This window comes from Nycticebus coucang, chromosome 5 (assembly GCF_027406575.1).
Source record: "Nycticebus coucang isolate mNycCou1 chromosome 5, mNycCou1.pri, whole genome shotgun sequence".
Classification (NCBI taxonomy): domain Eukaryota; kingdom Metazoa; phylum Chordata; class Mammalia; order Primates; family Lorisidae; genus Nycticebus; species Nycticebus coucang.
Window position 1 is genome coordinate 85153315 of NC_069784.1, and position 576716 is coordinate 85730030.

The following is a 576716-nucleotide window of genomic DNA, read 5'->3' on the forward strand; positions in this document are numbered from 1 at the left end:
GTCTGTAGAGATCTGCCCACACTCTACATTCCTATGTAGAGGGGAGAGGTTGAAGACTGAGTGACAGGAATGGGGAAAGAGAGGGATTTTCCCCTTATCGCTCCATAGGAAGACCATTTTCGTGTCTCCATCTCCGTTCTTCAACATCCCTCTCTGGCTGTCCTCCCTTCTTCCTCGGTCTGCCTGTCCATCTCTCCATCTGTCCCTGCGTGTGTCCATACCAAGCAGCATTCCCAGCAGCTGCAGTTTTGCAAGAGCCGGGAAGAAACTTAAGAATGCTTAAATTTCCACTGTGGAACGAATTCTGAGCGCCCAGGGAGCATCGCAGCGAGCCACTGACACCCACCTGTCCGGCCTGGGAGCCTCGCAGGCTGGAGGGCAGCTGGAGAGCGGCAGCGCCCGGCGGCGAGGCGGGCGCTGCCGGCCGGGACTCGGGCAGCGCCCACCAACCGCTCCGTCCCGGGACAGCCAGCATGAGCAAGCCGGCAGGATCAACAAGTGGGTACCTCTCTGGCGGCCGCGGGGCCTAGGTGCGCAGCCTGGGGCAGGCGAGCGGGGAGGCCGGGAGGTCCTGCCCGGGAGAGGGACTTCAGCGGGCGTGTGAGCTTTGGCCCAGCTCCTTGAAGACCGTGAGTTGGAGCGTTTCGTGGTGAGGGGAGAGCAATTTCGTTGCCTCTGTGTTGCTCGATACCCGCTCTCTCTCTGGTGTGGTGGGAAGGTTGAGGCCAGCGCAGCCCACCAGTCGGGCGAGTTGCCTCCATTTAGCCGCCAGGTGCTGTGCGGGTGGGGCCACGGGGGCGGGAACTGGGCCTCAGCTCCAGGCGGCAGCACAATAAACACACTAGCTCAGAACTCCGAGCTCCAGCGCGCAAAAGCAACTCTGCAAAGCGGATTTTGAATGGAATGCTCTGCACCCCGTTTCTAGCTATTTCAAATAATCCTGCAAACTGGGAAGCAGAAACAATTTAAAAGTCACATTTTCCTTAATCCTAAATCCGCGTAGGTCATAACTGGGGAATTTAAAGTATGGCGAACTACTCTAGCAAAGAGAGGACCAAATCCCTAATCCCAAGGACTTTTCGAGCCGGGGCTCAGCAGAGGCAGGAGTGAGCGGCCTGCTCCCTCAGTGCGCCTCTCTACTTCCTCGAACTTCCTGAGCTGATGCCTTTCCTACCCCTCGCCAAGCCGCGGCTGACCTCTAACACTACCGCCCCCCCCACCCCCGACGCAGAGGTGCGGGGCTGCGAGTGTGTGCGATGGCATTTGCGTGCACGGTGCCTGCGGAACCCGAGAATGTGCAGGCCTGAGCTGGCGTGGAGCAGACGCGGCCGCCATTCTAGGATTTTCCCCCGAATATTTCAGCTCCCGCCTTCCCGTGGCCAAAGACTGCGATTCCGGGGTCCAGGGTGGAGGGCAGCCGCTGCCGCAGTCCCCACGCCCCAGAGTTCTCCCGCCACCGGCCTTGTTTTCGCCTATAGCATTTTTGGCGCTATGTGCGTTCCTTCCCTCCTCCTCCCTCTCACTGATCCTCATTGTCCTGAGTCTTAGAAAGTTGGGAGAATCAGAGATACTTCTGAGGACTGATAATGAAGTCTCACTCAAGTGGGATGCAATTCCCGCCCCTTGCCCGCCTTCCCCCACTGCTAAGAAGTAGGTTGTGTTTTCACTTTGTCCATTTGTTTTGGTTTGGTGTTGCCGTGTAAAAAATTAAAGCAAAATGAACGAGAGCAAAGACAGAAAAAGAGAAATGTTTAGAGTTGGGGCAAAGGGAGGAAAGAAGGAGCCTTAACCGTGGCCAGAATGTAGAGCAGACCCTTCCTTTCCTGGGACTGGTGGTTCCCTTTAGCCTGGGCCTACACTGGTCCTCGAAGTTTGACTCTGGGAAGCTGGCTTTCTGTTGCCGGGTGTGAATGTCCTTCCTAGGAGGGCACAGAAGGAGTCCTTTCCTGTTGCTTTCCGGAGCCTCCACTGCAAAAACCGAATTGGGTGGGCCTACTCAGGCCTCCTGGCTCGTTTACCCTGGGACAGGCCCTCGCCTCTACCCCTGGAAGTAAGGAGCCTCTGGCTCCTTCGCCCACTTCGGGCTGCAGAGACCCCAGGGCTGGAAAGTGAAGGGATGGTGGGAAGCACTGCATGCCTGTGGCTGCACTGAGCTCTGTGGGCTAGGACACAGACGACCCGGAACTAGGGGAGAGAAAGATTAGTGGGCACACTGAGGAAACTTTGGAGCTTTTCAACTTCCCCAAATCCTGGGCTCAGCAAGGAAGTCCCGAGCCCCCGCTCAGGTCTGCCGGCCACTGCGGAGGTCTCTGTCAGCCCGCAGGACAGCGGCCCCCGCCCGCGCTGCCGCTGCATCCAGGCCCCCTGGAGATCGGTGGGTGCGGCAGACCCGAAACCTGCCGCTCTCCGGCCCTGGGCGGCAAGGAGGTCGGCGCGCAGCGGGCTGGCTCAGGACTGGGCCAGGAGCAAGGTCTGCAGCCCCGGCCTTGCCTGGCTTCGCCTGGCTGGAGAGCAGAACGATGTCACCCGTCTGGGTGGTAACAAGACCCTGGGCAGTCACCCCTGCCGCTCAGACTAACTTCTTTCAACAGCCCCTGATGGTAATTACAGTAATCGAAGCTGCCATATATCTTTAGGCAATTATGACACACAAAAAGCCCCGAGGGGACCCCCTGGCGAGGGAAGTTAAGAACGGTTTTCCAGCTTCAGGAAACTCCAGCTCGCCTCACGTCGGAGCTCGCTCGGCTTGCTAAATGAGAGGAGCTTTGCAACCGGGTCAACCAGCTTGTCTCGTGACCCCAAGTCACCTCAACGTGGATGGGTGGTGGAGTCTGAGGCACAGACCCGCTATGCCCTGGAATTTTCGCGTCCCTCCCTCCTGTGCCCCGCCCCAGCCTGGTTGCCGGGCTTTAATCTGCTGCAGGAGCCCCGACTCCGAGGTCTGCCCGAGGCTGAGCCCACCCGCGGTCAGTGGCGGCCTAAGGGCGCGACAGTCCCGGAGGCCTGGCCCCGGGAGTCTGAGGAAAGTCATTCAGCCTGTTCTGGGTCTTCCCTCCGTTCTCATGGGGTTCTCCAGAGATGCATGTCATGGGTCTCGTGTCCTGATGGAAAGTGGAGGCGAGAGGTCCCGCCACTGCTCCTCCCACAAGCTTATAATGGTATCAGCCATACTGCCACGGGGAAGAGGACAGCTGGGGCTGCAGTATTGCTTGGGCTGCAATCCTGGACCCAATGCGGCCAGAGAGCTGTGTTACGCAGAGGAAGATGGTTGCAAAATACCAAAACCAAGTTTACTGCTTCCGGAGTGAATGTCGTTCGGAGAGCTCGAGACCCTGCCTCCTGAGTGACCATAAGTTCTGCTGGGCTCAGTGACAGGCTGGAGGGGTGGAGGACAAGACCCAACGTGGCCTCTCCTGGCTCTTTCCAGCCCCTCCCTCCCAAAACATAGTGCCCCCGCCCTCCCTGCGGGAGAGGGGGCGCCTAGCTGGTGGCCTCCTCGCCGCGCGCCTCCCCTGCCCGCCTTTGTCGTCGTCCGAATTCCCATGCTACTCTTTTTGACGGGTCACTGGTAGCTCTATAGGCAGGTGCTGCGGCGGGGTTGTAATTACCCGAGCCAAGCCTAGTTGTTACTGAACACTCCCACCCAGCACGGCCGCCCGCCTAGTCCCCCCCTCCACCTGAGGCCGAGACCGGCCCGGGGTGCTAGCCAGCCAGCCCTTACGCCTCGGAGTCCTGCAACAGGGTTCCACCTCTGCAGCCTCCCGGGCCCTTCCCGCGCCTCCTCTCACCTCCCCCACGCCCCTGGACAACAGTAATTGTCACCCCTGCCTCTCCACACCCTAACCTAATCTCACTCCGCATCTCAAATGCTCCTGGGAGCAGCTGTCGAGTTTCAAAGAGGCCTGAGGCCGCCGGGGCCGGGCTGGAGGCCTTCGGTTGGAAAGCTACGGGAAAATCAAGTGTTAATAAGTTAATTGCTATTAACTATTATTATTTAAAAAAAATAAAGGTTAATAAAGTTAACACTTTACTACCCCCTTTGCTTTGGGGAAGGTAGCATTTCTAAGTCCCTATAAACCCCTTCAGGTACTTGTTGGACTCTTGAACCTTAGAGAAAAATAATTCCTCCTTTTTTGCATATTTGCATATTATCTTCTCCCTAACACTCCTCCGAGGTGCGAGGCCACTGAGACTTAGAGGGGATTCCTGGGAAAGTTCTCTTGAGTTGGGGTCCAGAGGGTGGGGGGAAACAGCTTAGAGAAATCAGTCAGATCCCTTTAAAAAAAAAAATCAGCCTCCCAGGGCGGCAGGGAAAGCAGGGGGAAAAGACCCGCAGAGGACCAAGTGTGAAGAGGCCGGGTCTCGGGAGAAGAGGCCTCCCACTTCCCACACTAACCCGCTCAGAATGGACGACGCACGCCCCTCTCTCCTCACTGGCCTAGCCCAGTGCTACTTTGGGGAGAAAATGATTTTTTCCTGAAAGAAAGAATGTCTCAAAAGCGATTCACCAGGCGTTTTTTAATAGGTAAAGGGAAAGTTGGGCAATTACCACTACCCTTATTATCATTAATAATCCGAGTATTAGCATTACAATAATAATCCTAATAATAACAACCGCCCAGCGCAGAGCTCAGAGAAAACTCGATTGCCTTCCAGCTGCCATCCCTAGTTCCAGCCGTGTTTGTTTTTCTTCTTTTCTCTTTTACATTTCAAGTTTGTCTCCTCGCGAGCTCACTAACAACTTTCTCTGTTAAATGCAAGAGCGAAGGAGGGAGGCGGCCAAACTTTCCGCGGAGCAGAAAGGCAGCGAAGGGCCGCGCTACCGCCCCGGCCTGCTGTAATCTTTTATTCCAAAATGGGTCTCGGCGATTAGAGGAGACCCAAATACATGTAGCGGTGCATGAATAATGCTCATTGTAGGAAACTGACACTTGCTCAAGGAAAAAAAGTTTGGCTATAAAATCACTTCATTATTTGCTTTTACCGCAGCTTCGGTGCTAATCCCTTCAGAGGTCAGATTGCTTAGCGTCTCCCTCTCCCTTCCCTTCCCTCTGCTCCCTTCCCCCTTCCCTGTATTTCTTGCGATTTCAGGCCGCATTTTAGATATCCCCTGCAAAGTGTGTGGCGACCGCAGCTCGGGGAAACACTACGGAGTCTACGCCTGCGACGGCTGCTCGGGATTTTTCAAACGGAGTATCCGAAGGAATAGGACGTATGTCTGCAAATCTGGAAACCAGGTACCTTAGCTTGGACTACAGTGCCCAGCTCCTCTCTGCTGCCTCTTCTCTGCTTTATTTGTGCCAAGGTATCCTCTGAGTTTCCCCACCACCCTGCTGTTGAGCAGAGACTAGGCCCTGACCTCTCCCCTCCATCCTGTCTCAACTCCGGCTGGGAGAAGACTGGGAGAGGTAAGGGAAGGCAGGCGAGTTTGCAGGGGAAGTCTGAATGCCAGAGCCGCCCTGCTCTTTTTTGTTTTTTTTTTTAACTCCTCTGACAGATTTGACCCTGGGTAAGGCCCACACCCAGTGGCTATAAAGCTGGCCCAGGGGACTTAAGGAACTTTAGAATCTAAATTGCAAGTACCAAGCAGGAGAAAGTGCTATGTTATTTTGGGTGTCTATCCCTACCCCCATTCCTAGCATCATCCAAGCTCAGTCCCCTACCTACTGCCTACCTAGGATAGAAGGCCGAAGTAAAAGGCACATAGGGCATCTGAGTCAAGGTCACTACCATCTTCAGCTGAAATCCAAACTGAGTGTTGGCCTCTCTGGAAGCAAGAGACCATTCTCTGTGAGGGACTGTTCCTTTCAACTTCAGAGAAGCAGGGCTGCTCTGGAAGTATACATGGTGCACCCATGTGACTTTAGCTAGGCTTTTGTCACAAAAGGGTTGGGTGAAGAAGAAGGGAAGGCTGGAAAGGAAGGTACAACTGGGATCCTCTCCAAGCTTTCTATGTATTTTTCCTCCTTCTATGCTTAGAAGATGTGTCCAGTTTGTTATGCTTTGGTCTTCAGTAGACAGACCTGTGTCAAAGAGACAGAGGAGTCAGGGCCTGGGCTATGTGAGCCAGACCTTCCAGAGTGAGCAGAATCCTTCCAGCTCAGTTTGGAGCTCAGTAGTAGGCTTATGTTCACCTAGGAGATTAACTTTTTAGTTCCATGCTTTTCCCATTCCTTAGCCAGGTGTGCAAACCCTCGGCACAGAGGCCTCCACCATCACTCCCAGGAAAACCCCAGGGAGTGCGTTAGTCAAGTATTATTCTTTGCTAACCAAATAGTAAAACACTTTCATTAAATAAATATATAATACATACACATATGCATACACTGTCTACTTATCTGGTGCTAATGAATTATTCTGACATCTTTTTCTGAGGTCATGTCTGCTCAAATCAATTTTTGATAGATTTGAATAAATAGCAAAAGCAAGAAGACATTTGGATTTGAGTAAGTTATTCCAAACTCTCTAGCACCGTTACCTGTTTGAATACTCAGACCTGTATGAGTTTCTAGTTTCACTATATAGACACATTATACATACACAGGACTGTCTCCCCATAGTTCCATGGGATTATGGGATTAACTGTGAGTTGTCAGATTTGAGCAGGCTTCTACTTAGATTGTCTTTTACTTTTATGCAATGCACAGAATTGGGGAATCAAAATTTCAGATGTTATGCTTGTATTTTAAAATGGGATGGCTATCAATTCAAACACATTGATATCAGTCCAAGTGCTTTAAAGGAGCAATAATAGACTCATCAGGCTGGTGTTCCTCTCCTTGCAAACAGAATAAATGCTCAGAGCTGAGGCACTCATCCTTTTCTCAGGTACCAGATATTTATGTACATTTGGTCTGATTTGAAGACACACTAAAGAACTAATGAAGGCTTCCGTTTTGCATTTGCATGTTTATCAGAATCCTGGAAAGATCACATTTGAAGACAGGCATATGATTATATTTAATAAGTTTTGAAAACCTTTTTACATTGAATTATTACATTGTCCAGCAAAGATGCCCTGAAGAATTCACTTAGGAACAAAAAATTATTTCCTTTCTCTCTTTGATTCTAAAGTTAGCCAAATAATATTTCAACTTATCATTAACAGTAATGAGGATATTTAAAAATGGTTATGAAACTCTGTCCCACTGTAATTTTAAATACATCAACATATTTTAAATTGGAGGGGTGTGATTTCATAAAACTTTATTCTAGTGTGTAATTTTCCCCTAAAGGATATTTCGGGGGGTGGAGGGGAGGAAATAGTACTTACAGAATATATAAATTTTTGAGACTATGAAGCAAAATATAAATTCATTTATTTATTCTCTTGCCACTATAAATGTAACAGTAACAACTTATATAAATAGGGCAGAGCACCAAACTTCTTAGATATTTTCTGCGCATACAACTCATAGCATATGTGACTATGTATCTATGTATATGTCCCCTCAGTAATGACACCTAGTGCTGAATAAACTGTAAAAGAAACTTCATCCGTAGATTTCTTCTTTTAATGGCCAATATTTTTTCGGAAACTTGCATTAGATGAAATATTTATTTGCTCATGGATCTCAGATATATACTTCTAAAGAAGTGACAACATTTTTATTGTGCCAATAATCTCAGTTCATGTTATTTCGTCAGACGGTGTGTCACATTATCTTCCTGGTTATATTTACATAGTGGGCATTTTTAGCTTTTGCCCAGGCCTTGGGCTCTTCCCTACCCACCCGCACCTTTTGGAGGTCTTGCCCGCCTAACCACTCTGACTTTGGCCTCGTCTTCCAGGAATGGCTATATTTCCATGAAGCTGGGCTGCCGCTAGTCTTTAAGACTAGATGGTTATAGGGATGGCTTCAAATACAAAAGCAAACGTGAGGCAACAGGAGAGTGAAGAATAAATGGGAGAGATTTATCTGACGGGTAAATGGGCACATCCAGACAGCGACATACAGAGTAGACTCAAGTACTCAGAGAGGAAAGAGCAATCGGCGGGAAGGGGCGTGGCGTGGACGCTGACCCGAAAGTCTGCGGCCAACAGAGCTCAGAGGCCTCCGACTCTGGGGCTGGGTCGCTGTCTTCGGTCCTGAAAAGTCTGATCCCTGCTCCACCACTCCGCTACTGGTGGAAGTCCCCCTAGCGAGCTTCTCCCCGCGCTTGGGGATCCAGAAAACCTGGCGCTCTGATCCTTGGAGGACCCGCTTGGAGGACTTTTTCTTGTCTGTTTCCGCGGGGTGGGGGACTGGTCCTCTGGCAGTGGCCTGGGAAGTCTCAGCTCCTTCTCCACTTGGCCTTGCTGGTGCCCAAGGCCCTGGCGTTTCCCTGACCCAGGCTCGCCGCTCCAGGGTTTGCGGCCCCTCCCCCACGCCGCTGCCCCCGCGGGCCGCGAGCTTGGAGTCTGCAGCCTAAAGGCCCCGGGGGGCCGCTGACCTCCTGCGCTCTGTTCCAGGGAGGCTGCCCGGTGGACAAGACACACAGAAACCAGTGCAGAGCCTGTCGGCTGAAGAAGTGTTTGGAAGTCAACATGAACAAGGATGGTAATCAGTACATCCCTTTATTCCTCTAATGTTGATTGAGTAGTAAGTAAATTACATGTACAGAAAATACATAGCACTCCTATGCATGTAAATCATCTCTCCAGCGCCTCTTTCCATATACTGAGATTTGGATTCGGGCTTTCAGGTGTATCCTTCCGGCCTCTCAGCATGATCCCGCTGGGACTCCATGAGCTCCCTAGGGCAAAGCCAATGCCCACCTCGGAAGCTTGCGCCCTTAAAACCACCCCCACTCTCCTAATCCCTCTTCTCGCCTCTTTGCAGCTCTTCCTGGCCAACTCTCAGCCTGTTAGCCTCTCCTAGGATCTAGAAGCCTGCAGTCTCCCTGGGAGGAGATCTTGGGGTCTGGAAGACAAGGGCGTGTTGGAGGAGGGAGGGCATAGACTTAAAAACGATGAATTTCGAGCTATTGTTTGCAAAGTCACCAAGATGTGAAGATCAGTACGCCTACTGGGCCCATCTGGGCTTTTCCGGGGTCTGTTGTACAGAAAAGAGAGAAAAGGCCTGGAGAGGCCGGTGACGCCTTTGGGTGCCTGGGACACCCGCCCCTCGTGCAGCGGGAACTAGATCAGGAGCCAGGTCTGGCGGTTGAGCGCACGCTGCGTCCCCAGTCGCCACCTGGCGGGGGCGCTCCAGCCCAGGCGGGAGCAGGAGTCACCGGCTGGAGGGCGCCGCGGGCCCAGAACAGCTCGCGTGGTGAGCTTTGCGGTGCAGGGGCCCAGGCCAGGCGGCAGATCCAGGAGGCACCACGTCTATCAGAGAAAGCTCCTTCCTTCACAGAGCAAGAAGCAGGACAGAGCGTCCAACCTGTTGAGTTTGTGTATTGACAAGTTGTCAAGCTCAGCGGGCGGAAGGTTGCTCTGAATTAATTTGTTCATTTAAACTGTTGGTGGTAATAGTCACATCTCCCCCGCTTTCCTCTATCACACTTGGGAGACAGGCTTTCCCTCGTCCCATCCCCCAACGTCCCCAGGGCTCGGATTCTTTTCTCCTGGGTCTCTGGGGCCAAATGCCATTTCTGTGGGGGCGAGGGCTGGGGGTTGGGAGCAGTCGATGTTGGACAGAAGTGGGAAAGTCTGGGCAGAGACAGCCTGCCAAGAGGGCCTGATGCTCCCTCTCCCACTTAGAGGGGGGCGAGTATACCTAGCTTCTCCCGCTCAGAGGGGCTGGGGAGGAAACTGGAGTCTTGCTCAAGGTTCTGCCATTATCGTGGCACTTTGGATGAACACAGGCTCCTCCTCTTCTCAGCCCCAGCTCTCCAATCTGTACAGCGTGGAGGTTGGTTAGAGGATCTCAGAGCGCCTTCCGCTCTCCCATTCTCGCTCCCTCCCTTTCTTTACCTGTTGGGCGATCTTGGCTGCCCAGACGTGACATCCGGCCCAGGGTCAGTGCAGTGGCTTGGTGTTGTGGCCTCTCTGATCACGGGTGTGCATCCATCTGTCTGTCTCTGCAGCAGTGCAGCACGAGCGGGGTCCTCGGACTTCCACCATCCGCAAGCAGGTGGCCCTCTACTTCCGAGGGCACAAGGAGGAGGACGGGGCGGCCGCGCACTTCCCTTCGGCGGCGCTACCCGCGCCCGCCTTCTTCACCGCGGTGACACAACTGGAGCCACACAGCCTGGAACTGGCCGCAGTGTCTGCCACCCCAGAGCGGCAGACCCTTGTGAGCCTGGCTCAGCCCACACCCAAGGTCAGCGGCCTTGCGGGCCCCAGATAGACTCGTTCGGAGCGAAAGGGGGACAGGGGCGCGTCCAGTCTTTCGAGCTGTGACTGGGGTCGAACCAAAGACGGAGGGACCTCCTGGGTGCTCCAGCCCTCATGCTCGCTCCTGTTGAGCGATGGATACTCAAACTGTAGTTAGGGGTCAACCTCTGAGCGGCCACAGATGTGGACTTTTGTTCCCATCCCCCAGGAATTCCCTTTCAGGTGTTCTGGGGTGGAGCCCACGAGCCTGTAGGCAGCATCCACTGGTGACTGGTGGTGGGTGGAGCCCGAGCTTAAGCCCACAGGGCAGCTTCAGGAGTCCTGGGAGGCCAGAAGAACGTTTGTTTTTAAGGGAAAGAAGCTGGCTGCAGATGGAGGAAGAGCCCCAGAATTGCAAATCTCGGCATCTATAACCTTGGGCAAAGCCATGGATACAAGAGAGAAATGTGGAGCTCACACTGTTAAGATAGTTTGAAAACTTTGAGTTCATTTTCCATCTTCCCCTCTATCATCTCTAAGCCAGGTGAATTTACACCAGGATTGAACCCCTGCTAGCAGGGCCACAGCCTGCACCACCTGGAAAGGCTGCCACCTAGGGACTGCCCTCCAGGCCTCCAGCTGATACCTACCCAAAGCTCTGCTCCAGGGCCTAGGATTTTCCCCAGTGGAGGGCCAGCTGCAGCCCCACTCTGCAGGGAAGCCAAACACCTGGGCACATGCAAACACACAATATTTAATATTGCTTTCTTACCCTTGATGTGTATAATAAGCTTGGGAAAGTAGTGTTATGAATATGTTGTCAGTTATGAATGGGAATGCTCTGTGAATGATTAAGATGTCTAATTGAAATATTTCCATAATATACTAATCCTTTCTAAAAATACTCATATGCATATTTGTGTTGGGATGCCTATTAATTTATACTTTTTTCACATCTATTTTTATTTACACAAACGCAAGCAGCTCTTGTCTAAATTGGGAGCCAGGCCTGGCACTTGGCTCAGCCCAAGGAAAATTTGCTGCAGGGGATAGAAAAGCCAAAGGCCCCTCTGGAAGGGAAAGGCTCCCAAAGAGTGGAAACCGACTTCCCCCAACAAGTATTACATCCCAGACTCTGTAGATGTTTTGTTTTTTACTCACCAATGGCAACTGTGCATTTAAGCAGAACATCCAAATTCCTTTTTTATCCCTTTCCTTGTCTTAATTAGAAATTAAAAGTTTGGCTCCTCTTTCAAAGCTGTGATTTACTCAACTCCAAGTGCCTCTCTTTCTTCCCCTTTCAGTACCCCCATGAAGTGAATGGAACCCCAATGTATCTCTATGAAGTGGCCACAGAGTCGGTGTGTGAATCAGCTGCCAGGCTTCTCTTTATGAGCATCAAGTGGGCTAAAAGTGTGCCAGCTTTCTCCACACTGTCTTTGCAAGACCAGGTATGACCACCAGGACACTGAGATCTTGGGAGAAAAGGGTTTGGGAAAGAAATAACAGTGTTCAGTCTCGTTCATAGAAGGCCATGGCCTCTGGATAAATCACCAAGGCAAAGCAAGTGTCTATTCTTAAAGCAATGAGGAAACTTTTTATTAGCTTCTTTTTATGGGTTCATATCTACCTATGTAATCCTTAGTAAGAAATGTAATTACGTTTTTTCAGGGAAGCTGGAGCTGGTCTGTGAAAAGAATACATACTAGAACATCATCTTTTTATTTTTGTGGTTTAATTGAAACGTCAAATTTAATCTTAAATTTTAAAATGGTTTTTAAAACTTAATAAAACAATGTTTCTGAGAATATTGGAAATGGCAGAAATAGAAGGTGATAAGAGTCTCTCATGAGATTTTTGGAACTTGTTTATTTTATATTTTCAGCTTTATATCTCCACTGCAATACTTGGTTTTGGCCATTCATTTCTCAGTATGTAGTATCAAAGGTGCAGGATGGGCTCTCCCTTTATTCCTTATGTGCTTTTAGAGGTTTTGCAAACAAACAGGTAGTTTGCATAATTCTGTGGTTGTAAATGACATTCAGAGGAGGGAAAGTGTGTGCAGCTAAAAACTGCATTGTATCAAAACCCAGAAGTTTTGTTGTTGGGAATATCGGAAATGGCTTCTGCCATCGTTTTTTCCTAACCCTAAAGGAAGGAAAGAAAATGGAATGTTCGCAACCACTGGCCATTTACCAGTGTATTTGTGGAAATTAATGACAAATTTCCCAAAAGGTTAAAAAGTAGTTCTAAAAGCCAAAGACTTATTTCGTCAATTCATTTCATACCTAATTCAATTATAATAGAGCCCCTTAATGTAATGTATCTTTCTTACAGAAAGACCCAGCAGGGTGTTAAAAACATTTAATTTTCTAGCATGAGATGTCATTTTTCTTCATGGCCTGAACTTTCAAATATGGCCAGAATTAGAGATTGATTACCTTGCATTTTAAAATTATTTCCTGTACTTAGTGCAATAAAACTAAAAATAAAGCATTTTGAAAAATTAAACCTTTTGGTCTAATTGTGATTTTGGTTATAAGCCTTTATGATTCAGCTCTTAGCTTCCCAAAATAAAATTCTTTCACATAAATAATTCAGAATGAGCTGGTTTTTGAGAGGTTAAAATAATTTTTTTTTTTTTTTTTTTAGTAGTGAGGTTCTCTCTTTGTCCAGGTTACTGGTTGGCTTTGATCATTTGCACTGTGTATGTGTATCGTGTGTGTGTAAATTGTCTATTTTTTCCTCTAAGCAAGCATTTGTATACTCTTAAATCCAAACACCTTGGGTAAAAATCCTTTGACAAGAAGCAAACTGCAGTGAAGTGGAATCTGGTATATTAATCTGGAAAAGGAGACAGATTTTCATTTTAAATATTCAGGAGCACATTCTATTAGACTAAAAACGACAAGCACCTTGATGCTGTCCACTTATGAGTCTCAGAAAAATAGACAGTGAGATGAGTTAAACTCAGCAAACCCCGATTAACATAATTACACCAAGATTTTCCCTAAAGGCCTCTTGGGAATTAGTGTGTTGTGTGTGTGTGTATGTGTGTCTCCCTCCCTCTCTCCCCACCCCCATCACCCCCAGCCCAGCCCCCTCTGCCCTCCAGGAAGCTGGGGCCAGACCTGCCAGCTTCATCCAGAATCCTCAACCTTGATATTATCAGCACTCTATATGAAGGGAATCCACCTGCTGAGCTGCTGATGATATTTCAATTTCATAAAGCCCAGGTCTCCGGGCGGCGCCTGTGGCTCAACGTGTAGGGCGCCGGTCCCATATGCCGGAGGTGGCGGGTTCAAGCCCAGCCCTGGCCAAAAAAAAAAAAAAAGCCCAGGTCTCCAGAGAAGTTTCTAGGTGTCTCGAATGGGCAGATATTAGGGCAAGAGGGGCAAATTCTTTTCTGAGAGAAGCAAACTTTGTGGAATTGGAAGGGCTGACTCTCAAATGCATGTGCCTATCTATAGGCACCTTTTCAAAAAGGAAAATATGGGGAAAATAAAGGAAAGCTAGAATATTCAGGAAAAAAAATTACCAAGACAGGCACTTAAAACACTTTTAAAAATAATGGAAATTTACATATTGAAATTGTTTATAAATTTATAAATTACACACTATATTATATTATACATCTATTGTATGACAGCTGATGCTTTTGGAAGATGCTTGGAGAGAACTGTTTGTTCTAGGAATAGCACAATGGGCCATTCCGGTTGATGCTAACACTCTACTGGCTGTATCTGGTAAGAATTGCACAATTTAATGACTTTGTTGTAGAAATTACCATAAAAATACATTACTGAAAAAAGAACAACATGTAAAGAATAACAAATTCCTGATGAACAATAGAGTATACCTGTCATTTATAAATCTATATTTAAATGCAAATAATGTTGTTTTGTTGTATTCATGACTGCTTGCATTGTTATTTAAATGCAAATTACTGTGTTTGTTATCATCCAAGAGAAGATTTTATATTAACTTTCATACAATATAGCCAGTTTACATGGAATCAGATATCTTAGAGTGACAATGGAATAGATATTGATATGCAGGATTTTGTCAAAAATCAATATTAAATCATGAAAATGCCTTTATATTAGAGTGTTTATCCCATATTTTTATTCCAGGCATGAATGGTGACAACACAGATTCCCAGAAGCTGAACAAGATCATATCTGAAATACAGGCTTTACAAGAGGTGGTGGCTCGGTTTAGACAACTCCGGTTAGATGCTACTGAATTTGCCTGTCTGAAATGCATCGTCACTTTTAAAGCTGGTAAGCAGATACATCCCTGTCTCTTCTCCTTCCCCAGTTCTGCCACCTCACTAATTCAGCCACCTCCAAGTCCAGACTGACCTTTGCAAAAAGAGCTGATGGTTTTCGAGGGGGCTGATTCTCTTAGTCTGGCCCTATTTTCCATAGTTGTGGGGACCTGCTATTCTGTTGTGCATTCCCACAACATTTCCCGCCTATCACAGTTTCCTGTCTTCATTTCTAGTTCCTACACACAGCGGTTCTGAACTGAGAAGCTTCCGGAATGCTGCTGCCATTGCAGCCCTTCAAGACGAGGCTCAGCTAACGCTCAACAGCTACATCCATACCAGGTGACCCTTGTTCATCTTGAATGTGTACTTAAGAAAATTGCTTTGGGCGATGCCTGTGGCTCAAGGAGTAGGGCACTGGCCCCATATACTGGAGGTGGTGAGTTCAAACCTGGCCCCCAGCCAAAAACTACAAAAAAAAAAAAAAAAAGAAAATTGCCTCCATTGTGAATGTGTGAGGGTAGTAACAAGCCAGTTCAAACACTGGGCCTAACTCTCCTGTTGCCAGCCAGTTAATTTAGTTAGAATCTATGTTCTTCTCTGTCTCTCAGGGTGGGTGAGAGGAACAAATGAAGTTAAATGATCAAAGTGAGAGCACTGTCAGACACATTACAGTTGTCCCATTTGAACACATTCTGAATGGGTATAGGAAAGGTTACAAATGAAGGTTAGGGCTCGGCATCCGTAGCTTGGTGAGTAGGGCGCCAGCCACATACACCGAGGCTGGCAAGTTCGAGCCAGCCCAGGCCTGCTAAACAACAATGACAATGGCAACAACAACAACAACAAATAGCCAGGTGTTGTGGTGAGAGCCTGTAGTCCCAGCTACTTGGGAGGCTGAGGCAAGAGAATAGCTTAAGCCCAAGAGTTTGAAGACATTTGAGGACACAGTTTGAGCTGTGATGCCATGGCACTCTCCTGAGGGTGACATAGTGAGACTCTGTCTCAAAAAAAAAGGTCAGAATGTATGGCTGATATATTAGGGAGTGGTCACATTATCCTTGAGAAAAGGTAGTACATGTCTTCAGATGCTGATCCTAGCAGAAGGGACAGAGAATTTTCCAGAGAGGTCATCTTTTCATACTATGTCATCTGTCATACTATGTTGTTTGGCTTTGGTGAATTGGTATCAAGTCATAGCATGCACTGAGTTACTTCTAGCCAACCAGGGCCCACTGGCAGAGGCTGTTCTTAGCTATTTGTAGAAAATCCCAGCCATTGGGAATCCAACAAAACTCCTCCTATCCCAGCATTGGCCAAGTCCACCAAGAGGTATGGCTTTCTAATTGCATTTTCAAATGAAAAAAATAAAAGAAGAATGGGACCTCATTAGCTTCCTAAATTAGCACTATAGTATACTTGAAATTAGAATAGAGTTGCTATTCTTGTTTTTTCTCTAGATTAATCTTGAAAGGGACCCATGAAAGCCGGTCTGCATCAGCTTGACATTAGCCACAACTACTGTGCTGGGAATAACTACACCAAATGGGTAGAGGCCTTTAATGCCTACCTTGCCAAAGGGGTCAGAAAAATTCCAAGTCAACATTCTCCATTTGGGGAGATATCCCTTCTGCTAGGATCTTCTTGTTTCGATCATAAATCCTCTTTTGAATATTGAGTGAATAATCCTGTTCCCTGTTCATAGAATGTCATTGAAACTGTGTTGAGAGATAGTACACATGAATTTGTTTTTCCAAATTAAAGCGCTATGGTTTGAAATTTAAAATCCACAGTGAAATATATAAATAGTATACTTGGTGCTCGAAGTTCAGTTGTTAGGGCACCAGCCACATACACCAGAGCTGTCGGGTTCAAACCCAGCCCGGGCCTGCTAAACAACAATGACAACAACAACAAAAATAGCTAGGCATTGTGGTGGGTGCCTGTAGTCCCAGCTTCTTGGGAGGTTGAGGTAAGAGAATCACTTAAACCCAAGAGTTTGAGGTTGCTATGAGCTGTGACGAAATGGCTGTCTACTGAGGGTGACATAGTGAGATTCTGTCTCAAAAAAAGAGAGAGAGATATAGTAAGCAGACACTTAATATTTGTTCCAAATTATAAAATGGAATAGTAAATATTTGGGTACTTTTTTCACACTAAAAACTAACTTGCGTATCATACCTGGGCTCTGATGTAAGAGCCATCGTGGTATTAAGTACACCAGATCAAGAAGAACATGGTATGATTTAGCCAAGCCTTTGTTGAGTACTTGCCATGGGCAGGGCTCCACGTGGGTATTGTGGGGTACCAGAAAAATAAGACGGTCCCCTTAGCCCTGTTAGAAGTGGGCAGAGGCATCACTCAGTCAGATCAGAGAAGAGAAAAGCAACATGGGGAGTGGGAGAGGTGAAGTCTAGGTGGAGAGGGTGAAGGAAACCCTGGAAAGGCTGGCTGGAGGAGGAGAGGACATGTGAGTTGGTTCTTGAAGAACAGAAGGATTTCAGCAGGGAGAAGTGTGCGGTGAAAACTGGCAGAGGAGCTGTTAGAGATGAAAGAGGGGAAAGGCGAGCAAGTGGAGGCAGGACAGGGGCTGCTGAGAGGGTGGCCGGAGAGACTCAACCACAGGTCAATGGCAATATATTTTACAGAAACAAAAAGTACATTGTATCTCCCCTACCTCTCAAACAACAAAATTATTCATGGAAGGAGCACATCTGTTTTTTTATTTTTCAAGACAGAGTCTCACTTTTTCGCCCCCTATAGAGTCCTATGGCTTCATAGCTCACAGCAATCTCAGATTCCTGGGTTCAAGTGATTCTCTTGCCTCAGCCTCCCAAGTAGCTGGGACTACAGGCCACAATGCCCAGGTTTTTTTTTTTTTTTTTTTTAGAGACAATGTCTTGCTTTGGCTCAGGCAATCCCAGAGTGCTAGGATTACAGGTATAAGCCACCATGCTCAGCCAAACATATCTGTTTTGGCATGAAATTCTTCTTTTTCTTCTTCTTTTTTTTTTTTTGAGACAGTCTCAATATGTCACAATAGAGTGCCATCACATCACAGCTCACAGCAACCTCAAACTCTTGGGTTTAAGTGATTCTTTTGCCTCAGCCTCGGGAGTAGCTGGGACCACAGGTGCCCACCACAATGTGCAGCTATTTTTTGGCTGCAGTTGTCATTGTTATTTGGCAGGCCCAGGCTGGGTTCGAGCCTGCCAGCTCCGGTGTATGTGGTTGGCGCCCTAGCTGCTGAGCTACAGGCACTGAGCCTCTTATTTCATGATATCAGCTACACTTTACTATTTATAAATAGAGTCATACATATGACAAAAATGACTATGCCTTATTTCTTAACCCCTTCAAATCAGTGAACACTTTCTTGTAGAACCTTCCTGTCTAGAAAAAAATAAAAGCATGAAATTAAACTGAAAAGTTAACATGGGGTGGTGCCTGTAGCTCAGTGGGTAGGGTGCCAGCCCCATATACTGAGGGTGACGGGTGAACCCGTCCCCGGCTAGCTAAGACAGCAGTGGCAACTGCAACAAAATAGCCGGGCATTGTGGCAGGCGCCTGTAGTCCCAGCTACTCGGGAGACTGAGGCAAGAGAATCGCCCTAGCCCAAGAGCTGGAGGTTGCTGTGAGCTGTGATGTCACAGCACTCTACCAAGGGTGACAAAGTGAGACTCTGTCTCAAAAAAAAAAAAAGAAAAGAAAGAAAAGAAAAGTTAACATACAAACTAAGACTACGCTAAATGTATGTTACAGCTCTGTAAGCTCTCGCTCTAATTATCTAAGACATACGGAGAAAGTTAGAAATTGGCATTATACACAAAATATAAGTTGTAACTAGAGATCAAATCACAATTGTGTGATAGACCCCAAACATTTAAACCTGAAAGGAAACTTCTAGTTGTTTCTGCTAATGGATGAAGTCAGCAGCATAGACACTCTAGAAAAATAATTTTGATCCGTCAGACTCTCTCTTACACACACACTGTTATTGTTTCTGGGTAGTACAGTACTCCACAAATAATAGATAATTGATTTTTGTTGACTGACTAACCTTCCCTTTCCCAACTAGAGAATAAAAGATGTGGGTGAGTAGATGAGTGGGTAATCTATTCACAGAAAATCAAGAGTTGGTTGTGGCTGGAGTCTACAAAATCCATCCTTTTTGAAAGTGATTCTTTCCCACGGTGACTTCTCACCGTGGGAAATGGTCGGCACTTTGGGTGGATGCTGAAGACATGCAGAGATTGTTTTGGCAGCCATTGCCTCCAACTCACTGCAGAATTATTTCTGCTCGGCTTAATCCTAGGAAGGGTAACAGAGCTGTTGAAAAGAAGACCTGTCAAGGTGAAAGGGAGACATGGATCTTGGGGCTACTATCTGGGAAACGCAGGAGATACATTCAACAAGGAGAGCAAGTAGTGGCATTTAGGGTTGTTGTTTGCTTGGTTTTTAATGTAGGTAAGCTTCACCATTTCCACGCCTTGTTATTAAATGTGGTCTGGTGGCCCCCCGTCCATGTGTGGTCATAAAGCTGGGCACTGAAAGAGCCAATTGAGGTCCTCAGAGGCCCAGAATGAATTAGAAGCCTTGTATCTGGTTGAAGAGAGGGACTCTTATGTGCCTGAAGCTAAGAGACAAGCATGAAAGTAGCTCTTGTGGACTCTATTTGCAGGGCAAAGTTCTGAGGCAGTTAAACACAGCCAGCTCCTTTGAAGGAGCTTTGATATCCCTCAGTCTCTCACACCTTGTGGCTTGGGTTACACCTGGCTCAGTCACAGGCATATGTACGTGTCCCTGAAGCTTGGTCTTCTAGGTTGTTTGTTTTAATCAAGGGAGCTTCTTTGGGAAGTGTGTTGATACCTGATTCCAGCTATTGGCTGAAAGAGTATCAGGGCTGCAGTGGGGAGTGTCTTACAGGCATCTAAAGGCAGCAGAAAATTGAACTTGCACATCTGAGCACAGATGTATGTTGGACATTAAGAGAGGAAATTGTTAAGCAACTTCTCACATCTTTAATTATGTGCCAATTTCATTGACATGAAAGTTGGGTGGCACTGCCACCCAACAGAACTTAGTCTTTAATTTGCAGTGTAATAAGGACAGAATTATTCCTGAGTGTGACTAAGTATAATGCCTGAATAATAATTTGGAGAACTGCTTAGAAAAAGAAGCCATTTTATTTGAAGGAATTAGCCTAGGGAAGGAGCCTTGAGAATTAGAAAACATGGATTCTGTTGCTAGTTTTATCATGGACACTGCACTTAAAATTAGTATCGTGCTTCTTAAAAATTATTTCTTCTCCAAATAAAATCCCTTTGCTAACATAGAGAGTTTCCATGTGATTCTGGCAGCAATGTTTATGTTCTCCATGCCTTGAGTAGCCTATGTACCTGCAAAACAGGGGCAGCTGTGCCTGTCTGGGACTCTGTGGCAGGCAGAGGCCCAAATCAGGAAATCATATGGAGGGGATGAGTATTCAAGTATAAGATATGAGTATTAATTCCTAGTAGTACTCCATGCTGACCTTAATTTCATGGCTTCTCATATTCCAGATATCCCACTCAACCCTGTCGCTTTGGAAAACTCCTGTTGCTTTTGCCAGCTTTACGTTCTATTAGCCCATCAACCATAGAAGAAGTGTTTTTCAAAAAAACCATCGGCAACGTGCCAATTACGAGACTGCTTTCAGATATGTACAAATCCAGTGATATCTAAGCTCTCAAAGTACCCACTTTTCAGGATGGGACAGTATCAGATGAACTTCTACCCATGAAGAACAAGCCTCAACTAACAAACCCTTCAGGAAACACACACCTGGGAATGTGTAGCCTTCAGGAAGAAATGCCAATTGAACAAAACATTTCAGTAGCTATGACCTGCTGCCTCAACCAGGGTAGGGCGGCTGGGAAGGAAAGAGGTGCAGCAGGCCCACCTGCACAGACAACTCACTGCTGCCGTGCCCTGGGAGGGGGCGAATTGGGAGTTGCCACAGGCTGTGCCATTCTGCCTCTTACCTGGAAGATCATGCTCAACTGTCAAAAGCCGAAACACATGTAGTGCTTTCTTTTCCTTTTTTGCATATAAAGTTGGGTAACCAAATACAGCTCTGTGTATAACATCAGACTGCGGCCTTCAGAACTATGTTATGTTGAAGCATTTATTTTGAAAATAATGGCTAGGTTTTAAAGCAAAAGTATTATCAAAAGTTTCCCTCCTATTGTAATACATTATTAAGTGGCCTTCAGGACTGAGTTAATAAGTGAAAAGTAGCTTATGACATGTGATTTGCTTTCCCTCTCTCTCTTTTTCTTTTCTTTTTCCTTCTTTTGTTCTTTCTTTCTCCTTTTTCTTCTTTTTTAATACCATAGGCCAGGCAACCTTGTCAAAGGAATTGGTGGACGAAAGTGAGATTCTTACCAGGACTTCAGATTGGATAACATCTCAAAATAGAAGAGCTTTACTAAAAAACAAAACAAAACAAAAGTCAAGGGAGGATGAATAAAAACAGCAAAACCAAATAAAGTGGAGATGAGTGGAGTGAGGTAGATTGCTGTCCCATTAACATAGTGCTGAAACCAAAGGCAATGGGGGTCCAAACTCGTGGTTCAGAGAGTCACACCAGGCAGTAACTGAACATGGACACAAGGCCGGAAGGAACTTCAAGGAGAGAATGCTAAGTGGTTTCTCGGTTGATCCATTGCTAACAGCCTGAGACTCTTCAATGCCTTTCAGAAAACTCTGGTTTCTAGTAAAGCCTTGAATGCACGCGTACACACGCGCTCACACACACACACGCACACACACATCGTCCCACACTATAAGCTGCTCCTTTGGTATGACTCTATACTTATGGAAATGTAGAAACAAACGTTTTTAAATAGCTGCTGTACTTTTCACCTTTTGATTTATTAGGTACTAGCACTGAGAAAAAAATTCAGCACTTGGACTATCATAGGATGAGTAAAACTTTTCTTGTACAAAGTGAATTAACTGATTTGTGAAGGTAAAAGGTTGTACTCATTGTATTTACAAAGAATAAAAATATATTGAATCTAAATGAACTCAGCCTGCTTTCTCAGCCTCCATCCCGCCAGGAACAAGGTGGCAGCGGCAGCTGGTGTTCAAACTGAAGCCCAGAGCACTCCAGCATACAGCCCGAAGAACTGAACTACAAAGGCAATTTCCTTTTTACAGTGAATTCCATTTGTAAAATGATGAATAAAGAAATAAAACATAAGATTCTGTTCTCTACAGCTCTCAAATGTAATTGCATCTGTTAGAAAAATTGCTGTGTGAGGAAGAAAGAGGCCGATTAACAGTCTTCATTCCTTCCTCTGTTTCTAACTCTCTTGACAACATTTCAGTCCTGACCAGACACTTGAAATCATTTACTGATCAAAAAGATAAAGTGTGAAGAACTGTTGGGAGGATGTGTAATGAGCAGCAGAAAGGTCATCCAGATGTTCCCACCAAATCCTAGGGCACTGGCCGTATAACCAGAGGCCAGTGGTGGAAATCAGAGGTGCCCAAGGCCAGAGGTACTGTGGGGTCTTTCTGGGTGGCAGGTTGAGCAAGAGATGCTGGGATAAAATGACTTACAGATTGTGTGGGTGAGAGTTCAATCAGCCATGTATTTCTTTCTTGTCTACTGATTCCACAAGAAGGAGAACTTGGACTTAAAGAAAGGCAAAGAACTGAAAGATGTGTGCAAGAATGCTCCCTGTAACATTGTTCATATTTAACAATTTAAATGTCCATCAACAGAGAACCGATAGGCTGCAGTAGACACAGACAATAGGTAAAGTGAGTGGCTGGAGCCAATGTTCAACGTGAGCAAATCAGAAATACAGTGTGGGGTGGGTGGGAGGGAAAGAAGTGAATTGCAGAAGAGACATAGAGCTTGGTATCATTTACCTGCTAAAGAATACTTTGAACATTTGAAACAGACATGCTATAAACACTAATTGCACAATCCTGGCTACCTCCAAGAGTAGTTGGGATAGATGAAGGGTACTTTTCTATAATGATTTATTTCATAAGAAAGAAAAGAATGTCAAACAAATATGAGATTAATGACAAGATTTGGTAAAGCTGGGTAATGGGTCCCAGGCTGTTCATTCATGTATTAGTCAAGTTTTGCTTCAATAAAGCTCAATAATAACCCCAACAGTTTAGAGCAACCAACTTTTATTTCTTGCTTACAGGACTCTCAGACTCCTGTGGCTCTGCAGGACGTGGCCGGGCTCAGCTGGCCCTGGCTCCAGGCTATAGTCTGGGTGTAAATGCGCTCTAGGCTTTCCTCATTCTGGCCTAGCAGCTTCTTTTCATGGCATAGTACAGAAGTGCAAGAGACTGAGCCAGACCATGCAAGTTTGTTTACAGCTTACTCACATCACATCCCTCACTTTCCCCTGGCCATAGACAGACCGACAGCGACCTTCTCAACCCTAAGTGGGGCAGAGAAATGCACTCCTTCCGTGGGAGTGAGGTGAGGGGAGATTCACTGAGTTTTAATAAGATTGATTACAACCATAACCTACTTTAGTCTATTTTAAATATTCTTAGTAAAATTAAAAGGCAGTAAGGTTCTTAGGACAAGCCGCAGAATACTGATTCCCAGTGGAATTGCCTTTTGTTCTGAGCATCTCTGCCATTACAGAAAAAGAATCAAACCTGGCTGTTTTTTTTTTTTTGAGACAGAGTGTCACTCTGTTGTCCTGGGTAGAGTGTTGTGGAGTCATCATAGCTCACAGCAACCTCACACTCCTGAGCTCCAGCGACTCTCTTGCCTCAGCCTCCCGAGGAGCTGGGGCTACAGATGACTGCCACAATGCCCTGGTAATTTTTCTATTTTTAGTAGAGATGGGGTCTTGCTCTTGCTCAAGCTGTTTTCAAACTCCTGAGCTCAGGCAATGCACTCACCTTGGGCTCCCAGAGTGCTAGGATTACAGGTGTGAGCCACTGTACCCGGCCCACGGTTTTCTAAATTTGGGAGGGTCACTTTTTTTTTTTTTGAGACAGTCTCACTATATCCCCCTCTGTAGCGTGTTGTGATGTCACAGCTCACAGCAACCTCAAACTCTTGGGCTGAAGTGATTCTCTTGCCTCAGCTTCCTGAGTAGCTGGGAATACAGGCACCCATCACAACAACCAGCTCTTTTCTTGGTTGCAGTTGTCATTGTTGTTTAGGATTCCCAGGCTGGGCTTGAACCCACCAGCTTCAGTATATGTGGCCGGCACCCTACCCACTGACCTACGGGCACCTCCAAGGGAGGGTCACTTTTCAAAAGTGTTATTTAGGGCGGCACCTGTGGCTCAGTGAGTAGGGCGCCCCATATACCGAGGGTGGTGGGTTCGAACCTGGCCCTGGCCCAACTGCAACAAAAAAAATAGCCTGGTGTGGGCGGTGCCTGTGGTTCAAAGGAGTAGGGCGCCAGCCCCATATGCTGGAGGTGGCGGGTTCAAACACAGCCCCAGCCAAAACTGCAAAAAAAAATACCTAGCTGTTGTGGCAGGTGCCTGTAGTCCCAGCCACTCCGGAGGCTGAGGCAAGAGAATCGCCTAAGCCCAAGAGTTGGAGGTTGCTGTGAGCTGTGACGCCACAGCAGCCTACCGAGGGCAATAAAGTGAAACTCTGTCTCTTAAAAAAAAAAAAAGTGTTATTTATATACCTTCACAATTAGGTATGGAATCTTACATTTGTATTTGAATTATTTTTAGGTTGTGCTTGGATACAAGGAAGACAGAGAATAGGGGATGAGTTCAGGAACTGAATTAAGAGTCTCAAATTATTTTACGTATACTTGAGGTTTCTAATCCAATTTAGAAGCCTAAGAACTGAATCCCATTGGCCAAAGATCTGCTCCATTGCTGCCTTCCTTAATCATTTTTATAAAAATAGAAACACTCCACTTTTCTATAAGTTATTTTTGTGCATGTGTGTAAGGCTCTCTCTCCTGGTAAATACATGAGATTCTACCTCTTTTAATTCAATTTAATATCTGCCTAGTATTCCATATGCAGTGATCACAGTTTATTCAACTAACTTTTTCTTAAAGACAAGATCTTATTTTATTTCCCAGGCTAGAGTGCAGTGGGATCATCAAACTTCAGCCCAAGTGATCTTCCTGTCTCAGCCTCCTGAGTAGCTGGAACATAGGCCAGTGCCACCATGCCCAGCTAATTGTTTTATTTTTTATAGAGATGAGGTCTTGCTATTTTCCAGGCTCCAACTAATTTCCTTTTTTTTTTTGAGACAGAGTCTCACTATGTCACCCTTGGTAGAGTGCTGTGGCGTTACAGCTCACAGCAACCTCAAACTCTTGGGTGTAAGGGATTCTCTTGCCTCAGCCTCCCAAGTAGCTGGGACTACAGGCACCCGCCACAACGCCCAGCTATCCAACTAATTTCTTGTTGATGGACTTGGGCTGCTTGAAGTTTTTCACATAATAAATTAAACTGCCAAGAACCAATCTTCCACACTTTTGTGGACCTGCGGGAGTATTTCTCTAGGATAAATTCCTAGAAGTAGCATTATTGGGTCAAAGATTATATGCATTTTTAATTTTGATGGATGCAGCCAAATGGCTCTCCAAAAGGGTTGTTTCAATTTGCACTCCTGCCAAGAGGGTATGAGAGGGCCCATTTCATTGCTCAGAATTTAAAAGTGCTTAATCAGACACAGGCTTGATGAACACTTCAGAGGCTGTTAGAAAAATACAGAGAATATGTATGTTTCTACTGTGAATAAGCCTCTGCTATACTGCTTCCTGGACTGGCTAAGGAGGTAGGTCTCACCCTGTACTGATAGAGCTTCATTCCCCAAATTTGCCAGTACAGGCCACTTCTGTGAACTTTGGGGAGTTCCTATGCCACAGTGAAGGTTGAGAGAAAGTGGGTAAATGAAAATTCAGAATGAAGTCTTTCTACTGCTAAGACGCTGCCCCGATTGCAGGCCACACATTTTATAACTTTTTTTTAATATGATCACTCTGAAAATTGAAGAACAACTCTTTTTAACTGAATAACTCTAGTACCTTTGTCACCAATGACAAATGGTTTATTTTCTATGCAGTCTGTATTTTTAAACAATGTTTATAGATTTTGGAGACTCATTCTGGAGCATGAAGTGGCTCTTCTCTCAGACTATGCCAACCCCAGCACAGACCATTAGGGAGGACCTCAGTGCTTTCGGCTGGTAAGGCGGGCTTGTCAGCGAGGGGCGAGGGAGGCTTTCAGGTGCAGCAACAAAGACGCTGCTGCGTATCCCAGTTATCTTTGCAACGTGCTGATGTGTTGCCGTGCTGTTCTGGAATCCATTGGCAGAGTCAATGCATTAAGGAAGCCACAGTCATGGGTTTGGTCCACAGGTGAGCCAGGTGACCTTATTCTGTCCATGGCACTGATATCACTAATCAATTGCTATATCCCAGAACACTGAGCAATCAGGAGAGACCTGAGATCCTTTACCACAAAGGCTAGAAAACAGCTCACAGCTCTTGTCCCACTGATGGTCAGTCCAGAGCACCTCTTTCACCCCAGCACTGGAGGAAGGAGCCTTTGCCAAGGTCAAGAGGCTGGGCTTCTACTTATGACCAATGCGCTCTGGGCAAGTTCACCTCTCTGCACTTCTGGGTTTTCTGGGTGAGAAGGAGTACTGGGCTGAGTGATGCCCCCTCTTCTTCTAACATCACATCATTATCTTTCAGAGGGGCCAAGAGACTACCAGGAGAAGTTCTCCTCAAGGCGAGCACTGATCAGATTAAGCACATGTCCAAATGTGTTCAACCTGGGCTATTAACCTGACCTCCCCCCTCCCCCAATCCTTTCATTTAGCCAAGTTCTTGTCAATATTGGCTGCACGTGGAACAACTTGGACAGGTTTAAAAATGCTCAGTACCCACACTGTGTCCCTGAGCAATCACACGAGTGTCTCTGGGGTGGGGCCCAAGCACTAGTAATTTCAAAGTTCCCAAGTGATTCCAGCACACAGTTAAGGATGAGGCTTGCTGGCCGCTGGTCAGGAGGCCTGGGAAGGGGCTTCACCTTCAGTTCCACAATCATCTGCCCCTCATCCCTCATGCCTGGCTGCTTGCCCTCTACTCCCTGGTGACCTTTGGAAAAGTTAATTCTTTGCGCTCTTTTTCTGCTCTGGCCTGACATCGAACTCCCCCAGCTGATTGTGGCGCTTATGATTGAGAACCTCTTCTGACCGCTTCCTTTTCCCCAGAAATTAACGTGATCATTAAGGCTTATAATTTCACTCACCAGTGCTATCAATCAAAGGGCTGCAAAACGGAGTTAAGGGCCCTTTTGTAATTGGCAGCAGCCTGTGATTCAGAGCAGAGCATCCAGGGTGTGTGGGGAAGCGAAGAGAGGGGAGGGCCTGGCACGCAGGGAGGGGCTGTGGGCCCTGGAGCTGACTCCCAAAGCTTCCCCCAGGGGCCCAGTCAGCTCCACTCTTCCCTGAATATCAAAATGAGGAAGCCAGTTCTCTTTCTTTTTCTTTTTTTTTTTTCTTTTTGAGACAGAGCCTCAAGCTGTCACCTGGGTAGAGTGCGATGACATCACAGCTCACAGCAACCTCCAACTCCTGGGCTCAAGCGATTCTCCTGCCTCCACCTCCCAAGTAACTGAGATTACAGGCGCCTGCCACAACGCCCGGCTATTTTTTGGTTGCAGCCATCATTGTCGTTTGGTGGGCGGGGCTGGATTTGCAACCGCCAGCTCAGGTGTATGTGGCTGGCACCTAAGGCTTGAGCTGAAAGAACCAGACCAGCGCCATCTTAAGAGTTAATTTTCGCTCCCCCCCACCACCTGCCATTTCACTCAGTAAGTTTACTTTCCAGACAAGCCCAGGCAAGCCCAGGCAATTCCCCGAAATCATGAGACAATCGCCCACCAATCAGGGACACCCCCACGTAACCAATCCAGAAGCGCCCCCTTTGTTTCAAGCTGTGCACGCCCACCCGCTGCGCGAGACCATAAGAACCCCCTGCTCCAGAGCTCGGGGCTCCTGGCTCGGATCCGTTGCAACGGAGTCCCCAGGAGCCCAAGTTCCAACTTGCAATAAATGGCTCTTTTGCTTTTGCATCGGACTAGGCTCCCTGATGGTCTTTGTGGGGGATTTTGAGATCTGGGCACAACAGAGTCACAGGCACTGAGCCCCAGGAAGCCAGTTCTCACCAAGAGGCAGGCTACCCCTTGCCCACCCCAAGCTCTCTGCAATAGAAAGGACGGTTTTTCTGGCATCCTTGGTATAGGGAAGATCAGTGAATTTGTTTTGTTTTATTTTGTTTCAGTTGGGGTCTTTTTCTGCCACCCAGGATGAAGTGCAGTGGCCTGATCCTAGCTCACTGCAGCCACAAACTCCTGGATTCAAGTGATCCTCTTACCTCAGCCTCCCAAGTAGCTGGGACTAAAGGCATGTGTCACAACTCCTGGCTAATTTTTCTATCTTGAGTAGAGATGATATCTTGCTCTTAAAGGTGCTAAGATGAGAGGCGTGAGCAATTGTGCCTGGCCTCATGGAATAGTTTATAGATACATGGTAAGAGTGGGTCAGAGGTGAGAGGGTAGTTACCTTATTTCAAACATAACATTATAACAAAATGTAAAATGTTTGTTTTTTTGAGGCGGTCTCATTATGTTTCCCTGGCAGAGTACAGTGGCATTGTCATAGCTCACTGCAACCTTAAACTACTGGGCTCAAGTGATTTTCTCGTCTCATCCTCCTGAGTAGTTGGAACTACAGGTGCTCACTACCACGTCCAGCTAATTTTATTTTTAATTAAGTAGTTAATTTATTTAAGATAACACTATAGGAAAATATAGAGGGGAGGAACAGACATCTATAATTCCACCTCCCTAACACAGCTATTTCATTTTTTGCCTATTTGTTTAAGTTCTTGCACATGTGTATGTATATATATATATATATATATTTTTTTTTTTTTTTTTTTTTGAGATAGAGTCTTGCTATGTGGCCCTGGGTAGAGTGCCATGGTGTCACAGTGATTCTCTTGCCTCAGCCTCCCAAGTAGCTGGGACTATAGACACTTACCACAACACCTGGCTTTTTTTGGTTGCAGTTGTCATTGTTGTTTGGCAGGCCAGGGCTGGATTCGAACCCACCAGTTCTGGTGAATGTGGCTAGCACCCTAGCCACGGGCACTGAGCCATACCTACATATTTTAACATAGTTGTAATCAGAGTGAATGTGCTTTGGATTCTTTTTTTTTTTTTTTTAATTAAATCATAGCCGTGTACATTAATGCAATCATGGGGTACAATGTGAAATATTTTCTTTCTTTTTTTCCTTTTTGTAGAGACATAGTCTCACTTAATTGCCCTCGGTAGAGTGCCGTGGCATCACACAGTTCACAGCAACCTCCAGCTCTTGGGCTTAGGCAATTCTCTTCCCTCAGCCTCCCAAGTAGCTGGGACTACAGGCACCCACCACAATGCCTGGCTATCTTTTTGTTGCAGTTTGGCTGGGGCTGGGTTTGAACTGCTACCCCCGGTATATGGTGCCAGCACCCTGCACACTGAGCCACAGGTACCACCCCAATTTGAAATGTTTTCATCAAACTGGTTAACATAGCCTTCATAGCATTTTCTTAGTTTGTGTTAAGACATTTCTATTCTACACCTGGTAAATTTCGCATGTACCCTTGTAAGATGCACCATAAGTGTGGTCCCACCAATTACCCTCCCTCCACCCATCCTCTCCCATCCCCTGTCCTCCCTCTCCCCTTTCCCCTTTTTCTTGGGCTATAATTGGATTATAGCTTTCATAAGAAAGCTATAAATTGGTTTCATAGTAGGGCTGAGTACATTGGATACTTTTTCTTCTATTCTTGAGATACTTTGCTAAGAAGAATATGTTCCAGCTCCATCCATGTAAACATGTAAGAGGTAAAGTCTCCATCTTTCTTTAAGGCTGCATAATATTCCATGGTGTACATATACCACAATTCATTGATCCATTCGCTTCTCCCATGACTTAGCAATTATGAATTGGGGTGCAATAAACATTCTGGTATAAATATCTTTGTTATAATGTGATTTTTGGTCTTCTGGATATATACCTAGTAGAGGAATTGTAGGATCAAATGGCAGGTATATTTTTTGATCTTTAAGTGTTCTCCAAACATCCTTCCAAAAGGAACATATTAGTGTGCATTCCCACCAGCAGTGTAGAAGTGTTCCCTTTTCTCCACATCCACACCAACATCTCTGGTCTTGGGATTTTGTGATATGGGCTAATCTTACTGGAGTTAGATGGTATCTCAAGGTAGTTTTGATTTGCATTTCTCTGATGATTAAGGATGATGAGCATTTTTTCATATGTCTTTAGGCCGTGCACCTGTCTTCTTCAGAGAAGTTTCTCTTCAAGTCCCTTGCCCAGCCTGCCATGGGATCACTTGTTCTTTTCTTGCTTATACATTTGAGTTCTCTGTGGATTCTGGTTATTAAACCTTTGTCGGAGACATAACCTGCAAATATCTTCTCCCATTCTGAGGGCTGTTTGCTTGCTTTACTTACTGTGTTCTTGTTGTGCTGAAACTTTTTAGTTTGATCAGGTCCCAGTAGTGTATTTTTGATGCTGCTTCAATTGTCCAGGGGGTCCTCCTCTTGTATGTAGCAGGTATCTGCCCTGAGGTTTTGTATCCAGTCAGTCAACCTGTGCCTCTTTAGAGGACAATTTAAGGCATTCACATTAATTGAGAGTATTGATAAGGCTGGAAAAATTTTGGGTACAGAGTTTTTTGAAAGTCCAGGGAACATTTTTAATCCTTTTGCTACTGTGGAAGTTGGAATTTGATCAAAAGTTTCTGAGTGAGTTTACTTTTGTGGTGGAGGATTGCACTGGTCATTACGGAGGATAGGTCTGAGAATATCCTGGAGAGCTGGTTTAGGTATGGCATATTTCTTCAACATGTGAATGTCATTAAAGTATTTAATTTCTCCATCATAAATGAAACTCATAAATGATACAGGATCCTGGGTTGAAAGTTATTTTGTTTTAGGAGATTAAAAGTTGATGACCACCGTCTTCTAGCTTGAAAGGTTTCAGCAGAGAGATCTGCAGTCATTCTAATAGTCTTCCCCTTGTAGGTTATGGTTTTCTTTCTGCTTTCAGAATTTTCTCCTTCATATTAACTTTAGTGAAGTTAATTATGATGTGCCTGGGGGATGTCTTATTCGGGTTGTGTCATGCGGGGGTTCTGAAACTGCTATCTGAATTTCAGAATCTCTTGGCATGTCTGGAAAATTCTCCTTTATAATCTCATGAAGAAGAGCCTCTGTGCCTTGTGAAGCAACTTTGTCACCTTCAGTGATTCCTATAAGGTGAATATTAGTTTTCTTTGAATTATCCCAGAGCTCTCTGAGAGAATAATTCATTTTTGCTCTCCATTTCTCTTCCTCTTTGAGAGTTTGGGAGCATTCAAAAGCTTTGTCTTCAATGTCAGAAATCCTTTCTTCTGCTTGCTCCATTCTGTTACTGAGGGATTCTACTGTATTTCTCAGATCGTTGAAGGCTGCAAATTCTTGTCTCAATGTGTCAAAATCTTTGGTGATTTTGTCTGTGAATTCATTGAATTCTTGAGATAACTTTTGAAATGCTCCTTGAATTTCTAATTCCAACACTACCTCCATTCTACTGATTTTATTTGCAATCCAAATTCTGAATTAGATTTCTGACATCTCAGCCATTTGTTTTTGAATGGGATCTTCAGTTGTGTCCGCCATGTCATTCCTTGGGGGAGTTGATCTACTCTGGTTATTCATGTTACCAGAGTTTTTCTGCTGATTCGGTCCCATGATTATTTTATACCATTTGGCTAGATGAGCAGATAAGGTGAAGTTGGGTTGGGGGGGTTCTGGAGTAGTGATTAACCAGCCCTTTGCCCAAGAGCTAGGACTGGTATCTGTACCTTTTCCCCTAGAGCTTTGCAAAGGACCAGTACAGTGATACGGCTTGAGATACTGGGGACTTACTTGGTGTGGTGGGGCTAAATGGCTCTGTCTTGTTTTCAGCTGGTCTCTATCCTACCCTGGTGAATCAGTTACTCTGGTTTGAAGTCTCAGCTGTGGAGAAATACTAGCAATTAAGTCACCCCGCCCCCTACGGGCAACAACTAGAAAAGGAAAATCAATCCTTCCCACAACCACACACCCAGTGTACCACTTTGGATAGTTCTTGGATGATTGGTCCAGTCAGAGAGATCCAAATCAGTTGTCCCAGTCAGCAACCAGTCTCAGATGAGGGAGTTCAAAAGGTCTCTGGCAACCAGATAGCGGGGGTCTGCTGGCAGCTCGAGTTCTGGTGCTCTGTGGAGTCAGAAGGACCCACCCCCCCAGCAAATGAATAAGTCTGGAAAAGTTGATGCCTCCTTCCCCACCTTGCACCTCTGTCACACCAAGTCACTGGTAACCCCACAGAGCTGTGACCCAGTTCCCTCCAATGAGCAGATGCTCGTCCAGGGGTTTGCACCTGCCTGAGTCACAGGGAGATCTATGTGTCCTTCACCAGGCCTCCACACTCTGCCACTATCCGGCAGGGGGAGCTGAGGCCTGACAACTTAGGGTTGTAAATGGTAGTTGGAGCAGTTCACTCAGTTCCAGCCCCACCCCTGATTGATGTTGCTGACACTTATATTTTTGCAAATTTATGGTTCTCTCCTGACTATATTCCACTGCGGACCAGGCTCTGTTTGAGTTCACAGAAACTGTGACTCAGCCCCCATCTGTGCCGCTGCCCAGAGCTGGTGTGTCTGTCTCTGCTGCAGTCTGTGTTGGGGCGGGTGTGTTTAGAGCTCACACTCGGCTCTGAGTTTCATTCAGCCTCTGCCTGCCTGCCTTTGTCTCAGCTATGATCTCCTGAGGGCTGGGTGCTTCTTAGGCTCACTAAAGCAGTCCTGGATCAGCCCCACCCTGGGAGTATGCTGTCTTTGTGCATGTGTCTTCTATTCTCCGTCCCCACCTGCCCCGCCCAGGCAGGTACCACCTCAGGCATACTCTTTACTCACGGGGCTTGCGTTACCATCCCAGATATGTTCCACCAGTGTCTGCCACCGGAGAAGATGCCTGGTTTTCTCTGGTTGCCCAGAGAGACAGGGAGTGTCTCTCCAAAATATCCCCAGGGGTGTGAGCCCCACTGTTCCTGCTGCTGCCGCTGCTGCTGCTGCTGCTGCTCTGTGCCACAGGGCACTGCCTCTCCATTTCCTGCACAGCTCCTTTAGTCTCCTTCAGTCCACCATGCTGCAGAATCAGCACAGGCCTGCAACAGCCCACACCCTGTCCACACCTCTTGAGAAAATGCTCCAGAATCTGAACTCCATGGGGGACAGGCTTCCAGATCTTGGGGTGAGAGTGGAGGGGAGTACTGAGAGTTCAGAATTGCAGGTAGAGAATATGTACAGTCTTATATAGTTTTATGCCTGGCAGGAGAGTGCCATGGCATGCTAGTAGGGGAAGGAGGTCCAGTTTTTAGAGGGTCTCTCCTGTGGGATAAAATGGGATGATGTTTGAACTCTGCTCACTTGTTTGTATGTAGTATACTGTGAGCCATTCTCTTGGGGGAGGGGACTCTCATCTGCTTGGCAATGGATTTTGTACCTATTGTTTGTATCCTTGGGGTTGCAGCTTGCCTCAACAGGGTTGATGTGTGTTCTTCAACCTTCTCTCTTGGCTCAGATCCAAACCATCAGCTTACTTGCTAACCTTCTGTCCTTTACCTCTCCTTCTGGATGGGAGCCTCTGTGGAAAGCTGGCTCCAGTCGGCCATCTTGTCTCCGTCCCCCCCCCCTTTTTTTTTGAGACAGAGTCTCACTCCATCACCCTGCGTAGAGTGCCGTGGTGTTGATGTCATCATATCTCATAGCAACCTCAGTCTCTTGAATTCAAGTGATCCTCTTGCCTCAGCCTCCTGAGTAGTGGAGACATAGGCATGTGCTACCATGCATGGCTAGTTTTTCTATTTTTCATAGAGACAGATCTCACTCTGGCTCCAGGCTGATCTCAAACTCCTATGCTCAGGCAATCCACCCACCTCAAGCTCCCAGACTGCTAGGATTATAGGCTTGACCACTGTACCCAGCCAGATGCTTCCTTTTTTAACCTCCGAAAAATCAAGTCAGTGACCAGACAAGCTACCCTTCGTGTCTTATCCTGAGTTTTGTTTCGGGGCCACAGAGATGGGGTTATTCTTCACTTCACCTTCATTTTGAGTATATGCCGTGAGAATAGTTAAAACTGATGAATAATATAATTGTGATGAGACTTTTTTTTTTTTTTTTTAGACAGAGTCGCACTCTGTTGCCCAGGCTAGGATGCCATGGCATTACCTTAGCTCACACATGGCAACCTCAAACTCTTAGGTTCAAGAGATCCTCCTGCCTCAGCCTCCTGAACAGCTGGGACTACAGCCCCCTGCCATAACGGCTGACGAATTTTTCTATTTTTAGTAGAGATGGGGTCTCACTCTTGCTTAGACTGGTCTCAAGTGATTTTCCTGTCTTGGCCTTCCAGAGTGCTAGGATTACAGCTCTGAGTGACCATGCCTAGCCAAAAGTCAGTTTATGCCAGGTGTGCACCAGTAGTCCCAGCCACTTGGAAGGCTACAGCAGAAAGCTCACTTGAGCTTCAAAACAGGCACTAAGATTATACCTGTGAATAGCCACTGAACTTTAGCCTGGACAATGTATTTAGATCCCTCTCTTTAAAAAAATCAATTTAAACAATACAACAAAGCCAGGCTTTTATTCTGAGTATTCCAAATTCCTTTATTCTCTCCTTTTTCAAAGGCAAGACCTCAGCTGGGAATGGTAGGTAGCTCATGCCTGTAATCCTAGCACTGTGGGAAGCCAAGGCCAGACAAATCTTTGAGCTCAGGAGTTCAAAACTAGCCTGAGCAATGTGACACCCCATCTCTACCAAAAACAGAAAAATTAGCTGGGCATTAGTTCTGTGGTCCAAGCTACTCAGGAGGCTGAGACAGGAAGATTGTTGGGAGTCCAAGCATTTGAGGTTGCTGTGAGCTATGATGATGCCACTGCACTCTAGCCTGGGTGACAGAATAAAACTCAAAACAAAAAGGAAAAGCAAAGGTGGGACCTAGAGAGCCAAGTTGACAGCGTTCCATTATAGAGAGAAGACTTTGCTTTGTCTGATGGCAGCAAGGCCACGGAAGATTGCCATTTAGTTGTTGAAATAAAAGAGAAAAAATAAAAGAAAAGCTCACTCTCCTTTCTTGTCCTTGAAAGTGAAGGAAGAAGGAAAAGCAGAAAGCAGGAATGAAGCAGAGCGAGTTGGGCTGATGTACTGCCTGGATTTCCCCCTCAGGCCTTTGACCTGGTATCTGGGAGGGGTGTGGAGGATAACTTGCGGGAAGAAGGAGCTTCCTGCTCCCAGGCTGGTTTGGATTCTGGTAACCCACACTACTGAGGTGGCACTATCAACCTGGCCACCATGCGGAAAGGCAAATTCCTGAGGCTTAACTTTCTCTCAGTGCCCCGTGATATGCAAGCTGACCCAGAGCTTGGGTTTGCCATGGCGGACCCCTCAGTGGAGGATGGGGTAGAACACTGGGTCTATGACTATCAGGAGAAGATTCACGCATCTGCAGCCAACAAGAGCTGAAGTGGGGCCTGCCACCCAGGGACCAAGTTAGTTCTCGTCAAGTATGGAGAGCAGACCAATGCCTGTGGCTGGGCAGTGCCTGGGATCACAAGAACATTTCTGCAGAGACCAGGGGGTGGTGAGGGCATGTGCTTTTCCTATATCCAGGAGAACTTATTTGTCTGTTGCACCAACCTCCATTATATAAGGATGCCGTTTTTTTTTTTTTTTAGACAGTCTCACTCTGTCACCCGGGGTAGAGTGCCACAGTGTCATAGTGCACAGCAACCTCAGTCTCTGGGGCTTAAGTCATCCTCTTGTGTCAGCCTCCCGAGTGGCTACTACTTCAGGCACCTACCACAAAACCCAGCTAGTTTTTCTACTTTAAGTAGTGACAGGGCCACACCCTTGCTCAGGCTGGTCTTGAACTCTTGAGCTCAAGCAATCCACTTGCCTTGGCCTCTCAGAGTTTTAGAACTATAGAGTTGAGCCACTGCACTTGTCTTGCTCTTTCTTTCTTTCTTTCCTTCCTTCCTTCCTTCCTTTCTTTCTCTTTCTCTCTTTCTCTCTCTTTTTCTTTCTTCCTTTCTTTCTGACAGAGTCTTATTATGTTGCCCTCAGTAGAGTGCTGTGGCATCACAGCTCATAGCAACCTCAACTCTTGGGCTTAAGCAATTCTCTTGCCTCAGCTTCTCAAGTAGCTGAGACTACAGGTGCCCACCACAATGTCCGGCTATTTTTTAGAGACAGGTCTTGCTCTGGCTTAGGCTGGTCTTTTTTTTTTTTTTTTTTTTTTTTGAGACAGAGTCCTCAGTAGGGTGCTGTGGTGTCACAGCTCACAGCAACCTCAAACTCTTGGGCTTAAGCTATTCTTTTGCCTCAGCCTCCCTAGTAGCTGGGACTATAAGTGCCTGCCATAACACCCATCTTGTTTTTTTTTTTGTTGTTGTTGCAGTTGTTGTTGTTGTTTAGCTGGCCTGGGCTGTGTTCCAACCTGCCAGCTTTGGTGTATGTGACTGGTGCCGTAACCACTGTGCTATGGGCACCAAGCCCTCTGGGCTGGTCTTGAACCCATGAGCTCAGGCAATCCATCCGCCTCAGCCTTCCACAGGCCTGGGATTACAGGTGTGAGCTACTGTGCCTGACCTTCTTTTTTTTTTTCTTTGAGACAGAGTCTCACTCTGTTGCCCTGGCAAGAGTGTTATGTCAGCCTAGCTTATAGCAACCTCAAACTCCTAGGCTCAAGTGATCCTCCTGTCTCAGCCTCCTGAGGACTTGGGACTACAGGCATCAACCACAATGCCTGACCAATTTTTCTCATTTTTGTAGAGATGGGGGTCTTGCCTTGTTCAGGTTGGTCTTGAACCCCTGACCTCAAGCAATCCTCAGCCTCCAGAAGTGCTAAGATTATAGGCATGAGCCACTGCGCCTACCCTCACGGATGTCTTTTTAGGGGAAAAAAGCAAGAGGAAGAAGTAGTTTTCTGGAAGATTGTGCAATACCTAGGGATTATTTAAATCATTTCCATAAGATAGGATGAAAGATTCATTTTTATCTCTAATTAGCAAGTATGATTTTGTGAAGACCAGGTGAATTATAGATAAAGAAATTGAATGTCCCTATAATTTGAATTATAGTGAGAGTTTCAACTGGGCCCCCTTAAATTGGCTTCTAAATTGCTAGGCAATTAATTTGAACTCTGAAATGATGGGTTAGAGAGATCTCCAAATGATCACTTTTTTTTTCTTTTTTGAGATGAGGTCTGGTCTTGAACTCTGGTGCTCAAGTGATCCTTCTCCTTCAGCCTCCTGTGTAGCTAAAATACTGCATTTTCAACATAGGGAAAAAATGGTGGGATTATGGGTAAATTATCTTTTCATCTGTTTTTCCCCCAAAATCATGTGGTATGTTGTCCTGCCACCAAATGTAAACTTCTCATTATAAATAAATCCCTTTACTAAAAGCATTTGTTCTATAAAATTTGGATTCAGTCAAAAGGCCACCCTTAAGGGTACATAAGGCCACAGGTGGCCCCCAAGCCACAGGTTCCCCATCCTGTGGAGACACACAAAATCTGAAAATTTATAAGGAGGTTTCCTGCCTTCTTGGTAATCCTTATGCAAGTTCAGGGAAAATCTACCTATCCAGATGTTTCACTAATACCCACAGGAAAAACTAAAGCCTGCAAGCTGAGAAGAGTCGATGAAGGAGGGAAGTGTGATTCATTAAGCACTATTAATAATGATGGTTGACTAATTAATCATTAATATAATTAAATAATCAAGTGGCACAGTGGTTCAAGCTTGTAATCTTAGCACTCCAGGCAGGAGGATCACTTGAGCTCAGGAGTCTGAGACCCCATCTATACTAAAAATAGAAAAACTAGCCAGGCATTGTGGTGGGTGCCTGTAGTCCTAGCTACTTGGGAGGGTGAGCAAGAGGATCTCTTGAACCCAGGAGTTTGAGATTGCCGTGAACTTTGCTCTTACAGTGTTTTCACCTTTGCTCAGCACCGGGTCTCTCCCCAGCAGCAGAACCTGGGCCTGAGGACAAACAGCCCAGGAAGTTTCCCTTTGGCTTTGAAACATACTGGAGTGTTTATGGGAAGGGAAGAGGGTCTGATCACTGGTGTTGCATTTTTGCATAAGTACAGATCAAGGATGGAAAAACGGACTGTCTTTTCTCAATAAATTCTTAGAAATCATAAATACTTCCTCAAAGAAGTTTTTAAAAATTATTTGGTGTAGGCTCGGCAAGAGCCTGTAGCTCAGCAGCTAGGGCGCCAGCCATATACACCGGAGCTGGTGGGTTTGAATCCAGCCCAGGCCTACCAAACAACAATGACAACTACAACAAAACATAGCCGGGCTTTGTGGCGGGCGCCTGTAGTCCCGGCTACTTGGGAGGCTGAGGCATGAGAATTGCTTAAGCCCAAGAGTTTGAGGTTGCTGTGAGCTGTGTCGCTATGGCACTCTACAGAGAGTGACAAAGTGAGACTGTCTCAAAAAAAAAAATTATTTAGTCTTTTAAGCAAATTACTGATATATGTAACAATATGGATGAATCTTAAAACATTTTGTTGAGCAAAAGAAGTCAGTAAAAAAAAAGAAAGAAAGAAAAGGGTACCAACTGACCTGAGGACACACAGCTGGGATTTGAACCCAAGTCTGGTGACTTCAAAGCCTGTATCTTACAACCACCCTCAGCCCCTCCCTCGGCTCTGGGTCTGCTGTCAGGGGAGGTCCTTGGACAAGTCCCTTCCCATGTCTGAAAAATGAGAGGCTTGGATTGGATTGCTTCCAAGATTCCTTAGAGTTCTAACATCCTGTGACTCTACATGTCTATTTTTTTCAAATATTTTACTTGTTTTTGAATAGTAGTCACATAATATAAAGTGCAAAAGGGTGTATGTGTCACAGACCACTGGAGACTAAAGAAGTGTGGGGACCAAATGTAGTGTGATTTTCTTAGATTGGATTCTGAAACAGAAAAAGGATATTCCCAGAAAAACTAGTGAAATTCACTAATAATGAACCAATGCTAGTTTCTTCGTTTTGAAAAATATTTCATGGTTGTATATGCTTCAAGCATGACGAGGTACGTGGGAATTCTTATCTTTCCAACTTTACAGAAAATCTAAAATTACCCTAAAGTCAAAAGACTTTTTTTTTTTTTTTTTCAGATAGAGTCCCAAGCTGTCACCCTAGGTAGAGTACCGTGGTGTCATAGCTCACAGCAACCTCAAACTCAGGCTCAAGTGATCCACTTGCCTCAGTTTTTCTATTTTTAGTAGAGATGGGGTTTCACTTTTGCTCAGGCTGGTCTCGAACTCTTGAGCTCAAGCAATCCACCTGCTTTGGTCTCCCAAAGTGCTAGGATTACAGGCGTGAGCCACTACGCTCGGCCTGAAGTCAAAAGATTTTTTATCTTGCTTGTTTGGTTTTTAAAGAGTATAAAGTGAAATGTTTTCCTTTCAGTTTGGCCCTTGGACTACCCATCTCCCCAACTAGGCAACCAAAGTTACCTGTTTCTGTTAGAATCGTTCAGAGATAATACTCAATTACTACTTTATATGGCCCATATCCTGTAAATATCATTTTTCAAAATATAAAGTGAGATAAATTCCTAAACATAGATGCCTAAATATATATCCCCAAAATATAAAATATATGGAGTTTGGGTTTGATAGCTGTAGCCACATCACCTCCCATGGAAGATAACAAATTATACCGATTTATCTTCCTACTAATGTGGGTGAGGACCAGTCATTTCAAGAACTCAGACTGTTGTCTGCGAGTGAACTGGCACTCACGTAGTTCAACACATTAACTGCCATGTGAGTTGTATTAAACTTCTGCTAGTTTTCACTCCGGGGCCTTGTGAAGCATATATAACTCATATGTCTCTTGACCTGTCTTCACCTAATTAAATACTGTGGCCCCAGCTCAGTGCCTGTAGCTCAAGTGGCTAAGGTGCCACCACATACACCGAGGCTGGTAGGTTTAAATCCAGCCTGGGCCTGCCGAACAACAATGATAAGAACAACCAAAAAATGGCCAGGCATTGTGGCAGGACCTGTAGTCCCAGCTACTTGGGAGGCTGAGGCAAGAGAATCGCTTAAGCCCAGGAGTTGGAGGTTGCTGTGAGCTGTGGCACCACAGCACTCTACCCAGGGCGGCAGCTTGAGGCTCTGTCTAAAAAAAAAAAAATTTGTGGCCCCAAGAAAAAAATACATTTTTCTAGTGTAGCAGTCAATGTGTTAAGTTAGACTGTCAACCCTCAATATGTTCTCCAGTGAAATCTCTCTAGAATGCCATCCCGAAATGGTGGGTTTATTTTCACGGGGGCAGCAGAGGCAAGTGGGCAGTTGCTGCAGTGCAAAGAGCAACAGGACCGTGGAGAAGAAGCTACACAGGAATGTTTAACATTCCTGCCATCAATTACTACTGTCCTCAAGACCTTCACAGAAGGCCATTGTCTGCTTCACACAAAAGGTCAGGCCTCACCAATTTGCTCATAGTCGGGGAGAAAACCCTCACAGGTCAAAGTGTTCAGATTACAGCTCCAGGAAAATCCCTTTGCAGAAAAAAGACAGCAAATCCCCAGTGTAGTTGAAAAGATGAAACTTTCTTCACCTTAGAGACACTCCAATGAATAAACCGGTTCAACATGGTTTGGATTTAGTGAACATGAAAACAACTGGATTAAAGTATAATCTGGCTAGAAAGGAGAGGAAATGCCCCAGAAAACTGAGTAATGACAAAGCGACAGTGTTTACATCTGCCAAGCGGGGATGGCCATGGCAGGTTTATAACCAAATTCTCTCCAATGTTCAGTTTTTCTTTAGCTCAGGGCAATAAGGCTCCTGTTGGCCTCTTTGATAACACTGGCTCCAAGTTGCACAGTTGCCCCGGGGGCAGTGGGGTCCAGGAGTCTGCAAGCACCAGCTGTCAGGGCCGGTGTCCTGCCTGCACCCTGGCCAGCTGCGCAGGAGGTGCGAGTCGTACTGGCGGCAGCATCCATCACACAGGTGCAGGTATTAGAGTCAGAGTTGCACTTTTTACTGGCTATGTGACCTTGGACAAATTAAACTCTATTTCTTCTTTTGGTAAAATGAAGATAATACTCATCCAATAGGGTTGGTTTGAGAATTAAATGAGATAACGCATGTAAAGAGAGTAGACTGAAAGGTTAAGTACTCCGTACACAGAAGGTTCGTTGTTTTCCACTCTCTGTCCCTCTCCCACTTCCTTTCACACACACACCCCCCGAATGCCACGCAAACCTCTCCACATTGTGCAGACTCAGGGCTCATCCACACCGCTCTCTGTGACAGGAGGGTTCAGTTTTACATATCGGGGCTTACCCTTTTTTCTGCCAAAGATCCCTGCTCAAATAATCTGTTTATAAAAGCAAAAAATAAAATATGTAGAATTACTAAAGAAACCAATTTATTGAAATGTTTATTAAAGTATTTTTTAAAACTTAGGATAAAATATGTAGAATTACTAAAGAAACCAATTTATTGAAATGTTTATTAAAGTATTTTTTAAAACTTAGGATAAAATATGTAGAATTACTAAAGAAACCAATTTATTGAAATGTTTATTAAAGTATTTTTTAAAACTTGTGATAAAATATGTACTTCTCTGTAACATGTTAAACAAGATCTTGGGGTGACTCTGTTAACTACAAGAATTTTTCTTTTCTTTTCTTTTTTTTTGAGACAGAGCCTCAAGCTGTCACCCTGGGTAGAGTGCTGTGGCATCACAGCTCACAGCAACCTCCAACTCCTGGGCTCAAGCGATTCTCCTGCCTCTTCCTCCCAAGTAACTGGGATTACAGGCACCTGCCACTACACCCGGCTATTTTTTGGTTGCAGCCGTCATTGTTGTTTGGCGGGCCAGGGCTGGATTACAACCCGCTAGCTGAGGTGTATGTGGCTGGTGCCTTAGCTCCTTGAGCTACAGGTGCAGAGCCAAACTACAATGATTTTCAAGTAGTGATCAGTGTATTTCAAATCTGCAACAAATGTGATGTAATTAATATTTTTATGTTGATTGGTGACAACCACAAGTTCTGCTTATAGTAGTATCACTCTGGATTTTTTTTATCGTCGTTTTGTTATTGAGATAGGGTCTTGCTCTGTTGCCCAGACTAGAATGCAGTGGTATCATCTTAGTTCACTGCAACCTCAAATTCCTGGGCTCAAGTGGTTCTCTTGCCTCAGCCTCCCAAGTAGCTGTAAAGAGAGTAGACTGAAAAGTTAAAGTACTCGTTGTTTTCCACTCTCTGTCCCTCTCCCACTTCCTCTCATACACACACTAGGCACCTGCCACCATGCCCAGCTGACTTTTCTTCTATTTTTTATAGAGATGGGGTTTTGCTCTTGCTCAGGCTTGTATTACCACTCTGGTTTGCTCCTACATTCATGAATGGAAGAAATGCTACATTCCACTTAGAGAATATGAAATGTAAATGTACAATTTTTTTCTTTCGAATTAGAACCCAAGAACTCAGGTGTTATACAGTGGGTAGGGCGCCAGCCCCATAAACTGAGGGTGGCTGGTTCGCACTGGCCCTGGCCAAACTGCAACAGAAAACAAACCGCAACCTGGGCGTTATGGCGGGTACCTGTAGTTCCAGCTACTCGGGAGGACGAGGCAAGAGAATCGCCTAAGCCCAGGAGTTGGAGGTTGCTGTGAGTTGTGAGGCCACGGCACTCTACCGAGGGTGACAAAGTGAGACTCTGTCTCTAAAAAACAAAACAAAAACAACAAAAAAATTTATCACCTGTGTTCTCAAGACTTCTGCTAAAAGGCACTTGTGAAAGCTGTCGAGCCAGCAGTCCTTTACTTTTTTTCTCTTTCAAGATTTTTCTCTTGGTCTTTGGTTTTCTGTGTTTGAATATGACATGTGTGGGTGATTTAAAAAAAATTTTTTTATTATGCTTGGTGTTCTCTCAGCTTCCTGGATCTGTGGTTTTAGTGTCATTAATTTCGAAAAGGTCTCAGCAATTATTACTTGAAACATAAACACAGTTGATCTTGAGTGACACAGATTTGAACTATCAAGTCCACTCACATGTGGACTTAAAAAAAAAGTTATACTGAGTGTGCCTGCCTTTCCTGCCTCCCCTCCCACCTCCTCCATCCCTTGGGCCTCTGCCACACCTTCCTTGTCCTCCTCCTCTGCCTTCTCAATGTGAAAGAGACGACAATGATGAAGACCTATATGATGATCCATTTCCACTTAAGAGAAAATGTATTTTCTCTTATGTTTTTAATAACATCTCTTCTCTAGCATAATTATGAGAATATGGTATGTAATACATACAACATACAAAGTATGGGCCAATGAACTGTTATTGGTAAGGCTTCTAGTCAACATAAGGTTATTAAGTGTTTAGGGAGTCATAATTTATACAAGGATTTTTTTTTTTGAGACAGAGTCTCACTTTGTCACCCTCAGTAAAGTGCCATGGTGTCACAGCTCACAGCAGCCTCTAACTCTTGGGCTTAAGCCATTCGCTTGCCTCAGCTCCCCAAGTAGCTGGGACTACAGGCGCCTGCCACAATGCCTGCCTATTTTTTTATTGCAGTTGTTTAGCTGGCCTGGGCTGAGTTCGAACCCTTCACCCTCAGTGTATGTGGCTGGCGCTAATGTAATTACCATGCTATGGGCTCCGGGCCTAGACAAAGATTTTCAACAGTTTGCATACTCAATCTCAGCATTGTTCAAGGGTCAACTGTGTATACATAGTTTTCTCTGTTTTTTATTCTTCTGTAGGCATTACCTTTTCTTTCTTTCTTTTCTTTGAGACAGTCTCAGTCTGTTGCCCAGGCTAGAGTGCCAATGCTTCAGCCTAGCTCAAAGCAACCACAAACCCCTGGATTCAAACGATCCTCCTGCCTCAGCCTCCTGAGTAGCTGGGACTACAGGCACCCACCACAACACCTGGCTTATTTTTCTATTTTTAGTAGAGATGGCTCTACTCAACTTCAGGCTTGTCTCTCCTGATTCAAGCAATCCTCCTGCCTTGGCCTTCCAAAGTGCTAGGATTACAGGCCTGAACCATCATACCCTGTTTTATCCAATACCTTTTGAAATAATCCCAGTTTTTGGCATTTCAGTTTGGGAAGTTTCTGTTGACCTACCTTCAACCTGTTTCTTCCCTAAACTATGTCAAGTCTACTTATGAGTCCATTGAAGGCATTCTTCCTTTCTATTAAAAGTGGTTGATTTTTAGCATTTCCTCTTGATTCTGAGTTTTCATCTGTGTATTACCCATCTATACTTGTGTATACTTTTTCCCTTAGACCCTTTAACCTATTATTCAGTTACCTTAATTCTGCTTAACAATTCCAACATGCGTGTCATATCTGACTCTGGTTCTAATTGTTTCTCTCTTTAGCCTGCTTTTCCTTGTTTCCTGGTATGCCTTGTAATTAGAAACCAAAGTAGATAGGCCTTGCCTATGAAATTTTATGGCAATCTGGCTAGGAATCTGGACTGCGTCTAATGTTTACTGTAGTTACAGTGCCAGGGGCTTCACCGTCCTCCACTGTCTTTGTTTCTGCCAGTCTCTTTATTTAGGGTTTCCCTAATTGTTCTTCCTGAGAGAGGACCTTTCTTTTTTCTGTTTTTTTTTTTTTTGAGACAAAGTCTTACTCTGTCGCACTGGGTAGAGTGCTTGACGTCATAGTTCACAGAAACCTCAGTCTCTAGAGTTCAAGAGATCCTCTTGCCTCGGCCTCCCAAGTAGCTGGGACTACAGGCACCCACCAGCTACTAGTTTTTCTGTTTTTAGAAGAGATGAGGTCTTGCTTTTTCTCAGGCTGGTTTCAAACTCTTGAGTTCAGGCAATCCACCCGCCTTGGCCTCCCAGAGTGCTAGGATCGCAGGCATGAACCAAGCCTGGCCTAGAGAGGACCTTTCAGCTGTCATCCACTGTGATTACACTGGAGCCCCACTGGTGTAGTGGTAAAGTGCCGAGACAGGGACGTTTTACAGTAGTTTTTCACATTTTTAAAAAAAATCTCATGGCACGCTTGAACCTACAGTTAAACTTCCAGGGCACATTTAATTATGTTGATCAAGAAAAAGAGTAAAAAAAAAAAAGAACACACTTACTGTGCTTTGAACTTCAAAAATAATTTGATGAATGATCTTTAAAAAATTTCAAAGCACAGTAAGATCCTTTTACAGCACATCCGTGTACCTCAGCACACTGGTTGAAAATCACTGTTTTATAGGCTCTAGATTAAGAGTTTTCGTTGTCTGTGATCTTCACAAGTGTTTCCTTAGTGGTAGAGCTTTCCCTACTGACCTCTACTCCCTTTGCTGGCTGTGACATTTCCAATCTAGTTCCTTGGTGTCCTGATCCTGGTTTACTACCTTTTTTCCCCTTAGGTGAGATAGGAAGGCTAGAGTAGAGTTGGAGTGGGAAGAGTGCCCTTCTCCAAACTGGAATAAGGCTCTGGTAGTCTTATACCCTGGAGAATAGGCCTTTGTAATGAAGGTTCTGGGTGTTTTTCACAATGATTATTGACACTCTTCCCATGCCAGTCACAAGGGGATCTTTCTGGATAGTCACTGAGAATCTGGTGGAGTTCTTGGAGGTAAAAGCTGCTCCCAGGGGTTTCTCTTTCCCACTAGTCCAACGCTCAGCCTCCATCAATTCATCAACATTATCACTAAGTATTCCTAAGGAGCTTATGGCTCCAGCAGCTTTCGCTCCAGGGAAGCAGATTTTGGCTGTCTCTCTCTTAGAAGAGCCTTTTTCTCCAGATTTTGGGGTGTTGGTTTGCTCTGTAATATCAATTCTCTGATGGCTCCAAGAAAAGCCATTGATTCTGTCTTTTCAGATTTTTCCTGCTGTAAGGACAAGGGTGGCAACTTTCAAGCTCTTTACATGTAGGGGCTGAAACCATGAATGGCCATTCCCTTTTCTCCATCTTAACTCCTGTTTCCCTTCTTGCCCCCACATTTGCCATGTCTACCAGTCTGGCTGTACTATTAACAAATCTTTTTAATCAGTATCCTAATATGACTGAGTTTGAAAAAAAGGCTGCTGTTCGACCTTTCCTGCCCATGTTAGCACTGTGCACACAGAGTGCTTAGTGTTGCTAGTGGAGTCTACTGCATCCTTTCTGTTTACAGCACTTACCCTGTAGTAAAAAGCATCTTCAGTGAGGTGTTACACAGCGCCTCTAAACATCCACAGGTGTTTTGAATTAACTTTCCTAGCTACTAATTCAAGATCTCATTTTCTTAGCAAGGTTGGAATAAATCACATTTTACTTTCTGTAAATCAAAATTTATCAAAGTAATAGCTCAAGATATGGTAAGTCCTATTTCTCAATTTCTTCATTCTGTTTTGTAATGACTTACGTAGCCAGGTAAGATCAAATCTGACCAAATTCCAGAAAACCAAAGGCCCTCCTAATTAAACGCCCAAACCTGTTTCAGAATTACCTACTTCAAAAAAAAAAAAAAAAATCCTGGACTCAGAGAGTAATGTACAGGTATATTTAGGAAAATAAGATACTTCTGATAAGCAAGGTCTTCATGTCCAAAAGAGGTACTGGCACTCAAACTTAATATCAAAACTAAAAAATAAAACCAAACCTTCCCTTCTGTGGCTGGACATATAATTAAAATAACCTCAGCTAGGTACTGTGGCTTGGCTCATACCCGTAATCCTAGCACACTGGGAGGCCAAAGTAGGTGGACTGCTTGAGTTTAGGAGTTCGATAGTAGCCTGAGCAAATAGAAAAACAAACAAATCAGCTGGGCACTGTGCTGGAAGGCTGAGGCAGGAGGACTGCCTGAACCCCGGAGTTTCAGGTTGCTGGGAGCTAGGCTGATGCCATGGTATTCTCTTAGGGAGAAAAAAATCTTCTAAAAGAGGGCGGCGCCTGTGGCTCAGTGAGTAGGGCGCCGGCCCCATATGCCAAGGGTGGCAGGTTCAAACCCAGCCCCGGCCAAACTGCAACAAAAAAATAACCAGGCGTTGTGGCAGGCGCCTGTAGTCCCAGCTGCTCGGGAGGCTGAGGCAAGAGAATCGCGTAAGCCCAAGAATTAGAGGTTGCTGTGAGCTGTGTGAAGCCACGGCACTCTACCCAAGGGCGGTACAGTGAGACTCTGTCGCTACAAAAAAAAAAAAAAAAAAAAATCTTCTAAAAGAGAGGAGGCATTGTATAGACTTATCCTAAAAGGCTTTTTAAAGGATAACTTGAGATTATAAAGTATTTTTCAAATATACGAAGTTCTTCATAATGACTCAGTGAAACTTAATGATTTTTTTTTTTTAAGTATGTAACTTTTTTTGTCATTTAAAAAGAAAAATAGGGGTCGGGTGTGGTAGCTTATGCCTGTAAAACTAGCACTCTGGGAAGCCGAGGCAGGTGGATTGCTTGCGCTCACGAGTTTGAGACCAGCCTAAGCAAAAGCGAACCCTGTCTCTAAAAATAGCCAGGTGTTGTAGTCGGTACCTATAGTCCCAGCTATTCCGGAGACTGAGGCAGGAGGATCACTTGTGCCCAAGAGTTGGAGGTTGCTGTGAGTTATGACACCACGGCGACTACCCAGTGCGACTGTCTCAATAAATAAGTAAAAGGAAAAAGATATCCTATTCAAAGGGTTGAAGCATATTTGATATGAGCACTGTTCAGAGAGCACTGGAGTTATAGGAATGAGAAGTATATATTAGTAAATAATCCCTCTCAAGAAGTAAGTTGTCAAGTCATAGGGAGAAAAGAAAAGCCATAGGCATTACAATTAATGCATGTCAGAAATGCATTTTAATTTTTATTTGAAAACAACTTAAATTTTTAGACAAATGATTTTAGTATATAAATTTGATTTTGTTTTTATACAGAATATAAAGATCTCTCTCTTTAATCATCCATGGAAGGGTATCACAAGCCTGAAGGAAGATACCTTCTGCACCCAAGTGTGTTTATCTTATGTGTGCAGTATTGGAAACCAGGGGTGTAGTGCTCCTACACATAAATTAGGTTAAGTGACATTATTAAAAGGGAGAAAGAGAAATATTCTATTTAATCAGATTCAAGAAGCAAACATGACACAAAAACTGTGCAAATAAGACCAAGTGAGTAACTTTAGTTAGAACACTGCAGATTACATTGGAATAACAAGTTTGCGAGGGTATCATGTGCACCACATTAAAACAGCAAGAAAGAGCTATTTATATAGAAAGGCTGGAAGAAGAGGTTTTCACTAAAGCAAATTAACTTCTTGTCAACTGCCAAAACAAAACAGAGCATATGAGAGTTAGTATACTGAAGGCATGGTATACCAGTTTCTGTGCAGCATGCTAAAAGTTAGTTAAAACTTCTTCACTGGTGCAGATGCATCATTAATAGTCACGTTTTGCCCTTCTTGCCAAATTTCAGGCATGTCTTATTTTAGATGGAGTATAGCTTTTATCTATTATTTCATCCTGTAAAAACATGTGGAGACAACGTTCATTCTGTGCCAGAGGATGACCAGCGACCCTGAGAACAAAAAAAAATACAAATTTATTCCAATATTTCATAAAAAAGTGGTGGTAAGGGGATCAAAACACATATATTTGAAGGTTACAAAGCAAGCACAATTTATAATAATTAGTATTATAATGGACTGCTCATAAGGCCATACTGTCAGCTAATGGCATATTTTCTTTCCTTTGGCTCACAAGAAAATTCAGAAAACATTTAATCCCAGACTAACTTTGCACTACTTCTGGCACAGATATATAATTTGCTCCTTTACATCTTAGTTGGTGTATTCATACAAAGGTTAATGAATTTTAACGTTAAAAGTGAAGCATATCGGGCGGTGCCTGTGGCTCAAAGGAGTAGGGCGCCGGCACCACATGCCGGAGGTGGCGGGTTCAAACCCAGCCCCGGCCAAAAACTGCATAAAAAAAAAAAAAAAGACAAAAAAGTGAAGCATATCAATGGGTTCTAAAAATCCATTTTAAAGAGAAGATACAGGATTGAACTTAGAAATAACCTGAAGTTCAATAAAAGCCCCAAATTAAAAAACAGGCACAGGGGCGGCGCCTGTGGCTCAGTGAGTAGGGTGCCGGCCCCATATGCCGAGGGTGGCGGGTTCAAACCCAGCCCCGGCCAAACTGCAACAAAAAAAATAGCCGAGCGTTGTGGCGGGCGCCTGTAGTCCCAGCTGCTCGGGAGGCTGAGGCAAGAGAATCGCGTAAGCCCAAGAGTTAGAGGTTGCTGTGAGCCGTTGTGACGCCACGGCACTCTACCCGAGGGCGGTACAGTGAGACTCTGTCTCTACAAAAAAAAAAAAAAAAAAAAAAAAAAAACAGGCACAAATGTCCAGGTGGGCTTTAGTTCGGTTTTACTTGCTTTTAAAGATTTTTGCCATCATCTAAGCACAAATACCAGACTCAGCAACCAGCCTTTATTTCAGAATTTAAAAACATCGAACATAGCACTCCAACAGGAAAATACGTCATAGAAAGACAGATGAAGTTTGTGTGCTAGTGTAGATAACTAAGACTTACAGGTTTTGTATAACCCTTTCTTTCTGTTTCTGAGTTTCTGTTTCTTTCTCTTTCTGAGTTCTAACCACTCACAGATTCAAATCACTAGATAAAATTTAAAATCTAAGCTTATACAACCAGATTCTCTGGGATTCGATTTTACGTGGCCAAACTTAAGGCCAATGCACAGTTCCAGTGACAATTTTCTTGGCATAACTCTTATTACTTTGGCTTTTTAAAAACAGTTATATTTCAAATGGGAATCAAATTAAAAGTAAAAGGGAAATAATCCTAATTAAGAATACATTTTGTAGGGGCGGTGCCTGTGGCTCAAAGGAGTAGGGTGCTGCCCCATATCTTGGAGGTGGTGGGTTCAAGCCCAAGCCCCAGGCCAAAAAAAAAAAAAAAAAAAGAATACATTTTGTATGGCTTGGTGCCTGTGGCTCAAGAGGCTAAGGCACCAGCCACATACACCAGACCTGGCAGGTTTGAATCCAGCCCAGGCCCGCCAAACAACGATGACGGCTACAACCAAAAAATAGCCAGGCGTTGTGGTGGGTGCCTATAGTCCCAGCTACTTGGGAGGCAGAGGCAGGAGACTCGCTTGGGCCCAGGAGTTAGAGGTTACTGTGTGCTGAGACGCCACAGCACTCTAACCAGGGCAACAGCTTGAGGCTCTGTCTCCAAAAAAAGAAAAAGAATACATTTTGTAAAACAGGAAGAAAAGAATACATTTTGTCATAAAAATTAAAAATGTGGGGCGCCCGGGTTCGAACAACAATGACAACCGCAACAACAAAAAAATAGCCGGGCATTGTGGCAGGTGCCTGTAGTCCCAGCTACTTGGGAGGCTGAGGCAAGAGAACCACTTACGCCCAAGAGTTTGAGGTTGCTGTGAGCTGTGATGACACGGCACTCCCAGGGCGACATAGTGAGACTCTGTCTCAAAAAAAAAAAAAGAAAAAGAAAAATTAAAAATGTGTGCCTTTACATAACACAAGCTGATAATATCTCCATTTGGAATCAAACAAAATGATTGCAAGTGTATTGTAAATTTTATTGTTCATGCTAGAACATACCTTAAATTGGAATGAATATAAGTAAAACTGTATTTTTAAAATGCTATAATTTTAAACGTAATTTGCATAAATTAACCAAGAAAAAATGCAAAACTTAGGTCAACGCAAAGATACTCATTTCAATCACTCGAGTGTGTTAATATTCATCACATGATATTCAATTTGCCAAATATTTTTACTTTATTTAAAATAGGCCAAAAGGAAAAGTAGTATTATAGTTTTAACAACTGAATTATTGGTAGTCACCTAAAGTATCAAAACTGTTCACTCACATAAGGAACAGAAAGCACTTACTTGTTTATAAATTGCTCCAGCCCTTGTTTCCTTTCCTCAATAAAATTGTCATCAAATATTCCATCATCTCCTCTAAAAGGTAGCTGACGCAAAAATGCTTTCCCAGGGAGTGGGGGAACTACGACCTAAAACAACACAAGGAAAGAAAGTTTCTGATTAGATTCTGAAAATATAGAACACAACATGAAGACCAAGTATATCCTCACTATGGGAGCCAACCACTCTCAAACTAGTTTAAATATAAAAAAGTAGCTCAGCCCCTATAGTTCAGTGGGTAGGGTGCCAGCCACATACACCAGAGGTTTGGTGTGAATGCAGCCCAGGCCTGCCAGGCAACAATGACAACTACAACAACAACAAAATTAGCTGGGCATTGTGGCAGGCGCCTGTAGTCCCAGCTACTAGGGAGGCTGAGGCAAGAGAAATGCCTAAGCCCAGGAGTTGGAGGTTGCTGTGAGCTGTGACGCCATAGCACTCTACCGAGGGTGATAAAGTAAGACTCTGTCTCTTAAAAAAGAAGTGTTCATTCAAATGGGAGTTAGCAAAGGCCTCAACTGGATCATTAATAGCCGATAAAATTAAGAATTCTAAGGAAAATTACATACTCTTCCCCAATGGAATAAGATGAAATTTAACTATTTGAAAAAAGGAAATCAGGGCAGTGCCTGTGGCTCAGTGGATAGGGTGCCAGCCCCATATACCGAGGGTGGCAGGTTCGAACCCTGCCCCGGCCAAATTGCAACAAAAAATAGCTGGGTGTTGTGGTGGGCGCCTGTAGTCCCAGCTACTTGGGAGGTTGAGGCAAGAGAATCACCTAAGCCCAGGAGTTGGAGGTTGCTGTGAGCTGTGATACCACAGCACTCTACCGAGGGTGATAACATGAGAGTCTGTTTCTAAAAAGAAATCCTATTTTCTTTTACCCACTTTATTCAAAATAATTTTCCTGAGAGGTTTTGCTTTAGAATTACATTACAAATAATTCTTACCTTGCTTTCTCTTTCTAATTCACTTCTCAGCCATTCAAAGTCACTGTATCTTCTTCTCACAGTAGATTCCTTCAGCTTGAAAATAGGAAGATTTGTCTGAAATGAGAAAAGGTAATCCTAAATTGAAGTACGTTAAGAAGACTTCCAAAAAAAAAGTGTATGGGGGTGGGGGTGGGGGGGAATCTAGGTTTGTCAAATTGATCAAGTGGCAAGTCTGGTTATCTTAACCTAAAAAGTCATGAAGTTATTAAGATGGCATTTTACTTACATATAACAAAATGAAACTTTGCTACTTGTTACATTATTTGCAATAGAATAAAACATTTTTTTTTTTTCTTTTTTAGATAGAGTCTCTGTTGCCCAGGCTAGAGTGCTGGCCTCAGCCTAGCTCACAACAACCTCAAACTCCTGGGTTTGAGGAGTTAGGACTACAGGTACCTGTCACGACACCCAGCTAATTTTCCTGTTTTTAGTAAAGACAGGGTCTCGGCTCTTGCTCAAGTTGGTCTGGAACTCCTGAACTCAAACAATCCTCCTGCTTGGCCTCCCAGAGTGCTGGCATTACAGGCATGAGCCACAGTGCCAATGTAACTTTTAAACTGTACCTTAGAATACAGTATCTTTCACTGGATCCCTTTAAAATGTACCTTTGTGTATATGCTTTTAATTGTCATTCTGCCTGAGGTTATTTACATAAACAAAAATTTTCCCTATTATTTTAGTGAGCCATAAAAATGTTAAGTGGGCTGGGATGAGAACAGGCTGACTCTGACCGCTATCCAGCTTAGCTAATATCTCAGCAAGCAGTACTCAAAAGAGAAATAGACAGGTTTGTGCCTATGGCTCAAGCAGCTAAGGCACCAGCCACATACACCTGAGCTGGTGGGTTCGAATCCAGCCTGGGCCCACCGAACAACAATGACGGAACCAAAAAATGGCCAGGCGTTGTGGCGGGTGCCTGTAGTCCCAGCTACTTGGGAGGCAGAAGCAGGAGAATCGCTTGAGCCCGGGAGCTGGAGGTTGCTGTGAACTGTGATGCCATGGCACTCTACCCAGGGTGACAGCTTGAGGCTCTGTCTCAAAAAAAAAAAGAAAAGAGAGAGAAATAGACATTACTTACTTTTAAATGAAACACAACATATTTTGTTATTAGGACTAGATTAGATTTTGTGGACAAGGAAGGAAGGAATGGAGGGAGGGAGGAAGGAAGGAAGGAAGGAGGAAAAAGAAGGAATTCTTAATGGTTTTACAAAAAAAAAAAAAATCAAAAAGAACAGGGGAAGTATCACAATGTCTGCATTTTTACCACTAGTAGGAAATTAAGAGTCACACTCAGTAGATCGGGCTCATAAACCCACAGCCTGATAATCCAGTACAAACATACGCTCAGGGTTTGCAGTCACATCAGATTGTAAGAAAATTTTTGGAGACTTTGATCTTTACAAGATTGCAAAGTCTATTTGTTGCCACTTCTCTCAATTTCTAAACTTAAAAAATTACAAGAAATAGTTCTATTATCTTTCACTGGATCCCTTTTAAAGAAAAAAATGCTACCAAGTCAAATAAAAAATGGTTAATGACTGGCTGGGTGTGGTGGCTCATGCCTGTAATTCCAGCACTTTTGTGAGGCTGAGGAGGATTGCGTGAGGCCAGGAGTTTGGTATATATGGGAAACACAGAAGACCCTGTCTAAAAATAAACACACACACACACACGGCCAGGTGTGGCGGCATGTTATCTGTAGTCCCAGCTATACGGGAGTCGGATGTGTGATGGTCACTTGAGCCCCGGAGTTCAAGGTTACAGTGAAGTATGATTGGGCTCCTGCACTCTATCCTGGGCAAGAGTAAGACTCTTGTCTCCAAAATAAATAAATAAATAAATAAAGTAAAATAGGTTAATGACTAAAGACTATTAGCATTTACCATTAAGAATAAATTTTAATGGCACAGTGGCTCAGCCTGTAGCACTGTGGGAGGTTGAGGTGGGAGGAACTATTGAGCTCATGAGTTTGAAAACAGCCTAAGCAAGAGTGAGACCCTATCTCTACTAAAAATAGGAAAATTAGTGGGGCATTGTGGCAGGCACCTGTAGTCCCAGCAACTCAGGAGGCTGAGGCAGGAGGATCCCTTGAACTCAGGAGTTTGAGGTTGCTGTGAGCTAGGCTAATCTTATGGCACCCTAGCCTGGGCAACAGAATGAGACTGTCTCAAAGAAAAGAAAAAATAGAGAAATAAAAGAATAGATTTTAAAATGTGTGTAATATGTAAATTACAAAGTCTGCAGGAGACAGAAATGATCTAACACACCTGTGGCTCAAGGAGTAGGGTGCCGGTCCCATATGCCGGAGGTGGCGGGTTCAAACCCAGCCCCGGCCAAAAACCACAAAAAAAAAAAATGCTATTAATACATATATTCTCTTCAATTATATTTTGCCCTTAATTCAGTCTTTTCACTTGTAGAACTGCACACTGTTTTACAGCTAGGAGGAACAAAAGTTAAGTGCCACCTAAAGAAAAGACTGACTTCCTTTGTGTACAGGGATACCATCATCTTAAAAAATTTACTAAGAAAATTCTACTCATTTGTTTCACTTAAAGCTACTGGTAAAATAGTTGTCATTCAGTAAAAGAAAAGCTTTTCATTCAGGACCTTTAATCCATTTTGTAGTGGTCAATTTTTTCCGAAGTGTATTAACTTCTCTATGTTGTATACCTTATAGTTTCGACTCTTCTACAGATGCTATTGGGCATAACAGTGTATAGGTTTCAAGCATGAAACCAAATCTCACATGAGGTTTAAAAGCACTTGAATTTTCTTTCCCAGGTAACCACAACATTTGTTCATTGTATTAATGACTAAGAGCAAAATTGCACCTAACAAGACTCTTATTATACTAAAAGTCAAGCTTATATTTAAAGATGCTGGCTTGCTGTACAGAGGGGGTATTCTCATTCCCCACAGGGAATAAATTTAGGTCCCCTGGAGAGTAGGACGATAATTCCCAGAAAGAAAGCAATGGATTATTTCTCTCTAATTTCATCCAATGGCTTTTTAACCAAGCTCACCCTTCCGCATTAAAATATTAAAGTCTTTGTAAGTGTCTAAAGATAGAAAGGCCTTTACAGAGTTGAGTGTTTTCTGCAGGTGAGATTTTACATTTTGAATTCCCTCCTCTCAAATTACTCTACAAAAGGGATTAACTGCTCTCTTTATTCAGTATGTTAAGATCAAGCTTGTGAAAAGAGTTCCCTAAGAATTTTCATACTTCTGGGTACGGAAGTCTATAAAGTTAATCTCTGAAACAACATATCAAGATTACAGGTACAATGTTGAGGGAAGAGTGCCAATTCAGCTCATTTTACCTTCCATTTTCCCTTTTGAACTTTTGACATAATCATGATTACATGTGATTCACTCTAATAGAGAGGTGGTTGGAAAGGGGGAAAGTCCCTTCTCTTCTATAATTAGCTAAGAGTTTGATAGATTATATATTTTAGAAAGGATCATGGTTAAAGAAAATTCTTTTATTTAGTTTTCTTAGCTAGTGATTCTCTTTTTGTATGAAGACTACTTTAGAGTTTAGATAAAGTCATACTAAGACATTTTTTGTTTTTGGAGATAGAGTTTCCCTCTGTTGTCCTGGATGGATTACAGTGGTGAGATCACACGGTGGCCTCAAATTCCTGGGCTCAAGCAATCCTCCCACTTCAGTTTCTGGACTAGCTGGACTGCAGGTGTGTAGGCCTGCCTGGCTAATTTTTTTTTTTTTTTTTTAATTTTGTAAAGATGTGGATCTTGCTATGTTCCTAAGGCTTGTCTTGAACTCCTGGCCTCAAGTGATCCTCCCACCTCAGCCTCAAAAGTGCAAGGATTACAGGAGTAATCTTGGCCAAGAAATTATTAATATTATTTTCCCAGTACATTTAGTCTTAAGTTTGACTGTAAAAGTCTTCCTGATCACTACAAGGAGTTTTAATTCAATTTACTGGAGCAAAGTAAGTGAAAAATACTGAGGTTTTCTGGTTTCAGCCACTGAACTATCACTACCGATTATAAACCCTTGTGACTGTTCATTTTTACTAACTTAACTTTTATAAAATGACTGAAGAGAGAATAAAAGTATTTTTTTTCCCTACAGCGTTGGGGAGACTCAACTGTTACTGAGTGTCTACAAAGGGTATAGTGCTAGAAAATGTGATGAACCATTATTTACAATGATAAATTGGCCCTTGTGAAACTAATAATTTATTAAGGAAATGAGAAAATAAGCACATAAAAAGTTGAATTTATGAGGTTATCACAAACAATAAACAAGGTTGAAAGACAAGAGAACAAATTATGAACGAATATTTGCAACATAAAACAGAGGGATAATTTTATTAAAATGTAAAGAAATCTAGAAATGGATGAGAGATGTAGGTGAACAACCCAACAGCCTGCTGCAGTGGCTCCCACCTGCACAGCCCCACTGTTCAGGAGGCTGAGGAAGAGGATTGCTTAAGCCTAAGAATTCTAGGCTGTAATGTACTATAAAGCACCTGTAAATAACCGCTGTACCTCAGCCTGGGCAACAAAGTGAGACCCATAAAACAAACACACAACAACAAGAACCAGGAAGAATACAGAAAACAAGTGAACGATAATGTTCAACTTCACCCACACAAGAAGCTCTTGTTAGAATAGTAATATCCCATTCTCACTTATAAGATAGGCAGGTATCAAATTTTAATAGCCAGTTATTGATGAGGGTAGAGAAAGACAGGCATTTTATATGTTGAGACAGGGTCTCACTGTGTTGCTCTAGTTGATGTGCAATGGCATTATTATAGCTCACTGCAATTTCAAACTTCTGGGCTCAAGCAATCCTCCCATCTCAGCCTCCCCAGTAGCTTGGACTATAGGAAAGGGCAACCACACCCAGCTTATTTTTTTCTCTTATTTTTTTCTTACTATGCTGTCCAGGCAATCCTCTTGCCACAGCCTCCCAAAATTCTGGGATTACAAGTGTGACTCAACATGCCTGGCCAAGACAGGAATTTTAAAATAAGCCTGCTAATGGTAATGAAAAACTGATACAATCTTTAAGAAGGGCATTTGGTTAATCAATTACTCTTTTAAATGCACACACATTTTGGGCCAATAATTTCACTAGGCATTATTTCCACATATACAAAAAGATATCAATGCACAGATGTATAAGTTTCAGAACAATATACTGTATAAGCATTTTATCACTTGTGTAATAAAAAAAATGAAGACATTGACAACTGATTTGGCCAGAATCCTTTTAACACATGGAGCTAGCCACATGATGACAATTAAAAATAATGTGAGGGAGGGTCAGCACCGGCTACATACCGTGGGGCTGGCAGGTTTGAACCTGACCCAGGCCTGCCAAACAATGACAACTACAACAACAAAAAAAAAGCCAGGTGTTGTGGAGGGCGCCTGTAGTCCCAGCTAAGTGGGAGGCTGAGGCAAGAGAATTGCTTAAGCCCAAGAGTTTGTGGTTGCTGTGAGCTGTGATGCCAGAGCACCCTACTAAAGGCGACATAGTGAGACTCTGTCTCAAAAAAAAAAAAAGCGTGAGGTAAAGAGGAAGATACAAGTATAAGATACAGTTAGTAATTCATGGATATTCTAAAGCACAGGAAATGATAAGAAATAAAACTGAAAGGGTTAAACTGTGCTCTGAATGTCTGGCTAAAGTATCTACCTGTGAGTACTAGGAATTTTTTTTTTTTTTGAGACACAGCCTCACTTTGTTGCCCTTGATAGAGTGCTGTGATGTCATAGCTCACAGCAATCTCAAACTCTTGGGCTCAAGCAACTAGCCTCAGCCTCCCAAGTAGCTGGGACTACAAGTGCCACCACAATGCTTGGCTATTTTTAGAGACAGAGTCTCACTCTGGCTCAGGCTGGTCTAGAACCTGTGAACTCAGGCAATCCATCCACCTTGGCCTCCCAGAATGCTGGGATTGCAGGCATGAGTCGCCATGCCCAGCCCAAGTACCAGGAATTAATAAACATCAATGAACAGGAAAATGATTATCTTTGAACAGAAAAATAGAACAGATAAATAGCAGTAGAAGCCACAGAACTTGGCAAATTATTTGCATGAAGATTTAAGGGGCAGCATTAAGAACAGGTAGTTCTAAAGCTTATATGAACAAAGTCAGATTACCAAGGCAAATTATAGCAAAAATTCCTTAAAGATTTTACTTTGTATTTTACTTAAAATGCTTTACCCAGAGAGAAACAGGATGCTAAATTCTGAAATTAAATGTAAATCAGTCTTAAATATGATTAACTTACTTTAAAAAGACTAAAACTTTTGAAATTTGAGCAAGATTTAGTATTCTTTCACCCTGACATTCATTTCCCCTCTAATTTTAAGAAAACTTGCCTAATACCAGACTGGGTATAAAGTAGAAGCCAAAATTTTCTTGCTAGTTATTATTATTATTTTTTTGAGACAGAGTCGTATTTGTCACCCTCAGTAGAGTGCCATGGCATCACAGTTCACAGCAACCTCACACTCTTGGGCTTAAGAGATTCTCTTGCCTCAGCTCCCAAGTAGCTGGACTACAGGCGCCACTACAACGCCCGGCTATTTTTAGAGACGAGGTTTCACTCTGGCTCAGGCTGGTCTCAAACTCATGAACTCAAGCAATCCACCTGCCTCTGCCTCCCAGAGAACTAGGATTACAGGCATGAGCCACCGTGCCTGGCTATTCATTTTATTTCCTAATGTGTAGTAGAAGTGTCAAACTCAGCCATTTGTATGAAATAGTATTTGTAGGAAATATTTTATTTGTGGGAAATAATAGATAGGCCACATAGGCATAGTGATCAGAGACAGGTAAGTCCATCATTACTCAAGAACCAAAAATTAAGCCACAACCTTCACCTATTTGTATAGGTATGATATTAGTAAATGTTGAAGACTGTTAGCTTGAGCAACCTTGGTCTACTTTAGACTTTTCAATTTCATTTGGATACAAAAGTTGTGGAAATCATGTTTTATTACACTTCTGAAGCAAAGACAGAGGCGCAAATAAGCTGCGTAAATCTCAACTCTCATAGGATCTATATAAGAAACCCAATACTAACAATGACTTAAAGCGATGTCAGAGCGACAGCACTAACATTTAAAGAGCACAGAATTATAATTACCTACACCTCAAAGAAGTTAAATTGGTTGCTTGAAATCCATCAAGTCTAGAAAACTAATTCATTCCACACTTAAAATATACCTTTGTTAACTGTTTTGTGACAAACACTGGTTAATTTACTGCCACTACTTAACATTTATTTTAGAGAACTGTAAAATAAATTACCTTTATTATCAAAGGAGGAAGAAGCTGAGAATACAACAATGTTCACATCTGGCATGAAAGGAGCTTTAAAAATCACATCTAAGTATGAGATTCTTAATGTCAGAAAGTGAAAGCATGGGCAGTGCCCATAGCTCAGTTAGCAGAGCCCCAGCCACACACACATAGGGCAGTAGGTCTGAACTTGGCCTGGGCCTGGGAAGCAACAACGACAACTGCAAACAAAATATAGCTGGGTCTTGTGGTGGGCACCTGTGGTCCCAGCTACTTGGGAGGCTGAGGCAAGAGAATAGCTTAAGCCCAAGAGTTTGAGGTTGCTGTGAGCTGTGGTGCCATCGCACTCTACCGAGGGAACATAGTGAGACTCTGTCTCAAAAAAAAAAAAAAAGAAAGATTCATCTTGGAGATTACATATATGTATATACATATTAGAGTGCCATGGCATCATCAGAGCTCACTGCAACCTCAAACTCCTGGGCTCAAACAATTCTCCTGCCTCAGCCTCCTGAGTAGCTGGGACTATAGCTATATGCTATCACATCTGGCTAATATGGAGATTTTTAGTATCTTGTTTTACAAAACTTTCAGCACATAGTCATAGTAATTCTTCTACAGGAGAGGAAAATCAAAATAATCCTACTAGTTCTCTTATTTTCTCTTTCTTATCTTTAAATCTCACAGAAACTCAGTTAGTATAAAAATACATACTTACGCGTAGTAGTTAAAAGTCCACCAGTGGTTCTCAATCTTCCTAATGCCACAGCCCTTTAATATAGTTCCTGTGGGTTGTGACCCACAGGTTGAGAACCACTGGTCTAGACTCATACAGCTTCAAATTTCAGCAAAGCCACGTAACTACACGACTTGGGCAAGTGGGGATAATAGTGTGAAAATACATTGAAATAGATGGTTGAGAAGTTAAACCAGTCTAAGTGATTTATTTTCCACTACTTTGGAAGTCATACAAAAGATAATTATTTTGAAATAAATTAGATGTTTAGTACCAAAAGGCCACGTTCTTGTAATATTATGTCACATAGCTGTTACAGAGCTTAATGAAGTGATACACATAAAATATGCTTAGAATTATACCCTTCACAAAATGATTACACAGTAAGTCTAACTTTTTTCTTCTATTACTTCTTTTATGTCTTTTTATTAAGTTTTTAAATTTGGCAAAAAGTTCTAAAATATTAAATCCTCCTATATGTTTAATTGTTATTGTTACATTAGCTTTGTAAATCTTCTATAGTTATGTTTGCTGACCCATTTGAGAGTAAAATGAAGCCATCATAACCCTTTATTCCTAAGTATTTCAATATACATTTCCTAAAGAAGGACACTATTCTCTGATGTAAACAAAGAACAAAGGTCAAATGCAGGATGTTTCACATCATCTACATTCCATATTCAAATTTTACAGGATCATTTGTAACTTAAAAAAAAAAAAATCCAGGCTGGGCAAAGTGGCTCGCGCCTGTAATCCTAGCACTCTGGGAGACCAAGGTGGGTGCATTGCTTGAGCTCATGGTTTCAAGACCAGCCTGATCAAGAGTGAGACCCTGTCTCTACTAAAGATACAAAAAAAAATGAGGCAAGAGGATCGCTTGAGCCTAAGAGTTGGAGGTTTAGCTATGATGACCCCATGGCATTCAGGGTAACAGTTTGAGACTGTCACACACATGCACACAAAAAATTAACTTTAAAAAAAAAAAAAATCCGATCAAGAATCATGTGCTGCCTCTGGTTATCTCTCTTTTTTTTTTTTTTTGTAGAGACAGAGTCTCACAGTACCGCTCTCGGGTAGAGTGCCGTGGCGTCACACAGCTCACAGCAACCTCTAACTCTTGGGCTTACGTGATTCTCCTGTCTCAGCCTCCCGAACAGCTGGGACTACAGGCGTGCGCCACAATGCCCGGCTATTTTTCTGTTGCAGTTTGGCAGGGGCTGGGTCCGAACCCGCCACCCTCGGCATATGGGGCCAGCGCCCTACTCACTGAGCCACAGGCGCCGCCTCTGGTTATCTCTTTAGACAGCTTCAATCTAGAACAGTATCCCTGCCTTTTTGCCATTCAAGACATCGAAGATAAAGAGTTCAGGACAGCTATTTAAGCTATATTCTTTTTTTTTTTTTAATCCTGTCCCTTCACTCCAGCTTCTCCAGACACCTCTCCCTCCTTAGACCCTTTCCCCCCTCTGAGCTAGACTCTACACAGAGATAGTTTCCTCAAGACCAGTAATATGTTACAGATTTTTGGCAGGAATGTTGATGCCTCGGGAGGGCATCACATCAGAAAATGCATGATGTAAGTTTGTCCCAGTATTTGATTACATGGTTATGGTGAGGTCACCCAGACCTTTACCTCCTTGTAATTCCTTTTTTCTTATTTTCCTCACACCCCATTTTTAAAAGACAGGCAGGGTCTTGCTCTGTTGCCCAGGTTGGAATGCAGTGCCATGATCACAGTTCACTGCAGCCTCAAACTTCAGGGCTCAAATACCCCTCCTGTCTTAGCCTCCTGAGATTATAGGCACACACCACTATGCCTGGCTAATTTTTAGATTTTTTGTAGAGATGAAGTTTTACTATGTGGCCCAAGAAGGTCTCAAACTCCTAGTCTTAGTAATTCTCTTACCTCAGCCTCCCAAAGTGCTGGGATTATAGGTGTAAGCCCTGCATCTAGGCTTTTTTCTTATTTGTTCTTGAACCTGTCTTTCACAATAAAATTTAGAATTTGCCCAGCTAAATTAAAAAATAAAAAACTTGCCAAGCTATCAGAGCACAGAATAAATTCTGCTTCTTGAAGAATTCACATTTCTAGCCGAATTTATCTGACTTTAGCCATTATTAGAAAGATTGGTTTATTACAGGAAAGCCCCACTCCCTACCAACTGTAGCATGAATATACAGAAGTACACTAAGTTCACAACTGGCTGATTTAATAAACAGAATAAGAGGGGTACAGTCTACTTGGCTAGAATAAAGTGATGGATATTTGCATGTGCCTAGAAGAAATTCAGGGTCATATTCAAGCTTCTGTGTATCTTGCTTTTTAATTTATAAGATGAGAATGTATTCTGCATAGCTCATGAAAAAGTGATGGGCTAATTACAAGATCCCAGGACATTTATAAAACTAGAAAAGGAGGAGACTAAAAATCTAAAGAGAGTTGTTCAATATTATTTTGTTTCTGTTTATTTGTTCTCATAATATGCCAGAAACAAAACTCCAAAGGGATAAAAATGTTAAAAGAGATGTCTATATGCTTGATACTCTTAAACTGGTTTATAGAAACCAGGGATTTTCCACAAACAAGGTAAGATCACCAGGGTAAGTAACCACAGATCACGAGGAATCCAAATGGACATTATAATCTAAAGAACAAATTTTTGAAACCAGTTTAGAAGTCTAAAACAAGTAGTCCCTTCAAGTCTAAGCAGAGGAAATTGCCACATTTTTGGTTCTAAAAAGGTCTTATACATTAACAGAGACTGACCTATTAAAGTCAGCAGCTCCTAGATACCCTATATGTTACCTGATTATCACTGATAGCCAAGCAGTAAACCAAGCCTCAAAATGTGATCACCTGAATATAGCTTAACAATAGATATTAAAAAAATGTTTACTAGGTGTTTCTAGTATTTCTTCAGATAGTGTCACGTGTACATTTGAAAAGAGACTGGCAACAACATCAAAAGTATACTCAATAGGCCATACTCTATTCAACCAATCCTAAGAGATGTAAATGGATGCCCCACTACAGTTCTCATTAAATAGTTGCATTTCTCCAAATATCTACATCTAGAGATAAAAGATAAACTGAGAAGTGCTTAAGCTATTACCTTGCCCTTCAGTACTTTTGATACTTGTTTTACCCAATCTGGAACTGCATGAATAACTAGAGATATGGTTTATAACCTAGATGAACTCTTAATATGGCTGGGGATAAGTCATTTAAATGAAGAATAAGCTTTTAGTCTGGAGAACCTTTGAAATGTAGATTGTCACTAAGCCAAAGTATTTAATTTCTTTCTTTCTTTCTTTTTAAAAAAATAAGGACATGGCCTTCCAGTGATACAATTCCTTGTTATTTTATAGGAAGTCTCCTCTACAATATAATTTCCAAAGCAGTACAGAAAAAATTATCTAGACTAGCTATGCATAAAGCAAATAATTCCATGTATTGTCTAACTTTGTCCATATTCTTCATAATGAATTAGCAACACCACTCACTTCGGAGCTCTTGCAAGGTTTTCAATAAGCAACCTTTAACAGAATTGTGCAATAACGGTTCTGTTGTTTAAAAAAACTCATTCATGGGCGGCGCCTGTGGCTCAGTGAGTAGGGTCCCAGCCTCTTATGCCGAGGGTGGCGGGTTTAAACCCAGCCCAGCCAAACTGCAACAAAAACAAAAACAAACAAACAAACAAACAAAAACTCATTCATAACGCATCGCGAACATTTACATAATCCTACAGGCTGATGCTGAAAGAAAATTGCCTATTAATAGCCTAAGACCTTTTTGGGACAATTTTATAACTGCAAAACTATATTTCTTCTCACCTTGACTAATCCTAAGACTCACACCTCTCAAGTGATAGCACCTGGAGAATTTCATTCATTTCACTACTTGAATGCAAAACCTAAATTTTTTTTTTTTGAGACAGAGTCTCAAACTGTCACCCTCCGTAGAGTGCCATGGCATCAGAGCTTACAGCAACCTCCAACTCGGGTAAAGAGATCCTCTTACTTCGTTTTTTTCTACTTTTAGTAGAGATGGGGTCTCGCTTTTGCTCAGGCTGGTCTCAAACTCATGTGCTCAAGCAATCCATCTGCGTCGGCCTTCCAGGGCAGTAGGATTACAGGTGTGAGCCATCGTGCCTGACCAGTATTTTTTTTGAGACAAGAGTTTCATTTTGTCACCCTCGGTAGAGTGCTGTGGCATCACAGCTCACAGCAACCTCAAACTGTTGGGCTTAAGCATTCTCTTGTCTCAGCCTCCCAGTAGTTGGGACTACAGGTGCTGGCCACGCCTGGCTATTTTGTTGTTGTTGTTGTAGTTGTCATTGTTGTTTAGCTGGCCCAGGCCAGGTTCAAACCTGCCAGCTTGGATGTATATGGCCAGCACCGAGCCTCTTTTTTTTTGAGACAGAATTTCACTTTGTTGCTCTCGGTTGAGCACCATTGCATCATAACTCACAGCAACACAAAACTCTTGGGCTCAAGTGATGCTCTTGCCTCAGCCTTCTAAGTAGGTGGGACCACAGGTGTGTGCCACAATACCCAGCTATTTATTTTTTAGAGATGGGGGTCTTGCTCTTGCTCAGAATGGTCTTGAACATGTGAGCTCAGGCAACCCACCAGCCTCAGGCACCCAGAGTGCTAGGATTACAGGTGTGAACCACTGCGCCCAGCATTTAAACATCAGTATTTTTAAGTGATTCTAAAGTGCAACCAGGGTCAAGAACCAGTACCAAGAACCAGTACCTTAGACTCACCAAAGAAATACAACAAATACTTCAATAGACTTCTAAGAATATATATCAATGAATAACTTAATAAATCTGTAATAGTTTGCCAGTCATATAAAAGAACAAAGCTGAGCTGTTTCTTTGATGCATGAAGTATTACCTGAAAAACTATAAAAAACATGAAAACAAATGCTTAATGAGTCTTAATTCCCTAAGACATAAATGATACGTATATTAATAAATTCCTTTCTCTTTTAGTCAGAGTGATTAGCTATAATAAGAGCAACTAGACAATGATGTTAAACACTATACACATGCATGCTTTAAATGTGCAGATTGACAGCAGTGCCATTACAATACTTTATTCCTTTCATAAAGCGTCACAAAGAGTGATTATTGTTCTAACAGCTTGACAGTACTCAAATCACTAACATAAAAATCTTCTTTTTATTAATTATAGAAAATAACTCCTTGTGTAAGAATCCTAACCAGGGGGCCAGGCGTGGTGGCTCATGCCTGTAATCCTAGTACTCTGGGATGCTGAGGCGAGTGGACTGCCTGAGCTCATAGGTTCGAGACCAGCCTGGGCCAGAGAGAGACCTCATCTCTAAAATAGCCTGGTCATTGTGGCAGGAGCCTGTAAGCCCAGCTACTCAGGAGACTAAGGCAACAGAATCACTTGAGCCCAAGAGTTTGTGGTTGCTGTGAGCTATGACGCCATAGCACTCTACTAAGGGTGACACGGTGAGACTCTATCTCAAAAAAAAAAAAAAAAGAAAAGAAGTCCCCCACAATTGCATTAATGTACACAGCTATGATTTAATTTAAAAAAAAAAATACTAACCAGGACTAAGGGCACAGGTCCCAAGAGGAGGTGCAACTTGCCAGCAAACATTTCAATATACAATTAGATCAGCACAATTTAAAATATTTCTAGCCAGCATAACCCCTTTAATTGTTAGGTATAATCAGTGTTTGAGGTAGGGCTGGAGAGCAGGATGTTCTGATTCTTTTCCCCATAAGTTAATGTTTATTTCTGGGTTTGTCTAGCCTACTTTCTCCCCATACTTCCCACACCTTACCCTCTCCTCTGAGTTTTAAAGTTTCTAAGGAAAATGAAATAATTCTAGGCTGAATACAGTGGCTCATGCCTGTAATTCCAGCACTTTGGGAGGCCAAGATGGGATGATCCCTTGAGCCCACGAGTTTGAGATCAGCCTGGGTAACATAGTGAGATCCTTTCTCTACAAAAAATAAAAATAATTACAAAACAGAAAAATAACAAATTAGCCAGGCATGGTAGTGTGTGCCTATAGTTTCAACTACTCAGGAGGCTGCAGGGGATGGATTGTTTGAGACTAAACATTTGAGGTTGCAGTAAGCTATGATAAAGCCACTGCACTCCAGCTCCAGCTCATGCAACACAGTGAGACCGATCTCAAAAAAAAAAAAGGTGGGCAGTGGCTCATATCTGTAATTTTAACACTCTGGGAGTGTGAGGAGGGTGGATCACTTGAGCTCAGGAGTTTTAGACCACCCTGAGCAAGAGCGAGATCCCCTCTCTATTAAAACATAGTAAAAAACTAGCCAGGTGTGGTAGCACATGCCTGTAGTCTCAGCTACTTGGGAGGCTGAGGCAAGAGCATCACTTGAGCCCAAGAGTTTCAGGTTGCTGTAAGCTGTGATGCCACAGCATTCTGTCCAGGAAAACAGAGTAAGACTCTCTCAAAGAAAAAGGGGGTGGGGCGCGGTGGCTCGCGCCTGTTATCCTAGCACTCTGGGAGGCCAAGGCAGGTGAATTGCTCATGCTCATGAATTCAAGACCAGCCTGAGCAAAGCAAGACCCCTGTCCCTGCTAAAATAGAAAAACCAAGGCAAGAAGATCGCTTGAACCCAATTTGGAGGTTTCTGTGAGCTATGACGCCATGGCACTCTAACCAGGGCAACGCCTTGAGACTGTCTCAAAAAGAAAAAGAAAAAAAAGGGGGTGGGGGTGGGGGGTGGAAATAAATCCAGATCTTTACTTCTATCCCCAGACCTTAGGTTGAAGTATGATAAATAAAATATTTTAAGTCATGACACTTACAAATATTAACTACGGAGTCTTTTAGAATGCTAATAAGTATATAGCTTAATGACCACGAGATACCTCCCCCTCAAATAATCTACCATGAACCCTGCCCTATAAAAAAAACTAAGTATATGGACATAGTCCCTGCCTTAGCTGTTTAATAACATAGTTAAGGATATAAGAGGATATCAAAGCAGAGTTAAGTGCCACAATACAGACAAAGAAAGGTCAGGATGAGGCAAGAGAAATTAAGGATACTGGAATACGATTGGGGAGTTTCTGTAAGACAGTACATAATTTTGGGAGTATATTATAATAAAGATACAGTATTGCCCCTGGAATCCTAAGGCCCCAGAACTCAGACAACTTGGAATCTAAACAAAAAATTAGAGCAAATTTTGCTCCAAATCGTAATGCTGCTTTGGAATCCGAATGCCCAGCATATTGTTCTGTATTTTTTGTGTGTACATTTCCCCAGCACTCAGGCCATCCATATGCTTTGTCATTTAGTTCAGTTTGTTGTCAGAAGCTGTAGTGAAAGTATCTCTTGTGATTTTCACTGTTAATTTTATGCTTTTGTGCCTGATTTGTGTTTTTTTTATATAGTAATAACTAAGTATATTTGCCATGGTTTCCAAAAAATATAGTGAGGAAAATAAGAGTAAGAGGAAAGCTGTTAGAGCTACCATTGAAGTTAAGAAGGATCTTTTTGCTAAGCATGAAACTGGTACCAGTGTGGCTGATCTCGCTACTACATTTGGGATGCCTAAATCAACTGTATAGTTTTGAGAAATAAAGAAGCTATCAAAGTGGCTGATGTGGCAAAAGGAGTTACAATGCTGACCTCTAGGAGATGGAAAAGTATGGAAGAGATGGAAAAACTCCTCTTAGTTTGGATTAATGAAAAATAGCTGGCTGGTGATATTTCTGAGATGATAATTTGTGAGAAAGCCACGGTCCTCCACAATGATTTAGTGAAAGGCGTGCCTGAAACTAGTGCTCAAAAGGAGGTGTTTAAAGCCACTAGGAGGGCTCGGCACCCCTAGCACAATGGTTACAGCGTTGGCCACATACACGGAGGCTGGCAGGTTCGAACCTGGCCCGGGCAGCTAAACAATAATGGTGACTGCAACAACAACAAAAATAGCCAGGCACTGTGGCAGGTGAATGTAGTCCCAGCTACTCAGGAGGCTGAGGCAAGAGAATCACTTAAGCCCAAGCGTTTGAGGTTGCTGTGAGCTGTGACGTCACATACTCCACTGAGGGCGACATAGTGAGACTCTGTCTCAATAATAAATACGTAAATAAATAAAGCCGGTAGGGGGTGGTTCGAGAACTTTAAGGAAAGGACTGGGGTCCACAGTGTTCTGCATGGAGAAGCTGCCAGTTCTAATTCGGAAGCAGCAGCAAAGTTTGTAAAGGAGTTTGTGAACAGTGAAGGGTATGTTTTGAACCAAGTGTTCAATTGTCAAAACAGACCTCTATATTTTTTGGTTTTTGTATTTTTAATTTTAGTAATTTACATTTTTATTCTAATAGTTTGTTAATAATTTTCCTTAAAGTCCAGTGTATTTACTGTTAAAATCATTTTGAAAATTTGAGTTTGTAGGACCCAGGAATGGATTAATTCAGTTTTTATTATTTTAAAGGAAAAAACTGTCTTGGAACTCAAATGGGGTTCTGGAATGGAGTAAGTTCAGATTCCAAGGTATCATTATATATATGTACAACCTTATCCAGGGGTCCTCAAACTATAGCCTGAGGGCCACATGAGGTGGTGTGATTGCATTTGTTCCTGTTTTGTTTTTTTTTACTTCAAAATAAGATATGTGCAGTGTGCACAGGAATCTGTTCATAGTTTTTTTTTTTTTAAACTATAGTCTGGCCCGCCAACGGTCTGAGGGACAGTGAACTGGCCCCCTGTTTAAAAAGTTTGAGGACCCCGTAGACTCAGAGCCTTTAAAGTTAACAAAATTTTTCTAACTATAATTTCATGGCTGCTTACACTATTAGGTTGATATTAGGTATCAACAGTGTTCAAGTTATAATATTCATTCATTTTTGTGGAAGAGGAGTTGGAAGTCTGCTTTTTACATTCACCTAAGAAATTAAAAGTTATACTCACTAAGACTGCATCTTATGAGACAATGAAGGGTCAAACAACTGTTTTTAATCACTTTTTACAGTGGAAGCATAATAATGTGAAAATGAACATAATAAAACTTTTTCTCTTCAAAATATGGAATCTAAGGGAAAGTTATAAAGTAAAAAGTTAAGAGTGGGAGTTGCTGGAACAGTAGAGGGAGCAGCTTAGAAAAGCTAACAATTTGATGATAAAACAAAACAAACATGTCAAAAACAAATATCAGGAAGGTCTAGAAACTGGGTGAAGGCATTCACTGAAAATTGAAACTGAAAAGCATTCAAGAAAAACTGCTGAACCTCAGTTAAGAACAATGGAAGTCTGTAGTGTTTTTAGCCTACGGCTGCTACCTTATTACCATGCCCCACCAGTTCTATCGATGGTGGCTCTACCAGGATGGGGCAAGCTGTAAAAACCAGCACCATTACTTCTAGAGAGGACTTGCAGGTGAGATGGAGAACATAGGAAAGCCCAAAATACAGGGGGTATGGCTGAAAACGGTAGTGATAGGCCGCGAACAATGGGGAAGGCCAATATTAATGGCAATCCAAGATTGTAACTAAATCTACAGACTTGTCAGAAGTTTAACAGGGAGAGCCAGAGAAGTACACAGCCACAATGTGCCTTAAAAAGCTCCCACTCATCCCTCCTGGGTGGTCTGAAAAATCTTTGTGTTTACACAAAGCTGTGCGTATGCTCAGGAAAGCCTGCAGTGAACCCTAGATACCTACACTTCCACAGCTGAAAATGAGACCTTTCACGGATGGATACAGGAGAGCCAAGGACATGAGAAGACTTGCCACAAAGCAAAAACTCAAGCAAACTTTAACTGTCTAAACTCTGAATTCAGCCAGGCACGGTGCCTCACGCCTGTAATACCAGCACTCTGGAAGGCTGAGGCGGGTGGATTGCCTGAGCTCATGAGTTTGAGACCATCTCTGAGGTAAAGCGAGATCTCCGTCTCTAAAAATAGCCAGGCATTGTGGCAGATACCCATAGTCCCAGCTACTCAGAAAGCTGAGGTAAGAGAATCCCTTGAGCCCAAGAATTTGAAGTTGCTGTGAGCTTTGACACCATAGCACTCTACCGAGGGCGACAAAATGAGACTCTGTCTCAAAAAAAAAAAACCAAAAAACCTTTGAATTCATTTCCCGACCTACATACAGATTCACTGGCAAAAAGCCTCATTGGCTCAAGGTTTTTTGCAAGGTATTTATGTAAAACCTTTGACTAATCATTTCTAATCAGTAAACTAAGCTGACAAACTAACCTAGAAAGACTAGCTTTAAAAAAAAAAATAGTAGGCTGGGCATAGTGGCTTATACCTGTAACCCTAGCACTCTGGGAGGCAGAGGCCGGAGAATCTCTTGAGCTCAGGAATTCAAGACCAGCCTAATCAACAGTGAGACACTGTCTCTACTAAAAATAGAAAAAATTAATCAGGTGTTGTGGCAGGTTCCTCAGGGGCTGAGGCAGGAAGATAGCTTGAACTCAGGAGTTTGAGTTTGCTGTGAGGCTGGCAACACAGCACTGTAGCCTATGGGAACAGAGTGAGACTAAAAAAAAGAAAGTTCAAAGGTGATGAAAAGAAAAAAAAAAAAGACAAGGAAAAAGAATTAGAAAAAAACAAACAGAAACAATTGATCAGCAGTATCAGCAGCCTCATACTACTAAATGTAGGCAAGTTCCTAAACAGCAACAATAACCTCCCTTAAAGGGAGGTACAGAAGATGATCTAACTCAGAGACTGTACAGTATATTTCCTAAAAAGTCCAGTTTAACAAAAAATTATGATATGCAAATAAACAAAGTGTGAACCATAATAAGGAGGGGCGAAAAGTCCATAGACACTGTCTCTAAAAAGGCTTGGCTGTCAAGGATTTCAAAGCAGCTATCATAAATATGGTCAAAGAACTACAGGAAACCATGCTTAAACACTTAAAGCAGTGGTTCTCAACCTTCCTAATGCCGCAGCCCTTTAATACAGTTCCTGTGGGTCATGACCCACAGCTTGAGAACCACTGACTTATGGTGACGTGATTCAAAGAATAGAAAATCTCAAAAAAAAAAAAAAAGAGAGAGAAAGAGAGAGATTACAAAGAACCACCCATTTGGAATTCTGGAGTTGAAAAGTATTATAACTGAAATGAAAAACTCACTGAAGGGGCTCAACAGCAGATTCAAACTGGCAGACAAAGAATCAGGAAACTTGAAGACAGATCAAGAAATGTCCATTCTAAAGAACAGAAAGAAAGAAAAATGAAGAATGAACAGAGAGCCTCAGAGAACTGTGGGACACCATCAGGTTTATCAACACAAGTGCAATGGTATTCCCACAATGAGAAAAAGAAACGATAAATAATGACTAAAGGCTTCCTAAACTTGACTAAGACCTTTAATCTGTACTTCCAAGGAACTTGATGAACTCTAAGTAGGAAATACATAGAAATTCCCACCTAACATGCATCATGATCAAACAGTTAAAACCCAAGGACAAGCAAAATCTTGAAAGTAGCAAGAGAAATGATGCCTTATCACATACATGCAACCCACAATAACATTAATAGCTGACTTCTCACTAGAAACAATGGCATACTCAGATTGGTGAAAGAAAAAAATTAAGAATTCCATATCCGGTGTGGTGGGCAAAATTCTAAGACAGTGCCCAAAAGGCCACTCCCTGGTGTACCTGCCTCCCCTGGGTGTGGGTGAAGCCTAATAATATGATGGATGTCACATCCATATTAGGTCACAATATATAGGCAGTCTCCAGGTTACAAACAAGATTCCATAGGTTTCTTTTTTTTTTTTTTTTTAATTTTATTTTCTTGAGACAGAGTTTCACTCTGTAGTCCTGGGTAGAATGTCATTGGCCTCCTGAGTAGCTGGGACTACAGGTGTCTACCACGACGCCTGACTAATTTTTCTATTTTTAGTAGAGATGGGGTCTCGCTCTTGCTCAAGCTGGTCTCAAACTCCTGAGCCCAAGCAAGCCACACCCTTTGGCCTCCCAGACTGCTAGGATTATAGGCATGAGCCACTGCATTAGGTCCACAGGTTTGTTCTTAAGTTGAATTTGTATGGAAGTTTGAATAGGTAGATTTACCTATTACCTACAACAGCCTCCTTTTGTAAGTGCAAGTTGTAGATCATTTGGATATTTGTAACACAGAGACTGTAATAGTCTGTTAAGTGGGAGTTGTATGTATGTTATATGTATATGTATGTTGGATGTTTCAACTTGAGGACTACCAGTAGAGCAAAGATGTAGGGATTTTACAAATGTAATTAAAGTCGCTAATCAGGTTGATTTTGAATTCACCAAAAGAGAGATTACTGTGAGCAGTCTTAACAATGTGGCAAGACCCTTAACAGCAGGCATTAGTTTTCCTTGATATCAGAGATTTTTCTTTTCTTCCTTTCTTTTTTTAAGAGACAAGAGTTTCACTTTGTTGCCCTTGCTGGAGTGCCATGGCGTGACAGCTCACAGCAACCTCCAACTCCTGGGTGATTCTCTTGTCTCAGCCTACAGCACCCGCCACAACGCCTGGCTATTTTTTGCTGCAGTTTGGCCGGGGCCAGGTTTGAACCCATCACTATGGGTATATGGGGCTGGTGCCCTACCCACTGAGCCACAGGTGCCGCCCGAGATTTTTCTACTTTTTAAGAAGTAGGCTGCTATAAATTTTATAGATGTAAGAAGATTTAATTCTCCCCACAACTATATGAGCCTAGAAGAGAACATGCTGACCTCAGACAGAACTATAACCTTGGCCAACCCTTTGACTGAAGGCATTTATGACACTCTGAGCAAAGGCTCAGGTAAGCACACTCATACTTCTCACTTAGAAAAACTGGAGAGATAGGCTTGGTGCTTACAGCACAGTGGTTATGTCACCAGCCACATGAACCGAAGCTAGTGGATTCGAGCCTGGCTTGGGCCAGCTAAACAAAGACAAATACAACAAGCTCCCTGGGCTGGTGCAGGGAGCCTGTAATCACAGCTACTTGGGAGGCTGAGGCAAAAGAATCACTTAAGCCCAAGAGTTGGAGGTTGCTGTGAGCTGTTAACCCCATAGCACTCTACTGAGGGCAACACAATGAGACTGTCTCAAAAAAAAAAAAAAAAAAAAAAATTGGAGAGATAATATGTGGTGGTGTTTTAAAGTGCTACATCTGCAATATATATATATATATATATATATATTTTTTTTTTTTTTTCATTTTTTTTTCCTCTAAAGATAAGACCTTGGCCTGGCACAGTGACTCAGACCTGTAACCCTAGCACAGGCTGAGGAGGGTGTACTGCCTGAGCTCTCCGGTTTAAGGCCAGCCTGAGCCAGAGTGAGATTCCATCTCTAAAAGTAGCTGGGCGTTGTGGTGAGCGCCCACAGCCCCAGCTACTTAGGAAGCTGAGGCAAGAGAATTGCTTGAGCCCAAGAGTTTGCGGTTGCTGTGAGTTATGACACCAGAGCACTCTACCAAGGGTGACAAAGTGAGACTTTGTCTCAAAAAAAAAAAAAAAGAAAAGAAAGAAAGAAAAAAAGATAAGGGTGGTGCCCATAGCACAGTGGTTATGGTGCCGATCACATGCACCAAGTGTGGTGGGTTGGAACCCGGCCCAAGCCAGCTAAACATCAATGGCAACTGCAACAAAAAAACAGCCAGGCTTTGTGGCAGGCACCTGTAGTCCCAGCTACTTGGGAGGCTGAGGCAAGAGAATCACTTAAGCCCAAAGGAGTTTGAGGTTGCTGTGAGCTGGGATGCCACTGCACTCTAATTAGGGCAACATAGTGAGACTCTGTTGCCAAGAAAAAAAAAAAAAAAAAGAGGGTGGTGCTTGTGGCTCAAAGGAGTAGGGCACTGGCCCCATACGCTGGAGGTGGCGGGTTCAAACCCAGCCCCGGCCAAAAACTACAAAAAAAAAAAGATAAGATCTCACTTTGTCATCCAGGCTGAAGTGCAGTAGTCTAATCATAGCTCATTGTAACCTTCAACTACTAGGCTCAAAGAATCATACTGCCTTAGCGATCCAAAGTGCTGAAATTATAGGCATAAGCCATCACACCTAGCCCATTTGTGGTAAATTTTTTTTTTTTTTTTGAGACAGAGTCTCACTTTGTTGCTCTCGGTAGAGAGTCATGGCATCATAGCTTACAGCAACCTCAAACTCTTGGGCTTAAGCAATTCTCTTGCCTCAGCCTCCTGAGTATCTGAGACTATAGGCGCCCGCCACAACGCCTGGCTATTTTTTTTTTTTTAGAGACAAAGTCTTGCTCAGGCTGTTTTCAAACCTGTACACTCAGGCAATCCATCTGCCTCAGCCTCCCAGACTGCTAGGATTACAGGTGTGAGCGACCGTGGCCACTCCATTTGTCATTTTTAATACAGCAATAGAAAAGTAACATATCCAACAAAACTATCCTTCAAATGTAAGATGTTCCCAGATGAACAAAGACTGCAAAGATTCATAGTTAACAGACCTGCCTTACAAGAAATACTAAAGAGGCTCAGCGCCTGTGGCTCAAGCGGCTAAGGCGCCAGCCACATGCACCTGAGCCAGCGGGTTCGAATCCAGCCCGGGCCTGCCAAACAACAATGATGGCTGCAACCAAAAAAAAAAAAAAAAAAAAATAGCTGGGCGTTGTGGTGGGCACCTGTAGTCCCAGCTACTTGAGAGGCGGAGGCAGGAGACTCGCTTGAGCTCAGGAGTTGGAGGTTGCTGTGAGCTGTGATGCCACAGCACTCTACCCAGGGCGACAGCTTGAGACTGTCTCAAAAAAAAAAAAAAAAAAAAGAAAGCCCTTCAGGCTGAAAAAGAAATGATATCACATGGATATCTCTCACATGGTAGAGGGAATCCACATGAAGGAATTTAAAGAGTGACAGTAAAGGTAATTACGTAGGTAAAGGTATTTTTCTCTTTTCTTCCCATAGCTGATTAAAAAGACAATTATATAAAACTGTATTATTGGGCAGCACCTGTGGCTCAGTGAGTAGGGTGCTGGTCCCATATAGGATGGCAGGTTCCAACTCGGCCCTGGCCCCGGCCAAATTGCAACAAAATATAGCCAGGTGTTGTGGTGGGCACCTGTAGTCCCAGCTACTTGGGAGGTTGAGGCAAGAGAATCGCCTAAGCCCAAGAGCTGGAGGTTGCTGTGAGCTGTGACACCACAGCACTGTACTGAGGGTGACAAAGTGAGACTCTGTCTCTAAAACAAAACAAAACTGTATTATTAATTTTATAAAGAAATAATATCCACAACAGTCGTACCACAAAGGGAGAGGAAATAGAGGTATATTAGAGCAAAGTTTCTATGTTTTACTGGAATTTGATATTAATCTGAAGTATTCCATGAAAAGCTGAGGCATATTGTTATTCTCAGATCAACAACTACTAAGAATTTTTAAAAAGTAAAAAGGAGCACATTTAATTTTATGAAATGTACTGATGCCTGATAAAGAAGTACATGAAAAAATTTTTTTCAAGTACTAAAACAGTACATTAGAAAATACCTATTCAACACAAAAGGAAGAACAGGGAAATAAGTATCAAAACCCAATCACACCAGGAACTTCATTAAATGTAAATAGTTTAAAAACACTGTCACTCAAAGGTAGAGATTGTTGGGGCAGATTGTGGTGCCTCATGCCTGAAGTAAACTCAGAAAGCTAAGGCGGGAGGACTGCTTAAGGCCAGAAATAAAGGCCACAGTGAACTACGATCATGCCATTGCAGTCAGCCTAGGCAAGAGAGCAAGGCCCATGTCTCTACCAATTACTAAAACATCTGAGCCTACTAGTATGGAGTCCCAGCTACTTATGAGGCTAAGGCAGAAAGGACTGCTTAAGTCCACGCATTCAAAATCACAGTGAGATATGATCATCCCACTGCACTCCACCATGAGTGATAAGAGTGAGACTCTGTCTCTAAAAAACAAACAAAAAATGTTAAAGGTGAAAAGACAGAAAATTATATACCCTGCAAATAACCATAAAACAGCTGTAGATAGTGATGTGCAGAGTCTCATATCTGTAATCTCAGCACTTTGGGAGGCCAAGGCAGGAGGATTGCTTGAGGCCAGGAGTTTGAGACCAACCTGGGCAACAAGTGTGACCCCATCTCTACAAAAAAAAATTTTTTTTAATTAGCCTGGGCTGGGGACAGTGGCTTATGCCTATAATCCTAGCACTCTAGGAGGCTGAGCCCAAGTGGACTGCTTGGGCTTAAGAGTTTGCAACCAGCCTGAGCAAGAACAAGACTCCATGTCGCTACTAAAAAAATAGAAAACTATCTGGGCATCATGGTGCATACCTGTAGTCTCAGCTATGCAGGAGGCTGACGCAAGAGAATTGCTTGAGCCCAACAGTTTGAGGTTGCTGTAAGCTATGATGATGCTAAGGCATTCTACTTAGGGCAAACAGTAAGTCTCTGTCTTAAAACAAACAAACAGTGTTGTATGAAAGGAGAGGTTAGCCCTTGACAAGGATGGAAAAGGCCCTCAGGCCTGACAACATTCATATGGTTAAGGCACTGCCATCTACTTTGTGGTATCTAAGCATCATTTTTTGCCAAGTTGTGGAAGCGACCTAATTGCCCATCAACCCATGAGTAGATCAACAAACTGTGATATATAGATACCACAAAATACTATTCAGCCACTAAAAAAGATATTCTTCTTAGTAAAGTATCGCAAGAATGTAAAAATAAATATCCAATGTACTCCACACTAATATGAAATCAATATATAAACAATTACATGTTCGTAAGAATAAAACAATGGGCGGCACCTATGGCTCAAAGGGGTAGGGCGCCGGCCCCACATGCTGGAGGTGGGGGGTTCAAACCCAGCCCTGGCCAAAAAAATGCAAAAAAACCCCCAAAAAACATTAACATAGTCCAGTTTGAGGGGTAGAGAGAAGCGGAAGAGGGGAGGACGTATGGTAGAAGGAGGGAGAGCATGAGGCGGGATCTCACCTAATGTGCATATTGTGAGGGTGTATAACACACCCCCTGTGTGAGGGGCTTTTCTACTTATGGAACTTTGCCGTGAAAGGGAGAATAGTGTAATCTAAAAATTGTACCCTCATATTAATTTGAATTTAAAAAAAGGCCGGGCTTGGTGGCTCATGCCTATAATCCTAGCACTTGGGAGGGCAAGGAGGGTGGATTGCCTGCATGTTGAAGATCAATCTGTGCTAGAATGAGACCTCGTCTCTAAAAAATACCTGGGTGTTGTGGCTGGTGCCTGTAGGCCCAGCTACTCAGGAGGCTGAGGCAAGAGAATTGCTGGAGCCCAGGAGTCTGAGATTGCTGTGAGCTATGATGCCACAGCAATCTACTGTGGGTGACAAAGTGAGACTGTCTCCAAAAAACAAACAACGCCCCCCCAAATATATGAGTAAGGGATTCTTAAATGAGTTTTGACCTTTCCTTACATACATACCAATGATAAATTAGAGAACTTGGGGAGAAAATGAATATCTGATAACTTATGTCAGAAAACGACTTCACTAAAATCAGCACCCTACCTTTTTTTTTTTGGTAGGGCAACAAAGCTAGAGACAACTCTCAGATAATTGTAACAATAACAACAGCTAATACTGAATAAATGAGGTAGCAGTAAAAGTCCATAGCACATATGATTTAATTCTCATGTAATTTTGAGGAAGATACTAGCTAGCTAGCACTCTCAATATTAAGATGGGCATCAGGGTCAGAGGAGTTAAGAAAATCGCCTGAGGGCGCTCAGTTAATAGAGCAAAATTAAGATATATGACCATAATTTGAGTATTCCTTCAAAGCTCTCTGAACACTGGAGGAAGAAAAAAATTTTTTTCAATATGCTTAAAGACTGCATTAAATATTATATCCTAAAGAAGAAAACTTAATGCAGATTCTAATAGAATCAGAGTCCTTATGACATAAGTACCATACTTAACAATAGTTTTGCTCTTCTAAGACCACCCTCCTTCCCACTGCTCCCCCAAACTCCCAAACACAGACACCTACCTTTAGTTCTTTTCTTTTCTTTTATTTATTTATTTATTTTAGAGACAGTCTTACTTTGTTGCCCTTGGTAGACTGCCATGGCATCACAGCTCACAGCAACCTCCAACTCCTGGGCTTAGGCGATTCTCTTGCCTCAGCCTCCTGAGAAGCTGGGACTACAGGCACCCACCAGAACGCCTGGCTATTTTTTTGTTGTAGTTTGGCTAGGGCTGGTTCGAACCTGCCACCCTCAGTATATGGGGCCGGCGCCCTACCCACTGAGCCACAGGCGCCACCCTACCTTTAGTTCTCTTCTATCATCACTGGATAGGAAAAGATAGCTCCAGATGCTTTGATCAAACCCAACCAAAAAAATGAGATAGAGATCACATCTCCTGATGGTGGGAGAGGAATAGGGAGCCCTATCCCAGGATTGTTGCAGAATGAGAAAAACACAATGAAATGTCAGGGCAAGTGGGGATTATTAACACAACAAAATTTCTCTGCAGATTCTGGCATAGAATACAGAATTCCTAGGAATACTGCTATTAAAAAGCTGCCAAGATGGGCGGCGCCTGTGGCTCAGCGGGTAGGGCGCCGGCCCCAGATGCTGAGGGTGGAGGGTTCAAACCCAGCCCCGGCCAAACTGCAACAACAAAAAAAATAGCCGGGCGTTGTGGCGGGCGCCTGTAGTCCCAGCTACTTGGGAGGCTGAGTCTAGAGAATTGCCTAAGCCCAAGGATTTGGAGGTTGCTGTGAGCTGTGTGACGCCACAGCACTCTACCAAGGGCAATAAGGTGAGACTCCGTCTCTACAAAAAAAAAAAAAAAGCTGCCAAGATGTCTCTGAAACTACATGATAGTTTATAAGAAACTGTGCTCTTTCAATGAAGTCAGGTGAAATTAGTACAAACACTAATCAGAATCACAATCCATCAAAACTTGTCAAAGAAGGGTGGCGCCTGTGGCTCAGTCAGTAAGGCACCGGCCCCATAAACCGAGGGTGGCAGGTTCAAACCCGGCCCAGGCTGAACAGCAACCAAAAAATAGCTGGGCGTTGTGGCGGGCGCCTGTAGTCCCAGCTACTTGGGAGGCTAAGGCAAGAGAATCGCTTAATCCCAGGAGTTGGAGGTTGCTGTGAGCTGTGTCATGCCATGGCACTCTACCGAGGGCCATAAAAGTGAGACTCTGTCTCTACAAAAAACAAAAAAAAACAAAAAAAAAAAACTTGTCAAAGAAAATATTGTAAGAATTCAAACTTTATACTTGCTGACTTGTTAAACTACCAAGAATTTAAATTAGGAAGTTACGAAAATGAAAAGTTCTATAAGGCATTTCACTGAAGTTACAACTGAAGTTTATTTATGCTTTGCAGTTGTTCAAAACGAGCCAACCCTGACTTCTTAAGCACTTAAGGTGTTTATGAAAAGAATATATTAATATATATATATTCAAGGACAAAACTGAAAGTGCTTTAAAATCTAAATTTGGCCTGGCACAGTGGCTCACCCCTGTAATCCTAGCACTCTGGGAGGCCAAGGGAGGGATTGCTTGAGCTCAGGAGTTCAAGACCAGCCTGAGCCAGAGCAAGACAGTGTCTCTACTAAAAATAGAAAAATTAGCTGGGTGCTATGGCAGGTGCCTGTGGTCCCACCTACTTGGGAGACAGAGGCAGGAGGATTTCCTGAACCCAGGAGTTTCAGGTTGCTGTTAGCTAGGCTACTGCCTAGCCTGGGCAACAGAGTGAAGCTGTCTCCAAAAAAAAAAAAAAAGAAAGAAAGAAAGAAAGAAAAACAAAGAAAAGAAAAAGAGAAAAAAATCTAAGTTTAGTGAGTTTATCTTATGTTCGCCTACCTGAGAACTTAGGTCATAAGACGTCAATGCTTTAACCTAACAGACTTTTTCTGAGGCCTTTACAAAGAACCTTCATAAAAGTGGGGCAAGAAGGGAGTTTAGGGAGCATTTCCTCTTCCATTGGCCACAGCAAGACCTGTAAGAGGTCCAAGCCAGTTACAGAACAGGAAATTCTTCTAAGGCCTCTGAGCTAAATTAATTACCTTGGGAGGACCTGGTGCTCTAAACAGATGGGAAATCTGATGCAACTAAAATCTGTCTGGGGTCTGACACTTTCCCATTCTTAACATTTAATCTAGACCAGTGGTTCTCAACCTTCCTAATACCACGGGTCACGACCCACAGGTTGAGAACTGCTGATCTAGACAGAAGTGAAAAGAAAGGAGTAAGATATCCTCTGAAAGGTGCCATTTACTCTCATCCCAGGTCATTTTTAGTTAAGCTATAACTATAGCCTATAAATTTATGTTCAACTTCCTAATGTAATAAAATGTTCCCAATCAAGAAAGTCTCTTTCTGGTTGGATTAAGAAAAATTTTCTTTCTTTCTTTTTTTTTAGACAGTCTCACTTTGTAGCCCGCAGTAAGCAACCTCAAACTCTTGACCTTAAGCAATTCTCTTGCCCTGGCCTCCCAAGTAGCTGGGACTATAGACACCTGCTACAACACCTGGCTATTTTTAGAGATAGGGTCCTCTCTGGCTCAGGCTTCTCTTGAACCTGTGAACGCAGGCAATCCATCCGCCTCGGCTTCCCAGAGTGCTAGAATTACACATGTAAGCCACCATGCCCGGCTTAGGAAACTTTTCTTTTTCTGTGTCAGACATTTAAAAAAAAAAAAAGAAAGAAAAAGAAAAAGAAAAAAATTCAGTCTGTAATTGGAGTTTGCCACAGAGGTAAATGTGACCAGGCTGTGAGCAACCAGTAACCAGAAACATAATGAGATGGGGCAAATAGGTAAAGAAACTCAGGAGACAAGATCTTGTATATAGTACTCCCTTTGTATACGAGCCATCGTGAATATTCTACAGAGAGTCCAATAATAGTTATGATCAACTAAAGACAAGTCAAACAGGTAAACTTCAATTCCGAGAAAAACCAAGCAAACAGATGTCTGATAGTTTGAGTGTAACATTTCAATTTAAATAGCTGCATGTACCTAATGACTACTATATATAGCAATTTTCGACAAAAGCAGATCAAAAGTTGTAAGGAAAAAGAAAAGCAGAGTGTGCTAGCATGTGTCTGTATTTCAGCTACTTGGGAGCTCAAGAGTTTGAGACTACAGTGAGCTAGGATCACTGCGAATTCTAGAGAAATGCAAATGAAAGAACATGTTCCTTCTAAATAATCCACCAAAGAACTATATTTATAACTGATGGCCTATTTCAACCTCTACAGCTTTTCTTAATTTTATGAATGTCTTATCAGATTCTATATAATTATATGCAATTATAACCCTTCTACTATGCTCCCTTAGTGTTTGACTTCATTTCTTTTTTTTTTTCAACAAGATGGGGGCAGCACCCGTAGCTCAGTGGGTAGAGCGCCCGTCACATACACGAAGTTGGCAGGTTTGATCCTGGCCCAGGCTAGCTAAAACAACAATGACAACTGCAACAAAAAAAATGGCCAGGCGTTGTGGCAGGGACCTGTAGTCCCAGCTACTTGGGAGGCTGAGGAAAGAGAATTGCTTAAGCCCAAGAGTTTGAGGCTGCTGTGAGCTGTGATGCCATAGCACTTACCCAGGGTGACAACTTGAGACTCCGTGGCAGCAGCTATGATGTTGATGACTGATTTTTTTATATATATAAAAATATATATATATTTTTTCTTATTCATTTAAAATGGCTGCCACAAGTTATGGTACAGATTTCTTCTCAAAATAGAAACAAAAGAAAATCGGGCGGCACCTGTGGCTCAGTCCGTAGGGCGCCGGCCCCATATACGGAGGGTGGCGGGTTCAAACCCGGCCCCGGCCAAACTGCAACCAAAAAAAAATAGCCAGGCGTTGTGGCGGGCGACTGTAGTCCCACAGCTACTCGGGAGGCTGAGGCAAGAGAATCGCTTAAGCCCAGGAGTTGGAGGTTGCTGTGAGCTGTGTGAGGCCACGGCACTCTACCGAGGGCCATAAAGTGAGACTCTGTCTCTACAAAAAAAAAAAAAAAAAGAAACAAAAGAAAATCATCAGAAAAAAATGTGTAGTTATGTATTTACTAACTGAAATGCTTAAATATATATAAAACTGAGACTTAGAATCACAAGTTACAAAAGTCAAAATACTTTTCTCATAATGTGTGCAGTAAATGGAAGATACAATTGCCTAAGACCTTGCTTGGAATTATGGTGATTCAAAGCCGTGGCAATGAAGTATAAAATCTTTTCTAAGTTAAATTTTAATCAAAAGCCAATAACCTAAGGTATTTATCACCTAGCACTCATAATTACACGCTTGTGTAATCTCAGAAGTTAGGCCTCTATCATATATAGTACAAGGGTACCAGACCACAACAGCAAGAACTATCAGAGATTATGTGGTTTTTTTCTTTTACACTCAGTCTTTAAAATAAAAAGTACTCATCATTTAGCATTATTAATTTTGACTTGGATCGCCAAAGTGACTTAGTCTTTTAGCAATTTTTTCTTTAATTTGGAAAAACAATCCCTCTACTGCCTATTAAGATACTCAACTTTTTCCATGAGAAAAAAAACAACAACTTTTTTTTAACATCCTTAGGAAAATATCTTGGCAGACTAAGAGAGGGATGAGAGTCAAAGATTCTACATTTTGATAGGAAAAAAGATGAGGCTGTGAACTTATCACCAAAGCTCAAAGTCAGGCTCAGACCCAGACCCTACTATCATTTTCCTTAGTGAGTTTAAAGTATCTTCTGATGGAAATGTCTTTAGAACAACGACATAGCCAAGGCTATCCATTTCCTATTGCTGTTGCAACAAATTACCATGGACTTAGTAGCCTAATACAAAACTTTATTATCTTAAAGTTTTAGAGATCAGAAGTCCAAAATAGGGAGGCTGGGCTAGTTGCTCACACCTGTAAATCCTAGCACCCTGGGAGGGTGAGGCAAGTACACTGCTGGAGGTCAGGAGTTCAGACCACCCTGAGCAAGAGTGAGACACTGTCTTTAAAAGTAGCCGGGCATTGTGGAGGGTGCCTGTAGTCAGCTACTTGAGAGACTGAGACAAGAGGATTGCTTGAGCCCAGGAGTTTGAGGTTGCTGTGAGCTATGATGTCATAGCACTCTACCAAGGGAGACAAAGTGAGACTCTGTCTCAAAAAAAAAAGTCCAAAATGGGTCTAATTGGGCTGAAATAGGGTGTCAGCCGGGCTGTGCTCCTTCTGGAGGATTTAGAGGAGAATCCACTTGGTTGCTTTTTCTGGCTTCCAGAGCTGGTTGCATTCCTTGGCTCATGGTCCGTCCCCTCCTCCATCTTCAAAGTCAACAATTTCTTTTTCTTTTTTTTTTTTTGAGACAGAGTGTCATTGTGTCATCCTCAGTAGAGTGCAATGGCATCATAGCTCACAGCAACCTCAAACTCTTGGGCTTAAGCGATTCTATTGCCTCAGCCTCCCGAGTAGCTGGGACCACAGGTAACCATCACAATGCCCGGCTATTTTTTGGTTGCAGTTGTCATTGTTGTTTAGCAGGCCAGACCAGCCTCAAACCCACCAGCTTCAGTGTATGTGGCCAACACCATACTCACTGTGCTACAGGCGCCAAGCCCAAAGTCAACAATTTCATCATTCCGACCTCTGCTTCCATTGTTGTACCTCCTTCCCTGACTGACTACTTGTCTCCCTATTTAACTTATAAGGCTCCCAACGACTGCACTGGTCTCAAACAAATAATTCAGGACAATCTTTCCGTCTCAAGACCCTCTATGTGCAAAGTCACTTTTGCCATGTAAGGTTACTTAGTCGCAGGTTCAGAGAATAGGACAACAAATCTTTCAGGAGTCATCACTCTGCCCACCACAGTCATCAACATCATAACTGCTGCCACGAGCTACAGCATATAGAGATCCCTATTTAATGAGTATCTCATGGATGATAAATGTTGGCACAAATTTTTTGAAGCTCCTTCCATCAAAAAATGGAATCTAGGCTGAGCAAGGTGGCTCATGCCTATAATCTTAGTACTCTGGGAGGCCAAGGTGGGTAGATTGCCTGAGCCCAGTTTGACACCAGCTTGAGCAAAAGTGAGACCCCCCATCTCTATTAAAAATAGAAAAATTAGCCAGGTATTGTAGTGGGGACTTGTAGTCCCAGCTACTTGTGAGGCCGAAGCAAGAGGAGTTCTTGAGCTCAAGAGTGTGTGGTTGCTGTGAGTTATCACACCAGGGCTCTCTACCCAGGGCAACAGAGTAAGACTCAGTCTCAAAAGAAAAAAAAAAATTTTATATAATGGCATACAGCCACATTATGCAGGAGTTAATATGCAAGAATACAAAACATTGGGCGGCGCCTGTGGCTCAGTGGGTAAGGTGCCGGCCCCATATACCGAGGGTGGCGGGTTCAAACCCGGCCCTGGCTGAACTGCAACCAAAAAATAGCCGGGTGTTGTGGCTGGTGCCTGTAGTCCCAGCTACTTGAGAGGCTGAGGCAAGAGAATCGCTTAAGCCCAGGAGTTGGAGGTTGCTGTGAGTTGTGGGATGCCATGGCACTCTACCGAGGGCCATAAAGCGAGACTCTGTCTCCACACACACACACACAAAAAGAATACAAAACATTAAATGGTGATACAGTGTAAAAAATTTGTTTTGAGTCTTGGCCCAGGGGCTCATGCCTATAATCCTAGCACTCTGAAAGGCCGAGGCTGGTAGACTGCTTGAGCTCAAGAGTTCAAAAGCAGCCTGAGCAAGAGTGAGAACCCATCTCTACTAAAAACAGAAAAACTAGCCTGGCATCTTGGTGCACATGTGTAGTCCCAGATACTTGGGAGGATGAGGCAAGAGGACTGCTCAAACCCAAGAGTCTGAGGTTACTGTGAGCTATGATGATGCCACAGTATTCTAGCCAAAGTGACATAATGAGACTCTGTCTAAAAAAAATAAAATAATAATAATAATAATTAATGAAGAAAAAAAGAGGCTCAGTGCCTGTAGCTCAGCGCCAGCCACACACAATGGAGCTGGCAGGTTCAAATCCAGCCTGGGCCTGCCAAAACAACAATGACAACTACAACTAAAAAATAGCCGGGCACTGTGGCAGGTGCCTGTAGTCCCAGCTACTTGGGAGGCTAAGGCAAGAGAATCACTTAAGCCCAAGAGTTGGGGGCTGCTGTTAGCTGTGATGCCATGGCACTCTACCCAAGGCGACAGCTTGAGAGACTGTCTCAACAAAAAAAAAAGAAAGAAAAGAAATTTGCAGGCATGGTGGCTCACGCCTATAATCCTAGCACTGTTGGAGGCTGAGGCAGGTGGAACTTAGGAGTTTGAGACCAGCTTGACCTACAGTGAGACCCCCCAATCTCTAAAAATAGCCAGGCATTGTGGCAAGCACCTGTAGTCCCAGCTATTTGGGAGGCTGAGACAAGAGGACTGCTTGAGCCCAACAGTTTGAGGTTGCTATGAGCTATGATGCCACAGTGCTCTACTGTGGGCAACAAAGTGAGACTCTGTCTCAAAAAAAAAAAAATTAATTAATTCTGGGCTAGTAAGTATATAAATCATGATCCTGGCTAGAAATGACTGCAGTCAATTCTGCCTTCAGTTTTGTCAACTGGTTTGTTGACCCTAACACACCATGAACAAGCTGCCTATTAGTTTATAGCATCCAACTTTTCCTCCTTTAAATGGCTATTCAAAGGAATTTATAAGTGACTTCAAGTGAGTAAATAAGCTTTATAAATTGAAAATCCTTGTGGCCTTAATAACAACACAAAGTTAGAATCTGCCTATGTTAAAAAAAAAAAAAAAGGTGCCTTGCTGGGCACAGTGGCTCATGCCTATAATCCCAGCACTTGGGAGGCCGAGGCGGGTGACTGCCTGAGCTCACAGGTTCAAGGCTAGCCTGAGCCAGAGTGAGACCCTGTCTCCAAAAATTGCCAGTAGTTGTGGCGGGTGCCTGTAGTCCTACCTACTTGGGAGGCTGAGGTAAGAGAATCGCTTAAGCCCATAAGTTTGAGGTTGCTGTGAGCTATGACACCGCAGCACTACCAAGGGAGACAAAGCGAGACTCTTTGTTTAGACTTTGTCTAAAACAAAACAAAATAAAACTGTGCCTCCAGAAAGAAAAAAATGGTGTCTAATATTTCATTCAGCATCCAGCAACAGGGGCTATGCATTAAGATCCTACTCGTACTTGAGAATGTGTAAGGAAAAAATACCCAGTGTTATATCTAGTTATAACTACCACTTCCTCAATCATTTACTTCTGGCTTTCTAAGCTCAATGTTTTTTCATAGTCCCATGTTTTGATGTTAGATTCTCTAAGTACGTTTTCATTCCATTATTTCAATGCTACATAAAAAAAAGAACTCTAGGCCAGGTACAGTGACTCATACCTATAATCTCAGTGCTTTGGGAGGCTAGGACAGGAGCATCTTTTTAGCCCAGAAATTCAAGGTTGCAGTGAGCTATGATCCCATCACCATCACTGCACTACAGCCTAGGCAACAGAGTGAAACCCTGTTTCCAAAAACAAACAACTCTAAGCCAGAAACTGGGAAACTTTTTCTTAAAGGGCCAGATGATAAATATCTTATCCTGTTTCAATTACTCAATTCTGCCCATATCATGCAAAATTGGTCATAGATGATATGTAAACAAATGGATATGCCGTGTCCCAATAAGACTTTATTCATAAAAAATAGGTAAGCTCACAGTTTGCCAACTCGTGCTGTAGACCCAATAGTGTCATGAATGTCCTCAGTTATGTACTACGGTGAAATTTTGGGGTAGAATTCAAACACAGATTTAGCAATACATACATGTATGTATGCCTAGATGACAAAATTTTCCTGTACCTATTTCCACTTGAAAATAACCAATAAAATCAAGGCAAGAGAGTGGTGAGATCTGAGACTAGACACATGGAGGGAGCTTTGAGACTACTTTGTTTCTCTATATGAATTAGAATTCTCAAACTTACTGTAACAAAGAAGCTCATCCCACAAAGGCAGGACTAGAAAAAGCAGAATGCAAACAAGCTACTTGTGCCAGGTCTTGGAATAACTTTAGGAAAGCCAACCAAAATGAGATGCTATATAGTGATGAAATCAAAGTTTATAAGGCAACAAATTAGAAAAAGATCATGCCAATATTGCCAGACACGAAGCAATTTTATAAAAATTATTTTAAGTCTTTCTATGATTCTCTGTTTACAGGTACTAATCTCACATATTTTGGTGGCTCAAATTACATACTCCGTCATTCTATGCCATCAACTACATTGCTAATCCTAAGTAAAACATAGGCCCTATGTAGTTTTTAGCAACCATTAAAGGCTAAAAAAAAAGAAAAATTTATCATGTTTTTAGAACCTCTAGCCAAATCTCAATCCCAGTGTACATGCCACTATCAGATATGAACTTTAATCTGAAATTTTAGGCATCAGGAAAAAAATAACAAAAGAAAAAATTAAGAAATGATTGGGGAACAGCTACAATCATACCCTATAAGAGCCAAAGACCAGCATTTGTTCTTCCCTTCTTCACTGGGCTGCCCAAGCAACTAAATTTCCTAGCTTCTTTTGTAGCTAAGTGTGGCAATGGGGTAGAAACAGAAATGAAACAACTTTTAGGTTGTATCCTTCAAGGGCAAGGATATGCCTTCCCCTTGGCCAGCATGTAGATATGATGTTAAGAGCTGTCAAGAACCTCTGTTCATGGCGGCACCCGTAGCACAGTGGGCAGGGTTTCGGCCACATACACCAAGACGGGTGGATTCAAACCCAGCCCAGGCCTGCTAAACAACAATGACAACTGCAACAACAACAACAACAAAAATAGCCAGGTGTTGAGGCAGGCGCCTCTGATCCCAGCTACTTGGGAGGCTGAGGCAAGAGAATCGCTTAAGCCCAGGAGTTTGAGGTGGCTGTGAGCTGTGACACCATAGCACTCTACCGAGGGTGACAGCTTGAGACTTTGTCTCAAAAAAAAAAAAAAAAAGAACCTCTATTAAGTTGACCACCCAAGAGACCGTAACAAACTTGTCAACAGATGGAAGTAGTTGATAAGGAACTAGGACCCTGTTGTACTGATATGTACATGTGATGTATGTCTGTTCTATGATCAGGTTAAGGAGGTGGTCAGTGAAGGGAGATGGTCAACTACAGAGGTTGTACTCTATTTCTTTAAAGAAGTAGAACTTCAGTTGACAGCTTTTAAGTCTTTTATCTATGGAATCAAATCAGTAAACAGTCCTGGTTTCCTGTGACAGGGTCTGAAGAAGGGGTGGCAGGCACCAAGTCCAGCCTCAAAGGTGGCGAGAAATCTCTAAAAACAGCCTAAGGAGCAGACCAAAGAGCTGGGGGAGGAAGATAAGGCTTTCAAGCAGGAACAAAGAGGAGCAGAACACTTGAGAAGCTAAAACCTGAGGTCAAGCAGAAGCTGCCCTCTTCCCAACACCCAAAGAATTAAAAAATATGGCAAAAAGCTTTTCTTCTGCCTGAGGCAATGATGTCCTTTTACTTCATTCCTACTTAAATGTCTGTATTCTTCCCTGCCACAACATCCTTTGCCACCTACAGCTAGAATGGAGTACTGTCTCAGAGCCTGTTGTACACTTAAGAATAAATTTTTGTTTATTTTAAGAGAGAACAGATGGCCTGGCGTGGTGGCTCATGCCTATAATCCCAGCACTTAGGAGGCGGAGGAGGATGGATTGCCTGAGCTCACAGGTTCCAGGCCAGCCTGAGCCAGAGCAAGACCCCGCCACTAAAAAATAGCCAGGCGTTGTGGCAGGCACCTGTAATCCCAGCTACTTGGGAAGCTGAGGCAAGAGAATCACTTGAGCCCAGAAGTTTGAGGTTGCTGTGAGCTAAGAAGCCACAGCACTCTACCAAGGGCAACAAAGTGAAACTGTCTCAAAAAAAAAAAAAAAAAAAAGAGAGAGAGAGAGACAGAGAACAGCAGTTCCAAGATTTTCTTGGATACCATCTTTTTTATCTTATGTTCAAAAATTGCTGGCTCTGCTTACATGGGAAGCAGCCTAATTTGGTACAAATATCAAAATATCTGATAACAAGGCTGGGCGCGGTGGCTCACGCCTGTAATCCTAGCACTCTAGGAGGCCAAGGCGGGTAGACTGCCTGAGCTCACAGGTTTGAAACCAGCATGAGCCAGAGCAGAACCTGTCTCTAAAAATAGCCAGGCATTGTGGGGAGGTGCCTGTAGTCCCAGCTACTTGGGAGGCTGAGGCAAGAAAATTGCTTGAGAATAAGAGTTTGAGGTTGCTGTGAACTACGATGCCACCGCACTCTTCCAAGGGTGACAAAGTGAGACACTGTCTCAAAAAAAAAAAAAAAAAAAAATCTGCTAACAGTAGTATTTTTTTGAAGGGTTTGGGAAGTAAGAATGACCATGAAAGGAAAACCTCTATTACATGGAATTACCAGGATAGCTAAAAGTCAAGCATTTCCTGTTTAAAGGTACAGAGCAGCAATGTTTATAAAACAGAAAGAGTCCTGGTTGGGTACAGTGACTCTCACCTATAATCCTGGGAGGGCAAGACAAGAGGACTGCTTGAGCTCAAGAGTTTGACACCAGCCTCAGCAAGAGTGAGATCTCTGTCTCTACTAAAATTAGAAAATTTGGGGCGGCACCTGTGGCTCAAAGGAGTAGGGCGCCGGCCCCATATGCTGGAGGTGGTGTGTTCAAACCCAGCCCCAGCCAAAAACTGCAAAAAAAAAAAAAATAATAATAAAATAAAATAAAATAAAATAAATAAAAATAGAAAATTTAAGCCAGTTGTTATGGCAGGTGCGGGAGGCTGAGGCAGGAGAATCACTTGAATTTAGGAGTTTGAGGTTGCTGTAAACTAGGCTGACATTGTGGCACTCTAGCCTGAGGCAATAGAGAGACTCTATCTCAAAAATAATACATATAAAAATTCCTTTCTTAAATGGATACATATTGTCTTTTCTTGTATTCTAGCTTATTTTCATGATTATTATATATGGCGATCCAGACATTAATGATGTAAGAGAGGGGCAAAATTTAGTCAGTGCCTCCCTTTCCTCTGAAAAGCTAAACCATAGAGATTGGCATACTTTCAAACAATATTTAAATTGTCTCTCCTCCAGGAACAGTTTTCAATCTTCAACAAATGCCACCGGTTTTCTTGTCTGCTGTCAGGATCTGCTATTTATTTTATGTTTTACTATTTTAGAATCTGTTTTGCATGTGTATATGTATTTTTTACCCCCATCAAAAATGCCAAACCGCCAACCGTTATTGCTCTGTTTTTCTCCTACTTTTCTACTGCCTGTTATTTCTCAATGGGACAAAAAGCTATGCTGCATACCAGGAGAAATCCTTGCAGTGTATCAGCCAAGTGCCCTGGGGTGCTTCTTAAACTCCCACTGCCCAAACCTCACCCCGTACTAACTAAAACAGAATCTCAATGATTTCAAAAGCTCTCCAAGCGATTAGAATGTTTAGTGAGGGAAGAAGAAAAAGTATGGGCTCTGAAGGTTAGGGAATCTAAATTCAAATCTCAGCCTTGCGGTTTAATAGTTGTGACCTGGGGCTTTAGGAGTTAACTTTCCTAAGCTTCATTTATTCATAACTGTCCACTATGTGCCAAACATTGTTGGAGTGATGAGTAAGGGTGATTTTGACAGTCCCTGTCCTCTACGAAGTAACAGTGAGAGATAAAGGAACTAAAGGAAGCCAAGGGATACCAGGGTACACAGGAAGGAAATTCAAGAGATTAGCAAAATCTCTAAAAAGGGGACATTAAGGCTGAGTCCTACAGGATAGATAATGGTAGCCAGATGAGGATGCTTAAGAAAAGCTGTTTTTAGGCTCGGCGCCCATAGCTCAGTGACTAGGGGCTGGCGGGTTCCAGCCGGGTCCGGGCCAGCTGAAACAACAATGACAACTGCAACAAAAAAATAGCCTGGCATTGTGGCGGGCGCCTTTAGTCCCAGCTACTTGGGAGGCTGAGGCAAAAGAATCACTTAAGCACCACAACAGTTTGAGGTTGCTGTGAGCTGTGACGCTACCGCACTCTACCGAGGGTGACATAGTGAGACTCTGTCTCAAAAAAAGAAAGAAAAGCTGTTCTTAACAGAGGAAGAAGTGTGTAGATATAAAAGAACTCAGCTTATCTGGGAGATATGAGCAGTTTAGGACTTGAGCATAAATAAGAATGAAGAAGGGGCTGGGCACTGGTGGCTCAGGCCTGTAATCCTAGCACTATGGGAGGCCAAGGCGGGTGGATTGCCTGAGAGTACGAGTTCAAGACCACCCCGAGCCACATGGAGACCTCTAAAAAAATACCCGAGGGCACCACCTGTGGCTCAACGGAGTAGGGTGCCAGCCCCATATGCCGGAGGTGGCAGGTTCAAACCCAGCCCCGGCCAAAAACTGCAAAAAAAAAGTAAAGAATGAGGATTAACTGGGATCTCAGTTACTGCATCAGCAAAACGGAGATACTATCTGTTCTGCTTGGTGAAGTCAAAGTTTGAATTTTATATATATGCACAATGCCTTGCACATAACTGGTACTCAAATAATAAGCTCACCTTTGGTAAGCATCACTAGCCAAGTGTTAACACTTCTTCTGGTGATTTTTTTCATAGCACAGAATTTAATAGGAAGCTCTTTTCAGCAGTTTTATCTTTCCTGAGTGTACCTTACCCACTGTGGACTATTGAAGTCAACTTCTAGGTCTCAAGGATGCAAGTATTGGGATTTCCTTCAAAGGTGCCCTAACACCAGGCTAGGCGTCCTCAAACTGCGGCCCACGGGCCACATGAAGCGGTGTGAATTGTATTTGTTTCCGTTTTGTTTTTTACTTCAAAATAAGATATGTGCAATGTGCATAGGAATTTGTTCATAGTTTTTTGTTTTAAACTATAGTCCGGCCCTCCAACGGTCTGAGGGACAGTGAATTGGCCCCCTGTTTAAAAAGTTTGAGGACGCCTGCTCTAGGCTGTATAGAACAAAGGTTTTAATAATCTGCAGCTGTGGATGAATCCTAACCCAAGAGGAAAATACTTCATATATAACCCTGGCTCTGACAGTAATTAGATAACTAAGTTTGGCTGAGAGACAACCATTGTGCATTGGTTCCCTAAAATGTTATTAAAATGCACATTATAGAACAGAGTCCATAGAAACCTTACTGATAACAGGGCTCTCCTCTTAATTGCCACTACTCTCCTGAGATGGGTTAGATAAGGACAGAATCTTTACTGCTAACATCTCTCATGGAAATCCTGGAAAAGTCAGCTGCATCTAGCAGTAAAAATGGATATCAGACAACATCTCATGTGGAGACACAAAGGTTTTCTGCAAGGTGAGTGCAGTGGCTCACGTTTGTAATCCCAGCACTCTGGGAGGCCAAAGTGGGTGGATTGCCTGAGCTCACAGGTTTGAGATCAGCCTCAGCATGAGCGAGAACATGTCTCTAAAAAAAGCCAGGTGGTGTGGCGGGCGCCTGTAATCCCAGCTACATGGGAGACTGAGGCAAGAGAATTGCTTAAGCCCAAAAGTCTGCTGTGAGCTGGAATGCCAGGGCACTCTACCGAGGGTGACATAATGAAACTCTTTCTCATCAAGGTTGATGGGTGGCGCCTGTGGCTCAGTGGGTAAGGCGCCAGCCCCATACACCAAGGGTGGCAGGTTCGAACCCAGCCCTGGCCAAAACGCAACAAAAAACAGCCAGGCGTTGTGGCGGGCGCCTGTAGTCCCAGCTATTCAGGAGGCTGAGGCAAGAGAATCGCCTAAGCTCAGGAGTTAGAGGTTGCTGTGAGCTGTGACTCCACAGCACTCTACCGAGGGCCATAAAGTAAGATTCTGTCTCTAAAAAAAAAAAAAGAAGAAGAAGAATTAAGGTTGCTGTGAGCTATGATGCCACAATACTCTACCCAGGATGACAGAGTCAGACTCTGTCTGAAAAAAAAAAAAAAAAAAAAAAAAAATCCAACATTAAGAATACAAGTTTAGGCGGGCCCTGTAGTCTCAGCTCTCAGGAGGCTGAGGCAAGAGAATTGCCTAAGCCCAAGAGCTGGAGGTTGCTGTGAGCTGTGTGAGGCCACGACACTCTAACGAGGGCGATAAAGTTAGACTCTGACTCTACAAAAAAAAAAAAGAATACACGTTTGCATGCCTTTTAACAATACATGTTTATAGATCCTAAAAACAAACCTAAGAATTATTTTATTTTTCAGTTTCCAATCTGGGTATGACTCCAAATTTAAGATGAGATGACTGAACTGAGAAAAATCACTTATACAGGTTTAGAATGGCAAACTATCAAGATGCTATATTTATTTAACGTCTTCACTGCCAAAATTTTTATCAGTTAATTTTACTTTTTTAGTTTAAAAGGCTATTTGGGGCTCGGCGGCTGGGGGACCAGCCATATACACCAGAGCTGGCAGGTTTGAATCTAGCCTGGGCCTGCTTTTTCTTTTTTGAAGACAAGGTCTCCCTCTGTCACCCAGGCTGTAGTGTAGTGATGGGATGATAGCTCACTACAGCCTCAAATTCCTGGGCTCAGGTGATCCTCCCCCATCAGTCTCCCAAGTAGCTGGAAATACAAGCACATGCCACCACACACGCTCATCAAAGTTTTTTATTTACTGTAGAGACCAGAAATTGCTATGTTGCCCAGGCTGGTCTCAAACTCTAGACTTCAAGTGATCCTCCCACCTTAGCCTGCCAGAGTACTGGGATTACAGGTATGAGTCACCACTCTCAATGGCTTCTTTTTATACCACATTTGCTTAATGAAGATATACTTCCATGAAAAGTAGTTTTCTTAATAAGGAAATCTTAACAATTTTAGTAACTCAACTGTATATTGGCACAGAGAAAATGTAGTTGATCACTGACTTAGAAGATATCTATATTTAGAAAGGTTGAGGCCAGCCTGAGCCTAGCAAGACCCTATCTCTACTAAAAATACAAAAACTAGATGGGCATTGTGGCAGGAACCTGTAGTCTCAGCTACTAGGCAGGCTAAGGCAGGCGGACTGCTTGAACCCAGGAGTTTGAAGGTGCTTGCTGTGAGCTAGGGTGAACACCCCATCCCAACTCCAGCATGGGGCAAGAGTCGAGAAAGAAAACAAAGAGGTCGGGTGTGGTGGCTCAGGCCTGTAATCCCACCATTTGGAAGGCCAAGGCAGATGGGATGCCTGAGCTCACAGGTTCCAGACCAGCCTGAGCCGGAGTGAGACCACATCTCTAAAAAAATACCGGGGCGCTGTGGCAGGCACCTATAATTCTAGCTACTTGGGAGGCTGAGGCAAGAGGATCACTTGAACCCAAGAGTTTGAGTTTACTGTGAGCTGAGAAGTCACGTCACTCTACCAAGGGTGACCAAGTGAGACTGTCTCAAAAAAAAAAAAAAAAAAAAAAAAAAGCCTGGTGCCCATAGCACAGTGGTTATAGCACCAGCCACTTACACCCAGGCTGGCGGGTTCAAACTCAGCCTCAGCCAGCTAAACAACAATGACAACTGCAACAAAAAAATAGCCAGGCATTGTGGCAGGCACCTGTAATCCCACCTACTTGGGAAGCTGAGGCAAGAGAATTGCTTGAGCCCAAGAGCTAGAGGTTGCTGTGAGCTGTGATGCCACGACAATCTACCGAGGGTGACATAGTGAGACAAAAGAAAACAAAGAGCCAACTTGTGAGTGCTTATTATGTGCCAGTTGCTGTGTCAAAGGGATTTGTGTGCCTTATCTCATTTAGTTCTAAGAGGTAGGTACTATTATTAGAATAGCTTTTGCACAGAGGGAAGTAGAGTTTTGGATTTTGTACCTTACTCTGCTAGTAAATGATAAATCTGTTCTTTGAACCTAGGACTAACTCAGAGCTCAAGAAAGATCCTTAATTTCACTCCTGTTTGAAATAGTTGTCTCCAGGTATAATAAGATCTTAATTTAAAGTCTCCAGAAAATTAAAGTTACAATATAGGAAAAACTTCATAAACAGTAACTGGATTTCCCTTTAGCCTTCTTTAATATGCCAAGTAATTTTAGAACCAAAGCATTCCTAAATCTTTGATCATTTATGGTGCTCTCTGCTGTACCTGCCCATTAAAACAATTTTAAAAAACATTAACAGTATGCCAATTATTTTCAAAAGCCCAGAGATACTAATCAAGTGATCCTAATAGTCTTAAACACTATCCTCAAACCGAAAGATAAATGGAGATTAGAAAACTTGCAATCTAAAGTGTCACTATCTAGATAAAATTACCTTATGAATTAGAGTAATTTCAATCAGATCCTGTAAAATTGAACATTTTTCTCAAGACCAAAATTAGAGAGTAACTATAAGATAGTTTAAGGGCCCAAATTCCAGAACATAAAATGGTTTTCACATGGCAAATAGCAAAAATGTCACCCGGTAGGTGCTAGGGAGAGCAACAAAAGTTTCAAAAATAATTAATAAAATCACAAAATGATTAACTTATTCATCTCATGGCTGTTCTACCTTAATACAAAACTATACTCTAAAAAAATCATATGCTGGCCAGGCGTGGTGGCTCATGCCTGGAATCCTAGTACTCTGGGAGGCCAAGGTGGGTGGATTCCCTGAGCTCAGAAATTTGAGACCAGCCTGAGCCAGAGCAAGACCTCATCTCTAAAAAATAGCTGGGCCGTTGTGGTGGGACCTGTAGTCCCAGTTACTTGGGAGGCTGAGGCAAGAGAATCGCTTGAGCCCAAGAGTGAGGTTGCTGTGAGCTGCGACCCACAGTACTCAAGGGTGACAAAGTGAGACTGTCTCAAAAAAGTAAATAAATAAAATAAAAAATCATATGTTGCTTAAATATGGTGTCTTGAGTTTTAAGTTAACATGTTACATGCAAAAAGAAACCCAAGGACATTTCATAGGCATGGAAAATTAAAGTATGAGCTGAGCGTTGTGGCGGACACCTGTAGTCCCAGCTACTTGGGAGGCTGAGGCAAGACACTTGCGTAAGCCCAGGAGTTTGAGTTGCTGTGAGCTGTAACGCCATGGTACTCTACCAAGAGCCACATAGTGAGACTGTCTCAAAAAAAAAAAAAGAAAAATTAAAGTATGTTTTCTTATAGTGCACCTGCATTTATAACAATCATAACAAGAAAAAACTGGCTTATATGAAAGTACAAACCAGAGTAGGTACATAATTTGTTAATTCTCTAACTCAATTCCTCTTTAAAAGGATTTTCTTCAATATGAAAATAACAATAACAAAAATAATTTTTTGTGAGACAGTCTCACCCTGGATAGCGTGTCATGGCAGCAAGCTAGCATATAGCAACCTCAAACTACTGGGCTCAAGTGATCTTCCTGCCACAGCGCTGGGTAGCTGGGACTACAGATGCCTATCACGCTGCCAGCTGATTTTTATATTTTTAGTAGAGACGGAAACTCACTCTTCTTCAGGCAGGTCTGGAACTCATGAGCTCTAGGGATCCTCTACCTCAGCCTCCCAAAGCACCAGGATTATAGGCGTGAGCCACCTTGCTCAGCCCAAAACCAATTTAACCAATTTATTTTTAAGTGTCACATTAGATATTTAGCAGTAAATATCAGATGTATAAAAATTATACTAGAATCCATTTAATATAATGCACTCAACAAGATAAACACAAAGTTATTAAGTGAAGGAAGTGTAGGCAGGAGACTAATTCAATTGTGTGACAGGAAGTTCTTGCAGAGGAACTTTAGAAACAGGAATACCAAGTTCTGTTTCAGCACAAGAAAAAAAAAAAAGAAAAAAAAGAAAGTACTGATGGTGAATAAGGACAAAAGAAGTTCTTTTTAGTAAATCATCTGCCATGTATTAAAGACAACCCAAAATCATTCCAAAAATTTAAAAATAAAAAACTTTCTCACTAGTTTATACAAGAACGGGTTACCTCGGTGTACGGAAGCCTATATTTTCCAGTTTCTCTGTAACAAGGCATGTTAGGGCTCACATTTTACACATCCATGCGGAGATAAGAGTTGGCTTGTAGGCGGCGCCTGTGGCTCAGTGAGTAGGGCGCCGGCCCTATATGCTGAGGGTGGCGGGTTCAAACCCAGCCCCGGCCAAACTGCAACAACAACAAAAAATAGCCGGGCATTGTGGCCGGCACCTGTAGTCCCAGCTGCTCGGGAGGCTGAGGCAAGAGAATCGTGTAAGCCCAAGAGTTAGAGGTTGCTGTGAGCCGTGTGACGCCACGGCACTCTACCCGAGGGCAGTACAGTGAGACTCTGTCTCTACAAAAAAAAAAAAAAAAGAGTTGGCTTGTAAAATCAAACTGTTTTGTATTTTATTTATTTATTTATTTTTGAGACAGCGTCTCACTCTGTCCAAGGTAGAGTGGCGTGGCATCACAGCTCACAGCAACCTCAACTCTTGGACTCAAGCAATCCTCTTGCCTCAGCCTCTCCAGTAGCTGGGAGTACAGGTGTACACCACCATGCCTGTCTAGTTTTTCTATTTTTTTAATTTTTTAAAAATTATTTTTTATTAAATCATAACTTTGTACATTGATGCATTTATGGGATTCAGGGTAGTTTTTCTATTTTTAGTAGAGATGGGGTCTTGCTCTTGCTGGTCTCAAACTCCTGAGCTGAGGTGATTCATCCACCTTGGCCTTCCAGAGTGCTAGGATTACAGGCAAGAGCCATCTCACCTGGCTCAGTTTTTCTTACCGGGCTCAGTTTTGTACTGTAAAGTTTGATGACTTTTTTTTTTTTTTTTTTTGCAGTTTTTGGCCGGGGCTGGGTTTGAACCCACCACCCTCCAGCATATGGGGCTGGTGCCTTACTCCGTTGAGCCACAGGTGTGGTCCGATTAACTTTTTTTTTTTTGTAGAGACAGAGTTTCACTTTATGGCCCTGGGTAGAGTGCCATGGCATCACACAGCTCACAGCAACCTCCAACTCCTGGGCTTAAGCGATTCTCTTGCCTCAGCCTCCCAAGCAGCTGGGACTACAGGCGCCCACCACAACGCCCGGCTATTTTTTTGTTGCAGTTCGGGCGGGGCGGGGTTTGAACCCGCCACCCTCGGTATACGGGGCCGGTGCCTTACCGACTGAGCCACAGGTGCCGCCCCGATTAACTTTTTTTTAAGCAACGTTAACTACATAAGAATCATTTTAAGGTTAGCCTGTAACCCCAGTAGTTTTTGGAGGCTGAGGCAGGACCATCATTTGAAGCTACGAGTTCAAGACCAGCCTAGGCAACAAAGAGAGAACCCGCATCTCTTAAAAAAAAAAAATCAATTTCAAAAAAAAAGGCATAGTATATACACAACAATGTGAATGTACTACTAAACTGAATGCTTAAAATTTATTAGGATGCTAAATTTTATGTTGTATTTTTTACAACACACACAAAGGTAAATTACTCAAACATTAATAGTAACTGGTTATGTAAATTTTGATTAAAGCTAAAATCATTTTATGATTAATTTTCAATAAAGCAATCTGTTGTCTTTAGTGGCTCGATTAGTTTATGTAATTAATTTTTACAGATACTTCCACACATGAGCAAATTCTTTAATCCTGAACCAGAGTGAAAGAGAAGCACCATTCAATTAGCATCTTTCAAATCATCTGAATTACTTACTGACAACAAATACTAGTTAGGAAATCCTAAGTGTTACTTCAGTTGATTCCTGCATTCAGGGAAGTGTAAATCTCAAAATTAAGAACGCAAATTCTAAATGAACAGCCTTTTTTAAAAGCAGTTGTAGTTTTGGATTGTGAAGTAGGCATCACTGATCACACCTCAGTCTTTTTAGCAAGACGATGGCCCCAAATGCTAAGGTTGATCATTTCCAAAAAGCGTCCTTGCCTGGATTAGCCCTATCAAAAAACTGGAATCGGGCTTTTGTGTCGTCAAATTCAGTTCAGAATAGTGTACAACCTACGTTGGTTTGGTAGCTCGGTTAGGGCCTAGAGGAAGCAGCTGAGCTTGGCTTGGCCACCTCTGGGAAGTCTCCAGGAAAAGAAACTGGGAAAAGGCTTCAACTTTGCGCAACCCTCCTTTCTCACTCAACATCTCACTTCCATTCCGGTGAAGGGCTGTGTTCTCGAATGATCTACCCCTTTCCAACATCAAATGTCATTCCCAGACCAGCGGCTTGAGGGGCAAACGGCGCTCAACCCACGCCCTCTTCTTCCAGCACCTTCTTCAAGTGCCAGCGCCGGACTCGCTCTGCAGCCCCATACAAGCCCTGTACGAAGAGGGGAACCTGGCTGACGACCTCGGCCCACCGACAGGGCTGTCTGACTGTCTCTGTAAGGGGGATCCCGGCCGGTCCGCCGTGGCTGCCTGGAGAGATTCACCCTAGGCAGGGTGGGGGCGACCACGGCCGGCGGGAGGCGCTTGTCGGGAGAGGGGAAAGACAACCTCACCTTGACCCTGATCTCGTAGGTGGTGAAGCGGCCCCGGCCGACCCCCACCGTCTGCGGGTTGCTCACATCGATCTCGAGGAAGTTGCTGGGCGGCCCGTAGGCGTCATTCAGGTTCTGCGGCTTGGTAATCAGCCGCCGGGTGTCTGCCACAGTCTCCGCCATTTCGCTGTAGCCGCCGCCGCCGCCGCCGCGGGCTCCCTCCGCCCCCTCCGCCTTCCCCCGACACCGCCGCCGCTGCCCGCCGCGGGGACACGGAGCTCGCGCGCAGCGGTCGCGAAGCGAACGAGCACGTAGGCGGGCGTTCACCGGCGTGCGAAGCTCCTCCCCATGTCCCTCAGGCTTCCGCCCCTGTGGCCCGGGGAGAAACAGCTGACTCGCCGGAATGCCGCGCCGGGAAGGCCCAGCCAACGCCGGGAGGGGCGCACGGGCTGGGGATTGAGGAGAAGCCGTGTCACGGGACTTGCGGTCGCGAGCCGGTCCTGGCCGGACTACAGCACCCACAATGCACCGGGCGAGCGCGCCGCGGGCACTGCAGACCCTGACGCCGGGGGCTGCGCTTCCTGTCTGGACGCGCCCGCGGGCCGCCGGAAGCGGTCTTCGTTGCTTGGGACGTCTGGGGGCTGAAGGGAAAACGTCCCCGACTTGGGAGGGTTGCCCCCGGTTGAAACAAAATTACCACTGTTAAGTCTGTGACAACCTGCCTGGCGTCTCACCGTGAACCCTTGAAAATGTCTGACTAGCCTTTAAGGAATTCCTCAAGTGATGCTTTTGACACGAACCTGAGAGTTTCACTAGACCTTTCTGGATTGATAAATTAGAGTCAAAACAATCCTGGCGACAGGGCGGCGCCTGTGGCTCAAAGGAGTAGGCGCCGGCCTCATGTGCTGGAGGTGGCGGGTTCAAACCCAGCCCCGACCAGAAAACTGCAAAAAAAAAAAAAAAAGAATCCTAGCGACATCTTCATAGCACTGAGGTCAAACCGATTTTGGAGACAGACCGGCCTGCTAAAACAGAATAATGGTGAGCAGGCCGAAAGCTGCTTGTATGCCCTAGCTGCCACCCTTTTCCTTCATTTCCCACAAAGTCCCGGTAAGTTTAAAAAAAAAAAAAGCGGTGAACGTATCTTTACAGGACATGAAATGCAACTCAGGTAAGCCTTTATAAGAACTGGGGGAAAAGACAAAACAACGAATTAGATCCTAATTCGTGCAGGTTTTAGCCATTAAGGTACAAAGGTTTTCCATCTTTGCTGGCAGAGTTCTCTCCCTTTGAATTATGGTCTCACAACCATTCTTGCGGTGTTTTTTTTAAATATGCGGAGTTTCAGTATCCTCATCGTTTAATCTGATTGGTTCCTTAAAGTGAAAATTTTCCCATAAGATAATTAGCAAGCTTTAACAAAATTGTATTCATTTAAGGGATACAGTGCAATTTTGTAGCGATGAATGAAGTCTGGGCTTTTGGTGTATCCGTTGCCAAATTATATACATTGTGCCCATTAAGAAATTTCTCATTTCTCATCATTCAATCCCTCCCAGGCAACCATTTTTTTCCCTTTTGAGACAGTTACTCTGTCACCCCGAGTAGAGTGCCACGGTGTTGTCATATCTCATAGCAACCTCAAACTCTTGGGCTCAAGAGAAAAACTCTTGCCTCAGCTTCCCAACTGAGTAGCTGTGACTACCGCTAGGGTTTTTTTGTTTTGTTTTGTTTTGTTTTCTATTTTTAGTAGAGATGGGGTCTCGCTCTTGTTCAGGCTGATCTCAACTCAGCCTAAGCAATCCACCCACTTTGGCCTCCCAGAGTGATAAGATTACAGGCAAGAGTCATCATGCCCAGCCACACAACCATTTTTGATAACACTAAGAAACATTGGAATAAAAATGACATGAATTATTTTCCAGAAACTTCAACATTCATTCATTCATTCATTCAACAAATATTTAAGGTCTACTAGGTGTTTTCACTCTAGATACCATAGGAAAAAAAAAAATAAATCAGGGATATAGTCTAATATATAGTTTATCTTGGGAAACAATAAGTAATATATATGCTAATAAGATTGGTGCTATGAAGAAAGTAAAACTGGAAAATATGAGAGTGACTGAGACAAGCTCATTACATAGTGTGGTCAGATTAAGCCCTCTTTGAATACATCTCTCTTTCAGAGATAGGTCCAGACAGAACTCCCTGCTGGGCCTGTCTTCTGAAGCAAGAGACCAAATGGAAACTTGACTGGTGTAATTACATCTATGAGCTCATAAATGACTCTGAAATGGAGTATATGAGAACTAAGACACCAGGAATCACTGTATTGTGTTGTAATCCATGATACCTGAACAAAGCAAATCATGGAATATTCTCATCAAAAGTTTCTGTCTCATTCCTTGAAGGCCACTAAGGGCAGCCCGGGCGACAGCAACAAATTCCTATAGTGAAAAATTGACACAAAGAATAGCAGCATAGCATCATATAGTCGTATAGCCAAAGACTACCTTCTTGATGTAAATATCAGGGGGAAAGAAGTATCTTTAGGCATGGTACAGTGGCTCACACCTGTAATCCCAACACTCTGGGAGGCTGAGGTGAGTGGATTGCCCTGAGTTCCAGGTTCAAGACAGGCCTGAGCCAAAGAGAGATCTCGTCTCTAAAAAAATAGCTGGGCGGGGCAGTGCCTGTGGCTCAAGGAGTAGGGCACCGGCCCCATATATAGGGGGTGGTGGGTTCAAGCCTGGCCCTGGCCAAAAAAACTGCAACAAGAACAAAAAGAAAAGCTGGGTGTTGTGGCAGGCACCTGTACTCCCAGCTACTGGGAAGCTGAGGCAAGGGGATCACTTGAGCCCAAGAGTTGGAGGTTGCTGTGAGCTATGACACCATAGCACACTACCGAGGGTGCCAAAGTGAGACTGTCTCAAAAAACAAAAACAAAAATACTCTTACACACAACAGTGACTAAAAGTACAAAATACCTAGGAAGGAAGGAACAGGATCTAGAACAACAACATTCTGAAATTTTATTAAAAGACAAAATGTGGGTAGCGCCTGTGGCTCAAAGGAGTAGGGCACCAGCCCCATATGCCAGAGGTGGCGGATTCAAACCCAGCCCCGGCCAAAAACTGCAAAAAAAAAAAAGACAAAACGTAACTCCCCCCAAAAGTATGTGTTCTTGGATGGGAGGACTTACTATCAGAAAAATGTCACTTTATCCAAAATTAATAATTTAACACAATTAGGATCTCAATGTGGGGCACGTCTGTGGCTCAGTGGGTAGGGCACCAGCCCCATATACAGAGGGTGGCAGGTTTGAACCCGGCCCCAGTCAAACTCCAACAAAAAAATAGCCAGGCATTGTGGCTGGTACCTGTACTTACAGCTACTTGGGAGGCTGAGGCCAGAGAATCACTTAAGCCCAACAGTTTGAGGTTGCTGTGAGCTGTGATGCTACAGCACTCTACTGAGGGTGACATAAAGAGACTATGTCAAAAAAAAAAAAATCTCAATCTGTTTGGTTACCTCTTCTGCCTTGGACAGATGGGTGGCACTGGGTAAGCTTTTTAAAAAGTTCACATGGTGGGAAATAATCAAGAAGATAATGAAAGTGAAAAAAATTAAAGGAGGATTTGTTTTGCCAAGTGTTAAAACTTACTGTAAAGCCACTGTAAACTAGATGATGGTATAAGCTGGGCGCCCATAGCTCAATGGTTACTGCGCCAGCCACATGCTCCGGGGCTGGTGGGTTCAAACCTGGCCTGGGCCTCTAAACAAACAAACAAAAAAAAATAGCTGGGCATTGTGGCAAGCACCTGTAGTCCCAGCTATTTAGGAGGCTGAGGCAAGAGAATTGCTTAAGCCCAAGAGTTTGAGGTTGTTGTGAGCTATGATGCCATGGCACTCTTCCGCGGGTGACAAAGTGAGACTGTCAATAAAAAAAAAAAAAAAAAAGTGTAGAAACAGATTACGTTAAAGATTTTACTGTTATGGGTGGCACCTGTGGCTCAACAGAGTAGGGTACTGGCCCCATATGCTGGAGGTGGTGGGTTCAAACCCAGCCCTGGCCAAAAACTGAAAAAAAAAAAAAAAAAAAAAAGATTTTACTGTTACTAAGATATGTAAAAAACAAAAAACTAGAATGCAATAACTTTAAAATTGAGAAAAAAAGATTACGATAAAGAACATGATATATAAAAAGGGGAGCCTTTGAATTTGTTGGGGAAATGGTGCTGGCTTTCACTGGGAAATGGTGTTGGACTGCCAGGAACTAGGAGACCACAGAGTTAGTCCTCTGTTTTATACTTCATATGAAAAAATTCCAGATAGGGCAGCACATGTGGCTCAATGGGTAGGGCGCCAGCCCCATATGCCAAGGGTGGAGGGTTCAAATCCAGCCCTGGCCCAATTGCAACAAAAAATAACCAGGTATTGTGGTGGATGCCTGTAGTCCCAGCTACTCTGGAGGCTGAGGCAAGAGAATAGCCTAAACCCAGGAGTTGGAGGTTGCTGTGAGCTGTGATGCTATAGCACTCAACTGAGGGTGACAGAGTGAGACTCTGTCTCAAAAAAATAAAAAATAGGGTGGTGCCTGTGGCTCAAGGAGTAGGGTGCCGGTCCCATATGCCGGAGGTGGCCGGTTCAAACCCAGCCCCGGCCAAAAACCACAAAAAAAAAAATAATAAAATAAAAAATAAAAATGTAAAAAGTTCCAGATAGATTTAAATATAAAAACAAAGAACATTTACAGAAAATTTAGGAGAGGCTCGGTGCCTGCAGCTCAGTGGTTAGGGCGCCAGCCACATGCATCAGGGCTGGCAGGTTCCAACCTGGCCTGGGCCTGTTAAACAACAATGCCAACTATAGGCTTAGTGCCCGTAGCTCAGTGAGTAGGTTGCCGGCCACATACACCAAAGCTGGTGGGTTCGAGCCCGGCCTGGGCCTGCTAAAACAACAATGACAATTGCAATCAAAAAATAGCCAGGTATTGTAGCGGGTACCTGTAGTCCCAGCTTTTCAGGAGGCTGAGGCAAGAGAATCCTTCAGGAGGCTGAGGCAAGAGAATCCTTGGGCCCAAAAGTTTGAGATTGCTGTGAGCTGTGACACTCTGGCACTTTACCAAGGGCGACATAGTGAGACTCTGTCTCAAAAACAAAACAAACAAACATAAAAAGCAATGACAACTATAACAAAAAAATAACTGGGCATTGTGGCGGGTGCCTGTAGTCCCAGCTACTTGGGAGGCTGAGGCAAGAGAATCACTTAAGCCCAAGAGTTTGAGGTTGCTGTGAGCTGTGATGTAACATCACTCTGCTGAGGTCGACATAGTAAGACTCAGTCTCAAAAAAAAAAAATTATATGGCAAAAAGCATTTAAAAAGAGAGACGTATATATACAACACATAGGGTAATAATGCCTAATATTCCTGTTATTAAAAAACCCCTGTAAATTGATAAATGAAAGGCAACCTAATAGAAGAATAGGCAAGGAATATGGATAAGTACTGTGCTATGTGTTCTTCAGCTAATTATCCAATCCTCCTAACAACTTTGAATAGGTGCCTTTATCACAGTTTTACAAATGGGGAAACAGAGACACAAAGTCTAAACAATTTAATGGTCACTCAGAAATCACAAAACCAGCTCCAGAATTTATATTCTTACCAATATTTCTTTGGTAAGAAATTCTTATCAATCTTATTTGCCTTTTAGGAAAAACAATTCAGATGGATAATAAGCAAAAAGTATGCTCAAACTCACTGATCATGTAAATGTACATTAAAACAAAGCATAAAGGGTGGCACCTGTGGCTCAAAGGAGTAGGGCGCCAGCCCCATACACCAGAGGCGGTGGGTTCAAACCCAGCCCCGGCCAAAAACTGCAAAAGAAAACAAGGCATAAAATACTGTTATCTGCCCATTATACTGGCAAAAATCCAATGGACAGGAACATGCAGGGTTAGAAAGAATGTAGGAAAACAGACATTCATATTTTATTTATTTTTGAGATAGGGTCTTGTTCTGTTACCCTGAGTAGAGTGTCATGGCGTTAGTCTAGCTCACCTCAAACTCCTGGGCTCAAGCAATCCTCTTGCCTCAGCCTCCCAAGTAGCTGGAACTACAGGTGCCCACCACCACACCCGGTTAATTTTTCTGTTTTTGGTAGAGATGGGGCCTATTTCTTTCTCTAGCTGTTCTCCTCCTGACAGCTGATCCTCAGGTAATCTCAGGTAATCCTCTTGCGTTGGCCTCCCAGAGTGCTAGGATTATAGGTGTGAGCCACCATGCCTAGTCCCCATGCAGTTTGTTGATTTTAAGTAGATAAAGCATTTGTACTTTAAAGGGTATTCAGTGAATAATCTTCCTTCAATGCCGTTCTCTAGTCATCCAGTTCCCTTTTCTATTGACTGATAGTCACTGTTACCAGTTTTTTTGTTGTTATTGTTTTTTTTTTTTTGTTTGTTTGTTTGTTTTTTTGAGACAGTCTCAGTATGTCACCCTGGGTAGAGTGCTATGGCATCACAGCTCACAGCAACCTCAAACTCTTGGGCTTAAGTGATTCTCTTACCTCAGCCTCCCAAGTAGGTGGAACTACAGGCGCCCGACACAACAGCTGGCTATTTTGTTGTTGTTTTTGTTGTTGTAGTTGTTCATTGTTGTTTGGCAGGCCTGGGCTGGGTTCAAACCCACCAGCTCTGGTGTATGTGGCCGGTCCCCTAGCCTCTGAGCTACAGGCGCTGAACCTGTTACCAATTTTTTGGTTATTTTTGTGTACTTCCAGAAATATTTTAGCATGTACAACATAAGAGTGTGTGAACATATTCAGACTAAACAGAAATAGTACCATAGGATATAGCAGGGTGAGGGGAAACTTGCTCTTTCCCCCAAAAGTTTGCTCAACTCACAATTAAGGCAGATTAATAAAAGAAAGGATTTATTTGCCACATGCACAGGGAGAAATCACAGGGTGGTAACTCAATATTCCAGTGGAGTTTATATAGTTTATAAACACTTTTTGGAGGGGATTGAGAAGTATAGGGCAGTAAAGGCTTGCTAGGGTGGACAGTTGCTAGAGAGGACAAATGAATGGGGGAAGTGGATTGACTTGTACATTAACCTGAAAGACTGGAATAATTTGGGCCAGGTCTGCTTACATACTTGACCTTCATTCCTGCAATATATTGAGATAATAGGAAGAATGAAGGGGAGTCTTTTGACCGTTTTGATCTTCCCAGGTCAATCCAGTTTATGCTAACAGAGGAAAAATCTCTTCCAGTGTCATTCTTAGCCTTGAATGGCCTTCAATTCAAAATGTTCTTTATACCAGGGAGTCATATTTTGGGGTGAAATTTCCTGATTTCCCTCAATATACACACTTTTAGACCTTAGGTTACATAATGATATATCCACAGATCTTTTTTTTTATTGTTTTTATTAAATCATAACTTTGTACACTGATGCATTTATGGGGTTCAGGGTACTGCTTCAATATACAATGTGAAATGCTTACATTGAACTAAGTAACACATCCATCACAATTATACTCATTTCTTAATAGTTTTGAAATGTGCCATTGCATCATGCACATTAGGTGAGGTCCCCCCAAATACCCTCCCTCCTCCCATATACCCCCCTTCCCTCCCCTTTCTCTCCTCTTCCTTCTACTTTCTGGACTATAGTTATGTTTTGCTATTCGTATGAGTGTGTAGGTGGTTATATGTTGATCTCATCACAGATAGTTCTGATGCAGGGGGTGCCCAATGAAGAGAGGATGGCCCTGTGAGGCATGGCCCTTATGAGGCAATGGTAAGTTTTTTTTTTTTTGTGACAGAGTGTTACTATGTTGCCCTCAGTAGAGTGCCATGGCATCACAGCTCATAGCAACCTCAAACTCTTGGGCTTAAGCGATTCTCCTGCCTCAGACTCCCAGGTAGCTGGGACTATAAGCGCCCACCACAATACCTGGCTATTTTTTTTTTTTTTTTTTGGTTGTAGTTGTCATTGTTGTTTGACAGGCCTGGGCTGGGTTCGAACTCGCCAGCTCTGGTGTATGTGGCTGGTGCCTTAGCTGCTGAACTATAGGCGCCGAGCCGCAATGGTTATATATATATACATATTTTAAAGATGTGCTTTCTGACAGCAATCACTTTTTTTTTTCTTGCAGTTTTGGCCGAGGCCGGGTTCAAACCCTCCACCCCCGGTATATGGGGCTGGTGCCCTACTCCTTGAGCCACAGGCACCACCTACAATGGTAATATTTTTAAGTGTTCAAAAACCCCTTTAGGAAAAAGTTGTGCCTGACAAGCACTGTCTTGTGATCAGGCCATAAAAGTTAATCATAAACTGTTTTCATAAAAGGCTAAGTGCAAAAAGGTAAGTGCATACAGTTTATAAGGCATTTGACTTAGTAATTTATCCATCCTCAGGTGGTCCCAGGCTGGGAACTTGCTGGAGATGTTGTTTGTTTTCTGACCCTCTAGGAGCCAGAATGGAGACTTCCTTGTTCAGGGTGCTTAGGATTTGGTACTAGCCAAAATGGCTGTACTCAGGCTCTTTCCTCCTTCCTATTTTGTTGTATCCCTTCATTAGCTCCACATCTGTACAGCAGCAAAGTATTAAATTATATGACGTGCCATATTTATTTAACTTGTCTTATGCTGGCAAATATATATGTTGATCCAAGTCTTTTCACTGTTACGATGCCACGATGAATAATCTTGACTATGCCAATCATTATAATTTATCCTATTTATAGGATGGAGTTTATCTATTGTAGGATAAGTTGCTGTGAATGAAATAATACTGAGTCAAAGGATATATTCATTTGTAGTTTTGAGAGATAACTGCAAAAATTTCCTTCTGCATATGTGGAGAAAAGAGAGCGGTGCCTGTGGCACAGTGGGTAGGGCGCAGGCCCCATATACTGAGAGTGGCGGGTTTGAAGCTGGCCCTGGCCAAACTGCAACAAAAAAATAGCTGGGCGTTGTGACGGGCGCCTGTAGTCCCAGCTACTCGGGAGGCTGAGGTGAGAGTTGGAGGTTGCTGTGAGCTGTGACCCCACAACACTCTACCGAGGGTGATAAAGTGAGACTCTGTCTCTTAAAAAAAAAAAAAGAAGAAAGAAAGAAAGAAAGAATAGCTGAGAGTGGTCTGCTCTATGTGAGGGATGCAAAATTTATGAGATCTGGAGAGACATTATGGGACTTCAGTCATTCCCTTTTGTGTCCATGCCTGGGGACAATTGTTTAAAGGCATTTTGTTCCTGACTGGGGGCTTCACTCCTTATCTTTAAATTCCTGGAATTTCTTTCCTTCTTCTTTTTTTTTTTTTAATAGCCAAAGGAATTTCTTTCTTTCTTTTTTTTTTTTTGAGACAGAGCCTCAAGTTGTCGCCCTGGGTAGAGTGCTCTGGCATCACAGCTCACAGCAACCTCCAAATCCTGGGCTTAAGCGATTCTCTTGCCTCAGCCTCCCAAATAGCTGGGACTACAGGTACCTGCCACAATGCTTGGCTATTTTTTGGTTGTAGTTGTCATTGTTGTTTGACAGGCCCAGGCTGGATTTGAACCCTCCAGCTCTGGTGTATGTGGCTGGCACCTTAGCCGCTTGAGCTACAGGTACCGAGCCAGCCAAAGCAATTTCTTTCTTTTTTTTTATTTGAGATAGAGTCTCACTTTGTCACCCTCGGTAGAGTGCCTTGGCATCACAGCTCACAGGAACCTCCAACTCCTGGGCTTAGGAGATTCTCTTGCCTCAGCCTCCCCAAATAGCTGGGACTATAGGTGCCTGCCCCGCTGCCCAGCTATTTTTTGTTGTTGCAGTTTGGCCAGTGTTGGATTCGAACCTGCCACTCTCGGTATCTGGGGCCGGTGCCCTACTCACTGAGCCATAGGTGCCGCCTGGTGAAGATGTTTTCTATCTCTTTAAGACTCTTCCCTCACTGTATATGGAAACTGAGACATGCTTTCCTCCCTCGGGGAGTGATCAAGAGGAGCAAGGTAATATCTTGTGTTCTTTTTTTCTAAAGGAGATGGATCAAGTGGGCCTCCCAGCTAGGCAGAGGAAGGAAGATTGTCTCCAGCAGGGATGGAAAGATTAGAATTACTGACTGCAGTTAAATATCTGAAAGTTTAGGGCCCTCACTTTAAAAGCTCTGTGTTTCTGCTTATGTACAGGAAATTTGGTACTTTGGTATGAGAATCCCTCATTTTTCCTCCTTTCATGGCAAAGTAATAAACTTCTCTTTCCTTTTCTACCTCTTGCCCTTTTTTTCTGATGCAGATTCATAGATAGGTGCCAAGCTTTCAGTAACATCATGACTCTTGGAACCTTCTGGTGGTTCATGTAACAAATAAATGTTGATCACCTGCCGTGAGTCAGGTGCTGTGCTAGGTGTCAGGGTAGGGATGGGGGACATGGGGAGGAGGAAAGGGAGTAAACAAGATACAGTTTTTGCTTCTAGGATTTTCAGTCTGGTCATAGGGGCATAAAAAAAGAACAAGTCAAATCAGTAGAATATGGTAAGAACCATATAGCCCACTCTTGGGGGAAGTTGGTAGAGGAAAGATTCCAGAAGGAAGCCATGAGAAGGTAGTATCTGGCAGGGCAATTGCCTGTGATTTGGGTGTGCCTGGGAGAGGGGGGAGGCGCATTCCAGAGACAGGGATAAATGCCTGAAGAGGTGAAGAGGAAAGAGCAGGGCATAGCTAGGAAAGTAAAATAGTTCAAGACTACTGGAATGAAAAAGAAATACAACAAGGACTCACCGAGGCAGACGGGTTGCCTGAGCTGGTTTGAGACCAGCCTGAGCCAGAGTGAGACCCCATCTCTAAAAATAGCTGGGTGTCAGTGACAGGCACTTGTAGCTCCAACTACTTAGGAGGTTGAGGCAAGACAATTACTTGAGCCCAAGAGTCTGAGGTTGCTGTGAGCTGTGACACTACAGCACTCTACCGAGGGCGATAAGGTGAAACTCTGTCTCTTAAAAAAAAAAAAAAAAAATTGAAAGAGAGCCCCAGTGAAAATAGTGCCACATCACAGAGTCCCAAAGCTGCAGATGCTGGCAAGAGCATGGGGAGACAGGAACACTTATATACTCTTGGTTGGAATGCAAACTGATACAGCCTTTTTGGAAAGAAGCACAGAGAATTCTCAAAGAGCTAAAAGTAGACTTCCATTTGATCCTACAATCCCAATTACTAGGTGTCTACCTAAAGGAAAGAAAAATCATTTTACCATAAGGACATTTGCACTAGAATGTTTATCACAGCTTAATTCATAATTGCAAAGATGTAGAAACAACCCCAAGTATTTATCAATTTATGAGTGGATCAATAAAATATGGTATATGAATAACATGGAGTACTAAACTATTAAAAAAAAAGGAATTAATACCTTTTGCAACAATCTGGATGTAACTGCAGACCATTCTCCTAAGTGAAGTATGTCAAGAATGGGAAGACATTAAACTGGAACTAACCAATTAGCACTTGTGCACAGATGGAGGTAAGATGCAATGAAAATCTGACAGGTAGGAAGGGAAGGTGGGAATAGGTAAGTCATACCTAATGGGGACAATGTACACCACTCGATGGGCACACTTATACCTTTGACTGAAACAGTACAAAAGCTATCTATGTAACCAACACATTTGTACCCCCATAATATTCTGGAAAAAAGAAAAAGATGCAAGGTCAACGCACACAAATCTTTCTTGGCTAGAATTTTCTTTTTTTATTTTCTATTTCAGAATATTATGGGGTACAATTTTTTTTTTTAAGTTTTTGGCCAGGGCTGGGTTTGAACCCGCCACCTCTGACATATGGGGCCAGCGCCCTACTCCTTTGAGCCACAGGTGCCGCCCTGGGGTACAATTTTTTTTTTTTTTTGAGACAGAGTCTCATTTTGTCACCCTCAGTAGAGTGCTGTGACATCATAGCTCACAGCAACCTCCAACTCCTGGGCTTATGCGATTCTCTTGCCTCAGCCTCCCAAGTAGCTGGGATTACAGGCACCCACCACAACGCCTGGCTATTTTTTGTTGCAGTAGTCACTGCTGTTTAGCAGGCCCGGTCTGGGTTTGAACCCTCCAGCCTTCGTGTATGTGGCTGGTGCCGTAACCACTGTGCTACAGGCGCTGAGCCCAAATGTTTTTGAGTATGAATTTTTTTGTATAGTTTGCATCAAAGTTGTGTGCTTCTCAGCCAGGTAGAGTGCATTGTTGGCTAGAATTTTATATTTTATATAAATCTGTCTGGCTTGAAGATGATACTATAAGGGCTTGGTAGGGGAACATAGGCAAAATCCTTAGTAGCTGTGTAATCTTTTACAAGTTATTTCACCTGTCTGTGCCTCCATTTCTTTTCTTTTTTGAAGTACAAGTTTGCAAGAGGCGGGCTAACCTTAAGTGCAGGGTAGCCCTGAGCCCCCTCCACAATGGCTATTTATTAAGGTTATACACGACAGGTGTGGAGAGTTAAAGTGCTGACGTACACAACAGGTGTGGAGAGTTGAGGTAATTACATACAAGGGCTGCATGCATAAGGATTCCCATGTGCTCTTTCCCACGTGTTCTTTCCCCACAACCCCTATGAAGAAGTACCAAGCATCAATGTTTAACACATGCTTACTAACGAGTGACCCATCTTATCTCATTCTGGGACACTGAGTTACTTGGGGGATTACCCCTAAGTCACAAAATATCTCTAGGCTTGCCAGAAGACTGTCCTGTTCTATGTTTCCTTTTAATGTGATAAAAGTTGGTAACTGTCCTTGCAAGCATGGTGTCCTTTCCTCTACAGTCCCCACTTATACAATACCACCAATTCAATTCCAGATGACTTCTTTTTTTTTCTTTTTTCTTTTTTTATTGTTGGGGATTCATTGAGGGTACAATAAGCCAGGTTACACTGATTGCATTTTTTAGGTAAAGACCGTCTTGCAATCATGTCTTGCCTCCAGAAGGTGTGGCACACACCAAGGCCCCACCCCCTCCCTCCTTCCCTCTCTCTGCTCTTCCTTTTCCCACCTCTCCCTCCTTTCTCTCTCTGCTCTGCCTGTGCCTCCATTTCTTTATGTATAAAATGGAAACAAGAATAGTATCTAATTCTTGCGGTGGTTATGAGGATTGGAAGAGTTAATATTTGTAAAGTATTTGAATAGGCCAGACGCATTGCTAAGCCCTGAAATACATGGAATCTGTGTAGAAGTCAACAGTCCAGTGTTTATGGTGCCGGCCTGGTGTATCTAATGCTGGAGTTGATGATCCTCTTGGCTGGATACCTGAGCTTAAATCTATTACTAGAATGTTCAAATGTCTTCATTTACTTATTGTTGTTTTAGATTCAAAACATTGGTTTTCATAGGTATTTGTCTAATGCAATGTCAGTTAATTAGGTCTGAAGTATAACAGTTGTCAGGAGAGGCTTACATTACCTTACTTGCATTTGAGAAAGTCAAAATCTTCAAAATATGGTTAGTTCCAAAGTATATTTTTGATAAACTGGCTTGAATACCGCATTGTAGATAACAAGGTTAAATAAAGGTTCTAATAAGACAAACAGTGACAATTTAAATAAATCAGATGTTTTTGTCGAAGATTACTCTGTGATTTTCTCCAATTATTCATGACATTTCACCCATTCATATTGTGATCTGCTTTAATAGTGGAAGAAAAAAAAAAAAACCCTTGTCTCTCCTTGTTTATTCTTTGTTCTCAAGGAGATAAGCTGTTTATAAAGATACGTTATTTGTTATTTAAATCACTTTTACTGAAGTTGTTTATTTCCTTGTTTCAGTTTCTAAAAATATTGCACAATTGTAATGCTTCTTAGAGATGTCTATTTAATTCAGAGTGATTTGTACTGAAATTCTTTGCTAAATGGTCACAGGTGCTGATGTGTGTAACATGCTAGAGTGAGTCAAAACTAATAAGTGCTAAAGGAACAAAATAATGGAGATATGCTTATGTCAAGTTTCATAATCTATGATTAAAAGCATTTTAGACCTAAAGTCTTAGATATTTGTAAAGATCTACCTCTATACATGCCATTTCATAAGTATTTAATAATGATAATGATAATAAATTAGGTATAACACCAAAACCATAAGCAGAAAAAAACATAATTTAAATCCAGAAATCTGTTTCTTAGAATATGCCCTTTAATCACTTTGCAGACTTTCAAGATCATAATTATTATATAAAAGTAATTACATTAAATGATAATTTACCTAGTAGTAAAGTATCAAATTAAAGCTGAAAAACAGTACTTGTAAACAGAATCATATATTTTTAAAAAAATTGTTGAACTGCAAACATGTGAAATTATATTTCCTGCTTCTCTCTTTGCTAAACATAAAACTACTTCCAGGACTTTGGTTATTTGGTACTATAAATCTACATGGTAAGGCTGGGCACAGTGGCTCAACCTGTAATCCTACCACTCTGGGAGGCTGAGGTGGGTGGATTGCTTGACTTTTGGAGTTTGAAACCAGCCTGAGCAAGAGCAAGACTTACTAAAAATAGAAAAATTAGCCAGGTGTTGTGCTGGATTCCTGTAGTCCCAGCTCCTTGGGAGGCTAAGGCAAGAGGGTCACTTGAGCCCAAGAGTTTCAGGTTGCTATGAGCTGTGATGCCATGGCACTCTACTCACAGCAACAGATGAACACTCTTGTCTCAAAAAAAAAAAAAATAATAAATCTATAAACCTAAACTGGCTTATCCTACCTAATAAACAGGATTGATGTATTGGTATGTGACATAAAGCCAAGTGGATTTGATATTTTAAGGGACAGCTGATTATTTTCAAGAACTAAAGGTTCAAAATCTAGCTGAAAAAGTGAAGCTTGGTACCATAATTTATAGTACATATTCCTGCTGAGAAAGTCCTGCATACAGCAAACTTTGGTAAGTGAGATACATGCTGAGAAAATTGGCTCCTTGACAATTGGTGTGTGTAGACATTCAGGTCTCATGACACTTTCCTCATCTGGTCCTCATTTTTCTCCAGTTCTGGTTTTGGCGGAAGACACTCAGCTTTGGGAAGAACACTATTTGAAATTAGCTATGTCGCCTGTAGTCCCAGCTACTTGGGAGGCTGAGGCAAGAGAATCGCGTAAGCCCAGGAGCTGGAGGTTGCTGTGAGCCGTGTGACGCCACGGCACTCTACCCGAGGGCGGTACAGTGAGACTCTGTCTCTACAAAAAAAAAAAAAAAAAAAAGAAATTAGCTATGTCTGGCTAGGCGTGGTGGCTCACGCCTGTAATCTCAGCACTCTGGGAGGCCAAAGCAGGTTGATTGCCTGAGTTCACAGATTTGAGACCAGCCTGAGCCAAAGCAAGACCTCCACCCCTTTAAAAAGAGCCAGGTGTTGTGGTGGGCACCTGTAATCACAGCTACTTAGGGAGGCAAGAGAATCGCTTGAGCCCAAGAGTTGGAGGTTGCCATTAGCTATGACGCCAGAGCATTCTACTGAGGGTGATAAAGTGAGCCTTTGTCTTAAAAAAAGAAATTAGCTATGTCCATGACTAAAAGATATTTGGGTTTTATCATCTAGTCTTGAGAATTTCTCCACTATCAGTAAAGTTGGGTAAATATATCTTGATTTACATCTTCTCCAGGTTACTTTCCCAAGAAGTCCATTTGAAAAACAAAACAGAAACAGCTGATTTCTTTGAACTCTAGGCCAGATCACATATGGTAGTTCTATTATGGCATCTTTGAGTTTTGAGAGTTAGCTGCATTTTGGACCAACGGTAGTTTCTCTGAATAAGTAGTCTACAAAACTGAAAAACATTTTAGTCACGACATCAATGAGCAGCAAAGTCTTACATGATATAGTAACAAGTCTACTTGTTGTTTGAGGTACAGACTATTCATCTTTTTGTGGGGCAGGGGGGAAGGAAGGACAGAGTCTCACTTTGTGGCCCGAGGTAGAATGCCTTGGCATCATGGCTCACAACAACCTCAAAAGCTTGGGCTCAAGTGATGATTCTTTTGCCTCAAGCATCCCAAGTAGCTGGGACTACAAGTGCCCACCACAACACCTGTCTATTTTTAGAGACAGGGTCTTGCTCTAGCTCAAGCTGGTTTTGAACTCCTGAGCTTAGGCAATCCACTTACCTCAACCTTCCAGAGTGCTAGGACTCTACTAAGCCCACAGGCTGTTTCATTTAAGGCAGCGGTCTCAACCTGTGGTTCAGGACCCTTTTGTAACAATGAAAATACATGGCAGAATTAGGAAGGTTGAGAACCACTGATTTAAGGGCTATTTACCTTCTTAACTAGACAAACTTTCCATTCCTGTTACTATTCAGTTAACTACTAGAAGGTGTAGGATCTGTGTTACCTTGGGCAAGTTACTTATTGTATTGCTCAAGGTCACTGAGTTTTAATATATAAAATGATTAGGTTAAAAATCAGAAGACCATTAAGGTCCTTTGAGGATCTAAAAATAAATTTATTCACTAAGTCTGAATATCCTTACTATATGAATTATATAATGTGTATGTAATTATGTTTACAAAATACATATGCATTATTTATTTTTTTATTCTTTTTTTTGGTTGGGGATTCATTGAGGGTGCAATAACCCAGGTTACACTGATTGCATTTGTTAGGTAAAGTCCCTCTTGCAATCCTGTCTTGCCCCCAAAAGGTGTGTCACACACCAGGGCCCCACCCCACTCCCTCCTTCCCTCTCTCTGCTCTTTCTTTCCCCACCCTTCCCTCCTCCTTTCTCTCTCTGCTCTCCCCTTCCCCCACCCCCACCGTGACCTTAATTTTCATTAATTGTCCTCATATCAAAATTGAGTACATAGGATTCATGCTTCTCCATTCTTGTGATGCTTTACTAAGAATAATGTCTTCCACTTCCAACCAGGTTAATAGAAAGGATGTAAAGTCTCCATTTTTAAAAAATGGCTGAATAGTATTCCATGGTATACATATACCACAGCTTGTTAATCCATTCCTGGGTTGATGGGCATTTGGCTGTTTCCATATTTTGGCAATTGCAAATTGAGCTGCAGTAAACAGTCTAGTACAAATGTCCTTATGATAAAAGGATTTTTTCCTTCTGGGTAGATGCCCAGTAATGGGATTGAAGGATCAAATGGGAGGTCTAGCTTGAGTACTTTGAGGTTTCTCCATACTTCCTTCCAAAAAGGTTGTACTAGTTTGCAGTCCCACCAGCAGTGTAAAACTGTTACCTTCTCTCCACATCCACGCCAGCATCTGCAGTTTTGAGATTTTGTGATGTGGGCCATTCTCGCTGGAGTTAGATGGTATCTCAGGGTTGTTTTGATTTGCATTTCTCTAATAGATAGGGATGATCAGCATTTTTTCATGTTTGTTAGCCATTCGTCTGTCTTCTTTAGAGAAGGTTCTTATTCATGTCTCTTGCCCATTGGTATATGGAATTGTTGACTTTTTTCACATAGATTAATTTGAGTTCTCTATAGATCCTAGTTATCAAGCTTTTGTCTGATTCAAAATATGCAAATATCCTTTCCCATTGTGTAGGTTGTCTATTTGGTTGCTTAGCTGTACAGAAGCTTTTCAGTTTAATGAAGTCCCATTTGTTTATTTTTGTTGTTGCAATTGCCATGGCAGTCTTCTTCATGAAGTCTTTCCCCAGGCCAATATCTTCCAGTTATTTTCTTATGCTTTCTTTGAGGATTTTTATTGTTTCATGCCTTAAATTTAACTCCTTTATCCATCTTGAATCAATTTTTGTGAGTGGGGAAAGGTGTGGGTCCAGTTTCAGTCTTTTACATGTGGCTATCCAGTTCCTTCAACACCATTTATTGAATAGGGAGTCTTTCCCCCAAGATATGTTCTTGTTTGGTTTATCAAAGATTAGGTGGTTGTAAGATGTTAGTTTCATTTCCTGGTTTTCCATTTGATTCCAAGTGTCTAGGTCTCTATTTTTGTGCCAGTACCATGCTGTTTTGACCACTATGGCTTTGTAGTACAGACTAAAATCTGGTATGGTGATGCCCCCAGCTTTATTTTTATTACTAAGAACTGCCTTAGCTATATGGGGTTTTTTTCTGGTTCCATACAAAACGCAGAATTGTTTTTTACAAATCTTCAAAGTATGATGTTGGTATTTTAATAGGAATGGCATTGAATAGGTAGATTTCTTTGGGAAGTATAGACATTTTAATAATGTTGATTCTTCCCATCCATGAGCATGGTGTGTTCTTCCATTTGTTAATATCCTCTGCTATTTCCTTTCTGAGGATTTCATAATTTTCTTGATAGAGGTCCTTCCCCTCCTTCTTTAGGTATATTCCTAGGTATTTCATTTTCTTTGAAACTATGGTGAAGGGAGTTGTGTCTTTAATTAGCTTCTCATCTTCACTGTTATTGGCGTATACAAAGGCTACTGACTTGTGGACATTGATTTTATATCCTGAAACATTACTGTATTTTTTGATGACTTCTAGTAGTCTTGTGATTGAGTCTTTGGGATTCTCTAAGTATAAGATCATGTCGTCAGCAAAGAGGGAGAGTTTGACCTCCTCTGCTCCCATTTGGATTCCCTTTATTTCCTTGTCTTGCCTAATTGTATTGGCTAGAACTTCCAGCACTATGTGGAATAGTAAAGGTGACAGAGGACAACCTTGTCTGGTTCCAGTTCTAAGAGGAAAAGCTTTCAGTTTTACTCCATTCAGTAAGATATTAGCTGTGGGTTTGTCATAGATAGCTTCAAACAGTTTCAGAAATGTGCCACCTATGCCTACACTCTTCGGTGTTCTAATTAGATACATGTGCATTATTAAACTTGAAACATTCTTGGAGTTGCCCTGCATGTATTAAAATTCAATTAGTAGTTTCTGTCATTATTTTCAAAAATTTTTTTCTAATTAAAAAAATATCAAAAGATAAGTGGTGCCTGTGGCTCAGTGGGTAGGACGCTGGCCCCATATACTGAGAGTGGCGGGTTCGAACCCGGCCCTGGCCAAATTGCAAAACAAAAAAATAGCTGGGTGTTGTGGCAGGTGCCTATAGTCCTAGCTACTCATGAGGCTAAGGCAAGAGAATTGCCTAAGCCCAGGAATTAGAGGTTGCTATGAGCTGCGATGGCATGATACTCTACCCAGGGCGATAAAGTGAGACTCTTGTCTCTAAAAAATGAAAAGAAAGTATCAGAACATGCTTAGGAAATAAAGAGGAGTTGGGAGGTAAATGGATCAGTTTTCCAGTTTTTCTAAAATAATGTATACAGAAGTTTATGAAAAACAAGATAAGTGACATATTTTCTGAGTCTAAATCATTTGGGTGACAGGAGGTGACATATTATTTTCTGAGTCTAAATCATTTGGGTGACAGGAGAAGGTGGTAAGGTGGGCAGGAACCAGATATTTACTTTCTAAATGTCCATAATAAAGAAATTATACTTTATTTGTGTAGAAAGTAAGGGGGCATTGCAAATTTAGAAAAAGTGAAGGAATGTGGTCAGATAGGTCACATCTTTGGAAAGACACATCTGACAGCAGGATGGTGTGGAGTGGAAAGAGGCAGAGCCAGAGTTGGGAGATGATTGCATCAGCCTCTGAAAGACAGGGGGAAGACCCAATAGTGGGGCATGGACTTAAGCCATTTTAAGATGATGGAATAATCATATTTGGTGAAGAATCAACATAAGGGATGAGAAAGATCAATTAGTGGAAGATGCTCCCAGATGATAAATTTGTGTTAGAGTTGAGGAAAGGTGAAATTTGTTATAGGTTGCTGCTATTTTACAGTTTTTGGCCGGGTCTGAGTTTGAACCTGCCACCTCTAGCATATGGGGCCGGTGTCCTACTCCTTTGAGCCACAGGCACCGCCTGGTTGCTGCTATTTTAAAATGAACAGTGGACACTGGTTAAGATAGAAAAACTCACCGGCCCCATATACCAAGGGTGGCGGGTTCAAACCCGGCCCTGTCCAAACTGCAACCAAAAAATAGCCGGGCGTTGTGGCGGGCGCCTGTAGTCCCAGCTACTTGGGAGGCTGAGGCAAGAGAATCGCTTAAGCCCAGGAGTTGGAGGTTGCTGTGAGCTGTGTGAGGCCGCGGCACTCTACCGAGGGCCATAAAGTGAGACTCTGTCTCTACGAAAAAAAAAAAGATAGAAAAACTCCATCTCTACAAAAAAATAGAAAAATTGGCTTGGAGTGGTGGCTCACGCCTGTAATCCTAGCATTCTGGGAGGCTAAGCAGGTGGATTGCCTGAGGCAGAGCAAGACCTTATCTCTAAAAATAGCTGGATGTTGTTCTGGGGACCTGTAGTCCTAGCTACTTGGGAGGCTGAGGCAAGAGTATCGCTTGAGCCCAAGAGTTTGAGGTTGCTGTAAGCTGTGACGCCACAGCACTCTACTGAGGGTGACGTAGACTTTGTCTCAAGAAAAAAATAAAAATAGGGTGGCGCCTGTGGCTCAGTGGGCAGAGCGCCAGCCCCATATACCGACGGTGGCAGGATTGAACCTGGCTGTGGCCAGCTAAAACAGCAGTGACAACTGCAACCAAAAAATAGCTGGGTGTTGTGGCAGGCGCCTGTAGGCCCAGCTACTCAGGAGGCTGAGGCAGGAGACTTGCGTAAGCCCAAGAGTTGGAGGTTGCTGTGAGCTGTGACACTACAGCACTCTACCGAGGGTGACAAAGTGAGACTCTATCTCAAAAAACAAATAAATAAATAAATAAGAAAACACAAAGGGAAAGTTACAGTATCAGGCAGTTGGTTGAAATCAGCAGTGGAACAAATTTTCAAAAGGGCTGCTTTCTGTTTAATTTATGGAGGTTGGTGGGGAGGGGTGATAAAATGAGGTTTGCCAGACCTTCTGTCCAGTCTTGGCCAGGAACTCTGTTTTTAAGGTTTTCTGGGTCCCCTTGGTCAAGGAGGGATCCATTCAGTTGGTTGGGGAGTTTAGAATTTTATTTTTATTTCTCACTTCAAATGAAGCATGTTTGTTTTTGTAGGTCTGAGTGTTTCTTTGTTAAATTAGGAGAATCTGCACTTATGTAGAAGCATATGCAATGGCAAATAAATAAATAAATGGAAAACAGACTTTTGGGTTGTGTTTCAGTTACTTCTGTGACATTAAGTTTGATGGTTATTTAAAAAATTAATCTTTAAAATGGGCTGAACTGTATGACCCAGCAATCTCTCTTCTACATATATGCCCAAAGGAGATAAAATCACCGGGCCTTGCAGAAAGTGTCACACCACAAAATTATGAATAGGAAAAGAGAATTCACCATAGTATAAAGGAACATTTTGTCATATAGTACACAATAGAATTAAACATAGAAAACAAACTTTGCACAGTGTCCAATGAGGTTTATCTGATGCACGATTAAACTTTTCCCAATACCCTACCATGATGACTTGAAATATAGTTGACATTGGTGATTTTTGACAATCGCTATGAGACTGAATTAAAAAAAAAGTAAGTGTAAATTGGTTTATTTTTTTTTAAATTCTTATTTTGGCAGAAGCAATCAAAATAGTCTTCCCCACACATGATTTGATGAAGCTGGTAGAACAACCTCCAAATTATTACGCCATACTATACTTTTCCTGTTTCTTCGGAATCCTCTTTGGGGTGCCAACCCTGCCTGAGTTCCTGGAATTCTTCCTAGTGTAGTCTTTGTCTTCACACAACTGAAACTTGGTTTTCTCTTTCCTATACTCCAGACTTTCTTGCCTGCCTTAGTTCTCTTTATGCCTTGTTCTTGGAAGATCTTCATCTCTTGTTAAAAGTTAAGCTTCTAGAAAGTTTTCTTGACTACCAGCCCAAGGGCTCTGTCATGGATTCCATAGCACTTCCGTCTTATTTTTTCTCAAGTTCTTCACCCCTCTTCCTGGATTGTCAGCCTCTTATGGAGAGCAATTTGTATTCTCAATACACTTATCAAAGCGTTTCAGAACATTTTTGTTTAATTACGAAAGATAACTCAGAAGTTACCCTTCAGATACATGGTCCCATGACTAACTCCCTCCAGTAATTGTCCACCTTGCACCAATGTCTTTCCTATGCCACTTATAATAAATTCCTTGAAAGCATTTGAGTGTGTGCCATATTTAGTTATGCTATTCAAACATGGAAAGGAAAAGTGCTAGGAACACATTTCAGGTACTCTGCCAAAAATGAGTCAGATGCTAGAGGCAAAAATACTGGGATTACAATTTAGGGAGGTGTGCTGAGGTGACATCAATATTTTATTAAAACGACAGGCTACTGGGCCACCTACATTTCATTTAAGTTTCAGAATGTCGGTCAGGGGAACTAACCCAAAAGGCTTAGGGGGCGGTGCCTATTGCTCAGCCCCATATACCTAGGGTGCAGGGGTTCGAAACCGGCCCCAGCCAGCTAAAATAGGAATGAGATTTGTAACAAATCTCATCTGTAGTCCCTGCTCCTGGGGAGGCTGAGGCAAGAGAATTACTTAAGTCCAAGAGTTGGGAGGTTGCTGTGAGCTGTGATGCAACAGCACTTTACTGAGGGTGACACAGTGAGACTGTCTCAAAAAAAAAAAAAAAAGGCTCAGGAATAGTTACGTGACTACTTATCATAATCACCTCCCAATACCTTTTTTCAGCCTCCCAGTAGCCAGGGCCATAGATGCGAGCCACCGGACCCAGCTAATTTTTAAAAGAATTGTTTTGGAGGCAAGGGAATCGCTTGAGCCCAAGAGTCTGAGGTTGCTGTGAGCTATGACGCCATAGCACTCTACCAGGGGCGACAAAGTGAGATTCTTTCTCCAAAAAATAAATAAATTAAATTAAAAAGTTGTTTTGTAGACACCAGAGTCGTGCTGTGTTGCTCAGCCTGGCCTCAAGCGGCCAATTTTCCCGCCTCCGCCGGCCAAATTGCTGGGATTACGGGCGTGGCCACCACGCCCGCCCGCTTCCCAGTTCCTTGACTCCTGGAAGAGTCGGGGTTCCAGGGCAGCGGGCGCTGGGCGGAGAACTGAGGCCCTCCCGGCCCAACCGGAGCAGCCCCGCCCCGCCCCGCCGCACCGCTCTGAATGCTGGGAGTCGTAGTCCTGGCTGTGCTCTCAAGGACAGGGCCCTAGAGTCCAGTCTTACCAGCAGGCTTTTGGAGATCAAATTACCTAACTGCTCCCTTTGGTTCTCTCGGTGGAACCTTCACCGAGCGCGACTCAGTGGGTTTGACTTTGCCACCGTCTCTCTTCTGGGTTTCAATAAAGTTTTACTCTTCCTACCCCGCACGGAGCTCAAGATGGCGGCCTCCTGGCCGCTCGTGGTTATCCTGCGCTCGTTAGCTCAGGGCCAGCTGAGAGGGAGATGTGTTGGGTTTGGGGCCTGGGCCGCCGCTCTCGCTCCTCTGGCCACCGCTCCTGGGAAGCCCTTTTGGAAAGGTCAGTGACTGTGCCATGAACCCGCCGGACCAACTGTGCATCTGACTGGAGGAGGCTCTGGGGTCACCTTCCCTCTCCATTCTCCCTCTGGTGCCTTCTCGTTTCACGGCCTTTAGCAGCCAAGGCATGCTCAAAAGGAGTTTTAGTATCTCTGGCCCTTCTGTACTGCCTGTTCAGGAACACTGAGGGAAATGGCCTAAAGTGACTTTCATTTGGAAGGTCAGAGGTCCACTCGGCGTTTGTCACCTCCAGGACATTAGAGCGCTAAGACCTGGTGAGCCCAGGTGTGGGAGTGCCTGGCTTGAAGGGAGGCAAACGTGGAATTGAGGCCTGGGAACCCTTACATTCTTCGGCTTCTCCAGCTCCCGGGTCAGGGGAGGGAGTCGGAGGGAGCCGTAGGGAGCCATAGATTAAGAATTACATCCCTCTTGGCTCAGCGCCCATAGCACAGAGGTTACGGTGCCAGCCACTTACACCTAGACTGGTGGGTCCAAACCCGGCTGGGGCCAGCTAAACAACAATGACAACTGCAACAAAATATAGCCAGGCATTGTGGCGGGCACATGTAGCCCCAGCTTCTTGGGAGGCTGAGGCAAGAGGATCGCTTAAGCCCAAGTATTTGAGGTCGCTGGGAACTGTGATGCCAGGGCACTCTTCCGAGGGCGACATAGTGAGACTGTCTCAAACAAACAAAAAAACCATCCCTCATACCTTTGCAAGACTCGCTTTGGGGATTTGGGGAACGCAGGTCCACAAGTATTGTTAGATTGGGGGATCAATCCTTCGTGTTAAAGTTACTAGAGGCTTCTTCTGCAGGGTGTGTTTTGTTACCAGACTTCCATTCTTCCTGCCTTCATTCATTTAATTATTATGTGTTCATTATTGAATAAATGTATGTTTTCAGTGACCAACCCCACAAAAGCGTCAGTTTCATTGCTCTATTCGTATATTCCCACTAAATTTCAAATAATTTTGTCAGCTATTAGCACCATGATTGGTACCAGATGGGCAGACATGATTTTTGAATGAATGAATGAAGTTATTCTCTTTGTATCTCCCATACACATACTTATGTTTTCCCTTTTCTCATTTCATCTTATATATGTCAATAAATTGATATACCTTAACAAATTGATTTTCATGGGCCAATTTAGCTAAAAATGTAATAACCTTTGGCCATTATCATCAATGCAGTTGAAATTAATACTAGTACTATTAGGTCACCCTGGGTGTTTCTGCGAAGATCAGCATAATGCACTTAATGCATAATGAACTATTTAGGTAGTATAAGCTGTAGATTATAATATAAAGTGTTTTTTTACTTTATCACCCTCGGTAGAGTACTATGGCATCACAGCTCACAGCAACCTCCAACTCCTGGGCCTAGGCGATTCTCTTGCCTTAGCCTCCCCAGTAGCTCCTGCTATTTTTGGTTGCAGTTTGGCTGGGGCTGGGTTCAAACCCACCACCCTATGGGGCCGGCGCCCTACTCACTGAGCCACAGTGAGCCACTGAGCCCTATAGTATAAAGTTTTTTTGAGTCAGAGTTTCACTTTGTTGCCCTGGGTAGAGTGCTGTGGTGTCACAGTTCACAGCAACCTCAAACTCCTGGGCTCAAGGGATGCGCTTGCCTCAGCCTTCCAAATAGCTGAGACTATAGGTACTTGCCATAATGCCCATTTATTTTTTTTTTTAACTGATGGGCTCTCCCTCAACCTCAGGCTGCTTTTGAACTTGTGAGCTCAAGCAATCCACCCGCCCCCACCTCCCAGAGTGCTAGGATTACAGGTGTGAGCCCCACCACCCGGCCCTATAAAGTTTATTTTCTTTTTTCTTTTTGGAAGGGTCATGAGAGCAAACCATTAAAAACTTCACACTATAGCACCAGCTTTTGAGAAAATAAAATTTAAAAGGTACAAGATGCTGGGCATGGTGACTCAACCCTGTAATTACTGTACTTTAGGTTGAGAGTATCACTTGGGGCCAGGAGTTTGAGAACAGCCTGGGCGACACAGAAACACTGTGATCTCACAAAGTATTAAAAAATTAGCCTGGTGTAATGGTGCCTGTAGTTATCACTATTCGGGGGATGAGACAGGAGGATTGCTTGTGTCTAGGAATTTGAGGTTAGCTATAACACTGCACTCTAGCCTGGGCAACAGAGTGAGACCTTGTCTCTCTCTCTTTTTTTTTAAAACAGAGTCTCAGCATGTCACCCTTGGTAGAGTGCTGTGGCGTCACAGCTCACAGCAACCTCAAACTTTTGGGCTTGAGTGATTCTCTTGTGCCTCAGCCTCCCAAGTAGCTGGGACCACAGGCTACTGGGACAATGCCCGGCTATTTTTTGTTGCAGTCGTCATTGCTGTTTAGCTGGCCCGGCCCAGGCTTGAACCCATCAGCCTCAGTGCACGTGGCTGGAGCCATAACCACTGTGTTGGTTAGTGGTTTGTTCAGTATTTAGAGTCTGATTTACAAATTTGTTTTCTATCTCTTGATTTTTTTTGGGGGGGGGTGTAATTTACTGTTTACATTTCTATTTATCTTCATCTTTTCATCTTTTGAAGTCTACTACTTAGTACAGTGTAATGTGAGTGAAACATTTAAAGTTGAAAGAAGGAAACAAAAAGGAAAAGAATGAGGTGAAAGGAAGATTATGTTCTTAACTTTGTTTTTATGCCTCATCTTAGCTTTACTGCCTATGAGGGGTCCTCAAACTTTTTAAACAGGGGGCCAGTTCACTGTCCCTCAGATCGTTGGAGGGCCGGACTATAGTTTTAAAAAAAAACTATGAACAAATTCCCATGCACACTGCACATATCTTATTTTGAAGTAAAAAAACAAATGGGAACAAATACAATCACACCGCCTCATGTGGCCCTCGGGCCGCAGTTTGAGGACCCCTTTAAGTTATAAGACACTTTGGAAACTGGAACTATGAAAACTTTAGGAGTCTTAAAACACTATTCATCCAAATCACTTCTCTGATTACTTAACTTTAAACGTCTTTGGAAGTATACCGTTATGAATTCCACTTTGAGGCTGGGCACAGTTATTCAGCATTTTGGGAGGCCTTGGTGTGGGGGTAGGAGTGCTTGAGCCTAGAAGTTGGAGACCAGCCCTAATCTCTAAACAAAAAAAAAAAATCAGCCAGGCATGGCTGCACAGGCCTGCAGTCCTAGCTACTCAGGAGGCTGAGGCAGGGAGATCCCTTGAGCCCAGGAATTCAAGGTTACAGTGTGCTCTAATTTGTCCACAACACTCCAGCCTGGGTGACAAAAGTGAGACCTTGGGACCAGACATGGTGGCTCACACCTGTAATCCTAGCACTCTAGGAGGCTGAGGTAGGTGGATTGCCTGAGCTCACAGGTTCCAGACCAGTCTGAGCAAGAGCAAGACCGTGTCTCTAAAAATAGCCAGGTGTTGTCGGGAGCACTTGTAGTCCCAGCTACTCCCGAGGCTGAGACAAGAGAATCGCTTGAACCCAAGAGTTTGAGGTTGCTGTGAGCTGTTATTGTGATGCCAGGGCACTTTACTGAGGTCAACAAGTGAGACTCTGTCTTAAAAAAAAGTGAGACCGGGCGGCGCCTGTGGCTCAGTTGGTAAGGCGCCAACCCCACATACCGAGGGTGGCGGGTACAAACCCGGCCCTGGCTGAACTGCAACCAAAAAATAGCTGGGCGTTGTGACGGGCGCCTGTAGTCCCAGCTACTCGGGAGGCTGAGGCAAGAGAATCGCTTAAGCCCAGGAGTTGGAGGTTGCTGTGAGTTGTGTGATTCCATGGCACTCTACCGAGGGCCATAAAGTGAGACTCTGTCTCTACAAAAAAAAAAAAAAAAAAAGTGAGACCTTGTCTTTATTCTTTTTTTTTTTAAGACAAGTTCTTAAAAAAATTCCATTTTGAGATATGTTCATTACCATTAATAACGTTATTGTTTTATTTATTTATTTATTTATTTATTTTTTTTTTTTTGTAGAGACAGAGTTTCACTTCATGGCCCTCGGTGGAGTGCCGTGGCGTCACACAGCTCACAGCAACCTCCAATTCCTGGGCCTAGGCGATTCTCCTGCCTCAGCCTCCCGAGTAGCTGGGACTACAGGCGCCCGCCACAACGCCCGGCTATTTTTTTGTTGCAGGTTGGCCGGGGCCGGGTTTGAACCCGCCACCCTCGGTATGTGGGGCCGGCACCCTGCTCACTGAGCCACAGGCGCCGCCCTATTGTTTTATTTATTTCTTTCCTTTTTTGTTTGTTTGTTTTTGAGACAGAATCTCACTGTATCACCCTTGGTAGAGTGCTGTGGCATCACAGCTCACAGCAACCTTCAACTCTTGTGCTTAAGCAATTCTCTTGCCTCAGCCTCCCAAGTAGCTGGGACTACAGGTGCCCACCGCAATGCCCATCTATTTTTTTTGTTGTAGTTGTTGTTGTTTAGCAGGCCTGAGTCGGGTTTGAACCTGACAGCCCGGGTGTATGTGGCTGGCACCCTAACCACTGAGCATTGGTGCCATGCCTCTTTATTTACTTTTTGAGACAGAGTCTCTCACTCCGACATTAAGTAGAGTTGTCATCATAGCTTACAGTAACCTATAACTCTTGGGGTCAAGCATCAGCCTTTGAGTAGCTGGGATTATAGGCGCCTGCCACAATACCTGTCTAATATTTTTATTTTTAAAAGCGATAAGGTCTCTTTTTTTTGTTTTTTTTTAGAGACAGAGTGTCACTTTGTTGCTCTTGGTAGAGTGCTGTGGCGTCACAGCTCACAGCAACCTCCAGCTTTTGGGGTTAGCCGATTCTCTTGCCTCAGCCTCCCAAGGAGCTGGGACTACAGGCGCCTGCCACAATGCCTGGCTATTTTTTTTTTGTTGCAGTTTGGCCAGGGTCAGGTTTGAACCCGCCACCTTCTGTATATGGGGTCAGCGCCCTACTCACTGAGCCACAGGCTCTACCTGAGGGCTCACTCTTGCTTAGGCTGGTCTCAAACTCCTGAGCTCAAGCAATCCACCCACTTCGGCCTCCCAGAATGTTAGGATTAGATCTGGGCCATTATTAAACAATTGAAAATGAAATTTGATATCTTATGTAAATTAGGTATATATGCTTTCTTGATTTCACTGCTTGTTTTTTTTTTTGAGACAGAGTCTCACTTGGTCACCCTTGGTAGAGTGTTGTGGCGTTTTAGCTCACAGCAACCTCAAACTCTTGGGTTCAAGTGCTCACAGTAACCTCAAACTCTTGGGTTCAAGTGATCCTCTTGCCTCAGCCTCCCAAGTAGCTGGGACTACAGGCACCCGTCACAAACCCGGCTATTTTTTGGTTGTAGTTGTCATTGTTGTTTGGCGGGCCCAGGCTGGATTTGAACCTGCCAGCTCCAATGTATGTGGCTGACATCCTATCTGCTTGAGCTATGGTGCTAACCCCCTGTATTGATTTCATATTAGTATGGAGTACATTGGATATTCATCTTTACATTCTTGTGATACTTTACTAAGAATATATTTCAACTCCATCCAGGTAAATGTAAAAGGTGTAAAGTCTCCGTCTTTTTTAATGGTTGCATAATATTCCATGGTATACATATACCACAGTTTGTTGATCCATTTATGGTTTGATGGGCACTTAGGTTGCTTCCATGACTTGGCAATTATGAATTCAGCAAAATTGCTAATTCATTTTAGATCTTGTGCTATGTGTGATGGGGGAAGAGTGAGTGAAACTATGTTCTAACCCTTGGATAGCTCACAGACTTGGATGGGAGATAGAATTATATGATAGCCAACATTCTATGTTCTAGGCAGTCTGCTAGCAGTTTCTTTGCTCATTTTTTTTTTTTTTTGAGACAGAGTCTCAAGCTGTCACTCTGGGTAGAATGCCATGGCGTTGTACCTCATAGCAACCTCTAACTGGGGCTCAAGCCATACTCTTGCCTCAGTTTTTTCTATTTTTAGTAGAGATGGGGTCTTGCTTTTAGTCAGGCTGGTCTCAAACTTATGAACTTAAGCTATCCACCCACCTCGGCCTCCCAGAGTTCTAGGATTATAGGCGCGAGCCACGGCACCTGGCCAATTCTTTTTTTTTGAGACAGAGTCTTACTCTGTTGCTTGGGCTAGAGTGCAGTTTACGGCAACCTCAAACTCCTGGGCTCAAGCACTCCTCCTGCTTCAGCCTCCTGAGTAGCTGGGACTACAGGTGTGAGCCACCTTGCCTGTATAACTTTTTCTATTTTTTAGTGGAGACTGGGTCTTTCTCTTGCTCAGGCTAGTCTTGAGCTCCTGACCTGGATCTTTCTTCCTTAGCCCCCTATAGTGCTAGGATTACAGGCATGAGCCACTGTGCCTGACCTGTCTCATTAATTTAATCTTCATAAAACCCTATAAATTTGTTATTTTTATTTTATTGAGGAATAAATAGGCATGGCCACCTAACTGGGATTTGAACCTAAGCATTTTGCTTCAGGGGCACAAGCGTAACCATTATATTATACTAGCTCTTTAAAGTAATAATGCATATTGATAGCGTACTGTACTATGATCTAGGTCCATCTGAAATGTTGCATGACTACTGAGGAGGAAGCAGTTCTGCTTGGAGAAGAGAGAGTTTTGTATTTTTAGCAAAAATGTGAAGTGAGCCTACATAGCTCTTACTGGTTTATTGTTCCTGGGGGAGAGCAGCTAAAGATGAAGGTGGGAAGGGGGGCTATGATCTGGTTGAGAAGAGTCCCCTCGTACTATGAGAAGAGTGGGGCCCTGGTGGAAGTTTCTTAGGAAGAGAAATGATCAGATCTGTTTTAGCATAATTATTCTTTTGGCTGCTTGAAAAAGAGATCAGAAAGGGCTGGATGGGGGAATATGGGAAGCTGGATGATTATTTGGCAGAAAGTTGAAGTCGTGGTTTAGGGACTGAATTACTGCTGTGGTGGAGAGCAGGGCAGCCGAGGGAACAAATTCAAAGCCAGCTCTTTGATAGAACTGACTGGGTAGAAACAAGGAAAGGGAGGAGTTAAAATCAGTGTGAATTTCCTGGTTTGGGTAATTTAAGGGAAATTCAAAACAAAAAGGTAGAGCCACAGGTATTTTAGAGGGAGTTTCAATTTTGTGCTAGTTAAATTTGAGGTGTTTATGATAGTTCTAGGTAAATAAATACTAGTTGGTTGGAGGACACATGGGCATCTGAGACTATGAAAGGAAATATGAGGCTTTCAGAACCAGGAAAATGGAAGAATGAGCCTGGAAATGAACCTGCAGAGTGAAAAAGAAAAAGCTGAGTGAGGCCTTGAGGAAAACTGACATTTTATAAGTGGAAGAAGGGGACCTCGTAGGAGGGCAGTTAACTCATAGGAGGACGAGCAGAGACACCAAGGAGGGGAACGTTTCTAGGTTTTCTAAAACCTAAAAATTAGCAAATCTGAAATTCTATTTTACTTAAGCTAGCCTTATGTAAAGTTACGGAAGTTTTTCTTTTTTTTTGAGACAAAGTCTCCCTTTGTCGCCCTCAGTGGAGTGCTGTGGCGTCACAGCTCACAGCAACCTCAAACTCTTGGGCTTTAAGTGATTCTCCTGCCTCAGCCTCCCAAGTAGCTGGGACTACAGGTTCCCGCCTCAATGCCTGGCTATTTTTTTTGTTGTTGTTGTAGTTGTCATTGTTGTTTAGCAGGCCTGGGCTGGGCTCAAACCTACCTGCCCTGTGCCCTAACCACTGAGCTATGGGCGCCGAGCCACGATTTCTTTTTATTTCTTTTTTATTATTATTTTGAGACAGAGTCTCACTATGCTGCCCTTGGTAGAGTGCCTGGTATCACAGCTCACAGCAACCCCAAATTCTTGGGCTTAAGTGATTCTCTTGCCTCAGCCTCCCAAGTAGCTGGGACTACCGGCATCTGCCATAAAGCCTGGCTATATTTTTGTTGTAGTTGTCATTATTGTTTAGCAGGTCTGGGCCTGGTTTGAACTTGTCAGCCCCCGTGTTTGTGGCTGGTGCCCTAAGCACTGAACTATGGGCGCCAAGCCATGATTTCTTTTTATTACAGTGTCTTTCTGTATCACAATTATATATTTTAGGTGCCTTTATTAAACGATGACTCATTTACCTTTACTCTACAATCTCTTCTTTGGTACATGTACATAGGTTATTCCATATTAGATATTAACATGAGTATAACTAACCTCCCTCAGCTGCTATGGTTAAGAAAGCAGTCTCTGAACTTGCTTTTTATTGCCTAAGTAGATTAATACCTAAACTTAATGTTTCTTGTAGTTTCATTAATCTTTATTATATTAGAAAAGAATGTCCATGCCTCTTCCTGAGATTAACTTTATGATAATAGAGAATATTTTTTAAAAGATTAATTTTTTTTTTAAAAGCATAGCACAGATTGTTAGACAAAACTAGTCTCCTAAATGTAGTTCTGGGGGAGGGACAGGTGTAGTAGAGTGGTTGAGTTTATTGGGTCACTACCATTTATGGCTCTCACTCTATAGTAAAGAGCATCTATGATGAGGTGTTATCTAGCATCCCTAAACTTCCTTTTGTGCTTTTGAATTAATTTTCCTAGCTGCCAAGTCAAGGTCTTATTTTCTTAGCAAGGTTGGAATAAGGCAAATGTCATTTACTGTAAATCAAAATTTACAAAAGTAATTTCTCAGTTGGGCATGGTAGCTCATGCCTGTAAACACAGCACTTTGGGAGGCCTAGGTTGGAGGATTGCTTGAGGCCAGGAGTTTGAGACCAGCCTGGGCGACATAGGGAGACTCTGTACAAAAGTAAAAAATAGCCAGTGTGCTGGTGCATGCCTATAGTCCCAACTCTAGCTACTTGTGTGCCTGATGTGGTAGTATCACTCGAGCCCCCTGGATCCTTTATTGAGGTCCCATTTCTACTCTTAACCTATTAGAGATACCTGATACTTAAATACCAAGAATCTCTAGAATCTCTTTCATAATAGGCTTTCATTATCCTGCACATAATCCTCTTATTTCTGCTCTTTATTTCTCCCATCCCAGAAGTTACTGTCAACATGTTATCTATCCATCCTCTTGACTATGTAGCAGTTTTTAACAAGTTTTAAAGTCTGACATATAATTCTTTTAATAGTTCCTTCACAGCTTCATAATGCAATTTATATCTTAAATGTAACTCCTATGGTTTCCATTTAAAAATTCTCATTTAGGCTGGGCATGGTGGCTCACGCTTATAATCCTAGGACTCTAGGAGGCAGAGGTGGGGGGACTGCCTGAGCTCAGGAGTTCAAGACCAGCCTGAGCAAGAGAGAGACCCATCTCTACTAAACATAGAAAAAAGAAATTAGCAGAGTGATGGGCGGCGCCTGTGGCTCAAGGAGTAGGGTGCCGGTCCCATATGCCGGAGGTGGCGGGTTCAAACCCAGCCCCGGCCAAAAACCACAAAAAAAAAAAAAAAAAAAAAAAGAAATTAGCAGAGTGTTGTGGCAGATGCCTATAGTCCAGGCTACTCAGGAGGCTGAGGCAAGAGGATTGCTCAGAGCCAGGAATTTGAGGTTGCTGTGAGCTGCGATGCCATGGCACTCTACCCAGGGTGGATGGAATGAGAGTCTATCTCAAAAATAAATAAAAATATTCACTTATGGGCGGCGGCTGTGGCTCAGTGAGTAGGGCACGGGCCCCATATACTGAGGGTGGCAGGTTCAGACCCAGCCCCGGCCAAACTGCAACAAAAAAATAGCCGGGCGTTGTGGCGGGCGCCTGTAGTCCCAGCTGCTCGGGAGGCTGAGTCAAGAGAATCGCGTAAGCCCAAGAGTTAGAGGTTGCTGTGAGCTGTGTGACGCCACGGCACTCTACCCGAGGGCGGTACAGTGAGACTCTGTCTCTACAAAAAAAAAATATTCACTTACTTGGACTTTACCTAAAAACACAAACAATGTAACCTAATTGTATCCTTATAATAATCTGAAATAAAAAAATAAAAATTCTTATTTATATATGTGTGTGAGTGTATGAAACTTAAAATAAACTAACATAACAAATAGATCAGTTATTTTTCTTTCCCTTGAAAGAAAATAGATCTCCTAGATCTCATTATTAAATAGTGTGTGAACAGGGTGCATATTAAGGAGTTACTCAGTATGCTGGGCCATGCCTATAATTACTTCAGAATAGCTTTATTCAGAATTTTAGGCAGTATTTTACTGATTTGTTATCATGAAATTTAAAGTACTATTTTTTCCTTTTGTAAAGTTACACACATTGGCACATTTAAGATTAACTAGCTTCTAAGGGAGAAGAATGATAACCAGCAAGCATTTAGTTTTAATTTTCATAATTTTTCTTTTTAAATCAAAAGCACCCTTTTAAAGCCCCTAAATCAGCCTTTTATAAATAAAGTAAATCATCTTGTGATGCATTCCTTGATGATGGCTTATGTTGTTTTTCTAAAGAAAGAGTTTAATTAAGATTTGATTTTCTTCTATTCTGTGCTTTGTTCATTCATCACTGTATCAAACATAGGTCTTTAATATCCCTGATAAGTCTAACTTTGGGGGTCATTGATGACCCTTGCAGTTTTCAAAAAAGCAGCTGAGTATTTATCATTTGGGTGTGTTTGGAACATAATGGAGCATAAATGGGCTGCCCGTGACCTTAGCATGGACTTCTCTCATTTCAGGAGACCATTTCTGGTCAGTGGCCACTGTTTACAGTGTGTTAAAATCAACCCAAATGTACAAATAACTCATGAATAATTGTGAACACAGTATTTGAATGGATGTTTAATAAATATGCATTAAAAATCTAATTACAGTAATGAAGTTTACAGCTGAAATTTTAATCCAGCCCTTTAGAAATATTAAACGTGCTTTTCCTGATTGTGCATTTTTCTCACAGCAGTTGGGTAAACATTTTAAACTGGAAATCTAAATTCCTTATATAGTTTTGATTTCATTTAACTAACCATGTGTTCTTTTTGGCAACAATCTTCTTTCTCTTTGTGAAGAAGTGAAGCTTCTTTATTTAATAACTATTATTTTGTAGAATTTTGATCAGTTCTGTTTTAGGACTGGGGAACATAACATGTGGGATACCAGATGACTAATAAAACCTGACCTGGAAAGACTTGATTGTGATTTTGGGTTCATTCTACAGCACTGGATCAATCATTTATTTTAATAGGTATTTCCATTCCTTATCTGTAGAATTGGATTAGTTACGCTAACTCTTAACTTCCTTGAAGGTCATTTATGAGGTTCTAATAGGTTCTCTGAAAACTGTGAGGAATGTTACATAAATGTGTGGCTATGTCAGGAATGATTGAAATATTAGTGGTGAAATGCCAGAGGATGGATTCCAGTCCGTGAATAGGAATGGAATGAACTCAACTCTACATGGAATTACTGAAGTCATTTTAATTCTGGAAAGGCTTACTTATATAATATCAACAATGGCAAAGGGCCTGGTCTGATTCCAGTGCTTTGAATTCTAGAAAAGGAAGTTTTGCCTTTTGTAAGGTCATGCAAAGGGCCTCTGTAGATAACCAGGGGTGTTTTCTGTTCTCCTGAACTTCACCATCTTTTTTCTGGATACTCTGAACACCTAGAGGTTCTTGGAAATTATAAACTACTTTTTCATTGTGATGTTCAAAAGAAAGCTGTTGAAATTTGAAATTGTGAATTACTTACTATACAGCAAGATACAAAAATAGCATTTCATAGAATCATAGAATATTAGGGCTGAAGAGGACCTCTGGGTTATGTAGTCAAATAATGTTAGATAAGTATATAGTTTCTGCATTACTTGTTTCTTTTGAATATCCATAATTGTGAGAAAACTTGAAAGAGGCCAAATTTGAGCTTTTCTGTAACTTCTCTTTACTCATCTTGACTCTCCCCAGGAGCAACATAGAATTCTTCTCCTGATGCCACAGATAGCAGCTCTTTTAACTATTAAGACTGATGCTGTCTCCATTTATTCCCTCATTTACTCATTCATTTACCAAATTCTTGGGTGTCTTCTTGTCCCAATTCCATTTGACAGTGTTATAATTAAACTATATTTCTCCTTTTCATTCATTCAATCCCCGAATACTTCTCAGTGCCATCTGTATTCTGGGCATGGGATAGTCTTCCCAACGTCAGCAGTCCTGTAGGTCAAGTCTCAGCACATCGTTTCTAGATCCTTGAATTCCTTTCCTTCTTGAAAGTACAGTCTCCTTCCTGAATGGCACTCTGAAAAGGTGGGTCCTGTGTCTCAATCCATTCTGTCAGATATGTTGGCATAGAGCAGTGTTACCTTTTCTGGGAGCTGGCATTAACTTTTGGTTGTCAGGTCACATTCATGTCTCACCTTCAGCCTTCAGACTCCTAGGGTGCTCACTCTGGTGCTCCTTCTCTCTCTCCATATACATGTATGTATATGTGTGTGTGTATATGTGTGTATATCCATATATCTTCTTCTTCTTTTTTTTTTAATCAGACAGAGTCTCACTTTGCTGCCCTTGGTAGAGTGCTATGGCATCACAGCTCACAGTAACCTCAAACTCTTGGGCTTAAGTGATTCTCTTGCCTCAGCCTCTCAAATAGCTGGGACTACAGGCGCCTGCCACAACGACTGGCTATTTTTAGAGACGAGGTCTTGCTCTGGCTCATGCTGGCCTTGAACCCGTGAGCTCAGGCAATCCACCCGCCTCAGCCTCCTAGAGTGCTAGGATTATAGGCATGAGCCACCTCGTGGGGCCTTTCTTTTTTTTATTGTTGTTTTTCTTTCTTTCTTTCTTTCTTTTTTGTGGGACAGAGTCTCACTTTGTTGTCCTTGGTAATGAGCCGTGATATCATAGCTCACAGCAACCTCTTGGGCTCAAGTGATCCTCTTGCCTCAGGCTCCCCAGTAGCTGGGACTACAGGCACCTGCCAAAACGCCTAGCTATTTTTTTTCTTTTTAAGGGATGGGGGAGCATTTCTCGCTTTTGCTCAGGCTGGTCTCAAACTCATGAGCTCAGGCGATCCACCTACCTCAGATTCCCAGAGTGCTTGGATTACAGGGATGACCCACCTGGCTGGTCTTGTTTGAGTGAGACTGTCTCGCTCTGTCGCCCTGGTTAGTGTGGTGGTGTCATATAGTTTACCGGAACTTTAAACTCCTGGGTTCAAGGGATCCTTCTCCTATAGCTTCCTAATTACCTGGGACTATAGATTTTCACTACCATACCTGGCTAATTTTTCTATTTTTTGTATAGATGGGGTCTTACTCTTGCTCAGAGTGGTCTCAAACTCATGGCTTAAAGCAGTCTTTCTGCCTTAGCCTCCCAAAGTGCCAGGATTAGGCCGGTGCGGTGGCTCATGCCTGTAATCCTAGCACAATGGGAGGCCAAGGTGGGTGGATCGCTGAGCTCAGGAATTCCAGACCAGCCTAAGCAAGAAAGACCAGGCTAAGCATGGTCTCTAAAAATAGCTGGGCCTTGTGGTTGGGTGCCGTTAGTCCCAGCTACTCCGGAGGCTGAGGCAAGAGGATGGCTTGAACCTGAGAGTTTGAAGTTGTTGTGAGCTATGATGACACAGCACTCTATTGAGGGTGACAAAGTGAGACTCTGTCTCAAAAAAATTAAATTATATTTGGCTTGGGTCCTGTAGCTAAGTGGTTAGGGCACCAGCCACATACGCCAGGGTTAGCAGGTTCAAACCTAGCCTGGACCTGCTAAACAACAATGACTACAACAACCACAACAAAAATAGCCAGGCATTGTGGCAGGCACCTGTAGTCCCAGCTACTTGGGAGGCTGAGGCAAGAGCATTGCTTAAGCCCAAGAGTTGGAGGTTGCTGTGAGTTGTGATACCACAGTACTCTACCGAGGTCGATATAGTGAGACTCTGTCTCAAAAAAGAAATTATATTACATTTAAATATAGAAATACTATACTACATATGTATAGTAGAAAATACAGAAATGACAACTACTATTTATTTTAAAATTTTAAGTGTATTTGTTATTGAAATAATATTCGTTCAGAAAAGCATGCAAACAATAAGTGTAAAGCCCACTGAACTTTTGTAAAGAAAATAAATCTGTGTAAAAACAACCCAAATCAAGAAATAGAACATTTATGGTGTCAAGAGGTTTACCTTGTGCACTCTCTGAGTCACTTGCCCTTTACCCACAATGGTTATCAAATTATTGTTATTATTATTTTTTGGAGACAGAGTCTCATTCTGTCACCCTTGGTAGAGTGCCGTGGTGTCATGGCTCACAGCAACCCCAAACTCTTGGACTCAATCGGTTACCTTGCCTCAGCCTCCCAAATAGCTGGGACTACAGATGCCCACCACAACACCCGGTTATTTTTAGAGACAAGGTCTCGCTCTGGCTCAGGCTGGTCTCGAACCTGGGAGCTCAGGCAATCCATCTGCCTCAGTTTCCTAGAGTGCTAGGATTATAGGTGTGAGTCATCCCGCCCAGCCTGCAAATTCTGATTCATATTAATTTTGGTTTGTTTTGGCTGTTTTTGAATTTTATATGAAAAGAATCATGATTCTGGCTTATTTCATTCAACATTACGTTTATGAGATTCATCGATGTTTTTATGTGTAGTGATAATTCATTTTCTAAATATAGCATGACTTTCTAAACCATGATTTTTAAATCTATTATAGTAGAACCTCTGTAAGTTGACCACCCCACAAACTGTAACAAACTGGTCAACATATGGAAGTGGTCAACATAAGGAACTTCCATGGAGTACATGTGGTGCACATCAGGTGTATGAAAGTTAGGTCAACTTAAGGAGGTGGTCAGTGTAGGGAGGTGGGCTTTGTAGGAAGGTGGTTAACTTTGGAGGTTTTACTGTATACAATTTTGGATGCTGGGATTGTTTCCAATTTTTGGCTCCTACTATTTGTAGTACTGATATGAATATATTTCTTTATATATTTGGTGCACTTATTTATACTTTCTATTGGGCAGGTACCTGAGAATAGAGTTGCTGGATCAAATAATATACATATGTCCAGCTTTAGTAGGTAATGCCAGTTTTCCAAATGATTACATCAATTTATAGTTCTTTTTTTTTTTTTTTTTTTTTTTAATTTGGCCGGGGCTGGGTTTGAACCTGCCACCTCCGGCATATGGGACCGGTGCCCTACCCGCTGAGCCACAGGTGCCGCCCCAATTTATAGTTCTACTAGCGATGTGTGAGATTTCAGTTACCATGTATCCTCACCAATAGTTGGTATTCTTTTCAATTTTTGTCATTCTAGTACAATAAATGTGTGTTGATGTCTCATTGTGGTTTTTGTTGTTGTTGAGACAGACTTTCTTTGTCACCCTTGATAGAGTGCTGTGGCATCAGAGTTCACAGCAACCTCTAACTCTTGGGCTCAAGTGATTCTCTTGCCTCAGCCTCCCCAGTAGCTGGGACTATAGGCGCCTGCCCCGCCACCTGGCTATTTTTTTGTTTCAGTTATCATTGTTTTTTAGCAGGCCCGGGTCGGGTTTGAACCGACAGCCTTGGTGTATGTGGCTGGTACCCTACCCACTGAGCTACGGGCGCCACCCTCCCTCTGAAACTTTTGAGGTTGAACACACCTTTTCATGTATTTTTCTGACGTTTAGAGAGGCTCTACTGATAATACCTTTTTTCCATTTTCCTTTTGCATTGTTAGTCTATTTTTTATGAATTGTAAGTAGAAGTTTTCAAAAATTCTTTTGTGAGTCCTTTGTCAGCTATATAGATTGGAAGTATTTTCTCCCAGTCTTTGCTTTGTTGTTTCATTTTTTTTTTTTTTTGAGACAGAGTCTTACTATGTCGCCCTGGTAGAGTGCTGTGACATCACAGCTCACAGCAACCTCAAACTCTTGGGCTTAAACAATTCTCTTGCCTCAGCCTCCCAAATAGTTGGGAATACAGGCACCTGCCACAACGCCTGGCTATTTTCTTTTGTTGTAGTTGTCGTTGTTTGGCAGGCCTGGGCAGGGTTTGAACCTGCCAACCCTGGTATGTGTAGTTGGTACCCTAGCCGCTGAACTACAGGTGCCGAGCCATGTCTTTTCTTTTCTTTTTTTTTTTTGCAGTTTTTGGCTGGGGCTGGGTTTGAACTCGCCACCTCCGGCATATGGGGCCAGCACCCTACTCCTTTGAGCCACAGGCCCCGCCCCCCAATCCATGTCGTTTCATTTTTTAATGGAGTAGTTTCATGAACAAAAGTTCTAAGTATTAATGTAGTCCAGTTTATCAGTTTTTTTTGTGTTTATTTAAGAAATGGTTTCTTGAGCGGCACCTGTGGCTCAGTCGGTGGGGCGCTGGCCCCATATACCGAGGGTGGCGGGTTCAAGCCCGGCCCCGGCTGAACTGCAACCAAAAAATAGCTGGGCGTTGTGGCGGGCGCCTGTAGTCCCAGCTACTCGGGAGGCTGAGGCAAGAGAATGGCTTAAGCCCAGGAGTTGGAGGTTGCTGTGAGCTGTGTGATGCCACAGCACTCTACCGAGGGCCATAAAGTGAGATTCTGTCTCTACAAAAAAAAAAAAAAAAAAAGAAATGGTTTCTTACTTCAAGGACATGAAGGTATTCTTTTACGACCTTTTAGAAGCTTTTTATTGTTTTGCCTTTCACATTTAGATCTATTATCTGAAATTAATGATTGTGTATAGGTTGGGCTTAATAGTCTCTCTCTCTTTTTTTTAAAGACAGGGTCTAACTCTGTTGCCCAGGCTAGAGTGCACTGGCATCATCATACCTCAGTGCAATCTCACATTCCCAAACTCCTGGGCTCAAGTGATCCTCCTGCTTTAGCTTCCCAAGTAGCTAGAATTATTGGCTCATGCTTAGTATTTCTCCGCTTTTTGGGTGTGTGTGTGGCTACATGGGGTCCTTCTGTATTGCTCAGGCTGATCTCAAACTTTTGGTCTCACGTGAACCTCCTGTACTGGCTTCCAAAGAGCTAGGATTACAGGTGTGAGCCACTGCACCAGGCTTCTCTTTTTTTTCTCACATTGATTTCCAAGTGAGATGAGAACATTTTTATTTTATTTTTTTTGAGACAGAGTCTCACTTTGTCACCCTCAGTAGAGTACCATGGCGTTATAGCTCATAGCAGCCTCGAACTCTTGGGCTCAAGCGATTCTCTTGCCTCAGCCTCAAAGGAGCTGGGACTACAGTCGCCTGCCACAACACCTGGCTATTTTTAGAGACGGGGTCTCACTCTGGCTCAGGCTGGTCTTGAACCTGTGAGTTCAGGCAGTCCAACTGCCTTGGCCTCCTAGAGTGCTAGGATTACAGGTGTGAGCCACCTCTCCTAGCTGGGAACATTTTTTGAATACAGCATTTTTTTTCTAGGCTACTGCAGCGCCACTTTTGACATAAATCAGACGACTGGATGTGTGTGGGCATCTATTTTGTTACATTTGTCTATTCTTATACCAGTATCACATTGTCCTAATTCTGTAGCTTAAAAATATATCTTAATATCTGGCTGTGTAAGTCCTCCAACTTTGTTACTTTTCAAGATTGACTAGACCTGAGATGTCTGATACCCTAGTTATTAGCCACATGTGGACCCTGAGTACTTGAAATGTACAATATGACTGGAGAGCTAAATTTCTTTTTTTAATTTTTTGAGACAGAGTCTCATTTTGTCACCCTTGGTAGAGCTCTATATAGTGTCATAGCTCACAGCAACTTCAAACTCTTGGGCTCAAGTGATTCTCTTGCCTCAGCTTCCCAACTAGCTGGGACTACAGGCACCCACCACAATGCCTGGTTATTTATTTATTTATTTTTTGAAACAGAGTCTCACTATGTCACCCTTGATAGAGCACTGTGGTGTCACAGCTCACAGCAACCTCAAACTCTTTGGGCGTAAGCTCCTGCCTCAGCCTCCCAAGTAGCTGGGACTACAGGTGCCTGCCACAATGCCTGGCTATGTTTTTGTTATTGTTGTAGTTGTCGTTGTTTTAGCTGGCCTGGGCCAGGTTTGAACCTGGCACCCTTGGTGCATGTAGCTGGCACTGTAACCACTGTGCTACGGGTGGCGAGCCCCGGTTATTTTTAGAAATGAGGTCTCGAACTCATGATCTCAGGTGAGTGCTTGACCTCCCAGACTGCTGGGGTTATAGGCACGAGCCACTGTGCCTGGCCCTTAGTGCCTCGTTTTTCATCTTTAAATTAGGGATAATATTAGTACCTATCTTACATAGTAATTGTGAAGATCAAATGAGTTAATATATATAAAGTACTTAGAAAAGTGCCTGACATTTAGTAAGTACTCAGTTAAGGTTAGCAATTGTAGCTATGTGATCTTGGTCAATTTATTTAACCTGCAGCACTAACTCTTTGATCTAAATCATAGACATCTCTTAACTATTTAAATAGTGTCCTTGTTATCTCTGCTTCCACTTAAAAAATAGCTCTATTGGGTGGCGCCTGTGGCTCAAAGGAATAGGGCGCTGGCTCCATATGCCGGAGGTGGCGGGTTCAAACCAAGCCCTGGCCCAAAACTGCAAAAAAAAAAAAAACCAAACAAACACAAAATAGCTCTATTGATATATAATTCACATACTATAAAATGCACCCATTCTGTTTCCACTTTGCATTCCTATACTCTTATTTTCTATAAAAAGGAGTATAATCTTTATATTTGAGAGGCTGAAGCAGGAGGATCCCTTGAGCCTAGGAGATTGAGTCCAGCCTGGGCAACAGACCTTGTGTCTAAGTAAAAAAAAAAATCTTGTCGTACCCTGATCAAAGCCTTCTACTTCTTCTCAATTCTACTAATACAGTTTGCATTACGTACCATGTGATTTCAAGGCTCTATAGGATCTGATCCTTAATCTCTTTTCCAGCCTCATCTTGTGGCACCCTCCACCTTGTTCATTTGCATCAGGCATATATACTTTCTCTTCCTCAATAACGTGAAGCTTCTTGCCATTTCTCCTTTGCCCCTGCTATTCCCTCAGCCTGGGGTATTCTCCCCAGTCTTCACCATGGCTTCCTCGTTGGCATCCAGGTGTCAGATTAATGTCTTTTACACGGAAAGGCTTTTCCTGATAATCTGTAGGAGTCTCTGGTCATTCCCTAGCATAGTGCTTCTCAAACTTTGTCTGTATGAAACATCTAGGTATTTTGTTAAAAAGGCAAATTTTGATTCAGAGGCCTGTGGTGCCAGTAGGTGGGGCGGGGGGTGTCTCAGACCTGTATTTCTGTTCAGGTTTCTGGGAATGCCCCTGCTACTGACAGAGGCCCTCGGATAACTCTCTTATTTTCATCAGTATACTTCTCACACTTGATGCTTTCTTGTTCAATTTTCTGTCTGTCTTTCCTCTGACTGGAATAAAGGCCCCATAAGGAAATGATTTGTTTCATTGATGCTTTTTCTCCCATGTCAAGAATAGTACCTTGACGCATTATTGGTTCTTAACTAATGTGAGTGAAGGAATAAAATTGTCCATGCAGGATTACTGTGAGGACTAAGAAAAAGACTGATGTCAAGTTACTTAATATAGTCCCTAGCACACATCCCCCTCCAGGTTCTGGTACTCAGTAAGAGTGCTGAATAAATGTAAACTGCTGCCTGTTAACAGGCTTGCCTTCTAAAATTCTTTTTAGAATCTCACTCTAGTGCCCCAGGCTAGAGTGCCATAGATCAACCTAACTTGCAGCAACCTCAAACTCCCAGGTCCAATCAAACCTTCTGCTTCAGCCTTTTGAGTAGGTGGGATTACAGACCCCTGCCACAACCCCTGGCTAATATTATCTATTTTTAGTAGAGGCTAACCCTTGCTTAGGCTGGTCTCAAACTCCTGAGCTCAAGGGATCCTCCTGCCTTGGCCTCCCAGTGTGCTAGGATTATAGGCATGTGCCCTTGCACCTGGTCTGCCTTCTAAAATTCTTAAGTTTTGACAATTCTTTTTTAAAAAGTGATACTTGACTTTTTTTTTTTTTCAAAAACTTGTTTGAAAGTCTGAAGGCTATATATTTAAAGGTATTGCCTCAGGACAAATGTACAATTTTCTTTCTTTTAAAATGTCTGTTAGTTTGTAAATTGACAAATAATAATTATATATATTTAAGGGATACACGCTGATGTTTTGATGGATATATACATTCTAGAAAGACTAAAATCAAGCTAATTAACATATCCATCATCTTACCGCCTTATGTTTTTGTGGTGAGAGCATTTAAAAATCTTTTGTCAATTTTAAAATATACAATACATAATTTTCTTTTACTTTCAGGAGGCTCCCAGATACCTCTCTTCCCTTAAGTCTGTCATGGATCCTAACTTAAGACCTTTACGCTGTAACAATTCTTTTTAATGCTATTACTGACAATTTGGATTTCCTCTTCTTTTTGCATTATAGGTTAGCATGTTTCATTAAGGACATAATTATGATTTATTATTTGTTAATGTATTGAGATTATTTAAATGGAGAGTATTAGCATAGACTTTAGGACTCCAGAACTTTAGGAGAATTTTATTTGTTCCAGTCTTATGCTTTCAGATGAAAACTTAAAAATTTCAGATGAAAACTTAAAAATCAGGGGAAAATTGCTTCTTTCTTTGTAAATAGCATTCTTGCAAAACAGTTAAGAAAATGATGAACATTCCTAAAACCTGATAGGCTTTCGAGAATAAGTGTGGCAAGTGCTAACCTCACAAGACCCAGGGCAAGACCCAAGGCATTCTCTGTATGCCTGGGGAAACGGCATTATGGCAGGAAGCAGAGAGGCTGTCTGTGGGCAGAATATGCTGATTTTCCAGGAAAAAAATCTAAAAATAACAAAGATTGTGCTGAGGCTTGAATGTGTAGAGTCCAATTGCAGATCTGAGAGAATGCTGGTCATTAAGAGACACAAACATTTTGAACTGGGAGGAGATAGGAAGAAAAAGGGCCATGTGATCCAGTTCTGAGCTTCATCTTTTGTTTAATTATGAAGACAATAAAATCTTGAGCTTAGGCGGCGCCTGTGGCTCAGTGAGTAGGGCGCCGGCCCCATATGCCAAGGGTGGTGGGTTCAAACCCGGCCCCGGCCAAACTGTAACCAAAAAAAAAAAAAAAAAAAATAGGGCGGCGCCTGTGGCTCAAGGAGTAGGGCACCGGTCCCATGTGCCGGAGGTGGCGGGTTCAAACCCAGCCCCGGCCAAAAACCAAAAAAAAAAAATAGCCAGGCATTGTGGCAGGCGCCTGTAGTCCCAGCTACTCAGGAGGCTGAGGCAGGAGAATCGCCTAAGCCCAGGAGTTGGAGGTTGCTGTGAGCCGTGTGACGCCACGGCACTCTACCGAGGGCGGTACAGTGAGACTCTGTCTCTACCAAAAAAAAAAAAAAAAAAAAAATCTTGAGCTTACATTTACTGGGGGAGGGTGGTGCCTGTGGCTCAAAGGAGTAGGGCACCGGCCGTGTATGCTGGAGGTGAGCCTTTGCCAAAAACTGCAAAAAAAAAAAAAAAAGTTGGGGGAAATGAAAGCAATCACAGCTATACTCAAAACCTGTAGAAACTCATTTATTTTCCCGGGGAAGGTAAAAATAGAAGCAGTTGTTAAAATATCGAGGAAGTTCTAATAGACTTTTTGGATCTAAGACGCCAAGATATTGACTAAATCTTATAGCAAGTGGGCTATAGAGTAAAGTAGGATCTTCCTGAAAGTTAGTTTAGCAGAAAGTAAAAAAAAAAAAGGTACAAAGTTGAAGTATTAGAATAGTGTAGACTTTTTAGGCCTCTGAAATCTTCCATTTATGTTTGTACATCAGTGTGTGCAACTCCCAAATGGCATTTTCCCACTGTCCATTTGGAGTACAATAAGGCAAATTAATACAAATCAAAATAATATGGCAGCAGCATCACATAATTTGTGTACACTGATGTAGTAATAGATTTAATTTAGTGCAGCTTTTGAGAAGTCTTTTGTATTTCAATTTATACAGCTGCTATCCAGGGCTAAGCTGGCCAATCTCTCAGTCTTGAGTATCTTGCTTGACTGATTCTCATTTGTCTCTGTTGACTCGCCGAATTTATGCCTCATCTTCAGTGTACTTTGGTTTTCTTTTTGAAAAACGGGAATAAAGTATATGCTACTAAGTAATGATGTTAAGCTAATAAAAATAAAAGAAGTGAAGGGCTTTAGCTCTCTTCAAAGGTAGATGTCCAGAGAAACAGTATGCTTTGCCCTCAGTCCTGTATTTCCTATGAGTAACTTTTAAAAGTTAGATATCTTCCAATTGTAAACAGGAAGAATATGACAACAGAAGAATAGTACTGGATGTGACAAAAATAAGCCATAAGTCACCTTGGAGAAGCCATCTCATAGAAATCTGAGCACAGTGCATGAAGAAGTGAGCTGGGGGTGGAGGAGTGGCCACAAACAGTGAAGGTGACTCAGGTGGTTTGGCTGTGAAGGGAAGAGGGCCTATAAAACATATGAGTGTGGGACCAAGGAAGGTTTGTTACTGTTGTTATTTTAAAGTTGAGAAAGTGTTGGCTGGGCTTGGTGGCTCACACCTATAATCCTAGCACTCTGGGAGGCCAAGGCAGGTGGATCCCTTGAGTTCAGGAGTTTGAGACCAACCCTCGTCTCTACTAAAAATAGAAAAACTAACCAGGTGTAGTGGTGGGCACTTGTAGTCCCAGCTACTGGGGAGCCTGAGGCCCAAGGATCTCTTGAGTCCAAGAGTTTGAGGTTGCTGTGAACTGTGATGACATGGCACTCTACCCAGGGCAACCGAGTGAGTCTCTGCCTCAAAAAAAAAAAAAAGATGTTAGAGTGTTGGGATGGTAGGAAGCAAATAGTAGCGAGGGGAAGCTGATGACATAGCACAGAGGTGGTTAATAAGGACAAGGAGATCTTTGAAAAGTTAGGAAGGGAGAAGATTAAAAAAGTATTTAATAATCACCTACCACGTACCAGGCACTGTTTACTGGGAATACAGCATTGAACAGCAGACAAAAGTCTCTGCCCTCAAAGAGCATTCCTTGTAGTCTAGAAACAGAAAACAAAAAGGTAAGATAAATGACATTTAGTATAACTTAATCTAGTGGGTTTTTTAAATCCAGTATTTAAAAATATGTGTGTTTCTATGTATACTGTATATATTTCCCGAGACATATTGCCCAGGTTAGGCGTCAGTCTAGCTCACAGCAACTTCAAACTCCTAGGTTCAAGTGATCCTCCTGTCTCAGTTCCTGTTAGGAACTCTGTGCTAAGAACCAAGGACAAAGATCGAGTATATTTCTGATTATGCCACGCTGGCAAATATCTCAAATTTCTGGGAACCTTTAGAGAACTCTCAAGCTGTGTGTCCCGCTTCAACATTGAACCCAAATCTTCTCTCTGGTCCTCTGAGCCAAGTATTCCAGGAGAGCCTTAGATCTTGTTTTACAGGCCTAAGCACCCTGTAATAGTTAGGGTACAATTCAGGCTCTTGTAACAAGGGACCCCAAAATCCACTTCTTTAAAACAAGACACGAGTTTATTATTCATTTACATAAAAATCCCTGCAGGTGGTCCGGTCCTAGTTTGGCAGCTCAGTATTCTGGAGAATCAGCCGTGTGTTTCCTGCCGCCCGCTTTACTCAGCACTCCGTGTGCATCTTGTTGGCTCTTTCAGCTGCAGTCACCACACTTTCATTCCAGGTAGAGGGAGGGTAGGAAAAAGGAAGCTGGAAGGATCTGCCTCTTTTCTTTAATGGGGTGTAAGAGAACCACAGGTGTTTTCACTCACATCCTTTTGGTTAGAACCTGGTCACACTGCTGTCCCTGACCACACAAGAGGCCAGGGAATGTAGTATGTAACTGGGCAGCCCTGCCATCAGCTAAAACTTCTGTTCAGAAAGGAGAACTAGATAATAGAAGACAGCCCTGCCTTATCCCTAACATTCATGATATGTGGTATATTTGAGGACTCTTTTTCCCCCCCTCTTTTGGGAAAAATGTGGAACTAACATTGTGACTGTTAATTCTTTTTGCTAAAGTAAGAAATTTTCATGTTATTCTTACAAAGAGACATAATATTCAGTGAAACAAATGAATTGTTGGCAAAGTACCGTTGAGAAATCTTGTTCTCAAAAGTTCCAGATTGCTGCTGTTTATTGTTGCTTCTATTTTTTTTTTTTTTTTTTGAGACAGAGTCTCACTTTGTCACCCTCATAGAGTGTCATGGTGTCATAGCTCACGGCAACCTCAAACTCTTGGGCTTTAGATATCCTCTTGCCTCAGCTGGGACTGCAGGCACCTGCCACAATGCTTGGCTTGACGGGGCAGGGGTCTCACTCTTGCTCAGTCTGGTGTTGAACTCCTGAGCTCAAGCAGTCAACCTGCCTCGGCCTCCCTGAATGATAGGATTACTGATTTGAGCCACTGTGCCCGGCCTATTGTTGCTTCTAAAGAACAGGGAGTTACCTGCTCATTAAACCTGCCCCAGATAATGAATGGAATTATGATTGCACCTCACCATAAAATCAGAACAGCACCCTGCTTTCAAGCAGACACTGTTCTGTGTCTTGGCTCTGTATTCAACCCCTAAAAGGTTATAGAAAAAGGAAAAAAAAAATTTGTAAGCAGACGGCTGAAATCAGTGTAGCAGTGGCTGGATGTAGTATTGTTTGGGGGTAGAGAATAAAGGAGCAGTAGAAAACTCTTGGAACTAATCTCTAAGTCTCTGCCTTGTTGCTTAAGAATGAGAATTAGGGCTAACTCAAAGAAAGACAGCACTCTTGCTTTTGGGAAGGAGCCGATGAACCCAGGTGGACTTGTTTAGTGGATTGTAGGCAAAGCAGAGACTTTGTAATTGGTTAGGCGTTCTAGAAGAGAGATTACAATTATAGTTTATGGTTTGGGGGTTTATGTCCTTTTATTAAAATGAAACTATTATAAATATATTTATTGTACAAAATATGTTTTACATTTTTTTTTGTCAAAATGACATGTACAAAAGCTGCCCAAATAGAAACACTTATAATGGATGAGTTAAAAGTTTGAATGTAGGGGGCGGCACCTGTGGCTCAGTCGGTAAGGCGCCGGCCCCATATACCGAGGGTGGCGGGTTCAAACCCGGCTCTGGCTGAATTGCAACCAAAAAATAGCTGGGCGTTGTGGTGGGTGCCTGTAGTCCCAGCTACTTGGGAGGCTAAGGCAAGAGAATCTCTTAAGCCCAGGAGTTGGAGGTTGCTGTGAGCTGTGTGATGCCATGGCACTCTACCGAGGGCCATAAAGTGAGACTCTGTCTCTACAAAAAAAAAAAAAAGTTTGAATGTAGGCTGGGCATGGTGGCTCCTACAGGTAATCCTAGCACTCTGGGAGGCTAAGATGGGTGGATTGCTTGAGCTCAGGAGTTTGAGACCAGCCTGAGCAAGAGCAAGGCTCCATCTCTACTAAAAATAGAAAAAAGTAGCGGGACATTGTGGTGGGTACCTATAGCCTCAGCTCCATGGGAGGCTGAGGCAAGAGGATGGCTTGAGCCCAAGAGTTTGAGGTTACTGTGAGCTGTGATGCCATGGTACTCTACCCAGGGTGAGAGCAAGCCTCTGTCTCAAAATTTTAAAGAAGTTTGAATGTGACCTTTAAACATAGATAGTGCACTGTGGAATATCTTTAAGAAAATCTAAAATATTTGATATGTTTTTGTTTATAGCCTACACAGTTCAGACTGCTGCTTCAGAGACTTACTTGAAGGCTGTGGCTGTTTGCCATGGACCTCTGGACCACTATGACTTTCTGATCAAAGCTCAGGAGCTAAAAGATGATGCACATCAAAGAAGAGTCATACAGCGTTTGCAGAAATTACACGAGGACCTTAAAGGCTATAGTATAGAGGCAGAAGGACTTTTTTCAAAGGTGAGGTTTGTACTATTTTAAAGATTGAACTGTTAAAAGTATAAGTATTTTAGGAAATGGATTCGGTATAGTAGGGTACAATTGTGAAACAGCATGAAAGTTTCTCACCAGTTTCTTTAATAAATTGTGTTGGATTCCCAGTTCTGGCCTCTTGATGTTCTGTATGTAGCTTCCTTTTGCTTTTGGGATTTGAATGACTTCCTCTTTAGGTATTAAAAAATGTAGTCCAATCTAAATGAAAACTTCTATGCAGTTCAGAGCTTTCCTGTTTCTCTAGCTCAGGGATCAGCAGACGGAAAGGAGGAGAGGCCTGTTCTCCCGCTCCCCCTCCTCCTTTCTCTGCTTGCCTGGTTTCTCTGGGGTCAGAATGAGGAGAAGGAGGGGCTGGAGTGGAAGGGTGAGTCTGAAGTGACTGGTGACCCCCTGGGGCCTTTGTGTGGCAGATGCTCATGTACACATTCTGTGCTGAGGGACACAGTGGTGGCTTCTTCTAGACTCCCATGGAGACCTCCACACGGCTCCATTCTTTGACCTAAGATTCTGGGGATGTACACAGCTATGATTTAATAATAAAAAAAAAATAAAAAGGATTCTGGGGAAGCACCTCATATCCCTGCATCCTGCTGGGATCCCCTTGTTAGTTAGCTTTCAGGACAGCTCTTGCTGGGCCATCTATTATGATTTCTGCTTAGGTCAGAGGCAGCGTAACTTCTCCTTTCTCCAACCCCTGCTGCATGGGCAGCTTTAGTTGGTGTCCTGTCTTTGGATTTTTATAGCAGGAAGCAGGCACTGACTGGTCCCTGTCTTTGTCTTGTACATGACCCTTCTCCTGGGGACACATGTCAAGTTCTTCCATGAACGCCTCCACACCATGCTCTGGTAGCAGCCCACGCTTCCCATCCCCACCCAAGCAGCCAGCTGGGACAGGGATGCTTCTCTTGTCCTATTCCCAACCCTAATCTCTTTGGATGCTTCTCTTGGGAAGTCCTCACGTTTGACCTGAGGCACCCTGGGGGAAACTCAGTAGCATTCCTTACCCAGCTAACAGCTCCCTACCTTGGTCCTTCTCTTCGGGGCTGTTTTGGATTTTTTGCCTTTTTTTTTTTTTCCTAGAGACAGAGTCTCAGTTTATCACCCTTGGTAGAGTGCCGTGGCATCACAGCTCATAGCAACCTCCAACTCCTGGGCTTAGGCGATACTCTTGCCTCAGCCTCCTGAGTAGCTGGGACTCTAGGCACCCACCACAACACCTGGCTATTTTATCATTGTTGCAGTTTGGCCGGGGCTGTGTTTGAACCCACCACCCTCAGTATATGGGGCCGGCGTCCTACTCACTGAGCCACAGGCGCTGCCCTGTTTTTTTTTTTTTAAATATTTCCTGCATGGACATAACTAGTGCCTCTCTTTAGAGTATATGGGGAACTTGTCTTCCCTTGTCCTCAGCTTTGAGCTTTTGCTGAAATTTTGTGACAACAGGAAAACTCCCACTCTTTATTCATTATAGAAGTTCATGGTCTCTTCTTTAAATGATGAGGAATATTAGTAGTAATCAGAGTTAAAATATGGCTCAACCTAAGAGACTAGTTTCCCTTTAATCGAATGCCCCCGACCCTGCCGAATATGCTTTTACTATAAGGCCTTTAGAAGAAAGGTACCGCATAAACTACATGGGTAGTACCTTGTTTAAAAAGTAATGAAAGTAAATTTGCTTTTTAGGGAGCACCTGAGAATATAATTAAATAGGTTTATTTATTTATTAATTTTTTTGAGATAGAGTCTCACTATGTCACCCTCTGTAGAGTGCTATGGCATCACAGCTCACAGCAACCTCAAACTCTTGGGCTTAAGCGATTCTCTTGCCTCAGCCTCCTGAGAAGCTGGGACTACAGGTACCTGCCACAACGCCCAGCTATTTTTTGTTGCAGTTGTCATTTTTGTTTTAGCAGGCCTGGGCCGGCTAGCCTCAGTGTATGTGGTTGGCGCCCTACCGACTGAGCTATGGCGCCGCCAAATAGGTTTTATTTTTATATAAAGGAATAAGCTTCCATTGTGTTAACACTTTTGGTTGAAAGAAAAAGAGATTCATTTAGGTTACAGAGAGGAATGGAGATTTAGAGTAAGATTTCACACGAACGTGGCAATGAAAGGCATCTCTATTACATAGCCAGCCTTCTGGTGCTTTGGCTAGTCGTGTAATCTACCATCCACTCTGTCCACTTGAGCTGCTATAACAAAATACCATAAATTGGGTAGCTTATAAACAACAACAAGATCCTCCCAAGATCAAGGGCTGGTAAATTCAGTGTCTGGTGAGGGCCTGTTTACCTGGTCATGGACACCATCTTTTTACTGTGCCCTCATGGGCTCCCTCAGGCATTTCTTTTTTTGAGACAGAGCCTCAAGTTGTTGCCGTGGGTGGAGTGCCATGGCATCACAGCTCATAGCAACCTCCAAACCCTGGGCTCAACAATTCTCTTGCCTCAGCCTCCTGAGTAGCTGGGACTGTAGGCACCTGCCACAACACTTGGCTATTTTTTGGTTGTAGTTGTCATTGTTTGGCCAGCCCTGGGCCGGATTCGAACCCGTCAGCTCTCGTGTATCTGGCTGTCGCCTTAGCTGCTTGAGCTACAAGTGCTGAGCCTTTTTTTTTTTTTTTTTTTTGTAGAGACAGAGTCTCACTTTATGGCCCTCGGTAGAGTGCCGTGGCCTCACACAGCTCACAGCAACCTCCAACTCCTGGGCTTAAGCGATTCTCTTGCCTCAGCCTCCCGAGTAGCTGGGACTACAGGGGCCTGCCACAACGCCCGGCTATTTTTTGGTTGCAGTTTGGCCGGGGCAGGGTTTGAACCCACCACCCTCGGTATATGGGGCTGGCGCCTTACCGACTGAGCCACAGGCGCCGCCCTTTTTTTTTTTTTTTTTTTGAGACAGTCTCCGTGTGTTGGCCAGGCTAGGGTGCTGTGGCAACAGCCTACATCACAGCAACCTCAAACTCCTAGACTCAAGCAATCTTTCTGCCTCAGCCTCCCAAGTAGCTGGAACTACAGGTGCCTGCTACAACGCCTGGCTACTTTTTTCAATTTTTAGTAGAAAAAGGGAGAGAGTGTCTCAGTCTTGCTTAGGCTGGTCTTGAATTCCTAACCTGAAGGAATCCTCCCACCTGGGCCTCCCAGAGTGCTAGGATCACAGGCGTGAGCCACTGCACCTCACCAGCTTCAGGCCTCTTTCCTAAGAGTGCTAACTTCATTCATCCCTGCTCTCATGATCTAATAACCTCCCTAAGGTCCTCTCTCGTAATGCCATCACCTTGGGGGTTAGGATTTGAATATATTAATTCTGGGGGACACAAACATCGAGACCGTGTCATCTACTTACTCTCTTGCTCTTTTTCTCCTGTGTCTGTTTCCAATTTTGTTCATTCTACCAACTTAATTCTTTTATCTGTGGTTTAAACTCCTGAGTTAGAACCTGATAGGCCAACCAATCACTTCATCCCTGTTTAGGGAGAACTTTCATGTCAGATTTCGCAGGGGCTACTACCCAGCATAAATATCAGATCTCTGCCTAAGATACCTTCCACGGCTGCTCCCATAGGCATGCAGTTCCCCTCAGAAGAGGACTGATTCATAGCACCATGATTTATCGGTCATGATAATAACTAGAAGAAATATTGATGAATTATCTTCTTTTTTTTTTTTGAGACGAGTCTCACTATGTCGTCCTTGGTAGAGTGCCATGCTGTCACAGCTCACAGCAACCTCAAACTCTTGGGCTTAAGTGATTCTCTTGCCTCAGCCTCCCAAGTGGCTGGGAGTACAGGCACCCACTACAAAGCCCAGCTATTTTTTTGGGTTGCAGTTGTCATTGTTGTTTAGCAGGCCCAGATTGGGTTCAAACCCACCAGCTTTGGCGTATGTGGCCTCAGTGATCTTTGGACATCAAGCTGAATTATCATTTTTGATGACCAACATTTTCCCCACATTTTTCCAAAACTTTATAGGTGACTAAAGAACTGGAAAGTTTAGCTGAGCATGATAGTGCATACCTGTAGTCCCAGCTACCTGGGAGGCTGAGGTAGGAAGACCACTTGAGCCCAGGAGTTCTTGGCTGTGGGGATTCTGATTATGCCTGTGACTAGCCACTGTACTCCAGCCTAGGAAATATAGTGAAGCCTCATCTCTGGGGAAAAAAAAAAAAATTAAAAAGTTCAAAAAACACGTAGACTACATTAGTTATGCACTGCATAGCTAATGGTAGTTTGTGATGAAAGCGGGCTTCAGTAGTATAAAATAACAACTTGGTTATGTGGCATAGCCAGGAAACAACATGGGTTACTTGACTGGATATTTTATTTATCGAACAGTCAAGTTGCCTCATGAATTCTATATCTTGTTCCCTTCCTAGCTCTGTGGCATCCCTAGGGCCCATCTTATAGTGGTTGGTGAACTTTCATCCACTCACAAATATCATTTAATTATTAAGTTATCTGGTTGCTAAATAAATAATAGTGGCTTTTAAAAAAATCATTGGCTCTTCTTGGGGGTATTCTTTCACACTTTCCTTTTTGAAATGTGATGGACCAGCCTAGTGAATAACCTTGGTTGCATTTTAGTTTAAATCTAATGCAAATGGGAAACTTAAACTGTCAGGTAGAGTTTCAAATGTGTCTAATAAAAGGTCATATTTGTTAAACCCTAATGTCTGTGTAAGTAAATATTCAGTAGATAGAGCAGCAATCCTTTGTAATAGTGTTTGTCCTGTAGTTCCTTAAGCGCCTCGAATCTTTAAAACATTGAAAAAAGATCCCAACATCTAACATACTTTGAGAAAAACACATATAAAACTTTAGTTTTTGAAGATTATGAAGATGCCACAGACCTACTTCTTCTAAAAGAAGATCTGCCAGTTATTGGAGCACGAAGATAGAAGAACTTTATTTGTAGAATTCTTAATTCTGGTGCTAGGGTGGAATATTTGTCCCTTCTAAAACTCATGTTGAAATTTACTCCCTTGTGTGGCAGTATTGAACAGGTTGGACCCTTAAGAAGTGTTAGGCCATTCAGGGGTTATCATGAGAGTAGCACTGGTGGCTTTGAAAGAAAAGGAAGAGAGACTTGAGCTGGCACATCCAGTCCCCTGGTCATGTCTGCAGAGTCCACACCTGGAGGGATGGAAAGAAGGCCCCTGCTTGGTACAGCTCCCTTACTGGGACTACTCAGCCTCCATAATTGTAAGAAATAAATTGATTTTCTTTATAAATTACTAAGTTTGAGGGATTATGTTATAGGCAACAGAAAATGGACGAAGGCATTTGGTAAAAGGATTAATGATTTGATGGACTTTTGATCTTCTTTTTAATGTAGATATGTAAACTTTGTGGCGGACTTAGCTTTTTTTTTTCTCATTGTACTCCTAAGAAACTTTCTATAAGCCTAAGCTATAATGCTAAAATAAAATGCACCTTCTTGATAAAATGCCAGATTTATTAATCAACATGAAAAAAAATTGGTGGCAGACTATGAGACTGCTCTTACCTACCAATGTAATGATGTTTTCTCTAATAAACATTTGAAAAGTTAGGAGCAGATGACCACGCCACATGAGCAACAAACTATGAAGAATGAACATTTTAGTTATCAAATAAAACTTACAACCAGGTTAATCTGACACGTTTAATGTATGCATAATTGTTATTGTGCTGTGAGGTAATTAGGCATAAATGGTAAGTAGTTCATGTAAATCACTATAATTAGAATTACTTTTACACAGCCAAATCAAGCATTTCTGGAGTCAGGGAGGGAAAGAATTAAATAGAGTATAGAGCTACTCTGAAAATCTCTGTTTCCATTAATCAGGGGTTTGCAGGCAGCCAGTTTTTTTTTTTTTAATCTATTGGGAGGAGATAGCATAGCCCAAGAGACCTAGGAACTGAGAGTCACAAAATCCCTTTCCTTTTTTTCCTGCCCCCTACCAGCTAATTTTCAGTTTTTCCCTGATATGAAATTATTACTTCCAATTTCCTCTTATATCCTACTATCTCTTATTTGGACACCCCTCCCCCAAGAACGATGCATATAGCAGATGAAAAAGGACTATTCAGATCTGCCTTTGTAATCAAAGCAGCCATAGGCGATACATAAATAAATGTATTGCAATACATGTTTACAACAACAAATGTCAGTCTAGATTTCAACACCCAGGCCATAATATGCTGGCCCTACCTCTAGATGACTAGATTGGAGGGCTGGTAGGAGACCTTTAATCATATTCAAAGTGCTACTTGAACTGTACCTAATGTAGCTTCCCAGTTTAACATTCCATTGTTGTCTTGCATCTCTGCCTCTAAGAGCTATTCACTCTTCCATTATATAGACAAATAGGAAAACAGAACAAAATAGAAAGTCCAGGACATACATGGAAACTTGATATGTGATTGAGATTGCAAATCAGTGGGAAAGGATAGTCTATTCAATAAATGAGGGTGGGGCTATCAGTTATCTATATGAAGAATAAAATATAATTAGGTACCTAACTCTCCAAAAACAAGCAATAAATTCCATGGAACTAATGTCCTAAACTTAAAGTGAAACTTTAGAATTTCTTAAAGAAAATATAGGGGAATAACTTAATGAACTTAGAAAAAGGAAGAATTTCTTTTTTTTTTGAGACAGAGTCTCACTTTGTTACCCTTGGTAGAGTGCTGTGGTGTCACAGCTGACAGCAACCTCCAACTCCTGGGCTTAGGTGATTCTCTTGCCTCAGCCTCCCATGTAGCTGGGACCACAGGTGCCCGCCACAATGCCTGGCTATTTTTTGTTGTAGTTTGGCCGGGGCCGGGTTTGAACCCATCACCCTTGGTATATGGGGCTGGTGCCTTACCCACCGAGCCACAGGCGCCACCTAAGAATTTCTTATATAAGATGTGAACATCTAAAATATAAAGGCGAAGACTGATCAGTTGACTGTATTACAATTTGAAACTTCTAGTCAACAAAAGGAAGCATAGAAGAAGTGAAAACGCAGACCACAGGTTGGGAGAAAATATTTACATAAAAAATAGTTGGCTATCAGGCTTGGTGCCCTTAGCACAATGGTTACAATGCCACATACACCGAAGGTGGTGGGTTCAAACCCAGCCCGGGCCAAAACAACAATGACAACTGCAACAAAAAATAGCTGGGTATTGTGGCGGGCACCTGTAATCCCAGCTACTTGGGAAGCTGAGGCAAGAGAATTGCTTAAGCCCAAGAGTTGGAGGTTGCTGTGAGCTGTGATGCCACAGCACTCTATCCAGGGTGACAAAGTGAGACTCTGTCTCAAAAAAAAGAAGAGAAAAAAATTGGCTATGAATTGCTATATAGAATATATAAAGAGCTTCTACCAAGTAATAGGAAAAATATCAAATAACCCAGTAGAAAGATAGAAAAAGTAGAGTCTGTTTTGTGGAAAACAATTAGATGTCACAATGAATAAATACATCAGAATTTATTTATTATAAAATGGAATGTTACTTATCATGGGATGATAAACCTCAAATTTAGCATGTTAATATTGAGGAAGGAGGGCAAAACCAGGGGCTTTAAACTATAATGCTTTCTATTTTTGAAATAAGTATGTCAAAAATACAAAGATTTGATAAAGCTAAGTGATGAGTAACCAGGTGGTCCATATATTTGCCATAAATTCTCCTGTTTGCAATATTCCATTGTAAGACATTTATTTATTTCTTCATTTGAAATGGAGGTCTTGCTATCTTTCCCAGGCTCATCCCCTGGGCTCAAGTTAGCCTCCTGAGTAGCTGGGATTATAGAAGCACACCATTGTGCCTAGCTATTTTTTAAGTGTAGTTGTAGGATATTACAACTTCAGTTGATTTCTTTTTATCATTTTGAGAAAATTACAAATTTTCTTTATAATGTAATTGTAGAGTCTACTAGTTCAGCATTTCCTTCTTATAAGTAGATTGAAGAAGGGGAATTACTAACACAGTGCTCAAAAAAGAATGTGAAATGTCTTAGTAAGAGGTTTATAGCAAAGGAATTTTTTCCGATTTCTGAAATTCCATAAGCTGAATATGTATAAATCTGGTCACACTATTTTCCTGCTTAATACTTTCAGTGCCCTCAGGATGAAGCACAGACCCATTAGCATGTTCTACAAGGTCTTTGAGAGCCTGATCCCTGCCTCTTGCCAGCCTCATCTGCCATTGTTCTCTGCTGGTGATTAAAGCACCAGTGAGGATGAGCCACTTGGACAATACTTTGTCTCTGGATCTTTACCAAAGCGGCCCCCAATCCTTTTGTGATAGCCCACCTCATGTTGCCCACGTGGTGACCACAAGCTCCCCTGGTGGACACTGTCTCTCTTTCCTTGGTCTTCTGGGCCCGAAGAACCCAGGTCACTGCCCAGCACAGACTTGGTGCTTATGGAATGAATGAGCATGAGCGAATGACAAAGCCATCACTGAAGAGTCACAGATACAAAAATTCTCTGCTGACTTGGAAGGCAGTTGCAGTGGTGGCTGTGAGCCCACCCCTGTGCCTGTGTGAGGGTGTAGGTGTCTCTTTGAGTTCCTCCAGGCGCGCGCCTCTCTGTGAAAGTGTCTGCGTTCTCACTGCCTCTGTAGCAGGAGTTTTTAGCTATTCCAGAAAATGCCTGACCAGTTTAACTTACCAAATTCAGAACCTCAATGGAGTTCAGAATGAGAGATATTTTCCACATCTTTCTTTTGAGGAACTCTAGGTTGTTTTGAGAATTATGCTTGTGTCCTGGACACCCCCCTGAAATAGTACTGGACTGGAGTAGACCTGATCTGAGTTAGGCCAGAATCAGAATATTGGGGTAGCGGTGAATAAACAAGGAAAGATTTGCTGGAGAAATTGCCTCCCGTCATTTTGCCTTCCAGTGGCACATACAAGAGCTTATACATGTTTGTTGCTTGAGTGCACAAGGCATGAAAAAGTCATTTGCATTTTAAAATTCTATTATAATCAGAAATTGAGCCATTTCTTCTGCTAGTTGTTTTAGTTTTAAGCCCCCCGCCCCCAGTTATTTAGATTCTTAAATAGGCTTAATTATACTAGTAAACTGAACAAGTTGATATATGTTAGGTTACAAGGGCTCTTTTTCAAATAAGCTAAAGGCATTTAAAAAACCTTTTCATTTGAAGAGAATTTATGGGTGTTAACATATAGTTTAGCTTTTTAGTTTTTAAAGATCTTCTTTGAAACCTGAAATGATCTACTTTTATCAAAAGGGTCCATGTTGAGAATGATATAATGCCAGTTTTTAAAAGATGTAATTATGCTCAGCATTCCAGCTGGAATCATTGTTTCTGATTCTATCATTTTGGGAGATAATAATGCAATGGTTGTGGTGGGGGAGTGGAGAGAAACAGGAAAAGTAGTATTCCTGCATTTTAAACAAATTGAAAACAATACTTTTTATTTTAACAGCACCACCCTTATTATCTTAATTGTCCTAATGGAAATTATTCCAGAGTAGCAGGTGGATGGTAATCCAGAAAGGCAGAGGACATGCTATTTTAATTTATAACTTTGATGAAAATCACCTTGGATCATTTTTTCAGGCTAGAATTTTAATATCATAGAGGACAATGGATAAAGTTAAAATCATTAAATCAAAATATTTGTAATGATGAATGACAATTTTTATTTTGTTTACAGCCGTTAAAATAAAAGAAATACTTTTGATAAGTTTCAAAAGCACATTTCTAGAAGGCAATCATGCAGGTATTTTTGATTAATTTTAGATTTAGTTCAAAAGTAAAGGTGATATAATAGTCACCTTATCAAATATTTTTTGGCCAACTTTTTATTTGGAAAACAGTCAATGGTATATTTAGATCCCCTAATGATTCACATTTTGCTACATTTGTGTTCTCTCTAAATATCTCATTTTTCTAGAATCATCTACAAGTAAGTTACAACATTGTAACACCTGACCCCTAAATACATCACATGTATGTCCTAAGAAGACTTTTTCCTGCATAACTGTATTATCATCATTTCACTGAAGGAATTTAATAATAATATTATCTAAAATAGGGTTGCCAGATGTAGTAAATAAACATACAGGATGCTAAGATATTTATGAGTTTTAAATAAATAATAAATAGGTTTTTTTTCAGTATGGTACACTTGCCATGCAGTATTTGAGACATACATATACTAAAAAAGTATTTGGTGTTAGTCTGAAATTCAAATTATCTGAGCATCCTATATTTTATCTAGCAATTCTAGATATAAAGCCCACATTCAATTTTTTCCAGCTATTCCCAAAACGTCCTGTGTATATGAAATGTATGTATATGAGAACCCGGATCAATACTTTGTATTTGATTTTGTCTCATAGAATTTTGATTGATAGAATAATTATTGGATATTTATTTAAAAAATATAAACCTCATGTTCTAAAGATCTTTTGTGTGATGAACAGGCTTTTACATAAACGAGATTCGATATACACATTTTTACCAAATAGAGGGGTTTGAAGATCAGTATGTGTGGTTTATTTCCAACATCACAAATGTAAAATAGCCAGAATACCAAACACTTGGGACATCAATGCATTTCCTCACTGTACATTTGGTGGTATAGTCATATTGTTTTTTCGTTTTGAGACAGAGTCTCACTATGTCACCCTTGGTAGAGTTCTGTGGTATCACAGCTCATAGCAACCTCAAACTCTTGGGCTTAAGTGATTCTCTTGCCTCAGCCTCCCAAGTAGCTGAGACTACAGGCGCCCGCCACAATGCTCAGCTATTTTTTGTTGCAGTTGACATTGTTGTTTAGCTAGCCGGGGCCGGGTTTGAACCAGCCACCCTCAATGTATGTGGCTGGCGCCATAACCATTGTGCTACAGGTGTCAAGCCAGTCATATTGTTTTTAATTTTTTTTTCTTTTTGAGACAGAGTCTTACTCTGTTGCCCAGGCTAGAGTGGCATGGCATCAGCCTAGCTTACAGCAACCTCAAACTCCTGTGCTCAAGTGTTCCTCCTGCCACAGCCTCCTGAGTAGCTGGGACTATTTTTCTATTTTTAGTAGAGACAAGGTCTCAGGGGCTTGTTCTTGCTCAGGTTGTTCTCAAACCCCTGAGCTCAAGTGATCCTCCCACCTCAGCCTCTCAGAGTGCTAGGATTACAGGCATTGGCCACTGTACCGAGCCTTGCTTTTATAATTTTTAATGCCTTTCTTTTGATACTTGCTTTTCATATCATCCTCCCTTTTGAGTTAGATTATTATAGAAAGTCTGCTAAATCTGAGAACATTCTCTGAGTAGATTCTATCTTTTGGTTGTAATAAGATGGGAATTTAATTAATTAATTAATTATTATTATTTTTTTTAACATAGCCTTCCTGGCATTTTCTTAGTTATTATGTTAAGACATTTACATTCTACATTTACTAAGTTTCACATATACCCTTGTAAGATGCACTGCAGGTGAAGATGGGAATTTTAAAACCAATCAAAGCATTTAGCATCCTTATTAAATCAGTGCTAAACTATACCCAGATATTTTCCATATTCTTTTTCAGCCCTTTACTTTCATGGACTATAGTCATAATATATGCTAATTTATAAGTTATTTTTAATTACATATATAACTAAGCAAAGCATATATATTTTTTACTCTTTATTCTCTGTCTGCTATTATAGCCTCCTGTAAGTGCCATGAAAGCAGGAACTATTTGTTTATTGATGTACATTCACCACTGTACACAATGTCACACACACACACATACTTACTACATTAGAGATAAAGGACTATTACTTTCCCTGGTATAAAATTAATTGGTTTGGTCATTGGAATGTATTCTTGAATTGTTGGGTATAGAGTTTATGTAGATGTAAAATTACTTGAGCTTAATAATTGTATTGTTGGTATCTTTGACAGATGTGTGTCAAAGGGTGTGATGTTTCTTTTTTCATGGACCATAGGCTTGGATATAAACAGTAATCAGTCAGTAGGGGCATGAGGTTTGCAGTTTTCAGCATGAGTGGACCTCGTGATTAGGCAAGCAGAGATGGCCTGTGGATGGGAACTCCCCTGTGCTGTGCCTTGCACCCAGAAGATAAGGAAACAGCAGGTTGGAGAGATGATAGGACTTATCCCAGGATCACATAGCTAATAAATAGCAGAAACAGAGCTTTTGGACTCCACATTAATACTCTTCCGCTAATCTTTCATGCTTAGTGGAGCAAGTGATAGATTGTTATTAATACAATCTTGGCCTGGTGTGGGGGGTTCACGCCTATAATCCTAGAACTCTGGGAGACTGAGGCAGGTGAATCACCTAAGCTCAGGAATTCGAGATCAGCATGAGCAAGAGCGAGACCCCTGTCTCTACCGAAAACAGAAAAAAGTAGCTGGGCGTTGTGGTGGACGCCTGTAGTCCAGCTACTCAGGAGGCTGAGATAAGAGGATCACTTGAGCCCAAGAGTTTCAGGTTGCTATGAGCAGTGATGCTGTGACATTCAACCCCAGAATGACTGAGATTCTGTTTCAAAAAACACTCAACACTATCTTTCTTTCTTTTTTTTTTCTTGCAGTTTTTGGCCAGGGCTGGGTTTGAACCCACCACATCCAGTATTTGAGGCCAGCACCCTACTCCTTTGAGCCACAGGCTCCGCTCCCCAACACTATCTTTCTACATCATCCTGAAGCTTTCCATCTGCACAACCTAAAAGGCACTGCCATTGAATCCTCATCAGAAACCCAAAGGAAGGTGTCATGATCCTACTTTACAAACTCCCTAAGATACAAGTGACATATGACAGATCTTACAATGGTCACTAAAGAAATGTATTCATTTCAGATTTTTGATTGTAAGGCTAGTGTTAAGTGTGTGCATTTTGGGAGTGGGAGATGTATCAGAGTCCTGGCAGGAAACAATTCACAGCACATGTTTCAAATAAAGACTGACTCTAGAGACTCCTTAGGCGTGGGCAGGCTTAAGGCAGCACAGCAAACGAGGGATGGAGGAGGGCAGGAGTCTGGTGAGAGCTGGACCTGTGGCCCGTCCACCTGATGGTCCTACTGTGCTGCAGCTCTGCTGAGACACAGCTCAGGAGCAGGAGGGAGCGGACAGAGGAGAAAGCCAGGATCCCTCCTATTCCCTCTCTTTTGTTTCCTGCAAGTAGCACCTCCCCCAGGCTGAGCCAGCCAGGCCAGGTCAGTCTCCTGGGTACAAAAGGAGCGTGAGTGAGCAACCAGGAGGGGGGCACCCAGAGAATGACCAGCACTGAGGAGCAATGCCAGGGTGGAGTTCATGGTCAGCGTTCTAGCCACTGTGATTTCTGAGACACAAGAACGAATTATCAGAAATTAAAATGTCGAGAAAAGATTGCTTACTATACAGAAGATGCTGTTACTACTAAACAAAATTGCTTATAATTTTGATGTATATAATATTTGCAAAGAGGTAGAATATGATGAACAGCCCTGATAAAGAATGAGTATTTTTTGAATTGAGATGATCAATAATAAATATGTTTCCTATAAAGCAAAACAAAAACAAGTAAAGGAGAGAAATTTAATAGAACCCCCAAATTGGGTAAGTTTTGAAAAAATATAGATTAGGAGTACGCAAATGATTCTGAGTTAGTGACAGTCATTTTGAAGAAAATTGTGTGAATTTAACTATCACTGAAATTGCTGCTATTAATAAAGAATTTAAAAACTTCTTTAGGATCCATTTTATAGTCCTCCAAATAGTCTTACTGTTCTACATTTGATCATCTGATTTTTTCCTTAGGATAGAGATTTTTAAACCTTTAATTTCAATTATTATTGGAAAATAAATTTTATTAGAGGAAAATTAACTTGCCTCCCCACGTGAAAATACTTGGGAGTATATACTATTATTTAGATAGACTATGTCCGACTGGGCGAGGTAGCTCACACCTGTAATCTCAGCACTCTAGGAGGCCGAGGCAGGCGGATTGCTTGAGTTCACAAGTTCTAGACCAGCCTGAGCTAGAGTGAGACCCTATCTCTAAAAAAAAAAAAAAAAAAAAAATGGCCATGTGTTATGGTGGGTGCCTGTATTCCCAGCTACGCAGGATGCTGAGGCAGGAGAATGGCTTGAGTCCAGGAGCCTGAGGTTGCTGTGAGCTTTGACCCTATGGCACTCTACTGGGGCTGACAAAGTGAGACTCTGTCTCAAAACAAAAAAATAGATTATGTCTAATATTTATAGTTAGAAGGGTATCCATTTTTATTTTCAATTTATTTTTTTATTTTATTTTTTTATTTTTTTTGAGGCATAGCCTCAATCTGTCACCCTGGTTAGAGTGCTGGGGCATCACAGCTCACAGCAACCTCCAACTCCTGGGCTTAAGTGATTCTCTTGCCTCACCCTCCCAACTAGCTGGGACTACCGGTGCCCGCCACAATGCCTGGCTATTTTTTCGTTGTAGTTGTCATGGTTGTTTTGGCAGGCCCGGACCGGGTCCGAAGCCGCCAACTCTGGTGCATGTGGCTGGCGCCTGGCTGCTTGGGCTACAGGCACCGAGCCTTTCAATTTATTTAGATTTAAATGTCTCTCTTAAACAGTATTCATATCTCACTAGGCATTTATGATCTTGGATGTTTGGGGATCCTCTCTTTGGCACTTTATCATCTTCTAAATCAGGGGTGTCTAATCTGTGGCTCATGCTGGTTTTGCGAGGACTTTTTTTGCTTGTCTGTAGCATCGGATATCATAAAAAAGGTATCCATGGACCTTTTTTTGCTAATCAGCTTTCATTAGTGTTTGTGTATTTAATGTGTGGCCCAAGACAATGCTTTGTCTTCCAATGTGTAGCAGAGAAAAAAAAAAAAAAGGTTGGCTGCCCCTGTAAAGATTATTATAAAACATAATACAATGTAACATAAATTATATATGTAATATACAATATAATATTTGCCAAAGTGCCCTTTCTAAAATAGATTAAGTAGGAAAAATAGGTGATAGGACTGTGAGTGCTACTTTTTTAAAGCAGCAGTGAATTCTAGCTTTGCCGTCTTTTTCTGTGTATTGATTCTTTTTTTATTTGCCTGAACTTTGTTTATTCAACATATTTTGGTTGTATCATGTGGAAAGTATTAGAGTAGGCCATAAGCCATTCCTATAGAATGTGTTGCAAAGAATTATGGATTGCTGTGACATTCCTAGTTACCTAATACAGAATGTTGCTTTCAAAAGATTCCTCATATATAGAATATACTCGGAGATGACTAAGTTCTATGCTTGTTTTCCAATTTGAAGCTATTCTAAAATTGTTTAAGGACATAATGCTTTTTCGGAGAAGTTGAAAATAGAATAACCAGTGCATGATGATGGTTCATTAAAAAAAAAAAAAAAAACCAAGAAAAAGTAAGAGATTTTGGCAGGAGTGGAAATCTGTTTTCAGTTGAGATTTAAGAATAGATGGAGAGTTAACATGCTGAGAAACACAGGGAAACCATCCAGATGGTAGAATCAAAGCAGAGGAGATTCTTTTTTGCCTGGCCTGAAGGTCTAAAAGGCATGTCCTGGAATTAGAGCTGAATTTAGAGCACGAAGAAAGCCAAGAGGAACAGGAAAGCAAGAGAGGTTTCTGAGGCAGGTCAGAATGAATCCGGAGATTATAAAATAGAAACCAAAGCGTTACAGACTAGATTCTGCAATCTAGCTTTTGAGAATGATCTGTGCCAAATTATTTACCTCTCTAGTTGGTGCTAAGTGACACAATGTTTGCTGTTTTCTGCTTTTACCCTCTCTGATTTCACCTTGCCCTGGCTTGCCTTGGTTTTTGCACAAGTAACTAGAAACTGCCACAGAGTTTGAAAGTTTTTCTTCTAGTTGTAACAGAATTCCAGATGGTTGATAATAATCTTAGGTAAAGACAAGTTCCATTTTGCTTTGTCCCTAGAACCCTTCATTTTCCAGTTTTGGTCTAGATGCCCTGCATGCGTGCGTGTGTGCATGTGTCAGTGTCAGAGGACAATGTGTGTGTGTGTGTGTGTGTGTGTGTGTGTGTGAGAGAGAGAGAGAGAGAGAGAGAGAGAAAGAGAGAGAGACAGAGTCTTACCCTGTCGCCCAGGTAGCATGCAGTGGTGTCATCATACCCCAACCTCCTGAGCTCAAGCCATCCTCCTGTCTCAGCCTTCCTATTAGCTGTGACCATAGGCGGCTGCCACCCAGCCCGGCTAATTTTTTTCTATTTTTATTAGAGCCGCGGTTGCACTCTTGCTCAGGCTGGTCTCCAACTGCTGAGCTCAAGGGATCCGCCTGCGTCAGCCTCCCAGAGTGCTGGGATTACAGCGTGAGCCACTGCACTGGCCCTGACTGCTTTCTTGACCCCGAGTGCTGCTGTGGTCCAGGGGCAGCCTGTGTTCTCACCCCGGTGCACGTTCCTCCCAGGGACCCTCTGTGATTCCTGGAGCCTATGATGTTCCTCTTTGTGGGAGTTTCTGAGACCTCATATGTATGAAAAGTCAGTTTTCTGTTTTCACTCTTGATGAATGGATTAGATCGGACATCATTTTCCCTCACATTTCATTGAGTTTTCGTCTGCTGTCTGTTCCCTGTTCCCTTCCTTCCATGCTACTGCAGGAGTTAAATATTAATATTCCCAGTGTCCTGACATTCATTACTGTGACTTGGTATGGGTTGTATCTTCATTAATGTGTTGGGCACTTCTTCCCAATCTAGAAATCAAATTCTGTTCTGAGAAAAATCTTTGCATTCTTTCTTTTTTTTTTTTGCAGTTTTGGCCGGGGCTGGCTTTGAACCCACCACCTCCGGCATATGGGGCCAGCGCCCTACTCCTTTGAGCCATATTCTTAGGTCACTTTCTCCTCTTTTTTCCCCTCTGTTCTCTCTTTCTGGAGTTTCTTTTGTCAGATATTGAACTTCCTGAATTAATCTTCTATTTTTCCTTATATATTTCTAATTTTACTGTTAATTATTTGTTAATTTTCTGTAATGTTCTCTCAAACTTATCTTTGAATCTATTCTCTGAGATTTTATTTTGCTACCATATTCTAAACTTCCTAGTACTCTCTTTTATTTATTTATTTATTTATTTTTTTGAGACAGAGTCTCAAGCTGTCACCCTATGGTAGAGTGCCATAGTGTCACAGCTCACAGCAACCTCAAACTCCTGGGCCCAAGCAATTCTCTTGCCTCAGCTTTCCAAGTAGCTGGGACTACAGGTACCTGCCACAATGCCCAGTTTTTTTTGGTCTGGGCTGGATTCGAACCTGCCAGCTCCGGTGTATGTGGCTGGCCCTCTAGTTGCCTGAGCTATAGGCGCCAAGCCTCTTTTATTCTTTTTTTTGAAAGAGTCTCACTTTGTCAGCTTGGCCCCTGTAGCTCAGTGAGTAGGGCTCCAGCCACATACACCCAAGCTGGCAGGTTCCAGTCCAGCCCAGGCCTGCTCAAACAACCACGACAACTGCAACCAAAAAATAGCCGGGCCTTGTGGTAGGCGCCTGTAGTCCCAGATACTTGGGAGGCTGAGGCAAGAGAATCGCTTAAGCCCAAGAGTTTGAGGTTGCTGTGAGCTGTGATGCCACAGCATTCTATAGAGGGTGACACAGTGAGATTGTGTCTTAAAAAACAAGTCTCACTTTGTCACCCTGGGTAGAGTGCCATAGTGTCATAGCTCATAGTTACCTTAAATTCTTGGGCTCAAGCAATCTTCCTACCTCAGTCTTCCCAGTAGCTGGGACTACAGGCTCCAGGCTAATTTTTCTAATTTTAGTAGAGATGGGGCCTCATTCTTGCTCAGGCTGTTCTCCAACTCCTAGGCTCGAGATTCTTCTGGCTGACCCTCCTAAGGGTGCTAGGATTACAGGCATGAGCCACCTCTACTGGCCTATCTCTTGTCTTTTTGACAGAAGTTTTCCTAGGGGGTATGAGGTGGTATCTCCCTGTGGTTTTGATTTGCATTTCCCTGATGAATAGCGATGTTCAGCAACTATTCATGTGCCTGTTGTCTTTGTTTTTCTTTCTGGTGTTCTATTACAGCACATTTTTATGAATGTCTTTGGAGAAATGTCTGTTCATATCCCTTTCTCATTTTTTTTTTTTTTTTGTGTGTGGGACAGAGTCTCACAATGTCATCCTCTGTAGAGTGCAATAACATCACAGCTCACAGCAACTTCAAACTCTTGGACTTAAGTGGTTCTCTTGCCTCAGCCTCCCAAATACCTGGGACTACAGACACCCACCATACCGCCCGGCCATTTCTTGTTGAGTTGTCATTGTTTAGCTGGTCCGGGCTGGGTTTGAACCCACCAGTCTTGGTGCATGTGGCTGGCACCGTAATCACTATGCTACAGGTGCCAAGCCTCCTTTCTCTTTTTTTTTTTTGGTAGAGACAGAGTTTCACCTTATGGCTCTCGGTAGAGTGCCGTGGCATCACACAGCTCACAGCAACCTCCAACTCCTGGGCTTAAGCGATTCTCTTGCCTCAGCCTCCCGAGTAGCTGGGACTACAGGCGCCCGCCACAACACCCAGCTATTTTTTGGTTGCAGTTTGGCCGGGGCCGGGTTTGAACCTGCCACCCTTGGTATATGGGGCCGGCGCCTTACCGACTGAGCCACAGGCGCCGCCCCCTTTCTCATTTTTTAAATCAAGTTATTCTTTTTTTTTTTGCTTTTTGACTTGTGTTAGTTCCATATATATATGTATACATATACATATATATGTATGTGTGTGTGTATATATTTAGATATTAACCCTTTATCAGAATACAGTTCATAAATATTTTCTCCCAGCCTGTAAACTGCCTTCTCATTTTGTTGATTGTTTCTTTTGCTGTGCAGCTTTCTCATTTGAGATAGTACTAATTGTTTATTTTTACTTTTTATGTTTTTTAAATTTCATTTTAATTATTTCTTTTTAAGACAGAGTCTCACCCCAGGCTAGAGTGTAGTGGCATCAGCCTAGCTGACAGCAACCTCATACTCCTGGGTATTTAAGCAATCCTCCTGCCTCAGCCTCCTCAGTAGCTGGGACTATAGGTACTCATCACAGCTAATTTTTCTATTTTTTGTAGAGACAGTATTTCACTCTTGTTCAGGCTGTTCTCCAACTCCTGAGTACAAGTGATTGTCCTTCCTGGGCCTCTCAGAGTGCTAGGATTATAGGCATGAGCCACCAGGCCTGCCTGGCCTGGTTTCAGGTTTTATATTGAGGTTCTTAATCCATTTTGAGTTGATTTGCTTTTAATATGTGGTATAAGATCAGGGCCCAATTTTATTCTTTTGTGTGTAGATAACTAGTTTTCCCAGCACCATTTATTGAAGACACTGCTTCTTTCCCCACTGTACTTTATAGAGTTTTAACAGCTCCTCTTATTTCTCTCAGTATATTAATTGTATGGATTTCACTTTTACTTTTAAAGTTTCCTTTTGCCCTCTGTATACTTCTGTTTCCTCTAATTTTTTTACTCCTCTGTACATTTGCTTTGCTTTCTAATGTTCTTTTTTTTTTGAGACAAAGTCTCACTTGGTCACCCTTGGTAGAGTGCAGTGGTGTCACAGCTCACAGCAACCTCAAACACTTGAGCTTAAGTGATTCTCTCGTCTCAGCCTCCCAAGTAGCTGAGACTATAGGTGCCTGCCACAATGCCTGGCTACTTTTTGTTGCAGTTGTCATTGTTGTTTAGCAGGCCTGGGTTGGGTTCAAACCCGCCAGCTCCAATGTATGTGGCTGGTGCCATAACCACTGTGCTATGGGCGCCAAGCCTGCTTTCCAACTTTCACCTTGGGTTTTTTTTTCCAAATTTTTATTGATTCTTGGCTGCCAACTCATTTAGTTTTCTCAGGTATGAACAAGCTGATTGAAAGCTCTATCTTTAGAGGTTTGTTGACTGTTATGCTTCATTGGAAGGTGATTTGGCAGGGATCTAGGTTTTTCCTTGAGAGAAAACACATAAGAGCCTTTTGGGCTTTTGTTCTGGAAATCATTCAGCTTCTCCAGAAGAATTCCTTTTTTTTTTTTTTTTCTGAGACAGAGTCTCAAGCTGTTGCCCTGAGTAGAGTACCGTGGTGTCACAGCAACCTCCAACTTGGGCTTAAGCAACCCTCTTGCCTCAGTTTTTCTATTTTTAGTAGAGATGGGGTCTTGCTTTTGCTCAGACTGGTCTTGAACTTGTGAGCTCAAGCTATCCACCCACCTCTGCCTCCCAGAGTGCTAGGATTACAGGCATAGGCCACCTCGCCGGCCCTGAAAAATTCCTTTAAAGTGGTTTTTTTAGAGATAGGATCTTGCTGTGTTACCCAGGCTGGCCTGAAACTCTTGGGCTCAAGTGATACACCTGCCTTAGCCTTCTGTGTAGCTGAGATTATAGGCATATGCCACTGTACCCAGCTATCTAGAAAATTCTAATATCTTGCTAGCTAGGATTGAGTCCGACTGTCATTTTGGGAGGATCCCATCTAGGAAAGACAGGGAAGATTACATGGTTAATAAATGGTAGAGGGCAGCAGTCTACAACCTTTTTGGAACTAGGGACTGGTTTCATGGAAGACTATTTTTCCATGGATAGGGGAAGATGGTTTCGAGATGATTCAAATGCATTATATCTCCATCTCAGAACATCAGCATTAGATTCCATAAGGGGCATGCAGCCTAGATCTCTCGCATGCAGTTTGCAGTAGAGTTCACTCTGCTATGAGAATCTTATGCTGCTACTGATCTGACAGGAGGCAGAGCTCAGGCGATGATGTGAGTGATGGGGAATGGCTGTAAATACAGATGAAGCTTTGCTTGCTCGCCTGATACTCACCTTCCTGCTGTATGCTCACTTCCTAATAGGCCATGGACCAGTACTGGTCTGCAGCCTGGAAGCTGGGGACTGTAGATGGGGGGGATGTAAATTCAAGTTCAGTGACTTTGGAGACCTTGTTCTGGGCTGCTATGCTTATTGCCTCCTGTATTAAACCCTAATTGGGGCTTCATAGCCTTTTATTTTTCCCAATGGTTTTACAATGGTTAAAATACACATTCAGATTCACCATCTTCATCTTTTTTTTTTTTTTTTTTTACTGTTGGGGATTCATTGAGGGTACAATAAGCCAGGTCACACTGATTGCATTTGTTAGGTAAAGTCCCTCTGCATCTTTTTTTTTTTTTTCTCTTATTTTCTTTTTTTTTTTTTTTTCTTTTTTTTTTTATTGTTGGGGATTCATTGAGGGTACAATAAGCCAGTTACACTGATTGCAATTGTTAGGTAAAGTCCCTCTTGCAATCATGTCTTGCCCCCATAAAGTGTGACACACACTAAGGCCCCACCCCACTCCCTCCCTCTCTCTTTCTGCTTCCCCCCCCCATAACCTTAATTGTCATTAATTGTCCTCATATCAAGATTGAGTACATAGGATTCATGCTTCTCCATTCTTGTGATGCTTTACTAAGAATAATGTCTTCCACTTCCATCCAGGTTAATACGAAGGATGTAAAGTCTCCATTTTTTTTAATGGCTGAATAGTATTCCATGGTATACATATACCACAGCTTGTTAATCCATTCCTGGGTTGGTGGGCATTTAGGCTGTTTCCACATTTTGGCGATTGTAAATTGAGCTGCAATAAACAGTCTAGTACAAGTGTCCTTATGATAAAAGGATTTTTTTCCTTCTGGGTAGATGCCCAGTAATGGGATTGCAGGATCGAATGGGAGGTCTAGGTTGAGTGCTTTGAGGTTTCTCCATACGTCCTTCCAGAAAGGTTGTACTAGTTTGCAGTCCCACCAGCAGTGTAAAAGTGTTCCCTTCTCTCCACATCCACGCCAGCATCTGCAGTTTTGAGATTTTGTGATGTGGGCCATTCTCTCTGGGGTTAGATGATATCTCAGGGATGTTTTGATTTGCATTTCTCTAATATATAGAGATGATGAACATTTTTTCATGTGTTTGTTAGCCATTCGTCTGTCGTCTTTAGAGAAAGTTCTATTCATGTCTCTTGCCCATTGATATAAGGGATTGTTGGCTTTTTTCATGTGGATTAATTTGAGTTCTCTATAGATCCTGGTTATCAAGCTTTTGTCTGATTGAAAATATGCAAATATCCTTTCCCATTGTGTGGGTTGTCTCTTTGCTTTGGTTATCGTCACCTTAGCTGTACAGAAGCTTTTCAGTTTAATGAAGTCCCATTTGTTTATTTTTGTTGTTGTTGCAATTGCCATGGCAGTCTTCTTCATGAAGTCTTCCCCCAGGCCAATATCTTCCAGTGTTTTTCCTATGCTTTCTTTGAGGATTTTTATTGTTTCGTGCCTTAAATTTAAGTCCTTTATCCATCTTGAATCAATTTTTGTGAGTGGGGAAAGGTGTGGGTCCAGTTTCAGTCTTTTACACGCAGACATCCAATTCTCCCAACACCATTTATTGAATAGGGAGTCTTTCCCCCAAGGTAAGTTCTTGTTTGGTTTATCGAAGATTAGGTGGTTGTAAGATGTTAGTTTCATTTCTTGGTGTTCAATTCGATTCCAAGTGTCTATGTCTCTGTTTTTGTGCCAGTACCATGCTGTCTTGAGCACTATGGCTTTGTAGTACAGACTAAAATCTGGTATGCTGATGCCCCCAGCTTTATTTTTGTTACTAAGAACTGCCTTAGCTATACGGGGTTTTTTCCGGTTCCATACAAAACGCAGAATCATTTTTTCCAAATCTTGAAAGTACGATGTAGGTACTTTGATAGGAATGGCATTGAATAGGTAGATTGCTTTGGGAAGTATAGACATTTTAACAATGTTGATTCTTCCCATCCATGAGCATGGTATGTTCTTCCATTTGTTAATATCCTCTGCTATTTCCTTTCTGAGGAGTTCATAGTTTTCTTTATAGAGGTCCTTCACCTCCTTCGTTAGGTATATTCCTAGGTATTTCATTTTCTTTGAAACTATGGTGAAGGGAGTTGTGTCCTTAATTAGCTTCTCCTCTTGACTGTTATTGGTGTATACAAAGGCTACTGACTTGTGGACATTGATTTTATATCCTGAAACATTACTGTATTTTTTGATGACTTCTAGGAGTCTTGTGGTTGAGTCTTTGGGGTTCTCTAAGTATAAGATCATGTCGTCAGCAAAGAGGGAGAGTTTGACCTCCTCTGCTCCCATTTGGATTCCCTTTATTTCCTTGTCTTGCCTAATTGTATTGGCTAGAACTTCCAGCACTATGTTGAATAGTAAAGGTGACAGAGGACAACCTTGTCTGGTTCCAGTTCTAAGAGGAAAAGCTTTCAGTTTTACTCCATTCAGTAAAATATTGGCTGTGGGTTTGTCATAAATAGCTTCAATCAGTTTTAGAAATGTGCCACCTATGCCTATACTCTTCAGTGTTCTAATTAGAAAAGGATGCTGGATTTTATCAAATGCTTTTTCTGCATCTATTGAGAGGATCATGTGATCTTTATTTTTGCCTCTGTTAATATGGTGGATAACGTTTATGGACTTGCGTATGTTGAACCAGCCTTGCATCCCTGGGATGAAGCCTGCTTGATCATGATGAATGACTTTTTTGATGATAAGCTGTAATCTATTGGCTAGGATTTTGTTGAGAATTTTTCCATCTATATTCATGAGTGAGATTGGTCTGAAATTCTCCTTTTTGTTTGGGTCTTTTCCTGGTTTTGGTATCAGGGTGATGTTTGCTTCATAGAATGTGTTGGGGAAGATTCCTTCTTCCTCAATTTTTTGGAATAATTTCTGCAGTACAGGAATAAGCTCTTCCTTGAAGGTTTGATAGAATTCTGGAGTGAAGCCATCTGGACCAGGGCATTTTTTAGTTGGAAGCTTTTTTATTGTTTCTTTGATCTCAGTGCTTGAAATTGGTCTGTTCAGGAGGTCTATTTCTTCCTGGCCAAGTCTAGGGAGAGGGTGTGATTCCAAATATTGATCCATTTCCTTCACATTGTCAAATTTCTGGGCATACAGTTTCTGGTAGTATTCAGAGATGATCTCTTGTATCTCTGTGGGATCAGTTGTTATTTCCCCTTTATCATTTCTGATTGAGGTTACTAGAGATTTTACTTTTCTATTTCTAGTTAGTCTGGCCAATGGTTTATCTATTTTATTTATTTTTTCAAAAAACCAACTCCTTGTTTCATTAATTTTCTGAATGATTCTTTTGTTTTCAATTTCATTGATCTCTGATTTGATTTTGGAGATTTCTTTTCTTCTACTGAGTTTAGGCTTAGATTGTTCTTCTTTTTCCAATTCCATAAGGTCTCTTGTGAGATTGTTGATGTGCTCTCTGTCTGTTTTTCGAATGTAGGCATCTAAAGCGATGAATTTTCCTCTCAAAACTGCTTTTGCAGTATCCCACAGGTTTTGGTAGCTTGTGTCTTCATTGTTGTTATGCTTAAGGAAGTTAGTGATTTCCTGTTTGATTTCTTCCTGCACCCATCTGTTATTCAACAGAAGATTGTTTAATTTCCATGCCTTTGGATGGAGTCGAGCATTTTCGTTAGAGTTGAGTTCCACCTTTAGTGCCTTATGGTCTGAGAAGATACAAGGTAAAATTTCAATTCTTTTGATTCTGTTGATATTTGTTTTGTGTCCCAGGATATGATCAATTTTGGAGAATGTTCCATGGGGTGATGAGAAGAATGTATATTCTTTATCTTTGGGGTGGAGTGTTCTATATGCGTCTATCAAGCATAATTGTTCTAGGGTCTCATTTAAATCTCTTATATCTTTGTTTAATTTCTGTTTAGAGGATCTGTCCAGCTCTGTAAGAGGTGTGTTAAAGTCCCCTGTTATGATGGTATTATCAGATATCATATTGCTCAGACTGAGTAAGGTCTGTTTCAAGAATCTGGGAGCATTTAAATTTGGTGCATAGATATTTAGAATTGAAATGTCTTCTTGTTGTAGTTTTCCCTTGACCAATATAAAGTGACCATCTTTGTCTTTTTTGACTTTAGTTGCTTTAAATCCACATGTATCTGAAAATAAGATTGCAACTCCTCTTTTCTTCTGAATTCCATTTGCCTGAAAAATTGTCTTCCAACCCTTGACTCGGAGCTTTAATTTGTCTTTTGAAGCCAGGTGTGTTTCTTGCAGACAGCAAATGGATGGCTTGTGTTTTTTAATCCAGTCAGCCAATCTATGTCTCTTCAGTGGGGAATTCAAGCCATTAACATTTATGGAGATAATTGATAAGTGTGGTAGTATTCTATTCGTCTTATTTGGTGAGAGTCCATTGCTTAGTTTTATCTTTTGCATCAGTGTGGAGGTTAGGTTCTGTCCTTTGATTTCTGAGTTCTTACTTTGCTGCTGATCCATCGTGGTGGTCAGTGTGCAGAACAGGTTGAAGTATTCCCTGTAGAGCTGGTCTTGTTGTGGTGAATTTCCTCAATGTTTGTATATCCGTAAATGATTTGATTTCTCCATCAATTTTGAAGCTTAGCTTAGCAGGGTACAGAATTCTGGGCTGAAAATTGTTCTGTTTAAGTAGATTAAAGGTAGATGACCATTGTCTTCTTGCTTGGAAAGTTTCATTAGAGAAGTCTGAGGTCACTCTGATGGATTTGCCCCTGTAGGTCAACTGGCGCTTACTCCTGGCAGCTTGCAGAATCTTTTCTTTTGTCTTGACTTTGGACAGGTTCATCACAATGTGTCTTGGAGAAGCTCGGTTAGAGTTGAGGCGACCTGGGGTCCGATAGCCCTCTGAAAGCAGTGTGTCAGAATCTTTGGTGATGTTTGGGAAATTTTCTTTTATAATATTCTCTAGTATGGCTTCCATTCCTCTGGGGCATTCTTCTTCCCCTTCTGGAATTCCTATAACTCGTATGTTGGAACGTTTCATAAAGTCCCGTAATTCTGACAGTGAACCTTCTGCTTTCTCTCTTTTCTTTTCTGCCTCTTTTACTATCTGAGTTATCTCAAAAACTTTGTCTTCTACCTCTGAAATTCTTTCTTCCGCATGGTCTAACCTGTTGCTGATACTTTCCATTGCATCTTTAAGTTCCCTGATTGACTGTTTCATTTCCTTCAGCTCTGCTATATCCTTTTTATATTCTTCATATCGTTCATCTCTGATTTGATTCTGTTTTTGGATTTCCTTTTGGTTATTTTCCACTTTATTAGCAGTTTCCTTCATTGTTTCCATCATTTCTTTCATTGTTTTCAACATGTGTATTCTAAATTCCCTTTCTGTCATTCCTAACATTTCTGTATAGGTGGAATCCTCTGCAGTAGCTACCTCATGGTCCCTTGGCGGGGTTGTTCTGGACTGGTTCTTCATGTTGCCTGGAGTTTTCTGCTGATTCTTCCTCATGAGTGATTTCTTTTATCTGTTTCCTTGCCCTAATTTTCCTTTCACTTCCTCTTGCTCTTTAAGTTCTTGTGCCTGTGGACTAAGGGTTACAGGACCAGAAAGGTGAGAAGGTTGAAGAGCAAAAAAGGGATGAAAGAAAGGAGGACCGAGTGATAAGAAAAAAAAGAAAGATAGAGAAAGGAGAGGGGGTAGGGATAAGGAATATTGACAAAAAGAAGAGAGGCACAGAAAGAGGGAGACAGGGCAATATAGGTGTACAGTAGGGTACTTTGACACAACCTTAAAAAACCCCACCTTCTGGGGGTTGGGTGCCCAGTTGGGTGGTTCCCTTGAGGTCAGCAGCTCTTTGCTAACCTGGTCAGACACAGTACCCCACCTCCACCAAGTAGAGAGGAAAGACAAAAATGCTATAAATCAAACTAAAACAAGCAAACAGAAAACTTTATGGCGATAAAATTGGGTGAAAAACCAAGTGATAGCGGTAGAAACACTAGCAAAAATGAAGTTGTAGTTATTAAAAAAGGCAGCAATGGGAAATTATAATTAAACTAGAAAAATTGAGAAAGAAAAAGGGATCTGTATGGAAGAGATTGAAATTAAGAACAAAAGAACATCAACAACGTCAAAATAAACAAACAAAAAAACCCAACCAAACAAAAAAAAAAGAAAAAAAAATACACAACCAAAAACAAAGCAGTTTGTATATGTTGTTGAATATTGTCTGGGCAACACGTGGTCTTTTGGGGTATGAGATGTTAGTCACAGTTCTGATACGACTGGAGGCTGCTGATTTCTCAAACCCCAGCAGGTAGACACCCTAAATCTCTCTTCAGCCCACTTAAAAGGCACTTTGAACTTGTAAACTTGCTGAGCAGAAGCTTTCCCAGCTTTCTCGCTGGAATCACTGCTGAAGTGGCTATCCACTTACTCAGTGTGCCAAAACCGGTCTCACTCTGCCCCTGAGGGTTAGGGCTGCAAGGCGGCTCAGACCCCACCCTTAGGCTACTTGGTTGCTGGGTTACCAGCTCCCACCCGTTTCTAGCTCTGCTACCCTGAGGGCGGAGCTTGCCGGGGCAGATCACTGACAATGGATCCGTGTGACCCACCGCCAAACACTATTAGCTCCGTCTGGCTCAGCGGCTCAGACTGGGGCCCTAGACAACGGCCAAAGTTCTCCGCACTCCCACTCAGGCCTTCCCCAAGGCAGTTCAACTCAGTGCCAAGTCCAAGGACATCAAAAGAGTTCACAGGTAAGGCCTTTCTGGTTTGCAGTCTCGCTGCTACTGAACTTACAGTTGTGGGCGGGTTTAGACGGGTTGAACACACGTGACCACTTGCCGGTTTTCCACTGTTTTAGTCCTCCTCTTGGGGTCCAGAAGTCTCTCGCTGACTCCCTGTATCCTCATAGGAGTGATGATAGGCAGTTCCCACCAGCCAGAGATGCCTGGAGTCCTATCTCCCCGGACTCACGGTGCCCAGATGCAAGGAAGCTGTTACTCGGCTGCCATCTTGCTCCGCCCCCTCTGCATCTTTTTTATTTATTATTTTTTTTGAGACTGAGTCTCAGTTTGTCCCCCTTGGTAGAGTGCTATGGCGTCATAGCTCACAGCAACTTCTAACTCTTGAGCTCAGGTGATTCTCTTGCCTCAGCCTCCCAAGTAGCTGGGATTATAGGTGCCCACCACAATGCCTGGCTATTTTTAGAGGTGGGGGTCTCACTCTTGCTCAGGCTGGTCTTGAACATGTGAGCTCAGGGCAATCCACCTGCCTCAGCCTCCCAAAGTGCTGGGATTACAGGCGTAAGCCACGGTGCCCTGCTATCTTAAACATTTTAATGGTTCAGTTCAGTGGTATTAAGTCTGTTCGTAGTGTTGTGCAATCATCACCACCATTTATGTCCAGAACTGTTTTTGGCTTGAAAATGGAAACTCTCTATATATACCCATTAAACTCTATGTACCCATTAAACCAGAGCTTTCCATTACCCAGTCCCTCTAGGACCTGGAAACCACTTTTTCTGCTTTCTGTTTCTGTGATTTTTAACGACTCCAAGTACCTCATATATGTGGAATCATACAGTATTTATCCTATTCTGACTGGCTTATTTCACCCACCATAATTAATAAGCTCAGTGTTCATTCCTGTTTTAGTGTATGTCAGAATTTTCTTTTTTCTTTTATTGTTGGGGATTCATTGAGGGTACAATAAGCCAGTTACACTGATTGCAATTGTTAGGTAAAGTCCTTCTTGCATTCATGTCTTGCCCCCATAAAGTGTGACACACACTAAGGCCCCACCCTCCTCCCTCCATCCCTCTTTCTGCTTCCCCCCACCCCATAACCTTAATTGTCATTAATTGTCCTCATATCAAGATTGAGTACATAGGATTCATGCTTCTCCATTCTTGTGATGCTTTACTAAGAATAATGTCTTCCACTTCCATCCAGGTTAATACGAAGGATGTAAAGTCTCCATTTTTTTTAATGGCTGAATAGTATTCCATGGTATACATATACCACAGCTTGTTAATCCATTCCTGGGTTGGTGGGCATTTAGGCTGTTTCCACATTTTGGCAATGGTAAATTGAGCTGCAATAAACAGTCTAGTGCAAGTGTCCTTATGATAAAAGGATTTTTTTCCTTCTGGGTAGATGCCCAGTAATGGGATTGCAGGATCGAATGGGAGGTCTAGGTTGAGTGCTTTGAGGTTTCTCCATACTTCCTTCCAGAAAGGTTGTACTAGTTTGCAGTCCCACCAGCAGTGTAAAAGTGTTCCCTTCTCTCCACATCCACGCCAGCGTCCAGCCTTATAGACTTTTACATTAAGTTTTCTCTTACTTTTTGTGGATAATATGTATAATATCCCTCTTAGTCCGGTCTACAGCACAGTTAGGAACACTCTGTATATGAGAATATTTAAATTAATTGCATGATAGAGATTTATAATTTGTTCTTAATTTGCAGCTTTTTTCAAGGAGCAAACCTCCAAGGGGCCTGTATGTTTATGGAGATGTTGGTAAGTGTGTTAAAATAAACTTTGATTGGGCCAAACAGAAAGTTTCCCAGCTTTCACTGAGTGATAAGTTCCGTTTCCATCCTTCAGTCCACTGCCAGCAAAAGAACAGTATGAGACAGGATAAAGTAGGAGAGAGGAATGGGGGACAAAGGGCAGTTATCTCGGCTTTCCTTTTTACTTCTTGTAGGTGCGGCTGTAGTTTAAGGCAGAATCAGTTACTATGTTAGGGTGCAAACCACCTAACAAAAGTGAGTTGATCTCAGGGAAGGAAATCATCTATGGAAAGGTTATTAGATAAATCAGAATCTCATCACTTAGCACTATTTGACTCAGCATAATACTTAAAAAAAACAAGCTCTTCTCTTTAATTTTTAATTTCCACTAATGTTTCTAAACTCATACTCTAGCCATTAAATTAATAACTCACTTATTATTGTCCTTAATCTACTTGATAGTAGATATTTCTTTTTTATTTACTTATTTTATTTGAGACAGAGTATCAACTATGTTGCCCTCAGTAGAGTACCGTAATGTCACAGCTCACAGCAACCTCAAACTCTTGGGCTCAAGCAATTCTCTTGCCTCAGCCTCCAGAGTAGCTGGGACTACAGGCGCTCACCACAACTCCCAGCTATTTTTTGTTGCAGTTGTCATCACTGTTTAGCAGGCCGGGGGCTGGGCTCGAACCTTCCAGCCTGGGTGTAGGTGGCCGGTGCCCTAGCCGCTGAGCTATGGTTGCTGAGCTGATAATTCGATATTATTTTCATTTTTGCAGTTTTTGGCTGGGCCGGGCTCCAACCTGCCACCCCCGGTATATGGGGCCAGCATCCCACTCCTTGAGCCACAGGCACCACCCATTTATTTATTTATTTTTTTGAGACAGAGTCTTTTTGTTTGTTTGTTTTTTTGTTTCTTTGGAGACAGGGCCTCAAGCTGTCACCCTGGGTAGAGTGCCATGATGGCATCACAGCTCACAGCAACCTCCAACTCTTGGGCTCAAGCTATTCTCCTGCCTCTGCCTCCCAAGTAACTGGGACTACAGGTGCTCACTACAGCGCCTGGCTATTTTGATATTCTTTTTTTTTTTTTGTAGAGACAGAGTCTCACTTTACTGCCCTTGGTAGAGTGCAGTGGCGTCACACAGCTCACTGCAACCTCCAGCTCCTGGGCTTACGTGATTCTCCCGCCTCAGCCTCCCGAGCAGCTGGGACTACAGGCGCCCGCCACAACGCCCGGCTATTTTTAGGTTGCAGTTTGGCCGGGGCTGGGTTTGAACCCGCCACCCTCGGTATATGGGGCCGGTGCCCTACTCACTGAGCCACAGGTGCTGCCCCTATTTTGATATTCTTTTTTTTTTTTTTTTGTAGAGACAGAGTCTCACTTTATGGCCCCCAGTAGAGTGCCATGGCATCACACAGCTCACAGCAACCTCCAACTCCTGGGCTTAAGTGATTCTCTTGCCTCAGCCTCCCGAGTAGCTGGGATTACAGGCGCCCGCCACAACGCCCGGCTATTTTTTGGTTGCAGTTCAGCCGGGGCTGGGTTTGAACCCGCCACCCTCGCTATATGGGGCCGGCGCCTTACCAACTGAGCCACAGGCGCCGCCCTACTTTGATATTCTTAATGCATGGTAGCATTTCCTTGGTCTCCCAGTTCTGTACATAGGACGCAACTCACATTTCGTTGGAAACCTTCTGAGCGGTCACTTTCTAGATTTTCCGAATCAATTAATGTCTTGCTCATTAAGTCTTCTCTGACCTCATTCTTACTGAAATTGTCTGTTTTCTGGTTTATATTTCCTTCAAACAAATCTTTTTCTCCTAGTCGTAAAACTCTCCCTGGTTATGCATCTCCTCTAATGTCTGGAAGGTGGCTCCCACTTCACTTGGCCTCATCGCCTTCTTTCCTGTAAATTACTTATTTTATTGGCACACTCACCTCACATTTGCATTTAACGAGATCCGTTTTGGACCTAGGTTAATATATGCACTCTGGGATCCCCTCCAGCCATAACACATTTTCCTTAGGAGAGAGTGGTAGTAGGAGATATTTTCTTAGTAAAATTTTTAGAACAAGAGGGAAAAAAGGAATAGAATAAATAGTTTTAGTAGTTTAAAGGCAAAACTGTTTTTTTCTCCTCCTTTTTTTTCTGATTTTATTTACTAATGCATTTAAATACCTGTTTTACATTTATAGGTTTAAATAATCTAATAAAAAGGGAATAGAGATTGCCCCTTAAAATTCTTCATGTTCTTGAAAATTACACATTTAAAAACTGTTGAAGGGGCAGCGCCTGTGGCTCAGTGAGTAGGGCGCTGGCCCCATATGCCGAGGGTGGTGGGTTCAAACCCAGCCCTGGCCAAACCGCAACAACAACAACAAAAGAATAGCCGGGCGTTGTGGCGGACGCCTGTAGTCCCAGCTGCTCGGGAGGCTGAGGCAAGAGAATCGTGTAAGCCCAGGAGTTGGAGGTTGCTGTGAGCCGTGTGATGTCATGGCACTCTACCTGAGGGCCGTACAGTGAGACTCTGTCTCTACAAAAAAAAAAAAAAAAAACTGTTGAAGAAGCTCAGACTATTATTTTTCTTTTTTTATTTTTATTTTTATTTTTTTAGTTTGTTATTATTATTATTTTATTTGCAGTTTTTGGCCAGGGCTGGGTTTGAAACCGCCACCTCCAGCATATGGGGCCTGGGCCCTACTCCTTTGAGCCACAGGTGCCACCCTATTATTTTTCTTGTTTGTTGACTAACTGGTATTTTTCAGACCAATGTATATTTACTTCTTATTTAGAAAAGAGTTTATGGCCCAGAGCAGCGTCTCATGTCTGTAATCCTAGCACTTTGGGAGACAGAGACGGTGGATTGCTTAAGCTCAGGAGTTCAAGACCAGCCTGAGCAAGAGTGAGACCCCCCACTTACTAAAAATATAAAAAAACTAGCCAGGCATTGTGGTGGGCACTGTAGTGCCAGCTACTGAGGGCTGAGGCAGGGGGATCGCTTGGGCCCAGGAGTTTGAGGAAGTTGTGAGCTGTGATTAATGATGCCAATGGCACTCTACACAGGGCAACAGAGTGAAACTCCATGTCAAAAAAAAACAAAAAAATAACAGTAAGAGAGAAAAAAAAATAAAGCAATTTATACTAGATGTTTTGTCAATTGATTATGCCTGCACCTTTGGCCACCAGGACACCACTAGTGGGTCTCATGCTGTGAGCTCTTATTCTGTGTATCCTGAGAACGTTTACTTCCAGCCTCTTCACTTTTGGGCTCAGTCATTGCTAAAATCAACATCTTTGTTCCTCCTGTTACCTTAACCACTTAACCATAAATGGAGATGGTTAATAAAGCACACTGCTTCTACTTCTGCTAAAGGACTTAAAAAAAAAATCTATGAAAGTTGTTGGATTTTAGTTTCAAAAATACAGCTCTATTTTAACTAATTAAAGGGAGGTAAAATACAAGTTAGTCATCTGAATGCTGGAAAGAATTAGAAGATGTGATAACATGGAATGTTCAGATAGGCTGTGTGTGTGATAACCTTTGGTTGGAAATATCTTGTAATATAGAGACGGGAAGAAACAGGAATTCTGAAATAGGAAGTGAGATGAACGTTTTGGTGGCTGTAATCCATTTAGTTTAGAATTCTTACAAAATAGGTAATGAAAGTAGATCAAGTTCTCATTTTGGACTGTAGGTGCCCACCGCCACACCCAACTAATTTTTTCTATCTTTTTAGTAAAGATCGGGTGTTACTTTTGCTCAGGCTGGTCTTGAACTCTAGACTTCAAGTAATCCTACAGTCTCAGCCTCCCAGAGTGCGACAATTACATGCATGAGCCACCATGACCCACCCCACCCCCTTTTTGTTTTTGGCAACAGAGTCTCACTTTGTTGCCCAGGCTAGAGTTCTGTGGTCTCACCCCAGCTAACTGCAAACTCAAACTCCTGGGCTCAAGTAATTCTCCTGCTGGGACGATAGGTATGTCTCTAGGTGGGGCTAATTGTTTATATTTTTGGTCGTGTTCTTGCTCAGGCGGGTCAGAGATACTATGTCTGACCTGAATATATAATTTCTCTTATATCTGGATTTTGCTAATGGATCTTTGTGATATGGTGTGAGTCCTCTATCTTTGTGTTTTGCAGGATTGTTTTGGGCTGGGTGTGGTAGCTCTGTCTATAATCCTAGCCCTCTGAGAAGTGGAGATAAAGAGCATAGCTCCAGCCCAGGAATTTGAGACTAGCCTGGGCAGCAGAGCAAGACCTTATCTCTAAAAAGAGAGAGAGAGAGATTGTTGTGGTTATTCAATGGCCTTTACATTTTCATATACATTTTAGAATTATATTATCAAGTTCTAAAAAAAAAATTCATCTGCAATTTTGATTGGGATTGTGTTGGATCTATAAGTCAACTTGGAGGGAATTGATAACTTAAAATGTTATTTTCTGGTTCTTGGGCATGATATATTTCTACATTTATTTCGCTTTTCTTTTTTTTTGAAACAGAGTCTCACTTATTAGCCCTCGGTAGAGTGCCATGGCGTCACAGCTCACAGCTCACAGCAACCTCCAACTCTTGTACTTAAGTGATTCTCTTGCCTCAGCCTCCCAAGAAGCAGGGACTATAGTTGCCCGCCAAAATGCCTGGCTATTTTTTGTTGCAGTTGTTTAGCTGGCCCGGGCCGGGTTCAAACCTGCCACCCTTGGTGTATGTAGCTGGCGCCGTAACCACTGTGCTATGGACACAGAGCCTATTTGGCTCTTCTTTAATTTCTTCAGTGGTATTTTGTAGTTTGTGCAGAGGTCTGCCATTTTAAAAATTGATACATAATATTTGTACATATTTATGGGATATATGTGACATTTTATTACATGCATAAAATATGTAATGATCAAGTCAGGGTATTTGGGGGTGTCCATCACCCTGAGTGCTTATCATTTCTAAGGGCTAGGAACATTTCAAGTACTCTCTTCTGGCTATTTTGACATCTAAAATACATTGCTGTTAGCTACAGTCATCTTATTGAACATTGCTACTTGTTCCTTCTCTCTAACTTTTTATCTAACTGTGTGTGTGTGTGTATTTTTTTTTTTTTTTAGACAGAGTCTCACCATGGTGTCACAGCTCACAGTAACCTCAAACTCTTGGGCTTAAGCGATTCTCTTGCCTCAGCCTCCCAAGTAACTGGGACTACAGGTGCCCGCCACAACGCCCAGCTATTATTTTATTTTTTTTTTTTTGAGACAGAGCCTCATGCTGTCGCCCTGGGTAGAGTGCCGTGGTATCACATCTCACAGCAACCTCCAACTCCGGGGCTCAAGTGATTCTCCTGCCTCCGCCTCCCAAGTAGCTGGGACTACAGGCGCCTGCCACAACGCCCAGCTATTTTTTTGGTTGCAGCCGTCATTGTTGTTTGGCGGGCCCGGGTTGGATTCCAACCTGCCAGCTCAGGTGTATGTGGCTGGCACCTTAGCCGCTTGGCTGAGCTGCTATTTTTTTTTAAGAGACAGAGTCTCATTCTATTGCCGTCGGTAGGGTGCTGTGACATCACAGCTCACAGCAACCTCCAACTCCTGGGCTTAGACGATTCTCTTGTCTCAGTCTCCCGATTAGCTGGGATTACAGGTGCCCGCCACAATGCTGGCTATTTTTTTGTTGCAGTTTTGGCCGGGGCCCAGTTTGAACCCGCCATCCTCGGTGTATGGGGCCAGCCCCCTACCCACTGATCCACAGGCGCTGCCCGTGCCCAGCTATTTTTTAATTGTAGTTGTCATGGTTGTTCTGCAGGCCCGGGTTAGATTCGAACCCACCAGCTCCAGTGTATGTGGCTGGCGCCCTAGCCACTGAGCTACAGATGCCAAGCCTGTGCATGTACTTATTAACCAATCTCTCTTTGTACCTTCCTTCTTGGCCTCTGGTATCTATCACTCTGTCAATCTGGTATCTTTACCTTCATGAGATCAACTTTTTTTTAGCTCCCACATATGAGTGAAAACATGTGATATTTGTCTGTCGTGCCTGGCTTATTTCACTTAGCATAATGTGTTCCAGATTCATCCATATTGCTACCAATGACAGGATTTCATTTTTTATAGCTGAAGAGTATTCCACAGTGCAGATATACCCCCCCAATTTTTTTTGAGGCATAGTCTCTGTTGCCCTGGGTAGAGTGCCCTGGCATCATAGCTAACAGCTACCGCAAACTCCTGCACGCAAGTGATCCTCTTGCCTCAGCTTCCTGAGTAGCTGGGACTACAGGTGCCACAACGCCCTGATAGGTTTTTCTATTTTTTTGTAGAGACAGGGTCTCACTCTTGCTCAGGCTGGTCTCAAACTCCTAAGCTCAACCAATCCACCCACCTTTCATAAAGTAAATAAATAATCCCATTAAACACTTGCAGAGTATTAGGATTATAGGTGTGAGATACCTGCCCAGCCCTAAATTTTTTGCTGATGGACAACTTAGGTTGATTCCATATCTTTACTATTGTGAATAGCGCTGCAATAAACATGGGGGTGCAAGTGTCTCTATGACATACTGATTTCCTAGTAGATACCCAGAAGTGGGAATGCAGGATCATATGGTAGGTCTATTTTTAGTTTTTTGAGAAAATGCCATACTGTTTTTCATAGTGGCTGTACTAATTTATATTCTCACTGATAATGTATTAAGAGTTTCCACCAGCATCTGTTATTTTATGCTTTTTTTGTAATAATCATTCTAACTGGAGTGAGGATATCTCACGGTGTTTTTTTTTTTTTTTATTAAATCATAGCTTGTACAATAATGCAATCATGAGGTACAATGTGCTGATTCTATATACAGCTGAAATATTTTCACCAAACTGGTTAACCTTCATGGCATTTTCTGAATTATTGTATCCAAACCCTTATACTCTACACTTAGTAAACTTCACCTGATTTACATTTCCCTGATGATTAGTAATGCTGGGCATTTTTTCATGTACCTGTTGGCTGTTTGTATGTGTTCTTTCATGAAATGTTCGTTTCTAGAAATAAATATATCAAAGAGGCATCTGCACTGCCATGTTTATTGCAGCACTATTCACAATAGCCAAGATACTGAATCCACCTAAGTGTCCGTCGAAAGAGAATGTGGTATATGTACATAATGGGATATTATTTGGCCATAGAAAAGAATGAAATCCCATCATTTGCAGCAATATGGGTGTAACTGAGGCCATTATGTTAGGTAAAACAAGTCAAGCACAGAAGGATATCTCATGTTCTCATTCTTATGTGAGAGTTTAAAAAGTGGATCTCATAGAGATAGTTAGCAGGTGGGTGGATGCCAGAGGCTGGAAATTGGAAGGGGGACAGAATATATATATACATATAAATATATATGTAAATAAATATATGTATACATACACACAAACATATATGTATATATGTATATATGTTTATATGTTCATATATGTATATATGTATATATGTATATATGTTTGTGTGTATGTATACATATATTTATTTACATATATATTTATAAATATATATGTTTATAAATATATACATTTAAAATATATATATGTTTGTGTGTGTGTATAAATGTATTTATTAACACTGAACTCTACACTTAAAAAATGGTACAGATGACAAATTATATTTTATTTCAATAAAATATAAGTTAAAAATAAAGAAAATGTCTATTATGTCCTTTCCCTGCTTTATAATGGGATTATTTATTTTCTCATTGTATGTATTTCTTTATATTAAAAAGATTTTTATTTTTAATTATTATGGGTACATAATAGTATTTATGGGGTACATGTGACATTTTGATACAGGCATACAATGTATATAAATCAAATCAGAGAAACTGGAGTATCCATTGCTTTGCGTATTTTAGTTGTCATTTCTTTGTTTTAGGAACATTCCAAATCCACTCTTTCAGTTATTTTACAGTATACCATAACTTATAGTTGTTAATCAGAGTCACTTTGTTGTATTTATTGAGTGCTTTTATTTATTTTCTTTATTTTTTTCTGAGACAGAGTCTCACTTTGTCATCCTTGGTAGAGTGCTGTGGTATAGCTCACAGCAACCTCAAACTCTGGGGCTCAAGCCATCCTCTTGCTTCTGCCTCCTGAGTAACTGGGACCACAAGTGTCTGTCACAACACCTAGATATTTTTAGAGACAGGGTCTCGCTCTTGCTTAGGCTGGTCTGGAACTCCTGAGCTCAGGCGATCCAGTTGCCTTGGCCTCCCAGAGTGCTAGGATTACAGCCATGAGCCACCGTGCTTGCCTTACTCTTTTTGTTTTTTGAGTTGTTTGAGTTCCTGGTATATTCTGGATGTTAGTCCCCTTGGATAATGAATTAATCCTCTTATTAATATGAAATATATTTCTTTACCTTTCATGATATTTCTTGTCCTAAAGTTTAATTTGTCTCATTAATATAATCACCCCAGCTTTCTAATGATTAGCTTAGATCATTTAATATTGGGATTGTGGTTGACCATGAACCTTGGATAACTGAAACCTTGGCTACGGGGAACTACTGTACTAATGCAATGGTAGTGATTAAGTTTCAGTGTGTTGAAAATTATATAATTTAATTATAAGGATTAAACATGAGAATTTCATTAAGTTGGCCTCCTTTTTAAAGACCTACATTGTCAGCTTTTTAAAAAAAATAGAAATGCTAAAGTTGGCAATTCTCCAGCTTTAATCTACACATACAGTTCATCTTCAGTATTTATGTTACATGCTAATCTTTATTTTTCACTGTTCTTCTCTTAATTTTCTTATTTATTATTTTTGAGTTTTCCCATAGTGCCTGAGACAGTTTCTCATGCATAGTAATGACCCTGTACATATTTATTTAATTAAGTTATTTTATTTATGCTAGAGTATCTTTTGAAAGAGAAGACTGGAGAATAAATAATGTTGTAAATCTTGTCAGTGTGCGAGCACAGTTCTCTGCGGGTAACTAGACCCTGTAATGTTAACTAAATGTTGTATTTTTCTAAAAACAAGATTTTAACAGAAAAGAATACTATCAACATTTTATTTTTAGTTAGTTTAACATATAAATACCCTCTTCTAAAAAAGTAACATGGCTTTCCAGTGAAAGAGTATGGTTTCATTATCTCAAAGCTAATGAACAATCATTACAGCAATCAGTGCATACTATTTAATAGTATTTTTATTTTTATTTTTAAGGTACAGGGAAAACAATGGTGATGGACATGTTTTATGCTTATGTGGAAGTGAAGAGGAAAAAACGGGTTCATTTTCATGGTTTCATGCTAGATGTGCACAAAAGTAAGTGAATGATTTGAAAGAAGTGATTTTTCAGTGGACAAGTGGTATAAAATGGTTTCTTCATTAACATACAATCTTTTAAAAAATTAGAGTTTTGCTTGAAGTAAAATTTTCTTTGGTGTCATTTGTTTTGTGCTATAGTGAGACAGTTAATGATGTGTCCAGAGTTGGTTCTTAACACCAATTCAGTACTTGCAAATCTGAGAACAGAGGTTACTGTATGAAGGTCCGATATTTCCCATTTCTACTAAGGGTCAGTAGAAAATGTTAAAAATGTTCCTGTTTCAAACCGTTATCTTGATTAGGTCCTTTCCTCTGTGTTATCTTAGCACATGGGCTTTTATTTTGTATTTTGTATTCATGTTGTACGTGAGCTCGATTGCTTTGCTAGATTCTTATGTTATTTCACTTTTGCATGGTTTGTCTGCCAGCTGTACTAAAACCTCCCCAGAGAGGGACTTTGTGGTTTTCCGCTAATACTTTCAGCATTTAGTACACACATAATGAATGAAGTGGGCGGACTTGGTGTCTTAGGCTAGAGACAAAGGTACATTCTGACTAGACAGTCTCTCCCACTACTTGGGCAGGATCACAGCTAGTCACCTGTCCATCACCTTGTCATCTCTGAAGTGATTGAAGAGTAGAGATGGAATGACTTGGAAGTTTCCTTACAACTATAAGAACATAATAATATTTGAACAACTTATTTCGAGGTAGGAAAAAAACACAACCAATTTCAATAGTCACGGTGGCACCTATGGCTCAAAGGAGTAGGGCACTGGCCCCATATACAGCAGATGGTGGGTTCGAACCTGGCACCCACCAAAAACTGAAAAAAAAAAATTTTTTTTTCAATAATCAAATTGATTGTACATGGAATTTAAGCTTATTTTTTATAGCCACACTAAAGTTTTATTTAGACTTATAAAAAATGTGTTTTACTTGTCTAAAATGTTCTTATGTCATATTTGGTCTGTGTTCAATTTCATCCATTTAAGGAATACATCGCCTTAAACAGAGTTTGCCAAAAAGGAAACCGGGATTAATGGCTAAATCATATGACCCAATAGCTCCCATCGCTGAAGAAATCAGTGAAGAAGCGTGTCTCTTGTGTTTTGACGAATTTCAGGTAAAGTGGAGAATTTTCATAGATGTAGAATGGTGTTTTGAATGAAATGTGAAGATTTACGTTTTGCTGATGGTTTTATCATGTTTTGTGAATTCACTTGCTGGCACTGACACTTTATCTGGTTCACAAGTTGGTAAACCATGACCTGCACAAGGCGAAGCTGACCTGTCTGCTTTTGTATGGTTAATAAGAAAAGAAGATGCTTATATATATTTCTTCTTTTTTCCTTTTTTGAGACAGAGCCTCAAGCTGTTACCCTGGGTAGAGCGCTGTGGCATCATCGCTCACAACAACCTCCAACTCCTGGGCTCAAACATTTCTCTTGCCTCTGCCTCCCAAAAGCTGGGACTATAGGCACCTGCTGCAACACCCAGCTATTTTTTGGTTGCAACCATCATTGTTGTTTGGCGGGCCGGGGCTGGATTTGAACCCACCAGCTCAGGTGTATGTGGCTGGCACCTTAGCCACTTGAGCCACAGGTGCTGAGACACCTTTTATTTTTAAAGGTAGTTGAAAGGAGAAGAAAAAGAAAGCACGCACACACACACACACACAAAGAAGAAAATAAAAGAAAAAGAAAGTACAACAGAGACCCAGTGTGGCTTACAAAGTCTAAAATATTTACTATTCAGTCAGTTGCAAGGAAAGCTTGCTTACTTCTAAATTCTGGTTGATGACTCCACAGTTCCCCTATGCCACAGAGATAATATAATGATTATAAAATAATGTCTGTACAGTTGTTTGAGTACTTTTAAAAGTGTTATATAAAGAGCAAGTGGGTCATACATGTCATTTAAACCTCACCTTATACATAAGTGTGATCATGGGAGGCAATTGCCTTAGTTGAACTTTAAAAGTTTCTTCTAGTTTTAGAATTCTCTGAAATTATTTTCTTCCTTTTCTTTTCTTCTCTCTCAGAATCTCATTCTGTCAGCCTAGATTATAGCAACCTCAAACTCCTGAGTTTGAGCAGTCCTGCTGCCTCAGCCTCCCCAGTAGCTGGGACTACAGGTGCCTGCTACAATGCCCAGATAATTTTTTCTAGTGTTAGTAGAGTTGGGATCTCACTCTTGAACTCCTGAGCTCAAAGGATCCTCCCTCCTTGGCCTCCCAGGGTGCTAGGATTACAGGTGTGAGCCACTGTGCCCAACCTGAACTTGTGATTTAAATAGGTAGTGAGTTATGTCCTATACTTTGTGTTTTAAAAGTTGGATTAGTAGCAAGATGATGTGGTCAGGATGCTTTTATCCTAAAACACGCACGATGAGTCTCCTTTAGCAACTGGTATATAGAGCTAACAATGGGCTCAATTTATGATGAGGGGAAAGAAGAATTTTCACCAGGAATGCTATTAAACCATTTGGAGAGGAGGGATCTTTGCTTCTTTTCTCCCTTCAGTCATACAAGGCAGCCTGACGTTTGCCCTTTGTGTTACAGAGCCACAAGGGTTATGGAAAGAGCAAATGCTGTCCTGACACTCTGTAGAGGCGCACTAAGTGCTCCAACATATTGCAAAACAAGAAATGTCTCATTTAATTCTTCTGAAAATAGCACGAAGTTTACAGTTACACTGATGTCAAGAACAAAAGTCAGCAATGAATGAATAATGGCCATTTCTCTTGACTTTTCATTATTAGCCTTTTAATCAAAATATCTCTAAATAAAATAGAATTGGCATACTTAAGTTTTTTATTAGGGCATTAAAATTACGTTTTAAAAAAGGTATATTAGTACCCAGGCTTTGTAAAATGACTTATGCTTTACAACATCTTTTTTTTTGAGACAGAGTTTCAGTATGTCCCCCTCGGTAGAGTGCTGTGGCGTCACAGCCCACGGCAACCTCAAACTCTTGGGCTTAAGTGATTCTCTTGCCTCAGCCTCCCAAGTAGCTGGGACTACAGGCACCCGCCACAACACCTGGCTATTTTTTTTTTTTTGAGACAGAGTCTCACTATATTGCCCTTGGTAGAGTGCTGGGTCGTCACAGCTCACAGCAACCTCAAACTCTTGGGCTCAAGAGATTCTCTCGCCTCAGCTTCCCAAGTAGCTGGGACAACAGGTACTTGCCACAACACCTGGCTATTTTTTGTTGCAGTTGTCATTGTTGTTTAGCTGGCCCAGCCCAGCTTCGAACCTGCCAGCCTCGGTGCATGTGGCTGGTACTGTAACCACTGTGCTTCGGGCATTGAGCCTTTACAACATGTTTTTACATTATTACTTCATTTCATTATGTAAAACAGTTGTTATTATGCCACACAGAGATGAGAAATCTGAATGCATCGGAATTTCCTAGGTATCATATAAAAATAATTATCCTTAACTTTAAACATGTAAATTTCAAAATAGAGAAATGATTGATCTGCTTTTATGGAAAGAAGGCAAGACTAAAATTAGGAAGCTCTGCAGTCTGGCTGTGCAAAGCACATGGTCCTAAAAAAGACCCAGAGCAAATAGGGGGCCACTTACCAATTAGGAACAGTAGGCACAGTGCCTAGAGCTTGTGACAGTTTTAGGGGCTCACAAAAATATTTAAGATTAAATGAATATATCAATAATGAACCCAGCTTATGAACCTGTCCTGCATTATACTTGTCTTTATACTAATGTAGTAATATTTTTTGTTTTAATTTAGGAAGAGGTTCATTAAAATAAAAATGCCTAGGGCTCACAAAAGTCATAATGCCACCTTGTTTATGAAGTCCTAACGGAAACCTGTCTGGTTGTACTGGGCACACTCCATTGGCTTTAGACCTCAAAAGGAAACAAAAACTACTATCAGGATACTGATGTTTCAAATGGGCCATGTCTTGCAAAAGAAATGAAGGCAACAAAAAGGATTTTTTCAAATTACATACTGAGGCCTGGCATAGTGGCTCATATCTGTAATCTTAGCACTTTGGGAAGCTGAAGTGAGGGGAATGCTTCAGGCCTGGAGTTTAAGACCAGTTTGTGCAACATAGTGAGATGGTCTCTCTAAAAAGTTGAAAAAAAAATTACATTGAATATAAGAGAGATCAAGTGTTATAGCTTGTAACTATAAGGAAAAAGAAAAAAAGGAAGAGAGATCAAAGTAAGAGAGACCCTTATAAAGTGTCTCTTGCTAACAGAGAGAAAGCAGATGTGATGAAGCTCTCTGTCATCACCTGCCCTTTTTGGACTTGGTTTGATATTTATTCATATATTTTCTCATTCATCCTATTTATTTATTTATTTATAGACAGAGTCTCAAGCTGTCACCCTCAGTAGAGTGCCATGGTGTCCCAGCTCACAGCAACCTCTTGGGCTTAAGTGATTCTCTTGCCTCAGCCTCCCAAGTAGCTGGGACTACAGGTGCCCACCACAACACCTGGCTATTTTTTGGTTGTAGTTGTCAATTGTTGTTTGGCAGGCCTGGGCTGGATTTGAACCCGCCAGCTCCAGTGTATGTGGCTGGCGCCTTAGCTGCTTGAGCTACAGGCACCAAGCCATCCCACTTATTTTTAACATCTTTTCTCTATATCATAAGACCCCATCCGTCTCACAACTAAGTAGACCATGCCGGGACATCTGATCTCTGAGTAACCAGTCCCTAGGCTTGTCAGTAACCCTGGATTTGTGTGGTGTGTCCTGGTGAGTGGACCAATCATATCCTTTCTCTCATGAATTTGAACTAAATAGCATAGAGGGAAATTTCTACTTTGTAATGAGGCAGGAATGGATAGGTATAGAAAGTAACTGAATCACTTTAAGGGGAGGAGTACCAGGGTACTTCCTAGACAGCTGCTGAGCTCTCCCAAGCTACTGCCAATCCCAAGTCAATCCCTAGCTCCAGCCCCATGAGGTGCCATCAGGGCCAACCCCATGCTGGGATCTCAAATATTTTCTTTAGCTAGATCTCCTGTGTTTATTTTTTATGAACAGTCTTAATGAGATTGGAAATGTTCAATTCATGTTTTGCTCCTGTCTTCATCAAGAGAGATTTCCCTATGATCCATAAAAGATGCCTAAACACTGGGAAGCAGTATGGTGAGGAAATGACACCTTTTTTAGTATAAAATCTGTTACCTCTAATGGAAGAAGAATTGATGAACTTAAGCCCAAGAAGAGCACGGATTTGGTATCTATGAGGAATGCTTTTGGCTGCAGGTAACAGGAAACCCATCTTAAAAGGGCTCGTGTTCTAAGGGGAAAATATAAAGATACATAAAATAATATAATTTTCCTTGCTAAAACCCTTCTGCTTCCTCTCTGACCTTACCTTCTACGCATTTACCCTTGCTCATTGCTCCCTATTGTTCCTAGGCCCATTTCTTCCCATAGGTTAGGGAACCACAGTTAATAGTTGGATGTTGTACCAAATACTTCTTTCCTAGCAGGGTTCTGGAAAAAATATGTGCAGAGATGACAAAGCAAGACTAAACACCAAATTTTGTTTGATCCCAAATTTTAGGGTAACATTGTGGTATGTCAAAATTGACAGTAATCCCAGCACTTTGGGAGGTTGAGGTGGGAGGATCACCTGAGGCCAGGAGTTCAAGAGCAGTCTGGGCCACATGGTGAAATCCCATCTCTACAAAAAACAAAAACAAAAAATTAGGCAGGTATGGTGGTGTATGCCTGTAGTCCCAGAAATTTGGTAGGCTAATGTGGGAGGATTGCTTGAGTTCAGGAATTCAAGGTTATAGTGAGCTGTGATCATACCACTATACTCCAGCATCTTAAAAAAAAAATAAAAAGAGAGAGAGAGAATTGTCCTGGGCGCAATTATCACCTATACACTTCACTCCTAGCACTATAAGAGGCAGAGATGGGTGGAAAGCTTGAGCTCAGGAGTTCCATACCAAGCTGAGCAAGAGTGAGACCCCATCTCTACTAAAAATAGAAAAACTAGCCAGACATGGTGGTGAATGCCTATAGTCTCAGCTACTCAGGAGGCTAAGGCATGAGGATTGCTTAAGCCTAAGAGTTTGAGGTTGCTGTGAGCTATGATGACACCACTGCACTCTACCCAGGGTGACAGAGTAAGACTCTGTCTCAAAAACAAACAAACAAACAAAACATGTTTCCTAAGGGAAGAGGAGATTGTCTGCTACTGGTCTTAGAGAAGCTAAGACCTAATTGTCTTAGCTTACTTCCAATTGTCTTCTACTGGTCTTAGAGAAGCACCTCCAGTGCACCAAAACCGTATCAGCATAAGTCCAAGTCTCTATTTAACTCCCTTCTCTAAAATTCATCTGTGTAAAAGGATACCCTAAAATGTTACTGTACCAGCATTCTAATCCCTAATAGCCACAGAATTTGGAACAAACAGGCAGAACCTTTGTACTGGGCCTTCCTTCCGAACAGATCAGCCTCCTCTCCTTGTTCTGAGAGCCCCCAGCTAAATTAGAGTTTCAGCTACCACTCTGCCCTAGCAGGAAGTGCTAGGGAGCTGGGCATGGGTGTTTACAGCTTTTTGTGGGATGCTTCTTTTACCTAGCAGGTTGCCTAGTGCCAAGTTGTCTGACCCATGTCCAGTTTATGCCTGTCTGACCATTGCTCCTTAGCTTCCCAGGGAAAACCCAGCCTAAGGTAGCCCCTTCAGATAGAAGGTGCAAATACACTACCACAATAGAAAATAAGTTCAAAGGTTTATTATTTACAGATCCTGGGCAAAGAGGGAGCAATGAATCAGGAGAACAGTCTTCCATCTCTGGGTCATGCACGGCAGGAATGAAGTGTCAGAGAGATAGCCTGGTGACTAGCCACGTATATATAAATATATAGAGAGGAGTAGGGTGTGGGTTACTTTAACGTAGGCAAATGCTTGAATGGTCTCTTTAGGTGTTGTAGGTGGGAGAGTGGCCTCTAAGTTGGCCACAGGCTTGAGCCATGTGGATGTGGTATTCTACTTCTAATGTGTAGGCAGCAACCTTTGCTGTGTCCTTCCCACCGCACCCCCACATATCCGTAAGAGTGACTCCCTTGTGTCTTCAGAATTTTGCTCCATTATCTCTTTCTTAACAAGGCCTATCCTAACACCCTATTTAAAATTGTAATTTGCCATGGACCCACCCACTCTCTTTTCTTCCATAATGTATATATCACCTTCTAACACATATAATTTACCTATTAATTATGCTTATTGTTTATTTATGTTCCTCCATAGAATGTAGACTCGAGGAATGAATTTTTGTTAATTGATGTATCTCAAGTCCCCTAAACAGTGCCTGAGAATAAATGAGTGAATGAAAGCATGAATCCAAATAATAATTACTGAAGCAATTTTTCTTTAAGTCCCATTCCTTTTATGTTTAAAATAGCTTTTCTCAAGCAAAAATCAATACTTATCAATTTTTTTCCTATCAATTATCTGAATTGTTTGGTCTAATTTAATAGATGAAAAATGACATTTTGTTTTAATTTGTACTCCTTTAGTAAATAATGTAGTTGATTTTTTTCCCTATGTTTGTTTACTTACTAGTTAAAACCATCTTTTATGAACTATTTGAGGTGCCCATTTATTGAGAGGCTTACAGTCCATCTATTATATCTGTATTCTGTAATATTAGCTACTATTTATTGAGTACTCTTCTATGTGCCTATGTTCTTAATTACTTAATGCTATATATCATTCCAGCTACAGCTTAAATTCCAAACATTAATAATATGGAATTATACTAGCATGCATACCACATATAGGTAATAGTCATAGTTAACATTTTTTCTTGAGAGTTTACTATGTGCCTCATAACCATTTTGCAAGGTAGATATTATTTACGATACAGATGAAGAAATTGAGGGTCAGCGAGTTAACTCGACCAAGGTCGCACATCTGGTAACTAACTTAACAGTTAAAATCCAGCATTGATGCTCTTCTTTACCAGTAACACCTACGCTATGCTCTTTCCTCGGCATACAAAGTCTTGTACTGTGTGTTTAATTTTACAGCTGTAGGGCTGGATGGGGTTTTGGTAGATGTTTTAATGATAGAACCTAAAAATTGTCCTTAGCCTATTAAAGCCTGGTACAATACTTGCTGATTTATTCGAAAAGAATTTTTTAGGCACTTTGTTCTTAACAACAGTAGGTCTACAATCATCACTTTACTTTTTTAAAATTGAATCAGATTAGTAGCCTTGATTTTTAGCTGGTTATCATTGGCCTTTAGGTGGTGTTAATTAATATAATATTTATTTTACTAGGGAGATGAATGGGAATTATTGCTACTTAAAAAAAGGGTGTACTCTTTTTTGTGTGTGCTCTTGAACTTAAGGGATTTTTAAGATTCTGTTTTGGTAGCATTCACATTACACGTGTAGAATGTATTCTGTCCTAGCTTGGCCATCTTTAGTCAGTGTAGCATTTCAGTTTTAGCTGCGGTATTAGATACATCATTCTTATTTTGGTTGAGAAATGTGTGTAGATAGGTTGCTTTTTATGTGTTATATTGAAATAAGAGAATAGCTTATCTTCAGAGTTTTCTTAGGGTCTTCATTATGTCCCCTGAATATTTATGCTACTTGTTAAATTGTTTATGATTCTGAAGACATCACGATACTAAGGAAAATGGATTTTAAAAAAATAGCACTTCCTCATGTCTCTTTTTAAGGACACTGAATAGATGTTTTACTAATACGGTTCAAAAAAGAATCCTGATGAGCAGAATATTGTGCAAAATTCTCTCCCATAAGCTATCGATATCATTAAAAAAATAGTTTTAACCATTTTTATAAAGCAAGAAGGCTATTAAAAACTGCTAATAAAAAATAGATGCTTATTTTTGTGCTAATACTAATTACTGATAATGCATGCTTATGTTTGTCACTCATTATATGGCACTGTACCAATCAGTGGATGACTGAGACTCAAGCACTTACACATGTAAATTAACCATTAGATTTTTTCTTTTTTTCTTTTTTACTTAAATGAGTCATAATGGAAAGCAACTCTAGGTCATAAAAAAATCTTTTCTCTTTAATGCTAATGAAATGTCTCCACTCTCTGTATTAGCAGACTACCCTTATTGGTAATCTGTAGCCTTCTCTTTTGTTCTTGGTGGTAATGAAATGCTGGGTGCTGAAAACGCCGGCTCTCCAAGAATGTGTGGCCAATTGTCTTCTGTTCACTTACACTGTAAAATTACTGTCCCCCGGCAAAGCCAGACAAGTACGGGGACAAGATCAAAAGGGTATACATTGGCACCCGGCTACACTGAGTGACTCCTGCCTTATTAATTAGTCACAGATTCTCCAAGTTAATTTACTCTGGTGGGGCAAAAACATCCCACAATACAAAAACAACAAATTATAACTTGACCACAAGCCTTTACTGTATGCTTTCTTCGACTTTCAGATTAAACCTTTGCACTATGTTGTAAACTCAATGTCCCTTCATTTTTTCTGATCGTTAGGGCACAAAAGCTATTTTAAATTTTTTCAAAAAACATTACTGATACCGTCACATGGCCATTTTTATTCTCTAAAATTGGGCAACCATTAATTGATGTCATTCTTTTAAAAAGTCAGTGTATTGGGAATCCAATGTAAAAGTGCAGTTGCTATTAAAATTTGCAAGCTTGTTCTGTCCTCTCATCAGAAATGCCACTGGTGTTTAAGCATTTGAAAAGGACCTTCTCTGTGAGCGGATTTTTTGTGGAAGCAAAATTTGACAGTGATCCTAAGCTCCAAATTAAATAATATCAGCATGACTTTCTTTTTCATTTTAATCCCCATTTTTGAATTTCCTGAGTCTTTTTCATTTTAGAGGTCTTTAGTTGTTTTTTAGATAATATTTTTAAGTTACAGCCTGAGACAGAAACAGCAAAAATCTGTGCATTGGCATTTCATGGCTGTGTTTTGTTTTGTTCAGGTGGGAAAGAAAGAATTAAACTTTTGAGTGAGACATCAGCTGTAAAGAGGAAAGTAAGACCCGAACCATCCAGGTGATGGTGGTGTTACAACCATTCAGTTGGTAACTTTTAGCATTTTGATTTAATTGAAAGAATTCGACTCGTTTCTGTGTCCTGTCATATGGTTTAAAAATAACAACGTGATGTATTTTGTGAATATATATTTTATCTTCAGATTATAATTTTATACTCAGAATATAATTTTATTCAGATTATTTGAAATGTGCGGTGAAAGAACGATCAAAACATTTCTACCCTGGGAATATCTGAAAGCCTGTTATTACATACTTAGGGGAAGTTGCAATGATTAATATCAGTCTTCACTATACATTTGTTTTTGAAGTCAGACTCCTTCCCTCCTTAATTGCTGTATTTCTTTGTGAATTGTGAAAGCTTTTTTTAAAAAAGTTATCATTAAGCTTATTTTTAAATGGTGAATTTAAAAAGTAATTTTAGAAAAGATCATTAGATGTATTTCCCTCACAGTACTAGATGGAATAGTTTTATCTGCATTATGCATTTCTGGGATTGTCGGAAGTTATTTTTTAAAGTGCTGTATTAACTGTTCTTGCAAGGCTTTTTTTGTGTGCGTGTGGAAGGAATATTTGTGTTTGCGAAGGTTAGCAGAGGCTGGCTGTGCTGGAAGTGACTGCAGTGCCTTTTGATTATTCATGGACAGTAATAGAAGGCACTTAAAAAGAACAATGAAATTGCTTATTTTTGTGATGGGCCATCTGTTGAATTGTTTTGTGCAACAATTGCACAATAGTATCTATGTCATATCGTTCTATTTTCAACAGCAGCTGATTATGTCTCACTGGCTACTTGTCCTTATTTCTAAAGGCCCATGACCATTTAAAGTCACCTTTCCAGAAACCTTTGCCAGAAAGGTATTAGACATCTCAACCAGCTTGTGTATTTTATTATTATTATTTCTCTTTTTTTCCTTTTATTTGGTGGGGTGAGTAGGGGAGTGGGTGGGAATAGGAGGAGAGAGTTGGTCATGTTAGTTCTAATTAATTAGACTTCCTAAATGTTTGGGACAATTATCTATGCTTTCCACCTGTAGTTCTATAAAAGAAGTTAACATAGAATCATTTGATAATTTGTGTAGAAATGATAGGCATGAGGGAAAAAAAAGAGTCAAGTTTAAAAGACTGCTATCCAGTGTTTCATGCTTTTAATTATCTACTCTTTTCTTCATGACGATAATTAGAATTTTTCTCTTGGAAATTACTTCCATCTTTAAAAAAAAGATGATTCATTAGCAAATTTGTTAGAGCAGAAGTGAAATTAAAATAAAACAAATGTGTTGTTGTCAATAGGTCACTGACATTGCTGATGCCATGATTCTGAAACAGCTTTTTGAAAATCTGTTCAAAAACGGGGTCGTCGTTGTGGCAACATCCAACAGGCCACCAGAAGGTAAAAACAAACATTGTGCTAGTCTCACCCAAGTAGGTGGAAACTGACAGACTTTTAAAAATCCATCATTTTGTACTAATTTTATTGTGTTAATAAATCTGATGCCTTTGCTTATCATTAGTTTTATAGCTGGCTTTGGTCTGAAAAATCAGTTGATATTTCTATTTGAAAAGTGTTTATATCTTTAGCACGCTAAATCCAGTTGATTCTCATGTTTGGTTCACTTGCTGTTTTGTTTTTGTTTTTGTTTTTGTTTCCTGAATATTAATGTCGTAGGTGCATATAAAAAAATGTAGGCCTTCCTAACTGCTTTTTTATAGGGTATAGGCCATAAAAGAAATTCAGGCTAGGCACAGTGGCTCATGCCTGTGATCTTAGCACTCTGGGAGGCCCAGGCAGGAGGATCACTTGACCACAGGAGTTCCAGATCAGCCTGAGCAAGAGGGAGACACCATCTCTACAAAAAAACAACAACAAAAATTTAGGCAGGCACTGTGGTGCATGCCTGGAATCCCAGCTACTTGGGAGGCTGAGACCCAGAGTTTGAAGTTTCAGTGAGCTGTGATGATGCCACTGCATTCTAGCATGGGCAACAGAGCAAGGCTCTGTCTCAAAAAAATAGAAAGAAAGAAAAACAATTTCAATGAAATGAAAGATGAAGCTCCTAATTAAATAATAAAAAAAAAAGACTTAAAGCTCACTTGAATGAGTAGTTTCAAATACTTCACTTAAATTATCATTTCTTGTGGTTTTTTTTTTTTTTTTGGTTTGTTTTTTTTTGTGCCAGGGCTGGGTTTGAACCCGCCACCTCCGGCATATGGGACCGGTGCCCTACCCGCTGAGCCACAGGCACTGCCCCTTAAATTATCATTTCTAAAAAAAGCACTTGTGGTTTATTAGGAAGGTATTAAAAAATTAAAATACAAGTAATATTTAGATAAAGGTAGGTAGGTAATAAATTATAGGTGTATCTTTCAGCCTGTCATGTGGTTAATTAAAAGTTTAAGGCACCAAAAATAATATATATATATTTTTTGTTTCTTATAATATTTATTATTATTATTTTTATTGTTAAATCATAGCTGTGTACATTAGTGCAATCAAGGGGTACAATGTGCTGGTTTCATATACAATCTGAAATGTTCTCATCAAACCAAAAATAATATTTTATGAGAGATTTGATGTTAACATTTTTCTGCTTGGAATATTATTTGCCTCTATATGGCTAAGTCCTTACCTTCTTTAAGTCTTTGCTCAAGAGCAATTTTGCCGGTGAAGTCTAGATTGTCTCCTTGTTTCAGTCTTTAACACATTGCTTTTTGCGTGGGACTGCTTTTGACCCTGCTGTCTATTTTTCCCATAGCACATATGGACCCACTTTGTCATTTACTTATTTATTGTATTTATGGTTTGTTGTCTGTCCCCTTTGAGGACTCATAAGGCTCATGAAGGCAATAATTTTTATCTCTTCTGATCTCATATATATCCCAAGCACCTCTAATAGTGCTCTGTACATAGATGGATCTCAGTAAATAGTCTTAGAACGAATGTTGAGTGAATACATGTTTTAAAAGATCTCTCTGGCTACAGTGTTGAGAATAGACTGTGGGGCGAGGTTTCAGGGTTGGAAGTAAGGAGACCATATAGGAGACTATTGCCACAATCCTGAGAGGAGGTGATAGAGCTGATTCGGAGAAGTGGGCTGATTCTGGATATATTTTGTACTCAGAGGTAGGTAGGTGGAAGTAGGGGTTGCTGTTAGGACAAGGCATGTGAGTTTGGACTTCATTGGAAATACACATTTGGGAGTTGCCAGTCTTAAGCAAGGCTGGAAAGAGCAGTCAGTGAGGTAGGAGGAGAACCAAGAGATTGTCAAATGAGGAAAAGAAAATGGTATGAAAAGATGTTAAATGCTGTTACAAGGTGAAAATGAGACTAAGAATTGATCATTGGAATTGGTATGAACTTTCTTAGTGAACCTGAAAAGACAATGTAATAGTGTGTATTTTAAAAAAAATAAGCTATACCATATTGATGGCTTATGTTGAATTGTAATTACTAACACACTCAGATCTTACTATGCAGGCTACTGTCAGCGTGGGCCTCATTTAATGTTTGCATAGTTGATTTTTCTTCCTATTATATTTTAGCTTATTTGTTTGTCTGCATTGTTCCACTTTATTGATTTTTATTGAAATCTTTTCTAAGTATGATTCTAACAAATTTTTTTTTGGCTATCCCTACTAACCATGACATTTATAATTTTGGTAATCGTGCCTCTGTATTTTCAGCTATTCATTAATTAAAATGTGTAAATAGGGTGGGACTAAGTCTAGTCACCTCTAGCGTATCACTAGAGGCCCTATTAATTAATCAAGGCTTTTTGGATCCAGTTATTTAAACTAGAATAGTTATACCTCATCTGTTACACTACAAGAGAATTATGAGTGATTTTTGTCAGATGAGCTTATTATAATCTATGTAATGATAGACGCAGCATTCTTATGATTTACTAGTGTGAGCAACCCTATGGACCAAGGCAGTGAGCTCATAAATACTAGGTTATCCATCTAGGTGGAAGTAGGTTTGCCTTTATTCTATCTGACATGCTGATTTAACAGAGGCATCATTATTACCTTTAGACATTCAGTGGCAAACTATGTTTGTAAATAACAAAGTGCAAGAACCATTTCAGCAGGCTGCTGAAAGGAAAATTGCAGTTGGCTGCTCAGTGTACTGTGGTGTGGTGAACTGAGGAAGGACTACTGGGAGGAGAGGTTAAGGAAGAATTTGCAGCTTTGTAGCAGTGAACCAAGTTGCTGGTCCATCAAGGTAGCAAGCAGAAAATGAACCTTCAGGGAAAGACTTAGAGTTCGAGATGTAGAATTGCAAAAACTAGACAAACTTAAGAGAAAGCCTTTTCTAAATATGACGTGTAGAAGGACCGCTTGTCATGCACTGGGTTTCTTAGCCACAGCAGACATTCATTGTTAAGTAGCTTAATGTTTTAATGTAAAGATAATGGCATATATATAATATATATGTGTGTGCACATGTGTGTGTATGTATAAATAGATATAAGATTTCAAGAATGAAGAAAAAGACTCAGAGAAATTAATGATGAATATCAGGAAAAGGCAAAACCGTAGGACAAAGAATGGACCAGTGGTTGCCAGAAGCTGGGCTGGGGAGGTGTTTGGCTACAGCGGCAGCATGAGAGAGCTTCTCGGGGCGATGGAACTGTTCTGCATCCTGACCAGAATGCAGTGGTTACACGCGTTAAAACTCACTGAAGCATACCCCCCCAAGTTAATTTTAGTACATATAGATTAAAAACAGAACACCTAGATCCCGAGTGGTAGAATAGGGACCGGAACCGATTTTGTGACTCTTTTAACACGTTGCCCTCTCTCTTTTCTCTTTGTTAGTCATTACTGATCTTTGTTCATTCTGTCCCCAGTAAAGAGTGTCCTCTTTTCCAGGCATCAAAATACTTTCCACTTTTCTTTAAGTCACAACTTTTGATCCAGGTCCCAGATAGGTTTTTTTTTTTTGCTTTATTTTGTTTTCTATTTAGCACATACTTCTCAGATTGTTCGAAGAGCCAAGGGAGAGAACCTTCTCAGCACAGGGTTGAGGTAAAGCTGAGCAGCTGGAGACAGAAAGGCTCATTTAAGGAACTGAAAAGGTAGCCAGTGTGGTTATCACAGACGGTGAGGGAAGGAAGGACGCAGAGAGGATAAGATGAGTCTGGAGTAGGAAGAGCTGGACTTTATAGCATTAACAAGGATTTGGGGGCTGATTCTAAGAGAAATGGTAAACCATGAAGCTTACCTTTTTTTTTTATTTTCTAATGTCTATTGGAACATAGTTTTTTAGAACATCTCAAAGGCATCTTAGATGCTGGTCTGGGGCCTGGAATGCAAACAAGAACAAATCAGAAGCAGGTAGGTGGGCAAGAAGGGGGAGAGGGTGATATCTTCATGGTCCCTTAGAGCAACACATGCAGGGAATCAGCTATATATAGTGTGGAGAATGTGTTGCTAGATGGCTTGTAGTAATATGGTAGATGCGGGGAGACATTTTGGGAAGCTATTGTTGCACACTGGACAAGAAGCAATGATACCTTGGTAGAAGGCAGCGATTCTCAGCTGGGGGGCTATTTTGCTTACCAAGGGATATTTGGCATCATCTGAGACATTTTTGGTTGTCTCCCCTAGCCAAGGAGGGCTGCTACTGGCATCAAGTAGATAGAGGCCAGTAATGTTGTCAAAGATCCTATGATGTATCTTCTACCATAAGGAATTGTGTGGCCAAAAATACTAATAGTACCTAGTTAAGAAACCCTGGTATGATGCTATAATAGTGGATATGAAGAGAAGGATAGATTTTAGAGATAGAGGGGGTAAGATGGACAGCACCTGGGTGTAGATCGGATATTGAAGAAAAGAGAAAGGATAGTTTCTAAATTTTGGGGTTGTATAACTGTGAATGAATGTGCCTGCCATTCAATAAAGACAGAAAACTCTAGAGACAAGAAGATTACACTTGGTGGAGAAGCACACTTATGTTTTCCCCCCTCCTTTCATCCTTTAGCTTCTCTGTTTAATTTCTTCTGCTTTATTCATCTCCTTCTCTCCCTTTCTAGCTATAATACATAACATTTCCTGGTCAAGCATGGGGGTTGCTGGTGATGGTGGGGTTATGATCATATCCTAATTCTAATTCTTTATCAGCTAATAACTTGTATATTTATAGACAGATGATTATTTTTAACAAAATGATAAGGAACATTCAGTCAATAATTATTAATTTTAATAGAAAATAATTAGTAGTCAAGTAAAGTAAGTTCTTTTCTCTCACTGAAGACCGAAGTCAAGTGTTTAAGTCCATTGACTTCCATTATATAAAGAATTTCTGATGTGAAAAACTACATCATCGGTGTCTGACCTTACTGAAAATAAATATATAAGTATATACATGGTAGTATTTTTTCAACTAAATTTTATGTAGCATTATTTAATAAGGAGAAAAATCAACATTTTCCTGGTTCTTAAAAAAAATTCATAATTTCTTTGGATTTCCATAACCACTGTCATAGGGCATCGTACAATTTAAAATGTGATAGGATATTGAAAGGAGAGTAGGCAATTATTTTTTGAATAAGAATTGAATTCAATTTACGGGACTATAGGTAGGACTGATGGAAAGGATTTCTTTTTTTTTTTTTTTTTTGTAGAGACAGAGTCTCACTTTATGGCCCTCGGTAGAGTGCCGTGGCCTCACCCAGCTCACAGCAACCTCCAACTCCTGGGCTTAAGCGATTCTCTTGCCTCAGCCTCCCGAGTAGCTGGGACTATAGGCGCCCGCCACAATGCCCGGCTATTTTTGGTTGCAGTCTGGCCGGGGCCGGGTTTGAACCCGCCACCCTCGGTATATGGTGCCGGCGCCCTACCGACTGAGCCACAGGTGCCGCTCTGATGGAAAGGATTTCATCTTCTTGCCATCTCTGGGAATATTAGCCTGGTAGTAAGTTACCAACAATACGTAGGTAGATAACCTGGACTTTTATTTCTGATTTTTAATTTATATGTTAACAAACACATTATAGGTTGAGTACCCCTAATCTGAAAATCTAAAATATAAAGTGTGACAAAATGGAAACTTTCTGAGGGCTGACATGACATCACAATTAGAAAGTTCTACACCTGACCTCGTGTTTTGACAAGTTTCTATCAAAACAAGTGTGATGGGCTTATTGAAGGACTTAGGGCAGTGTGCTTTAACAACAGAACAAAATATCATGTCAATTTATATTAATAAAATCAAAGAGAAACTTCTAAGACAACTATTGTTAATGAGACAGATGACTCTGGAGGAAACCTTTATAAAAGCCATGCAGCAGAATACCTACTCACCCCTAGAGCATCCACTTCCTGGTCCCTCAACTGCTTCTGAGGTTTCTTCCTACCTCAAAAATAAAATACATTGCATAGTAATCTTTTAATCAAAACATACCATGGAAGGTGGGGACTGAAAGTCTGCCATTGTTTGTTGTTATCATTTAAGCGCTTATAGGTATGCTGGGGATGCTACTATGCTGTTTACTCACCCAGAACATATTTTCACTGTATTAATGACATTTCATCTTTTTTTTCTTTTGTTTTGGAGACAGAGACTTGCTCTGTGCCTAGGGTAGAGTGCAGTGTCTTCATCATAGCAACCTCAAACTCCTGGCCTCAAGTGATCCTTGTGCCTCTCCCTTCCTAGTAGCTGGGACTATAGGTGCATGCCACTATGCCTGGCTGACTTTGGCATTTTTTTGTGGAGATAGGGGTCTTGTTCTTACACTGGCTGCTCTTTTTTTTCTGAGACAGAGTCTTACTTTGTCACACTTAGTAGAGTACTGTGGTGTCACAGCTCATAGCAACCTCAAACTCTTGGGCTTAAGCGATTCTGTTGCTTCAGCCTCCCAAGTAGCTGGGACTACAGGCGCCCAACACAATGCCTGGCTGTTTTTTTGTTGTAGTTGTCATTGTTGTTTAGCAGGCCCAGGCTGGGTTTGAACCTGCCAGCCCCAGTGTATGTGGCCGGCACCCTAACCACTGAGCTTCGGGTGCTGAGCCACTCTGGCTGGTCATGAACTTCTGGCTTCAAGCAATCCTCCAGCCTTGGCCTTCTAGAGTGCTAGGATTATGGGTATGAGCCACCACTCCTGGTGATACGTCATATTTTTTTACTGTTAAGTACTTATGTATGAATAGGAGTAAGAAAGATTGCTTATCAGTAACATATAAATTCAGAGTCAGGAATGATGGTGATGCCAAACCTTTATAGATTTGGTGACTATAGATGGGTGACTATAGATGGTGACTATAGATGGGTGACCGAGATAGTGACATCTTTGCTTTCTGATGGTCAATGTATACAAACTTTGCTTCATGTACAAAATTATTAAAAATATTAGAACAACCCAAATGTCTCTCAACTGATGGATGGATGAACTAAATGTGGTCTATCCATGCAATGAAAAATTACTCAGCCAGGCCAGGAGTGGTGGCTCACGCCTGTAGTCCCAGCGCTGTGGGAGGCCGAGGCAGGTGGATTGCCTGAGCTCAGAGGTTCGAGACCTGTATGTAACAGCAGTGAGCCAGAGTAAGACCAACTAACAACATCAAAAACGGCCAGCACCACAGGAGAAAGAAGAAAATCAACAAAAAAGGAGTACTTCAAACAAAGAAGAATGAACAAGCACACTGAAATTAAAAATAAAAAAAAATAAATAAAAATTAAAAAAAAGGGCGGTGCCTGTGGCTCAGTCGGTAAGGTGCCGGCCCCATATACCGAGGGTGGCGGGTTCAAACCTGGCCCCAGCTGAACTGCAACCAAAAAATAGCTGGGTGTTGTGGCGGGCGCCTGTAGTCCCAGCTACTTGGGAGGCTGAGGCAAGAGAATCGCTTAAGCCCAGGAGTTGGAGGTTGCTGTGAGCTGTGTGATGCCATGGCACTCTACCGAGGGCCATAAAGTGAGACTCGGTCTCTACAAAAAAATAAATAAATAAATAAAAAAGAAAAAGAAAAAGAAAAATTATTCAGCCATAAGAGGAATGAAGTTCTGACATATAATGCAATATGGATGAATCTTGAAAGCATTATAAGTAAAAGAGAGACCCAAAAGGTCACGTACTGTGTGATTGCATTTGTCTAAAATATCTAGAATAGGCAAATCCATTGAGACAAAATTAGAAGGAGGGATAGGGGAGGGTAGAGGGGGATAATGGGAAGTGATAGTAATTATTGGGTGTGAGGTTTCTTTTCAGGAGATGAAAATGTTCTGGAATCAGATAGTGTATTGGTTATACAATTTTATGAGTATACTAAAAGCCCCTGAATTGTATACTTCACATATATGTACATATATGTTGGTTGCCAACCCCTTTTGGATGAGAGATAATCAACCTGTATTGGTAACTTTTAAAATAAGCCATCATGCTCAAGATAGTGGTGGTAGTGAAAAAACTCTATGGAATAAGCTGAATTTCATTTAGTGTTCCAAACTGGCTGGGAGTGGTTAAAAAGGAAGGAAGGAAATATGGAAGAAAGGAAGGATCCAAGAAAGATAGAGAATAGTAGTGCAAACACTGTTAATATTCTAGTTAGCCCAAATATATTTTTTTCAAGAGAATTAAATCATTTATTGATGACACACAATAATGGTAGATACACAAGCTTCATTCTCATCTGTAATTTTATCTGGTACCATTATTCAATTTCGATATATTCCATTGGATATGCCGACAATCAACTTTATAACCAATAATTTCACAATTTTCCTCGGATGACCCCTTTAAATAGTGAGCTTCAGGTGACAACAGTAACCCTCAATTCAACTACACCAAGTTTTCTGAAAACAATGACTTCTTCATCCAAGCAGGTTGTAAATGAATTTCAAACAGAACCTGGCATCACCCTGAAGGAATTCTAGCTTCACACTGTTGGGAAAGTTTACCAAAGTGGCTTCAGAGTAGACTAACTTTACACAGCACATTAAAAAAAAAAAGAAGAGAGAGATTAAAGATGGCGGCCAAGTAACAGCTTCCCTGCAACTGGGAACAGCGAGTCTGGGGAGACAAGACTCCAGGCATCTCTGGCCGGTGCGATCTCCTTATAATCATCCCTCTGAGGATACAGGGTGCCAGCAAGGGACTTCTGGACCCCAAGAGGAAGACAAAAACAGTGGAAAACTGGCAAGTAGTTGCGTGTGTTCGATTGACCTAATCACGCCAGCAACCGTAAGTATAAGCAGCAGTGAGACTGCAAACCGGAAAGGCCTTATCTGTGAACCGTTTCGGTGTTCTTGGACTTGGCACTCAGTTGAACTGCCTTGGGGAGAGCTTGAGCAGGAGTGTGGAGAACTTTGGGCATTGTCTGGGGCCCAGACTGAGCCGCTGACCTGGGTGCAGGAAGCCATTGTGAAAGAACTGCCCCGGGAAGCTCCGCCCTCAGGGTCTCAGAGCAAGGATTGGGTGGGTCAAAGTAACCTACTGACTGAGCAGCCTAAAGGTGGGGACTGAGCTGCCTTACAGCCTTAATCCTTAGGAGCAGAGTGAGATGGTTTTGGCACACTGGAGCCTTGGGCTGTTGCCCTGGGTAGAGTGCCATGATGTCACAGCTCATAGCAACCTCAAACTCCTGGGCTTGGCGCTGCCGAGACCTCCATAAGAGCTGTGCAGCGACCCCCGACTGGTGACCTGCACCCACCGGGCCTCCACATTCCCTGACCAGGAACTACAGGAGCCATGCAACCCTGCGACCTCCAGCCTAAGTCCTCCCAGCTTCCACACTAGCCCATTCATCTGCACAGGGACTCTGGTAGCTGCGTGCGCTTTGGAGCCCTCCCTGCCTCTGCACAGAGCTCTTCTCCTGGCCAGAGACTGCTGGAGTCTTGGGCTCTCTGTGCCAAAGTCACTGGGTGCCTGGCACTCCCAGAACCATGCGCACCACCCCCAGCCCTGTTGCTGGATCCGGGTATGTCACAAACCGGAGCTGCTTCCACAACCAAAACTCCCTAGCTAGAGCAGCCCCAGAGGAACTACACAGGGTCACTCCCTACAAAGATCCAGCAACAATAGAGTGATCCCACTGGGGTCTAATCTTGGAGAGACACCTTCCCAACTCTGAGGACAGCCAGAGGCAACGGTGAAAAACAATCATGAGGCGAAACCAACAGAAAAACTCTGGCAATATGAATAATCGGAGTAGATCAACTCCCCCAAGGATCAATGGGGCAGAAATAGCACAAGACCCCATGCACAAACAAATAGCTGAGATGTCAGAAATTGAATTCAGGATCTGGATAGCAAATAAGATCGAATTAGAATCCCAAAAGTTATCTCAAGAATTCAACGGATTCAAAGACCAAATGACCAAAGATTTCGACACATTGAGACAAGAAGTTGCATCCCTCAAAGATCTGAGAAACACAGTAGAATCCCTCAGTAACAGAATGGAGCAAGCAGAAGAAAGGATTTCTGACATTGAAGACAAAGCTTTGGAACACTCCCAAACCCTCAAAGAAGAAGAGAAATGGAGAGCAAAAACAGACCACTCTCTCAGAGAGCTCTCGGATAATTTGAAGAAAACCAATATTCGTCTTATAGGGATCCCCGAAAGTGATGAAGTGGCGTTACAAGGCACAGAGTCTCTCCTGCATGAGATTATGAAGGAGAAATTTCCAGACATGCCAAGAGATTCCGAAATTCAGATAGCAGACAGTTTCAGAACTCCAGCATGACTCAACCCAAATAAGACATCCCCCAGACACATCATAATCAATTTCACTAAAGTTAATATGAAGGAGAAAATTCTGAAAGCTGCCAGACGAAAGAAAACCATTACCTACAAGGGGAAGAATATCAGAATAACTGCAGATCTCTCTGCTGAAACCTTTTAAGCTAGAAGAGGATGGTCATCGACTTTTAATCTCCTAAAACAAAATAACTTTCAACCCAGGGTCCTGTACCCAGCTAAACTGAGCTTCATTTATGATGGAGAAATTAAATACTTCAACGACATTCACATGTTGAAGAAATTAGCCACAACTAAACCAGCTCTCCAGGACATTCTTAGACCTATCCTCCATAAAGACCAGCGTAATTCTCCACCACAAAGGTAAACCCACCCAAAAAATTTTTGATCAAATTCCAACTTCCACAATTGCAAAAGGATTAAAAATGTCCACCGGTCTCTCGAAAGGCTTATCAATACTCTCAATTAATGTGAATGGTTTAAATTGTCCTCTAAAGAGGCATAGGTTGGCGGACTGGATACAAAAACTCAAGCCAGGTATCTGCTACATCCAAGAGTCGCATCTTACATTAAAAGACAGATATAGACTGAAGGTGAAGGGATGGTCATCTATATTCCAGGCAAATGGAAAGCAGAAGAAAGCAGGCGTTGCAATCCTGTTCGCAGATGCAATAGGCTTTAAACCAACCAAGATAATTAAGGATAAGGATGGACACTTCACATTTGTTAAAGGTAATACTTAATATGATGAGATCTCAATTATTAATATTTATGCACCCAACCACAATGCACCTCAATTTATAAGAGAAACTCTAACAGACATGAGCAACTCGATTTCCTCCACTTCCATAGTAGTTGGAGATTTTAACACCCCTTTAGCAGTCCTGGATAGATCCTCCAAAAAGAAGCTAAGCAAAGAAATTTTAGATTTAAAATCAACCATTCAACATCTGGACTTAACAGATATCTACAGAACATTTCATCCACAAAAAACTGAATACACATTCTTCTCATCAGCCCATGGAACATACTCCAAAATCGACCACATCCTAGGGCACAAATCTAATCTCAGCAAATTTAAAAAAATAGAAATTATTCCTTGCATCTTCTCAGACCATCATGGAATAAAAGTTGAACTAAATAACAACAGGAACCTGCATACCCATACAAAAACATGGAAGCTAAACAACCTTATGCTGAAGGATACATGGGTTATAGACAAGATTAAGAAGGAAATCACCATATTTTTGGAACAAAACAACAATCAAGACACGAATTACCAGAACTGCTGGAATACTGCAAGGCGGTCCTAAGAGGGAAATTTATAGCACTGCAAGCCTTCCTCAAGAAAACGGAAAGAGAGGAAGTCAATAACTTAATGGAGCATCTCAAGCAACTGGAGAAAGAAGAACTCTTCAACCACAAACGCAGCAAAAGAAAAGAAATAACCAAAATTAGAGCAGAATTAAATGAAATTGAAAAGAAAAGAATTATACAACAGATCAATAAATCCAAAAGCTGGTTTTTTGAAAAGATCAATAAAATAGATAAACCTTTGGCCAACCTAACCAGGAAAAAAAGAGTAAAATCTCTAATTTCATCAATCAGAAATGGTAATGATGAAATAACAACAGACCCCTCAGAAATTCAACAAATCCTTAACGAATACTACAAGAAACTCTACTCTCACAAATATGAAAATCTGAAAGAAATCGACCAATACCTGGAAGCATGCCACCTACCAAGACTTAGCCAGAACGAAGTGGAAATGTTGAACAGGCCTACATCAAGTTCTGAAATAGCATCAACTATACAAAATCTCCCTAAAAAGAAAAGCCCAGGACCAGATGGCTTTATGTCAGAATTCTACCAAACATTTAAAGAAGAACTAGTACCTATACTACTAAACCTCTTCCAAATATAGAAAAAGAAGGAATATTACCCAGCACATTCTACAAAGCAAACATCATCTTGATCCCCAAACCAGGGAAAGACCCAACAAGAAAAGAAAATTATAGACCAATATCACTAATGAATATAGATGCTAAAATACTCAATAAGATCCTAACAAACAGAATCCAACACATCAAAAAAATTATACACCATGACCAAGTCGGATTTATCCCAGAGTCTCAAGGCTGGTTCAATATACGTAAATCTATAAATGTAATTCAACACATAAACAAACTTAAAGACCATATGATTCTTTCAATTGATGCAGAAAAAGCTTTTGATAATATCCAGCATCCCTTCATGATCAGAACACTTAAGAAAATTGGTATAGAAGGGACATTTCTTAAACTGATAGAGACCATCTACAGCAAACGCAGAGCCAATATCGTATTGAATGGAGTTAAATTGAAATCATTTCCACTCAGATCAGGAACCAGGCAAGGTTGCCCATTATCTCCATTGCTCTTTAACATTGTAATGGAAGTTTTAGCCATTGCAATTAGGGAAGAAAAGGCGATCAAGGGTATCCACATAGGGTCAGAAGAGATCAAACTTTCACTCTTTGCAGATGATATGATCGTATATCTGGAAAACACTAGGGATTCTACTACAAAACTTTTAGAAGTGATCAAGGAATATAGCAATGTCTCAGGCTACAAAATCAATACCCATAAATCTGTAGCCTTTATATATACCAACAATAACCAAGCCGAACAAACAGTCAAGGCCTCTATTCCTTTCACAGTAGTGCCAAAGAAGATGAAATATTTGGGCATGTACCTAACAAAGGATGTGAAAGATCTCTACAAAGAGAACTATGAAACTCTAAGAAAAGAAATAGCCGAAGATGTTAACAGATGGAAAAACATACCATGCTCATGGCTGGGAAGAATCAACATTGTTAAAATGTCCATACTGCCCAAAGCAATATATAATTTTAATGCAATTCCTATTAAAGCTCCATTGTCATACTTTAAAGATCTTGAGAAAATAATGCTTCATTTTATATGGAATCAGAAAAATCCTTGAATAGCCAAAACAATACCAAGCAATAAAAACAAAGCAGGAGGAATCACGCTGCCAGACCTAAGACTGTACTATAAATCCATAGTGATCAAAACAGCGTGGTACTGGCACAAAAGCAGAGAAGTAGATGTCTGGAGCAGAATAGAGAACCAAGAGATGGATCCAGCTACTTACCATTATTTGATCTTCGACAAGCCAATTAAGAACATTCAGTGGGGAAAAGATTCCCTATTTAACAAATTGTGCTGGGTAAACTGGCTGGCAACCTGTAGAAGATTGAAACTGGACCCACAACTTTCACCATTAACTAAGATAGACTCTCACTGCATCAAAGATTTAAACTTAAGACATGAAACTATAAAAATACTTGAAGAAAGTGCAGGGAAAACTCTTGAAGGAATCGGCCTGGGTGAATATTTTATGAGGAGGACTCCCCAGGCAATTGAAGCAGTATCAAAAATACACTACTGGGACCTGATCAAACTAAAAAGCTTCTGCACAGCCAAGAACATAGTGAGTAAAGCAAGCAGACAGCCCTCAGAATGGGAGAAATTATTTGCAGGTTATACCTCCGATAAAGGTCTAATAATCAGAATCCACATAGAACTCAAACGTATTAACAAGAAAAGAACACATGACCCCATCTCAGGGTGGGCAAGGGACTTGAAGAGAAACTTCTCTAAAGAAGACTGACGCAAGATCTACAAACACATGAAAAAAAGCTCATCATCCTTAATCATCAGAGAAATGCAAATCAAAACTACTCTGAGATATCACCTAACCCCAGTAAGAGTAGCCCACATAACAAAATCCCCAAACCAGAAATGTTGGCATGGATGTGGAGGAAAGGGCACACTTCTACACTGCTGGTGGGAATGCCCACTAATATGTTCCTTCTGGAAGGATGTTTGGAGAATACTTAGAGACCTAAAAGTAGACCTGCCATTCGATCCTATAATTCCTTTACTAGGTTTATACCCAGAAGACCAAACGTCACAATATAACAAAGACATCTGTACCAGAATGTTTATTGTAGCCCAAATCATAATTACTAAGTCATGGAAAAAGCCCAAGTGCCCATTGACCCACGAATGGACTAGCAAATTGTGGTACATGTATACCATGGAATACTATGTAGCCTTAAAGAAAGATGGAGACTTTACCTCTTTCATGTTTACATGGATGGAGCTGGAACATATTCTTCTTAGCAAAGTATCTCAGGAATGGAAGAAAAAGTATCCAATGTACTCAGCCCTACCATGAAGCTAAATTATAGCTTTCACATGAAGACTATAACCCAACTATAGCACAAGACTATGGGGAAAGGGCCAAGGAAGGGAAGGGAGGGGGGAGGTTTTGGTAGAGGGAGGGTAATGGGTGGGGCCACATCTGTGGTGCATCTTAGAATGGGTACAGGCGATTGCACTAATGTACACAGCTATGATTTAACAATAAAAAAAAAAGATTAAAAAAATAAAAAATAAATCCTCCCAGAAAAAAAAAAAAGGTACATTTATTCAGCATTATGATCAGGCTATTACATTTAGCAATCAACAGCATGGGTGCAAAAAAAAGAAAATCTACAGTAAAAACCTTTGTTGGAGTGCTTTACACTTTCCATAGAACAGAAGCTAAAATATAACCTATTATACAATTAGTCACAAATACAGTCTTCGTGTTTTTTGCCCATACACACGATTCATGAGTATTGTCTAAAACAGTGGTTCTCAACCTTCCTAATGCTGCAACCCTTTAATACGGTTCCTCATGTTGTGGTGATCCCCAACCATAACATTATTTTTGTTGCTATTTCATACTGTGATTGTGCTACTGTTATAAATCATAATGTAAATATCTGATATGCAGGATGTATTTAGGTGACCCCTGTGAAAGGGTTGTTCAACCCCCAAAGGGGTTGCAACCCACAGGTTGAGAACCACTGGTCTATAACATGTCTTCTTTGTAGCAGGTAGGCCCTGCCACTACTGTGCTTGGCTGAGTTCACAAATCTGTTGTAACCTGTAGCTTCCCTGTCACTTCTCCGGCTCTCCTCACCTGCTAAGCTTTGTTTCCTGGGAATAATTAAAACCTTTTCTCACTGCCATAGCTACTGCTGCTACTGGAACCACCATAGCCACCTTGGTTTCGTGGTTTGGCAAAGTATTGGCCGCCACCACCATAAGGGCCAGAGCTTCTGCCTCCGAAATTCTCCCCCTTCATGGTCCAACATTTGATGACTGATTGTTATAATTGCCAAAATCATTTTAACTTCCACCACCTCCCAAATTAATTTCATCATTACCAAATCCATTGTAGCCATCCACACTGCCACCATATCCACCACCACCAAGGCTGCCACCAAAGCCACCATGACCACTGAAGTTTTCTCCACGGCTACAGTTGTCATTTCCACCCAAACCACCTCCATGACCCCCACCAAAATTTCCAGAACCACTTCAACCTCTTCGGCCATTCACAGTATGGTATTTCTGAATGACAGTCTTATCCACAGAATCATGGTCATCCAACATAACAAAGGCAAAGCCCCTCTTCTTGCCACTCCTCGGTCAGTCATGATTTCAGTCACTTACATTTTCCCTGCACTGTTCCAAACAGTCTTTTAAGTGATGTTCTCCAGTATCTTCTTTAATGCCACCCACAAAGACCTTTTTCACAGTTAAGTGGGCACCAGGTCTTTGAGAATCTTCTCTGGAAACAGCTCTCTTTGGTTCCACAACTCTTCCATCCACCTTGTGTGGCCTTGATTCACTGCTGCATCCGCCTCCTCCACCGTGGCGTATGTGACAAACTCAAAGCCCCTGGAGCGCTTGGTGTTCGGATCTCTCATCGCCACGCAGTCTGTGAGCGTTCCCTACTGCTCAGAATGGCTCCTCAGACTCATCAGTAGTTTCAAAGCCCAACCTTCCAATGAAGAGCTTCTGCAGCTGTTCTGGGCTCTTTAGGAGACTCTGACCTAGACATGACGACAGTGGGAAGAGAGACTTTAATGATGCTTCCTTGGCAGTGTCCACAGGCACCCCAAACATTTTTAGAGATGAGACAGCTAAGCATTATCCAGCATGTGTAAAGTTCATATGAGGTCTATATTATGGTTTTAGAAATTATGTAAATACATTAATAAATTCTGTTTCATTTGAAATTCCAAAAATATAGACTTTAGATAAATATTACCAGAGATAAAAATTTCATAATAATAATTGTGTCTATCAGAAAGCCATAACAATCATAAACATGTATGTAATTAATAACATCTTCAAATTACACAAAGCAAACATAGGCAGGCTTAATGGGAGAATTATACTATTGGACAGTCATGTCCAATATCCCTTTGAATATCCCTCTTGAATTAGATGACGGAACAAAAATTTATAAAGATAGAGACAATCATCTATCTTGACCTAATTAGTATTTATTAAACATTAAACCTAATAACTACAAAATATAGTCTTTTCTTTTCTTTCTTTTTTTTTTTTTTTTGAGACAGAGCCTCAAGCTGTCACCCTGGGTAGAGTGCTGTGGCATCACAACTCACAGCAATCTCCAACTCCTGGGCTTAAGCGATTCTCTTGCCTCAGCTTCCTAAGTAGCTGGGACTACAGGTGCCTGCCACAACGCCTGACTATTTTTTGGTTGTAGTTGTCGTTGTTGTTTGGCAGGCCCAGGCTGGATTCAAACCCACCAGCTCTGTTGTATGTAGCTGGCGCCTTAGCCACTTGAACTATAGATGCCAAGCCAAAATATAGTCTTTTCAAGTACAAATTATATGTTCACTAAGATTCAGCATATGCTGGGCCATAAAAGAAGTTTCAATAAATTTACAGAGTTTAAAATTATACAGAATGTTTTTTGGCCGCACTGGAATTAAATTTAATGTTAATAGCAATAAGATATCCAGGAAACTCCCAAATATTTGCAAATTAAACCATATATATATATTATTTATTTATTTATTTATTTTATTTTATTATTATTTTTTAAAAACATAGTCTCTCTCTGTCACCCAGGATAGAATGTTGTGGTGTCATAACTGACAACAACTTTAAACTCTTGGGCTTAGGTAATCCCCTTGTCTTAGCCTCCTGAGTAGTGTGGGAACCACAGGTGTGTCTGCAGCCTGGCTAAGTTTTCTATTTTTAGCAGAGATGGGTCTTGCTCTCACTGAAGCTGATCTCAAACTCCTGAGCCCAAGTGATCCACCTTGGCTTCCCAGAGTACTAGGATTACAGGCATGAGCCATGGAATCCAGCCTAAACAATACATCTAAATAAGCAATGGATTAAATATGAAATCACAAGGAAAATTAGAAAATATTTTGAAGCAAAATGTAATAAAATAAACATCAAAAATTTTGGGGTACTGCTAATGCAGTTCTTAGGGGAAACTTACAGTGTAAATGTCTTTTTAGAGAGAGGAGAAAAAAACATCTAACATCAGTGACTTAATATTTAACCTTAAGAAACTAGCAAAAGAAAGGTGAATTAAAACAAATCTAAGGGGGGCGGTGCCTGTGGCTAAAGGAGTAGGGCGCCGGTCCCATATGCCGGAGGTGGCAGGTTCAAACCTAGCCCCGGCCAAAAACCACAAAAAAAACCCCAAAAAACAATAAACAAACAAACAAAAAAAACAAATCTAAGGGGAGGGGGCGTGGCATGGTGGCTCATGCCTGTAATCCCAGCACTCTGGGAGGCCGAGATGGGGGGATTGCCTGAGCTCGGAGTTCCAGACCAGCTTGAGCAAGAGCAAGACCCTGTCTCTACTAAAAATAGCAAAACTAGCTGAGTGTTGTGGTGGGCATCTGTAGTCCCCCATACTTGGAAGGCTGAGGCAGGAGGATTGCTTGAGCCTAAGAGTTTGAGGTTGCTGTGAGCTATGATATCAGAGCACTCTACTCAGGGTGACAGAGTAAGACTCTGTCTCAAAAATAAATATAGTAATTAAAACATAAAACTAAATAGAAGAAACGAAGAAAAATATAAGCTAAGAGGAGAAACCAACAAAATAGAAAACAAACTAGTAAAATTAACAAACCCCAAGATGTCTTTTTTGAGATGAATAAAATTACAAAATTTTTAACTAGCCTGATCAAGAAAAATAAGTAATATCAAAATTGAGTATTTAAAATGAAAGAAGGGCTGTCACAGATCCTACAGATAATAAGAACATGATCAACAACTTTATGAACAACAAATATGACAACTTAGATCAAATGGACAAATGTATTGAAATTTACTATTTGCCAAACTGACTCAAAATGAAAGAGATAATCTGAATATCTCTATAGTTATTAAAAAAATCAACTTCACTATCAAAAACCTCCCCCAAAAGTCTAGGCCCAGATGATTTCATTGATGAATTCTGTCAAACATTTAAGAAAGAAAGAACAACAATGTTCCATAAACTCTTTAAGAAAATGAGGAGTGGGGAACACTTGCTTCCTAACTCATGTTATGTGGCCAGCATACCATAGCACCAAATAAAGAAAACTACAGGAATAATTTCTTTCAAAAATATAGACATAAAAATAATTAACAAGGCTAGGTGCGGTGGCATGTGCCTGTCATCCCAGCACTTTGGGAGGCTCAGGCAGGAGGATCACTTGAGGTCTGGAGTTTTGAGACCAGCTTGGATGATATAGCAAGACCCCTATCTGCAAAAACAAAATTAAAGCTGGGTATGATGACTTGCTCCACTAGTCCCAAGCTACTCACGAGGCTGAGGAAGAAGGACTGTGTGCTCCTAAGAGTTTGAGGTTGCAGTGAGCTATGTCGATGCCATTGTTCTCATGCCTGGGCAACAGAGTAAGACCCTGTCAAAAAAAATTCATAAAATTTTAGCAGCGCATATCCTGAAATATATAAAAAGGATAGTATATTGTGACCATGTCATGCAGGGGTGTCTAACGGGCTGCATGGTGATTTCGTGAGGACTCTTTTTGCTTATCTGTGTGTCAGATATCATGAAAAGTATGCATAGCCTCTTTTTTTTTTTTTTGGCTAATCAACTGTTGTAAGTGTTTATGTATTTAATGTGTGGTCCAAGGCAACTCTTATTTTTCTAATGTACAATAGAAAAGAAAAAAGGTTGGACACCCCAATGGGATTTATCCCAGGAATGTAGCATTGGTTTACAATTAAAGAATCAGTCAGTGTCGGCCCCCACAATGTTAACAGAATAAAGAGAAATATAATAGTCATTTAATTAAATTAATTAATTTATTTTTTGAGACAGAGTCTCAGTAAGTCACCCTCACTGGAGTGTGTGGTGTCACAGCTCACAGCAACCTCAAACTCTTGGGCTTAAGTGATTTTCTTGCCTCAGCCTCCCAAGTAGCTGGGACTACAGGTGCCCACCCATAACACGTGGCTATTTTTTTTTTTTTTTATAGTTTCATTGTTGTTTAGTAGGACCAGACTGGGTCTGAACCTGCCAGCCGCAGTGTATGTGGCCGGTGCTATAACCACTGAGCTATGGGCACCAAGCCAGGAAAAATAATAGTCATTTTAATAGATGAAGAAAAATCATTCAACCCAATCTAATGCTCACTGGATAGCATTTTATTGAAAAAACATAGAAATTTGTTTCTATCCATGAAACCCCAGTAGACATTATGTTTAATGGTAAATATTCAATAATTTTCCTCTCGGATTGGGAATAGGCAAGGATGCTTGCTTGCTCTTTCCGCTTCTGGTCAATATACTATCAGAAGTCCTACTCATTGAAATAAGGCTAGAAAAAAGAAACAAAATAAAGAATGGAAAGGAAGAGGTAAAACTATTTTTACAGAAGGCACTGTTTACATAGAAATATCTTCAAAATCTTCAAATAAGCTCATGGAGGTAATATGTGTATTTAGCAGGGTCTCAGATGATAAGGTTACTATAACAAAGTCAACAATATTTGTTTGTTTGGTTGTTTATTTATTTTGAGACAGAGTCTCAGTCTTTTGCCCTAATAGTTCACAGCAAGCTCTGTCTGTTGCTGAGAGCTCAAGCGATCTTCTTGACTCAGTCTCCTAAGGAGCTGGGACTACAGGTGCCCCCACAATGCCAGGGTCTCACTCTTGCTCAGGCTGGTCTTACCCTCCTGAGCATATGCAATCAATCCACTTGCCTTGGCCTCTCAGAGTGCTAGGATTACAGGTGTTAGCCACTGTGCCTGGTCAACAATGTTTTTACAGACTTTCAGCAAACAATGAAATTAGGCAAAAAAATGAAATTAAAAAAATGTTATAGTCACATTAAAAATATAAAATAATTAGAAATAAATTTAGCAGAAAACCTGTAATACCTTCTACATAGAACACTACAAAACATTGCTGGAAAAAAAATTAAAGAACACTTAAATAGATAGAACAATGTACTACTTTCTTGGATTGATTGGAACATTTAAAATTATTTTTAAAGACTCCTCTTTCTAAAGCAGTGGTTCTCAACCTTCTTAATGCTGTGGCCCTTTAATACAGTTTCTATGGGTCACAACCCACAGGTTGAGAACCACTGTTCTAAAGTGATCTATAGATTCAGTGCAATTATAATCATAATTGCAGCATGCTTTTCTGGGTTGTTGAAATTTATAAGTTGATTCTAAATTTTATATGAATAAAAAATACCTTGAATAAACAAAACAATCTTAATGTTATTTTTTTAGAAAAATTTTTATTTTAGCTGGCCCAGGCTGGGTTCAAACCCGCCAGCTTCAGTGTATGTGGCTGGCTCCCTACTCACTGAGCTACAGGCGCTGCCCTAAACAAGATAATCTTAAAAAAGAACAACAAAGTTAAGCCTTTCGAGAGACCGGTGGACATTTTTAATCCTTTTGCGATTGTGGAAGTTGGAATTTGATCAAAAAATTTTTGGGTGGGTTTACTTTTGTGGTGGAGAATTACACTGGTCTTTATGGAGGATAGGTCTAAGAATGTCTTAGAGAGCTGGTTTAGTTGTGGCTAATTTCTTCAACATGTGAATGTCGTTGAAGTATTTAATTTCTCCGTCATAAATGAAGCTCAGTTTAGCTGGGTACAGGATCCTGGGTTGAAAGTTATTTAGTTTTAGGAGATTAAAAGTCGATGACCATCCTCTTCTAGCTTAAAAGGTTTCAGCAGAGAGATCTGCAGTTATTCTGATATTCTTCCCCTTGTAGGTAATGGTTTTCTTTCGTCTGGCAGCTTTCAGAATTTTCTCCTTTATATTAACTTTAGTGAAATTGATTATGATGTGTCTGGGGGATGTCTTATTTGGCTTGAGTTGTGCTGGAGTTCTGAAACTGTCTGGTATCTGAATTTCGGAATCTCTTGGCATGTCTGGAAATTTCTCCTTCATAATCTCATGGAGTCTGTGCTTTGTGAAGCCACTTTGTCACTTTCGGGGATCCCTATAAGACAAATATTGGTTTTCTTCAAATTATCCGAGAGCTCTCTGAGAGAGTGGTCTGTTTTTGCTCTCCATTTCTCTTCTTCTTTGAGGGTTTGGGAGCGTTCCAAAGCTTTGTCCTCAATGTCAGAAATCCTTTCTTCTGCTTGCTCCATTCTGTTACTGAGGGATTCTACTGTGTTTCTCAGATCTTTGAGGGATGCAACTTCTTGTCTCAATGTGTCGAAATCTTTGGTCATTTGGTCTTTGAATCCGTTGAATTCTTGAGATAACTTTTGGAATTCTAATTCAATCTTATTTGCTATCCAGATCCTGAATTCAATTTCTGACATCTCAGCTATTTGTTTGTGCATGGGGTCTTGTGCTGTTTCTGCCCCATTGATCCTTGGGGGAGTTGATCTACTCTGATTATTCATGTTGCCAGAGTTTTTCTGTTGGTTTCGCCTCATGATTGTTTTTCACCGTTGCCTCTGGCTGTCCTCAGAGTTGGGGAGGTGTCTCTCCAAGATTAGACCCCAGCGGGATCACTCTATTGTTGCTGGATCTTTGTAGGGAGTGATCCTGTGTAGTTCCTCTGGGGCTGCTCTAGCTAGGGAGTTCTGGTTGTGGAAGCAGCTCCGGTTTGTGACACACCCGGATCCAGCAACAGGGCTGGGGGTGGTGCGCACGGTTCTGGGAGTGCCAGGCGCCCAGTGACTTTGGCACAGAGAACACAAGGCTCCAGCAGTCTCTGGCCAGGAGAAGAGCTCTGCACAGAGGCAGGGAGGGCTCCAAAGGGCACGCAGCTACCAGAGTCCCTGTGCAGATGAACGGGCTAGTGTGGAAGCTGGGAGGACACAGGAGGGAGGATGCAGGGTTGCGTGGCTCCCGCAGTTCCTGGTCAGGGAATGCAGAGGCCCGGTGGGTGCAGGTCACCGGTCGGGGGTCACCGCACAGCTCTTATGGAGGTCTGGGCAGCGCCAAGCCCAGGAGTTTGAGGTTGCTATGAGCTGTGACTTCATGGCACTCTACCCAGGGCAATAGCCCAAGGCTCCAGTGTGCCCAAACCATCTCACTCTGCTCCTAAGGATTAAGGCTGTAAGGCAGCTCAGTCCCCACCTTTAGGCTGCTCAGTCAGTAGGTTACTTTGACCCGCCCAATCCTTGCTCTGAAACCGTGAGGGCGGAGCTTGCCGGGGCAGTTGTTTCACAATGGCTTCCTGCGCCCAGCTCAGCGGCTCAGTCTGGGCCCCCAGACAATTCCCAAAGTTCTCCACACTCCTGCTCAAGCTCTCCCCAAGGCAGTTCAACTGAGTGCCAAGTCCAAGAACACCGAAACAGTTCACAGGTAAGGCCTTTCCGGTTTGCAGTCTCACTGCTGCTTGTACTTACGGTTGCCGGCGTGATTAGGTCAATCGAACACACGCAACCACTTGCCAGTTTTCCACTGTTTTTGTTTTCCTCTTGGGGTCCAGAAGTCCCTTGCTGGCTCCCTGTATTCTCAAAGGGATGATTATAGGCAGATCCCACTGGCCAGAGATGCCTAGAGTCTTGTCTCCCCAGACTCGCTGTTCCCAGTTGCAGGGAAGCTGTTACTCGGCCACCATCTTTAATCTCAAGACTTAACTTTCCCCTCGAATTTCTTCTTTATTAGAGAAGCTTCAGTTCTCAGAACAACAAAGTTAAAGAGCAGACAGTAGCTGATTTCAAGATTCATTATACAGGTATAACAATCAAGATGCATGGTACTGGCATAAGAACTGACAAATTAATGAATGGAATAGGATGAGGAGCCCAGAAATAGACACACGCTTACATGGTCATTTAACTTTTTGACAATGACACCAAAGCAGTCTATTGGAGAAAGAAATAATGTTGGAATAACTGGGTATCAATATGGAAAAAAAAATTAAACTTGAGCCCTACTTCACATGATACACAAAAATTAATTTGATATGCATCATAGACCCAAGCAAGAAAGCCAAAACTATAAAGCTTTCACAGGAAAACACTGGAGTATATGTTCATGACTTAGAGGTAGGCAAAGGTTTCTTACCGAAGACATAGAAAGCAATGCCGTAAAAAACGGATAAACTTAAGCAAATTAACTCCTCCTCTAAAAGCAAATTCAGAAAATAAACAGGCAAATAACAGATTGGGAGATGATATTTTAAATAATATATTTCTCAAAGGAATGGTTGTCCCTAATATGTGCCCTAGACAACCTGTTAAAAATTTGGCACAATTTTGAACACACACTTCTTTGAATGACTAGTAGGCGCATATAAAAATGCCCAACTTCAGTTGTCATCAGGTAAATTAAATCACAATTAAACATCACACTGTGTCCTCACCAGAATGACGAAAATTAGAAAGACTTGCACAACCAAATACTGGTGAGGATGTGGACTAGAATTCTCATACACTGTTGGTGGGAATGCAAAATGTAAGACAGACATTGGCAAAAAGGACTGGCATTTTATTATAAAGTTAAACGTACTTTATCCTATGATCCAATAATCAAACTCCTAGCTGTTTATTGATAGAAATGGCAAAAAGGTTCCCCAGAAGACTTGTACAAGAATGGTTGTAACAGCTGTATTCATAATAGCTAATAACTGAAAACAACAACTCAGGTTTCCATCAACTGCCCAGCAATAAAAAGAAATGAACCATAATAACATGGATGCATTTCAGAAACATGAGGCTGAGATAAGGAGCCTTATACAGAAGAATATATACTCTGTAATTTCACTTTTATGAGGTTTTAGAGAAGATTTTATGGTTTGCTTTAGTGATCATGTATGTATCTTTAACTTATCAAAGTCTAGTTTCAAGTGACATTATATTTAAAACATTATACATCCATCTCTGTCCTTCCAGCCTTTGTGTTACATTTTACCACTACATATGTTATAAATCCTACAATATATTATTGTTATTTTGCTTTTAACAGTTGTCTTTTAAAGGAATTTAATTAATTTGTATTTACCCACATAGTTGCTATTTCTGGTGGTCTTCATTCATTTGTCTGTTCCAGGGTTCTATCTGCTATTTTTTTTCTCCCTGAGGACTTTTTTTTTTTTTTTCTTTTTGAGACAGAGTCTTAGTCTGTTGCTCTGGGTGGAGTGCTGTGGCACCATAGCTCACAACAACCTCAAGCTCTTGGGCTCAAGTGATCCTCTTGCCTCAACTTCCCAAGTAGCTGTGTACCATCACGCCCAGCTAATTTTTCTCTTTTTAGTAGAGGTGGAGTCTTACTTTTGCTCAGGCTGGTCTCAAACACCTGAGCTCAAGCAGTCTTACTTTTGCTCATGCTGGTCTCGAACACCTGAGCTCAAGCAGTCTGCCCACTTTGGCCTCCCAGAGTGCTAAGAGTATAAGCATGAGCCACTACACCAGGCCTGAGGACTTTTATTTTTATTTATTTTTTTATTTCTTGCAGTGCTGGCCTTCTAGCAATGAACTCTTTCAGCTTTTGTATATTACAAATAAGTCTGATTTTTTAGAGGCATTTTTGCTCAGTATAGAATTCTAGGTTGACAGTTTTATTTTACCTTTAAAGATGTTACCCCACCATCTTCTCACTTATATTGTTTCCAGTGAGAAGTTGCTATCATTCTTTGTTTCTGCGTGTATGTGTGGTATCTTTTTTTCTTCATTACTAGTCTGAAGCAGTTCCACTATAACATGCTTTGGTATCATTTTTGTCACGTTTCTTATGCTTGGGGTTTATTGAGCATCTTAGATCTGTAGATACATAGTTTTCATCAGGTTTGGCAATATTTTGGCTGTTATTTTGTCAAATATTCTTATCCATCATTTTCTTTTCTCTCTTTTGAAGATGGAAATTACACATGTATCAGGCTGCTAAATGTTGTTCTCTAGCTTACTCCCTTCATTTTTTTTTTCTTTTTAGTTTTTTTTTCCTTTCTGTGCTTCATCTTGGGTAGTTCCTGTTGTTGTGTCTTCAAGTTCACTAAAATTTATCTTCTGCAGTATCTAATCTGTTGTTATTTCCATCTAGTATATTTTCTATATTATCTATTGAAGTTTTTCATCTCTAAAAGTTCATCTTGGGTATTTAATTAATTTATTTATTAATTAAAAATAGAGATGGGGAGGAGACAAGATAGCTGACTGAAGCCAGCTTTCCACAGAGGCTCCCGTCCAGGAGGAAAGTTAAAGGACAAAAATTCAGCAAGTAAGCTGGTGGATTTGAGCTGCACTAAGAGAGAAGGTTGTAGAATGCACGTCAACCCCACTGAGGTGAGCTGCGACCACAAGGATACAAACAAAAGGGGAACCGCAGAGTTGTTCTGTTCTGTTCTGTCAGTAACATTAATCAGGGGCGAGACTGGAACTGAGTGAAAACCCCTCAACCTTCATCAAGCACCCGAGGTTGTCAGGCCTCACCTCCTCCTGCTGGAGAGAGGCAGAGTGCAAGCGGCCTGGCAGACTTCCTTGTGCTTCAGGCAGGTACAAACTCTTGGAGTACCGATTCACTACAGGCAACTGGGTCAGCCAACTGCAGGGCTATCAGTGACTGGATGTGAAGTGGTGCAAGGTGGGGAAGGAGGCAGCAACCTTCCCAGACTGATTTATTGGCTGGGTGGCTTCTCCTGACTCCACGCAGCACTGGAGCAAGCCACACCAGAGTAGTCACCAGACCCCTGTGATCCAGTTCCCAGAGACCTCTTAAACTCTCTCACCCAAGACAGGTGCAGACTGAGACAATTGATTTGGACCTTTTTGAACTGAACCAATCACCTGAGGACAAATCAGGTGGTGTGCTGGGTGCACGGTGGTAGGAAGGTTTGATTTTTCTTTTCCAGTTGTTTGCCGGTGGGGGGTGGGGTGACTTAATTGCTGATATTTCTCCACAGCTGAGACTTCAATCCAAAGTATCTGTTTCACTAGGGTGGAACAGAAACCAGCTGAAAACAAGACAGAACCACTTAGCCACCACACCAGACAGGGCCCCAGTTTCTCAGGCCACAACACTGTACAGGCCCTCGACAAAGCCCCAGGGGAAAAAATCAGAGGGAGTAAAACAACCATGGGGCGGAATCAGCGGAAAAACTCTGGTAACATGAATAACCAGAATAGATCAACCCCCCCAAGGAAAGATATGGCAGATGCAATTGACGATCCCATTCATAAACAACTGGCTGAGATGTCAGAAATCGAATTCAGAATTTGGATTGCAGACAAGATTAACAAAGTGGAATTAGGAATTCGAGGAGAAATTCAAAAGTTGTCTCAAGAATTTAACGAATTTAAAGACAAAACCACCAAAGACTTAAACACACTGAAGCAAGAATTTGCAGCCCTCAAAGATATGAAAAATACAGTAGAATCCCTCAGCAACAGAAAGGAGCAAGCAGAAGAAAGGATTTCTGACATCGAAGATAAAGCCTTTGAACGCTCCCAAACTCTCAAAGAGGAAGAGAAATGGAGAGCAAAAATGGATCATTCTCTCCAAGAGCTCTGGTATAATTCGAAGAAGGTGAATATCCGAATCATAGGGGTTCCAGAAACAGATGAAGTGGCCTCGCTGGGCACAGAGGCCCTTCTGCATGAAATTATGAAAGAGAATTTTCCAGACATGCCTAGAGATTCTGAAATTCAGAGAGCGGACAGCTTCAGAACCCCAGCACGACTCAACCCCAATAAGACGTCCCCCAGGCATATCATAGTTAAATTCACTAAAGTTAATATGAAGGAGAAAATCCTCAAAGCTGCCAGGAGAAAGAAAACCATTACCTTCAAAGGGAAGAATATTAGAATGACTGCAGATCTCTCTGCTGAAACTTTTCAAGCCAGAAGAGGGTGGTCACTGACTTTTAATCTCCTAAAGCAAAATAACTTTCAACCCCGGATCTTGTATCCAGCTAAACTGAATTTCATTTATGATGGAGAAATTAAATACTTTAATGACATTCATATGTTGAAGAAATTTGCCATAACCAAACCAGCTCTTCAGGATATTCTCAGACCTATCCTCCATAATGACCAACCCAATCCTATACCACAAAAGTAAACTCACTCAGAAACTTTGGATCAAACTCCAATTTCCACACTGGCGAAAGGATTAAAAATGACCACTGGACTTTTGAAAAACTCGATATCCAAAACTTCACCAGACTTATCAATATTCTCCATTAATGTGAACGGCTTAAACTGTCCTCTAAAGAGGCATACGTTAGCTGATTGGATACAAAAACTCAGGCCAGATATCTGTTGCATACAAGAGTCACATCTTAACTTAAAAGACAAATACAGACTCAGGGTGAAAGGATGGTCATCCATATTTCAGGCAAATGGTAATCAGAAAAAAGCAGGTGTTGCAATTTTATTTGCAGATACAATAGGCTTTAAACCAACAAAAGTAAGGAAGGACAAGAATGGTCACTTCATATTTGTTAAGGGTAATACTCAATATGATGAGATCTCAATTATTAATATCTATGCACCCAACCAGAATGCACCTCAATTTATAAGAGAAACTCTAACAGACATGAGCAACTTGATTTCCTCCAGCTCCATATCGTTGGAGATTTCAACACTCCTTTGGCAGTGTTGGATCAATCCTCCAACAAGAAGCTGAGCAAAGAAATCTTAGATTTAAACCTAACCGTCCAACATTAGGATTTAGCAGACATCTACAGAACATTTCATCCCAACAAAACTGAATACACATACTTCTCATCAGCCCATGGAACTTACTCCAAAATCGATCACATGTTAGGTCACAAGTCTAACCTCAGTAAATTTAAAGGAATAGAAATTATTCCATGCATCTCCTTGGACCACCATGGAATAAAACTTGAACTGAGTAACAACAGGAATCTGCATACTCATACAAAAACATGGAAGTTAAATAACCTTATGCTGAATGATAGCTGGGTCAGAGATGAGATTAAGAAAGAAATCGCCAATTTTTTGGAACAAAACAACAATGCAGACACGAACTATCAGAACCTCTGGGACACCGCAAAGGCAGTTCTAAGAGGGAAATTTATAGCACTGCAAGCCTTCCTCAAGAGAACGGAAAGAGAGGAAGTTAACAACTTAATGGGACATCTCAAGCAACTGGAAAAGGAAGAACATTCCAACCCCAAACCCAGTAGAAGAAAAGAAATAACCAAAATTAGAGCAGAATTAAATGAAATTGAAAACAAAAGAATAATACAACAGATCAATAAATCAAAAAGCTGGTTTTTCGAAAAGCTCAATAAAATAGATAAACCCTTGGCCAACCTAATCAGGAAAAAAAGGGTAAAATCTCTAATCTCATCAATCAGAAACAACAAAGATGAAATAACAACAGACTCCTCAGAAATCCAAAAAATCCTTAATGAATATTACAAGAAACTTTATTCCCAGAAATATGAAAATCTGAAGGAAATTGACTTATACTTGGAAGCACGTCACCTTCCAAGACTTAGCCGGAATCAAGTGGAAATGTTGAACAGGCCCATATCAAGTTCGGAAATAGCAACCATACAAAACCTCCCTAAAAAGAAAAGCCCAGGACCAGATGGTTTCACGACTGAATTCTACCAAACCTTTAAAGAGGAATTAGTACCTATATTACTCAACCTGTTCCAAAAGGTAGAAAAAGAAGGAAGACTACCCAACATGTTCTATGAAGCAAACATCACCCTGATCCCCAAACCGGGAAAAGACCCAACAAGAAAAGAAAATTATAGACCGATATCACTAATGAATATAGATGCAAAAATATTCAACAAGATCCTAACAAACAGAATACAGCAACACATCAAACAAATTATACATCATGACCAAGTCAGTTTTATCCCAGGATCTCAAGGCTGGTTCAATATACGTAAATCTATAAATGTAATCCAGCACATAAACAAATTAAAAAACAAAGACCATATGATTCTCTCAATTGATGCAGAAAAAGCTTTAGATAATATCCAGCATCCCTTCATGATCAGAACACTTAAGAAAATCAGTATAGAAGGGACTTTTCTTAAACCGATAGAGACCATCTACAGCAAACCCACAGCCAATATCATATTGAATGGAGTTAAATTGGAATCATTTCCACTCAGATCAGGAACCAGACAAGGCTGCCCATTGTCTCCATTGCTTTTTAACATTGTAATGGAAGTTTTAGCCACTGCAATTAGGGATGAAAAGGCGATCAAGGGTATCCATATAGGGTCAGAAGAGATCAAACTTTCACTCTTCACAGATGGTATGATAGTATATCTGGAAAACACTAGGGACTCTACTACAAAACTCCTAGAAGTGATCAAGGAATACAGCAGCGTCTCAGGTTACAAAATCAACATTCATAAATCCGTACCCTTTATATATACCAACAATAGTCAAGCTGAAAAAACAGTTAAGGACTCTATCCCATTCACAGTAGTGCCAAAGAAGATGAAATATTTGGGAATTTATCTAACAAAGGACGTGAAAGATCTCTATAAAGAGAACTATGAAACTCTAAGAAAAGAAATAGCTGAAAATATTAACAAATGGAAAAACATACCATGCTCATGGCTGGGAAGAATCAATATTGTTAAAATGTCTATACTACCCAAAGCAATATATAATTTCAATGCAATCCCTATTAAAGCTCCATTGTCATACTTTAAAGATCTTGAAAAAACAATACTTCGTTTTATATGGAATCAGAAAAAAACCTCGAATAGCCAAGACATTACTCAGAAATAAAAACAAAGCAGGAGGAATTACGCTACCAGACCTCAGACTATACTACAAATCAGTAGTGATCAAAACAGCATGGTATTGGTACAAAAACAGAGAAGTAGATGTCTGGAACAGAATAGAGAACCAAGAGATGAATCCAGCTACTTACCATTATTTAATCTGTGATAAGCCAATTAAAAACATTCAGTGGGGAAAAGATTTCCTATTTAACAAATGGTGCTGGGTGAACTGGCTGGCAACCTGTAGAAGTCTGAAAGTGGACCCACACCTTTCACCATTAACTAAGATAGACTCTCACTGGATAAAAGATTTAAACTTAAGAAATGAAACTATAGGGGGCGGTGCCTGTGGCTCAGTCAGTAAGGCGCTGGCCCCATATACCGAGGGTGGCGGGTTCAAACCCGGCCCCGGCCAAACTGCAACCAAAAAATAGCCGGGCGTTGTGGCAGGCGTCTGTCGTCCCAGCTACTGGGGAGGCTGAGGCAAGAGAATCGCTTGGGCCCAGGAGTTGGAGGTTGCTGTGAGCTGTGTGAGGCCACAGCACTCTACCAAGGGCCATAAAGTGAGACTCTGTCTCTACAAAAAAAAAAAAAAAAAAGAAATGAAACTATAAAAATGCTAGAGGAGAGTGCAGGGAAAACCCTTGAATAAATCGGGCTAGGCGAGTATTTTATGAGGAGGACCCCCAGCGCAATTGAAGCAGCTTCAAAAATACACTACTGGGACCTGATCAAACTAAAAAGCTTCTGCACAGCCAAGAACACAGTAAGTAAAGCAAGCAAACAGCCCTCAGAATGGGAGAAGATATTTGCAGGTTATGTGTCTGACAAAGGTTTAATAACCAGAATCCACAGAGAACTCAAACCCATTAGCAAGAATAGAACAAGGGATCCCATCGCAGGCTGGGCAAGGGATTTGAAGAGAAATTTCTCTGAAGAAGACAGGCGTGCGTCCTTCAGACATATGAAAAAATGCTCATCATCTTTAATCATCAGAGAAATGCAAATCAAAACTACTTTGAGATACCAGTGAGACTAGCCTATATCACAAAATCCCAAGACCAGAGATGTTGGCGTGGATGTGGAGAAAAGGGAACACTTTTGCACTGCTGGTGGGAATGCAAATTAATACGTTCCTTTTGGAAAGAGATATGGAGAACACTTAGAGATCTAAAAATAGATCTGCCATTCAATCCTGTAATCCCTCTACTGGGCATATACCCAGAAGACCAAAAAGCACATCATAACAAAGATATTTGTACCAGAATGTTTATTGCAGCTCAATTCATAATGGCTAAGTCATGGAAGAAGCCCAAGTGCCCATCGATCCACGAATGGATTAATAAATTGTGGTACATGTACACCATGGAATATTATGCAGCCTTAAAGAAATATGGAGACTTTACCTCTTTCATGTATACATGGATGGAGCTGGAACATATTCTTCTTAGTAAAGTATCTCAAGAATGGAAGAAAAAGTACCCAATGTACTCAGCCCTACTATGAAACTAATTTAGGGTTTTCACATGAAAGCTATAACCCAGTTACAACGTAAGAATAGGGGGAAGGGGGAGAGGGAGGGGAGGGAGGGGGTAGGTGGGTAGAGGGAAGGGGATTGGTGGGATTACACCAGTGGTGCATCTTACAGGGTATATGTGAAACTTGGTAAATGGTCTGTAAAGCTAGTGAATGATGCCCCATGATCATATCAATGTACACAGCTATGATTTAATAAAAAATAAATAAGTAAAATAAAATAAAAAAAAATAGAGATGGGTCTTACTCTTGCTCAGGCTGATCTTGAACTCCTGAGCTCAAGCATTTCTCCCATCTTGGCCTCCCAACGTGCGAGGATTACAGTAATGGGCCACTGTGACCTTATTTAAAATATTTTTTTTCCTCGTCTCTGTTTAACATGTCAGCCTCAGTGTCCCTCACTTTTTTCTCATTCATGAGAAGGACCCACTTCCAACTCTCTTTGGAAGTGCTTTAAGCTTTCTCTGTATTTTATTTATTTATTTATTCATTTATTTATTTATTGAGACAGAGTTTCACTATGTTGCCCTCGGTAGAGTACCTTGGCATCACAGCTCACAGCAACCTTAAACTCTTGGGTTTAAGCGATTCTCTTGCCTCAGCCTCCCAAGTAGCTGGGACTACAGGTGCCCGCCACGACGCCTGTCTATTTTTCGGTTGCATTTGTCATTGTTTTTTAGCAGGCTCAGCGTGGGCTCGAACCCGCCAGCCTTGTTGTATGTGGCCGTTGCCGGACTCACTGAGCTACGGGCGCCAAGCCACTTGGTAATCTTTTTTTTTTTTTGTAGAGACAGAGTCTCACTTTATGGCCCTTGGTAGAGTGCCGTGGCCTCACACAGCTCACAGCAACCTCCAGCTCCTGGGCTTAAGCGATTGTCTTGCCTCAGCCTCCCAAGTAGCTGGGACTACAGGCGCCCGCCACAGCACTATTTTTTTGTTGTAGTTTGGCTTGGGCTGGGTTTGAACCCGCCACCCTTGGCATATGTGGCCGGCGCCCTACTCACTAAGCTGCAGGCGCTGCCCGGTAATCTTTTTTTTTTTTTTTTTTTGGTAGAGATAGAGTCTCACTTTACCGCCCTCGGGTAGAGTGCCATGATGTCACAGGACTCACAGCAACCTCTAGCTCTTGGGCTTCCGTGATTCTCCTGCCTCAGCCTCTGGAGCAGCTGGGACTACAGGCGCCCGCCACAAAGCCCGGCTATTTTTTTGGTCGCAGTTCAGCCGGGGCTGGGTTTGAACCCGCCACCCTTGGTATATGGGGCCGGGGCCCTACTCACTGAGCTACAGGCGCCACCCTCCCCCCCACCACCACCCCAGTCGGGGCTAGGTTTGAACCTGCCACCTCTGGCATATGGGACTGGCGCCCTACTCCTTGAGCCACAGGTGCCGCCCACTTGGTAATCTTTTAATTGGATGTAAATTTTACCTGGTTGGATGTTGGATATTTTTCTATTCCTATAAATATCCTTGAGCTTTGTTACCTTTTTAAGAAACAGTTTGATTTGGGGTGTGGGGGGATTGCTTTGTGTGGCAAGATGAGAGCAGTATTTAATTTAGGGCTAACTTTTCTTACTACTGAGGCAAATCCTGTCCCTACCTGATGTTCCATGAATTAGGAGGTATTCCAATCTGACGAGTGGGAGCAGGTATTATTCCCAGCCATGTGTGAGCCTCTGGGCTGGTTTCTTCTAATACTGTCAGACGATTCTTTCCCTAGCCGCAGGTAGTTTTCTCACTAGCGTGCGGTGATCAGTACTCAGTGGATGATCAGCTGAGGACTCAGCTGGGCCCCTCAGCTAAACTCCTGGGTACTCTCCCCAGGCAGTTCTTTTTTCTCTGGTCTTCCACCCTGTGGACTCCAGCTGCTGTTTCCTCCCTGGACTCTGGTACATCTCCTTGCGTTGGGGAGTCTGCCGGGCTCTGCCTGGCTTCCCGCTTCCCTTGCAGCAGCCTGTAAGCTTTTCTCAGGCACTAGCTGGGGCACTGGGAGCTCTTACTGTATTTCTTTCCTATTCCAAGGGATAACCGTCCTTTGTTCTTGATGTCCTGTGTTTACACAAAGGTATGAACACCAGCTGTGGGGATCTTGGAGGGCTAGTCCAAAAGTTTGTCTGCTGCAGTGGATATAAAGATGGCTTGTTAGAGAATGTGGCATGTGAGCAATAGATGGTGTAATATTATAAAAGAAGGTACAGGAAAAGTCATAAGCTGGTACAGGGGTGCGGGTTTATTCAAAGTTGAATTGAGTATCAAACTACATGACGTATAATATGCTATCAGAAACGGAGGTACGGAAATGTCATCATCAAAGTGAGGCTGATGCTTCCCTGAGAATGTGCCTCACTGGTCCCTGCTTGGTAGCACCTTCCTCATCTTCCAATGGAGTCCTGCTGCTGCCTCTGCAAAGCTGCCTTGAACCCCTAGGTGAAATGGCTAGCTTCCTTCTCTGAGTATTGTGTTTATACGTTGTTTTCTTTATTTTTAAACCTTCTCTTGTGATTATGGTCTGGTTGCTGTCATAACCCCCCCCCCCCCCCCCCCCCCCCCCCGGTCACAGAATGGTTCTGAAAAAGGCTGTAAGTCTGTATGGCATTGAAGTCCTTGGCTCTAATGGTAGGTCTACCAGTTGGGTAGGTCTGGCTGGGAATTCAGCACATTATTTAAAAAATCTCTAAGTATGGGCAGTGCCTGTGGCTCAAGGAGTAGGGCGCTGGTCCCATATGCTGGAGGTGGCGGGTTCAAACCCAGCCCCGGCCAAAAACCACAAAAAAAAGAAAAAAAAAATCTCTAAGTATCAGTTTCTTTATCTGTAAAATGGAGGTAAAAATGTCTGCTTTGTAGGGTTATTATGATTTGTATACAGTGACTAACAAATGGCCTGGCTCCTGAAAGGTATTCTGTGTATGTTAGTTCCTCCTTGATTTATCTTTTGTCTTTGGCACTCATTCCAGTGAAGATAGTAGGAATTCATAAATGTAGGTCTAATTGAATATCAAACTACATGTATAATATGCTAGCAAATGGGAACATTTAATTAGCTGTATTATCTACAGATTTAGTAAAATATTGTTTAACTTTAGTTTTTTGTAACAGAAGCTAAGTAGTGTTTGCTGCTTGAATAGTCTAAAAATGTTCTTTTCTTTTAGTTGTATAATATAATAAGAATCTGCTGGAAGAATAAATCAGATTACTGGTCAAAATAAGGAGCCCGGTCTACTGTACTGATATGTACGTGTGTTACATGTCTGTGACAATTAGGCCAATTTAAATGGGGGGAAGCAATCAACCAGATAGGTTTTGCTGTAATTATTTTGTCTTAATTTAAAGGAAAACTTCTTTTAATGACCATTTTCAAAAGTTTTTATTTTGGGGTGTCCAATCTTTTTTCCTTTCTGCTGTACACTGGAAGAATAAGAGTTGCCTTGGGCCATACAGCAAACGCTTATGAAAGCTGATGGTCAAAAACTAAAAGGTCCATGCTTACTTTTCAGGATATTTAATACCACAGATAAGCAAAAAGAATCCACACAAAAATCAGCATGTGGACACCCCTGCCACCAATATGTGTATACATAAATCAGTATCATTCAATCTCTTGGATTTGACACTTGGATTTTTAAGGAAAAGGTCAGTATGTCTGATCCATGCACATCTCCAAAGTATTTATGTAGGTACTTGTGATTACTTAAGAAATCTTCTTTGCGTATATTTCATCTTTAAGTATTATTATAGTTATTCACTGTGGAGAATTTAGAGGTACTTATACCATTTTGAATGTACCGTAATTTCAGTATTCTGTCTTATCTGACCAAGCACTGATTTATCTCTGTTAAGAGATCGCTAAGACATCATAGGAAAGAGCTGAGAATTTTTAAATAGTATTTAGTAAATAATGGGACAATTATTGATATAAATATATTATAAAGCTCTATGTCTAAGTAAAATAATATTAAAGTACTAATATTCAAAATTTTGGTGGCTAAAAAGCATTTCAGGAATGGATCTATTACATTGATAATTAGCATAATATTTGAATTGCAAAAAACTCTTCAGTTTAATGAGTACAGCCCTTTTTTACTTAAGTGTCCTATAAAAACCTAAAGGTTTTCAAGCCAAATGATTTCTGTTTAGAATTTTATTTAGAAAGTATTCAGAGCATAAAGTTTTGAATCATATCTCTTTATAAAGTCTGAGTTTTAAAAATGTTAACCCTTTAGGGCAGCGCCTGTGGCTCAAAGGAGTAGGCCGTCCTCATATGCCGGAGGTGGCGGGTTCAAACCCAGCCCAGGCCAAAAACTGCAAAAAAAAGAAAAAAAAAAGTTAACTCTTTAAAAAATTCTTCAAGACTTAAAGTCATTGTCATTCTACTTTAACTTTACTGATGAATAGAAATCTTTTAATCAAGAGTATTACAAGTGGGCCTTTATATTTCTAATTGTCATCAACATACTAAAAGGTACATGCTTGTTAAAATTATAGCCTTGTATGTCCATTACAAAAAAAGTTTTTGTTTTTTTTAATGTTGTATAAGGAAGACCAAAAGGTTTTCTTAGCATAGGTAAATGTTTATTAGTGTAATATTTTAGTTTTAATTCTATAACATTGTGCTCTTTGATATTCACTAATATCATATATGGGCTTTTTTCCAATAATTTCTTTTCTTCTTTTTAAAAATTTAATTTTTTTTCTTTTTACTTTATTCTACCAGAGTCTTCTCAGAACCAATAACTTTTTAAAAGAGCTTATTGGAATATGATTAACATATGATGACCAGTACATATTTAAATGGTGCAATTTAGAAGTCACATTTTATTTTATTACTTCAGATTAATATGAGTGTATAAACAATTAGGTTGCACTGTTTGGGTTTGTTAGGTAAGGTCCCTGTTGTAGTTGTGTCCTGAACCCAGGAAGTGTCCCATATACCCCCATATTGTGACCTGTGGTGGGAGCACACCCATCCCCTATCTTTACTCCCCTTCCTCCTCCCCCCTTCTCTCAACCTGAACTAAATCGAGCTTCTCGCCTATGTGGGTATGTATTAGTTCATCTACTGGTTTCATTAGTACTCATATTAGTTTCATATAAACTCATATTGGTTTTATATTAGTATTCATTGGATAGTTGCTTTTCCATTCTTTGTGATACTTTACCACAGAGAATATTCTCCAACTCTATAAAGGATGCAGTTTAAAAAATATAGACATACTTACACATCTGTGAAACTATCACCACAACCAATGCAACAAACATTTCCATCACCAACAAGTTTCCTCGTGCTCTTTTTTCATCTCTCACTGCCAAACTAGCCCTTGCTTCCCCCAGGCAACCACTGATTTGCTTCCTGTTGTTACTGTAGATTAGTTTGCATGGCCTTGAGTTGATTCTTCTGTATTTTTTTAATCATCACAAATAAGACGTCTATTTGTCATTATTCAAAGTCTGAATTTTAAAGAGATTCACGGATGGGTGGTTCATATCTACCAGCTCATTTAGCTTTAGCACCTGTCTCATCCCCAGTAGCTTTTCCAGAACTACCACTTTTACTATGAAGCTCCATGAGTTTTCCCAATTCAAACTTGGGCCTCTTCAGGAATTTTACTTTTCTAACAAAGACATTATGGAGAGGATAAGTAGATTGGCAAGACTTCTAAGTCCTTTCCAGTGCTGTCTGGAACCAATTTACTGACCACTTCTTCCAAGTTGTTCCTCTGCCTCTCTTGGGTCGTAATTTTCGTGGTCTTTCAGATTTGGCAGACATGTTGGTGCTGAGTGTAAGAGGTCTTCTCTATCTGATTGTTGCATTGTTTAGTAAAACCAGTACAGAAAGATGAAGCAAATAGCCCTTGGTAGTCGTGACATCAACATGTGCTTCTATCATGGTTTGCAGTTTTTTTGCCCCTGGGACACATTTTGTCACAGGTAAGATCCATGCCGTGGTAGTTAGGCAGTTTTACCCTGAACATCTTTAGTAATCACTGTGAATTTTCTTTCTTTCTTTGTTTTTTTTTTTTTTTTTTTTGAGACAGAGTCTCACTATGTCGCCCTTAGTAGAGTACTGTGGCATCACAGCTCACAGCAATCTCAAACTCTTGCACTTAAGCAATTCTCCTGCCTCAGTCTCCCAAGTAGCTGGGACTGCAGGCGCCCACCACAGCACATGGATATTCTTTGGATGCAGTTGTCATTGTTTAGCAGGCCCAGGCTGGATTCAAACCCACCACCCTTGGTGTATGTGGCCCATGCCCTACCCACTCAGCTATGGGTGCCACCCCTTGAATTTTCTAAATGCAACTACATTCTGCAGATTAGTAAGGCTCACTTCAAACACAAGAACCTTAAGGCCATCAGATGCTATTTTTGTTCCTTGTGTCCTGGTGGCTAGTGGTTTTCTAATATTTAATATATTGAGCATAGTAGGTGCTTTCACATCACATGATCCAATCTTTCTTAGAAAATGGATCAACAGGCTTGGCACTCACAAAAAAAAAAAGAAAAGAAAATGGATCAATAGTTTTCTTCTTGGCTCCCTTTTTCCTGCCCTTTGTAAGGGCCTTGTCAACTGCTGTGGTGCCACACAGAGAGCCAAAAGGGCTGTAGAGTTTTATATAAATGGATCACATAGGATATAATCATTTTATTGGTCTGGGTTCTTTTACTCTTCGTAAGTATTTTGTTGTGCGTATGAATAGTTTATCCTTTTTATTATTAAGTAGTATTTTGTTGTACAAAAAGGCCACAATTTGTTTATCTAGTCATCTGTTTTGTTGTGCGTATGAATAGTTTATTCTTTTTATTACTAAGTAGTATTTTGTTGTACAGAAAGGCCACAATTTGTTTATCTAGTCACCTGAGATGGACATTTGTGTTGATTCCACTTTTCAACTATTACAAACAAAGCTGAGGTCTTAGCTATTATGAATAAAACTGCTGTAAACATTGAATGTGTTTTAAAAATCATCTTATTTTCAGTTTTTACCACTTCCTGGCAATCATGGCTGTCATATGGCATGGCAGTGTTTTAAAGTGCCTTTTCCCGCAACCTGGTAATTAGGGAAGGCTATGAAAATACTGAACTTAAAACTCATTTCCTACACTTCAACCATCTTACTTAATAGAGGTATTGATTATGAGAAAGAAAAGATCTCATTTTGAATTTTGAAATCCAAACAGCCTGGCCAACATTATCTAACCTTTTATGATATCCTTAAATACAAATTTTAAATGTAACTGAATTGAAACCTCTAGTCCTTAATTAACCAAAGTGCTTATGCAAATACTTTCCTTACTGTAATGATGTTATGATGAATATTTTTCTAAAGAGAATAAATGTTTCCTAATGACCATATTTTATTTCCATAAGTAAATGTAGCATTTAAAGTCTGTCTTAGTTAATAAATTTTCTCTAGACAAGAAAATATAGAAAAGATACCACATAATGTTATACCTTAAAAAAAATTGAGATACATAATCTCATTTGTTTTTTATTATTGAAAAAACTTTTTACTATTCCTATTTTTATAATTAAAAAATATCATGACTTTGTAGAGTGACTGTTAAAGGAATATATTATGTGTAATAAAATTTCAACCTTTTGAAATAATTTTCTAAGAAGTCTTCCATTTTTAAAGAAAAATATTCAAAGCTTAAAATATGTTGCCCCTTTCTACTGATTTGTTCTTGTCGAGATAGGTATGTTTATGTGTATGTATGTGATGTTTTAAATATGTGTAAATATTTAAATACTTTTATGGCATTAAATACTACCTGTTTATGATAGAATTGTATTACATGTATAGTTTATTAAGAAAGGAGTTTAAAATTTTAGACAATTTAATTTAAAGTGGCATTTCTTTACCTTGATATCAAATATATAACCTTGATACAAATACCTGAGCAATTCTATTAATGTTTTCCGGCTAATCTTATACAACTTTTAATTCCTTACTGAGAACTTATTATAGACTGAGAAAAGGAGTCTTTCATATAGTAGAATAGTAAAATCCTATATGTTCAATTAGTAAGGACTATAGGATTTTAGAAACGTGTCTTCAAAATTCTATTATTGCTTCTCATTACAGTTTAAAGCTAGTTTGTCTGAATGCTTTTGATCATTCTGTGATTATTTTTTCCCTCTTATTAAAATTATAATAAATTTTGGCTCGGCGCTCATAGTACAGTGGTTATGGTGCTGGCCACATACACCGAGGTTGCCAGGTTCGAACCTGGCTCAGGCCAAGCTAAGCAACGATGACAACTGCAACAAAAAAAAGCCGGGCATTGTGGCAGGCGCCTGTAGTCCCAGCTACTTGGGAGGACGAGGCAAGAGAATTGCTTAAGTCCAAGAGTTTGAGGTTGCTGTGAGCTCTGACGCCACGGCCCTTCAATATTGCCTGTTCATGAAGGAACCCTGAGGGAAATGGCCTAAAGTGACTTTCATTTGGAAGGTCAGAGGTCCACCCGGCATTTGTCACCTCCAGGACATTAGAGCACTAAGACCTGGTGAGCCCAGGTGTGGGAATGCCTGGCTTGAAGGGACGCAAATGTGGAATTGAGGCCTGGGAACCCTTACATTCTTCGGCTTCTCCAGCTCCCGGGTCAGGGGAGGGAGTCGGAGGGAGTCGGAGGGAGCCATAGATTAAGAACCATCCCTCTTGGCTCAGCGCCCATAGCACAGAGGTTATGGTGCCAGTCACTTACACCTAGGCTGGCGGGTCCAAACGTGGCCAAGGCCAGCTAAACAACAATGATAACTGCAATAAAAAATAGCCAGGTGTTGTGGTGGGTACCTGTAGTCCCAGCTTCTTGGGAGGATGAGGCAAGAGAATTGCTTAAGCCCAAGAGTTTGAGGTTGCTGTGAGCTGTGATGCCATGGCACTCTACCCAGGGCAACAAAATGAGACCCTGTCTCCCAAAAAAAAAAAAAAAAAAAATTATAATAAATTTTGGTAGTGTATGAGTAAAAATTAGTTGTTCCTTTATTATTATTATTTTTTAATCAGTAGAAAGCTTTATTTGCCAGGCTGAATCATTTAGGCTAAGTAAAAAACTAATACCAATTTTTTTTCTTTCAGATCTCTATAAAAATGGACTCCAAAGGGCTAACTTTGTACCATTCATAGCTGTCCTAAAGGTAAAAAAAAAAAAAATCACTTACTTGTGTTCACTAAGATCATATTGACTGATAATCAAGGATTTCAAACAGAATTAATTTTGATTTTTAGATAGTCAAACACACTGAAGGAGAAGAAAATCTTTTTTATATAATATTCATTCTTGTGTACACTGGAAAAATTGTAACAGACAGTCTAAATTATTCTTTAACTGAAACATTTGATGGTTGTATTTTATAAATTTTAATTTGAGGTTTGCTCATAAATATTATAGTGGAATATTTAAACTTATACATTTACTTCTGAAAAAAATGTTTAATGTTCCCTGTTTCCTTCAGGTTAATGGCCATTAACATGTTTTCCCAGCTATTAAAGTTGCTATTCTAGAATAGCATTATTACAAAAATATTCTAATATATTTAAATGTGATTGCCATCAAGTTATCATGAAATTATGTCAAGTTGAGGCACATAAATAGTTTAAATATTTGTGTGTATCATCACTGCATAGAAGAGTTTAAAATAGTCTTCATTACAATATGATTAAGAATAAAATAGCCTCCATTCTCATGGTTAATTTTAAGTAATTTTTCATGTGATTATTTAATAATTCCACATTTTACCAATATTTATTGAGAACCTACTATGTGTAAAGTGCCACATTGGGCATAATGGATAATTATGAAATATCCTGTTTCTTGCTTGCAAGTCATTTTTAATACAGTTGAGGATGTGAAATATACACAAACACAACAGAAAGCTAAATGCATAGTAAGTACCCAAAAAAGTGTAATTATGTGCCAAAATAAAATTCCCATATTTTTGGTACATAATTTATCCTAGTCCCTATCAACATATCTGAAGAAAGGATAAAGTTCTTTTTTGCTTTAAAACTGAAACTTCAAAATTTTGACCAAGAAGAAGGTGCTAAAATATTTTGTCTTCAGATATTCTAAAGACACAGCTAGACACTCTTTTTGACAGTTACTTTAGTTGGAATTATTGTTGATGCCAAACTTTAATTCCCTGTGCTATACTTAGGAGAATTCAAACATCTGTTTCCTTGACCAATTTTAGGTTCCCAAGGATTTTAATTTCTCCGAGATATTTATAGATGGAGGAAAATGCACTTTTAGAAGATTTACGCTGCTAGTAATTTCCTTCCCTTTACATTTATGTTCTGCATTTGGGGAGCAGAGATGTGCGGTGTTTTCTCCAAAGTGACATGTTGTACGTAGATACCAAAATGTAAACAGGGAAGCTAAGAAAAATAGATGCTAAAAATAGTGTTTTCATATAGCGTAAATTCACAAAATACAAAAAAGGAAGCCTCATGGAATGGAACAAGAGGTTCTAAGGGAAGTTTGAGCTGTACTTTTTTTTTTTTTAACCCAAACTTTTTTTTTGTTTTTTTGGCAAGTAATTTTCATATTTCAGTGTATAATAGCACTATTCATCGACAACTAAATTGGCCAGATTGAATTTAATTTCTTTTCCCTTTCCCACTCTTAATTTTTTTTTAAAGATAAAGTCTTACTTTGTTGCTCTCTGTAGAGTGCTGTGAAGTCATAGCTCACAGCAACCTCAAACTCTAGGGCTCAAGTGATCCTCTTGCCTCAGTCTCCTGAGTAGGTGGGGACTACAGGTGCCCACCATGACACCTGGCTACTTTTAGAGATGGAGGTCTTGCTCTTGCTTAGGCTGTTCTTGAACTTATGAGCTCAAGTCATCCACCCACTTGGTCTTCCCAAAGTGCTGGGATAATAGGCATGAGCCACCGTGCCCACCCCCACTCTTAATTTTTTTTGAAGGGGAATGAAAAACCAGAGATAATGGAGAATTTGAAGTTGAACATGAAGTGAAATGAATAATACACGATTTGAAATGGAACAAGAACTAAAATTCCCAGGAAATTAAAATCCAGATTGGATGAGCAAAGGTCTAACATGTCAAACTGATTTAGGAAACTTCTTACATATAACAAAACATCAGCCCAATGAAATGAACACCAAACTTGGTTTCTCTGGAGCCTTTCTGTTTGGGCATATGAACTTTCATATGGAAAGGTTCCTTCTCTCTCATAAGGAAAGGTTGTTTCTTTTTTTTTTTTCTTTTTGAGAGACAGGGTCTTGTTCTGTTGCCCAAGGTGAGAGTATAGAGTCTTGAACATAGCTCATTGCAGCCTTGACTTCTGGGCCCAAGTGACCCTCCTGCCTTAGCCTCCTGAGTAGCTAAGACTACAGGTGTGCACCACTACACCTGGCTAATTTTTTTTGTATTTTGTATTTTTAAAAATTGTTTTGTATAAACAGGGTCTCACTATGCTGCCCAGGCTGGTCTCAAAATTCTGGCCTCAAGAGGTCCTTCCTTCTGCCTTGGCTGCCCAAAGCACTGGATTACAAGGCATAAGCCATGAGCCTGGCCAAGATTGTTTGTATTAACTTAAATGACATTTTGCCTATGCATAGATGCTGGTGTTATTCTTTATTTTGGTCTAGCTGAGAGCAATGTATAGCAGAAGTTTATCTTAAAACAGAAACTCTTAGTTTAATAAAAAGAGATTATTATAAATAAGCTAGAAGTATAGTGAGGAAAAAGTACATTGTAAACATCCATTTTTTTTCCCTTTATGTTCTTCTCAATAACCAAATGATAACAAATTCATAATCTACTACAGGAGCTGTGATTTGTTGCTTGGAGTATTTAAAAATAGAAAAAACTTATATAATATCTTAATAAAGAATAATGTTTTCATAAGATTGCAGGATGAGGAGGACTAATATGCTATTCAAAACTATAGGTCCATAAACAGATGAAGAAAATGTTGGATATCTATGCAATGGAATATTACATTCTTTAAAACAGAATGAATTTCTGACCCATGCTATAATTTGGAGGAAGCTTGAAAATATTATACTAAGTGAAACAGGCCAGGCCCAAAAGGACAGATAATATATGATCCACTTATATGAGGTGCCTAGAAAAGACAAGTTCACAGAGACAGAAAGTAGAATGGGGGCTCTCAGGCCTGGGAGGAAGGAGGGAAGGGCAGTTACTGTTTAATGGGTATAGAGCAGTGGTTCTCAACCTGTGGGTCGCGACCACAGGAACTGTATTAAAGGGCTGCAGCATTAGGAAGGTTGAGAACCACTGGTACGGAGTTTTTGTTCTTGACGACAAAGAAGTTCTGGAAATGGATAGTGGTGATAGTTGTACATCACGAATGTATTTAATGTCACTGAATTATACACTTAAAAATTGTATGGTAAATCTATGTATATTTTACCACAATTAAAAAAAATCCCACGGCACTGGGAGAACATACAGAAAATACTCAGAGGCATTTTCTCTAGGAAAAATTCCCCTTGTAACAGCAAACGCTCATAACAAAGCAAAAACAAACCCTCACATATAATCCTCTCTGTCTTTTAAAGAGGGAGGTTCATGTTACACTTTTACTTACACTTCCTTTGAGTTTATTTTATTGGTCTTTTTCTAATTTGCTGAGATTAATTTTTATTTCCTTTCAATCTTCTTTCCTAAATGCATTTAAAATACATTTTCCTCTAGAAACTGCTTTAATCACATCCATGAAGTTTTGATATTTGTTATTTTCATTATCATGTTTAAAATACATTCTAATTTTCCATTTTTAAAAACATTTTATTTTTAATTATTATGGATACATAATAATTGTACTATGCACATGTTTATAGGGTACATGTGATGTTAATATTTCAATGTAAGCATATAGTGCATAATGATCGAATCAGGATACAGTAGGAACTCCGCAGTTGATGACCTCCCTACATTGACTACTTTCTTAAGTTGACCTAATTTTCTTTTCTTTTCTTTTCTTTTTTTTTTTTTGATGCAAATAGCAAGAGGATTTTATTCCAGCATGCTGGGGCTTGACTCACAACTCTTTTAGGAGCCGAGGAGTCAAGCCCTGAACAGCAGGTTTTACAAGTTTATAAAGGCAAAAACTCTTTTCTTTTTTTTTTTTAGAGACAGAGTCTCACTTTGTCGCCCTCCATAGAGTGCTGTGGTGTCACAGCTCATGGCAACCTCCAGCTCTTGGGCTTAGGCTATTCCATTGCCTCAGCCTCCCGTGTAACTGGGACTACAGGTGCCCGCCACAACGCCTGGCTATTTTTTTGTTGCAGTTTGGCTGGGGCTGGGTTTGAACCCACCACCTTTGGTATGTGGGGCTGGTGCCCTACTCCCTGAGCCACAGGTGCTGCCCTTGTGGGGATTTTTTTTTTTTTTTTAAATTATTAAGTAGTAATAACCTTTTTTGGGAGTGTATTTGTAATTCCCTGTCGAAGCATTTTTATCATGGGTCCTTTAAAATTCTTGATGTTGTCAATCGTTGATTATCTTTTTACATTTGATTTGAAATCTTCCTAGCCTTTGGTATGAGTGGTTTTCAGTTGAAACTTGGTCATTTTTATAATTTGTCATGAGAATCTGCATCTTATTTTTTTAATCAAATTTTTATTATAGTAAAATATTCATGACAAAATTTCTTGTTTTAACGATTTTTTTTTTTTTTTTTTTGTAGAGACAGAGTCTCACTGTACCGCCCTCAGGTAGAGTGCCGTGGCATCACACGGCTCACAGCAACCTCTTAACTCTTGGGCTTACGTGATTCTCTTGCCTCAGCCTCCCGAGCAGCTGGGACTACAGGCGCCTGCCACAACGCCCGGCTATTTTTTGGTTGCAGTTTGGCCGGGGCTGGGTTTGAACCCGCCACCCTCAGCATATGGGGCTGGCGCCCTACTCACTGAGCCACAGGCGCCGCCCTGTTTTAACGATTTTTAAGTGTACAATTCAGTGGCATTAAGTATATTCATAATTTTTGTGCAAGCATTACCATTCATCTCCAGAATTTTTCATCTTGCCAAACTGCTTATTAAATGATAACTGCTCATTCTCTCCATCTCCCAACTCCTGGTTACCATCATTCTACTTTTTGCCTTTGAATTTGCCTTCTCTGGTACCTCACATAAGCATAATTATATAACATTTGTCTTTTTCCATCTGGTTTATTTCACTTAGCATAATGTCTTCAAATTTTATCCATGTTGTAACATGTATCAGAATTTGATTCCTTCTTATGGCATAACAATATTCCACTGTTTGTATTTGCCATGTTTTGTTTATCCATTCATCCTTCAATGGACATTTAGGTTGTTTTCACCTTTCTGCTATTATGAATATTGCTGCTATGAACATGCATGTTCAAACATCTGTTGGAATCCCTGCTTTCAATTCTTTGGGGTATATACCTTTGTTGGCATGGGTGAGAGGTGGAGCCACAGTTTTTTCTGTTGTGTTTGCTTCAGTGGAACAGTTATTATTTTCTCTTTTGTTAGGTTGCCTTTTTCTAGCCCTTTGCCTAAAGAGAGAAAGCTTTTGTTGGGGCCTCATTTGTCTGTGTCTATTGACGTTTTGGAGTTGCTAGCTTCTTTGGCTATGAGTTTGATATACATGAGTCAAAACAAGCCCCTGTGCTGGGCACAATGGCTCATGCCTCTAATGCTAGCACTTTGGAATGTGGGAGGATTGCTTGAGGCCAAGAGTTTGAGACAAGCTTGTGCAACATAGCAAGACTCCCATCTCTATGAATATATTAAAAAATTAGCTGGTCATGGAGGCATATGTCTTTTGCCTTAGCTACTCAGGAGGCTGAGTTGGGAGGATTGCTTGAACCCAGGAATTCGAGGTTACAGTAAGCTAATGATCATGCCACTGCACTCCAGCCTCAGTGACAGAATGTGGCCCTGTCTCTTAAAGAAAAAAAGTTGAGAAAGGGAGCCGGACCTCTACTCCAGTGGTAGCCCTGGAAACCCAGGTCTAGTGAGCAAAGGGTATACCTGAAATGGTACCTGGTGTGTGGTAGGGACAGAGACTAGAATACACACACACAGAGGCAGCATACTCCCAGGGTGGGGCTGAGTCAGAATTGCTGCTTTTGTGAGCCCAAGATGCACCCAGCCCCTAGTGGAACATAGCTGGGACAAAAGCAGGCATGGTAGCGGCATCAATTCAGGTAGGGCAGAAACTGAGAGCCCTTTGTGAGCTCTAACCACGTCCTCCCCAAGACACAGTGCAGAGGAGACAGAGACGTCAGCTCCATGAGAATTGGTGCAGTGGCAGCAGCATAGGGTGGGGCTTAGTCACAGTTTCTGTGAACTCAAACAGAGCCTGGACCACAGTGGAATACAGCCTGGACAGAAACATGAATTCTGTGAGAATATAAGTGGCAGCAACATCAATCTGGGGTGGGAATGGAACTGAGTGACACTCCCCAGCTTCCATTAAGCCCCTGAGGTAGTCAGGCTTCAGCTCCCCCTGCCGGCTGGTGGCAGAGTGTGGTAGCCTGGCCAAGGAAACACAGATCTCCCTGTGACTCAGCCAGGTGCAAACCCCTGGTGCATCTGGTCATTGGAGGGAACTGGGCCACAGACCTGTGGGGTTACCAGTGACTGGGTGTGACAGAGGTGCAAGGTGGGGAAGGAGGCATCAACCTTCCTGGACTAACTCATTTGCTGGGCAGGCCCTTCTGACTCCATGGAGCACTGGAGTGAGCCACACTCAAGCTGCCAGCAGACCCCTGCTATCTAGTTGCTGGAGACCTTTTGAACTCTCCCATTTGAGACTGAATGCTGACTGGGACATTTGATTTGGAACTTTTGACCTGGGCCAGTCACCCCAAGGACCATCCATGGTGGTACCCTGGTTGTGTTGTTGTGGGAAGGTTTGATTTTCCTTTTCCAGTTGTTGCCCATGTGGGGAGTAGGCTGTGTTAGTTGCTTGTATTTCTCCACAGCTGAGACTTCAACCCAGAGTAACTGATTCACTAGGATTGGACAGAAACCAGCTGAATACAAGACAGAGCCACCTACCCCCACCACACCAAACATGTCCCCAGTGTCTCAGGCTATAGTATTGTACGGGTCCTTTGCAAAGCTGTAGGGGAAAAGCCGCAGTCAGCAGTCCCAGCCGTTGGGCAAAGAGCTGGTTAATCACTATTCCAGGAGCCCACAATCCAGTTTCACCTTACTTGCTCATCTAGCCAAATGGTGTAAAATAATCATGGGGTGGAATCAGCAGAAAAACTCTGGCAACATGAATAATCAGAGTAGATCAACTCCTCCAAGGAACAACAAGGCGGACACACCAGAAGATACCATTCATAAACAAATGGCTGGGATATCAGAAATCGAATTTAGAATTTGGATGGCAAATAAGATTAACAGAATGGAAGTAAACCTGGAATTAGAAATTCTAGGAATAATTCAAAAGTTGTCTCAACAATTCAATGAATTCAAAAACAAAAATCACCAAAGATTTTGACACAATTTGCAGCCCTCCAAGGTATGAGAAACAGTAGAATCCCTCAGTAACAGAATAGAGCAGACAGAAGAAGGGATTTCTGACATTGAAGACAAAGCTTTTGCACGCTCCCAAACGCTCTAAGAGGAAGAGAAGTGGAGAGCAAAAATGGATCATTCTCTCAGAGAGCTGTGGGATAATACCAAAAAAACTAATATTCACCTTGTAAGAATTCCTGAATGCTCTACTCAAAGAGATAATGGAGGAGAACTTCCCAAATATGGTAAGAGATTCTGAAATTCAGATAGCAGAAACTTTCAGAACCCCAGCATGACTCAATCCAAATAAAGCATCTCCCAGACTCATTATAATTAACTTTGCCAAAGTTAATATGAAGGAAAAAATTCTGCAAGCAGCTAGATGTAAGAAAACCATAACCTACAAGGGGAAGAATATTAGAATGACTGCAGATCTTTCTGCTGAAACTTTTCAAGCTAGAAGAGGATGGTCATCAACCTTTAACCTCCTAAACAAAATAAATTTCAACCCTGGATCCTGCATCCTGCTAAACTGAGTTTCATTTATGATAGAGAAATTAAGTACTTTAATGACATTCACAAAGAGATTTGTCATAACTAAACCAGCTCTCCAGGATATTCTCAGACCTATCCTCCATAATGAACAACACAATCCTCCACCACCAAAGTAAACTCACTCAGAAACATTTGATCAAATTCCAACTTCCACAGTGGCAAAAGGATTAAAAATGTCCACTGGACTTTTGAAAAGCTCGATACCCAAAATACTACCAGGCTTATCAATACTCTCAATTAATGTGAATGGTTTAAATTGTCCTCTTAAATTGAGGCACAGGTTGGCTGACTGGATACCACAACTCAGGCAAGATGCTGCATACAAGAATCTCATCTTACCTTAAAAGGTAAATATAGACTCAGGGTGAAGGGATGGTCATCTATATTTCAGGCAAATGGAAATCAGAAAAAAGCAGGTGTTGCAATTTTATTCGCAGATACAATAGGCTTTAAACCAACAAAAGTAAGGAAAGATAAGGATGGTCACTTCATATTTGTTAAGGGTAACACTAACATGATGAGATTTCAATTATGAACATTTATGCGCCCAACCAGAATGCGCCTCAATTTATAAGAGAGACTTTAACAGACATGAGCAACTTCATTTCCTTCAGCACCAGAATAGTCGGACATTTTAACACTCCTTTGGCAAGTGTTGGATAGATCCTCCAATAAGAAGCTAAGCAAAGAAATTTTAGACAATGGTTATTCAACAACTGGATTTAACAGATACCTGCAGAACATTTCGTCCCAACAAAACTGAATACACATTCTTCTCATAACCCCATGGAACATCTGACAAAATTGATCACATCTTAGGTCACAAGTCTAACCTCAGCAAATTTAAAAGAATAGAAATTGGCTCGACACCTATAGCTCAAGTGGCCAGCCACATACACCTGAGCTGGCAGGTTCGAATCCAGCCTGGGCCCACCAAACAACAATGACAACTACAACCAAAAAATAGCTGGGCGTTGTGGTGAGCACCCATAGTACCAGCTACTTGGGATACTGAGGCAAGAGAATCATTTAAGCCCAGGAGTTGGAGATTGCTGTCAGCTGTGATGCCATGGCACTCTACTCAGGGTGACAGCTTGAGGCTCTGTCTCAAAAAGAAAAAAAGAAATTATTCCTTGCATCTTCTAAGACCATCAGGGAATAAAAGTTGAAGTCAGGAACAATAGGAATCTGCATACTCACACGAAAACATGGAAACTAAATAACATTATGCTGAACAATAGCTGGGTCATAAATGAGATTAAGAAGGAAATTACCAAATATTTGGAACAAACCATAATGAAGACATGAATAACCAGAACCTCTGGGGTACTGCAAAGGCAGTCCTAAGGGGGAAATTTTTAGCATTGCATGCCTTCCTCAAGAGAATGGAAAGAGAGGAAGTTAACAACTTAATGGGACATCTCAAGCAACTGGAAAAGGAAGAACATTCCACTCCCAAACCCAGCAGAAAAGAAATAACCAAAATTAGAGCAGAATTAAATGAAATTGAAAACAAAGGATTATACAACAGATCAATAAATCAAAATGTTGGGTTTTTGAAAATGTCAATAAAATAGATAAATCTTTAGCTAACCTAACCAGGAATAAAAGAGTAAAATCTCAAATTTCATCAATCACAAATGACAAAGACAAAATAACAACAGACTCCTCAGAAATTAAAAAAATCCTTAATGAATATTACAAGAAATGCTATTCTCAGAAATATGAAAATCTGAAGGAAATAGACCAATATTTGGAAGCATGCCACCTTCCAAGACTTAGCCAGAATCAAGTGGAAATGTTGAACAGGCCTATATCAAGTTCTGAAATAGCATCAACTATACAAAATTTCCCCAAAAAGAAAAGTCCGAGACCAAATGGCTTCACATCAGAATTCTACCAAACCTTTAAAGAGGAAGTAGTACCAATACTACTAAACCTTTTCCAAAATATAGAAGAAGAAGGAATACTACCCAACACGTTCTATGAAGCAAACATCACCTTGATCCCTAAACCAGGAGAAGACCCAACAAGAAAAGAAAATTATAGACCAATATCTCTAATGAATATTGATGCTGAAATACTCAATAAGATCCTAGGAAACAGAATCCAGCAACACATCAAACAAATTATACACCATGACCAAGTGGGTTTTATCCCAGGGTCTCAAGTCTGGTTCAATGTATGTATATTTATAAATATAATTCATCACATAAACAAAATAAAAAACAAAGACCATATGATTCTCTCAATTGATGCAGAAAAAGCTTTTGATACTATCCAGCATCCTTTTGTGATCAGAACACTTAAGAAAATTGGTATAGAAGAGACATTTGTTAAGCTGATAGAGGCCATCTACAGCAAACCCACAACCAGTATCATATTTTATTTATTTATTTATTATTTATTTATTTTTTCTAACTCCATATTGAATGGAGTTAAATTGAAATCATTTCCACTCAGATCAGGAACCAGGCAAGGTTGCCCATTGTCTCCACTGCTTTTTAACATTGTAATGGAAGTCTTAGCCATCAAAGTTAGGCAAGAAAAGGTGATCAAAAGTATCCATATAGGGTCAGAAGAGATCAAACTTGAACTCTTCACAGATGATATGATTGTATATCTGGAAAACACCAGGGATTCTACCACAAAACTCTTAGAAGTGATCAAGGAATACAGCAGCATCTCACGTTACAAAATCAACACTCATAAATCTGTAGCCTTTATAAATACCAACAATAGTCATGCTGAAAAAACAGTCAAGGACTCTATTCTGTTCACAGTAGTGCCAAAGAAGATGAAATATTTGGGAGTATACCTAACAAAGGATGTGAAAGATCTCTACAAAGAGAGCTATGAAACTCTAAGAAAAGAAATAGCTGAAGATGTTAACAAATGGAAAAACATATCATGCTCATGGCTGAGAGGAATCAACATTGTTAAAATGCCCATACTTCCCAAAGCAATGTGTAATTTTAATGCAATCCCTATTAAAGCTCCACTGTCATACTTTAAAGACCTTGAAACAATAATACTGTGTTTCATATGGAATCAGAAAAAACCTCGAGTAGTGAAGACATAACTCAGAAATAAAATCAAAGCAGGAGGAATCATGCTACCAGACCTCAGACTATACTATAAATCGATAGTGATCAAAACAGCATGGTACTGGCACAAAGACAGAGAGGTAGATGTCTGGAACAGAATAGAGAACCAAGAGATAAACCCAGCTACTTACTGTCATTTGATCTTTTATAAGCCAATCAAAAACATTCAGTGGGGAAAAGACTCTCTATTTAACAAATGGTGCTGATGAACTGGGCTGACAACCTGTAGAAGACTGAAACTGGACCCACACCTTTCACCATTAACAAAGACTCTCACTAGATAAAAGATTTAAACTTAAGAGATGAAACTATAAAAATACTAGAAGAAAGTGTGGGGAAAACACTTGAAGAAATCGGTCTGGGAGAATATTTTATGAGGAGGACCCCCTGGGCAATTGAAGCAGCTTCAAAAATACACTACTGGGACCTATCAAACTAAAAAGCTTCTGCACAGCCAAGGACACAGTAAGTAAAGCAAGCATTCTCTCAGAATGGGAGAAGATATTTGCAGGTTATGTCTCTGACAAAGGTTTAATAACCAGAATCCACAGAGAACTCAAACGTATAAGCAAGAAAAGAACAAGTGATCCCATCGCAGGCTGGGCAAGGGACTTGAAGAGAAACTTCTCTGAAGAAGACAGGCGCACGGCCTACAGACATATGAAAAAATGCTCATCATCCTTAATCATCAGAGAAATGCAAATCAAAACTACTTTGAGATATCATCTAACTCCAGTAAGATTAGCCCATATCACAAAATCCCAAGACCAGAGATGTTGGCATGGGTGTGGAGAAAAGGGAGCATTTCTACACTGCTGGTGGGAATGCAAATTGATACATTCCTTTTGGAAAGATGTTTGGAGAACACTTAGAGGTCAAAAAATAGATCTGCCATTCAATCCTATAATTCCTGTACTAGGTATATACCCAGAAGACCAAAAATCACATCATAACAAAGATATTTGTACCAGAATGTTTATTGCAGCCCAATTCACAATTTCTAAGTCATGGAAAAAGCCCAAGTGCCCATCGATCCACGAATGGATTAATAAATTGTGGTATATGTACACCATGGAATATTATGCAGCCTTAAAGAAAGATGGAGACTTTACCTCTTTCATGTTTACATGGATGGAGCTGGAACATTTTCTTCTTAGCAAAGTATGTCAAGAATGGAAGAAAAAATATCCAATGTACTCAGCCCTACTATGAAACCAATTTATAAACACCCACACTTCCATACGAATGCTGTAACCCAACTATAGCCCAAGATGAAGGGAAAAGAGGAGAGGGGGTAGGATGAGGGGTGGGAGGGTAATTGGTTGGACCACACTTATGGTGCATTTTACATGGGTACATGTTAAATTTCTAAGTGCAGAATATAAATATCTTAACACAATAACTAAGAAAAGGCAGTGAAAGCAATGTTAACCAGTTTCATGAAAGTATTTCAAATTGTATATAAAACCAGCACATTGTACCCCATAATTGCATTAATGTACACAGCTTTGATTTAATTTAAAAAAATAAAAAAATAAAAACAAAGTAGCCAAGTTAAAAAAAAAAAGTTGAAGAAGTAGCAAAAAAGCAAAACATATTGAAAAAAAAAATGGGCTGGCAGGTATAGGAAGGAAGCAGCAGGAACAAGGAGGGAGGAAGAGATGAACTGACACGGAAAAGCACGTGGTGAGTATACTTTGGAAGAGCTACCTCAGGAAATGGGAGGATTTTTCAGGTAAAACTTTTAGGTATTTTAAGAAAAATTTGAGAAGTCATAGCACTAATGAAATAATAGATCAGAAATGAAATAACTATATGATTAAATGAAAAGTCAGCTGACAGAATTAAGAACACAGACTGAGGAAGGACTCATTAAAGAAATGAAAAGCATTTTAGAAAATGCAAATTATAGAATAATCACTGCAGAAAATAAAATCAGTGATAAAAAGAGCAGACTTGGCTCGGCGCCTGTGGCTCAGTGGTTACGGCGCCAGCCACATACACCGAGGCTGGCAGGTTTGAACCCGGCCCAGGCCAGCTAAACAATGACGACAACTGCCAAAAAATAGCCAGGCGTTGTGGTGGGCACCTGTAGTGCCTGCTGCTTGGGAGGCTGAGGCAAGCGAGTTGCTTAAGCCCAAGAGCTAGAGGTTGCTGTGAGGTGTGACACCACAGCACTCTACCGAGGGTGACATATTGACAGACTGTCTCAAAAAAAAAAAAAGACCAGACTTATTAAAGATCACACAAAATGAAGCTGGAGTAATCGGAGATGAAAACTGGGCTCAGTAGCTCATGCCCGTAATTGTAATGCTCTTGAAGGCCAAGGCAGGAGAATCACTTGAGGACTGGAGTTCAAGACCAGCCTAAGCAAAAGCAGACTTTGTCTTTACAAAAAATAGAAAAATTAGCCAGGTTTGATGGTACAGGCCTATAGTTCCAGCTGTTTTGGGGGGACTAAGGCAGGAAGATCACTTGAGCCCAGGAGTTTGAGGTTGCAGTGAGGATGGATGACATCACTGCACTCTAGTCTGAGTAACAGAGGGAGACTTTGTCTCAACAAAACAGGCCCCCCCACTATTATCTCTAAGTTGCTCAATACAGAAAGCAGACAACTCACATAATTCGTATGTCTAAAAAAAGAACACAAAAACAAAACAGAAGAAAACGTTCATGAAAGAACATTGGATTAAAAGTCTAGATTCAAAATGCTCATTGTGTATTTTTCAAATTTCATCAAGAATAATACATTTTTCTGATGTATAACAGAATTTCAAGGATAAAGAAAGAATCCTATAATCACATAGAAAAAAAGAATCAATGGGGGCAGCACCTGTGGCTCAAATGAATAAGGCACCAGCCCCTTATGCTGGAGGTGGCGGGTTCAAACCTGGCCTCGGTCAAAAACTGCAAAAAAAAAAAAACCAATGGGGAAAGAAATAAGCTGCTCTACGACTTGTCCACTACAAGTGGATACTATAGTAAGCTGAAATAGAATCACTTTTGCTCTATTGATAAATATTACATCTGCCCAGCTAGGCTATCATGTACATCTAAGCACACAGTTATATATTTTTGGATATATAGTAATTTAGGGATTATACTCCTTACAAAGATTCCTGAACAAACTCCTTTAAAATTTTATGCCACCACTTGGGCAGCACCTGTGGCTCAAGGAGTAGGGCGCCGGTCCCATATGCCGGAGGTGGTGGGTTCAAACCCAGCCCCGGCCAAAAGAAAAAAAAAAAAATTTATGCCACCAGTCAAAATTAATAACTTACAAATGGAGATGCTGTGGTAAGAAAAGATTCTTGGCCATTCAATCTGAATAAACTATTCTGTTTACTTGAAGCTTGGCAATGTATTTAAAACTCAACTTTTCACTTGCATCTGTATCATCTATTGCTCTCTGCAGTACAGTGGCAGAGTTGAGTAGCTGCCCCCAAGACCTACAGACTTCAAAGCCTAAAATAGTCACTGTCTGACCCTTTACATAAAAAGTTTGCTGATCCCTGAGATCAGTATATAATATATAAAGGTCAAATTAAAATGACATGTGAATAGCACATTTTTTCCTATATGACTTTTTATGTGGTGGAAATCATGTGTCAGCATAGATTCATTAGTAGGTCTTGGAGAAAGTAGCATTTCAAGAACTTGCTGGATAAATTGGTTGATTAAAGGAAGTTTGGTGAACCAAAAGCCAAGAGGGTGGTCCAGTATCAGTGTCAAGTAACTTAGTGACCTGAGCAAAAATAAAAATCAGCTTGCTTAGAAATGTCTTCAATTCCATACACTTAAAAAGAATAACCTGTCTTAAATGTATATTCACTGAATAGTATTTATTAAGTATTGCCAGGTGTGGTGGCTCATGCCCATAATCCTAGCCCTCTGGGAGGCCAAGGCAGGTGGATCACCTGAGCTCAGGAGTTCAAGACCAGCCTGAGCAACAGTGAGACTTCATCTCTAAAAAGTAGGCAGATACTATCTCAAAAAAAATTTATTTATTTATTTTTTTTGAGTCAGAGTCTCACTTTGTTGCCCTCAGTAGAGTGCAGTGGCATCACAGCTCACAGCAACCTCAAACTCTGGGGCTTAAGCGATTCTCTTGCCTCAGCCTCCCAAGTGGCTGGGACTACAGGTGCCTTCCACAACACCTGGCTATTTTTTTGTTGTAGTTGCCATTGTTTTTTGGCAGGCCCAGGCTGGGTTCAAACCCACCAATTCTAGTGTATGTGGCTGGTACCCTAGCTGCTGAGCTACAGGGCTGAGCCAAAAAAAATTTTTTATTAAATATCGTCTCCTTGCATTGTAAGCATTTAAAATTATTGTGGTTAAAAAGAAAAGAATACCAGTTGATTTTTTTTTTTTTTTGAGACAGAGGCTCACTTTGTCACCCTACGTGGAGTGCTGTGGCATCATAGCTCATAGCAAGTTTAAACTCCTGGGCTTAAGCAATTCTCTTGCGTCAGCCTCTGAGTAGCTGGTAATACAGGTATCTACCACAATGCCTGGCTATTTTTAGAGGTGGGGTCTTGTTCTGTCTCATGCTGGTCTCGAACCTGTGAGCTCATGCAGTCTACCCGCCTTGGCCTCCCAGAGTGCCAGGATTACAGGCATGAGCCACAGTGCTGGCACCAGTTGATGTTTTGATCAGAATAGTTTCTTAGGTTAATTTCAGTTGGACCACTATATTATTGGCCTTCTTGAAGATTGCATTGGCTGGCAAGCATTGCTATTCTCATCTGGTCAAGTTCCAGCAATTTCTATTTTAGAGAGATGTTTTACATATGGGTAAAAATCTGTTCTCATCAATGACATTTTCATAAACTGTTTGGTTTATCCCATGATGAGTCAGCCCTAGACAATGCTAGTCATCAGTTTTAAGGTTAAAAAAATCCTCAATGTGAAAAAAAAAAATCCTCAATGTGGATTTCATTAATTTTCTTTTTATGATTTTCTTAATCAATTTAGCAGTATGAACAAATCTAAAATAATCCCCCTCCGCCACTGGAAATAGCCCTTTGCAAGATTGTATATTGTGGTTTTGCCATGTAATGATAGATTCTAATATGGGTAATTTAGTACGTGGATTCTCATTCACAATTGACAGTTTAGCAAGTCATCTTCTTTCTTTTTCATGTCTTCTTGAAATTAAATGTTAAATGACTAGTATATATTAAAATTATAACTGTAAACTGGTAAAAATTAACCAACAAGGCATTCTACAGTGTTTTTCTCCTTGATGAATTTTACATAGATAATGAAATTAGAGAAAAATAAGATTATAGCATTAACTATTATAAATATGAATCTTTTACTTGGTTGCTAATGTTTTATCTTTTATCTTTTACTTGGTTGCTAATGTTTCTTGACTGTTGTGTTTCCTTTAAAACTTTGAAAAAAAATTTAGCCATGTATTAGCCCTCCCGTTTTTGTTTCCTTTTTTCCTAAGGATTCTTATTGTGATAGAGAACTTCTTGAAAATATTTCCATAGTGTGCTCTCCAGTTATAAACTTTAGAGAAATTTTTTATAACTCTTAGATGAAATGCTTCATTATTTAGCCTTTGCCTAGTCACCTGAATTAGGATTTATAAACTTGCTAAATAAATGTGTATTTGTCATTTTTTTCCTGCCACAATTTTCATTTCATTGGTGAAATTGATTTGTCAGTTTGTTCATTGTAACTTTCAATACCAGAGCTTTCAGAGTGCTAAATAATCCAAATCAGCCTTGGAGGTCAGTGTCAGGCTCACTGACCTCCCCTGTGCTGTTACCTGAGTCAGCCGTGCAGGGATTAACCTTTTGTGAGTGTGGTAATGTCTTTACTTAGGAGTTGGCTTTTTAATACGTAAGATCGAAAAAAGATAGAACAAAAGTAGTAGACTGAACTCTTGAGTTAAAAAGAGTCGTAGCTTTTCCCACAAACCATTAATGCGTGGATTTGAAGTCTTTGTACTTTATATTTCACAATATAAAAATGACCGTTTAATTGTAAAATGTCTATAAATATCAAATTGTAGGCTCAATAAATTAAGGAAATCTAGCTAAGATATTTTCATAAATCAGCCTATTTCATATGTATTTGAGAATGTGACAAGTATATTTCATATGTGTTTTCAGAAAACTGGTTAGAGTAATAGGGACTAAACTTGATTTGTAATTGTGTTTTAGTGCTGTGCCCTTGAAATTAATAAATATCTAGGACAGTGGTTCTCAACCTTTCTAATGCCGCGATATAGTTTCATTGTTACAAAGCGGTCGCATCCCACAGGTTGAGAACCGCTGATCTAGGATAAAAGTTGATATGATATGGATTTAAAATGTAATTGTTGTCCATCGTTATAACAGAAGGTAAACCTTACATTAGTCAGAGCCTACCTATGAAAGTAATTTTGGGTATGTGTCTTTTAAAATATTTTCTCTAATTATCTTATATAAGATAAAAATAAACATTTCTTATAAAATATATAAATTATATATTTGTATTTAACTGGAATACAATAAGCTGTTGCTTATGTATAGTGTTAAGGACTTGAATTCTCTTAGAACAATTGGTTATTTTTGGTTAAATTATAAGATATCAATTCTTTGATGACAAAAATGGTTTAAAAGAAGTGTGTCTTAAATATGAATTAGTTCTTTGAATCATGAGATAAATTAGTTTAATTACACGTGGCAATTTTCTTGGCTAGTGAGGTAATGTGAAATAAAATTCTCCTTTTCCCCTCCCTGAAAACTCAAGCCAATTAACAGAACTTTTAAGCTCTTTGTCATAGGCCACCAAGGAGGTCTGCAGAGAAGAGCTTTAATCCAATAAACATTTCATTTAGATCATGAAAAGAAAGCTTGAGGAGAAGCTCCTATAAGAGAGGGTGTTACTATGATTCCAACCATGAAGAGATGTGAGGAATTTGCCAAATTAACCAAGAGATCCTCATATTGAACGCATAAATGTGTCAAAACTAACAGAATCATTATTTAATGTGCTTGAACTCTATATTGAGGAAACTCTAAAAAAGCCACAACTGTTTTCTTCAAAGCCTTCACTGTTGGGCTGGACAGACAGGGCAAAGGGAGGTTGTGAGAAACCCAGATAGCAAAGAACACTGGCCGAAGCCGGTCAGAAAAGGGAATAGATAATTAGGCGTAATTAGCGTGTAGGAATCGTTGTCTCTCTGCCCTTAGCTTGAATAAATTTTGAAGAAAAAACCCTAGTGGTGAAAATCCTTTGATGTAGGAAGAGTCATTGTGGCTCGGCAGCATAAAGGCAGTGTTTTATACTTTTTACATAAAGGTTGTGATACAGAAAGAGTGAATGGACCCTGCACCCCCCTGTCTGCTTTATACCAAAGACTTTTGGATTCTCTTGAAACAAAATGCATCACAAGTTTTCAGTGGTTCGTAATGAGGTAGCGGACCTCATCAGGGCTCAGAGGAAGCCATCTTTAGCTTTTGTTTAAATCTTAATCACAGTTTTTTCTCTTTATGGGAAATCTGTTTTCTTAAATCAACACTTCTTTTCCTTTCTTTGCTTGCACCTCCAATAAAAGAAAGGAATAATGCTCAAGAAAGCTAAATAGAAAAGTTAAACAAAAATTATCACACAAAAGACTTGCACGTTTTTTGTGGCACCCTATCTGAATTATACATAAGCACATAAAATCAGCAATTCCATGTGAAAAAAAGACGCTCGCTGTATTCCTTTTTGCTTTCCAATCAGTAACATCCTAGGAAGGTTGTTCTAGAATATAATGTTTAAGAAAACATATAGGGATTAATATTAGATTAGTTGCGGGAAATCATTTTCAAATTGAAATTATAAAAAGTAAAATATAAGTATGTCCCTATTTCACAGAATTTAAGTTTTTAAATGAGTATCAGTTTGGATAAACATATTACTTGGTAGATTTATTATAAACTTTATTTGAGAGGCATAGCTGAGCTATATAGGTTTGAGAACCCAGCTCTGTGTCCATTTTTCCTAGCTCCACTACTTGGGAAGTCAAGAAATTATTCTTGAGAAAACTTTGCATTTATTTTGAAATTTTCTGATAGAAGTGAAACAATAAATCACCTAAAATACAGTATCAATTTATTCTGATGGTTGAATTATATTCACTTTGTCTATTTAGAAAATACCTTTAATAATTAGTACTTAGCAAAAAGAGAAATTAGCTATTTTAAAACTTTAAAGTATGTCAGGTATTTTGTTGGGGGAGGAGGGCACTGAAACAATTTTCACCTTATCCTTAATATCAAAATAATATCTCTAAGTAAGTTTTATATTTCTGACAAATCTTCAACCTCTCCCATCAGCTATTTTGGAATTACATTTAAAAAATCTACCCTTCAAATAAAATGCTCCGATTTCCTTCTAATTAATATTCTTCTTTTAACATATTTTAATTATAAGACTTTCAACCGTAGTCATCAGCAATCCATTCCTCAATGTGTAATCTATGAATCTATTTTTATAAGCGTTGCTCTGCCTTAGCGTAGTTTTATTGTGACGTTTTGATTCCAGAGAGACTTCTTTCAAGCCACAAGGCTCTGAGATGCTTTTGGCTACTTAACCCATTTTGCCTATTGTGCCATTTGTAGAATAAAGTAGCCTTTTATACTTGAAGTTGATTTGAACTCTGAAAGGCAACACCTGAACATCTCACAAAACTGGATAATTATGGCTGATTGTGTTTTTCAGGTATAGGTCACAGGAAATTCATTTGGGGTAAAGTATGTACAAAGCTAAGAAATATGCAGATTTTCTGTTGTAGGATTGTGTAAAAATTATTTACAGTTAATACTTGCATAAAGGTTAGAAAGGTTGATGAAGTGATATTTAGTTTTGCTTTACTATTCACTGCATGTCAGAATGTAATTATGACTGATTCATGAAACTGTCTTAGAAACGAACCATCTTTATTAAAATGCTGATCAAGATAAGAGCTGACAGTAATAAAGAATAGAACATTTTAGTCTTGTTGCTTTTGAATGATTGCTAATTACCCCAGAGGTCATGTATAGTGCTTGGTGGGATTCATTGACATTATTTCTTTTAAGTCTGCTGTTTCAACAACATCTGAGCATCAAGACACAAACTGTGTGCACACTGAACAATAGTTTGGCCAACTTTTTAAGGCTTTAAGATAGCTAAGAAATCTTTTTTGCTATAGCAAATTTAGCTTTTCTCTATCAAAATTATAATAGTATAGTAGGGGTGTACGGTACAAAACACTTTGTATATTCATTTAGTACTGATTGTATCTACACTTTTCATTTTTAGGTTGATGTTGAATAGTACACATACACCTTGTAGGTTACTGAGACAGCGTCCTATCTGAGTTATACATAAGCACATAAAATCAGTAAGAACAAAACGTATATTGGCACTAAACTATAGAGAAAGGACTTTTTAATGTGTAATCAGAATTATACTTTTACTATCAGTAGTTAAGAATTCAGATTGCTTTCATTGCATGTGAACTTTATAATTTGTCTCTAAAGATATGTGGAAGTCCTTCTAGCATATTCCTGGGCCAATAATGATCGACAGGATTCATATATTGTAAAATACAGTTGATTAACCAGATAACTCTGATATAATGTCCAAAATAACTTAAATCTTTAAAGTTCTTAACAACTGAAAGTAGAAGAATGTGGAATGTGTAGACGTATGTGTCATGTATGTGTATAAGTTTATACAAACCACATAATCATATTGCACATTTTTGTGTGTGTGTGGTTTCCATGATGTAGCGGAAAAAACAACAAGTTAAGAAGGCAATCTTTGTGAGTCTGCTCTTTCACTGACTTTGGGAAAGCCTCCTAAACATGTTTGAGTTTGCATTTTTTTCATCTGTAAAGGATCGCATTGGGCTACAAGATTGCTAAGGCCCTTATGATGCTATAAATTTTCAGGAAGATTAAGTTTCAGAATTTTACTTATAAATTATTATTTTTTTGAACTGTGATAGTTTCCCCTCCCAAACAGTGTTCTGAATGTGGTATTAAAGTCTTAGGCTTCCTAGTCTACAAAACCCTAATTGCCCCAAGTAGCTCAAATATTATACCCTTGTAAAAGTACAAGAAAGCAGTATTTGGATTTCACCATGCCTTTTTTTGTTGTAGTTTGGCTGGGGTTGGGTTTGAACCCGCCACCCTTGGCATATGGGGCTGGCACCCTACTCACTGAGCCACAGGCACCGCCCTCACCATGTCTTTATGAAGTGCTTGGTCCCTGGGGACACAGTGATGAATATGTTACTCAGTTGAATCCATCCAGTTGAATCCATCCAGTAAGGAAATTAAGATGTTTTAGTAAGAGCAATAGACAAATATAACATGGAGTGAGGAGAAGGGATTAACTGCGTTGGGAAGTTACAATGCTAGCGTTACATAAAACAGCAATATATTAAATTAAACCACAAATTTTGAGTAAGTTTTCCACCTTCTATGACGCGGGTAATTGTGGAGAACGAATGAATGAATGGAAGTTTACATGAATTCTGAATAGACTCCTATATGTGTTCACAAATTTCAGAGGCTGATGAAAACTGGAGCTTTGTTATGCCTTTTGTTGTCTTTCTATGGATGTATCACTGCCATCACTCTCGGTTTAATAGTCATACTTACGATTTTGTTTTTATTCCAATTAGAATGAAGTGGAGATTTTCCTAAGGAAACTGGACAAGGCTCAGAAGGGAGAAAGGGAGGGCAGGGGAAGAAAGCTAAAACTTGTTTCAGTATATGTAGAAGTTATCTGACATGGAATTAAATAAGATATATAAATGGCGAGAGCTGAGAAATATAGAGCAAGGCGTATGTAGAAACTCTATGTGAAGGGGGCATAGGAAAGGGACAGTGTTCCAGGTTGTAGCTGGAGGGTCAGAGAACCTATTTAACTCCCTGAGTGTCCCCATTGTGTGTGGAAGGAAGAAGGCAAGCAAAGGGCTACATGTGGTAGGCATTTTATAATTTGGAGAGTGCCTGTAAATAAGGATGGTGATTCAGACTTTTAATCAACTGGTGAAGAATTGAGAGACCAATCATAGCAAATGCTGGACTGTGATCAGTTGCACCCTACTGGTGTATACTAGTAAGTACCAGACTCGGCCGTAAAATGGTGTGTTTGAGTATGTATAGTCACAGGCGTCAGAGTCTGAAAAGGTCTTAGAAACACGCTTTTCATACAGTGGAGACCACTGAAGCTCACACCTGAGATTACTTTACCTAAGATTGCTCAGCAAGTAGCAGAGTAAGGTCTAGACTCCAGATTTCCTGCTTTTTATCCAGAATTCTTTCCACCAAACATGTTATATAATGTGTATGTGCAGGTATATGTAACATTCACATCTACATACATACCAATGTATATATTTATTATATTCACATTTAACATCTTACTCTCTTTGGGTTGTATTAATTGTATTCTCAATTGCTTTCATCAATAAGGCACTTTTTATTTTCTTTTATAAAAGTATAATCTACCTTATTAATCTAGCTGTAGTTGGACACAATGATAAATTACATACAGTGATATCCAGTAACTTAAAATTTACTCTTCAGATCTTTTATCAGAAGTTAAGAATAAGTTGTAAGGTTGACTGAATTTGTCTCCTTTTCATCTTCAGATAAAAGTGCTAATGAACAGTGAAATGACAAAAAGTTGAGCAAATGCAATGACGAAAGAGCAGAACTGGAGTTTAGAATATTCAGAAATGATATCCTGGGTCCTAAAACTCTTAATAATGAAGTCTCTGAAAATAGACATGGGTATTTTTTTAAGTTAAATATTTTATTGGGATTTAGCTTTTTTTCATTATTTCAAAGTTGTGATTATAGTATAAACTCATTCTGTGTATTATGGGCTTTGTGTACTTATGTGTACTTATAGCATAGTTTTATATATCTATATCTAAATTATCTATTTATATATCTATATCTAGATATATATTTATATCTTTTCTACCTAATATCTATATATGTCATATATTCGTATATATACACATGTGTAGAAAAGTTATTGCTTATCACCTGTGATTATTTGTACAGAAGAAGGACAAATCTTAGGATAAATTTACCTGATGCTGATAAACTAGATTTTGCAAGGCTGCATATAAAGTGGGAACTTCCTATTAGCCTGAAGATGTATTCACGTTCCTTTTTGTGGGAGAAAAACAAACACTCATAGGAGCTGCAGTTGTGTGTTTGATAACACGGTTATAAAAAAAAAAATTCTCAAAAGTCACATGTACCTATCAACTTCTCTCCAACATTTGCTATATTACCCTCCTATTTTTCTTCTTTTTTCTCAGGAATGAGGACTCTGGTTTTCTTGGCTAAAGTAAACAGTGGAAGAAGAGTAGAATAATAATTAAAATTCTGTTTGTTATGACAGCTGGAAATGTCTAATGATTATGATTTCCGTAAGACAGCTATCAGCTCTTTCTGAGCACCACTCTTTGGGGACAATATACAGACTTTGCAGACAGCTTTCCTTTTGTAAAATTGCAGGAGATGAATGAACACACATTGGGATAAAAACTCCAAATGAAGCTAGTGAATGATGCCCCATGATCATATCAATGTACACAGCTATGATTTAATAATAAAAAAAAAACTCCAGACATCACATAAGTACAAATATACTAAACATTGAAAGGTCCCCCTTCACCACTGTCCCCTGTCCGCGTTTCTCTCTACTTTCTGCCCATCTCATTCCTACCCTGTTTCCCCGAAAATAAGACATCCTCTGGAAATAAGACCTACTTATAGGAAAGATAAGACGTCCCCTGAAAATAAGACCTAGTGCATCTTTGGGAGCACACCTTAATATAAGACACTGTCTTATTTTCGGGGAAACAGGGTACTTACTTCCCCTGGTGTAGTCACTATTAAAAATGTTGTGTGTATCTCTTTACACATTTTTCTGTACATATGTGTATATCTATATATCTGTATATATGCCCAAACGTTTTGTAAATTAATGCAGTAATGGATATGTCTTAGTCTGAGTTACGTTCTTATCCCTTGGAGATATCCTGGAGATCTTTTGATGTCTAATATAACTCAACCTCTTTTTTTTTAAATGGCTGTACTATTATTTTAACACTGATCTGCTATTTTTGTATACTAAGGTTTATTCAGTTTTAGTTTATACTAGTTATCAAGTAACGCTTGAAAACATGTTTGCAAATGTATTTTTAGTGCATATGAGTCAATGTAGGTTAGATTCCTAGAAATGGAATTTCTAGGTCAAAGATTATGTGCAATTGAAGCTCTCTTAGGTTTTTGTTAAATTGCTCTTTGTGCATTCACTAATATTAAAAATTAAATTGTGAAATTAAATTTGAAGACAGTTAAGATGCTATTTTTTAAGAAGCCACATTAATTCTTCTGTAACAGAGCACCAACAAGATATCATCTGGAATTGAGGCATAATGCTGTGGAAATTTTATTGGATGTTACTTGGACATATTGAGTCAGTAACAGGGCATTGCAAAATTATAATTCTCAAGTATTTAAGGGTAGTAGAATTTTTAAACTTTTATTCTGTGCCTTATGCTGAACGTGGTTCAGAGCAGACCTACGTTCAGCAAATCTGAGCTCAGCTGCTGCTTTGAGATCAAAATGTTTGCTCTTTTTTGTTTTGTTTTGTTGTTTTTGAGACAGTTTCACTCTGTTGCCCCAGACTAGAATGCTGTGGCTTCATAACTCACAGCAACCTCAAACTCCTGAGCTCAAGCAGTCCTCCTGCCTCAGTTTCTCAAGTAGCTGGGCCAACAGGTGCCTGCCACAACACCTCGCCAATTTTTCTATTTTTAGTAGAGACAGGGTCTTGCTGTTGCTTAGGCAGGTTTTAGACTCCTGAGCTCAGCAGTCCACCTGCCTCAGCCTCCAGAGTGCTAGGATTAGAGGCCTGAGCCACTGCGCCTAGCCAATATTTGCTCTTTTTGAACCTCAGATACTGCACTGGTAAATTGAGGCCATTGATCCTATCTTTAAAGTTATAAAACTAAATGTAAAATAAATGATCAGTCATGTTATTTTTATTCTTTTGTGGCAATTTTATAAAGATAACCACGACATTTATCTTTTGGTTTAAATGGCAGTGGGGCATGTTCTATTTAACAAATACAAACACATAGGCTCTATGCAGGGTCCCTTAGTTCAAATTTTACCACTTTGATAGATTGCATTTTTTTTTTTTTTGAGACAGAGTCTCACTATGTTGCCATCGGTTGAGTGCTGTGGCATCACAGCTCACAGCAACCTCAAACTCTTGGGCTGAAGTGATTCTCTTGCCTCAGCCTTCCGAGTAGCTAGGACTACAGGTGCCCATCACAATGCCCAGCTATTTTTTGGTTGCAGTTGTCATCCTTGTTGTTTAGCAGGCCCAGGCCGGGCTTGAACCCACCAGCCTTGGTATATGTGGCTGATGCCCTACTCACTGAGCAACAGGCACCAAGCCTGATGGATTGCTTTTAATGAACTAAAACAATTCTTCATACTTATATTAGGATTCTTTTTTGCTTTGTTTTGTTTTCCACTTATGCCAAAATAATTTGAATAGTGTAAAGACAAGACTTCATCAGTTCTTGCTTCTACTTGACTATGTCGCCATTGGCAGAGTGCTGTGGCATCACAGTATTTTATCACTTGCTCACCATCCTGGCACATAGCTATTTAAGATGCATAATTTGTTTATTTACTTTTTAGTTAATGGACACCTGAGTTATATTCAGTTACTGGCTAATAGGAATAAAGCTGTTATAATCATTCTTGTAGAAGTCTTCTGGGGGAACCTTTTTGCCATTTCTATGGGTAAATAGATAGGGTAGAAGTATGTTTAATTTTATAATAAAATGCCAGCTCTTTTTTCCAAAGTCTGTGTTACATTTTTCATTCCCAGCAACTGTGTATGAGAATTCTAGTCCATATGCTCACCGGTACTTGGTCATGCCAGTCTTTTAAATTTTAGTCATTCTGGTGGGTAAGCAAATTAGTTATCTTAGATCATCCAAGTTAATTAAGTCTTATTAGAAAACCAGTATGCTAATGGCACCCAAGGTCTTGACCAAGTTGACCAAGTTGATATAGATTCTTATTCTCTACGATTTCTTACTGATATTCTAAAGATGATAAATATGCTTTATAAGAGTCTGAATATTTCGCAGAAATCAATATATCTAAGACAGAGACTATGGAAGAGAATGGACGTCATTGGCATTCTGAATGAGAGCTTTTGTGAAACAGTAGCAGTAGCCACAACCAGATGCCTCACCTTTCTTCTAGAAGGTGAGAGTGGTGGTGTCTTTGGGGCATCACGGTCCCCTTTAGAGTTACAAACACTGACAGAGAGACCCTACAAGTGCTTGTGCCAGACTTCAGTGCAATGCGTGTAGTTTGATCAGGTATCCCATCAGATGCTTGTGCATCTTATAATTATTATGATTATTATTTGGATCCATTTACTTTGACAATATTTCTAGTGACATATCCAGAAGTTGTTTTCTTTCTTTCTTTCTTTTTTTTTTTTTTTTGAGAGGAAGATTGGGATGTTTCAAATCATAGTGGTACTAAAAAAGATAAGGATGTGACCTCATTAGGTGCAAGTTGAGAACCTAACTCTATACAATTAGGGCCATCCAGTTTGAGATGTGGAAATTTCTCTCTGGACAATCTGTAGTACCTCATCACCCAGATCTTCTCCTATATCCTTGAGCATTTTTATGTTGTTTTTTTTTTTCTCAAGCCCTCTTATGCTAATGAGATGACGCCAACTTTAGAACATTTCTTCAGCTTTGTAAGTCCTTTGTTTCCATACTGCTCTGCTCCTCTCCTTTGTTTATTCAAATAGTTTTTGACGGCTCATATACTCTTATGTCCTTTACCTATTGCAGAGTAAAGGTGGTTTTCTTTTTTTCTTTTTTATTTTTTTTGAGACAGTGTCTAACTCTGTCACCCTGGGGTTGAGTGGCCATGGTGGCATAACTCACAGCAACCTCAAACTCTTGGGCTCAAGCAATACTGATGCCTCAGCTTCCCAAGCGCGTGGGAATATAGGCACCTACTACAATGCCCTGCTAGTTTTTCTGTTTTAGTGAAGATGGATTCTTGTTCTTGCTCAGGCTGGTCTTGAACTCCCGAGCTCAGGCAATCCACCTGGCTCAGCCTCCCAGAGTGCTAGGAGGACAAACGTGAGCCGACTGGTGTGATTTTCTTTCTATTTTATCCCAACATAAACCAAAGGGAAGTCAATGCCACCAGTTCCTGCCTCTGTGATTCTAGGATCATAAACACCAACCCTGGAGAGTTTTATGGCTTTAGTTGTCACCCATAATGGACATTGTGGTTATTTCTCCAAAATCCATTCTGCCTCTCTGCTACTGTGTAATTGCCATGTGATTTGGATGGAATTGATCCAGTGGTTCTCAATCCTAGCACATTAGAATCATCTAGTGAGTTTATTAAAACAAAACAAATCAGCTAACCAAACCCTTCTGCACAAGATGTCTGGGAGGGGGGACCTGGATGCTGGTACTTTCTCAATACAGACTAGGAGAGGCTAATGTGCAGCCATTGTTGGGAGCCACTGGTCACCATCTTCCCTGCCGCTTACATTGGTCCAGGAAACACAAACTTAAGCCTGTTAGCTTGTGCTGTTGTTCCCCAGGCTACAGAAACTGGTTGTGCTGGTTATAATCAGCATACTCAGCAGTAGCTCCAGACTTGTTTTATGGATGTGGGAATGGCCTCAGTCTCGTTTCTGGTCATGAAGAGACCCTTCTGGGGGATGAAACTCTTGCTTGAAGGACAGAGAACTGACAGATTTGAAGAGCGAAGAACTAGGGCCCTGTAAACTATTCTTTACCTTTGGACTTTTTAGCCAATAAACTTACTTTATTATTTAACTGGTCTTCTGATACATGTGACTAAAAATGCTAATACACTCTATGCTGGTGGCTCCTAACTCAGAATCTTCTAGAAATCTAAACTTAATATCCACACTGACACCTGCACTTGCAGATGTCCTGAGAGCCTCAAATGCCGCATGGTACCAAACTAAATGATTCCTCTCTCTCTCTTCCTCCAGGCCTTTGTGGAAGTTGTGGAAGGCATATTAGAAACATGTGGTTGCCTATACCAGACACCTGCCAATTCTCCTGACTTCTTTTCCCTCATTCTTTCCATCTAAAGCAATCAAGCTCTGTTGACTTCTCTTCTGAAATACCTCTTTCATCTACTCACTTCTGTCTACCTTTACCATATTGCTTTTCTAGGCCACTTTCAAGTCTTCCCTGGGTTTTTCTAACACCTATTAACTACTCAAACTTTATTTAGTTTTTTGCCCCCCCCAGCCTTTTCCCCACACTGAATCAATAACATTTTAAAAAATTGCCTAAACCTTTAAATTATTTCCATTTTATGGATTTAGGATACAATCCATGCTACTTAAAGTAGCTTACAAAGCCCTTTGGAACATGAGATCTTGTCAGCTTCTAGGCTTCCCCTTTTGGTCTTTTTTGAGATGGGGCATCGTGCTACATGGTCCAGGCTGGACTTGAACTCCTGTGCTCAAGTGACCCTCTTGCCTCGGCCTCTTGAGTAGTGAGGACTACAAGGTGCATACCTGGCACGTGGCCCCGTTTTGGTCTACTCTTAGAGTACGTGGAACTGCAAGCCTTCTATCTCGTGTACTCGGCATTTTTGCTGTACCAAAAAACTCTTAGATCCTAATATACCGAGATTTCTCTTGCATGTGTGTAACTATAGATATCATTTCCTAAGTTTAAAACATCCTTCCCTACCTCTTCTCCTCCACCTGGCTAAGTCAGGTCGTCATTTCCCGTATGTTAGTTGTTGCCACTCTGTGTTCCATAGCACCCTGTTCCGATTCTTAATTTCTGCCTTCCTTGTGACACAGATGTTCTGATCTCCTCCTGCTGGTGAGGGTAGGATAGTATGAGATGGCCAAGCACAAGGCGCCCAACACTGGGCAGGTGAGATTGGCAGCATTAAGCACATCGGCTCACCACCTAAGGGGTTAGGATACCATACACAGAAGGTTTGTGACCCTCATGGGAGACAGGCTTGGTAGTAACAGGAGGGTGGGATAGAGCTGGTATGGTTGATAGGTTTACTAGCTGTGTAGGGTGCCTCTAACTCTGGGCATGGGAACCACTGGGCATATCTTGCAAGTGCAGGGGCTGGCTCTATGGTGCTTAAAAATGTTGATATAGCCCCTGAAAGTTTAGGTCAATACAACAGGAAACCGTGAAGGATATGACCAAAACTGTCTTATTCATGATTATATCCCTAGTCCTTTGCACAAAGCTGTGCTCACAGACGTGCAACAAATAGTTTTGAATGAGTAAATAAACAAGCAGAGAATCATTGATGTCGGAGGCAACTAATTCAAAATAACAAAACCGTCAAGGGACTGAACAGGAAGCAATGCCTGCTTCCAATCATGAAGATGCGCACATCCACTTAGTTAACGTGGATTTCTCAATGATCTTTCAGTTTTAGAACAAAGGAGCCAAAGGAGCCAGCTATTTCTAAGGGTATGTACATCACACTGTGGTAACCCAGCCAGATCATTCTTCACTATGGGGCTTAAATTTGCCTTAGTAAGTAGAAATATTCTATTCGCTGAGTGGGGATCTCTCCTTGAACAGTGTGAGGAACATTCTTAATTTTCTGTCTTTCATTTTTCTAGATTCCATATTGATCCAATCACCTTTTACATCTTCCATCTTCATCTTGACAGATTCTATTGTATGCGACCATTTGTAAGTTAACAGATAATTTTGGCAAATAATATTGTTAGATGGGTCTTCTTAATCGTATGAGCAAGTAGTCTTCAGATCATAACGTTGTGGGGTTATTTCCTGCAATGCTGCTGATCCCCATGTATCCTTTTTCTTACAGAGATTTTATTGAGCACTTGCTGTGCTCAGTTTGATACAAATGAAGGCATTTCCTGTTTTTGCCATTAAGAATTTGGACCTGCATGTCCATAGCTCAGTGGTTAGGGCGCCGGCCACATTCTCTGGGGCTGGTGGGTTCGAACCCAGTCTGGGCCTGCTAAACAAAGAAAAAAAAAAATAGCCAGGCGTTGTGGCAGGTGCCTGTAGTCCCAGCTACTAGGGAGGCTGAGGCAGGAGAATCGCTTGAGCCCAAGAGTTGGAGGTTGCTGTGAGCTGTGACGCCACAGCACTGTACCGAGAGTGACAAAGTGAGACTCTGTCTCAATTTAAAAAAAAAAAGAATTTGGACCCATAAGCTGTGACATAGCATTTGTTATAGGTACATTTTGCTAATGGTGGTTGTTCACTTGTACATCTTCAAAAGCCTTTTTAAAAATTTAAAACAATTTTTTTTTTAGAGACAGGAGCTTGTTCAGTCATCCAAGCTAGCGTGCAGGGGTGGTGTCATCCTAGATCACCGCAGCCTCAAACTCTTAGGCTTAAATGGTTCTTCTGCCTCAGTTTCCTGAGAAGCTGTGACTATGGGCATGTGCCACTATGCCTGGCTATTTTTTTTTTTTTTCTTCAAAGATGAGGTCTGGCTATGTTGTTCAAACTAATCTCGAATTCCTGGCCTCAGGTGATCCTCCACTTTGTCCTCCCTAAGTACTGGCATTATAGGTGGGAGCCACTGTGCCTGGCCTCAAATTACTTTTTTTATTAGTATTTTCTCACTTAGATTGTGATCAAAAACTTTCCTTTGTCACAAGTCATGGTGAAATGATGGGATATATTCTACTAGATCTAAAATTGAGCTATGCTACTCTTTGCTAATCATATGCAGGAGAAAATGGTGGCTCAGAATGTGGCCCCTGAGGTCTTCCTTCTGAGAGGGGGGGTATGGAGGTCACTGATAACTTGATGGGCCCTCCCTCCATGCATGTCATTTACTTATGGAATTGTTTTGTATTCTTAACAATGCAGTATAGTGTGCAATATGGTTTTCCTGTCTTTAGCTGTATAGTTGTTTTCTCTCATAGAACTTTTAAGATATTAAAAAGAATTAAGCTTAGAACTGTGTATATAATGTGACCACCTGTCTCCGTCATCTCTTTTTGTAAAGGAAAAACTTGAAACATATAAGCCATATGTGAACTTTTTTCTGAAAAGGGGATTTTCATTTCTACTATTATATGTTTAATATTTTTTGAATTTTTTATGAGCCTGGGCCACATTTTTAGTTCAAGATCATACATTTTTAAAAAAATTAGGTTGAAAGAAATATCTTAGTTATTTAAAATTTTATTTCCTGGAACAAGAAAAAGTCTCAACCGTTTTTTCTTTTTATTACTTACTTACTAAAAATGTATAAAACCCATCAGTTGACCATTATCACAAAAACTCCAATAATTTTGATTCTTTAAATTCCTATTTAATATAGTCACTTAGGTGAGGCATAAAAGGTCAATTTATGTGGTTGGGTTTTTTTCTGTTGTTCCAAATTTTCTATAGTAAGCAATATTACTTTTATAATATAAAGTATTAGGGTAGGCAAGTCTTTATTATTTTAATCTTTGCTTAGGAGATTCATAAGTTGTGACTTTAAAAGATTTTTCTCAGCAAAATAGAATTCTCGTGTTGTAGCTGGGAATGGAGCTATATAAAGTTTTTTTGTGAGATGTCTATTTTTCTAATATTATTCAGGATTGCTAAAAATACAATAGATCTTAAGGATGATATAAACTGCTATAACCCAGTTTTTTTTTTTTTTTTTTTTGTCATACATTTCTTTCCAAGGTCAGAGGCCTTTGACTCATGAGTTTGCTCACAAGGATATGTTAACCTCCTTGTTTATCTCCCTAGATTTTGTAACTGCATTTTTAGATTGTATAATTGTATTTGTCCTTTGTATACATAAATATACAATATTTAAAAATATTTGTTTGGTGGCCGCTTAATGTTAAGCATTAGCACTGGACAGTGATAAGAGGTCACGGGTTTTGTAAATATCACTGGAAATTAGGAAATTAGTTAGAAATCATGCCCTTTTAACTAGATTCACTGTCAATTTGCAGCTTAGCTTTTGTCCTCCTTCACCTAGTACTTTGAAGAAGCTATTTTAAGTGAACAAAATCTGAACATTTGAGGTTTACTTTTTTGTAAAACGTATAAACCAAATGTTAGTATTTTTCAGACAATTAAGAGCTGACATCCACAGGCTTTGGTTACAGTTCTTTTGCTGCTGATTAGGTATTCCTCAGTGGTGATTAGTGAATGTACAAATGCAATCATTTGGTAGGGCTTAATCACTCATATGACAGAGAAGTTAGTTACCCAGAAAGAGAAATTGAAGCTTGTGTAACTTTCGTAATCTTTTTTTTGTTGTTGTTTTTAAGGCAGATTCTCACTCTGTTGCCCAGGCTAGAGTACCATGGTATCAGCCTGGTACTGGTACCAGGGTTCAGGCAGTCCTCCTGCCTCAGTCTCCCAAGTTGCTGGGACTACAGACGGCCACCATGACATCTGGTGAATTTTTCTAGTTTTAGTAGAGATAGGGTCTTTTCAGGGGTTATTCTTCAGGTGTGTAGTTCAAAAGCTTAGCTTTGTAGGCCTCCCCAGATGACCAGCTTCTTGGTTGTTATTTTATGCTAAATAAATTCCCAATTGCTACTATATAAATTAAAATGCTATACCTATACCAGACGTCCAACTCCATTTTTTGAGTTTTCACTCCTAGGATAACCAGCCATCTCAGATTGTCCAGAACTGTCGTACTGTTAGCACCAAAAGTTCTATATCCAGAAGAAACCCCTCAGACTCAGGGAGAGCCTTCCGTCCCAGGGGGTGGTTGGTCACCCTGTTTCACTCCCTGCCCCTCTCAGTGGCTGCAGCAAGGGAGGAACATTTGCACTGCGTCTGTGCAATCTGTGCAGAGCGCAGGTCATGAACAGCCTGCGATCACTGCTAGCAATGCAGTAGCCCTTGCATAGCAGGATGCAACGTCAGGGAGGATCAACATTCCTGCTTCTCAAGTCTGGCCAGATACCAGTCTGATTATCCATTGCCATATAACAAATGACTGCAAAATGTAGAGGCTTAAAACAATATTGCTTTATTATCTCTCCTGGTTCCTATGGGCCAGAGATTTGGGAAAGATTCAGCTGGCAGTTCTGGCACCCTCAGTAAGATAGTGGCTATAGCTAGGACATCTGGGGACTGGTCAATACGTCTGTGTTCATGCCTGTCTTGGCTTTTGACATAACCTTCCTTACAAAGCTTAATCTTGTCTAGATTTTGACTGAATGTGAGAGATGTGTGACTTTTTCACTTGAACACTTAGAGGCCATTGTAGGATTAGTAATTGGTCTAATTTCCATATTGTTGTCTGTTAGGAAATCGGGAGGCCTAAAGAGCAGGAGAAAAACCGGGGAAGGGCTGATAGGTGGAATAGGACAGAACACACACATTTATTGATTAAATTATCCATCTTATGTGAGGGTTCATGGCACTCCAAAACATTTACAATGGGAACATCAAAGATCACTGATCACAAATCACCGTAACAGATACAAAAATAATGAAAAAGTTTAAAGTATTGTAGGAATTACCAAAATATGACACAGAAACATGCTCTGAGCATGTGCTGTTGGAAAAATGGCACCAATAGACTTGCTGCACGTGGGACTGTGCAAACCTTCAGTTCGTATAAAAACTGCCGTGTCTGCAAAGTGCAAGGAGTGCAGCATAATGAAGTCTGTCTGCATCTATGGAGGGATTTACAGGCATCCCCAGCTTACAGACCAGATAGGCTCTATCAGCTCATTCCTAAATTGAATTTGTATGTAAGTTAGAAGAGGAGAGGAGAGGTGAAAAATCACTTGGAAATGTGATCAAGCTGTGCATACTGTTCTCTAAAGCCTCACTGAAAGGACGCTGGACCTGGAAAAGTGGGGAATTGGCCCAGGTATAAATATGCAGAAGGCTGCTAAGGAGTGGATGTTTGCACAAGGCACATAGAGCCGACGAGGGTATTTCCAAGAGCAGACAGACATGGTTTTCTTCCCTACTCTCTACCTGTAGGGTGGCAGTGGTCAAACTGATTTTTCCTTTTCCCCCTTTTTCAGTTTCTCCTTCTTACATTTTGTTCTACTAAAGAAAACAGAGAAAGGAAGACAACTTGGGTAAACATCTTGACTTGGTGCTAAATGCAGTTGGGCTTTAGGAAGAAATGGCACCAGCAGCTGTTTGCCTCTCACCACCTTCCCACCTCTCTCTATTCCTTTCTTTTCTTTTTCCTTTCTTTTTCTTTCTTTTTTTCTTTTATGAAAATTGATAGGGTACATGAAAATCTTGTTTCATGTATAATGTGTAGCTATCAAGTCAGATTTAGGGCATCCATCACTCAAGTGCAATAGATTGTCGTTAAGTATCGTTACCCTGCTCTGCCATCAAATGTTGAAATCACACATTTAATTTATTCCTCCTATTTTACTGTATGTTTGTACAAACTCTACTCTTCATTCTCTTCCCCTACCCCACTCACCCTTCCCAGTCTCTGATATCTATTTTTCTACTCTTCACCTGCATGTGTTCAAATTTTTTAGCTCTCAGATACAAATGAGAACATGCAATGCTTTTTTCTTTTTATGCTTGGCCTAGTTCACTTAAAATTTGATCTCCAGTTCCATCCATGTTGCTACAAATGACATTGCTGAGTCATATTCAATTGTGTATAAATGCCACATTTGCCTTATCTGGTTATCTCCTCTACCTATTGCCTGTAATAGCCTCCATTTGTAAGTGCAAGTTGAAACAGACAGATGTTTGTAACCCAGGGAACTACCTGTATGTACATCTATATATGTGTGTATATTCCTTCTTCCTGTCCATTCCACTGACCAAGATAGACATAGCAAAGATTCTTTTGTTTCCATAGTTAAGTTTTGGGCACGGGTGTGGTGTGCATGTTTGTGTGTATATATGTACCTTGAGGGGATGGGGAAAAAGGAGTAATTGAAGTTAGTGTCACAGAATGACTCAGGCTGAAAGGAAGCATTCCCAGCAAGAAAGGACACTGAAGATGTCTATGGCTGGAGAGGAAACGAGGGTACAAGGGCAGTGGCAGCAGTGAAGTATTGCATGAAGTTCTTTGATTGGTGTCGCAGAGACAAGACCATCAGTCAGAATGTGCAAAGGATCGGAGGGCTGTAGCTCGCTCAGGCATGCAGCAAGCCCAGTTTATTTCTTACTCACTTATATACCCTAACAATAAAGCATCCTGCACGTACACACGTAATCACACATTCATGATCTAACTTTAGATCAGCTGGTGTCAATTGGTCCAGGTAGTTCTTAAAATTAAAATACAATAAAGTCACAAAAAAGTCACGATCCTTATTTATCTCTTTTTGCTTCAAAGAACAAAGTATTCACCTGTAAAGAACAGATGTAATCTTTAGCTGCACATTAAACTTATCTTGATTTACCACTCCTCAGGTCTCTTCTAGGAAATTCCTGACCACAACATGCTCTGTTTTCAGGGCCTGCCTCCCACTAGATTAGTTTTCTTATCTTTCCCGAGGGTCTTCAAAGGAATATCCCTTCCTGTAGACCTTGAGATAGTTTCAATCAAGAACAAAGTTATGGCAGCCTTTAATGTGGCTTGGCTACAGTGAAGGACAAATAGGTATGGCATCATTTTAGTCTGGTCATTTGGTTTAAAATGCAGACATTAAGGTCTGGCCCAGTGTTAGGCTGCCTCTCTCTGATTGGCTTGAGACCCAGGAATTATTCTTCTGGTGTCCTCCACTTTCTCATTCCCAGGCAATAGAAGTCTGGCTATTTAAAACACAAATAAACAACTAATGCATCTATATGAGGAATTTATTGACAGCACTATTTTGGCAAAATTTTAGGAAAGCCTGATGCAAATCTTAATTTTTTAAACTGATATTTTATTGGCTTGTTATACATTTAATTTTGTAACTTCAGTTTTATGAATCTTGCATGAATTCTGTTGTTTTTTTCCTAATCTCATACTGGTATCCCATTGAGGAAAAATTTCAAAAATTAAGAAACCATAATATAAGAGAGAGATTATAATTAAAACTGCGTGTTTAAAAAGACATTTTGTATGTTTGGACTGTAGGAATATTGTAACACGGTCCAGCTGGATTCTGGGATAGATTACCGGAAAAGGGAACTTCCTGCTGCAGGAAAACTCTACTACCTGTAAGTTATTGTTTGTTTGTTTTTATTTTAATTTCTAAAGTTTAATATCTAATAATCAGGAAAAGAGAATAATAAGTGGTTTAATTATTAGAATGTGAAAGGCTAGTTCTGAAGACTGCGATTTTTAAACTACAAAATATTATAGTGTTAACATCGCTAAACTGTGTTTAATCATTCATACTTGGTCATTTATAAGCTGTGACTGGAGGAAACCCTAATTAGTTTTGGAGGAGGAATGATAACAGATGGTTAGAATGTAATGAGTATCTTCTTATAAAAGCGTCTACTATTAAGAGAATATCTTCACTGTGCTAAAGTAATTAATTATTTGTGGACATCTTCTGACAAGTGGGCCATTTTCATTCTTTAAAAAATGGCTGTTTTATTCTTTCAGGCAATCTATATTTATCACTGTTGATTGACTTACGTACATAACTGATGTTAAACATATATACACAAATACAACTAGATATCTTTTTATCTTTTAAAAGCTGAGATTCTCCTGAGTAGGAGCAATTTCTAATAGTAGATATATTCAGCACGTGCAGTTAATTCTGAAGAACAGATAGAGTTTGTTTTAAAATGTCCTTTGTGAGAACCCGAAAAGGAAAAAGTGCTTTACAAAAGCAAACTGTTGTTTAGTATATGCCAGCCCTGTTTGGCACATAGTGAGTTCTCTGTAAGTAGATCTGTCTAAGAGCTAATTGTAATTTAACTAAAAGGCATGTTTCTGGTAATTTAAATTTTGATGACAATGTGTATATGAGAGGTTGAGAAAAGTTCTTGTCTCTGCCACCTTGTAAGCAGAAGTACTTTACTGTTTTTGAAGCAGAAATTAGCTAGAAAAATCACATAATTAAAACTGCATGCTTTACAGTGTACTAAGGGAACTATTTTAGTTTATTATTCATATTCTGATGATTATTACTGAAGGTTCTTCATCTATCTTTAAGTACTTTGTCTTTAAAGTACTTTCTAATTAAAAAAACATTCTTATAGTACTTTTTCTGACTTAACTTGAACTTTTTCCTTTCTGTTTCTTTTCTGTTTGTGTATATTGGTTATGTTATTTTTCTGATATTTGCAACATTTCTCTGCTTTCTATTTCTTGATATTCCAGATGTGTGGTACCAATAGATTAATTTATTATTCTCTTTATTCTTTTTTAAAGGAGGTAGTTCTTCCCTGTTTTTTCAAAAAGTGTACCTACCCTTATGGACAAATTAAACATTTTTTAGTGGGAAATTTCTTAAATAAAGATGGTAGTCAGATTCTATTATAAATCATGGAATTTGTGTCATAGTGCCAAAAAGATTCTCTGAATTTACTGCAAGTAAAAAGGCTGCTTTTGCTAGGAGCACAGATAGCCGTTCTCTCTCTCTGACCTGCCCTGCACTCTTCCTTCCTCTTCCTGAGGACAGCAAGGTAATTCTAACCTGAGGAAATTCAGTTTTCATCTGGACACGTGTAGAGGAAGAAAACAGATTCTGACAATGTCCCAGAGTCCAGGAAACTAGAATCTACAAAGAATACCATGAACTTCTTAAAAATATATCAATGTATTTAATCCTCAAGGAAGATAAATTTGTTCATGAATTTAACATCAAAAGAGCTTGCCCAGAACCCCCCGGAATAGATGTCCAAGGATAGAGAGCTGAGAGCACATCTCAACAGAGGATGGGGCAGATAAACACAGTGTGTGTCCCTGAGGGGAATTGGGAGCTAAAGGCATCTCAGAAGTGTAAAAACCAGATTAGATGCCAAGGCAGGATGCTGGGGGTGGATACCGTTGTTTCGCATGAGCCCTTGGGTAGAAACTCTTTCATGACAAAGTAAAAGGAATCTCCTAAGGTCGTGTTAAGATTTGGTTTAATTAGGATTCTTTTTATTTTACTCTCGTACAAAAACATTAACTTTCCTCCAAAATGGACTTTGAAGTACTATGCTATATATCGTCCTATTAAAATGTGTTTCTCCTTATTACCCTGCGGTCAGACATCTGGAATTGGTTCCTGAATATGCAAGTCCAGACTTCCCTCTTGACAATTTCACTGAAGCCCCAACTGCCTGAAAAGAAAAACAAAATTCTAACTTTCCTGTGGGGGAACTCCAAGCACTATCTCAGGATTTCACATAAGTCCAATCCCTTAGATGATCTTTACCTAAGTAGAAATATTCAGTAACTTAGCATTGTATTAGTTTAATTTTCCAAAGCTAATTTAAAGTGTCCAAAAAAACACAATCTAAATAATATTAAGAATTACCAGAGATTTAAAAAACTGCCCCAAAGGTAAGCATGGAGCAGGTTATATGATGCCTGATATGGTACGGATGCCGCAAGGACTAAGCCACACAAGACACCGCATGTTTATTTGTGTCTGTTTCAGTTGTCATTTTATATCACATTACATCTAGAAATCCTAGAGTCCCTTAGTAAATAAATTTCAAATACTTTTGGTTTACTCAAGAAGTTTTTAATATCACATACAATAAACTCAGATAATTTAAATTTAGCAAGTTACAAAACAGAGAACTTGAGTGCACATACCTGAACGTTACCTAGATTAAAATACCCCATGTTTTTCCAGTTTTTCACTCTGTGCTAAATGTGGTAATAGGATCACCACAGAGATGAGTGCATTCAGTTTCTTATTGGTTGCTGGGTGGATAGGCTCAATATATGCCATGTGTGGAACATGGTTTGTCAAAATCTAGACAGATCAGCCCAGCGTTGGGCCTCCTGTTTGATCTGGAGGCGGGTCTTGGACGGGTTATTTACTTTGAACTGCCCAGTGTTTGTCAAGGTGACCCATTTTATGGTTCAGGAGAACTGAACTGCTTCAGCTTAGCTCTCTGCCAGGGGGCTGATGGTACCAGGTTATTATTTTACATAAGCCATGCGCATGGCTTTTTAAACTGGCAACATTGCTGCTAAGCGGCCGTTCATTGCCCCCAGGACATTTTACCATCACTTTTGTGAGGGTTTACTGGTTTCCTGGGGAGAGGAGTTAGCATTAACCTGTGCTCTCTCTTACTCATTCTGGAACTGAGTAGTATGGGTCTTTTTTCCCCTATGTCTGTTGAAGGATGTTTGAGGTGACAGTGTCTATTCAGATGCCACATCTCTGCCATACTGACACACAGACACCTCCCACCCCCAGCACAGGCCTTAAGGGAAGGTTTTAAACTGAACTGAAAGGGGTGGGAGCAGGCACTGAACCTAGGATTTTATTTTACCCTGTTTACAAGCTCATAGGTCTCTTATTAACTTCATGGATTCTGGCAGAAGACACGAGAGATCTCGGTCAGAGATAAAGGGTCTTATGGGTCTTGGTGCCGACAGCAGCAAGACATTAGCATATCGTGCCATCCCCCTTCTTGCTCCGTAGTCCCATGGGGTGGAGGGGAATTTTGCGGAGGGCCCAGGTGATTCCTGCAGAGGCGCGTGTTGTGTGTAGCAGAGGAACTCTGAGCTCGTGAATCTACTATGCTATAGGGAGAAGGAAGCAAGCCTGCTTTTTGTGTCAAGAGAGACATTGTCTCATCTCTCAAGGTTGCTCACTACAAACACGACCTTGGGAAATGGCCCAGACCTTGCATTCTTGGCATATTCATCAAGGAGAGACCTAAGGGGAGTGCCTCTCCCAACAGGGTGCATTCGCCAGCCTTCAGACTCAAGGAAACCAGGCTTCCTCCCTTTGTTTCAGTTGGCTCCTGTCCACTGAAGCCATCCACCACTTCAGCAAAGTTGCCTCCTAAGCCCGTTGTTGTTTAATACTTCAGTTAAATTGTCTCAAGACCATTTTAGTTTCACGTATATAGATGGGGATTATGGATCATCCTAAAAGTAGTGAAAAATAGAATTTACAACTTTTACAACACAGCCCAAATAGTCACATAGTTTTATCTATTGATCTGACTTTTGAACAGATTTCAATAAAAGTTTCTTTTTAAATACTTTTACGAATGGAGATTTCATGTCTTTAAGCACTCTTAGTTTTCCACTTGGGAAACATCTATTCCAAATAGAAAGTCATTTTGGAGAATATATCTTTGAACACCATTTAAAAAAATACACAGTTATGGGCGGCACCTGTGGCTCAAAGGGGTAGGGCCCTGGTCCCATATGCCGGAGGTGGCGGGTTCAAACCCAGCCCCGGCCAAAAAACACAAATAAATAAATAAATATAAATAAATAAAAAGAAAAGAGTGACAAAAAAAGAGTACGAAATTCTTGGAATTTCATAAATTAAAAAAAAATACACAGTTAGAAGAAAGGTCTGTAAAAACTAAGACTAGAACTTATACACATTAAACCTACCTCCCCCAGTTAAACCCTTCAAGTGTCTTGCCGGTGACATTACTAACAAATGTCCCCCTGCCCTCCACTGGGAGAACCAGATCAATGAAAATTAAAAACATTTCTCAGCTCAGTTGTCCCATTTTCCCACACCTAAAACTTTGGCAGAGATGTAGCTTCTGCCTAGATGAATGCTACATTCTGGTTCAGCAGGACGGCAGGACATCTGGGGACATCCTCCCATTCCTCATCTTTACTGTCCCAGGTGTTTCTATCCTAGACATTGGAATTTGCTGTTTCAGTCTTAGTTTTTCTTATCAGTTAGGTGAGCAGCCCAGGCATTTCCCTGTTCAATTCCCACTGAAGAACTATTGAAACATCTGCCAAGAGAAGCAACTTTGAAAATTTTAAGTCTGGCCCTTTTCCTTTTAGATTGTTAATTTGTTTCAGTATCTCGTACTATGCCCGGAGTCTCTGTGCATACTCCATTGAAACAATTTAACTCTCATTGCCTACAAAAAAGTTTCTTTTCTTTTCTTTCTTTCTTTCTTTTTTTTTTTTTTTATTTATTTTTGAGACAGTTTCACTATGTCACCCTCAGTAGATTGCCGTAGCATCACAGCTCACAGCAACCTCTAACTCTTGGACTCAAGTGATTCTCTTGCCTGAGCCTCCCAAGTAGCCGGGACTTACAGGCATCCGCCACAATGCCTGGCTATTTTTTGGTTGTAGTTGTCATTGTTGTTTGGCAGGCCCGGGTGTGGTTCAAACCTGCCAGCTCCGGTGTATGTGGCTAGTGTCTTAGCTGCTGAGCTACAGGTGCCCAGCCTGCAAAAACATTTTTATGGTCTTATACTAAATGTGGGCCAGCTATACTCTTTCCCTTTTAGCTCTCTGAATTCTGAATTCTCTCATGTGTCTGTTAGAGTCTACTATGTTACTATTATTCCTACTTACGACACTAGTTTGTCTGGTGTCACAATGGAGTATTGGTGTGAAAATACCACACAATTTAAGAATATAAGATGTATTTAGCAGTAAAAGAGAAATATATCCATATGGAAACAGTTGCACAAAACAGAAGACAATAAAGCACAGTCCCAGCTAAAGTTTGAAGTTTTTTCTGGCCTTTGAGGGCTCTGTAACTGATAAAGGTAGCATCTGATCAGGATGAATACCCTTTGTCATTCTTGGGCAGATGGGTTCATACTCTCATGGTAAGTCCTGATTGTTCTGGAGACTTTGGCTATGTACCTGCCAGCTTGCCAGGTATAATTACAGGTGCAAACTTTGTGCACTACTTTAATGTTAATGAGGATTGGTGTGAATGACATGTCAGTTTCCTGTCCTTCAACAAGACTATTCACTACCTAGGCCTTCTTGAAGTCTATTCCTCACAGAGCAAAAGACAAAATTCCTGTGTCTGGCAACAAGAAACTGTCTACCTCTTTGAGGTTTTGACTGTTGATTTGTCCATATTAGTTGAAAACAATAAACCTTCAGATTAAAGAAGCCTAAGAAACTTGCAAGCAAAAGAAGCATGAAGAAAACCACACAACAGCACATCATAGTCAAATTGCTTAAAACAAAGAGAAAATTTCAGAAGCAGCCACTGACAAAACTTATCTCCATTGCTAGTAATCCCAGGTCTTTGGGAGGCTAAGGTGGGAGGATCATTTGAGGCCAGGAATCAGAGGCTACAGTGAGCTGTGATTGTGCCATTGTAAGACAGCCCTTCCTCCCTCACAAAAAAGATTTATGATCTTATGTAAAGAAGAATAAATAATGACAGTAGATTTCTTATCAGAAATAATGCAAGACAGAAGATAATCAAGCAACATTATTTGAGGGAGGGAGGGAGGGTGGACCTGTCAACCTAGAATTTTCTAGCCAGCAACACTCTTCCAGAAATAAAACTGAAGCAAAACAAATACTTTTTGAGACATAAAATAGGAGAGAATTCATCACTAGCAGACTACCACTAAAATAAATTCCTGCAGGAAAAAGAAAAATGATGGAAATTTCATTCTATACATCAGATGAAAAGTACAAAGAAATCATAAACAAGTAGGTAAATATAAGACCTTTTATTATTTTAAAAATCTCTTCAGGGAGGCACCTGTGGCTCAAGGAGTAGGGTGCTGGCCCCATATACTAGAGGTGGCGGGTTCAAACCTGCCCTGGCCAAAAACTGCAACAACAACAACAAAATCTCTTTAAGATTATTGACTAAGCAGAAACAATGGCAATATATTATGGGGCTTATAACAAAATAGTGAAGTAATACATGAAATAATATTACACAATAAAACGCATAATTACATAATAAAATGATGTTATGAAAAATGACAACAACAGAACAAAGGCCAGGATAGTACGAAGTATGCTGGTAAAGGTTTTTATATTATATGTCAAACAGTGTAATGTTACTTGAAAGCAAACTATGATAAGTTAAAGATACTTATCTAAAGTAACTATTAGAAGAAAAAAAAACCAAGGAGGACTAGCTTATAAGAGGTAAAGTGGAATCTTAAAAAATAATTAATACAAAGTCAGAAAAACAGAAAAATGAGATCGAACAGATGGGACAATAGAAAACAAATAGCAAACAACAGTGATCAGCATAGAAAACATGCAAAGTAAAAGAAGGTAAGCACAGAAGACCACATTGTATATGTCTATATACATCACTTAACAATGAGGGTATTTTCTTTCTTTCTTTCTTTTTTTTTTTTTTTTAGAGACAGTCTCACTATGTTGCCCTTTGTAGAGTGCCATGACGCCACAGCCTCAAATTCTTGGGCTTAAGAGGTTTTCTTGCCTCAGCCTCCCAAGTTGCTGGGACTACAGGCACCTGCCACACACCCAACTATTTTTAGAGACAAGGTCTCACTCTGGCTCAGGCTAGTCTCGAACCTGTGAGCTCAGACAATCCACCCACCTCCATCTCCCAGAGTGCTAGGATTACAGGTGTGAGCAACCATGCCTGGCCACAGCGAGGATATTTCCTCAGAGATGTGGCACTAGGTGATTTAGCTGTTACATCTAAGGATTTTATTCATTTTGAGTTGATCTTTGCATATGGCGTGAGATAGGGGTCCAACATTGTTCTTTTGCATGTGGATATGGAGTCATCCCCGCTTCATTTGTTGAGAACACTCTCCCTCCCTCATGGAATGATATTGACACCCTTGTTGAAAAATATTTTTTAAAAGTTTTCTTTTCTGAAAATCTTTGGTTTTGCTAATAGGGTCATACTGGCGTCATGGAATGAGTTTGGAAATGTTCCCTTCTCTTCTGCTTAGATTTTCTTTTTCTTCTATTTAATTTCCTATATTAGTGTGTTCCATAAATTTTGCATAGCATATTATGTTTTTTCTCAAAGTATTTTTTAATTTTTGTTTTTATTTTTTTCCCCTGACCTGTAAGTTTCAGTAGTTTGTAACTTTCTAGGAATTTGTCCGTTACATCTAGCTTACCTAATGTGTTGATATATAGCTGTTCATAATATTGTTTTGTAATTTTTTATTTGTATAAAGTTTATAGTTACATCCCCTCTTTCATCTCTGATTTTAATAATTTTAGAGTTTTCTTGGTCCATCTAGCTAAAGTTTTGGTTTTTTTTAGAGACAGAGTCTCACTTTGTCGCCCTTGGTAGAGTGCTGTAGCGTCACAGCTCACAGCAACCTCCTGCTCTTAGGCTCAAGTGATTCTCTGACCTTAGCCTCCCAAGTAGCTGGGACTACAGGTGCCCGCCACAATGCCCAGCTATTGTTTTAGAGACGGGGTCTTGCTCTGGCCCAAGCTGGTCTCGAACCTGTGAGCTCAGACAAGCCACCCACCTCCGCCTCCCAGAGTGCTCGGATAACAGGCCTAGCTAATGTTTTGTTAATTTTGTTGACCTTTTCAAATAACCAGCTTTGATTTGTTGTTTTTCTGTATTGTCTGGATAGTCCATATTTTATTAATTTCTGCTAGTCATTATTTCTATTTTTTAGGTTTAATTTTCTTTGTATACTTTTTTTAATGTAGTTATTTATATCTATATCTTTCCTTATAAGGACTGTGTTAGTGTATCCCATTAATTTTGCTATATTGTTTCTTCATTTTTGTTTCCTCAAAGTATTTTCTACAGGTACACCACCATGCCCAGCTAGCTTTCAAAATCACTTTTGTAGAGGTAGCATCTTACTATATTGCCCAAGTTAGTCTTGAACTGCTGGGCACAAGGATCCTTCTACCTTGACCTCCCGAAGGGCTGGGATTATGGGAGATCTTGTCTTCTTATGCAGTCTGACAATCTTTGCCTTGTGATTGAATTGTTTAATCCTTTCATAAATTGTTCATTATTGATATAGTTTTTGGTTATTGGTATAGTATTTACGTCTGCTGTTTGACTTTTTGTTTTCTTTATGTTTCATGTCTTTTTTGTTCCTCTGTTCTTCCTTTACTGCTTTCTTTTACATTAAGTGACTTTTAGTGTAACATTTTACTTTTTTCAATGATTTTTAGTTGCTTTTTAAAATTTTCTTAGTGAAGAACTATCTTTATGAGAAATATAAAGTGTTAATATCATTCAAATTGAAATGTCTCAAATTCAAAATGAAGCATTCTCCAGTACTTGAGAAAAGAAAAAAAAATCAAAATGAAGCATTGTATGTTGCTATATGTTTTGATAAGTAAAGAAATTTACTTGTTGAATAGTAATGAATCTATACTCCTGAGAAAGGAGGGGTCTCTGTGGTGAGGAAATACAGTTGGTTCTCAAAAGTAGATGCACAATAGTATCTTTGTCATAAGAACTCCTACTGACGTATTATCAATGAATGAGGCCCTGTTGCAAATTTATAGCTGTATATTTTAAACTATAACAAAACAACCACCACTTTCTGTTTTATATCCCATACAGTATAATCAGGTATGCTACTTTTTATGTTTTTATGTCTATTGGAATTACAAAATTGTCCTATTCGACTTAATTTAAATATTTATTAATCTTGCATTAAATCAAGGACTACTGGGTTAAAAATTAATTTTACCATCTATTTGAAACAACACAAAGTCATACAGCAACTTTGTATGAACAAGAAGTTCATCCTGTACAAACTTTGCTATCAGGTTCTATCAGTCAATTTAGTACATATTTTATTTTCTGTTCCTTTATTGAATAGTAATTTGATAATAACATATCATAATATTCACTTTTCAGCTGGCTAGGCGGGACCAGAAGAGATCTGGCCAATCATATGAAGCTATTGACAGAGTTCCGAATTGTACGGCTGTACTCAGTGATGTATAAATAAATGTAAATAATACGGGCGAGTCCTCAGGTTATACATGAGGTATATTCCTGAGAATGTCTTAAGGTTGGATTTGTCTGTAACTCATATCCCTGATGAACCACACATATATGGTAATAATAACAACACTATAGTGGTTCCTATGTGCTAATAATAGTCCTGTGTAATACTGTAATAATTATAATAATACCATGTACTATAGGAAGTTACAGGAACTATCATGCTCTTCCTTTTAATTCAAACAAACAGAACATAAAAACAAACTCATACAAAAAGTTTAGGTAGGAGAAATTTCCTAAAAGAATATTAAAGGTTAACACTCACCTAATGTTGCATCCTGTCTTACCGGAAGGGGCATTTTTGAGGCAGGAAGGGAGGCTGACTTAATCAGAAGATGATGGTGGAGGTGGTGCTGGGAGGATGGAGTGGGTGCTGGAGAATCAGGGTTTCACTCTGTTGCTGGAGGAAGGGAGCTTACCACTGAAGTTCGTTTCTTGCAAAAAGTATCGAGGGTTGTTGGCACAGTCTGTTTCTTTCATTCATCATAAATGACCTCTCCCTAACTGCACGGTGAGCCTTTGTAAACTGCTCTGAGTTAGGGTCCTTCTCTCCAAGCTTTGCAAATCTGCTCAATGAGACGAAAAGCTTTAGCTAATTCTTTTGTCATAAGCTTTCTTAGCTCTGGATCTTCTGATTCTTCATGTTCTTGTGTTTCTATCACCTGCTTCTTTATCTATGCACAAGACTAGCTGCTCGTGTAAAGACGCTGCCACAGTGAACCATGAGGCTTTGCGTACACAGAAGAAATTAGTTCCCAAATTATCAATTTAATTATAAAGTATATTTATGGGAGCCTTGGGAGGCCGTTCATATGTACAGAATGCTAAAAGTCCTGTCTGTGGGGACTGCTTGTACTGTGTACATACACAATATGTATATGAGTAGATAATATGTATATTTATACATGTAACAACACAGAAGAAAGTTTTGAAGTTTCCTTTGAATTCTCATCTCCTTGTTATGTCATCTTCAAATAAATCACAGTTTCACTAAAGGTCAATCTCCAGAATAAGTAAAACCAATCTAGCAAAAGTCCTGGGTCTTTAATTATTTGCGATGAATCTTTTGAAGCTATTATTTTAAAACTCCCCAGCCCCGGGCGGCGCCTGTGGCTCAGCCGGTAAGGCGCTGGCCCCATATACCGAGGGTGGCGGGTTCAAAACCCGGCCCGGCTGAACTGCAAACCAAAAAATAGCCGGGCGCTGTGGCAGGTGCCTGTAGTCCCAGCTACTCGGGAGGCTGAGGCAAGAGAATCGCTTAAGCCCAGGAGTTGGAGGTTGCTGTGAGCTGTGTGAGGCCACGGCACTCTACCGAGGGCCATAAAGTGAGACTCTGTCTCTACAAAAAAAAAAAAAAACTCCCCAGCCTTTCTTTCCTAGGTGGATGTGACCATCTTTTTCTAATGAAGAAGGGGTTAAGGCTTTTTAACTCTTCACTTCTTCATCTTTGTAGTCCGTTTCTTAAAATTCTTCCATCATTATAGCCTTTTTGAAATTTCATAGAAAAGGGAAATTCGGGGATCTATCAAGTTGTAATTCTGCATGTTATGCCACTAATTTATTTGGGGGGACAATAAAAGATATAGATTTGATAGAAATTTTATATGGCATTTGCGGCTGAGAAGAGGGGGCGAAGGTCTGGAATTTGAGAGCTGAAGGTGCTAGATCCCACTTTCTGCATTATACACAGGTCAAGATTAATGGAGCCAGGTAAGTTACTCTTCAGGTGAGTGAGAAGGGTGGGAAATTTAGAGATTGAAATTGATCTCTGAACAGTCAATTAAGCCTTCGAGTGATTGAGAAGATAAATACTAGGACAAAATCCATTCTAACAACTGATTCCGTTATGTAAAACAAACCTACAGGATTTGAAATGCAACCAAGTCTGTTTTATATTAAGGCAAGTATAAACCGACTTAATTTTAGACCTGCCTCCAGCCCCAGATTATGTTTGGTATGAGGACAAAGAGCCGTACAGCATGAATGCACAAGCAATCAGTAGAATGAGAAGGCTCCCTGCCAGGGAAGCTTGGCAAAGAACTCTAAGAGGAAGGGGAAATTTCTCCGCCGAATCAACTCTGGCTCTCTGGAATAGAGAACATGGGGAGAGAGGGTCTAAGGAAAGCCAACCTCATTCTACTTGTTGATACCTTAACAAGCTGTTGATTTTTGAAAGGGGATAAAGGAGCAAAGTGTGGGTAGCATTCTGTTCCCTTGAGTCAATCCTAATGAAGTGGGAGGTTCTTGAAGAAATTAATTTCCATTTAAATTCATGTGTGACCCTCTTCCAGAAACCTCCAAGTGTTTTGGAATTTTTGTTGAGAATTTCAAATGATCCAGCAATAATAAGGTCTTTTTTGACATGTTCCATTTCTTTGAATCTGAGTTTTATGTTGACTGCCTCATTTTAGCTATAGAATTTTTTTTTTCGGAATGGTAACGACTGGTTACTTCTGTTCTCTGTTTACTAATTTAATATGGAAAAATACATCATGATTCTCATACTCCCAAAGCACTCAGCCTTTTAATCTAGGGTACTGTACTCACAGGATTCCCGCAGGAGTTGATGCCAAATTTCCTGGCAACTAAACAGTGGCCGATTCCAGGGCTTTTCTGACTTGAAGACACAGTGGCCCTAGTCAAAGAAAATAGAAACCTGCCCTCCACTGCAGTTTCCGAGCTTAACAAAAGGTGGGGGAGGCAATGGAATGGGGAACTGCAGAACGAAAGGAAAGGAAGGACTCCACGTTTTACACAGGCTTACTTGTCCCCTACCCTGTCCCCACATCACCCCCTAAAAACAACCTTTGAAAAGAGTGACTCTGCTTCCTCATCGGAAATGACTTTAATTCTCTTACTATGTTTGACTATCGCTGGGCAGACTTTGATGTTTGCATCTTATCTGCACGAAGGTTTACTTTAATTGTAGCATTGTATTGATGGGGCAATTTCTCAGAGTTGAGCTGTTTCACGGGAATTAAAGGAAGTCACTTAAATTATTTATTTCTACTCAGTTTCCGTCTGTCACCAGGATAGGAAAAGGGGACACAATTGGTAGCGTCTGAACCAAATTCCTTTATTCTCTCCTAATCACTGTGTGATGCTACTCGTCACCCATCCTCAAGATACTCCTCTTTTTGGTTAAAATGGGACTTTACAAAGCTGAACGGGACATTTTCTTTGACAGTACGTGACATTATATTCTTGTAGCCACAAAAGAAAAGTCTGAAATTAGCGCCTCTTCTACCCTTAAAAAAATCATGTTAAATTTAGCACCGTCTTCATGCCACTGCCTTTCCATACATTTACTTTGGCTAACAGGTGTCTCCACTTCCTCAAATTTGACTGGTGAGGCTGGAAAATCTTTCAGTTATGCTTGTAATTTGAGCTTAATTTAGATCACTCTTTGTATTTTTATATAAACTAAATCCTTGCATACTTTTGTACACTTGTTTTCTGAATAGGCCTATTGCTCACATTAAGCCTCATGTCCCAAATACTTAACTTTTTAAAAACTAGCCGATCCTTGTTCTATTTTAGAGCTTCGCAGGGATGGCTGTCCCTTTAAACATAGATTTGTAGTGGAAAGTCATATTGCAATCTTTTTAAACGGTTTTGCTACAAAACTCACAAGAGGGCCCTGGGGTCATAGACTCGCTGCTGCTACTGCTGCTACACTAGCTGTCTCCATTGTAAATGCCAACCCACCTCTCCCCTGTCTTGAAGTTAAAGATATTCTAGATGAAGTGTTGACAATAAAGTTGTGTTCTTGGAATTTCCTACTGAGAAAAGTCAAGAGGTTTTAGGTGTTTTGAAGCATGAATTTTAAAATCGTATGTATATCATAATGATATTTCATTAAGAAATTATTTCTGGATTAATTGGTTGATTAAATTATATTTTTTTGGGGGGGGTGCCCCACCCATGTCTAAAAATAATTTGACATCATTTATAATATGTCTACCATAATCACTAAATTGAAAAGATGGAAAATATCACATATTAGCAAAGAGGTGGGGCAAGTGGAACTTTGGGTACATTACTGGTGAGAATATAAATGGATACAATCACTTTGGCAAAACTTTCTGGCAGCATCTACTGAGCTGAACATAGGTGTGCTCCGTGAGCAGCAATTCTACCCCAGCTATACCCCAGCAGACCTATTTATATATATGTTTACCAAAAGACCTGAATTGGAATTGTCATAGTAGCACTGCTCACAGTATCCCCAAACAGTACACTACACGAATGCTCAGTGTTATCAACTGAATTATGTCCCCCGCAAAATCACAGGCTGAAGCCCTGGCCCTCAATGTAACTGTATTTTGGAGATAGGGCCTTTAAGGAGGTAGTTAAAGTTGAATGAAGTCATGGCTTGGCACCGTGGTTGAAAGTCATGGCTCAGTGGTTAGGGCGCCGGCCACATACACCACAGCTGGCAGGTTTGAACCCTGCCCAGGCCTGCTAAACAACAATGACAACTACAACAACAACAACAACAACAACAAAATAGCCAGGTGTTGTGGTGGGCACCTGTAGTCCCAGCTACTTGGGAGGCAAGAGAATCGCTTATGCTCAAGAGTTTGAGGTTGCTGTGAGCTGTGAGGCCACGGCACTCTACCCAGGGCAACATAGCGAGATTCTGTCTCAAAAAAAAAAAAAAGTTGAATAAAATCATAAGGGTACAGCTCTAATCTGATAGGACTGGTGTTTTCTTATAAGAAAGGGAAAGGCCATGTGAGGACGCAGCAAGAAGGCAGCCATCTGCAAGCCAGGAAGAGAGCCCCAACAAGAAAGCAGCCCGGATGGCACCTTGATCTTGGACTTCCAGCCTCCAGAACCATGAGAAAAAAAAAATCTGTTTAATCCACACAGTCTGTGGTATTTTGTATGGCAGGCCAAGCAGACGAATGCACTCATCAACAGTAGAATAATATATTGTGGTATTTCATGCAATAGGACACAATACAACAACAATAATAAGTAACTTCTATGCACACTGATATAGATGAATCTCACAAATACAACATTTAGTAAAAGAAGCCAGATGCATGTTAATAAAGGAAATGAGTTTTTATATAGAATGAAGCAACATGTACCTTAAGCTCAACTTGTAGTCAATTTAGGGCACTCTCTTAATGGTTTGACCCAATGTCAGTACAAAATGCAAGGAATCTGGAATTCTACATCTGGAATATTTTCAACCAGCAAAGATCAGGACTATGAGACAGGGCCACATACACTAGAGCAGGTGGGTTCAAATCCAGCCCGGGCCTGCTAAACAACAATGACAACTACAACCAAAAAATAGCCGGGTGTTGTGGCAGGCACCTATAGTCCTGGCTACTTGGGAGGCTGAGGCAACAGAATCGCTTAAGCACAAGAGTTTGAGGTTGCTGTGAGCTGTGATGCCACAGCATTCTACCCAGGGCGACATAGTGAGACTTTGTCTCAAAAAAAAAAAAAAAAAAAAAAAAAGAGATGTCAAATCACAGACCAGGAGAAAATACTTGCTGAGGTGAGAGTTCAAGACCAACCTAAGCAAGAGCAAGACCCCATTTCTTTTTTTTTTTTTTTTTGTAGAGACAGAGTCTCACTTTATGGCCCTTGGTAGAGTGCCGTGGCCTCACACAGCTCACAGCAACCTCCAACTCCTGGGCTTAAGCGATTCTCTTGCCTCAGCCTCCCCAGTAGCTGGGACTACAGGCACCCGCCACAATGCCCGGCTATTTTTTGGTTGCAGTTTGGCCGGGGCCGGGTTTGAACCCGCCACCCTCGGTATATGGGGCCAGCGCCTTACCGACTGAGCCACAGATGCCACCCCAAGACCCCATTTCTAAAAATATCTGGGCATTGTGGTGGGCACCTGTAGTCCCAGCTACTCATGAGGCTGAGGCAAGAGGATGACTTGAGCCCAAGAGTTTGAGGTTGCTGTGAGCTATGACACCACCTCACTCTACCAAGGATGATAAAGTGAGATTCTGTCTCAAAATAATAATAATAATGATAATAAGTAGTATTTATTTTCTGTTAATATTCCTTATGTTTTTACTTCAATGTCTATATCAGCTGTGCATCACTTTGGCATGTTTTTGTATCATATAATCTTGTTACAGTATATCAATTTTTAATAGTGATAAGCCATGTGTTTATTATAATATTGTTACACAGATAGCAGTTGAAGTTTTTATATAATCGTGATAGAAAAAGGATTCACTGTTTATAATTATGGCATTATTGTTTGAAAACACAAAATGTTGTGATAATTACAGAATAAGTTATGGTTTCAAGAGTTTTCAGAAATACTACATATTGGGAATTTGGAAACTTTTTTTCTGAGATTCCCCTGCCTTTTCAGCTTTCTTCTTGTTCATCATGTCAGAAGGACTACAGGTTTTATTTTCCTTCTTTCTTTCTTTCTTTCTTTTTGAGACAGAGTCTCACTGTGTCACCCTGGGTAGAGTGCTATAGCATCATAGCTCACAGCAACCTCAAACCCTTGAGCTCAAGCAGTCCTCTTGCCTCAGCCTCCCAAGTAGCTGGGACTACAGGCATGCACCACCATGTCTGGCTAGTTTTTCTATTTTTAGTAGAGACGGGTCTCTCCCTTCTCAGGAAAAAGAGTTGGTCTCAAACTCCTGAGCTGAAGCAATCCACCCACCCTGGCCTCCCAGAGTGCTGGGATTACAGGCGTGAGCCACTGCACCTGACCAACTACAGATTTTCTAAGGGACTGTCTGTTGACCTGAGCAGTACTGACTGCACTGTCCTCAGACTGAAAGCCATGGGAATGGGATGAACAGCCCATATCTCTCCCTTCTCTTGGGCACCTGCTATCCTCCAGCAGCTGCCCACTTGTGCTCACTGTCCTGTCCCTTCGGGGACCTGCTTGTATTTGGTCCAGAGTTTACTGTTGCTGTCAGCAGGAGGGTTGGCTGAAGCAGTCCTTACTTGGTCTTCCTAGATGTGTAACTTTTCTCCCTTATCCCATAGTGCACATCCTTGAGTGTCATACTGAGACCGGTACACGGAGAAATAAATATTTTGAGGGCTCAGATGTCTGAAAATGTCTTTATTTTACTTGAGTCATAGTTTGACTGGGCATGGATAGTCTGATGATAATATTCCCTTGGAGTATTTTAGACCCTACACCATTATCTTCAAGCTTCTGTTGTTGCTATTACAAAATTTGATGTGATTCAGTTTCTTGACCTTTTATATTTGACCTGTTTTTTTCCTCTTGAAATTTTTAGAAACTTCTCCCTTTGTTCCTGAAATAGCTTGACAATGTGCCTTAGAATGGAATTCTTTCCCCATTCTTTGTGCTGGGTATTCATTGAACCCTATCAACTTAGATAGTCATGTCCTATAATTCTAGGAAATTTAATTTAATTTTTCTTCGATTCTTTTCTTCTCCCCGCCCCCTTATACTCTTTGGAACGCTTTCTGGTTAGTTATTGAAACTGTGGATTGATCACTTAATTTTCTCCTCTATTTTCCATCTTTTTGGTCTATTTCTTGAAATATTACTTCAATTTTTTCTTCTAATTATTTTCCCAAATTTTGGCTTAGCTTAGCTCATACTTAGCTTTTTTTTTTTTTAGACAGAGTTTTACTCTGTCACCTTGAGTACAGTGCTGTGGCATCATAGTTCACAGCAACCTCAAACTTTTGGGCTCAAGCAATCCTCTTGCCTCAGCTTCCCAAGTAGCTGGGACCACAGGCACCTGCCACAACGCCTGGCTATTTTAAAAGGTGGGGGTCTCACTCTTGTTCAGGCCGGTCTTGAACTCCTGAGCTCAAGCAATCCACCTGCCTTGGCCTCCCTGAGTGCTGGGATTACAGGCATGAGCCACTGCACTAGCCTGCTCTCTGTATTTTTTCTTTGCTTTCTCCGCAATCTTTTTTCTATTTCTTTACTTTTGTTTTTGTCTTTTATCCTAGTGGCTTTCCTTAAATCCCCAGAAGCATTTGGTTGTCCGTTCACAGGTAAGACTGAGACATTAAAAAGCTGATTAGAGGGCGGCGCCTGTGGCTCAGTTGGTAAGGCGCCGGCCCCATATACCGAGGGTGGCGGGTTCAAACCCGCCCCGGCCAAACTGCAACCAAAAAATAGCCGGGCGTTGTGGCGGGCGCCTGTAGTCCCAGCTACTCGGGAGGCTGAGGCAAGAGAATCGCTTAAGCCCAGGAGTTGGAGGTTGCTGTGAGCTGTGTGAGGCCACGGCACTCTACCGAGGGCCATAAAGTGAGACTCTGTCTCTACAAAAAAATAAAATAAAATAAATAAAAATAAAAATAAAAAGCTGATTAGAAGTTCTGTGTGCATAGATGCGGTTTTATTGATTGGTGAGCTTCACTGGAGGATGGTAAGGGCGCTGGTTGTTCGTTGGAGAACCCCAAATGTCAGTATTTGCAGTTCTTTCTTTTGGCTGTTCAGTTTCCTCCAAAGGTAAATCTTTCTGTTTACTTCCTGAGATAGAAGGTTTGCTGGTAGGGGCTGTAGGATTTGAGTATGAGGTCACTCCCCCTTTCTTCACTGATGAAACTGCTCCAGCTGGGAAACACTCCAGTTTCTGCTGGAGTGGAGGAGGGGCATGAATCTGGCTATCCAAGTAGAGAAGGAGGGAATCTAAGGAGCTACCTCTGTCTTATTGTCAAGCAGTGTTCTTGCTTCCAGCCCAGTGCCCTCACCCATACATTTGAATATATCTGGCAGTGCCAGGCCTTTTGCAAAAGTCTTTGGTGAAGACTGGCTGGCTTCATTTTAGCTCAGCACCCACCTCTCCCTTCCAGACTTCCCAATCTGTTAAGGTCCTGCTCATCTAAGGAGAGTAATGCCAGTTTTTCCTTCTTCTAGGCTCCCCTAACCTTTCCAGATAATTCTTGTAGAACACCCTTCCCCTCACTACGTGTCTTTGAGCAGGGTAAATCCTCCTCCTCTCCAGGGGGACGGAGAGAAAAGGCCCTATCACAGATACTGGACCAAAAGGCCAGTGACTCATGGTCCCTGTCCTCCTCTTTTTAGACTGTAATGTGGGGAAGCCAGTGGGATGGTGGAGGAGGGGTGGTGACCCGACTGAAGCCAACAGCAGAGGGTCTGGACTTGTTACGGTGGTTCACTGGCAGCTCTCTTTAGAAAGCTGGAGATACTTAGCGCTTTAGCTATCAGCTTTGTGCCTTACTTGCAATTCTATGATGAGGGAAAAGTTGTGCTCAAAAATTCTATACTATTCCCTTCTATGGGCATATCACCCACATTCATCTTCATCGGCCATTTTGGTTCGTTTTCACTTTTGTGATGCCAACAGCAGTGTCACAGTGACCATTCTTGTAGTAGTTAAGATTGTTATAGTTTCATAGGTGAAATTCCGGTGAGTGGACTAGCTGGGTGTTATGAAATGCATGTTTTTAATGCTTTTCTTACATATTAGCTGGTTGCCTGGAAATCTTGTGGCAGTTTTACAGCCCTCCCAGCAGTAGTAAGAGTGTTCTTTTTCCTTCATAGCTAGGTTTGCTTGGGGTATTTTATCTTTTTTCTTATCTCTGCCAGTTTGGATCGAAGAAAGGCATCTTATGATTTTACTTTGCATTTGTTATTTTCTTTTGTAAAAAAGAATAATTTTACATCTGCTTCTTGTCCATGGAGCTATCTTTTTTATGTATAGTAATTTGCCTGTTTGAATTTTTTGGCAATTTTCCTACTTGGGAATTTTCTACTGTTGGAATTCCTTTATCTTTTTTTGGAGACAGGATCTTACTGTGTCACCCTGGCTGGAGTGCAGTGATACCATCATAGCTCACTGCACCCCCAAAGTCCTAGACTCAAGCCATCTTCCTGCCTCAGCCTCCCTAGCAGCTGGGACTACAGGCCTGTGCCACCATGCCCAGTTAATTTTCTGATTTTTGTAGGGTGGTCTTGTTCTTGCTCAGGCTGGCATCAAACTCCTAGCCTCAAGCTATTCTCCGGCCTTGGCCTCCCAAAGTACTAGAATTATAGGTGTGAGCGACTGTGCATGTTTTTTTTAATTGTTGGAACTTTTTAATACATTGATAATATGAATAAATGTTGCCACTATGTTCCCAGTTTGCCATCATCTTATTTATTTTATTTATAACATTTTCTGTTATATAGGAAAGTTACATTTTTATATATTCATATTAGATAGGCAGCATAATCTGCTAAGTCTCAGTTTTCTCTTCTGTAAAAGTGGGGTAATAACATAAGCTACGTCACGGCTGTTTAACAAATGATAACATTTGTTATTCTCTGTGTGACACATTGAAATAATTCAGAATCATCTAAAATTTTTATTAGAATCACAAAAATTACTCAAAAGACGTATAAACTGGATATGAAAACAGATAGTGAATAAAACTCTAAATCTTTAAGGCTAGTATAGATAGGCAGGTTTTAATTTCTGCCTTTACTTTTCTAATTCTCTTCTTAAAAAAAAACTTAATGAACTCTGATGCATTCTCTTAAGTAGGAGAACCTGAAGTCTGAGTAGACCATGAAAAGACTAGTGTTTCCTTACAAGTTTTTCCTTGTAAGGGATTATGGACATAATCATTTCTGGTAAGGATTCCTTTCTTGGCATCCTTATTTATTTTATATCCATCAGGATATGTTTAAAAAACCTAAAAGCACATACTAACCTCTCCCGCTTTTAAGACAATATGAAGATGAGTTTCCTGTCCTCAATAAACGTACTCCTTGAGGTCAAGTGCATGCTGCTTTTCAGTAACATAAATTGCTTTTATGCATTACTTTTATTTTTAAGCTACTTAACTAATAAATTTTTTTATTTTACATTTGTACTTCTGAATAAATTCATAATAATGTAATAGTTCTTATAAGATACTATTATAATAAAAGTAATGTGATTCCACATATAATTTTACTATAATTTCACAAGTGACTCAGAAGATATGGCCTGATCAATGTCTAATGAGTCACATTTTAATAAGATTGCATACTAGAGGGCGGCGCCTGTGGCTCAGTCGGTAAGGCGCCGGCCCCATATACCGAGGGTGACGGGTTCAAACCCGGCCTCGGCCAATCTGCAACCAAAAAATGGCCGGGCGTTGTGGCGGGCGCCTGTAGTCCCAGCTACTCGGGAGGCTGAGGCAAGAGAATCGCCTAAGCCCAGGAGTTGGAGGTTGCTGTGAGCTGTGTGAGGCCACGGCACTCTACCGAGGGCCATAAAGTGAGACTCTGTCTCTACAAAAAACAAAAACAAAAACAAACAAACAAAAAAAAAAAAAAGATTGCATACTAGAGCATAGAGCAAAAATGAAATCACCACCAATGAAGTCTGTAAGCATTTGGATGTTTAGTAAATATGTTTTAGGAGACCTATCTTCTGACTGAGTTATTCTTCGTAATTCAGTTCTACCCCTATGTTGAGTAATGTGCCTATCCTAAGGAAAAGTTAACTTTTTAAAAGCTAGGAAACATCCTGGGTGGCTAGTGGTGTTCTCTGCTCTCTAGATCTCAGCTCACTTCTCCAACAGTTTTTCTCATGTACACCAAAGGTGGAGTTGGTTCCAGAGGCATGCTCAAGAATGATGTATAAATATACACGTGTGGGTGTTGACATTTGTGTTGGTTTATGTGATTTCTTTATGCCTTTAAAATTGTTTCTTTATCTCCATAATCACTCTGTAGTATCATTTTATTCCTTTAACATGGCTCTATTCAAATGTCATATAAGACTTTATGAAAGTCAAATAGCATTTCCTCCCCAAAGTTAACCATTGCAAATGATGTTTTTAAGATGCTTTGAGGTGAAATGGTTCTTACTTGGAATGTGACAATTCCAGACTCTTCATCCTGAGTGTGCACTTTGTTGCATTTTAAAAGTATTTGTGTCTGGTTCAGTGGCTCATGCCTGAACCAGGCATAATGGTAGCACTTTGGAAGACTGAGGTGGGATGACTGCTTGAGACCAGAAGTTTGAGACGAGCCTGGGCAACATAGCAGGACCCATCTCTATCAAAAATAGAAAAATTAGTGGGCGCATGGTGGCATGAGCTTGTAGTCCAAACTACAGAAGAGGTCGAGGTGAAAGGATCACTTGAACCCAGGAATTTGACGTTGCAGTGAGCTGTGACAGAACTGCACTATAGCCTAGGTGACAGAGAAAGACCTCATCTCAGAAAAAAAAAAGGCATTTGCTCTAGAACAGTTGATGAATTGGGTCCTTGTGTGTTAAATGCCTACCACTTGATAATTAACTTCAAGGGAGAAACTGTTGAAGCTTAATCTAAAGAAAAGATAATCTGTTTTACCATTTTTCTTTCTGCTGGCTTTTCAACATGGATGGATAAATTTTCTTTTTATTAATTTTTTTTTTCTTTGAGACAGAGTCTTACTATGTCGCCCTCGGTAGAGAGCCATGGCGTCACAGCTCACAGCAACCCCAAACTCTTGGGCTTAAGCCATTCTCTTGCCTCAGCCTCCCAAGTAGCTGGGACTACAGGTACCCGCTATAACACCCAGCTATTTTTTGTTGCAGTTGTCATTGTTGTTTAGCTGGTCTGGGCTGGGTTCGAACCCGCCAGCCTGCGTGTATGTGGCCAGTGCTGTAACCACTGCGCTACAGGTACCAAGCAGGACGGATCAATTTTCAATGAAGCTTTATTAAGATGGGTATCCAGAAATTAGCTTAATTGCTTCCACAACTAGTAAGAGTGATTTGTGTGTCAAAATTAAGCATATTGGCAGGTCATCCTGTAAAAGTTTGCATGTAGAGTTGAAGTAAACTTACATTTTTATATGAAGTTCTTTTTAACAGTGTTTATTTCTTCTGCCAGTTATTTTATTTTATTGACTGTTAATTTATCAACCCCACTTTAAAAAAAAAAAAGTGAGAGGAAAAAAGGCCATAGCATTATCACATTTGTATATGTGAGTTCCCTAAACCATATGGTGATTTCTAATTAGAATACAAAAGGTTCTGTGATGAGACTAACTTCCTAGGAGCTGGCATGGTGGGCACCACAGAAGGAGAGAGCTTTCTTGAATTTCCAAGAAGGACGCTTCTGAGAGAAACTGTGTGGTCCCTAATTGTCCTTATACAAAAAGTCTGATAAAGTTATTGATGTGCAGATCAAGCTGGTGTTTCAGAGGTAGTAATTTAATTCTGGATGTTTGATCGTCTCAGTCAGGGGATTGACTTGATTTTTTTAAAGCGGCTTCAATATTTAATTCCACATGTACCCTCTCAGTAGAGATTTCAAAGGATACTTTGCTGGATGCTTGACTGCCTTGTCTATTTGCTCTTGTTTTGCATGCAAGAGAGAGCCAGGAGCTTTCTCCTCATTGTGTACACATAGTATTAATGGATTTACTCTGCCTCGTATCGTCTCATTACTGGAAGCAGCTAGAAGCACAGAAGTCTTTCAGTGTATGCAAATAAGGCAGAATCATCTACCTGAGAGTTAATATTCTCCTCTTTTGAGTGTATTCTAAATCTAATGTTTGTATTTAGAGCATAACATCCTGTTCTTTTTTTTTTTTATGGGCAAAAAGCTAAGCAGGCTCAGGCAGCTGTTTGATGTTGGCTTCAAGTGTTATTAATTTCATATTCTATTATTCTTTTCACTGTAGCACAAGTGAAGCTGATGTGGAGGCTGTCATGGATAAGTTGTTTGATGAGCTGGCTCAGAAACAAAATGATTGTACGTAAGTTAATTTCTCTTGAAAGAGAATACATTTAGAACACAATGCCCAATCTCCACTGACCAATTAATAAGTTCCATTGCTGTATATGGGTTGATGCCACGCTCAAGTGGCAGTCATTGTATCAGCATTTTGTCTAATTTATGTGTTGAATCATGTGCTATTATTCATCAAGCTATGCATTTCCTATCTGTAAGAGATGAATTTTATAGTAATTATCCAGACAAGATTGAGTCTTTGTTCATGTTCCCATAGTAACTAGACCAAGGATTCTAAAAGTGCAAGGCAGAGAGCTGCGGCTGAATAAAGCCTGTGGAACCATTGCCGACTGCATATTTGAAGAGCTGTGTGAGAGAGTAAGTATCCAGGCACATCCAGACGCATCGGCCTTTTCACATGTTAAAATACTTCGTGTTTTCCCCTCTGCCTGTTTCAGATTTTAAAATACGATTCACAGAGTCAGAACTCATTTAAAAGTCTCATTAAGGAAAATGTTCATCTATATTTACCATGTGCTTTTTATAGATATTGGCACAAAATTTGCACTTACGGGGCTCGGAAGCAATATTTAAAATGCAGAGAGAACCATCAACTGTTGCTAGAAGCAAAAATGAAATCAGTTTCAGGGCTATTCTGTAAAAGTCAAACAAAAGAGATTTTTAGAAAAATTTTGAGGTGAGGTTAGTGCGTGGGAAAAAGGAAGATGACGTAATGCCACCACAGTCCATGGAAGCATGACATAAAAGCATTTTCATTCTTTGTACACCTTGCCCATCTCTTCTTGCTATAATATCTGACCTGTTTTGGCCATGGTCAAAGAAAGTGAATTTCTGTCATTGTGGTATCTGTATAATAGAAATAATGTATTCAGCAGCAGAAAAAATATATACCTGTATGCACGCACATTCACATGAGAAAGACCCTGATTGCAGATTCATTATAGATAGGAATTCTGTCTTTTAAAAACTGTAAAGTTCTCAGTCAATGTATTTATTGATTGTAAATCTTGAGGAAAGCAAGTCAAAATCAGGCATATCTTCAAACATAATTCTTTGATTGGCATGTATAAATTGATTCCAGCTGGTCTGTGATTTATCTTGACTTTTTAGGTAACTAAAGAAGGGTTGTTTTCCACTAATAGAAAAGAGAAAGTCTGATGTACATGGGCAGCCATTTTATGAGGGCTTTTCTTAGAAGCTAATGCCTTAATTACTTCTAAATAGGGTAAACTTGTAATTTTTAAGGCAGAGAGATGGATCCAGTTTGCAATTATTTAGTGCTTCAGAACCAATAGTGTTTAGGATTGGTTAGGATCCCCTGACAGGTGGTTAATGTTGACCTCTGCCAGGCAGCGGCATTCTGGGTCATAAGGACCCTTCACATTTCTATTGTATCAGTCTTGTTAAGGTCCCAATAACCTAATATCTACAGACAAAGTTCTATTGAGGCCATCTGTTTAAGTTTTATTTATTTTGCCAGAGAAATAAACTTGAGGAGAATCTCGTATATCCAGAAGATAAAGCTTGTCTACCTATTCCAGAAGAGAATCCAGTGGGGAAAGGGAAAAGACAGGCCTGTTCAATCTGGTGGGAGAAAGGCAAAGATGGTCTCTTGGAGCAGATACGGAGCATTTATCTATATTCTTTTATATGCTTATCATTTTAGGAATCTGAAGTAAGTGACCAGGAAAAGGCCACTTATCAGGGACCAAAATCTTCACTCTCTTTTTACTATATGAGAGTGATGGGGAAGAAGGTTGATTTCTTTACCTTGAAAAAATGAAAATAACACTTATGAAAATAAGTCATTCTTATTTGACAAAAATATGGATTATACTAGCAACTATGAACTACACTCTTAGAATAAACAATGAACAAATTTCCATTTCTTTTTGGCATAACTTTCTTTACAAAATTCTAGGATGAAATTACATTATATCCTTCATTTCACAATCTGGTTGTTCCATTATGTAGGAAATCATTTTTATAAAAGTATTTCTGAAGTTTTTCAAAATCCTTTTTAACTTCATGAATAAGTCAATTATTTTCTGTGTTTGTGTTGTCAAATCCCTGTTGGCTATTTTCTTCTTCAGGTTGGCCACGTGCTCACTTGTCAGTGACTTTGCAGGGATAGCTTTGCCCTTTATTTGCACTGTATTTGTGGGATGTTTTTTACATTGGACAAGCACTGAGTGATGGACAAAAGACACTGCCATGATGGGTCAGGGTAGGTCCTAATGTTAAGCTGTGTGGGATGCTTGAGGAAGGACTAACTTTTTAAGTGATCATTTCATTTGTGAATATTTTCTTGTTATGATGATTTTGCATTTCTTTGCAACTTTATAACTGTGGCAGTCTGGATATTGGATACTGGCATGAAGAGAACCATTGAAATCATTCAACTTTAGCTGTAGCTTAAAAGTCTTAATTAGGCTATAATGATCTTATGAGCCAGGCTAAATAGTTGCCAAAAGCTGTTCAGTGTGAAAGAAAAAAAAAAAATCCAGGGGCTGCGCCTGTAGCTCAAAGGAGTAGGGCACCAGCCCCATATACTGGAGGTGGTGGGTTTAAACCTGGCCCCAGCCAAAAACTGCAAAAAAAAAAAAAAAAAAAAGAAATCCAAACCAAGGTAAAGAATCAGGCATCTAGTGCGTCTGGGACAGTCCCAGCTTTGGATTGCATATTCTAGTTTTCTGGGCAGCTCTCAAAGCCTAAGACCTACCTGACCACCATGACCAACACCTTCTGGAAAAAAACCTTTGACAAGGAGTGGTGATGGGTTGATAGTCTGTAATGATTATTTGTGAACCGTGGCCCCTTCCAAGGAAAAAGTAATATAAAAATGTATTTATTAGTGTTGTGCTAAGGTAAAAGGAGGGTTTGACTGGAAGTGCTTGACATGTCTTAAGTAAAATGAAAAAGGCCCAGGCATTCTGCTCTTTGCCCATGTCTTCCCTCTCTGTCCAAGCATAGATCCTCAGATCTGGAATTCTGCAGGGTAGCTTGTAGTCTGTCAGTATCTCTGGGATTCTCTTTCTTCGTGAATCTATAATTCCACGTGGTCGTGCTCAGAGAGGCAGCCCCAGATAGGAGACTCTATAGACATGCATAATAAAAATGATAGTAATAGTAACAACTAATATAGCCACGTGACAGGAATCATTCCATGTACTTTATATTAGCTCATTTGATACTTACAATGTTATTGTCCCCGTTCTGTAGGTGGAGATATTGAGACAACGAGATGTTATTTTCCCAAGGTCACACAGCCAGTAAGGCATAACCAGGGCTTAAACTCCTTGGTAGTCTGAGAGTCGGGTTCTGTGCTTTTAATCACTATAGTATATCTGAAAATGCTCTGGACAAGTTCTGCCTCTAGTCATTTTTTTTTTTTCTTTTTCTTTTTGAGGCAGTCTTGCTCTGTCATCCAGACTAGAGTGCAGTGGTATCGTCACAGCTCATTGCAACCTCTAACTCTTAGGTTCAAGTGGTTCTCCTGCATGAGCCTCCTCCGTAGCTGGGACTATAGCCGTAATCCCAGCTAATTTTTCTATTTTTTTTTTATGGAGATGGGTCTCACTCTTGCTCCTGACCTCAAGCAGTCCTCCCACCTTGGCCTCTCAAAGTGCTAAGATTATAGGTGTGACTCATCATACCTGGCCTCTGCTTTAAATCTTTAACATAAAATCAAGTTCAACCATGAAGCACAATCAAATGCTTTGTGTACTGCTATATCTGAGCTAAGCTTTGAGACTTTTTTTTTTTTTTTTTTTGAATTTTTGGGCCAGGGCCGGGTTTGAACCCACCAATATATGGGGCCAGTGCCCTACTCCTTGAGCTACAGGCGCTGCCCCAAGCTTTGAGACTCTCCTGGAGCATGAAGCTGGCTAGAGAACAGACACCCTCAAGTCCTGAAAGCCTTCCTCTGAGTTAAAAACCTTAGTGTAGAACTGTTAAACTCAGGTCGTTGGCAGGTCCCCGGTACTGGGTAGAGCTCCTGAACCCTTCATCTTCCTGAAGGCTGTATGGGTCCATTACCTCCGTGCCAGGGTTCTCAAGCCTTAGGCAGCCTCCTCCTTTTACCCCTTAGTAAAGTTATTCTTATTTTCTCTTCCTGTCATGGAATGAAAAAGATTGGTAAATGCTGCCTTAGAGAACTTTCGGAAGGCAAAGGATGATATGTTTGTCTTTGTTTTTTTATTTTATTTTTTATTTATTTATTTTATTAAATCATAACTGTGTACATTAATGTGATCATGGGGCACCATGCACTGGTTTTATAGACCGTTTGACACATTTTCATCACACTGGGTACCGTGGCCTTCTTGGCATTTTCTTTGTTATTGTGTTTGTCTTTGCTCCTTGCCATTCCCTCATACCAGAGCTATGGTAAAGGAGAATGAAGATTCATCTCTGTGGACGTGACCTGGACTTAACCTTGATATAGTTATTTGGCTTAATCGGAGGGTTGTAGAGAAGTCAGAAATGTAGTTACTTAAGTCAGTGGTTCTCGAAGTGTGGTATATGGACCTGTACAGGACTCTTGAGACCTTTCAGTGATCTTGAGGTCTAAACTCTGTAATAATACTTGGCCACTTTTTGCCTTTCACTGCAGTGGTATTTACAGTAATGGTGCAAAAGCAACGATGGTGAATTGGCAAGAATCAGGGAAGTTGCACCAAACTATATTATGCCCTTCACTGCCCATAAAAACAAAGAAAAACCTAGTCCCATTTAAGAATAGCCTCAGGGGCGGAGCCTGTGCTCAGTGGGTAGGGCACCGGCCCCATACACCGAGGGTGGCGGGTTCAAACCTGGCCCCGGCCAAACTGCAACAACAAAAAAAATAGCCAGGCCTTGTGGTGGGCACCTATAGTCCCAGCTACTTGGGAGGCTGAGGCAAGAGAATTGCCTAAGCCCAAGAGCTGGAGGTTGCTGTGAGCTGTGACATCACGGGACTCTACTAAGGGCGACAAAGTAAGACTCTGTCTCTGGAAAAAAAAAAAAAAAAAAAGAACAGCCTCAGGCTGGGCACAGTGGCTCTCGCCTATAATCCCAGCACTCTGAGAGGCTGAGGCGGGTGGATTGCTTGAGTTCATGGATTCGAGACCAGCCTGAGCAAGACCTGCCTGTGGCAGGCACCTGTAGTCTCAGCTACCGTGTCAGTTGGCTACTCAGGAGGCTGAGGCAAGAGGATTGCTTGAGCCCAAGAATTCAAGGTTGCTGTGAGCTATGATGCCAAGGCATTCTACTCAGGGCAACAAAGTGAGCCTCTGTCTCAAAAAAAAGAATAGCCTTGAAGAAATAGTAAAAATTACTTTGTTAAATCTCAAAAACTTTGAGAATATGTCTTTTTAATATTTTTTGCAATGAAATAGAAAGTATACAAAATACTTCCCCTATGTACCAAATATTCCAGTTGTGCTGAGGAGAAGCACTTGCGGAGTTGTTTGAGTTGCAAGCTGAACTAGCCACTTTTTCCATGAATACCATTTTTATGTGCTTGGAAGACTGAGTGACAGACAAACTATAGTTACTCAGATTTGGCAGACATTTTCTCGCAGTGTTTGACAGACGTTTTCTTGAAAATAAAGTAATACTGTCATTTCAAGGAAACAACTGACAATATTTGTTGCCAATGATACAATTTGCACAAACAAGTGAAAATTAGAATTTTGGAAAACTTGTTTCTACCATCTGAGCTTGACAGCTTCCCAATTCTTAAACATTTTTTTCTGATGAGACTGATGATGATATTAACAAATGCAGTGTTTTGATAATTGTAAAATTAAATGTGTCAACATTTGGAAGATCTGTATAACTAATTGCACCAATATTTTCCAATAATGAATGTGTGCTTTTACAGAATCATATATGACAAAAGATCCATTTAAAGTGCAAGAAAGGCTAATGGATTTTAATATAATAGAATCCAAAAAGTCTACTGATACCATTTTGGAGTCTACACTGTAAGTAAGCAACTAACATTTTAAAAACTACCTCTTCTCAAGTTAAAACAATTTTTTTACTAGGGCTGTATTTTTTTTTTTTTTCGATAGAGACAGAGTCTCAGTCTATCGCCCTCAGTAGAATGCTGTGGCATCTCAGCTCACAGCAACCTCCAAATCCAGGGCTTAGGCAATTCTCTTGCCTCAGCCTCCCGAGTAGCTGGGACTACAGGCACTTGCCACAATAACTAGGGCTCTATTTTTAAGAGTAATTTTGGGCTGGGCACAGTGGCTCATGCCTGTAATCCTAGTACTCTAGGAGGCTGAGGCAGGTAGATTGCTTGAGCTCAGGAGTTCGAGACCAGCCTGAGCAAGAGTGAGACCCTGAAATCCCTTTCTAAAAATAGCCAGGTGGCAGGCGCTTATAGTCACAGTTACTCAGGAGGCTGAGGCAAGAAAATCACTTGAGCCTGAGAGTTGGAGGTTGACCGGGCATGGTGGCTCATGCCTGTAATCTCAACACTTGGGAGGCTAAGGCTAGTGGATTGCCTGAGCTCACAGGTTCAAGACCAAGCTGAGCCAGATGGAGATCCTGTCTCTAAAAAATAGCCAGGCATTGTGGTAGGCACCCACAGTACCAGCTACTCGGGAGGCTGAGGCAAGGGGATCACTTGAACCCAAGAGTTTGAGGTTGCTGTGAGCTATGATGTTACAGCACTCTACAAAGGGCAACAAAGTGAGACTCTGTCTCCAAAAAAAAAAAAAAAAAATCAAAACAAGAGTTTGAGGTTGATATTAACTGTGATGCCATGGCACTCTAGAGAAGGTAATAAAGACTCTGTCTCAAAAAAAGAAGAAGAATTTTGGGTTTATAGAAAAATTGGGAAGAGGGTACAGAGAGTTTTCATATACCTCTCATTTAGTTTTCCCTATTATTAGTGTCCTACTTTAATAGGGTTCATTTGTTACAGTTAATGACCCACTGTTGATATACTCCTATTAACTAAACACTTCACTTTATTCAGATCTGCTTTATTTTGATCTAAAGTTCTGTTTCTGTTCCAGGATCCCATCTAGGATAATACCTAACCCTTAGTTATCATGCCTCCTCAGTCTCCTGTGGACTGTGACAGTTTCTCAGGCTTTTCTGGGTTTTGCTGATCTTGACAGTTTTGAGGATGACTTGACAGGTATTTCATAGAATGTCTCTCAGGATTTGCCTGATGTTTTTCTCATGATCTGAAAACTAGGGGCTGTTGGGAGCAGACCACAGAGGTCAAGTGCTGTTTTCGTCATTTCCCATGAAGAGTCCGTCAACCTGGCTTGTCACCATTGATGTTACCCTTCCTCACCCCCATGTTTGATCAGGGCTCATCTGGTTTTTCCACCTTAAAGTTACTCTTTTCCTCCCTTCACGAGTGTACTCTCTAGAGCAGCTGTTCTCAACCTGTGGGTTGCGACCCACAGGAACTGTATTAAAGGGTCACGGCATTAGGAAGGTTGAGAACCACTGCTCTAGAGTAACTTCTTGTTGAGTTTTCAGGTGGCATCAAAGAAGAATATCCACAATTATCTAATAAGGCTATTAAAATACTTTTCCTTTTCCCAACTACCTAACTCTGTGAGGTCAGGTTTTCTTACATATTTCAACCTGAATAACTTAATCCTGATAGATTGAATATAGAAGCAGATATGGGAAGCCAGCTATTTTCTATGAAGCCAGACTTTAAAGAAATGTACAAAAATGTGAAACAATGCCACTCCTACTAAATAATTTTCATTTTGGAAAATATAATTATTTTTCACAAAAATGTTATTTATGTGAATTTCAAGGGTTTGATGTAATGGTTTTACCGCTGTTACTTTAAATGAATTAATAAATTCGTGTTAATAAGTATAAATAAAATAATTAAATTTAATTGACACATTTTAAATTTTTCTCAGTTTTAATTTCTAATACAGTAAACGCTAGGAGAAACAACCCACAGAAGCAAAAGCTTATTGGGTTTGTTAATAATTGTTACGAGTGTAAAGGGGTCCTGAACTCAAAAAGTTTGAGAACTCCTTGCTTCAGAGTTAAACTTTCATAGTCTGAAAACAAAAGAATCCTCTTCAGAGAAAATAAGCCAAAGCTGAATTCTAAAGGCTTAATGAGGAAATCGACTGTACCTGAATTTTCCTTACTGAGAAATATAATTTTTACAGCTGCAGAAAATTGTTTCCTCAGCTGATAACTGTGCTTGCAAGTAACTGTTTGCAAGAGCAGTTCATTATTTGTGCCTTAAAAATAATGACAGGTAGCCAGGTGTGTTTGCAAAAAGTCTGTGCAGAAAAAAGTATCCGTTGATGCATATGCATGGGCATATGCGTTACCGTCAGCTCTGTCTTTGTTACCTCTCTTCCTTGGTTCCCAGTACTCAAGAAATGGAGGCATATCGGATATACGAGTTGGCCGTCATCTGCGTCTTAATCTTGATTAAATTACATTAATTTATATATCAATCAGATTTATAACTACATTAGATAGTATCTCTTGGGGAGCTGTTAAGTGACATTTTCCTTCTCTCTTTTTTTAATGCTTGTTTGGTTTTATTCCAAATGAAACCACTGGTTGGAAACTACTTTTGGTGTGTGTCCTGTGTTTTGCTGTACTCTCAGCAAATACTAAAGGATGAATAGCTTGTTTATTTATTTCAGATTAATATGCGCATACAAATTATACATTGTTATTTCTTAGGTAACGTTGTCGTTGAGCCCTTCATTCAGGAGTGTGCTGTATATCTTTACATTACGCCCCTTAGGTGAGAGTTTACCAATGCTTCTCCCTCCTGCCTTCACCCCCTCCCCTCCTCCCTCCTTCTCCCCAGTTTAATTTGATTGTTTTTTTCTCTCATGTGGGTATGTAGTTGTTTATCTATTGATTTCATACATTTCCATTCTTGTGATACTTTACTAAGAAGAATGTTCTTGGGCGGTGCCTGTGGCTCAGTCGGTAGGGCGCCGGCCCCATATACCGAGGGTGGCGGGTTCAAACCCAGCCCCGGCTGAACTGCAACCAAAAAATAGCCGGGTGTTGTGGCGGGCGCCTGTAGTCCCAGCTACTCGGGAGGCTGAGGCAAGAGAATCGCTTAAGCCCAGGAGTTGGAGGTTGCTGTGAGCTGTGTGACGCCACGGCACTCTACCGAGGATGATAAAGTGAGACTCTGTCTCTACAAAAAAAAAAAAAAAAAAGAAGAATGTTCTTCAGCTCCATCCAGGTAAATACAAAAGAAAAGTCTCCAAGGGATGAATAGCTTTTATCTCTACTGTTTGGCCAGGCTGATGGGTGTTTGGATGCCAACAGTGATGATTAGCAGCAGGGAATCAGGACATTAATCTCCAGAATCAAGGCAGCCCAGGGATCTCCTTGGCCTTTTACCTTCCGCAGCAAAACCATTTTTGTAGATAGTACCTGGAGTGCTCATTTCCCACATTTGCTGGTCCCTGGCAATACCATGTCCAAATAAGGCAGTGAGCCGCCTAACCGAGGTGATAGGGCAGAAGTGAGACTGCGAAGAGCTTAACAGAGAATGGATCAGATGAATCCGGTGTTACAAATGAGTGCTAAGTCTTTAATCTGTCGTGTCCTGCTCACATTCCTCATCACTACTTAAGCTAAGGTATCATAGTTTTGGTGTTAGAAAGCGCCTTGAGATCATTCAACCAATACTAAATCCCACAAGACCCTGGTCTTCCACTGGCCTGCCAGTACCAAACTGTGGGGTGGAGTTAAATGTGTGAGAAGAATTGTAGAGTATGTTTGATTAGGTATAAAAATTCACCTTACATACCTGGACTTAGCCTATTTCATGTGGTCCTGAGAATTATAAAGATAGAATAGTTTTCTAAACAGAAGGTAAGGTGATGACAAAATGATTGGTAAGGTACTGAGGGAAAAAAAATCAGGTTAATCAATTAATATGACTGTAAAACACTTTATTTATTGATTGATTTTATTTTATTTATTTATGTATGTATGTATGTTTTGAGACAGAGCCTTAAGCTGTCGTCCTGGGTAGAGTGCTGTGGCTTCACAGCTCACAGCAATCTCCAACTCGTGGGCTCAGGTGATTCTCCTGCCTCCACCTCCCAAGTAGCTGGGACTATAGGCGCCTGCCACAATGCCTGGCTATTTTTTGGTTGCAGCCATCATTGTTGTTTGGTGGGCCTGGGCTGGATTCGAACCTGCCAGCTCGGGCGTATGTGGCTAGTGCCGCTTGAGCCACAGGTGCTGAGCCTGTAAAACACTTTAAAGTACATGTAAGGTTTTTTTAAATAGCTTTAACACTGATGGCTTTTGTATTGCTCACCTACCAACTAGGACTGGTTTTTCTTTTCTTTTTTTCTTTTTCTTTTTTTGAGACAGAGACTTAAGCTATTGCCTTGGATAGAGTGCCATGGCATCATAGCTCCCAGCAACTTTCAACTCGGGCTCAAGCGATCCTCTTGCCTCAGTTTTTCTATTTTTAGTAGTGGCAAGGTCTCACTTTTTGCTCAGGCTGGTCTCAAACTCGTGAGCTCAAACAATCCACCCACTTTGGCCTCCCAGAGTGCTAGGATTACAGGCGTGAGCCACTGTGGCTGTCTAGGTTGGTTTATCTTAAACAGAAATTGTTTTTATTCAAGTATCAATAATATTTAAGAATATGCTTTCTTTTTTTTTTTTTTTTTGTAGAGACAGAGTCTCACTTTATGGCCCTCGGTAGAGTGCCATGGCCTCACACAGCTCACAGCAACCTCCAACTCCTGGGCTTAAGCGATTCTCTTGCCTCAGCCTCCCAAGTAGCTGAGACTACAGGCGCCCGCCACAACGCCCGGCTATTTTTTGGTTGCAGTTTGGCCGGGGCCGAGTTTGAACCTGCCACCCTCGGTATATGGGGCCGGCGCCTTACCAACTGAGCCACAGGCGCTGCCCAAGAATATGCTTTCTACCATCAAATACAATTTGGTATCTGTAGTGCCTTCTCCCTAGATTAGATCAGTTGACTCAAAGTTAATAATTACTTAGTACATTGCTGATTAGAATATTCAGTACGCTGTATCCTATTTTATTACTGTGCAGATATATGTTATAGAAAAGGTTTAGAAATTGTTAGAATATGCTACTTTCTGTTTCCTAAAATAGCTTGGTGAAGATGTTACTGATTTAAGCAAAAGATTTTGAGAAAAGAACAAAAAATTAGCTATAGTATCATAGGGATTATAACATTTCCACATAGTTTGGGGTCAAATATTGCTTAACTCTTTTGGTATGTTAATCAAGAAATATATGTCATATAAGATTACCTCCACAAGATTATCACATTGATTTAGTGGTTAACAGCTATCTCTTAAGGACTTTCATAGCTGTCTGCCTGTGTTATGAGGAATATGAAAGAAGTGTAAGAAATTTCTTTCAAAGAGTTTACAATTCAGTAAAGGAAGTAACACAAATCAAATACCAAATAGTGCAGAAGGGTGGAAAGAGTCAGAAGATATCAATTCCAATCCTTACTCAGACACCTCAGCTAGGTGCACATCTGCAGTCTCAGCTACCGAGAGGCTGAGGCAGGAAGGTCACCTGAGCCAAGTTCAAGGTTATAGTGCACTATGATCATAGTGAGAATAAGTACTGTACTCCAGCATGGGCAACACAGCAAGACCTTAACACTAAAAAAAAAAAAAAGAAAGAAAAGAAAGCATAGAGAGAGATACTGTTTAGCTGAGTTGCCTTTGACAGATCACTTAATCACTCTGGGTCCACATTCCTCACCTATGAAATGTGTGTTGTGATCAGCCCCTTTCTGTCATTCCTTTTAGCTGTAAGAGTCTAAGAGCTGTGCTCACCAGTTAAGTACATATTATGAGTGTATCAGGAGTTAAAAGTAAGGATGCTAAGGGTTGGGAAGTCTCCAAAGACACATGAGATTTAAGAGGAAATTGATCTTGGCCTTAACGAGTAAGTAGAATTTAGATAAGCAAAGTGAAGGTATTTCATCCATAATCTGAAGCCAAGCATTACATGTTCAGGGGCTTGGGGGTGGGCAGAAGATACTTGCCTAATGAGCACAGGGTGTATTTTAAAGTGAAAAGGGAAATAAAACTGAAAATCTCAGACAGATCCATCATATAAATAAGGCAGAGAAATATAGTGTTCCTACTATAATCCACAGAGAGTCATTCAGGGTTTTGAGGAGGAACATGGTACCTAAAGTATTGTTGTAGTAAGATTGATGGGGCAGCACACTCTGGAAAAGGTCGTAACTGGCATCAGCATTTTCCAGTGGGCCAGAAAATGGTATTTACTCTTGAGAAAGTCCTTTTCAGAAGGAAGCTTGCTTAAATAAACCAACATGCTAGATATTTAAATTACCTTATACAGGATAAAAGACATATGGCATTTCTCTTTAATTATTCAACAAATATTTGCCAAGTACTTGATACAAGGCTGGCATATTTCTAGGTTCTATATGTGGTACCAAGATGAATGAGTCTTCACTTTCATGCAGTCTTAATTTAGAAGAGAAAATAAGATCAGTACAGAAATCTCTAGAACAGGGATCCTCAAACTTTTTAAACAGGGGGCCAGTTCACTGTCCCTCAGACCATTGGAGGGCTGGACTATAGTTTTAAAAAAAAAAACTATGAACAAATTCCTATGCACACTGCATATATCTTATTTTCAAGTAAAAAAACAAAATGGGAACAAATACAATCACACCACCTCATGTGGCCCTCAGGCCGTAGTTTGAGGACCCCTGCTGTAGAACGTGAAGCAGATTGTATGTTATACTACAGAATCAGTTTGCCTGGAATGCTGTGTATGATGGAGGAGGAACTGGGTCCTGACAGCTGGAAGGTTGAAGGTTCTATTGGTGCGGCAGGTAGAGGGAACATGAGGTTGATAGCTATTTGGTACTTTCTAAGCAAAAGGGATCCTGAGGGCAACCTTTTGATCTTTTTCTTGTGTGAAGTTTTATTTTTCTGTGGAAAACATAGAGTTAGAAATTACAGGGTATATTCAGAGAACTGTGGATTTAAGAAGGCTCTACATCCATTAATATCAGCATAGCTCCTATTAACCAACCCACCAATTGATCACACCATAAACTCTAGTAAAAGTCTTAAAAACAAATATTTAGAAGGCACTTCTGACCAAAAGCAGGGAGAAAGTAGACTGTGGGCAATACTTAGAAGAAAGGATTAATACTGCTGAGTTTCTCATTTTTAAAGTTTTTCTCCTGAGGGCACATCACAGTTGGCCTCATACAGATGCGTAAAACTCAGTAGAAACCTGCCGTCTTCCTTGCTTAAGGAACCAAAAAAGAGCAAGCAAGTGTTCATAGCAGAGTATAAGGAGAAATACAGAAGAGCAGAGAACCATGGAGAAATAGTATAAAATTCTTCATATAAATGCTGCTCAGGCCTGGCGCCCATAGTACAGTGGTTACGGTGTCAGCCACATGCACTGAGGCTGGGAGGTTTGAGCCTGTCCTGTCCTGAGCCTGTCCTGAGCCACAACGACAACTGCAGCAAGAAAATTGCTGGGCGTTGTGGCAGGCGCCTGTAGTCCCAGCTCCTTGGGAGGCTGAAGCAAGAGAATCACTGAAGCCCAAGAGTTTGAGGTTGCTGTGAACTGTGATGCCACAGCACTCTACAAGGGTGACATAGTGAGACTCTGTCTCAAAAAAAAAAAAACAAAAAAAACCTCTGCTCAGATCTTGGGCTGACCTATGAAATATATATGTACAGCTAAGGCTTAAAAAAAGAAATAGAAATTTTAGTTGCTATCCAGCACTACAGAGAGTTTGGACTTTGAGATGAGCCAAGTTAATAATCTGCTTACATAGCAACAACAAAAAAATCAATATAATTAAGAATCCCAAATCTCCACAACATATCATATACAAAGTCCAGAATATAATCCAAAATTAGCAGATACATACAGGCACAAGAAAATATGGTACATTTTCAATAGAAAAAGATAACAGAAGCTGATCCTGAGATGACATAGATGTTGGATTTAGAAACAAGGATTTTAAATTAGTTTTTGTGTGTATATTCAAGGATGTAAAGGAAAGTATGCTATGAATGAATGAACAAATAGGAAATCTTAGAGAAACTGAAGCTATAAAAAAGAACCAAGTGGAAATCCTAAAATTAAAAATTCTAGACCTAAAAATTTAAAAAATTCACTGTATATGCTTAATACCAGATTTCAGATGACAGGAGAGTTGAAATGAAGTTGAGAATAGATAATTAGAAATTATGCAATCTGGAAAAAGATTAGAAAATAAAATGAATGACGCCTCATGACGTATAAAACTATCAAAAGGTTTAAAGCATTACTGAGTCCTAGAAAGGAAGGATCTCCCAGAAGGAAAGAATGGGACAAAAAAAAAAAATCTTTGAAGAAAATGTTTTAAAGAAAAATGGCTGGAAATTTTCCAAAGTTAGTAAAAAATATAAATGTATAGATTTCAGAAGTTCAACAACTCCCTAGCAGAGACAAAGTTACTCCGAGACATATCATAGTTAAACTGCTGAAAACCAAAGACAAAGAAAATAACATAGCAGCCAAGGGGAACAACAATATGATTAAAGACTGACTTCTCATCAGAAGCAACAGAGGTCAGAAAATAGTGCAATAATATATTTCAAGTGCCTAAAGAAAAAAAAAGAAGCTGACATCCAGGATTCCCTATTCAGAGCATTTAAGAGTGATAGCTAGAACTTAAGTTACCCATGGGAGAGTAGTATGCACTGAGGCAGGATAGATGGGTGACATCAGAATAAAAGGAATTAGATTGTAGAGTTTGGATCAGAATGGTCATCAGACAGAAATAAAAAATAATAAAACAGGTTAGTGATTAATTACCTTTCACAGGTCTGTACTGGATAACTAGGCAAAGAGGTACAAGATTGGTACTGCTGTTACTATGTACGGAGGCTTTGTGTGCATTAGATAAAGCTACCCCTCCAGATGGGCATGAACTAACGGAGCAAATCATACTTTTCTTTGGAAAAAAAAAAGTTCCCCTTCCTCTAGGGGATGCTGCCCCTCATCAAGGTGCATGTGCACAGCGTGGCAAACAGAGCCAAGGCTGGATTTCACCTCCTAATTGCCTCCTTGATCAGGGGCACAAACCAGATACATATAATATAACATATGATACAGAACCAACTGAATGTAAGAGAAATCTGTAAGATTGGATGTGGAGGGGGTCAGGGTTGAAGAGAAGCCTCCTGGGGCTCTATAAAGCTTCAGTTTGGACGATGAGAGTAATGCAAGACCCTTAACAGAAATACTAGAGGTAGAAGGGGTCTTACAAACAGATGGAAATTTAGAACTGAAGATAAAGATCTGAAAGTCATTTATAGAGATGTGTTAGTTTGTAGCCTAAAGGAGTCAATGAAATCAAAAAAAGGAAGAAAACGAGGGTGTTGCTGGAGTTGAAAAATGTGTTATCCTGAGTCAGTGGAAGGAAACGCTAGATGCTAGTGTCGCTGAATTAAAAGCACGATAGAAACAATAACGATTTCCCACAATTTTATTGAAGAATTAAAACATAGAAGTAATTTACTAGATTGGTAGGTAACATTTTGGGATTTAGATGTTACTTTGTATAAGGTCATAATATAAGCGGTCACTGCTCTTAAGGTTATCAACAACCTAATCTTACTGCATTTTAGCCTTAGTGTATGTGAAAAACTCTGTAAATTGAAACTTACTATACACAATTACAAGGAGCTATAAAATCATCTTGCATTTGGTATTATCCATTTCTTTCCTGAACTTTCTGCATCATCTCTCTATCATGTCTTAATATAAATCAAAATTGTGAAACAGTCATTACCGTTCCAAACTGCCTTTGTAATACATTTCTCAACCCCACTCTCCACCTCTTCACTGCTTTGCTAAAGCCAATGACAGCTGGGTATGGTGGTTTACACCCACAGTCTCAGCTCCTCTGGAGGCTAAGAAAGGATACTACTTCCTCCTAAGGAAGGAGTATCCTTTGTATGGAGGAGTTGGAGACTATGTGAACTATGACTGTGCCACTGTCCTCCAGCCTGGGTGATAGAGTGAGACCCCGTATTCTTAAAAGAAAAACAAAAGAAACAGCCAATGAGGCTTTGTTTTTCTTAGGTTGCTTCTTCCTTTGTACTAAATTTCATTCAATTCCACATTCATAAAATCATAAAATACATTTCTACTTCACTACATGAGGCTATTTTCCTCTCTGTTTGAAATTCCACCTTCTCTAAGAATATTTCTGTGTTCATTTAGGGCTATGCAATTGATGGATGCTTAGTACGCACTTGTTAACTAATAAAATTAGAAGAGGCACTGGTGTTTATTATCTGACGTCCTTACTGACATTTTATTACCTTGATTTTCTTTTGCCTCCTATTTAACTAAAATCCACCTAAAGAACTAAGTAAGCTTTAAAGAATAATTTTGGCATGTATTTATGTTCATCTAATTCCAAAAGTATTTTATATGCGTGTACATATACATACACAAATAGAATTTTAAAAGTTAGGGCACAGGGAAAATAGCAAATAGTTAAGTTGAAAGACAGAAAAGTGTACATGAATCCGTGCCATCCGTGTCTACACAGTTCTTAAAATGGAACATTACATCAATTCTTAGCCTCCTGTCACCCAAATAGGGGAAAAGATATTCAGTAGGTTAGAAGGAAATCAGCTACTCAGAAGAAATGAGAAATGAAGTTTTTTTGACACTTGGGCCTTTCATAAGGGGATGTCAGTAGGCAGCTTCCTCAGCACCAGTCCTGCTCTGTCAACACAAGTTTGAATTATACAGATTCTTATATACAATCTGGGGTATAATGACAAAGGGAGTTCAATGAAACTAGTGCTATAAGGTCAAAAATGTGCTTTACAGCTAATCTTTTCTCTTTATTATTTGGCTTGATCCAGAAAAATTGTTTTGAATGTTCAGGGGTTGGATAGATTCATGTCGTTCAGGCCTTTAATGAATATTTTAATAAAATTTGGGCAGCAAATAATTCAAGGTTGTCTTTTCGGCAAGAAGATGAAGTGAATAATTCTATTGGTCTTTATTCATGGTTTGAAGGGTTTGGCCCTTTGTGTATCCAGTAGCCCAGAGAAGCATTCAGCCTTGCTCTGATTTACTTTTTAATATTTTTAGAATATGAATTAGCATTTTTTACTCTTTCCATGATTTGTAAAGCAGACAAGTGGGAGAAAGAATAATAACTCTTTGATATCGACTTCTTTTCCAACTCTGATTAGGCTTTCCAAATATCCAAGCCTAAGAAGAGCCTGTTTCTTTCCCGTGGACTCTCACAAGGAGAGCAAAACAAAAAAACAACAGCAGCAAAAACCAAAACAAAAGTGACAAAGCCTCTGCATTTATGAGACTAACATGTTCAGAAGTAGGATTCTCAAAGTAAATTCTTAGTTATTCTAAAGCCTTTCCTCTCTTTTTTTTTTTTTTGGCTTTTGTCCGGGGCTGGGTTTGAACCCGCCACCTCCGGCATATGGGACCGGCGCCCTACCCCTTGAGCCACAGGCGCTGCCCAGCCTTTCCTCTCTTATCATTTTAGAATCCTGTCACTTTTCTTGCTACTTAGCTCTGATTTCCAAAGGAGACAGCACTGGCTCACCTCTCATATCACATGCACGTCCAAGGCCAGGATCAGAGGGTCTAGAATCTGGTTTTACACTATGTGGATAATCTTTCAAATTTCTTCTGGGTAGGTATCAAAGCCAGACAAATTTACAACTGCCTCTCCTCCCTGGAGATGTAGCAAATACTGCCCTCTACTGAGGGGATCCTCAGAACAGCTGGGTTATGTTAATGATTAAGTATTAATCTTCAGGCACTGATTTCAGTGATTTGGGTAGAATAATGCTGTTACTAATTACTTCATCATTATTGTATACATCCTTATTAAAATCACTATATTCAAAAATAGAACACAAAAAAGATGGAAATATACTTTAGTGTTGGCCACATATCATACACTGATCATCTTTTGTAGTCTGTACAATCAGGTGTCACAGACCTGTGTCTGAGACATTGCTAATAACGTTTAAATTTACATTTGTTTTGAAGGAACTGAGAAAATTCCTTTTCCATAGTGTACAATGAGCACTATTCTGGTGGCTGACACTCCCAAAGCCCTGGCTTAAGCATTATATAAGGTATCCATGTAACAAAAAAAATCATTTGCACCCCCTTAATATTTCAAAAATTTTTTAAAAGGAAATACCTTTCCCCTGGGAAACTAGAAGGTTTAGTAGAGCATTGTTTTAATAAATGCATTTGTAGGGTGGCGCCTGTGGCTCAGTGAGTAGGGCACCAGCCCCATATACCGAGGGTGGCAGGTTCGAACCCGGCTCCAGCCAAACTGCAACAAAAAAATAGCCGGGGGTTGTGGCAGCTGCCTGTAGTCCCAGCTACTCAGGAGGCTGAGGCAAAAGAATCACCTAAGTCCAAGAGCTGGAGGTTGCTGTGAGCTGTGACGCCATGGCACTCTACCCAGGGTGACAAAGTGAGACTCTGTCTCTAAAAATAAAAAAAAAAGAAGGAAAGAAAGAAAAAAAAAGAATAAATGCATTTGTAAAATAATTCTTGCAACTGTAGACTATTTTTCTTGCCCTTGCCAATATTTTTTCTAGTATCTGTTAAATTGCTAATATCCATATTTGTAATTTCAAAGAACTAAGCTGTTTGTGTAGCTATAACAACTTTTTTCATTTTACGATTTTAAAGGGTGAATTGCATATGTTTAACCCTAGAGAATCATGTTAAACTAAATGCCTTCCAAACAAAACCTCCTTAAAGAAATATTAAACTAACCAGAGAATAATTATACATACATACATTTTTACATCGTATATATGTATATATATTCTTTCCTTCCCCACCCACCCCCACCCACATCTGCTATATGGTGTATTTTTTTTTTTTAACCAAGGTTTTTATTCTAAAACAGAATACGACTGTTCAATAAAAAAATTAGCATTTGAGGGAAACTGTGGCCTCTGAAACATTAAGAAAGCTAACGGAGTGCCCTTTAAGACCTGAGTGGTTAGTCATGTCTGACACATGTCATTGCTGTTGTACACGATGCCAGGTGGCCCAGGCCATTTTTTGAGTGAGTAGACGGTGTCTGCACTGGAAGGAAGTACAATCAAGGCAGCATTTACTCCAGAGAACCAAAACAAACATAGAGGTGTTACCGGACGAAGAGGGTCCATATACGGCATGTTTTTGAAAAACGTTATCTGTATTTCTAGATATGGAGAAAATGGGTTCTTTTATTGTTGTTTTTATTTGTTTGTTGAGAGAGGGTCTTTCTCTGTTTCCCAGGTTAAAGTGCAGTGATATCATAGCTCACTGCAACCTCAAACTCAAGCATGCACCACTATGACCATCCTTTTTTCCCTAATTTTTGGTAGAGATGAGGTCTTCCTAAGTTTCTCAGGCTAGTCTCAAACTCCTGGCTTCAAGCAATGTGCTAGGATTACACATATGAGCCCTTGCACCCAGCCAAGAATATGTGTTCTTTAATTAGGCTGAATACTCAGAGTAATGCACTGTTAAGTTTGCTGGTGGTTATTCCCATTTTTCTATAACCTGGTTTGTTTAGGATTGGCCTGAAGCTACGCAATTTTAGCTAAGGAGCCATGAGAAATAAAACTAGTAATCAAAGTGCAACCTTGGCTTCTGATAAAATCTAAAGTTTAAACCTCTTATTACCTTAATTCAGAAACTATAGATACCGTGAGTCATAATAGGAGGGCTAGCCAGGCTCAATAAGCTTGAAGTGAAGAGAGCCTCTAGGATGTGATGAGCCAAGCAAGGTCTGCGGAGCCCCTAGGATGTGATGAGCCAAGCAAGGTCTGCGGAAGCTCATTTTCCCCACTAAGCTTTACAAACCAAAGAAACAGGCCTGGTTTTTGTAGACCCTAGGCTGCCTTCTGACTGTCCCTCACAATATCGGAAGAATATGAAGGAGGAAATCATTATCATCAGCATTGCTAATGAGAATCACCAAACGTAAGCATTACTAACTCCGGGACAACACAGGGTGGGCAGGAAGTTCATGTGCAGTTAAACTACTTTAAATTTCACACAAACTTGATGGACACCCTGTACATAAAACATGCAAACGTATCTCCATGAGGAGATGATAACAATTATCGGAATGGGTTTTTCTAACCACCTAGGATTGAATAAATCAGACTGTAACTTGTTAAGCAATTAATTGGTATCTGAATAGTATGGAACATCCAGTTGTTTAATAGATAGCTAAAATTTATGGAAAATTAAGAGCTGCTCCTTTTGGAAATGGAATAAACTAAGTTCAATCACACCCCACACCAACAAATTAAAAACAGAGAATGGGTCAATATAGCTCAGAGCCCATCACTCAGAAGACCCCTAGATACTTCTAGAGGTAGAAAGGCCTATGTAGGTACTTTATTCAGGCTAAATTTTCAGATTAAAATTTGAAAAAATTTGTATTATGACTCCCCCATGACCCACAGAAGAAAACTGTATTAACCATTAAAAGAGAATAGAGAGTTCAGCAAGATCTGGCAGATTTAGAGGAACTAGCTCCCTGTCATTGAGACTGTGTAAGTCAAGTAATGATACTTCTCTTCGGCATACCGTAGAACACCTTTTCCAGGATAGTGCGTAAGAGTGGATGGCATTTTCTGGAATGGCCAGATATTTCCCACCTGGGTGCTATGAACTTCATAGTAACAAGATTTCTCAAGTGAAGGTGCCATATGAATTTTGGAAAAGCATTTACTCTGCAAATACACCCATGTCAGTGTTCTGTTTTTCTAATTATATTTATTAATTTGGAATTTGGCACATATAAACTGTTTTATGATCAATGCATTTTGTATTTTTAGTTAGTCAGGGAAAGGACACATCCATCTTAATTCCATTCAAGCATTCTTTTTCTATTAGTTACTTCTCTTTAAGATACGAGATATTGTAATTTCTGTGTAAACAAAGTAAGATGCCACCTATACTTGTTTAATAAGGAGCTATCAGGATACTTCTGCAAGGAATTTTTATAGTCTCCATAGATAAAGAGTAACCCTTAGGACAGTATAATAGAGTTTGAAATAATAATCATCCTACTTACACAGAAATAATGGTGCCAGAACAGCATTAGTCAGGCAGAGAAAAAAGAACCCCAGCTGACAGCTCATTCTTCATGCTGAAGAGGATCAACTGCTCACTGTGGGGCAGAAGGCAGTCTAGTGCTTATGCCAGTACATGTCACCTCAATGCAGCGTTGATACAGGCCCCACTCCTGACACCAGGGTCAACAGAAAGAAGACGACTGAGCCGTTCTTCATACAGGAGAAAAAAGACAGCAAGGAAGCTCTTCATTACTAAAAGTTTGTTAGAGAAACTGCTGCTTACAATCCAGCTGTATACTCTTGGTAATTAAGGAAAACAAATGCTCTTTGCAGATTCATTATAGATTTAAAGTTCTTTAAGTTTTCATCAGGTTTCCACAGAAACAAAGAGCTTGAAACAATAGTTGAGAATGCACAAACCATCGAATAAGTGGATTTTAATTGTTCTTGTTAAGAAAATTATTCTGATAACCAGCCACATCAAAGACTATTAAACTTTTTAATTGCTCAGGTAGAAAGATGGAGAATGTCATCATTATCTATCATAAGAAGAATCTGCATTAGCTAATGCTCCTTGAATTTTGAGCTAGAATAACATACTCAAGGATGCTACTAACTGAAGTGCCATTCAGTGCTCATAAGTAATCATACGCTTTAATTTTTCATAAGGCACAATGCATGAATTCATAATACTAATTATGATTTTGAAAAGTGGTTCTATGCTATTGTTTACTTACATAGGAGGATTGACTAATGCAAAACAAAAGTCTAAATATTTGCAACTGCCATAGATGTAATGTGCATGTAATTTAGATGTATGTGAGTGTGGTCAAAAGAGTGGAGAAATGTGTTTTCATTGTGTTTTGCAAAGTTCTTATAGGATTTAGTAGAATACTTCAATTAATAAATAAGTAAGCATTCAGAGTTATAATTGATTTTGAAGGAGACTTGGCGATAAAATATTTATTCATTAATGATGTATCATGCAAGATTCTGTTCCCTGGTCTGTGCCAGGTGCAAGGGACACTGAAGTGAGTGAGAGAGGACTGACCCTTCAGGAAGTTTGTGCAGTGACGTGAAATGAGGGCAGCAACGTGAAGTTCAAGTAGATGTGTAGCCCCTCGAGCTCTTGAATGTGGGCATTGTGTTGAATATTTTACACATTCATGCTGTGTTATAATAATAGAGAAGATGCAGAGGACTAAATAGTTGGAAAATAACACATAAAGGGAACACTTTATTTGGAATTAGGAAAGATCTTCAACAATGTTTCTTCACATCTTTATTCTGACTTTGCTCTTTTTTTGTCATATTTGTTGCTTCTTTGTCCTTTGGAAAATACAGAAAAATCTGAAAAATGAAGGCCTTTAAATACGCTTCTACCTCTCAGAGCATTTAGAGATCGCAATTAACATTTTAAATGTATTCACTTAGGCCTTTTTCTACCTTTTTTTTTTTTTTTTAGCAAAACAGATATCTTGGTATAGTTATAAATTTGTACTATGCTTTTTTCACTTAGCTTTTTATCACATTTAAATATTTTTCATGAATATCATTTTTAATTAACATTGTTTTATTATGTAAATAATTGAACAATTAGATATTAGATATTGTTGTAAATATCCTTATGTTTAACTTTTGGCTGAATTTCTACTTCCCCTGGATTGTTTTTAAGAAATAGAATGACTAAGTCAAGTTTATGACATTTTTAGGGCTCTTAAAACCCAACAAGTTGGGTGGCGCCTGTGGCTCAGTGAGTAGGGCACCGGCCCCATATACAGAGGGTGGCGGATTCAAACCCGGCCCCGGCCAAACTGCAACAAAAAAATAGCCAGGTGTTGTGGCAGGTGCCTGTAGTCCCAGCTACTCGGGAGGCTGAGACAAAAGAATCATCTAAGCCCAGGAGTTGGGGGTTGCTGTAATCTGTGTGACGCCACGGCACTCTACCGAAGGCGATAAAGTGAGACTCTGTCTCTAAAAAAAAACCCCAACAATTTGTTGGCTAGATCAACTGAACTGATTTACACTTCAGCAGCAATCCATGCTTCATCATGTGCTTGCCTGCGCCAAATAGCCCAATTTATTTTTCTTTGCAAAATTGCTATTTGAAAATGATATCACATTCTTATTTTGTATTTCTTTGGTCTCAAATGCTTGACTGCATTTTTTTGTTCCTTAGCTCCTCATACCTTTTATATTTTTGGTTGTGTGATTAGCCATTCAAATTCTCTACCCATTTTCTGATGGAATGTCATTTCTGTTTTAGCCTGACTGTAGCTATTCCTTGTCTGACTAATTCCTTTTTAGTATCCGCTTGCTCTCACCCTATGGCTCCCTGCTTTTATTTGACTAGGTCCATATCTTCTTGTATTCTATAGGGAGGCACATAATTTTCTTACTATTGTTTTCCTCATTCTTGTACATGGTAAATCATAAGTTTTATTTCTGGAAATAAATTTTTTTACTATGCCATAAAAATTCCAAAATTGACTATAAAAATAAGCATAAGATACATGACAGTATTTGTGTGTATGTATAGTTATCAGTTATATAAAACTAACGTCTAACTGTAAAATTTAGATCATTATTTTTCTACAGGTTTAGACTTGCTAATGATTTGAAATGTGGGCTTTCACTAGTAAAACTCTCTGTAAGCACATATAATGTATCAGTTAGCTATTGCTGCATAATCAATCACCCCAAAGCTCAGTGACATAAGACCATAAGCATTTATTATTGCCCTCTAATCTACTGATCAGCTGGTAATTTCTTTTGATCTCTGCTGGGTTTACTATGGATCTGCAGCCAGGCTCTCTCATCCGTGTGTGGGCCAGCGGGCTGCATGCTCTCTCAACCCAGACGATTAGCTGTCCGTAAGTTCTCTCCTCCTCCAGCAGGCTGGTCTAGGTGTTGCAAAAGACTGAGCAGAAGTATAGAAAACCTCTTGAGACAGACCTAAGCGCAGAACCAGAAAGCTGTCACTTTTGCCTCATTCTGTTGGCCATGGTAATTAAAGGCCAACCCAGATTGAAGAGTTGGTAAGACAGACTCCATGTCTTAATGGGAGCGCTGGAAAGTCACAATTGAAAGGAGGCAAGAACAATTAGAGCCCTCACTGCAATCAGACCATCCCACATAGGCATTCTTTATTTCTCCAGTGGATTTTGAATCATCATACTACTCTAGAATTTTTTTAATTTAATGTATTTGAATTCCCCCCAAATATCTTTAAATATTGAATACCACGGGAAGAAGGGTGAGTGGCAACATTCACGTTTAAATTAGCATCAGTCACATTGATCAGGATGTCACACGTCAAAAATATCATCGGTGTAGCACACAGTGCTGGGTAATATGACTTGGTAGCATCAATAAGTAGTTTGGTGAAAACATTTATTACAGTTTTATATGTTAGAGAATCCTGAAAAGAAAAATAAAAGGTATTTTAAAATACATCAGATACTGAATTTGCATAAAGTCTTCAAATAAAATCCTTTCAAATTTATAGGGAGAAACTCACCTCCATAAACATAACTTTTTATTTATTATTTATTATTTATTTATGTATTTTTAAAGACAAGTCCAGTACAGTTATGATACACAGCAAGGAGTTCGAACTGTGATAGTGACTTGAGATAATTCATCACCTTCGGACCAGTCAAATGTAACTTTTAAAAAATCAATTTTCAGGGTGGCGCCTGTGGCTCAAGGAGTAGGGCGACGGTCCCATATGCCGGAGGTGGTGGGTTCAAACCTAGCCCCAGCCAAAAAACAAACAAAAATCAATTTTCATGCTGGAAATGGCCAAATGCCAGTTCTGATTAAGACTGTGTAATGATAACCTGAAAAAAATTTGAAGAGAAAATTTTGGTATTTACTGCATACCATCCATGTGAATGACAATACTTAATCACACCAGGAAACATGGGAAGTTTTGGACTCTTTCTTGATAATTGCTTGAATGGCGGGCTCTTTCTTGATAATTGCTCCACCCTCCTGGTTAGGGCAATGAAGGAAACTAGATGAAGTAAGCATTTAGAATAGGCTAACTGCTGAAACAAATAACCGTCCACCAGAGGCTTAACAAGCCAACATGTATTTCTTGCTCATATTCCCATCCAGTGCGGAGAGGCAGGGAAATGCAGCTCTGTGCGGTTCTGCACGAACTCAGGCCTCCTCTCTCCTTTACATCTGTAGAGTCCTCTACTCAGCCAGCAGATGAGTACAAGAAGTGTGCATTCTGTGTGGATGTTTTTGTGGGCTAGGCCTGTTACTTTCTCTTCCATTCCATTGATCCGAACTTCTTCACATCACCACACCTAAATCTGGGAGAGGCATACCTCAGAGATACTGCTGATTCAGTTCCAGACCATTGCAGAAAAGCAAATATCACAATAAAGCAAGTTATCATAGGATTTTCTGGTTTCCCAGTATATATAAAAGTTCTTTTTACACCACACTGTAGTCAATTAAGCGTGCAATAGCAATTGTTTTTAAAAAAAACAATGTACATACCTTAATTCAAAGATGCTAAAAAAATGCCAATGATTCTGTGAGCCTTCAGTGAATCATAATCTTCTTACTGGGCAGAGGGTTTTGCCTTAATGAGGATGGCTGCTGACTGATCAGGATGGCAGCTGCTGAAGGCTGCAGTAGCTTGACAGTCTCTTAAAATAAGACAGCAATGAAGTTTGTTTGGTTGATGAACTCTTCCAGTCACAAAAGGCTGTTTGATAGCATTTTACACATAGTAGAACTTCTTTCAGAATAGGAGTTAGTCTTCTCAAACCCTGCTGCTGCTTTATCCACTCAGTGTATACAATATTCTAAATCCATCATTACCATTCCAACAATATTCACAGCATCCTCACCTGGAGTCGATTCCCTTTCAAGGAAACGCTCTCTTTGCTCATCTATAAGAAGCAACTCCTCATCCATTTAAGTTTGATCATGAGATTGCAAAAATTCAGTCACTCATCAGGATCCACTTCCATTTTTCTATTTCTACCACATTTACAGATACTTCCTCCTGAATCCTTCAGTGTCATCCATGAGGGTTGCAACCAATTTCTTCCAAGCTCCGGTTATGGTTGATATTTTGACCTCTTCCTGTGAGTCACAAATGTTCTTAATGGTATCTAGAATGGTGAATTCTTTCCAGAAGGTTTTGATTTACTTTGCCCAGATACATCAAAGGAATCATTATCTTTGGCAGCTAAATCCTTACAAAATGTATTTTTTAAATAATAAAACATGAAAATTAGAATTACTCTTTGTTCCATGGGATCCAGAATGGATGTGTGTTAGCAGGTATGAAAACAACATTCATCCCTTCTACATCTCCATCAGAGCTCTTCAGTGACCAGGTGCATTTTTTAGTAGCAGGAATCTTCTGAAAGGAATCTTTCTTTCTGAGAAGTAGGTCTCAATATTGGGCTTAAAATATTCAGTAAACCATGCTATAAACAGATGTGCTGTTGTCCAAGCTTTGTTTCGGTTATAGAGCCACAGGCAGAGTAGATTTAGCATCATTCTTCAATTTAGCATCATTCTGTATTTTTAAAGTGGGAAATGAGTTGGTCTCAGCTGTAAGTCACTAGCTACATTAGCCCCTAACAAAAGAGTCAGCTTGTCCTTTGAAACTTTGAAGCTAGTCATTGGCTTCTTTCTAGCTGTGAAAGTATAGATGGCATGTTATCCCAATAAAAGGCTGTTTTGTCTACAATGAAAATCTGTGTTTAAGTGTAGCCACCTTCATCAATGATCTTAGGCAAATGTTCTAGACACTTGCTGTAACTTGTCCATCCACACCTGCTGGTTCACCTTGCACTTTTATGTTGCAGAGAAGGCTTCTTTCCTTAAACCTTATGAACCAACCTCTTCTAGCTTCAACGTTTTTTCAGCTCTCATAGAACTGAAGAGAGTTAGTGCCTTGCCCTGGGTTAGGATTTAGCTTAAGGAAATATTGTACATGGTTTGGCCTTTTATGTAGACCACTCAAATTTTCTCCAAATCAGCAATGAGACCATCGCACTTTCTTATCATTCAAGTGTTCACTGGAGTAGCACTTTTAATTTCCTTCAAGAATTTTTCTTTTACATTGACAACTTGGCTATTTGGTATAAGAGGATTACCTTTCAGCCTATTTCAACTTTTAACATTTCTTCCTCACTAAGCTTAATTGGTTCTAGCTTTTGATTGAAAGTGAAAGATGTTTGACTCTTCCTTTCACTTGAACACTTAGGGGACATTGTAGGGTTATTTATTGGTTTGATTTTAATGTTGTTGTATCTCAGGAATTAGGGAGACCCACGGAGAAGGAGAGAGAAGGGAGAACACACACATTCATAAATTAAGTTCATCTTTTATGGACGTGGTTCACAGTGCCCCCAAACAATTAAGGCTAGGTTCATTTAGTATGCTGACAGTACATTAATCATCGAGCTCATAATGGAACCATATTGGGCTGGGCTGTGACATGGATTTTGACTGGTGTACTTAGAAGTACAGTTTTCTCTGGGTATCTGCACAGGATTGGTTCCAGGATAGCCTATGGATACTAAAGTCTGTGGATGCTCAAGTCCCTAATATAAAATAACCTATGCACATTGTCCTGTGCACTTTAAGTAGTCCCTAGATTGTTTATACTCGTAGTACCTAATAGAATGTAAATGCTGCATGAGCAGTTGTTATACTATATTAACTTTATAATTTGTATTATTATTATTATTATTATTTGATCAGCAGTTACTGAAGCAGAAATTGCAGATACAGATAACTTTTTTTTGTTTGTTTGCTTGAGACAGAGTCTCACTAGATCACCCTCGGTAGAGTGTCACAGCAACCTCAAACTCTTGGGCTTAAGCGATTCTCTTGCCTGAGCCTCCCAAGTAACTTGGACTACAGGTGCCCACCACAACGCCTGACTATTTTTTTTTGTTGTTGCAGTTGTTGTTTAGCAGGCCCAGGCTGGGTTTGAAACTGCCTGCCTTGGTGTATGAGGCTGGAGCCTTAACTGCTGAGTTATAGAAGCTCAGATAATGCTTCTTATTTTATTTTATTTTATTTTTTAGATGATTTATGTTTTTAATTTATTTTTATTTTTTGAGTATTTTGTTATTTTTTCAAATTAATATGAGGGTATAATTTTTAGGTTACATTGTTCTCATTTCCAGGGTAAAGTTCCATTTGTAGAAGAGCCCCTCACCCAGGGGGCGTGTTATATACCCTCACAGTGTGCACATTAGGTGAGATCCCGCCTCATGCCCTCCGTCCTTCTGCCAAATGTCTTCCCCCTCCCCCCTCCCTCTTCCCTTGAACTGGACTATATTAGTGTTAACGCTTCTTATTTTAAATTAATCTGATTTTTATTGGAGCTTATTTCTTTTGGGTAAGACTTCCTTCTTTAATTAATACATTTCATTCTTCTGATTTTTTTTTAATCTCTTCGTGGCCTAACATGGAAGGGATTTCTTTGGCAATAAGTAACTTCTTGTTTTAATGGCTATTTTTTTTTTTTATTGTGGTAAGAAAATACATAATAGAAAAATTCACCATTTAAATCATTTTCAACTGACATTTAATACCTTCACATTGCTGTGCAACCATGATCACTCGCCAGCTCTGTGACTTTGTCATCCTTGTAAACCATATTCATTAAACAATAAGTTTACATTCCCCTATGACTATTGTCTTTAATGGAGACAGATAACTAGCTTTGTTTTCTTTATGTGAGTGAGCATATAATTGTTTTAGGGATATGTGGGAAAGGGATAGTTGCTAATATCATGTTGCTAATAAATTTAGAACCTACTGACAAAGGTATATAATTTGTAAAATAGCTGAATAGGCAAAAATCTGATTTTCAGTTGCCCTAGACTCTCCAGTGCACTTCTGATAATGATTTTCCTTGGGCATGTAGTTATACTGATAGAAATCACACCCATGCCTAATGAGTGGGCTTAATTATACATAGCTACATACCTAGTATGAGATTTTACTTTTTTTTTTTATAAATACTTTCTGGTTTACAAAAGATGAGACATTAAATTTTAACTGATCTCAAACAAGTACTGTACTCTCAGAGCAGGAGAGTCTTTTGTATGAGTTATCCTTTTTATAAAGCACTGTACTTTGCCTTCCCCTCTCTCCCTTTCGGAAATTGACTCATTACTGGTGATTCCACAGTCTCATCTGTGAGTGTGACTCTGAAGACTACCTGCTGTGACTCCAAAGACAGGCATATGCACAAAGGCTGATGCAGTAGGTTCAGAGTTTTGGATGCAGTCAGAAGTGGAGCAAAATTAGCTGATTCCTATTGAGAAGACATTTTTCTTTTCTTTTCTTTCTTCCTTTTTTTTTTTTTTTTTTTTGAGGTGGGATCTTACTCTGTCAGGCTATGGCACACTGGCCCAATTATAACTCACTGCAGCCTTGAACTTCTGGCCTCAGGCAATCCTCCCACTTCAGCCTCCCAACTAGCTAGAACTATAGGCACATGCCACCACACCCAGCTAATTTTTCTATTTTTTGGTAGAGATCAGGTCTCACTCTTGCTCAGGCTGGTCTCAAACTTCTGGCCTCAAGCAATCCTCCCATCTCAGCCTCCCAAAGTGCTAGGTTGTAGGTGTGAGCTACCCTGCCCAGCTGAGAAAATATTTCTTTATATCCTCAACTCATTTGTCCTGAGCCAAATCACTTGCATTCAAAATAATAAAAATAAAATTAGTCAAAATGGCCCAAATACTAATATATGTCCCAGGAACTGTGCTATATGCTTAACATGTATAATTTTGTTTAATCCCTACAATTCTGTGAGATAGGAATCAAATTCTCATTTTACGAGACAGGAAACCTAAGGAACAGAAAGACTATGTAACTCGCCAGTGACCCCCAGTGAGTGAGTGCCAGATGAGGAATTAAATCCAGGCAGTCTAGAACCCTTGTTCCTAGCTTCTCTAGTGACATACGCTCCTGAGCTCTGCCAGGCTTGACAGCAGGGTTCCCCTGGATGAGAATTAGGGTTAAACTGAAAAATCTCCCCCAAGACTCCCAAAATAAAACCCCATAACATTCTGGAAGGCCCACATGGCTGAGGTGAGTGGCTTCCCCAGCTAAGGGCAGCACTCAGTCTGGAGGCAGGGGCTCTCCCACTGAGGAAGGAACATGGGGAAGGCAGAGGCCACGTCCTCCAGGGCCCCATTTGTTATCTGGTTGGTGAGAGGAGAGGGGAAGAAGGGGCACTGCTGCATCCTTCTGAGACCTGCTGCTGGCTCTCAAGGGACCCGTTTCTCTAGAACTTAACTCTCTAGACTTGATTTGTGGTACCCAGCAAAAGGACCCCTAAACGCCCCTGTCTCAGCCTGAGTTCCCGCACATCTCAAAGCTCCCCACCCCTTGGGTTAATTCCTCAAACAGGTTTCAGAATAGAACAAAGAAGTTCCCTGAGTTCCAAAAGACTCCTAGCCACAGATAAAACAATGGTAGAATTTACCTCCAGCCCCTAGCAATGGCTAAACAATGGTGGAAAGCTTACTCAAGCAAAATTTCCCAAGCCACGTTTGTCCCCATGCCAGCTGCCACGATGTAACCCCCTGACTCGCTGTAACCCTGCCCTCATGCCAATCGTCACGCTGTAGCCCGCCTGCACAGGTGTAATAAATCACCATCTGATTTATACCTGAAGTGGGGTCCGAGTTTTTCTTCCAGGTGGCACATGAGTACAACATTTTGTCGGTGCCTGGCCTCTCCCCAGGCCTCGTGGAGAAGTTCTTTGCTGAGTGTAAGTGATTTCAGCTGGTTGCTAGGCAGTGGCTTCCGGTTACTGGTGGGGGTGAGAATGACTCCTCTTCTTCCTCACTGTTCCCTGATTCTCCCAGGAACGTGGCCATATCAACACTTCTGAGAGCAGCTTTCATGCAAAGGCCTCCCCAAGTGAGAGACATTTTGGACAAAGAGGAGCAGTGATAGCTTCTGCCAGCAGTTGGGAAGGCTTAGCCTCCTGTGTCTTAGCGGCCAGTCATAGTGATCCAGGAGCTTTCAGGGGGACCTCCGAGTAGCTCCTGGGCCACTCCATCTCTGGCCTTCTCTCCACACCAGCAGGGCCACAGGTGCTCTTCTGACTTTGGCTCCTGCTTTGCTGCTCACAGAGTACAGTAATTCACACAACTTCAAATGAGTAGAGATGGCATTTCTTGGGGACGTTCCTAACACTAAAGAATGTGTTTGCAGATAGATGTCATGTTTGTGAGTTAAATTCACTTTGTGTCTGTGGGTGGCACTTGCATGAGTAATTTTGTAGATTTGAGTCCTGTGCCCTCCTTGTGTAAAGAGGCAGCAGGCTGCTCCAAATTACTCTGGAGGACTCAGCCTTCTGCTCAGTTAAGCCCTCTGCCATTTCCTACGGAGGGTAGCAGTGTTACACTCAGGTCATTATACCTTAAATTGAACTAAAAATAATTTCTGATGATTTTCATACTGAAGCATAGTCTTTATTTCAGAATTGCGACATTACATTCATTATGCCATTATTACATAGTTCCATTATAGCAACAATAGTGACAGTTGGCAGCTGAGTCATGGGAGGGATTTTTTAGGACATGTTTAAAGTTATGCCATGTAAGTAAAAATATGGAAGACCGGGTTTAGAACTGGGGTCTAAAAGGTGCCAGCTGAGACTTTGTGCCTAGAGATACCCTCCCACTCCCCACCTCACTCTTATCTTCTTTCTTGCCCCCTCTGGTACATCATTAAGGCAACACAGCGTATGTGGTATCCTTAGCCTACTCTGAAAATGCTGCCCCGTTTGGTCAAGTTATCCCAAAGATCACACTGTGACAAGAAAGAGAGGTGCTTTCAAATTAAACTAATCCAAAGATAACCAGAATTGGTTTATTTTAATTTTCTTTATTTTATTTTAATTACAGCCACTTGGAGCCAGTGACTATTTGGAAATAGCAAAGAATTTTGATACGGTATTTTTAAGAAACATTCCACAATTTACGCTGGCAAAGAGGACTCAAGCTCGGAGATTCATAACCCTCATTGATAACTTTTATGATTTCAAGGTAAGAAGGTAGTACATGTTATCAAACTTCAACATTTTGGACTGTGGAGCCAGGTTGCGTAGGCCAGAATCCTGGTTCTCCCACTTACTTTGCCTCTCTGTACCTCAGTTTCCTCATCTGCGAATCTGGGAAGATTCACTTGAACACTTCACTTGACAGTGTTGTTGTGAAGACTAGAACAGTTAATCTGCGAATCTGGGAAAACAGTATTTACTTGACAGTATTGTTGTGAGGACTAAAACCGTTAATCCACGGAAAGCGTTTGGAACAGTGTTTGGCACAAGCTGAACGCCACACTGGCACCGTCAGCCACAGCAGCAGTGCACCACAACACCTATCACAGGACACTCTGCTCTGGTGATGATGTTGCCATTCTCCCAGGCAGATCTCACGCTCCTTCTGTGATGCTGTGCAGACAGCACAGTGCCTCGTCTACACTGAATGCTCAGCAACTGTTTGTTGCATGAATAAATGATTGGACAAATAAAAAATGCATGAGCAAATGAATGCGTGAATAAAGGACCGTTCTGAATGGAATGTTGGAGTGCTTGCCCCGTGACTGAGAAACCCTGGAAACTAGCAATATACCATCTTGTCGTCCGGCTTTTTAATCCCTGTGTTTCAGCATGAGTTGCAGAGCCACTGGCCAACCATCCTAGACGGTACCACCCAGTCAGTACAGAGCAGGCCCCAGGACTGGGCTGTCTATTCTGAAGACTGACTTAATCTCTCTGAGCTTCAGTTACCTTCTCTAGAAAAAGGGGATAATAATATCATGGTGCTTATAAGATTATTGTGAAGATTAAATGAGTATGCAAAGCTTGCAATAAAAGCATATAATCAGATCTCAGTAAAAATGAGCCAGTAGTAATAGCATATATCTGTGAATACATACTCACAGTAAAAGCATAGGTACAATTTCTTTTTTTTTTTAAATATTAATAGTATTTTTTTTTTATTGTTGGGGATTCATTGAGGGTACAATAAGCCAGGGTACACTGATTGCAATTGTTAGGCAAAGTCCCTCTTGCAATCATGTCTTGCCCCCATAAAGTGTGACACACACCAAGGCCCCACCCACCACCCTTCATTCCTCTTTCTGCTTTTCCTCCCCCGCCCCAGCATAACCTTAATTGTCATTAATTGTCCTCATGTCAAAATTGAGTACATAGGATTCATGCTTCTCCATTCTTGTGATGCTTTACTAAGAATGATGTCTTCCACTTCCATCCAGGTTAATACGAAGGATGTAAAGTCTCCATTTTTTTTAATGGCTGAATAGTATTCCATGGTATACACATACCACAGCTTGTTAATCCATTCCTGGGTTGGTGGGCATTTAGGCTGTTCCCACATTTTGGCAATTGTAAATTGAGCTGCAATAAACAGTCTAGTACAAGTGTCCTTATGATAAAAGGGTTTTTTTCCTTCTGGGTATATGCCCAGTAATGGGATTGCAGGATCAAATGGGAGGTCTAGCTTGAGTGCTTTGAGGTTTCTCCATACTTCCTTCCAGAAAGGTTGTACTAGTTTGCAGTCCCACCAGCAGTGTAAAAGTGTTCCCTTCTCTCCACATCCACGCCAGCGTCTGCAGTTTTGAGATTTTGTGATATGGGCCATTCTCACTGGGGTTAGATGATATCTCAGGGTTGTTTTGATTTGCATTTCTCTAATATATAGAGATGATGAACATTTTTTCATGTGTTTGTTAGCCATTCGTCTGTCATCTTTAGAGAAGGTTCTATTCATGTCTCTTGCCCATTGATATATGGGAGCATAGGTACAATTTCAAATTAAAGTTAATTTAAATATTATCGTACTGTTAGATAGATATTTTTCCTATTCCTTGTACAGACTTTGAGCAGTGATTCTAAAATTAAAGGGACTTCGTGGGGAGAAAGCAAGTAACAGAATCTGTTGGGAGGAGGTGAGATTTTTATGTTTCATTTGCTCCTATCATTCAACCTTTATCATGCCAAGCACAGTGCCAAGGACTAGAAGTTCAAAGGCAAGCAAAGCCGGATACAGCGCCTGCCTTCAGAGAGCTCACAGCCCAGTGTAAGAGAAACGTGAATCAAATGCCCACAGACCTGGTGTAAAGTCACCACGGAGGGATAAACTTTTGGAAGGAGAAGGAGGCGTATCTGCTATAAGAAACTAGGCGGTGATTTGCAACCAGTGTGCTGTGAAAATTTTAAAGATCATTAATTGCATTATTTTCGAAAGAAGTTCAAAGCACAGTGTTTTTTACTTTTTTTGTTGATAAAAATAAGTGTGCTGAGGAAGTTTAACTATAGTTTCAAGTGTGCGGTAAGATTTAAAAAACACTGATCTAGGGGGTGGGGAGTCCTCTGAGGACCACCTGCAACAGAACCATCTGGGCTACTTAAAAATCCAGATTTCAGAGCCCACCACATCCCCTCCCCCCCAAGCAAATGAGGAACAGGCATGGAGCCTGGAACCCGCGTGTTCTGTTTTGTTTTGTTTAGTTTTGTTTGTCTTTTTGAGACAGTCTCACTTTGTCACTCTGGGCAGAGTACTCTGGCATGATAGCTCACAGCAACCTCAAACTCTTGGGCTCAAGCCATTCTCTTGCCTCAGCCTCCCGAGTACCTGGGACTATAGCCTCCTGCCACAATACCCAGCGATTTTTAGAGATGAGTCTCACTCTTGCTCAGGCTGGTCTCAAACCCGTGAGCTCAGGCAATCCGCCTGCCTCGGCTTCCCAGAGTGTTAGGATTACACGTGTGAGCCACCGTGCCCAGCCCACGTGTGTGTGCTTGTGCTTCTCAGGTGATTCTTATAAATGCTAAGACCTGTGAAACATGAACTTCAAGCATTAGGTGAAAAGGGGTAACCAGGGTGGGGAGTCTGCGGCAAAGACCCTGCGATGCACCAAGTGTGAAAGTCAGCAAGTGTGGCTGTGGTGCAGCAGCCGAGGGAAGCCCGGCTAGTGAGCACCATGAAAATCTGCGGGGTCATCAGGGAATCAGGAAAGGAAGAGGCTGAGGATGTAGAGCTGGGAGACCAAGGCCCTTGTTTGTGGGTGGTCGCCTTCTTCAGAGACCCTGCTCCCTAGTAATCCACGGGCTGGAATGAAAGGCAAGGCCTGGAGGTGGCACTCTGTGTTTATAGAGCTAAGGCTTCGAGAAGAAAATGGTGCAGGGGCATTGGTAGGCGGTTCTCAGCATGGAGAATCAAAAAACCCTTCTTATTTTTATATTTCAGCTAGGAATATCTTAAAGAAAGCTATGGTTCCCATCCCTTAGTTCCTCCCCCCAATCCTACCTCACCCCCACTTTTTAATAAAAGAAAAAAGGATTTATCAGGCAATATGATGGAATACCCCAACCACTCTCCTAACACTTGCCTTAACTAAATCTCACATTTAGATATCATACTCTTTCTTAAAGTGTGGTCAAAATTATCTTATGAAAGAGTTAGGGAGCATTAAGTAGACATTATTCTAGCATGTATTCATGGGAATTTGTAAAATAAGGGTATTCCCACGTAAATAATGAAAACAGTATCATCTGTGATTAAAAGAATTTATAAGAGGAAGTATATGCCATTTAGGTATGGAAAAGCTAGTCTCAAATGTCAGCCCATTATTTTTAAGTATTTGCATGCTTATTTAAGTAATGGTTTTAAAAGATAACTAAGAATCCTGGAAACAAATGCAGGACTCTTTAAACATCAAGAAGAATATGTTTTGGCTGGGTGCAGTGGCTCATGCCTGTAATCCTAGCACTCTGGGAGCCCAAGGCAGGTAGATTGCCTGAGCTTAGGAGTTTGAGACCAGCCTGAGCCAAAGTGAGACCCCGTCTCTAAAAAAAGAAACAAATAGACGTTGTGGCAGGCATTTGTAGTCCCACCTACTCAGGATGCTGAGGCAAGAGGATCGCTTAAGCCCAAGAATTTGAGGTTCCTGTGAGCTAAGAAGCCACGGCACTCTACCTAAGGAGAGAAAATGAGACTCTTCTCGAAAAAAAAAAAAAAAAAAGATGTTTCATATTTAAACTAGTAGACATAAAATGTATAAATGATATAAAAGCTGTTTCCAGTATATAATCCCATATGCACACTCACTCAAATACTTAATCAAGAAATATTAATGTAAAGCTTAATCTTTGGAGACTGTCTTGGCAGGATATTGTTATAAATGTAGGTTCTGGAAATGAGGATATAATTAGAGTCGTAATGGGTTGAACTTAGCAGTCAGCATGCAGCAAAGTGGAAACCTCGTTACAGAGTATCTGGGGAGCATCTTAGATGCACAGAGATGCGCTCCAAACAGCCGGGTATAAATGTCAACATCAGAGCGTAATTGTCTATGTCAGTTTGTGGTGCTATGACAAAATGCCACAGATTGGGTAACTTGTCAGTAAGAAGAAAATGATTTCTCATACTTTTGGGGGCTGAGAAGTCTAAGTCCAAGGCTGTGGCAGGTTTGGCTGTTTGGTGAGGGCTGCTCTCTTCTTTGAGATGATGTCTTGTTGCTGTGTCTTCACTTGATAGAGGGAATGGAAGGCACAAAAGGGGTGAACTCTCTCCAGTGTCATCCCATTCCTGAGGGCACAGGCTTCATAACTTGATCACCTCCTAAAGGCCACACTTCTTTTTTTTTTTTTTTTTTTAATTTTTTTTGGGGGGGATTCACTGAGGGTACAATAAGCCATGTTACACTGATTGCGATTGTTAGGCAAAGTCCCTCTTGCAATCATGCCTTGCCCCCATAAAGAAGGCCACACTTCTTAATATCATTGCATTGGAGATTAAGTTTCAACATAAATTTTGGAGGGGACAAAAAAATTCAAACCATACCAGTCATGGAAAGAGCATTAGAATTGAGACCAGAAGATCTGGGCTGACATCATGAAGCAGAAGTTTCCCAGTAAAACCTTTGTCTTCCCCCCACCCCAGGGTTCTATAAGCTATGGGGAATATTTTGAAAAGTACTATGCACTTTAAAAATGCCACTTTAAGGAGACAAAATATTGGGGCAAATATGGACATTAAAAATCAAGGATCCAAGCTTGCATAAGTGACAGATTTTTATTTTTGTGAGAGAGTTTCCTTCCCTTCAACTTGTAAAAAAGCGTGACACCGTTTTCTTTTTCCTCTATTTCAGGTGCGTATAATTTGCTCTGCGTTGACTCCTCTTTCAAGCTTATTTTTGCATCAACATCATGACAGTGAGCTGGAGCACAGAATCCTGATGGACGATTTGGGGTTGAGCCAGGTAGGCGATAGTAACATAATTTCTTTTTTGTTAATTCAGCTTAATTGGTTTGGGTTTGATACATGGCTACATTTTAAAGAAGAATGCAATATATAGTTAACCATTGATTTGCTGCTGCTTCTAAAACTAGTGCAGCAGACTTTAATATCATTAAATATAGAGAATGACAATCCTAGACCTTAGTGATTATGTAGTCCCACACTTGGTTTTGCATATGACAAAAACAAAGCCCAGAGGGTGGACTAATGGGCCCACAGTCACACTGCTGAATAATGCAGGCCAGAGCTGGATGCCAGGGCACCTGTATCTGGTTCTGGGTTCATTCTGCGACACCATGCTGCCTTTTCTGGCTATCCTGCTTCCTGATTGCAGGATTTGTACAGCGTGTGATATAGTAGCCAAGCACGTGGGCTGGATAGTACAAGACTGTGGGATACCTAGTAAGGCCCTTGATTATTGCCCAGCCTTCATTCTGCAGGCATTTATGGAGCACCTGGGGGTGCCAGACTCTGGGATGCTGTGTAGGGAACACACTGATGCTGGCCCATCTCTCCTGAAGCTTGGAGTCTAGTGATTTACCCTAAGCCAAGCAGAAATGACTTTGCATCTTCTTCTTTTGTAAGAATGTTACATGTTATATTTCTTAAGTATCAACAATAAAATATTAGTAAAAAAATTTTAAACGATCAATTCTTACCCCCAGAATGAAGGTGGCCCCCTTCTTCCAGTATCAGAGGGGAGAGGCCATTTGAATGAGGAAACAGTTCCTTACTGGCCTGAGTAGAAATTACACATTTTCAGGGGTTTGGGAGAATGAGGCTTATAGTCCTTTAAAAAATGAACTTTCAAAATATGATTGCTTAAACCTATGTGTATTTCTTAGTCTGTTCAGGATGTTATAACAAAATACCATAAGCTGGGTGGCTCATAAAAACAGAATGGTATTTCTCACAGTTCTGGAGGCTGGAAGTCTAAGATCAAGGCCCTGGATTTAGTGCCCTGTGAAGGCCCACTTTCTGGTTCTTAGACCTCTGTCTTTTTGATATAAAGCTCACATGCTGGAAGAGGTGAGGACTGCCTCTGGGGCCTTTTTTAATACGGGCATTAATTCTATGTACAAGGGCTTCACCCTTAAGACACAATCATCTCCCAAAGGCTCCGTCTCCTGATAATGTCGCTCTGGAAGTTTGGATGTCAATATCTGAATTTTGGCTGGTGCCCGTAGCTCAGTGGTTAGGGCACTAGCCACATGCAACCAGGGCTGCTGGGTTTGAACTCAGCCAGGGTCTCCTAAATGACAATGACAACAATAACAAAAAAAATAGTGGCATTGTGGCAGGCGCCTATAGTCCCAGCTAGTTGGGAGGCCGAGAGAATCGCTTAAGCCCAAGAGTTTGAGGTTGCTGTGAGCTGTGATGCTACAGCATTCTACTGAGGGTGACATAGTGAGAGTCTGTCTAAAACAAAAAAAAGCTGAATTTTGAAGGGACACAAACATTTAGATCATAGCAGTGTATAAATAAACAGCTGCTTATAAATCTCTCTGTTCTGGGACTATCTGAAATATTTGTTCTCCAAGAGCAGTGGTTCTCAACCTTCCTGATGCTGCGGCCCTTTAATACAGTTCCCGTGGATCGTGACCCACAGGTTGAGAACCACTGTCCAAGAGCAGTACTTACATCCTAATACCATCATTGACGATTTGAAAAATACACTTGAAAGGTTATATCAAATCAGTTTCTAAAGTCCTTTAAATCATTGGCTCTGAAATGTTTTCCCATAGGATCAGGGCAAAATAAAGCTCAGCACATGGGGTCATTTACATTAATGAAGAAATCAGGGAATGTGCCCTCAGCATCACAAAGGTTCACAGTGGATCAGTGGAGAAGATGGATGTAGGATTCCAGAATTTTCTTTTTTTCTTTATTCTTTTTTTTGCTGTTTTTGGCTGGGGCCGGGTTTGAACCCGCCACCTCCAGTATATGGGGCTAGCACCCTACTCCTTTGAGCCACAGGCAGTGCCCCAGAATTTTCTTTTGAAAAAGCACAACAGCAAACCCCTAAGGAAAGAGAGGAAAGTTCAAAGCCAGGTAGGAAGTTCATGGCCAGGTAGTGGCCATGATCCCCTGTGGTGTCACCACTCAGGACTGTTTACTGGCTGCACAGAGACAGAGCTTTCCAGCTTGAACCCAGATGCACGGATTCTAAGCACATTCTCCAGGACTCAGGACTGAGCAGGGTCTTTTAGTCACCAGTTTGGAAAGGCTCTTTAGAGGTTTATCCTTCAGGCCTCCCCGTAGGCTTGGGCCCTTGTCTTTGGAGCTTTGGAGGCCTCCATCAGCTCCTTCCTAAAGTATCAAAATTACTACGTGTGTGTGTGTGTGTGTGATTTTTTTTTTTTTACTATTATTTCTAGTAATAGAAAGTTCCCTTTTAAGTTTTCTCTTTGGTAAATTGTTTTGTTTATTGTCTGTCAGTTAAATTAATTGACTCTTTAATTTGAGATTATTTATGAAAAAATTTTGTGGAAAATCTTACAATCTAAACAGGAAAACAAAGTTTTTTAAAAACCTGTACTAAGTTCTATACATTTTCCTTTTTAGTGGTTTTAACTGGTGCTGGGTTTTCGCTTGTTTGTATCTTTTGTAACCAGGACTCAGCAGGACTCTCCTTGTTCACCGGAGAGGAGGAAATCTTCGCCTTTCAGCGCACAATTTCCCGACTCACGGAGATGCAGACTGAACAGTACTGGAATGAAGGGGACAGAACCAAGAAGTAACTGTCACTTTCACATGAATAAGACTCCAGACGGATGCTTAATGCAGGGAGAATGAGACTGTGGGACTTGAAGGAATCATTTTCTCATCATTAATTATGCACTTTGTCCTCTGGACCATTTTAATCTAAAATTGCTGTCAGAGATGTAGTGGATTAGTAAGTTAAAGACTTAACCATTTTCATAGGTCTACTCTTTCCTGTTTATTTGGCCTTATTTCTGCACCACAAAATTAAAATCATCACTCCTAAAGATTCATGTAGAGCCAGACACTTTAGCTTCAGATTAAACTGCCTGAATGAACCCTAAATACACAAACACACAATGTGTGCAGGATGTCTGGATGCCCCCAAGATTTGGCTACATGGTGTTGACATGTTGGAAACACATTTTTAATAAGAGAGGAAAAGCAAAAAACACTCTATGTTTTAATTCAAAACAAAGCTTTCCAATTTCATTATAAACTAAAAGGAATGAAAGGAATAACATTTTAGAATATGGGTTTATACACGTGATTTTTTTTTCTTTTGGCTATGAATTATAATAAACCTTCAATCCTTTAGGTTCCTCCCAACAGAAAGAGTCTGTTTTTTACTCCTATCTGGAATCAAGCTTGGTAGGCAGAGTTTTCTGAAAAAAAAAATCAAGGATTATGACACCATCAGGTAAGGAACAAGTGTGAAATTCCAACCAATGGACAGCTCTGTAGGCAGATCCCCCAATGTGGACAACCAGGAATGGGGACCAGAGAGAGAGGGTCTCTATTCAAGAAAAAAATATATGAAATCCACAAAGTTTTGTGAAAATCAGACATTTTGTGGGGGTGGGGTAGGCAGAGGTGAGTCAGTTCAAACAGTGTTTACAATCATCAACATAAGTAAGCTCTTTGAACCTATTTATTTTTATTTATTTATTTTTTTGAGACAGAGTCTTATTATATCGCCCTCGGTAGAGTGCCATGGCTCACAGCAACCTCCATCTCTTGGGCTTAAGTGATTCTCTTGCCTGAGCCTCCCAAGCAGCTGGACTACAGGCACCCACCACAATGCCCGACTATTTTTTGATTATAATTGTCATTGTTGTTTGGTGGGCCTGGATTGGGCTCGAACCCACCAGCTTCAGTGTATGTGGCTGGCACCCTAACAGCTGAGCTACAGGTACCAAGCCTGAACCTATTTATTAATATTTTTCCACATTAGTCTATTTTGGACATTAGCCCAATGAAGTCACACAAATGGATGGATGGGTACCCAAGCCTAGAGAAAAGTTTAATCACATCTTTTGAAAATTAAATGTAGTTTAAAAATATTTTTAGTCAAGTGAAACACAGTGAGTTCCATAGTAGTTAAGTAATAGGAAGAAACAAAAGGAGATAACTAGTATGTGCCGGATTTAATGCTAGATATTTACCATTGAATGCTCGGTTTTTAAAAAAGTCCTAGAAAGTGAGTATAATCATCCCTGTTTACAGATAAGGAAACTGAGGCTTAGAAAAGTTAAGTAGCCTGACAACTGCAAAACACATGTACTATATTTCATGCTATACTGCCTCCTGCTCTCCTCACTCGCACTATAAAAAGAGATCATTTTATATATTTGATTCATTTTTTAAACCCAGTGACGTTGAAAATGAATTTACAAAAGAATCATTTTGCCTCGAAGTCAATAAATATAAAATTTTTAATTTTACTCTTTAAATCTTAGCTTTTTGCTTTTCACATTTCTTTGACAATTATTCTGTGTCTCAATTTAAGAAGAAAAAAACAGTATGAATGGATAGAAAAGTGGGCAGCATAGGGCAGCACCTGTGGCTCAAGGAGTAGGGCGCCCGCCCCATATGCCAGAGGTGGCGGGTTCAAACCCAGCCCTGGCCAAAAACTGCAAAAAAAGAAAAGAAAAATGGACAGCATGACTGACAGAGGAACTTCCCTGAGTGTGCAGGTGTATGTAGAACAGTCCCTCACTCAAGTTCTGCTGTAAAAGTTCATTAGAGGTCAAGTATTTGGAATAAAATTTCATTTTTCTACAGAAACAATAACCTAACATTAGGGTCCTGTTTCAATGAGCAGAAACCTATGTAATTCTCAGTATTGCTTCCCTAAACTGTGATTTTGGTAATAAAAGAAACTTAAATACTTTTTAAAATATTATTTCTGTAGGGTAAAACCCAGGGTTCAGACTCCACCTGAGTAACCAGACTATGTGCCTGCTTTTGTACCCCTGGGCCTGGTGGGAAAGGGGAAAAGGCCATCTGTGCTGCAGGGAGTGTTCATGCCGAGTGGGGCTAAGGGGGATCCCTCTCTGTATCCAGAAGGGAGGAAGGGGTTCCCTGGTGGCTGGAAACCCACAAAGTCTGTTTCATTCATGAAACAGCAGGTATGAAAAAGAAACAAAACTCTTCACGAATAGCCTTACCAGGAAACAGTATGGTGGCTCTACTGAAAGGAAAGCAATACCAAAATGAAACGTGAAAAACAATCGCTAGATTGGAGAGCAGCTTTTCTTCTAATTCACGAGTCTTTCTTCCCAGTCCTGCCCCTGTTACATGCTGAACATTCCAATCTTTCTTGCTGGGGTTGCATAAAATCTCTCAGAGCAAATGCTGTGTTTTGCAATGCTTTACATGTACACTTGAAGATAGAGGTCTGAGCTGAGTGGTACTGTGGAAGGTTCCCACTCACCTAGAAATTCAGACAAAGACATTTTGAGAATCAGGAGAAAAGGCAGCATGTCACCGGCTCCTTCCAAAAAGATCAGGGTGGCGCCTGGAGTAGGGCGCTGGTCCCATATGCCGGAGGTGGCGGGTTCAAACCCAGCCCCCGCCAAAAACGACAAAAAAAAAAAAAAAAAAGATTAGTAGTCCTCAGACTTAACAGAAGTCAAGTGGAGAAAAAGGAAATTTTTCTTTAGAAAACATAAAAAGAAAAATCTGGTCACTGCAGTTTTCTTGTATTTATGTAGGCAGTATGTAAAGTTATTTGCCAATATCAGTAATAATGAGATGAAAAACCTGGTGGACTTAAGAAATATTTAACTTTTATCTGAGACCAAAGACTAGAATCATTTTAATCAAATTTATGTATTTCAGTGTGGGATTTCAAAGGCAATACTTTAATCTTCTTAAAGTATATTTCCTATACTTAAAAATGTATAGATAACACAATTTTAAAATTAGGTAGAACTTTGAAATAAATTAAAATTTCACTTATAAAATATATAAGTGGATATGCTCATATCCATTTCAGAAACAGAGTTTACTATGTCCTGGGCATGGCTCTAAGTGCTTTACAAATAAACTCTTTTGATCCTAATAACAGTTCTATGTAATAGGTACTGTCATTACCATTTTATAGAAACAGAAGGTGAGGCGCAGAAATGGCTAAAACAGTAATAAATTGCTAAGATCTCCATTGGAGTCAGTAAAATTATCAAAACACTAATTTATTAAACAAGTTGGGCACAGTGGTTTATGCCTATAATCTCAATCCTTTGGGAGACCAAAACAGAAGGATCGCTTGAGCCCAGGAGTTTGAGATTCACCTGGGCAACATAGCAAGACCCTGTCTCTATAAAAGATTAAAAAAACGTATCCAGGCCTGGCGGCACAGTCCTATAGTCCTAGCTCCCAGGAAGCTGAGGCAGGAAGATCCCTTAAGCCCAGGAGTTCAAGGCAGAGAGACATGATTCTGCCACTGGCTCTAAAAAAAAAAAAAAAAAAAAAAATTCATTTAACCGCATCTGGACCGAAAACAGTATTCCTATTCCATGTAACATGAACCTACTCTTGGCTGCCCTGTCTGAGATTTAAAAAAAAAGATCCAGAAGGATTGGGGACCTGGGTTTCTGACATTTGGGTTCCTGATCAGTGACAGGAATCTGGCAGCAAGCCTCTAAGTGACCTTGTAAATTACCTATAGTAGAGCCACTAATCTCACAAGACATCACTTGGCTGTTAGAAAAGGATTGCTTTGGAGATGAGTCTACAACTTTTTACAAAGTCAGAATTAAGATTAGTTTTCTCCATCAGCATACAGCAGTTTATTTTTCTGGAACAAAAATTTGTAAATGATAAAATCTGTCCTTAAGTATCTACTGACTCAGTCCAGCATCTCACTGGAAACCTCCTGTCACTCCAGCTGGTCACTCAATTCAGTCCGTCATGGCTGTCTACTGCCCTTTTGTCTGTGATGGTGTGAGGCTTGAGGACATTGTCTTTCCTGCCTACTTAGGGGAGTCTTCCAGAGGTTGCCCCGAGGAGTTTCCTCTCTCAAGGTTGTACTTTCCAGGTTCCCAGAAGTTGACTACTGAGTTGCAATAGGAAGGGCTCAGGATCTGGAAAATTTAGTTCTACCAATATTACTTTGGGACCTTGAACAAGATAGTGCTCCTAGCCTTAGTTTTATCATCTTATAAATGGGAATAATAATGCCCATTTCATTGAGTCATTCTGAGGATAGCTGGTGAAAAACACTTTGCAAATGGCAAGGATTAAATGAATATTCGTTGCTATTGACACTAACGATTATGATCATAAATCTGTAACACACACCTGCTTTCGGTTGGTATTAGAGCCCTTTGAGGAATGCAGAACGGAAGACGCGTCTAACCGATGGATTCTAGCAGAAAGGAAAAGATGCACGTTACATGGCTAGACCCCACTGGCACAGGATTCCGGCTTAGAGAAATGCTGGAGCAGCTTGTTAAATTCAAATCCATTTTTTACAGAATTGTTTAATAGAGAAAATGGATTGTTGCCTGTTTGGCGAACACCAAAGATTTCCAGAAAGAGGGCACCATCTTGTGGTCAGTGGGATGAACTGATGTAAAAAGAAGTCCGAGAATCGCACGGGGTTGGAGGGAACCGCGGTTCGCAGGGGGCGCGTTACGAGGCCCGGGGCCCACGTCCGGAGAGTCCGGTATGGTGAGACGTGCGGCCCCCCACTTGCTAATACTCCCCAAGGGCTTCTCATGTGCACAAGGTCGATCAGGCCGACCGCGGAGCCTCGGCGGTGGCTGCCCAGCTGGTCAGCACGTGGAGCCCGCCAGCCGCTGGGCCTCCCGCCTGCGGCCGCGCCGCTCGCCCGCCCTGGCGCCCGGTCACCGGCTCACCAGCGCCCTCCCTGGCCCCTCCTGGTGCCTGCGCCTTCCCCTCCCAGAGACAGGGACACTGCCTTCTCCACCCCCGCTCACACCTTCCAAGTAGCTAACCCGGCAGCGCTTTCTGGCTTACAAAGCACTTGCTCCCGCCCTGTCCACCCACAGCAGTTCTCCCAGGGAGCTGTGATCATTCCTACTATGTGTGAGGGAGGCTCTGGGAGGCTCCGTGGTCTGCCCGAGATGGCGCAGCCTGAGCACACACCTGTCCTGCACAGCAGTAATAACAATAGCCCCCGTTTTGGAATCATTGTGGGTCTTGCAGGCAGAAATAGGAAAGATGTGGGTTCAGGGGCCATGTACAGAGGGTATTGTTTTCACAGCACCGTATATGACTGCACAGAACTGGAGTCACAGTGATTGGCAGACTTTGAAATACGAATCTTCACGATAATTCTGGTATTATTACTACCAATCTTTTTGTTCAATGAGAAAACTGAATTTTTTTTCTTTTTTTGCAGTTTGGCTGGGGTCGGGTTTGAACTCGCCACCCTCGGTATATGGGGCTGGCGCTCTACTCATTGAGCTACAGGTGCCGACCGAGAAAACTGAATATTAAAGAGACAGACTAAGGCTGGGCCGGTGGCTCATGCCTGTAACCCCAGCACTCCGGGAGGCTGAGGGGGGGATCGCCTGAGCTCACAGGTTGGAGACCAGCCTGAGCCAGAGCAAGACCTTGTCTTTAAAAACAACAACAACAACAACAAAAAGACGAGCTGGGCGTTGTGGTGGGCACCTGTAGTCCCAGCTACTTGGGAGGCTGAGGCAAGAGAATCGCTTGAGCCCAAGAGTTTGAGGTTGCTGTGAGCTGTGATGGTACCACACTCTACCGAGGGGGACAAAACAAACAAACAATCAAAACCAGACGGACTAACTGCAGGCTACCTGGGCGTCCATCCCTGGGGGAATGGCTGGGCAGGTGGACTCTGCCTACCATGGAAACTTCTGCAGGGGTCAGAAGCCATGAGCTAAGTTTACTCGTGGCAGCAATGGACTAAGCCCAGAGACCATGTTAGGGAAAATCAGACCCAATACCATTAATATAAATTTAGAAACCCACACTCAAAAACAACATAAAAGATTTTTCTAGGGCATGCACCAATATGTTTATGGAGGACAGAGGAGAGGGACACCACATAAATACCCTAGAGAAGATGCTTCTGGGAGGAAGGCAATGAGAAGGGCATGGCAGATGAGAGAAGAAAAATAAACAGGAGTTCTGCACAGACAGGCAACATCAATGTGTCCTAAACCAAGGGGACAGTCAGCGCAGCTCGATGCACCAGAGGTCCCTATAAAGAGGAGTGGAAAACAGAGGGGTTCTGCCAGGGATGGTGGAAACAGCCCACAAGGCCCAGCCGGGCCAGGTAGCATGAGTGCTAAGCGGTTAGGAGGCACAGTCCCCAGACCCTTCCTAGCACAGGCAGCCCCCAGGGAGGTGAAAAACAATGGGCATTTCCAGGATTGGCAATAAGGGGTTGCAAAAAGATCAGGCAGGGGCAGGAAATTAGGGTGCTGGTGAGAGACCAGTGTCAGAGCACAGCAGAAGAGCTGCCTTAGGAGAAGCAGGAGGGGTCAGAGAAGGGCTTAGAGGTAGAAGAAGGTAAGGAACTTGGCAGTGGCAATGGAACATTTTAGTCTCATTTTTCCACTCTTAAAATTGTTGCAGACCCCAAAAAACTTTTATGTGTGTGGGGGATATATACCACAATCCAGTATTAGAAATAAAAAATGAGCAATTGTTAAATAATTAATAAAAAATAACAATATACTGTCACATAATAGCATTATGAAAAATAACTCTTTGGGGAAAATAAATAGTGAGAGAGTGGCATTGTTTTACATTTTTGCCAACGTCCGGCTTAGCAGAATCCAGTTAGATTCTGCCATCCGCCTGTGCACTCAGTCTGTTGGGTAGCACACATTTACATCGCTTCTGCAAAAGTCAAAATGTATACTTGTGAGAGAATGAGAGGTAGATAATGTCTTAGTGGTTTTATGAAAAATGGCTTCTACCTCATAGACTCACTGAAGGAGCCACAGGTCCCTCCGAGGTTGCTGGACCACAGCTGGACAAAGCTGAGTCTTTTACTAATGGGATGAAGCAGTGATTTTCCACTGGTGTGCCAGGAGAGGCTCTTAGGTGTGCCCTGAAAAAATTTTAAGATCATTAATTAAATTATTTTCAAAAGAAGTTTAAAGCACAGTTAGTGTATTCTTTTTTTGAACTCTTGTTTTTGATCAACATAATTTAAGTGTGCCTTGAGATAGGGGAGGGTGGGGCTAAACTGGATGGGAGTTTGAATATAGGAGAAGACGGCAGCAATTTACCTAGTGCAACCTCTCTTCCTGTCTCTGGCCAACCCTGAGCTCTAATTGCTGAGTGTAGAGGCCTTGCCTTATCCTCTTTATTTCCTGCTGCAGTTAGCACTTGGCACTCTCCTCTCCCGGTTCTCCTCCTGCCTCTCAGCTCCTCCTCTGAAATCTTCTGCCTCCTTTTCCTTTTCTCACCTCCTAAGTTCTTTCTTGCTCCATTTAAAAATGGTAATTATAAAAACAACAACTCAATATTATACAAAGTACGTTCATACATAGCATCGTCTTCACACTTTTCTTGATGTCCATAGCAACAAACACCAGCTGATGCTGATTATTCTCTGACTCCCCCAGTCCCCTATTTTGGATTTCAGCTGTCTCCCGATCTCTCCTCTTGAATGTTCCTTTTTTTTTTTTTTTTCTCTTGAATGTTCCTTAAACTCAGTGTGTCTGAAATGGCACCGATCTCAACCCGGTCCTCCAACCTCGAAATACCTTCCTGCCATGATTCTGTCTCAGGCAATCACACAGCTGCAATAGAAAGAGCCAGTGATGCTGGGGACATAAAAGAATGGATAGAAGCTAGAATCATTTTGATGTAGGATTGAGAAATAGTTCAAGGTAAGTATCAGTGCAGGACAAGACTTGGTGGATGGTTAGTTCTGGAAGAATAGCAGATCTGACAATCTGAAGATAGGAGCAGTTTGAGCAAATATGATCCCAGCACTTTTGGCCTATCCTGATGGTTTCTACCATAACTGGATCATTTCTAGAGTCTTCCAGTCCTTATGACCCACCCTGGGGCTGAAGATGACTCCAGAAGTCTTATAGGATGATCTAGCTTTTGGGAATGCAGTAGATCGTTGATAATTCTAATTCCTCTGGCTCATTCTTTATTTAATAAACATTGCTAAGTGCTCCTTACCAAGGCACTCGGCTAGATGCTTTGTGGGATATGATGATATAAAAGCTTTTTTTTTATTGTTAAATCATAGCTGTGTACATTAGTGCAATCGCCTGTACCCATTCTAAGATGCACCATAGATGTGGCCCCACCCATTACCCTCCCTCCACCAAAACCTCCCCCCTCCCTTCCCCTTCCTTGGCCCTTTCCCCATAGTCTTGTGCTATAGTTGGGTTATAGTCTTCATGTGAAAGCTATAATTTAGCTTCATAGTAGGGCTGAGTACATTGGATACTTTTTCTTCCATTCCTGAGATACTTTGCTAAGAAGAATATGTTCCAGCTCCATCCATGTAAACATGAAAGAGGTAAAGTCTCCATCTTTCTTTAAGGCTGCATAGTATTCGATGGTATACATGTACCACAATTTGCTAGTCCATTCGTGGGTCGATGGGCACTTGGGCTTCTTCCATGACTTAGTAATTATGATTTGGGCTACAATAAACATTCTGGTACAGATGTCTTTGTTATATTGTGATTTTTGGTCTTCTGGGTATAAACCTAGTAAAGGAATTATAAGATAGAATGGCAGGTCTATTTTTAGGGCTCTAAGTATTCTCCAAACATCCTTCCAGAAGGAACGTATTAGTGGGCATTCCCACCAGCAGTGTAGAAGTGTGCCCTTTCCTCCACATCCAAGCCAACATTTCTGGTTTGGGGATTTTGTTATGTGGGCTACTCTTACTGGGGTTAGGTGATATCTCAGAGTAGTTTTGATTTGCATTTCTCTGATGGTTAAGGATGATAAGCTTTTTTTCATGTGTTTGTAGATCTTGCGTCGGTCTTCTTTAGAGAAGTTTCTCTTCAAGTCCCTTGCCCACCCTGAGATGGGGTCACGTGTTCTTTTCTTGTTAATACGTTTGAGTTCTCTGTGAATTCTGGTTATTAGACCTTTATCGGAGGTATAACCTGCAAATATTTTCTCCCATTCTGAGGGCTGTCTTCTTGCTTTACTCACTATGTTCTTGGCTGTGCAGAAGCTTTTTAGTTTGATCAGGTCCCAGTAGTGTATTTTTGATACTGCTTCAATTGCCTGGGGAGTCCTCCTCATAAAATATTCACCCAGGCCGATTCCTTCAAGAGTTTTCCCTGCACTTTCTTCAAGTATTTTTATAGTTTCATGTCTTAAGTTTAAATCTTTTATCCAGTGAGAGTCTATCTTAGTTAATGGTGAAAGTTGTGGGTCCAGTTTCAATCTTCTACAGGTTGCCAGCCAGTTTACCCAGCACCATTTGTTAAATAGGGAATCTTTTCCCCACTGAATGTTTTTAATTGGCTTGTCGAAGATCAAATAACGGTAAGTAGCTGGATCCATCTCTTGGTTCTCTATTCTGTTCCAGACATCTACTTCTCTGCTTTTGTGCCAGTACCATGCTGTTTTGATCACTATGGATTTATAGTACAGTCTCAGGTCTGGTAGCGTGATTCCTCCTGCTTTTTTTTTATTGCTTAGTAATGTTTTGGCTATTCAAGGTTTTTTCTGATTCCATATTAAACAAAGTATTATTTTTTCAGGATCTTTAAAGTATGACAATGGAGCTTTAATAGGAATTGCATTAAAATTATATATTGCTTTGGGTAGTATGGACATTTTAACAATGTTGATTCTTCCCAGCCATGAGCATGGTATGTTTTTCCATCTGTTAACATTTTCGGCTATTTCTTTTCTTAGAGTTTCATAGTTCTCTTTGTAGAGATCTTTCACATCCTTTGTTAGGTATACGCCCAAATATGTCATCTTCTTTGGCACTACTGTGAAAGGAATAGAGGCCTTGACTGTTTGTTCGGCTTGGTTATTGTTGGTATATATAAAGGCTACAGATTTATGGGTATTGATTTTGTAGCCTGAGACATTGCTATATTCCTTGATCACTTCTAAAAGTTTTGTAGTAGAATCCCTAGTGTTTTCCAGATATACAATCATATCATCTGCAAAGAGTGAAAGTTTGATCTCTTCTGACCCTATGTGGATACCCTTGATCGCCTTTTCTTCCCTAATTGCAATGGTTAAAACTTCCATTGTTAAAGAGCAATGGAGACAATGGGCAACCTTGCCTGGTTCCTGATTTAAGTGGAAATGATTTCAATTTAACTCCATTCAATATGATATTGGCTGTGGGTTTGCTGTAGATGGCCTCTATCAGTTTAAGAAATGTCCCTTCTATACCAATTTTCTTACGTGCTCTGAGCATGAAGGGATGCTGGATATTATCAAAGCTTTTTCTGCATCAATTGAAAGAATCATATGGTCTTTATTTTTAAGTTTGTTTATGTGTTGAATTACATTTATAGATTTACGTATATTGAACCAGCCTTGAGACCCTGGGATAAATCCGACTTGGTCATGGTGTATAATTTTTTTGATGTGTTGTTGGATTCTGTTTGTTAGGATCTTATTGAGTATTTTAGCATCTATATTCATTAGTGATATTGGTCTATAATTTTCTTTTCTTGTTGGGTCTTTCCCTGGTTTGGGGATCAAGGTGATGTTTGCTTTGTAGAATATGCTGGGTAATAGTCCTTCTTTTTCTATATTTTGGAAGAGGTTTAGTAGTATAGGTACTAGTTCTTCTTTAAATGTTTGGTAGAATTCTGACGTAAAGCCATCTGGTCCTGGGCTTTTCTTTTTAGGGAGATTTTGTATAATTGATGCTATTTCAGAACTTGATATAGGCCTGTTCAACATTTCCACTTCATTCTGGCTAAGTCTTGGTAGGTGGCGTGCTTCCAGGTATTGGTCGATTTCTTTCAGATTTTCATATTTGTGAGAGTAGAGTTTCTTGTAGTATTCGTTAAGGATTTGTTGAATTTCTGAGGGGTCTGTTGTTATTTCATCATTACCATTTCTGATTGATGAAATTAGAGATTTTACTCTTTTTTTCCTGTTTAGGTTGGCCAAAGGTTTATCTATTTTATTGATCTTTTCAAAAAACCAGCTTTTGGATTTATTGATCTGTTGTATAATTCTTTTCTTTTCAATTTCATTTAATTCTGCTCTGATTTTGGTTATTTCTTTTATTCTGCTCCATTTGTGGTTGAAATGTTCTTCTTTCTCCAGTTGCTTGAGATGTTCCATTAAGTTATTGACTTCCTCTCTTTCCGTTTTCTTGAGGAAGGCTTGCAGTGCTATAAATTTCCCTCTTAGGACTGCCTTTGCAGTATCCCAGAGGTTCTGGTAATTCGTGTCTTGATTGCTGTTTTGTTCCAAAAATATGGTGAATTCCTTCTTAATCTCGTCTATAACCCATGTATCCTTCAGCATAAGGTTGTTTAGCTTCAATATTTTTGTATGGGTATGCAGGTTCCTGTTGTTATTTAGTTCAACTTTTATTCCATGATGGTCTGAGAAGATGCAAGGAATAATTTCTATTTTTTTAAATTTGCTGAGGTTAGATTTGTGCCCTAGGATGTGGTCGATTTTGGAGTATGTTCCATGGGCTGATGAGAAGAATGTGTATTCAGTTTTTTGGGGATGAAATGTTCTGTAGATATCTGTTGAGTCCAGATGTTGAATGGTTGATTTTAAATCTAAAATTTCTTTGCTTAGCTTCTTTTTGGAGGATCTATCCAGGACTGCTAAAGTGGTATTAAAATCTCCAACTACTATGGAAGTGGAGGAAATCGAGTTGCTCATGTCTGTTAGAGTTTCTCTTATAAATTGAGGTGCATTGTGGTTGGGTGCATAAATATTAATAATTGAGATCTCATCATATTGAGTATTACCTTTAACAAATGTGAAGTGTCCATCCTTATCCTTAATTATTTTGGTTGGTTTAAAGCCTATTGCGTCTGCGAACAGGATTGCAACGCCTGCTTTTTTCTGCTTTCCATTTGCCTGGAATATAGATGACCATCCCTTCACCTTGAGTCTGTATCTGTCTTTTAATGTAAGATGTGATTCTTGGATGCAGCAAATATCTGGCTTGAGTTTTTGTATCCAGTCTGCCAACCTATGCCTCTTTAGAGGACAATTTAAACCATTCACATTAATTGAGAGTATTGATAAGCCTTTCGAGAGACCGGTGGATATTTTTAATCCTTTTGTGACTGTGGAAGTTGGAATTTGATCAAAAATTTTTTGGGTGGGTTTACTTTTGTGGTGGAGAATTACTCTGGTCTTTATGGAGGATAGGTCTAAGAATGTCCTGTAGAGCTGGTTTAGTTGTGGCAAATTTCTTCAACATGTGAATGTCGTTGAAGTATTTAATTTCTCTGTCATAAATGAAGCTCAGTTTAGCTGGGTACAGGATCCTGGGTTGAAAGTTATTTTGTTTTAGGAGATTAAAAGTCGATGACCATCCTCTTCTAGCTTGAAAGGTTTCAGCAGAGAGATCTGCAGTTATTCTGATATTCTTGCCCTTGTAGGTAATGGTTTTCTTTCATCTGGCAGCTTTCAGAATTTTCTCCTTCATATCAACTTTAGTGAAATTGATTATGATGTGTCTGGGGGATGTCTTATTTGGGTTGAGTCATGCTGGAGTTCTGAATTTCAGAATCTCTTGGCATGTCTGGAAAGTTCTCCTTCATAATCTCATGGAGAAGAGACTCTGTGCCTTGTGAAGCCACTTTGTCACTTTCGGGGATCCCTATAAGACGAATATTGGTTTTCTTCAAATTATCCGAGAGCTCTCTAAGAGAGTGGTCTGTTTTTGCTCTCCATTTCTCTTCTTCTTTTAGGGTTTGGGAGCATTCGAAAGCTTTGTCTTCAATGTCAGAAATCCTTTCTTCTGTTTGCTTCATTCTGTTACTGAGGGATTCTACTGTGTTTCTCAGATCTTTGAGGGATGCAACTTCTTGTCTCAATGTGTCAAAATCTTTGGTCATCTGGTCTTTGAATCCGTTGAATTCTTGAGATAACTTTTGGAATTCTAATTCGATCTTATTTGCTATCCAGATCCTGAATTCAGTTTCTGACATCTCAGCTATTTGTTTGTGCATGGGGTCTTGTGCTGTTTCTGCCCCCATTGATCCTTGGGGGAGTTGATCTACTCTGATTATTCATATTGCCAGAGTTTTCCTGTTGATTTCACCTCATGATTGTTTTTCACTGTTGCCTCTGGCTGTCCTCAGAATTGGGGAGGTGTCTCTCCAAGATTAGACCCCAGCGGGATCACTCTATTGTTGCTGGATCTTTGTAGGGAGTGACCCTGTGTAGTTCCTCTGGGGCTGCTCTAGCTAGGGAGTTCTGGTTGTGGAAGCAGCTCCAGTTTGTCACACACCCGGATCCAGCAACAGGGCTGGGGGTGGTGTGCACGGTTCTGGGAGTGCCCGGCACCCAGTGACTTTGGCACAGAGAGCCCAAGGCTCCAGCAGTCTCTGGCCAGAAGAAGAGCTCTGTGCAGAGGCAGGGAGGGCTCCAAAGGGCACGTAGCTACCAGAGTCCCTGTCCAGATGAACGGGCTAGTGTGGAAGCTGGGAGGACACAGGAGGGAGAACGCAGGGTTGCGTGGCTCCCGCAGTTCCTGGTCAGGGAATGCGAAGGCCCAGTGGGTGCGGGTCACCAGTCAGGGGTCACTGCACAGCTCTTATGGAGGTCTGGGTGGCACCAAGCCCAGGAGTTTGAGGTTGCTATGAGCTGTGACGTCACAGCACTCTATCCAGGGCAACAGCCCAAGGCTCCAATGTGCCAAAACTGTCTCACTCTGCCCCTAAGGATTAAGGCTATAAGGCAGGTCGGTCCCGCCTTTAGGCTGCTCAGTCAGTAGGTTACTTTGACCCGCCCAATCCTTGCTCTGAGACCCTGAGGGCGGAGCTTGCCGGGGTAGTTCTTTCACAATGGCTTCCTGCGCCCAGCTCAGTGGCTCAGTCTGGGGCCCCAGTTCAATGCCCAAAGTTCTCCACGCTCCTGCTCAAGCTTTCCCCAAGGCAGTTCAACTGAGTGCCAAGTCCAAGAACACCGAAACAGTTCACAGGTAAGGCCTTTCCGGTTTGCAGTCTCACTGCTGCTTGTACTTACGGTTGCCGCCGTGATTAGGTCGATTGAACACACGCAACCACTTGCCAGTTTTCCACTGTTTTTGTCCTCCTCTTGGGGTCCAGAAGTCCCTTGCTGGCTCCCTGTATCCTCAAAGGGATGATTATAGGCAGATCCCACCGGCCAGAGATGCCTGGAGTCTTGTCTCCCCAGACTCGCTGTTGCCAGTTGCAGGGAAGCTGTTACTCGGTTGCCATCTTTAATCTCTCTCTTGATATAAAAGCTTTTTAAATGTAGTTATTTTGAGAATCTGTACGTTGATCGTGCATGCTCTTTTTTTTTTTTTTTTTTTTTTTTTGTTTACTTGCTTACTGTCTGTCTCTCCAACTGGAATATAAACTCCCCCCAAACAGGGACTTGCATGACATGTTCATTGCTATAGTTTCCAGAACAGGGCCTGGAACTTAGTTGAGATCCAGCATTTGCTTGATGAATGAAATACATGTATTGTTCCTTAAGGGAAGGTCAGCAATCTATATAAAAATTAGAACCGGAATCTCTAAGACTGGCCAACCTTTTCTGGAGCAAATGGCCCTCCCTTGCCTTTAAAATCACTTTCTCCGGACTCTGCCTTAGACTAGGATGAGCCACACTTGTTGAGTTCCCCAAATCTCAGCTAAGACAAATCATTAATGTTTGAAGGATACAAATAAGAAACTCAGAACACACTTGGAATACAGATGATATAGCTCATAAAATTTAATTTGATCATCTTCAGCATGAATCTCCCCTTTGCTCCAGTCTCACCTCCAGATTTACTCTCACAGAAACAAAGATACCTATAAGTGCTTCCCTAGGAGCTGCAGGATGCATTAAAAAGGCCCTTTCTGCAGCTGTGCAGACATCTCCAGTTTTCTTTTTCCAAGCACGCCGGAGGGTCACATTTCCTGGCCTCTTGACAGTTAGGCACGGCCACATGACTACTTCTGAGCAATTGGTCAAGAGCAGAGGTGATAGGACACATTTCATTTCCAAGGCAGGGCACTTACTGGCTGGTTTGAAAGCATCTAGATCTCTCTTCTCTTGCAGGGGAAACCTGGAAATACCAAGTCAAGACATATATACTCAAGATAAAATCACCCAGAATGCTGAGCTAACACATGGAAATCCTGAGCCACCCATGGCAAATGTTGCATTAGCAAGAAATAAAATTACATTCTGATAAGCTATGGGGATTTGGGTGGGTGGCACAATCTGGCCTGTCTTGGCTACATTCCAGCCAAGCCTCAGGGTAGCCCTTTTCACTCCTGTTTCTTGTCTTAAGACCTTACTTTTCCCTGAAAATTCACAGTAAGCATGGCTTCTCTCTTCAGCATTATCTCCAGACACATGTGGGGTATTCCCAGGAGGCTTAGCTACACCAACACATTTCCACACCCCAACATTCATGACCTATGCTATAACTGCCCCCACTCCATCTTTTGACTTTGAATACTTTTAAACTCTGGTTTTGTGTTCTTGGTCACAGTGAAAATATTAGGTAGACAAGTTTAAATTTATCCTGTGACTTTAAACCCATCCTCCCCAGTACTCAGGTTGGTAAGAATTACTTAATGCTTGGACTTCAGCCCTCAGCTACTTAAAACTTTAAGAAGATACAAATTATAAAAACATTTTTCTTAGGTATAAAGTCTGTACCTAGAGAATGCCATTTTCCGATATGAAATCAAATCAACCAAAGGAGAAAAGGTAAAGTATAAAATTAAGCAGCACCACAGCTTAATTCTGACTCATGGAATGCAGCCATTTCTCCCTCTGGTGTGGTGGGGCTTCAGAGACACCCTGATAAAGGAAGCAGGAGGTAAGACAGACCATGGCTTGGGAGACCAACTTGAGACCCCAAACTGCTACTAACATTATATAACCTTATGCACATGACCTTGGGCAAGTCACTTAACATTACTCTTTGGGCCTCATCTGAGATCTCTTTTCTGTGAAGCTCTGAGATTTTATAATTTGATCAGATAGTATAAGATACCAATGGCCAAGAAGCATATAAAAAAATATTCCATATCCTAAGTCATTAAGGAAATGCAAATCAAAATCACCATGAGATACCACTCTACCCTACTACAATGGTTAGAATCAGAGAAAAAGATAATTTCAAATGTTGGCAAGGGTTAGGTACAGTGGCTCATGCCTGTAATCCCAGCACTTTGTGAGGCAGAGGTGGGACGATCGCTTGAGGCCAGGAGTTCAATACTAGCCTGGGAAACATAGTAAAACCCTGTCTCTATAAAAAATTTTTTTTTTCTAATTAGCGAGGCATTGTGGCATGTGTCTGCAGTCCTAGCTACTTGGGAGGCTGAGGTGGGAGGATCACTTGAGCACAGGAGTTCAAGGTTACAGTGAGCCATGATCATACCACTGCTTTCCAGTTGGGGTGACAGAGCAAGATCGTGTCTCTAAGAAAAAAAAGATGGCAAGGATGTGGAGAAATTGGAACCCTCACACACTACTGGTGAAATTGTGAAAAAAGTACAGCTTCAGAAAATAGTTTGACAGTTCCTCAAAGTATTAAGCATAAAGTTACTGTATAACCTACATGTCCACACAAAAACTTGTGCATGAATATTTATAGACAGCATTATTCACATTAGCCAAAAAGTGGAAACACTCCAAATGTTTACCAGCTGATGCATGGATGAACATAATTGGTATGTCCGCACAAAAAAAATTTTACTCTGCAATAAAAAATGATGCATTGAGACAGGCCACAACATGGATGAACCTAGAAGACATTATGCTGAGTGAAAGAAGCCAGGCGCTAGGGGCACAGGGCCTGACTCCCTGTGTATGACGCATTCAGAATACGCAAAATCTGTAGAGATTCAAAGTAGCACCTCGAAGACTAATAATTGCCAAAGGGTACAGGGTTGCTTTTAGGGGTGATGAAAACATCTGAAATTAGGTGGTGATGACTATACAACTCTTTGAAGATACTATAAACCACTGAACTGTGTGATTTTAATGGTTGGATTTCATGGTACATGGATCGTATCTACATAAAGCTATTAAAAATAGTACATAACTATTCACTAACCACTCATTCATTCATCACTTACTTGCTAAAGACTTTGTGCCAGGAGCCAGGCACACTGAGGTGGCTGAGACAAATTCCCCAGCCATGCTGGGTGTATGATCTTTTAGGAGTAACACACCTTTAGAGGTAAGGTGATAAGTGGCAAGAAGGAATCTTGCCCAGATATTTGGGGAAGACCAAGGGAACTCATGTCAGTCAGGACGTGTAGTCAAAGGCCTCAAAAGTGCAGTGGGACAGACACTGTCTGGGAAGATGCAGAATGTCCCGGCCCTACTCTGCAGGAGGCAGGGAGGAGCAGCGAGAGTGTGTGCAGTACTGGGAGAAGGTTCAAATGTCTGGAAATCCAGAAGAGGGAGCTGTAATGACCTATTCTTCTGTTCTGAGAGAAATGGGGTATGATTTGGCCCTCCCAGACATAACAATTCTCTTTAGAACCCCAAATTTGGGACGTGTAGTATAAAAACTTCCACTGTCATCAGAATACGTCCCTCATTTTGCACTAATAGCCCATCATATTTTAAACCAAACTCTGTAACATGCAGGATATAAAATTCAATTGATAAAGAAGAATCCATTGATTTCTGTTGATTAGAGTAACAATTGGTAGAGTTAAAAATGATTGCTTATACGTTTGTGGTACTGACTTTATCAGATTTAACAGCACAAAAATAAGCTCAGACCATGGTAAAACAATGCTAAGTTTGGGGCAAAATAAACACCTGATGTTTGGGTGAGCTAAACCTCCACCTTAGACCTCCACTTTGCAGCCTCCAGTCACACTTGGAGAAGAATGAGAAGGATGTGCTGTGATGTGCTGGGGAGGGGACTCCTGCAGGGGGATAGAGAAGGAGAGGGCAGGATATTGACACCGAGAGCTGTTGTCAGGGCCCCAGGGTGACCTGATGCCTGGCTGAGGGCTGGTCCTCCTTCCCACCGTGACCAGCTCCTAGTGAGGCCCCAGCTCGGCACCTTATTCAGGCTGAACCAGATCTGCAGCCTATGAGTCTGTCTCCTCCAAGGCTCTGGTCTGTCCCGTTTGTGCCACTGAGTTTTAGGCTCCTTCAACTCTCCTTAAGGCTAGAAATTGTGCCCCAGTCCTGGAGGGGTGGGGAGAGGGTGTCCTCAACCTGTTCTCTACCTCATAGTCTACACTTGCCCCACCAAAGTCCCCCCAGACCCTGCCTGCTATCTTCTGCGTGACTCTCTTCCCAAGCCGTGCAGTGGTAGAAAGGGTCTGGATGGGGACCAAGCGAGGCCAGTGGGGGTCTCAGCTCTGTGATGGGGCAAAGCCCAGTTCCTGGAAAGTGTGACTGTCTAGTTCATCTAGCTCGGGCTGCCTCCTGCTTGGTGTCAGAAATCTGGGTTAAATGCCTGCTCCAGATAGCTGTGTGACCTCACATGTCATCTGACCTTGCTAAACCTCCAATCCTCATTTGTAAAAAGAATACCCACCTTGCAGGTGTGGTAGGCATCAGAGATGATTACCCAAAGCCCTCAGCACAGAGAAGGCATTCATTAGCTCTAACTGTTATCTATCACTATCCTCAAGTTCCTTTCCAGTTCTGAGAGGCGCTGGGTCACAGGGATGCCCACTCTTACCCATTCCTCAGGCAAAGATGAGTGGAGAGTGGTCTTTGGGTCCTCCCCAGCACAAGCCTTCACCGTGAGAAGAGACCACGGGGGAGGGATCCGAATCTTCAGTCTTATTCTCCACGCTGAGGCCTTACCCTCCAGTAGCTGCAGGCTCCACCAAGAAGTGGGGGGTGAAGACTCAGAAATCTCTGCTCTAAGCGTGGGAACAGCCACACTCTGAACAAAGATCCTTTGAGCTTTCGCATAGATTCTTGAGGGGTCCGTGATCACAGATTCAGAACCCCTGAATAACCCCTTACAGGGGCTCAGAGTGACTGCCTGCTCTGTGGACGGTAACAAAATCGGTGTGCTGGCCAAGGCGCTGCTGTTGGAAGTGCTGAGGGTGAACTGCATGGCACTCCTCTCAGTGAGGTCTGGGGGCCCTCAGTGACCCAAGAAGTTCCCAAAGAGGGTACCCCGATGTGTCTGGCGTGCTGAGGACATGGTCATCCATTGACAAAATCTGACCAAATACGCCAACATCATAGCAAATTTTAAGTAAAGTCTTTCACTTTTTTTTTTTGAGACAAGAGTCTCACTTTGTCACCCCTGCTAGAGTGCCGTAGCGTCATAGCTCACAACAACCTCCAACTCTTGGACTCAAGTGATTCTCTTGCCTCAGCCTCCCGAGTACCTGGGACCACAGGCACCTGCCACAACACCCAGCTATTTTTAGAGACTCGTAAGCTCAGGCAATCCTCCCGCCTTGGCCTCCCATTGTAGGTGTGAGCCACCTTGCCCCCGTCAAAATCTTTCACTTTTTAAACACTATTTTCCTTGCAGTAATGAGCTTTCAAGCAGAATTAGCCATTGACATTGTTTGCTGGGTGATTAGTAAAAGATAATTTATTATACTGTTCTCCAAACCTAAAGAGCCATCAGGATTACCAAGGATGCTCAACAGATTATTTGAACCCATGCAAAACTTACCGAACTTGAATTTTCATAGAAAGGCCTTAATTTTTTTATTTTAAATAAGTGCCTTTAGTGAACCTGTTGATTAAAATCAGGAACAAAGACTTAACATAGAGTAACATTTGACTTTCTTTAAGAACTTGTGTGGAGAAATAAAATAATTGAAGTTATACCCCATGGTAGTTTTTGTGTTGTATTTTTGGTGAGACAGTCTCACTCTTGCCCTGGCTCAAGTGCAGTGGCGTCATCATAGCCCACTACAACCTCTCAATTCTTGGGTTCAAGCCATTCTTCTGCCTCAGCCTCCCAAGTAGCTAGGACTCTGGGGGGACAAGTGCCGGTGCCACCACAATACCAGCTACTTTTTCCTATTTTCAGTAGAAATGTGGTCTCGCTTTTGCTTACGCTGATCTCCAACCCCTGAGCTCAAGCAATCCTTCCACACCCAGCCCCCCAAAGTAGTTTTAGTTTAGTTCTATCACCTTCCCCCCCACACACACACAACTTAAGGCAGCTTTGAGAGGCACGTAAAACATAATTAAGTTTTTTTTTTAATTTTTAAACTGAAATAAGAAGAATGGGGCAAACTAGATTTAAATAGGAGTTGAACTAAAACACTAAAACTGCCTGGTAACCTCACAGATCAGATTTCACTGGAGCAATTCTTACTCTTTTATATTTCTCTCTGTCTTTGTCTATCTGTCTCTCCTTTTTCCATTAAATGGATTTAATGGAAATCCTCATTTCAAGTGCGGCCACTTCACTTATAACAAAGTACTTTGATTCATGGTAGTGCTGAGAGCAGGTGAGGCTAACACACTGAAAGTACGAACATGGGGCAGTGGTCACCAAACTGGAGGGTGGGCACACCACAGGAGCTCTTGACGGTCCCTGGGATACAGGAAGAAAGCATAAGAAATCCTCTTTATTATATTATTCATTTAAAAATAAGAAATAAAAATCACTTTGCTCATTTTTGCCATCTTGTTGGTCCAAAACCCTTCTCTGGGGCCACGCTCAGCCAGCCAAGGCCTGACACCGTCCATCCTAGGGAAGGGCAGCTTTCACAGTGCACAGACGCCCTCACTTGTACACTTGTCAGCAGTGGGCCACCTCACACTACGTTTAGTGTTACAGGATGTCATGGACAGGCATAATTTTACAAAGACACAACTTTTCAATACTAGAATCTTTACAGCATTTTATAAATGAAATGCTGGGGCTATAGGGGTAGGGGTAATCGCAAGGAAGGCCATTTCATCAAGTTGACCTTATAGCAAAGTACATTAAGAGGTCCAGGGTGAAGTCACTCACTTAGTATTTATGGTCAATTGTCACAGCAGCCATGAAAAAAAAATGATGACATTCTTCTGTACTTACATAAAGGATTTTGAATTGCTCACAGCAAAGTGTATAACAGAATTACTGGACTTAAAGATGAGTTATGCACTTTTTTTGACAAACAATTTTCAAAAACCTTGATTGTCCTAAGTTTGCCAAGCTTTTCCTACAGAAGTGATTCAGTAGTATGCTACTAACAAGTATTTTAAAAATCAGTAACTTTAAGGAATAGTTTTTTTTTAAACAAGAGTGAGAAAGAAGCATATATCTGTAACTGTTGCTATAAAGAGAACATTCTGAACATGCCTGGAAATGTGGCATCATGACGTGATTTATGACCAGAAATTATGTTAAGCATCATTTATAAAAACTCCCACATCTGCATACAAAATAATAATAAGGGAATACTGTGAACAACCCTACACATATAAGTTTAACAACTTAGGGTGGCACCTGTGGCTCAAAGGAGTAGGGCACCAGCCCCATATGCCGGAGGTGGTGGGTTCAAACCCAGCTGTGGCCAAAAACTGCAAAAAAAAAAAAAAAGAAAGAAAGAAAAAAGTTTAACAACTTAGATGATATAGATCAATTCTGTGAAAAGCACAACTCACTCAATATGACATAGATAATGTGAATAGCCCTATAACTATTAAGGAAATTAAATTAGCACCTAAAAAATCCCCCCCAAAGATGTCTGCAGGCCCACATTGATATAACTGGAGAATTCTATCGAATATTCAAAAAAGAATTAACAGCAGTTCCATTCAATCTCTTTAAGAAAATAGAAGAGGGAACACTTCCCAATTCATTTTATAAAACCAGAATTACTTTGCTATCAAAACCAGGTGAAGAAGGTACCCAAAAAACTCCCAAAGATCACAATCTCTCTCACATATATACATATTTATATATGATATGTTTCAAGAGACATAAAAATCCTTTAAAATTAGCAAATATAATTCAGTAATATATAAATAGAATTGTACACCATACCCAAGAACGTGTCTTTCAGGATGCAAGGCTGGTTCAATCTAAGATCCAGAACAAGATAGGATGCCCATTCTCATACTTTTTATTCAACACATTACTGTAATTTCTAGCTGATAAAATAAGGCAAGAAATGGAAATAATATCCAAATAGAAAGGAAGTATTAAAAAAAATACCTGCCTCTATTTGCAAACATTATGATTGTCTACGTAGAAAATCTCAAGGGGGGGTGGCACCTGTGGCTCAAAGGAGTAGGGCACTGGCCCCATATGCTGGAGGTGGCGGGCTCAAACCCAGCCCTGGCCAAAAACCGGAAAAAAAAAAAAAGAAAAAAGAAAGAAAATCTCAAGGGCTCTACAAATAAAGTTCCTAAAACTAATAAGCAAGTTCAGCAAGGTTACATGATACAAGATAAACACACAAAAGTCAATTGTGTTTCTGTATGTGTTAGCAATGAACACATGGACATTAAAATTAAAAATAGAATACCATTTAAAATTGCTAAAAAAGAAAAGAAAATTAATGCTTTGGTACAAATCTAAGAAACCATGTACACTACAAAATACCAATGATGATCAAAGAAGATCTAAATAAATGGAGAAACAGAAAAGACTCACCATAGCAGAGATGACAGTTCTCCTAAAATGGATATACAAGTTTAATGCAATTTCTACCAAAATTCCAGCAAGAATTTTGTAAACTGAGACATCATTCTAAAATTTGTACAGAAAGGCAAACAAAGAGCTAGAAAAGCTAAAACAATTTCAAAAAAATAAGAAAAAAGTGGAAGGAATCATTTTACCCACTTTAGAGATTTATAGTATAACTTTAGTAATTATGATTGTGTGTTGGGTGGAGGGATAGTCCCAGAGATTAATGAAACAGAATAGAGATCTGGGAAACAGGTCCACACAAATATGCCCGACTGATTTTCCAGAAAGATGTAACAGCAATTCCATGGAGGAAGAGTAGACTCTTCAACAAGGGGTGCTGGATAACTGGATATCCACAGATACAGCAAACGAACAAATCTCTACCTAGAACTCATGCCTCATATAAAATTTATCTCAAAATCAATCAGAAACTTAAATGTAAAACTATAAAATGTTAAAAAAAAAAAAAGAATATCTTCTATGACTAGGCAAAGAGTTCTCAGACAACATCTAAAGCACAATCCATAAAAGAAAAAATCAGAAATTCAGAAAAATCAGACTTCATCAAAGTGAAAACTTGCCCCATGAAAACTGTTCAGAGGCTGAAAAGACAAGTGCAGACTGGGAGAAAATACCTGCAAACCACACTTCCCACAATCCCTGGTATCTATATGTGCACGTATTCTAGATACTGACCTAGAATATATCTTTTAAAAACTCTCAAAACTCATCAGTTAAAAACCAATCTAATTATTAAATGGACAAAAGATGAGCAGAAATTGCACTGGAGCAATATACAGATGACAAGCACATGAAAAGATGCTCGAAATCATAAGCCATTGGGAAAGGCAAGTTAAAATCGCCATGAGATAGCACTACCCATCTTAGCCATCTGGCAGAATGGCTAAAATAAAAAATAGTGACAACACGGAATATTGGTGAGGATCATAGAAACTGATTATTCAAACATTGCTAGTGGGAATGCAAAATGATAGAGTCACACTGGAAAACAGTTTGGCAGATCCTTTAAAAATTAAATACACAACTATCGCATGATCCAGCAATTAGTCTTGTACATTTATGCCATAGGAAATAACTTGTTTTCATATAAAAACCTGTACAGTAAGTTCGTATAGAAGCTTGTTTTATAAACAACAATACCTCCATACCATGGAAAGTAGTCAGTAATAAAAAGGAACTATTGATTCACACGACTTGGCTGAATCTCCAGAATTACACATAGTGGAAACCCCCCGCCCCCCATTGTAGACTGTATGATTCCATTTGTGTAACATTCTTGCAATGACCAAATTATAGAAATGAAGAACAGATTAGTGGTCTCTAGGGCTTAGGTACATGATTAAGAGTGTTGGGAGGGACATAGGTGCAGTTATACAAGAACAGGAGGGATCCTTCTGGGGATGGAAACGTTCTGGACCTTAACTTTGTCAAGGGCATATCCCAGCTGTGATAATGTACTACAGTTTTGCAAGCTGTTCCTATTGGGGGAAACTGGGTTAAGCTTACATGTCATTTCTCTGAATTATTTCTAGTAACTGTGTGTGAATTTATACTTACCTTGAAACAAAAGTTTAATTTTAACAAACGGTATGTGAAAGAGAAAATGATATTTGATCAAAGAACCTTTCATAGGTGCCTTCCCTTCATCCTGGGCGTAAATAAACGTGATGAAATAATGGGACCCAGCCATAGAGAGAGAAGGGAAGGATGCATGTGAAAAGGGCACCTTGTGTGCGGACAGAATAAAGTGAATTTCGATACATTTCTCTAGAGCAGTGGACAGTGGCTCTTTCCAGCAATGGGCCCTTAGCACAGTGCCCAGCACCTTGTAGGCACTCCACAAAATGTCCGTGGAACCGAACTGCTGGGTCTCTGCCGTGCAGCTGTGTAGTTGAGCTGAGGGCGAGGCAACCTAGGGAAGAACACACCGTGAAAGCCACACATACGGATGTTTTGCATGTTGTCTCCCCTCCCCCTTCCTCTTCCCTTTTCCTCTCTCTCTTTCCCTCTTTCTCCCCTTACCCTATCAAACCTTGGGAGATGACCCAGTGTGGACACCGGGACGGACCTGAGCATGTACACTCAGCTCACAGCCACAAGATGGCAGGAGGAGAACAGCGGATTCAGCAAAGACCTTCCCTTCCGGCCCTGGGAATAGACACTTGCTCTGCCTTAAGGAAACCACAACCAGCCAGCACGTGGCCAGCTTGCTCTTCTGGGGAAGTTATGAAGAGATGTGTTTTTCTTGTTCTACACAAGAAAACAACAAGAGGTGCTGGCCAAAGGGAGCGGCAGCTGTGAACTTGACAGCGAAGGCAACCAGGAGGAAGGGGTATTGTGCTTCTGCTTCTCCCTCTCTCCCTCTGCCTCTGCTTTGCCACCTGCAAAATAGGGGTTCTGGTTGTGACCTACCTCACTGCGATAAGGCAGCTAAGAGAGAGGAGGAGTAAAGAGCCCTGAATGCTGCAGGTGAACGCTGTTTTTCCAGAAAGACTGGTGTCAGTGGGCCCCGGGTCCCCCAGCTATCCGAGCACCTGTGAAGTGTCCTTGTAGTCTAGTGTCTGTGGACTTTGGGGTGATCTCTAAACATGCTTCTGATTCTGAAGTCATTCTCTAGTTAAGTAAGACAGTGACACTAATGAGTTATAAACACTTGCCAGAAAAAAGATGCCCCATGATAGGTGACAAAGGCAGTGGAAAAAGACATTTTCTTGGTAAGGGAGGACCAGGAGCTGAGGCTGCTGTGGCTGAGATGTTTCTCCCACACATGACCCTCTGGTCTTGCTCTCCCACCCAGAAATGAGGGTGGAGCTGTCCCTTAGCCCTCACACAGGCTCAGCAGAGATAATGGGGGAGTGTTCATTCTCACCTCGATGGACTTGGTTCTTAATCATGTGTGGAAGTTAGAGATGTCCCTTCCTGGTCCTTCGTGTTGAATTTCACCCTCTTCTGGGGCTGTCTGAGAGTCCCCACCAGCAAAACTGGAGTCCATGTGTTTAGAGGTACCTCACTGCTCTAGAAGCATGCAGGGCAGGCAGTATCTCCGGCCAGGTGGTCAGCCAGTTCAGAGTCTTTCTTCTTCAAGTTAGTAACTTCATTCTATTTCACAAACATTATGGTTATTTTTGGCATTTTAAGCTGTGAGATGAGCAAAATAACCAAGGTCACTGTATGTTTTCATTGTAATCAGAAAATTCTTCTTGAGACTTCATCAGAGGTCTGTTCCCATCCTCTCCGTCCAATGTCTTATACATGGAGGCTGGGGTTAAAAAAAAAAAGCCAACTCCAGGAGACACCAGAGTTAGGAGGATAAAACCTTAGAGAAGGCCACAGAGCACTCAGGCCTCTATTAGGAGGCCAGGGCTCCCGGCTCCGGCTGCAGCCATAGCATAGCCTTAGCCTGGCTCTTGGGAAAACAAGAAAATCTGGCCCTCAAACACCCCCCACCCCTTTTTTTTTGAGACAGAGTCTCACTTTGTCACCCTCGGCAGAGTGCTGTGGCGTCACAGCTCACAGCAACCTCCAACTCTTGGGCTTAAGTGATTCTCTTGACTCAGCCTCCCAAGTAGCTGGGACTAAAGGCACCTGCCACAACACCTGGTTTTTTTGTTTGTGTTTTTGTTGCAGTTGTCAGCTGGCCGGGACCAGGTTCGAACCCACCACCCTCAGTATATGGGGCCACCCCCTACCCACTGAGCCACAGGTGCCGCCCAAACACACCCTTCTTTAGTGGAAGTGTTTTCTGGAATGGGCACCGGGAGAAAGTCTGGTGGTTCCAGTTAAAGAAACATGAGAAAGAGAATGAACGTGAAGCCATGGCTTTGGTACAAAATAGCTTTGGAAAAAGAAGGGCATTGGTGGAGGCACATTCTGGAAGTCTGCGGGCTGCCGGCCCACAGTGCAGCCCGATGGCCCCCACTGTGTGGCTGAATGTATGCAGGGGTGCCCTGTCACTGGCCTTTTGCAAGGGACAATGGTAACTGGCAGCAACAAGAGTAGGAAGCCCACAGCAAGGGGGTTAATGATTATCCGGAGTGACCACCTCCCCGGCCCCCTAGAGAGATGCTGTCAAACAGCATCCACACCTGCTTCCAGCAAGATCGGGAGTGGCCAGGGGTACTGGGAGTATTGAGACAGCATTTGGCTCAGGTTGCAAAGCAGACCAGTCCACCCCGTTTTTTGCAGGGTTCACACAGGCAAAACAATGGCGGCAAACACTGTACCAGCTGAGGACTCCATTGGCAAGATCTAGTTTCACCTTCCAATGTTGTTCTGAAACATTATCCTTTCAGAAGAATGCTCCAGCCTTGGGTCTTATCCCTGGGTGATTCGCTTTTCAGCAACTATTCAGTTTTTTAAAGTTATAACAAGATTAAAATAAGGGTGATAATGGTGGTTATAAAATCCAGAATAAATGTTAAGGGCTTTTTGTAGCTATTCTCTTTGGTCAAAGGGATATTTTTTCTCTCCAAGCTGAATCTTTCCTGTGACAATTACAAGTCAACAAAGGCAGAAGTGCAAAGGCGGCAAGCCTACTATCCACTAAGCAGAATTTCCTTACCGATGAAAGGGTGTTGGTTATCTTTCCTTAGCCTCTTCCCCAAAGACAGAAGCAGCCAGGGATTTGGAATGGGGATAACCAACAGTCAGATATCTTTGATATCTTTGCTTAACTTTTCTGCACATGAGGCCCCCTTTCATGTCAGAAGGTGCCAGGTCCCTCCCGTGACTGTGGTTCTACTTTAGCACCCATTGATTGAGAAAAATTCATAATGATAAATATTTGTAACAGCATCTAAATACCATTCAAAAATAGTAACACAGTAACACACGGAACACTGGCACACTGTCGTTAACTGTTTAAAATTTTTTTTTTTTAATTGTTGCAGTTTGGCCAGGGTTGGGTTTGAACTCACCACCCTCAGTATATGGGACCAGCACCCTACTCACTGAGCCACAGAAGGGAAAAAAGCTAAGCCATATCCCTGGCTATGAGAAGCCTATCATCTGGTTAAGAAAAAAAAGGTTTATACAGGGGTTAACCTCACAGCCCTGATGTTAGCACAACACAGAGCACTGAGAGCCTGAAGGCAGGGAACGACTTGGCACTTCTTGATACAGTCCCTCCCTTAGGGCCCCTCTGGAAGGGATGCTAAAGGACTGGGGGCTTCTGAGGGGGACACGCGGAGAGAGGAGGGATTACCATGATCAGCTCTGCAGACTGAGACTGCTGCAGTGAGCCCCCAGGGGAACTGAACTGGATGGACCCTCTTTCTACCTTCTTTTTTTTTTTTAACTTTATTCAAATTAATATGAGGGTACAATATTTAGGTTACATTGTTCTCACTTCCAGGATAAAGTTCCATTTGTAAAAGAGCCCCTCACCCAGGGGGTGTGTTATACACCCTCGCAATGTGCACATTAGGTGAGATCCCACCTCCTGCCCTCCCCCCTTCTGCCACATGTCCTCTCCCCTCCTCCCTCCCGCTTCCCTCTACCTCTGAACTGGACTATAATAGTGTTTTTTTTATATATACTTTTTTTTTTTTTTTTTTTTTGGTTTTTGGCCAGGGCTGGGTTTGAACCCGCCACCTCCAGCGTATGGGACTGGCGCCCTACTCCTTGAGCCACAGGCACCGCCCAATAGTGTTTTATTGTTCTTAGGAACATGTAATTGCTTATATATTGATTTCATATTAGCATGGAGTACATTGGATATTTATCTTTCCATTTTTGTGATACTTTACTGAGAATGTATTTCAACTCCATCCAGGTAAATGTAAAAGATGTAAAGTCTCCATCTTTTTAATGGCTGCATATTATTCCATGGTGTACATATACCACAGTTTGTTGATCTATTCATGGCTTGATGGGCACTTAGGTTGCTTCCACGGCTTGGCAGTTATGAATTAAGCTGAAATAAACATTCTAGTGCAAATGTCTTTGTGGTAAAATGATTTATGTTCTTCTGGGTAGATACCTAGTAATGGGATTGCAGGATCAAAAGGAAAGTCTACATTTAGATCTTTGAAAATTCTCCATACTTCCCTCCAAAAAGACTGTATTCGTTTGCAATCCCACCAGCAGTGTAGAAGTGTTCCCTTCTCTCCACAACCACACCAGCATCTGGGGTTTGGGGACTTTGTGATTCCTCCTACCTTTGGATTTACCTTCTTGGTGACATTAGCATTACATGGTATAGAGCTGGGGACAGTTCTCCTCTCTGCACTCCCCCACTGAACCAGGGCAAAGGCTAGACCAGCTGTGGTCAGAGGTTGTCCCAGGACCCCAGTGTCCCACACAGGAGAAGTGCAACTGGCTGTACCTGGTTCAGTGTCTGAGGCCTCCCTTCAGAACCTCCCCAGGGCCCAGCTTACTTGTGAAATGCAAGCCTTCTAGATGGAAATTCAACCGGAAGGAGTCCATCTGGCTGTATTACAGGGTCATTCCAGCACTTTGAAAAATGGATATTACCCCTCTACCTAGAAATCACTCCTCTTCCCTTGGATACCTTAGAGCAGTGGTCCCTAACCTTTTTAGCACCAGGGACGGGTTTCATGGAAGACAATTTTTCCATAGACTGGGGAGGGGCAGGATTATTTCAGGACGATTTAAGCGGATTCCAGCTCCACCTCAGATCATCAGGCATTAGATCAGTGGTTCTCAACCTTCCCAATGCCGCGGCCCTTTAATACAGTTCCTGTGGGTCGTGACCCACAGGTTGAGAACCGCTGCATTAGATTCTCACAAGGAGCAGCCCCTCGATCCCTCTGCTGATCTGACAGGAGGCGGAGCTCAGGTGGAGATGTGAATGACGCAGAGTGGCTGTAAATACAGATGAGGCTTTGCTGGCTCACCCACCACTCACCTCCTGCTCCGTGGCCTGGTTCCTAGCAGGCTATGGACTAGTACTGGTTCGCGGCCCAGGGGCTGGGGACCACAGCCTTAGAAGGAAGTGGTAAAAAAAACTAAATCTGCAGCCTCAACCTCCAAGCCTAGCCAGGGATCTGACTTTGTTTACTGGGGATGGAGAGGGATACGTGTAGTCTGTTTTCCACTCCCTGACCCACAGTAAGAGGTCTGGAAGTCTGAGACTTCTCTGGGGGGAGGGCAACACATGTGTGTATAAGAGGGCTACCAGCTCAGCATGGGAGAACATAACTGAGCAAAGAAAAATTCTGTATTTTACACTTGAGTGAGGAGTGTGATAGTAACTGTGGGAAGTAAATCTAATTGGGGCTTAATCATCATAAATTAAGATCATCAGGAAGTTTAGCAGAATCCAGACTTGGATCCAGGTGAAGAAAATGAGCTCTCCCTAAAGAGCATCTCGAAAACACTCTCACAAAAACTAACAGCAACAGGTCCCCTTCCAGCAATGCCAATTCAGCAGAAATGATGATCTCCCAGAACAGTCGATTCTCTATGACCTGCAGCCAAATGAGTCCAGTAACCTGATTATAATATTTTTCTCTCCTCCTTTGCATTCAGGAGCACTTGGCATCCTTTATCAGAGTCATAATTATATTAGGTACATGGAAAAGGTTTCAATAAAAATAATGTAATTTTCTGTAGCTCTGATGATTCGTCAATTCAGTAAAAGGTCAGAGCTTGCCACCAGGGGCACCCTCTGTGGGCAGGGACTGTGGCTTAACTATTCCCTGTTTCTGTGTCCAATGATACCACAGACATGGGAAGGTTCCCAGGGTCAGTCCTCCCTCCCTTCCTTCCTTCTACATATATTGAGCCTTACTATCGTGCTAAAGATACAAAGACAATTAGACACAATCCTTGGCTTCACTGAACTTCTAGTATAGTGGGAAAACAGCAAAGATGGTCCTTGCTAAAAAAAAAGAACTAAATGTAATGGATAAAAATAGCTAAACCACAAAGAAATAATGAATGGATGTAGACAAGGGGTAACAAAATAGCTTTGTGACATTTTTTCTATCAGTGACATAAGGCCAGAAGTTTTGTCTGCAAATGGGTAAACGCAGGTGTTTGATAAATGTTTGTTGAACAAATTAATTAACACAGACACAGACATTAACACTAGAAGATGCCTCTGAGATTTTCTAGTCCAGCACTTTCATTTGATTAAAGAGGCAACTGAGACTGAAGGTTGAACCTGCTAGGTTAGCCAGGGGTGGAGCAGAGCACAGCAGCCACTGTTTGCTGGTTGCTGTGCACTTTCTTCCACATTGACCCCTGACCTGGGCATTCAACATACACATTTTTAAAAAGGAATCAAGTAGCTCAGAGTAGGAAAGGAAAGAGCCCAATGCAAAAGGACTTAGAGAAGCCCTACCTATGGCTGAGACTGTAAGAGAAGGAAATAGGTTTCTGGGCATTAAATGAAGCAGAAGAAACTAAGGAAGGAGGATTTAAGAGAAATTTTTCATAACAAGAGAAATGTGGTTCTGCTGGGTTAGTGCAATGTGACACTCCTGTAATTCCCTTGGTGGTAAACTCTGTTAGCTAATGCAAGGTGTGTGTGTGGGACCCAGGCCACATAGGCAACATGCCTTCAACCTGGCCAGCTGCCTTCCAGATGATGGGAGGAGGAGAAGAGTGGGGATGGAGACTGTACAGTGATGTGGGCAGCACAAGGTCTCTGCAGTTAACCAGACCTGGGTTCAAGTCCCAGCTCTGTCACAACCTCCACTGGGAAACCTCTATGGTCAAGCTTCAATTTTACTACTTATGAAATGGGTAGAACATCATCTCCTTTATAAAGATATAGTGAGTTTATGAAGACTGAATATGTATAGAACCTTCTAGTACAGATACTATTTCTTAGTACTCAATAAACCTTAGTTAAATGTGAATCATTTAAGTCCATCATCACTAAAAGGAGAAAATACAAAAATCAAACAATTCAACAATTCCAAGTGCTAGTGAGAATGTGGACAAGTAGAACTTGTCCAACATGGTGCTGGGGGTAATGTAAACTACACAACCACTTTACAGAACAATCTGGTGTTGAGTGAAGTGGAAGATGCATTTGGCCAGTGCCCAGAGCATCCTCTATTAAATAAATACATTCTAAATGCTGGCCAGGCGTGGTGGCTCACATCTGTAATCCTAGCACTCTTGGAGGCCAAGATTACTTGGGCTTAGGAGTTTGACACCAGCCAGAGCAAGAATGAAATCCCATCTCTAAAAAAATAAATAAAATAATAATAAATGTATTAAAAAAATACATACTAAACTCGGGCACACATGCCCAGGGATGTTCAGAATGATAATGTTCTCAATTGCCCTAAACTGGAAACAACACAATTTAGCCACTGAAGTTAGAATAGGTAAGTATTCAGAGATACAGAGATAAGAATTCATACAATGGAATATTATATGGCAGTTTAAAATGGATGAGCTGCAGCAACACACAGCAATAGGCGAATCTCACGACATAACATTGAGAGGAAAAAGCAAGACCTAAAAGAACATATACAATGTGATCCCGTTCATATGAAGATCGAAAACAAGCAAAATGAAACTACAATGTTTAGGGATGCAAACACAGGTAAAAAGCCATAAAGAAAAGCAAGGAAATGGTTACCACAAAAATTAGGAAAGTGATTACTTTTGGGGAGAGAGAGAATGGTTTTGATGGAGAAGGGTACCCCAGGGATTTGTAGGGTGCTCATGGGTTCTGTTTCTTTACCTAGATAGTAATTACACTGGGGTATTCTCTTTATAATTCATTGAAGGCTCACACCTGAAAACCTAGCACTTTAGGAGGACAAGGTAGGAGGATCACTTGAGGCCAGGAGTTTGAGATCAACCTGGGCAACACAGTGAGACTCCACCACTACAAAATTTTTTTAAAAAAATTAGCCGGCATGGTAGTATGCACCTGTAGTCCTAGCTACTCAGGAGGCTGAGGCAGGAGGAGGGTCCACTGAGCCTAGGCATTTAAGGTTGCCATTAGCTATGATGATAATCCTGCACTCGAGTCCAGGAAACAGAGCAGGACCCTGTCTCAAAAAAAATGAAAACTATTAATCTTCACTGTTAAACTAAACTGTTCTGTGATTTTCTGTATGCGTATTATACTTCTCAATAAAAAAGTGAAAAAAGGAGACAAAAGTACCATCCTCTAGATGTAAGACAAATAGAATATAGGTGCCACAATATTTTAAATGCCTTTGTCTCATATTGGATATGTTGAAAAATTCGAGGTTTGGCTCAGCCCCTGTAGCTCAAGTGGCTAAGGCGCCAGCCACATACACCAGAGTTGGCAGGTTCGAATCCAGCTCGGGCCTGCCAAACAACAATGACAACCACAACGAAAAAAATAGCTGAGCCTTGTGGCGGGTGCCTGTAGTCTCAGTTACTTGGGAGGCTGAGGCAAGAGAATCGCTTAAACCTAGGAGTTGGAGATTGCTGTGAGCTGTGATGCCACAGCACTCTACGCAGGGTGACAGCTTGAGGCTCTGTCTCAAAAAAAAAAAAAAAATAAGAAAGAAAGGGCGGCGCCTGTGGCATGTAGAGTGCTGGCCCCATATGCCAGAGGTGGTGGGTTCAAACCCAGCCCCGGCCAGAAACTGCAAAAAAAAAAAAAAAAAGAAAATTCAAGGCTAATAAACAAACACTTTTTATGTCTGAAAGAATGTGGTGGCATTAGGTAGAATGACATTAAGGACTTCTAGAAGGAGTTTTTCAAGCCATCTAGCATTCTCATCTTCTGAATATTTCTTGGCTGCAGAAGTTAAGCAACAATGACATTTGAATTTTGACCTGGCTTAATTTCAATATTAATGTACAGCAATAATGGAAAAGCAGAGGGGGGACTAACTTAAAACATATATAAACCAGTTTTTATATTTTGAGAAAGGAATGCAATTCTTTTTTTTTTTTTTTGAGATAGAGTTTCAGTTTGTTGTCCTGGGTAGAGTGCTGTGGGATCACAGCTCACAGCAAACTCTTGGGCTTAAGAGATTCTCTTGCTTCAGCCTCCCAAGTACCTGGGACTACAGGAGCCGGCCACAAGGCCCAGCTATTTTTTTTTTTTTTTTATTGTAGAGACAGAGTCTCACTGTACTGCCCTCGGTAGAGTGCCGTGGCGTCACACAGCTCACAGCAACCTCCAACTCTTGGGCTTATGCGATTCTCTTGCCTCAGCCTCCCAAGCAGCTGGGACTACAGGCGCCCGCCACAACGCCCAGCTATTTTTTTTGTTGTTGTTGTTGCAGTTTGCTGGGGCTGGGTTTGAACCCGCCACCCTCGGCATATGGGGCTGGCGCCCTACTCACTGAGCTACAGGCGCCGCCCCCAGCTATTTTTTTGTCGCAGTTGTTTAGCTGACCCGGGCCAGGTTCGAACCCTTCGTGTATGTGGCTGGTGCCATAACCACTGTGCTACGGGCGCCGAGCCAAGGAATGCAATTCTAATGGTTCACTTGGGGATGAATTCCCATGAAAAGGACAATTTTTTTTTTTAAATAATACTCCTGTACTAAGCTTATAAGGAAGAAAATGTGTCAAAATGACTGCCTCTTTCAGGCTAGGCCTCATGGGAGTCTTTTGTCAGTGGTTTCCCCCAGATCGAGTCTGATTCCGTATTACTAGAAACTTGATTTTGCTACTTAATCCGGAGAGTTGTCAGATCTGGGGGACTGTTGAGAGTGGTTTCTGAAGCTACTGACCTTTCTCTCAGGCCCACTCTCTGCTGCCCATCCACTGGAGAAAGGCCAGCCTGTGCAGGTCACAGCCTCTCTTATGGCTCCACGGAGGTTACATGGACCCTTCTGGTCAAAGTTGTTATGACAACTCACTCTCTCTTCAATAACATATTTTTATGGCACAACAAGTGAAAAGAAAGGGCTCAGCTCGAACCTCATCTTTTTTACTGATTGGCAACCTCCTCACAAACTCCAAGAAGAGTTTTACTCTCCAGGGAGAACAGGAAGGCCCGACCCAAAGTGACTGGATTTGGTCAGTTCCCTGAACAGGACCAGGACCCCAGGTGCTGTGTTTGGGGAATTCTTCACTTGGCTTCATTATTTGTTACCAAAATGCAGACTTTATGAAGGCCATTTTGCATGTAAAAAACAACCCAAAAACCCTCTTCAAGTTACACATTTGAGAAACTAAAAAAGGACTCTAAGTTCCACGTGAAGGTGCAAGGTTCTTCCTTTCATAAAAGAACTTGGATTTGAAGGCCTGAATGCTTCCTCCTCTCCTATGTCTCACTTAAGTGATTTTGTCATCCATTTTGGTGGCTTCAGTTATCTTTCCAGAAATGAGCACAAGGAGACCCTTGGAGGGCACAGTGTTGTGATATTAAAGGAATGTGAACTGCTCCAAGGAGTGGGAACAGAATAAAGGGGAGCACTTTCCAATGCGTGGAAAGCACATCTACCACCAACCAGAATTGCGTCTCTGCCAAACACACCCGTGGTCTCAGGCCAGACACCTTGAACGCCACCTCTTAAAGTGGGCAGGGAAAGGCTCAATAAGCTTGTCCCACAACACACTGGGGGACTATCTTACTCTGACAGGCCACCAAATAAGGCTCAACCAGCTACCTGAACTGAGACAAAAAAGTTCCTCCAACAAAAGAAAACCTTTATTTTAAGGCTTTTAAACCATCACTAACAGCAACTGTGGCAGCTTTACATCTATTTTATGCCAGGGTTTGCTGTAACGTATGCATAGACCTTATACTTTGTTAGCTTGAGGGTTTCAAATTGATGCTTACATCAGACCTGCAAAATTCGATAAACTTTTTTGTTTTTTGAGACAGAGTCTTACTATGTTACCCTCGGTAGAGTGCTGTAGCATCACAGCTCACAGCAACCTCAAACTCTTGGGCTTAAGCAATTCTCTTGCCTCAGCCTCCCAAGTAGCTGGGACCACAGGCACCCAACACAATACCTGGTTATTTTTTTTGTTGTAGTTGTCATTGTTATTTTAGCTGGCCAGGGCCAGGTTTGAACCTGTCAGCCCCGGTGTATGTGGCTGGTGCCCTAATCACTGAACAATGGGCAACAAACTGGTGAACTTTTCATTTTTCCTGTGTTTCCCTATTTCACAGGTTTACTTCATTTCTAGGTGCAGATGAGGAAGGAGACAATAATCAGCTTCAATGTCCTTTAAGTCCTAAATCATGTCCTTTGGAGGCTTTAGTACTAGATTCTAGAAAACTTTATACATTGATGGACATGCCAAATTGTATGAGGGAAAGGCAATGTATTCAGAGTAATGAATAGGTTCCATATGGCCTTCATTTAAGTACCACATCAATGTTTTAAAGTAATTTTTATTTAAAGTTCCAATTACTAGGCATTTTAAATAGATTTTCTAACAAGTGGATCAGGACACATGCTCACTTCACAGGTTTTTCCAAGATGAGAAATGGAGTAGACGGCCCACTTAGAAAGCTCCATGCCATCTGCTGGAGGCCGGTCAGCCGGAAGCACTGTATTAATTCTGACTTCATCATGTCTTCCTTTCCCCTAGGAGTGATTTGTTGGATCTTACAATAAGAATTTTTACATTTACATGTTAAAACATAGTCACAACTCTCATTCTTGCTGCTAGGTTTCAAAAGATTTGAGTACTTCAGTTGACAATCAATAACCTATAAGCCTGGCCACTGTGTCCGCAAAGACCTATATAATGTGGTTGAGAAGCCCAAATTAAGAAGTATTTGATTTGATTGCAAATCTACTCAGTTGTTTTTTCATAAACTCTTATTCCTTTCTTACAGGTACTTTCAAACTTTTTAATGTCTTTTCAAATATATTAAGCACATTTATAATCTGTCTCTCTTTTTTTTTGAGTTGGAGTCTCACTTTGTTGCTCAGGTTAGAGTGCAGTGGGACCATCATAGTTCACAGCAACTTCAGACTCTTAGGCTCAAGTGCTCTTCCTGCCTTAGCCTCCCTAGCAGCTGGGACTACAGGTGCATTCCACCAGGCCCAACTAATACTCCTTTTTGTTGTAGAGACTAGGTCTCACTCTTGCTCAGGTTGGTCTCAAACTCTAGACCTCAAGTGAGGTCTCAGCCTCCCAGAGTGCGAAGACTATAGGCCCGAGGCCTGTGCAGTTTCTGTCTACTTATTCTAATACCCAAGTCTGACCTTACTTGGAGCCTGACTTCTTTGTTTTGTGTTTTCTGATCATGAGCTTCTGTTCTTAAAGTTTTATCTGTGGTGATTCTTTGGGGCGTAGGTTTAAGACATCCCTTCAGAGGGATGTGTGCTTGTTTCCACCAGTTGTTAAGAGCACCACAAACTGGAACTCTGGAAGTTTTTTATAAATCCATGGTATCATGAATTTGGGCCATAATCTCACATGTAGACCACACTGTAGTTAGGAATGCTTAAGGAACAGTATCTTTTTATTTTATTATTATTATTTTTTTAGAGACAGAGTCTCTCTTTGTCGCCCTTGGTAAAGTGCCACGGCATCACAGTTCATAACAACCTTCAGCTCTTGGGCTTAGGTGGTTCTCTTGCCTCAGCTTCCCAAGTAGCTGGGACTATAGGTGCCCGCCACAACGTCCGGCTATCTTTTGTTGCAGTTTGGCCAGGGCTGGGTTCGAACCTGCCACCCGCAGGATATGGGGCCGGTGCCCTACTCACTGAGCCACAGGCGCTGCCCAGAAGAGTATCTTTTTATACTCCTTCATTCAGCATCAGGATTAAGACAGGCAATGTTTTCTGAGGTTCTTTTCTGAAAAGCAGGTTAATTTCATAGTCACTTTTATTTTGGCCCTTTGGAGTCCCAGTTTTATGGAGGAGCGTCTTATCATTCTCCTGATCTTAGCCAAGCCTGAGGATTTAGCTTCTGTTTCTCAGATCTTGTATACAGGTCAAAGAAGAAGTTCAAGTGTTGTTTGACAGAGTTTTCAGGCTTTCCTCATTTTCTAGGGGTCTCACTTCAACTTTGTTTTTGGTTTCTATAATTTTCTTGTTTTTTTGCCAGTTCAATAATTTACCTTAAAAAGTAGAAAAAAAAAAAAACACAAAAAAAACAGCGATGCCTGTGGCTCAAAGGGTAGGGCGCCAGCCCATATGCCGGAGGTTGCAGGTTCAAACCCAGCCCTGGCCAAAAAAAAAAAAAAAAAATACAAAAAACCTTATCCAGCTTTAGTTTTCATCAAAAGTCTGTCCTGGGCAATTACTCTACCATATTAAATTGAAGAATTTTAAAAACAAGGTTACCATGGTAATAATCTGTTGCTAAACAGAGAAGAGGTATAGTTTCCCAAGGGCTTTTGTTTCTTTCACTTTTCATTCAGAATAAATCTTCTTCTTCAGAATGCAAGATGGTGGCTGAGGGAGTAGGGGTGATGGAGTACTGGCAAACTGGTTCTCAGAAAGAAGGAAAAGGAAGAAGAAAAGACTTCATTGTTAGAGAATTTTAATTCTCTAACATATGTATTCCTGTAATATTCCATTTCAGACTACGAAGGGATGTCCACGGTTGTCTGGTGAACTGGAATGAGCCAACTCCAGCACGCCGCAGTAAAGGTGGTGGCTAACTTACCCAGAGATCAGTAAGGAGGCACACCTCCATGGAAGGGTCTTATTTGACTTGTGCTTCTGATTATGAGCTTCTGGTCTTGAAATTGTATCTGTGGGATTCTTTGGGGCCTAGGTTCAAGATATTTTTTCCAAAGAGGACATATCCGCTAATGGTTGCCATGTGGGTATGGTGCCCAGGGTCACCTGATATTCCAATTTTTAAAGAGTTAGAAATCCAAATTTTAGGTGACATCTTTTAAAATATTAGCATTTTAAGAACGCCTGGGAGAGCCAAAAACCAACCTTGGTGGGGCAGGGGTGGGGGCAGAAGGGGTCAGATAACCACCAATTATAGACTGGTTGGGGTTGTGCTTGGGGTTATGTTTGCTTATCTAGTTGTAGCCCCTTTTTTCTAGGCTATGAGGACCACATAAAGCCTCTTTTCTTTGGGCCCACTGTTAGAGAGGCCGTGCAAGGTGCACGGAAGGAGAAGGTGCCATGGATTCAGACAACTCTCAGTTCAAAGTCTGGCCTGATCCTCATTGTGTGACCTAAGGCAAAGCCCTGTGAAATGAGAGAGTTGGTCCTTGTCAGGGGAGGTTGTTTTAGAGATAAACTGAGATGTTTGTGTGTGGAAGATACCCCTTGTGTGTATAGTCAGTTCTCATTCTAACCAGAAACTCATGGCCAAGGGCGAACAGTGGAGTGTGCAGCAGAGGCTTCTATCTCAGGATTCCCAAGCTTCACTGCCTTAGATTCACCTGGCAAACATTTTTAAACAAACCATTGCCAGGCCCTACCCTCAGAAATTCTAACTCAGATGGTCCAAGATGAAGCCTGAGGAATCACTATTATTAAAAGCTTCCCCTTCATTTTTTTATTTTTATTTTTTTCTTTTGTCGAGACAGAGTTCTTCCCTATTCCCTGAGCAGAGTGCAATGGCGTTGTAGCTCACTGCAACCTCAGACTCAGGCTGTGGGCGTCCTGCTGCCTCAGCCTCTGAAGTCACTGGAGATTACAGGCGCTTGTCACAGTGCCCAGCTGGGTTTTTCAATTTTTTTCATGAGTTGGGGTCTCACTCTGGCTCAGACAATCCTGGAACTCCTGAGCTCAAGCAATCCTCCTGCCTCAGCCTCCCACAGTGCTGGGATTATAGGCATGAGCCACTGCACCTGGCCCCCTTCATATTTTGATAGTAAATGTTTTATATTCATAATCTCAATTAACCCAAGGCTTCCAACAATCCTGGAAGGTGTTATTCCCATTTTATTGATGACAAACAAAAGCTTGATGGTTAAACAACACCCTCAGGTCACATGGCTGGTAAATGAGGGGTTCAGACTCAACTTCAGAGCCTGTATTCTTAACCCCTATGCCACTTAGCACTATTGTATTTACCTTACATGGTCTTTGTGAGACTTAAATGCTGCAAATAAAGTGCTCAGTTTAGAGTGTGCAGCATATTAAATGAGAAAGATTCTCTATTGTAATGACCTCAAATTACCACAAATAGATAATTCTCCCTAGTTTCTTTTCTATCCAATTCCACTTCAGGTAGATGTCCTTTTTTTTGATTCCCCCACTTTTCACCCCTGAAATTATACATGGTTACTCTTCACAATATACTATAGGACAACCATGATAATGACCTGGGAAAGGCTTTGCCCAGATTTGTCACACCCAAAGGAGGCAAAGAAGGAGAATACAGGAGCTACAGATACACTTGGAGAGGGTGGGTGGTGATGAGACATGTCTAAAATGATGTCCCCAAGGATAAGCAGCAGTTCATAGGTCTTTGGTACACAGTGTTCAATTAAGTGTTGCATGTGTGCTGTTTGGTAAGGAGAGGGGAAGCAGAGAAAGGGACTAATGAGGGTGTCAGACACAGACTGGGAAGCAGCTTTATACCTGAATATTGGGGATCCTTCTTTCTTTCTAGCCAAGTCACACATATTTGTTAGGTGGCTTTGTGTTTGCTGTCCTCTTTGTGTTTCTTGTCTGTATTGTTGAGATCAATGTAGGAGCCCACCCAAGAGGACAATGGGTACTTGCAGAGACGCAGCACACCTAACTCCTACAGTCTGGGCTGTGGGGTCAGAGGGAGGGTCCAGATGACCTGGTGCAAGGAGACCAGGACACAGGCGCTGAGGGATGGCCCCTTCAGAGGGAGAACCCTGGCATCCACCACCAACCTCCTCACAATTAGGCATTTGAAATGGTCAATTTATGTCTCTTATTCAGGTAAAAATTCTAAATTTTTGTTCTTCCAGTGGGTGAATTTACAAAATGGACTGAACAGTCACCACCCTAAATCATTCATAGAAATAAGGCGTAAAATTGATCAATGAAAGGCAGGGGCAGTTTTGACTAAAAATTTTTGTCAAAGGTAATGCTGACATTCCTTCTCAACCAACAACCATAACTTACTCAGCTTTCCTATACTAAAAGGTTTAGAGGAAAATATGGTAGGAAGAAATAGAGAAGAACCAAGGAGGCCTACAAGAAGAAGGCAAAGGTCAAACCAATTTCAGGCTAAAAGACAGCAATCTCTGAGACTCAGTCTCCTTGAAAGTTTGCCCATAGGCACAAATTACAAGGATAAATTCTTTAGGAATGACCATGTTTACAAAGCTGCATGTTTGTAGTCACTGCCATTTGAAGTTTTTTGATCTTCAACTTTTATGAAAACTTGCCCAACAGTATATGTACGATCTCTTGTATTTGTCTTCTGTTTTTAAACTCTTGAAATATTTACCTTTGTAATAGTCTTGTACCCTCAGTTAAGACTGTAAGCTTTTGCAGAGAAATGTATTTATCACGTGTCCCTCACTCCTCACTGTGAAGCCCAAAAGATTCTCAGTTAATCCACTGAGTCTTTTAACTCTTACACTTTCTTGGAATGCCATTGGGATACTCATTTTGTAAATGGACCTTCAAAATGTTTAGAGTGATAATCTAATGGCCTAGAGCCCCGCCAGTGTAAACACGTTCTATTTTTGCAGGTCTGCACTTTAATGAGGAAGGATTGCTTAGATTTGGAGAAAGAAAAGTGTGGATTTCTCCTATAGTTTTATTTAAAACCAGTAATTGAAAATTCTTTGGATGTTAAGCTGCATCACGATGCAAAGCCCTGGGTAATCTAGCCTCCCCAGTCTTTGTGCAAAGCTGAACACCAAGATTTAGGATAACATACTCTCAACACCATCTCCTAGCCCCAAGCATTGGCACTTAAAACTGCCCTGTGCTCATACATCACTGTCCATACTCCCGGTCTGGAAGCCAAAATGAAATCCCCAGCTTCTCAGCGGTGCAGGCCTGTGCACAACTGGAGAGGGGCCTCGGGCAGTGGAGCAACCCCAATAAGCAAAGTCCCCTCCCACAGATTCCCCTCCCAAAGACAAACTGAAGTAGCAAAAGCGCCATTTGTACCTGGGCAGGGCAATATGTCTAAGCGACGGGCACATGTGGACTGGGGGCATTCGAACAAGAATTGAGGGCACGACCACGTAGGGTGCTGAAAATACACGTCGTGGCCAAAGAATGTGTGCCAGTGAGTATGTGAGTGTGGGAGATCTGCTCCAGAACCGGTGGCCGCCGGCCGGGCCTTCTGGGCAAAGGCCAGCAGGAGGCTTTGTTTCCTGAATGTGAACTCGGCAGCCGAGCCTGGGCGCAAGGCAGCATTCTGCTATGGGAAACCATGGGCTCCGCGGCGCCTTGGGCAGCGTGCGAAACTTGCAACCAGGCTCTTCGGCCTTGGATGCCGGCTTCACTGGCACCGCACAGTGGGACAGCCCGGATGCCTCGCTAGCAGCGTTCGGAGGCCGCAGCGGGACTATCCCAGCGTCCCGCAGCCAACACAAGAGGCCCCACGGAGCGCCAGCCACTCGGCCGCGCTCCCAGCACTACATTCCATTTAAAAATAACACCCACGTGCGCCGGTAAACAAGCGCGCGCGGCTGCCGGGGCCGCGCGCCGCCCGCCAGGCGTGCGGCGCGCGCCCGGCCTCCTCCCGCACGTGTCGCCGGCTCCGCCCACGCCGCCACTCAATCCCCGCCCCCAGCACGGCAGCTCCCGGGTCCTAGCGTCCACGTGAGCCTCAGTCGCGCCCTCCCAATGCTCTCCAACTTTCCTCCGCGACGCCTCCTCCCTGTAAGGGGTCCCACCGTCCCAGGTCTGCTCTCTTCAGCCTCCCCTGTCCCCTCGCATCCCCCTTTAGCCTTCCCACTGTGAGGGAGCGGAGGACTGGATTCTGGTTCGCTTTCTCCGTTTCCTCTCCTCTCTCCCCTCCTTCCTTTCTTTTACTCGATTGTTTATTATTTGCTGGGGGGCGGGGGTGGAGGGCGGAGAGGGGCGTCAGGGGCCTGGAGACTAGGGGCCGCGGCCAGTCAGCGCTCGGCGTGGCTTGACGAGTAAGCGGCGCAGCGAATGGCGACGCGGCGAAGAGCTCCGGGGTCACGCGCGTGTGGATACAATGACATCATCTGTTTGTACGCGTCGAACTAGCTTGGTGCGGGGCGGGGCCACGCGTCACTTGAGTGACGGGCCCTGCGCAAAGCCGGGAGCCCGGAGCTGGCCGGGTGGACCTTTTTGTATCACAGATTGTTGCGGAGCCCGCTGCTAGACGCCGAAATACCTTCAGTGACTCAGAAAGATTTTTTAAAAATAAAAGCATTAGTTATGAACCAAAGTGGATGGACTTTTGATGTACAAGTCATATGTAGTAGATTCGTTTGTGCGGATTGTAGCGTAAGGACTTGTTAAGATGTTCTAAACCTAAGGGGACACATCTTTAAAAAAGTAAAAGAATGCACAATCAGCCATTTACAAATTAGAATGTAATCATTTCCTCTTCCCAATTGTTCGGAATCTGCCCTTGCGTTTAGGATAGGGGAATAATTTGCATTCCCCCCTCCCCCGAGTTAGCTACACCTCTCCCCCGTTTGCTATCAAATCCAGGAAAAGTGAAACGCGATTTTGGTCAAGCGTGCAAGGTATGAGATCGTGCAAACCTTTTGGTGTCTGATCAAATCTGTGGGCATCCGCTTATCGAAGTTCCGTAAGCACCAATATCTCCGCTGGTATTTCCACGGCAGGGTAACCTTTGCCATCTACGGTCAGCATCTTATCTCAGGTGTTACCTGGTGTCTAGTTCTACCCAGAAACCGGACACCAGGGCCTGCCCAGAGCCCAGCGGGCAGACACGCAGGTCGAGTGACCCCCTGCTGCCAGGCGCCCTGCCCAAGTCAGCAAGGCCACTCTCCCGCGCTACTTGGAGCATCTGGGGCTATGAGCTAGTGCCTCTCCTCCTCCCACTCACTCCCCCCATCCCGCACCCTGCCAGCGCCGTGCTTTGTTGTAGTTGAGGCTCTCGGGAGGCAGGAGAAGCCTAGCGGGAGCCGGCGGAGTCCCGGCCCTCTGCCCGCGCTCCGACACCCACGCCCGCAGCCCCCGCGGAGCCCGGCCGCGCAGGCGCGCGAGCGCACACACGCGCGCTCACACACGCACACACACAAGCACACCCGGGCACGCCGCCCCAGCCCTCCCCCTGGGCGGGGACCCGCCCGCCGTCAGCTTAGGTTGAGGCTCCCTGCGTGTGTCTATAACTTTGTGCTGCTGCCGCGGCCGCCCTGCTCGTGGAAAGGAGGAGGAGGAATGTGGAAGGCGGCGGTGGGCAAGCTGACAGGCGGTTACTCGGGCGGGCCGCGGCGGCGGCCCGAGCGCCTCTCCTTCGCCGAGGTTGCGCGCCCCCTCCTCGCCGTGTCCCGGGCCCGCGCGGGATTGTGCGTCGTCCCGCCTAGTCCCTGAAGGGAAGGAACCGAGGTATGCGCCGGAGCTGTGCAGCGGGCGGCCGCCTTCCCGGTGACTCCGGATCTGCTTCCGAGCTGGGCCAGGCGCTTCCCTTTTCCTTCCCCGTGACTCGGTGTGCGCGCCCCCCTTCTCTCCAGCTAGTGTTTTTAAAGGACTTGAGGGAAGGGGGGAAACTGTCAAGATGGCAGCAGCGGGAGCAAGGAGGTGATGAACGGGCAGGTCCGGGTTTTCTCGCAGCCCGGGAGACTTGGCGCTTCCCGACCTGTTGGAAGATTTATGTTCCGACTTGCTCCCTCCACCCCACCCCCACCACCCGCCCTTCCCGACTGGGAAGGGGGCGGAGGGTACAACGTCCGCGAGAATATAAACCACACAAAACCCTGAAGTGGCCGTTCCTGCTGGGGTCGACCCTTTGAGAATACCCGCTGGGCTGCTTGTCCCCCTACTTTCCGTCTTTTCTGTTTTTTTGGAAGTGATAAGGGCCCATCTGTGCCCAACCCCACGTTCTCCCTCTGGGCTCGCGGGCGAAGAAGGGAACTGCCCGCGCTGTCCCCGGGCTCTGGGCACTTGGCTGGGTGGGGGGTGGGGATGGGGGTATAGTAAGGAGGTGGCGGAGAAGGCCGGGCCAGAGAAGGGGAGAAGAGCCGAAGACGCCACAGACTTTGGCGGCGGCACCGCGGGAAGCACTAGAGCGGGCTGGAGCGAAACATAAACAAACGCACGCACGCCCGGGCACTAGCTCCGACCGCAGCTCTGCTGCGCCAGCTCCGGCCGCTGCCCGCTTTAAAGGCGCGGCCCGCCCCTCCCCCTTCTTCCCCGCCCAGCACCTAGCCCAGGAGGGACCTGCAGCTCTGGCGGGGGGAGGGGCTGCCCCGTGCGAGGCCGTAGATTCGCTCTCATCTCCCCCGCGGCCTGGCCCGGGGGCGGTGTCTGCTGCGCTAGGTTCGCTGGACGCAAGTCGCCAGGTCTGCCTGTGCTGGGAGGCGGGCGCGGTGCGGCTGGGAAGCGGCAGCGGCGGAGGGCGAGGATTCGCTGAGGACTGGGCTCCGGCCCGGGATAACCAACTCTCGTTCTCTTTCCTCTCGTGCTTCCCCAGGCGGCGGCGGCGCCCACGTCCCTCCCCCGCCGCACCCCGCCCCGGCGCAAGAGGAGAGCGCGAGAGCCGGAGCCGCGGGAGGGCGGAGAAGATGGCAGAGGCACCAGCCTCCCCGGCCCCGCTCTCTCCGCTCGAAGTGGAGCTGGACCCGGAGTTCGAGCCCCAGAGCCGGCCGCGCTCCTGTACGTGGCCCCTGCAGAGGCCGGAGCTCCAGGCGAGCCCCGCCAAGCCCTCGGGGGAGACGGCCGCCGACTCTATGATCCCCGAGGAGGACGACGACGAAGACGATGAGGACGGCGGTGGCCGGGCCGGCTCGGCCATGGGCATAGGCGGCGGCGGGAGCGGCGCGCTGTGCTCCGGGCTGCTCCTGGAGGACTCGGCCCGGCTGCTGGTTCCCGGAGGGCAGGACCCCGGGTCCGGGCCAGCTCCCTCGGCGGGCGCGCTGAGCGGGGGAACTCAGACGCCGCTGCAGCCTCAGCAGCCGCTGCCACCGCCGCAGCCGGGGGCGGCTGGGGGCTCTGGACAGCCGAGGAAATGCTCGTCGCGTAGGAACGCCTGGGGGAACCTGTCCTACGCCGACCTGATCACCCGCGCCATCGAGAGCTCCCCGGACAAACGGCTCACTTTGTCCCAGATCTACGAGTGGATGGTGCGCTGCGTGCCCTACTTCAAGGATAAGGGCGACAGCAACAGCTCTGCCGGCTGGAAGGTGCGTACCCACCCCAGGCTGGCTGCTGGACCCGCAGGGCCTCCTGCGCTACGTGAGATGCGCTTTGGATTTGTCCTAGCGCTCCTGCGGGCGCCAGGGAGAGCGTTTGGCAGGGGGGACCTCAGCTGTGAGGGGGGTTCTCTTTGACTCCTGAAGCAGGGGCACCTGGGGACGGGTGCGGGGAAAAGAGGCTCCCGCGGAAGCTCAGACATAGGCAGGTGAGGAGAGAGGTCGAGGGAGGCTGGCGAGGGAAGGGCAGACAGACGGGAATGAATGTGCCGGATTCTCCGACAGCGCCGGGGAGGTGGGTCCGCGGCCAACTTTGGAACGAAGTTCACCCTAGTGGGGGTCCGATGAAGGTTCTGTGGATGGAGTGAAGGAGTGCAAGGGTGTATTTGGGACTCGTACCCAGTGGAAGGATTGGCTGTCTGGTTTCTAGTCGGTTGCAGGAACATGATGCGTTGTCACTAGCTGAATGAGAACCCTTGGGTCCAGGTTTTGGCTGTGGGTGTGAACTCCCACAGGCACATCGACCGGATTCGAAAAAGCAATGGTTGCAAAACCTTTTCCTGGCTCTTTTCCCTTGTCTGTATTGACACCTTTGCTCTCCAGAGATTTCAACCTGCCCTCAAGTAGCTTCTGAAATGTTCTGGGACCGCTAACGAGCCAGCCTGGCCACCTCAACACCGACTGGCTGTACCTGCTGCTCCCGCCGAGGCCTAGACTTTGGCATGGTTCGAGGCGGGGGAGACTCGGGGCCTGCTCTCGGCTTACGACATTAGGAGGGAGGTTTGGTGGCTGGGCCGGGCCATAATGGCATCTACCTGTAAGAGGACCTGAAGAGAGTCTACGTTTCCTTTTCGGCCTCTTGGGGCACCGGACACGTGGTAGAGAGAGGTGTGGAAAGGCCTATGATGTAATGACTTCCTGCAGTTGGGTATCCAAAGAGATTAACTCCTCTGCCCCTGCTGGGCTGCTGATACCCAGCTGCTTTGCCCTTCCTAGGCACCTCCCTGCTCCCTTCCTCCCAGATGGGAATGTGTCTGAAGCAGGCAGAAGAGAGTCCTGCGCAGTTGGGAAATACACGTCGCATGGCAGTTGGAGATAGACTTTGCTTATCTGCTGATCCTAGTTGCAGTTTAGTTGATTTATTATTATTATTATTTTTAATGAAAGAGGGAGTTGCTTTCTCCTTTTTCCTCTGCATTGCCTTTCGAGGAGCCCTCTGTCTTTCTGAGTTCCAGTTGGTGTAAAAGTAAGAACAGTTTAATCTTAGTAGGCAATTGAATACAAAAAAGCTACAGTCTTTAGTGTAGGGAACATTTTAATTTGTTTTTAGAAAAGCGTTGCAAACTGCCTGTTTTTTTTTTATTTAATGGCTTTTATTAGAGAGGCCTTATTTAAAGTACTTTAAAAGCAAAATGTGTGCTTTGATATTCTACATATCTCTTTCATTTCCTTTATGCTGGCTGACCTTATGAATCTTATATTTGGTCTAATTTTGCTTTACAAAGAAGTGACAGTTGTATAATACGAGGTTTCTTTACAGAAACAATGAAAGTTAGCTGGTTTTATGTCAAAGTAAGTGCTAATGTGATACCTTTTATTTTTATTATTATTTTTTTTTATGTGATACCTTTTAAAACTAGGTGTCTAGCAGATGGCAAGAGTTAATCTCAGTATACAGTGTCAGGAAGGTGTGAGTATACAGGACCTGAGAAGGTAGATTTGAGCGTTTGGAATATTTTTCAGATTTCTCACACTGAAAATTTGGTCCTGAATGTCTGAATTTGGGAATGTGTTAGATAACATTTAACTTAGTTAAAAAACGTTAACATACAAAAGACTTTCACCTTTCCTGTGATTTTTAAGATTACAAAACCGATTAATTACACAAATAATATTTCTTGCCATTATGTTTATGGTTAAAAATAACCACAGCGTAATACACTTGAATTTTTTTAATATTTACATAAGAAAGTGGTAGCACCAGAAGCAGCCATGAATTTAGATTGGGCTCGTTGTGTTGCCATATAGTTTGCAGGTCTTGCAAGAGATTTTTGGGTTTAGTCATAAACGTTGTGGTTTTAGGTCAAAACTGTTTATGTCTCACAGTTTCTTTTATCCTTCCCTTCATCTCTCTTCAACCAAAATCTTAAGAAATATTGTGACTTGAAGTTCTCAGGGTTTAATATTTTTAATACAGGGCTCACGTTTTATGATTATTTTTACTTTATTCATTTATTTTTTTTTTTAACCAATTCCATTTCTGAATGTCATGTGGCAACTAATCCTGGAAGACTAAAGGGTTATAATTTTAGTTAGAGTTTTTGTAAGATGACCTTCATTAAAAGATGCAGCCATGCAGGAACTTTCAAATCTTTCATAATGGAGAAGGCCCTTTGAAACTGGGGCTGGTTTCGTATTCTTATTATGACTAAAAGCCAGCCTTTTTTTGTGCTTGTGGTTTAGTGGGGGTGGAAGAAGAGGGCAGAGGGAGAGGTCAGGAGCTAATTGTGACCCATTTCCATGCATCCAAGTTGAGGAGTTGATTCTGGTTGTGATTAGTCATTTTGGAAGCATGCATGTGCATTTAAACCACACTACTTTTATTCTGAGTTATGCATGAGGATTTTCAACTTCTAAAAATGTCTAGAATTCAGGTTAACTTCTAGTCATGTGTGCACAAAAGGAACGGCTGGCATAGTCTAGGCCTTACTTCTTTTGTGGCTATTTGGGCCATTGCATTATGGGAGCCTGTAACCAGAATTATCACCCTGACATCACTTGAGTGAAAGATTTAGAAAAGAGGTCTTGGAGATCAGAATCTGGAATAGTGGTTCTCAGCCCTGGTTGCATATTAGAATTACCTGAGAGCTTTTCAATAAACAAATAACTTAAGAGAATCTGATTGGACTGGGGTGATATATGGCTTAGCCTTTTTTTGTTTGTTTGTTTCTTAAGTGATTCTAATGCATACCCAGGGTGAAATTTGCTTATCTAGTTCACCCCCCCTTATTTTACTGGTGAAGAACCTGATTCTTCAGGAAATTAATGACTTTTCTAAAATCATACAGCCAGCTATTAGAGAGGTAATTAGTAGTCACAGTTCTAAAGGTCTTTGTTTTCTATATTCTTTTTCTCTATTGTTTAAATTGATCTTTTTTTTTTTTAAAGGTCATTTACTAAGTACTGAGTCTTATGTAAGTAGAAGTTGCTTTCCTGAAAAGCATGTTTTCCTCTTAAACTACAAACATTTTGGCTATTATTCCAGCATCAGAAGGATAGGTGGAGGCTGGTGGAGGCCAGATGAGTACATCATGTTTGTATAGCTGTCCTATCATTATGGGGGCTTTGGAACTATGAAGTGATAAATGAGGCGAGAAAGCATTTTAACAAAAGAAGGAAGCCCTTGTTAACTTACATTTGTCAGATGCGGTTCTGTGCCAGGGAGAAGGATGATGGCTATCTCACAGGTTCTCTTACCTCAGGCATTAAAGTAGAAATGAATAATCAGATATGGTTAAGAGGGGAAAAGGTTACATTTCCTTTAATTCAGATTAATTTCACTTGTGCTCTACCCATAAACGAACTAGTGAGTTTTCTCAGTTCCACTTGTTTTGGGGAGACTGCTAAGGACATCAAGGTTTATCAGGTAAGGCCTATTTATCACTTACTCCTCCATATACACCCACACACTTGGATTTTCCTTGGGTCAAGGCATGATCACGTAGGCAGCCTTGACTTTCTGTGGTGGTGGTCTCCACAATTTCACAAATGTGGGATACTGTGTTAAGACTTCTGCATCTGGGTGGGCTGAGTGGGACAGAGTCAGAGCTCCTGGGACCCCTGGTGAGTACGTGTCACCAGGAGTTCCAGGCATAGAAAGGGTGGGCCTGGCTGGGGACAGAGCAGGTCCAGCAGGAAAAAAAAAAAAAAAAGACTTCTGCATTTGCTGCAGAGGATAGTTCTTCAAGAATCCGAGTCTTTTTGCATGTAAAAATGTGTACTATTACAGCTTTTTGCCAAGGTAAACAGATGAGGGCTGACCTGCCACATAATGCTTATTTATGTTTTCATTGTTCCTGTTCTTCAAATTAATATATCCAGCTCCTTTTCAACATATTGTATGAAGAAAATGTTATTTTAAGTGCAACTTTGTTTAAAAGTTTTTTAATTTCACTCCATACTAATATGAAATCAATACATAAACAATTACAGGTTCCTAAGAACAATAAACACTATTAATGGTACAGTTTGGGGATAGAGGAAAGTGGGAGGGGGAGGACAAATGGTAGGAGGAGGGGGTCAGGAGGTGGGATCTCACCTAATGTGCACTTGGTGAGGGTGGATAACATGCCCCCTGGGTGGGAGGCTCTTCTACAAATGGAACTTTACCCTGAAAGTGAGAACAATGTAACCTAAATATTGTACCCTCATACTAATTTGAGTAAAGTTAAAAAAAAAAAAGAAAAAAAAAAAGGCTTTTTAATTTTACAATAACTAAGTCATAATTCTATGTTGGATCATAATTTTGATCTCAGTCATTTTTTGGAGTAACTCACCAGAAAAGCTGGTTATGGGGTGGTGTGTGAAGAATCTGTCTGCCTAGCCCATGTTGCCAAAATGCAATTTTGTAATTTCCTTTGGCAGTACCCTCTTCATCAGTGATTCTCAGCTAACATACTTCCTCTTTCTACAGCAGCAGTACACTAGGGGGACTGTTTTTCCTCTTTTTCAAAGCTGTGTCACTGACCTATATAAAGTGACGAAATTGGTCCTTTTAGGCTTTGTTCTATGAGCCCCATGTAGTAGAGAGACTCCAAAGAAGCTAAGTGTGTGTTTTGATATTTATCTCCTTTTGAGCAAATGGCAGACTTACTTTTAGGAGAGTTTAGGTGGGTTTATTTTAAGAAAATGACACCATAGAACAATGGTTCTCAACCTTCCTCATGCCGCAACCCTTTAACCCTTCCTCATGTTGTGGTGACCCCCAACCATAAAGTAACAGTGAAAATAATTTTATGGTTGGGGGTCCCCACAGCATGAGGAACTGTATAAAGGGTCTCAGCATTAGGAAGGTTGAGAACATAAAAGAACATCTTATAGTTAAACTTTTTAGTACTCTGCTTGTGTTCTTACTTGAAACCTGCAAGATGTTTTTTATTTGGAAAATAAATGAAGAGGCCTTGTCCCACAAAGAAGTCTTTTACTTGGTCTGGCAGAAGTTTAGCAGATATTGTTCTTCCAAAGATCTTGATGAAAAAGCAAAGATAAGACTTGAAGTCTGTGCATTCTGGTGAGATACCCCCATTTACCTGTATTGGGAGGGCATATGGAATATTTTAAGTAGTTGTCTATTTTAAATTGCACATGAACTTTTTATGGGCAACCTGTATTTTGGTGTGGTATGTAGTACCTACCCACTTACCTTGCCTGTGGGCAACAGACTTGATCCTGTTCTTGACTCCTCATTTCTCTCATTTTCCTGCATTACAAATTGAGGGATCCTGAAGAGCCATTTTGCGGTTTTGCTGCTATTGAATGAGCTGAGGACCAAAAATACAAAGGTGAGCTAGTATCACTGGATGCTACCGCTGGAATACAGTAAGTGAATAAAAGATAGGAAGGAGAAAACCCTTTTTATCCATTCGCACCACATCCCATTTCATTCGGTCAACAAACATTTATCAGTGGTATATCATGTATAGAGCATTCCACCGGGCTCCAGGGTGTAGTAGTAGCACCAGGCTGATAAGGTTCCAGTTCACAGGAATTCACATTCTAATGGGAGAGACAGAAAATAAACTTGCAAAACTGTGCTTCGTGAACTTGTCGTTGCTGCCCATTCCCTTTGCTTACATGGAGCCTTGATACAGCTGAGTCGTCTATACTGCTTGTTGCCTAAAACTCAGAACTAAAAGAGATCTTAAAGATCATCTAACTATTTCATTTTACAGCAGCAGAAAGGCCAATGGTGTGTGAGTACCTGGCTCGGGGTCCCACAGCTAGCAGGGGTGGGGTTAAAAGTGTCCACGTGAGCCCAGGGGACTACTGTTCTGTCCTGGCTGCTGCGGACCATTGTGGTTTCCCCTCAAGCTTTTCATCTGTTCTCTGCCGCCTCTCCCCTCTTTAAGGCTGGCTCACCCTAGAATAGCGATGGTTCTCGTTTTGCATTCTCCCGTCAGTGCTTTCAGCTCACTTTGCTGAAAAAGCCTTTTTTCTCAACCCCACTTACCTTGGCTGTGGGGAACAGACTTGATCCTGTTCTTAACTCCTGTTATTGTTACTGACTAGGGAGCAGACCCTGCTCTGCCTGTCTCATGCCACGTGTTTCTTTTGTCTCTTTCTTGTGACTCTTGTATATTCTCAAGAACAGTGGAAGAGCCTTGAAAGTAGGGCCTGTGTTTGCCAGACACATATGCATTGCTCATCCTTTGGAGCCTTGTTTTGGGACTGTGGTACTAAAATGGGTTGATGTGACTCAGGAGTGAGCTGATGCCACGTGGGGAGTCCTTGGATACTTGCAGGCAGCTCTGACAGTGGCCTTGGTCTTAGACTTATTAGTGTTGATATTGATAGGAGATGCTGTAAATGTGAAAATGGTGCTCTGATATCACTGAGGTTTCTTTCAGTGTCTTGTTTCCTAAGGTAGAAGTCCCCCCAAACTGCCCAAGTGCCAGGGACTCCCCACCACAGAAACTGAGGGAAGCCTGATCTTGGGATGACTTTTTATTAAGAGAACGAGGAAAGCAGGTCTTCCTTCTCTGTGTATACTCTGCTGCACTGTCTGGAAGGTCACCATGGAATTAGTTAGCCTAAAGCTTACCCTGCCCACTTCTTAACAGGAGAAACGCTGTTACATAAAACTAAGTTGTTTGTAATGTTCTGCGTGTTGGGACATAAGTTCTAGAAGTATGTAAAGTTTTATATCCATGGACTGTGAAATAGAAGTTACATGTGAAGGAAGAGCAGATAGCACACAGTCTTTGAGATGAACCATTTCAGGACCAGTCTGCAATTCTTCCTAGTTAGAGTTTTCAGAATAGGTGATTACGCTAGTGATTATCATGAGGACCCCAGTTCTGTTTATGTCACTGCGACGTAGACTCAGTATCTTATTTTATTCTTAACCATACACCTTACATTTCACAGTACCTAAATTTCCCCAAAAGGAAAAAGAACTACGATAGTGGGCATCCGTAGAGTGCTGCGATGTGTTGCTTTCTTGGTAAAATACATTGGTATGATTGCAGTATCTAGTGTTAACTTTTTGCCCCTGATGTTCTGAGTTTTTTTTTGTTTGTTTTGAGACAGAGTCTCACTATGTTGCCCTCAGTAGAGTGCAGTGACATCCCAGCTCACAGCAACCTCAAACGCTTGGGCTTAAGTGATTCTCTTGCCTCCCAAGTAGCTGGGTCTACCGGGTCCCACCACAACGCCCGGCTATTTTTTGGTTTTAGTTGTCATCATTGTTTGGCAGGCCCAGGCTGGGTTTGAACACGCCAGCTCTGGTGTATGTGTCTGGCACCCTAGCTGCTGAGCTGCAGGTGCCGAGCCTGTTCTGAGGTTTTAATCTTGACACGTGCGCTCTGCAGTACCTCAGTAGCAGTTACAGAATAACATTACAAAGTGATGCAGACTCACTTCTCTGATGGGCTGTGGTCTTTCTAGTAATTCTGCTACTCTTGGGTCATTGCCTATGGTGAAGAAGCCAGGCTATCATCACCGTCTGGGTGTCCGCATGCATCCTAGTCCTGCGGAGGACGGAGCACAGAGAGAGGAAAGCATGTAGTATGTATTTGTAGGGGACAGGGCCAAAGCAGAAAGTGACCTCTCCCTTGAATAACTAAATGATATGCATTACCTTCCTTCTGGGGTGACCTGTGGTAAACCAAACAGAACTGTGTTGAATAGTTTTCAATATGTGTTTTGAGATTTTTATTAATTTTTTGAGGACCTTTTTGTGTGAAGGAGAGTAGAGAATCCACTTCAGATTTTTTGGGTTTTAGATGTGTAGTGAAATTAATAATGTAACTCCTGAAGCCATGGAGAATTTACTTTAAATTCAGAGCCAGCAGAGGGAGTACACAAGTCTTTAAGCTGATCTCAGTTTTTTTTTTTTTTTCCTCACAGCTAAAATAATTCCTTCATTAAAAAAACAAACAAACTCTGATATATAATGTTTCCACATAGTCTTATTTTTATCATTAGAAAAGGATAATTTGGAAAGGGAGGGTGGAGGTTAAAAACCTAAAGTAAATTTAAGGAAACCTTGGTCTTTTAAGATCCATGGTTCAGCTCCCATGCCTGAGAAGTTGAATGAGAAGTGTTCTCCTCTCAGTTTTTTGCTGCTTGTCTCCTGATTACACCTGTGGTATATGCAGTATGTCCGTCTGCACCGCATACCTACCTCATACAGAGCATGTCTGGTGTCTGGGTCGATAGAATGTCCTATGTTTCAGTGTTATGTTGATTGGGACTTTTGATATTTTCCAAGGCTTCACAGTTTCCCATGGGTGAGGGCAAGGTAGGAACAACATTATTTCCAATTCAAATTCAGTAATTGTGCATCTACTGGAGACTGTAACTTTGAACCTATTTATAATTCTGTAATACCATAATTTTTCCTCTCCTTTCACTTTGCCCCACATTTTGGTGGTGGGGGTGTTTTATTTATTTATTTTTTTTTTTGTAGAGACAGAGTCTCACTTTATGGCCCTCGGTAGAGTGCCGTGGCCTCACACAGCTCACAGCAACCTCCAACTCCTGGGCTGAAGCGATTCTCTTGCCTCAGCCTCCCGAGTAGCTGGGACTACAGGCGCCTGCCACAACGCCTGGCTATTTTTTGGTTGCAGTTTGGCCGGGGCCGGGTTTGAACCCGCCACCCTCGGTATGTGGGGCCGGCGCCTTACCGACTGAGCCACAGGCGCCGCCCGGGGGGTGTTTTATTTCAATCTGGCAGTTTTAGTGGGTTGGATAGTGTCCCCTACAATTTATGTCTTCTTCAAAGTTCAGATTGGTGACTTTATTTGGAAATAGGATCTTTCTTGAAATAATCAGCTAAATTAAGATGAGGCCATACTGGATTAGGATGGTGAGGGCCAGTCCAGGAACTGGTGTCCGTGTGTGAAGAGGAGAGGACACAGAGACTCAGAGAAGGCCATGTGGAGATGGAAGCAAAAGTTGGAGTGATGTAGTTGAAAGCTGGGAAGTACCAAGGATGACCAGGAGCCACCAGTGTCTACAAGAGGCAGGATCCTCCCTTAGAGCCTTCAGAGGTAGGGTGGCTCTGCCAAAACCTTGTTGGACTTCTGGTCTCCAGAACAACTGTGAGAGGATAGATTTCTATTGTTCTGAGTCCTTAAATTTGGGGTACTGTGTTATGGAAGTCCTGGGAAACTAACATTGGAGCCTAACAGAGGAGCAGGGTTGCGAATAGAGATAACAAATAGAAAGGCTTTGTTGACATTTTGATTTGAATCTAAATTATCACTCACAAGCTGCTTTCTGGTAATCTCATTTTTTCTTTTTTTATGCTGCTATGAGGGACACCAGGGAAGCATGAATTGCCCCTTGATTTCTCAGTGAGAATGACTGGAATTTGTCCCCCTCTTCTGTTTTGAATAGGTGTGCCCTCCCTCTTCTCCCATCCCCTCCATCCCCAGTTGAATTTCTGCCACCTCATTTTGTGAAGCTGGTAGTGTCCAGCATGCACTTGAGGTTGACACTAAGACTGTGAGGTCTGGCTGAGGGCGTTGGTCTACAAGAGTCAGTCTTTGAGGGGAGAGAGGAGCCAAGGACCCTTAGTGGAAGAACAGTGTGGAGGAATCCTCCCTTCCCCATCATGGAGCTCCAGCTTCCTTGCCATCCCTGGGGGCAGTCAGGCAAGTCCAGGCTCTGCGGAGTCCCCTCAGCTTGTCCTATGCTTGGTTCAGACCTTTCAGTCTCAGACACCTGCTGCTGCAGGCTCAGGTCCTGTCTGTTTACGTTTATATCCAAAAAACAGCTGTTGACACACAGATCATACAGTGGTTGTCCTCTTAGAAGTAGCAGTAGATATTTTCTAGGTACTTCATAGGTGTTTAGCTTGAAATGTTTACACATATTTGAGTCAGAATTGCATCTCTGTTTATTCTCATATTTTAAAAAATATTTTGGAGTGGGAGGGAGTGGGAAGTCAGGATTATATTAGAGATATGTTTGGCTTTTACAACAAAAAGAAGAGTCTACACAAGACATTCCAGGCCTACTTATAATAATAATGACAATCATAGATATGATTGATTGAGCTCTTATGTGCCAAATACCAGGCTTTTTATACCTAGTTTTGATTTTATAAGATAGACATTTACATGTAAACTCCAGTTTAAAAACAAGGAAATGATTCAAAGAGGATAAAGTAACTTGCTTGGACCCAGGTCCCTCTGGGTCACTTTTTTTCTGTTAGGCGTTACTGCTTCCTAGAGCATGGATGGGCTTTGGGTAAGGTACAGCAATGAATTAAATAGCTGCCATTTAAAAGGTTTCTACTGTATGCCACGTTCTGTACATATGTTGCCACTAAATCTCACATTAATCCTTCAGAGTATGTCTTGAATGCTTATCTTCAGAGTTGTACTGACTCAGAGTTACTGACACCTCTGTTGTATGTTGGTGCAAAGTATGTACTCAGACCCGGGATTTGGCTCTTTCCTTTGATTTTTGCTTGAACTAATAACTTTTAGGATTGGTGAGTACCTAAGTCTTTACTGGGAGAGTAAGGAGTGGCTTGAGTATTCTGTCAGAAACCTGTAAAGGTTTGGGAATCCTTTACTTGTGTGACCATGGCATTCTGTGGGTCAGATACAAAGTGGTGCTTGTAATTGGCCCCAGAAATGCAGTACCTTCAGGTAAAATGTGGCTAGCAGAATATTTATTATCCCATGTTGTTCTATGCGTATTGGAAAAAAATTCAGAACTCTCAGTTTCATAGTAAAGATAGGTAAGTAGTGTCTGGATAACGTCCAGAGGATAGACTGAAACCCTCTGATAACGGGAGCAGGGAGGACCATCCAGAGGATAGACTGAAACCCTCTGATAACGTGAGCAGGGAGGACCGTACTGCCAGATAACCAAGTACAGCCAGTGCGTGGGGGAGGGTGGTGCAGCCTAAGGCAGTTGCAGTAGAAGGTGGTAGTGCCTGGTGTGGACTTTGAAAAGAGCAACTCTAGGTGTAAACCTGAAGTTGAAGGAGGGCATAAAATTGTATACACTTGAGCTTGGTAGATGTCTCTTTGAAAACTGATACTCGATGAAAAAGATCAAGGGGATAATTAAGTCATTAATTCAGGTCATTCAAATCTTGAAACTTCTTTTTTCCTGAAGTGTCCTAATAGATTTTTAAAATGATATTTCTTTTCATCATCAGTTATCTTTGTAATTGCCTTGGTCTCATATTTCATACTAAGCTTGGGCTGAGTAATGTTTAAAGCTCACCTACTTCCTTTAAAAAAATTTTTTTTTTCTTGAGGAGAGGGAGGAGTCAAGGACCCTTAGTGGCTTAGTGTAAAAACTTGATGTAGTTTAATTTTCTTCTCATACTGTAATGGTTTCATAAACTAAAACACTTTACCTAGATCTCTCCATTTGAACTTGTCCTATTGGTAAAACCCTAAAAATGAATTCTGCCTATTGGTAAAACCCTAAAAATGAATTCTGCCTAATTTAAAACTTATCTTATTGTGGCAGTAGGTCTTTCACAGTTCTGTCCTTGAGAGTACAAGAAACATCTAGTACATCTAGTTGTTCTGGGGCTTCCCAGCAAAATTCATTTCCAAATCCAGGACTTGTTAATCTCATGCTTCATAATTTTACATCTTAGTCTGAATTGGGTAAATTTTTTTTTTTTGCAGTGAAGTGTTCAGTTGGTAGGATGAGAAAGGGCGTTACCTTTGTTTATTTTTTAGTACAGTCCCATTAAGAGCACTAATTTGCCATGTATGAATAAACCTGTCATGCAAATAAAGTGACCCACAGACTAGTAAAATTTTAAGCAAGATGGTTTTTTTAAGTAAAAAAGTTCTAAACCCAAGTGTTCTAAATTTCTTTTAAAAAATCAGATCACTTTTGTCATTTATATAACCCTGAGGAGCCTGCAATTGACTTATGAATATGTTGTGGGTTTGATTATTTTAAAGTTATCTTCAAGCTGATAGCAGTGTGAGTTTGCTTGCTTTAGAACACTTGGGCTTTTAAGCTCCTGATAGATAACTTCCTAGGTGAACTAGTATACTGTTTCTTAAAATTAGTGGCCTAGATCAGGACTTCTATCTCTAAGCCTGTCCAATAAAGATAAGTTTACAGTCTCCTGTTTGAATAAGTGCGTGTCCTTTGCTGAACTGAATTCTCTAAATCAGTCCTATTTAGTCTCCTCCCTTTCCAAGAAAGATCCTTATTTCAGACTTGAAGGCTAGGTGATTTGGGCCATATTTTAGGCTTTATCACACCTAGCTTGCATGTCAGTTGCTAAGGAAATTCGTTGCTTTACTGTAGACATCATTTAGTAGATATTCCTTGGGAAGAGTGGAGGGGCTTACCCTGATAGTCTCATAGCATCAGGGAATGCTTTGCATTAATTCCTGGGCAGCCAGTACTGAGTAAGTGAAGTGCCACATGTTAAATTAGGAAAGGGAACTTGTGGCGCGACAAGTGTCTTCTAAATTGGCTTTAAAATAATTACTTTCCGTGTGTGACACACCTTTTAGGGGCAAGACACAACTATAAGAGGGACTTTACCTAAAAAATACAATCAGTGCAACCTGGTTTCTTGTACTCTCAATGAATCCCCAACAATAAAAAAAAAATAATAAGTATAGCCAGGCATTGTGGCGGGCGCCTATAGTCCCAGCTATTTGAGAGGCGGAGGCAAGAGAATCGCTTGAACCCAAGAATTTGAGGTTGCTGTGAGCTGTGACACCATGGCACTCTCCCAAGGGCAACATAGTGAGACTCTGTCTCAGTAAAAAAAATAAAATAATTACTTACCAAATAAATGTTTTTATCAAAAATTACAATTTACTGTTTTTAGGGTGCAGTGGTGTGATCATAGTTCACTGCAGCCTCTAATTCCTGGGCTCAAACAATTTTCCCATCTCAGCCTCCCAACTAGCTAGGATTACAGGTGTGTGCCACCACACCCAGTTAATTAAAAATTTTTTTTGTAGAGACAGGTTCTGGCCATGTAGCCCAGATTGGTCTTGAATTCCTGGCTTCAAGGAATCCTCCCATACTAGTCTCTCAAAGTGCTGGGATTACATGGAAGTATGCGTCTCCATGCCTGGCCCAATTCACATTTTTAAGATGTACTTTTCTCTGCATCTGAGTTTTCTAAATAAACTAATTAAAAGTGATGAATTCTGTTTTAACTTTTAAAGCATTGGAAATACATGTGGATTCTTATCTCTGGGCTCCCTGTGGACATGAGCAGAGATCATTTTCACCTGACATCTTCCCTGCCTGCCCTGAGAGTCTCTGCTCTTTCAAACATTGACCACCAATACCACATGCTTCCACTGGTTTGTTTTATGTTCATCATTCTGCTTTAAACAGGATCATAAAGCTTTCAAAAAGTCTTTTTTTCCAGCTTGTTGTCTTGTGTGCATGTGCTAGTCAAGAAGTAAGAGAAGAAAATACCTTGGTTTTATCATCTGCATCACATGATTTTACAACTTCAAAAACCCTGATAGATAACCCTGATAGATAACTTCAGCATGGTTAATGGGAGGATAATTCCAACAACCAAGTGTTCTGAGAGTTACTTTTTAAATCTCTTCCCTCCCCCTAAAAAAAAAATACACGTTAATTTTGCTGAAAGTAGCTTATGACTTCCAAGTTGATTGAAGTCGACTTAGATGGTTTGTGAAAAGTTAAGCTCTTTGCCTCAAGTTCCTTGTTATTGCTCCTACATCAGTGATTTTCAACCTTGGCTGAATTTTAGGAGCACTTTGGGACCTGTTAAAAACACTAGTGTCTAGGGCCTATCCTAAAACAATGAGGTCAGAATTGCTAGTTATGAAGCCTGGATGTCTTATAGATGCTTAAGCTCCCTATAGGGTTATAATGTATATCCAGGGTTGAGATCCATTCTCCCTGGAGAAATTAGATTTGGCTGTGGAACTATCAGCTATTTTAGTACTGACTTTTGGACCTATTTCAATCCCGTCCTCCATAGGACAGGCTCTGTATGTTAAAGGAGCCCTGTAGGGTTGGGGTTGAAGGGTGCAGTTGGCTTCTATGACAAGGACATTGTGTTTTACTTAGCAAACTATGTTTAACTGGAATCTCTTCCTCTCCTTTCTTGGGTATACATGCATTTGGTTTCTTTAAACTTTCCAACTTCCACTTGTTTTTCTAGACTCTATTGGATCCTAATTAACTTATTTTGAAGTTTTCAGAAATTGAAAGAGATGGTGCTGTTTCAAGACATTGAACAAAACTTGAAAACACATAACTTGCCATCCATCCTTTGTGCGATGTAATCTGAGATACTAGTTTACACCATATTCTGATGCTTTAAGCTAGTGGGTTCTCCAAGTGTGGTCCCTTATGCCAGCAGCATCCACAACACATAGAGGCTTTTTGAGGAGTGCAGATTCTTAGGTGTGCCCCAGACATCCTAAATCAGGAACTCTGGACCCAGCAATATGTGTTTTATGTAGTTAATAAGCCCTCCGGGTGATTCTGCTACAAGCTGAGGTTTCAGAACCACTCTTTGGTGTTTTGTTTTTTTGCAGTTTTTGGCCGGGACTGGGTTTGAACCCGCCACCTCTGGCATATGGGGCTGACGCACTACTCCTTTGAGCCACAGGTGCTGCCCTAGAACCACTCTTTTAAAGTCATTTGTTAAGTCTATGGCATTTTTGTGGTAACAGATGAAGAGTTAAAAATCAAACACCTCATGCCATCTTGGCTTCAGAATCCTTACAGGAATGGGAAAAAATGAACAGACCTTCTGTGGCAGTATCTGTTGAAATATAACAAAGCCCCAGCCCCTCGAGAGTTGTAGACTTCCCCAGGCCCTTGTTGCTGTGTAGCTTTCTGTACAAGGCAAGGGTGCCAGCCTTCCGGGATGGCACCAATGGTAGGGGATCCCCGCAGGTGTATAGAGGGGACACGTGTTTAGGTTAAAGTCTGGTTGTTTTATGATCTTACTTGTTTTCGTCTTTTGGGAATGTTCCTAGTTTTAAGAACAGCATCCAACAGGAGAGTAGTCACACTGATTCATCCCTGGATGGATGGGGAACGTGTGGGGGACAGATAAGGTAAAAATGTGCTGGGTGTTATCAATGCAAGCAGGTTGGCATGCTGAAGTGTGGAGTGATGCAGCTGTGGTGACAAAGTCCTGGGCACGGCAGTGTCCTCTCCCTTCACAGGTGACACGTGTTGCTGCTTGTCAACATTGTTAGATTCTGTTGTCCAGTAAGCAGGGCTTCAGGATCAGCCAGTCCCATGACTATAACCAGCCATGTAACCAGTGGCTTTAGGAGTATAAATAGTGTCAAGAACAGTGTGTTGGCCAGGACTGGGAAGTTCATTCCAGGGCCTCTTAGCTGCTGCTTCAGAACATTGCCTGAGATTCATAAACACTCTTACATCTGACACATTTTTAAAAAACCCACCAGGAGGAGTTTGGATTACAAATTATCCTACTGTTAGTAGTATACCTTTTACTACATAAAGCTGTGTCCAAGATTATATGGCCTAAGAGTGCAAAGCTGAGGAGCAGCCGTCCATGTTTTCTTCTCAGGGAAGTGGGTAAGGTGGGCAAGTCACTCTCCTCAGATTCACCAGGAGGCAGGTTTAGTGTTGGGACAACATCAGAAGGCCCACATAGAAGGGAAACCTTCAAGGAGGGCCAGAGTTTAGAGGAAAGTCCTAAATATTGTGCCATTGACACTATAGGTGGCATTCACAGTTGGACTCCAGGACAGTACAAGGGACTTTGAAAGATTCGAAGTCGGCCAGAGACAGCTGGTGGGAACCTGAAATGCTTGGGACAATGGGACACTTTGCAAAGCTGTGTAAACATGTGTCAGTTACACTGCCCAAGTTTTTCAGAATCAGAGGCCTCTGCTTGCATGTTTTGGGGGTAAGGAGAGAAATGTCTCCTGAAAGGATATGGCATCAAGCATTCCTTTTCAGAGAAGTAAAATGTTTTAAGAAACAGGCTCATGAGAAAAGACCTGCCTGGCAACAGGCTAGAAGGGGTTGGCTCCCAGCAGAGCTGACTCCTTGGCTGCTGTGGCCCAGATCTGAAGACGGAAATGAGGGACATCATCTGCTTGATGCCTCTGGAAACTTCCTCTAGGAAGCAATGGAGTGGAGGTCTTTGGTTTTGAGAAGGGGATCCCTGCGTTCTGTCTTTTACATGCTGCTGAATTGCAGAGTTGAAGTTGGAAAGCTTTTAATCCCATGGCCCACCTCCCAAAAGGGGCAAAAATGTTCCATCTGTGTTGTTGTGAATGGGTATGATGTGTGCAGTGTTTATCCATCATTTTCCTGGCCATAACTAAAAGCAACTGTTAATTGAACATTTACTAGCAGTGTACCAGACACTGTGGAGAGCTTTATGCATATTACCGCTTCCTCTTAAACATGAGGAAACTGAGGTGCAGACACTTAAATGACTTGGTGGAGGTCGTACAGTTGCTAAGAGATGCAGAGGTGGTGTATCTGTATCAAGTGTCTCCACCCTGACTAGATAAACCCTAAAGCCAATTTACCCAGGTTTTTAAGGATTTTGATTTTATAATATTGCCTGAGACCTCCCTGGGCTGTTCCTTTCTATCGTATTTCCCATTTTGGGTTTTAAAGAAGAGAAAGGAGGAAGTTTGCATGATCTGTTAGAATTGAGACAGGTGCCTTCTACCTGGCTGGTCATTGTTTCAGAACCTATAGAAAGAACAGACTTGAATGTTAGGTTGTAGACAAGCACTCACACTGAACACAAAAGGCTTTTCAGACTTGTACTCTTGTAAAGTGTGATTATTCTTAGGGATGGGACTCTTTAAACTGCCTATTTTCTCCAGGTTGCAGAGCAGATGTAATATTCCAAGAAGGATGACCTAGGTTGTCTTTAGTAGTTTCAGAAATGCCACGCAAAGATGCTTTTACTCTAAACGGCATCTAAACTTTCCCATGATCACTGCTTTCTTTTTCTCTGTCCCTCTCCCCATCCTCATCCCTTGGTGAGCAGCCACGCTGTGCTTGGAGGCCTATGGGTCATCTCGTGGTCTAGCATTTATTCTTTTCTTTGGATCTGGCTTACACTTTCAGGCCCAGGACACTGCATCATGGTTTAAAAGGTGGTAGCAGCAAGCAAATGTTGAACAGTGGAAGCAGGAGGAAGAGTAGGCCAAGTTGCAGAGAACAGCAGTGATGACTGACTGGCAGATAGGGCCTGAGGAGCCTGGAAGGGCCCAGTAAAAATACCTTGGTGCAGAGGCTTGAGGGGTTGTAGTTGTGTGACTGCGGTGCAATATCGGGGGCAAATGGCTGTGTTCAGGAGAGTTAGGCCGACATGTCATTTTCTTCAGAGAACAGTTGTCAAGCAGCGTATGTGTACTCCTGGTTAAATGGTATCATTAATGAGCACACTTTGTAATTTAAAATGCAAACTAAATGGGCTTTCAGGCTCAGTCATGGAACCATTGGGACACCTTGGGGAGGGCAGTAGACCATTTGCAGTTCTTCTATACTGAAAGGAAAAAGAGGAAAGCAAAGTTATTTTGTCATTCTGGAATAGTTAAAAAAAACCCAAAAACTGTTCTGGTAGTACTTTCCAAAGAGTTCAGAATTATGAATCATTTCTCTGCCAAGGTGGGAAAGGCCTTCTGTCCATAAACTAAATCTCCCAAAGTCCTCAGTTTCTGAAAGAAGAGGGAAGAAATAGGAAACTGTCCGTGCCATCTTCCCCCATTATCACCCTTTCATAAAAAGGACTCTGTGGCTTGCCGCCAAAACTGTGTTATAAAAACACGGTTTTCTGGTGTTTCTCATCTGCATGAAAAATAAAAAATGTCTTGATTTTTTTCTGAGATAAATGGTAAAGATAAAGCTTCCTCAGTATTTTAAAATAATAGACTGCACGCTCTCTAAGAAAAAGCCCTAAAAACAATGGAGGCTATTTTTGGAATATTGTATAAACAGTTTTAACTATCACATTAGGGACAAAATACTTCTCCTGTGCTCTTGACCTCACAAGAAAAAGGAGAAATCAACTCTCTTTTTGGGGTTGACGTAGGCCATTTATTCATTAGCCGCTTAAGCAAGTGCCTACCAGCCAGTTTTAGATAAAATCCAGGGATCATCCTGTTTACCAGATGTGGGAAGCAGGCCCAGCAGGCTGGTGACTGAGTGGAAGTAAAGGTGAGGCCTGGCCCAGGAGGTCCAGGATTCCCAGCCCTAGGTTCCAGTAGAACAGTGGTTCTCAACCTTCCTAATGCTGTAACCCTTTAATGCAGTTCCTCATGTTGTGGTAACCCCCAACCATAAAATTATTTTCCTTGCTACTTTACAACTGTAATTTTGCTATTGTTATGAATCATACCCCCAAAGGGGTCACGACTCACAGGTTGAGAACCGCTGTAGTAGGAGATGGATTTTCATCTGAGTCATCACCTGGTAATCTTTATATCCAGTTGTAAGAACTCAGAAATGTCCCTTTTCTCAGTCATAGACCAATAACTGTTTAAAAAGTGGCTAGACTGTTTTTTTTTTTTTTTAGTCAGAGTCTTGCTCTGTCACCCTGGGTAGAGTGCTGTGGCATCATCATAGCTCACAGCAACCTCAAACTCCTGGGCTCAGGTGATCCTCCTGCTTCAACCTCCTGAGTAGCTGGAACTATAGGTGCCCACCGTAATACCCAGCTAATTTTTTTCAGTACTTTTTTGTAGGGATGATGTCTTACTATGCCTAGGCTGGTCTTGAACTCCTGGCCTCAAAAAATCCCCCTGCCTTGGCCTCCCAAAGTGCTAGGATTACAGTTGTGGGCCACCATGCCCGGCTGGCTGGGCTTTTCAGAATAAAAATTTTGTGTGTAAAACAGGATGTCCTTAAAGAAAATAAATGCGTTATTTGTCAGATAATGTGTTTATTTTATTTCCCTGGCAGTTAGGTTTTGTCAGGAGATGATAAGTGACTCCTTTAGAGGATATTCAGCAGTGGATATTTTAAGGAGACAATTTTTAGGGCAGACATCTAGTATTTTGTCTTGTTTTGTGTATATAGCTATGTATAAGATAGGAAAGCCCAGTCTGACCCAGAAAAAATAGTGCCGGTTCCTGCCCTTAGTCAACACTCAGACCCTTGTTAGGTATGACTGCCTACCATCTGCTGGTTAGAGTTCTCAGTACCTAGACCCCTTCTCGCAGCCCCACTTTCTGTCCCCAACATCCCCCTGTTCACCTCACCTGGACTGTTTTCCTGAGGTATTTTCTAGGCAAAGGCCAAATCTGAGAAGCAAATTAATGCAAAATTGATGATGGAACCCCTGGTTCCGAAACTTATGCTTTATTTTCTAGAAACTAAGGATCAGGGACATAAAGGGGCTTACGTGAAACCTCTCAGAGAGGTCACTCAGTTATGAACTGACTCCGTGGTTACCCCAGTTTTTATAAAGGAAGATTCCCCAACTGTCTCATGAGCGTCTGTAAAGTGCCTGCACCAGGCGGGGCACATTCCTTACCTGTATTATCTAGGGAGGAACGAAGCCTTTTATTGCACTGTGGTGGTCAGTGTGGTGGCATTCTGTGGAAATGAACCTATGGGAGGCTTCTTCAGGTGACCAAAATGCTAACTTCTAAACCTCTACCCCTTGAAGAATGACTGCCTGGTGGCAACCCTGTAACCAGAGTGACGGGGCCTGAGTTTTCTCAGTGGTTGTGACTTTGGGAAAGAATTACATGGCATGTAATGCTTCCAGGAATTAGTGACTGTGTGCCAGAGGGCTGGGTATAGTAAGCAGGATCAATGGCTTTAATTGGCAAGAGTTTGCTGCACGAGAAACGTGCAGTTCCACCAGACTTAGTGCTGGGCAACCCACATTAAATGCTGTCTGGTAGAGTTGGATGCTTTTTATTGTAAATTAAGCCCCCCTAACAGCTTTTTGTACCTGTTAGAGTCTGGGTGATAATACTAAGCATTTCTTTAGAAGTTTGGCAGTCTTTGGAATTTTTTGTCTTTGGCCAAAAGTGCCACTTCTAGTCACTTTTAATGTTACCAGGAGATGCCATTCTCAACATTGATTATTGAAAGGTTTGTGGCAAATAGGATTTCAGTGCTATGGTGAGTTAATCTGTGTTTTAATGTTGAATAAAAACACAGCAAACTATTTTAATATAATTCCTGTGAACAGAGTTTTGCTGGTCACATAGAGGGTTGGCAGGTTCTGGTCCCTCAGCAGTGTGTTGGTAGCAGTGGTGCTACCAACCGGGTTGGGTCCAGGCCTAATTAGAGCCAGGTGAGAGGTGTACGTATCCAAGGTTAACGTGACTCGATCATTTGGGGACAGGGCATGGAGACTTGCTCCCTGGGTCACATCCATGATTATTTACCTACCTGCTTTCATTCAGCTGGGATGGCAGTGCATAAAGATGGTCATGGAATTTCTTCTCACAAGTCTACAGTATAGTGAGGGATAGGGATAGTGCGAACAGAAAATTGTCATATTTCTTGGGAGACTGCACCCACCCACCTGTCTGGAAGGAAGGGAAGTCTTGCTGAGTTGTGTATCGTGGCATGGATCTCGGCCATCACTCATTATTTTCACCACTAATAATAAAATTTCTGACAATGCGGTGTGTTGTTGGAGTTCTTTTCTTTTGTTGCTAAAAGTATTATAGTAATCAAAGAATTCCTTGTAGAACTTTTGCAGTCCTCAAAGAAAAGTGATAAAACCCAGACCATGCTTGATAGACTGCAGGGTACAGGGAGGTGGGAGTTGTCCTTCCTTTAGCTTTGGCTCTGCTATTTGTTTATATAACCATGAAAGAATACTGAGTCTGCTTTTTATGAAGGAGATGACTTGGCTCATCCCTAACATGCAGTGTTGGGTGAATTAATGAGTGGAAGGCACGTAATAATATGTGGCACTTATGTAGTATTTTGATGATTTCACCTAGAATCTTGCCATCTGGAAACTTGCATTTACTAGGATACAGAGCCAATTTTAGATGATACTGAGTCCAATGTGTATTTAAGATGGTTTAGATTTTCATTTGGCTAAAGCCTAGGAGTTTGTAGACTAATAGAATAACAATAAATGATAGCTTTTCCTAAGGAGCTCTGAATAGCCTCCGAAACACTCTAATAGGAGGGAAAAGGCAGGAATCTTACTTTTGTAGGATGAAATGGAAACATGGTCACCTACACAGGGTGGTAAAGCTGGTCCCCTTTGAAATGGGAAGTTCAATTTCCAATCCATGATTTTGTCTCTGGCTTTGCCACCGAGAATCACTGTCTCCAGAATCTTCAAACCAGGAAGATCTTTACCATCTTAATTTCCCAGCACCTGAGGAGCAGATTTCCCACCTGGAGTTTAGATTCTGCTGAAGGTACTATCTCAGAGCTGGTCAGGGCTCACAGCTGGTTGGCCTAGGGACCAGGTGCATCCTGTTGAGTTTGGCACCCAGGAGGTGGTGAGACCTGGCTCTTCACTTCCCAGCAGGGCCCTCTGCTACCTGTGAGCACTTCGGACAAGGAGGCTGGGCTTTTTCCCAGGAGAGCTGGGAGTCTCTGCAAGGTGTGCCCCATGCTTTCCTACAATTTAGAGATGCTTTTTATCTCCCATTTGAGTGTTTCAGAGGCTATTGAGAGTACCTTAGGAAAAGCTGTCATTATTGTTACTCTATCAGCTGTAACCTCCTAGGTTTTAGTCAAATAAAAATCTGAACCATTTTAAACGCATTGGACTCAGTATTGTCCAGAATCAGCTGGGTGTTCAGAGGCTTCCACGGGTGAGGGTGGGAAGGGGGGCAAGCTGCCCTAGGCACTTATGTCTGTCATTCTGGCTGTTACCCTTTAGGTGTCCTGGGAGGGTACGTGAGAGTGAGAAAAGGGGCGTGTGCCTGAGTTCTGCTCCCACCCCCCATTCCCATCCCCCTTTCTCAGCAGGCTTCTTGCTTTGTCATTGCCTCTAAAACTGGCAGTGACTTGCCGTTCCTGGATAGACTCGAGCCTGCAAAAAAGCAATGATCACCTTTTCCTTAGAGTTGTTAATTTCAAACTTATGTTTGCTTATGCTCCTCTTGAGCAACAGCAACTTTAACAAAAATATATGTGATATGAAGAGAGGAAGCCTAAGGGTTAGTCAGGGAAAATATAGTACTTGACAGGTGCTAGAATTCTGTCGAAAATTTGACTCTTGAGTTTTATTGCAGCTGAAGCAAAAGAGGGACATAAGATTTAGCTTCCAGACTTATAACTGCTTTTAAATAAAAACATTACTGTCACAGAAGCAGCATGGGTTTTTCTGTTACTTGAAAACGTCTTCTCTTGGGATATGATAAAGACAGCATTGATCTAATAGGTGATGTCGTCATGTTTGAAATTAAGTTCTCTCAGATAATGAGCCAGTCCATTTGTTTCAGCATTCTTTCCGCAGTGATGTGTTTATGCCCATCCATCTAGCCTTGTGAATTTATTTTTGACATACATACCAGTTTGGCTGGTTGTATATGGCTCTAGGCTTAGGGAGTGACTGGGATTTACAGATGAAGCTGTATGGATCAGGTTCTTTGGAGGAGTTCTTGGGGGAGCCCCTGGGAAGAAACCCCAGACAAGTGGGAAAACTGAGAAATCAGAAGAGGTGGGCAGAAGGCAAAACTGGTGTAAGAAACTGTCCAGCAGTGGTGTCCAGCCCAAGCAGATTCTTTGAGGGCTGTTCTGCTTATCTCTTGATTGTGGAGATCACAGAAATTATGCATGAACCTTTTTTTTTTGGCTCACCAGCTTTTGTTAGTGTTTATGTATTTAATGTGCGGCCCAAGACAACTCTTGTTCTTCCAATGTGTAGCAGAGAAGACAAAAGACTGGAAAGCCCCATGGGACTCAGCAGACAGGGCTGGGGTGGAGGGGAATAGAGGGCCTGCATGACTCAGTGGTGTCGTCAAACTGCACTGCATCACGTCAGGGAAGGGGCTGAGGAGTCAGTGAGAAAATTGCATTAACACGTATTGAGTGCCATCTTCACAATGAACCTGAAGGCGAATATGAATCCTTTTTACCTGCTGAAGAAACAGATTCAGAGCTGAGCCTGGCCCGTGATTGGCTCAGTAGGTATTTGGTGGATTGAGTTCACGCAGCTTCTGAGTGGCAGAGTAAATACAAACTCAGTCTGCCGCCTCCACTTTTTAGTTTCCTGACCTTTACCAGAGGTCTCAGTTACTTAGACTAAGAACCTAGGGCTGGGACAAGCCTCTAGGTGACAGATGAAGGGACCCTGAGATTGTTTCTCTTTGGGGCAGAATTTGTCCCAAACTACTCAGGGAGTCAGGTTATTGTCAGGGAAGCGTCAGAGATCAGTGGGAGTGGGGTGTCAGGCAGCTACTGTCCATCCGTGGTTATGCAAATTTATACAGAAATGAATATACACTTCACTCATACCCACATACACAACAGTCTACAACTTGGCTTTTGAAGGGAGAACTGTGGCTCAGTATTGGCCTTGGTTTTTCTCCCCTCTGTTTCAGACCAGTCTATGTTCCTGCAAACAGACAAGGCATTGTTTCAAGTACAATGTACTTTCCTGCTTTTGCATTGTCATCAGAAACCCTTGACGAAATCTTTAATTTTTCTCTGAGGTTATCAGGACTTAGTTGATTTCCCTGATGGTACATTTAGTTCTGTAACATGGAACTTTCCTTTTGCCCACCTGTGTTGTGTTAAGTCAGTCATAGGATGCACAGAAATATTTTTATAGAAAACCCAAGGATTCCTTCACTTTGCAATGACTCTGACCAGTGTTTCCAAATGAGTAACATTACCTGGAGAAGGACTCTGCAACCCTCCAGCTTTTCCTTCCTGATACCCCAACATTTGCTGTAAGGCAAAAGGGACCTTTTTCTTAAATGTAAGTTGCCATCTACAAATGAAGATAATTTTTAAGGTAACTTTAACTGAGTTTAAAGCTCTAAGTTCTATAATAAGCTGTTAACCAGTTGCATCGCCTGTCATCTCATTTAAGAATATGTTTTATTTTATCACCTTTTAATTTATAAATTTAACAAAGGTGGAGATAACGTATGAGTTTTTAAGGAAAATTATTTTTAATTATTCCTTAATATATTTAAAAAATTCAATTCATATTTTTCTCTGCTCTTGGGCTTATTCTTTTTGTTGGTTTGCTGATTCATTTTGTAGGACCATTGACAGGATATAGTTTTTTTTTTTTTTTAAGCTATATGAGAAATGAAGATTTGCAAAAAAGAGAGAAATTGAGGGTATTGTACAATTACATTTCTTTAATGAGCTGTTACGTTTTTAAAAAAATTTAATTAATGAGCTGTTTTGCTATTTCACAAATTCAGTTATAGTCCACATTCTAAGAACGCGCTGGTTATACAGAATGAGATGAGCGTGCACAGGCACAGACCGGGCTTTCTGTCTTCTTCCCTCTGGTCAGGGCTGCTACCGCTTTTATGCCCTAGTCTCCCTCCCCACCCCCGAAAGGCAGAAGCTAGGAAGAAACTTAAAATATCAAGACACATTGAACTGTCTTTGTGGTGAGTTGAGCTGCAGTGCCCTGCTGGCTGGGAGGCAGTAGGCCGGGCCTTCCAGAGCTTAGGAGGCTAGAGAGACAGAAAACACAGCTTCACTGGGCCTTGCCCTCGCACTTGGAGCCTCCACAGGACGCTGGAGCTTTAGCACATCTTTCTGCTGTGTTGGGATTATTTTCTGCAAGTAAGCAAAAAAAAAAAAAAAAAACCAACATGGTTAGTTCTGGTGCAACTGGAACATAGAAAAGCTTGAAGAAATACTTAAAATTTTTGGTGGAAATTAAACTTTATTCAAATTAATATGAAGGTACAATATTTAGGTTACTTTGTTCTCACTTCAGGGCAAAGTTCTATTTGTAGAAGAGCCCCTCACCCAGGGGGCGTGTTCTACACCCTCACAAGGTCCATTTTAGGTGAGATCCTGCCTCATGCCCTCCCTCTCTCTGCTATACAACCTCCTGTCTTCCCTCTCCCCACTTCCCTCTACCCCCCAAACTGGACTATAATAGTGTTTTATTGTTTTTAGGAACACGTAATTGTTTATGTGTTGATTTCATATTAGTATGGAGTACATTGGATATTCATCTTTCCATTGACAGTATCTTAATTCCTTAACATTTATTAGATAAACTTAGCCTTGTAGGTTCTATAGTAGAACATTTAAAAATTGATGTTCCTGAAAGTATTTCCTAAGGCAAAGCAGCCAAACTTGTCTTTGGTGTGGTGGAATCAGAGCAGTTTTGTCTGTATCTGTTTGAGGAGGGTGGAGGTCATCCTGGGCCCCCGGTTCAATTCCTGTGGGTGGTTCCACAAGTAGTTGTTTTCTGTGTTTCAGCTTTACTTAACTCAGCTTCAGAGAATTATTGTTTTTGAAAATAAAAAAATCTAAGTGGGAGAGAGAGAGCATAGGCTGTATTTAAGCAGGCCTTTGTAATTTTTCTTGGTCACACACAGCCCACATCTTGGAGCTCTGTGACGTGAGCACCCCTCGCCCAGGGAGCTGGAGTCTCGACCACGCCAGCCCTTGGCCTCCAGGGCTACACAGACACTAGCACAACCCAAATCCTTGTTTACTTCCTCTGTAAGGGCTGGGGACATTCAGTACCAAGGAGGACTGTGTGCTTGCACAAACACTCCTGCCAGCGCTGTCTGTCAGCTCTGTTGGCCCTGAGTGTCTTGGAAAGTGCCTCATCCCGAGACAGGCTTTTGTTCTTAGAGTGCAGGCTCTGTTCCCTGGCCAGGTACCTGCTTCCAGGATTCCAGTGTAGACTCACAGGCCCACTCCCCTGCAGTCTAGCCAGAGTCAGGGAGTCACTGTGAGTTTCTGTGACCGATATTTGGAAACGCAGTGCTTTCTTCAGGTGCTTATGGAAATGTAAGAGACTTTTGGATTATATAGTGTTGCCTTATATGATTCTAAGACAGAGCCTTCCAATTGCAAGGGTGTTAAAAGAAAAAAATACTATTTCATGCCAAATGTTAGGTTTAAGAATGAACCTTTGCAGTTTCTTCAATAATCAAAACAAGTGTGCTGCCAGGATGAACTATTGCAAAAGCAGGTGGTATTTTTTCAAGGAACTTTTTCACTATCGTGCTGTTGGTATTAAGAGATTTATTCATAATCAAAGGACGTCTTGTTCTGTACAGTGTCCTAATAAAAATCTTTGAACATTGGCATTCAGATAAAAACAGGCACATAGATATCTTGACATAAAGTAAAAAAGTGAAGACTGGGACTCCTAACAGGATTTAATTTAAATTCTTTTTTTTTTTTAAATGAACACAGGTTGAACATCCCTAATCCAAAAATTTAAAATTTGAAATACTCCAGAATGTGAAACTTTTTGAGCATTGACATGATGTCGTAAGGGGAAAATTTCCTATCTGATTTCATGTGATGGGTTGAAGTCAAAACTTTGTTTTATGCATAAAATTTAAAATATTACATATTTTTACCATCTGGGAAAGGGAAAAATGCTATATAAAATTTTCTTTGAGCTATGTGTATAAAGGTGTGTATAAACATAGATGAATTTCATGTTTAGATTTGGATCCCAGCCCCAAGATATTTTATTATGTATATGCAGGTATTCCAAAATCTAAAATCTGAGACACTTCTGGTCCCAAGCATGTTGGATAAAGAATACCCATCCTGTACAAATTTGAGGAAAGGAAAGAAGTAATGGATAACCAAAAGAAAAGTGTTTACTTAGCAATTACCTGATCAAAAATAATGAATGGAGAATCAAGACTGATGTTTCTATCCGAATTTTGAATGCCTTTCTCACAAATATCGTTTAAAAATATGCAATTTTTCTTATTTTAGTACTGAAATTGTGGCTCTTTTCTGAGCTCCATATTACAGCTTTCTAGAGCTCATTCTATCTCAGCCACTTCACTTGATAGGAGAAACTGAGGCCCAGAGTGTGGTGGCAGGCTCAAAAGTAGTTGGTGTGAGGCATTGTGGGCTCTTTCATTTAAAAAATGTTGCTGCCTGCCCTGTGACATGTATGGTCATGAGTAGGGACGTGGGGGCTGGGAGCTCCTAGGATTTTCATTTCACATCTAGGTGTAGCTGAGACTCACTGGGTGACCTTTTAGAACTTATGTTTTCATTTTTGTACCCACCATTTGGATAGGGGCCATCCATTTATGTTGTGGATAACCATGCCTGTTATAGGTAGGCAAGCCTCCTGAACCTACATACGGTGTGAAATATATACTGTGTGACCCTAGTAGTCTTACATGATTTGGGCAGTTAAGCAAAATTTAAATGGTGTATTTTTTGCTTTTCTGAGCAGAACTTCTCAGGGCCATCCCACCTCAAGGGAAATCCCATAACATCCTTCTGTTGGTAGGGTAAGTCAGGAGGCAGCATGAAACCCAAGATTCTGAGCAATCAGGAAAAAGACAGATCAGAACCTAAATTAAACCAAAGTCCTAAAAGTTCACTTTTCGGTCAGGCATTCAGGAAGCAGCACACGAAAATTTGCTTGGATACAGTTTCCTCATAGTTCTTCGGCAGCTTGAAATAACATCTTGAGCTGGCAGAAAACAAAAATCTCTAGTTATCATTTTTCTTTCCATCTGATTGAACAAGTTACTATATACGGAGGTGACACAAAACAACTTTGTGTTTCTGCAAAGACTTTGAGCTCTCCACTTTATACAAAGTTACTTACAAATTCTGATTACCTTGAAAGAAAGAAAGAATCCCATCTTTAGAAAGTTTTATGTATATGTTTTAAAGTTAAGCACTGCCCTTTTTGTTGTTTGTTTTATTAAAACAAGATAGGAAAATTGTGCTGTATCAGTACAAAGGCAACATGGCTCTGCAGTAGAAACAGTTCACTGATACATCATAGCATGGACAGATCCCAAAAATATGCTGAGAGAAGAAAGCTGGACAGGCAAGAGTACTTACTCTCTGATTTCATTTCTGTGAAATTCTAGAAAAGGCAAACTAATTTATGGTGACAGAAAACAGATCAGCAATTGCCAGGGGCCATGGGGAGAGGAGATTGACTACAAAAGGGCATAAGGGAATTTGGGGGGAGAAATAAAAATGTTTCCCATCTTTATTGTGGTGGTGGTTACACTGGTGTGAATACATTTGCCAAAATTCATCTAACTGTATGCTTAAAATGGATGCTTTTTGGGGTATGTAGATTATACCTCATGAAGTTGATTTAAACAGAAAAAAGATTTAGAAAAGACTATGGAATTTCTTTGCACAAGTTAAAAGAACATAAAAGAACAAATAGTACAGTTGGGGCAGTGTGTGCACATGCTTTTTTTTTTTTCTCTTTTTAAGAGACAAGGTCTCCCTCTGTCACCCAGGCTGGTGATAATCATAGCTCACTGCAGCCTCTACGTCCTGAGCTGGCGTCCCTGGTAGCAGGGTCTACAGGTGTGAACCACTGCATCCTGCCCAGGGCCCGTTTTTACAGCACTATAAACTAGGCCCCTGGCATTCAGATTTCTTCAGTTATTCCTTTATTCATCATTACTAGGCATCTTCCTCTGTCTTCTGTCTTCTTCCTTATTCCATGATCAGAGCAACAGAAATTCGTTGCTTTTAGGAGCTCACAGTCCTTGCTAGTTGTAAGCCAGAATGAATTTTAAATTCACCTCAAATCATTTTTAAAATTGGAGGTTCTGTAAGCATTGTGGTTTTCTGGAATGGAGGTGGGGTGGAAGCTTGAATGGATTGTGTGGAAGAGGCTGGGTGTTCCTCAGATAATTGTGCCATGGTTCCTCACACCTGTCTAAGCTTCTGTGCCAGTACTGAAAAAAGGTGTCATGAATTTTGCTGCTGGCATTTGTCAGTCACAGCTGGGGCCTTGGGTGGCACATTTGTTGTGGTTTCAGGGTCTCTGAGAAGCCGTTTGTTGGGGGGGCACTGAGAGTTGTTGGTGCGGGTAGTGAATGATGGAGTAGGAGAGGGGAGGGTGAAGATTCCTAGTGCCTTCTTTGCTCTCCGGCCTGCAGTCTCCGTTTCAATACTATTACAGTAAAGAAAGGTGTTTTTCCAGTGTGTCCACAGAGAAATGGGTGTATGCTTAAGAATGTATAAATTACTGGGCAGTTTGAACCTTCTAGGTATTGAGAATATTGTTGAGTGTTTGTTTTTCAAATTCAAGTCCTCCATGTCTAGTCAACGTTAGCCTCTAAGAGAGAACTAGTTGTTGTTAATGGATCGTGTTAGCTGGACTTGGTACAAGTATTTTTTCTTAGAAGGGCTGATTACATATTATAGTAACAAGATGTTCTTTTATTTCCTAGTTTATCAAAAGATGTTGATTGTGAAATAGGGCGTGCAGATAATTCAGATATGAAGGCATTTTAAATAGGTAAGCTTGAAAGAGTGAGGAAAGGTTGTGTCAAAAGGGCTTAAGGAAAGCTGAATAATTGATGGAGGACCGCAAAGTAAATTATTTTTTCCTTTGCTGTGTATTTCTCTTGGACATCTTTTGTCTTTGTGTTTGTGTTAACTGTGACTTAAAACTACCAAAGCAGTGAGAGGGAGGTGGAGCAGAAAGTTGTATGCTTGATACTCTTTTTTTCCCTCTGCAAAAAGTAACAGCAGAATTCATTTTAAGTGGAGAGAAAAGGGCAGGTTGAGATTTTTTAGTTTGACAGGTTATGTGTTTGTTTACAAAAAGATGAAAACAGGTGAAGTTTGAAAAACTTTAGAGAAGAAAAAGTTGTAGAACATCAGAAGCTTGTTTCATACTTCTAAAGTTTAGAAGCCAAAGAAAGAAGACAGAGTCGTCAACGGTAGTTGTTTTGGTTTCTTATTATTAGAATAAAGGTATGAAATTTCCCAGTTTGTAGGGTGGGGAGCAGTTATCTAGGAATCCTGTACTCTCTTCCCTCCTCTCCTCTTGGGCACAGCTCCCTGCTGGCCTTTACGTCCTGCTCACTGAACCCTTCTTTTGGACTTGCATGGGCCGTGTTGTTTTTGTTTTACTGATTACTGAACTCTAAACATGTAGGTAGCAAATCCGAGCTCTGCATCATAAACGGTAGCTCAGTCCCTCCTGCCCACTTGAGCCTTATATTATAGGTCTGGTGTGTCTCAGTGACCTAGTGGGTGTTGGGTGTGGGGCAGGACAGCCAGGAACTGGCATGCCTGCTAAATTGGGCTTTGTTGAATCTGGCAGAGCTTCAGCTCTTTCCAAATATGATTCTGGTCAGCTCCCTGTGCTGTGAGGTGCTTTGCACCTGAGCAAAGTGCTATAGGCAGGCTCTCCCTTCCTTGGTGTGCTGATAACGCCTTTCCAGTACCTGTATGTTGGTGGTCTTTGGGAAAATGTGTCATTTTAGTGAAGATGCTTATGATCCAAGGTATTTTCACAGGGATCCCCTGAACAACACCAGCAAGAACTAGGAGTTCAGTTTGTCCTCCCAGTATTTTAATGTTATGCTCGAGGAGAGTGTGTGACTTCCAGCCTTCCTCCATGCAGCTGGGCATTGTAAACCCTTGTCAAGTCACAGGGTGTTGAGGCCAAAGCCTTCTTATTTCTGTTGCGTTTATGAGAAGTGTTAGCATAATAGTGTTTTTAGGTAGTGATATGGAAGGATTTTCAGGAACATCGAAAGTATTTCTGAAGAAGGAAGTGGAGAGAGAAAATATTTTTCATTATGATTGTGACCTCTGCACTCTTCAACTTAAGCTACATTTAACTAATGATACAGAAAAACTTTGGTGCTTTTTATATTGATAAATATTTCCCAAGCATACTCCTTGTTTTGTATGTAATGCAGCATGAGGTTTTTTTTTTGTTTGTTTGTTTTAAAAACCCAAGAAAAGCTGCTGGGTACAGGGGACCCCTTTGCCCTTTCATTGAGACCGTTTAAAATAGGTTCTTAAAGTTTCTGTAACTTATTGTTTAATGTTCTCTCTCTCACAGAAGTGTACCTTTCTGGAGGGAAGGCAATTTGTTAATACAAATCCTAAAGATAAATTACTTATCCTATAAACGAAAGGATCAAAGAAGGTAGGAAATCTGCTCCTCTGTTTTCATCATTGCTGTCTTAAGGGAACCTCTTGCACACACATGACGTTATGACGACTTCTTGTGTTTATTTGCAAATGGTTATGAAGGGCCTGGTGGTATTGAAATGCCATACTCCCATTTTACCTGGTTACCAGTGAGCTTCATAATTCTGCTGGAACTTAATTTCCCATTAATGGGCCAGGTAAAGGATATTTTGAGATCCCAGAAAGAAACATTTTAATGGTGGTAGCTTTGGTCCCCTTCATTCTGTCAGACCACCAAGGCTCTATATCCTCCTTCCTATCCATTTTGCTTAAGTGTCGCATCCTTATTTTTAATTCCTAAAATGTTTCCTTATTTTGAAGAATGTCCCTAAAGCTTATAATCTGTCAGTGTGTATTATTTTATCATAAAGGTCAAATGCCTTATTTTCGACATGTCTCCTCTCCATTCTATTATCCTGTGGCATTAAAAACATCTTTATAATACCATAAAAATTTCCACGTAAAAGTAAGAATGTGGACCCAGAAGTATGGGGGGGAATATCCAGATTCCTTGAAAAGTTACGGGTTGCTAAATCAGTATCTCCTCAAGTATGATTTGTAAGCAGAGAAGGAAGGCGCTTGTTTGTGAAGAGGATGAGAACGTTTAAGTGGGAAATGGAAATCAGAGATGGGGCTCTGAGAAGGGATGTTTGGAGGAAAGAGGAAGATAAATATGCACCTATCTAAAGCCAAAGTTATGGGGCAGTGCCTGTGGCTCAAAGGAGTAGGGCACTGGCCCCATATGCTGGAGGTGGCGGGTTCAAACCCAGCCCCAGCCAAAAACTGCAAAAAAAAAAAAATAATAATAATAATAAAATAAAGTAAAAGTTATAAGGAATTGGGGAGGATTTAGAGCACTGATCAGATCACCCATTTTATTAAAAAAGTGACCTGTGGTTAGAAAAAATGGTTATGGAAAATACTTAATACACTGTCACCCTTTAGGAGCTTCAAAATGTACACAGGGCATCTATAAAGTTCACGTGCAGTATTTTAAATTGCACGTGAACTTTATGGACACCCTGTATGAGCAGATTGTGAGGTCCTCTTTATGGTATTTAACCCAGTATATCCCAAATAGATTCAGCTGCTCCCCCACCCCAGAATACAGTTGTCAGTAGACCATATTGGGAAATTAAGTGCTAAAGTAAATAAACTAGAGTCCTTTCCTTTCTAACTCTTTAGAGTGTGGATGACATCCTGTACCACAATAAGCAGAGAAAATCTCAAAGGCTAGAGGGGAAACTTTACTCTGGAGATGGCAGCAGCTAAGTGAGAACATACCCTGGCCATGCAGTTGGGTCTTAACTTGTCCCAAAGGGGAAGTGCTAGAATGTGGGTGATGCCATTAGAGTATGGCAGAGACACATCGAGCAGAGGGTGTGTATTGTTACTAGATGAGAAAGAGAGCCAGACCTGAGAGTGTCCACTTGAGTCATTAGAGACCATGTCACCCTAGAGATTTACTCTTTACAATTTCTCTGTCCCTGTTAAATCCCGAAGCACACCAGGCTGAGACTAGGTAATAGGCTTAAGCACAGAGAAATTGCTTCTGATTCTGAATGTGGAAAGTATTTTTCTTTTTAGCTATGAGGATGCTCATATGAGTAATTGCTTTCTTATTAAACAAAATGATTGTGCTGTTTGTAATTGGATCAGAACATTTCTGGCTGCTTTGTGGTTCATGCTTATTCTGGATAATGGCTGTGTGAAATTATGGACTCTGTGGGCTAAACTTAACCTAGCGGTACAGGGCAAAATGATTCCACTGTGCATCGCATTAGCAGTCCCCAGAGCTCCTGGGGTTAGATACCCCATGTTTTAAAATGTTTCAAGAATACTTTTTTACACAGATATTCTGGAGCCTTTGGTGGCTTATAGTTAGACCTGTATGTGGCTGAAACTGGCTGCAGCATGTAAGGTAGCCAGAGAGCTTTTTTAGGAACAAACCTCATGTTTCCTCTAATTTTTAATAACTCTTTGAGATATATCAGAGTTCATCGCATGCCACCTTCTGTAGTACCAAAAAGGTGCTAAAATTAGAATTCGTGCTTTTAAAGAAAAAAAATAGTGATTCTTCTTTCTTTGTTGAAGCTACTTATATTTGTTAAACCCATCAAATTTAAGCTAGTATTTATGAATACTTGTATTAAAGCAGGCAAGACAGAACTTAAATAAAAACACAATTATTCTCAAAGAGTTTGGAGGTTCCCAGATACTTGGTGAAACCTGCGTTTTCCTTTAAGTATCCTGTTCCCATGCAGTTAATACACAGTCTTGTGGGTTCCCTCTGCTTTAATCCTCGCCACCTTCTTCTTCCCAATCCTCCCCTCTTTCTTTCCCATAGTCTGGGGAAGGAAAAATCCCCATGCTCAGTTTGAAGCAGTCTTTCAGCTCTGTCTAGAACTGTGTCCTTCATTAGTTTCTCGTCTTCACTTGAGTCACCTCAGCCCCAGGAGAGGAATAGATTGGCTGAATTCTGCTGACTTGTTGCTGCGCAGCTCTGCTGATACGGACTTTTGTAGGGTGGGGATGACAGGGGATTACCAAGCAGCTGCTGAGTGATAAACTGAACTGAGGCAACCACAAGCAGGATGCACAAAAAAGAGCCACTGGCGCACAGTGACCCATTGCTCCGAACCAGGTCTCTGTGCTGGGGCCTGGCAGGAAACAGGAAAAAGATCTAGGGCTTTGTCTTGAACAAAGTTAAGTACAACTTGAGTCTAAAGCAGTGGTTCTCAACCTTCCTAATGCCGCGGACCTTTAATACAGTTCCTGTGGGTCACGACCCACAGGTTGAGAACCGCTGGTCTAAAGCATACTTCCGGAAGGTTTGTACTGTACAGATTTGGTGGGGGAAGAGGGAAGTGTTACACATTTTATGGTGATTGACTTAGTGGAAATTCACTATCATGGAAATAGAAATTTACGGAAAGACGTCTACATGTATTCTAGGAAGGCACCCATTTATGAAATTTCTTTGGTAGAAAGATGGCTTCCGGGAATGGTGACTTATATAGCGACATGGGGATGGCTGATAATCTCTTTTCCTGATACTGTGACCTGGTCGGGACTAGAGACTGCCTACCTGGGCCAGGGGTCTCCCTCTCCACACACACCCCTCTGCCTCCTTCACTTTGACTTCCTATGAAGGCAAGCAAGGAATTTTTTCAGTTTTCCATCTGTGCATATTCTTTCTTATTCCCTTTTTTTTCTTTTTATATACAGTAATGAATAGAAAGGTTATTAACAGTTACTACATAAGAAACTTGAGATATAAGCAGTGTTAGTTAGGAAATGGGATGAGAACTGTTTGCATATTCCTAGATCAGTGTAACTTTATGAGAGCAAGTTATTTTTTATTTCCTGTCCATCTTCCTTTTACTCTGTTATTATTCCAGTTAATAAGTAAATGGCCCTTCTGAACTGAAGGCTTAGAACTGTTCTTTAAAAACATAACCTTTTTTATTGAGATGTTTTTAAAGACACGGTAATATTAAAAGAAAAATGTAATCTTGCTAGGTATTAACTTTTATTCTAGAACCAAGAAATATGTTAGTTTTCATACATCTGCATACTCTCAGCTATGCCTAGAATATTTTGTGTGTCTGAGTACATACCACAATTATAGTTTGTGGCTGTGTTTTGATATAATTATTTCTCCTTATTTGAAAAATACTCAATATTTTGCTTAGGAAATAGCATAAATACCTTAAGATTACTGGCTTTTCAAAATGCTTCTGATAATGACCTTTCATTCAGTATGCGCCTTGCCCTGGAACTCGATGAGAGTATTGTGTTTCCAAGAAGATGCTTCTTCATGGCCTTTTCTGCATAATCAGCCACAGAAGGCTTTCTCAGATTCTGTGTGCCAGCTTTTGACTGCAATTCAGTGGATCTAATTTTCTAAAGTACTTCTCATGCCCACCTTAAAAAAATTTTTAGTTCACTAAAATCTGCCTCACAAACTTAGAAATGCTTTCGAATAAGAATCCGAAAATCAATTTCACCCCTTATCCACCATATACAGTGATTGCTGTTCAGGGCCATCCCATTTCCTCCTGCCAATTCCATCCCTCTTACTCTTGACTGTGAGTATGGATTGACAGTCTCAAGTTTCCTTCCAGACCATAGCCACATTTCAGTAAGAAAATATTAGGTGGCTGGTTCTTTTCTTAAAGACTCCCCCTGAATCTGTGTCAGTCCTCTGTTTGAACAGGGTAGAGTTGCTGCCCAGCACCACTTGCCCCTCCCCTACATCTCTTTGCCTTTGAAGATTTCTGAGGAGTAAACCACTCACTTTAAAAAACTACTTACTGATAAAACCAAGTTACCTGTGAAGACTAGCTCCACGCAAAATATAAGTCTTTACAACTTTATTTCCTCCTTTTATAAAAGTACGTGTATTCATTGTGGAAAATTTAGAAGCCACAGATTGCAAAATGAAGAAAGTGAAAATCACCTATAATTCTTCTGTTAATGACTGTTAACATGTCTTTGTGCCTATTTCCTGCTGATTTGGTTAACTGGGATTATACGTATGATTTTAAAACCTGGTTTTTCATCTAAGCCTCAGGATGTGATTGGCTGTCTTGGTTAATTTTCATAAAGGGGAAAGGATTGTGAATGCTTTTCTATGCCGAATAATCATCAGTGACTTTATTTTTGTAAATTAAACATCTTATTTTCAGTTAATTGTAGTTCACATGCAGTTGTAATACAGAGAGATATCAAGTACCCTTATCCCATTTCCCGTCAGAGGTAACACATGCATCTTGCAAAACTGTAGTCCACACAGCCAATACTGACGTTGATACAGTCAAGATATGGACTGTTTCAGTCACCGCAAGGATCCTTCCTATTGCTCTTCACTGCCACTCCTAATTCCTTTCCCCTACCCACACCTGGACCCCTGGCAACCATTAATCCATTCTCCATTTTTATAATTTTATCATTTCAAGGATGTTATGTAAATGATAATGCTATCTCATATAGAACATGGCCTTTAGGGATTGGCTTTTTCCAGTAAGCCTAATTCCCTACAGATTTATCAGTAATTTCTTCCCATTTATTGCATGGTGGTCCAGTGTATGGATATGTCACATTTTATTTATCCATTCATCAGTTGACGGATATTTGGGTTGTTTCCAGTTTTTGACTATTTTGAATTCACGCTGCTGTGAACATTCATATGCAGGTTTTTGTTTGAACATAAGCTTTCTTTTTGGGGACAAACGCCCAATGATGTCATTTCATGGATGGCATAATATTTCATTGTTTTTCATTGTATGAAATAAATATTTATTTGCAGGTTGCTTCTAAACAGATTATTGAAGATTTTTTTCTTTCTAGTTCTTTTGCTGTTATAAATATCACTGATATCTTTCTTTCTAGGTCTTTTGTTATAAATATCACTGAAAATCTTATAGGTAAATCTTAATACACATCTACTTTTACTTCTAGGAGTTGAATTGATACCTGAGAATATACAAAATTTTAAAGTTTTATTTTGTCTAGTACCTCTAATTTTTCTTTCCTAAACATCTAAACTGCTACCAGCAGTGTATGAAAGTGCCTTTTTCTTAGACCCTTGCCAACAGAGAGCATTATTACTTTTAAAAAGCTTTGTAAGTGTCTACTGCCCTCCTGCAGCAGCATACACTTAAAGCTTCACTGTTAGTTTTCCAGTCCCATTTGGCCTAAGAAGATCTTTCAGAATAAGAGAGATACCTTTTTAATACAGTTCCTCATGTTATGGTGACTCCCAACCCTAAAATTATTTTCGTTGCTACTTCATAACTGTTATTTTGCTACTGCTATGAATTGTAATGTAAATATCTGATCTGCAGGAGACCTCCAAAGGGGTCGCGACCCACAGGTTGAGAATCACTGAGCTAAAGGAAGATGAAGTTTACTTTACGCTTTATATTAGTGTTTTAGTGTTCTTCTCTGTGGGTAGTTAGTGACTTTGAAGGAATAAGATAGAGTTAATAATACATATCCACCCAAACCTGGGAAAGTATTTGTGTTTTCTGAAGTAAATTTTTGGTTTGAAAATTACTTTCTGGTGAAATATGGCAAATTGACATTCTTCCAGTGTAAGACTTTTTTTTTCCTCTCCTCGTATTTTAACATCTCTAGTTTTATTTTTTTCTTCTTTTCCTACGGAACTATATTTAAGATGAATCAGGCAAATTTAAGTAAAAATAGTTGTATTGTTTATCACGCCAGTAGGTTGGATGATTTCAGAAGGGACTGCTCACTAACTTCTTTGATGCTAAATTAATGTCCTATGACAAAGAAAGACCCAATTTTTACAAATAAGTAAAGGAGACTGGCAGAATCTCAAAGTTTCTTTTTATAAAGTTTACAGGATATTCTTATTGAGCCATTTAAGTACCTTCTGCCAGTTTGTACCTAAAGACTAATAATGAGTGTCATCCATGAAAACGGTTCACTTCCTCAGGGATGATAAAGGACCCCTCCTTTTTTCTTATATTTTCTATTTTATCACGATTCTTAAGAGTATTAGTGATTTTAATGTTTAATTATTTAGAATATGTACACACTTTTTGGCCCAGGAAAGAAAGAACAGTACTGAACATCAAGTTGGTCATTCTTTTTTTTTTTTTAATTGTTGGGGATTCATTGAGGGTACAATAAGCCAGGTTACACTGATTGCATTTGTTCGGTAAAGTCCCTCTTGCAATCATGTCTTGCCCCCCGGAAGGTGTGGCACACACCCAGGCCCCACCCCTTTCCCTCCATTCCTCTCTCTAAGTTGGTCATTCTTATCTCTAGGTATTCTGTGCAGTAGATCCATAGTTGACCCCCTCCCTACACTGACCACCTCTTTAAGTTGACCTAATTTTCATAGACCAGGCATGCACCGTATGTACATCTCAGTACAGTAGGCCTGGTTCCTTATGTTGACCCCTTCTGTATGTTGACCAGTTTGTTGCAGTCCCTTGGGTAGTCAACTCCCCCAGGTTCTACTGTATTTTAGGAAAGATTTGCTCATGAAAGTCTAGAATTTTGGTGGATATAACAATAAAACTAGAAGATGACAGCATCAAGTTACAGTGTTTCTTGGTGAAGAAATGAGGTGAATGAGGTTGGGTTCCTTTGCCCTCTTCAGTGGCAGGTTAAGGGTTTATGGATTATTATACCATGTTTTTGCACGACTGTGTGGGAGAATTCCCTGATACGTGTATTTTGTGTTCTTTTTGGATTTAGATAACATTTAACAGTGATGTGCCTTTGTGTGAAGTAAGTAAAAGCTTCATATGCTTTATTAGGATATAATGTTACTTTTGACATTGACATTTGTAAACAAAGAATAATCAGTTTGCTTTTATTGTTCATTATTGTGTTGAAACAACAAATGTTACAGTCTGAGAGTCTCTGCTAGAACTGACTTTGACAACAGCCAGTGAAGTCAGCCAAAGAAAACAGCTAGTTTGGATGTTCCAGGCTCCCCCAAGTTTATACAGGTTGCTTTTTGATTTGGGCCCTCTCTTTTGGCATCGGGAGAATTATCTTAGCTCTAGTTCATTTCCTCATGTGCCACATCTAAATGTCATGAGTGGGTAGTGATTCTAAACCTTCCCTCAGTTTGTGGCCTGGCTCACCCTGTGGGTTATAACGGCCCAATGGGAAAAGAGAAAAAGGCATCTGAAGTCACATGCTTCTATTTTGTACATTTTCTTTATACTGTTCCACCACAGGGCCATGGCCTCTTGGCTTTAATATATATGTATATGTGTGTGTGTGTGTGGTGTGTAAATATATATGGATATATTGACTGATTGACTTTTGAGACAGAATCACATTCTGTCACCCTGGGCAGAGTGCCATGGCATCATAGCTCATAGCAACCTCAAACTCCTGGTTCCAGCAATCCTCTTGTCACAGCCTCTCAAGTCGCTGGGACTACAGGCACCCACCACAATGCCCAGCTAGTTTTTCTATTTTTAATAGAGACAGGGTGTCACTCTTGCTCAGGCTGGTCTCGAACTCCTCAACTCAAACAATCCACCTGCTTTGGCCTCCCAGAGTACTAGGATTATAGGCATAAGCCACCGTACTAGGTTTACTAATACTTATTTTTAAGCTTAAGATGTTGCTTAGCCCAAAATAAACTTTTTAGTTGAGGTAAGTAAAGTTTATAGTCACATTCTTTATTATGAATATTCTTATGTCTGCCTAATCCTAATTTTTTGAACAATTTTTGTACGTCAGACGCTGTACTGGGTCCTTTGCATATGGCTTTTCTAATCCACAACTTGAAAGTGGCTCATTCCTCATAAAAGAAAACAGGATTAGATAATTAAAAGCTTGCTGAAAATGGCACTTCTAGTAAACAACAGTGGCATTACCAGTCTGATTTTCTTTATTTCATAGATGATTCAGGGATGACTGGATTTGTACTAGAAGGAGATTTGTTTTGTTTAGCACAGGGAATAGCAGAATGTTTCCTGTTAGGATTACCTGCTTGGATGAAGTATGGGACCAGGCCAGGGTGGTGGTGGAACAGTGCTGAGAGGGTGAGCGCAGGAAAGCAATCTAGAAGAAAATTAGGTCGAAGGAAAAAGTCACAAGATCCAAGTATTTTGTGCAATGTGGTGCTTTCAAATCACTCAAAAGACCAGAAAATAACCCAAGTTTTATCTTGTAATTGGAACACATGATACTGGATAATTGTCATTGGTAAAATATTTTGGAAGCTTTTAGGTAAGAATTACAAGTAAATTAAGATAGTTTGTGCCACTATTGTGTGAAACAGAACAATTATAGTTTAAAAAGAGGTGGGCAGGATGAGAAAACAACTAATTTGGTAGTGAGGGTTTAAAGACTGGAGTTCTGTCCCGCAGGAGAGACTCATCAGAGCCTCTTCTTGATTGTTAATAATGTTGTCAGTTAATGACTGATTGCTGCTCTTGCCTAGAAATCCAGAAGCTCTGGAGATGAGTTCTTTCTGAATCTAATTCCACAGTACATCACCCCTTTTGTTCACCCCAACAGACTGTACCCTGGCTCCTCTTCCCAAGGGCGGTTCGTTGGCAAGTCTGTCTGGTAAGGCAGTGTTTTCTGCATAGTAATTAGGCCTCTGCAATTGTGATAGTCCTTCCCTTCCCCCAAGCTCTTTGGGTTCTTGACACACAGTGGCAATGCCACTGGTAGAACAAAACTCAAAAGGAGAAAAGGAAAAAAGTTCTCTCAGATTTGATGTGTCTGCACAGTTCTGCCACCCTGTGATTAAGGCTTGTCTACAGGAAACCCCATTAAAAACTTTCTTCTCTTCCTAGGAAACCGCCTTGTGAAACAAGCAGGTTCAGAAAGCCAGGGAGCCAATGACCTTTTTCTAGTTCTTTTACCAGACTGTCCTCCTTTCACCAAGGGCTTAGTGATGGGTCTAGGTATTTTAAATTGTTGAATGTATATTTTGACCACCTTTAGCACATGCTTATTTGAATGGCTATTTTAAAAGCCTCATGTAACCTGGCTATTCAACCCCTGTTGCGTGTGATTTTCATTTTTGTTGCCTGCTGTGGCAGGAGGAGAATGGGGGTGATGATCCCATGAAGTATGGAGTGTGTGGAATAACACAATGCTGCTTCAACCAGCAGATGTTCATGTTGATGTTTTGTTTTGTTTCTTGTTTTATATTTCAATAACAAATGAACCCTTGGGATATTCAAATATTTAGGAGCAAGGTGTGGTCATTGGTTCTCAGACTGGAGGAATTTGGAACTCACAGACTTTTAAGTTACTAATTTGTGTCTTTTGTCTTTCATACCTAAAAGGACACACTTAGGAGATGGAAGCATTTTTATTATCAATTGAAATACTGTGGAAGTTGCATTTCCAACTTTAGAAACTTGCTTCACTAGTATTTTGTTTTCTGATCCCAGAAAGGTTACATGCCTTGAAAATGGGATTGTAAAAGGTTTTGTTTCTAACTCTGTTTGTCTTGCTCTTTTCAGTGAATGCTCAGATGATTTTGGATAAATTCTGCTCAATCTCTTAAAGTCCAAGGGAGTCTAAGTATTCTAATTTTTCTGCCATCTGACACGTAATAGGATATAAGCTTCCCCCTTCCTTAAGGGTCTTACACTTTAAGGTCTTTGGCTGCCTTGCCTCAAATGCTAAGGAAGAAATTTATTCACTCAATAAATACTTAGTGACACTGAATGTGTGCCAGGCACTGCGATAGGCGTGGGGAATACGTTAGTGAACAAAAGACCCTACCTCCTTCCCAAAGGAGATCACATCGTGGTAGAAATTCACTTTAACAGTAGATTATCATTGAAGAATGAGTCCTGATCATTACCAGTTTCCTGGTTCAGAGCACTGGCATTTGGAGAGTTGATGTCAGGTCTGATCTTCAGACCTGTCCTATTTGCTACTGTTGTCCAAGGACTCTGGGATCACAGAATGTTGGAGTGGAAAGACATGTAGAAATTTTAGTGCAGTTCCTTCATTCTGTTCATCAAAAGTAATGTACAGCTTCATATGCATACTCCCAGTGGGTCTCAAGATCACCTTACGTTTCTGTTTTACACTGAAGTAGCTGTTTTATACTCAGAATCATCTCCAGAATACTTGAGTGAGATCTCTAGCCCACTGGAAAACTATACTTTGATAAATTAAGTGACACTGTTATTTCATTTAAAAATGATTCAGAATTGAGTATCACAGACCTATTTCTAGTCTTCCAAGTAGTTCTGCCTAAGAGGCCAGTTCCTAACTGGGAAGTACTGTTTTGCCCTCAGAGGGAAATGGAACTGGGACTATTGGATTTGGAGGCACAGGCCAAACAAAGCAGGATGCCTAAATTGCTTTTCTGGACATTCTGGGTTAGAAAAAAAACAAAACAAAAACCCCAGAAGAACTGGACACTCTTACTCTTATGCTACTGCAGTTTCTCAATCAAAAACAAAATCCAGAAACAAAAATACTCTTGACGGAAATCAGGAAACCAAATCTCCTACCTGCTAGCCAGCTCTATGGCTTCTGAACAGAGTGTACCATTTAGAATCCCTTTTAGCTCTCTTTTATTTAGAATCCCTTTTAGTTGTCTTTTGGTTTATTTGAAAAAACACTCCATTGTATTTGTAAGTAAATGGAAAACAATTTAAAGGCTCTTCTCTTGGCCTTGGTACTTTTATAGGGTTTAGCATTTCTGATAGTAACTCTTTAAAGAGTTTGAAGACAAATGTTATTCTCATAGACAAGAGAGGGAGCCTAACTTTTTGTTTTTCTCTCCCTCAACCCACCCTTACTTAGGAAACTTCCCCTAAATTCCCTGGACAGATGTGTTTCAGCCTCAGGACAGTTGTTTAAAGGATGAATATTCAACGATGTAGAGCAGGTTTTCCTTTTGTTAACACTGAACGTAGATTTGTTAGTTGGACCTCAAGCTATTGAGAGTATCTTAGGTTGATTTTCCCTTAATCCATATGGACAGTTACCAAAAGATGTGATGCAGAAAGGTCGTTGGGGGTTAGATCTTAAAGTCTTTAAGATCAGCCTATTGTAATTCACATTCACTACAGCTGTGGTTTATAACTGGTAAGCTGAGTAAATGGATTATCTCTAAGCCCTACTATTTTTAACCTTACCCCCAAAATAGCGAATTGTCACGTCACTTTCAAAAGGTTTTATTTCAGTGAGTGTTTAGAGACTAGACAGATCTCAGGAGTTGTTCTTAGAGAAGACAGTGGGAGGAAATGGCTGTGGTGACTAAGGGCAATGTCCACCATGCACAAAGAGGAACCAAGGTGTTACATACCTTGGTGCTGAGGGGATGGGCCTGCATTCTAGTCCAGGTTTAGCTGCTTCCTAGCTGAGTCACCTTGGGCAGAATCATAAAGCTCTGGTCTTTATCTCTAGCTTTAAAATTAGCCAAAATAGAGTTTTCCCTGTCTGTTACCTTTCAAGGTGGTGATAAAAATACAGTATTGGGATTACAGGTGGTATTGCGAAGGAGGGAGGCGGAAAGACTAAGCGTCAGATGTTCTTTTCCACGCCTCTCTTCATGTGACACTCTGGATCACCTGCAAGGCTAAGGTATTTGTGTTTCTGGGTTAACCACATTGGCCAACAGAGTGACCTCTCTTAAACTGGAAAGCAGTTTGGTGTTCTCACCTATTTCTTCAGGCCATACTGCATTAGTGGGACATGTTATTACAGGTCCTTCAGTTGAAGTTGGGGCTTAACAATACACTCGAACATGCTGCTAATATGCCCGGAGGACTTAACTGTTGACAGCAGGGCTCCTTTTTGCCTAGGCTAGGGTTCTTCCATTAAATTCAGGAGATACATGCATGTTGGATTTTTAAAATTGCACACATGCACATACACATGTATATTTTTGGAAAAAAAAAGTTGAGGGGAACCTGTCATAACCCCTCTTAATTTATGTGCGTTCCTTGTAGATTTTGTTATATGAGCATGTTACTTTGTCAGCTGCAGTAAGAGATTTTCTGTTATTTGCTTTTTGTCCTCACCCCCTCTCCATCTATAGGCTATTTTAAAATATTGTTTTAATAGGGCAATGATTGATTTATAATTTACTTAATTATTTCCCTGTTGGAGAGCCCTTAGTTTTTTCTTCATCTTAAGATTCTTTAATATTATTGTTATTTTTATGATTCAATGGAAAGACTGAATCTAAGAGTTCCCAAAATTGCTTCGGTTCTAACAGTGGGCTCCTGACCACGAACTCAAAACTGGTTGCAGGGAGATTTGCCCCACAAGAAACTCAATAGGATCAAAAAGGGGGAGGATTCCATCTGCTTAAGTACAAAAGACAGTCATGAGACTGGACTTCTCAGCTTCAAGAGCAGATCTTCTCTTCACCTTTGTGCTCCGAGTAAAAGAGGAAAAAAGAAAGGAGATGAGGAGGTGTTGGTTTTTAAGACAGAGAAAGCATTCACGTTCTGTCATCTTCGCAAGTTGATACAAGTGATGGGACAGGGGTTGGGTGAAGTCTGAAGCTTGTAAGCACAGTTTACAACAACTCAGAAAGCAGCAGCCACATTTTTCTGTAGCCTAAACTTTTTGCTTCTGTTTCCCCTCCCCCGTCTTGTGACCCAGAGAGGATAAAGACCTTGTTTCCCCTCAACAGTCCTGCTGTTTTTGAGGCATTTGGATCATTTTACAATGAAATAAAATTACCTCTGTTTTTGAACTTTGGTGATTATTTTGAAATTGACCCAGGGGAAAAAATTTAATCAGACATATTGAGTTATAATTTGAAACAATAAAATTTACCAATTACGTGTAAAATTTGAGTTTTGAGAAATGTGTACAGTTGTAAAACACCACAATCGTGATATCAAACATTTCAAACATGTTCATCACCACAAAACATTCCCTCATGGCTTCGTCCCGTCCCCCTCTCCCCCCACTCCTCACTCTTGGCAACTGCTGAGCTGCTTTTTGCCTTTTCTGGAATTTTTTATAAATGGAGTCATACTGTACATAGCCTTTTATGTTAGTATCTTTCACTTAGCATAGTACACTTGAGATTCACCCACGCCTTTTATAAGTAGTTCATTCTTTTTAATTGCTAAGAAGTATGCCATAGCTGTATGGACGTTTCATGATATAACTCTACCATAGTATTTTATCCATTCAGTAGTAGATGGACATTGGTTGTTTCCACTGTATAAGTATCATAAACAAAGCTTTTATGAATAACTGTGTTCAAGTTTTGGGGGGCTATTTTTATTCATTAGGATAAATACCTAGGAGTAGCATTGCTAGGTCATGTGTACCGAGTATATTTAACTTTATAAGAAATTGCCAGACTCTTCCAGAGTGAATATACCATTTTGTGTGTCTACTAGTATGTAGGAGTCCTTGTTGTTCTGTGTCCTCTCCAACACTTGTAACTGCCTATTTTTTTTTAACCTTTATCCATTGTAGAATTTAGCCAGTGTACAGTGGTAGATACTGTGTAGTTTTAATTGCATTTGCTTAATGACTAATCATGTTAAGCCTCTTTTCATATGCTTATTTATAATTTGTATCTTCTTTGGTGAACTGTCTGTTGATATCTTTCTTTAAAACGTAGAATGATTTTTGTTTGCACTGTGAAATAGGAGTTCCTTGTGTATTCTGAATAGTAATCTTTCATCAGAAATAAGTTTTGCAAGCATTTTTTCCTGTCTGTGGATTGCTTATTCATTTTCTTAAGTGTCCCAACAACTGAAGAGCAGAGTTTTAGGTCTTAAATTTAAGTCTCTGATCCATTTGGAGCTAATTTTAGTACAGTGTTTTGTATAAGAGTTCTAGGTTCATTTATCCTTTGAACTACCTTGACACCTTGTATATTTCTGGACCCTCTTTTCTGCCCTGTTGATCTGCATGTCTTACACCAATACCACACTGTCTACATTATTGTAAATCTTGAAATCAGGTAGTATAAGCCTTCCCTCCCATTCAGTTCTTTTTCAAAATCATTTGGACCAGTTTAGTCTGTCAGTAATATCTTTAATGTCTTTAACGTCTGCCAGCCATGTTTTATGTTTTAGAGTACAGTTCTTACACATCTCATGTGAAACTTATCCCTAAGAATTTCATATTTTGATGATATTTTAAATGGTATTTTAAAAAGTATAGTTTCCAATTTTTTCTACTGTATACAAATATAATTTTTTTTGTATATTGACCATATCTCTTTGTAACTTTGCTAATCTCTCTTGCAAGTTTTAATACCCTTTCTGTAGATTTCTTAAGATTTTTTTACATTAATGCCTGTGTAAATAGCTTTGCATCCTCCTTTTGAATATAATCTGTATTCATTTTATTTTATTTTTTCTTGTCTTATTTCACTGGCCAGGACATCCAGTACATAGTTGAGTATCAGTGGGGAGAGCAGAGATCCTTACCATGTTCCCAATCTTAAGAGGAAAGCATTCACTCTTTCACTATTAAAGAATGATGCTAGGGGTAAGCTTTTTGCAAATACCCTTCATCAGGCTAAAGAAGTTCCTTGCATTCCTGTGTCTTGAGTAGTTTTTGTTTCTTAAGTCATGAGTGGGTATTGAATTTTGTCAGGTGCTTTTTCTTGGTCTATTGAGATAATTATATGGTTTTTCTAAAAAGTCTTTATATATGATGAAACCAATGTTACATTCCTGGGATAAATATCACTTGGTTGGTTTTTTTTTTTTTTTTTTTGCAGTTTTTGGCCGGGTCTGGGTTTGAACCTGCCACCTCCGGCATATGGGGCCGGCGCCCTACTCCTTTGAGCCACAGGCGCCACCCCTCACATGGTTTTATGTTGCAAGATTTAAGTGGCTAAAATTTTGTTAGGGACTTCTTTGGTGTCTATCTTCATAAGGGATATTGATGTATAAATTCATTATCTTTGCAGATTTATATGGTGGGCTCATAAAATGAGCTGGAAAGAGTTCCTTGTTCTGCATTTTGGTAGAGTTGGATTGGACTTCAATAGCAGTGAAGCCATTAGAGCATGGGATTTTCTTTGTGAGAAGATTAACTTACTAATTGAGTTTGTTTAATAGATACAGTGCCACTGGCTTACTTTTTTCTTCTTAAGTGACTTTTGATAGAAATTTTTTCTATTTTATGTAAGTCGTCAAATTTATGGTATAAAGTTTATAGGTGGCACTTGTGGGTCAAAGGGGTAGAGCGCCGGCCCCATATGCCAGAGGTGGCAGGTTCAAACCCAGCCCCGGACAAAAAAAAAACCTGCAAAAAAATAATAATAATAAAATTAAAAAATAAAGTTTATAATATTCTGTTATTATCCTTTTAATTCACGTATCATCTTGTAGTGATTTCTCTTTTTTTTTCCTTATGTTGATGATTTCTCTTAACTCTTTTTCCCTTCCTTATCAGTCTGGTCAGTGACTTAACAATTTTATTGATCTTTTTAAAGAGTCAGCATTTGGTTCCAATTATGTTTTTTCTCTATGGCTTTGATGTTTTGAGTTCCATTGATTTTTATTGTTTGTTAGTTTTTCCCTTTTGCATGTTGTTACTTTAATTTGTTCTTTTTTTGGCATCTTGAGGTGGAAACTTAGATCATTTGTTTGCAACATTAAAAGCTGTAAATTCCCTGCTACAACTGCTTTAACTGCGTCTAGCAAAGTTTATTTATTTTAGCATTCGGTTCAAATTGGTTTCTAATTTACCTTGTGGTTTCTTCTTTGATCTATGGTTTGTTCAGTAGTGAATTATTTAATTTCTCAGTATTTGGAAGATTTTTCCAGATATTTTTCTATGACAGTTTTCTAACAGAATTCTTTTGTGGTTAGAGACCTATTTTGTTCTTTTAAATCTATTTATTTAGAGACAAGTTCTTACTCTCTTGTTCAATCTGGAGTGCAGTGGTGTGATCATAGCTCACTGTAACCTCAAATTCCTGGGCTCAAGTGATCCTCCTGCCTCAGCCTCCTTAGGTAGCTAGGAATACAGGTGCACATCACCTTTCCTGGCTAAATTTGTTTTTGTATAGATGGGGGTCTCGATGTGTTGCCCAGGCTGGTCTTGAACTCAAGTAATCCTTCCACTTTGGCCTCCCAAAGTGCTGGGAATTACAGGCTTGAGCCACTGTATTCAGCCATTTTTGTATTTACTGAGATTTGTTTTATGGCCTAGAGTGTGATCTATTTTTATTAAATTTTTAATGTGTTCTTGAAAAGAATGTATTTTCTGCTCTTTTGGGTGATTTGTTTAGTAAATGTCAATTAGGTCACATTGGTCAAGTTCATTTTCTGTCTACATGTTCTATCAATTACTGTGAAAGGAATGTTGAAATATCCAGCTGTAACTGCATTTTGTCTACTTCTCTTTAGTTCTGTTAGTTTTTGTTTCATGTACCTTATAAAATTTCGCTTTTTTATTTTTTAGACAGAGTTTCATTCTATTGCTCAGGCTACAGTGCCATGGAGTCAGCCTAGCTCACAGCAACCTTAAACTCCTGGGTTCAAGTGACACTCTTGCCTCAGCCTCCCCAATAACTGGGACCACAATGCCCAGCTTACTTTTCTACTTTCAGTCGAGACGGGGTCTTACTTTTTGCTCAGGCTGGTCTTGAACTTCTGAGCTCAAGGCATCCACCCAAATCAGCCTCCCAGAGTGCTGGGAATATAGGCATTTGAGCCAGTGCTCCTGGCCTAAAATTTTACTTTTAATTGAAAAATAATAGTTGTAGACTGCTTCATGTATGGTAAAAATCTATTAGGCATTATGAAATGTCCAGCCTATTGAGAACATTCTGGGCATTTCATTTAATGGAATTGTAACACATGGTCCTCTGTGACTGTTTTCTTTCATTTAATGTAATGTTTTTTAGGTTCATCTATCTTGTAACATTTGTAAGTACTTAATTTCTCTTTATTGCTAAATATTTCATTATATTAATGTGCTACATTTTTGTTCATTAGTTGATGGACCTTTGAAATGTTCTACTTTTTAGCTTTTATGAATAATGCTGCTGTGAACATTCATTACAGGTTTTTATCTGTATCAATATAGTATCCATGGCAGGGAAAAACAAAAAGATTTTTATGGGGACATGTATTTTCATTCCTTGGGTGTATATTTAGGAGGGAATTGCTGGTAAAACTCCATTTAATCTTTTGAAGAGCTACCAAGCTGTTTAGCAAAGAAACCATACTATTATAATAGCTTGTTTAATGCTCTTGCCTGCTAATTCCATCAACTCTTATTATTTCTGGTTCTTTTTCTATTGATTGATATTTTTTTTACCCCCTCTTCCTTTGTATGCCTGGTAATTTTCACTTGGACACCAGACATTGTGAATGCTAAAATACTGAGCACTAGATTTTATTGTATTCTTTTATAAAATGCTACAGGGACACAGTTAAGCTATTTGGAATCAGTTGTAGCATCTTGAAGCTAGCATGGACCCCGAGCAGCCATTAGTCTAGGAACGATCAAGTCCCAGTATTGAGGTGATGTTCTTCTGACAACTTTACCTGATGTCATGTATATTGTGAATGATAATGATGTGTGTTTGCTGCTTGGAAACATGAATTATTCCTAGCTATGTGTGAGCTCTAGGACTGACTTCCTAGGCCAGCTGATTTCTGGTGCTTTCATCCTCAACTTTGGGTTGTTCCATTCACATATTCACAGTTAGGTCTAACACTCTCCCTCCTGCCTGGTGTTCTGTGCTTCCGATTCTAGCCGTGTTGGCCTCCCTGATTACTGATCTCTGCTACTCAGTGGGACTCATGTGCTGCCATAGATGGAATCTATGGTAAATGTTAGTCCAGTGCCAAAATCTGCTGTATTAACTCTTTAAAGCAGAGCCTGTTATATAAGAAGAGAAAAAAAGGAAATTTGTGTAATCGTGAGGCCAAGGCAGAGAGCATTTAGCCAGCATACACCTGCCACAGACATGGCCAACTTTACTTTCTAATTTAGGGAATTTGTGATTTGAAGAAGAAACATTTTTCAACATAATGGTCTTGGTTTGAATAATTGCCCCTTCTCATTCCTGTCGTCATCTAAGTAATATTTTTAAATACTCACCGAGTGCTTGGTGTCCTTCTAGGCATTATTTCTTCTATTCCTACTTACCGACAGTTGGAGTATGACAAACAAATGAAATAAAAATAGTTTTCCTATTCTGGATTCAGGTTGGATTCTTGGATTTATCTCCCAAGCTTTGACATTCAGAAACTGAAAGTGGAATATAGTATGTTCTCAGATGTAAAGTTGCTCTCATTTCCTCACTGGCCATCTGTTTATTTGTGTCCAAGAATAACAAAACTTTTATAGTCATATCTGTATTTTTTTAATTACTATGGGCTGAACCATGCTTGCCCCACTTTTGAAACAATTCCTCCTGTAGACTGTTGCAGGAGGAAGTTAATACCCCTGATTAAGAATAAAGACCAGCTGGACGGCGCCTGTGGCTCAGTCGGTAAGGCGCCGGCCCCATATACCGAGGGTGGTGGGTTCAAACCCGACCCCGGTTGAACTGCATCCAAAAAATAGCTGGGCATTGTGGCGGGCGCCTGTAGTCCCAGCTACTCGGGAGGCTGAGGCAAGAGAATCGCTTAAGCCCAGGAGTTGGAGGTTGCTGTGAGCTGTGTGATGCCATGGCACTCTACCGAGGGCCATAAAGTGAGACTCTGTCTCTACAAAAAAAAAAAAAAGAATAAAGACCAGCCCTACATAAGCATATGTTGTATTGCTGGGTCTAAAGTCATGAGGGTGTGATTAATGGTCCTTCAGAGTTTCAATTTGGCGTGTTTTACCCCTAAATTTCACTTAAGCTTGGTTCCAAAGCCTGACAAATGAGTCTTCTGTGCATGCTAAGATAAAATGCGGCACCATCTTCTTGGAGCTTCATTCTTAAACCTGCCTTTGGTTCCTACAGGTTAAATTCACAAGCTAGGCCCAGGTTTGCATGGAGTTATTGGGAATCCCCACAGATCATTCTTAGGGTAGAATAGTGAAATAACACTCCTGGGCTGATAGCATGGTTATTTCCCAAACCAGTCCTAACCAATCTTCTGTTAGATCTTTAAGTTAATAAATTCTTTTATTATATTTTGGGGGGTCAGAAAATACAGTTATTTTGGGTCCGCTTGTATTCTGGAGCCCAGGGATACATGGCATCATTGACTAATTCCTATCTTAGGGGTCTTAACATAATTTTTTGTTGCCTTTTTTTATATGTGGAGTATTTTTCTTTAATACTTTGAATATACATAATTTTTTGTCTACTCTTTTCCTTAAATAGAAAGTAGAAAACTTTTTCAATGGGGAAATATCTGGTCGTTAGTAGGGTCATTTTTTTCTCCTATGGAATGCAGAAGCATCCCCTAAAAACTAAAGGTACCTGCTTTTTGCAGACAGGGCCCTTCTGTCTCTCCCATAGTAGTTTATAGATGGTAAGGCTACACACAGCAAATGTGTTTGAATGCGTGATGTTTTCCTGGTGGAGCCAGGATAATTTGTGTTATGAGGCTTCTCTTCTGAGTGTGTGGACAAGAACATCAAGTTGTTATTTATCTTGGAAAGAACTAATAATTTGTTTACAGTAATAGCAATTTTCTTTTATTTTTTCTTTCTCTTAGTAGCAGCTGCTATTGGCAGCTTGTTACTAAAAGATTTCAAGTTGTAGTGTTTAATCTGGGGTAGGAGTGGGGAGAATGAAATTAATAATGTAAACATTTTTACTTGATAGAAGTTTTATTTGACATAGGGCCTATCCTGGTAGCTTTATTGAATAGTGTTTCATTACTGGTGTTCAGTAGCCTTCCACAGTGGTCAAGATCTTAGATCTTTGAATGACTACAACTACCTAAAATATTAAAATGCCTATAAAATGTCTCATTTATACCCTCACTTCCAAAGAGAATTTTAAGGAGAATTAGAATTTAATTGTTAAGGTTAGATAATTTTGTTTGGATGGAGAATCTATGTTCCTGTGAAATTGGGGTTTACGAAATACGACTAGAAAAAATAGAATGTATATAGTCAGGCACATCCTATGCAGATTGGTGAATCACCCAACCACTATAATCACCATTAAACACTTTGGAAACCAGACTTGTATGCCCTTGTTCTGCCTGAAGAGCAATTGCCCATGAGGAGCGGCAGTTTCTCCAGGCTGTAGTCAGTTGTTGGAGTGACTCGTGGAGCCCCCACTTAGGTCAGCCTTGCTGGCTGCCTGTGTGTGACTTTGGAAAGACATCCAGTGTCATCAAGCCAAACCAGGCATTTCCTTGATCATTCTTACAGCCATGGCAGGAGGTATATAGTTCAAAATCTCATTTAGAAGGCAACATCTAGAAGAAAGAATTAAATATGTGTAGAATATGATGTACCTCAGCTACTGCAGTGAAAATTTATGTATATTGGACTGAATCTTTCACCATGTTTATCTGTTTTTCTTTGGTGCAATACAGACCTATTTGGAAGGAGTAGATGATGGATCTTTTAGAATAAAAACACCTGAAAAGTGTTTTTAGGGCCAAAGTAAGAGTTCACACCCTGCTGACCTTTCGAGTGTTGTGAAGATGAAGGAGGTTTCTGTGTATGGACGTTTTTCTGGGACATGGTGAAGCATTCATCAGACCCTCAAGAGGTCCATGACTCCAAAAGATGCTGACCCACTCACCTAGAGAGATGGCTATGGTTGTGAAAAGGAAAAAGCACACAAGACAGGAAGATACTTACTCCTGGAAGGAAAGGGAGCATTTATTGGCTTTTACCTGTATCCGCTGACAGCTCCCCATTCACTACAACCCCAGAATCCTTTTCAGGAAAGGCTTTGATTTCTCTTGTGGGCAGCAGCCATGTTTCTAGTAGTACTTCTGTGACACATGAAGCTAATTTTTAAAGAACTTTTTGCCTTGGTAGCACTTTTTCTTTCCTTTTTGCCAGCCCCAGTCGTGTTCTTTTGAGATCCCCTGGTTTCAAAGCCTCAGCGCACTGGCCTCTTTGCATCTTGCAGTGTTGGGGTCTTCATGCAGCATTGCACAGTGGCTGGGAAGGTGTGTTTGGAATTAGAGGGAGTGGTATTTGAATCTCAGCTTCACTGCTTTGCAGTTGTTTGACCTGGGACAAATCACTTAGTCTCCTTAAACTTCAAATTTTTTTTTTTTTTTTTACTTACAGTATGGGGGTAATAACATACTCTATAGGGTTGTTATAAGTATTAAAAGAAATAATGGATATATGAAGTATATACCAGAGAGCTTGGAAAATTATAAGGTTCCAATAAACCTTAGCTGCTGCTGTTAGGTGGTGATGAATATGTTGATGAATGTCTAATTGTTTCTCTTCCCAACTTGATTGTCAGCATTTTGAGGGCAGAATGTTTTACCAGCATCTAGATCTCCTAGAATAATAATTGTTGGACTTTTTGCGTTGGGTTTTGTTTGAGACAGGGTCTCACTCACTCCTTTGCTGGGACTAGAACCCAGTGGTGTTATCAACGCTCACTACAACCCCAAATTCTGGACTCAAGTGATCCTCCTGCCTCCGCCTCCCAAGTATCAGGGACTACAGCTGTGTGCCATCATGCCAAGCTTATTAAAAAAAAAAAAATTTTTTTTTTTTTGTAGTGATAGGGACTCACTCTTGCCCTGGCTGGTCTCAAACTCCTGGCCTCAAGCAATCCTCCTGCCTCGGCCTCCCAGAGTACTGAGATTACAGGTGTGAACCACCACACCAGGCCTGGTTGCTTTTTTAAATGTGGTTTCAAGTTCCTTTGAGGCTGCCAGCAGAATCACTCCATTTGTACTAACCCTCTTGTAGACGTTGTAGGTCTGTGTCTCACTAATTTCATCTTTTCTCCTGGTGCTTGTCAGGTACTCCTAGTGACCCTCCTCAGTAGAAAGGCTGGAGGTTTTGGCTTCATTTCATTGGTCAGGTACAGTTTAACTCTTTGGTTGTGGATAAAAAGGGGGAAACACAGCTTCAAGTCCAGTGCTAGAAACGATGGTGGCTGTTGTTTTGGTGCTGTGTTTCCTACAGCAGAATTCTCCATTCTCCTCCCCCAATTTCCTCCCCCACCTCAGCCCTGCCCCCAAGGGCAAGCCATCTTAGTTTAATCATATACTTGTCAGACCATTTTCCTTTCAGAGGATTGATTGATTCACACTGATGTCTTACTTAGTAGCATACAGCAGTCGAGCTCGTAATTTCTCCAAGAATATGGGAATTTACCAAGAGAATGTGCAGAGGTGGTGTCCTGAGCTGTTGCTTCTCTGGGACTAGGTGGTTCCGCTGGGGTCAGGGACGCTACTAAATTTCCTACAGTACCCAGGACAGCCCCAACAACAGAGTTATCTGGGTCAAAATGTCATTAGTGCCGGGGCTGAGGAACTCTTGCCAGGACCCTGATGGGTCCAGGCCCCTTCACAAGTATGTGGGGGAGGAAGTGAGAGGTGTGAGGAACTTTAGTTCCCTCTGAGTGCTTGCCAGTAGGTGATGCCTGGAGGTGGGATCTACTGGAGTTGTTCTTAATTTGGCCTCGGGTTTTGTGCCACCAGTTTCTGTGACCTGAGGGGTATTCATGGGCCTGAGGCAGCTGGGGAATAACTCCAAAGATTTGTTTGGAGAGTTGGAAAGAAGCAGGGAACCTGAAACTTTGAGAAGTGGACAAGGCATTCCTTAATTTCCTCTTGGAGAAACAGGGAGAGGGAAGCTTTCTGACTTGAGGGTGGCGTTGTGCCTAGATAGACCAGTCGAATCAGCTGAGAGGGTGGGAAGGAAGGGAGGGAGGAAGCCTCTTTCCAGAGTAATTTCTCCTTGGGATAGAACCAAATGAAGGAGTCCCAGCCCCTTGGAGAATTATTACAAGGATATGGTTGAGGCTTTTTCCCCCTACCAATATTTTTTTTGGTGTCTTTTCTTTCTTTTGACATCTGTTTCCTTCCCCTGTCTGTTCTTTCTCCTGCCCTCCTTTCACCCCCACTACCACAGACTCTGAGCAGAGACTTTTGCTCCCCGAGGTAAGGAGCTGCTGCTGGCAGGAGCTCTCACTGGACGCCCCCTTCCCCGGCACCGTCTCCATGGACCCCGGGGGGGTCGGTTTGCCTTACTTGTTCACTCTGAGCCAGGGCAGCAGTGACAGCAACAGAAGACACAGATTAGGTGACTCATTTTGCATGATATCCGTGACAGCTCAAGGCCTCCTGTGTGCTGTTTCATTCAGGCTTTCTTTCGGAAACTTGCTGCTTCTGGAATTGTGTGTAAGGGAGTCCTTAAAACAAAAGTTGGAGGTGTTCCCCTTTCTGAGCTACAGTGGAAGCAGCAGGAGAGTGGGCCGCTCTCAGGGCAGGGGGTGAGCCCTGGAGCGAGACCAGACCTGTCCATGCGTCCACCTCCACTCTGTGGCACCTTCCCCTGTCTTGTCTTGGACATAGCGTAGGACTGGAGGGCCTCAGAAGCCTGCTGGAACCTGCTGGCAGTTTCTAGCACCTGGGTCTGGGGAGGAGTCTGGTGTTGCTCCCAGGGCTCCCCATCAGGAAATGTTGGGGTAGACTTCGGGAGCCCCAGTTGTCTCAGGAGCCTCCGCTCCCAATTTCTGGATCATTGGTAAGTATGGGTAGGAGTTGTAGGATATTTTGTGGGTGACTAGAAAATACTGTGGCAGGTAAGTTTTAGTGAACCCACCTGTGTAAGTGAACCTTTCTCATGTCTTGCCTCAGTTTGGGAGAGAGCCTCGCCACCTTCAGGTTTCTCCCTAAGCTTTGTCTCAGGCCCACGACTGGGACACTAGCTCAGCCCCGTTATAGGCCACCAGGCCTGGCTTTTGGCTTGGGGAAAGATTGCTGCTTCCTTGTGCAGGCCTTGTCAGACTTTTTGCTCCTGGGTATTTGCTTTTTTTGATGTCCTTAACGATATAAAACCATACAACCTCTTTCCAGGAAGGCAAAAGAATACACACCTGTCAAGCCTCTCACCTGTGGAGAAAATACAGTTGTAACAAAATATATACCAGTTTGCACTGTTTCATTAGGGAGTAATTAATCTCAGCTGCTTGGAAGAAGGCAGGACATTCAGGTTTTTAGCTGTAGGTTTATAAACTGGATTTAACAAGAAGATTTCTTCCTCTTATGATGCTATCACTGTTCTGTTCTTTCCTTCTTTATGAATAGCTGGTACAAGAGTTTTCTCCTTTTATCTGAAAAATAGAGAACACCTGAAAATTTTGTTCATTTGGTAAATGGACTTAGAAATGGCTGAGAAGTTCATCAAATTCCTCCATGAAAATAGGTGTCACATTGAGCAAGTAGAGTTGTTGCCACTAAGATTTTGGCATCTGGATTGTATACAGACTATGATAGGAACAACTTAAAATAGCGTTGAGGCTGCAGGGGCCTCAATCTGATATTGTGAGAATGTCTTGAGAGAGAAGTTCTTTCCCTAGCTTGGTGAGCAAGGCCTAAGGTTGTATTCCCAGGTCCGATGGTACCTGGGCTTCCCGAGAACTTCCCTTGTATCTGAGTCTATGTCCTGCGGTTGATGGGATTTAGGGTGTATCTTTCTTCTTTGTTCTGATTAGACATTTCTTAGGATAAATAGACCAGTGGTTTTTTAAGAAGTCTGTTGGTTTATTCTTAAAACATTCAGCTTTTGGGATACGAATCCAAGGGAGTCCAAAGGAGGATTAACGTGATTATATTTCAAGAAGTGAAGAAGGTATATCACCAGGTTTATCAGGATGATAGGTTTCCTGCTTAATAAATAGTGTCAAGAGGAAAGTTATGGGTCTGGCTGAGATGGTTGCAATTTTTAGGAAAGATTATTTGTAGTGGTAGGGCACATCCCAGTATGTGGGCTTTGATCTTGAACTCTTGGGTCAAGAGATCCTTCTACCTTGGCCTCCCTAAATGCTGGGATTATAGGCATGAGCCACCACACCTGGCCAGGGCTTTGAACTAAGAAATTAAATGCCAGTTTGGGAGCCGGGCGCTATGGCTCACTCCTGTAATCCCAGTGACTCAGGAGACAGAGGCAGGAGTATCGCTTGAAGCTAGGAGTCCAAGACCAGCCTGGGCAACATAGCAAGATCTCTCATCTCTTAAAAAAAAAAAAAAAAAAAAAAATTATTTTTTAATTAGCCAAGTGTGGTGTCACTTGCTTGTAGTCCTAGCTACTTAGGAAGCTGAGGTGGAAGAATCACTTGAGTCCAGGAATCAGAGGTTGCAGTAAGCTAAGATCATGCTACTGTACTTCAGCCTGGGCAACAAAGCAAGACCTTGTCTCTCAATAAATAGCAACTTTACTTTTGCAGGAAATAATCAAAATGTAAAAAGTTAAAGTTAGTATTGCCTTTTGGTAAAGCTTTAAATCTGCTTTATATTTCTAAGCTTCTTTTCCTCTGTGTAAAAGCAGAGATCCAGTGACTCACAACTACATCCTTAACTGAGTGGCAAAGGGTGCTGGTGTTTGATATAAACATATAATTTTACTTGCATTTGTTTGGTATTTTTAAAGACTCAGACTAAAACGTTTATTCATTGACTGTAGGCCATATGCATAGGATTAAGCGTTTTATCTGATATCTGTTATAACGTAAGCAGGATTATTGAGAAAAGCATGTGTAATGAACTAGCAGATATTTGTCATATTTTTATCTTAATAGTTTCTATGAAAAGTTCAGTTATTTAACACATGCTTTTTGTGAGTTTGTTCTATTGTCTAACTGTACAGACTGAAGTAATAATTTCGTTAGGTCATTAGATTGGTGATCTCCTCTTTAGTATAGTCCCAATTAATTTCACTTGTTAAGTTTGAAAACTCGCACAAAATCTAGGTTGTTCACAGGACCCCAGTTAAAGGTGCATTGTCATACGTGGTGTGAGAGTCCTATCTTCACTGTATCCATCATGTGCATTGATTAGTAGACTTTTATAACTTTTAAAAGTTTCATGATTACAAAAAAAGATGTGATAAAAGGAATTATTTCTCTAAAACTAAAGAAATCTTTGCTCTGGGGAGCTGTGTTAAGAAGAGTTGTACGGCAGCACCCGTAGCTCAGTAGGTAGGGCGCTGGCCACGTACACCAAGGCTGGTGGTTTGAACCCAGCCCAGGCCATTTTTAAACTACAATGACAACTGCAACAAAAAAGATAGCCAGGCATTGTGGTGGGTGCCTGTAGTCCCAGCAACATGGAGGCTGAGGCAAGAGAATGGCTTAAGCCAGTGGTTCTCAACCTTCCTAATGCCTCGACCCTTTAATACAGTTCCTATGGGTCACGACCCACAAGTTGAGAACTGCTGGCTTAAGCCCAAGAGTTTGAGGTTACTGTGAGCTATGATGCCACAGCATTCTACTGAGGGCAAAAGCTTGAGATTCTGTCTCCATAAAAAAAGAAGAGTTGTAAGCTCTGCTGCGTGTGCGGGGGTTCTCTGGCAGGTCCTTACTCCCTTCTGAGTCACCTTTGGTGTCAAGGAAGAATGCTGGGAGTTGGAATCAGAAGGCTGGGGCCCAACCCCACTCTGCCACACCCTAGCGGTGAGGCCTCTCCTTGAGCCAACAACTTTACCAACCCTCATTTGCCTTATCTTTAAAATAAAAAGGGTGTTACTGTGTCCTGGGTTGTTTAAGTGTAGCACTAACCTGATGCCTCCCCTGCCACAGGTGCTCAGTAAGTTGAGGTTTCTTTCCCTGCCTCTTATAAGGAGCAGCCAGAGCATTTTGACCCAGAATTGTGTCTGAATTCAGCTATTGTGTTGCCTAAGCCTAGTTATCTGCTTTTTCTCTTGTCCTTCCTTGGTAGGTGGCTGACGGGAGGGAGGCTGGGTGGGGGCAGGAAGCTGCTCGAAGCACTGAGGGAAGGTACCATGTGGTTCATCAGTGTGGGAGCATGCTTCAGTGTGACCCTGGGACATCCAGAAAAGGTTAGATTATATCCAGTGCACTGTTTTTAGGTGGCTAATATTTTAATGCCATGGCATTGAGGGATGTTACTTATTTGGAAATTTCACTTATGAGCAATCTCTCCATTTTCCTATGGTATAAGATAGGTAAGGCGTATCAGTTGGCCGAGACTCACTGGGGCCCATTGGCAGTCAGACCCATAGTGGACAGTCTGCTCACAGAGGCTGCTAGTTTTCCTTCCTGAGGCATCAGAACTCTTTGGTCATGTTCCCAGCCTAGATACCTGTGGCACCCTGGCCTCCTGGCAAAGGGCCAGTCTTTTCTGGACTATCTGTTACTACTGAAAGGCAAGCCCCATTACTTTAATCCTTGTTCTAGGTTAATGTCTTGAGCACACATATATTGAGATAAACAGGTCATTGATTTTTGAGAAGAACAACTATACAGCCAAGAGGGAAAGATTAACTGAGTTAATCTTAAGTGACAGCGCAGGATGCTCTGCCTTCTCAGATTATTTTTGTTTCCAGGAATCATTGATGTCATGGCTTTTTTTGAAAAACCTATACCCATTCTGTGTATTTCACAGTGAGATGTCCTTATAAGGTTAATCTTGTTAATCATTAATGTGGAATTTGAAGTTCCCCAGCTGGGCCATGCCAGTGTTTTGGTTAGGGTTTTTGGTGAGTTTTACATCCACTGTGAGCTATGATATAAATCACTGCCAACCAGATACTTGGGCTGTCACTAGAGGTTTCACATGGGAGGTGGTGTGTGGCTGAGCCATGTGGGATGACCAGGAATTTCTTTAGGTGAAGAAGGATGATGAGCCTCATAAGGGCAGGGACTGTGTGTCTCTAATTCACCTTCTGACAGCCTGGTGTACCATGGGTATCACTAAATATTTGACAAATTCATAAAGGACAGAGCAGTGGGAACCCTTGGTTCAGGGTATGCAGTGGGAAGGTAGGAGAACAGATCTGCAGAAAGATGGACTGGAGCCTGGAGGAGGTCTTGAGTGCTACCCCTGAGCATAGCCTCCAGCAGGAGAGAGGACATCTCGCTTTCTTGGACAGGGAATGGAGCAAAATGTGGCAAATCAATTGCTGAGAGTTTGCTGACTGGTGGTTTGGAAATGAGGAGTAAAGGAATCTAATCTTTATGTCAGTCTGTTTCTAGTCTGTCTGACTGGCTGGTCAGGGCTCTCCAGGGACCCTGAGACGAGAGGGGTTGGAGGCTGGGACAGGGCAGAGGAGCTGGGAGCGAGAAGCCCCCGGCAGTTGGATCCCTCTGCACATCACCCCAGGCCCAGTTATTTACTGATGACTGCCTAGCTGGTTCACGATACTGATGGCCGAGTGGGGGGTGAAAAGTGAGCCCTGTCCTCAAGAGCTTGCTGGAGCATTGGAGAAATAACAATAACAGAAAACTGACAGTAAAATAGCAGAAATGAAAACACAGCAAATTTGCGGTATAGCTCATTGGCTAAGAACGGAGAGTGCTCTGGTTTAAAATCCTTAACTGTTCTGCCTATCAGCTGTGTGACACTGTGCAAGTGACTTACTAAGGACTCCTCCCCTCAGTCTGCTCATCTGTTAAGTATCACCTGCCTTGAAGGGTTGTTGCCAGGATTAAGGAAGAAAATGCGGGCGTGGTTAAAGTGCTTAGAACAGTTCGCCACACACCAAGCGCCATGTGATTATTGCTGTGGAGGTCGAGTCCCTAAGCATCAGTTTCCTCTTTATAATAAGAACTTAACAGTATTGTGATGGTTGAAGAAAAATGTCTGTAAAAATATGTAGCAAAGAGCCTGGCAGAGACCGAATGCTCAATGGCCAGTAACATTTTCATTCTGGTTATTTGATGCTTGTGCCTGGTGAGGAATATGTCTGGTTCTCCCTTCACAGATACATCTCCCTACACAGATACATATTTTTGCTTTTGGTTTTAGAATCCACTTTTCAAACAAAATATGTATTTGTTAATAGGTGGCTTCTATGTCAAGAAAACTGACAAAATTAGCTCTGCGTACTCTTCTCTCCTCCCCCCAGAGCCCTGTGTGAGCTCGTCTCTGGCTGTGCATATTTAAGTATTATCTAAGAGAAAGTATAAGCTCAGCAGGGACTTTCTAATGGCTAATCCACAGTAACCCCCTTTAAAAATCTTTTTCTCCCACACAAGAGAAGAACTAGCAGGAATGGGACATATTGCTGGTTATTTGAAAGGAATGTCACTCAAGAGTTCTGTGAAGGTGAGGAGGGGAGTGCTAGCTGACCATTGAGGTCTTTTTGCTTGACGCAGCCTCTTCTCCAAGTCCATTTGCTGCATCCTGGAAGTGGAGTGGAGAAGGTAGGAGGAAGCAGGCTTCATCCAAGTTCTAAGCGGGTTCAGTGGTGTTGAGTGAATTTAAACCCACACCGCAGCCAGTTATAATTAGGAAGAAGTGGAACAGTGTCTACCCCGGGATGGCAGAGGAAGACACCTCCTTCCTCCCGCACTAAGTACTGACAGCTGAAGACAAAAGGTGGGAAGCAGTTGGGTAGGTGGAAAGGTTTTTTTACACAATTTAAGTGCTGGAGGTCTTCTGAGCTCTAAGGCCCTTTCAACTTCTGGAGTTGAGATGAAGGCAAGGAGGGTCTTTTTTGCCTAGGGTCACGCAGCAGTTAAGAGTTTGGGCTTTAGAATCTGACACCCATTGGGTTCCAGTTGAACTTCGAGGCTGTGAGGATCTCGAGCAAGTTTTGTAACCTCGCTCTACCCCCATTTTTCATAGGGTATGTCTTCCCTGAGGATGAAGTTGGGATTTTGCATATCATCTGTTACTCTTGGTGGGGGTAGTTTTAGTCAGCAACAAATAGAGGGTGGGTAGAGAAGGAAACAGGTACCATTCTCAAGGGTGAGAGGTAAAAGTTGCCTTTTGGACTGTAAAGGAGCCTTCTGAGACCTTCTCCCAGTTTAGGTTTTTAGGAAGGGCAAGTAAGGTTAAGTAGAAGGGTTGTGTAATTTTCTGGTGCCTTCTCCCTGTGTGGCTCTTAAGATCTGAGCCACAGGGGAATTAATTGGAGTAAGGGGTCTAGAGCTGCCAGTAGGGAAAGGTCTGGTAGTTTGTGTTGTCGGTTTAGGGGGACATTTTGGCTTATTTCTTTTACTGTTTCAAACAGCATGTTGGAGTGGTGAGATCAAAGGATGATAATATCATAAGCAAATATTCTATCTTTTCAGAAGGGATTAGGAGAAGGTAGAAGCTTTAGTTAATATTTTTGCTTCATGTAAAATCTCTTTTTCACCAGTGCTATTTTAAAATCTTTTTTATTTAAACTTTTTTTTTCCAACAGGAGACATTAAGAGAGGTATCTACCTTTTATGCGGTTTTCTTGGGCTTTTTTATGAATAAAGTAGCACTTGTCTTTAAGAACCTTTGATAGGAATTTAGGTAATAAGCCAGTGAACTATCTTTTTTATCCATCAATCCCTGTGGCCCTGATGGTGAACTCATGATAAAAAGATTTGAAATATAGACCAGGAAATTGATTCAGATAACATTTACGTGGTTATATAAATTCTTTATTTCTAGACCTGAACTAGAATAAGCCCACTTGAAGCTTTGGGATCCTCTTTACTGCTTCCAGGTCATCCTTGAAGGTCTTAAAGTTTTTTGGGTTTTTTTGGGGGGGGGGAGGGGGCGTTGTTTGTTTTTGTTTTTAAACATTGCCAATTCTTTTCGAATGTATTGGTCTAAACCAGCGGTTCTCAACCTTATTAATGCTGCTGCCCTTTAATACAGTTCCTGTGGGTCGCTGGTCTAGACTATGTTGGCTCTTTCTGGTTTGGTGGTAGACTACAAGTGGCTTCAGCCAAAGAGACTTCTCTGCGCAGGGAAGGAGGAGTGGTTAGGGAAGGCTTGGGGGATGAGAGAGTGGGAACGGGGATGATGGAAGGTACAAAGAAGACAGGGGAACAGGGAAGAGCAGGTGAAAGAGAAAGGGGAAAGAAGGCAGAATGATGAAAATAGAGAGTAAGGAACAACTCTGAGAGTACAGGAAGGTATTAGGTAGGAATGATATTAGGTAGGTATGGTTGAGACAAAGGGGTAGAGATAGGTCAGTGAGGAAAAGAACAAATAGATGAGACTGGGGGAGAGGGGAGGCGCGGTGGGGTTCAGTGCTGAGAGATGAGTTTGTGGCCGTGAGATTTTCAAGGGAATTTGAACATTTTAGGTGTCCAGGGAATCTGAGCAAGCCTACTTGGGCATTTGTGTCTCAAGGGATCACCTGAACTTGTGTGCTTTGGGATAGGAGGAAATAGTAGAAGACAGCTTTGCCTGCCCTCCTCTGTTAATTTCTTCTGATCTTGTGACTAAGGCCTGTCTGTTGGGTCAGCTAGTCCAGTGTGTCCACTTCCTTTCCCTAAGTTGTATCAACTTGTGCATATGTCTTGCCACATTTCTCTGTAACTCTTTGTAACCCATTTCACTTTAAATCATTTTTAAAAAACATTTTAAGAGAAGAATAAAAACCGATTAGACCTCAAATTCTGCCCCCCTTTCTTTTCTCTCCTCACCACTGAGGTCCATTGCATGCCTTCTCAATGAGTTATTACCGAAAGGGTGTTTGTTAATTAATCGATTAGAATGCAAAAAATAATCTTGGGCTTTGAGTTCTTTTATTGCTTTTCATTGGACAGAGAGTTTTCTGTTTGCTTTAACATATATTAACATTCAAGCCCATTTATTTTAGATATTTTTAGAGTAGTCTTTCTAAAATGTATTAAATAATACTGCTTTCTTAAATTAAGTCTACAATTTATCATCATGGACCATCAGTATTTTGTAAATCATCTGTGTTTTGAAGAGAGAGACTGAGGTAAGTTAGGATGTGGACATATTTATTCATATTCATGTGAGTGTGCTGGGTGCCTGGGGCTGTATTGGCAAGCTAGACAGACACCATCCCTGCACTGTAGAGTTTAGTGTGTGAATTCTGCACGATGGATGATCTGGACCAATACAGTGTGGAAAGTGCTGGATGGTTGGGGTCGTCAAACTGCCTGTCCAAATAAATGGAGCTTTACTCTTTATGAGGGCCCTGACCCATACATCTGTTCATTTCCCCCTCAGTCTGTAATTACCTATCCCCTCAATCTATGTGTAGTTTGAGGTTTTATTTTCTTGAGGGGTGGCGGGAGGAACAGAGCAAGGAAAGGGGCATACGTTGGTTTGTGTGAAGACAGGGTAGTGCTGGTCCAGGATTTTTCTACTTTTCTAAATGATTACTCTGTAATCTTTGAAGACACATTTGTTTGTTTGTTTTCCTGACAAAAGACATTAAATAAGTGTGGGGCCAGCTCTTTCCCTTGGTTTTCTTAGGTTTCCTTGTTTTTTTTAAGTGAATGAAGTAACACTTGTCTTTAAGCACTTTTGATAAGAAGTTAAATAATCAACTTGTGGAAAGTGCAGTGCTGTGCCTGCTATAAAGTACCTCCTGACACCCTCTTGTCCTGCCTGAGTTTTTTCTGTTTTGTTGTTACCAGCATTGCTTCCAGGGGCCTGGCAGAGGGAGCATTAAGGATAACAAAGCTGATGGAATTACTATTTATTATTCATCTGACAGATTGTAAAATGTTTTGTCCTTGTAAAAAATATTTAGTAGAGGTAATCAGAAAAGAAAGCTTGATTTTATTAGTTGTCAAATTAACTGGCTCTAAAGTGAATACTGTCCCATTTCTAGGTGTTTTCTGGGAGCAGACCCCTCTCCCTCAGGCCCTGACTCTCATTCTGTGCGAGAGCTGACTTTTATGTGCCTATGCACAGCCATTTACTCCTTCCCCAAAATATCAGGCATGAGGATCTATCAACAGTTTACCAATTTAAGCTACTTAACTGACAAATTATGAGAATATGGTCAGAGAGATTTGAAAGTATTTGCTTAGTTTATGCATAAATATTTTTAAGTTACTGTTCTTGAGCCTTAACTAAAATGATAAGCTTTTTTAAGTTGTGGAAAAAATTAACATATTTAAAAGTATGGAGTAGGGTGGTGCCTGTGGCTCAGTGAGTAGGGCCCCGGCCCCATATACCAAGAGTGGCCGGTTCAGACCCAACCCCGGCCAAACTGCAACAAAAAAATAGCCGGGCATTTAGATATTTTTAGAGTAGTCCCAGCTACTCGAGAGGCTGAGGCAGGAGAATCACGTAAGCCCAAGAGCTGGAGGTTGCTGTGAGCCGTGTGATGCCATGGCACTCTACTGAGGGCAGTGAAGTGAGACTCTGTCTCTACAAACAAAAAAAAATAAATAAAAAATAAATAAAGTATGGAGTATATATTCAACAGTTACTAAGTTTTACTTTATTTGCTTAATCTATCCTCTCCCCACCTTTTTTCTTCTTTCTTTTTTTTTCCCCCCTTCTCCTAAGAATTTTAAAGCAAATCCTAGGCCTCAGTTATTTCACTTTCATCTTGGATGTACACCTCAGAAAAACATGGACATATTCTTATGTGACCATGGTGTCATTTTTACACCTAACTATAGTTAACCATAGTTAGCACTGTGGGAGACTGAGGCAGGTGGATTGGCTGAGCTCACAAGTTCTAGACCAGCCTGAACCAGAGCAAGACCTTGTCTCTAAAAATAGCTGGGCTTTGTGGTGGGCGCCTGTAGTCCTAGCTACTTGGGAGGCTGAGACAGAAGGATCTCTTGAGCCCAAGAGTTTGAGGTTGCTGTGAGCTATGACTCCATGGCACTCCTCAGAGGGCAACAAAGTGAAATTCTGTCTCCCCCCAAAAAATACATAGTTAACCATATTTTGTTGGTATTGCCTAATGCCCACTTCGTAATAAAAAAATTTCTCAATTGTATAAAATAAGTGTCCTTTTATGTTTGTTTTGTTAGACTCAGTATTCAGATAAGGTTCACATGTGGCATTTGGATGTTGTATCTCCTTCTTTTTTTTTTTTTTTTTTTTTTGGCAGTTTTTGGCTAGGGCTGGGTTTGAACCCGCCACCTCCGGCATATGGGGCCGGTGTCCTCCTTTGAGCTACAGGCGCTGCCCTGTTGTATCTCCTTTAGTTAAGAGGCGTTTCCAGCTCCCTCCCCCACACCCTGGTTCCGTGCCATTGACTTATAGGAACTGGGTCAGTTGTCCTGCACGATGTTCCACATCCTGAATATATCTGTTTTCTTGTGGTGTCAATAACTTCCTCTATCACCTGAATTTCCCTGAAACTGGAAATTGACTCTAGAGGGTTGATTAGACGTCTTTAGTTGGGAAGTGCTGTGTACTTCACATTGGATCACACTAAGGAAAGCTTCTTTAACTTAATTAAATAAAACTACAGAATACTAGTGAGTGCTGAGCTTGGTTTGGACGTGGTGCTAGTCACCATGAGGACTGTGAAGATGAATAGAGAATAGTCCCACCTGCCTTGAGTTTCATTTTGGAGACAGACTATGACCAACAGCATCACGGAGGATACGTCACATGTGGCCAGGGAATAGGAGAGGTCAGCAGTGGTGGAGTATGTGCAGTGTCCAAGAGAGGTTGTCTAAGAAGACTTCGAAAGTTTAGCACTCTAAAAAAGTTAATGTAGAAATGTGATATTGTCCCATATAATAGCAACTGTGCTGTTTCCTAAAACTAGTTTTACTTTAGATAGTTCTTTTGTGAGTAGTTTCTCTTTTTTCAAACCCACTATGTATTTGTGGTACCATAATGTGGCTGCAGATGCCTTTTGCTGTACCGGGATCAGGATCTGCAGAAATCCTAGTAATTTCCCATAGGTAATCGGTGACATGTACCAAAAGCACATGAAGTTCCTAATAAGAGAGAAAGTGGCCACCACTTTGAGCTGATGATCCACTGTTAGCAACTAGCTCTGTTTCTTTAGGTCCTGCTGCCTGACCCACAGAAAAGTAGAGCACAGAAATGATGTAGAAAAACTCAGCTTTTCTGATGGACACCTCAGTATTTTTTCCTCTTCTTTTGGTGGGGAAAGATGAAGAGGTTTATACTTTACCAAAAATGAAGCTGTGCTTTGAATGGCTTGTGTGTGCTTCATAAAACTGTTGTATTTCAGCATTTAGCACAGTGCTAGATACACAGCGTGCTCAATAAATACTAACCGAATAAATACAATGAGACATTGGGACAGTAGTGTTCATTCTCATTTAGAAATTGCAATTAAGCAGTGTGATCACAATGAAAAATCCTTAGCCTGCCTTGATTAAGGAACTTTGGCTCATGCACTAAGAGACAGAGAGGAGGGGGCAGGGGAGACGGAGAGAGGCATTGGCAAATAGAAGAGAAGGATTTATCTGCTAATTTATTTTTTTCTAGTTTATTTTTAAAGATGATATGTTTATTACGTGGTATAAAGATTATAGCTCTCCACTGATGGCCGGGGTGAGGGGGTGGTGGGGTGGAAAAAATGGAAAAGAAAAGAACATGGCATTTAAGATATGCAACCTAAAAGGCTGCTGAGTAAAATTTCAGTTTTGTTCTTAAAAAATGACATTTATTCCTTAAAAATTTCTATTATAAATGACCAAGAATTGTTTGGGGACCAAGCTTTGATGCATGCACTGCGTGAAGGTCACTTTGGCCCGTTGTAATTCTGCCCCCTTTTGTGCAATACAAAGAGCTCTTTGATATGGCAATACCACATTCTCAAGATGAAGGCAGGTCATGTGCTCTGGGCATTGAGAGCATGAGCTACTCTTTGCTGCTTCCCTGTTACAAGTGGCCGTTGAGGGTAAAGTGGAGGGGAGAAACTGGACTAATGGGCGGCTTTCGTCTACCTTTGTGCTATTTGCTTTTCTTACACAGAAGTCAGTTTGATTGTCACCTCTTAAAAGGAAAAGTTGAGTGTCATAGAGCTAAGAACCGAGTGTTCACCAGAGTAGTCTTCAGATAGCCTTCAGTCTGGCTCAGTTACTCAGATTTTTATCATATACTTGCTCGTGGAGTTTTGATCTCCTCCAAAGTCAAACAAGTATATAGCTTCTTTATGTTCCACTGGGACTGGTCCTTTTGCTAATGCAGCAGTGAGTAGTTGCATGGGCCCTAGAGCCAGTCCACCTGGGTTCAATATGTAGTTTCATTGATTAGCTACTTGACCTTGGGGGAATTATTTAACTCCTTTGTGCCACAGTTTCTTCATCTGTAAAATAAGTTAATTGTGCAACATGAGGCATGAAAGAAATGCCTGAAACAAAGCAAGTACTTGGTAAACATTAGCAACTGCTGTTACATGTGGATGTGTAAATTTATTTAAAGGCATTGAGTATATAAAGGAGAGTGAGGATGGGCTTCTTACCAGGTGGCAAGAGGATTTATTCAGAGATAAGACCAAGTTGGGGTTGAAGGTAGTGGGCAGCAGAAAGGTTCAAGGATAACCTCTTTCCTGCCCCAAAGCCACCAGGGAAGGAGAAATTTATACCCAGACCACTGAGCCTAACCACAGCGGGCATTCCTTTTTGCCCTATTGGATCCATCTGCAAATGATTTGAACTATAATTTCTAGGGTGGTTGAGGTTGTTTGCTCCCCCCCACCCTTGGCTTCTCTTTAGAAAGAAAGCCAGCTCTGATAGAAACCAGACTTTTACATTTTTTGTACATTTGAGATTTCTTTCAGAATGATTGAAGGCCAGGAGGGAGATGAGTGGGTAGGGGGATCGATACCCTGTTTCCCCAAAAATAAGACAGTGTCTTATTTTAAGGTGTACTCCCAAAGACGTGCTAGGTCTTATTTTCAGGGGACGTCTTATCTTTCCTGTAAGTAGGTCTTATTTTCGGAGGATGTCTTATTTTCGGGAAAACGGGGTACAATAATCTCTATGTAGAGATAAGATTGGCCATAAGGTGAGTACGTGGGGGGTTATTATAACGTTCTTTCTACTTTTGTGCGTTTGAAACTTTCCATAGGAAAAAGCATTTCTTAACATTGAGCAAAAAGTGAATGTTGCATTAAGTGTAGACAACATACCATTGACATGAAGTTTTAAAGCATGCAAAACAGTATTTTTATGTATATATGTACACTTATACTAAAAATTAAAAATTATACAGAAATAATAATACTTACTTTAGGATAGTGGTTACCAGTGAGGAAGGTGGAAGAGAAATGGAATGAGAGGATTCACCGTGTATTTTCACCTAGATTTGTAATATTTTGTTTCTTTAAAAATTATTTGAAGCAAATGGCAAAATAGTAAGATTTGCTAAAGTGGGTACATGGGTGTTATATTCTGTGTGATTTTTGTTTATTTAAAGTATGTCACAATAAAAAGAACTAAAATGCCGTATTACAATGCTGTATGAAAATTCCATAATAAGTAATGTTTTTAGATCTGTCAGGGGCCGAGCTGCAGGAATTGCCAAAAGGTGCCTCCCCTTTCTTTGAGAGAGGCACACCTGGTGGTTCACCTTGAGGCCGGAGTGGTGAGTCGTGGGCCCCTCCTACAGTTGCAAAATGGAAGGGAAGTCCTCATGGTTCAGTAGAGCTGGATGAGAGGCAGCTCTGCACAGCAGAATTAGTGTTTTCTGGACCATGCCAACCTACATCAGAGGGGTTGGGCCAGACCACGGAGGATGAGTGAGTAAGTATATACAATGACTTGAATGTTTAGAGACAACAAGGAAAAGGAAGATTTTTAGGAAGCAAAGCTTGTATGTAGAAGAACTGGTTCCCTTGATAAGACTTCTCAGAAAAAAAGCTATTTCTATTCTGATTGGTTGTCCGTGTGGTAATCTTGTCAGTCTTCTCCAACAAAGCCGGATTAAGCTGTGTCAGCCATCAGTGAGGGAGACAAGCCTTCAGTTTGGGGAGTGAAAAGACGGATTGGTCAGAGGGCTGGGTTCACAGGCTGCTTCCAGAATGGGATTGGCACTTCCATGCCTCCCCTCTGCTTCTGGGGAGGAAGACCTGGAGATGGAAGCTATCTGTGAGCCCAGGTCACACCCTGAGTGTTCCTTAATATTTACATGTTCATTTATAGCAGTCGGGGGTAGCCTGTACAGTGTACACACACAAATTCTTAATTTGATCTCTTAGGGAATACAGATGTAAGATGTTCACTTCTTGGGTGTATATTCACTAGACCTCTCAACAGGAGACACTGTTTCACATTGTTTTAAATCTCTCATTTAGTAGAGGGAAAGGGAGGGGGGTGCATGAGGCAGGAGACCAAGCATCTCAGAGACCCTGGTTTTGTTTGTTTTTTGTCACTTGTGTTAGGATTCTAAGTGAAGGAGGTGACTGGGCCAGAATAAGCCCTTCACCACTGTGCATTCTGGGAAGTGGCCTCCTTGTTTAAATAGGGGTGGAGGTCTCTAGGGTTGCTCTGCAGGTTTGTGAGGATGAGCATTGGAGAACTGGGGACCTCCCTTAGGTAGATACCAGGTGAGAAACCACAGGAAGCAAAGACCACCCAGACTGGCAGCCATACTTGGGAGCTTTGTGCTCACGTCCCCGTCTGCCCCGTCCAGCCTTATTTCACATTCCCTGGAAGAATTTGAGAGGTTGCAGGACCCACAGCTCTGCAGTTTCCTCCTGGCAGTTCCCGGCAGGGCCACTGAACCGCCTCTGCTTCATCCCAGCTGTTGAGACGGAGCAGGGCCTGTAAATGGACCTGCAGAGCTTGCAGACTCAGGAAGGGACTGGGGGAGATGCAGACTTTGCAGACTGAAGGGGTTCCTGGGTGTTGAGTGGTGTTCTACCACATGATCTTCATCCTTTATTTTAGTTTACGACTTTATATCATCCCTTAATAAAGTTTTTCTCAAAGCTGGCAAAAAGTAAAGTGAGGTATTGAAGGAACATGTATAAACTAAGAGGTGATTTTTGTTTCCTATTTTTTTGTCTTCCTTAATTATTTGTCTAGTTTTAGAACTTTTAGGAAAAAATAGTGTTTAAGTTTGATGAGTTCCATCTGAACATGTGAAATCACTGGTTTCTTGAGGCACTGCTGGGTCCAGTGACACAGTATAGAACACCAAGTTAGAAAGCTAGAAACCAGGCAGAGGGCTACGTCCTAGGGTCTACTTCACATATGCCTATCACATATATATACATATATATGTATTTTTTTTTTTTTTTTTTTTTTGAGACAGAGTCTCCCTCTGTCACCCTGGGTAGAGTGCCATGGTGTCACAGCTCACAACAACCTCAAACTCCTGGGCTCAAGCCATCCTCTTGCCTCAGCCTCCCAAGTAGCTGGGACTACAGGTGCCCTCCACAACACCCAGCTATTTCTTTTTAGAGACAGAGGTCTTGCTGTTGCTCACGCCAGTCCTGAGCTCAAGCAGTCCACCTGCCTCCGCCTTGCACAGTGCTGGGATTACAGACGTGAGCCCTTTCTGGCCCTTGTTACAGATTTAAAAGTGTCTTAACCTAGCCCTTAGTTCTTCCCCAGAATAGTGGCAGATATATCCGTGAAAGTAACATTAGATTAGGTTAAACCTGTATTATGAGTTAAACCTATATATTATTATGTATGTATCAGACTCCTGATAAAGATGGAAATAGTTCATTTTTCTAGAATCATGGTTCTGTAAGATTTTATTTCTGCTAAAAATTTCTCCCCACCTCCAGAGTTGACAGCGGGTCCTTTCCTCTTGTCCTCAACGTTGCCTCTTCCCCTTCTCTCTCGTAGCTTTTTGATCTTCTTCACTAGATAATTGGTCAATCCAATGTCTAATATTGTCCTTATTAAAAATTTTTTTCTCTTCACTTGATTAAAATGTAAACACATTTTGGAAGGTAGCCATTTATCAAAGAGGACATCTTGAAATCCTCATGAGTAGTCATAAAAATGTAATGTGGTATGCAAACACACATCCACTGTCAAGTCAGTAGGACAGGACAGAAAATTATGTTTTCAAGCATGTGTAACTAAAATGCTTAGAAGAAAAAAAATGAAAATGAGATATAAAAATATCTCCATGGTTAAGTTAGAGTCATTGGAATATTATGAGTAACTACTTTCCACATTTTCGGTGATGTCAATGTACGCGTGTCCAGACATCAACCCTGCACACATCCATATGCATTTTGAGATGTGTGGGACAGGGGAACATGGTGTAGAGTGGTAATTCTCAAATGCAGTCCTAAGAAACCTTGCAGATACTCAGAGGGGCCTCAGGCTCCAAGAGAACTGGGGTTGAGGCAGGAAGCTCTGGGCTTTCACCCCCAAGTTTAATCAGAACAGTTTTACTTTTGTTTCCTCTGCACATCAAGGTTCACCTGATATTTCATTTGGGAAAAGGATTCTGCTGCTGGAAACCAGTACTGTAGAGAGAAGAGAACGTCTTTGTGGTCAGAGGTAGGAAACTGGATCCCAGCCCAACCTTGACCTAGTGGTGTGTGTCTTCATCCAAGGGCACTTCAGTTCTCGGGACATTAATGTCCTCATCTCTAAAATGGCAAGCTCAGACAAGGTGATGATCTGAAGGTCTCTTAAAGCTTTGACATTTTAGAATTCTGTTCAGGTGGTGTCAAAGAATAAGTCAATCCAGAAAAATTCACGCCAGCCTCCCATGACTGCCCCAGAAGTTTTCCAGGCTCCTGGAGGACAGTGAGTGACATTTAGCTTTTTACACTGCTTTGTCTTCTGTTAGTAGTGTGTAGTTAAGGCGAGGAGCAGTAGAACCCTGCACAGCAATATACATGGCTGTCCTAAGAGATGCTTTACTGTTCTTAGAGGCCCAGGCTTTTTAGAAAAGTGGATGGTAATTTCTAGCAGCAGTGTCCAACCCTTTTCCGTCACACATTGGAAGAATAAGAGTTGTCTTGGGCCACACATTAAATACACAGACACTAACGAAAACTGACGCGCAAAAAAAAAAAAAAAAGGAAAAAAAGGTCTGTGCATACTTTTCCTGAAATCCAACACCAAAGATAAGCAAAACAGTACTCAAATAATCTGCATGCAGTCCAGGGGCCACAGGTTGAACACTGCTGTAAGTTATTCCTGAAGTTCCGGTAATCAAATCTGCAGTAAGAAAAGGGACAGAAGAGTGGCCCCAAGTCCTGGCTAACAGTGTATGGGATGTTCCATCACCATCCAGAATCCTTGTCTGTGCTGGGTCAGCACTGCCTGCTTGGCCTTAGCTGGGAGGCTGAGCTCCCTCTTAACATTAAGGCCTATAAACAGGAGATTTTTCACTTTAGTGGACAAGAAGAAAGATAACCATAGGATTTTTCCTTTCTCACTGGAGAGGCCTTGAGGCCTGCTTGCTCCTCTGATCTGAAGATAGAGCTCCCCCTGGGCCCTGAATCCCATTGCAAGATGGGGAGCACAGAGTGGGTGAGGCCTCTCCTGCTTCCTTTCATATGCAAACCATAATCTCTTCCCCAGGACCCCCGGGGAAGGAAACCAGGACTCAGTTGGCTGCCATACTATTCAAGCATTAGCTTTTGACTTTTTGTATTTACTATTACCTCTTGGTTCATACGTGTGGTATTGTGAATGAAGTTAAAAAGCTCAATTGTTGGTCACAAGTGCATTGGACAGAAATGAGGGCAAGCCAGATGAGACCATCTTATTTCACTATGCTCTCAGACAGAATTCGCAGGGATGAAGAACCCTGCTTAACCTGGGTACAGTGACCCCAGGTGACAGCAATGACGGCAGCCCTTCAGAAAGGAGCAAGTGGAGCAGGGTGGTCTTTATACAGGTTTGGGTTTGGGTTTGCTTCTCGGTTTAGCATAATTCCAAGCTCTCCCTGCCAAACAAACAAATAAATCAGCCAACCAACTATTAAATACTTAGGAACCTTCCTTTATCTTTAATTTGAATAAATTAAATGTAGACTAACTCACCTTGAGAAGTACATATCAATTTTAAGAAGACAAAACTTAAATGACCAATGCATTGTGGTTTGGGCTGGTCCTATAGCAAGAAACGATAGATTTTACTTTCTAAGTATTGAACACCATATTTTATGCGTCAACTCTGCCAATCACTCTGAAGAGCAGAAAGAATAGAAAACTCAACTCCTTGGTCTTTGAGTTTACAGTATCCTTGGGAGGACAGAATAAGACAGAAAGCTGTACGTGTGTAAACTATACATCTGGTTCAGGACAGCAAGGCACCATGTATAGAACAGCTCTGTTTTTTTAAGTGGAGCACCTGCTTCCATGCAGAGGACCACAGCAATGGTCTGAATGGGATGGAGCCAGTCTTCCTCCAGGTAGTGGGTTTCAGGTCGGAATTTGAAGAACATGACAGGTGTGGGGAGGTGGAGGGATGGTCCTCCTAGAAGAGCCCTTCTCATTGGAGAAGAAAGGTAGGGCTGTGGGCTAATTAGGACAGGCTTGGGCAGGTGTTGTAATTAAGCGGCAGAATTGAAACGGGACCCCCACACCTATCTGTTAGCCTTGTGCTTCCCCATGTAGGATTCTGTGCCAGTCACTGAGTGCTTTACCAGTACTGTACAGTTTGGATCATAGGTGATGAACTATACTTAGGAATAGTAAGCACATACTTGTATTAAATACATTTAGAAAGATCTGCGTCATTAACAGAAATTTCAGCATACATGTCCATTTATCCTGATGTCTATTAAAGTGTTTTTAATGCATCTTTTTCAGTTGTATGAACTTTTTAGCATCCATCATATGACATGTTTAGGACAATTAATCAGTTTGGACTTTGCAATCCTTCACAATTTCATATGTACAATTAAGTATAAAATTTGGGTGGTTAATCATAGAGGTTATTATATAATGTTTTCTGAGTGTTTGCCTCTTTTCCTATTGCGATGATTTTTGTCCCCTTTAGGTTAGATTTTCCTACAAAGCCAGTGGGTCTCATTCGTTCATAAGTTCATTCAGCAAATATGTATTTGACCCTACTATGTGCTGGGCACTATACTAGGTATTCCAGTTGTTACTGATTAAGAAGCTCTGTGTTTTAATACAGAGTGATTGTTTTAGCTAATTTTGGTTTTCTTGCTCTACTTTTGAATTTGAGTTACTTTATTTAAGAGTATTTCATCATCAGTAACAGAACCCAGACATTCTTACTAGTGCTATTAAAACATTTCCATAAACGCCTTTGAAAACACTTTTTTTGTTTGTGTTTTTTTTTTTTTTTTTTTTTTTTTGAGACAGAGTCTAACTCTGTTGCCCTCGGTAGAGCGCTGTGATGTCACAGCTTAAGGGGTTCTCTTGTCTCAGCCTCCCGAGTAGCTGGGACTACAGGCACCCACCACAGCGCCCAGCTGTTTTTTTGTTGCAGTTGTCATTGGTGTTTAGCAGACCTGGGCCGGGCTCAAACCCACCAGCTTTTTTGTTGTATGTGGCTGGCACCCTACTCACTGAGCTACAGGCACCAAGCCTCATAAATGCCTTTGAAAGAAATCAGTTTAGTAAATTTGGCATGTTGAATGTTGGTGAGTTGATCTGTTTCCTTTCCTGGGGCTTCTAAAAAGAACTTCTTGGAGTATATAAACAGTTTGAAAACCACTGAGTCAGATGAGCTCTGAAGCTGCTTCCTGTTATAAAGTGCTCTCATACCTCCGAGCCATTTTTCTTTTGCATCAGATAGGACAATAACATTTAACTAATTAACTAGTCAGAGTTGTGGTGACTGCTTGATGCAAACTTGGGCATAATTCACCTTACTCTCTTTTGGGCTCATGTCTGTGCCTTGGTGTCTAGGTTCCCCCATGGCAAGCAGGGAGGGAGATAAGAACTGGGGAGTTCACAGGCATAAGTAGCCTTTACCCTCAAGTGTGACATGTGTGGCAGATAGGGCTGGAACTGTCCAGAAATCACAAGGCAAGAATGTTTTACAATCAAAATCTGTCTTGTGCTTGTGACAGAGAGCATTTTAGTTAAGAGAGACTTTTCTCCTTGACTACAAATGCTACTCAAGACCTGTCCATACAAATGGGCTAAATAGGAGAGCAGTCTGCGTGGAATTCAGGAAGACGAATGCAAGATTATCTGGAACTTGAAGCCTATAAAACACTAATTCAAACTTTGAGAGCAGTACCCAACTAAACAATGAATAGTACAGGTCTTGACATTTTAAGAAATATACTTAAGAGGGTTTGTTGACAAGGGGGACTGCTTATAATAGAATATTAATTGGGGGGGAGAAAATTAGGACAACATGCAGGATGTTCTTATTCATATAAACAAACCAAAGACAGCTATAGAAACTCAGGAGCAAAACCCACAAAGGTTGTATCTGGTGGGTCAGTCACATGTTTATTCCTCTTCTACACATTTGTCTAATCCTGCTGGATTTTTAGAATAAGCAAGTGTTACTTTGGTAATCAACGAAAAGTTAAGGACTGACAGTAAAGAAGCTTTGCATCTCTCATCCAATTCAAGGCTAGCAAATTACAAGAGATTTTGAAAAATTAATTTTCATTTGGCAGTAGCTGCCTTTAAATTACTTTCACTACTCTCACTAAAACTGTCATTTTTAACTCTTAACCTTGCATTGTTTTGGGCAGTTGCTGGAGGAGTCACAGGTAGAATGGGCCCATCCTTGTCCAGCTGAGTCCAATTAGTGGTTCCATAAAGCTAATTCATCCTCAACTAATGCAGTTTCAGTTTTCATTATTGTTGCGGGGTGTTTGTTTTTGGTCTTTGCATATAGATTGAGCACATTTGCAAGAATCCAGAACATAATGGGCATTTTACTCCATCTAATAAGTACATCTAAGAATTCCTGTGTGGGGCTTTTCAGTTCTAAACCCAAAAAGACTAAATCATAAGTACACATTCCCCCTCTTTTGGTAATCTATATGGAAAGCCTTGCCATAGGAGGAATTTTATTTCATCCCAGTTTTTGTGTCATGCTGTTCTACAGAAAAAGAATGACTTCATTTTTAGTTCATTCTTGTAATTTGACTGTGTAAACAATCAGTTCTTTACCCATGGCCAGCTTGACCTTTTCAGACTTAGTGTAAATGAAACTGCCTGGAGGCAAGAAAGGAGAAGGCAAGGGCTGGGGGATGGGAGGGTTTAGGGGCAGGTCTGCGGCTTCCTTTATATTACTTGTTTTGAACACTGAAGCCTCCTGAAAAACTAGCACTCGGGTACCTAAAATCTTTTCTAAAGGGGAAGTAAAGGCAGTGGGATTGTTGGATTTTGAAAACAAGAAGAGCAGAACTCAGAAGACATTGACAACTGCTTTTCTATTTTTCTTGTTTGTGTTCCTGATGGAATAAGAGGACTGTTCAACAGCAATCAGACAGTTTCTTCCCTTTGCTCAGTCTTCCTTCCTGGCTAGACTGTGAGAGGAGAGGACAAGTGGCGAGAACGATCGACTGCATGTGGTCTGCTTTGCCCCAGCCCTGCCCACGCTGGGGCAGTGGAGCTCACTAATCATCAGTGGTGTCTTCCAGAGCTGAGCCGTGGGAGTTCAGGAGCCAAGGTTTGCCCTCAGCTCAGAGTTCAGCTGTGTTTGCCCCTCAGATCATTTTTGGGGTGAAATAATGTTCACAGGTCTCTCACTGGTGGATAATGGGAAAGCAAGTGGGAAATTACCAAATCGTACTTCAGGAATGTGCCAGCCCCTAGATATAGTAAATATTTTCACAAAATGGAAGGACCGAGCCTGTGGCTGTTGTTCCTCATTATGCTAGTAGATCCTACAGAATTGTTTTGCCTCATGTTATGCCCTCTGTGGGGAAAGACCATCATGTGGTTAGTCCCTGCCATGGGAACTGTTCTCTCTGACTGCTTAAGGCCTTCATTGCGTCGTGACTGGACTTCAGAGCCAGACCCTCATCCATGTGGTCTTAGGAAGGTTTCTGTAAGCTTCACTTTTCTTATCTGTAAAATGGGCATAATATTACTCCCATTTTTGTGAGGACTTGAAGAGATAATACATATAAAATATTTGCTGGGCAACACAGCAAGATCCCATATCTAAAAAAAGAGAGAGAGATTTAAAAAGTTAGCTGGGCACAGTGGCATGCCCCTGTAGTCTTAGCTACTTGGGAGTTTGAGGCAAGAGGATCGCTTGAGCCCAGGAACTTGAGGACTGGGTTGAGCTATGAATCACGCCACTGCACTTGAGCCTGGGCAACAGAATGAGACCCCATCTCCTAAAAAACAAAACAAAAAACTACTTGGAACGGTGCTTGTACATAATAGGCACTGAATAAATGTTAGCTTTTTAATTATCATTAGTGATCTCTTGCTGGCATCTTCCCTGGCTTCTGTTCCTAGCACATGCTACTGCTGTTGCCATGCCAACCAATGACAACCTTGCTGCCAGAGCTCATGGACACTCTTTGGTCTCTTCTCTTTTTGCATCTTTTAGTGTTGACCTCTCTGTCCATGAAACACTAACCTCTTGTTGCTGTGCTTGCCGCGCTCTCCTCCTGTCTGCTAACTCCTCCTCATTCTCTGCCTGATCCTTGTCCTCGGCCTTGCCCTCACATTGTAGGACTTCATGGAGGACCTCTCAGGCTTTCTCTTTTTCCCTTTTCTCTCTAGGTAAACTCATCTGCTTCCGTGGTTTTCATGACTTGGTTGCTCATCCTCCAGGTGTGAGGGCTTCCTTGACTTTCTAGTCTAAGTCTTAGATCCACCCAGTCCATCTTATTATTTCCTCTCATGGCACCCTGTTGTTTTCCTTCAGACCACTTTTCACAATTTGTAATTATGTATGTATTTGTTTGCTTTAATTAATGTCTGTCCCTTACCTTCCCTTTACCCCCAAGAAATTGTAAAAGCCTGGGACCATGCATGTCTTTTCACGTTTGTGCACCTGGTTCATGGAACGACCTCAGTAAATACCTATTTGAATGACTGAATGTGAGGCCCCTGGGCACCCTCCACTACTCCAGCCCTGATGGGTCAGGTGAGGCTGCAGGGAGGGGCTGCACCTTTGTTGTTTTTCCTTCCACCACCTGCCAACCTTGATCTACCCCTTATGTCAGAGGGAGTCTTGTATGGGATGGTGCTATGGTCACCCTCAAACCATAGACTCCTCAAAGTTAACGATCAGAAGGCTTAATGAGGAAGCAACAGGGGTGAGTTCCTGAGAAGTGTTCAGGATGGACCATCTGGGTGGTTTTCTCTAATCCTTGAACAAAAGGAAATTGAATGTAGGACATTTATGCCTCAGGAAACAGTTGTTACTTCATGAGATATTTGTGATTTGAAGGGTTTTTTCCTTTTAAAATTTCCTTCAGTGTGGTTATAGTTTAATGGAAAAAAAGAGTATCTGTGGCAGGCCCAGCTCTGTGCTGGGAGTTTCATGGGAAACATCGCAGCAGCTGGCAGTCCTGGCCCGGGGGTGCTGATGCCACAGGGCTACTCTTAGAGAGCCAGGACTTTCCACATCATTTATGAGATGCCAGGATTGAACTCAAGAGCATATCAATAAGGGGTTAAAAGATGTTGAAAGGGATAGTTTAAACCCTGAAATAAACATGTTTCATCTCACATAGGCCCAGGGGGTTAACTATGGAATATTTATCAGTAAAGTGTATATAAAAGATTAGTTACTAAGTAATCTCCTTTCCTCTAAGTATATTATCCATTTTTTCTCTGTTGTTGAGGATGGCCCTGTCTTCATATTCATTTACTCCAACCCAGCAAGTACATATCTTACTAGGAACATTTGGGCCATTGTTCCAGTACGTTCTTTCTTACATATAGACTAAATTAGATAGCATAATTAAACATTCATGATAAAACTATCCTGTTTATTAGGCCTTAATAGACACTGTTCTCAATGTCCCCTCTATAGATAGGAAAAAGTGAGACAGGCCTATGGTATTTTAATACAATAAAGTTTTTATTCTTAACATAGCATTCATTATTTAGAGTTTACTTCTTTTCCTGATTTTGGAAAATCCATTTTAAGGAAGAGGTAAATGACCACAATTTGGCAATGGAATTATGGAATTTTTTTAAACACTGTTACCGATGCCATCCCGAAACACACACATATACACATACACACACATATACATACATTCACATACACACAGACACACACATACATATATAGTCATATATATGTGACTGTCCATTTTCTTATTGGGTTAACATTTGTATTCTTTAGGTTTGATGCTCTGGGCTTGAAAGGAGACTGCTTTACTTTCTGTCCATTTCATGTTGTTCCAAAGTTAGAAGAGTATAATGTAAGCTTTTGTCCAAGTTATGACATTGTGGCATTTTATAGATATTCTGTGATCACTGGCTGTTGATGTTATTTGTGGATAGATACATGAAAATTGTTGCTAAGGCAGTGGCCCAGGTATAATTCCCCTGTGTGGTAGGAATAACCTTATTTATCCTGTTACCATAAACTTCTTTTTATTTTTTTTAATTGTTGGGGATTCATTGAGGGTACAATAAGCCGGTTACACTGATTGCATTTGTCGATTGCAAGAGGGACTTTACCATAAACTTCTTAGTAGAAGTTAAGTTTATATGTCTCTCCAAGCCATCTTTCCCATGATGCATTTTGGTGTCTTGCATTCCCCAAAGTGCTTTTTTTCTTGAAATCCAGGTCGACCCAAAACAAGAAGTGTAAATAGCCTCATAATAATAATACAACCTCTTGGTTGCAAATATTCCAGGCTTGGTGTCAAAACTCCTTAAACTCCGTGACTAGGAAGATTACCACCAGCCCTGCCAGCCTATAACATTAGAGCAGGCCTTGTCCAGCACACTTGGTCACTCACTGACAAGTACTTTCAAATGGCCTAATGACGCATACATTAAGGTAGGTGGGAGGCAGACACACGAAGGTCTTTTTGGTTAAGTGTCTCTATTCCATTATCTTAATGTGATCAGACACTTCTAATTTCTGGTATTAATAATTGAAATTTTATAATTAACTTTTTTATGAATCTGTGCAAAAGTTGAGAGACCCTGTATGGGGGACTATGTGGAAAGTATCTAGCCATGTAATACAAAAAATAGAAACATACATAGCCAGATACTTTCCGGACAGCCCTTGTATGTGGTGTACACACAGATAACACACGCAGAGAGTGGATCAGTAAAATTAATTCCTAAAAATAGAATTGTTGGGTCTGTCAGTTAGAACTAGGTTTGGCATGGATACCAGAAAACTCAAATTTCATAGTGAAATTACTTCTCTTATAAAAGAAGTGTAGGGCTGATACAGCCACTCTGAGAAGTGACTGAGGATCAGTCTCCTCTTATACTTTTCCCCAGAGCAAGGTGAAAAGTCAGCAAGTGACTTCCGTCCTCAGGGTCCCCTCTTAGTCTGTCCAGCTATAGGTCAAAAGGGTGAAGAACGACAGAAGGGACTCACCCTCCCCTGCTTCAGCTGCCTTCAAACGGTCTCCCTCAAAGTTCCATGGAACTCTTGCACGCCTGTATCATTCAGTTTTCAGAAGTCACAGGGCCACATCTAACTTCAAGGCAGGTAGGAAGTCTTTTTGTCTGGGCCTGGCTAGAAACCAGGACTGTGTTAGTAAGGAATAAGAGGAGAGGAATGGAGTCATCTGTTCCACTTAGTCAAAGATTCTGTACTTTTAAATTATCAATAGATAGTGATAAACAATCCTTCAAAGACTTTGTACCCACTTTATACTTTGAACAACCAGTCCATGTATTTATTTTCCTGAATCTTAATTAAAAATGTTTTAAGGCCAGCCCTGGGGTGGCTTACACCTGTAATCCTAGCATTCTGGGAGGCAAAGGTGATGGATCACTTCAGCTCACAAGTTTGAGACCAGCCTGAGCAACAGTGAGACCCCATGTCTAAAAATAGCTGGGTGTTGAGGTGGTCACCTATAGTCTCAGCTACTTGGGAGGCTGAGACAAGAGTATCACTTGAGTCCAGGAGTTTGAGGTTGCTGTGAGCAATAACATCACAGCACTCAACCCCAGGGCAACTGAGTAAGACTCTGTCTCAAAAAAATAAAATAAAATTTTTCTATTACTATATTTGAATTGTATAGTCTAATTGAAACATAAATATTACTTCTATTAGAACTTTATTTTCTATTCACATTTTATTTCTAAATGCTTCTGGCAGCATTGCTTAAGGCAGATGACCTAATTTATTTAAGTTTGATACTTTATTACTGTGACTTCCGATGCTAAAGGTAGGTTTTCTACCTTAGCAATGGAGAACCTGAGAAAAGAGAACCTTACTCAGCATGGTTTAGTTCAAAAGAAAAAATAAGGGGATAATTTGTCCTTTCAAGAAAATGTTATTGAGGAGAGTCTTCCACGTGCCAGGCATCTTTATCATAAAAAGAGAGGTGTGTCTGTTTTGCTGTCTAACTCTTCTCCCTTTCCTTCTTAGGATCTGATAGGACTTCTCCATATTTTATACATCCCGTCCCCAGTAAGCATTTTAGTACCACAAAAAAGAGCTGATCAGGTACAAGACAGAAAAGTTATAGGATTTTTTTAATGTCTGATAGTATCAAAATTTTAAACTTTTTTTTCCCCTTCTTTTTTAGACCTGATACTATAGACTTAGGCAGACAAACTAAAACTATTTAGTAAAAATACCTCACTGCAGCTTAAATTGACATTTTTTAAATGGTGACTTTTGCCACATTTTTTTTGGAAACTAGTGTGGACTGAAAGCACTAAAAATAGATTAATTGTAAGTTGTTGCTGATGGTTTCTTGTCTCTGCAGCCCTTGCCACTCTGCCCGGGCTGGGTTCCCTGTGTAATGTCTGCTGTGTGGGGAGCGCTTATGTGGTGACCTGCTGCCTGAGTGCAGTGAGTTGACCCAGTGAACTCCTGGGTGCCTACATTCTGTTCCGTGCTTGTCCACAAATAGCATCACAGCAGATTACTGTCATTTTCTTATTGATGTAAGGAATAACCAAAGAAAGCTTGTTGTCTTCAGTGGCCAAAATACCACACAGTGTGAACAGAGTGGAACTGCTGGCCCATTTTATGGCATTCTCATTGATAATTATTTTTCAAAGAGTACAATATTTGGTCACGTGGCAGCAGTATCCTTCCAGAGGTATTAGACCTGTAGATATATGAGAACACCATAGTAAATATACCCTCCTTTTGCCAATATAGAAGTAGCTTATCCAAGAGGGAAAAGAAAATACCAGTTCCTCTGTACCAGAACATGTCTGGCTTAAATCTGTAGTGAAACTGTGGTGTGTGAAATCTTGTAAGATTTTTGTATTTCATAGCAATAGCAAAGGTTCTTCTTGGCTTGTAGTTACTCTAGAAAATTGACTCTTCTTTTAGAAACTTGGAGAGAATATACAGATGTATTTTTGTATGTGTTTGCTGTTGGTTCATAGGAAATGCCCAGTCCATTTTCCTTTTTGTAGGTTTAAGCCTGCTAAATACTGCCAAGAAGAATGAAGAAAAATGTATTTGGAAAAGCTGAAAGTGGAAAGAGGAAGGGATCCCAGGTTTCTCCATACCTAACCCTTACAGCAACAAAGTCACTGTGGCGAAGGGAAAGATCTGAAAGTGTTCCTGCTATGGTCAAATTCAGTCAGAGAACTAAGGAGAAATTCTTCTCCCTTAGAATGGCGTAGGACTCCATAATGGAGATCTGGATCCTACAGAAACTCAGTACCTTGAGGAGCCTAAGGATGGGGCAGCCATTTAATCAGGGAGATGGGGAGGGGTGGACATAGGTGGTCTGCTCTTGTGTCTAGTAGCAGAAGAGGACAAAAACAAGTACAAACCTGCTGCTCACCCAGCTCTATTCCTTACGCGCAAATCACAGCATTGAGCAACAGCTGAAGAAGAAGGTGACAAGCAGATGAAACCCTGAAGTGAGACTCTGGGGATCTTCTCACCCTCTCCTCTTTTATTAATGGCTTCTTGTCATAAAGTCTGCCTGATTTCATCTTTTGCAGTTAAGGAAATAGCTATTCGTAAGCTAAAGCAGTGGACTATCGAAACTACAAGAGCCTCAGATTTGCCCCTTCTAGCTGCAAAATTCTTGGGTCAGAGGCAAGGGAATTTGTTAACTCATGACACAGAGCAGCATTAGCTACGGTGTATTTTGCATCATTTCCCTCTTTGCCCTCAAGTTCCATGGGGGTGACACTGGGCCCAGATGGAGGCCTGCACGCGTAGTGGGTTGCTTGGGAACCCTGAGTTTAGGGATCCTAAATCTTTTGTAATGAGCAAGATACTTGTCTGTCCTTTGCTCTGTCACTATCTTGCAGGCTGTTCACTATGCAAATGCAAACACCCTTGACAGATAGTGCAGAACAAAAAGCCATTAGTATTTTTGTAAGGCACGTAATGACAAGAGACCCGTGGAAAATTATCTCCCAATGTGGATTTGTTCATCTGAACAAGTATTTGTTATCTCTACTTCCCTTTCTGTCCACAAAGTAACATCAAGACTCAGCTGTCTTTCTTAGGATGACAGTTTAGTTCTCAGCCGTTTGAAAGCGCCTGATAAACTCGTTTCTGGAGAAATAACTAATATTATAGGATAACACTATACCATTCCACCTGCTGCATTACTTGAAGCTACTTTGAACTTGAAAGTGGCTCAGCAGCATCTGTTTCTGTGTATTTTTCCTTCCTTGTCTTGATGTAAAGTAATTAATCTCAGTGCCCCCCTATGTTCAATGATTTTTTTAAGACTTAGGGAAATACCAAGGACCCATTTGTGCTGTGAGCCCACAGGCAGTTGCTGTCAGCAAAGGAACAACCTAAGGGGAAAGTGTGGGTATCTTCAGAGGCCCAGGTAAAGGGCTTCAGAGGTTGGTGGGGAGGATTAAACCTGCCAAGTTAGACATAACCAGGGAGTTAGTTACAAGGTCAGGGTCCTAGAAACATGATGGCTAACATGTGGGGACCAGTAATTCCTGGAGCACAGTGACACCTCCTTGGGGAGTGGGCTCGCCCCAGCTCTCCACCATCCTCGGACCTCTTCCTCTTAGACTCTTCTGCCTCTTCCACTCACTGACAGGGTCTGAAAGAATTGTCTCCTGAATTCCTTTAGCCCTTGAAGCATCCAGTTATGTGAATTTTCCATTTCTACTTCCATAGTCTCTTACCTGACTGTCCTTGCCAATTAACTATGCTCCCTCCTGCCCTTTGGGTGCTAGATATTACACTACTGACGCTGGTGTTTCTAATCCCTGAAGTGCTTTCCAGCTTAACTAGCATTGTATATGAGGGAGGTTAAAGCCTAGTACATAGGAGTACTGGGGCATCACATTTCTGTCATGGCCTTTAGAAAAACGGCGATTTATCCTGTGCACGTGGAGCCTGCTTTATAGTTTTGCAGGGATGTCTAATCTTTTTATTTTTTCTGCCGAATGTTGGAAAAATAAGAGTTGTCATAGGCCACATATTAAATACACAAACATGGACTAAAGCTGATTAGCAAAAATATAGGTCCATGAATACTTTCTGTGATATCCAATACCGCAGAAAAGCAAAAAAAATCCTCACAAAATGATTATTTGGCCTGCAGACCACAGGTTGGACACCCCTGGTTTAGAGAATGGTACTAATATTAATTTGCACATTTGGGGACATCCTACATTTTAAGTTAAAAATGCATTGTATCTAAGTAGCTCAGTGGATAGTTTTCCAGAAAATGGAGTGAGTGCTTTGTTCTTTAGTCAATGAAAATGTCCTTTTTTTCTCTTTATTTGAACTCTTGCCTCAGCCTCCCAAGTAGCTGGGAATACAGGAGCCCACCACAACGCCAGGCTGTGTTTTTTTTAGCTGCAGTTTGACCGGGGCTGGGTTTGAACCCGCCACCCTTGGTATATGGGGCCAGAGTCTTACTCACTGAGCCACAGGCACCGCCCCTATTTGATCATTTTATGTGGACATTTGAAGTTTCTGTTGTGCAACTGGCACCCAAGAGTGGCCTGGAATTAATGATTGATTCTCTCAGCATTTTTTAGCAACTATAAACTTTTGCATCCTGTGGTTTTAAACAAGGAAAAAATCTTGCGAAACTATTGCAGTGAAATACTGCCAGGAAGATGATGTTATAGGTTTGTGAGAGAGTTCCTCATGAAGCTCCTCTTTAGCTGAATTTCAGTGGGGTTTGCAGGACACAGAAGCTACTACTCGCCCAAGTTATTTTACAGAATTGACCATGTTGTCCTCTTTATTCCTGTGGAGATAAGGGTCCACCAGTTGTTTTGTTTTCAGTAGCCAACACGGGATATTCTGTGATGTGGCATTTACTTAATTTTTCTGCTTCTTTCTCCACTAACACCTTGATTTATGGTGACTGTTAGGATAATTTACACTGACACTTGGAAGATAGCCTGCTTCCAAATGCATGCACACTCGTCTGTTTTGTAAATACTTGCCCAAACTTTTTCCTTCCCCAGCTGAAAAATGTATCTCCTCTCCTTCCTGGCCTGTGCGTAGCTGGCCTGTGCGTAGCTGTGTGACTGTGCCCACACGTTGGCATATATTTCAGAGTTACCAAAAAGAAATCAGTTGCTCTTGAAATAACAAGATGAGAAAGAAAGGTTTTTCTGAGCCGTAACATCTGAAGAGTACCAACAGTTGTGTTTGTATGTGTGCTGTGAAAGCCGGTAAATTTCATAGGAAGGAAGGGATTGTAAACTAAGAACAGAAAAGCAGTTTCCTGGATTTCAGATGTCAAACTCTCAAGCTGTTTAACTCACCCACTCAGCGCCTCCACATCCATCCTTTTAATGTGCTCGCATTGTCAGTGATTTCTGTTTCCGCAGCTTTTAATGCCAAAAGACAAATAATAAGATAGTATGCATATGTAACCTTAAAGCAGTTTTCTACCAGAGTTTTTGATTGAGGTTAAACAGAAGCATCCTGATCATGTTGTCAGTTGGCAGGCAAAGGCATCATATTTTAAGATTCACATAGTTTTTTAAACTAGCCTTTTCTGGCTCAGCAATAAACTAATTACATGTTTTAGATAATACAGAGCTGAGTCCCTGTTTCAGATTAGGCTTCATCATGGTAAGGTCCAGAGCAATAGCAGACCTTTGCCTGATGTGTCTGGCCTGAGGATCCATAGCATCATGCCAGCTGTTTTAGAACCTGAGGAGGCCTGCCAGGGACAGCTAGGTAGTACTGGCTTGACTCAGCCGTGGGCTAATTCTCTCTGAGCACAGAACAGTTCAGTTTATGTCTGTAATCCTGTTTGGTAATTCTCCAAAACAGTGATCCCAGATAGAGTTAGGACATGCAACAGTGTCCCTTTTGGGGGTGTATCTGAGAAGAAAAGATATCATTTCAAAAAAAAATAATTTTAGCAAGTGCGCATTCTGTTCCCAGCAAGGCTGGCTTTGCGTCTTACCAGTTAGTTCTACCTTTTCCCTCCATTTCGTCATCCAGGGACCACATGACAAACACTGGGTTCACCTGCATAGATTTTGTCGTCTTTAAAACTTCTGTTGCTTGTTCACCTGTTGCCAGTGCCTGCCTCCTCGGGCGTTTGGGTGACTCAAGAGAGAAACACTTAGTGCTATGGTAAGAGCTTCATCTCCACCTCAGGCTTGGTTTCTAGCACCACAGCCTCCGAAACAGTGCACCTCAGTTCCCGCGGACAGGCTTGCTGTGAAAATAAAATGAGATTAGATTGGTCCGGCACAGAGCATTGGAGACTCTGAGTTGGATTTCCCTTGCTACCTAAGTGCTTGCTTGGAGGAGACTTAGAACCAGGGTATGTTATCTGTGGTTTGGAGTGTACCTCTGAGGACTCTGAGCCATCCTAAGACAGTTAGGAGTCAGCTCTGCACCCTGGAGGGCCTGAGATGCCTTTTGCGGAGGCCCCACTCCATCAAGGAGCGCACATACTATCATGTTGCACTTCTTCCCGTCCCTTATTATAGAGAACTTTAAACCTGCTTAGTAGTATATGTTAGCAGGTATTTGGAAATTGGGTTGTATAAACACCGAAGTTAATATCCAGAAAGATGCTACTTCAGATTTTACGGTGGATGCTTACTTCCGTCCTTACTCACATGAGGATCATGCATTGCTCTCGTGTTTTATCACATCTCATTTTAAAGTATAAATCAGGTCTATTTTGTATCTCCTGCCCCTGTCCCACTAATTCACAGATTAAAAATATTAATTTTTGAGCACCTGTTGTGTAGCAGGCCCAATGCCAGGTGCTAAAGGTTTGCTGCCCTCTTCCCATTCCCAGTATGACTATTTTTACTGAGCTTCCGCCCTGATTGCTTGTCACATGTCATGGAAGTGATTCTAAACTGTGTGATATGCTCTGGAATTCTGGGTATTTCCATTGCTCTTTTATTCTCTTCATTTCCACACACAGTAAGCTTTCAAACTGGAAAAAGGTGCAGCCTTATTTTTTTTAATCTAAGTGAATATTATGTTAATATTAAAACTACTTCTGATCTACTTCACTGCTTTTATGACGTCACGGCTTTTAACCCTTTGAGGCCTCCATTTGTACACCTGAGCTGTACATGGTCTTAAAGGGGAATTTCAGTGGCAAGTGTTTGCTGAGCCCCTTGTGGCAAGGTGAGACTGTCTCAGTAGTAGTAGAGAAGCTTGGAGAAGGAGAGCAGGGGTGGCCAAATGCTGCAACTTTAACCTGCTTTCTGAGGACAGTCATTCTGTTGACTGCATGCCCTTAGCTGCTGCTCTCTCAGTCTGTGCAAGAAGGACTAGGGTTGGAAGTAGGAGAGTTTGGAGGGAGGGCAGCGTGCTGCAGGGAGTGGGTGTGGGCAGAGGCTGCAAGACTGCCAGGTTCTCTGTGTGCCGGAAGTGCAGGTTTGGCTGTAAGGAATGGAATGTTCCCTCTTGCCCTCCAAGAGCAGAAACAGCTGTGGAAAAGCTTGAAAAGAAGATTACTAAATGAAAAAAATAAAAAATTAATATGAAAATAAAATCTACACTAGAAAACCCAACAAAGCTGTAGCACAGCAGGAGCCTTCTTTCTCATGCTATTTAAGAGTTTTTCTTCCCATTCAGAATTTCTTTTTCAGTTGGGGGCAGAAGAAGTTGTCTGCCTAGCTCTTCCTCCCCTAGGAAAGCCTCACTTGTCTCATTCTGTTTGGATGGGTAATGGACTGGTTATTTTGATACCCAGATGATTATTTTATTCCTTCTAATGAGGGACCAGAACCTGTCACTTGCTTACTGCCTGAAAACTGAAAACAAATGTTAGTTTACAAAGGAGATTTCTTTGGGTAGAGGAGTATTGTCAGCAAATTTAATGGGAAATCTTGTTTCCAACTGGAAATTTAATCCTACAGTCATGTTCCCAACAATATTTATTTTAAAACTTTTTTTTTCAACTCCCTTAATTGTTTACAGTTTTAAGTTCTGGACAAGAGTGAGAGTGGAGCTAGACTGGAACTGGGACTTGTTTCACGTCAGGGTTGATTGTGAAATCCTTTATGTGAAGGTGTATTTACATTTTCTTTTCAACCTGAAAGGTTTGCTTTTAGCCATTGTAAAGTACCATTGTAGCTGGTATTACATGTGAAATAATAACTGTTTCTGATTTCAGATATGTTTTACACTGTCATACTTTTGGTACTTGCTTTTGAACACATTAATCCCAAAGTAGATAAAACCTGATGGAAGACAGTAGACAGCTAAAAACTAGACCTGACCAATGTCCAGGAAAGTTTCAGGCATCAGAGCCAGCCCTTCCTTCTTCAGTCCATATCGGTTCCTAGCTTTGTGAAAGACCACCTGCCCTCTTTAACGCCCATGCCTGAAAGTCCACCTGCCCTCTTTAACATCCATGCCTACTCATGCTAGGTAGAGAACCATCAAAGGGCAGAATGAGTGGCTGTCCTCAAGGATCCTTCCCCCATCTCATCGTTTTTTAAGAGCAAGTCCAAATCAGACTTCAGTTCTCTGAAATTGCCCTACCTCTTCATTTTCTGCTCCACATGTAATCACGGTTTTAATCTCTTACCCCAATTCTCGTCCTTATCTTCATGGTGTTGAAGGACATCACTGTGCTATGTCGCCACAACTGGAAAGACCGGGATCATGAGGTAGAAGTCAGATTCCTAGTCAGTGGAAGCTAAGGGCAAAATTCCAGTGGTTCTCAGTCCTCACTGCACATTAGAATAATCTGGGGAGCTTTAAAAATGTACCTATACCCAACCAATTGAATCAGAACTTGGAGAGTGGGGTGCAAGTGCTTAACGCCTCCCCACATGATTCTAATGGACAGCCAGGTGAAGGAACTACTGCTGAATCAAGGGCCTAATCCAGAGAGCTGCCTTAGAAGGAGCCTGTCAAGATAAACCGAAGGCTCCTGCCCAGGCCCTTTCCTGAAGCTGTCTTTGCATTGCTCTGCTGTGGCACACAGACCTCTAGGCCTCCCAGTGACTCATGGTTTCCATTGGGCTGTTCGTGTAACCTTTGTCATCCACAGGACAGCAGAGGCACATGTTAGAATTCAGGCATTTGGCAACCTCATTCTGAATTGTCAGTGTCCCCATGTCCAGCCGTGAGACTTGTTTGAAATGCTGGTCCTTGTACACAAGCTAGATGAGCACTGTGTTTAAAGGCATCCTTTGCTTTGCTTCCCCCTGAAATCCCTCGTAAGGACCAGGAGAAACCTGCAGTCTTCCTGGTGAGACATAGCGGGCCTGGCTTCAGAGTTGACAACCCTAACTCATTCTGCTGCTCTATAGAGAGCCTCTCTCCCCACAAAAAGAAAGAAAGAACGAAGGAGGAGGGAGTTGTCTTTTAAAAAACAAAAAAAGCAGGGGCTTTTAAGAGTTAAATTACACAACTCCCTTTTTATTTTTAAAGTGAGTAGATTTCTTATTGAGTTGCTGAGAAAGATAAATTGATACCACATGTTGCCTCCAGACAAAACCTCTTCCGTGCTCCAGGGGAAGCACAGGCAGCTGGCGTCTGGCTTAGTGGACAGTCTCCACAAGGTAAACACGGATGGAAGGGCCGAAGTGGACGTAGGGTAGCGACATTAAGAAATTACCAGTTGGGCGGCGCCTGTGGCTCAGTCAGTAGGGCGCCGGCCCCATATACCGAGGGTGGCGGGTTCAAACCCGGCCCCGGCCAAACTGCAACCAAAAAATAGCCGGGCGTTGTGGCGGCCGCCTGTAGTCCCAGCTCCTCGGGAGGCTGAGGCAAGAGAATCGCTTAAGCCCAGGAGTTGGAGGTTGCTGTGAGCTGTGTGAGGCCACGGCACTCTACCGAGGGCCATAAAGTGAGACTCTGTCTCTACAAAAAAAAAAAAAAAAAAAAAAAGAAATTACCAGTTATTCCTGACTGGCATAGAACCTTTGAAATACTTTTAAGAAGTTTGAAATCCTTTCCTGGAAGGGGCTGCCCTCTCACTTATTGGCTTAAAGTTTGCGATGCTCGGAAAACAGTAAGTTAATATTTGTGATGTCACTGCTTCCGTGGATGGGATCTCACAGTTGGTTAGAGCTGCTTTTGTCTTTGGCATTCCACGGAGTAGTTTGCATGCAGAGCTTTATTTAATCTTCCCAAAGATCCTGGCAATGAGAGTGTGTTTATCCCCATTTTACCAAAGGGGCAACCAAGGTTAAGAAGTTTGTCCACGGTCACAGGCAAGGGCTGGAATCAGGACTCCAACACAGACCTGGCTGACATCAAAGCCAGGGGGTCTTTTCTTCAGCATCACGCTGCCTCCCTCCATTGGCCATCTTAAATTGCATGTGTGAACTGTCTACTTTTGTAAATTATTGGTGAAACCCTTTTCCAGGCAGTTTATAACACATAATCTATTTGGGTCCACCTGTCTTCACAACCAATTTGCATATATGTAGGGACCATGTATCCTTTGATAGAAAACTGTTTTTATTATAACAAGAAAATAATCAGATTCTGATAAGTACAGTCATCTTTATGCTAATTTCTTCAAGGTGGGCCAAGCAAAGGAATCTCTAAGCAGCATGGCAGTGAAATGTGAATTCCATTGTTTGGCCTCTGTCACACACCCAGTGCACATTCCTTCTTGAAAGGTTATGCCACTAATTGCAGCTGCAGTGGTGCAGGACACAGGCCTGCCAGCTCTGCTGCTGATTAACTGTACCTGAAGGGTTTCTGCCCCAGTGCAGGGCTTGCTTCTGTGTAAATCATTTTGTAAAAGAGGTTGACATAAAAATGAGATAGGAGCGTTCTTATCTCTGCTTTCTCTTTAGACACATTGTGATAGAGTTGTTGTAAGGATTCTCTAAGTCTCTGGGTGCAAGCTGGGGAAAAGTGGATGTATTTGTCCCTGAAGCTAAAGCTTCTTCCTAGAGATGTTTGCTTTCTTATAATTCCTCAGAATCTTGATTTCTAAGTAGTGGTTAAATAACCAGAACTATTCACATGGTTTTGAGTTAGGGTTATAGTAGCTTCTTAGCTCGTTTAGTAAGTATCCAGGATGACAGAACACCCTGAGCTCTAGTAATAGGAGTTTGGTTGGCATTATATGCCTTATCATAACCTTAACAGAAGCACATCCCCTGGTTCTTCAGCGGATTAACATGGGCCTGCCTCACGGGGTTAATCATATGTATCTAGATGTAATTAGAAAAATCACTACAGTTCTGTCAAACCATTCCTTCTTTACCTTCAGCTCCTAGGTCCCCAAACTAATGTAAAAATCTAGAGATTTAGATTTATTTGGTAAAATGGATATATGAATTAGTGAAAAACTATTTGTAATGGTGGTTTTTCTGGGATTGAGGATGGGAAAGGGCCATTTAAAATCTTACAGAAATCTTACCACCATTAACTTTTGTTACCAGGGAAGTTATAGGAAAACTGCAGGTCTAATTGTTTCCCCTTTATTCTTCTCTTCTTTTTTTAAGAGATGGGGACCTCACTATTACCCAGGTTAGAGTACAGTGGCACAAACGTAGCTCACTGTGACCTCAAACTCCTGGGCTCATATGATTCTCCTGCCTCAGCCAAGTAGCTCAGGCTATACAGGTGAGCACCACCCCACCTGACTTTTTTTTTTTTTTTTTAAAGAGGTAGAGTCTTGCTGTGTTGCCCAGGCAGGTCTCAAACTCCTGGCCTCAAGCCGTCGTTCCATCTTGGCCCCCAAAGGCTAGGATTCCAGTTGTGAGCCGCCATGCCTGGCCTTTCAAGATTAATTTAGAGATAGGGTCTCACTTTGTTGCCCAGGCTAGAAAGTAGTGACAGGATCATAGTTCACTGTAACCTCAAACTCCTGGGCTCAAGTGGTCCTCTCGCCTCAGCCTCAGCCCTCTGAGTAGGCTGATGTTTTACCTGGCATCTATTTATTTACTTTTTCTGTTTTATTAAAATTTAAGTCAAGAAGTTAGCACAGTTGAACAATATATGTTTGAACTGTGCAAGTTTACTTATATGTGGCATTTTATCAGCCAAATGAGGATCAAAATTACAGTATTCTCAAGATCAAAATTACAAAAGTATGTAGAAGGCCAACTTTTCCTATAGGGGAGTCCTTCAGGGCCAACTGTGGGACTTGAATGTGGGCAGTTTGCTTATACATGGCAGTCCTGGAACCAATCCCCCAGTATACGAAGGAGTGACTGTAATTATAATCGTGACCTGTGAGGAAAACAGAATACATTCCTGGCATCTGGCCTAAGCAGGGTAATGGGGGCATTTGAACTAGAAATGGACAGATGAGTCTTATTTATTAGACTTTTTCAATGCCTGACTACGTTCAGATTATGGATTTGATAAATGGAAGGCTAGCCACCTCGTGTGAACAGAGGCTGCTGAGATTGGAGACAGTGAGGATGGTAGTGGCCCAGTTTTTGTTTGTGTTGTCTTAGTAATGTGACTGAACTACCTGTCTGAGCGTTCCACAGGCAGTAAGCCTCAGGGAATGTATTCGGCTGCTAATAAACCTCTAAAATGAGTCAGGTGAAGATTGGGCACTGAAGCTAATCAGCCATTTAATAAGTTGGGCTTTGTTTCGGAACCTGAGGAGTGGTTAACGTTGGTTTGATGGTAAGCCACTGTCTTCTCCTTAGAGTGAATGCTGTGATGGCTGCTTTACTAAGGAAAGGCAAACATGTGGCCTAAAGGGGGCTCACACTTGCAGGTGTGCTCTGCTGAAAGACTGGCTTTCATTTGAAAATCTTTTTTTTTTTTTTTTTTTTTAATTTTAAGAAGGACCCGCCAAATTGTTACCCTTATTTCATAAACAGAATTACAGTAAGACTGTGCTTTTGTACCCCTCTTCTGTCTTACATATTAGTTTCTTTAAATGTTTCTTTAACTGTTAGCACAAACAGATTAAATGGTGACTTCTAAATAATTTTGGCCTTTGAAGAATATACAGAAAAAGCAACGGATTAGAGTTGGGAAACCCAATTTCAGTTTTGTACATGCCATCTGTAGGACCTTGTGTTAAAATATTTAATGCTGAGCCTGAGTTTTCACATATAAAACTAGGGCACTAATGTACTAATTCTGCAGGTGTGTTATGAGGATTACAGGCAATGAATCTAAAACCTGTGGGTCAGTAACTGGCAGTGCTGTAATCTGGCAAGCTGTCATTTCTTCACCCCTTTAACTAGGGACCTGGACAGCTGGGCCTTCTCCATGGTCCTTCTCTGCCCTGTAGTTTGGGTGTTCTAACCTCATTACCACTTGCCCTCACAGAAGTGTAATACCTGTCTCCAAATTTTAACTAGTTGTATACAATTGTAATTGTATATAATTACATACATTGTGGGAAGTCAGAGTCATAGTGTTAGATGTGGCCATCAGACAAGTCATATGGGGCATTTTGCAGTTCTATAAAATATTTCATTTGTTTTCTCTGTTGGAATTGGTGAAACTAAAATACATTTAAAAATATGGTTCCTTAAATGCTTTTTAAAGGAGGAATAACTAAATACTTAAGATTAGTCATTCTTGTTAATTCTGGGTGTTAGTGTAAACTCTTCACAGAATCTAGAGCAAAGGGGCTAACCAGAGTAGGAATAATTAGGACAGATGTCTTCACCAGCCCACATAGCCTCAGGAGCTCCCTGTTTTTTCATCCAGAAGCTTGAGCATAAATTTTTGTTTATTATATGTAGTCATCTGTGTATTCAATAGTAGCACCACCTTGGACTTGCCTGTTTTCTGAACCCTTTAGAGTGCATGTTAAAAGCATGCTTCATAACCTCTTTCATAGAGAAGGTGTTTTACTTTTTAAAGAAATATCATATCTGAGCCATTAGAGATGCCATTACTCTTTTTAAAAACCATAAGAGTAAAAAGGAGGCAGAATAGTTAGTCTCCTGGGCAACATTTGTTTCATCAGACACTCGGCGTGTTGCCTATTTTCTTCTCCCAAATGCATCTTTATGGCAGTTGTAGAAATGGCAGCTGATGACCTCTGATTGCTGATGCTCATTGCCCAGGCTGAGCATACAAGCCCTTCTTGCACGAGAACATATGTGGGAAACACTGAGTATTGTGAATTATTTATTTATGGTAAAATCCTGTTGAATTTCTGTGTTTTAAAAACATTCTGGTAGAACACATGTATTTGTAATCCTCTATATAAATACAGTCGGTGATTGCCAATTAAAAAAAATCTAGTAACTTTTAGGATTGTTCATATTCAATATAGAGCATCAGGCAATATCCTTAGTCTTTAACTTACAAATAAAAAACTCATCTGGCCTGCAGGAGCTGTTCCAGATATAGGGACTATGTATTCATCAGCTCCCCACTTTGACTGCGGGTGGGGCATTTTGTGGCTGAGACCGAGCCTGCCCCAGGCTCTATGCTCTCTCCACCATAGACCCTGTGTTTTGTAATAGCAGTCAGAACACCCTGAGTTCACAGCATATCTACGCAAAGTATATCATCAAATGTCATCCTCACATCATCCTTGTCAGAGGGGTGGATTGAGTATTATTGTGTCCATAATGGAACTGCATTTGTCACAAGCAGATTAATGATGTATTCAGGGCTACACAGGCAGTGAGTGGCAGAGATAGGACTGAATCTGGGTCATCCCTGCCATTGGGCTTCTCCTACAAAACCAGGAGGAGAATTCTTATGAGATGGGTGCAGTCATTAGGGTTTTGAGGGTATTTTTCTCTACTTTTTTAGAAAAATTAAACCTTTTATTTTAGAATACTTTTTTAGATTTACCAATAGGCTGCAAAGATATTGATAGCACAGAGTCCCCATATAGCCAGCATCAATTTTCTGCTATTGTTAACATCTTATATAAGATGGTGCATTTATCATAACTGATGAACTTAGATGATCACATTATTATTAACTAAAGTTCATACTTCATTCAGATTTCCTTCATTTTTACTTAATGTCCTTTTCCTCCTCCAGAATTCCCTTCAGGAGACCACTTTACCTTTAGCCATCCTGTCTCCTTAGGCTCCTCTCAGCTCTGACAGTTTTGAGAAGTACTGAATAGGCATTTTGTAAACGTCCTTTAATTGGGGTTTGTCTGATGTTTTCTTCGTGATTAGACTGAGATTATGGGTCTTGGAAGGCAGACCACGGAAGAAGGTGCCATTTTTATCACATCACATCAGGAGTACATGCTGTCAGCATGACTTGCTCTGTTGACGTTGAGACCTGGACCACCTGGCTGAGACAGTGTTGGGCCGTTTCTCCACTGAAGTGGCTGTCTCCCTGCCTTTTCATGCGGTACTCTTTGGTACATCTTCTTACAAGGCTCAGCTCATACTGCCTTGAAGTAGGATTATCTTTATAAATGATTTTAATTCTTCTGAATGGGAGACTTGCCTGCTCCAGTCATCATCCCGGCAAATCCTGCTGTACCATGCTTTCTGCTTTCGTATGTCTGCCAAGAGTTATACGGTGATGTGTGAGATTATGGCAGGACAAGATGGAGTCGTAGAAAGGATAGGTAAAAATCCTTACTAGTTCTGAATTCATAGACGTGGCTAAGAGAAGGTGGATGCTGCCTCTACACTAGTGGAGAAAGGGACCATAGAAAATAAAATAGCCTCCCAGGTGATTGACTGCCCTTGGAGAGCCAGCAAGGTTTGTTGCAAAGTACAGAGAGAGAGTGGTGTGGTAATAAATTATAGGTGTGAACTTTAATATAGGCAATATAATTATAGAAAGAGCAGTAAAATGTAGGAATTCAAGAAGAAACCACTGTCATAGTGAGCTTATGCATTCCCAGTATCGCCTGAAGATGAAACCGTCTCCCTATCTCCTCGATACAAAACCTGCCATTTAACCTGTTGTTGTTTTATACCAAGTCAAGGAGGGTCATGCGGTCATGCAGATGTTTGTCTTCTTGGATCTTTTTCTTTCTTTCTTTTTTTTTTTTTTTGGCCTTTGAAATTAAGGAGGCTTTTAAAGTGAGGAATTGGTTAGCCCTGTCTTCAGGTCACTGGGTTTGGGACCATCCATTCTGGTTCATGTTCTATATTGTGTCTCTTCTCTCTGCAGAATTCTATCCGGCACAACCTGTCTCTGCACAGCCGATTCATGCGGGTCCAGAATGAGGGAACCGGCAAGAGTTCTTGGTGGATAATCAACCCTGATGGGGGGAAGAGTGGGAAGGCCCCCCGGCGGCGGGCCGTCTCCATGGACAACAGCAACAAGTATACCAAGAGCCGTGGCCGTGCCGCCAAGAAGAAGGCAGCCCTGCAGACAGCCCCGGAGTCAGCCGATGACAGTCCCTCCCAGCTCTCTAAGTGGCCTGGCAGCCCCACGTCACGTAGCAGTGATGAGCTGGATGCGTGGACGGACTTCCGCTCCCGCACCAATTCCAACGCCAGCACAGTGAGTGGCCGTCTGTCGCCCATTCTGGCAAGCACAGAGTTGGATGACGTCCAGGATGATGATGCGCCTCTCTCCCCCATGCTCTACAGCAACTCAGCAAGCCTGTCCCCCTCTGTCAGCAAGCCGTGCACCGTGGAGCTGCCGCGGCTGACCGACATGGCGGGTACCATGAACCTGAACGACGGGCTGGCTGACAACCTCATGGATGACCTGCTGGATAACATCCCACTCCCGTCGTCCCAGCCGTCACCCACCGGGGGGCTCATGCAGCGGAGCTCTAGCTTCCCGTACACCACCAAGGGCTCAGGCCTGGGCTCTCCGACCAGCTCCTTTAACAGCACGGTGTTCGGACCTTCGTCCCTGAACTCCCTGCGCCAGTCTCCCATGCAGACCATCCAAGAGAACAAGCCAGCTACCTTCTCTTCCATGTCCCACTATGGGAACCAGACACTCCAGGACCTGCTCACCTCGGACTCACTCAGCCACAGTGATGTCATGATGACCCAGTCGGACCCCTTGATGTCTCAGGCCAGCACGGCAGTATCTGCCCAGAATTCCCGCCGGAACGTGATGCTTCGCAGTGACCCAATGATGTCCTTCGCCGCCCAGCCCAACCAGGGGAGTTTGGTCAATCAGAACTTGCTCCACCACCAGCACCAAACCCAGGGCGCTCTCGGTGGCAGCCGTGCCTTGTCGAATTCTGTCAGCAACATGGGCTTGAGTGACTCCAGCAGCCTTGGGTCAGCCAAACACCAGCAGCAGTCTCCTGTCAACCAGTCTATGCAAACCCTCTCAGACTCTCTCTCAGGCTCCTCCTTGTACTCAACTAGTGCAAACCTTCCCGTCATGGGCCATGAGAAGTTCCCCAGCGACTTGGACCTGGACATGTTCAATGGGAGCTTAGAATGTGACATGGAGTCTATTATCCGTAGTGAACTCATGGATGCTGATGGGTTGGATTTTAACTTTGATTCCCTCATCTCCACACAGAACGTTGTTGGTTTGAACGTGGGGAGCTTCACTGGTGCTAAGCAGGCCTCATCTCAGAGCTGGGTGCCAGGCTGAAGGATCACTGAGGAAGGGGAAGTGGGCAAAGCAGGTCAGTGCCCCGTGCTCTGGTGTACACATGACAAGACGGGGATGAAGGGAAAGTCTAGGGCAGCCTGTCTTCCGTTTACTTAAAACTTTATTCCACATGAGAGCCGTGGAGCAGTGGTGCACAGTACTGTGGCTCCCAACCAGCTCGTCTCAGTGTTTAACCTGCAAACCAAAGGAATTTTACTGCTAGTAAAAAGAACATGTGTTCATTCAAAGGTCTCATCCTTCTCTGTATTTAGTCATCCTCTGTGACCTGTGTCAAAGGTCCCCCTACCTGACAGGAGGAGATGAGAATAGAAGGCAAGAAAAGGGATGGATAGGCCATACTTCAGGGATAAGGCCCCGAGCCAAAGGACTTTCTTAGGACTCTCTGGTCCAACACTATCCTTTTTTTTTTGAGACAGTCTCATTCTGTTGCCCTGGGTAGAGTGCTGTGGTGTCACAGCTCACAACAACCTCCAACTCCTGGGCTTAAGCAATCCTCTTGCCTCAGCCTCCTGAGTAGCTGGGACTATAGGTGTGCACCAGCATGCCTGGCTAGTTTTTCTACTTTTTTAGTAGAGATGGAGTCTCACTCTTGCTCAGGTTGGTCTTGAACTCCTGAGCTCCAGCAATCCACCCGCCTTGGCCTCCCAGAGTGCTGGGATTACAGGTGTGAGCCACCATGCCTGGCACCAACACTATCTTTGTCGATCTTTGGTGTTACGGTTTTTTCATCTTTTTTTCCAGTAAAGTAACAGTTTATAAGCACTTCTAATTTAACTGAGGAATGTGTATTCTGAATTCTTTCACATATGAATATTTATGTCAGAAGGAAGATCTTTATCTTAGGTTATTCTTCATCTTAGCATTAAGCATCTTTATTAGCACTCAGGATCTAAGCATTTAGAAAAGCTAGAGAATTAAGTTGAAAATACAAATTTTCATTTGGGGGAGCACTTGGATACTTCTTCTTACTCCCCAGCCTATAAATGATGTCAGGTTTCAAACACATTGTGGCATGGGTTGTGGATCGTGACAGATTTTAAAAATTGTGGCCTTTTAAAGTTGTTGGCACCATAAAAATCAGGCAGTGTAATGTGTTAGGAAAAATATATGATTGGAATCAGGAATTGAGGGTACAGGCCCATTTCCACCACTTTCTGGCTGTCATTGTGGGTGTGTCATTAGGTCGTTGAGTCTCAAATTTCCAATTTTATAAAATGAATCTAGTAGCCCCTGCCACTTTACAAGGTTATAGCAAGAACCAAATGCACCAAAGTTTGTGAAAGTGCAGTGGGCTGAAATATTTATGGTGCAGTTAGGTATGTAGACAGATGAATAGAGAGGTGGTTCAGAAAGGTTAAGTAGTCTGTCCAAGGTCACAAAGCTGGACCATTTAAGGAATGGCTCTGGTTTAAGCCATTCCTTAAATGGCTTAAACCAGAGTAGCTGTGAACTGGAGCCTGGGTAGCAGATAATAGACAAGCTTGCCCTGAAACATTCCTCCTCAAGAAGCGAGATGAGTGGGATCTTCTGCAACAGGTTTGCACCCCGAGCGCTCCCCCATGTTAACAAGGCTTAGTTCTCTGCCCCAGCTCCTTTGTTTTGTATTGTTTTGTTTCCATAACAGCAAGCTGCTTACACACTTCTTTAAATGGTGTAAAAAGAAAGGGAATTCAAGGCCAAAAATCTTGGTCCTTGTCTAACCCTCTGCCATGGGGAAGGAATTACAAGGGTCTCCAGGGGAAGCTCACACCAGCTCATGGGTAGTTGTAGAAAGGGGAATGTCAGGAGTGGGCTAAAGCTTCCCAACTCGCCCTCAGAAAATACAGTCTGCACCCTTAAGATCTCTTCCAACTCTAAGTTCACTAAAAACCCAGAAGGCCATCTGAGTTCACTCATTTAATAGCTCTTGAGATGGTAAAAAAAATGAAAGGACTTTGATGCCAGCCACCCCAGTGCCATATCAGAACTTGGACTGGTGGAGATTTGACTTTAGAAATTTAGATATTTTTGGGTGGCGCCTGTGGTTCAGTGGGTAGGGTGCTGGCCCCATATACTGAGGGTGGCGGGTTCGAATCCAGCCCTGGCCAAAGTGTAAAAAAAATAGCCAGACGTTGGGCAGCGCCTGTGGCTCAGCCGGTTGGGCGCCGGCCCCATATGCTGAGGGTGGCAGGTTCAAACCCAGCCCCGGCCAAACTGCAACAAAAAAATAGCCGGGTGTTGTGGCGGGCGCCTGTAGTCCCAGCTACTTGGTAGGCTGAGTCAAGAGAATCGCCTAAGCCCAGGAGTTGGAGGTTGCTGTGAGCTGTGTGACGCCACGGCACTCTACTGAGGGCGATAAGGTGAGACTCTTGTCTCTACAAAAAAAAAAAAAAAAATAGCCAGACGGTGTGGCGGGCGCCTGTAGTCCCAGCTATTCGGGAGGCTGAAGCAAGAGAATTGCCTAAGCCCAGGAGTTGGAGGTTGCTGTGAGCTGTGATGCCACCACACTCTTCCCAAGGGTGATAAAATGAGCCTCTATCTTTAAAAAAAAAAAGAAAAAGAAATTTAGATACTTGGCTTTTAAAAGAATAGTTTATTTTCCTTGAGGGGAAGGAATGTGGAAGATTTGCCTTTAGAAATTTAGATACTTGGCTTTTACATGACTAAATGGTTTGCCTTCCCTTAAGAGGCTTTCAAAGACACAAGTAAGTTTCCATTTTTTTTAATGGCTGAATAGTATTCCATGGTATACATATACCACAGCTTGTTAATCCAAGACTTTACATCCTTCGTATTAACCTGGATGGAAGTGGAAGACATTATTCTTAGTAAAGCATCACAAGAATGGAGAAGCATGAATCCTATGTACTCAATTTTGATATGAGGACAATTAATGACAATTAAGGTTATGGGGGGGGAAGTAGAAAGAGGGACGGAGGGAGGTGGGTTGGGCCTTGGTGTGTGTCACACTTTATGGGGGCAAGACATGATTGCAAGAGGGACTTTACCTAACAATTGCAATCAGTGTAACCTGGCTTATTGTACCCTCAATGAATCCCCAACAATAAAAAAAAAAAAAGATAAAAAAATAATAATAATAAAAAAAATAAAATTGCATAAATAAAAAAAGACACAAGTTTAATTTGGGTGTAATTGTAAGGAGGTCACTTTCTAGTTCACTAGAAAGAATACATTCATTCAGGAGAAAAATGTACTATCAGTTTTTGTCTGAGTTTTCAAGAGTAAGTTTCCCTTTTATTTGAGTAGGAGACCTTTCTCGTGTGTACATAATTACAAAAGACTGTACAAAAATCTTTTAAGGGAGATTTAAATACTTCAGTTTTAAAACTTTATTTTATGAACTGTGATTTTGATAATAATAAATTACTACTTTAGGGACAGTGCGTTTCATTATTATGCCATAATGGAACCTTAGGCTGACTTCTCTTCAGAATATTTTGCAGGAGGTTGAGGGGATATTTACTCAGTTAAAAAGGAAAAGTCACCAAATTTTTCTGAAAGTAAAGTAGGTCAATATGACTATAGAGCAAGAGAAGAAACATGCTGAGGACAGTCCTTAGTCTGTTTCTGAGCTATGGGCGCTGAGGTGGGTGTCTTATTGGCTAATGTGACACAATCTAAGGCTCAGAAAATACAGTCACTGTACCCTTAAGATCTCTTCCAACTCTAAGTTCACTAAAAACCCAGGAAAAAATAGGTCATTTGTCTTCAGGTGCTTTCTTCCAAAAGCAGCAGCAGCAGCAACAGCTGGGCCTGGGACTAAAATACACCACTCTATAAAGAGCCGCTGGGCCCTGAGTGGCAGGTCCTTTTTTTCTTTCTCTCCTAGTAATAGATGGGGACCTTATTCTGTAATTCTTGATTTACTAGTTTTTATAACCTCTCTTTTGCTAGAATTCATAGCATTCATTTATTAAAGGATGAGAATCACTTAGTCATGAGTTATCGGAGAGTAATACCAGTGTTTCTGAAGGATAAAACTTGAATTGCCAATCCTGGATTGATTGAAGGCTTGTGTGTCAGAATGGCATTCTCTCCCCCTGCCCCCTTTCTAATGAAAGAAATCTGGGCCATAATTTTTTAAAAGTCTTTGTGTGGAATATTTGATTTGATTCCTTAGGGAAAATTAGTGGCCAAGAAGAGAAGGCCAGAGGTAGCAGTCCAAGAGTTCCGAGGTTGAAATTTTAAATTAATTTCTACTGGGCCTTCATTTGTATATATGCATCTATAATTAATTGGAGGTTCTGTCAGTCATTTGCATGTTCAGAAATGATCAGAAAGTAATACAGCCCAACGTAGTAACAAGCACTCATGAAGTTCATGTTGACTGATACACCTCAGGTGCTGCCTGTGTCCTGACAGCCTAAAGCCAAAGCACTCCCTGCTCAGCCCCAGTCAGGTTCTGGCCAGGCCACCCTGCTGGTTGGTGGGGTGCACCGTGGCAGGGAGCCCCTGCACATATTTCACAGTGCAGCCCAAGCAGTGAGATGTGAGCCACACAAACAAGGATTCACCTACTCCTAGAATCTGCATGCCTGACCTCATGACAGTCCTCTGTCACAGTCATGGAACCACCCCGGGTCTCTCAGTTCCCTTTTGATTTCCTTCCTCTGTTGTGTCAGTGTGATGGCAGATGCTGCGTGGCCACCTTCTGTGTCACCTGCATGCCCTGGTCATATCTTGTGTCCTGGATGAGTGGTTTGAACTGTTAATGCCCCTAAAAGAGCTGATTTGTGATTTCAGTTTCAGAATCACTTGGGAAAATTAGATTTGCCTCTCAAAATCTTATCTATCAGGAAAAGGAAGACTTAGAGACCCCTCTCTTCTGTACTTGGTAGCTAAACCCTCAGATGGGCTGGCAATACACCTGTACTTCCACCCGCCCTCGAAGGATCTAGGACATCCCAGCCTGCCCACTCCCATCATTCATCCTCCACCCTTATGCCCCAGTAAATGCAGGGAGGAGTCATACAGGATAGAGTCACACCCAGCGTACAGAGACGTGACATTCAGGTCATGGTGGGTACCTTTAAGCATTTCCTCATGGACTCTACAGTTCTCTTTTGTTCTTAAGTGGTGAATCACTTTATTAAAAACAGCAACTTGAAACTTAAGATAGAAGCACTCTTTCTTTGGGGTGAAGGACGTGTAGTGGGATGTACAGAAAGGATAGCAGAAGGTAAATTCTTTACTAAATACTTGAGAATTGGTTGAATGTTAAAATCGTGCCTTGTACTGATTTCATTTTACAAGAAATGGGAATTTAATCATTGGAAAATATTTTCCACATGCAAAAAAAGCATTAGAAATCCTAGGTCTTGTCGCATAAGCAGTGGTAGGTCTTGCCTATCTTCAGATAAAGTCTTAGCAAATGTAAGTCCAAGAAGCATTAGCAGTTAAAGGACATGGAGAATGCCATTAGCAAAGAGAGGGGCTATTCCAGAAGGGTGGTTCTTTCATTTATGCAGCCAACATTTACTGTGTGCTGTTCTATACTTCCAGTTTTCGAGGCTACCTGAGACATCAAGAAAATTTTGTTTCCCTCACCAAAATGTGTGTTGCTTGAGGGCAAATACCATGTCTAAGACAGTGCTCTTAAAATAGTAGGTGCTCTATAAGTATGATTAGATTTGAAGACTTTGCTCTGCTCTCAAGGAGTTCAGCGTGTTGGGAGCTCAGAGTTCATGAAAAAGCAGTCATTCCAGGCTCGATATGATTAGATGCCAGTTGAATGTTGTAAGAGTTCAGTCAAGGACAGCCTAGGAAGTGGGGCTGGAGGTGCTGTCTGAACGTGTGGGTGATTCACAGGGCAGGGAGAAGAGCTGAGCAGGGAGAGCATTCCCGATGCAGCAGAGGGTTGTTCAGAAGGGGCCGTGGGTCAGAAAGCATGAAGACCACAGGTCTTTGCCAACTAAGAGTTTTGGATATTACATTTAAGCAATCTTGAGTCCAGGGAAGATCCAAATGCCCCTTAAAGCCTTAAAATTTGTTCTTTAAAAGAACATAATCCAAAACTTTACATATTATTCTGTATGATTTGAAATCTTGGCAAGTTTGCTGTTGATAGTAAATCAGTGCCTACCATGATTCTGCCATGTCAGTCTCCATAGTCAACTCCAGATACTCGAAGAAGAATATTGATTAAAACGTCACTGCCCGGTGTAAAGGCAGATGGGGCATTCTTAACCTTCTTAAGTCTAAAGTTTAAACAGAAAAGCTGGTGCCTCTCAACAGGTGGCCACCACCAAGCTCTTTGTCCTTCAGCTGTGAAGTGCTGGGATGCTGGCTGCTCTCCTGGACTGTCTCCTTGTGACTTTTCAGCACAGCATGAAGGCTGGCTGGAAGGGCAGCCCATGTCACATCCAGGTTCTGAGGAGTCCTGGTGGCAAAGGCTTTTGAGGGGCCTGTCCCCAGCCTCCAAAGACAGTCTTCACCCACTGCCTTGAACAAGCCCAGGAATTTCTCAGGGGTAGCACAAAGCAGTCTTCACCTAAGTCAAGCTTTTCTCTTAAACAGAGGCTTTTTTTTTTTTTTTAAGTAGTATCAAGAGCCAATCTGCTATTGTCCTGAATATCACCTTTGCCATTAAAAGCCTCTCCTTCTGAGCCTTCCTATAACATCCTCACCTTCTCTATGAGTGCTTTCTTGCCCGTTAGAAAGCACCAGAGCCAATGAAGTAGGTTTCCTAGAAATCTGACTTGCCTTTAGGGAGGCTCTCAGCAGAGTGCAAGTCTGGCCCCTACCCTGGCCACAGCTTCTGTATCTGTTCTGTTTCCCTCACAAACTTCGTTGCCTAAAATGGTAGCATGGCCATTGATAGCATTTACCAAAATGGATTTTTACAGTGCTGTACCCCCTGAAGCCTCATCTCTGATAGACATAAAGGTTGTCCATTTGGCAGGGCCCCTGCCATCAGTGACCAGCAGGCTGGTTTCCATGAACTTCTTATCATTTATTCTAACCTAGAAGATGTTGAAAAATGACCAAATTAAACCAGAGCATGTTTTCCTGAACCTCATGAGTTTTCCTATGAAGATGAACTCCAAGGCCACTGCTGCCATTTTGGTGCTCCAAAATCAGACATAGCTGCTTCACCCCGGACCTGCAGAAGTGCTGTTTTTCCTGAGGTGAAGCCAACTACACAAGCCATGGTGGATGGTTGCAGGTGATGTGTCTTATGATGTGTCAGTGTCCTTCAGTCCTGGAGTGAAGCATAGATGGTGGTGGGCACAGGAGGTGTTTTCTTCTAATGTTTGAATGGAAACACTCAAGCTCTGAGACCTAAACCTATTCTCCAAGCTTCGCATCAGGCCTCTGTTCCTTTTCTAGCCTAAATGTTTCAGACTCAGTCCCCAATTTTCCCAAGGAGTTGCAGATTTGGCTTAAATTATCTTTACTTCTGAAGAGTAAAGTGGCATTTCACTTTACTTTTGTTTTTCAGGCAAACTTCAAACATCTTGTAGTTCTAGCTAGGAAAACAGCCAAACTTTACGGATTTGTGGATGTGAGGGCTTCACCTTATTATCTCTTTTTTCTTCCATGTCATGTATTTAGTATTGGGGTCCTGTTCCTTTCTTCTCTGCCAAGAAGATGAAAACACTGCTGAAAAATTTCTCACAGTAGAATTAAGTGGTGGGAGGACAGTGGTAGGAACATTGATGTTTTATCCCCAATTAAAGTTGATTGGGGTTCTTGGGTTTTCCGTAGAGTTTTTGGAGGCGTTTCCCTTTCTTAGAACATTATGTGATTTAGTGGTGATAATTAGGCAGAAACTTGTCTTCCCTACAGATGCCAAGATTATAGAGGGACTTACTCTCACCAGAGACCAGATGACAGCACCTGTAGATATTTTTAGAATGGGCCACCTCATTTATTTGGTCTCATTTCATTTTCCTTGCATTAACAACTGGTTTCAAACTTATTTATCAGGGCTGGTGGCATCTTCTCCCTACTAATGAAACTCACCAATGGGACAGGACATTTTTTTAATTTATTGTTAATTGGCAAATTGCCTAGAAACTGCAAAGTAACTGCTGTAATTCCAAGTTATGTGCTTGGTTTTCTTTCCAAAAGTTTTGCTTAACCTGATGTGTATCACCACATATCCGTGAACCTCAACACAGCTAACTAAAAGGTCATACTTTGTAAGAATGATGTGGGCCTCCTTTAACACGCTTGCATCATTGAATTCCCCTCTCCGTTGCTGGATTTCACTGCTTAATGTGCTCTCCCTACTCTTTCTGTCCTTGACTGAATCAAATAAATGTGCAAACATTGAGCCATATAAGAGCCATTAAAAATCTAAGACATCTCTTGATTATTTTTATTATCCCAGTCTTTGTTGTGGTAGTGATTCTGGTGTTTCTCTCAGAAGGATGATTGTATTTCTGTTCAACATTTATCTAGTTCTTTTCTGTTTTCACAGTATTTTACAGTTTGTTTTTCTTCTATCACAGAGAAAGCCTTTCTGTTCTGTGGAGTGGGGGGTTTCTTTAATAAACTTGTCCTCCCTAAGACCTGTCTATACCTGGGCCTCCACCTGCTCAAGCTGTAGGCATGGAGGCAGTTTCCCAAGCAGGCCTCCCCGGGAGGGCATTGCCTGGGGACCTCAGAGGAAGCTCCAGGACATAGTGTCACAGGTAGCCACAGCCTTCCTCTGCAGAAAGGCAAAGAGTGACGACTAGTCCATCTCCTCTTTCATGATGAAGCTCCCTGAAGATTCTGGGCCTTTGATGAGAGAAGGGATATTTGGTTTGGGGATTGTTGGTGGTGATTGTTGCCTCCTGCCCCTGGTTTCAGAGCTGACAGCCTGTTCTCCTCGGTGATGCCACTTGAAGGGGTTCGTAGGCGCCCTCTCCTCCTTCCCTCTTGTGTTGGCTCAGCCTCAATGTTAAAGCAAGCTGCACACTCTGCCTCTGTACTTAGGGAATGAAGTGTGTCACCTTACCATTGTGTACTGGCTTCCGTGGCTGAATAATTAACACCAAAGGGAATCCGGGGAGGGGCCTGAATTAGGTAATACTTTACAGGTTTTCCCTTGCCACTCACAGTGAGTCAGGACCGGGACCTGGGGACCATAACCCTTGATGACTAATTGCATACTGATGTTAGATTGTGATTTATTAAGGGTTATTGTAAAGGGAAAAGCTGATTCCCCTTTCAGGGGACTGTATCTGTGAAGCCCCTACCTGTTCATGCTTTAGAAGGAGGCCCAAGTAATCTACTAACCTAAATACCTCACAGATACTGAGATCCAGTATGTATATTACCTTTTTCTCCCTCTGATACCAACAAGCCATTATTTTATAGTCCAAGATAATACTATCTAATAGCCTTACAAAACAAAGAGTACTTCCAAAAAACCATCAGCCAGGGAAACTAAAATGCCAGAGATTAGGTGGGAAAAAGATAAGACCTTTTTTTCCTACTTCACTGTCTGTGCCTCCAATAAAAAAAATCTTTTAAGTTCTCCTGTTTGGAGCTATAACAAGGGTAAATATGACCCTTAGTAGGTAATACAATTAGTACTCAGTCCTGTTGTCTTTGTGGGTATTGATAGTGAAAGGTAAGATTGCCCGCAAGTACAGAGTCACAGAAAAGATGGGAGCCACTTAGATGTGAAAATTCCAAATGAACATGTAACTCCTCCAAAGGGAGGAGAAGCTGATGTGTGTTTTTCATTACTTAGTTACCTTGTCCGGAAAGAAAGATCTTAAGCGTTCTTGTTGTTTTACTACCACTTTCTATCCGTTTTCTTGGCATAAGAGCCATTGTTTTTTACTGCCAAACAGCACTGTCCACATAAACAAAAGATCTTATGTCTTGAGGTCTCTCATGTCAGTTCCACTAGTTACATTTATACTTTTTTTTTTTTTAATCCTTTAAGTTTTCTGGACTCGATGAGTCTGGTGAGACTCGTATAAACTCGTGCTCTAAGAGGACCTCTTTTGTCCCTTTTCATTGAAGACTGTTAGAGGTAAAATATTAATAATGTTAATTGTCATTGGGGTGTTTTGGGGAGTATTTGGCTGTAGGTAAGTGTTATATAATCTTTACTGTGTAAATTTTTAATATAAAAATCAAATTCCTGAGTCAGGCTCAGTGACATTCATCTATATTCCTAACGATTCAAGAAGCTGGGGCAGAAGGATCACTTGAGCCCAGGAGTTCAAATCCAACCTGAGTAACATAATGAAATCCTATCTCTTAAAAAATAAAATAAAATTCCTACTTGGAATTTGGCCCACTTAGACATGACTTATTCTTTTTTTTTTGTAGAGACAGAGTCTCACTTTATTGCCCTCGGTAGAGTGCTGTATCATCATAGCTTCACAGCAACCTCCAACTCCTGGGCTTACGCGATTCTCTTGCCTCAGCCTGCCGAGTAGCTGGGACTACAGGGGCCCGCCACAACGCCTGGCTAATTTTGTTGCAGTTTGGCCGGGGCAGGGTTTGAACCCATTACCCTTGGTATATGGGGCCGGTGCCCTACCCACTGAGCCATAGGTACTGCCCCGACATGACTTATTCTTTTTATGGTTGGGAGGATAGTAAGTTCACTTAGTCCACATAGCCAGTGGGGGGGAGAACCAGAGGAATATAGCTGGTCTGTTGAGGGCGATGCCTCCCTTTCCTTGGTTTAGCATGAAAGTTCCATCTTCCAGGAAACCCCTCAATACAGAAGAAAACCCCTCTGCACCTTGAACATCCCCAACTTAAGAGCCCACTAAAATACCCTAATTTGCCTTTGTAGGTCATCCAAAGCAAGTGATCCCATTTCCTTTAGACTTTTCAACTTTTTAGAATATTTTGTGGTAAGGATGAAATAGGAAATAAGGTAAGTAGGCTTCATGTTTTGTCCTTAGAATTTTAGGCTTTTGAACATGATGTAGCAAAACAGCTTTGCTGAGTGTGCTTTGGGCCCCGGGGTGGGGTGAGGAGGCAAGAGGCTGGCAAAGCTGGCCGTCAGGTGTCCACTCTTACTGTTGCCGTGCCCTTAATGATCCAGTTTTCTTTTCTCCTCCTTTAGACCCTCGAACTGACACAAGATCTACAGAGAAAACCCTTTGCCAAATCTGCTCTCAGCAAGTGGACAGTGATACCGTTTACAGCTTAACACCTTTGTGAATCCCGCGCCATTTTCGTAACCCAGCAGAGACTGTTAACGGCCCCTTACCCTGGGTGAAGCACTTACCCTTGGAACAGAACTCTATAAAGTATGCAAAAATCTTCCTTGTACAGGGGTGGCGAGCTGCTCCGCCGCACCCTGCCAGCACCGCCCCCCCTGGCTCAGAGCACACCGGGAGCCCCCATCGGCAATTCTGTGGTGTTTTAATATTGCGATGGTCTATGGGATGTTTCAAGTGTTGTTCTTGTGTTTGTTTTCTTTGACTTTGGGAGTTTTTCACATGCATTAACTTGCAATATTTTTCTGTTAAAATGTTAACCGTCCTTTCCACTGGCAAATTTAAATACAAATGTACTAGTTACCATGCCGGCTTCACAAGCTTTTGAGCCCATGGAACTCCATAAACTAGAGGGAGATTTTCTTTCTTCTTTTGTTTAGTAGTAAATTATCCTTTGCTAAAAACTGAACAACAGCACAGTTGTTTGCTCTGTACACCCGTCTAGGACTGATCCATGCAAAGGCAAAACCGGTGGAGCACAGCATCTGGCCCGGTGTGTCCCAGTTCTGAGTCGGGTGGTCTGTGGGTGGGACCCCAACACCTGGTCTGCGGTTGCCAGATCAGCAGGACCTGTGATCGCCTGTCAGTGTCCTCAGCTAATGTGAACAGTATTGGTCTGTTAGAACCAGGATCTTTTAAGGAAAGAAAGCAGCACAGCTGTCCACTCGTTGCCAAATGCCACTAAAGGGTTTAGTTTTAAGGAGAAAAGGAAAGGGGGAAAAAAGCCCTGTTTTGCTTTGCAGAAGGAAAGAATTTACAAGTGAGCATTAAGCTTTGCAGTGAGAAATGTGTGAAGAAAACAAACCCCAGTCAATACTAAGGCAGTTCTAATTCCACTGTTGTCCTAAATACGTATCCTTGATTATTTTCATCTTTGCTGTGTATAATCTGATCTGCTGAAAGCGTATGAGTGAGAGACAGTAGCATACAAACCGCATTTTTTAAATATAAGCTTAGGTTGTCATTGTACAAGTGACACAATGAAAGTACAAGATAAGGCTATTTAACTTTTTTTTTTTTCTGCTTCTATGGATTTTATTCTGTTTCATTTTCACAAAGTTATGGTGCTGTATAGGTGCTTTCTGTTTAACCTGGAAAGTGTGATTTATATTTGTTACCCTCCTTGGTAGACAGGACAGTTGGGAACACCATTGGTACATAGGAAACTGGTGTGACAGTGCTCTGATCAGCACAGCATAGACATACTTCTCCAAAGCGATATATGAAGGCTCTTTTCTTTGCATAAAAAGCATTAGGCATATAAATGTATAAATATATTTTTATCATGTACAGTAGTACAAAAATGGAACCTTATGCATGGGTGTTAGGATTACAGGCTAGTATTTCAGCACAGACTTCCCTGCTTGAGTTTTCGCTGATGCTTGCACCGTGACATGGGCACCAACACAGACGTGCCACCCAACCCCACCTCCCTACCCCCTGCTCCCACCACCAGCCTCCAGGAGTACCCTTGTGCACCTTTGCTTTATAACTCCTCTGAGGGGGATATTGGTGGTGATCACAGCTCCTAGCATACTGAGAGTTCCATTTGGTATTGTCACATGTCTCTCCTGCCTCGCTTGGGTCGTCATGTTTGAGCGATGGCCCTGTTGATTTCACCCTGCCTTTCACTGAATCTGTACATTGTTGTGCAATTGTGGTTATAGTAGACCTGTAGCACACCGCCTTTTCTGAACTGCTACATGTTTATAATCATTTTAAAAGTATGTATAATTTTTAAAAATCTATATTCTATTCATGTGGTCTGCTTGTCAGTTACCAGACTCACTGTATTCCTTGATGATGATGCTAGCCACTTCCTTGATCCTTTAGGAGTCTGCTTACACAAGAACTGTCCTGTGTCAGTGGAAGAGGGCTGCCTCTCTGGCCTCCTGAGTGCTGCTGCCTGGGCGGGGATGCCTTGCAGAGTCTGACAGCAGCTGGTTGCGAGGGCAGCAGGGGAATGGGGGGGAGGGGTGCCAAATACAAAGGAAACTCCAGAGGGCTTCCAGTGTGAGGGCCCTGAGAACTTCTCTGCAGGGTTCAAAGAAACAGCAAACAAAGTAGCTACAGGTGTATAGACTCTGAGAATGAAAACGGCAACCCTCCACTGTGTTTCAGCTTTAAATGTCGCATTCCTTTCAGACATGTGGCATCTCGTTCGTTCTCTTCTTTTCCAGTGTTTGTTAGATTTCAGGCAGAATGTCTTACAAATGTCCTAAAACCAGATTATACTTTAATCTAAAACAGCTGAAGAGGGGACAGAGGAAGTATGAGGGCAGGGCAGCCACAGGTCAGGAATATGGGCAGTGTGTGCTTTGATGTTTTTTGTTGACTTTGTTTTCTTTTATAAATAACTCAGCATCTACAGGTACAATGTTGTGGAGAGCTGAGACAGTACAGCTGTGGCAGCATGGGACCTGCCAACCCCAGGAGAGAGTTCAGGCAAGAATCGAATAGCTGGGCCTGTTCACAGTCACTGTGCCTCACCCTCAGCTGGCCGCCCAGAGAGGCCAGGCTCCCTCAGACTAGCCAGGGTCTAAGGTGGTCAGACTGGGCAGAGGTGCTACCTGAGCCCCTGTCCCTCATTGAGACCTGCTTTCAGTCTGGGCCAGCTGTTGGCCACCACATCACATTCTGAGTGTCATGGTTCCCACATCTCAGCAGGATACTTAGTAGCCTCAGGGGGCCTATTTGAACTGTCCGAGGCTACCCTTAGCCTCTAAATAAGCCACTCTAGGGAGCCGCCTACTTTTTGATGGGAAATTAGAAGAGTAATATTGAAAACAAGACCTGCACTCTGGGGCCGTCATTCTCTTCAGGGCTCCAGAACCTGATACTTTTTACCAAAGCTAGAAAAGAGCTTTATCACAAGCCTTCACTGTCCTGGCATGAGAACCGACCGCCAGGTTCAGCATACCCCATTAACTGTGAATGAATCTGAGGGTTGGTTTCCTTAATCGCATCCTCTGCAATGTAGTGATTGCTGAAACACATTTTTTTTATAATTTTTCAGAAGTTTGTCACTCCTGTTAATGGGAGGGTCATGCACACACGTGTCGTACAAGGCGGACTTCGTATTTGTGTTTGGTGTTGACTCTTAGCATTGTGTGTGTTGCTTCTGCACCCCGAGGGGAGGACATCATGGCTCGCTACTCAGGACAGGGTGTATCCCTCCGAGGGGGTGATTTCAGGTGGCTTCCAAACTTGCACATAGTTTACGGATGGCAGGGACAGACTTTGCCTCTACCTTATGAACCCCGCTTAAAAAATAGCCTTTGAATCTCTTGGAAGAGACCATCAAGAATAAAGCAGTCAAAAAACAAGTCATGGTTCCACATGTTGGTGCCAAGGGCTGGTGAGAGGAAATAAAAATGTTAGCCTTTCTCATTCAAAAAGCAAAAAGAAAACCCTGACAGCTCTGAAATCTGATTCTTTTTGTTGTTGTAGTTTGGCCGGGCCGGGTTTGAACCCGCTACCCTCAGTATGTGGGGCCGGCCCCCTACTCACTGAGCCACAGGTGTCACCCTGAACTCTGATTTTCTTTTCTTCCTGTATTTGGGGAACATTGAATGATTAGGCATAATGATTTTTTTAAAAATATATTACAATTTTTTTCTAGAAAGGCAATCACTAGTAAAGAGGTATAAAAAAGCCATCCTCTCCTGGAAACTGGGGAGGCAGAGTGCCACAGGGGACAGTGAATTCTTGTGGGGTGAGGCCCATCTAACAAGATCTTAAAGCAGTAACTGAAAAGAGTATATTATGTTTGACCTAAATCTTAAGTGGATAATACTTTATGTAGTTTGAATGGAATATTTTCCTCTAGTTTTACTCGTGTGTATTTTTCTTTGATGAATGATTGGTTATGAGGCCTCTGCCACACTCCAGAAATACTTGTGCGGCTGCTTTGAAAAACTATATGTCTGGTCAATTATTTCTCTAAAATTATCTCATTGCCTGGCAATCAGTCTTCTCTTATATACTTGTCCCAGCACATTATGTACACAGGAAATGTAAACAGATGTGAAGGAGGACCAGAAAAATTAGTTAATATTTTTTAAAATGTATTATACATTTTGGCTACACATGTTTAACTTTTTTTTAAGAAAAGTTGCATGAATGGAAAAAAAAATCTGTATACAGTATCTGTAAAACTGTAGTATCTGTTTCAGTTCCTTGCTCATACCCCATAAACTAGAATATGGTGCATGGCCGTATTTAAACCCCCAAGAGCCAAGCAGTTTGTACTTGGGCTTGAAGCACCTCATCCTTTTTTCAGAGTGAACACTATCAGATTGCATTCTCACTGAGGATTCCGTCTAACCATATGTTGCCACGAATTAACTCTGCCGCCTTTCTTCTTAAGGATCAAAACCAGTTTGATTTGGGAATATTCCCCTTTCCAAATGGAAATAGCAGTACTTACTTTCCTTGGTGTTTGTAGATATTGCCTTGTGTATTCCATTTAAAACCGTAATCTAGTTTGTAAAAGAGATGGTGACGCATGTAAATAAAGCATCAATGACACTCTGTCTTACTCCAGGAAGTCCTTTTGTTCTCCCTCCCCCATTATTAACCCTAGGAATAAAATGGCTGCATTTACCTCAAGGTCTTCCCGTGGAATTACTTCACCGGCTGGGAGGGGCACCAAGCTGAGAGACTCTATCCTGAGACCTCTAAACCAAATGAACCTGGTGCTGTTCTTGGGCCCACTTGAGACCTCCACGGGCAGCGGACGATGTAATAAAAACCAGGTTCATGGGCTTGTCTGTGGTGGCTGTCAGCCACTTGTGTGCCCAGAGTCGGTTCCCTGGGAGGAGCTGTTACAGAGAGAGGCAGGATGACAACTGCCTTCAGCAAACGTCGGAGATTTGAACCTAATGAGGTCCCCTTATTTATTTGAGTCCAGCAAATGAACCTCAGTTGTCAACAGGCCCTCCTGTATAGCGAAAGTCAAACACAGTACTTGAAGCTTCTAGTACAACAGCATAAATATTTCCTCTGTGTGTACATTCAGAGCCACCTCAGTTACGTTGGGGAACTAACTCCACCCTATTGTAAAACTATTCTTGGTAGCCTGGGTTGTGTTTTTCATTGTACCAAACCTATAAAAAGTATCTGGCTTATAGAAGAAGGATGATCTGGTTTAAGGTCTCACACACTATTGGGCTCATATTTCGGATCAAGAAAGTGGAAGATCACGATGGGAGGCCAAGGCGGGTGGATTGCCTGAGCTCGCCAGCCTGAGCCCGAGAGAGACCCACCTCTAAAAATAGCCAGGCGTTGTGGTGGGCACCTATAGTCCCAGCTACTCAGGAGGTTGAGACAAGAGAATCACTAGAGCCCAAGAGTTTGAGGTTGCTGTGAGCTATGACACCATGCACTCTACCAAGGGTGACAAAGTGAGGCTCTGTCTCAAAAAAAAGAAAAGGAAGTGAAGATTTTAAAGTCGACTACTTGAGGTAAATTCTGTATTGGTGAAGAGTCATGCTTTCCTAAGTTTTTCTTTAGCTTTTTTTTTTAATTACTATAAAAGCAAAACCTCTCCATGTTCTTTTTTTTTTTTTTTTTTGCAGTTTTTGCCCGGGGCTGGGCTTGAACCCAACACCTCCAGCATATGGGGCTGGCACCCTACTCCTTTGAGCCACAGGCACCGCCCCAAAACCTCAGCATCTTCTAATGCCAAAGCCTATTACTAGTGGGATGGATCTGTCACTTGAGTGCATCCCAATTTTGGTTCTGTCCCCCAAAGGATTAAAGATGGGAATCTAATAGCACTTATCATAAGATTCTTGGTACAGAATTTTCCAAAATCAGGTAAAAATGCAGTCAGAAATTAGTTAAAGTTAATTTGATGATCAACAGTTATTAAGCCCCTCTCAGAGTGGCAGGAGGCCAGACCTTGTGATACCACCAGGGCCAGTGTGCCTGCCCCACCCAGGCATGAAGGGCCGGTTCTTGCTGACTCCCTGCTTCAGATTTTTGTTTAAAAGAGGACAGATTTGAACTAATCTCTAAAATGCTTTAAGGACTTGATTTTGCAAATACTCAAGTCATGAGGGCAAAGCTTTAAGCCGGAAAATGTTACTTTGGCATGTAGTGGCCAAGTCACCCATCTCACAGCTGGAATACAGGGGTCAAAGGTGAGGAGGGTAGAATCCATAGCCACTAGTGCCAGACACACAGTTACTCACGACCACTCCTCTGAGACATGGAAAGGGGGGAGTGGCAGTAGGGTACCAGCCCACTGGTGCCCCAAGTGCCTCCGGTCCAGGGAATAGGTTGGGGTGTGCATTTAAGGCAGCGGTTCTCAATCTGTGGGTTGAACCCACGCGAACTGTATTAAAGGGCGGCAGCATTAGGAAGGTTGAAAACCACTGATTTAAGGTATGAGGGGCCCACTTCAGTGCGGCTTTTATCACTGTCAAAGGGAAGTAATGGGCTCAGAGGACCGGCCACATTTGGAGCTGGAAGGAAAGAATCTTTTCACATGAATTTTCTTCATTCAAAAATTAGGAAGACCATCAGCAATTTTTAAGACCCCAAGAAAAGTGAGTCTTGAGTGTGTGTGTGTGTGTGTGTGTGTGTGTGTGTCTATCACACAGAACGGCTTGGAAATGTGTTTTCCTGCCTTCTCTGAGGACCTGCTAGAAACTCACTACAGACATCCCCACTTCCACTCAAGGAAGAGACGTCTCAATGCCCTTCTTGTACTGACAGCATCTTCTCTGCAAATCCTACATTCGCACATCCACCATGCCAGGCAGTGCTTGTCCCAGTGAGACGGGCTCCAGGGGCTGGCCTGAAATAAGCAGGCTGCTGGCGTGCCCTCTGGTGAGTGAATCCCACGAACGTCGTAAGAGTAGGATGGAGGAACACAGGAAGCTGACACTTGAGCTGAAAGCTGAATGGATCAGACTTTGGAACCCAACTGATCCTGCAAGTATCAAGCAGCAGGGCAAAGCCTTAAGCCAACAAATGTTACTTTGACCTACGCAGGTCAGTCAAGTCCCCCATACCACCCAGCAGAGGCAGAAGAATCCCAAAGACAAAGACAGGAGACAGTGTAGGTTTTGGAATATGCCTAGGAAGCAGTGAGTTGTGTGTTTGGGGCTTAAAGAACTCAAAGGAGACAGGCAAGAAAGAAGGCTGCCAGACAGTTCCAGACCATGTGGCTGAGACTTTCGATTGGGTACGGGAAACCAGCAAGGCAGTGGCCTGATCCGAGCTGGCCTTTGGAAAGGGCCTTGAGTCACACTGTGGGAGGTAGATTCTAGAAGAAGGACGTTGAGGAAATGAGAAGCCACAGTAATTCTAGACTCCCCTGGAGAATGATACTTGTATGGCCCGCCAGAAAGGGAGAGGAAGCTGCTCAGGGCTCTCACAGCCACAGGCCCTGGGATGCTACCCGGCTGGCTGAGGGACAGGAGCTCAGAACCCTGTGCCTATCCAGCTGGAAAGCTCTGATCTGAAAGAAATCACAGGAAACTTGGTGACTTGGTAATGGATACGTCTCCAGGAGGGAAGCAAGGGAGTTGGGATTTCAGCTCTTCCCCTTGTGGACTATTTTAACTTGCCAGAGTGGGAGTGCATTACATTTGTAGAGATAAATATAGCTTCTAAAGAGCCAGCCATCGTAGGGAGAGTGGCCTTGAGTGCTCCTCGTCTGACACTGGAGGGAACTGGAATCAGGTGGGGGAAGGGCATGGGGAGTAGAGTGGAGGCAGTGAGATGATTACACCTGATTTAAGGACTCTGATAAGTGAATAGAGTCATTGCTGATTTACATCTTCATAACTTCGAGTTTCCTTAACTTCCTATTAACAGCTTGAATTTCATAGTATAAGAAGGACCTAAGCAGAACAACGGAACATTACCCATCTCTTGAAAGAATAGTTACGAAAACTTCTCCTATACACAGAAAACACTCATTTTGGATACACGGCTAGAAAGGTAATTATCTCTTGCTCTTATAGTGTAACCTTATATATTAATATAAGAAAAGTAAAAAGCAGAATAGTGGCAAGTACCAGTATAAAACTATGGCTGGGGAGAAGTACTAAAAGGTAAAATGTAAAAATAGAAATAATCATTGTGTCCTGGACACTTTTGGCCTCATCACTGGACTCGGGCCCTTGTTGTTGGCACCAAAGTCAGAGAGCATCTGAGCCACCGGTTGCTTGAGCCCTGGTTGGTGGGAGAGAGGGATCGGGAACACGTGGCCCTCTTCAGTAGGGGAGGAGGCGTCCTTCCTCCCACCAAAATGCACCCAATAGGTAACCCCCCTGGTAGGAAGGAGGTTCTCATGCTGGGACACGCCTCCAAAAGACAAATGTCCATTTAGTAGGGCAATTGGGATATGGAATTTTTTTTTGGTCAAAATGTTCTTCAAGAGAAAAACACAATTAAGTTCAAGAAGGGGGTGAGGGGGGATGGAACTTGGTAAGCTCCCACCTAACAGGTATAACATAAGGGTATATGGCGCACCTCCACGGTGAAAGGCTCAACTACAACTCAGACATTACCTCACACACGCAAACAACGTAACCTCATCATAAGTACCTTATATGAATCTTCATTTTGTAGCAACATTTTTAAATGAATATTTTTAATTAATATTTTCAAAGGGAATGCATTCATTCACATGATTGAAAAGTGAGAAAGCGGCCGCGCCTGTGGCTCAGTTGGTAAGGCGCCGGCCCCATATACCGAGGGTGACGGGTTCAAACCCGGCCCCGGCCAAACTGCAACCAAAAAATAGCCGGGCATTGTGGCGGGTGCCTGTAGTCCCAGCTACTCGGGAGGCTGAGGCAAGAGAATCGCTTAAGTCCAGGAGTTGGAGTTTGTTGTGAGCTATGTGAGGCCACAGCACTCTACTGAGGGCCATAAAGTGAGACTCTGTCTCTACAAAAAAAAAAAAGAAAGAAAAGCGAGAAAGCATGAAGAAAAGATACGCCTACTTCTTCCCTCTTCCAAGTTTCCTGTGTATCCCTCCAGATTTCTTATGTACCTACAAGGACCCTCTTTTTATTATACAAAAAGTACAGTATATACACTGTTGGGCATCTTGCTTTTCTAGTGTTTTCCTCACACATGGAGGAGATATCAGTACATAGAAAGCTTCCTCATTCTTTTTTATAGATACAGAGTATTCCATTTTATTAATGTATCCTACTTGATTTAACCAATAGTCCACTGGTTAAATTGGATTATTTCTAAAAGTTTGTTCTTACCACAACACTACGACCTTATGCATGTATTATTTCATGCATGTGCAAGAATCTCCATAGGATTAATGCTCAAATGTAGAATTTGGGGTCAAAGGGTATACACATTTGTAATTTTGATAGAGGTGGGCCAGATTGTCCTGCAATGTACAAATTCACACCACCAGCAATAACCATGTCTGAGAATCCCTGGTTGCCCATAGTCTCATATATTTGATATTTTAAAAATAAATTACAAATCTGTTTTTCCCCTTCCTCTCTCCAAACTTTTTTGTTTTAGGTCCACACCTAAGGGAAGGAGAACCTGGACTGGGCCGAGTGAAGGGCGAAGGGTGGGAAGGAGGAGGAGGGAGGGACAGGGAGCCCTGGCACTCAGGTGATTTCCATATACTGGGGAGTCATGGCCAGCAACCTGTCCATCCAGTCTGGCCACAGGCTCCGCCCATCACACCACCAGCCTGGACCGCCCAGCCTTGGGTCAGTGGCCTGACCTCACAGCTGCGCTCCCTCACCTCCCAGAATTCCAGAGGGGAGCTGTCAACCCTAAGGAAACAAGTCTGGTCTCTTTGGCCCCAAACCGCACACCCAGACCTATTCATAGTGAGATTGCACAACCAGCTGGAGGCCAGCCCAGCTGGGCATGGGAGAGCAGCACGCTCCGGAGCCAGGTTCTGGCCCCCAGGCACCCCAGGGCGAGGCTGTGCCCATGGCTCTGGGGCCTCCAGGGTTTCACTGGCTCCCCCCAAGTGGGAGAACTTGTTCTTCTTAAGGAGACACTAACACCTTCCCACTGTCCCACCATGCAGGCTGGCACAGGGGTTGGGGGCTCTGGTTAGTGCACTCAGAAATCAGGTGGCAGGCTTTTATAAAAGAGGAAGCTGAGTCACCGGGTAAGCGCCTTACGTCTGTGTGGGCAGCTGGTGACATGGGGGAGAGAGAAGAAATCAGCTTGGGAATGGGGCAGACCTGGAACTGAACCAGCTGAACAATGATGTGGGAGTCGGTTCACTTCTCAGGTCTGTATTCTTGTTTGTGAAATGGAAACAAGGTTGGCTGTCTGCAGAGGTGGGAGGATCACGAGCAAGCTGCCCAGGAGGCATCCACAGCACACTTCAAGTCAGGAGCCAGCTCCATCAAGGTCCTCCCCTCTCCAGACACATCTCCCTGGCCCACACTCCGTGGGTGGTGGTTTTTTTCTTTCTTTTTTTTATCATATAAAAACATACAACAAAATTAATCTGATATTAGTGAACCCCATCAGTATAATTAGATTGCAGCATGGTAATTAAGAATAAAAGCTAACCCACTTGTGAGGTTTCTCTGCTCTCTTTTTCTTTGATGTTCTTCAGGATCTGTTGGCAGCAGCCACACTCACAGGCGGCTTCCTCCACACTGGTACCATAGAATCATTGTCATTATCATGAAGGATTCAAATGTCTCAGAGAGGGTTGGAAGACTTGTTTCTAGTCCTGGCTCTGCCACCCAAAGCTGTGTGGCCTTGAGTGAGTCACTTCCCTCTCTAAGACCCTCAGTTTCCTCATCTTCAAAGCCCACTTCATGAACATTCCATGCTTCCCAGAAATGGAGCACACACTTGACAAACCACAGAGCAAGTGTCAGAACCACAGACGCTGCTTTGAGTCAGGAAGGTGGGGAATGCTAATACACTCATTTTCCAGAAGGGAAACTGAGGCAGATCCAAAACGGGTCTGAAGACTCACTGTTCCTTGCAGCCATCTGCCCTTCTGTCCTGGGTCTCCAAAGCCAACGCTTAGGCCCTGGGGCCCTGGGGGTAGAGTTAGGGAGACGATGCATCCTAAAGAAGTGGGAAAAGAAATGGAGAAAGGGAAGAGGATGAAGAGGGCAGAAGAGAGAAAGGGGGACTTGGGGGTGGATGGAGTGGGAGAGAGTGGCATTTCAGAGGAGGTGGTGCGTCCTGCACAGATGTCGGTGTTCTCACCGCCTGGTGTTACATTGGCTCTCTCAGGTTTCTTTCCCAAAGAAGAAAAATGATACGGGGGCCCATGGTGGCCCAGCTGGAAGGAAGGTCTGTCTGACACAGACAGGAGAGCAGGGTGATTTGCTGCTAGTTTGAAGGGGCAGGGGATGGCGTCAGCTTGGGACCCACCCATGTAATGAAGGGACACTGTCTCATGGTGTGTGTGTGTGTGTGTGTGTGTGTGTGTGTGTGTGTGTGTGTGTGTGTGTGTGACAAAGAGAAAAGCCCTCTGATTTTTCTGTCTCTTGGGTAGACCCAGATAGCATTTCCCTAACGTATCTCTTCCTGCCCAGGGCACTGTTGTGGCCCTGCCAGGTGTTTGGAGAAGAACTTAATTAAAGAGGACCTACCAGGGTGGTTTGAAGCTTTAATTGCTGTGTTTGTGACTCCCTGAGTGTAAAGGTTCAGGCCACTCTGCCTCCCAACCTCCACACCTCTCCCCCTACCACCTGCCAGGCTCTGCTCTGCCCAGGGCTTCCTCTACCTCTGGAGGAGTAAAAAAAAAAATCTTCCCTGGGCTGTGGAGCCACAACTTGGGCCTGGTTTAGTACGACTAGGACTAGGTTCTTTTTGATAGAAGTCATTCATTAACTACAGACCTCAAAGCAATTGAAGTTTTATAACCGTAAGCTTTTTGTATAGTAATAAACTCATGATGAGGAAACAGTCCTTGTGGGAACATGTGGATTGTAGATTGTAGGCCCCCTGGTGTAGTAAGAAGCATGTGGACTTTGGAGTTAGACACAGGAAAGGCATTTTCTCTCTCCAAGCTTCAGGGCCCTTCTCTGTTTCGTGGGGGATATTGATACTACCACCCTTGAGGATTTTTATGAGCACTAGAGTTAATGCGTATTTATTGAGGGCCTACTACTTGCCAGCACTGCACTAGAGCTAGTGAGTAAAGCTCAAGCTTTAGAAACAGGAAAAGGAGAGAGATGGAGGCTTCTGGCTTTGCCTGTGCAATTGTAGGTAAATTACCTGACCCCCTGAGCTTCTATTTTCTGACCCATGAAATGGAGATGATAATGACAATAGCCCTGCCCCACTGTATTACTGTGAGGATTAAATGAGATGATATATGGACAGCACTTAGAACAGAATCCGGCACGTATCAAGTGCTTGATAAACTGAGCTATCTCAATACTCAATATATTCCGTAGTAAAAAAGAAGAACAACTTAGCTATACTTATTAGTACATTGAAATTTCTCAATAAATCATAGACCAGAGTTTATAATTAGGTTTTTAAAATGTCACTCCTGGGCGGCACCTGTGGCTCAAGGAGTAGGGCGCCGGTCCCATATGCCAGAGGTGGTGGGTTCAAACCCAGCCCCGGCCAAAAAAAAAAAAAAAAAAAAATCACACACACACAAAAAAAAAAAGTAAAAAAAAATAAAATGTCACTCCTACACATTATCCAGAGACAAAAGAAAAAAGATTTTTCATGGTATAGTCTTTGTACCATGTGTATCAAAGAAGGCAAGAGAGAACTTGCCAAAAATTCATGTTTCTTGGGCCCATTCCAGAGGTGCCAAATTGGAATCTGACAGAGCCTAAAATGCTGCCTTTTCAAACATTGTCGCCCATGATTCTCAAGTGCACTAACGTTGGAAAATCTCTGGGGTGAAAGGTGGAAATGTCCACCTCATTTAGGAATATCTTCTGTGAAGGCAGAACACCCCCCTAAAGATGTCCACATCCTAAGTCCTAGACCCCATGGATGTGCTGGGTTACATAGCAGGGAGGATTCAGATGCTATCAACGGGCTCTTATTAAAAATAAGGAGATCACCCAGGTGGGTCCAGTGTAATTACAAGGATCCTTAAATGGAGTAGAGGGAGAAAGGAGAGTCAGAATCAGAGAGACGGTCTCATGAGAAAGACTCAACTGGCCATTGCAGGCATTGAAGATGGAGGAAGGGCCTCAAAATTGAGGGATGAGAACAGCCTGTACAAGCTGAAAAGGCAAAGGACCAGATTCTCACCTAGAGCCCCCAAAGGGAACCAGCCCTCCCAGCATCTTGATTTTATCCCAGTGAGACCCTTTCTGGATTCCTGACCTCTAGAATCCATATAACTTTGTTATTTAAGCCACTACGTTTGTGGTGATTTGTTACAGCAGCAAGAGAAAACTAATATATCCTCTCAAAACCGCGTGGATTCATGCCCCTGTGGCCGGATGACCCCTTATGGTCCAGCCCTGGGCTTGGGTGAGAGTCCTTGGCTCAGGGAAGCTTCAGGGGAGGAGGCTTGGACTAGCTTCGTGGCTCACGGGCTGTCCCCACAGCTCTGCTGACCTCCGCCTGCCATTTGTTCCTTGCTCATTTATGCTCTGGTGCTCAGACAGGTGTTGAGCTAGATGCTTGTACATCGGGGGCTCAGAATTGAGCTAGATGCTTGTACATCGGGGGCTCAGAGTGTTTATAATCTGAAAAGAGTTGGAGGCCCAAACTATCTCTATCATGTTTTCACCCCAACCAAGAGGACCTGGAGCACCAAAAAGAAACCCAATTGGCTCTTCCCAGAACCCTGAAGAAAAGGAAAGGACCAGGCCCGCAGCCTCCTGACCAGAGCGGGGCTCTCCGTCCCCAACCCGCAGGTCCCCTTATGATGGAAGCATGAAGGCAGCTCTCAGCTACAATCTCCCACAGGCCGGCACTGCAGGGCTCTCAGGTCCCCTCCACCACTGGACCAGCCTGCAGCCCTTTTTCCTTCTCTCCCCTCTCTGCCCTGCCATCCTCACCTCCCCTGCTCCCCAGCCAGCTGAGACCTACCAAGTGACAGACACTGTGTGGACGGCCTGAAACTCATCATCTCTTATTCTGATTTTATTATGAAAAACTTCAACCAAAGAAAAATTAAAAGGAAAAAAGTTAAAAGAATGATTAGCCATTTCCATCTCCTAGATTCTACCATTCTTTTTTTTTTTTTTTTTTTTTTTTTTTTGCAGTTTTTGGCCAGGGCTGGGCTCGAACCCACCACCTCTGGCTTACGGGGCTGGTGCCCTACTCGTGGAGCCACAGGCGCCACCCGATTCTACCATTCTTAACATTTTTCTGTATCTGTTTGATACGTGTACGTACGTGCATATATGTTTTTGCCAAATCTTTTGAATGTTCAGCCAATGTAACATGTCACCTCTAACCACCTCAGCGTGCATCACTCAATACCCATAGGCCCCTGCAAGGTAGGACAGTGATCAGCATTACATTACACGTGGACAATTTTAATGTAAGAACTCAAGTGAGAAGTGAAACTCCTCGTACAGAATCGCCAAAGTGGTAAGTGATGGAGCTGAGGTTTGGACACAGGTTTGAATCCTGCCTTCTCTTTGAGTGGCTTTTGGGCTCAGATTTACTGATATGCCAGAGTGGCCTGCCTCTAGCTTAGGATGTTTTCCCATGAGAAAATTTAAAACATATCAGGGAGACAAAATTTCATCTTAACAATATCTCCTATGGTCAAACCTACCACTTCCTAAGAAGCTAGGTAGATTCTAAGATGTCAGGTTAACAGAGAAAGATGTTCAGGGTGAAGACCCCAGAGGGACAGATAATGAAGGCTGCCCAGCCTACTGCTACTGGAATGCAAGCAGCGGCTTGGAGTACCCCCAACTTGTATGGGGAGGTCTTCCTCCCAGATGACCAGGAAGCATAGGAGACTGAATAATGGTCCCCACAGAAACACCAATGAATAAATGGAGCCTAATCGTGGAAGAATATAATCCTGTAATAATGAAGAAAGGCCTAATGGTGGGCCTTGATGTGAGGACTGTTAACCAATTGAACCAAAATGAACTGGACAGCTTGTTAGAATGCAGACTCCTGGCCAGGCACCCATGGCGCATGTCTGTAATTCTAGCACTTTGGGAGGCCAAGGCAGATGGATTGCTTGAGCTTAGGAGTTCGAGACCAGCCTGAGCAAGACTGAGATCCCATCTCCACTAAAAATAGAAAAATAAGCCAGGCTTTGTGGTGAGGTACCTATAGTCTCAGCTACTCAGGAGGCTGAGGCAAGAGGCTCACTTGAGCTCAAGAGTTTGAGGTTGCTGTGAGCTACGAAGCCATGGCACTCTACCCAGGATGACAGAGTGAGACTCAGTCTCAAAAAAAAAAGCAAACTCCTGGGTTTGCCCCAGATCCAGGCAATCGGATCATCTAGGGATGAGTCCCTGGATGCTTAACAGCTTCCCCAGGTGATGGATGCCAACTCTAGTTAGAGAACTGGTAGCCAAATTCCTGTACTACTGCACACTACGCTACGCTATACTACATTACAGAATGCACTACATTACACACTCTCCTCCGTACCCCACACTGGTCTCGCCTGTGCATGACACTGCTGCTGGAGCTATGCTTCACATTGCAGACTGTGCCCTCTGCGACACAACACACTGCTGGACACACTACACTACATGACACTGCTGTATACGCCACGTACACGCTGCACACTCTGCACCCGTCACTGCATCACAGACCATGCTGTGCACTGCACTATACACGACACTGCTCTACACGCCACATGACCCTGCCCCGTATCACACTGCCCTAAACCACACTATGCTGCCCTACTAACTCCCTGCTACATTTCTCTATTTTGTTATTTTTTATTTTTATTTTTACTTTTTTTGGAGACAGAGTCTCAAGCTTGTTGCCCTGGGTAGAGTGCCGTGGCATCATAGCTCACAGCAACCTCCAACTCTTGGGCTCAAGCAATCCTGTTGCCTCAGTTTTTCTATTTTTACTAGAAACAGGGTCTTGCTTTTGCTCAGGCTGGTCTCGAACCTGTGAGCTCAAGCAATCCACCCACCTTGGCCTCCCAAAGAGTTAGGATTATAGGCGTGAGCCATCACACCTAGCCTCTCTACTTTCTTAATGATCTATTTTTTTTAATTTCTCAAGAGTATTTTATTTCTTAATTTTTAAAAATTTGGCTTAATTTCCAAGAAGCAAAATTTGCTTCTTGTGGTATGTAGTTCCATGAGTTCAGCAAATGTCATGTAAGCACCCCATGACTATACAGCTCCAGCTCTCCACATATCCTCCTCAGCACTCCCTGCAACAGCGGTTCTCAACCCACAGGAACTGTATTAAAGGGTCGCGGCATTAGGAAGGTTGAGGACCACTGCCCTACACGCTTATTCCTGGGAACACTGATCTGTTCCCCAGCCCTGTAGTTGTATCTTTTCCAGAATGTCATAGGAATGGAATCACACGGCGTGTGACCTTTTGAGTCTGGCTTCTTTCACTTAGCGTAAAACATTTGTGATCCAGGCATGTTGCTGCATGTAACAGTGTTCTCTTTCTTTTTATTGCTGATATTGTATCATAGGAACGTATCATGGTTGCTTATCTTCTCCCCAAGTGAGGGACATGGGGGTTGTTTGAGGGGTTGGTGGTAAACTCAATGATCCTTTCCATAGGAGAATAATACACAGCACCTGTGTGAGAAGAGAGGCAGGTGGCAGGCCAACAACGACGGCTCCTGCCAACAGATCACCTGTGGCACAGCTCAGGTTCAACCATGGAGGACAGATAAACCTTCTGGGTTCCCAAAATCTTAAAAGCCTTCTGGTTTTCCAAAATCATAAACATGACAGGGTCTCTCACAAATGAAACAAAGGGCTCTTGGGACATGGGGCCCCAGAGTCACTCTGAAACAATATGAGAGACCCTCTCTGTCCTCTCTGTGGTAGGTCCCACAGGGCAGCCATCAAATGCCGTCATCCTTCTTCACCACCCTGCACGGTTTATAATAGTTTTGTGCAGCTGGACCTGTTATTACATCTGATCTTCCAACAAGCCCAAGGGGAAAGAAAGGCAGATTTTTGTTTTTGAAAAATCAGGTTGCTGAGGCTCAAGGAAACTGGTGCTTGTTCAAAAGTCTACATGTTCCTTTGGCTGATGAGAAACTGAGATTCTTCCCAGTCTCAACCCGGTGTTTTCTGGCTTTGAAGTTGTAATCCCACGGAAGATGGACAGTGATGGGGTGGACAGAGAGAGAGCAGAGCCAAGTTTCAACCCTGGGTCTGCCTGCTGGCTCTTGGTCTCAGCCTTCTCATTCGTGAGATGGGGAAACGATGTGTCCTTCCCAGAGTGTGGCAAAGATGAAGGGTGGCAAACGAGCTGACCATGCTGGGTGGGAAAGCACAGGCGGTCCCCGCAAACGGCAGGACTTCTTCCTCCCTTGCTTTACTCAGAGCAACTGTGGACCATGCACACCTTTGACGGGTGTGGCAGCTGCTCTCTGCCTCTGCGTGCTGCATGGAATTCCTGAGGCTTACTTTTTTTCTGGCAGTGATGGGGGAAACCCAGGGGTTAACATGGAGGCCTGGAAGCTGGCACAGCTGGGGATCATTAGGAACTAATGTGAGGTCTGGGAGGAGGCCCCGCAGCTGCTGCAAGGAGGGGTGCTGGGGGTGTCTCTGGCAGAGGAAACTTGGGCTGAGAACTTTGTTTTTTGTATTTCTGAACTCCAGAGAGGAGTTCCTAGGTCTGAACTTGGTTTTTACACCTGGGTGCCGGGGGATGGGGGTTCCCACAGTAAATGCCTTCCCACTTCTTGTGGGGCAAGGTTGCTATTAATGTTGGGCCAAGGTGTTCAGAAAATGGGATCTTCCAAACGGGGACTTTGTGGTTTGGTCACACTGAGCTGTGTCTCCACAAGCACAGCTGGGGCTGGAGGGGGACAGCTGTCCTGGGTGCTTGAGGGTGGGTAAGTGGTGCTTTTCCTTAGCCACCATCCCCCCTCCTCCAATCAATATTCCTCCCTCCAGTCGCCTGTATAGTGGCCTCAGACTCTGCTGGGAGAAAGCGGCTGTGTGAGGACCATCTGGGCCCCGAGGGGAGTTAGTGTGCTGGGGGCGCTCTGGAAAGTGAGATGGGTTGGAGAAGAGGAGGAGGAGAGTCAGGTCCACCTCCTTGGGGAAGCCTTCCATGCCCCCCAGGCCGTGGTAGGTGCCTCTGCCCTGTCCCCCTCAGCCCTGGGTCCCCTGTCCATGCAGCAGCCATCAGACTATCAGCCATCGCAGCTGTCCCCTTGCTGGCTGTGCCCACGCTCTGACTGCCACACGAACCTGTGGCCCATGCCCCAACATGGTGGACTGACTGAATCTGCAGGAAAGCAGGAAATCTGAAGGTATTTCCAAGAATGACCTGGGGGGACTTTGGACAGGAACCTGACCACGTGGCAACTTTGTCATGACAGACAGGCCCTTGCAGAAGAGTGGCAAGTTTAGAACTCTCACTGCTGCCCTTTTGAGCTCCCCAGAAGCCGTGAGTACTAGTTTAATTGCAGGTGCATGGAACATTCTTCTCCTTAGCCATTACCGATGCCAGGGGCCCCATCCTAGCTCTGAGCCCCCTCTGGGTAGGCTCATACATGCAAAGGGCAGGCTGGGCAAACTTGTTCACCAGCGCATAGGTAAGAGTGCTCATGACAAGAAAAATCAAATTCAGTACTGGCTGATACAAAAGGGAGGTTGCAGAGGAACCGAAGCATTTCCACCAGGTGCCTCACACATGGGGGAATGGTGTTGGGGGCCGGAGGGAGGAGATCTTATGGAGTTTGTGTCTCATGGTCTGTGGGGAAGGTGGCCATCAGACCGTTGGTAATGATAATGGAGGGTCAGAAGAGCTAGGATAGGGTGAGTGACCTGGTGGGCAAAGTTGATGACCCCCCTGTACCCCATTCTCAGGTTGCGTATACCCACTCCGTTCCAGCTTGATTTGTGCGGTTCGCTGCGGCCTCAGCTGTCTCCCTCAGCAGGCTGACCTCTCGGCACCCTGATGGGGAGGCAGCCAGGAGCATGTTCAGGAGCCTGTCTGTTCATTCAGTTGACCTGCTGGAGCTTTCATTTCCACTTATTCACTTGTGGATGTTTTTCCCCATCCTCATTGGGTTGATTATACGTTACCCTGTGGTGTGTATTCTGTGATCTTCCCAGTGCTTGGCATTCTTAGCCACCAGGGCTCCTGCGTTCAGAGGCCCAGAACTCCTGGATGCCAGTGCTTTCTTGAGTCAGGGCCTGGGGTGCGAAGTAGGGATGGGGGTGCAGAATATCACCCCCCCCCGCCTGGGTTTATGTCTCCCTCCCTTCCTCCCGCTCACTCCTCTGCTCCTTGGCCTCCTGCTGTGGCCACCCTGTGAGCTCTTTCTTCTCCTCTGCACTGCACAAGCAGAGGGAGACAAATGTTACAGCCAGGCCAGAGAGAGGAATCCTGGGCCCTGGCTATTTCCGGAGCTGAAATTGAAGCATATGGTTTGTTTTCTCAGCACTTAATTAGACTCCAGCACTTCATGGGGCTGCCTCATTCCCGCCCACAAGTGAAGGCCCTGACCAGTGGGTTTGCAGGCTGACGCCATGTGCCCGGCGGGAGGGCCGGGGACTGGAGTATTTTTACACAGGGGAGGCTGTGGCGAGCAAAACTGCTTGGCCTTCCGCCAGTTGGACTAAGTCAGTTGGAAGAGGGAGGGAGCAGGAAAGCTGTTATATCATCCTTCCTTCTCTGAACTACATCATAAATCTGCTAGGTACGGGGAACAGACGATGGAGCTGGATACTGCCACCCTCAGAGCCTGGCTCAGTTGGGGACTACCCTGAAGGTGGGAGCAGAGGGACCTCACCCAGGGCTGGAGGCCAGGCACACAGGGGTGGGGGTGGGGGGCGCTTTCAGAGTTGCCTAGGTCGGGTTGGCATGGCCTGACTTTGCAAATCACCATCATAGATACAGTTTTTAGGGCTGGAAGGGATTTTAGAGACACTTTAAGGAGGGTTTTGAGGACAAAAGAGGGAAAATAAATTACCCAAAGCTACACAGCTAATGAGAACCAGAAGGGGAGATGGGTTCGTTTGCCTTGCCTGTTGGCCATCTAACTGGGTCTCCCGTTCTTATCACTGTCTCTCAGCTTTCATGGGACCCAAGCCTTTCATTCCACGGTGAAGATGACGTAGAAAATGCAAACACACGTGGGTAAAATGACACATTAATTAAGGGCTAAATTATTGACATTTGACACTTTTCTGAGTAGAGATTTGGCGAGCAGGAGGCGCCAGTGCTCCAGGGAGGAGCACCTCGGACCCTCAGGGTAGGGAGACACCACTGACTTCATAATCCAAGGCCATCTGCAGGGAGTAGGTGGGGAGAGTTGAGACCTGTGATGTTCTGAATTAGAACCAGCTCCCTCCCAGGGGGCAGTGAAAACAGGACACCTGATGACTCATGACCACTCATATTCATACATTTTGCAACATTTCTCCAAAAAGATACTGATACCAGCTTTAGGAGCACTATTACTGCTAGGTTAACTGAGGCCCACCATGCATCCATGAAACCAAGGAACCTTTCATGTTCCCTACTCTTCCTTTTTCCTCCCTTAACTCTCCCAAGGCTGCCTCTCAAGTGTGAAAACCAATAGGTGTCAACCCTGGAAGACCTTTGTTCATACTCCAGAACCCTGAATTAAGTTAAATGATAGCCAGAGCCAGTACTTTGCTTTTATTTTTTGTCAAGCACTTCACTATCATTATCTCATATCATCCTTAAAACCATTATTATCATCATCCCTGTTTCACAATTAGGAGACTGAGGCTCAGAAATGTTAAATGATTTGGCCAAGGTCACCCAGGTGTCAGGTCCAAGATTTGAACCAAGACAGACATAGAGTCTATGTTTCAGTCACTCCGTACTGCTCCCACTGGTGGAAGCAAAATTGTGTGGAGTACAGAGAGAGCTGAATCAAATTCTGTCCAATATCAAGAATGAAGCACACACAGTATTTAGGTAAGCTGGACGAGAGTGTGGCTGAGAGTTGGAGTGGGATTTTCATGTTCTATGACCTAAAGCATTATATCCCTGCTTTTCTGGGCAAATAGCCTAAATTTCCCCTTCATTTCTCTTTGTCAAGCTTTGAGGCCACCAATACCATATCATCCCCATTCCAATCTTGTCTCATCTTTGTCACTCAACTCATTTCTATGGTCCAAAGCTAATTATTTGATGTCTGCTGAATGCAAATCAAGGTGATTTTTGATACCCAGGGACAGCTGACATAAACTCTTGTCTCCTTTTCTCTTCCTCTTCATTCTCCTGTTATTTCTTCTCTGCTACTTACTTTAGACATTTTATCACCTCCACTAGGCAGCTCACAGTGGAAGGAGAAGCATGCCCATCGTTAGTCTTATGCTGTCAACTAATTTTGCTAGTAGTTCCCACTGGAAAAAGACCAATGGGGTAGTAGTGTGAAGCTTGGAGATTATCTTTTTGCCTGTGAGTTTCCTATGACTGAGAGTCTAGATAATGTCTAAACTTTTTTTGGTTGGGCCGTAGCTCTGTTTGTTGAATTATATGTCATTTCCACCCATGACCCACCTTTGGTCAAATTCTGTGACTGATGAAGATGGAAAGCACTAGACTCTCATTACCTCCCATTAAATGAATTAATGCATGTGAAGTGTGAGGACATTGCTCAGCTCAGAGCAAGCACTCAGTAATTGTTTGATTTCAAATAAATTATTGATATTTTAAAGATATGGCTTGAAAAATAATACTCGATAACAAGGGTATAAATTGTTTTTGTTATCCTGAGATTTTTTTCATTTTAGAGACTAGGACTGAGTTTTAAAGCAAAGGTTACTAAAGGGCAGGAACTAAGAATCATTACATAGAGACATACTAGTTAACTCCTCAGGGGGAGTTCAATCCTCCCTATGAGAACAACTAGAAAACCTAGGTTTAAAGAAGGAAGAAATATCTATTTGGAAGTACTAGAGAGCAACTAAGACAGACTCTAAGGAGCTAGGGAGAAGGGAAACACAGAGAGGTGAATAGTTTGACAACTGCAGCTACTTTCCCCATGAGGCATTTTCTGAGTCGGAAGCACTATAGAGACGGTGAGCAGGTCAGAAGAACTCTTGGCAGTCTTACAGGCAAAAATTGGAATCCAAAGATTGTCAACGGAGATGAGTCCTAGTAACATACCTGTCTTTTGGCTGGGAAATTTGAAGGGCTATACACAGGTAGTAAAGCTAGCCTGGACATAGACTAGCACTCACAGAGACTGAAACACAAATCTCAATCAGTTCAGTTTTGGATTAGATTAAGGAGATATTCTTATGGCTAACTGCCTGCCAGAAACAAAAGTAAATCCACCCTGAAGGAAGACATTTTCTAGAACCTCAAATTATCACTGCAATTTTTCACACATTATCTCTGGTAATAAATTTTTAAAGATTACCAGGCATACTAGGAGATAGGACCAAATGCTTGAAAGCCAAGAGAAAAAGCTGTTATAATTTACAGAGAAAGGTAGAATTTGTTTTAAGAAAAATCAATGATAACAAAAAAAGAAGAATCAAATACCAGAAAAATTCTAGAACTGAAATTAAGAACTTGATAGAAGGATCTAAAAGCAGATTAGACAAAACCGAAGAAAACATTTGTGAAATTGAACATAGTTTCAGAAGAAAATAATCAGACTTCACTACTATTATAAGATAAAAAACAAAATTAGGAAATACAGAAAAGGGCCTAAGATGTATAGGGAACCCAGGGAAAACATTTGTGTAATTAGAGTACTGGAAGGAAGGACGAGACAATGTAGCATCAACAATATTTGAAGAGAAAATAACTAAAGATTTATTTATTTATTTGTTTTATTTTATGGGGTTTTTTTTTTTTGAGACAGAATTTCACTTTATCACATTGGTAGAGTGCACTGGCGTCATAGCTCACAGCAATCTCAAATTCTTGGGCTTAAGAGATCCTCTTGCCTCAGCCTTCCAAGTACGTAGGACTACAGGTGCCCACCACAATGCCTGGCTATTTTTAGGAATGGGATCTCACTCTTGCCCAGGCTGGTCTTCAACTCCTGAGCTCAAGCAATCCACGCACTTTGGCCTCCCAGATTGCTAAGATTACAAGCATGAGTCACCTCACCCGGCCATAAATAAAGATTTAAAGACTGACAAAAGACATAAAGCCAAAGATTCATGAAGTGCTACAGACTCCAAACAGATGACTAATAAAAAACAACTCACAATTAGGCACATCATATTACAATAGTTGAAAAAAAATTATAAAAGCAGTGAGTATAAAACAAAAAACTCATTATGTGCAGAGATACAATATGCTGCTAATTTTTCAACAAAAGCAATGGAAACCAGAGAACATGAAATGACAACTTTAAAAGGCTTTGAATCCCCCCCCACAAGTGCTAACCAAAAATTCTATACCCTCAAACAAATATCATTCAAAAATGAAAGTGAAATAAAGACATTTCCAGTCAGACAACAATTGAGATAATTCACAACTAGCTGACAGACATCAAAGGAAAAACTAACCAGAGTTTTCTAGGTAGAAGAGGAGGAATTCCAGATGGAAGCAAGGAGATGCAGAAAGGAATGAAGAGCATTGTAAGGAGTAAACATGTGGGAAATTTTAAATTAATATTGACTGTATAAAATAATAGCATCTTGAGAGGGTTAGAATATATGTAGAATTAAAATATACAACAACAATACACGAAAGATAAGAAAGAGGAAGATGGACTTTAAGTATTCCAATGTCCTAAATATTGTCCCAAAATGGGAAAAAGTACAAATTATATTGGATTTTAAGAAGTCAAGGATGGAGCGGTGCCTGTGGCTCAGTGAGTAGGGTACTGGCCCCATATACCGAGGGTGGCGGGTTCAAACCCGGCCCCAGCCAAATTACAACTAAAAAATAGCCAGGCATTGTGGTGGGTGCCTGTAATCCCAGCTACTCAAGAGGCTGAGGCAAGAGAATCACCTAAGCTGAAGAGCTGGAGGTTGCTGTGAGCTGTGAGGCCACAGCGCTCTACCGAGGGCGACAAAGTAAGACTCTGTCTCTAAAAAAAAAGTCAAGGATGCATGCTGTAATTTTTAGGTCTGGGAGCATGTACAGTATTTAATTCCACAAAAAAAGGAGTCTTGGGCTCACTTTAGAAGGTAGTCTTGATCTGTCTACTTGCCTCTTTGAGAAATTTATTTCTTCCAAGGTGATTTTCAATCAACATAAAAAAGATTAAAAGATTTTACAGCAAGAATTAACTTAGAGATCTCATTATCTCAAGTGATGACACAAAATTAAAATAATAAGTTTTTTTTTAAGTTTTGGATAAATTCCTGATTGTGAAACTAATAATTGACTATGAAAGGGAAGCTTGGATGCTTGAGTATGGCTCTAGCCTTTAAAGTTGACCTACCTTAGGATAACCTTGTGCTTCTACTTTGAGTATCTGACTCAAATAGCCATCCTTGGGTGATTAAGAATAAGCAGACTCGAAGCCTGGTTCAAAAGCATAGGTTTTTTAGCTACCAGGATGAAGCTTCTGAGGATCCAAGCTTTGGCCTCACTACTATTAAATTAATGATACTGTTAAAGACCATATGTTGCATCTGGGAGCAGACAAGGTCATAAAATGTCACATGATTTTAGAGTTAGTGACCTGGTTGTCCCTGGTTTTAGTTCCAGGTCTGTGCCTGACCAGTTGGGAGACAGTGGGCATTGGGCATGCTGCTCAGCATATCTGAGTCTTGTCCATGAACGGGGATGCAAAGTCCATCTCTGCAGCTTTGTTTTGGGAGTTGAATGAGAAGTCCTACGGAAGCACTTGATTATGTGCAACGCACTGTTCACACTGTTCACACATGTTGCTATTAGCTTTGTCTTCAAAGGAAAAAATAGTGCTCAGGTTACCACATTTACTGTCAGAAATATTTGTCTAGTGCAATTAAGATGTTCTGTGATAGAATGATTTTTTTTATATTCTTTTTTTTTTTTTTGTAGAGACAGAGTCTCACTTTGTCACCCTCTGTAAGTGCCGTGGTGTCACACAGCTCACACCAATCTCCAACTCCTGGGCTTAGGCGATTCTCTTGCCTCAGCCTCCCGAGTAGCTGGACTACAGGCGCCCGCCACAACGCCCGGCTATTTTTTTGTTGCAGTTTGGCAGGGGCTGGGTTTGAACCCGCCACCCTCGCTATATGGGGCTGGCACCCTACCCATTGAGCCATAGGTACCACCTGTGATAGAATGATTTTGTGGTCAAAAAAGTTTAGTAATCTTTGAATACCCTTCCGTCTTTGGAGATCCCTAGTGCTCACTATCCTCCCTCGCTCCCCAGAAGTGTAAAAACTCATTAGAAGCATGCAGTGACAAAATCAGGGAAGGTATGCTTCGTCAGCATTCTCCAACCTAATTTGAGCAATGACGCCTCTGTGGATCACCCCGCATCTCTACACATGTGCACTCCCATTGGTCCCACCCCTGACTCCCAGCCAGTATTTGTAGGCTGGCCTGTTCCTGGGAGGCGTAGGCCTGGCCACCCAACTGCTTCCTCTTGGCTGTCTCAGCACATCTCAAACTCAATCTGCCCTGAATTGGCATCTACCACCCAACCCCAGATCTTTTCCAGGGCTCCTCAATTTGATTCCACGAGCCTAAAATCTTGACACCTCTCTCTCCTTCATCCCTCATGGTCCCCCCACATTCAGTCTATCGGTTTCTGCCCAATTTCTGTCCTATCTTTCAAGCCTCTCCTATTCTCTGTCTCCAGCCCCGTTGCTACCACTCCGGTGCAGGCCACACCAAGCTCTCACCTGGACCATTGCAAGAGCTCCTTGATCAGTGCTCTCCTGTCCTCTTATGCCACCTTCCATGAAGGGAAAGGATAAGTCTTCACATTACAGGTCTATCTCCTGGCTGACACATTTTAATCATCTCTCCTTGCCTTATGTTCTTGGTGCCCCAGTCTTCTAATTCTTCAGCGATTCCCACCACAGGGCCTTTTCTTATGCCCTTCCCAATGTCTAGGACATTTTCACTCTGCCCCACTCTGCCTGATTCACTTTTGCTTTATATATATATATATATATGTATATTGTTTTTGCAGTTTTGGCCGGGGCCAGGCTTGAACCCGCCACCCCTGGTATATGGGGCCAGGCCGGCACCCTACTCCTTGAGCCATAGGCACCGCCCCTGCTTCTCCTTTTAGTCTCACCCCAATTCTACTTTCTCAGGACAGCTGTCCCCAGATTTAGGAACTGGAACCCCCACTGCACCAAGGGCTTTACTTCATGAGGGTGGGACCTGGCCTGTTTTAGGCTCCACAAATATTTTTAGTTGTAGAAAAAGAAATCTCTTCTTCTCCATACATCTCACACCTCCATTTCTACTCTTCCTTCTGTCTGGTCTCCAGCTTCTACAGAAAACAAAAGCTTAACCGTTATAGCACGAAGCCCAATTTCTCTCTCCACAGATTAAACCATCTTATTTCTCCAAAGAACCTCTTTTCTGCCCATCCATTCCCAAACTCATACGGGCTGCCCACTGCCTACTCTGGGGCCCTATCCACATGCACCTTGTCGAGGTGGCACCCTGGCCTGTGCAGTGGTATGATCTGAGACAACTTTGCTGTATCATTGATCAAAAAGGTAACAATTTCTGACCAATGCAAATGGGTTTTTTTGGGGGGCTCATTTGTACTACCTTTCTACAGCCCCATCCTCCCACTGACGCCCCACACCCGCTGCACACGTACAGAAGTGAGCCGCTGGTTCTGCTCAGATTCTTGGATGAAACGAGAGCTCTAGTTCACTTACGTGCTCTGGTTTGGTGTGATTGGGAGGTCAGCCCATCGTTCCCGATGCCAGGCCTTAGCACACTGTTCTCTCTGCCCAGGAAGGCCATCCCACCCCTGCTTTCTTCCCCCATGATTTAATCCTGCTCATCCTTCAGTCCTCCCTTTACACACCACTTCCTCAGAGAGATATTTTCTGACACATCAACTTAAACTTTAGTTTGCCCTGCCATATTCTCTCTCGTAGCATTCCAGGTTTTTCCTCCTACACATGCATCACAATTTGTCTTTCCGTGTTTATGTGAATGCGTATTTAATGATTGTCTCCCTACTAAACCATAAACCCCACGAGGGCAGGGCCAGTGTTTCTTTTTTTGCCAACCCCACACTTAATGCAACCCCTGTTGACAGAGCTGCAGCCATCAATGTGCACCGAGAAGAAGGGGCGGTAGATGAACAAATGGCCTTGCTCTCCAAGCAGCGTTTGACCCTTGGAAACCGGCCTGGCTCAAAAACAACTCCCAGCCCAAGCACAACTTAAGGAAGTGTAATTTGAAGAAATCATGTATATCTTGAACTTATCAATGCCAATTCTCTGGGTATTTTTTATTTGTTTTTTTACTTCTTGGATTCAGAGTGACCTTGCCAGTCCCTAATCTCCTGGGAAACGTACTTCCTGTTGCCCTATAATAATAGACAGCCTGGAGCTCCCTGGGCTGTGGTTTAAAAAGTTCACAGGTGGCTTCTTCTGTCCTCAGCTGGACTGGACAGGATGGGAGGGCAGCGCTGGGCATCCCTCGTCCCTGCACCCTCACCTTCCTCGTCCTTAGAGGTAAGGCCGGGCACTGGGATTCTCGTGAGTTCAGGGGCACATGGTCCTCCACACCTGTTGGAACAGACCTGCTGCCCCTGACTTGGTTCCATGTTTTTTGACCTAAATTCATTCTTACCTGGAAGAAAGCAACCCTGAATCATTTTAGTAGTGAAGCTTGTAGGAGGAAATGTGAGTGCCCTCCCAGTACTCTCCCTCCAGTTTGCCTTGTTTGTCCACGGTGGGTTCCCTGTGCTTTCACTTCCAAAGCCAGCGCAGCAGATGCCCTGGGGGTGGGGGGGAGGGTAGAACTGGACTTCCACCGAGTCCCCTGTGGGATAGGAAGGGGGCCCTCTGGTAACGTTGGCCGGGGACCTCCCCATCTTGCCCCTCCGCCCTTGCTGGTGCCCTTGCATCACATCCGCACAAGCCCTCATTCCGGGGCCTGCTTTGCCGGAACCTGCCCTGAGATCACTGGTGTCCATGCTGGGGCTGGGAAGCAAAAGCACACCTGAAGCCAGGAGGGAACAGAAATCTCTAGCATGGACATTGCCCACTTGCACCTCATGTTCAAGTTCACTGCCTCCTATCACAGAGTTTCACAGTGATGGGCCAGAGTGCATGGGGGAAAATGCACACGGGGTTAGGTGGGTCATTTACAGTCCTCACCTGCATAGGGAGTCTAAGCTGATATTCATCCCACCCTTCCTGGACCCTTCACCCTCAGCAGCTGGCTCTTCTACTGGGTGTTCCCCAGGACCCAGCCCTGATCCTTGAGGAGTCTGAGACCCTGATCAATGTGACCATGGTTACTATAATGGCCTGGTCATTGTTAACGCTGGGCATGGGAGTGACTTAGGAGCCCTGCATTCAACACGAGCCCCTACCCGGCCTCACTGTAGCAGGGACAGATCTCCTCCTGACATCCAGGGTTAATTAGCCCTGCCAGGATGCTGACTCCTGTCTTTGTCTGATGGTCTGCCAACAGGAAGGGACTCCAAATGACTGAGTACTTGCCAGAGATGTAGGTTTAGGGGGGACTCTGTGTCCCTGGTGGAAGTCTCTTCTGGGAATTAGGACTTACAGACTCACAGAACCTAGAGTTGTGGTAATGGGAAGCACAGCCTCCCTCACGAAGGCCCCTGGAAATGATGGGGGAGTGTGGCCATTCCTACTCCCAGGGTACACCTCCCCTCCAGCTGGTCCCACACAGGCGCATCCACTCAGGGCCCTTTGCTGGGGCTTGGAGAGCCTGGGCTGCCACCTCGCCTTGGCCTGGCTTCCTCTCCTTCCTGTTCTTCTTGCCCACCTCTTTACTGGCCCCCCTCTGGAAGCCTTCCTCAATCACTTACTTGCATCCCAAGTCTGCTCTCTGAGGAGGCCATCCTAAGATGGACTGAAAGCCGTGAGGAGTGGGGTGAGCAGAGCGCTCCAATTCTGAATGTATGAGGCAGACTGAGGCCAGAGGTGGGGAGGGGGGAAGTTTGGGCTGCTGATCTGACCTTGAACTGGAACTGCAGCGTCCTGCTCTTCTTTCTATCTCACTGAAAAACAACAACCCCTCCCCCCCGCCCCCCCCCCGCGAAAATCAAAAACAAAAGCAAAAAACAACCAGGGGCCTCAGCCTTGCTGTATAAGGACAATGCTTTAAACTTTGAATGACGTAGAAGAAATAATCTCATGTAATACTCATAGCACATTTATTCAAATGAAGTGAATTTCAAAACCAATGAAGTTATGTGCAGATAAAGTATCATATGGTAGAATAATAAAACCTGCCATTGCATACGACGGTAGCTAACGCCGCCCCTGCCTCTTCTGCCACAGTGCTCTAGCTACTTCTCTCCTTTTGTCCTGACAGCCACCCTGTGCAGAAGCTGTGGTTAGTAGTTTTTAGATCCATTTTACAGATGTGAAGACTAAAAGATAAACAGTTATGTGCATACATGTGCCACAGAGCCAGGATTAAACCCAGGCCTGTGCTCTCAACTCTGCAGATGGGCCTCTAGCAGGGAGACCCAGAAAGGTTCCACCTCTCCCTTGCTGAGGAAGTTTCACGTCTTTGGTGGTGGTGGTGGGTGTGGGGGCTGGGTTTTATTGTCATTCTTATTTTTAAGTTTGCACATACTTAACATCCCATGGTTTATTTGAGTGGATGAGAAACCACTATTTGGCTAGGCTCCCCCCAGAGAAGCCAGGGGGCAAGCCCAGAGCTCCTTTGGTCCTTCTTCAATACAGGAATCTGGCTGACATTAATATTACTTGGTATTATTAAAGGTTTCATTTGGCATTTTCATGAGGAAATCTTGGCTGTACTTGATTCTTGGGCTGGAGTTGGGGCCAGTCCTATCAATAATCCCTGCACCAGTTCGGATGTTCCAAAACCTCTTCTCAAGGTCACTGTTACCATTAAGACACACATCTCAAGGTCACTGTCACCATGAAGACACACACCTTTACTTACAGCTATTTTTCTCAAAGAAGAAAATTAAATTTCGGATCCTTAGAAGTAGTTTGTTAGGACCCTCTGCATCACTAAGTGAATTTGACTTGGCTTGCAATTTGTGGGTCTGAATTCCCACTCACATCCTTTCGTGGAATTAACGTTCTTGTTAGACTGAAGGCTCTTGGAGGGTAGGTTTGTGTTTTGTTCACTGATTGGGGTGGTTCCTACCATGTAGTAGGTTCTCTATATGTGGTTGTTGAATTAATCAAAGAATTGAGCCAGGTGCCGTGGCGCAAGCCTATAGTCCCTGCTACTTGGAAGGCTGAGGCCAGAAGGATCACTTGAGCCCAAGTGTTCAAGGCTGTAGTGAGCTTATATCACTGTACTCCAGCCTGGGTGACAGAGCAAGACACCATACCAAAAAAGAAGAAAGACAAAAATAATTGAATGATAAATGACTAAAGAGAGTCAGCATAGTTTGCCATTAAGGGCCCAGACTCTGGAACCACGTGTGACCATGGACAGGTAACTTAACTTATGGTAGTTTGGTTTACCCCTCTGTACAATGGGTATGATGTTAACATACCTCCCTGAAGACTCATGGAAGGATTAAATCAGTTATTATATGCACAGCACTCAGAGCAGTGCCAGACACACAGCAAGTGCTAGCTCCACAAGTTTTTACTGACCGTGATATCAAAGTGTGGCATCTGGCTGGCACACTCTGCTGAGAGCTGTTTCCTTCTCCTCATACAATACCAGAGGAAGTGAGTTTTTTCGTGTCAGAATGTGTTGTCTAGAAACCCTCTCATTCTCATTCTTAACTGAGGGTCTTTGTGCCTGAGGGTGGAGTTTGCTAGATCTGTTTGCTCAAAAAATTAAGAACATGCTTAGAAATAAGCCCTCATATTTCAATAATAACCTTGAATACAATCAGACAAAACTTTCCACTTAAAAGACACAAAGAAACTTTTAAAATCTCCCTTGTAAGGAGCAAGAAGAGATACACATTATTTTTTTCCTGAAGCAAAGTTGATGATACATCATTACCTTCCAGAACCTTCCTCGAAGGCATCACTTCTCAAACTATTAAAGCGCTCTCCCCATTGGCTCAATCAGAATGACAAAATCCAGTGTCATTCCTAAAAGGAAAGAGTGATGGGAATGGGATAGTGGCTGGAAGCCAAACCTGTAATGCTTTTGTGGGGGTGAGAAAGGGCAACACCTGAGGCTCTCATGGAGAAGAATCCCCAAGCCACCAAACACAGGACACAGCAGTCTGCAAAAGACTGCCAGTGTCGATCACTTCAGCTCGGTGGGACTGCCTGTTCAAGTCTTCATTTGTTAGTTCAATACTCATTGAGCACTTACTATGTGCCAAGTGCTGGGGAAAAAGGTGACCAAGACAAATGTCTCTGCCCCCATGGAATTTGCATTCTGCCATCATTAATGTCTACTGGTCACCACTCATTGAAAACCCTGCTCACCAAGGAAGAGTTTTGTTGAACATACAGAAGTTTCTCAGGGATTCTCTAAGATTACGCTGTACCATGCCTATGGTTTCACCATGTAAGCAAGAACCACTGGGCTTCTTTGGCCATGAAGAGAATGTACTGGGAACTCTCATTGCCACGTGTGAGTCTCAGTCCCGGCATCGGGAGGCTCAAGCTCCCGTAAGTCTATGCCACGTTCAACAGTTAAGGATTCACCTTTCATATACATTAGGGCAGCCACTATCAAAGCAAAACAAAACAGAACAAAACACAAGTCCCCACCAAGCCCCACAAAATCAGAAAATAACAAGTGTTGGCTAGGATGTAGAAAAATTGGAACCCTTGTATACTGCTAGCTTTGATTGTAAAATGGTGCAACTGCTATGGAAAACAGTATGGAGTTTTCTCAAAAAACTAAAAATAGAGCTACCATATGGTTCAGCCATCCTACTTCTGGGTATACATCCAAAAGAATTGAAAGTGGGGCCTTGAAGAGATATTTGCACATTCATGTTCATAACAGCATTGTTCAAAATAGATAAGAGGTGGAAGTGACCCAGATGTCTATGGATGGATGAAGAGATAAACAAAATGTGCTATACACACATAAATGGAACATTGTTTAGCCTTAAAAAAGGAAGGAATCCTGTTGCATGCTGCAGCATGGATGAACTTTGAGGACATTAGGTGAGGGTTGATAAGCCAGTCACAAAAACACAAATACTGCATAATTTCACTTATATGAGGACCTCAAAGTAATCAAATTCATAAAAAACAGAAAGCAGAATGGTTTTTGCCAAGGGCGGTGGGGAGGGAGAAATGGGGAATTGTTTAGCGGTACAGAGTTTCAATTCTGCAAGATGAAAAGGTTCTGGATAGTGGATTCATGACCAGGTAAACTTAACACTACTGAACTATATGCTTAAAAATGGTTAAAGTGGCAAATGTTATGTATTTTTTAACCATATAAAATAATGAAAACATAGAAAGAGTTAATGCTCCAGTGGCTAAGTGCTGTGGCCTCAGCCTGGACCCCAGGGGAGGAGGGGGAGGTGTGTGTGTCTGGATATCTGTGGTTGGGGGAGGGGTGGCAGGGAGGAGGTGTGGAGAGGATCTGGTCTGCCTCCACCCTATCCCAGAGGTGCAGAAAGCTCAGATTATTATAGTCACTAGAGAGTCTGGGCTTATTTTTACTTGGAGGCAGCCTCCCGAGGAAGTGAATTGGGGCCCAGTGGCTGGCGGTTGTCCCTGCCAGGTCTCCGAGTCCTTACCTTTCTATCATAAGAGAGAAAATAGAACATAGTGCAGAGCAAGTTTCCAAGAGTTCAAATCCCATCTCTACCACTTATTTAGCTATGTGACCTTGGACAAGGTACCTGCTTGCTCAAGTGCCTCGGTTATCTCATCCATAACATGGGGACAGTAATGGCACCCAATTCACAGGTTGACAGTCACCGTGTGGAAGCCCTTAGCATTTTGCCCCACAAGCCATGTTAGTGCTTGGGAGGTTCAGAGATTCTTGATAGGATGCAAGTGTGTGTGCATGGAAATTCATGTCACAGTTTAAGAACTACGCCTCTGGGTGGGAATGTGTTCAGTGAAAATGCGGTTACTTCTGGCCAAGAGAAGCTGGCAGCCTGAAGTGATCCTTCCCTGGTCAGAGGCAAAGTAATACTGTGCACGATTAAACAAAGCCCTTTTACTCAGCCTAGCAAGGCCAGCCTCACAGCAGGTGGAAGGACGGTGGGATGGAGGGGTGATGATGGCAGCATGGAGGGTGGCTGGTACCTCCCTGATCATGCTTCCATGCATATTGCATTTTCCTTCTCCGCACCCCACAGCTGGGTGGGAAGAGGCACTCAGCTGTGACAGCGTTGACCCGGCCCCATGTGCAGGAAGCTGCAGGTGCCCCAGGGTGGAGTCTTGGGACACATGCCATTTGTGAGGCTGGCGCCTCCCATCCAGGCTCCTCTGAAGAATCATCCAGACCAACTCCATTTTAAAACCGGTTCTTCCAGCTATTAACCCTGCAACTCCCAAGAGGACACACACCCAGGTGGAACTAATTAGGGTGAAACAGAGCTCAGGACTCTAGGAATTCAGTGCCAGCCTCCCCTGCAGGTCACTCAGGGGTTGGGGCCTTGATGGGCCTGCTGCAGAAATCAGCTCAGAGGCCACATCTAAGGGGGGGCCCTCTCCCTCCAAGGCTGCTTCAGGAATGTGCCCCCCTGGTCAGGAGGAGCTGCAGGGTGACTGCAGTGTAGTCCTAGCACCTGGAGATGAAGGACTTGGATGAAAGCTCATTTATTGAGCATTTTGTCGGTGGTGCCAGGCACTTTGCATTGATTATCTGCACCCGCACAGCAACAGCTGTGGGATGGATGCAATTACTCTTCTGATCTTAGAGATAAGGAAACTGAGAAGGTGCTTGTTTAAGTTCCCCTGCCTTTGAGCAATGAAACTGGTATTTAAGCCCAGGTGTCTCAGACTCCAAATCCTGCCCAAGGCTGCCTCCCCTCCCAGCCTCACGGTAAAGAGAAAATGATCAACCCAGCTGGTAGAGTTTGCACTGCCCTTCACACTTACAGGTAACTGCTGGTGGTAGGTGTTGATGGCAAGAGCAATATATGAATGACTGGAAACAGTCAAAACTTTGAAAAGTAACATCACAGCACTCCTTTTCCAAAAATCTTCACTGACTTCTCTACTTACCAGATCAAGTTCAAACTCTTTAGCAAGAATACAAAACGATAAAGCGATTATAACAAAATGCCAAACTACTGTTTCCCTCTTTCCTTTCAAGAATGACTTACAGAAAAATAACCCTGCAAGTTGGAATTGGAGCTGAGAATTGGCAAGAAGCTGTCTAGGGAGCATAGTAGTATTCGAAGGGGGGTCTAAGTCACCTTGCTCTGACCAGTGGGTGACGCCCAAGCCCCAACGCCGATACACAGGGCACACAGGAGGCGGCAGGCCGATTGTTTGGGGCTTGTTAGCCTTTCACAAGCTAGAGCATGTGTGAGGAAACACCAAAGGATGAGGTGGGCAAAAGTCTCAGTTTTCAGGCTTGGCGCCTGTGGCTCAAGCAGCTAAGGCACCAGCCACATACACCTAAGCCAGCGGGTTCGAATCCCAGGCCCGCCAAACAACAATGACAACTACAACTAAAAAATAGCTGGGCATTGTGGTGGGCGCCTGTAATCCCAGCTACTTGGGAGGCAGAGGCAGGAGAATCGCTTGAGCCCAGGAGTTGGTGGTTGCTGTGAGCTATGATGCCACAGTACTCTACCCAGGGTGACAGCTTGAGGCTCTGTCTCAAAAAAAAAAAAGACAGGATTTAAGTGGAATAAATGGGACGTTCTGGACTTGGATTTAACAAATCAATGGCACGGATTAAGGATTTCAGCTGACTAAAAGGTCAGTGTGAGTTAATAGGATTCCAGCCGTGGAGACTGGCTCATGGCTCCCCTCTGCCTTCAGGACACTTGAACCCTCCTGAGTGTTCAGGGTCCTGCTATGTCTGCTGACTGCCGAGCTCATGACAGGTGTGCATCATTCCACCTTCTCCTGTGGTGCACCTGCCGGATTCTCCACCATTCCTGGAGACCTGGCTCAGCAGCTCCACCTGGGCAGAGGCGTCTGAGGCGCCCCAGGGCACCCACTGCTCCGCGCTTCCTGTGGCACTCAGCACGTTTGGTTAAAATGCCCACTTCCCCTCCTTCACAGTGCTGTGCAGTCCTTGAGGGCAGGGGCTATCCCATCCACAGAGCAAGTGTCCAACAAATGTTTGTGGAGTGGCACTGGCTGCCCCCAAGGCTCATTCTGTCTTTTGTTGTCTTTGTGCAGGAATGACGGCCAGAAATGATTTCCTAATTCTGCTCACGTGGGGCAGGTCAGACAACTCAATGTAGGGTTTCAGTTCCGGGTCTTATACTTCAAAAGAGACAATGCGACAGGGCAGAGCAATCCCACAAAAGGACAAGCGGGGTGACAAAGCACCGGACACTCTATCTCATGGGAAAAGCGGAAAAAATGGGGACGTTCAGCTAGGAAAAAAAAAAAAAAGAAGAAGAAGGCTTAGGTGAGGATGTGAGATCTGTCTTCAGATATTTGGGAGTAGTCCCTCCCTGTCTAAGGGTCAGGGACGCCTCCGAGGATGAGGGAGCCCTGGACACACAGCTCCACACACATACATAGTTTTCACGGAGCGGGAGGCAGCACAGGGTGGGGAGTAAGCCCTGGCTGCACACTCAGCCTCCTGAGTGACTCACATGCTGGGTGGCCTTGGTCAAGTGGCTCGACCTTCTTGTCTATTTTCTTATGTGTGAAATGGAGATAAACATATCACCCACCTCACATGGAGATTAAATGTGACAAAATATAAAATGTGTTTAGAACAAAGTTTGCCATTTTCAATAGATGTTTAGAAAAATGTGTGCCACTCCCCTGGAGCCTAAGAGGGTCGCAGGTGCCAGGTGAAGACCCCCCCCACCTGGGCTCGGCTGCAGATTCCACCTCCTTGGCCCGTGGGCACCTCTGGGTCCCAGATGCCTACTTTTTCTTGCTTTGCACATCTTCCAGCCCAATTGTTGTTTTTAAAAATTAACTAATTAATTTATTAGTTAAATAAATTAGTTAAAAAAATTAACTAACTAATTAAAAGTCTCTCTCTGTCGCCTATTAGAGTGTGGTGGCATCATTGTACCTCACTGCAGCCTCAAGCTCCTGGGCTCTAGGGATCCTTCTGCCTTGGCCTCCTGGAGCAGTAAGATGTGGTGTGAACCACTGCACCCAGACAAAAATTTATTTTTTATTTGACAGATAATTGTATATATTTATGGGGTATGTGATGTTTTGATATAGGTATACGTGTACAGAATAGAAAGCTTAAATTTAGCTAATTAATATATCCATCACCTCACCAACTTATCTTTTTTTGTGGTGAGAATATTTAAAATCTATCCTTTTAACAATTTTGAAATATGTAATACATTATCCAACCTCTGTTTCTTTCTTTTTTTTTTTTTTTGTAGAGACAGAGTCTCACCTTATCACCCTCGGTAGAGTGCCGTGGCGTCACACAGCTCACAGCAACCTCCAAATCCTTGGGCTTAGGCGATTCTCTTGCCTCAGCCTCCCGAGTAGCTGGGACTACAGGCGCCCGCCACAACACCCGGCTACCAACCTCTGTTTCTTAAGGAACCAGCCCACTCTGGCCCAGACCCCCCCTTACCATTTGTGGAGTCAGGGGCTAGAATACATATAGCAGCCCCCAATACATGAATGTTACAGACCAAGCTAACAAAGCTAAATAGAATATGCTCTACCCTCATAAACTGACAATTACTCCTTCATGATATCTTAGCATGGAGAGAGCTGGCCCCTGTCTCCAGGCCTGGCTTGCAGGCTATCCCCCTTCTTTTCACACCCTCATGAGGGGCTTCTACACATGCATAGGTGTGTGAATACCCCAGCCTTCCCTTACCTCCTCACTTCCAGGCATAAGTCACCCTCAGGTCTGAGGATGCACATTCTATGGAGGGTGGTCCATTCTCAGAAGGTCTGATAAGGGGAAAAGGCCAGTCAGCCTCTGTAAACATGCTCAGGGTTTTGGGGACAGGGAATTTGGGTGTCCTGGACACCCGGAGCAGGGAATAGGTATTATCTGTTCTCCCTGGCTCTTAGAATCCTAGCTTTCAAAAATGGTGCTCAGAGCAGGGGCTCCCCAGTCCAGGCCCACAGGGAGGACTATGGCTGGGAACCCTCAACAGCCACAGGCTTTCTCCCTTGCTGCCACCCAGGCCACCCTGCCCAGTATGTGGCTTTATAGTGGGGGCTATAAGTTGTCTTCGAGAACCAGTGCTTGGAAAGAGAGCACAGATCTGTTTACCCAAGGGTCTGTTTACAGAGAGACAGAGGGTGGTGACAGCTGCCAAGAACTGAGGGGTGGGGGGCAGTGCCTGAGGTCTGCAGGCAGCAGGGAGAAAGCCCCTGTGCCCAGAGTGGGTGCGGAGACTTTACTGTGCAGAGGCCTGGGTGACTGTAGAATGTTGGTCTTCGGTGCTGGACCTGGGGCCTGTTTGTCCCCCAGAATCATACCCAGCCTCACCCCGCTCAGTATGACAGGGAGTGGGCCCTGCAGGCTGTGCTCCCCAGGGGGCCAGGCCAGCAGTAGGGCGCAGCCAACCCAAGGCTTTGGTGAATGGTTGCCAGATGACCAGGGGTAGGACGACGCACACGATTTCTTCGCTTCCTTCTGCCTTGGGTGCCTTTTCTGGCAGCAGCTGCTTTTCTCACATGACCTTGGCACCTGCTGGGGTTGCAGTTTCCTTCTGGAGACCTTGGTACCTGACCTCGGTGAATCTGCCTCCTCCCTTGGTCCTGCCAGCCTCAGGCAGGGGCGGGTCCCTGCTGCTGTGAACTCTGGGTTACCTTCCTGTGCCCTGGTTGACTTCCTAACCTTCTTTATCACCTGTGTAATCAACTCCTGCATTAGATTCCTCCTGTTTTAGATCCTCAATTTCATGTCATCAGTTGTAGTATTCAGATCAAAACTAATACATATTGTTACACTCATTTACATAGAGAAGAAACTGGGTTTTAGAGAAACTTAATACATTTCTAAGGTTACCAGCCACTACTCAATAGAACAAACAAGATTTGAATCAAAGTTTGCTTTACTCCGAAGTCTCTTCTCTTTCCAGTATGCCTAACTGCCTTCTGGAAATACTTCTGAGTCAACCGCCTTGGAGAACATTTGACACAGAGTGAGAAGCCAGCAGAAGAGGGGGGAGGTGTTATAGCGTGAGGATGATCCTGGCCTTCTAAAAATCACTCCAGCTACGACCTTCTTATTGCTAGGGAGCCGCGAGTAAATATAATTTTTTAAACTCTCATTTTAAATATTTTCAGAACATCTGAATAGAAAGAAGTCTCACTGAGTCCACAGCCGACGCACATTTGGACTGCTAGAAACAGATTTAAATTGTTAGGTTTAATGGGAAACTGGGTAAGACGCTATGATTTTTTGAGAACTAAGAAGCCAGGCTGAAAGGAAATGACTGCTGTAATTAGACAATATTAAGATTTAATCCAGTTATTACCAATGTAAACCATTCTTCCCTTCTCGGTGTGTGTGCATGTGTGTGTTTCCTTCATTTCTCTTTTAAAACCAGTGGCTCCTAACAAATGCACTTGCAGCATGAACTCGATTGTTCCCAAGGCAAGAATTCCGTCTTTTTCCAGTTCATGGCGGATTGCCTGGGGAGCAGGGGCTGGGAGTACGAGAGGGAGCAAAATTACGTTCCTGGTACGATTTTTCTTGATTTTAAGAATTGTTTTATTTAGTTATTCTTAAATATCACCCAAAACACTCAAGTGGATTAGAGTGAGATTCTAATGTGAGATGTGATGGGATTTATCATAAGTCTTCCTCTTTCTAATTGAAGGTGCCCCACAGAGCAGCAGGACTCTAGTTACTCTGCCCTAAAACCAAGCCTGAGAGCTGCTGCCTTCTGGAGGAGACCTGGGTGCCATTCCAGGGAGGGAGGCATTCAGAGGTGTGGTGATGGGGACCCTCAGCTTCCCACACGCACCCAGCCCCAACTCTTTTGACCCTCTGCAGTCACCATTTCTCACCAGACCACGAGTGCCTCCGTCCCAATTTTGCTTCAGAGAGGCGACCTGCTGGAGTCAGGAGGGGATGCACGCATCTCCAGCATGTTGTTCTGGAGTGGCCAGGAGGGCCTAGAGGGCTTACGAAGTTTACCTGAGGATTTTGAAATAAATTTCATCTTTGAAACAAACAAACAAAAATAATTAAAAAAAAAAAAAAAAGGAAGAAGAAGGCCTTCGCTGCCCTGGGTGGGGGAGAGAGACTCACTGCTGGTCTATGTTTTCTTTCTCTCCATCACTCCTTACTCTCCCAAAAGGCAGCCAAGACCTTCAGTGATTGTTAGAGCACATCAGTTTGACCTTCTGAGCCTGGGAGTAGAGAGGAATAGCAGCTCCAGTTCAGGGTGGAGAATCTGAAAATGCCCCTGCAGCCTGAGGTCCCTGGCCCCCCCCCCCCAGGACCTCAGGTGCTCCTCTGCTACCCCCCACCCCAATCTGTTTGGTGGAGAAGACAATCCTTGTCCAGTGCAGCACAGCAAAGACCCAGCCTATCTCTAGGTGTTTTGCCAAGGACAGAATCGATTCTACAGGAATCAATAATTGGTGGTGTTTTGAGAACAGATCCCAAATGTCATCTAGTGACACCAGGCCATTGTGTTCCATATTTGCACCACAGCCAGGGAGGGGTTAATGGGATCCAAATTCATCCTGTAGGTGAGTGTCTTTCATCAATGCTAATAAGTCACAAGTATTGGCAGATTGCAGTCCAATTTCTCAGAGCAGCCAATATTTAATAGACTATCTCAGATGATTAAGTAAAATGATTTCTTGGAGCAATCCCAGAGATGGCTCTAAAAGTTGTCTCAGCTAATTATCTCAAAGCTAAGGAGGAGAATCATAATGCTGTCTGCCAGTTTAAATCTGGTTTCGGCCAAGATCAGGGCTTCTTCTTTTTTTTTTTTTGAGACAGAGTCTCATTTTGTGACCCTCGGTAGAGTGCCGTGGCGTCACAGCTCACAGCAACCTCCAACTCTTGGGCTTAAACAATTCTCTTGCCTCAGCCTCCCAAGTAGCTGGGACTGCAGGCACCTGCCAGAATGCCCGGCTGTTTTTTGTTGCAGTTCGCATTGCTGTTTTAGCTGGCTGGGGCCAAGTTTGAACACGCCACCCTCAGTGTATGGGGCCAGCGCCCTACCCACTGAGACATAGGTGCCACCCCCAAGATTAGGACTTCTTAATCTAGAGTCTTCATGCCCAGAGAAACAGTGAGTACCTTAGATTTATATAAAATTGTGTGCATTTATATCAGTTTTCCATCAGATTCCCAAGTACACCTGAGACTCTCTACTCCCATTCAGGGGTCTTCAAATTACGGCCCACGGGCCACATGCAGCTGTGTGATTGTATTTGTTCCCGTTTTGTTTTTTTACTTCAAAATAAGATATGTGCAGTATGCATAGAAATTTGTTCATAGTTTTTTTTTAAAACTATAGTCCGGCCCTCCAAGGGTCTGAGGGACAGTGAACTGGCCCCCTGTTTAAAAAGTTTGAGGACCTCTGAGAGGTTAAAAGTAGTGACCTGGATTTTGGGTGCCATTTCTTTTACTTGAGTGTTTCTATATTTTGGTTACCTTTTCACTTCAATTTCTGCTTTTAACTCCTTCCTCTAAATCAGAGGTTCTCAACCTGTGGGTCACAACCCTTTTATAACAATGAAAATACATCCTGCATATCAGATATTTACGTTTCAATCGTAACAGTAACAAAATTACAGTTATGAAGTAGCAACGAAAATAATTTTATGGTTGGGGGTCACCACAACATGAGGAACTGTATTAAAGGGTCACAGCATTAGAAGGCATCAGGAAGGTTGAGGACCACTAAATAGTCTTTGCTTATGGAACACTGGACCAAAGAAAGCTGCTAGGTTGTTTACCAAACTGTTTTTTCAGCTAAAAAAGAGACAGTATTCTTTCCTTGGGAAGCTAACACTCCACTGCCCATTCTTTCCAGCCCCCTACCTCTGCCCAACATTAAAACTCATTCAAATTTACACCTGGGAATAGTGTGGCAAGGTTCAGTTACTTCAAAATAAAGCCAAACCTGTGTCTTCCCCTTCACTCACAAAGTATGAATATATTTGAAGTCATATTTCGAAATGTCTGAGGTCAGGATCATTTCGTGTCTCAGTGACTTGCTAAATTACACTTAGCTTCCTCCAATGAGGTCTTTTCCTCTCCCCACCCTGCCAATTACGTGCCAATTAATACAGGCAAGCCATCACTTTACGAACAACTTTTAACTTTGAATGTCGGGTTAACATTTTCCCTCACTCTCCTCCACCGGTGATTTCCTGAATTTTTAAGGCCTGAGCTCCCCTCGCCTTGCCCCTCTCATTCGGCTTCAAACGAGGCAGGCTGAGAGGGAGTGACCATCTGATGAAGGACTTCTGCCTACTCCCTTCCTGAGTGTACTAGTCAGACGTGAGGAGGAAGGCCAATGGGGCTGGGTGAAAGGCCCTTACAAATATGAACGCTGTCATATTTGTGAGCCCCGCTTGCAATTCTGAGAGACACTCAGCTCCTGAAAATATCTGGTATCTCGGGAAAACAAAGCCCTTTTGTCCAGGGAGCTCACAGTTCTTTAACATCCACACTTCATTCCCTCTTCCCTCCACAGCCCCACCTGTAAGTCAGGTTGAGTGAGAGTGAGAAGGCTGCACCTACAAGTTGCTGTCCCCAGGAGGAACTCACACCTGCATCTCTGTCCTTTTTTGTCCCAGTGACCAGCTCACCTCAGGCAGGTGGAGGCAACTGCAATGACTTCTAGCCTAGTGCTGGAAGCCTGGACACCCTTTCTTATTCTTTCACTTAATTTCCTCCTACTGCTGCCAAATGGAGATAGTGATGGGTAACTTACAGGGGTGCTGAGATGATTAATTCAGAGGAAATACTTTAAGTGGTTAGCACTCTGTCTTAGGTTTTTCCCTGGTTTGTAGAATCGAGATAATAGTCCCTAACAGTAATACCATCCTACTTATTAGTAGCTTACGAAGGGCTGGGCTCTGTGGAAGGCTGCAAGTCACAGGCCTGACTTCTTCCAAAATGTATGATTTGGAGATCAAAACCTCTGAAATATGATGTCACTTAAAACAGAAGTAAAAACTATTGCTACATGAGGCTTTTCTAAAGTATGTCCTTTTGGAACCAAAGAGTGAATTAGAAAAGGGTTCTGAAATTATATACGTTTGGGAAATTTTGCAGCCCATATATATTTTCTTTCTTGGAGATTCACACTGCATATTAGTCTCTTAAAAGTCCTGTGACTTTAAAAGAATTTTAAACATCGTGATTAACTCAGTGTTTGCACATTTTTTGACCTTGGGAACCTTTTATTCATGTCACACTGTTAATATCCCTGATTCTATGTAATACATTTCAAGTTATGCTAAACCATCCTACGTCCAATGTAGGCTATTCCAAGCATTGAATGACCCAATTGCTGTGATAATTTTAAAGACAGGTTTAAAATGGAATTGGAAATCCAAAATGGGGGTGTTCAATGACTATGTATTTAGTCATCGGGAATTCTTTTTTAACCCATGATTGAATTGTTTTTAGATTCATGGCCTTGTTGCAAAAGATGGGTTCTATATCTTCTGAATTCAGATACACCATCATCTAAGCATTTTTGTTTAATTTAAAAAATGGTCCTTTTTGGATGTATAAGGCTTTTTATTTAGTCTGTCCGATACTTGGGGTCGTCAAAATTCATAGGAAAGAAGTAGAGAGGAAGTCCTTACCCTCAGCTGAGGAGGTGGATTGGAATGTTTGTCTTTGTAATGTACATATTACTTTATCTTTGTCCCTCAAGAACCAATGCCTTGAGAGTTTCACATCCAGCAGCAGACCCAACAGTGTCTATTATTTATATTTACCATATAATACATATGTATTTTTCTAATTTAATCCTCACCACAACCATTTGAGTTAGGCTTTTTTCCCTCCATCTTACAGATGAGAAGACAACTAAGGCTCAATATGGTTAACTTGTAAGATGTAGAACTGGGACTCAAAGGCTAGGTCTACCTCCCGCAAAGCTTGTGCTCTTTCTAATCCTTATATCACTCCTCTTCTTCAGGATGTCTGGAACTTTCTATGGTGGCAAGATCTCATACTCCATACCTTCTCTTAGGTCTATAAAATTACACTGGTCTTAGCCAGGCATGGTGCCTCACACTTGTAATCCCAGTGATTCAGGAGGCTGAGGTGGGAAGATCACTTGAGGCCAGGAGTTTGAGGCCAGTGTGGGGAATGTAGTGAAACCCCATGTCTAAAAACAAAATAAAACAAAATTACATCTGTCTTAGTGAAGGAGGAAAACCATGTGATCATTTCAATCAATGCAGAACAAGCATTTAACAAAATTAGCATTTATTTATGATAAAAAAAACTCTGAGCAACTAGAAACTTTCTCAAATAATAAAGGACATCTACAAAAATCCAACAGCAAACATAATGGCAAAAGATGGAATGATTTCTCCCTAAAATCAGGAACAAGGCAATGGTGCCTGCTTTCACTTCCGTTCAATATTTTATTGGAGGTCCTAGCAATTGAAGTAAGGCCAGAAAATTAAATGAAAACCATAAAAATCAAGGAAGAACAAATAAAATTGTCCCTATTTGTAGATGTTACGATCATATATAAAATACCAGAAAATCTACATAATATTTAATAAAACTAATACATGAATTTAGGAAGATTACAGGATACAGGTTATTATAAGAAAATCAGTTGTATACTTATCTGCTGTCAGCAAAAAACTGAAAAATAATTTTTTAAAAGAAATCCCATTTATAATAGTATGGCAAAACATAAAATAATTAGAAATAGATCTAAGTATTTCTAAGTCTTCTATACTGACAAGTACAAATTATTGCCAAGAGAAATTTAAAAGACATAAACAGAAAGCTTTACTGTATTTATTGATTTAAAGACTCAATATTTTTAAAACAATTCTCCAAATTAATCTATAGATTCAACATATTTCTCAATAAGAATCTCAAAATCTTCTATAAACAGCAAGAAGCTGATTCTCGAATATATATGGCAAAGGAAAGGATATAAGATAACTAAAGCTAACTTTAAAATGAACGAAGTTGGAGAATTTTCTCTACCTGATTTTGAGGCTTTTATTATAAAGTTACAGTAATCGAGAAAGTTTTAGTATTGGCGACAGTTTACTGTATACTGAAATAAAATGGAGAGTGTGGAAATATACCCATACATATAGTAACAGGTGGTTTTTGATAAAGATGTCAAAGAAATTCAATGGAGAGAGGAAAGTATTCAACAAATTTTATAAAACAATTGAAAATACATAGAGAAAAAATGAATATCAACTTTTATTTCACACCACATACACAAATTAACTTGAAATGGATTATAGACCTAAGTAGAAAAGCTAAAACTAGAAGAATGTATAAGAGAAAATCTTTGCAACCTTGGAAGAAGTGCATATTTCTCAGATATGTCACGTAAGTGACAAAATAAACTGGCTTCATCAAAATTTGAACTTTTATCTTCAAAAGACACTGATAAGAAAATGAAAAGATGGGGGCAGAGCAAGATGGCTGACTGAAGCCAGCTTTCCACAGAGGCTCCCATCCAGAAGGAGAGTTAAAGGACAGAAATTTAGCAAGTAACCTGGTGGATTAGAGCTGCTCCAAGAGAGAAGGTTGAAGAACACACATCAACCCTGCTGAGGTGAGCTGCGACCCAAGGATACAAACAAAAGGTACAAAAATCCATCGCCAAGTGGACAGGAGTCCCCTCCCCCATGAGAATGACTCGGAGTGCCCCACAAACAAATGAGCAGAGTTCAAAGGTCCTCCCACTACACTCCAAGGGAGAGACCCTCTAAAAACTGGACCTACCTCCCCTACTAGGGTGTCATGGCGTTCTCCTGCCAGGCATAAAACTATATATATTCTCTACCTGCAACTCTGAGCTCCCAGAACTCCCCTCCACTCTCACTCTGAGGTCTGGAGGCCTGTCCCCCAGGAGTCCAGATTCTTGGGTGATTTCTCTAGGGGTGTGGACAGGGCCTAAACTGTAGCTGGTCAGTGCTGACTCTGCGGCACGGGAGTGAGGAGAGGACGGTCCACTGAGAGGGAACCACACCAAAGCAGTGGTGCCTGGAGGCGCAGAGCAGCAGCCATCTTTTGGCAACAATAGGGCTCACTCCTGGATGTTCTGAAGCCATACCTCCTGTTTCCCTGGGTAACCAGAGGAGACCAGGCATCTACTCAGGTGGCAACCACCAAGGAACAGATCTGGGATGGAAATGCAGGCCCTGTGAGTAAAGGGTTTGCCTGAGGCGGTACTGGCCTGGGTGGAGTGCGGGGACTAGAAACACACACGCAGAGCCAGGAAGATCCCAGGGTGGGGCTGACCCAGAGGACCACTTTACTGAGCCTAAGATGCACCCAGCCCTCAGGGGATCATCAGCCTATAGACAAAGGAAGACAGGAGGCTAGAACTGACAGGTAACCAAATACAAACCTGCAGTAGCAAAGACAGGGCCTGAGGCACAGGCTCTGGGAACTCAAAACAGCTTCTCTTCTGCAGGGAAATTTAGCAGGGACAGAAACAAATTCCCGCAAAGTTGTTCCATTCTGTTCTGTCAGTAACATCAATCAGGGGTGGGGCTGTAACTAAGTGAACACCCCCCAGCCTCCATCAAGTACCCGAGGTTGTCAGGCCTCACCTCCCCCTGCTAGATAGAGGCAGAGTGCAGTGGCCTGGCTGAGCAGAAATAGATTTCCTTGTGATTCAGGCAGGTGCAAACCCCTGGAGTATCTGTTCACTACAGGCAACTGGGTCACAGCCTTGCGGGGCTGTCAGTGACTGGGTGTAACAGAGGTGGGGAAGGAGGCATCAACCTTCCCAGGCTGATCTATTGGATGGGTAGGTCCTCCTGACTCCATGGAGCACCGGAGCAAGCCATATCTGAGTAGTCACCAGACCCCTGCGATCCAGTTGCCAGAGACCTTTTAAACTCTCCCACCTGAGACAGGTGCTGACTGAGACAATTGATTTGGATCTTTTGAACTGAGCCAATCATCCAAGGACTATTCAGGTGGTGCCCTGGGTGTGTGGTTGTAGGAAGGTTTGATTTTCCTTTTCATTGTTGCCTGTGGGAGGGCGGGGTGATTTAATTGCTGATATTTCTCCACAGCTGAGACTTCAACCCAGAGTAACTATTTCACTAGGGTTGAACAGAGACCAGCTGAAAACAATACAGAACCACTTAGCCCCACCATACCAAACAGGTCCCCAGTTTCTCAGGTCATAGCACTGTATGGGTCCTCGACAAAGCTCCAGGAGAAAAAAAATCAAACGGTGTAAAACAATCATGGGGCGGAATCAGCAGAAAAACTCTGATAACATGAATAACCAGAATAGATCAACCCCCCCAAGGAAAGATATGGCAGATGTAACTGAAGATCCCATTCATAAACAGCTGGCCAAGATGTCAGAAATTGAATTAAGAATTTGGATTGAAAACAAGATTAATAGAATGGAGGAAAATTTGGAATTAGAAATTCGAGGAGCAATTCAAAAGTCAGAATGAGAAATTCAAGGGGAAATTCAAAAGTTGTCTCAAGAATTTAATGAATTTAAAGACAAAACCACCAAAGATTTTGACACACTGAAGCAAGAATTTGCAGCCCTCAAAGATCTGAAAAATACAGTAGAATCCCTCAGTAACAGAGTGGAGCAAGCAGAAGAAAGGATTTCTGACATTGAAGACAAAGCCTTTGAATGTTCCCAAACTCTCAAAGAGGAAGAGAAATGGAGGGCAAAAATGGATCATTCTCTCAGAGAGCTCTGGAATAATTCGAAGAAGGCTAATATCCACCTCATTGGAATCCCTGAAAGTGATGAAGTGGCCTCTCAAGGCACAGAGGCCCTTCTCCATGAAATTATGAAAGAGAATTTTCCAGACATGCCAAAGTTTCTGAAATTCAGATAGCCAGTTTCAGAACCCCAGCATGACTCAATCCAAATAAGACATCCCCTAGGCATATCATAATTAACTTCACTAAAGTTAATATTAAGGAGAAAATTCTGAAAGCAGCCAGACGTAAGAAATCCATTACCTACAAAGGGAAGAATATTAGAATGACTGCAGATCTCTCTGCTGAAACTTTTCAAGCCAGAAGAGGGTGGTCATCAACTTTTAATCTCCTAAAGCAAAATAACTTTCAACCCCAGATCCTGTGTCCAGCTAAACTGAGTTTCATTTATGATGGAGAAATTAAATACTTCAATGACATTCATATGTTGAAGAAATTTGCCATAACCAAACCAGCTCTTCAGGATATTCTCAGATCTATCCTCCATAATGACCAGCCCAATCCTCTACCACAAAAGTAAACTCACTCAGAAACTTTGATCAAACTCCAACTTCCACAGTGGCGAAAGGATTAAAAATGTCCACTGGACTTTCAAAAAACTCGATACCCAAAATTTAACCAGACTTATCAATATTCTCCATTAATGTGAACAGCTTAAACTGTCCTCTAAAGAGGCACAGGTTGGCTGGACACAAAAACTCAGGCCAGATATTTGCTGCATACAAGAGTCACATCTTACCTTAAAAGATAAATATATACTCAGGGTGAAAGGATGGTCATCCATATTTTAGGCAAATGGTAATCAAAAAACAGCAGGTGTTGCAATTCTATTTGCAGATACAATAGGCTTTAAACCAACAAAAGTAAGGAATGATAAGAATGGCCACTTCATTCTTATCGTTAAGGGTAATACTCAATATGATGAGATTTCAATTATTAATATCTATGCACCCAACCAGAATGCACCTCAACGTATAAGAGAAACTCTAACAGACATGAGCAACTTGATTTCCTCTATAATAGTTGGAGATTTCAACACTCCTTTGGCAGTGTTGGATAGATCCTCCCATAAGAAGCTGAGCAAAGAAATTTTAGATTTAAACCTAACCATCCAACGTTTGGATTTAGCAGACATCTACAGAACATTTCATCCCAACAAAACTGAATACAGATACTTCTCATCAGCCCACGGAACATACTCCAGAATCAATCACATCTTATGTCACAAGTCTAACCTCAGTAAATTTAAAGGAATAGAAATTATTCCTTGCATCTTCTTGGACAACCATGGAATAAAAGTTGAACTCAGTAACAACAGGAATCTGCATACTCATACAAAAACATGGAAGTTAAATGACCTTATGTTGAATGATAGCTGGGTCAGAGATGAGATTAAGAAGGAAATTGCCAAATTTTTGGAATAAAATGACAATGAAGACACAAATTATCAGAACCTCTGGGATACCGCAAAGGCAGTCCTAAGAAGGAAATTTATAGCTCTGCAAACCTTCCTCAAGAGAACAGAAAGATAGGAAGTTAACAACTTAATGGGACATCTCAAGTAACTGGAAAAGGAAGAACATACCAACCCCAAACCCAGTAGAAGAAAAGAAATAACCAAAATTAGAGCAGAATTAAATGATATTGAAAACAAAAGAATTATACAACAGATCAATAAATCGAAAAGTTGGTTTTTTGAAAAGGTCAATAAAATAGATAAACCTTTGCTAACCTAATCAGGAAAAAGAGAGTAAAATCTCTAATCTCATCAATCAGAAACGACAAAGACGAAATAACAAGACTCCTCAGAAATTCAAAAAATCCTTAATGAATATTACAAGAAACTTTATTCTCAGAACTATGAAAATCTGAAGGAAATTGACCAATACTTGGAAGCACGTCACCTTCCAAGACTTAGCCAGAATCAAGTGGAAATGTTGAACAGGCCCATATCAAGTTCTGAAATAGCATCAACCACACAAAATCTCCCTAAAAAGAAAAGCATGGGACCAGATGGCTTCACGTTAGAAATCTACCAAACCTTTACTACTACTACTATTCAACCTGTTCCAAAATGTAGAAAAAGAAGGAAGACTACCCAACACGTTCTATGAAGCAAACATCACCCTGATCCCCAAACCAGGAAAAGACCCAACAAGAAAAGAAAATTATAGACCAATATCACTAATGAATATAGATGCAAAAATATTCAACAAGATCCTAACAAACAGAATACAGCAACACATCAAGCAAATTATACATCATGACCAAGTTGGTTTTATCCCAGAGTCTCAAGGCTGGTTCAATATACATAAATCTATAAGTATAATTCAGCACATAAACAAATTAAAAAACAGAGACCATATGATTCTCTCAATTTATGCAGAAAAAGCTTTAGATAATATCCAGCATCCCTTCATGATCAGAACACTTAAGAAAATTAAGAAGGGACATTTCTTAAACTGATAGAGGCCATCTACAGCAAACCCACAGCCAATATTATATTGAATGGAGTTAAATTGAAATCATTTCCACTCAGATCAGGAACCAGACAAGGCTGCCCATTCTCTCCACTGCTCTCTAATATTGTAATGGAAGTTTTAGCCATTGCAATTAGGGAAGAAAAGGCAATCAAAGGTATCCCTATAGGGTCAGAAGAGATCCAACTTTCGCTCTTCGCAGATGATATGATTGTATGTCTGGAAAACGCCAGGGATTCTACTACAAAACTCTTAGAAGTAATCAAGGAATACAGCAGCGTCTCAGGTTACAAAATCAACATTCATAAATAGGTAGCCTTTATATATACCAACAATAGTCAAGCTGAAAAAACAGTTAAGGACTCTATTTCATTCACAGTAGTACCAAAGAAGATGAAATATTTGGGAGTTTATCTAACAAAGGACGTGAAAGATCTCTATAAAAAGAACTATGAAACTCTAAGAAAAGAAATAGCTAAAAATGTTAACAAATGGAAAAACATACCATGCTCATGGCTGGGAAGAATCAACATTGTTAAAATGTCCATACTACCCAAAGCAATATACAATTGCAATCCCTATTAAAGCTCCACTGTCATACTTTAAACATCTTGAAAAAATAATACTTTGTTTTATATGGAATCAGAAAAAACCTCGAATAGCCAAGACATTACTCAGAAATAAAAACAAAGCAGGAGGAATCACGCTACCAGACCTCAGACTATACTATAAATCGATAGTGATCAAAACAGCATGGTACTGGCACAAAAACAGAGAGGTAAATGTATGGAACAGAATAGAGAACCAAGAGATGAATCCAGCTACTTACCATTATTTGATCTTTGACAAGCCAATTAAAAACATTCAGTGGGGAAAAGATTCCCTATTTAACAAATGGTGCTGGGTGAACTGGCTGGCAACCTGTAGAAGACTGAAACTGGACCCACACCTTTCACCATTAACTAAGATAGACTTTCACTGGATTAAAGATTTAAACTTAAGACATGAAAGTATAAAAATACTAGAAGAGAGTGAAGGGAAAACCCTTGAAGAAATTGGTCTGGGCGAGTATTTTATGAGGAGGACCCCCCGGGCAATTGAAGCAGCTTCAAAAATACACTACTGGGATCTGATCAAACTAAAAAGCTTCTGCACAGCCAAGAACACAGTAAGTAAAGCAAGTGAACAGCTCTCAGAATGGGAAAAGATATTTGCAGGTTATGTCTCTGACAAAGGATTAATAGCCAGAATCCACAGAGGACTCAAACGTATAAGCAAGAAAAGAACAAGTGATCCCATCTCAGGCTGGGCAAGGGACTTGAAGAGAAACTTCTCTGAAGAAGACAGGCTCACGGCCTATAGACATATGAAAAAAATGCTCATCATCTTTAATCATCAGATAAATGCAAGTCAAAACTACTTTGAGATATCATCTAACTCCAGTAAGATTAGCCCATATCACAAAATCCCAAGACCAGAGATGTGGAGAAAAGGGAACACTTCTACACTGCTGGTGGGAATGCAAATTAATACATTCCTTTTGGAAAGATGTTTGGAGAACACTTAGAGATCTAAAAATAGATCTGCCATTCAATCCTATAATTCCTCTACTAAGCATATACCCAGAAGACCAAAAATCACATCATAACAAAGATATTTGTACTGGAATGTTTATTGCAGCCCAATTCATAATTGCTAAGTCATGGAAAAAGCCCAAGTACCCATCGATCCACGAATGGATTAATAAATTGTGGTATGTGTGCAACATGGAATATTATGCAGCCTTAAGGAAAGATGGAGACTTTACCTCTTTCATGTTTACATGGATGGAGCTGGAACATATTTTTCTTAGTAAAGCATCTCAAGAATGAAGAAAAATATCCAATGTACTCAGCCCTACTTATGAAACTAATTTATGGCTTTCACATGAAAGCTATAACCCAGTTATAACCAAAGAATAGGGGGAAAGGGGAAAGGGAGGGGAGGGAGGGGGCGGGTGGGTGGAGTGGGGGTGATTGGTGGGATTACACCTGCGGTGCATCTTACAAGGGTATATGTGAAACTTAGTAAATGTAGAATATAAATGTCTTAACACAATAACTAAGAAAATGCCAAAAGGCTATGTTAACCAGTGTGATGAAAATGTGTCAAACAGGGTGGTGCCTGTGGCTCAGTCGGTAAGGCACCAGCCCCATATACCGAGGGTGGTGGGTTCAAACCCGGCCCCAGCTGAACTGCAAACAAAAAATAGCCGGGTGTTGTGGCGGACGCCTGTAGTCCCAGCTACTCGGGAGGCTGAGGCAAGAGAATCACTTAATCCCAAGAGTTAGAGGTTGCTGTGAGCTGTGTGATGCCACGGCACTCTACTGAGGGGTATAAAGTGAGACTCTGTCTCTACAAAAAAAAAAAAAAAAGAAAATGTGTCAAACAGTCTATAAAACCGGTGTATGGTGCCCCATGATTGCATTAATGTACACGGCTATGATTTAATAATAAAAAAATAAAAAGAAAATGAAAAGACATAAACTGGAAAAAAACATATTCATTACACTGTATCAGATAAAAGATTCATTTCTATTCAATGAAAGGAACATTTACAACCAAAAAAGAAGACAACCCAATTAAACATGGTCAAAATATTTGAGCAGACACTTCATGAAAAAGGCATAAACACAGCCAACAAGCATATGAAAGTGTTTAACATCCTAGCCATCAAGGAAATGCAAATCAAAACCAGAATAAGAAACCATAAAATGGAAGCCTGATCGTGCTAAGTATTGGTGAGAATGTTCACAAGTGGAGTTATAATGAATTGTTGGTAGGAAAACCACAGGATGCAGCTACTTTCAAAAACAGGTTGGTAGTTCCTTAAAAAGTTAAACATCCATCTACCAAATGACCTAGCCATTCTAATCCTAGATATTTACCCAAGAAAAAGAAATACACATGTCCACAGATGAAGTATACATACATGTTTGTAGAGGCCTTATTTGAAATAGTCCCCAATGGGAAACAATACAAATGTCCATTAACAGGTGAATAGATAGCAAATTATGGTACAGTAGTCCCCCTTACCCACGGGGGATAGAATCCAAGACCCCCCAGTGGATGCCTGAAACCCCAGATAGAGTACTAAATCCTGTATCTTGTATGCTATGTTTTTCCTGATACATACATTCCTGTGATAAAGTTCAATTTGTACATTAGGCACAGTAAGTGATTAGTGATAAAATAAAACAATTATGAAGTTATGTAAATGTGGTCTCTCTCTTTCCCTCTCAAAATACCTTCTTGTACTGTACTCACCCATCTTTGAACCACAGTTGACTGTGAGTAACTGTGGAAAGTGAAACCAGATGAGGGGCGACTTCAGTGTATCAACATAATAGAGTGCTGCTCAGTCAGAGAAAGGAGCAAACTCTTGCTACGTGCAAAATGGGTGAATCTTAAAATCATCGTCCTCAGTAAAAGAAACCAGCCACCCCTTCAAAATGCATATGCAGTATGATTCCTTGTCCACTACTAGAGATAGATCAGTGGCTGCTTCAGGGGGATGGGTGGAGAAAGAGAAGATAACCCAGGGGCACAAGGAAACTTGCATGGGGGTGGGAAATGTTCTCTATTTTGACTGTGGTGCTAGTTCATGAGTGTAAGCATTTACTAAAATTTATCAAATAGTATGCTTTTAATTTTTGCAGCTTATTGAACATCAAGTATACCTTAATAAAGTAGAAAAAAAATGACTCCTATCCTGGGCCCAATGGGTTCAGACCCTATTCTCAGTTTCCAAAGGGTCAAATCATCTAGCAATAAAAACAAAAGGAGCTTTTAAGGACTTAGGGAAGTGGGACCACTAAAACCCAAGAAGGGCCATCAAGCAAGGTCTGTTTTCTTGTCTTAAAAGGTTCTTGGCTTGAGCAAGCAAAAGAATATGTCCCTGTGGGTTGAAGGAACTTCAGGCGGTGTTCACACGCTCTCGCATGTGGGGTGAGCAAGGCTCTGTGCAGGTGTGAGATTTGCAGGAGAAGATGCAGGTGGGTGGTGTGAGGCCCACCGGGCAGGATAACCCAGGTGGTGTGCATGAAGGGCCTGCTGTCACCCGGAGGGTGCTTTCCGCTGGCAGCCACCCTCCCCTTCCTTGGCCCACTTCTGCTTGGTGTTTTCTTGACTTAGATGAGAACACAATTGACATGCTTGTTAAATATATATTCAGAAAATATTGACTGAGCCCTACCATGTGACGGGCACAGTGTTGGCCCCACACAGGGGATGGGATGACTCGGCTGTCTGGAGCTTAGACAATAAAGAAAGGCTGAGAGACTTACTTACTCACAAATATCCCATTCAAAATCTTGATTTGGCTCAAAGAGCTTGGCTTAGAGAAAGAGCATGGGGATTCCAGGAACTGTAAGGAGTGGGTGTGCGCTGGAAGACTTAAGGTCAGGGATCCCCTAGGGCTACACAAGTCTGGCCAGGGACAATGTGAGCATTTGCTCTGGGAGAAGGGCTGCAGGGGAGGACTTACAGCTGGGGGTGACATGGTTGGGCATGGTCATAGTCTGGGAGCTGGAATGGAGATGGTGGAGGCAGAAGGGGCTGGTGCCCCGGGACAGTCAGCACAGGGACGAGCCAGAAGAGGCCCTGGTGAGCACACACAGGCCCAGCATGCTCCCTAGCCCTGGCCTCAGCCCAGTCATGGGGCTGTCTACCCTCCAGCTCAGGCTATCTCTGTCCCTATGTGTGACACAGTGAGCATCATGTGTCCTCGTCTCTCATAAGAGCATGTAGATTTTTGTGTCAATGACCGTGGCTACAAATCTTGACTCCATTACTCATCAGCCATGACCTTGGGTGAGTTGCTGAACTTTCTGAGCCCCAGTTTTCTCATCTTTATGATGGTGATAAAAGCGTGACCTCAGGATCATTGTGGGTATGTATGTGAAGTGCTGCATAAACTGTAGGCTTTTCCTCAGCTTTTGCCTCGGTGAGTCAGAATAACTTTTTGGCCCTAAACTTTTGGGACACAGAGGCAAACAACAACAAACTTAAGAAATGTTGGAAATGTTAAAAATTGTATAACTTCTAGGGCTAAAATGGGTCCAGTGTGGCCAAGCTGTTTGGTCAGGATGAGTGTCCTAAGGCTCTGCATTTGTGGAGGGCTTCAGCGGCTCCACAAATAGATAGGCCACAGTCGGAGTTCCCGCTCCTGCAGGAGAAAGGCTACCAGGTCTGGGGAGGCTCTCACTTAAGTCATTTTCCCTCCAGGAAACATTTGGCAATGTCTGGAGATGTCTGACTGCCACAGCTAGGGATGCCACTAAGCATCCTACATTGCACAGGACAGCCCTCACGACAAAGAATAACCCAGCCCAAAACATCAGTAGTGCTGAGGTTGAGAAACCTTGGGCTGGTAAGAAAGATGGGTTCAAATTCATAGCTGTGTGACTCCCAGCAAGTTAGTTAACTTCTCTGTGCTTGTTCCTACATCTTTAAAATATAGATAATAACAGCCCCCCAGAAGGTTGTTGTGAGCATTAAATGAGCTCATGGTATGTATCATGTTTAGATGAGTGTCTGGGACCTGGGAAAATCCTACGCAAGAGTTGGATATTGAAGGACCCCCTCATTAGAACTGTCAACAGGGGTCACAGCTCTCCCCTAGGGACCACATCCTTGCCCCACCCCCAGATAAGCCCTGTCTTATTTGGGCTACCATCCGAATTCTTTTCTCTCTCCTTCCTCCCTCCCTCCCTCCCTCCCTTCCTTCCTTCCCTCCTTCTCTCCTTCTTTCTCTCTTTCTCTCTTTCTTTCTTTCACAGAGTCTCACTTCGTCACCCTTAGTAGAGTGCTGTGGCGTCACAGCTCACAGCAACCTCAAACCCTTGGGCTTAAGAGATTCTATTGCCTCAGCCTCCCAAGTATCTGGGACTACAGGCGCCCACCACAACGCCCAGCTATTTTTTTTTTCTTTTTTTTTTTTGTGGCAGTTGTTGTTGTTTAGCTAGCCTGGGCTGGGTTTGAACCCGCCAGTCTCGATGCATGTGGCCGGTGCCATAACCACCATGCTACAGGCGCAGAGCCATCCCCATTCTTTTCAACTGACACATTACCAGAGACTTTAGCATGCTGGTCTCTTTTCTTGAAGCATTCTGATGTCAGCGACACTTTTAAAACAAGCCACTCAAGATTACCTGAAACCAAGGATTGGAGGCTGCAGTGAGCTATGATCACACCTCTGCACTTCGGCCTGAGCAATGGACCTTGTCTCAATTAAATAAAAATAAATAAAATAAGCCACACAAGACCATAGTCAACACAGTATTCTAAGAGCACAGAGGGACTGGGCTATCACCTTCTTTGACTAGTTTCAACCCTTTAGTGAAGGTGGTCTAACACAGGCTGCCTTTTGTATTAAGAGTTGTGTGCTGCTGTAGGCTACGGAACTTGGATCAGCTGGAACACCCCTCCCTCTGCCTTTCTTCCACAGAGGAGGGTCCCAAGGCAGAAAGCACCCTGGGGAAGGGAGGTGGGAATCACAGGAACATGGCTTTCCAATAACAAATACTGCATCAAAAAAGAGATTTCAGCTTAGCCTGCAAACTCAGTGAAACAAAATTCTGCCTTCCTTGAGATGAAGTGGAGTGGTATTGACCTGTAAACAACCTCGTAGAAAAGCTGTCCCCAGGTGGGAGACCCTGATGCCTGCCTGCCTATTCCTTACCTCCTCCTCGCCTTGTCAGTGGGTCCTTAGTTGGATTCACTCTGCCGATATTATTTCTTAAGCTCCTCAAAGAAGAGCCTTTTCTTTCTTTTTTTTTTTTTTTTGTGGTTTTTGGCCGGGGCTGGTTTTGAACCCGCCACCTCCGGCATATGGGACCGGCACCCTACTCCTTGAGCTACAGGCGCCGCAAAAGATTCTCTTTTGTCTACCAATTTCATCCTGCAGCAGCCCGTGGAGTAGCCGTTTGACAAATGAAACCAGAGACCCTGCTACTGTAAATAGCAACTTCGCTTCCAAACTTCCTAAGTCCTAGGGGAGCCTGCTTGCGCATTCCTGCGATAGACCTCTGAGAGCCTGTTAAATCAGAGTGGCTTTAATTTGGTCCAGTTAACCTCACACTGGGCTAATTCTGCCCTTAGCTCTGTGTTGGCAGCTGCTGCTGACTCCAAGTGCAGTGGTGGGCAGGTGACAGCAGAAACTAACTCAGCACAGGAAAGGAAAAGTTGTCAGCCACGTCCTCCAAGCAGGAAGGGGAAAACACCCGGCTGGGCACGCTGCTCCAAAGTGCAGTTCCACCAGAAACCTTCATAGAAGCCCAGTGAGGTGCAAATAGTCACCACCTGCCTTAGCGTGTGAGTGAAGTTTGTTGGTTTGTTTGTCTGTTTCACATTGTCAGTTGCCTTTTGTTTGCAGAAAGTCCTATCCATTCCCTTCAAGTCAGAAAAGACTTCTCTTCCCCCACTGTCTTTGGGAATCCTTCACTCCAAGTTTATTCTTTCAGGATAAGGCTGCCCCACCCATGTGGGAGGCCAGGAGCTTGCTGTCTCATTTTTTCACAGCATCCTGTAGTCATATCCTTCACACCCAGGAATTATGTTCCTCTCTGCAGACATTTGAATGGTGGTTCTTAACTGAGGGCTGTGATTTGCTAATGGGAAATGGCAATGTTAGGCAGATAGCTAGATATGAGCAGGGTGGATGACGGATATGGTCAGGCCATTTTGGATTGGTCTGAGTAAGGCTGACCTGGGCTATTACAGGAATAGGGATGATCAAGACTTTTCAGGTGGGGTTTTTTTGAGACCAGAGTTATTAAGATACTGGGAGACTTCCAAAAAGCAGCTGATATCCTTCAAAGTTGTGTATAAACCCCCAAACCACACTTTCCATAGAGCGTGCAGTAACTAGGATGGGGCCCAGTGTGCTGTGCAAGGTGTTGTTAAACTTTCTTTTTCTTGCTAAGACTATTTGCTTTTTTCAATGATTTCAGTGACTATCCTGAGCCACCATGCTGCTCTAACAGCAACAGAACAATTGCTACAGGGTCTAGAGAGCTCTGACCCAGGCACTGTGTTATGCAGGGGAAATCGGAATCTGCATTCTAAATCATACACCCCAGGTTTCTAGAGTCATCAGAGGTAAAGGAGACAGGTAGAAGAGGCTGAGCAAATTCGAACCCCTCTTCCTGTTCAACTAGAGCACTTTCACCCTGATATATTTTTAAGGTCTGAAGTTTAACATTTGAACAAAAAAAGTGCACCAATTGTAAATACACAGCTCAGTGAGTTTTTGCAACCTTAACACATCTGTGTAATCAACCCAGATCCAGAAACAGAGCATTTCCAACTCCCCTGGCTCCCCCATGCTCCTGTTCAACACTGTCCTGGAGGGAGAAGCCCACTGCTGACTTCTAAGAGCATCTCATGGATAGATTTTATACATTGGGGCTTCACGCAGGATTTTCTAAATTTTAATTTTGAAATAATCATATTCATAGATTCATAGGAAGTTGAAGTACAGAGAAGCATACAGAACTCCATATTCTTTTAAACTGTTCAAAAAAGCTTGTTTAAAATTTAAAAACCAATGGTATGGCAGAAAAAGGATGGATTTGGAGTCAGATTTCATGGGATTGAGTCCAAATTCTCAAAATGTGACCCCAACTTGTCCCTTAGCCATCCTGAGCTGCAGATGAGGTTAATGCCGCTTTTCTGCCGTTGATAGGATTAAAATCAAAGTGAGACAGTGTGTGACTGGGGGAGGCTGTCAGGCACTGCTGCAGGTGAGCAGAGTGCTGGCTGGAGCAGCAGCTCCTGCTGGTTTCCAATCAAACGGTACCCTGCACTGCATCCCCCAGCCTCCCCATCCCTCTGCCTCCCTGCAGGCAGCAGTGTTTCCCTGCCGCTGTTTGGGCAGGTTGGGCAGGAGGGCTGGGGAGGGCTGACCAAGCAGGCCCAAGGGCCTGTGTCTCTTCCAGACTGCTCTGCCCAGGCCCTGCCCTTGGTTGTTCACCTATGGGCTGGCCATTGTGAAACCAGCCCTGCTCATGTGCCAGGGGAGGATGTGGCTCTCTGTTCATTAAAGGAGAATTCCCACTGTGGATGACTAACTACAGACAGCCCTCAAGGAGTGCCCTTACTAAATCCAAAGGAATCTGACCGCCTCTGGGTAGTGGGAGTGGAGCTGAAGGCCACTCTCAGGCCAATGAGGCCTGAGTCATCTGAGGGAAGCAGAGCCATGCCCATATGACCCATCTCAGAGGCCTTAACCTTGGGCAGGCAGGTGCCTGGAGCCACCTGAGAGATAAAATCTTGGCTGACCACCTAAGAGATAAAATCTTGGCTGAGGGGCGGGATCCACCAGTGGTTAACAATGGACAAAGGCCATGGGCTGGCTCCTGTCTGCTCTGCCACTTGAGGCCATACCTGCCATAGCTCCAGGCCCCTCAGTGAGGGGCCTCCCTACCAACCCCCCACAAGCCCCCATGAGTCTTTTTTTTTTTTTTTTTTTAGGCAGAGTCTCAAGCTGTTGCCCTGGGTAGAGTACCGTCACAGCATCACAGCTCACAGCAACCTTCAACTCTTGGGCTTAAGCAATTCTCTTGCCTCAGCCTCCCAAGTAGCTGTGACTACAGGTGCCCACCACAATGCCTGGCTATTTCTTTTGTTGTTGTTGCAGTTGTCATTGTTGTTTTAGCTGGCCCAGGCCAGGTTTGAACCTGCCAGCCTCAGTGCATGTGGCCGGCGCACTACCCACTGAGCTACAGGCGCCGCTCTCTGCCCTCACCCCTCCGTGGGTCTTCCCCATGGAACCTGCTTCTCCTCTCAGGAGAACTTCTGACCTCACTCCCTCTTCTAGAGCATGTGATTCTAATAAAATGGAGCATCTCACTGGGGCCCAGGATTCCATTCTGCCCATGTCACCTGTCACTAGAGGATGAGCTATCCTCCCTCCCCCCTAGGAGATGCCCTGCTGTGCCTCTGTGGGGGCGTGGACCTGGCCCCACCAGCCTCCTCCATTACAGGTGTTTTTGTGCTTGGGCCCCTCCCTCTAGCCCGCCCTCTGGGGGTTGTCATCCCAAGAATGGACAGGGAAGAAGGAACCTGTTCCTCAGGTCAGCTGCCATCTTTCAGGTGTCAAACTGTGGCACACTTCAGTGTCACCTCTGGGGACCACAGCATGACCCAGCCCACACCTTCAGGCAACTGGGTCATTCTGGGAAATTCCTCCTTTCCTTCCTCAGTGGCTAATCCTTGGTAGTCAATTGTACGGTGGCAGTTTTAAAGCTAAGGCATCAAGATCCAGGAGAAGAGGCAGTGATGGCGGTGGTGGTGGTGGTGGTAAGACAAGAACAGACAGGATGGTTGAAGGAGCAGTGAGCCACGTGGGAGTGAGGACCAGTCTGGGGGGTGGTCTCAAGTAGTCCAGATGCCCTGTGCCCTCCTGGAGGACGCAGCAGGGAAGCCTGCCAGAATCAAAGTCCACATTCATGTGTTTGCAGACATCACACACAGCCATGTGGTAGCTTGTTTTCATCTAATAGCTTATAGCAAGAATTGGCCAACAGGACCCACACCTCATCTTCGAGTGGATAAAACAGAGGTCTCAGGTAGACACAGCTAGAGCTGGCTGGAAAGGATTGCTCCTGGCAGAGCTTGGATTAAGTATGAGTCTGACGACCCTGAAATGGTAAAAGAGACCTGAAGTTATTAGTGCCCACTGTGGCATCCTCTGCTAATGGCATCGCTGACATCCCATGCAGAAACACGCAGGCTCACGCTAAATCTGCCATTTAATCCAGTGTTGGCAATTTAGCTTCAGGCAAACCAGGCTCTTACCTAAGAGCCATAAGCTTAAGGAGTCGGTATCAGATTTCATATCTAATTTATATTTAGTTTGGACTTATTAAAGAAACAAACATAATGAAAATAATTAAAATGCATACTAAGAAGCCTGAGTAGTTGTTATTGTTGTTGTTTTAAATAGAAAGCCATACTTCTTAAGAACTGCTGCACTGTATTGCCCCCTTTATGATTCTAAAAAATATGTCCCTCACACAGGATCCCTACGGATGGCGAAGGCAAATCTCACCGTGGTGATACCTCCCCTTCTGCAACCCCACGTGCACGCCTTTTCTTACACAGGTGAAACTGAGTTGTGAGAATGTGATAGATTGAATTTGATAATGAAACCAAAGAACACAAATCATAGCAAATTGAAGTAAAAAGGTATCCAAAAAAAGAAATGTCCATAAGCATTCTGTGGCCTGAAAGGTAGTGTGGCAGGGCTAGAGGGTCACTGGACCCCAGTCACACCCTTGCCCCCACGTGGCCAGAATCAGGGTTTCACAACCCAGTAGTGGAGGAGGAACTTAGCCGTGCTGGGCCAGTGGAAAGTGTATGAGATTTAAAGGCAGGCAATAGGCTCTGCTCTGCCAGTGTCTCGTCATGTGACTTTAGATAGCTCACGTGGCCTCTGAGTCTTAGTTTTGTTGTCTGTAAAATGAGGATTGTGTGCAAAATGCACCCTACCTTTAAAAGGAGATAATGCAAGTTCAGAAGTGTGTCTGAACTATGAAGAGCTATGCAAATGTTTGGCATTATTTCTTCTGTCCTTTTTCAAAGTGCTGGCCAGCTGCCCCACCGACTCTCCAGTTCTGCTCCTCCCATTCCATTCACGAGGCAGTACCAGCCTCGGTCCCTACGGCTCTCTGAGGGAGGATAGAGTCTACCCTGGTAGACCTGGGCGAGCCATGGAAGTCTCCTGGTTTCACTCCTCCTGTGAACCATGAGGAAGTGAAACCAGAGACAGTGGACGAGACCTTCTCTATACCACACATCTCCAGGAATGTGCTAAGGGATTCTACTTCAGTAAATTTTCTCTGTTCCTTGTGTTCCCTCTTAAATACAAGAATTGAAAAAGGTGCCAAATTTTCTGGAGGCCCGAGGCCCATTTAGCAGAGAAAGTGAAGGACAAAGAAAGGGCAGAGATTCTGGCCTGGGAGGCTGAAAGATACTAGTTAGGACTCAACACAGTGTCTAAAAATGAACCACCCAAATGGTTCTAAATCCCTCAGAGGGCTGAGGTGTTTCTGTTAAGGATGTGCTCAGAAGACTTATTTCTTATTAGAAAAGTTAGTTTTCTTTCTTCTATTTTTACCCATTAAAATGGTAATTAAAAAAATTGCTTGCAGGGGGTGGGGGCTGGGGGACTGAGAGAAGTGGAGTGAGTCACGGCAGAAAAACTGAGTGGGGGTGGAGGGGGCAGGGAAGGCTGCGCCCCTCCAGTCACAGGATGCATCCATCATCCCAGCTTGGCAAATGGCAGGGATCCTAGAGGGACCTTTCCTACTGGAATCAGGGACCCAAGCCTGAGGACATATTGAATTTAAATAAAAATTATTTGGCTGGAAATTAAAAGAGATGTGAGTTAGAAAAGAAATGTTAACTTCAGGAATATGTAGAATCCAGAGAGTTTAGACCCAGGCATTACCTTCCTAAGAGGAGCGTTTCATTCCTTCTTCATTTTTGAACCATCTCATCAGAGTCCGTATTGGTGCACGCTGCCGGACGACACTTTCAGTGGTAAAAGGTCTGGCTACTGTTCAAACGTGGAGATATGATCAGTAACACAAAAGCAGTCCAAAAAGCTTTCTTCATAACGTACAATTTAGGCACCTAGAATTTTACTTTCACCAGTTGAGGTCAAGCCAGGAGATTATTGGTATTTAGGAATCTGAACAATCTTCAGGAACCATGTCTTCTACGGGATATATTAAATAAAAGACAGCGCAATTTTGGATGCAGGTTCATGTTACCAGAGATGACTTTTTTTTTTTTTTTAATTGTTGGGGATTCATTGAGGATACAATAAGCCAGGTTACACTGATTGCATTTGGTAGGTAAAGTCCCTCTTGCAATCATGTCTTGCCCCCAGAAGGTGTGGCATGCACCAAGGCCCCGCCCCCCTCCCTCTTTCACCAGAGATGACTTTTAACTTCCTTCCACCTGATTTGTGATATAAGCAAGGCATGGACTTCGGCTTACAGGAGACAACTCAGTACTAATTGTGAAATGCATCACCAAGATTCCGGAAGTACTGTGTCTTCTTGGTGTTCAATGAAACTGAGTCACATTCATGGGATGACAGATGCTTGATAATTCAGCCACGCCCCACACTTAAACTCCAGAGGCAGCTAAAGAAACTTATGCATGATTCATATCATTTCATCTATGACTCTCTGCTGAAATTGTAACTTCATTTTCTCTGTATCTCATTTTTCTGCATTGTTTCAAATCTGTGACTTTGTGGCACCCAGGGCAGTTTAAGAACGTGAAAGACTGTCTCTGTTCCCTTTTCAAGGCCTCTGACCATGTGAATCTGGATGCTTGCGTTTCCATGTTCACGTTAGACATGCCCTCCCTTCCTAGCACTCTGGGAGGCTGAGGAGGGAGGATCCCTAGAGCGCCGAAGTTTGAGATCAGCCTGAGCAAGATCCTGATCTCATCTCTACTAAAAATAGAAAAACTAGCTGGGCATCGTGGCGGGCACCTGTGATCCCAGCTACTCAGGAGGCTGAGGTAGGAGGGTCACTTGAGTCCCAAAGATTGAGGTTGCTGTGAGCCAGGTTGATGCTACTATATTCTACCCAAGGTGAGAGAGAGAGAAAGAAAGAAAAGATAGAAAAAGAAAGAAAGAAATGCCCTTCTTCCCCCAGCAGGCTCTGTTGCATGCGTTCAGATGATTTGTATCTTAGCACAAAGGTACAAGTGCGTGAGCCACTTTGTTGGAGCATGTTAATTCTCACAAGTTCTGGGTCTGAGGACATGGCTTAGTAAATCTCTCCATGTTTCACCAGCCCAGCCCTTTGCCTATGTTAAAATAAACTGGATATGAACGGTCTGCTTTAACTTCTTCCAAGTACCCCATAAACCAGCAGTGGAGGGCATGGGCGTGAAGGAAACTCACCCCCGCAGTCACTTCCTCCACCACTTCAGACCCACGAGGAGAGGAGCCAGGCTGGCCGCTCTCGCCAGTCTTCTGAAGAGGCTCCGGCAGGCGGTGGGCACACCCGCCTTCTCTAGCAATCTGAATAAGCTGTTCCGTCTGCATCAGGTGACCTCACTTTTGCATGTTGGGACCAAATGTTGCAGATTTCTCATAGGTAGGTAGTTAGCTCCTGACTAATCTGTACGCATGAACTGGGTAAAGATTTGCTAAAAACCTCAGACCTGAAACTGCCTGGTAGGGAGTTGGGGCAAGCAGGCCAAATGCCTGCCTGTTGGACGCCCTTTTCTAAGAACAAAGAGGGCAAGAAGTCCAGCTTTCTTGGGAGGTGGATATAGCCTTTGCAACTGGCTGCTGAATATATCTCACTCAGAGCACCAGGACGTGTGCCAGGGTAGAGCAGGGATGACAGATAGCTCATGTCACATGCCGAACCCAAAGAGCTGCAAGGTGCTTATCACAGCTTGTTGAGAAAGATTCTGGGACAGCATCCGGGCTCACCAGGAATCAGATTTGTGGTTGCTTAGCTGAGCCGGCTGCAGACCCAGGATGAAGAGTAGTGGTGGGTAGATGTCCCTTAGGCAATAGCCAGGAATTCTGAGGTCAATTCTTCTAACAGGGAACCCAGATCACATTTAACAAGGCCTGCCATTCTACAGGTTTGCCTAACATCCAACACCAACTGAAAGAAACTACTTGAGGTCGGATAGGAAGGAAAAGGCTCCAATCAGAGGCATGCCTTGGAGACCTTGGGGAGAGTCCTTGAACTTTCACAGCTTCCTCATACTTGTTCCTTTTAGCACCCATTTGAGGAATAAGGAGTTGGGGAGTCTGCCTTGCCCAGGAGCTGGGCATGAGGAAAGAAAAATGCTCTTTGTCAGGGGTAGCAGAGTGAGTGTGGAAAGAAAAGCCGGTTACATGCCTGCGGCCTGTGTACTAAGAGTGAGGCCCACCTGGGGGACAGGTGATCGGAGGGTGGGTAGGTGAGAGAGGTCACAGGGAGACAGAACAAGTGGGCATCCTATGAGATTTTTAAAAACTCCATCGAGAATATTTCCTGGCTTTTCCTCTTGTAAGGAAAATGATTAAAGAGAAGCATCAAAAAATTGATTATATGTGTGGCAATACGAGGATCTGACCTATAGTTTGGGCAAAGAGAACCTCTCTGTAGGCTTAAAAATATCAGCTTTACAACTGAAGACTTTGCTTGTCTTTCTGTAGAAAGAACTCCTAAATTTATAAATCTATAAAACTATAGAAATGGACTATAGTCTGTTGAAGGATTTTCTCTCTAAATTGAAAGAAATTTGTATGGGTGTGTTTTATTAGTGAATATCATGGAAGCGCTAAACTGATCTCTAATTTCTAAGCCATAAAAAGTTTACATTCCTATAAAACCTTTTTACAAAAGCATTTTTCACCATTCCATAGTCCCTCATAAGGCACATTGTTCAATTAAGTCTTTTAAGGAAAGTCAGTATAAATTCTTTTCATAGCCCAAATATTCTTTGAAGAAGAAAGAAAAACAAACTATGCCCATTTTCCTTGGAAAATTAGCCAGGCTATTTTATGAATTGAAACTCTTAAAATTAAATCATTTTGTTTGAAAGAAGCCAGAACACACACTCCTTCTCAACACTTCCTGCCTCTGGGTGAGATGGTGGACGTTTCCAGAGAACTGCCGTGCCAACGTTCTACAACTCTAGTCTTTAAACCTGTTTTCCAAGCTGCCCTGCAGTTGTTTGTGGAGAAACATGCCTTTCGTGGTAAATGGAAACATGTCCAGTGTCAAGTTCCTTGCTCTTAGCTCTAAAATTAGAACGTGTTGGGTGTGGGGAGCGGAGTGGGGGTGAGGAGTGCAGGACTGACTGTACTCACTCAAAAACTCAAATTAGAGGGGACTGCAGCGTATCATACGTATTTTGTGCTATTTTCTCCTGCAATCCAGGCACTTTTGCAGGATGGGCAAAGGAGGGTGCCTGGTTGTATTCAAACAGGAAGCATTCTCCCCCCATGACTCCCACCCCTTCATAATTGTGGCCCTCTGTTTAAATTTTCACTTCTAAAATCAAAATGGAGCGTGCAGTAGATGGATGTTAGATGGATAGACAGTGTGTTTGAGGGTGTATTTAACTTTATACAAATTCTGAAAACTTGTGGTTCTACCTCTGAACTGTCCCTGAAAATCAACCTCCTGTCTTGTTCTTCCCAGTGTACCTGTCCCCAGGACACTAGCATGCCCTGATCTTTCCATGTTTCTGAGCAAAACCATGGGGATGAGGGTCCCTCTTGCCAGGGCCAGGCAGGGAGGGCCGGAGAGAGGGAAGGGCTGGTGTCTCAGAACCTTCTGCTTCTGCTGGAGGCTGGTGCAGCTGCGTCTTTCCCTGGGCTTTGCCAGAAGGGGAGGAAGTCAGTAGAAGGAAGTCCTTGCCCTCCGTCTCAGGGAATGAAAGCAGTTTTGCCCTGCCAGTCAAAGCAAAGTTCTGCCAGACCATTGCGCGCCTGTTCGTTTGTTTACTTCCTCCTTTGCTTGGGTTTCAGGTCATATTACCCAAATGTTAGTTCTTCTCTGTGTGTCCCCAGTGATTATGTAGCCATCTGAAGTCCAGGGACTGGAGTTTGTTTAGGTCTCTGGCATATAATTAAGATTCAACAAGGGTCTGAATGAGCAAATTCACTTTAGCTTAGGTTACTGGTATCTGCTGTATGTGAGACCCATGTCCTGTCACTGAGAGAGAGCGATTCAGTGGGGGTAGGGAGACTCAGGCACCTGTAGCTTGCAAGGGCCCACCTTCAAGTGAGGGAGAGGACGGATCTACTGTGGTGCCGACAAAGGGGCAGACATACCACACACGTCTGAGTCTCTAAATCCAACCCAGTGCTTGGCACATTGTTATAAATGCATGTTGATTAAATAATATAAATCCAAGAAATACTCATCTCTGAGTGGTGTTTTGGGTTTTCAGTCTCTATACTTTTTTTTTTGAGACAGAGCCTCAAGCTGTCACCCTGGGTAGGATGCCGTAGCATCACAGCTCACAGCAATCTACAACTCCTGGGCTTAAGAGATTCTCTTTCCTCAGCCTCCCAAGTAGCTGAGACTACAGGCACCTGCCATAACCCCCGGCTATTTTTTGGCTGTGGTTGTCATTGTTGTTTGGCGGGCCCAGGCTAGATTCTAACCCGCCAGCTCTGGTGTATATGGCTGGTGCCTTAGCTGCTTGAGCTACAAGCCTCTATACTTTTGAAATAAACCAAACCACTCCAGAATCTGCACTTTGGGATGGCTCTTCTCTCTCCGCCTTAAAAGGGGCTTTGAATGGAATCCAGTGGTTCCCTTGCCCCCATCCAAAGTCTGTGGCACCTCTTTTTCCTTGTCTGAGGTCCCCGGGGATGGTAGCAGCCCAGGGCTTCTGATTAGCAAACTGGTGCCATTTGTGACAACGGCTGTATAAAACAGCTAAAATTATCTCAGGTGGAGCTTGGGCTTCCTTCAGACAACCTTGGTCAGTCTACGGAACAAAGGGCTTGGGGACAAGATCTACAGCCTGGCCACTAGGGAAAAGCGTGAGGAGTGGGGTGCCAGGGATGAGACGTTTATTCTCACTAAATCAAAACTGCAAAGGCCCGACAGAGTTCTGTTGTTTGCTGCTGGCGGTGGTGAAAGGACAGAGGAGACAGGGTGAAAGGCTGGAGTTTGCTTTGGAGTCAGGCAGGAAAGGAGCTGGAAATCATTCGTGGAGTTTGCTGCTTCATTTTAAATAATTGAGATGGGTTGCCAAAGGGGAAAAGTTCAAAATCTGAAACTTGTTGTAGAAGTTATTCAGAAGGTCTCTCTTCATTCAGTAGACATTAAAATGTGGTGTAAATAAACATACTGGCTAGTTTGGAAACCTAATAATCTGAAGATATTTCAGAGAAGCCTTAAATGCGGCTTCTGGAACTCTCTAGAGTTTTTTAGTTTTGTTTGATTTTGTTTTGCTTTGTTTTTTTAAGAGATAGGGGCTCACTCTATTACCCAAGCTGGAGTATAGTTACGCCATCGTAGCTCACAGCAATCTCAAACTCCTGGGCTCAAATGATCCTCTTGCCTCAGCCTCCCCAGTAGCTGGGACTACACGTGCCACACCATTATACCCTGCTAATTTTAATTTTTTTGTTTGTTTGTTTTTTGGCAGAGACAGGGTCGTACTATGTTGCCCAGGCTGGTCTCAAACTCCTGGCCTCAACTGATCCTCCCACTTCAGCCTCCGAAAGGGATTTCAGGTGTGAGCCACTGCACCTGCCTCCAACCTCCCAAGTTTTAATGGCTTTTTGTGTCCATGTGAGGCTGCTTATAGGTGTCTTTTGTGGCCTCTGGGATGCAGATGTGGAGCTGGGGAAAAAGGTGGTCATGAGCACCTTCTCCAGCCTGGCCCCAGGAACTTGGCTCCGGAGCAGTGAGGTCATTTGTGAAATAACAGAGCTGTGGACATGTTTTCATGCTCACCCACATACACGTGCAGGATCACAGGAGCCTGTACAGTTTCAGAGGCTCCAGGGTCCCCTGAGTCTACCCAAGGGCCTCTGAGAACTCATCTTTCCTTTGTTCCCAAGGTTCGCTTCCTCCGCCCACTCCAGAATCAACTCTAAGTCCTTACCATGGTTAAAACCTCCCATGGTATGGCCCCAGCCTCCCCCCATTGGCCTTGTCTCCCACTGCATGTTTACTACCAGGCACAAAGGATTTGGGGGCTGTTAGCCACAGATGGCCTGGAGTCCCACAAAGACACACAAAGGGACTTGGCCCCATGTGCATGGCAGGCCTCACGCAGTTGAGCCCCAGATGTTAACACCTTCTGCAGAGCTAGAAAGCAAAAGGAAAATTCAGAGGATTCCGCCTGGCGTTAGATGCACTTTATTTTTTATTTATTTATTTATTTTTTGCGGTTTTTGGCCAGGGCTGGGTTTGAACCCGCCACCTCCGGCATATGGGACCAGCGCCCTACTCCTTGAGTCACAGGCACCGCCCGTTAGATGCATTTTAAAAAGAAATAAAAAAGATTGTAATACACATTCTTTGCATGCGACATTGAGTAAGAAGTTCTCTGGCGAAAACGATCATTGTCCATATTTCAGGGAGAACCCCAGCCCTTTACAGGATTGCTGTCTCCCTCTCTTTTTCTTAAACCCAAGGTTTCTTTGCTCTTTACCAAACAATTTAGACCTTGTTCTCATTTTTCACTTGGGATGTTAAAAATGCTCTCAGGAAACAGTTCTGCCATTCAGAAATTCCAAATATATCCGTGATCCTTTATTATTCCTCAAGGTTACGGGAATTTTCCTTGGAAACTATTTGAATTTCAGTAGACTTTCTGCCTTTCATGTCTCTTCTTGCTTTTAAAGTGAGTTTTGGTAAATTGAAGTCTCTGAGCTTGTTTATTTTGCCAAATTTAGGCTGTCTAAATATGCTTTGTTATTTATTTATTTTTTTTTTTTTAAGGATTTTCAAGCCCTCCTCCTGAATTTCCTCTTGAAAATGAACTGGGCAGGATACTACAGTGGGTCATTTGTTATCTTCAGCATTAAGCTGGTATTGACTTTAAAAAATGAAGCCAGCTGAACATAAAAAGACGTCTTTTGGCATCTCTTATAACAATCTGAACAAAACCTCGAAAGCCATTCCGTCTTCTGGTCCCAACTTTGTAAATTAGACCCCTGAGTATGCCAAATTTCAGGAGCTCTTTTATCTTTATGCTGAGATGCTCCTCCAAAGAGAACTAAATATATTGGATGTTGCCAGTAGAAACAAAAGCAGGCGTATTTGAGACAACAGGGGAAGAATGCTGCTGGTCTCACTTCTTGCCTGACATTTTGGAGTGGAAAATGACAGTGTTGGCACAGTGGCCTCTCCCATACGGCCAATGTGTTCACTGCAGAGCTCCTTCTGGGTCCCAGCAATCTGTCCTGCCCAGGCGCAGCACAAGCTGTGGAGGCCCAGCTTGGAACTGGATTCAGCAGCCAGGCTCTCAGGATGCAACTGGGGACCCCAGGGGAGGGCTGTGTCATCATCCTTCCTGAGAATAAGAGTGCTGCCTTGCCAGGGTGAGCCCTTTGTGGGGGGCAGGGTTGAAGGATCTCTTGACCTCTGAAAGTTGCATGAAAATTAGAAGACACCGGCCCATACCTGAGGGGCATCCGGGTGGACCCTGAAGATGCCCCAGGTACTCTGGTTTGGTTGTGTTTGGCCAGGTTTGGTGGGAAGCTCCCTGGTTTGGGATCACATGATCTGACATCATTGTGCCTTCCCCTTCTCATTGCTGTGTGTCCTCAGGGACATTATTCAACCTCTCTGGACGTATATAATGTGGATAATAATGTCTTCTAGGCCTCCCTCTGGGTTGCTGTGAAGAATAAGCAATTTGATAGCTATGAAACCATTTGGTAACTTGTAAAATGCCAGACATGGTGGCTTTATGGCAGCCTGGGACCCTGTACTAAGAGTCTGTACTGTGAGAAGTTGCCCTGGCCTCCAAGCAACCAGCTTTGGGCTTGCGTGTTCTGTGACATTGAGCTTCATAGTTGCTTTTGGAGGCCCAGTGGCCTGTTCTAATCTCACCTGTCCACCTGCTTCACCATGAGACTTTGACCAAACTACCCTACCTGTCTGTTCTCAGCTCCTCTGTCTGGAACATGGATCTGTTGCCTAACTCCATCTATCTCAGGAAGACCTGTAAGAATCTTTTTACAAGTTCATTTACTTAGCCAGCATGTATCAGGGGTCTGCTCTGTGCCTGGCCCTTAGGGAAGAATAATGAGTAAAATAAAACTCCTGCCCTTATTGGAGAGACAGACAAGTGATCGGTAAGTCTAGGGCAATATGATCAGATAACAAAGAAAAATGGAGATGGTGCCAGGGAGCCCAGTGGGCCCTGCACTTAAACGGCAGGATTAGAGGGATCTTCTTGCCAACTTAATTTCACCTATGCCTTTTGTAGATGAAAGAAGCTGTGATGTGCGCATCCAGGGAGACACGGTGAATGCAGGAATGTTCAGACATCTGGTGCAGGGTCAGCCCTGTGACACACAGAGCCACAGGGGAAGAGGTTTCTATGCTTCTTACAGTATTCTCAGGCTAGTTGTCTAGGGAGTGTCCAAAGTGGAGCTGTCCTTATCCCTGTACCATCACCCTTGTGATATCATACCTGAATATTCTGCTCACTTAACCCCTGAAATTCATTTCTTATTGGGGCCAAAGTGACACTAAGCAGCCACAATGTTTGATAAGGTGGTGGTGAATGATCAACCCGCAGCAGGAGAAGGGAGAAGTCAGGTGCGGCCTGAGGTCAACCTTCCCTGACTCACCACCAAAGCTGGTGGAGAAGCCTCGTCCCGTCCTCTGAAGCTGAGCGGAGGAGTCATCTGGACTCTTGTCATATGTAGGATGGCCAGGGGGCACCAGACAGGTGGCCATAGCCAATCAAATTATATAGAAATTCATTCATTCTTCTATTCACTTATTGAATGGAATCATATGTGTCAGATGGGCTTGGACTTAATGGGTGTAGAACCAGGAAATAGCAGCTTCTTTCCTCCTCTCCCCTCCCTGCCCTTCCAATCCATTCCACTGATCAGGCAGATCCCATAACTCTTCTGTCCCTTTCAGGTATTAATGAATAGTTCTCATGTTAGAGTATTAAAAAAGCTCAGTCCAATATATATTTAAAGCTATTTTACCTTCCCCCAAGCTCAGAACTGCTCCAAGCTTGAAAAGACCTCACAGTCTGTCTTTTATTATTGCTTTGCCCTGTACCCTTTACCGGCTGCTTCCAATTCCCCAGGCAGGGCAGAGAGTGGAGAGAAGAAGGAAAGGGAAAGAAGCAAAGTATCTTTTTCCTTAGCTGTGGCAGCTGTCATCTAGCCATTGGTGTCCTCTGAATACAGACACTCAGCTGGTGCTTCTTTTTCTTGTAAGCATTGCAGTGAGTTCCTTGGATCCCCACCACCCCAAGTTCTGTGCCTTGCAGCTCCTGGACTTGGAACAGTGCCCAAGTCTCTGACAGGCTTTTATGATGCCTCTTCATCTCCAGTGCCAATGGGACACCCCACATAGCCATCTAATGTCAGTTCACCTGTCCTGGCAGGCAAGCCTCTTGGCTGGGGAACGTTCAAGAGCTCAAGTTTAACCACCATCCTCAGAGTCCATATGGCCCACGAAAATCCATTTCATATGTTGTACCAGCAAACTCTGAAGTACAAGCCCTGTCCAAGAGATTTTTGTTCCTCAAGATGGTGACAGCCACGGCAGACCTTAAAGACTCCACTGCTTAGTAAGCTTTGACCAGAAATGGGGATTTTAGACTCTCTTCCTGGTTGATTTCCCCACTCTCTTGAAGCCACCATTACTTGGCTCAAGGACAGCAAAAGCAGCCCACCTCACCCCACAAGAGGAAAAGGAAAATAAATACATAATACTTCTTACAAGAAATCCCTTATAATCAATTCAAAACCACATCTGTATTTGAATTTGTATCTGTATCTAAATGTTGTTTTGGCCAACTGTTAACAAGTCGTAACAAGTCGTGGGTGGATGGTAAGATGAATCTTTCTTTAGACTATGGGGTCACTTGGCCAGACATGGTGGCTCACACTGGCAATCCTAGCACTTTGGGAGGCCCAGGTGGGAAGATCTTGAAGCCAAGAGTCCTGAGAAAGAGCAAGACCCTGTCTCTACAAAAAATAGAAAAATTAGCTGGATGTGGTGGCCTGGCACCTGTAATCCCAGGTACTCAGAAGGTGGGAGGACTGACTGAACCCAGGAACTAAAGGCTGCCGTGAGCTATGATGTGCTCCTGCACTCCAGCCTGGGCAACAGAGCAAGATCCTATCTCAACAACAACAACAAAAAGGATATGGGGCCACTTATTACCTAGCTCAGCTTTTGTCATCCCCAGAAATTCTCAAACAACAGAAAAATTCCACTTTAACATTGCTATTCATTCACTGATTCCTGATATTCAGCAAACATCTATCCAACCATATCATGTACCCAGGATCATGCCACAGGGCACCCAGTAAAGAGTGAAACTGACATCGACTCTGTCCGCTCCTAGGTACACTGGGTGAATTCACTGACTGCCGGCTGCTTGAACATCTAAATTTGATGAATCCTACATCCTATCAATTGGAACTCTGTTATTTAAATTTGTTATTAAATTTGATGAATCCAACATCCCGTCAATATCAATTGTAACTCTGTTATTCTGCCCCTGAGGGGCATGACTGTAAAGGCAGTTATAACTTCATGTTTGTAATAATGCTCCCCAATGCTACAAGATCCTGAAGTGCCTTTGAGTCATCACTAAAAACTTAACCATCAGAATTGTTTTAGTGTTGAGTATATTTTGCTGATATCTGATTCTTTAGCAAGTAAAAACGTAATTATGTTTCTATTTCAATACTAAATAGATGCATGCTCTAAGATGCAGTTTCCCTATAATCTGAATATTTGCTAGATCCTATCCCATTATGTGACTGGCTATTTGTTGTTCATAATTCTGTGAACAGTATATGTGTATACTGTGTGTGTTTGTAAATTTTTTCCTTTTATGGTGAGTTTTTTAATTTGATTCAGCTTTCCTGGTATTTTCCTTTTAATTCAACAAATAAAAGTATCCACTTTCCTGGCTTGAATCGATAACTCATTAAAATATTTGGTGTAACTTAATTTTTAAAAAATGCAAAGTCATGTTTTAAAAACACTGCTCCTGAGGGACTTTACCTAACAATTGCAATCAGTGTAACCTGGCTTATTGTACCCTCAATGAATCCCCAACAATAAAAAAAATAAAAAATAAAATAAAAAAAATAAAAAACACTGCTCCTATTCTTGGCACTGTCAATCAAAAACATTCAACTTAGAACATCTGCCTTGTTCCTGAAGTTAGATTCTATGTATTTTGATTTCATGAAAAAAATGTAGTATAATTAAACCTCATTGTAGATAAAAAGTTTTAATCTTGTATAGAGAAAACACCAGAAAAAATCTTTATTATTGCCAATATTACAATTATAAAGTTTTGCATTCTAATCCCTGTTCCCTGATGTAATATGTAAATCTCCTTAACCTTGTAAGTACGGGGCGGCACCTGTAGCTCAGTGAGTAAAATGCCGGCTCCATATACTGAGGGTGGCGGGTTTGAACCCAGCCCCAGCCAAACTGCAACAACAACGACAACAAAAAAATAGCCGGACATTGTGGCGGGCTCCTATCCCCAGCTGCTCAGGAGGCTGAGGCAAGAGAATTGCCTAAGCCCAGGAGCTGGAGGTTCCTGTGAGCTGTGATGCCACAGCACTCTACTGGGGTGATAAAGTGAGACTCTGTCTCTAAAAAAAAAAAATAACTTTATAAATATGATTTTTAAAGAGCAAAGAACTTTCCCTTTTCCCTTTACCACGTCTGATTTGCAAATCAGCCCCTAGTCCAAGTGTTGGCAGATAACAATATTTTAAAGGGCATTGAAGTGTAAGAATAACTACATGTTTGCAGATGTGTTATGAAATATGCCCCATTAGTCACTTTTCATTTGAAAGGCAGAAAAATAGGCACCTAGCAATAGCGAGCCATCACTCAGGATTAGAGAAAAAACATTTTCAACTGGGACCTGTTAACCCCTCTTGGGAGAGCTGTCGAGCTAGTACATTTAATGACACAAAACATCCCCACACAGACTTGGCTGTTCATTGTCCATATTCACGGTGAATGACAGCAATGACACCACCAAAGGGTGGCTTTTGGGGGCTGAGGAGACAGGGCATATTGGAGCCTTCCAGACAGGCTCCTAAGTCAGGTCTGTGCAGAACACTGAAGGGCCATGTGAGAGTTGTGCTTTCCCTCTGAAAAGCCATCCACCCTTCCTCCCTGTCTTCCCTCTGAGCAGATTTGTAGGAGGAGCCAGTGCCCTCCTCCTCCCAGAACCTGGAATAAGGATCTGGTGCTCATCTGCTCGGGAGCCACCTGCCCCCCAGTCGTGTGCTGAGCTCAGCCAGCACCAGCCAGAAGGCAAGCGAGGGAGAGGAGGAGGAAGAGAACCTGACATTCATCCCTGAGATGTTCCTTGAGGAGCATGTGCAGGAGCCTGCACCTGGGCCAGGCAATGGAGGGGAGAACTTCGGGGCCCCCAGCCCACTCTGCAGACGTTACTGAGCCCGTGTGGCAAATGATGGGGCTCAGACCCAGGAAACATGCCCAGTCCTCAAGCAGCCCCCTTCAGGCACTCAGAACACGTCCCAGGTGCACGGTGTTCTCTCTGTGTCAGACACTAGGGAGCGGGCAGAGATTCACACATAACCAAGGCACCTTCTTGCCTTTAAGTTTTGGCGTGTGTTGGTCCAGCAAGGGGTGTCAAGCAGTGTAGTGGGGATTTGCATGTGTGGGGCTGAAGTCAAGGCTGGAGGCCAGGCGGACTTTCCCTTGCTCCTTGGCAGGGGTGGGGGGAGGGAAAGAGAGACCAAAAAATGGTATCCCACTCTCGGGGACTGAAGTGGGAGGATCATTTGAGCTCAGGAGTTTGAGACCAGCCTGAGCAAGAGTGAGCCGCTGTCTCTACTAAAAATAGAAAAACTAGCCGGTGTTGTGGTGGGAGCCAATAATCCCAGCTACTCAGGGCTGAGGCAGGAGTTTGAGGTTGCTGTGAGTTATGATGATACCGCAGCACTCTACCCAGGATGACACAACAAGACTCTATCTCAAAAACAAACAAACAAACAAATAAAAGTATCTATTTGAAATAGATGGTGGCAGTGATTGCACAGCATTGTGACTGTAATGGAAGCCATTAAAAATGATTAAAGTGGCCAACTTTGTTATTTAAAAATTTTAAAATGATGGAATATGCCAGAAATCATGGATTGTGCATTTTTAAACGGATGAATTGTATGGTACCTGAATTTATTTCTCAATAAAGCCGTTTTTTAAAAAATGATATCCACAAGCAGATGCACATGTGAGAGAGGATGTATGCAGGAGAGTGTCAGGTTTTTAGTTAATCAACTTTGGTTGGAAACTGTCAGAGTGAGGACTAATGTCACCTGTGTGTCCATTGTTCACAGGGGCCCTGGGGGAGGGAGAAAGAAGTAAACTATGACAAATGCTAATACCCCGCTTCCCCGAAAATAAGACATCCTCCGAAAATAAGACCTATTTACAGGAAAGATAAGACGTCCCTGAAAATAAGACCTAGCGCATCTTTGGGAGCACACCTTAAAATAAGACACTGTCTTATTTTCGGGGAAACAGGGTTTGCTGATATTACAGGCTGCACATTTTTTTTTAAGGGGCAGTATGCACCACAAATCCCACACCTGTTTCCGCTTTCTCCGTGCGCTCGGTTTACAAAGTCAGGCTTATAAGGCTGTGGCGGGATGGTGATGAAGTTGAAGCTCCTCTTTTCCCCTTGAAGTACACTATTGTCTTAGGAATGCAGCACATTTCTTTTTGATTATGTCTTGGCACTGGAGTCCTTTTTCCTGGAAGCACATCACCAGTGTCAAGGAGGTGTGGTGTGGTGAAGGTCATGGTTGGGTCTGGGTCAAAGACCCGCCTTCCTGCTTAGGAGACCTTGAGGGGTCATCACTTGGGCTTCTTTGGCCATAAAATGCAGATGATGACACCTTCCTTGCCTTTTCCCCAAACAAGATAAGCGTTCAGTAAACTGTGAATCACTGTCCTAGCAGCTCTGCTGGAGCAACATAATAGAAACCCAAACAAGGAAGTAAAAAGAAGGTCCTGAGTTGAAAAGAGATGGGATACCTTTCAGAAACCATGGCAGGAGGTGAGGCTGGATGCAGAGCCAGGTCTGGAGAGCTGGGAACACAGCCACTCCATCTGGCTTCTGTCTGCTTATCCACCCACGCCATCTCTCTCTCCCTCCCCCAGAGAGGCCTCTGTTGTTAGGGCTCGCAGGGCCAAGCCAGGCCACCCATGACCCCTGCAATTACATGCCCTCCACTCAAGCTGTGAGCCTAAACTTTAGTGTCAAAACCTAATTCAGCTGATTCAGCCTGGGCTGGGTGTGGACATCTTGTCCAGTGAGTCAGGAGTGTAGGCAGGGGTCACATGGGATAAGCTTGGCCATCCTGTGTCCATCCGTATGGGTGTGAGCTGGAAAGGTACTGGGAGAGGTGCCTTCTGTAAACACATGGCAACATCTAGTGGTATGATTACAATAGTCGGGGAGGAGGAAGATTTGATATTCAGGGCTTCCTTGCCTGGTATCCCTGTCTGGACGGCCTGCTACAAGTTGTCATGTGAGCCCTGAGGAGGCTGGCCGCTGCTGGGCAGTGTGGCCAAATAAAACGAGGCTGGAGGGCCCTGCCAGTGAACAGCGCTAGGCCAGCAGTGGTGCCTTGGGAGCCCTGAATCCTCCTGGCAGCGGGGTCCATGTTGCTCTCTCAGAAAATGTACTGCAGCTCAGAATGGTTACAAGGCCTGGAGTCCCCTGCCAGCTAGCTTGCACGAGAAGGATACTCTTCTGGGGCTGCTTTTCCAGACCCCTTTGTCCTCCCCCACCCCCCGCTGCCCTTTGGGCCACTCCATGATTTCCAGCTCTCCGCCCTGGGACGGGCACAGGGAGGCCTGCACTGATCTCCCCATGAAAGGACAGCAGGAAGATGCTGAACTAATGGCTGCTGATTTTTTCCTTTTCTTTTTCTTTCATTGCCTGTGATCTGCAATTTCCCATTCCCCTCTTGGCCTTCAAAGCTGTGTGAGGTGAGCAGGTGTTGAGAGCAACTTTGTTCTTTTAGAGCCAATCTCATTATATGGAGAGGATCCAGCTCACTCCGTGTAGCTGGCAGCTCCTCCAAGGCCAGACCACTGGGCAGGGCTCCCAAGAGCAGGGCTGGCCTCTTTGGTGTCACGAGGGGATAGGCTGGGCCTGCCTGTCTCTTTCTCCAAGAGCAAGCTGCTTTTCAAGCAGATAACAATTGAATGCCTCAGATAGACTGCAATTCGGTAAGGTAGCAACTCTACTATCCTTGCACAAAAAGTAAAACTCCAAACTGAGGGCTCTTTTTCTATTCCGCTCAATTCTATGCCATCCTTCAACTGCTCCTGAGCACAGATGGGCCAGTAGACCCGGCGCCCTGCACTATAGACGATTCTGGTTATGGAAAGGGCAGGTGGCAGAGTGAAGGCAGGCAGGCAGAAGACTCAGAGCTTAACTGAGCAGACACATAGCAGATCTCTGCAGGATTTAACCCTATGGATTAGCCCTTAAGCCACAAAGGTAAAGAAGTACATGATTACATCCACGGCTAGTTATTTAATAATAACTAGCATCTGTTCCCAACGCTGCCCTAATCAGTTTACATTTGTCAACTCACACAGCAAATGAGTGACAGAGCCAGGATTTGAACCTAGATGGTCACTACAAAAACTTCCTGCCACATTATCTGCCCCTCACAATGCAAACAAAACACGGCAGACAGAACAGAATCAGACTTTGCTCTTGCGTATTTATGTGAGTTTATGTAATTAACAGATACCATTAGGAAGAAGAAATATTTTAAATATCTAATCATTGCGAAAGCAAGCAGGGGTCCTCAAACTGCAGCCCGCAGGCCACATGAGGCGGTGTGATTATATTTGTTCCCGTTGTGTTTTTTACTTCAAAATAAGATATGTGCAGTGTACATAGGAATTTGTTCATAGTTTTTTTTTTTTAAAACTATAGTCTGGCCCTCCAACGGTCTGAGGGACAGTGAATTGGCCCCCTGTTTAAAAAGTTTGAGGACGCCTGCTTTAGAGGCTTGACCTATCTATCCAAAGCTCAGGTGGCAGTTTGCAATTCTGCAAACTTCCCACAGGAGTAAAATTGGCCGTTCTCACATTGCCGTTAATGTAGACAGGCCATGACCTTGATGTGCAGGTCAGGAGGGCGGGTCATTATTTAAGCACCTTGATCTGATGGGGGGTGCTGGAAAATGAACAAAGGTGTGAAATATTCCACAGCTGCTCACCCTAACGTTTATTGTGACTTTAAAATCTGTGAACATATGGTAATGGCTGGAAGCATAAAGTAACAGTTGGAAACATACAGACTTAAGGAAAAAAACAGCCACTCCCATTATCTCCCCACATCACTTCTCCAAAGAGCACGGTTGTCCCGCTCGCCTTTTGCACTCCTAAATCTAAAGAAAGCCAGAGAAGCAAGGTCCCTTTTCTTCAACTCATCCCCCTCCAATTATCAGTGTGAGAGGACTTTTTCCCCCTCCCGAAACAGAAGTTAGTGTTTTGGTTCTTGACTATGGCATTTTTATGTGCTGTGCCCTTCCACGGTTTTTGCTGATCTTGTTAAATTCCACTTCTTTGTTTTACATGGCTGGAAATGTTGCCATGGCATTTTGTTTGGGACCCGGGGTTGTCTTCAGAAATACAGGCCACAGGCTGCTTCTCTGGCCAGGTAAGGAGCCCTCATGGGTGCTAGGTGACACCCACACCCTGGCATCCTGCAAACTCCACATCTTCCCCCTCCTTTCTGAAACCCTCGGGAGCACCCTGGTGGCGATGAGCACCCCCTTCTCTGTGCCAGGACATGACTACTTAGGCTTTCTAGCTTCCTAGTTTGCACACTTGGTATCTCTGTCTTCTAGACTGTAAGATTCTGAAGGTTCAGAGGTGAGTTTTCTTCATTCGTCCCCTTCCTCGTCCCATCAACAGTAGTGGTTGAGCACCTCGTCCACCCACGTACTTGGTCACTTTGTCTACCTGCTGACGAGCACGCAATGCCTTTGGTCAAGGAGGAAGCTGCCGCTTGTCAGAGATGTCCCTGGATCCTCCCTTCCCCTAATCAAGCTGACTGGGGAAACAGGGCACTCCTCGGAGGGAGAGGCCTGGAAGTCGGTTTCATGACTACATGGAGGCTCCCTTAGGTGCCTGCTCACCCAGAAGGACCGGTTCAGGCAGCAACTTCTCGTCTAAACACCTCTCCAGAAAGCAGAGAGCACTAGTTTCTTGTCCGAGATCTACCCTCCCTTCTTTCCTAGTAACGGGGCCCAGTGTTACTGCAGTTAGCACGTATTCACCGGAAAGACCTTTCCTTGCTTCTTTTGCAGAGGCAGAATTTGTTGGGTGGGACTTCCAGGAAAGCCTCAATTGCCATTCCATCCTTCCTGCTTCCTGTTGTTTGGGATATGGATGTGATGGCTGGAACTACAACAGGCATATTGAGGCTCTGAAGAAAAGACTGAAAGAATAGCAAGACTCAGCCCTGATTTTCTTGAGCCACTAAACCAATGCCAGTAATTACCTATGTTTGCATGTCTTATGACATGACAAAAATACACACCTCATTTAAGCCACTGTGGTCACCTGTTACTAGCAGCTAAAAGGAAGTCCTCACCGATACGCTGCCTTAGAAAGAGGGCAGTTCAGTGACTGCTCAAAAGCTTAGCAAGAGGGAACTGAGCTCTACCAAAGCCACAATTCTCAGAAATTCTTCCCTCGCTGACAAGCCCGAGAGCCAATCTCCTCTGAGCTAAGTAAGATGCTTTTTGGTGTTCCTAAATTTAACTTCTTCAGCGAAAGTGAAACACGAAAGACACCAGGCTTCCTCCACAGAAGTAGTTTTGGGAAAGCAAGTCATCATCTCCCTTTGACGTGTGGTCACCTGTGAAGTGCTGCTGATGCCATGCCTGTGAGCTACGTGTCGGAGCTCTCCAACATCTGGCAGCTCAGCCGCTACTTGCTTTTTAAAGTACAAGTAAAACCGAGCATTCAAATGCTCCCAATTTAGTCTCCTCGGCGTTATGTTGGGCTTCTCTACCTTGGCCCACAGCTGCCAGCAATTCAAAGCACACTCTTCTACAGCGATTTTCAGTTTTTTTAGCCTGTGCATTCTCTTCATCCCCAACTGTGATGAAGCCACCTTGGAGGGATTTTTTTAGGGGCAAGTCATTGCTGTGTCTTACCAAGTTTAGGTGTCCAAAAGGCTTCTTTGGAGCGGGAGTGGAGTTGGGAGAGTCCTCCAAAGAGGGCCCTTTAGAAGAGCCTATTCCAGGGGGCAGTGCCTGTGGCTCAAAAGAGTAGGGTGCTTGCCCCATATACCAGAGGTGGCCGGTTCAAACCCGGCCCAGCCAAAAACTGAAAAAAAAAAAAAAAAAAAAAAAAAAAAGAAGAAGAAGAGCCTATTCCAGGCTCTCATTTCAAGCAGCCAGTTCAACTTGTGGTGGCACCCCGGAGGTGGTGGTGCAGCGCTGTGGGGATTGCAAACCCCGCCTTCTTTCTCCTTCCCACCTGGTTAAGTGAGAAGCGGACAGTGGGAGGCGGAACTCTGCGCAGATGAACTCCCTTGTCAAGGCTACCCAACCTGTTTGTGAGCCTCTTCATCCCTTGTTGATGTTGCATGAGCCCTGAGGGCTCTTAGGCCACCACTACCTCCCTCTGTACCTTCCTCCTGTTGAAGGCCAGGTCAGTGCTGCCTTCTGCAAGGGAAGTGTGTAATCAGGGCATGTCAGCACTCAAGAAGGGCCTTCAGAGACCACCTCATCTCACTTTCTTTCTCTGTAGAGACAGAGTCTCACTTTATGGCCCTTGGTAGAGAGCTGTGGCGTCACACAGCTCACAGCAACCTCCAACTCCTGGGCTTAGGCGATTCTCTTGCCTCAGCCTCCTGAGTAGCTGAGACTACAGGCACCTGCCACAACACCCAGCTAGTTTTTCTATTTTTAGCAAAGACAGGGTCTTGCTTTGCTCAGGCTGGTGTCAAACTCCTGACCTCAAGGGATCCTCCTGCTTTGGCCTCCCAGAGTGCTAGGATTATAGACACGAACCACCCTGCCGACCTTAAAGCTAATTCTTTTTTTTTTTTTTTCTTTTTTTTTTATTGTTGGGGATTCATTGAGGGTACAATAAGCCAGTTACACTGATTGCAATTGTTAGGTAAAGTCCCTCTTGCAATCATGTCTTGCCCCCATAAAGTGTGACACACACTAAGGCCCCACCCCACTCCCTCCCTCTCTCTTTCTGCTTCCCCCCCCATAACCTTAATTGTCATTAATGGTCCTCATATCAAGATTGAGTACATAGGATTCATGCTTCTCCATTCTTGTGATGCTTTACTAAGAATAATGTCTTCCACTTCCATCCAGGTTAATACGAAGGATGTAAAGTCTCCATTTTTTTTAATGGCTGAATAGTATTCCATGGTATACATATACCACAGCTTGTTAATCCATTCCTGGGTTGGTGGGCATTTAGGCTGTTTCCACATTTTGGCGATTGTAAATTGAGCTGCAATAAACAGTCTAGTACAAGTGTCCTTATGATAAAAGGATTTTTTTCCTTCTGGGTAGATGCCCAGTAATGGGATTGCAGGATCGAATGGGAGGTCTAGGTTGAGTGCTTTGAGGTTTCTCCATACTTCCTTCCAGAAAGGTTGTACTAGTTTGCAGTCCCACCAGCAGTGTAAAAGTGTTCCCTTCTCTCCACATCCACGCCAGCATCTGCAGTTTTGAGATTTTGTGATGTGGGCCATTCTCTCTGGGGTTAGATGATATCTCAGGGATGTTTTGATTTGCATTTCTCTAA

General features: G+C 42.1%; 4 protein-coding genes, 1 long non-coding RNA gene and 1 pseudogene across 6 annotated transcripts in view; 5 read left to right on the forward strand and 1 right to left on the reverse strand.

Moving 5' to 3' along the window:
• Positions 1–21580, forward strand: part of NR2E1 (nuclear receptor subfamily 2 group E member 1) — a 21856-nt gene extending 276 nt beyond the window's left edge. The window contains exons 1-9 of the mRNA XM_053590849.1: positions 1–498; positions 5092–5237; positions 8453–8540; positions 10012–10247; positions 11545–11691; positions 13890–13986; positions 14374–14523; positions 14747–14852; positions 20072–21580. The exon at positions 1–498 is cut by the window's left edge and continues 276 nt beyond it. Of these exons, the coding sequence (XP_053446824.1) occupies positions 474–498; positions 5092–5237; positions 8453–8540; positions 10012–10247; positions 11545–11691; positions 13890–13986; positions 14374–14523; positions 14747–14852; positions 20072–20234 (1158 nt within the window). The 5' untranslated portion in view covers positions 1–473 and the 3' untranslated portion in view covers positions 20235–21580. The remainder of the gene's footprint in view (positions 499–5091; positions 5238–8452; positions 8541–10011; positions 10248–11544; positions 11692–13889; positions 13987–14373; positions 14524–14746; positions 14853–20071) is intronic.
• A 25850-nt stretch (positions 21581–47430) lies between these two features.
• SNX3 (sorting nexin 3) lies at positions 47431–99418 on the reverse strand. The gene is made up of 4 exons (XM_053590852.1): positions 98934–99418; positions 51524–51619; positions 50538–50662; positions 47431–48166 (listed from the first exon to the last, which is right to left on the reverse strand). The coding sequence occupies exons 1-4, from the start codon at positions 99093–99095 to the stop codon at positions 48061–48063; spliced, it is 489 nt and encodes a 162-aa protein (XP_053446827.1). The 5' UTR covers positions 99096–99418; the 3' UTR covers positions 47431–48060.
• Positions 76003–76120, forward strand: LOC128587069 (uncharacterized; annotated as a pseudogene).
• A 22553-nt stretch (positions 99419–121971) lies between the features above and the next one.
• AFG1L (AFG1 like ATPase) lies at positions 121972–338929 on the forward strand. The gene is made up of 13 exons (XM_053590851.1): positions 121972–122287; positions 147858–148060; positions 177303–177354; positions 186543–186644; positions 187643–187773; positions 197968–198067; positions 239043–239101; positions 275246–275328; positions 298600–298670; positions 298927–299027; positions 330727–330867; positions 335999–336109; positions 338763–338929. Exons 1-13 carry the CDS (start codon positions 122149–122151, stop codon positions 338886–338888), a joined length of 1419 nt encoding a protein of 472 aa, XP_053446826.1. The 5' UTR covers positions 121972–122148; the 3' UTR covers positions 338889–338929.
• Positions 338930–383051: 44122 nt separating this feature from the next.
• On the forward strand, positions 383052–499082 carry FOXO3 (forkhead box O3). 2 transcript variants are annotated; one of them, XM_053590552.1, is made up of 4 exons: positions 383052–383183; positions 384268–384976; positions 481941–483375; positions 494392–499082. In XM_053590552.1, the coding sequence occupies exons 2-3, from the start codon at positions 384359–384361 to the stop codon at positions 483339–483341; spliced, it is 2019 nt and encodes a 672-aa protein (XP_053446527.1). In that variant the 5' UTR covers positions 383052–383183; positions 384268–384358; the 3' UTR covers positions 483342–483375; positions 494392–499082. The 2 variants fall into 2 exon arrangements, with proteins under 2 accessions (XP_053446527.1, XP_053446528.1); XM_053590553.1 differs by lacking the exons at positions 383052–383183; positions 384268–384976 and adding an exon at positions 456165–456953.
• Positions 499083–501788: 2706 nt separating this feature from the next.
• On the forward strand, positions 501789–505061 carry LOC128586510 (uncharacterized). The gene is made up of 3 exons (XR_008380246.1): positions 501789–502051; positions 502379–502504; positions 504059–505061. It is a non-coding gene; the product is annotated as an uncharacterized LOC128586510 (long non-coding RNA).
• The last annotated feature ends 71655 nt before the right edge of the window (positions 505062–576716 follow it).

Coding starts and splice junctions, on each gene's coding strand:
- SNX3 (XM_053590852.1), bottom strand. CDS start 99,095: ATGGCGGAGACTGTGGCAGACACCCGGCGGCTGATTACCAAGCCGCAG. Junction 51,620..98,933: donor CCTACGAGATCAGGGTCAAG/GTGAGGTTGTCT, acceptor TTCTCATTTCAG/ACAAATCTTCCTATTTTCAA. Junction 50,663..51,523: donor AATTAGAAAGAGAAAGCAAG/GTAAGAATTATT, acceptor GTGTTGTTTTAG/GTCGTAGTTCCCCCACTCCC.
- AFG1L (XM_053590851.1), top strand. CDS start 122,149: ATGGCGGCCTCCTGGCCGCTCGTGGTTATCCTGCGCTCGTTAGCTCAG. Junction 177,355..186,542: donor GTATGTTTATGGAGATGTTG/GTAAGTGTGTTA, acceptor TTTATTTTTAAG/GTACAGGGAAAACAATGGTG. Junction 275,329..298,599: donor GCAGGAAAACTCTACTACCT/GTAAGTTATTGT, acceptor TTTTCACTGTAG/CACAAGTGAAGCTGATGTGG.
- FOXO3 (XM_053590552.1), top strand. CDS start 384,359: ATGGCAGAGGCACCAGCCTCCCCGGCCCCGCTCTCTCCGCTCGAAGTG. Junction 384,977..481,940: donor ACAGCTCTGCCGGCTGGAAG/GTGCGTACCCAC, acceptor TTCTCTCTGCAG/AATTCTATCCGGCACAACCT.